The 576,716-nt window shown below is 37.8% G+C and overlaps 1 protein-coding gene across 1 annotated transcript; it reads left to right on the forward strand.

Annotated features, from left to right (window-relative positions):
* Positions 1-48,754: 48,754 nt before the first annotated feature.
* TAFA5 (TAFA chemokine like family member 5) lies at positions 48,755-469,013 on the forward strand (the record flags this gene model as incomplete). The annotated part of the gene is made up of 4 exons (XM_080619302.1): positions 48,755-48,866; positions 288,015-288,164; positions 402,310-402,437; positions 468,972-469,013. The coding sequence occupies 4 exons, from the start codon at positions 48,755-48,757 to the stop codon at positions 469,011-469,013; spliced, it is 432 nt and encodes a 143-aa protein (XP_080475428.1).
* Positions 469,014-576,716: the final 107,703 nt, after the last annotated feature.

Raw genomic sequence — 576,716 nt, forward strand, 5'->3', positions numbered from 1 at the left:
AAAATTGACTAGCATTTCGAGGCACAGCTATAGTTTGGGCAGAGAAGAGATTCAGAGCAGCCCTGCAGAGAAGGACTTGGCGGTGTTGGTTGATGAGAAAATGAACATGAGCCGGCAGTGTGCGCTCGCAGCCCAGAAAGCCAACTGTATCCTGGGCTGCATCAAGAGGAGCGTGACCAGCAGGTCAAAGGAGATGATCCTGTCCCTCTACTCTGCTCTCGTGAGACCTCACTTGGAGTATTGTGTGCAGTCGTGGTGTCCTCAACATAAAAAGGACATGGAACTGTTGGAACAAGTCCAGAGGAGGGCCACGAGGATGATGAGGGGACTGGAGCACCTCCCGTATGAAGACAGGCTGAGAAAGTTGGGGCTGTTCATCCTGGAGAAGAGAAGGCTGCGTGGAGACCTCCTAGCAGCCTTCCAGTATCTGAAGGGGGCCTACAAGGATGCTGGGGAGGGACGATTCATCAAGGACTGTAGTGACAGGACAAGGGGTAACGGGTTCAAACTTAAACAGGGGAAGTTTAAACTGGATATAAGGAAGAAATTCTTTACTGAGAGGGTGTTGAGGCACTGGAATGGGTTGCCCAGGGAGGTTGTGAATGCTCCATCCCTGGTGGTGTTCAAGGCCAGGTTGGATGAGGCTTTGGGTGACATGGTTTAGTGTGGGGTGTCCCTGCCCATGGCAGGGGGGTGGGAGCTAGATGATCTTAAGGTCTTTTCCAACCCTAACTATTCTATGATTCTATGATTCTAAAATACAAGAAAAGGTCTTTAGTCTGAGCTACCATAATCTTTAATTCTGCCTCAGGAAATCAATTTTCCCTTATTCTTATAAGAATTCTAAGATAAGACATGTCAACATTGTTTGGAATTATGTACCAGGTAATGAGGTATACCTCATCCAGTGAAATTATGAGAAGAATTTATACAGCAAAGCTATAATTACCTATATTGGATTTTAGCCAATGTGTGCAAGTTAATAGTTTTATGAAATGAGTCTTAGGAGCTTTAGTAATTTGAAAGGGTTCAGACAATGTTTTTTAATATCAGAAAAAATGGTATCATTTTTAGTGCCATCCAGCTCACTGGAGATGCTGCACTGAAGATAAATGACACTAAATGGCCAACTTCACTTCCTGTGACACCTATAAATTTTCTGAAGCTTCCTTACCAAGGTGTTAAAATTCGCTCATGCTTGTTTAGCTCTTTATATGATATCAAGAGAATAAATTTAATATTGCATGTTAACTTACTATTTACTTTCTATTTATAGAAAGTATGCAGAATAAATCACAATTAAGAAGCGTTATTTAACCCAGCTATTTTATTTTGGTGACTTAAAGTCCTAAAATTAATTTCTTGACATTAATTGGACATGGAATTAATTATCTTTTTTTCCATTGCTGGAAGTCAAGAAAACTTGAATTTACTATCTGTGAAGCACATGTTTTACTATAGGGCATCTGAAGGCTGCCTTTGGCTGGAATGCCCATTTGCCTCTCTACTGCAAATTCTAGGACATCTCTAGAGCATCATAGATCCATGTACTGCATATTTATTAAAACACATTGTAACAGCATTTGTTGTACCTCCTTCAGAGCACTTTTTTCATGAGCCACTTCATAAAGGACACTGTTTGTCCTTCTTTAACAACTATAGTGATCTGTCTTCATCAGAAAGCATCTCTTCAGGGGAAAGATGGAGATTTCAACAGGTTATGTCTTCATTAGCAAGTAAAACAAATATGATAGGAAGTGTCTTCTGTTTCTAAAGGCATGACCCAGCTCATATACACACAGATAAGCCACCTGTTTGTCCCAAAAACCCCAGCTTATAAATGAGACCATAGTCTAGTGGTAGGGAAAAAATAGACCATAAAAGCCATTCAGATTAACATAGTATATTCATAGTGCAAATTGCAGGCTGAATGTTCTTAATCTGCTGATAAGTCTTTAAAGATAAAGATTCTTTGGGGATATGGGGCTTCTGTGATTATTCTATAGCTTGTTCCTCAAATCACTGCTGAGATAAGAATATTAGCAATTTCTCAAAGCACTTTCATTTGTCTTTTCTGATATGTAAAATTTGGGAAAGTCCTATCATGTTGGTTTGGGTTTGGGGGGATTTTTTGCTTTGTTTGGGGGGGGGTTTTGGGTGTTTGTTGGTTTTTGGTTTTTTTTTTGGGGGGGGTGTTTTTTTTTTTTTTTATTTAGTAAATCAGAGATGGCCTAGAATAAGGTAATCATAAAATCTAGCACTTTTCCTGCTGGTGAAGCCTATCACAAGAAAAATCTTGTAGATACACTAGTGGCCATTGGTTCTAAAGTTCTAAAGTCACTTTAATTATAAACTGTCAAAGACTGTATATAGGTGAAAAGGACAACTTTTACCTGTCTTCTCTTCCTGATATCCAGTACAATGACGTTTGTCTTTGTGTGATGTGAAATTAGTGCATAGCCTCAGTACTCTCCTCATTTATGTACTGCTACAAGGAAAAAACTATTGGTTGCTTCAAAGTGATTTTCTGAGATAGTGGCAATCGATAATGCAAATTGAGGCTTCCACTTACTTTTCTTCTGTGACCCGTTCATCTTTTCTTATCACCAGGGGTCATCAAGGCCGATTTTTCAAAATGCGTTTTCCTATGGTTCTTGACAATAATGAAATCCCATGAGTTAAAGGACAGAGGGTAAGAATGCATAGAGGGCATGATTCTTAGGCAAGCTAGTATGTTAATGATAGATTTAAACAGTCTTTATAACCAGAGATCTTTGATTTGATATATGAGCTTGCGAAAGAGCAATTCATTACAGTTCTTGCAATGGCAGCTTCAAAAAATCATCAATAACTGCTTGGCAGTTAATGCAGAAGTGTTAGCAGAGAGGGCAAATAACATGATCTTACAGTCAGGGAAATATTGGAAACTATGCAAGCTTCTATCAGGAATGCACATTCAGTCCTGAGCTAATTAACCTAATAAAAGATATTTGAATAAGAGAATAAAACTACTGTATTCACCTAGAAGACTAAATAGTTTAACCTTATTTCTGTATTGCATTTGTTACTTTTACTTTTATGTATGAAAGATGAAGTACTGGAATCTCCATTTAAATGGAACACACTTCATTGGAGTATTTGCTTAATTGGGACATCTCCTAGAAAACTAATGTGGCTGAAAGGCAAAGTGTTCTACTTAATTCTGGATATCAGTGCAATCAAAACCATCCTTCTTTTCCCACTGCAGTTGAAGGAAAAACATCTGATGATTTCAGTTATAGCAGAGATACTGACAGAGCTGATGAAGAGTGAAGTAAGTATGAAGAATAAGGTATATTTTTTTGTTTTAAAGACAGAAAAATTATTTCTGTACTAAAGAGTAAGATCCAAAAAGGAACTTATTCACCTAATGGTTAGAGGTGGAAAATTTTAGACAACAGGACTCTGGAAGAGCACTCAGAATGCTGCGTTAGACACCTGTGCTCCCAATGCTACACTTTAGAAACAATATGGAAGGGGGTCTGAAACACATAGCATCAACAATTAATGCAGTTAATGACAGTGTATTGTTAACCACTTATCAGTAGAAAATGCGAAGGTCAGAGTGTTTCTGAAGTGTCATCCTTTTCTGGGGATGGTTATTATCCTACAAGCCTATAGGGTCACGCATCTCTGTCCCTCTGACACTTTTTTCAGTATAAGTGCAAGGAAGCTGTTTTTTCAGAGGTGAACAGCACTCACTCTTCTTTAAAAATATGCAGGTAGAGTGGTTTTGTTGGAGCTCTGTCACAGTTCAACAGCTGAGTTTCTAAAAAGCAGAATGGTTATTGTACAGCTGAAAACAATGGTAGTTTCCAGATATTTTTCTGAAATATTTTATAAAATTTGCATTGACCATTTAGAATCATAGAATCATAGAATAGTTAGGGTTGGAAAGGACCTTAAGATCATCTAGTTCCAACCACCCTGCCATGGGCAGGGACACCCCACACTAAACCATGTCACCCAAGGCCTCATCCAACCTGGCCTTGAACACCACCAAGGATGGAGCATTCACAGCCTCCCTGGGCAACCCATTCCAGTGCCTCAACACCCTCTCAGTAAAGAATTTCTTCCTTATATCCAGTTTAAACTTCCCCTGTTTAAGTTTGAACCCGTTACCCCTTGTCCTGTCACTACAGTCCTTGATGAATCGTCCCTCCCCAGCATCCTTGTAGGCCCCCCTCAGATACTGGAAGGCTGCTCTGAGGTCTCCACGCAGCCTTCTCTTCTCCAGGATGAACAGCCCCAACTTTCTCAGCCTGTCTCCATACGGAAGGTGCTCCAGTCCCCTGATCATCCTCGTGGCCCTCCTCTGGACTTGTTCCAACAGTTCCATGTCCTTTTTATGATGAGGACACCAGAACTGCACACAATACTCCAAGTGAGGTCTCACGAGAGTGGAGTAGAGGGGCAGGATCACCTCCTTCAACCTGCTGGTCACGCTCCTCTTGATGCAGCCCAGGATACAGTTGGCTTTCTGGGCTGCGAGCGCACACAACCTGCTTATGTTGAGTTTCTCATTGACTGACACCGCCAAGTCCTTCTCTGCAGGGCTGCTCTGAATCTCTTCTCTGCCAAACCTGTAGCTGTGCCTCGGATTGCTCCCACCCAGGTGTAGGACCTTGCATTTGGCATGGTCAAACTTCATAAGGTTGGCATCAGCCCACCTCACAAGCATGTCAAGGTCCCTCTGGATGGCATCCCTTCCCTCCGGTGTATCAACTGAACCACACAGCTTGGTGTCATTGGCAAACTTGCTGAGGGCGCACTCAGTCCCACTGTCCATGTCACCGACAAAGATGTTGAACAAGACCGGTCCCAACACTGATCCCTGAGGGACACCACTCGTTACCGGTCTCCAGCCGGACATCGAGCCATTGACCACAACTCTTTGCGTGCGGCCATCCAGCCAGTTCTTTATCCACCGAGTGGTCCACCCATCAAATTGATGTCTCTCCAATTTAGAGACAAGGATGTCGTGTGGGACAGTGTCAAACGCTTTTCACAAGTCCAGGTAGATGACATCAACGATTTGTTAGATTAATTATAAGAATTCTGCACCAAGGCAAAATACAAGTTAGTGTGTAAAGGAGGAAATATCTATTCAGATAAGTGTATACGCTGGTGATAATTTTTTAGTAGTCATGGGTTTTCTGCTCCTCAAGCTGAGAAGAGCTCCTACCTGAGGTTAATGCTATGAGAACGTACAATAAGCATTTATGCACAAAAACTACAATCTTTTTCTCTAGATGTATTTAATTATTAAATGGTTGGGTTTTTTTTGGAGGCTCATGGGAGTAGAAACTGTCATAGGAGATTAACTGCAGACTGAAATCCTTGGGGAACTTAACTTAGATTCTTTTTTGGTCTATTTTATATAATAGATTTTCTTTATATTTATGGTTTGTTTCTCAGGGAATACTGTTACTTCAATTAGATAAGGAATAGCTAAAATGCATTCACTTACTTCAACATAATTAATCTAAACACCTGCTGGAGCAATTGAAACAAGGTTCTGACTCCCAGGTCAGACGTTTATTTAGGATGATACATTGCCAACAAGCATGATTCTCAAGTATTCAAACATCACAGTGAGGCACCTACACAGAGACCAAATCCTAGTTTTTAACATTCTATAATGCAATAATGAGACAATAATAATATTATTTCCATTCCTGTCTGTTATACTTTTTGAATAGCTGAATATTTATACCTCATGATTAGGTTATCTTCTGATTGGGAGATAAAGTGTTTGACAGGAACACAGTGTATTCTGCTCTAGTCTAAATTAATTTCAAATATGTATGCTTTTGAGAAGATATGTTGTATAGTAATGCCAAATCAAAGCTCATAATTGTTACAGACAGAAGTCATTAAAACAAACCTGAAACAGTCATACCACAGACTGCTTATACGTGTGATTTTTCTGTAACTCACACAACCTTTATATGTTATAGCAATACCACCAAAACTTCTACCATTGTTGAAGACAACCATAGACTATTCAGTAGTCAGTCCTTATCTTTTCAGTGCATAGAACTTCCTGATCATTTAATATCTGGTATGATTTTGTTGACCCAAACATAAGCCAGGAACCTATGTCTATGTTACTGTTCTTTTACCGAAAGACAGGTACAAAAATGGAAAAGAGTTGAAATTCATTGTATGTCCTTTTGATTTCTGCATTCATTTTTTCCCATGTAATCTATAGTGCAAGAAGAATGATGCATGCATAGGTAATGACATAATACGTAGTTGTCAGATATGTCACGAACATAGTCCTAAAAGCAGTAAAGCACTTAAATATTTCTCAAAGCTTAGACACAGCATGGTAGTCTCAGAGCATATCATTACATAGCAGCATTGCCCAACAGAGAATGGTTCAAACTCCCACTTCTAAACACTTGGTTTGAAGCAGCATTAAGTCAAAATCATAAAACTTGGAAATCAAGTGATTTAATTCTAAAATATCATCATACACATCCTGATACTTGTGTCATATCAGATAAAAAATAAACCAGTCATCACACCTGATTCTTGGCTTCTCTTCGTTTACCAGATTTTTTTCTTTAACCCCAACAAGGGGTTTAGATTTCATAAAAAGTAAAATTGAAAAATAGCAATATGCAAATACATAGACCCAGTCAAGGACTTAACCACCTAAAGTAAAGCTCTAGGGAAAATGAGGTACCTAATCTAAAACTATTTTCCCTTTATCTGTGGGTGACTTTCTACCAACCAACATGGTAAGTGGATTCCACAAACACTCTTAAAAGATTTAACATTGTCTAGTTCACTAAAATCCTACTTCTGTGCATGCCCAGCTTTGCCCTAACTAAAGAGCTTAGGGAATGCCTTGCCTGTGACAGGATTTAGAAACTGAGGATATCAAACAGTTGGGGCATAGCACAGGCCAGCTGCTCTGACAGGGCAGGGAGACAGCAGCCAAGTGGGACAAGGCAACTGTCCCAGCTGCCAGCAAAGAGAAGGGCAGCTGAGGGGGACAGTCCCAGCTTTAGGCATAACACACCTCCCTGGGGATGAGGAATAGGCAGAGGCTGGACCAGGATATTATCCTACAAGTGGGAGTCAGGATCAGGCACAGTGAGGGTACCCAGTGTCAGACATAGTCCTGGGATGGCCAGGCTCAGATGTCTGCTCACAAGTCAAGGTCAGGATCGGCACTGCAGACATCCAGGCTCAGGCATGGCTGCAGTGAAGCTGAAGCTGAAATCTGGTAGACATAGAGCCTGTCTACAGCAGGGATTGACGGACCCAGACTGTGTTGAAGCAGGGCTTCTGGGCCCGTGGGTGTGGGGGTACCCACGTGAGACTGCTCAGCATCATTAAACACCACTAGCACCCTCGGGACCTTGATGCAAGTTCCCTTTGCTACGACAATAAAGGAAGAGCATTCACAAATCTTGTCTTGCTGTGACTGCTGGATTTATCATTCATGATCAAGCTAGAGCAGCTCCCCATTTTGCTTCTGGTTTTGGAAATTCTATTCTAAATTTTATTCTCCCAATGTTTTCAACAGAAGGACTTAAGAGCCGGAGACTGGCCCAGAAAAGTAAGGTGTTGTGTCTCTGTGTATGGCTGTAGATATCTTTATTTTTATCTAATTTAGATAGTTATCATCAAGGCATGAAAACCCCATGAAACTGGAGGCGGTGTTTTGGAGTAGTGTTTTCAGACTTCTTTTTTTTTATATCAATGACTTCTTTTTTTCCCCCAATGCATTTATTATAATAACTCTTAGGGTTTTTTTGTAACATAATTTTTTACTGAATATTTGTGTTCTTCTCAGGAACTACTGTAATCGCACAAATATAGATCAGACATTAATAAATATGAAGTCAGATCTGCTATATCTCCCAGTACTGCCCTAGAGGTCACCTAACATGCTGGATCACAAAACCATAATACACAAATAATTTTGCTTGTTTTTGTGTCAGTGTGACACTAGCAGGAGGTGATAACAGGAGTTTCTATTTTGTGAATAAATGAAACTTTTTCTTTCCAAAGAAATAAGAGGTATCCTTTTCTGTTGGTTTTTTTTTTTTTTTCTAGTTTACTGTTCTAAGAAGGTTGTGGCAGAGAAGTTTTAGATGTAGCTTCCTCCTCTGAATATCTGTCATTCCCTTTTTTATGACATACCTTCTTGTGACTTTTTTCTTTACATATTTTATATTTTTTTAAAAACCTGATTACTTTTTTTCTGTCAAAGCATAATTCAAATTAATTTTTAAACAAAAAAAAGTTATGAAATTATGATTGCAAGTAATTTTTGCTTATTTTAGATAATGCCCATTCTAATATTTTAACAGTCTCAGTCTCTTACTAAACTAAACCTAGTCATCTGCATTAACTGAACACCATATCTTTCACTGAGGGAGCGTATTTTTTTTCAAGACACATTTCTCAGTTTGTTTATAGTGATATGCAGGTTTTTTAAGTCAGTAGAGCCAGGACAACTAGTGCCATTAAAGCCCAGAGCCCATGGTGTGATATAGTACCTTGAGAGTAACGCAGTACTTTCCCGGCTATGGTAGGATTGCTGGATGACTTTAGTCTGTGTTTGATTTACATGGCAAGACTTTGGTAGTGTGGGAGCTGCAGGGGTAGCTTCTGTGAGTAGAAGCCAGGGGCTGCCCCCATGCTAGATAGTGCCTGTTCCAGCCAGCTCCAAAACTGACCTGCCACTGTCTGAAGCTGAGTCCATCAGCAATGCTGGTGGTATCTCTGTGACAGCATAGTTAAGAAAGTGTAAAAAGCAATGTGCAGCAGCTCTGGTAGATGGGAGCAAGAAGAGTGTGAGAGAAATAATGCTGCAGACACCATGGTCAGTGAATGAGCTGGAGAAAATGCTCCATGCACAGACAGATTCCCCTGCAGCCTTTGGAAAAGACCATGGTAATATAGGCTGGCCCTTTGCAGTCTGTGGGGGACTACACGGGAGCACATGAATTCACACTGCAGTCTGTGGAGGAAACCATGTCACAGCAGATGGAGATGCCCTGAAGGAAGCTATAGCCCATGGAGAATCGACATAGGAGCAGAATCCTAGCAGGAACTGTGGCCCATGGGAGAGGAGCTCACACAGGAGCAGTTTTTCTGGCAGGAACTGCGGCCTGTGGGGGATCCACATTGGAGCAGTCTGTTCCTGAAGGACTTCACCATGTTGAAAGGACCCAGGTTGGAGCAATTCTTGAAGCACTGCAGCCCATGGGAATCCTCATCAACCAGGGGAGCACATCATCACCTGGTTGCTCCAATGCTGGGACAATGGGGCCGATGGTCACGAACTAGGAGGTACAGAAGCCAAGCAGCTGGGATCACTTGCTAAAGAAGGGGGAATTGACAAAGCAATTGCAAGAGAGAAAAAGTTCCTCAGTCATTGGAGGCGGCTCTTGGCAGCTGTGAAAGAAAGGTTTCCATACAAGGACGATGTTACGAGTCGTTCGGCCAAGTGGACTACTTTAGACAAAGGCAGCCAAGTGGTATGCCACGATTGATATTGCCAATGCATTCTTCTCAATTCCTTTGGCAGCAGAGTGTAGGCCACAGTTTGCTTTTACTTGGAGGGGCGTCCAGTACACTTGGAACCGACTGCCCCAGGGGTGGAAACACAGCCCTACCATCTGCCATGGACTGATCCAGAATGCACTGGAACAGGGGCAAGCTCCAGAACACCTGCAATACATTGATGACATTATTGTGTGGGGTGATACAGCGGAAGAAGTCTTTGAGAAAGGGAGGAAAATAATCCAAATCCTGCTGAGAGCTGGTTTTGCCATAAAACGGAGTAAGGTCAAGGGACCTGCACAGGAGATTCAGTTTTTGGGAATAAAATGGCAAGATGGACATCGCCAGATCCCTACAGATGTGATCAACAAAATAACAGCAATGTCTCCACCAACTAATAAGAAAGAAACACAAGCTTTCCTGGGTGCTGTGGGGTTCTGGAGAATGCACATCCCAAATTACAGTTCGATTGTAAGCCCTCTCTATCATGTAACCCGGAAGAAGAATGATTTTAAATGGGGCCCTGAGCAACAACAAGCCTTTGAGCAAATTAAACGTGAGATAGTTCATGCAGTAGCCCTTGGACCAGTCCGGAACAGGCCAGATGTAAAAAATGTACTGTACACCGCAGCCGGGGAGAATGGTCCTACCTGGAGCCTCTGGCAGAAAGCTCCAGGGGAGACTCGAGGTCGACCCCTCGGCTTTTGGAGTCGGGGATACAAAGGATCTGAGGCCAGCTATACCCCAACTGAGAAAGAGATACTGGCAGCCTATGAAGGGGTTCGAGCTGCTTCGGAGGTGATTGGCACTGAAGCACAGCTCCTCCTGGCACCCCGGTTGCCCGTTCTGGGCTGGATGTTCAAAGGCAGGGTCTCCTCTACACATCATGCAACCGATGCGACATGGAGTAAATGGGCTGCACTAATTACACAACGAGCTCGAATAGGAAATCCCAGTCGTCCAGGCATTCTAGAAGTCATCATGGACTGGCCAGAGGGCAAAGATTTTGGAATGTCACCAGAGGAGGAGGTGATGTGTGCTGAAGAGGCCCCACCATATAATAAACTGCCAGAAAGTGAAAGGCAGTATGCCTTGTTTACTGATGGGTCCTGCCGTATTGTGGGAAAGCATCGGAGATGGAAGGCAGCTGTATGGAGTCCTCAACGACAAGTTGCAGAAACTGCTGAAGGAGAGGGTGAATCGAGTCAGTTTGCCGAGGTGAAAGCCATCCAGCTGGCCCTGGACATTGCTGAACAAGAAAAGTGGCCAGTACTTTATCTCTATACTGACTCATGGATGGTGGCAAATGCCCTGTGGGGGTGGTTGCAGCAATGGAAGCAGAGCAACTGGCAACGCAGAGGTAAACCCATCTGGGCTGCTGCACTGTGGCAAGATATCGCTGCCCGGGTGCAGAACCTGGTGGTGAAGGTACGCCATGTAGACGCCCATGTACCCAAGAGTCGGGTCACTGAGGAACACCAACGCTGAGAACAACCAACAAGTGGATAAAGCTGCTAAGATTGAAGTGGCTCAGATGGACTTAGATTGGCAACATAAAGGTGAACTATTTTTGGCCCAGTGGGCCCATGTCACTGCAGGTCATCAGGGCAGAGATGCAACATATAGATGGGCCCGTGATCAAGGGGTGGGCTTAACAATGGACACTATTGCCCAGGTTATTCATGAGTGTGAATCATGTGCTGCAATTAAACAAGCCAAACGGTTAAAGCCTCTTTGGTATGGAGGACGATGGCTGAAGTATAAATATGGGGAGGCCTGGCAAATTGACTATATCACACTCCCACCAACCCGCCAAGGCAAGCACCATGTGCTTACCATGGTGGAAGCAACCACCGGATGGCTGGAAACATACGCTGTGCCCCATGCCACTGCCCGGAACACTATCCTGCGCCTTGAGAACCAGATTTTGTGGCGACATGGCACCCCAGAAAGAATTGAATCAGACAATGGGACTCATTTCCGGAATAACCTTATAGACACTTGGGCCAAAGAGCATGGCATTGAGTGGGTATATCACATCCCCTACCATGCACCAGCCACTGGGAAAATCGAACGGTACAACAGGCTGTTAAAAACTACACTGAGAGCAATGGGTGGGGGAACTTTCAAGCATTGGGATACACACTTACCAAAGGCCACCTGGTTGGTCAACACCAGAGGATCTGCCAACAGGGCTGGCCCAGCCCAGTCAGAACTTTTACATATTGTAGAGGGGGACAAAGTTCCTGTGGTGCACATGAAGAATTTGCTGGGGAAGACAGTCTGGGTTATTCCTGCTTCAGGTAAAGGCAAACCCACTCGTGGGATTGCTTTTGCTCAGGGACCTGGATATACTTGGTGGGTAACGCGGGAAGATGGGGAAGTCCGATGCGTACCTCAAGGGGATTTGATTTTAGGGGAAAACAGCCAATGAACTCAATTGTATGCTGCTGCCTGCTATAGCCCATCAACTAGAAGTCTGCAGGGCACCAGCGACTGGCCCTGACTTCCCTCCGACCATCATCCCAACAGAGAATGAACTTTGATAGAACCGGACGAGTTCTACAGTAAAGGAATGATCAGCATCAGCGGGCAACGATCCAACACTGCACACAGTCTCTCCTGCCCTGAAAGACTGTTACAAGAGATGGAGCCCAACATCATGGACTGAACGGACTCAGTAGCTTTATAGGAATTGGTCCGTGCACTAAGATAACAGTGCACCGAGATGAGAGTGAGGGTATATGGAAAATGTGGGATCTGAGCATGACGTGAATGGTATGGAATAAGGGGTGGATACTGTCCTGAGTTCAGCAGTAGCAGTCAGTTTTTCTCCTTCTTAGTATCTGTTGCAGCACTGTGTTTTTGACTTTCAGCCTGGGAACAAAGCTGATAACGCCGATGTTTAGACTGACCAAGGACTTTGTGAGTCTCATGCTCTGCCAGGGAAGAGGAGAAGCCGTGAGGAAGCAGGGACAGGACACCTGACCCAAACTAGCCAAAGAGGTATTCCATACCACAGCACGTCATGCCCGGGGATGTAACTGGGAGCTACCCGGAAGGGCACGTCCTCTTTCTGTCGGGCTCTCTTTTCCGGCGGGTGGTATCGTATTCTCTTCCCTTGTTATTTCTCTTATCATTATTATTATTGGTGGCAGCAGTAGTGATTTGTGTTATACCTGAGTTACTGGACTGTTCTTATCTCAACCCGTGGGAGTTACATTCTTTCGATTCTCCTCCCCATCCCTCTGGGGGGTGGGGTGGGGAAGTAGACTGCGTGGTTCTAATTTACAGCCGGGGCTTAAACTACGACAGTTCCCCATCCCTTTTCCACTTCTTGGGGCAGAGGAAGGAGGAAAGGTGGTTTTATTTTTGTCTTTTTTGATTTTCATCATCTTTTTTTTTTTTTTCTTTTTTTAACGAATTAAATTGATTTTCTTCATGCAACGTCTGTTTTGACAGTAGCTCTGAGTGGTAAAACATCTTCCTGTTCTTATCTGAGTCCATGAGGTTGTGCATTTTATTTTCTCCTCTTACCCTGTTAAGAAGGGGAAGTAAGAGAGCATCTGGTGGTGTCTGGTAGTCAGCCAAGGTCAACCCACCACATGTGGAAAAAATCAAATAATTTAAAATTAACAACCTAAAATAAAAGGTGATGTGAATCATGTTATCTCCAAACTCTCCCATGCCGGATCAGGATGGTGCCCAAAGATTTCGTGCAAAGGACAAGATTTTCTTGTAAAGCAGTCTTGCTAAACACCATTGCATGCTTCACATAGCAGCTACTCATGACATCCAGTCTACCATTTATCTATCATATACTGAAGTGTGGGATAGTTATTTATCTTTATCAAAATGCTATGTGCAGTAAAGTAGCAGCTAATCCAAAGAGTACCAAGTTCTTGGCTAATCCTTAATTTTCACAAAACTTGACAATAGAATGTCCAAGCCCCTATTCCTATGTTTTAACACTTTACTCCTTTTCTCATTGACAACACCTTGGTGAAAGGTTACTACCCCGTGTTCAAAAGGTTCTTGAGTTAATTTTCCCAACCTACATTACCTAAGCTGCCCTTTCCAATAAACATCAAGTGTGTCTCCCTTCTTACCAAGCTATTTGTCAACTTGTCAGTTTTCCAGTTTACTGATTAGTTTATTTGTGAGGTTTTGTTTCTTAATTTGTTCTTTTATCTGTTTGTTAATTGGTTGCTACTTTCACACGATTTACGCAGTTGCATTCACATCTTCATTGTAGTGATTGCAGTGGAAAAAATGCAGATAACTCAGTTCAACTCAATACATTAGAGTTCTGTTTTGAAGGGCAGGATTTGTAAATATTTCAGACATGACATTTTAATTTTTACTCTATATGAACTTGCCCATATACCCCACATAAGGAATTATCAAATCTATGGATTCTATATATTTGCATTTCCTAATATGATATACTTCAGCCAGTGCGCCATATGCCTTCACAGAAACTGAACTGAATCTAGATACTGACATAACTGTATCTGTAAGACAGAATACCAAGCTTCCAGGAAGTCAGAGTGCTCCATAAAAGAGCCACTTTGACCTTTAGGAGTCATAGCAACAGCATAAATATTCAAAACAAAAGGAGAAAGCATACTGGAGAAGCAGAATAACTTCCTGATAACATACCAGTCCAGTACTACAGATACCAAAATACTGTTTTCTTCTTATGAAGGATCAACATTCACATCTCCCAGCTCCTAAAAATGCTATCTTGACTTGCTCTGTTATTGTGTCATTATCAAGGTAGTCTGCTGAAGGCAGTTTCTTTGCAGAAAACAATTTAAGATTTATTGGACTTGAAAAAAAGAGTTTTACTCCATAACCCACTAGTTATAGCTCTTGTCATGGAAAGAGGAGACATGGGCTCTGATCTCTGCTCCCAGTGCTTGCTGTTCTTGGAAAAAAAAAAAAAATCTAATAATGTTTAAGTATTGTTGTGACATGGGCTTTTAGTTTCACCTTGTTATTACTCTTTCCTTCATGTAGAGTCAATTTATTTGAACACAGCTGTTACTCAGACTGTCTTGGCAGAAAAGCTGTTTTTCATCTCATTCTCAACATTATGGTCAATCTGATGATTTAAGGCATCAAAACTGAAAATCCAGATGGTTAACTTTATCCTACTTTAATTTGCACCTTCTGATGTCATGGCATATAAGAGAGACATGACTAAGACTGCTAGTCTTTGCAGAAACACGGACAGTCATAACTTGAAATTCCCCTAGACACTTGGTTGTAAGGAGATCAAAATGGCACTAAAATGAGGGACTTGAGTAACTATATGAGGGAGAGCTTGACCTAATTTACTGATTATTTATGAATTATTCAAGGTTTATTAATTACACCAGGATTAATCACAAGTTACAAAATTTCTGAAAAATTAATTTTGTACACTGGAAGTAGAATGACTGTGTCAATGTTTGAATGCTTGATCGAAGAGAAATTGCAAAATCTGGCTTACAATTGTCTATTGTCTCTCTGTGAATACTAATTATACTATTGTATGATTAAATTTATTTTTTAACACACATATTTTCTTCATCTTATTTTTGCACCTGTATCTAGCTTTACCTCTTTAAATAGCACAGAAAAATAACATATTTCTATCACTTATGTCTTCTTGCAAATATGTTTACAGATTTGTATTTGGTTTGTACAAGTTCTTAGTTATCTGAACAATAGCCAAGTTATCCAGGTATTTCAGGAAATACAGAATACCAACCTACAGGCAAACCATGCATGTAAGGATATTTCAGGTATAAGAAATGTGGTAATTTATATTACATATTTTCCTTTGGAATATTAAACCATTAAATTACAGTAAAGAACTCCATTTATTTCTTAACTAAGTGTCCAAATCAATGTTTCACCACTCAAACTGATTCTTCCACTAATGATCTCATGTACAGATTAATTTGACGTCATTTTTTGGAGCACTGTGGATTTTCTTTTTTTAATTGTTGATGTGATAAAATCAACATTATGGATTTTAATATAAAAGTATTAAGTATTGAATACCTATTATCAGACAATTGCTTGCATGTATCATCTTGCAATTCTATTCTACTGACTAGAAAAAGTAAGAAAATTTTCCCTAAAAAGGAATTTTCAATAATTTATTCAGAGTTGAAAGAAGTCAGTGAGAATGGTTACAGCCTACTATCCAATATGCCATAGATGAGTATGGCTGGCAGAATTTCACACAACTACAGAGGAGGGAAAGGCCTAGGTTCTGTGTAAGTTTTAGGTACATAACTCAGGCTCCAACATTAGGCTCATAATTGATCTTCATTGGCATTTGAATAGTAACTTCAGAAAGTGATTTGGTCATATAGGTTAAAGTCCAATGAGATTGATTAAAGTGAGGCACGGACTAGTCTTCATGATAGAAATAGAGTTGAGCCTGAAATCTAGCAGGGCACATAAGGCCATCTGAAAACTCCAGTTCAGTAGAGGCTGAAGCTTTGGAAAATACTTGATAATAGAAAACTGTTGCTACAGAGTCCCAACAAGGTAATTCTTGTGGCACATCAGTTAAGTGCTTCAAGATTCTCTCTTGAGAAATCAATCAGGGGGGTTGGAACTAGATGATCTTAAGGTCCTTTCCAACCCTAACTATTCTATGACTCTGATTCTATGATTCTATGATTCTATTATCAAAACAATTGTTTCCCTACCATGGGTAAACTGGCTTCATTTATGGGAACAATCTTCTTAATAGTGAATACACTGGGTCCTTCTTATTCCTGAATTAGTTGGTTTGCATTTCCTGGACAATAATACATTATCATCTGGAATTTGTACAAAGGATATTTTTTTTAATTCTGCACCAATTTTCAGGGAAAAAATTGTCCAGTACCCTTATAATTGTAGAAATTTTATACTTTATTATTTTTGTAAATAATTGATTTTTCCATTCCAGAATACATTTGACATCTTTAGAGAAGCACAATTGTACATATTAATCCATCAGATTATTTGTATCATCCATTTATATTTTATTTATTTCCTCTGCTCACTTCTCTCATGTTTATCATATGTGCAATTTACTATTTCCCTCTTTAACCTTATATTTTCAATTTCATTTCCAATAGTCCCAAGTGAGAAAACACCGCATTGTTAGCAATGAGTGTGATGAAACCTGGCAGAAGGAGACAATTCATTCAGACTTTTAATTATTGTACTTTATGAAGGTGTGGACATGCTGTCCAACCTGTCAGTCTGCAGTCAAATAGAAATAATCCAATTCCTCAGAAAAGGCATCACAAAGTGAGCCAGTGAGCTAAAGAAAAACTATTCTCATAATCCCCTTTAGCTTTAAGTAAATTGTGTACTGTTAAAAAATAACATGTTGTTATGAGTGTCTGTCTTGTGGTTATACCTGACAGGGTCTTGGTGGCATGTGAAAGTAACCAGGAGCTGTTCTGAAATGGACGTTAACAGCCAATCATCTGCCAAGTCTGCTGCTAGTCAAAGGAGAACCTGACGCTTATGCTCAAACATATTTAAGAGTGACAATTGCCCGAAGATAAACAAAACAGACAATACATGAAAGAGACGGAAGAGATAGGTGGAAGGAGACATCACTGAGGACACAGGGAGAGATATACTCTTGGAAGGAGGTACTTCATGCTGCAGGAGGGACAACCATGAAGGACCATGGTCCATGTGTGACCCATTCTGGAGTGCAGATATCCCTGAGCTTGGGTGACCCACTCCAGGGCAGTGACAGGACTGAGGATCTGCAGCTATGGGTGTGCGTGCTGGAACAGAGGAGAAGAAGAAGACAGGAGCAAAGAGGTACTGATCCCAACTTTCTGTGCCACCCATCACCTCCTCAAAGGAACTGTGTAGGACTGAGCTGAGAATAGGAGATGAGGTATTTAATACTTTTCTGCATTAGAATACATTATAAATGAACGAGCATTTAATTTCAGTATGAACTTAGGGAACAACATGTATTTAATATGGTATTAGTCAACAGTCTACTCACATGTTTTTTCTCATAGTATTTTGCAAAGAAAGTCATCATTTTTATTCAACTAGCAGACAGGACAAGACAAAAAGATCAGCAGTGATTTACTAAACATCAGTTATACCAGTGGTAGAAGTGGTAACAGATATGAATCTATTATGTTACTACTTATCAGCTCATCAACTTAGTCACTGGTTTCAGCTATCATTAAATTAGTAAATATAATCAAAGTCCATGTGTCCTCAACTCCCCACATAACTGATATGGTTTTGGAAAATAGACTACAGAGGAAGGAGAAGAAGGACTTATTTCTGTTTAACTGAGAAAATTATGCTAAATTAATAATATTGAAAAAGCTTAAATAATGCTGAATCTGGCTAGTGTTGTGTCAGACAACAAGATGTTTTCTGAAGTATATAATAGCAAGAGGAGGTCTAAGGAAAATATTGGACTCAACTGATACTCAATGGCCACCTAACAAATAGGTGGAGGCATTTAATGTGCTTTTTTCCTCAGTCTTTAATATTAATGGTAGACCTTGGGCTGTCCAGTCTTCTGAATTGGAGAACCATGACTTTGGAGTGCAGGAGCAGGTGCTGGAAGTCAAGCAAGCAAGTCAGAAAGCTGGTTTGGCTGAGCTGGGATCTTCAAGAACTTAGGTGGAAAAGGAAAGTGGATGGACATTGGAGGCAAGGACAGGGTAGGACTACAGAGATGCTGTTTGCCATTATATGGAGAAAATTTGTGCAGCCAAAGCTCAGTGTTCCATCTGGTCAGTACTGTGAAGGACAACAAAAAGAGCTTATTTAAATATGTTAATAGCAAAGTAAGAATAAGAGTTAACGTTGGTCCATTACTTGATGAGGTTGGTCACCTCACAAGTAAGGACATAATAAGAGACATTTAATGCTTTCTTCACCTCTGTCTTCAGCAGCGATGGTGGGCTATGGGACCCCTGGAGCCCTGTGCTGGAAGACCGTCACTGGGGGGAATAACAAACTCCCAGCCACCACTGAACTTGTTTGAAATTTGCTGCTCCAGTTGGATGCATATAAATCCATGGAGCCCTATGGCAGCTAACCATGTTCTGGGGTCCACCAAGCACAGCATAGCAAGCCAGTCAATGGACATGACTGTCCCACTCTACAGTGTACTTGTGCGGCCCCATCTTGCATACTGTGTGCAGGTGTGGCCCCACCACTTAAGAAGGATATGAAGATCCCTGAATGCATCCAGAGGAGAACAGTGAAGCTGGCGAAAGGCCTGGAAAGCATGTCCTGTGAGGAGTAGCTGAGGACTCTGGGCTTGTCTAGTTTGGAGAAAAGGAGGCTGAGGGGCAACTTCATTGCTCTCTGTAGCTCCTTGAGGACAGGGAATGAAAAGGGAAATGCTGATCTCTTTGCCCTGGTATTCATTGATAGGACACATGAGAATGGTTCAAAGCTGTGCCAGGATAGGTTCACACTGGACATTTGGGTGCTTTTTTTTACCAAGAGGGTGGTCAAATGCTGCCACAGGCTTTCTAGGGAGCTGCTCAATGCCCCATGCATGTCATTTTTTCAGAGGCATTTGGACAATACCCTTAACAACAGCTTTAGCTTTTAGTCAGCCCTGAATTGGTCAGGCAGTTGGACTAGATGATTATTGTAGGTCTCTTCCAACCAGAACTATTCTGTTCTGCTTCATTCCATTATATTCCATTTCAATTTGAAAAATCAAGGCCAGAAAAATTTTAACTAGAATAAAGGTACCCACTTTGACCTTAATTCAGCCCTGTTTTATATGTGCCTTGTGATGTATTATTTAACTACCTCTGTTTTCCTTAGGATCTTTGTCTCAACAAAATCACTGCCTATTTCACACATCTGTCCAATATTTTGCATTCTCCAATTTGTCCACTGCCTGGCCTTCTCCCCCTGGCCCTCTCCCTTACTTTCTCTTTAAGATTGAAAGCCTAGTCCAGAGAAGGAATTCTTAATTTCCCTAGAAGTATTTCTACAGCACTTATCACTACAGTTTGTTACTGCTTCACAAGTAATAAATTCAATTTCACATATAGTTATTGCCACCATTTTAGAGAGGGAACTGAGACACCAAGAGACTGAGATTAAAAAATCTCTGACTGGAATATCTATGACCTCATTTATCATAGTATTAGCATTAATGGATCTTCACATATTCACAGCACAGCAAGCCAACTTCAATTACATCTGTGAATAGTCAATATTCCTGTAACTGAAGTGCAACATATTCCGACTATTATAAACATGCGCTTTAGAAAGTATTGTTGAAGTGATTTATAAAAACCAGTGAAACTCAATGGTAGAGGCATAGACAGAATCTAGTTTCCAAACAGACATTCAGCTTCTGTAAACGTAACATCAGCCTTCATGTATTTTTTTTGCAAGAAATGATGCATGACTGTATGGGCAGCAGTCTCCCTTCTCATCTTTCCTTTCCTCCTCCCTTCGTCTCCATGGTCATCCATTCCCTGTGGACTATTTGTAATGTAATCTCAGGTTCCCAAAATTCCTTGCTTATAACCATATCTCCTGTCTTCTGCTTTTTCCTTCTCTGCTTCCTTTCTTGCCCTTAACAATCCTTGTAAGAATATTTCTTAATATTCTAACTTGCTGAGCAGATCTCAGGCCAAATTTACTATAGGCTTGAACTAGTAAAGAATCTGTACAAAAAGTGGGATTTAGATGGCATTTAGGTGCTTAATTAAAATTCTAAATGCTACAGTCTGCACCTGGAGAAAGCTAAAGTGCAAAAGGCCTTTATTGTTTTACTTTCCTGTCTTTCTGGACCATATCTTGTGCTGTAGCTGATCATGAAAGTAATACACAGAAATAAATGGGTTGGATCATGCTGACACTAACAAGTTAGTGAAAACAAAAGGCCTGCAGGTCAAAGGTCAAAGGAATTATGTGTACTTGATGAAAAACATATGTACATGCATACACACACAAACATATACACACAATTATAGTTCAAAATATGATTTCACGTCAGGATGTTAGCAAATATTGCAGATATGCCCACTGATAAAAGCATAGCAAGACTACTGATTAACGTATATATGTATGTCAGACAAATTATGTAGTCAATTAGCAAATTGAGCAATGTGTAACTATGTAATTATATAAGAAGGAAGTTAGTCAAATTCAGATTTTAGAACCTGGACAGTTATTACAGGTCTTGGCTGAGGTTTGACTGGTAATATGCAATTTTATTCCATTTTGCTAATTGCCATGCTGTCTGAAGTCAGAAAACCTGAGTGACAATTCTTACAGAAATGTTTGGTTGTCACTGACAAAATGAAGGATTTATGTTGATGGGAGGTGTAGACCTTGGTAGAAAAATAGCCCAAAAGAAAGTCACTCTAAAATCAATAAAAATATAACTGTCAATATCTTGACAGTATAGCAGAGTTTGAACTTAAGACTGATTGGAAGCCAGAAGACTGATGTCCCCAAGGACTCTCTGTAGCATCTTTTGCCACAGTGTGGACTCTAGCTCTTGAGATTCTGTGAGAATGGGCTTCATGCTGTTTGAGAGGTTTGTTTCCATTATACTCCTTCTACTATTAGGTTATATTGTTAGAATATTAAGTAATTTTAAACCAACTTACAAACAATTCTATAACCTATATTCTCCAACAGTCATGGGAAAAAAAACATATTCCTTTTCACTTTATTCTGGTTTATTCTTCCAGAATTAGTTTTGGAAATTGAATGAAGAGTGGTTTTTTACCTAGTCTAGTCTTCAGTCTATCTGACCATTCCCTCAAGCATTTAAGCTCATGATTACGTAAGTACTAGTATTGAAATACAGTGTATGATCTGTGTGTTTATCGTTTAGAAAATGTGTCTGGTTCCATAGTGGAAATTGATGCCTCATGAAACCGCCCTTAGCATCTGTGGTTTTCTACTTCTTAGTTAATAAATACTCAATAAGACAAAGATGTCTGTGCTCATAGGGCCAGGTGCAATACTTGGATATTTGTCTTTCAGTTTTAGACTTCTATTGAAGCTGTTAACACACATTTCTTATTCATTTGGTTCTTCTAGAGACTTCAAGATCTTATTCTTATGCTTCCATACAATTATGACTCAGAAATTGTTTGTCAGGAAACATTTTATAAGAAAAATTATTTTCAAAGATGCTGTAACAAGGACACAAAGCTTTCAGTCCTAAAATGTTAATAATACACATAATAAAAAGCTAAAGGGGAGGGGGGAACAAAACAACAAACACAAAAGAAATATAATCAGTTGAGCTTTTCAAAGATTTTGAGGTGGGCTTGAAGCCTGATGTTTACACATAATCACAGCAATATTCATGGTAACAAATTAGCACTGGACAATTCTTGCTAGGAGAACAGTGGATTGTTATGGACTTCTCAGTTTAGAACAATAATATTCACTGAGATGGAAATAAACCCTGCACCTCAGCCTTTTGTTTGTGTTAGGCTTCATGAGTTTTTTCTTTGAAATCTGGAGCTAACAATGCTGTTAAGATCAGTTAAGTCAATAACAAGTGCAGTGGAAGACACCCACGTTGATTGTCTTACATGCATGCTCATTTTTGCAAGCAAAGTCAAATATTCAGCTGAAATTAGACCCATGACATGTATTTAATGTAAAAGTGAAAGGGGAAATAAAACCCTGAAGTACTATGGGTAGTTTCCATTCAGAAATCACAGTACTATAGGGAAAGTAAAGTAGGAAACCAATACTTTTTGATTAGAAATAAAATGGTCATGTAATGAAAGCTAAGGCTTGTGTTTATTAGACTAGTGCCAGTTGGTTAAATGCAGGGTGTCTTGTCAATGGATTACACAATGCCTTTAGCTAATTTGAATTATATTAAGGCAATCAGCTCTTTACTGGGACATACAAGCAATAAAATCAACAAGAGCTCCACAGTGGCAGTTATTTCCACTGACTTGAGAAGCTCACTCTAGAAACATCAGCTCTTTGAAGACTTTGGTTATTTTACATAGCCACAGTCTGGTTTCTACAGAAGTTACTGGTTTTCTGACATACTATATCTGAAATATAGCTTATAGCAACTCCAAATTTACATATTCAAATTACTGTTGTCAGTGTAAATTTTAGCATTGTCTACAATCGCTTATACTAAACTTAAAAAAAAAAATCCTTTCAGACGAAACATTTGGTTCATGGAAGTTATATTTTTTTAAGTACCTGTCTTGGGTAATCAGGAACCTGGTTTTATCTTCTTTTCTGTAAGGAAATAACTCCACTACAAAAATCAGTTTACTACCACACTGTTGCACAGCTTCAGTAATGAGTTAAAAACACCATACAGCACAGCAGCCCAGGCTTTCATGGGAAGACTAAAGTATTTAACCCTGGTTTACTTGCAAATTTTGTCAAGAATAAAGATCAAAATTAAACAAAAGAAACTAGCAAAAAGAGATTTTAATTTTAGCATAAGCAATCTCTAAATAGCATGTGAAGATAGATTATATCACTATCACTGTACTCTAAATTGGCATGGCTTTTTGTTAAAATAAAGGAAAATGGTTGGTATCTAGAGGCAAAACTCTTGAAACAGATGTTTCTCTATCCTTAAAATGTAATAGCAGATTTTTCACCCTGCTTTGGACACTGAAACTTTCCATGAAACTGTTTGGTAGTTCAGAATATTATTTTGACAACAACAGTAATGGCTACAAAAGGAGGTTACTCAAGGTTTTTTCAGCAGTGTTGAAGTGTGTCTAATAAACCAAAATAAATAGAGGCTATATTTTGGATTAGAAAGCAGAGGAATTCATTGCAATTCTTTCAACAGCATGGTCAGAAGCTAAATGAAAACAATAGAACAAAAGCAGTTATTCATAAGAGTAGCAAGGAAAAGAAGGTTTGTTTAGTTATGCATGAAAAATGGAGACGGAATGTGGCCAAAGGCACTGCTTCAGTGGACATGAAAGGAAGAAGGATGAGAGCTGGAAAATGGTGGAATGGGCAAATGCTATTAACAGATACAGTAGCTTGTGATCCATGGACATCAAAGCAGGAGTAAAAGTAAATTGTTATTTATTTAATGAAGACTTCCTTGAAACAGAAAATTGTGTTGCAATTTAAGCAATACAGAGCTGAAGTAATCTACACCAAACCTGTAAGCAGAAGATGAAACACTGGAATCTTTAAACAAAATGTTATAAGCAGTGTCAAGTTTCAAGTGTTCCAAGTCTCTCTGAGGAAGGCAGCTAAAATCATAGGCTCCATTCAAAAATTATGAAGTAATTTCTTATTGGCTTAAAAATACAGCAGCTCAAATATCCTCAAAAGTGGCACATTATGGTTTGCATACTCTCCACAATACAGTGTTCCAAAGATAAGTCTGTCTAGTGTCTCTGCATGACACTGCAGTATACTACATTTACATGTGAATTTGCCCCAGAAGAACTTCTAAACTTCACTCAGATTCATAGTAACATGGGATGATTTGAGCTAGAGGGACTTTAGGAGTTTTGCAGTTTAATCTCCTGCTCAAATCAGGGTCAGAACAGGTTGCTCAGGACTTTATTCAGCTAGGTCTTGAAAACCTCTAACTATAGACTGCAAAATCTCTCTAGGCAAACTGTTCCACCACTTGGAGCTACAGAAGTACAACAGATGTAAAAGCCAGACCATATGGTGATCTACAGTATGAGCTGTAATGAACCGCTGTATGTACACAACTGTGAAAGACTGTTTGGAATATTATTAGCTTACTTCTCAGTGTATTTCCATAAAAGAAACAGGAGAAGCCGAGTGGAGAATAAAAGGCTGAAGGTACAATCCATCTAACATAGACCTTATTTTATAGATCAAAAATCTTCTCTGTATTTTGTGTTTGGATTCTTTAATGGTTTTGACTTGGAGAAACACAGGTAAAAGCATAATATTTGGGGAGCTTGAATTCAGAGGACATCTTGCACCAATTATATCACATGGAAAGTAAAAAAATACGTACAATTTCCTCTGTATAGGGTATATTCTTCTTTCAGGGTATTTTAAAACAATCTTGTTTAAACATGTACTTTTCACTTAATTTTTCATAAACTTACAGATTGCAGTTTACACCTTACAAATGCTCAAACTGGGGATTCAATTTCTGATTTTCTTTTATTTGACCCTCAAAATATAAGTGATATTTAAGTAGTGATAATCTTATTGTTTGCATTTCATGTAATATAATCTCAAAATAATATAATTTGTGTTTGCCATACCATGTCAGATGATTTAGACTGAAAAATACAGTTTTGAATATATTGAATGAAAGCAGCTATATACCTTCTCATAAAAAGACTGTGCAAAATGAGAACTTCATTTTTACTGTATTGCTTTTCTGTCAGGAGAGAGTTCTATATCTGCAATATATATTTTTGGACGCTCTGCTTTTTACTAAATTTATGGGCTAAAGAGAGCAGTACTACCTGCATATCCAGATTTATTGTCATCAGAGCTTTACACAGCCCCAGGCAAAGAAAATATAGGGTTTCTATGCATTAACAATGCAATGTACATAGGAAAAATATTTCAATATAAATGAGTAAATGAAGCTTTCTGATTTATATACAATATGTTGTTGAACATTTCTTTCTTTTTTCATTGTCTCTCAAGGCACTGTGATTAACACTATCTTCATAACAGATACTGGTCACCCATCATGCACCAGTATTAGTTGTTATTGTTAATTGTATAGAAAGGATAGGGATACTGGGAGTTTGTTGTTGGTTTTTTTTTCACCCTCAAAATAAAACAAAATAAAATCAGGGTGTAAGGCTGTTTATAGAAAGGCAGCAATTTGTACTAAAAATATCTGGTTCAAATATCATCTAAACATATCTCACCTTATTAAAGTAAACAGGAATACCAGCCTTTTTAGACAGATGATCTGTGACCATGCAGGTTACAACTGTGGCGTCCTCAGTAAGAGTGTTCAGGTGCTGTCTAGACTTTGAAGTTTGAGTTCCCTTGAGTTTTAGTTGACCCCTCTCTGCAGGACTCAGGGCTTCCCTGATGCACACCAGTTGCATCTACGTTGTGCAATTTGCAGAGAGATCCCATTTATGTTGTCACATAATGGAGCAGTTTCAAAAAGCAACACTCCCAGTTTTAACTCTGCACCACTTTATATTAAAAAATTCCCATCTGGATTCTTACACTGCTGGAGCCTGGTGGAAATGCTTATGGATATATAAATAAGCATTGATATTTTTATGTAATTATTAGTCTATTAGTTGGATATTTCAGCTATGTTCTCTATGCTATCCTGGTACTGTTCATTGAGTCTATAACATCTTCAGATCTAAGTGATTCTCATCTTCAGAGATCTTATCTTCAGATATATGTGATTCAGTGTTTGGCTCATTAGGGCACAAGGGTTAAGTGTTATTTCTTTTTCTTATGTAAAGGAAACATATTATATTTTACATAATGCCTGTTAAGAGATACACTTTATTCTTGCAGATCACATTAACAAACAAGAAGGGTTTGTGTTTTCCTGATATGCAGTTGCATGTAAGAAGGTGTATGCATTATTTTCAATTAGAGTGTGAAACAGCTATTCCCAAGCAATGAGAATTTGAAAGACGATTCTATTTTAAATGCCTATATAAGTGATTCACATCCAGAAGAGCTCAGAATAAGCACCAGCTTTTAGACAAGCTAATTTATTAACAAAGTGGTCTAAAAAACTAGCCCTACTGTTCTCTTGCAGATTACACCAAATTTGATTAATTTAATTAAAGCCTACAGTCATGTTTATTAATTAATTTATTCTGTCAGCAATGAAGATTGAGTAGCTTCTTTAGTTCATAGGCTGAAAGCAATGTGAAATTATGTGCTGAATTAAGGGGGGTAACAAGGTAAATCGCTAATACATTTCCTATGCTTGCTTCTGGATATAGCCAGAGCTACGTGTAAGCCAGATTCTGCTTTCTCTCCCTAGAGATTTTTTCTGAGAGAGAGATATGACTAAAGACAGGAAGACTATTCCTACATATTTATCACAATCATTACACTATTACTCTTCAAATTATCCCCATGAACTGAAGAACTCGATTCCTTCTCAAAATATCTTTGCTGTGATTTCTAAAAGAATTGGTATATATTTTGCCACATATTTTACAAAGTTTTGAATATCTATTTACATTAATAAAAAGAACATATCAATAGAGGTCAGAGCAATAATCGCCAATATTTGACATAAAGTCCACACAAAGAAAATAGAAATATGATATTGTAATATTTTAATTAAAGAAGGGAAAAAACAGACAAAATAGGATTAGTAAGAAGAATAGAAGAGGATGAAATATGATGATATAAAACATAAAAAAACCCCAGAAACAAGTTATATTAAGAAGAAATATCGAAAATTAACCAGTCTATGTCCACTAGTGGGGCTAGTGAAAAGCATTTTATTTCCACTTCCCCTATATGAGTCCATAGGTGGTTTACTTTTATGGCCAACAGTTTATGGTACAGCATGTGAAAATTATGGTTCCTGATTCAAATAAAGGTTATGACAATTTTGAGAATCTGCTCACTTAAATGCAAGGCTCCAGAAAAAGAGGTTGCAAATGAAGATTAAAGGACTTCCTCTTCGAACTTCTGAGATAAAAGGAGAAGTCATAACAATCCTTTGAGATTTTCCTTCTTTAAATGTCTGTTCCTTTAGATAAAAGGCTACTACCTTTGTCTAGCAAGGTATAAGGACAAACTACAGTGACTCCTGAGGCTGCACTACCTTGTGCATGAAAAAATAACCTCAAAATCAACAATTCAGAGTTTATCCCTACTATACTGTCAAATGTCCTCTCTGTACAGGAGAGCTGGTATATGATATCTAATTGAAAAAGTAATATATGTGTTCTATAATTTTTTCTCATTTCCAGAAAGAAGAGAAAGATGCAAATGTGCAATTTATTTCTGATTCACAGTTCTGAAGTACTAGTACTAGATCCCACAGTGTTGCATGGTTAACAGAAAAAAGCATACAAAAGTTCTTAGTATTTTATTATCTTACTTCAATATTTTACCTATCATTCTATAAAATATGTAAGTATAAGTCTTGTAACGTATTTTAAGGTCTGGACTTACTATCATATGTTCTCTCATTTCAATACAGTCTGGTTTTCCGTTTTTCCCCATTTTTGCCTCATTTGCTTGACCTTATCTCTCTAAGAATAACGGTTCTTTCAATTCAATTGCGATTGTTTGAAGTAAAAAACTGCTCATCATTAATCTTACAGTGACAGGCCTTATTGTAATTAAACTCTAAAGATATGTAATTCCTTATTAAGAGAGATGCTTTGACTGTTCAGATCACAATTCAAGTTTATCTGCTCTCATACGCTTTGCCATTTTTTGGTAGTAAGTTACCCCTTGTTTCACCTGTGTGTTTTAAATGTGTTGATTTTTGATGTTAAGTTTATGCAGCTGTGAAATTAAATCATAAATGAAAAAGCGTTGCAGATAAGTGAATGAATAAAACTTATTTAATGTATTTGTGAACAACCAATGTCATGAATAAATTGAGATTTTTTTGTTTCTGAGATTTTAAAGATATGCTCTAATAACGGTTATGCCAAGTATAACTAGATCACCCTTGACACTTTGATATACTATTGCTGAGGAAAAAAAAAGTGGGTTTGTATAGCAGTGAACTTCTAAAAGAAAAGGTAAGAAACAGATAATGCAGTGGACAAAATACCTCATTGTTTTAAACAATCTGCAATATAACCCAGGAGGAACAGATCTCCATGTTAAATAAAACGGGGGATATTCGATTCCTGAACACCAAGAGATAAGAAGTGCAATATTTTTACTTTTAAAGTTACAAGAATCTAAAGTGCTTTTTTTTGAATTTCACTTGTTTATCTTTAAAAATTGATGACAGTGTACTTTCATCCTTTTTTTCTTCCCCCTAGCATATGTAGGAAACGTCAAAAAATGGCTTCTCAGATTAATGTTTCTTTATTTTTCCTTGCTGGTTTCTTTTATTTTTGTCAAAACAATGTGAAAAGAAAGGTCATCAGCCTAGAAGATCAAGAAGCATGTAACCATGCTTTCTGATAAAGACAAACTGACCTTTAATGTTTTACATACTGGCCATTAAATGTCAGGGCACTGAGGGCAATAATGGCCCTTAATGGCCTATCTAGCCTCCTCTGAGGCCTCCCCTATCCCCTGCCCCAGGGCCCAGGACCCCATTTCGGCTCAGCCCAGAGCTGCAAGTCCCTGTCCTGGTGATGCTGTAGAGGCAGAGATCCTTCAGCCCTGATTCTGCAGGGCGAGACACAACTCACAGGCTGACATCCTCATTCCCACAGAGTGCCTGGAGGAGTCTGTGGCTGCCCCAGAGGCCATTCCAGCCTTACGTGCTTCCTGGCTGGGGCTCTGGCTGGTGAGGCACGTGGGAATCCCCTGTGTCCCTGATGTAATGCACACACATGCAACCACTAATCTCGTGAGGGTTTGTGTTCCTCCTTTCTTCCCAGAGGCAAAGCTCCCGAAGCAAAGATTTCAACCAGCTCATCCACAGCAATGTGCTCAACACCAATTACTTCTATTTGATGCAATAACAGAACAAAATCAGTGAACGAGAAAAATATGTGTATAGTGGTTTGCTATCTCAAAACAGACCCCACTAAGGCTATGGGGTTGTCTAACCTTCAGGAGATTTAAGTACCACCAAAGAGCTAACATCACTTACATTTCAAGGTAATTTATTTTATTTTATTTCCATGGTTAGTAGTTCCAAGTAGGACCAGCAACTAATGTTGGTAATTCACTAGGAACTATATAGAGGTTTTGGACTTTATATGCTCCCTCACCACCAGAAAAGACAACACTGGTTGGTTAAGCTTTTGAGAGCATTTTTTTCTTTTAAATTCTGCTGACACATGAATCTTAACTCAAATTTTCACTCCAAAGAAAACATTTAAATGCATTAAAAGATTTGAATTAAGTCCAAAGTCAAGTGGTTGTTCAACTACTGTTACGAGCCAAACCTGCATTCTATAAACTGCAGCAAGAAAAGAGCAAGTCTCTGAGAATTTAAAGATGAGACAGACTGAAATTTTCAAACAGACCTGCAGAACAGGGTTATTGTGTCCCCACAAATACCACTCTTCCTCTACTTTTCCTGGACCTGGATTTTCTAACTCTCTGTGCTTCTATGCTAAATGACTACCAGAATGGATGTGTGCTGTGGGACCTGACAGAAACCAAAGCCTTTGCTAAGGCAGAAATTTAAACTCCTTAGCAGGAGAACAGCTTCAGGCCAATCAAAGCTGCCACCTACACTGATCCATGTAGTCAGGCCTAGGTATAATAATGTGGGCTCTCCTGGCTGTGAATTCAGGAGCTAGTGTATTGACTACAGCTTGCCTGACCTGAGGAAAGAGATAGGTTTAGAAGTCCATCTCATCTAAGTTTAAATGTCAGTAGTGTCTGATCTAGTCACAGGTGGGCTTCCTTTGCAATCAACAGAAACAATATTTAGTTCCCAGTTGAACTCACCAGTGTTAAAGAAGGCATGATAAAACTTGTGTCCTTGTCTCCATTGATTATAGTGACTAGTTGAATACCAATTTAATTAATTTTAAGCATTCTGAACTGGCCCCGAGCAGTGTCTAGTGCTCTCTGTTGACTATAATAATGAACTTCTGCTCCTAAAGCTGCTCTGGTTTGTGCCAAAGTAGCTGAAGTACCCACAAGGTGATCAGAAGGAAATGAGTAACAGTATGATAGTTTCTTGGGCATGAATCTCAATGGAATAGCAGACTTCAGAGTATGAAGAAAGGAAATTGCCTTCTGTTAGAGGGATTCTTGCAAAAGTAACTTTACCTTTGCTAGTCTTCAGAATCAATAGAGTGCATTACATTCTTCTGCGGAACATCTGGGAGAAAGAGGCAAACATGTTCTCAGTCATTTCCCTTGACTGGTTAGTTTCATTTTCAGTAAGCCACTTGTACTTAGGTCTGAGACTATAAACCAATATTCAGTAAATAAAAACAAACAAAAAAATACTGCCGTCCACTGAACTGCCCAGTCTACATGCCTGGTGATTTTCTTTGCTATTGAGCTACTGCTATTCAGCTATTGTAAATGACATTATACGTGGGTCATATTAATAGGACTTAAACTGTTATCTGATCTTTTTCTTCAAAGAATTGTTGCTGTTGGTGGAATCAACATTTTACCCTGGATTCCCCTTTCAGGGAAACAGAACATAATGAAGTTTTCATTTCTTCCTTCTCTTTATCATAACTTTCAGCCTTCCCTGGTTAACCCAGTGTGCTGGTTTTGGCTGGGATAGAGTTAATTTTCTTCACAGTAGCTAGTATGGGCTATGTTTTGGATTTGTGCTGGAAACAGTGCTGGTAACACAGGGGTGTTTTAGCTAGTGGTGAGCAGTGCTTACACAGAGCCAAGGCCTTTTGCGCTCCTCACACCACCCCATCAGAGAGCAGGCTGGGGGTGCACAAGGAGCTGAGGTGGGATGTAGCCAGGACAGATGACCCCAACTGACCCCAGGGATATCCCACACCATATGGAGTCATGTTTAGCATATAAATCTGGGAAAGAAAGGGAAGCGGAGTACACTGTGAGTGATGGTGTTTGACTTCCCAAGTAATCGTTGCATGTGATGGAGCCCTGCTGTCCTGGAGATGGCTGAACACCTGCCTGATCATGGGTGTCCCGTCCCACCCGGTGGGTGAGGGAAGAGTTGATCTGTTACACTCTGCAGTTCACAGGAGAAACCAGAGGCCCTCCAGAGTTGAAAAACAAAACAACAATCAATTTTATTGTAAACTTCCCTAAAACTTTATCAGGAGGAACAAAAGTCTTGGCAAGTTCTTATTCTCATAAAAGATACGAAGTAGAAGAAGAAAAGGACAAAAGAAAGAAAGAAGGAGAGAAAACAGAAGTAGGCTCAATACCCCGAGGATCCAGGACATCTTCTCAGTCAGCGAGTGGAAATGCTTTCAGTTGTGGTCCTTTCAGCTATTGTCTTTTCAGTCCTTGCAGTCAGCGTCTCTGCTGTGGTCCATGGTGGAGGGGTGCTCGCCACACCTGAAGGACGGTTTTGCCTTTTTCCAGGGCCAGGCTCTCAGAACCCTCCTGCAGGGGATCTTCTGAGCCTCAGACCCGGTTCACGCTGTCTGTAGCTGTCTCCGGGCAGTTTGCTGCCAGGGCAGTTGATCTTCACGGCCTCAGGGCAGATAGCACAGGAAAGCATCCCCCACCTTGGTGGAGCAGGATCCCTGCTGTGGCCCTGGACGTTTGCCAAAGTGGTAACAAGCTGTCAGTTCCTTCTGTCTTCTGAGCTGTTTTGAGACACACACAAGAAGGGGCTCTTGACCATCATAATGAGAAGTGGTGAATGAATTCCTTGTTTCGCTTTGCTTGTGTGCCTGGCTTTTGCTTTACCTAATAAATTGCCTATATCTCAACCCACCTGTTTTCTCACTTTTACCCTTCTGATTCTCTCCCCCCATCCCTTCACAGAGGAATGATCTAGCAGCCACTGTGTGGTGCCCAGTTTCTGTCTGGGGTTAAACCTCAATACCCAGTCTATTCAATTACGTGATATTTTTCTATTTTCTGTCGTTCTTGCCTATTACTTTGTAATATGACTATTAACCAGAACATGAAGGTTTTTGAAACTTTTCGTGGCAACTTCAATATTAGGTTTAAGCAAAGTACAATCGAAAAGGTTATGTAAAACTGTGCCATAGATGGTTGCTGTTTCATGTCTCATTTCATAGAATCATAGAATAGTTAGGGTTGGAAAGGACCATAAGATCATCTAATTCCAACCTCCCTGCCATGGGCAGGGACACCTCACACTAAACCATGTCACCCAAGGCTCTGTCCAACCTGGCCTTGAACACTGCCAGGGATGGAGCATTCACAACTTCCTTGGGCAACCCATTCCAATGCCTCACCACCCTCACAGTAAAGAATTTCTTCCTTACATCTAACCTGAACGGCCTTTGTTTAAGTTTTAACCCATTACCCCTTTTCCTATCACTACAGTCCCTAGAGAAGAGTCCCTTCCCAGCATCCCTATAGCCCCGTTTAGATACTGGAAGGCTGCTATGAGGTCTCTACGCAGCCTTCTCTTCCCCAGGCTGAACAGCCCCAGCTTTCTCAGCCTATCTTCATATGGGAGGTGCTCCACTCCCCTCATCATCCTCCTGGCCCTCCTCCTTTTTATGTTGAGGACACCAGAACTGCACACAATACTTCAAGTGAGGTCTCACAAGAGCAAAGTAGAGGGGCAGGATCACCTCCTTCGACCTGCTGGTCGTGCTCCTTTGGATGCAGCCCAGGATGCGGTTGGCTTTCTGGGCTGCGAATGCACACTGCTGGCTCATGTTCATTTTCTCATCGACCAACACCCCCAAGTCCTTCTCTGCAGGGCTGCTCTGAATCTCTTCTCTGCCCAACCTGTAGCTGTGCCTGGGATTGCTCCCACCCAGGTGTAGGACCTTGCACTTGGCATGGTTAAACTTCATAAGGTTGGCATCAGCCCTCCTCACAAGCGTGTCAAGGTCCCTCTTGATGGTTTTTCTTCCCTCCAGTGTATCAACCAAACCACGCAGCTTGGAGTCATCGGCAAACTTGCTGAGGGCACACCAAATCCCACTGTCCATGTGTCACTGACAAAGATGCTGAACAAGAACAAAGATTTCTCATATGTGCCAGCAACTATAGTCACCAGAGCTCCCTTTTTGCAAGGAAAAGTGTGGACACCTGTAAAAGATGTTCATCATGACTAGCAAGGATCCAAAAGGCAGTGATAGATCATTAGTTTGCATATCCCCTGTGGTGTGTTGTTTGACAGCTAGTGCATTAGGTATTCTTTTGCTTGGGATCTGGCAGAAAGCCAGGCAGCAGTTATGATGCCTGTGTGTTCATTAGCAAGTGCAGATACATGTGAATAACATGCAGAACATATTTTTTCGACCTCTGGCCTAAAAAGAGTTGACATCTGGTATAGAACAATTCAGAATAAGAATATCAGGGCAGGTTTTCACAGTGCTTCAGGTTATGTTGCACAAGAAAACAAGTGTCTTACAGTACAGCCTGTAGTGTAGGATCCTATTTACAAATTAAATCGTATATGCCCTTCTGGGTCATTTCTTTCTCTCTCATTTATACATTTTCCAAGACAGCCACTGTGTGTGTTGTTTCTTTGTCAGCATTGCCACAAGCTGTGGTATGCCAACATCCTGCAGCTACCCATTCAATTGATTGTACAATAGCAGTGGGCCATTTCCTGCCACCCCTGGTATCCTAGAAAAAGTCAAAGTCAAACACTTACTTTCTAACATCTGAGTCAGAAGCATGAAGTGAGCATCATATTAGAATAGCAAAAGCTACTGAAAAGTGAAATCCCTGCAGAGATGGATTTATGTGACTCCACAGAAAATCAAAGCAAATGTTTTACAAGCAAACATCACTTTCCTTTAGAAGGTGTTCCAGTTCCACTTACTGAATTACCTGTTTTGTCTGAAGCCAACCATTTATTTCCACTTGGGGTAATGCCCTCTTGATTTGAATATGTTCCCAAAGTTCTGTTCTAGCATGGGGAATAAACAAGAGGAGCTAGAGACTTGCACACACCTGCAGGACTGTGATCTTACTGGATTCAGAAAGACATGGTGGGATGGCTCCTATGGCTGGAGTGTTGGAATGGAAGGATACAGGCTCTTCGGAAAGGATAGACAGTGGAGATGAGGAGGGGATGTCAACTCTATGTCAATGAGCAGCTGAAGTGCACTGGAGCTCTGCCTGGGAATGGATGAGGAGGCAACTGAGAGTTTACAGGTCAGGATTAAATGGAGTGCAGGGACAGGTGACATTATAGTGGGGGTCTGTTACAGGCTGCCTGACCAGGAAGAGCAAGTAGGTGAGACCCTTTATAGACAGACAGGAGCAGCCTCATGTTCACAAGCCCTGGTCCTCATGGAGGACTTCAACCATTCTGATATCTGTTGGAGGGATGGTACAGCAGGGCATGAGCAAGTCAGGAGGTTCCTGGAATGCGCTGATGATAACTTCCTTCTCCATGTGACAGAGAAGCCAATGAGAAGAGGTACTATGCTGGACCTTGTTCTCACCAACAGGGAGGGGCTGGTGGGTAATGTGAAGCTCAATGGCAGCTTTGGCTGCAGTGGCCATGAAATGGTGGAGTTCAAGATCTTTAGGGCAGCAAGGAGGGCACACAGCAAGCTCACTACCCTGGACTTTAGGAGAGCAGGTTTTGGCCTCTTCAGGGATCTGTTTGGTAGAGTGCCATGGGATAAACCGCTGGAATGAAAAGGGGCCCAGGGAAGCTGGTTAATACTCAAGGTTCACCTCCTCCAAGGTCAAGAGTGATGCATCTCAAAAATGAGGAAGTCAGGGAGAAACACCTGGAGGCCTGTGTGGATAAACAAGTTGTTCCTAGACAAACTGACACAAAAAGGGAAGCTACAGAGAAATTCTCCATGCAGCCAGATCTGTTAGGAAAGCTAAAGCTCTGATGGAATTAAATTTGTACAGGGACATCAAGGGCAACAAGAAAAGCTTCTATAGATATGTCAGGAGACCTGGTTACCCATGATGTGGAGAAGGTTGAGGTACTCAATAACTTTTTGTCTGAGACTTCACTGGCAGGTGCTGCAACCACACTGCCTAAGTTGCAGAAGGCTTTGGCAGCAACTGTGAGAATGAAGAGTCATTCACTATTGGAGATCAGGTTTGACACCATCTTAGTCAACTGAAGGTGCACAAATCCATGGGAGCTGATGAGGTACATCCACGGGTCCTGAGGGATCTAGAAGATGAAGTTGCCAAGCCATAATGCATCATATTTGAGAAGTCATGGCAGTCCAGTGAAGTTCCCACTGATTAGGAAAGGGGAAACATAACCCCCGTTTTTAAAAAAGAAAAAAAGGATGACCTGTGGAACTATAGGCTGGTTAGTCTCACCTCTGTGCCTAAGCAAACCTAATGAAGTTCAACAAGGTCAAGTGCAAGGTCCTGCACGTGGGTCGAGGCACTCCCGGTACAAATACAGGCTGGGCAGAAATGGGTTGAGAAGAAGCTTAACATGACTTGGTAATGTGTATTTGCAGCCCATAAAGCCAACCATATCCTGGGCAGCATCAAAAGAAGTGTGAACAGCAGGCTGAGGGAGGTAACGCAGCCCGCCTACTCTGTCCTGGACTATTGATTAAATCATTGAGCTGTTAGAGCAAGTCTAGAGAAAGGCCACAAAGAGGATCAGAAGGCTAGAGCACCACTTCTTTGAAGACAGGCTGAGAAAGTTGGGTTTGTTCAAAATGGAGAAGAGAAGGCTCTGGAGAGATATTAGAGCAGCCTTCCAGTCCCTAAATAGGGCCTACAAGAAATCTGGAGAGGGGCTTTTTACAAGTGCATGTAGTGATAGAAGAAGGGATAGTGTCTGTTCTCACCCAGCTAAGTAGTAATTAATAAAGTCACAGTTTTACACTAAACCACATTTTCCCTTATTTCAGTAACCCAGTCTTTAGAATATACAGAACTCAATTGCTACTAATCATTTCTCATTCAGCCATAATGCATTAAAAAGCTGATTGTTGAGAAGCTTTACTTATTTTGATATATGAAAAAGTAAAGAGAATTTTGCTCATGGTCTAGATAATATCTAGTCCCACTTAAAAGGCAACTCATACTTTACTTTTTTTTTATTTTCTAAATAGATACGTCCTTTATATAAATATTTCCAGAGAAGTAGGTTTAGTAGCACTACCTACTATTATCATAGCTTATTTTAATTTTAAAAAATGTAAATAATTTGTTTTTCACATAATATGTTCTTAAAGTTAATTTCATTCTAAATAGTTAATTTTTAGTAATTCATTCACAAAAGCTGAAGTCTTTCACAAATGTTGTGTTCAAGTCACATATCATCTGATATTTTTCAGGATATTGCCCACTTGACAGCTCTAGTCATCTCACACAATTTTGGGTGCCTCAGATTAAGCAAGAAGCAATTATATTGTATACCTTATGTTTTTATTCCAGTGCTGTAACAGTAGCCATCAGCAATGTTAACACTCTTCATTATTTAGAGCCTACTTGAGGACTTAACTCCTCAGCTACTTGGTTTATTTCTTGACTCATCTAAATTGTTTCATATTATTGTGACATGGAATGTTAGAAACTAAAATCTTCCCAAGAAGAAACCAGCATGGTATTGTAAGCAGAGAATTTATATTGCTATATAAAATGTGCATGAAGAAATAAAATATCTATTCAAATGGCATACATACTTTTAAGTATTAAGACTAAAGGTTTTTTCTTTGTGAAAGCTTATGAACAGAAACTGTCAAGCTTTCTACCTGTACCCATAGAGGTAATTCCACTTCAATCCAGGAGAATTACACGAATCAACACAGAGCTGTGACCTGAAGCTCTAAGTAGAGCTTCAAAGGTGCAAGTCTTCCTACCTAAGTACCTTAAAACAGCACCTCCTTTGCATTCTGTCAAGTAGACTGATCTGAAAACACAAGAATTTTATTTTAGCAAACATAGTTGTAATATTTTAATTTGTTTTATTTCCACATAGGGAAAAATAGATATTTAGAAAGTTCTCAAAACACATTAATAGAGACTGAAAGAGATTTATCCCCAAACTTGCATTAAAACACTGAGGACAGTCACTTTTAAAGTTCTAGGTCCAGGCTCAGTTACCTGCTGCAGCTCAAATTGATTTAAAACCAAGTTTCCTAACTTGCCCTGACCACAAAGGTAGGTGTATCTCGACTTTTCAGGATCTGATTAGAAATTCTACCCTGGACCTGATAAAATCTTCATTAAGAAACTTCTACTGAAAAGATACATATTTCCGTGAAAAGCTTTGGTTTTGCAAGTCAACATTTTGCATTGAAAAATGTTTTCTCAAAAGTATTCTCATCAGATCTTCCTGCAAGAGACAAGATGACAACTTATTATGACATTATTTAAAAGATATCTACTCTTTTGCTTCCCATTTGGCATCAGAATCACCTTACAAAGATGTGTATGATTCTGCAACGTTTTGAAACTATCACTGTGTCTGTGAATGGCATTTTAGTTTATGGGAAATCTCATAAAGAATGTTATCTAAGTTTAAAAGTACCTTAGAAAGAAGCTAAGGTGGATGGACTGCAATTAAACTAAAAGAAATGTATGTATCGACAGGCTCAGCTCCTGCCATATTAAGCCTGTAATGGCTTTGCAATTAGGTGGAAAGTGTAATGATTCAAAAGCTATTTCTTAAAATTATATTGGAACTAAAATTGACAAGACAGAAAGGAAAGAATACTGTGTAGAAAAGCTTCATCCAGCACCACAGTTAATCATAAAGCAGGAGAAATCACCTATGAAGACATCACTGAAAAGTCCTTTTCAAAAAAAAATCCTTTATCTCCAATTTTAATCACTTCTGCAGTTTGAAAACCATATCAGTGAAAAGCTTTACAAGTCTTGTATGTCAAAACTTCTCAGAATAACATTTTAATTTATATAAGATTTTTTGCTCAAACTGTTCTCAAAGTCAGTGCTTCTTAGGACTTGCTTAAAATATTGTATAGACCTGACAGAAGCACAGAGATTTTTGTATATAAGAGGACATTCTGGTTATGGAAGTGTTTTCCTTGGGGGGGGAGGGGAGTCGAGGAGGGGGAGGGAACAGGACAGGAGAACTGTTCTGTACAATTTTAAGCAACACAGATAACTGAAATTTTGTGTTATACTAGATGTCAACACTTAGCCTGCTTGAAAGAGTCTATGAACATACAGACTTTCACAAGACTTGAAGCGCCATGTTAGGTTCATGAGATGTCCAGTTAATAAATACAGTGTTAAGGTCCTTCCGGTCTGGCAAAGATGGCTCACACAGCTGATGAGATTTAGAAATCTATTGTGGAATAAGCACCAGAGAAGCTCCTAATGATGAAGGTTGGCAACTTGTCAAGGAATTCTACTGATTGCCTTAACTCATGATGACACAGAAATATGTTTGGGTTCTGTTTTTATTGTCCTGCTAATCTCAGCACAAGAATAAAAGTGAATTGCAATATTCATTAGTGGTCTTGTAAACAAGTATATTGTTTCCTCATTTTAAGCTCAATTGTTTTTAAAATTTTGCACACCATTGTTTCAGTCTAGTACCTAAAATTGAATTAACAGACTGTGTGGCTCACCCTATTCCAAACACAAAGCAGTTCTATTCAACCAGAGATAATATTGCAGGATATTGGCATGAAGCTCCATAGTGGAGCAAAAAAGTGATGTCTCAAAGAGACCTACAATATCAGTATTCCCAGCCTTTTGGTAGTATGCCCAAAATGAGATGGAAGCAATCTCCTCTAGGCATAAAGGCCTTTCTGAAATACTGATGAACCAGTTACAAAGAGCTGAACACTTGGGGAATTATCACTTATTAAAGCCTTGTGAATCAAAGCTCCAGCTTTGGAGCCCTCAGCATAGGAGAGACATGGACCTATTGGAGCGGGTCCAGAGGAGGGCCACAAAAATGATCAGAGGGATGGAGCACCTCTCCTATGAGGAAAGGCTGAGAAAGTCAGGGTTGTTCAGCCTGGAGAAGAGAAGGCTCCGAGGAGACCTTATTGTGGTCTTTCAGTTCTTAAAGGAGGGTTATAAGAAAGATGGGAACAGACATTTTTGTAGGGCCTGTTGTGATAGGAAAAGAGGTAATGATTTTGAACAAAGGTAGAGTCAGACTAGATATAAGTAAAAAAATTTTTACGAGGGTGCTGAAATACTGTCACAGGTTGCTGGGAGAGGTGGTAGAAAGCTCCATCCCGGGAAACATTCAAGGTCAGCTTGGGCAGAGCTGTGAGCAATATGAAGTAGTTGAAGATGTCCCTGCTTACTGCAGGGGGGATTGGCACCAGTGGTGCAGGGCTAAAGGTGTGGCAAAGCACAGCATGTCTATATCCCTGCTCCCCACAGAGGCTCCAGCACTCAGTATGGGTGTTGTGTAGAGGGCAAGTATAGTCTATATGCAAATATAGTTTATGTGCAGAAGTGCTAGGCAGAAATGCTATATAATACCTCTTAACGTGGATTGTAATAATCCCAAATGCAGTGAGAAAGCATCTGACTTCTCATTTTGAAACTTGGAGATTTTGAAGGGCAAAAAATGAAGGTGTAATGAAGAAGGCAAACAAGTTTTGGACAGCTAAAAATTTGTTTTTGTAAGAAAAAATATTATTTCCAGTAACCTCACTTTGCAAATTAAGCATCCATATTAATAGAAGAGAAAAAAAATGGTCGGAATAGGATGAAGAAGAATGTGAATCTAAACAAAAAGAGAGTTCAGAAGAGTGAATAACAGTGTAATAATTGTAACATTTCTTTGATCTTTTCAGAAAATATTGTATGAATACTAATGTAACAATTTTATTTTTGGTTCTTTTAATGAAACCTGTCCTAGACATAACTATTCAGAAAAAATAGCTATGTGTTGGTTGGAAACTTACCCAGTGCCGGAAAGTCAATGCCATGGGTTATCTCATCATATGCAATGTGATACCAAACTCGTCATGAAAGTTACATACTTACACATGGTATTATCCAATCCACAGACAAAGCATTGAAGCAAAGACAAAGTCAATAAAAGTTTTTTGATAGCAATCAACTTCAATGGCCCATCCTTTTCAGAATTAAGCACATTATACAGTCATTGTTAAAGTTACAGAAACCATACTGGGATGAGGCAAAAAAATACTGGCCTTCTCTCCAAGTGAGAGTACCCATATAAACAGTTACCTATAGAATCAGTTTCACTTTTACAGTTTCTCCTTCTGTCCTGTAAGTCTTGATTTATTACATATGTACAGTAACACTGTTTCAACAAGAGGATAGAACATCCCATTATGGAAGCATTGGTTGATGCAGATTTGACCATATCAGAGAAGAGAACTGAACTGAGCTCCCATACATCCTGAACAAATGTTGTAATGACTAGGATGCCTTGAGGACGTGGTGCAGTATCTGTCCATTTGCCACCACTTTCTTCTCCTCTAAACACAATATTTGGTTAGAAGGAGAGATTATAGGTGACTATAGTACCCTTATAGGTGATTATAGTACCCTTATAGGTGATTATAGTACCCTTGCTGCTCCTATACTACTTGTTTGAGAAAATAGAAACAGAGTGTGATGGATAATGAGCATTTCGGCTGACCAGAAAAGCCACTGCAAATTTCAGCCCCTGTCTGCTCCTCAGCATGTCACTCGAAACAGCTTGTCTGAGTCTCAAAAAAAGTACACCAGGTTCATAGGCTGCAGTTTGCACACGATGATTTAGAATAAACCAGTAGTTTTTAATTTCCACTCAGGAAAGTGATGATTTGTTTGAGGGATTTCCTGGTTACACAAACTTAGCTGCTTTCTGAAAGGCAGCATAATGATACCAGAAATGCCATTTCGTTCTACTCTTAAAGAGCCAACAGTTGAACTGGCAAATGGTAGAATGCAGAGAAACCGCATTATCTGTCAGTCTTATCAGCTGTAGATGAAAATTTTAGCTTTTAAACCTGCAGCTTTGATTAGTTTGCCAAGATCTTTTGTTTTTCTCCAGGAAATTTTATACTATTCACTGATCAACCATAGAACCACAGAATAATAGAATAATTAGGGTCGGAAAGGACCATTCAAAAGTAAAGTTCATGGTGAACTTACGTATCAGCTTAGGCAGAGCACAACTCTACTTGCTGCCCTGTCATTGAGATGAGTTCTTAACTATACCTTTGTAAGATGTTTGTGCCTTGCTTCACCTTCAAACAGAACATTTCATCAAAGAGCTCTAGGTCTTTACAGAAAAACCATTAGCTATTCCTGGTTCCAGCAGAAACTAAGGCAACAAGACATACATTGACACAATTGTCAGATTGCTGCTTAGAAAATTTACTGCCTTCTTTATCAAGTGAAGTCAGCTCTTGGAACACAACCCTGCGCTCTACCTCTAGACAATGGCATCTCTTTCTCCTACAGAAAAGTTTGTGCAAAAGTGGTGAGATTTTCATAAAATGCCAAGAGAAAACATACCCATCTATGCAATTACATTTCTGGGGTGTGTTAAAACGTTGAAGGAAATAATGAGTTACATATTAAATCTATACGTGGCTTTGAAGCACACTCCCTGACAGACAGGATCATGAAGTTGCCAGACCTGCAATGATGCTTTTGCTCTCAAATGGGTAGGTGATAAATGCATATACAGACATGTACAGAATACCTTGATTACTCTCTCCTAGAGAACTCAGGATAGGGAAACTAACTGATACAGAACTGAAAATACCAGGAGTGACAGAAAAAAGAGATCTTTGTGACTGTACACTCTGTAATACCTGTGTAACGTTGAAGTTATCAAATTGTTGAAGGAAAAAATATTATCATGTTATCATGTTGTTGAAGGAAAACTGATAAAAGGAAATCAGAGAAAAAAAAAAAAGACAAAAATTGAAAAAATTCCCAAACAAGTCATTCATTCTTTCCTCGCTTTAAATCTATTGTAAAAGAATTGCATTTATTGTTGGTTATGTATCAAAAGCAGGATTTTTTTTTTTGACACTTTGGAATAGGTATTGAATTCAGTGTCCCTTTTACTTGAATACACAAAATTAAATTAGATCTAGCCCACAACAGATCTGATTAATAATTGATGTGACCTCCAAAACAGAAATTTGCACATAGTTGTGATCTTATCTTATTCTTATCTATTAACCATAATGAAAGTAATTTGCCATACTTAGATTTATTTCAGATTTGTTTGCTGTTTCATATTCTGATTTCTTTCCTATCTTTTTTCTGTAATAACTCACCTTCCTAAATTATCCATGTATGAAAGTTATTTATTCCTATTCTTGCTGTCAAATCCAGTATATTACATCACTGTAGCTCAGGTAATGACTCACTTCTGAATGATTTGGTTATTTGTTAAACTCCAGACACTTTCATTAACAGCATTCCAGATACCCCAAGTGTGGATTTTTTGAATCAATGAAGATTGCTAAGGGACAGAAATGTACTTATCTACCACATTAGTTGTAGGAATTTCAGTGCAAAGAAACAATCTTACACACCCACATCTTAAAAAACCCCATTTTTTCAATATATGCTATAAAGAGCTGTAGTTTATTGTAACACAACTTTAGTTCTAATACTTGGGGTTCTTGTGTATGAACAGTAACCTTTTTTGTTTTTTTTTAATCTCATTATGTTAAGGATCTAAGCAAGAATGCAGTAATTTTACAAAAGTACATTTAATCTCTTGGTCATCTATAGCAAGAAGCTCTTTGAGAAAAAATATTTTGATAGGATATTATATTGTCTGCAAGTTTTTATAAAAGCTGCAGACTTGTCTTTGACACAAAGTGGAATTAAAATGCATCTGTAATTGTTTCTCCTTCATGCTTTTTCTGGATTTTAGTGTAAAGTCTATAAATAACATTCAGTCAGAATGATAATGTGGATGTTGTGACAACACATCAGTTATACAGACAGGTATAAAAATGTTTTGTATTGGCAGTGTATTTCCACTGTCACTCTCTTGCTTTTTTTTGTTTCTTTTGGCAAATAGTTGGGTAGGTTAACATAGCTGTCAGTGAACAACTTCACAGATCTAGTTTTACGAGGCAAGGATTTCCTGTAACTTATGAAAGCTTTCATGTTAAGTCAAAAACACATACAGCTGCTCAAACTACATCTATATCAAACTATAATGTCATTAGCAGGCAATTAAAATTAGGAAAAAGCTCAACTAAATTAATAATGACTAGAAAAAATAAACCACTGCTAACTGGTAGCTTGAAATTGTTACAGAAGCTGAAAACTGTGAAAAGGCACAGTCTATGTATGAATAACACATCAAAACTATAGGTTTGTAATAAGCAACAGAAGCACTCATCAGTGAGAGCACCTGGCACACAGATAGTATAATGCAATAAAGCAACAGCTTCCCGCTAAATACATTTTGATTGTGCACTAAAAGAATTGTGGGCAGTTCTTAAGGACTTACTGTTACAGGCCTTGAAAAAAGCCTGTTGCATGAGAATCTTTCAAACTCTATGAATTTTTTAAGTACTCTGTAAATAAATACTGTTACTGAAATGCGGGGTGAGAACTAAGTTCCTGATCCCATAGTTTCAGATATATGCAATTCTCTGCCATTTATACTTGAATATGATTTCTGTTATTAAAAGACTGAACTTGCTTTCTAAATTATTACTTGACAACGAAATCAGCATTCAACCACACACTCTGTCTCTCCTTCTTCCTTCCTCTTTCTTTGTCACAAATACAGTAACTTTCTGCTTAATGTGAACCAGTAACAAAACCTTCCCTATTAAACAGATGGTTGATATTATGAGCACCAAACAAGGCATTAAAAAAATCATTGAGGTATTTGTCTAGTTTAAAGCTTTTTTTTTTTTTTTTCCCAAACATGGCCTAAGATTGGTAAATACAAAGACAGCAAATCTTCTCATAAATTCTAACTAAAAATGTTGCTTTTCTTTAACCATGAATCTGTACCACCTGACCGGTCTCCACTGGTCTCTTCTTCTCAAGGAAGATGGAAGAATTCCCTTGCATTTTTTCTGATACTTGCTACAGTTGTTAGAGATGCTATGGATTGTTACAAAGAGACATACAGAGTCTCTTCACTACTCTGTTGAAAACGCAAATGGTGAAATAAATTTGTAGAGCTTACTTTCTTAGTATTAAGCTCCACTGCTCTTCCTCTGAAAATTCTGCTCAGATAAAAAAAGGCTGATGTTACGTAGCTCCTGTATGCAATTCATGTTTCTACACAGTTAAAAAGAAGTTTTAATGATGCTATTCTTTTACACCTATTTTATTTATATTTAGCTCAAAATTAACAGATTTAAACAGTAATGTCCATTCAGAGATTATTCGGTTCTTCATCTAAAATCAATACTTAGAATCAGCTGAAGCATTTTACTTTTATCTAAAGCCAAAACTCAGCTGTTGGCTTGAATATTATTGGTTAGTTATTCTTTGTGAAGTACAACAAATCAGTGTACTGTCATAGAATCTTTTTAATTAAAATTTCTTTTTTGACAGTAAATAGCAAACTCAAAAAGAACAGAAGGTTGGCCTATAAAGATCTAAAGATTGTTACCTTCTTTCTACCATGTACATGCTTGATGCTAACTGAACATCAGGATTTATTATCTGTAGGCTGCACCTGTGATAGAGGTCAACATTGCTGCACAGGCCTAAAAGGTTTGACATTCTAGCAGAAAGCAGTGGTGTGTGTACACATCATGGGCAAACTGTCCGACACATAGATGCAGCATACAACAGGCTGCAAATGATGCGTGGTTCTAGGCAATAGAAAGATTATGCTTGCAATTTCAGTTCAAGCAATGGCACAACCTATCTTCATGAACAGCTTAAGTATTATTTTAATTTCCTTGAATATATTAACTCTTCCAACAGCGATGGAAGAATGAGAGAACTGTGTTTTTGATTGTATGGAAATAAATCAGATTTCTGACAAGCTTATTTCACTTTGATATACAGCCTTTGACTTGGGTTTTTAATTTCTTGTCTGCTTTCAGATGTCTGTCCATGAGTTTAGTCATTGCTGCTTCACTTCTGCACACACAAAAGTCTGAATACTGGGAATTTCTTGGGAGATGAGGGAGAAATTTTCCATGAAAATCAATGTGAAGTGGACATGTCAAGAAAGAGGCATGCATTCTTTCAAACATTCAAGACCACATTCTGACACTTTTTCATCAAGTAGGATTTTAGTCTGTGAGTAGTGTTACTCTAGGGTGAGGACATTTCAATACATGACATTTCAATACAGTGCAGAACAGCCAGAGCTTTACTGGAGATCAACCCACCTACAGAACAAATCAGCAGTGACCTAATACTACATTTTTAAGGAGTGGTTTTAAGTCTTACCCTACCTTTGACAATCAAATCAGAATGCAATGCTTGAAAATCTTTCTTCATACAAAACTCCTCTTGTAAAGCTATTACAGGTAGATGTGGACAGAAACACAAAAGCCCCAGCTCATTGGTCCTCATTCGCAGTGAGTGGCAGCTTACTTCAAGTAACTGAGTAGTTCTCTGACACAAGAATTAACCTGGTCTCAAGTGAACAATGTCAATTTTCAGAACTAGCAAAGCAATATTTAGTTTCTGCATCAAGCTTCAGACTTTATTTAGGTGAACAGTAATCACGACTCCCACTCCTCAGACTGAAAGCTGGATATATTTCCAAGGGAAATCCTCTTGTATAACCACAACTTAATGGGTAAACTATAAGATTTACTATATAAAATTCTGTGTACTATACTGAAATGCACAGCAGCCTTTACACTGTTGCAGCTATCCCTCGTGGCTTTGAAGTCTCTTAATCCATACATCATGCTATATATCTCTTGTCAATATACTTGTGCTTTTTCTTCTCAGTAATAGTTAAAATGTTATTCAACTTTACATTCAATACTCGCAGCTGTAATGGAAGTCAAACTTCTTTTCACACATATGGAAAACCTGCTTAATTTACACATTAGTCCTGGAATTGCAATGAACAGCAGCACATCATGCTGAGGCATTTTTGTTGCTTAATACTTATTTACATTTGTTCTGAGAATAGGAAATTTGGAAGTCCTATTTTTTAAAAAACTTCATTATGCAGTAGTACTTTACAACACTGAATTGAACTAATACTTCATGATACCAGAGGAACTGTGGAATTTATATTGACTTACAAAGAAAACCTAGAGTCTAAGTCAGGGATAGAAGGTATTACAAAGATTTAGTCTCTAAATAAAAAGAAATAATAAAATGCTCTTTTAAATGATGTGGAGGAGAAGAATAAAGCTGAGCATGTTGCCTTAATGCTACAGTTGTGCTCTATTCGAGTTTTTAAATGAAATCAGAAAGAAATTCCCACTCAAAATAAGGGAAAGTCACATCTTGGAAGATGATGCACCCAAAAGCTTCCTCTCTGTGAAGCATACTTGAATGCAACAGCTGACTACCCTACCAGTTCAGTGCAAAGTACTCTAGTGGAAAATCAGATCTGAAATAAAAGAGATTACATTGACGATGCCCTTATGGTGCAAAGCTGAACATAGTTCCAAGTATCTAGTCAAGTGCAGCTGTACTGAAGAAGTCCCTGCAGTCCTGTCTTGTAAATAATTCATCATTCATACACAGTTTTAAGTCCAGATATTGAAGTGGCAAACCATCAGAGAAACCTGGCGCTAGTGAAGTAATATGGATCTACTTTTTCATGGTATTTTCATTATGCAACACAGGAGCAGACAACTGGAACATTTTGTGACCAAGCTCTTCTTCTAGTCTGACAATCCTGCCTGTACTTGGAATGTGACTACCTTGTGCAGAACTTAAAATATTAATTTGAGGACATTGCTATGGAGACTCTGAATGGAAAAGCTCAACTACCTGGTTCCTCTTAAAACATTTCCGTTTTTTATTATTACCATAAAAGCTACTGGCACACACATGAACTGGAGCCCTCTAAATTGGGTTTCATGTCTATGTGTCCTTGCCACTACAGCGACAGAGAGGCTGTGCCAACAGTCCCTGTAAGGGCTGCAAGTGGATGCAGGAGGGATGTTTCCATTAACACCTATGGCCGTGCCTAGGCAGAATACATCATGGAGACTTCGAGCCTCACAGAGCAGGTGAGGGGCGGGAATTGGTCCCTGGGACCTTCTTCGGCCGAGACCCTGTCTCAACCACAAAGCACCTCAAAGGGGGGTTCCGGGCGGGTGCTGCCACTACCCTCCCTGACATCCCCACTCCTCCTTTCCTCTCCTGTCCCTTCCCCTCCCGGCGGCTCCCCTCTGAAGGCCATAGGGAGACGCCAGCGGCTGGATCTGGCTCTTCCCCTGCAGAACCACGGGCCCGGTCCGCTCCGCGTCCCTCTGCCCCAGCTTGCCGCACGACCGGCTTTGACCCCCGGGGGAGCCCCCGCTGTCCCCCGACCTTCGCCAGCGACCCGCCAGCCAGGGTCGCACCGGGAGTGGCGAGCTAGGGAGCGGGGTGATGTTTGTACCGGGAGCGGGGCTCGGTGGGGACGCGCAGCCGGTGCAGCGCCGGGGGAAGGACCGCTCCGTGCGCTCTTCACCTGTGGGCGTGACCACCGGCCCCCTCCTCCTCCTTCTTTCTACTTGAAGGGCCGGCGCCGCTATAGCGGCAGAGCCTAAGATCGGAGCTGGTGGCGCGTTGCGAGGAGGGGACCTGCTGCCGCCGCCGAGCCGCCTTGTAAAGTGTCCGGTCGCCCTTCGCGCTTCGGCCCCGTCGAACCCGCAGGACAACCGGGAGGGGAGAACAGGCTGGACTCGCCGCGGGGGACTGGGCTCTTCTCCGCCCGCCGGGCAGGGCTGCCTGTCTACGCCGTGTCTCAACTGCCCTCACCCGTTGGCGGGCACCGCCGCTGCCAGCTCCTCTGCAGGTGCCGGGCGCGGATCGCTCTCGCCCCACGGAGCTGTCCGGAGGAGTCCTGCCCCACGGGCGGTTGGCAGAGGCCGCCGCCATGCCCTCGGCCCGCCGTGCCCGCTGCCCCCGCGGCCATGCTGCCGGCGGCCGAGAGGCGGTGGCGGCCTGAGCGGGGCTCGCCTTAGAGGGGCGGGCAGCAGGGCTGGGCTCCCCGCGGTAGTGTCGCCTCGGCCCGGATCCGGCCTGCCTCCGGGCGGGGCGGAGGAGGCAGGGCCAGGACAACAGCGAAACAACTTTGCACATTGAAAAAAGGAAAGGGGAAAAAAGACTCGTGGCACTTGATCGAAGCTCAGCACCACGCGAGGGTTCCGAGCCCTAGTAAAAGCCCACCACCGCACCACAGTGACGGGAGGAAGGCTGGTGGCGGCCACTGTGCCCAAGTCTTGCAGGCTCTAGAGTCGCCTTGGCTTTCTGGCTGGAAGATGATTCCTGCAAAAGGACCATGTTGCTGCTGACGGACCGCGGGGTCGTTGGAAGATGCTTTCCTTGAGGATTACACGTGGAAAAGGGCCATCAGTCAAGGGGAGAGCTGGCTGGTGAAACTGACTGATTTCCACCCCCCACCCCCACCGGGGAAGTGGCTTCAATGGCTCTATCTCCCAGGAGAAGTGGTAGGAAAGATGCCAGCGCTTTGCCAAGCATGTCCTCAACTTTCTGGGCGATCATGATCCTGGCTAGTCTCCTGATCGCTTACTGCAGTAAGTACATATTTATCCTGGTGCTTTTGCTGGGCTTAATCCACGGCCTTCCCATCTGAGGTAGCGCTTCTGGCCAAGGCCAAGCTCTGAAGCTGGCAGGTGTACGTACTGTCTTAGACTTGCCATCTCGATGCATCTACCCCTGTTGCCCCGTGGTAAAGCAGCTAGACCAACACTTCAATATTGCTGCTTCTTGGGAGCATGTGATGTCCTTAGGTTGCAGATGTGGCATTTCTCGTACAGAGACATCACTTGAATTTTAGGAACAAACTTCTTAGTGGTAGTAACCATCACCCACTGCTCACAGTTTATTATCAGATATTGCCAGCTTTTGCCCAGACTGATCTCTCCACGTAACTCGTGCACTCTTCTTCACCTTCCATGAGCAAGAGCTGTTTTGCTTATGTTCATTCCTTTAGGAAGCACGTACTTAGTCAAGTGACAGATGTTTTAACATCACCGGGGTAGTATGTGATCCTCTGACTGTGAGATTGTATTGGAACAAACCCTGGCACTTCTTTAGCATATCCTCAGCAGTTTAGTAACCCTATGCTATCAGCCTCAGAGCTGCATCATAGGTTATCAGCAGAGTTTTGTATATTCTGTTTCAGGCTTGATAAATTGTCAGTTAATCTCGCTGAGTTGCAGATAAGGTATCTGTAAGAGACTATTAGTACTTTAAAAGGTCTTTATTTTTTCTTGCTAGTTTTTTTTTGCTCTTGGCAAGAATGATTTTCAAGCAGGTATGTAATATAGATGCAATGCCCATGCTTACAGGAAATGCAATTTAGTCCATAGTACCAGAGTGGGAATCTTTCAAAGAGAATAGAAAAAGGAGTTTCTATGCAGTAATAAAAATATGTAATTTATTAAGAGGCACCTACACAGCTTTGCCAGAATGAATATACACTGTATTTTCCCAGCCTGAGCTGAATGTGGTCTGTAGTTTACCCATAGTGTGTATTCCTTTCCTTAGCTGTAGCTTAAAAGTCTTTACACTATGCTTGTCTTGTTGAGCTGTAATAGGTGTGGGTTATGATGAATAGGGGATAGATTCTGGTTTCGGGAGCGTCCCTGCTGCATTTCTTACCCCTCTATTCCATTCCTTCCCCTTCAACTATATAATAGTCTCCATTTTTGTGTATTTGTTTTGTTTTTTTTTTTTTTTTTTTTTTTCTGAAACAAGACTGTAATTGGTAAAGATAACCTTTAATTCACTTTTTTTGCATGTTACAGTGCCTCTCTCTACTGATGACAGTGAGAGGCTTATTCCAAAAGGAATAATATATTTTATAATTTTTTTAATTTGGCACATTTGCACTACACTTCTCAAAAATCATGTCAAACAGGTCACATTTTTGAGTAATTTCATTTTGTACATAATGCCGTATGCAATCTGCTAATGTAGAGAGTACACTAAAAAACATACTGTGATTTAAAAGAATTTATGTGCATACAGGGAGATTAGTGACTCAGTAAACACATATTACAGGATGAATAGTGCAAATGTAAAGGGAATTCAGATGGGCATTAGTAATAGGAAATATTTTAAGTTTGTGCTACAAATGTCTGGAGGGTCCCAGGCTTTTCATGACAAGATAATGAGTTCTGTGCAGGTATCAGCATAGCCTCAGAAGGAGTTAACTGTAAAGTCTGATGCCTTAAAATTATTTATATTCAGCAGTGAGACATTTGACAATGTTCTGTTCTAAGGAATGAAGTTGTACATTTGAATTGTTATATATGTTTATTATTTATTTTTCATTGTTTACTGATGCTGAACAATGCAAAGCAAATGTTAGCTGATGATATGAAAGCAATTGCTGCTGTGCTTAAATAGCCAGTTTCCAGTTAGTTCCCTCAGTTAGTGTAGATGGTGTTCCTCAAGCATGTAGTACGCTTTTCATTCCATATAGCGCTGAAAAGCACCATGCAGCTTAAAATATGCAGTGTCAAAACACTCCACCGTTTATGTAATGTTTCACTGATTTGACAACCACAATTCCAAATGCTAATGAAGCACCATGAGCATTTTCTCTAGCGATAGTATTTGAAAAAATGCAAAAAATGTTTTTGCTCTGTGGAAAGGGTGAAGATGTTTAAAAAATCAAGGGGGGTAGGAGGGAAATGTAAGGCTGTTTCTACATAAAGTAGTACTGAAAATTTTATGAATTCTTTTAAAAACCATCTAGGCTTTATTCAGTCTTTTTTCATCTGATGTCTCATTCTATTTTTTTTTTTTTTTTTTAAGAAGACCATAACTGGGGGGGTGGGAGGAGGAGGGGTGATAACTTAGTTATGTTTTAAGAATAACAGCCTTGCTGTATTTCTTATGAAGTAAAAGAATGCAATGGTATAAAGTGTTGTGTATTTTTCCACACACCTTATAAGCAGGTGTATGGAAATATACCAACTTATTTCTGTTATCAAGCTGACTTATGTAAAAAGCAATAAAGGTTAATATCTTGTTAAAGTAATAACAATAACATTATATATGATTATCTGTCACAGTATCTTTTTATTATAGTTACATCAAACACTAAACCCCCCTGAACTTTTTAATTTTTCTATTTTTAATAGCACTATAAGTTAAACTTTTGATCTTCCTTGCTTATTTTCATTTTAATCTGTTAGTCTGACAAAGCATATTCCTGAATCAGTTATATGAATGTTGCTTTCCCTTTCCCTACTTACTCTGTGAATCTTTTGTTTCTGGGAAAGTGTTTGCTGTACAATAGTCATCCCTATTACTGGATCAACCAGTAAAACCACCATACTCTTGTTCCGCTTGACAGACAAGCATATTTATAAAGTGTGTTCTGGATGTATGCGTACAGTCCATTAGACTTTCATTTATACTTTAATTTCTGAAGCACAATTATGTTCTCTTTGACACGGTAAAATGATAAACTGATAATTTTTTCTTTCTTAAATGTTTAGATTATACTTAGGGATAGTGGCTCCATCCTATGGTGGAAGAGAAAGCTGCATCAAATCAATTAGGTTAGTTGCTATAGTGATAAATTCCATGTAATATTCTCCAACTGAAGAAAAATGGTGTGATTTCGTAGGTTCTCAATAGGAGAAGGCAAAAATGAAGGAGTAGAAACAAGCTGTTTATTATAGTCCTTGGTCCTTGACCACCAAGGGGGTAGCTTATTTAACGGAAGCACCAGTAAATATAAAAACAGCTTCAGAAGGCTATCCTTGTAGAGGGTGACCACCTTTGACGGCAATTCAGAATTAGAGAAGTTGTGACATTTTTGGATCCCAGGCATGCATGCTGCACTTTTTTAATGCACACTAGTAGACTACTGAGAAGTACCTATAGCAAATTCTTTAAGCTACTGTTTTATGTTGTAAGGGTACCTTGAATTTTTTCTCCTTCATAACTGGGATTAGCATTTTTCCTTGTTATAAAAAGTTTGGTCAATTTAAGGACATTTTCTGTGGTATCACAGCTGCATGCTAAATAACAGTTTTGATTCAGAATTATTTTTTAGTGCATTTATTCAGTTGGCTTTGCTGTAAATACTGAGATGCTTTTTATATGTAAATAACGACTTTTTAAACAGCATATGATTCAGCTTTAGCAAAGTTGTAGCTATTATGAGCTTTTGGCTTTCCTTATTTTGTACTCTTCTGTAAGTATAGGAACATTAGACCCCCTGGGTGTTACAGGTTTGCTGTTCTGTTAAGATAATACAATCTAAAGGCAAGCAAATGGATTTGTTTGAAAGGAACCACCAAAACTGAATAGTATTAGGAAAGTTCACCTTCTTATTTTAAATATTGTGTACAGGAAGAAAGCAATATGAGGTCCAGTGTTTATGCTGACTAAATGGTGATACTACCAGGAAAAAGAATCTAGAACTCCAAAATGCAAAATACTTCCTGTAACTTTACAGTTCTGCATTGTAAGTGCAAGTTCTTTCCCAGTACTAAGAAATAGAAAGAGGATATGTTCTATGTTCTCCTAATTCATTATTTCTTTTGCTTGCAGAATACAAAATAAGAATGTTGTAATGATGAAATACTGGTAGATTATATGAAATGACTGATTCTGCAATCTAATTCCATATTTAAATCTGTGGAGTTTGAGCAGAAAAATAAAGCTGTTAGCATGAATAAAAGAAGTGTCTCAAAGATTTTGCATGGTACCATTCATATCATACCATAATTCATGTGAAAAATACTACATTGACCTTACCTTAAATTGGGATCCTGTTGTTACACATTGGGTAGACACTGCTCATTTGAGAAGTATCTTTTCATCGTCTGTTTTGGAATTGCTTTCTGTCTAGAAGACACAGACACAGGCTACTATGGTCTGTAGGTGTTATTGTTCCCTTAAGCTGTCAGAGACTGCCAGCAGCGGTGGCAATTAGCTCTTGGTGTCACCTGCACACCTCTCCAACAGGAGCTACCATACCATCATCATGTGTAGGCTACTGAACAACTGTTGGATGATAAATGGTCGTTGCTGATTTAGGTTGATGCAAACAAGTCACCTCTGAATGGAGGCCTACAGTTCCTGTTACTGATAGTATATCATTCAGTATATCATATTCAGCATATCATATTCAGTATATCATATCATTCTCTGCTTTTTACAAATGAAAAATAAAGGGTTTTTTTCTTAAATCTATTCAACTGATTTGTAGAAATGAATAATGCATAGAAATGAAAAATAATGTTTTTATGATGTTGAATATGAAAAGCAAGTTACTTTGTTTCTTTATATAACATCCCAGCTACTCCTTCTTAACAAAGCTTATTTTTTTAATTAAAACCAGAACTTTGAACTTTATGGCCTCTACAACATATACCCTGTCAATGTGGGCACCAAACTAACATTGAGATTGTCTCAGCTGTTGTGTTGTAGTCTGTCTGGGTGATATATTACATAGAAGTCATTGGCCTCAATATAAGAAATGTCATCTTACTGCTTTTAATGTTGAACTCAACCCTTTAAGGCTAAGTAAGCACCATTTACAATTTCCCAGATGTATTGGAATTCTGGTAATCCTTAACTTCCATGGCAAATATAACTGCTGATATAGATGGATATAATGGGAAAGAGGGATGGATATAAAGGTAGGAACAAGAAAGAAATTGATATTTTCAATTAAATGTGTGGCCAAAGAGTATTCCATATTTTTCAGCAGGAGTGAGAGCAGAGAGACCGAGACCTCTGTGACTTGCCTTTTTTTGGCCCTTTGTTTGTGCAATGTACTGTATTTTTCTTACCGTATGCTATGAAAACAGTATTGGCAGCATTGAGTAGGGCCCCACTGGTCTAGCTTAGTGTGTAAACACAGGATAGATTGCATCATCTTCTATTGGGGTCCCATTAATCTTTCACTCTTTGCTTAGTGACTCTGTTGAAGAAATAAAGTAAGTCCTTCACTGAAATTAGCCTTATGAGTGGGTATTTTCCCACTCATTTCTTCTCTGCTAGCAGCTAAGGGTATAAAATCTCTCAGTTTCTGAATGTAATTTACTACTTTCTTAAGTGAGTGCTCTAACCATAAAGCTATAATGTGAAAAAGCCAGAACGATTCAACCACTAGTCCAGCATCTGGCATGCCAAATAATGTTTATTAGAGGTATGCCTTGAATGTTGTCAATAACTCAAAAATGTACTTGGATACTTAATTATATACAGAAGTGTCAAATGCATAGGCAAATATAGATAGCATTGACTAAGCACAATCTTCCTGCTCTGCATATTCTTTGTAGATAAATGCAAACCAGAATGTTTTCACACTCAGGCTCATATTTGACCAGGTGTGGTTCTGCTGTTGGGCTGGGGATTTGTTTAGTTTTCTATTTTTCTCTGTTTAAAGGGAAGTTACACTGCTTTTTGCACAGATGGCTGGCAAAATTGCTTATTGTAGATGTTTTGGGAAGTCATCTCTTCATGGATATGCTTTTATGTTAGCTCTGCATATAGGAAAATGTTATGCACTGACTATTTGAAAATATATGAACTGTATTTAGACTATGTTTTCCAATATTCTTAGTGTAGAGGCTTATTTCAAAGATTTTGTGCATGTTCTTCAATAAATGGACTTGGCTACAGTACACGAATCACAAGTATAATGGCAGAGGGTTTTGCATTCATGTGGTGGTCTGTTGATCTCCTCAAGACTTTGTGGCCTGTGTCTTATTTCGATCTCTGGATGGACTATTTTTTTAGACACCTTTCTTCAACCACTCAATTGCTCTCAGATAACAGGAAAGTATCTCATATAACTCTGAGTGAGGAGTGTAACTGTTTTTCAAAGGAGTCTCTGTGCAATAGCCCCTTTGGTTCTTTCCTGAGAAACAGCTAGTTACTCAATATCATCCCTGGTTTTGTGTCTCCTAGCGCTTCTTTTAAATGCCTGTGGCCCAATACACCAATAACGAAGTTGCTTCTCCAGAACAAAATGTTATTTATTTTGCCAAACGATATGTTGCTCTTGGAGAAAACATGTACTATATCTAGAGAGACCCCTAGGTACTATTCTCCCTGTGGTTATAATTCCCTTCAAGGCTGTAGGTTGGTATGACTTATTTTTAGTTTTGATGTTCTGTGCCTCATTCTTTTGCAGCCTGAGTTAAGAAAGGCTTTCAGCTGATCCTCATTTTTTAAGAGCCGTCCACCAGTGGCATCTCCTGGTCTTCCAACTGGAGAGTCTTTAGGGCAGGACCTTATGATATTTTTAGGATCACATACTTGGCAAAATAAAGATTCCTTCTGTCTTTGCCTGTGACTAAAAGTAGAAATTTGAGCTATAGCCCTATTGTTCAGTTTAGTGTTTTGAAGGTCAGGAACTGGGACTGTCTCTAGTTCTGTTTTATGTGGAGGTTAATTCCGGACCACTGTTAACATATGTGTTCTGTTTGTATTTTCTGCACCAAATACTCAATAAAAGCCTGGAGCAGAATGCACGGAAGATGGGTAATGTTTCAAATTGCAAGTTATGTTGGTTAGACTGACTCCTGAATATTTTTATCTGTTGCAGAGATTTGTAGTGACCAACTTTACTCAAGCACAGTGGTAGAACCTGCTGGTTCTGTTAGCTGATAAAGCTTCATCATCTCAAAGGTCTTTAATTCTTACAGAAATGAGAAATGACTACATATGAAAACGAAATTTAGATTTTTGAAGTTTATCAAATAAAAGGGAATTCTTACTGTGTTCTTGTTAATCAGAGTTGAATTTATGGTGGCTTTTACCTTGGCTTATAGGATTTACTTTTTTTTTTTTTCTGATTATCTTAGAACTGTGATGATGACAAACGTGTTCTAAGAAATGATATGCTGACAATATGAGCTACTGTTAACCCCAAATGCCTGTATCACTTTTGATAGTTTCAGATGCCAGTATCCCTTTTAGGGGAATATTTAATTTTTCCACTGAACTACACCAGTGCAAAGTTTAGCAGAACAGTTTAGTCAGAAGTGGGTTTAAGCTAAGCTAAGCTCTTGCATGTTGCATTAAATGGTTCAATTGCAAGCAGAAATGCTGTGGGTAGAGGGATTTCTAGCACTTCTGGCAGATCCAGAGGAGACCCACAAAACTGATCAGAGGGCTGGAGCACCTCTACTATGAAGACAGGCTGAGAGAGTTGGGGTTGTTCAGCCTGGAGAAGAGAAGGCTCCTGGGAGACCTTAGAGCAGCCTTTCAGTATATAAAGGGGGCTTATATGAAAGATGGAGGTATTTTACCAAGACTTGTTGTGACAGGACAAGAGGCATTGGTTTTAAACTGAAAAGAGGATAGATTCAGATTGGACACAAGGAAGAAATTCTTCATGATGAGAGTTGTGAGGCACTGGCACAGGTCTCCCAGAGAAGCTGTGGCTGCCCCTTCACTGGCAGTGTTCAAGACCAGGTTGGACAGGGGTTTGAGCAACCTGGTCTAGTGGAAGGTGTCCCTGACCATGGCAGAGAGGTTGAAACTAGGTGATCTTTAAGATCCCTTCCAAACCAAACCAATCTATGACTTTTGTTCTCTGGCTTTATTAAACAAAATATGAGTGTAACAGATATTGTGAGAGGTCACCTGTTATTGATTGCATTCTCTGGTGTTACTGAAAGGGTTCATTAGTTTCTCTCTCTCTTTTTTTTAAAATCAAAATGGACTTTATATTTAGTTATGCCTTGAACAGACACTTTTCTTCTGTGCAACTGAAATGTGACTTTTTCTATTATTTTTTGTATAGTGAGTGACTTCCAAAGTAGTTCTGTATATGGCTTGAATCATAAAAATATAAAATACTTTTCTGAATTGAGCTAATATAATTTTCTATGCTAATCTTCAAGATAATTTTATTAAAAATGTTGGAAAGGTGTTCCAGAGCTTTTTCAGTGCACACTGTCAGGAGTGCTTTATTAAACATTCATATTAAGATGAGCGTATATATGTATTGATGTATATATGTGCTCAGTAAAAAACCCACATCAATATTTTAAATAAAACTGAGAGGCTTTAAAAATTGTTCTCACTGAATGCTACTTAAAGGTTGTAATTTCCTTTAAATTACCTGCTATAAAGCATTTGACCTAACATGTCTTTGTATGGCTTAACACCTGGAATAATGATTAAAGACTTTTCACAGACGTTTTCCTTTTGTTATCACCTTAAAAAAACACAAACATATATGTTTTGGAAATTCCATCCTAATTAGTTAGAAGAAGTGGTTGACGCATAATTTCAATTCCATCTGAACATGACTGGTCTTTCGTTACTTTAGTTTTCTGTATTATAGTTACCTATATTTACCATAATCTCTTTTTAAAGTCAATGGAAACATAGACACTTTTACAGTGCAGTTCATGTGACCTGTTTGAGATACGGGATATAGTTTGAGGTAAATTGTACTGAAGAAGTGCTTGTTTTAGTTGACTATAAAGCAGATAAGACAACTTGCTAAGATTTTAACATGTATGTTACCACATTAATCCAGTCCTTAATTACAGCATTTTTAGAATGTTGCTTAATACATTTTTCAAGGCCCCTGCTTAATACTTAAATGTTTAATGCCAAGTAACTGGTTCAGCATTTCTGTAGGGGGAAAAAAAAAAGCATAGAAAAATAAGCTTGTGATACAGATTCATTAAGACTATAGGTCAAGATATTGAACTAGCTGCAGCAAAGGATTCATACAAATTGAGGGATGTAGTTGGCATAAATTACTGGGATCTTCTGAAGACATCTTTGCAAACAGCTTGTATCCTGAACATTTCTTGCAATGTGTTTTATCTTACTGTAAATTCTTCAGTTTCATTGCCAGTATTTTCACACTCTGGCTACTCTAAAAATACTGTCTTCTCCAAAAAGTTGGAAACAAGGTGAATTTTAGATGAGTGTACCAAAGGTTATCAGTTCTACCTTTTTTTCCCCTCACATTTTAAGTCTCTTCCATACAAATATTAAACACGTGTGCACCATGCAACTTTTTATAGTGTGATTAAAACATTTGAATCACCTTCATCTACTACAAATTTAGGTAAGAAAAGGTGTAAAGATGCCCAATGTGTACATGTATATGAGAAGCTGCAGGGGTGTAGAAGACTTGAAATGCTTACCTGGAATTTAAGATCAGATTTGAATTGCACTAAGCTTTAAATTGCCACCCACTCAACTCCTTCTGCTCTTCTTTTTCCCTCACCTGAAAAATAAAAGCTAAGTATGAAAAAAGTTTACGTGGTTATTTTTGGTAGGATATTGGGCTTTATGACCCAAGAGGTTCCTCCAGTTCTGTGTTATTCAATGTGAGTGCTATTTTTACAATCCTTTTCATCTGGAGAGATTTGTTGCCTTCTATACTCATTCTTTTATCAATATGTTTTTTGTTCAAGGAATATAGTGCTGCATTTTACCTTTTTAGCTGATATATATATATCTTTATGGACATTCTTAGTCTAACAGCTGGCCAAATCTGGTTGTGCTGCCTGTATAACCAGAGATCTCTACTTTAACCCTGTCTATAAATGTAATTATTTTCTAATATAATCATCTTTACAAAGCCTTATCAAAGAGACTTTTTAAGAGTTCATGGTGTTATATGGGCTTGCTTTCCTATGCTTTTGCAGAGTTCTGTAAATTGCTGCTGTGAACTCTTAGGGCAATTAGTTGTAATTACAATAAGTAGATTTGAGGTATTTCAGATATAATTCCAAGGAATTAGTTTCAAAACAATTCATAGTATCTGAGTTGGTGACATTTCAAAATGCTTAATGCTTATCTTTTTCCATTTTGACATTTGATGACAATATAGGTAAAAAATATGTGGCACAAATATTACTTTGGCTTTGTAAGACTGACATTGCATTGAGCGTAAGTAATACTAATAAGAACCATTGCCCAATGTTTTTCTCAGATAATTCATCTCTATATAAAGGAAAGGAATGGCCTTTAGCATCCTCAGTTTCTCAAAGCGAAAGTAGTCTTTTGATAATATAAGCACAGATGCCAAATAAAATGAAGAACCTATGTAAATTTTATTTAGTAAATTCCCTGAAATTTATAGTGTGCTTTTTTTTCCCCGTGAAAGACTGAATTTGTAGAACTCAAGAAAACATTTCTTACATTACCTTGTTAGAACACATTCCAAATATATTTTGCTGCCTTTTCTTTCACTGCTTGTAATTACTGATGTCCATTTCCTTCTTGAAAGCTTATTTTAGAATTTAGTGCTCTCTGTTGGCATACAGTCCAAATATTAGTTTTCTATATTTTTCAGTTTTGCTTTCTTATTTTTCTTACCTAAGGTCAGGTGAATTGGCCCTACTGTTTGTCTTGCCACTTTCTGAAGTGCTTTTCTGTTACTAGGTTTGACAAGTGCAGCTATGTGAATCACGGTTTGCTAGTGACTTCTCAGACAAATTAACTTGATATATGTGTAGAGACTTTTTCTCACAACTGCTGGATCTGCAAACATTTGAGAATTGGGCTTGGTTGTTTTTCTTCTACAAGCATCAGGTTCTCTGAGCCCTATTATAAGCTCTGTGATATGGCATTTGTATGCTTGCATGTATGTGCCTTATTAGGACTTAGTAAACTGGCAGAACACACAGAACATAATACATCTACAATGAGAATTTAATTTTTCTTCTGTTATTCTAAATTATTTTAAATGTATGTTAAAGCAACAGATAATGATTATGCACACAGGGTTAGAACTGTACCTTTGAGAAAAAATACTATTTCAGTTTCAGTGTGTGTAATTTGATCAAACATTTTAAGTTGCCAAAATGCTGAGAGCCGTGGTAGATATGATTGGTATACATCATTGTCATGACAAGGGTTTCTAAATTTAAGATGTATGTTAATATTACTGAGGTCATGTATGTTTTCTGTGACAAAGGTCATCTCTGTTTTGGCTGGATAATACACAGTTTTGCAGTTGTGGAACAGGATCAGCTCTCTCAGAAGTACTTAGCAGGAAGCTAGAACTTAAACCAGAGCTAGCTGGTTCTGGTGTTTGTTTGAAAGGGATGGTCACATGAAACGTGGAATGAAAGTTCCAAAGCTGTTCTGTGAAGTCAAAGAGCAGCATTTCTAAAATACACTCTCAAGCGATTTCATGTTCTTACGTTTCTCTCCTTAGTGTGTATTTCAATAAATGCTTGTATTTATTCTTAGGATGAAGCACAGTAGCTGAACTTAACTGATCAAAATGTAACATTTTTTTCCTACATCTCTAAATTGGCCTTTTCTTTTCCTTGAAGACCAGAGATAGTGCCGTGAGTTTGTTTGTTTAGTGGTAATATGGCAACCTCAGTTAAAGTAAGAAAAAAGTATGCATATCAATAAATAATAGAGGAAGTAAAATTTTGAATTTTACTTACATGTTGAAAAAGATTTAAAGTTGGATTTTTAAGTTTGACTTGCAAACTTTGACAGCATTTCGTTAAAAGTCAACTGAGAGCTTTTCACATTGGGTACAACTATGTGACAGGCAACTGTCAGAGAAAATTCTGTCCTTAAAAAATGAAAGCTCGTGTATTCACACTGAGGCTTGTTTGTGTGTTGGTTGCTTTTCCTCTTACCTGCATCCTGTGGATGTATAACCACAGGGATACACTTATGAGAAGATTGTATGATACTCTGTATCATTCATTTTAGTTTTGCTTCATTGGAAACAAACGTATCATATTGGTTAATTTCTAGCTTGCCTGAAATTTCTGAGAGGAGTAATTTTGTTTATTTAGGAGTGGTTCGATCAGTAAATAAATGTTTGTTTGTTTGGGTTTTTTTTGTGGGTCTTTCCTCAAAAAATTATACAAAATCCCTTAAATATTTAAATTTTGATATCAGCAGTTCTTTCTAGGACTGTAAGATAAATAGCCTTAGTGGTTTGTAGGGTATAAGTTATATCTGCGGCTGCAAATAATTTGAAGAAAACTGAGTGGGGTTGAGTGCTTACTTTCAGATATTGGATTCTGTGTCCAGCCTTGTTTCTCATTATCTTATCAGTAGGCACCTGGGCCTGAAACATTATTGCTAGTCAAGAAGCTATATCTGCTGAAAGTGAGAGCATCTACTTCTGTCTCTTTGTGTAATGCAAGAACATTGTCAAAGTGGAGAAATTAAAGCTTTTTCAATCCGTCAGAATTTTAGTCACCAATATTGGTAGTCTTTTAACTGAGAGGCAGGAAAATCAAGATCTTATTGAATGTATATTGGCTAACTCATTCAGGAGCTGTGTATACTAACAAGAATCTTGGCCACTAGGACGTTCATCCGCTGTTGCAGTGCTTAGCTGTATGAAATGCAATAATGATAACCATAAAAATGTATTTCCTCTCACACTGAAGGTAGCTGTTACTGGGACTATACTCAGGCAGGAAGAATGTTGCTTGATACATTTAAAACCTACGTATATGAACAGTTAATATTATTCCAGAAAAATGACCATAATGTTTATTACCTGAGAACAAAGAATTTGAGCAGGTTTAACCACACAAGATAAAGAATGACATATTGTCTGTAAACAGTTGAAAAACCTCCTTTTAAATCAATTGCAGATAATGACAGAGAATTAATGGTGAAAAGAGATGTTCTTTCTTTTTCTTTTTCTTTTTTCTTTTTTCTTGAGCTTGCATTTAAGATGACTAATGTTTAAACACATTGGAAATTTGCATGAGTGTCTGAGCCAGTGAAACTTAACAAAGGAAGACGAGCTTCCACTTGTGAAATTCATGCAAATGCTATCAAAATATCTACCAAAGTCTTGATATTTCTTGCTTCTGTTAAAATTAGGTATGGAGCTTGTTTTGAAACCAGCCAGATTTCTAAAGGTAGTTGAGGTATCACTATCACTTAAAATGTGCTTCAGGTTTTTTTTTAATTCGGTCTGCTATAACAGGTGAAACCTTTTATATCTATGTATAGAACTTCTACAAACACTGGAAATTACTATCGTTTCTTCCTACAGTCTTTTTTAGAGAGTGATTCTGTCTGGACTGATTAAAGTACACATATACACAACATAATCTTAATTTTACAGTGGATTTTTTTCTCCATTGTCTGACTAGTTCCTATGTGTATGGAACAGCAAACTTACATAAGATAGATCATAATTTTCCAGGAAGAATGTTGATCTTGCATTAACAACATAAATGCATTTTCTTAGTATGTTTTCAATAACATTGGAAAAAAACCGGCTTATGGCATGGTTTTTATTTTTATTTTTTTCAGGATAGGCATAATGCAACTTTTACTTTTGCATTCGATAAAAGACTTGTTACCTCAAGGAACTTAAATATTATTTTTCTAAAGAGAAGGAAGTAAAAATCTGTGAAAGAAATTCCAGTGAGCAGCAAATTTGTCTAGTAGATGAATCAGGAAAAAAAAATAGTCTTTTGACACTTCAAGTATGAGGTACAGGCTCTTAATTTTGTAAAGCTTGGAAACAAGTTTCAAGGAGTTTTATGGGCCCCATTGCCTTTCAGGTTCATACAACACTGCCGACAAGCATGTCCCTTTCTCTCTTTTGTAGAATAAATAGTTTAATTAATTTATAGAAGTCTTTCTACTTTGTGTGTGAAAGAAGGAAATGAGGGAATATTAATCTGAATAAATTGGGTTTGTATTTTATTCCATTAATCTTGTGAGAATTAGTATTACAATGATGCTAATACCATTATAAAACTTTTGTTTCTTACACTTCATTGTCAAGAATGACAAGTGTAATTGTTTTCTTGGAATGGCAATGCTGGTAGAAGTTACTTTTACAGACCAGTGTAGGCCTTTGAAGTTTGAACTGGATATTGTATACGTGGTTGTTGCTTAGTGGAAGTTTTCTGTCATTGATCATGGGCTTTTGTATTTTGTCTTATTTGGAGCTTCATTTCACTACAAAATCACAGTTCCCTCTTCCTTATGTACATGCAATGCAAATCTGGTAATATGAGCAACTGCTTTATCAGGACCAACCTGGAAAGCAGGTAAGTTCCAGTAAGTCTTAGATGAAAGCCAGGGGGATATTTTTGCTGCTGTGGCTGTCTGAGCCAAAGATGAGGAAGAAAAGACATCGTTGAAGCTGTGGCCTGATTTAGTGGTACAAAGACAAACATGTAAATGGGAGTGATTCTAGAGAAAGTTTGTTTCTTGAAGCACTTCTGTCCAGCTTCCAGCATTATTTTGGTCTTCATGGGTTCAGTTCTTACTGCTTCTTCTTTAAACAGGAGCTTTTTACAGAGTTTATTGTGTCCACGCTTTGCACGGGATAGAGTTGAATGCTGTGTGTGCATTCTGTTGCTTTCACTCTAGGTCTAGATCCTGTTGAGGAGTAAATAGAAGTGTGATCATTGTGAGAGTCTGAAGATAGTAGAGAAAAGAAATGTCCATACTATCCTGCATTTATGGTCTGAAAAAAATGGCCCAAGTTGTTTCAGGCTATTACTGTTTGTCCTCTGCAGCTGTCTTTGGGATGAAAGTAGGGCTATTTGGAGATCAGCTATACCAAAGCTGCCAAGTCTGTTAGATGGATATAGCTGTCTTCCTATAATGTGGAGGTCATCCTGCCGAGTCACAGGTGCTGTCTCAGCTGGTCTGAAGCCCAGCTGACAGGTAGTGTTAGACAGGAGGGGTTTTTACTACTTTATGGAATACATTCCTTAAAAAAAGGTGATCAGATTCTGGCAAGCAGCTGGGAACATGTCCAGCACTGGTGTGTCAGACTATTGCATTGTTTAGTATTTTTAACACCTGGTCAGCAGCCATAATCAAATGAATAGTCTTTTGAGCTAAATAAATGTGACTCACATTGCTGTACATGCACATTAAAACTCAAGATCAAGGTCTTGTAACTGCATTTACAGAAAAACATTTAACTAATTAGAAAACATTGTGTCAGTTTTTCTACAGGAAAATCATTCATTTGACCCCTTTTCTAAAGAACAGTACAACTATTAAAGTAGTAGAAAAGCTATCAATATTTTCTTGCACTTGATTGACATAGGAGCAGAAAGAATAGGGTAAGGCTTAATCTTCACTGAATCCCAGTGCATTATTTATTCCTCAGTATGTAATTCCACACCTAGAAAAATTATGGCAAAACATAATAATTCGTGATCTCTTGCGTCATTGATCAGATTCTTAGAACTTCAAGTAAAAGAGGGAGAATCACAGAAAGGTACTTGGTGGCTACTTTCTGTTTATACTTCAAGGCTCCTCTTTGTAACAGCTTCCAATTAGGTACCTAGTGTAGTGAGAGAGTGACTGAATAATTTATTTTAAGCTGAAATTTTGTATTCTTGACTGTCGATATGTGTGAACAAGCCAACAATTGATATTTGTAATTCATTTTCACGTTGATAATTATTTACAAATCTTCTGAATCTTAATATATTTTATTTCAATGCTTTTCTGTTAATTTTCCAACAACCTACTGGCCACAGCAATTATTCCCAAAGCTGAAGCCATTTCTCACTAAAAATTATATGATTTTTTAAACAGCTCCTTCTCCTCCTGCTTTCCAGATAGTAAAGTTAGGAGCGCAGCTGTTTCCTACTAAATGAAAAGCATTAATCATTTTATTTTACATATAAAATCAAATAGCTGTTGCAGTAGTCTCTGTATGTAGAATTTGTTGTTTGACTGATTTCATTACAACAAATGATTTGATCATGGCATCATTTGCTAAAAGAAGAGTCTGGGATATTTTGTGTTGCAGTCAAGGGTCTAAATAATATCAAAGAATGCCTTGCACCTAATGCTTCAAGAAGCAGATATATTTAAGGTTGAAGGCCAGGTTGGACAGACCCTTGGGTGACATAATCTGGTATGAGGCATCCCTGCCCAGGGCAGGGGGGTTGGAACTAGATGATCTTAAGGTCCTTTCCAGTCCTAACCATTCTATGATTCTGTGATCCAGAAACAGAGATCCTTGGCATGCTGGTTAGCTGAAGGATAGCTGTGAATCATTACTGGGATTGTGAAAAAGATATGTGACCCCCAAGCTGAATTAGAAAATAGAGAACTATTAATGTCACTATGGACAGCATTGTTGAGTCTTCATCATCAAAGCTATGTCTAATTCCTTTTATTCAGAAAGTCACACTGAACTATGTGGAAAAGTATTTGGGTGTTCAGAAATTAAGTTTAAAATGGCTTGGCTTGTTTAGTCACACAACAACTGAGAGGTGTACATCAGGAAAATAAACAACAAAAAAGAAAGCAAGAAAAAACCCAAGGACAATGTTAGTTTAAGATTAGAGGAAGTGGAATTTAGTTGATTTAGAAAATGAATTTTAATACGTAGGTGTTTGTGATAGCAAGGCACTGGATTTGATCACTTGAAGAGATCTCTTCCAGATTTCTGTTTGTCTAATGATGTTGCTGTTCTTAATATTAGACACTGTGAGATGGTAATATCTAGCTGTTAGCTTATTTCTGTGTTCCTTCCTCCCCCACCCAACCAGTCCATTAGATAACTTAACTGCTCACTTTTGATTTAAGCTATTACATTCCAAAGTTGTGCAGCATCTCATCAGAACTATAGCCTTGAAGATTCCTCTAACACTGTTTCCTAGACTATGGGTCATGCCCCTTGTGGACAAGCCAGTCAGGGAGAAGGATTATAGAGATTCATAGGTTACTTTTAGGGCACATATTATATGTATTCAAGAAGAGTGAAATGTGAACAGGCTGCCATTCTCTTGAAGCAGAAAACAGATGCTGTAATAGGTTCTAAACCACTGCCAGTACTGATTGCCAGTTATTCATGGTGTATGTGATTGTATATGGTAGAATAGCCAGCCAGCAACATTTTAATAAGTATTCTTATACTACAGTATTTTTGTTTACTTGGTACAAATTAGAGCAATCTGCAGTATCCAAATAAGAATATTTTACAGAACTTGAGCCCATGGTTGTCAATCACTTCCAGTCACTGTGACTTTGAGCTCCTACTACATTGTGAGTCAGATTATGGAAATGATCCCCATCCAACAAACTTTTTTAAAAATTTTTTTCCTTTTATTTGTTTTCTTTTTTTTTTATCTCTCTTTTCCCCTTTTGGTCAAATTGGCTTTCAGACAGATACCTTCCTTGAGAGCTTTGTCTAGTGTAAGAGTGTGCAGGAACATATGGCTAGGATAGGGGAGAAGTTACCCTATCTTACAAGTCTGCACTGAAATAATGGAATTGCCTATGGATTACTTTCTTCATCTCTTGACATCTCTTGCATGTTCATTAGCTCCTTTGGACTGGTTGAGAAGGCTTTCTAGGTTCAAATTTTGAGTTACATCTGGAATTGCTTCTATTCACCAATATTGTATATGCTTATCCTTAGGACTTCCCAAAATGAGTTCTGGGAGAGTTCCTTGTCTTTTGAGTAACATTTGTTCATTTAATAAAACTCATTCAAGTACCCAAAGTTGCTCAATTAGATTTATTTGTCATTTTATGGGTTACAGGTCTATTTAGTCTGGTTCTTCATTTATACTGAAGTATAGGAACAAATACAGCTGCTTATATCAACAAGTCATCCAGCCCAATAATCATAGTGGTAGCTGTAAAAGGATCAGATATATGCATCTCAGATTCAGGGCTTTTTTCATATCCCTGTTGATAACTTATATGCTGAGCCTGCTGTACTGAAGTGGATCAAAGAGAATATTGCAGAGTGGAAGAACTGCACCATTGTTTCGCCAGATGCTGGTGGAGCCAAGAGAGCGACCTCCATTGCAGATCGATTGAATGTAGACTTCGCCCTCATTCACAAGGAGCGCAAGAAGGCAAATGAAGTGGATCACATGGTCCTGGTGGGTGATGTGAAAGACAGAGTGGCCATTCTGGTAGATGATATGGCAGACACATGTGGTACCATCTGTCATACTGCAGACAAGCTTGTGTCAGCAGGAGCCACCAAAGCTTATTTAGGGGAAGTTTAGATTGGATCTAAGGAAGAAATTCTTTACTGAGAGGGTGGTGAGGCACTGGAATGGGTTGCCCAGGGAGGTTGTGAATGCTCCATCCTTGGCAGTGTTCAAGGCCAGGTTGGATGAGGCCTTGGGTGACATGGTTTAGTGTGAGGTGTCCCTGCCCATGGCAGGGGGGTTGGAACTAGATGATCTTAAGGTCCTTTCCAACCCTAACTATTCTATGATTCTATGATTCTATACCTAGGGAAATCTAAAGGCAGCGCAAGGTTATGTGACACTTGTCCCTAAAGCCCTCCTGTCCCCCAGCTGTTTTCTGCTCAGGGAGGCCTGGGTTGGATGAGATTTGGAGGCAGTTAGGAATCATAAATGACTTCCATTAACTCCATTTAATATAGATGATTAGAAATTAAGGCCCTTTTGGCTTCTTATATTTCATATGGTTACCAAATGCCAATGTAACTGGTGTTATTTAGAGTAGCAGAATTATGCTATAAATTGTATCCAGCTGCAATGGGCAGCAAAGCATGAAAATTGGGAAAGCACCTGTTTGCTTAAAGTGGATTTTTTTTTTCATGTAACATTTCATGTAACATTCTTTGTCACATACATAGCTGAAATCTGGAATATAGAATGAGAACACGTAATGCTACAGTTGAGAATGGAAGTATGTAGTTATAAGAATATCAAGCATTCCCCTGCCAGTAATGTATTCTAAACCTTCTCTGTTTCTTTTGCTAAATTCACAGTAGTATGTTGTGTGTTTGTCTGCTTCCTGTTCCAGAGTGTTTTGGTTTCCCTCTCCCCCTCCTCAGTTCTGAAGACATTTTCAGGGGAAATGGAATTTTTTAGGGTCATAGGAAAATGTTCAGATGTAAGTTTTTTTACAGCATTCTTTTTTGTTAATAATAGTTTTGAAGATAAAACAAAGTAATTTTCAGCTAGGATTTTTAACAATAACTAGGTCCTGTTGAATGTCAGGAGTGGAATGATGAACTTCACTGGGACTATTTAAAATTTGGATTATGCAAAACTGTTTGAAATAACTTTTTAACTTAAAGATGTTGAAGTGAATCCCTAAATCCCTACCTTTCCTCTGGTATTACAATGAATAATGAACTCCGTTTCACTTACCTAGTTGATCTAAACAGTGGATTTCAGAAGTCTCACTGGGCATATCTTTCCTTACTGAAATGAGGACTGAGATTGCCCCTCAGTATTTTGACCCTTTAATCAACATGACTTTTATAAAGTGCAGTTTATTTCCTTTTAACAGACAATCCTATAAGATCTTGTGGTTTTAATGTCATGATATCTTCTCGACAATTTTAAAACTATTTAAATAATTTTTAAGTAAAAGGAAAAGCTATTCCAAATTAGACTCTAAATTAAAGGAGCACTTCAGATTGTGACTAAATTCTTTCACTGAGTAAGCAGATTTGAGTCAATCTAGAGGTGACAGTTCTGAGCTAACATCTGTCAAGCACTGGCAATAACATAATATGTATGCAAAAGCTTATTACATTGACCTCATAGTCAATGAGTTTAAGAGAAACATCCTTGGTGAAAAATCACATCAGAAATGTTCTTTCTGATTGGCTTAACAATACTGTTACTATTAACTTTATAGCGTGCTACCTAAGGAATAATTAAACCAGATGGCATGTTAAACCCAGCTGAAAGAATAGAGACATTTTTACTTTTAAGTTGATCAAAATTAGGTAAAACAACATATGTTCATGTGCATTGCAGTTCCTTTAACTACGTGTTAACTGCTTTCCTTAATATTCTTCCTGGTGATCTGAGAGCTCTGCCTCTTGGAAAAAAAAACCCTAGAAAACAAAAACCCTAATCCCTCTTTGAATTCTTCCTTTCTGACTCTCTGTTCACTCATAGCCCTGTGTTGCTTTATGTTTTTATGTAATTTAAATAAACAGGTTGCTTACCACAGCATTCTCAAGTGATGGGAAATTGAAATGCAGCCTATGTTTGGCCACATTCAAATTGTACAGATCAGGGCAGGTACAGCCAAAAAAGGATTTGGAGATTGCCTCTGAAGAAGCACAGCTTGCACAAATGAGCAAATTACGTTTTATGCAACAGATGTTGAAGGTGGAATTAGGAATACTGTAGCTCCTGTTATATTAGCCCTGACTTGCCACCATTTCTCTTTAGCAGTGCCATGCAGGGCTAATAATACAGAATAATGCACCACACCATGTACATTGTAACTAAAGTCTCTCTGCTGCCCATGAACCAGAACTGCGTTCATTATTCCCCAAAGCATAAAACACTATTATGATTACCCTTGTCATACCAATAACTCTCTTCAAACACTGGCAGTATTTCCCTTCTGAAGACTGCCTGGTGAATGGAATGCAGCTACTGGAAATATGTAGTCCCCCTGCCTGAACTGATATAAAATTAAATGAGAGTGGAAACGCACAAATGAGATTTATGATCATAAAGCATTATGAAATAATGTTTTATCTTCACATCTGCTCCTTAGCCAGGTGCTGTTAAAAGCACTGCAAAAGATTCATAAAATGAAGCTAACTGTATCTTGATTTTGTGGAGGATTCTGAGTAATGGGCTATCATTAGCTTGATCATTTTGTATGCTTCTGTTTTCCTACTGTAAATTACTCCCTAGTCACAACTACCTGTTCAATCAGCTAGTAGAATGTAGAGTTACCAGTGAGTATTTCTTGTTGCTGAATGAGCCTTAGCTAGGATTTTCTGAGAGAGCTTCAGATGGTTGAATTGAGACAGAAAAATAACCTTTGTCTATTATCTATATTTGTCTCATATTTTCCTCAGCCCTATATTTCTTCTAGTTATAATAAAGTTCATAGCAATAGTATGAGTCGTCAACCAGTCTAAAAATGTTAATGTTATAAAATACAGAGACTAATTTAAACAGTAAAGAACCTTGATCCCTTGTTTGTGCCTAAACAGAAAAACAGTGTGATGAAAGATAAATCAATATATTTCACAGGTTTAGAAATGTTACAGGAATGTGCCAAGCAGGACATTTTTATCTGCATTTGTATCAAGCATTTATATCACCGAAGTTTGCACATAAATAATGTATTATCCAGCATGTAAGTGTGTTGGTATTGGTGTGTGGTGAAGAACTTAATTTAACATTAAATCTAATAAAATAAAGTGGAGGATGTTAAATTAATAGTATCAGGTAAAGCTAAGCCTGATGCAATTAACATTTCAATTTGATTCTTTATAGGATGCTGCTGCCTCACTTTTAATTCTGCTTTGAACCCCTCTGTTGAATTCTGTACCTTCAGTCATGTATGACGCAAGTATCTCAGAGATTCATAGAATCATATAATGGCTGATGTTGGGACGGACCTTTGCTCTCATTTGATCCAATGCCCCTGCTCAAGCAGGATGAGCCAGAGCTGGTTGCCCATGATTATGTCCAGATGTTGAGATCCCTTCTGGCCAGCAGCATGATCCTTTGGCATATCAACCACTCCTCTTAGATTTGTGTCATCTGCAAACTTGCTGAGATAGTACATCTGGCCCTATCATCCAGATCATTAGTGAAGATGTTGAACAGGGCTGGACTCACTACTGACCCCTGACATACACCACTAGTTACTGGTTTCCCACTAGGCCCTCTGTCACTGATCACAACCCTCTGGGTCTGGCCATGCAGCTGTTTTTCAGTCCGCCTCACTTGTCTGCTCATTTAAGAGACTTGGTATTAAAAGCCTTACTGAAGTTAAAGTAGGCAATATCCATTGGTTCCCCCCATCCCCCCTGTCTACCAAGCCAGTAATTTTGGCTTAAAAAAAAAGAGACCTGTTCTTTTCCTGAAGCATGGATTAATGTAGCTTAGAACAGAGTTGAATAAGACTTGGAGGTGAAACTTTACTAGAGAAGGATGCAGAGTAAGCTATAAAAGGAAAGTAGACAATGCCAAGTTCCGCATGCCTAGAAATCACTACAAAATAACATCAAGAAGAAATGTTCTGTTAATGTCATTTGAAGAAATTTATGGTTATGCCTATACAGAGATTCACAGGACTTGTAAAGGACTATATGAAAAATCTTTGCCCAAGTCCCCATTAAATTTGGCAATGATGACTGCTTTGAAAAAGCTGAAAAAAATGTGTTGCAGAGACCTGTGAAATGAGGCAGCTCTTAGGGAGTTTTCTACTCACATGCTTCCGTTTGCAGCTGGTGTCCTAAACCACAAGTCTTTTTATTTTTCTACTACAGATATCTTTAGCCATGTCACAGAACCATTTACCTTTAAAAACACAAGAAACACAAAAGCTGTAAAAGAGCTACAAATAATAATAATAATTATTAATAATAATAATAAGGCACAACAAATAAGATTTACACCAAAGTTTGCATTTTTACTGAGGTGGTTGAAATCAGTCGCCACATTTTGTTGAGGTGCCCTGTAAATGTTAATAGAGATAAAACTAATGAAAATCTTCAGAAATTATGCTAAAATGGTATTCAAATTTTTTCATAGTTCAATATAACCCTCCTCAATTTCTACATGAATATGATTGTAAATTAAATTCAGCAGGACCTTTTCAGAAAAGTTTGACCTTGTTGTACTAGTCAACAAGAAATCTTGCCCCTTTCTATCTTTAGTTATTAGCAAAAACCAATGGGTCTTATTGCCAAAATGTGTTGCTGTTGCGATCCAGGAAAGCACTCAACAGTCTGAAAGGAAGAGGGTATATTATGAAATTTTTTCACACTTGCACACTGAAATAGATACCTTTTTCCAAGCTCTTTTCTCCATTGCATTAACCTTTTAGTTTCTTTTATCAGTTCTGTTCAGTTACTTATTTTAGTCTTTCTACTTGATTTCCCCTGTAAAGGATTTGGGATAAAATATGAAAGATGCAACACAGTGTTTTGTATAGCATTAAACCCTGCATAATTCTGCCACTTATACTATCTCAAAGTAATTCAGATGTAAACCAATAGTCAGTGCATGCATATTCTTTACAAACTAGTAAGTGCTGCTTTCAAGTAGACCCAGCTGATTTACGAAAAACACAATTGTTTTTGAAAGATTATATGACAGACATGTAAGCAACAGGGAAAGTAGTAGTGCAGAGTAGCAGACTGAATCTCATAGCATATCAGCAAATTGCACAGACAACCAAATTAAGAAGCTATATCTATGCCAAGCCTGTTTTCTCACTGAAGGGGTCTTTACATTGCTAGTTGTGTTTCATTAAATAGCATGATAAAACACTGCAAAGCCAGAAATCTTGAGAGAACAACTGTAAGGTGTTAGTATAAGCGTGTCTTCTCTTTGGAATTTGGGTCGAGACCAAAGTACTGTTCTTCTCTTTGCACATCTGATTTTCTTTTCAAACTCCATTTTTGAAAACTGAAACAGTGAATGAATAATTGTTTGCTGCAGCGTGTTTCCCAGCAACTGGTACTGTTGACAGTAGACAGAAGTTTCTCACCTCACAGAACAATGAGAAGAATAAATGCAGTGAAGCCACAGTGTAGTATCAGAATAAGAGGGAGAATTAGTGCAACTTACTTTAGAGATATTTCATTCTTCAGTTCCAGGTACTCTACCTTATGTATTGAAATAAGGTAGAGGTGGCAGATTGCACGCTACATGTGTTTGTTGATGCTCTGGACTAGAAGGGCTAGGGGCAGCAAATCCTTGAAGGACAAGCATGCCCCCTGACTTCCTGACATACAAGTAGTTCAATGAAAACTTCACATAGGAGTCTCCCAGAAAAGAAAGCACTAAAAAAAAAGAAAAAAAAAAAAAAAAAAGAAACAGTAGAAAAATACTACTATAGCTGTCTCTAAATTCACCATATTTGCCTGAAATGTCTGAAGCACCATCAGTCAATTAATTCTATTCCTTCAGATGTGCTGGAAATACTTAAGTGGTATTAGAATAGCATGGAGTATTCAAACCTAGAAGGTAATGTTCTCATTTGGTGTAACACTTGAAAATTGAACAGAGAGGTAACAGCCTAAGAAATGCCACCGATGGAGACCAGGGGTCCGACTTGTCTAGCGTTCTGTCTCTGACAGTGGCAGGAGAACACACAAGCCTTGCTATTTTCTGCAGTCTGGAGTCTGTTAGCATGATTTATTCATCCTGAGCATCTGTGTCTACAGTAGATAACCTACAGCAATAACTTTTCATATGTATTTGGGTTTTCTGACTTCCATGCTATCTGAAGAGCACACTGTGATATTTCTCTATTTCTGTTAGGACAAGCACAAAGTCTGAATATAATAAAGAGCTTATTTTGAGTTAAAAATGTGATTGAACACATATCTCTAGGACATTTGCATAATAGTGCAACCAGGAGAAGAATACTTGTTCTTGTTTTCCATTAACATTCTCTAGTTTGTTTTGTTCAGTTTCTTAAGGTCTGATAATTTTACACTGACACAAAGGGTAGCTCTTTCTTTAGCTCTTTCTTGAGTAGAGGTTGGCATAGACATATTCTTGAAACATATACCTGCCAGCAAATTGTAGTATCTTTAAAGAGCTTAAACAAGGTGCCTGAGGGTTTTGTGTTTAGGTCTTCTATTGCATGCTTACTATTTTATGGTTTCTCAATATTTAACAAAATTTTTAATAGTGGTACAGTTTAGAAAGTGATAAAAACATAGGTCAATGGTGTTTGAATACAAGAAAAATTTACTGCTTATTTTTTTATTTGGCACAATATTCTAAAGCAAAACAGGGCAGCTATAAATTGCCTTTAATTTAAAGAGACTATAAATAACTAGATTTTAAGAACTTTTTGAAACTAACCTGCATTCCCACCCCCAAACTTGTTTCTGCAGTTTCTGGTAGTATCTGCAAAATCTGTTCCTATGAAAAACTGAACAACTGCAAAGATAACTTAGAAGTGCTTTGTCTTCAGGCTTTGAACTTCACTATAGAAATAGTGATACGTACTGCCAAAAGTACAGCTATAGCCAGATTTATGTTATAATAAGGAAGTCTTCTACTCAGGAAAGATTACTGTCTTTTTTTTTTTTTAATCTTTATTTTTTATTTTTTACATTTGATGCAAAATTTTGCTTTATAACAGCAATTAGTATAATAACACTAAGAGCGTCAAGGTCCAGCATAGGACCTATCCTCCAGCTTGTTAAATTCTGATAGAGAGGGGTAATGGATGAACCTTTTCCCTATGAATTTTGCTTTTGCAGGTGAAAGAAAATGTTACATGTAGCCCAAATGCATTACTGTCAAATTGCCATAAGCCATTGAGAACAACAGAAAAAAAATGAAATGCAGTGTGATTTCCAGGAGCAAGTTAAAATCTTGGAAGTTTCTATCTACTTCAGTGTAACAAACAGTACTTTAACAAGATGCCCTAAATAAATGACTACAGGTTACTTTAAATTTGAAAGTTCACACTGAATCAAAAGAGACAGGGTAATTTTTCATTCAACCTGGAGTGTTATTTACTTTCTGAACTGGTCCTTAAAGTGCTGATATATGATGCCAAAATGAAAATTATTTTGAGCTAGATTTAATTTAAATTTCATTGCATTTTATTTGAAATAGAGAACTTAGCATCAGTTTCTTTCCCTTCACTTTGAGGCTCTTTCACTTTTAATAATTCTGTTGTCTAATGCCCTAATCTGTTTATTACACTATAACTTAACGTGAACAATGCAGCTTTTATTCAAAATAAACAGATTTAGTATGTCTGTGAAATAGACTTATGTATAGTAGGATGCTTTATCATGTAGAAAAGCTTGGAGGTTTCTGAATACTTAAAAAATTGTAATGCCAGTGGATTTAGCATTTGTTTATCTGCAGGCTCATGCTTATTCAGTTGTACCAAGGCAGCTTAAGCTAATATCTAATCTTCTTATGGAATACTTCTCCCTATAACAACAGGACTGTGCGTAAAAAGCTCAGACAACTGTTTGGCTCCAACTGTTGTGTGAAAGGGAGGGAAGGAGGAGTTGCTTGACTTTTTATTCTTGACAAAATGTCTAATTAGTGTTATCCTTGCATATATAGGACAACCCAAGAGTCATGCTGTCATACCATGTACTCTACTCATAGGAGCAAAAATGTCATGAGTAAATTATTCAGAATTGCCCACCTTGATGCTTTCTTTTATGCCAGTATTCCATCAAAACCAAGAAACAGGCAAAAAGCATAGAAAAATAATTTTGGTACTGTATTGAGCTTAGGTATGTATGACAATGGAAAAAAATTGGATGGACTTCAGCTCTCTGTGTATTAGAAGGGAAAACAAGTTGAAAATTTTTAGCAATGTTTTCCTGAAAAATAGCAGGCATTAAATACTCATTTTCTGTTTCTGACAAAAACCCACACTATTTTCAACTGCTCATGAAGCATGGAGTAGACATCTGAATGGCATTATCTTATTTCAAACTCACACATTTTATGAAAAAAAGAATGAGGTGGCTTAGTCGTATGTGAAGATTCTCTACGTTCATTTCTCATTTTTCTCAGCACTTTTAAGTTGTACTCCATTGGAAAATTCCCTTAGGCTTCAAGGAAAAGTGTAGATCCTCTGTAGTGGAAATGATAAGCCAAGGGACTTAATATCTAAAAGAGTTAGCATGTATTGCAAAAATCTAGGAGGAGATTCAAGGGATGGTGTAGGAAGGAAATAGTGTGGGGAGCTGGGTAGCTTTTACTTCTTTGTAGTATAAAAGACTAAATAAATCTCTCTCTTGTGCATTTCATTGATCTCATCGATGAGCTGAAATAACACAATAGCCAAGATGAATCTAACTCCTTATCTACGTCCAGATATTGTCTCCCCTTTAAAAAGCAGTGCAGCCAAAAGTGTCCAAGGAGAAAACCAATAAGATAAGCGCTCATACGCAGCTTCTGAACAGGTTCAAATCATCTATCAAAGTAAAACAACTTAATCTTGTCTCCCTTGTTGCTTCAAATACAAACCCCATGTTTTTTTCCTGTCACTTTTCTAAACCCATGCTAATTTTTGAGTGTGCTGAAAGAATGCCAAGCAGCTTTACTGTAGGATGTTAAGTTATAAACCCATTGATTGTCATATTTAAATTAAGAAACAAAGAGGGCTTTTTTTTAAGCTGTACTACTGTGCTGAGAAGACATAGGCTTATAATAAAATGTATTATTTATTTTATTAATGAGAAATGTGTAATACAAGACATATAACATTTTGTACTGTTGGGAAAGGGAAAGACAGATCATGCTATTTATTAAAGAGCTGATATTCTTTTCCTTATCCAAGAATGTGAAAAATGATCTTATTTATAATTTTTCTTCAAATTAAGATTTTGTCTGCTACCCAATACATCTTTAACATCACAATGCTATAAAACAAGTAACAAAATTCAGACAAGAAGCTTCTTGAAAGTAGATATTTAACATAAATTTAGTATTCTCTTCATCTTACTGGAAACTACTCAGACCTTACTTTGTCCGTAGAGTCACCTTAATTTAGGTGAAACACAGTCAAAATATGCAAAAAGTGCATATTGTCTCCTGTACGATTATTGCTTTATACAGGCAACTTGTTTTTAGTGAAAAATGCTTTGATATTCTTTCAAAAACCAAGTTCACTCAGACTTGTTTTGTTTTGTTCATAACACAATGGGGCATAAGGTGTTTCTCTAACAAGTTTGAAGACTGCCTGTTTATGAATATGATTTGGAAAAATACAGTAAGTATGTTTTAGAGAGCCTGGCTATAGAAAAGCTATTTGCAGCTTATTTGACCCCTTATTAATGTAGTACTGCTCTATCTATCTGTCTGTATCTTTTTCTCCCTTATCTTCAGCTTTTGTTCCTTTATTTCAAACACCCTTAATTATATTTTATTCTCATCACCACACTGAAGGGAACAGATAATAACAGATCCATTAGATTTCATTAAGCTGATGATTAAAGCCAGAAATTCTAAAGGACTATTTACAAGATGAAGAAGTTTTATTTAAAAGTATGGCTTCTTGGATTTGTCATATCCTAATACATCTTTAGAGCTGTAACTAAAAAAACAGCAGCAAATGGTTCTAAAATATTAAATATGAAAGAAAAATATGACAGAGGGATTAAAATTATAGCCAGACTTACTCTATTTGTCATTAAAAAAATCATTAATTGCTTCAGGCTGAACATTGTTATTAGCAGTTGGTTTCTTTTTATTTCTTAGAATTTACAGTTTGTAACTCGTCTGTTTCAAATTGCTTTCAATGGGATGAATTACGAATAGAATTGGTTTTTTTTCTTGAGCTTTGAGCATATAAAGAATCAAATCTTTAAATGTTTTGGTTCCTATTTCTATTAGATAAATGAGAATTTAGTATCCAAATAGGACAATAGTTGCATTTATATTTTTTGTGGATCTGGGCTTGTCATGTATTACAGATAAGTAGAAAGAAAAGATAGGCAGTGAGTTGACCAAAGACAGGCAGACTTAAACTGTGGAGAGTTTAGATAGTGGAAAGCACAACAGTAATAGAAAAATATATTTTTTTTAATAGATATATCTTCCTCTTTCCTTGCTAATAATTAAAAAAATGAACAAATGTATAACAACAAAATAAACATTCAAAATTGATAAAACAATCCTTTTCTTAGGTAGCACGGTGAATCTGTTTACCTTACTGCAACAATGAATCAAGGAGGTTGAAAGCTGGATAAAATTGAGTGTGATTATTTCCTTATGTGGAAAATGCAAACATGATTAATTCTAGGAAAAATAAAAATAAAATTATGCTTATAAAACCTCATGATTTACAAGATGAGCCTATTCATAATTTATAATGGCTAATGAGAGGCCTCTACACAGACATTATATTCTGTACATGTTAGAAGAAGAATTTCCTCTTAGAGGAAGGTGAACCTGTCCATAGTCATCAGCATGGTGCTAGACTAGATGAACAGCCAGCCTTACCTTGCATAATAACTTGCTTCTTGTATTGCAAATAAGTGAGTGATGTTTCCAGTTTTCATGTGATGCTACATAGTATTATTGGGAGATAATAGGATGACCTAGTGAGAAATCTTTAGAGGTGCTACAGGTCAGTTGGCTTAAATTTCCTCTCATCTCTTGGTGTTAACTGAATATATGGGATGTACATCTGAAAGTATAACTGTCAGAAGAAAGAAGCAGATGTCAGATTATTGTTGAATTTCTACACTAAAATTCTATAAAGTTTAGTTCTTGGAACCTTTTGAAGCTTTCCAGGGTTTGATTCAAATTAGTGCAGTTGTAAATTATATCTGCACTTTCATGTTGCTCTCTGTTATTTTGCCAAAGACCTGGTTTCCTTTTTTTTTTCTTCCTTTCTCTCTCTCTCTCTTTTTTTTTTTTTTAATATAAGGCATGAGTCTAAAGATCATTTCAGGGACTATATGTGTGTATATATATATACTGTTTAGTAGACCTCCACACTTCTTAGCTTTTTTTTTCCTCTCAAGTTTCATCATGCTGACCTATTGTTCCTATTCACTTTAACTGAATGTATGCTGAGCTTCTTAGCAGTGCATCAGAGATACAATAGTTAGGTTTTTCTTCTCATCTTTGCAAGGCACAGCTGAAAAACTGGACCCAACAGTATGCTGTCTGAAAAGCTTATATAATCTCACCTCATTTTAGTGTAATATAAAGAGTCTTCTAGTATAATTTTGCATTTCAGCAAGGTTAATTCTAGTCTTTCATTAAACTGCCATTGTAATCAAAGCTTCTAACAGAGAATTAGAAATATTTCATCACCTTCATATTTTCAGGGCCCTAGCTCTTAGTGTTAGTGTGTTAAGTTTCTTACATAGGCATGAAGAACTCTCTGAACAATTAGGATGAAATAGGGTTTTGAATTTTAAATTTGAGCTACATAGTCTTTGCATTATATGCTTAGAAATTAGATATTCCCCCTCCCCCCCCCCCCCCCCGAGCATTTTGCTCTCTAGAAAAGGAGACAAGTTTTTTAAAGAAACTTTCTTAATATGAAAATAAGCCTGATTAGTGTTCAGGCTACCAAGAGTTAAGAAGTACCCTCAGGACCTCCAAATGGAGAACAAAAGAAAAGTTTGGAGGCATTTAGAATAGCAAAGAGAAGGCAAAGAGAAGTGAGGATGCTGCTTGGAATCAGATGAACAAGGCCAGTATATGAAGTGAACTTCTTGTGTAACTGGTTTATTTCACTGAAAAGGCATCATAGCGCACATGTGGAACAAGCGCTCAAAACTATCCATAGGCATGATGGCCTTCTGCTGCACTTCTGTGAGGCTTAGCATTTTTAGTTTTCTTCCTCCCTTCTTGGGCAGATGGACTCTGTTTTTCCTGTCTGGCATCAGATTCTCTTGGGAGGGAAGGAAAGAATATGCAAGATGTGGCCACATGGAGTGCGAAGTTGCAGATCTGGGCAGGTGGGAAATAAGCTTACGGGAGCAATACATACTCCCTTTCCTAAGGCACTTGTTGCACATACTGCAATTAGTATTGTAAGCTGGTGTTGCTACTCATTCATGTCCTGGGTCTTGGTTTCTGTACTGTAAAAGCTCTGCAACAGATCCACAGCAAAGAGGATTCCTCATGAGGAAGGGAAGTGACAAACCCAAACATTGGCCTATTAATGTTGTGGTCCAAATTGGCTCTAGCCTTATAGTCTTGTTAAAAGTTAGGTATTTTCTGGACAGACGTGCTGATAGTTGTAGTTTCTTTCCAGATGTGCACTAAAACCCTACATAAAATGGATGCAGAAAAAAGATCAAGATTTTGCTCAGAGATAGATGTTGTTCTTTTCGCATTACATCAAGTTCACACTTAAGACGGGTTGTACTTAATGGCTCAAAGGGAGGCTCTAGTCTGGTGACTGACAGAAATCCAGTGACTGTGACTATTAAAAATGTGTTCTTAGGTTCAGTCCAATTAAGAAAGCCAGTCTCTCATTCTCTCATGAAGTGCTGAGTGTTTTAATGAGCTCAGACATAAGGATGAGTTAATGAACATTCCTTTCAAAGAGGGACCAATGGTAGTGATACAAATTTTGTTGCTCAACACATGCAGTTTAAATAGAAGTCTGTTTAATGAATGCTTTCTGCTTCCTGCATGGTTAATGTAGAGATTCCATGTAACTTCAAGGATGTCTAACTTAGTCTAGACCCTGTAGTACATTTTCAAGAGGAGAATTCAGGGTATTTTTTCATTAAAACATACAAAATTAACAGTAGTTTTAGAATTGTAGAAAACCTTAAATTGTAAGATATCTTTCCAAATGATGGAGAATCTCTGTTTAAAAATGGTGGAAGAGTAACAGTTCATTCTGCTGTTACCAGGCCGCCCTCATCAGACAGTGTTCTATTTCTTCATTTATGGAAAGATTTACAGATCTGCATCCCTTGGAACCTTGAAGTATCTGGCTATGTTCTGTCAATTACTGCATTTCATATTGTCATTGGTATAATAAGAGATAAAATCACATTTCTTGATGCTTTCTCTTAATATTAAATTTAGCTTTGTAAAGCTGATGTGAGTCTATTATACGTACAATTTGGGTAGGGTTTTGCTCGCTGCTTACACTTGCTGCTCATACAGCAAAATAGCACATTAATAGTCATCATACATTATGTTCACAAGCTAATCTATTCATAGGATTTGAGCTAAAGATCTCTTAGCTCCTCAGTCAGGCTTTAATTACTTCAGAGGCTTACAAGGGATCTATGAATCTAATAATTCAGAGGTTTTGAAACTGGATTATTCAAGGATTATTGGTTGTCTGTGGTTACTTGTAATTAGCCGCCTGATTTTGTCTTTTTCTGTCTCTAGGGAAGAGAACATAGCTGCATTAATATAGTACGGGACTGAGACTCAAGAGTCCTGTTAGCCTAGCTATGTGATTTGTGTGCTAAGTATACTTTAAAAGGCACTTGACCTTTCTGTGCCTAAGTTTCTCCATTGATAGCAATGGAGATCACAATACTAAATCTCCTTTGTAAAACATTTTATGAGTATTGATAAAAGCATTGCATAGGACTAGGTACTTTTCTTGTCATATCCAGTTAGCAGGAACAAATCAAGTGGGAGAAACAGTGAAACAGAGAAAATAAATACCACGATAAACTTGTTATATATACATTACTCTTGCAATATGACTTGATAAGAAAGTCATATAGATGTTAATGAGACCATTCTCAACTAAGTTAGTGTCAAAAATCTTTGTAGCTGCAGATCTTAGCTTACACATCCATCACTGAACTATAGGGGAATCACAAATACTGTATATTAAATCTGTATTGGTCACATATGTTAGAAGAAGCCAGCATGTATAAGCTAGCACTGATTCTTTTGCATAGCATATATATATATAGTATAAATATATGCTATGCAAAAATAACGTCATTAAACTATCAGCTCACTGCTGTAGTGTGTGGACTTCACAGAAGAAGCTACATGGTTCAGTGGCTCCTTCTAAGAACATTTTAGGTAGGAGTACCTTGGCTCATGAGAGGCAATAATCAGGCAAGGAAATGGGGAAGCTGACCTGTCTTGAACTGATTGACGTACAGCAGATTTCTCCTTAACTAGACTCTGTTTATTCGGTGATGGAGAGCACCTATTAATGGGAGCAGAGCTGTCTTTTGTCAAACACATTGCCACTTTTTGTCTGCATATAAGCTGTAAAAACACATGAAGCTACCTCAGATGATCTGAGGAATATATAAGCTTGGCTGCCTGCTAGAAACTATTTAATTCTGTGTTTAGAATTTTTGTAATGACAAAGGACAGCGGATAGTCAATTAAAACAGATGCAGCACTCCAAGTCAAGGAGCCCATTACTTCTCCTTTTTCAGTGACTCAGGCTACCAGCTCACCAAACTGTGGAGTCATTTCCTTTTTGTAAACAACTTAATTTTTCCCCAGCATTTTAAATTAATCCTTTTTATTCTTTCTTATGATATTCATCCTCCTTGGCTAGTTTAGCCTCTTCTTTCTCAATGTCTAAGTAGAATTTAATGAAACCAATAGATAACACAGTGATGATATACAGGTTGTTATTTATCATGTTTTCAATATGGTTCTTACTCATATACTAACATGTATTTATTCCCAAAATAGCTCTCCTGGTCTAATAATATAATTCATTATAGATACTGGCTTTTCATTTGTGGGGAAAAAGCATCAAGTTGGTAGTAGCAGCATAAGGGCGGGGGGGGGGGGAGAAGCTGTAGAAATTCAATCAGAGAATTCATAAAATATCTCAACTTGGAAGGGACTCATGAGGACCATCAAGCCCAACACCCTGCTCCTCACAGAACTACGTAACACTGAACCATGACTAAGAGTGTGCCAAATGCTTCTTGAAGTCTGATGGGCTTGGTGCCATGACCACTTCCCTGGGAGCCTGTTCCAGGAACTGACCACCCTTTCAGTGAAGAACCTTTCCCTAATGTCTAGTCTGAATTTTCCTAGTGCAGCTTCATTCTATTTCCTCGTGTCCTATTGCTGGTCACCAGAAAGAGCTCAGTACCTGCTCCCCCTCCCCCCAGCTGTTGACTGATATTCAACTTGCCATCATCCGAAATCCACGGGTCTGTTTCCATGGGGTGGCTCTCCAGCCTCTCATCCCTCTATTTGTACATATTACTTGATTACGCCAAGCCACGTGGAGAATCTGCCACTTGCTTTTGTTAAATTTCATGCAATTATGTAAAATTGATGAAGCTCGAAAAGATGAGATTTCAGAAGGTTAACTGGGAATTGCTTGGACCAGACTTCACTCTGAATGGTCTACATTGTGCATGTGATGTGGAAGCCATCTCTCTTGGATCTCTTACCACCATGTGTTTTCAACAGGCAAAATGAATGCTATATGAGAGAAACACTTTCTTTTCTAAACACTCCAGAATAAGCTAGTGTATTGTCTTTGTATTATGCTACTACATACAGGTGAAACTTTAGTTCTCTTTATAATGAATGAAAACTAATGTTTGTCTATTTTGTGTTGCTAAAGTGGCAAATATGTCACTTTCAGGTAAAGATTTAAAAGTGTGCCTTGTCCAAATCTGCTGTGGGCTTGAAACAGTGGAATACAGGATAGAAAGTACTGAACCAGTTGTTAATAAAGACATTTTCTTCCAGAGAATTTATAATTCAGCTGTAAGGCTGTGGGCAGGTTCGTCATAGCTGTGAGCAGAGGCAAGGGGTCTTGGACAGAACTCATACTCTTGTGATTGAAATAAAGAGAACCTGGGCCTTCATATAATTAGAGCGTCGGAGGAAGTAAGATTGTTGGTGTTATAAGGTTATACGGTTAGAAGTAGGATGTGAAACTGTTGAATTAAGACGTTAAAAAGTTGTGGTCGGCAAGTAAAGTTTAGTAAGCTGGCATTTGTTAACGTTTGAATGTTAGCCAATGGAATTGCTGTATCTACGTATATGACGCAAGTTAACTTTTGTATGTTAGCCAATGGAATTGCTGTATCCAAGGATATGATGTAAGCTGGAAGAATAAGATTGGTATATAACCCGGTGTCTGCGCAATAAGCTTTGGCAATTGCTTGATCACATTGATTGTCTCAGCATTGTTCGTGACCTCCGGGTCAACATAAGGCTACAGATAAGAAAATAAATTCTGAGAGGACCATGGGGAAATAACGTTAGCACGAAGAATGACAGCCCAGCATACCATGCATATTGCTAAAGTGGAATATTTTCTTTATACAGATTTCTAATATAGGGAAAGGCAACAACAGTGTAGGGGCATTTCCCGTTTGTAGTATAACATAAGGAGTTGATACCAATTTATAAGTCCAACAAAGCTTTAAACTTGGCCTCCTAGAAACTGCTTCTCCAAGGCAATACAGTTAGCAGCTCTCTAAATGCAACTAGCAGCTGTGCATATTTCACTGAGAGGTGGTAAAGACTAAAGATCCTGAATGCTAGATTAGCATCCTTTTCTCTGATGCAACCAGATAGACTCTCTGGATCTTCAGGGCTTTGATGCAAAGTATAATCCTTCTTTTAAAGGATTATTATTTGTGTGGCTACAGGAGAGTTTAGTTACATGGATCTTGATGGATGAATTATATCAGTAGTTTATATCCATTTTCATATAAAAATGTGAGGCTACAAAATTTGTAACTTTATTGTTTTGAACGAATGCATTTACAAAAATGCAGTTCATATTGAAAATGAAATAGATGTGTTCTAGGTATTCTATCTCATGTGATGAGATAAACAGCAGGGTTTGGATGAAACATTTAAGTGAATTATCTTCTTGCATACCAGTCCTGCTGATTGCCTTCACCTTACAATGAATGATATGGAAGATGAGGAGACTAAGCATTGGTGTGGGTGGGTCTGTAAATGCTATTTTCTCCATTATTTCTCTATTCATTAATTTCACTTCACACTTGAGATCGTCACTTTTAGGAAGCTCATCCATACATGATAGTGAAGAGGGTTTCTATGCTGCTTTAATGTTATATCTTTCTTGGTCTTTACAAGATTAGACAATGTCTTGTGAATTCATTTGAATGTTGATTAGACTATCATTCTGTATGCTCTGGGTTTTTAGCAGGAGAAGAATGAGATGATCAAGTTGGTATACTGTGAATAGGCTTAACAAGATTGCACTTTTATTGGAGGAGGAGATTTCATTTAAAAAAATACTATCAAATGTGTCTTTCCTGAATGCTAAACTGATGATTCCTTTTATTTTGCTTTTGTTTCTTGAATGTGTCATTTAGGAAAATTAACAGAGATCTGCTGGTCACTGGAACTGTGGTTTGTCTGACACTGAGTACTTAAGGCTTTGTAGTGATTTTTACACTCTGTGAGTTTTTCTTCCCTCTTTATTTGATACTTCTGTATTTTGACTGTCCATCTTTTTATGAAAACAAGCCAGGAATTCAGTGACTATTACAATCTGTAAAAGCAAATTGAACTGGATGGAAAAGTACTTGCAAAAAAGCTTAGAATTAAATTTCCAGTCCAGTGTGGGTAACTAAGCAATGGTCCTTTCTCTAAGCAGTGGTCCTTTCTATCACAGTTGTTCCCTAATCACAGTTGCAGCACCTTTGTAATCATGTTGTTGTAGGGCAAAGAAAGCTCTCTGTTAGCACCTCTGGTAGTGCTTGATTACCATGCAGATGAGGGAAGAGCCTTTTCATAGACCATATGTTTCCCTGAAGATAGGGACATATATCCTTAAGAAGCTAAGATAAAGAATACTATTTTTTTTTTTGTACCTGTTTATAGAGCAGGTAAAAAGAAGAAAAGAAAATGGATTAGTTGGAGTCACAGCTCCAGGAAATAAAAAGTACCCACGTCTTCTCCCAGCCCCTAAGTCACTGCATATTTCAGAGAGGATAGAAGTTGCTGGAATTATCAGGGGAGAGTTTTATGTGTTAGTGCCTGTTCTGTGTTTACGAGACATCTGGAGTATTTCCCTGGAGTCCGTGGCTTAGAGACATGTAAGAACCAAATTTGACTTGAGAATTTTTACATTCTAACCTTCTTAACTCTCTTACACTATACTGCTCATCCCAAATATGCATGTATTTTTAACTGCCAGGACTTGTGAACTCCTTGAGAAAAGGAGGTTAGTGAGCAAGAATGTTATATATATTATATAGTTTTTGTTCTCCAATTAAAAGCTGGGAAGAATACAGGGATGTTGTTCGGGAAGTTAGGGACCAGATTAGGAAAGCTAAGGCCCAGTTAGAATTAAACTTGGCTAGGGATGTGAAAGATAACAGGAAGGGATTCTATAGGTACGTAGGGGCAACATGGGCCCTCTCCGGAAGCTATCAGGAGAACTGGCTACCCTGGATTTGGAGAAGGCTGAGGTTCTTAATGACTTCTGTGCCACAGTCTTCACTGGCAAATGCTCTGACCACACCACCCAAGTCTTGGAAAGCAGATGCAGGGACTGTGATAATGAAGACCTTGAGCCCACTGTAGGAGAGGATCTGGTTCGAGACCATCTTAAGAACCTGAATGTCCACAAATCTATGGGACCTGATGAAATCCATCCACAGGTCCTGAAGGAGCTGGCAAATGAAGTTGCTAAGCCACTGGCCATCGTATTTGAAAAATCATGGCAGTCAGGTGAAGCTCCCGACAACTGGAAAAAGGGAAATATAACCCCCATTTTCAAGAAGGGGAAAATGGATGACCCGGGGAATTACAGACCAGTCAGTCTCACCTCTGTGCCTGGCAAAATCTTGGAGCAGATTCTCCTGGAAGGCATGCTAAGGCACATGAAAAACAAGGAGGCGGTTGGTGACAGCCAGCATGGCTTCACTAAGGGGAAATCCCTGAGTGGGCCCTCAGCAAGTTTGCTGATGACACCAAGCTGTGTGGTTCAGTTGATACGCCGGAGGGAAGGGATGCCATCCAGAGGGACCTTGACACTCTTGTGAGGTGGGCTGATACCAACCTTATGAAGTTTAACCATGCCAAGTGCAAGGTCCTCCACCTGGATCAGAGCAATCCGAGGCACAGCTACAGGTTGGGCAGAGAAGAGATTCAGAGCAGCCCTGCAGAGAAGGACTTGGGGGTGTTGGTCGATGAGAAAATGAACATGAGCCGGCTTCAGTGTGCACTCGCAGCCCAGAAAGCCAACCGCATCCTGGGCTGCATCCAAAGGAGCACGACCAGCAGGTCGAAGGAGGTGCTCCTACCCCTCTACTTTGCTCTCGTGAGATCTCACTTGGAGTATTGTGTGCAGTCTTGGTGTCCTCAACATAAAAAGGACATGGAACTGTTGGAACAAGTCCAGAGGAGGGCCAGGAGGATGATGAGGGGAGTGGAGCACCTCCCATATGAAGATAGGCTGAGAGAGTTGGGGCTGTTCAGCCTGGAGAAGAGAAGCCTGCATGGAGACCTCCTAGCAGCCTTCCAGTATCTGAAGGGGGCCTATAAGGATGCTAGGAAGGGCCTCTCCATTAGGGACTGTAGTGATAGGTCAAGGGGTAACGGGTTAAAACTTAAACAGAGGAAGTTTAGATTGGATATAAAGAAGAAGTTCTTTACTGTTAGGGTGGTGAGGCACTGGAATGGGTTGTCCAGGGAGGTTGTGAATGCTCCATCCTTGGTGGTGTTCAAGGCCAGGTTGGATGAGGCCTTGGGTGACATAGTTTAGTGTGAGGTGTCCCTGCCCATGGCAAAGGAGTTGGAACTAGATGATCTTAATGTCCTTTCCAACCCTAGCTATTCTATGATTCTATGATTCTATGTTTGGAATGGCTGAAAGGTGGCTAGGTTGCACTGTGGCCTCTGGAATTTTCATCCTGACCCAGACCTCACTTTAAATGGGTTCTTGTATCAAACATGGAATGATTTAGGTAAGCATCTGTAATGCCTGTAGGCAGATGCTTCTGTTAACTATACATAAAAATCGGGGCAAGTTTGTAATTCCCAGCTATGTGAAGAAGTAAGATAAAGTACCATTGTTGAAGAGTTTGGTATGTAGGTTTGAAGTTCTTAAAAATAGTGGAAGAAACAAGGAAATCTTAGGGACTGTCTACTTTTAAAAAGCAGGGCAGGTATTGAACTCTTAAGCAGATTTTTAAGTGTTGTGCATGTTAGAAGTGTGGACTGCACCTGAAGCTTATTCAAAAATTTCTACTTTCATTTTACTTTTATTTATTTATTTTATTTATTTATTTATTTTTATTTTTTATTTATTATTTATTTATTATTATTTTTTATTTATTTTATTTATTTATTTATTTTTATTTTTTATTTATTTATTTTTATTTATTTATTTTATTTATTTATTTATTTTATTTCTACTTTTCATTTCATTTTAAGACATATCTGAAGACGGCTTTACAGTGGTGTATTCTGGACAAATATTGTTAATACCAGAGATGTTAGTAGAAAGAAGTTTGCTATTTTGAGGTCTAAGGACTGGTATTTCAACTGGAGCGTAATGTATCTTGGTTACTGTGTTGCATCTGGAAGTGCTGTTTCATTATGATCATAATGAGAAGGGCACTCATACTCTGTAAAACAGCACTTAAAATGCCATTTATTGGAGCGAACACTGTAAAGAAAAAGGTATTTCAGCTCTTACAGGATTTTTTTAAAACAGTTCTATTAATAATTTCTACTGTTAAAAAAAAAGAAGGATGTTCACATGAGAACTTCTTGCCTCATTTTTAGATAAATGCAATAGCACAGAGGTAGTGTAATCACTGTACTGAGTGAGAGCTTCCTCTGTTACTGTGGATGGGCTAAGCTTATCCCGCAGTCAAGGAATATGCATTGCACAGGCTAGAGCAGAACTATGCGTGTAGCATAGAGCAGCACAGGCATGCACTTACTCAGGTTAACTGTGGTGTGAATAGCAAATTCCTCAGTGTACTGTGGTTTTCTGGTTGCAATCACTACAGTTACGGTTGTGGAATTTTAGAAAACTCACTTGATGCTGTGTCATAAATAAACATTATGTTATATTGTAAAGTAATAAATGCTATTTTTTAATGTTTCATTTGAGATTCAGTTTCAATCTCGCTGATAAGGTCTAGACTCTGATAGCTGCTTAACTCCTATTCTGTCTGAGACTGACTTTTTCATCAGTTCATTCTTAGTGATGTAAATAAATGTCACCATGATACCTAACAATCTCTGTCAGTTTTCTTTTGGTTTATTTGATTTTTTTTTTAATTTTTTTTTTTTTTTTTTTTTACTGTTTCTTTGGTGGCTTGAGGACCAAAAGCTGTACCTTGGAATTTATCTGATGGTTTTTCTAAGGATCAGAGCCTATGCTTTCTGTGTAGTAACTCATGATGTGGTAACCCACTCATGTGGGAGAAGTGGGCTTGCTCAAATGAAGTGTAATTTAAGCACAGAGGTTGTATTTGCTTTTGATTCTCTTTTGAAAAGGTGATAAAAGTTGCTTAGGTTGGTGAGCTGCAGCACTACACAGTACCTAAAACTACAGGGTGTTAGGAGGAAGCTGTATTAGTATCCTACCTCTTACGGGTATTTGGAGACACAAACATTCAATTCCTTTCTATGCCTTAATACAGCAACTAGACCTGAAGTTCTTCCCTTTAAGTGCCTTAGCTGATTATTTATGCAGCCAGAATATTCTTTCCAGAATTTTACCAGGTGAATTTCTATGTACGTTAGGTCAGAGAAAAGGTGTAGCCACGGCCAGTGCAGCCTTCTGGTTTGAGTATTCACCTACAAGAAATTGGCTTGTTTCCTGCTATGTCACTAAGACATAGCATGAACAATGATCAGTGCTATGGATATCCTGTTCAGCTCTTCTTGAAAGATCCTTTCTTTCAAACCCATCTTTTGTTCTAATTTTATTGGATTTGGACAGTTTGTTGCCATTTAAAAATATAAGTGTTAAATTTAAGACATTTCACTAGACTTTTTCCAGGGCTAATAGAAAAGAAGAAGCACAACCAGCTACAATTTATCCTTTTATTTTGGGCTTGTGTCTTATGACAGAACTAATAGTTTTTTGGAGGTGTCTCTGTGGTGACCCCTGATGGAACCAAGAAGACTAATGCCAGCTAAATATCTAACTGCTAAAGTAGCTGCACTTAAGTCTCAGCTAAATGTTTTGCTGAAGGAAATTAAAAATCCCTGAGGCAAATGAGGGATTGAAAGTCTGCACTCTTGACCACTTTACTGCTAGTTTGGAAAACAGTTTTTAATTGTGTGTTTGCTCAACCATCCTACTCCTTCTCGGATAGTTTGATTTCACTATATGATATGAATTATGTTATCTGTCTGTTCATTTCACATTCTGTTAGTTTCTTTTACATAATGAGATCTTCTCAGCCATGACCTTTCATCAGAAGGCTAATCACTTAAAGAATATTCTTTGAATCTGGAAATTCATGAATGTACATGCCAAAGAATAATTAAATACATTTTGCAAAAGGAAGCAGAGAGCAGGACATATGCATGGAATTTGTGACTAATTGTTGGATTTATTCTGTAAATGTATAGAAAATAATAGAAAATAAAATACTTGTACTGTGCTGAAGTACTCAAGGACTAGAATATTAACCTGACCAATAGATGTTTCAGGGACACTGCAAGAATCATCTTTGTGTCTGAACAAAACAGTTGAATCATTCTTTAAAAGAGACCAAAATGAAATAACTATTGTTCTTAGTATTGTCTCACTTTTCTTTGCAGAGGATTCAGTTTAGTGCTTTAAGCTGAGAAAATACTCATTTTCATTGGCATACGATTATGTTCTGTTAGCAGTTAGAGGGCCAGATAAAGTTATGTTATTGGAAACTTCCTAAGAACTGAAATGTTCTGCAAGATAAAACATAAAGCACTGCATTAATCTTCATTATCTGCTCTAAAGGTCTGGAAGGTCAAGGTTCATCCAAGAGGCTCCAACTCAGTTACAAGAGATAGAAGTGCAGTCATGCACTAACTTTTTGATATTTTAACTTTTCCGTTCCACACAAGATTATCTGGCATTAAATAGTTACATATTCCTCCCCCTATATCCATATTCTATTTCTGATCAGAACCTGTTTGCTAGTTTGAGCCATTATGTTATCTGCAGTAGATGTCAATGGTCACGATTTTCAACATTAATCAACTTTGTGATAGCAGAGGCTCTTTAAGGCCCACTACATACACCTCTAGTGTTTTATGAGAGGAGTACATGACTATTTCAAGATGCTTTGCATCTTGAATATTTAGGACTAGATGGTATATTTGAAACAGCAAGTACTACTGCTGCAGCTGCAGAATTGTCAAGAGAAGCAGAAGAGGAACAAATTGACCCAAAGGCAGTTCTGTAGAGAGGAGTTGCCAAGTGTGAACTTTTGTAGTTTTCCTCTTTCTTTCTTTAGATAACACACTGCTTATCCACAGGTGAAAGACCAGAAGGGATTATTATAGTATCTAGTAATTTCTTATGTTAAGTAGGCCATAGAATCACAGAATCACAGAATCCCGAGGGTTGGAAGGGACCTTAAAAGATCATCTAGTCCAACCCCCCTGCAAGAGCAGGGTGACCTAGAGTACATCACACAGGAACTTGTCCAGCCGGGCCTTGAATATCTCCAACGCAGGAGACTCCACAACCCCCCTGGGCAACCTGTTCCAGTGCTCTGTCACTCTCACAGTAAAGAAGTTTTTCCTGATGTTCACATGGAAGCTCTTATGCTCCAGTTTACACCCATTACCCCTTGTCCTATCACTGGACATCACTGAGAAAAACCTAGCTCCATCATCCTGACACTCACCCTTTACATATTTGTAAACACTGATGAGGTCACCCCTCAGTCTCCTCTTCTCCAAGCTAAAGAGACCCAGCTCCCTCAGCCTCTCCTCATAAGGGAGATGCTCCACTCCCTTAATCATCTCTGTGGCTCTGCGCTGGACTCTTTTCAAGCAATTCCCTTTCCTTCTTGAACTGAGGGGCCCAGAATTGGACACAATATTCCAGATGTGGCCTCACCAAGGCAGAGTAGAGGGGGAGGAGAACCTCTCTTGACCTACTAACCACACCCTTTCTAATGCACCCTAGGATGCCATTGGCCTTCTTGACCACAAGGGCACATTGCTGGCTCATGGTCATCCTCCTATCCACCAGGACCCCCAGGTCCCTTTCCCCTTCACTACTTTCCAGCAGGTCAACCCCCAACCTGTACTGGTACATGGGGTTGCTCCTCCCCACATGCAAGACTCTACACTTGCCCTTGTTGAATTTCATCAAGTTTCTCCCTGCCCAACTCTCCAGCCTGTCCAGGTCTCGCTGAATGGCAACACAGTCTTCTGGTGTGTCCAGCCACTCCTCCCAGCTTAGTGTCATCAACGAACTTGCTGAGGGTACATTCAGTTCCCTCATCCAAGTCGTTGATGAAAATATTAAACAGCACTGGTCCCAGCACCGACCCCTGAGGGACTCCACGAGTCACAGGCCTCCAGCTAGATTCTGTCCCATTGACCACAACTCTCTGCCTTCTTCCTTTCAACCAGTTCTTGATCCACCTCACTACCTGATCATCAAGCCCACGCTTCCTTAGCTTATCTATGAGGATGCTGTGGGAGACAGTATCAAATGCCTTACTGAAATCAAGAAAAAACACATCTACCGCTCTACCATCATCCATCCACCTAGTTACTTCCTCATAGAAGGCTATAAGGTTGGTCAAACATGACTTCCCCTTGGTAAAACCATGTTGGCTACTCTTAATGACCCCCTCATCCTTGATATGTCTAGAGATGGTGTCAAGAATAATTGTTCCATTACCTTTCCAGGGATGGAGGTAAGGCTGACCGGTCTATGATTACCCGAGTCCTCCTAATTACCCTTCTTATAAACTGGCGTGACATTTGCCATCCTCCAATCCTCAGGCACCTCTCCTGTTTCCCAATTGTCTGTGTACTGAAAACAGCGTTTGTCTGTTGGGTTTCCCTAAAGCATTTTGGTGAAATCTGATATCAGTAATCTGTCTAGCGCATCTTTAAGTGAGAAATTTTATTAACCTTGATGGCTAACTTATTTGCTTGTTTAAAGAAGCAGTGTAAACAAATGTAACAACAGATGCTTTTTAAAACACTTTATCTTAATTTCAGTTGGGCAACAATACAAATACATCAGGATGTTTGGCCTTCTGGTCAAAAATTTGGGAAAATATTTCTGACTTGGTTTAAAAGAGAAATTATTTAAAATATTTCAATAATATATATTACCCTAGAAATGTACTCCAAATGATCCAGAATTGTTAAACTTCCTCATATACAGTTCTATCTTAATAAGACTGTAATTTTTGAAAGATCTCTTTTCCCCCTTTAAATAAAAATAAAACCACTTCATATAGAACAAGCATTTTGTAATACGCTCTCTGAATTCTGATCATGACATCAAGAATCTATAATGATAAGGAAAGAAAACTAGATGAAGGGATTATTGAGGAGATAGTACAGAAAGCAAGTAATCAGTGCAGAGTAAGTTCTTTAAAAACTACCTTTGAATGTTGCAATACAATGAATATTATGCAATCAGTTAATCAATCAGATCCATATTGTTGCCCACAATTTTCCAGCAATGGATGCTCCTCTCGGTTCAATTGGTGGGCACCACTGAACAAGCCGAAGAAATTACTAAGACAAAAACCATAGAGGCCATCATCGAAAATGATATTTTATTTTTCATTTTGCATTTTGGTTCTCTTCACATGTTCTGCTGGCCAATTCTGAATGGCTGCAGGGCTCTGCCAGAAATCTGTTGTTTAATGTTTTGATATAGCAAACACTTTTCTGTACATCGAGAATGCAGGTTTTTAATTGCAATGAGGTACTTAGAAAGTAGTGTCACCAAAAAGATATGTGTGAGAAAAAGCATGTGTGAGAATTTTTTTTTTTTCCACAGGTATGATTTTGAAACCTTTGGAAAATGTTCAGATCGTCCAGGATATTTCTTATTCTTTTATTCCTAATCATATATCTCAGCTTCTAAGACACAGGAAAGCACTAACTACCTGGCTACTTCTTGAGTTCTTAACAGGATCTTCCAAGATAAATGTTCGATGCACAAATGTGTATGAATCATATTGAAAGGTACTTTGGCATGTCATATATTTTCTCCACTCTAACTAGTCACATCAGTACATAATAATAATTACTTGCCACCATTCCTACCAGATCTGCTAGCCAGGTTTAAAAGAAAACTTTAAAAAAAATCATAGCTTGTTCCAGTTAGGCTTGAATTAATCACTACCCATCTCTAATAGGGCTTTCCTAAACAAGATATTTATGTAAGTACTACTTCCATGGTGCCTTCATGGAAACTAGTACAAGGAGTTGCTTTGTTTTCTCCAATAACAATTTTCAATAACAATTTTCAAGATGGTTCCTCACAAGTAATTGACTTACTTCCACCTCTAATGTGAGTACTTAAAGATGGAACACTACTTGTCTTTGAAGAGGCTTGGGAAAGAAAGGATCTCTAAAGCACCATCCCATGGAAAATATAAATAGTGTAGTTAAAAGGTGTTTATCTGATGTAGATCAGAAGGTTTCCCAGTCCTCACTGTTTATATTGTGGAATGGTCTTGGAGCTTGGGAATCTGATTCCTTTCAAAAGGAATCAAAAGATGTAGGATCTGGTCAGGAATATAATTTTTTCAGGGAGATTTAATATGGATCAGATACTCAACATCATCTTTTTTGCAATACAGATTTTCTTCTATCAGACTGTCCTATTTGCTGATGTAGATATAGCCAAAGTCTTCAATCCTTGAAGCACCTTCTGGGTTTTCAGTCCTGAGTAGAGAGAGAACCCACCAAGCATGGCCTTATTTTTTGTCTTTCATTCACTACTGACGTAATCCAAAATGTTTTAGTCTTCTTTGTGAGAATGAGAGCTTTGTAATCTCTACTAAAGTACCCAGTAGTACTTGGGTCCTGTCTGTGTAGCATGAGTCTGGCTAATCTATCAAGACCTACATCAACTGTAGTACTTGGTTGATGATCAGTAAATCCCAATGGTGTTGGGAGGGAATTATGGGTTGTATGTACCACAAATAGGAATGCAATTAGTAAATATACTTCATAAAGTTATCGTCCGCTGTGGGTGCCACTCAGGTTAGCAGTTCAGCCAAAGGTTTGTGTAGTTCAGAATAGGCTGATTACCTGAGAGTGTATCCAAAGACTTGGAATAATTTTACAACTTGCCCTGAATTGCATGCAGCTGTTAGGGCTTTGAACCAGCTAGTTTAATACTGGTATGTTTGCGTAAGGTGCAGTCATGCTACTGGTCTGGAGAGGCAATAGTATTTTGATACCCTCAGGATTTGCTGAAGCCAAGGTCTCACACATAAAGGGTCTCTTGACCATCACAGTAATGAAGCTTATCAGAAAGATGTTCTTATAGAATTAAACTAAAGAGATGTGTTGCATACCTGGTCCCATCCCTATTGGTTTGTGAATGTGATCTGGCGGTAACTCATTGTCTGGAAGTGCTAGCAGACATGAAGTGAAGTGAAACTATGCCAGGGAGCTTGCTAACAGTTCACCACCAGGGATTACTACGGAGCAGTACCTGTGCCATGAATTTGTTTAGCTTACTGGCAGGGACATACCTTAGGACCCTTGGAGACTACTCTGTGGTTCCAGTTGGCATTGTCTTTCAGCACAGTTTAAAGCTGTGCAGAGGTCTTTGTCATGCATCGTGTCAAAGGCTGTAGTAACATGTGTTAGCGTTCCATTCGTATTAGAATTTTCTGAATATTGGCTCTACTAATGCAATCTTACCTGTTTTGATACAATGATATGTGGCGACAGGTTTCAGAAATGCAGCTGTTAGTGACTCATGACTGTGTACTTTAGAATAAAATGTATTTATATATTTTGTATTTTACCATGTGCTCTACTGAAGTCTTTAATAAAGAACAGTATTTAAAATTTTGAAATATGTTTAAAAGGACAGAAAATCCCTTCCTCTTCCTTCCAACCAGCCCTAATTATTGCTAGTTTGGTTGTAATGACCTAACTCTACAAATGAAAATTCAGGTCAGTGAAAGTCACAATCTTATATGCGTTTATTTACTTACAAATTCTACAGAAGACATAAATTTGTAATATTAATAGTGGGGGAGCTGGTCTGAGATTTTTAATTTCTTGAACAGATTATATTCCATATTTTCCATAATATATGTTCTTATATATTTACAGGTATCTACAAATATAATATCTCATATATTTACATATGTAAACAGATAAAAAAATATCTCTCCATATGCCAGAGTGCAGTCTCTGTTTCATCTCCAGAAAAGATTTTGTACATACCACAATCTCATGATAAACAGAAGGAAAATGGATAAATATATTACTTGGGCAAGAGTAATTGCTATTCTCATCATGTATTGTTCTTTCCATTTTCTTTATCAGGTCTGAATTTATCATGCAGCAGGGCTTAAGTCACATTTTAAAATACTGCTGTTTCGCCAGTTTTCTGACTAGGTACTGGCACTGTGTAACAGAATGGCTAGAACAATTCCAGATCTTTAAGTGTTCTCTTATACTAAAAAATGTTTGTCATCTTCAGAGGGTACGTTATATCATGTAGGAACTGTGATATACTGGTTGTTCAGCATCAGTATTTTTGATTCTGTTTGTTTACTTCTTTGTAGTTAATTTGAAGTAGTTTACTGTTCTGCAGTGACCGCACTGCATAATGGATGTATGTTCTGTGGCACAGAAATTATCCTGAATAGACATGTTAAATTCTTGATTTGCTTAGGAATACTGCAGCTTCAGATTTGAGTGAAATGCTCATGTTCCTCCACTGTAATTTGAAGGGCCTCATCTTGTATCGCTCTTGAAATTATTGCCACCTGACCTTGTAAGAAGGACTTTTGACACAAAACTCCTTAAATCCACTTGTGATGTTCTAATTTGCATGTAAGCAGTTTACACTAGTTATTTAATTTACATCCTCAATAGAAAGCTTGACTTGGTCACCATGCACAGAACAAACTTCCTTTGAAAATCATGTTGTGGCAGTTATTTCTAACTCAAGTGTGTGTGGAAGTGTAGAAACACTTGAACGATTAAAATAGGATTCAACAGAAGTGTGTCCAAGGCATCTAGTCTGAACACTGACATAAGTGTATTTTATTATGACAGTGTGAACACTCTTAGACTGTATCAGGAACCCTTTGGTAATCTTTTTGTGTATCAGCCCACTAAATGACCTTAGATAAAAAGCTTTTTCACTACCTCTGTGACTGAGTATAGTTATCCTCAAATGGAGACTATCATAATGAAAGTTTTTATATACTGCTTTGAATCTACATGTAATAATCACAGAATGGTCAAGGTTGGAGAGGACATCTGGAGGTAATCTGGGCCAACACCGTTGCTCAAGCAGAGCTGCCTAAAGCAAGTTGCCCAGCATTCTGAGTACCTCCTAGGATGGAGACTCCACAACCTCCCTGGGCAATCTGTGCCAGTGCTTCATCTTTCACTAAAAGTGAAAAAGTGCTTCCTGATGTTCAGGCAGAATTTGTGCTTACTGCCCTGTCACTGTTCACTGAGAAAGCCTGGCTCTGTCCTTTTTGCACTCTTCTTTCAGGTACGTATATTCACTGGCGAGATTCCCCCAAGCGTTCTCTTTTCCAGGCTGTGCCAGCTCTCTCGCAGAAAAGATACCTCAGTCTATCAACTTACATACCTTTTCTGGAGTCTCTCCAATATGGCTATGTCTGTCTTGGGGAGCCCAGGACTGAGAACAGTACTCCAGATGTGACCTTTCCATTGCTGAGTAAAGGGAAAGAATCTTTACCTGCCAGCAGGACTCTTTTAATGCAACCCAAAGACCCAATGTTTCTGAAGGGCTCACTGCTGGCTCATAGTCAGATTGTTGTCCACCAGGACCCCCAGATCCTTTTCTGTCAAGCTGCTTTCCAGCTGGTTGGTGCTGGAACTATGCACCCACACTGGTGCATGGGGTTGTTTTTCCCCAGGGGCCAGGACTTTGCACTTCAGTTTGTTGACCTGCATGAGGTTCCTGGCAGCCCATTTCTCCAGCCCTTCGAGGCCTTGGGATGTCCCACATTTTCACTAGTCTTTCATTTGTCACTTGTGTTTTCACACTGTAGAAGCCTTTTCTGTTGCCTTTGACATCCTTTGACAGATTCAACTCCAGGTTGATTTTCCTAACTGCATCTCTGCATGCTTACATTAGGAGCACTGGTGCTCCTCAGTCAGCCCAGATACTTGGCTTGAAAGCACATCCAGGTTCTCAGCTTCAGGGGCAGTGAACATGATTCGTAGTTGCAAGCCTTCAGGTGGAGCAGGAGCCCCCACTTAGTGCCTGAAGTTGCCAGCTTCCAGTCTGCCTTCCTCAGAGTTTCTACTGATGGTTCTGCTAGGGCTAGTCTCTTCCTGTGTCTCCACTGCAGCTGGATTCAGGACTCTGAAGCTGTTGTGTCTCTGAGAAGATCCTGCCGGTCTCTCTCCGACACTGTATGGCCTTCACACTTCCTCCCATAACTCCTCCACATGGTGACACAGCTCTTCAACAACAGAATACCTCCTCAGAAAAGGGGACCACCTCCCCAGGCTCAGGGAGAGCCCCAGGCAGTCTCTGCAGCCTGGGGCTCAAGGGACTGCACCCTCCATCTGAATATCCATCTGGGTTGAAGCCTCTCCCTGGCAGAGGCAGCTGCTCCAGCGCCTGCTGGGGAATGTGCTCCATGGCACATCACTACCCCACACCTGAAAACATGTGCTCTGAACTGAAGTCAGAAGTGCCTCAGTCTGAACTGAGGCCGCCGCCTTCATGCTCCTGCCTCTGTTAGCTATGCTCTGGAAGCTGTGCCTCAGCCCTGGCCTCTCCTTAGCACTAGCTAAAAGGGTCCTTGACCCTCCCTAATTGTGGGGCTTCTGTAACAAAGGCTGCATGTATTCTTGGGCCACAGGGAGCTGATTCAGCCTGTTAGAACCTGCTAGAGCTGTCTCAGGCTCAAACCTGTGTGGCTGCCCTTACCATGTCCTTACCTGGCAGCATTAGGTAGCCTCACATTTCTCAAAGGGTTTCCAGGCATCCCTGATGATCCTAGACCCTGTGGCCAGGAACATAATTCAGCTAAGAATTTTGAAGTTTTCTACCAAACAGTATTTTCTTGACAATGGTCAATCTCAATTGATGCAGCTGTTCTCACAGAAATCTTAGGACAGGAGAATATGAATGCAGGTTTTTGGATAAAGGAATCCACTGTGGTGGTTTAGAAATACTGTATTCTAAGAAGCAAAAATATCAGGGTGAATATTGAATATAATCTGCTTCTAAGTAAGCACTTAATTTGGGAGTGTGAAACCTGAATGTTGTCATAAAACTCTCTCTCTGAAACAGTGGGGCAACAGATTTGTTCTTGTTTTGTATTTATTGTTGGCTATTTATTTTTACAGTTGACAAAATAATGATATTTAAATTACAACATTGATACCACCTGTATTTACAGTTTGGAGTTAGCATTTTTATTCATTAGCAAGCTTTTTTGTATTAGATCATTGAACTAAAATGATTAAATAACTCATCTTCTTTGTGGTACCTCAGTTTCTACTGCTACCTATGTAGCTTTATCAACCTTCTGTCCTTATGCTTCACTGTTAAACATATCCTAATGCCTTTTTCCTTCCCTTTGCATAGGATATTTGCCATTTTCGCCTAACTTCACAGATGTCAGATAAATCTGATTTTCTCTGGCATTAAACTGATCCTTCAGGAGAGGAAAGAGAAGAAGAAACAGGAGAGAGCAATAGCAGTATTTTATTCAGTTGCCAGTGTGTAGTAAAATACAGCACATATTTCATCGAGGAGTTAATTTTGGCTTTCCTTTTCTGTTATATGGTAGTTGAAGTATAAAAAATAAAGCTGCTTAGAAAAATAATATTTTTCACTTCTCTGATGCATCTTTTGATAATGTGAAAAACACTGCCCCTATTTTTCAAAGGTGAAAACGGAAGTTGTAGGAAATTAAGTGACTTTTTCTGAAATCACACATTATTCAGCATAACATAAAATCAGGTCATCTTGTTCTGATTCTGGTGCATGGTTGAGTAAGAACACTGCCTCAAAAAGACTTGGGGAAAAATAAAGTTAGTAATTCAGGACTTCTTCAGTTTTTCTTCTGTTTTATGATGGAGACTTTGTATAGATTTCCTATGCATTTTGTTATGCCTTCTAAATACTTCTATGCAACCATGTGCAAATTTTCATATCTTTAATATTTTGCTCGTAAATGAATTAGTGTTAAAAATAAAAATCTTAAGGAAAGAAAATTACAGCAACTATAATGTTACTGGATGAGAAGAGCTTCCTTAAACTTTTTTTTCTATTTCTAAGAAGAATGGAGTCAGAAAGTGGATAGAGGATGTTTGTGTCAGGAAGATTATGTACTTGGTTGCTAAAGGTTCTTATGTGGAGATTTTCTGAAATGTTGTCCCAGAAGTGATCACTTGCTGGTAAAAGCTTTGTATGAGATCCCATGAAAATAGAACTTTAGTCCCTCAAGCTAATCTAAATAATTTAGGCAGGCTTATTTACAGAAAGCTTTTCACAAAACACAATAAAGATTCTGCAAACAGATTGCTTATGGTCTCTTTTGGATTAGGCTAGATCTTGAAATGCCATTTAAAAGAACAGTTCTTTTTTAGTTGAACGCCTTCCCCTAGTCCCTGACTCAGGGCTTTTTTTTTTTTTTCTGGGGAAAAAAAAGAAAAAAAACAGTTGTTTACTCTTTTTTTTTTTTTTAACTCTTATTTTGAATAAAAATGTGGATAAAGAGTTTTGGTGAAAATGAAGTTAAAGGACTGTTGGCAACCAAGAGAATTAAATGACACAGAGTTGTGTGTCTACTTTCTCTAGGGGTGAACTATCTACTTTCTGTTTGGGTGAATCTTACAATTCATTGATCTTAAAGTCCTTTCCAACCCTAACTGTTCTATGATGCTATGATGTGGCATATCCTTTTCCTAAACATTCCCATAGCACATATGTTCAGACCTTCCTGCCTTACTTTTCTGTATTTGGCCCCAAAGCTTGTTTTGGAAACTTACAGAGGCAGCTTTCACTCACGTGTCCCAATTTCAGAGTCACATGCAATCCAATTTCTAAGCAGCATTGTTGCTGTATTAACCTGGTAAAGTATAATTTAGACAGGCAGTAAATTTTGTTTATCATCATGGCAAGAAGAAAGCATACTAATAATGTTGTTTTCAGTAAAGCCACATTAGAACGGCATTCTTTTTGAAAAGCCTTGTAAAAGAGGATACTCTCTAGCTACAAGGTGTATTTATCCCTAGAAAACTGTGAAGTGGTGGCTAATGCCAGTATCAGCTGAACATCGCATATGTCAACTTACATTTTATTCATGCAGCAGGATTAGGTAATATCTATCTTTTACAGCTTTCTTTAATTATATTACAGGTCAAAACTTCAGCTGATGGTTCACCTAACTAATCACCTAATCAAATGAGCTTTCTTCTGAGAGAAAGAAGAATGCTCCAATCTGTCAGATTTTCCAAATGCATATGATAAATTCCAACATCCTAGATTCTTATTCAGTTTCTAAAGAGTTAAGCTAGTTTGCTATGTAAAACAAACAGTTAAAAGAGGATATTTTGATCAGTAATTTTAATCTTATTCTCACGTTGTTTAGTACAATTTTATGATGGTCTGCTGGTATTTTATTTCTTCTTAAAGATAAGGTACATTTCAGGAACATTTAAATGTTAAGCATCTAAGCTACCAAAAATGATCCTTCCTTCCTGGAGTAAAACTTCTGCTGAAACTACTGAAGAGTCTTATTTTCTCTTAATGATATGATGCATATATGACTTCTATTGACTGAGCTACATGTGCATTTGAAGAAGAGAATAAAAGTCTAAGGAAGCCTGAAGATATTTTTTTTGATCTAGCTTTCTTATGTGATTACAGATTTGGATAAGTATTACTAAGCAGTTTGTCCATAGAGTTCTATTATCATTGTAAATGTGACAATATATGAACCTATGGACCAATATATGGGGTTGGAAAGAAAAGTATTGTTCTAGTGTTATTCACATTTAAGTGCAACAGTTGTTTCCATCACTTCCAAAGGCAATGATTGGTTGCAGATCCCCTCTTAGGGATTCGGATTGTATCATTTCTTTTTCTACTGTTCAATTACAGTATCATGGTTCTGTTCGTGACCTTAGCCTTGGGAAAAGATAGTGATGAGAAATGTTGTCTTATACATGCAGGCCTTTCACTCAGAGGTCTACTGTGTAGCAAAATGATCCCTCAGTTTTGGGGTATACTTGAAATCTGTTTCTCCAATTTTAAATACAGCAGCCAGGCTTTGGGCTAGACACAATCTTTTCCTCATGTGAAAATCAATGGCTGTAAAATAAAATACTCCTGAGTGGCATATATTTTTCAGGTGTTGAAATACTTTTTTTTTTTTCCTAGTTATTCAGGGCACAGTTCATAATAACTGCCTTTTAGGAAAAAAGTATGACTAGCAGAAATTTGCACTGCTGGGAACATTAGAGTGAAAAGTATTTTAAATGGTTGTTACTCCATATGCAAACAAGGAGCTGAATTTAACTTATGTTTGAGCACTGTAAGGCTAGATGAGCTTCTGTAAAACCCAAGTAGTACCTTTGTCAAAAATGACAGGATGTCCAAAATTATGAATTTTATATGATAATGTTGATGTTTTTCCCCCACTATGCTTTCCAAGGAATTTGAGAAACTTCTGCTCTTGTACTACAGTGCAGTCTAGACATATGGCTTTGCTCAACCACTGAAGATGATGTGTTGTCAAAGATTCGTGCCAGCACTTGTTTCACCAAATAGTTTACTATAAGGAGCAAGGAATCCAACCTGGTTATCAAAATTTGATGTTTTGAGAAAGCATGAGAAATTTTTAATGGTTATGTTTCCATGCCAACGGGTTTTCTTATTTCTACTTGTCTTCATGACTTATCTTTGCCATTCATGAAACTGCAAAGACTATTTTATGTTTAACCATTACAAGACTTATTTGCCTCATCTTCACAGCAGAAAATTCATACTACTGGAATACACTGCTCTGTGTAGATAGTGAGGTACCTGAACTATCTTACATTGCTGAGACCAACATATTTTTTATGTAATCAGGCTGATTAAATGATAATCAGACTTCACTGATACTTTATGCGAACAATTAGATAAGTAGAGTTTTAAAGCAGGTGGTACAAGAGCAAGATTAGGAGCACAGAGGTCAATTTTTTGTTCTTCACTGTGCAGATATGAGTAACCATAAGCAGAAGTGTTGGATTCTTTTGAATGCCTGTGACTTTGGATGTTTAATTTTAGGTACTGAATAATTCTCATGGTTCTGAGCAGCTTCAGGTCTCATTTAAAATAATTTGAAAGTAGAAACATACATTGTCTGTTTTCCCTAATAGATAAATAAACCAATTTCTTATCACTATCATAGCCAGAGAAAATTACAGTGAAGTAACCAATCTCACTAAACAAAAAAAAAAAAAGGGGGAAAGTGTCATTTTTTCTCACTCTGTAGTTACTGATGTTGCCTTAGGGCTGCACCATGCTTGCTATGCTCTCCCCTCTGCAAGACAAGAGAAAGAATCAGATGTGTCTGCAGAACTGAATACATTGCCACCAGGCTCTAAATGCCTTGAGCAGGTGATGCAGGCACTCCTGTTGCCCCCATGTGAAGACAAAGCACCATTCCCCATGTGTTCAGAACCTTTTCCTCTGAGGATTGTGTGCACTTTGCATTTAAATATAAAAGCTTGAAAATAACTGTTTACTCTTTCACTGGTGCTTTAGGATTTGGTTTCTCTGGCGACAGTTAATAAAAGTACATAGAAAATATTTTGTTCTATGAGAAGTAGAACTAACAGCACTTGGATTTTTAGGGTTTTGTATTCTTTACCCCTAATTTTTCCTCTTCCCTCTGCTGCAATAAGCATAGCACTCTGCTTATAGGAAAAGCTCTAGGCAAGAAACATACTGTGCCTCATTTAGAGCTGTAAATATATTGATCAGCTGGCCAATGCGCATATCTGACTGGCCAGCTGGTTGCTGTCACTGTTTTACGAGCTCTGTTCTTTCTGGATCTCTCCTCTAGTAAGACTTTCTACCTAACGACCCATTTTTCTGAAACTTCTAGGAAAGCAATGGACTATGTTTTTCAGATAGACAGAAATTGTCCAAAAGATTAAAAAGTTTAGGAGTGCCAGATGGAAAGACAGGCATTCAAAGCAATGATTAATGGTTTGTTCCTGTAAGAAATAAGCTAAAAATATACTACATCAATGTTATTCATGTCTCATTGTCAAGTACTCAGAAATTAGAAGATGTATTAAGATTGTCTCTGTAATGTGATTCTAATCACTTTGTGAATACACTGTATTTTTTTAAGCATTAACCGTTTGATAATATACTGTATTTTCCATCTTCATCTGGAATTCATGTTAATTATGAGGACTGCAACTTTCTCAGATATGTTTTACATATTTCTCTGAAATTTCACGCGGAAAGATTGATATCTGAAATTGAGGTTCTTGCAGTTAAATGTGCATGCATGCACGCACATATGCATATGCAGTGTTTTGTTTTAAAATGCCAGTACTTCTTGCAGAGATATTTAAGTTTAGCAGCTATTGATTCAACTTGTTTCTGCTCTCATTTAATTGATGTAAACAGGGGTTATCCTAACTGAAATCAATAGGGAGCACTGACCTATGTTAGGCTTGATTTACATGGAATTTAAACACAGAATACTGATTTTTTTCATAATATTCATGTGAGTGGCAACATATTTTGCAGTAACAAGTAGATATAGGTAGTTGGAATAAAAGGTTTGCAAATCCTAAGATTATTTTTGATGTGGCTGAGGTACTTGTGAGATAAAAGTGGTATAAGTGTCAGCTAACTGTCTTTGCATATAGGCCATTTTTACATATGACTTCATTTATTCTTCTCTCCCCTGCCCCCCTTTCTTGGGTTTATAATTTTCCATTATTCAAGTAAATATTAATTATAAATATTTAAGATGCTTTCTGTGTATTAAATGGAGTTTTAGGAGTAAAGTTTTTCATGGACACACATTAGACTGTTTAAATCGACTGTAGCATTTCAGATTTGATGCAATTTGTACCATGACATCTACGCCATTGCTTATAATTTAGCTGATCTAGTTGTCTGAGAAGGAAATACATTTCCTACATGCCTCACCTTCTGAGCCTTCCATCAGGTAATCTGGTTGATTTTGGCACCTGATAGGTATAACGTCAGGCATCTCAAGGAGGTCTTCAAGATGGATGCAGACAATGATGGGCAATTTATGTCCTACTAATGTATATAAGACAAAATAGCTCCTTGAAGCAAAAATGGTTTCTTTTGCTTCCGTAAAAATGTGCATCTTTCCGAAATGGCATGCATCCATTCCTTGTCCTGTTTTTGCCTTAGATAAGAAGGATGGTCACATTTATGTTCCAAATTGACAATGAAGGATGTAGTGCATGCGTATTCTGTGCAGAGATGATTTCATATTTAGGAAAAAAATGAAAGTTGTAAAGGGATGCAGTCATGTCTTGGACCCAGAGATGTTTTGAAAAATTCTCTAGTGGATGATTATAGTTTGATGAATGGAACCTCTGAGTCTAGTGACAACAAAGATTAGTAACTAGTGACCATTTTGTAGGTATAAGGTGTAAAGCGATCAGAACACAATGAACTCATCTTTCACTTGGGGAAAATGAAGAGCAATTCTTCTGAAATTACAAATAAAATTCCATTAGAGCAAAGTTTTATCTATAGAAGGCAAGTGGAGCAGAATAAGTTACTCTGCTGTAATTATTTCCAAATAATTCCCATATGGACATTCTGCTCTTGAAAAAAAATGTCATTTACTAAGAATAATTCTAGTCTTGTATTTCAGGTAAACCAGGCCTAATACCCTAAAATCAGATTTTTTTTTAATCTGAGATCAAGTGGTTTAAATGTTAGCAGTATGACACAGAGGTTTGGATATTGAGTTACTGATTTATTTCTAAAATATATTCTGCTTATTAGGAGCTTAATGTTGACTCAATTGTTAGTCTTAATCTAGCACATGAGTTTTTATCTCAGACACTCTTTGTATTTAGTATCCTACTGGATTGTTGTGGTAGAGTAATAAAAGACTGGCTTGTTCATCAGTGAAAAAATATATTTATTTGCTGGAATATAGTTAATCACAGTGTCCTGGTTTCAGCAGTAGCATTCATTTTTTCTCCTTCTTAGTAGCTGGTGCAGCGCTGTGTTTTTGACTTTCGGCCTGGGAACAGCGCTGATAACACTGATGTTTTTAGTTCCTGCTCAAATATTTAGTCTGACCAAGGACTTTGTGAGTCTCATGCTCTGCCAGGGAGGAGGGGAAGCCAGGAGGAAGGAGGGACAGGACATCTGACCCAAACTAGCCAAAGAGGTATTCCATACCACAGCACATCATGCCCAGGAGGTAACAGAGAGTTACCTGGAAGGGCTGGTTCACTGCTCAGTTGGGCTGGGTATCGATGGGTGGTATTGTATTCTCTTCCCTTGTTATTTTCCTTATCATTATTATTATTGGTGGTAGCAGTAGTGATTTGTGTTATACCTTAGTTACTGGACTGTTCTTATCTCAACCTGTGGGAGTTATATTCTTTCGATTCTCCCGCCCATCCCTCTGGGATCGGGGGAGCAGGGTGGGGAAGAGAGAGGAGGAGTGAGCAAGAGGTCTGTGTGGCTGACTTACGGCCTGGACTTAAACCACGACAGTTCTTTTTGGCGCCCAACGTGGGGCAAAGAGGGTTGAGATAATGACAGATCTGACTGTCTAAGTGTATTTGTGATGAGCATTCATTTTTTCGGATTAATAGTCACTCGTCACAATGCTGATTTATTGGCTCTCAAAGTTGTTCCTGATCTCACAGTTTCAGTATGTCGTACCTTACTTACAGCCGGTGTTTGCTGTGTTAGTGTTTATCAGGAGGGGGGCTTGGGCTAAGGTTCTTGTCTCATTGTATTTTATGGTAATGACTTGTAATACAGTAGAATCATTGATCATGAAACTGATCTGGCTTGCATTCCCAGTGTGATCACCACCTCTATACTTTGGGAGGTATATAATAGAAGTGCTTAGCAATTACACTTTTTTTTCTCCTTCTTGGGTGATCAACCTGTGAAGGAGACATGCTCTTACCCTCCCAGCCCCCCCTTCCCCCCCCCCCCCCGACCATTTGCAGCATCGTTTGAGAGTTTTGAAGGTTTTGAATGGCCTTTAAATACCCTTCAGACCTGCCTGCTGATTGTGATGGAGATCATCATGTTGGCACATACAGAGTGTGTTTTACCCATGACCATTTTGTCTGGTCCCAAGAGATAAGCAGAGTCAGGTTTGGGCCTTGCCTAGGGTTAAATGACGATATAGTAGGACCAAGAGATTTTCCCTGAGGCTGGACAGCCATGAGTGGCAGGGTGTGTGGAATAGTATGGGCAAGTATCTAGGTCAGTGGGCCCCTCCAGTGCTTTGAAACTTCACCACTGAACAAGTGCAAAATCCAGAAAAATTAGTAAAACACTTAAATGAGGTGTGTTGTCATCCTGGTCATACCAGAGAGGTACAAACCATGGCAATGTGCTGGGGCTTGGCCTATGCTTACAGGGCCTTTTTCAACACTATCCAGCCCTTCCAAGGAGCCGCAGCCGTGGTGGAACAAAACAAGCTTGGCAGCGGTGGGACTTACAGCCTGGGCTTAAACCACAACACACAGATATTGCATAACTGCAAAATTTTGATAGACACAAGGCCAGATCAGAATGTGCACAAGCAGTCAGCTGTGCATGGTGTGCTTACACCCAGGCTGAAGGCTGTTCATGCACAGCAGCAGTGCCGAAGCCCGCAGGTCATGTGTAGGCAGGAAGGATGCCTCTATCCTGTCCTTGTGCATTGAATACCAAATTCTGCTGCTGTGCTAATCTTTTCCATCCATTAGTCTGCTTGTGGACATGCATAATTTTATTTAGTAACTCTAATCGGGGAGTAAGGAGTCTTTAGTTGTTCCATGTGTTTTGCATAGACCTGGCTACAAAGAGTGAAACTGCCCTTCATTATCAGCTAACTGCCAGTGTTTGTCTTCTGCCTTCCTTTATCTATATAATTTAAGACCAGGACCTCTCTGAGTTTTACACCTGGTCAGTTTGCTACTGACTTAGTATCATTAAAGTAAATGATACTTGCAAAATTAGCCCTGCATCTGGCATACAAGAGTATATCAGTATTAAGCCTTGTTACATACTGCATTTTAGATGTTTGACAGGACAAGGACAAGCTATATTCTATCTAGCACCCTGACCTTAATGTGTATTTTTCAAATCAGAGAGGGATCAAACTGAGTTAAATTGAAACATTTGCTTTCATGAAGACAGTCAAACAACTTCCTGGGGCTAAGTAATACTGAATGTGCCAACAGAATGATACATAGGCAATGAAACCCAGTTATTAAATAAAATATTATAGTTATTGAGAAATAATTTGTTCAATGAGTTTTAAGATTTCTTTGGACATTAGCAAATTAACTTGAAACAGAGTGAAAGAGCTTCTAGGAGAAACTTATGAATCTAAAGCTGTGAGGGGAGGAAATTTAGACATTACACCCTCAGTTGCTGGGGTATTGATATTTGTTGGTTTGATCATTTCAGGAAATGACTGTGACTTGCTAAGAATGTTTCATGTCTTGCAAACTATAGCTTTAAATTTAGTGGTAAGAATATTTCTCTGTATGTAAAATGGAGATGCATTTTACTTTAAAACCTTTCCTCTAAACAATGCATTATGAAGGATCCCATATGAAGAACTAGTGAAAGCAGGCTAATGGGTAATGAACTTATTTACAGCTTGACTAAGTTGATGTTTAGGAAATGTAGTTTTATAGATCCATGACAACTAGACTTGGCATGGAATTAAAATAAATATATAAAGAAGTATAGATTAAATGCTAAAAATAACAAAATGAAATTTTAGTTCCTTTTTTCAGTATTTTCAGCTTTTTAATTGCAAATATTCCAGACCTATCCATGTTACAGATACAATTAGAACACTACTCTAGCAGAATGCAATCAAAACCTGCATTAATTATCTATCTAAACTCAATCCAGACCTGTGTAAATCTGGACCATATTTCCTTGGGTGTTAATTTTAATCTGTGGAAAAGGGCTACTTCTTGATATTAGAATGAAGTAATAGAAGGTAAGAGCATGAATTTATTTTTTAAGTTTTTATACATTTAGTAATAAATTTATGTAATTCAGAAATACCTTTGACTGATACCACATAATTGGCAAGTGATTCTCACCAAGAGCATGGAATTAATGCTTGCTTGTCAAGCTCTGTTCTCCACTGATGTCTGCCCTGACAACACATGTTCATCTTGGCAGGGTTTGGAGGCAATGTGATAGTAATGCTTTCTGTCCCAGAGTTGCAAATAGTGCTGCAATTGATGCATTGTTAATTTAGGTGACAGTCATGGGCTACTACCATGGCTTTATCCTTCAAACTGTATTTTCCAGGATGAAGAAGCTTGGTATTATATACATCTATCTATAAGTGTGTCTCTGTATGTATACTTCTTAGCTGTTGGCACACAGCTGCGTTTAAAGCAAGCAAAGAGGCAGCTCAGTTCCATTTACCTCTGGTGTGCATTCTGTCATTGGCAGCCAATATGAGGAAGCCACAGGGACACATCTCCACACCAATGTGATATTTAAAGGGCAATTTTAGTTTTTTGTGGTGGCTTTACAGAGTTTTCACAAAATTTAATGTGCAGATGACTTGCTATAACATACTGAAAGTCAAAAGGCCGTATTCAATTTTTGTGTTTAACAGATTACATGATGCCTCAAAATTAAAATAACTGCAATTATAAAATGTTGTTTGTGGTTACATACAGTGGACTTCTTTGTAGAGTTTGGTATTTAATCATGCAAGATACTCAGCTGCTTTGAAGAAAAAAAAGGGCAGATATTAAAACCAATGTGCAATGGTTTAATCAGTATAATTACTATTTAAATGCAGGTTTGAAGCTTTAATGCTTTTGAATTATAGTTCATTATCCTTGCAGTGAGTGAAGCCTATACATTGGAAGAAAGAGTGTGAATCTCTCTTAATATAGTTATTGCTGTTGTCTAGTACTGTTGTTCTGCTAAAGCACTGCTCGAGTACAATGTTCAAGTAACACCAGCCCTAGATAGAGGAGAGTCTGCCATGGGTGAAGGGCCTTTGGTTGTCCTGGGTTGGGCTGTGCATAAGTTGAGATAGTTTTCTAGTCTTTAATGCCATTAATGACAGGAGTAGCAAACCTCACATCTAGCATTAACAGGGCTCTGAGTCAGTGGAAGAGGCATTCACTTGTTTAGCTTTGTCCTCTTCTGTAACATCCATTCCCTGTATCTTTCAGAATAGCAGGTAAAATGGAAGTATCTATTTGTCCCATAGATAATCATATAGACTGTACTGATTTATTGTTATTAAAAACTGACTGAAAATGTAAAAACAAATTAGGGACATGAAAGACTTCAGAAGTGTTAAAATATTTATGAATTCATTTAAACTCTTCTTTCAGCTAACAGAGATATGTGTAGTTACAAAGTCTAAATAGTCTGTGAATTCATACAGTTAGTTGACGGGACAGATAATGCATTCACTCATTAAATATTTCATGTGCTGTCACTATTTTTAATCCTGTAACATATCCAGAACAGTCAATCCCTGTCATTCCTCATAATAGGGAATTCTTGGTTTTGCAGACACTTCCCACTTGACTTAGTGCTTGATTATTATTTTATTGGCATAACTGATAGCAGAAATAAAAGAAATAATACATTCAGTAGTAAGTATTTGTGGGATTGCTCCTTAAAAGAAAGATGCTAAAAATATGGGACATGTGGCATCACAAACAGTAATTGAAATAGTATAATAAAATAATTCTCAGTTCTTCTAATGGAAAGTACCTATCTTTGAGATTTTTTGAATTATGAGTGAGTAAGGTTTGTTAAGTGAATAAAATTGTAGATAGTATTCCAATAAAAAAAGCTTTTGGTAGAAACATAAGTATGCTTTTCATAAATTGTACAGTTCACATCAATTATTTTAAAAGACCAGATTGCCTTATTTTTTATATTGGATAATTTATATGAGCCATTATAAGCATTTTGTCAATAACTTTTCATTTACTGTTTTTCTTTTAAAATAGTTAAATGGCTACAGACCTTTACTGGGGATACATTTTTGCTGACATCAACTTGGCTGTTCTCTCTGCCTTGCTTAGACATTTGTATCATTTCAATCAAACTTCAAAGATTCCAGAGAGTTTAAACACCTTTGCTGTACCAGGAACAGTTATGCGGAGTACTTTAATATGTAGACAAACTAATACAAAAATGTTTGTCATAATTGGTTGTTACCTGTACAGTAACCTCTAATGAAATGGAAAGGCATCAAAGACATTTTTTTCTAAATTCATTTCCCTATCAGTTTTTGAGATTAAAGTGTTACAGAGTCATCCACAGTAGTCTTAAATTTATCTTTTAGTTGCAGACATGTTTATGTCTTGCATTCGTTGTGTTTGATGTTAGGTTCTTTTCCACATCTGTTTGAAACAGCATCTTACTACATGGGGTATAGGATTCATTTGCCTTGTTTTGAAAACCTCTTTCTTCCCTCCTTCCCCCTCCCCCCCCAACTTGTTTCCTCTTCCCATTTTAAATATTTTGAAGTCTTCCACTTGTTCATGTAAATGTTGGCTCCGGACAAATTTAGATCTTATTTAGCTTAGTAAGCTACAGAGAAAATTACTCAGTAAACGTTCCCTAGGGAACTGGAAATCTAAAAGATTTTTCAGACTTTCATTCATCAGTGAATTCAGAAATAAGTTAAAATAAATCAGTGGAAATCATTCCGTATAATGACATTTCAAAATTTACCTGAAAAGAATATTACTGAATATTCTTTAGTTGGAAAATTCTAGTCTCAGCTCTGCTGCTGACGACCAAAAGATAGTCAAGTCACTTCTCTTCCATCTGAAGATGAAGGTATTGATACTACCTTCTATCTTAGAGGGTGAGGTCTAGAGATAGAACAGAGTCATATAACAGCACAGATTGGAAGGGACCTCTGGTCCAACCTTTCATTCGTCAGCCACACAGATCCCAGCCTGTTCTGGCCTCTTTGGTTATTGTATTCCAGGTGTAGGATCTTGCGCTTGTCTTTGTTAAACTTTTTACAGTTCTTGCTATTCCATTCCTCCAGCCTGTTCAGGTCTCTCTGTAGGATGGCTCTCCATTCTGACATGTCCACCTCACCCCCAGTTCAGTGCTATTAGCAAACTGGCTGCAGGTGCTTTCAGTCCCATCATCCAGAACACTTATGAAGATGTTTGACAATGTGGGGCCCAGTAGCAATTCATGGGAGATCCCACTTGTGACAGGCTGTCAGACCAAATGAAAATCACTGATCAACAGCTGAGAATAGCCTGTTAGCCAATTTCCTACCCATCTCCCAGATCACCCATCCAGCCTGTATCATGCCAGCTTTTCTAGGAGGAGACTTTGGGAAACAGTTTTACATGTTATGATGAAGTCCAGGTAAACAGTTTTCACTGCTCTCCCTATGCTAATACAAGATGTGACCGTTTGTCGTGGTTTAAACTCTGTCAGCCACACAGTCTCGCTCGCTCACTCCCCCCCTTTTCTTCCCCCCGCTCCCGGAGGGATGGGAAGGAGAATCAAAAGAATGTAACTCCCATTTGGGTGGAGATAGGAACAGTTTAGTAACTAAAGTATAACACAAATCACTACTGCTACCACCAATAATAATAATGATAAATGAAATAACAAGGGAAGAGAATACAACACCTTACCGACCGATACCTCGCCCCCACCCATCAGTGAACCAGCCCTTCCGGGTAACTCTCTGTTACCTCCTGGGCATGATGTGCTGTGGTATGGAATACCTCTTTGGCTAGTTTGGGTCAGGTGTCCTGTCCCTACTTCTTCCTGGCTTCCCCTCCTCCCTGGCAGAGCATGAGACTCACAAAGTCCTTGGTCAGACTAAACATCAGTGTTATCAACTCTGTTCCCAGGCCGAAAGTCAAAAACAAAGCGCTGCACCAGCTACTAAGAAGGAGAAAAAATGACTGCTACTGCTGAACCCAGGACACTGTTGTACAAGGTGATGAGGTTGATCTGGTATTATTTGCTTTGGTAAATCCATACTGGCTTTTCCCAGTCATCTGCTTCATTTGGTTTGTGAAAGTTTCTAAGGGAACTCATTCCATTACTGATATATGAATGAGATATACTAGATTATATGTGTATATTCTGCCAAAAAAAGCAAAAGTTACACTAAATAAACTTATTTTTGTAACATGGTCTTGATTTTGATGTTTGTGGTTACTCTTCCTGAATTTAAACTCCCAGTTATCCTGTTAGTCTGGAGATACAGCCTTACATGTGTTTATTGTTCCATTTTTTATTTTAGTGCTTAATTCAAGATTTTTTCATTCACAGTAAACAGAGAAAACAATGCAAATTAATTGAAATTGTGAATGTAGAGTCACTGTAATTGTTAATAATTTACTAGTTTTGCAAATTCCCTGTATTGTGAATTACCTGATATAGAGAAGGTTTGCTGACAACGGTGTCTTAACCAATATAGATCAAATGGAACTGTGACTAATCTTTCAAATTCCAGAAAAGTAAAATTCCATCATCTCCAAGTTGTTAAAGTACTTGCTATAAAGATACAATAAAAAAATGATGGAGTGTTGAACAGTTTTCAGGCCTGGTCTCTTATGTCTTACAGTGTCATTACTGGTGGGTCAGAACTCTGGAGAGAGGAGACAGTAGTAGCATATACAACTCATAAATTTAACATTAGTTTCAATAAGCTGTTTGGATTTTTGTGTTACTAACCTGTCCATGGATTATCATTACCACAATGCAGCCTTATTTCTCTGTGTTGGCTTTTGCATGTATGTTGCTAACAAAAGACAGACTACGGATAAAGTGGCTCCTCTCTGGAAGGAAACAGGAGAACTGGCTACCCTGGGTTTGGAGAAGGCTGAGGTTCTCAATGACTTCTTTGCCTCAGTCTTCAGTGGCAAGTGCTCTGACCACGTTGCCCAAGTCTTGGAAGGCAGATGCAGGGACTGTGAGAATGAAAACCGTAGGCCCAATGTAGTTGAGGATCAGGTATGAGATCATCTTAGGAACCTGAATGTGCACAAGTCCATGGGACCTGATGAAATCCATCCGTTCTCAAGGAGCTGGCAAATGAAGTTGCTAAGCCATTGTCCATCATATTTAAAAAATCATGGCAGTCAGGTGAAGTTCCTGACTGCTCTCGTGAGACGCCAGTTAGAGCACTGTGTGCAGTTCTGGTGTCCTGAACATAGCAAGGACATGGAGCAAGGCCAGAGTAGGGCCATAAGGATGATCAGGGGGCTGGAGCCCCTCCTGTATGAAAACAGGAGGAGAAAGTTGGGGCTGTTCAGCCTGGAGAAGAGAAGACTGCGTGGAGGCTGCATAGCAGCCTTCCAGTATCTGAAGGGGGCCTACAAGGATGTCGGAGAGGGTCGCCTCGTTAGGGACTGTACTGATAGGACAAGGGGGAATGGGTTCCAACTTAAACAGTGGAAGTTTAGGTTAGATATAAGGTGGTTAGATATAAGATGAGCGTGGTGAGGCACTGGAATAGGTTGCCCAAAGAAGTGGTAAATGCTCCATCCCTCGTGGAATTCAAAGCCAGGTTGGACAGAGCCTCTGGCGACATGGCGTAGTGTGAGGCCTCCCTGCCCATGGCAGAGGAGTTGGAAGTAGGTGATCTTAAGGTCCTTTCCAACCCAAACAGTTCTATGATTCTGTGATTCTGTATTAGGAAAAGGTATTGGGAAAAAGCTGAGTATATCCTAGCACAACTCCTTTTATCTTTAATGGTTTTTTTTAGGCTGTTTTCTTTTTTTTTTTTTTTGATTTCCACAATTCCATTTTGATTTCTGCTCTATGAATTCATATGACAGTCTGCAATTCATATTTTTCAGAAACAAAATATCCGGAGCCGCACTAAGATCATGTTGTCTCATTGGCTTATAAATTACGTGATCTTTAAAATATCTTCTAAAATTAAAATTAAGTTACATTTAAAAAAGATACTATTAAAATAATAAAGTCCTGTCATGGACCATGCCTTACGCGTTTTAATCATTAGTTTTAAATTGTTTCCAGGATAATAATTCATTTTTTTTGCCTGGCTTTACTTGTTAGTTTTTTGGTCCTCCTTGGCTAGTATTAAATTGTAATATTTTTAGGTTTGTTCCTGATCAATAATAGAAATGCACTTTGTTCCAAGTGGCTAACATTAAAGATTCTTTTTCAGTCTCTTTGTAAGGCTTCTGTAGGCTTCACAGCTTTTCCTCCAGATCTTCAGTACATGTATAGTTTCATTCACATCTATTTCAGACAAACTGATCTTGAGCCAAGGCAATGTAATATCATATTTTGGAAACATTGAATTAAATGAAACATTGAATTTGATGGCTACACGCAAAGAATTGTGGTAAATGGCTCAGTGTCTGGCTGGAGACCAGTAACGAGTGGTGTCCCTCAGGGATCGGTGTTGGGACCGGTCTTGTTCAACATCTTTGTTGGTGACATGGACAGTGGGGTTGAGTGCGCCCTCAGCAAGTTTGCTGATGACACCAAGCTGTGTGGTTCGGTTGATACGCTGGAGGGAAGGGATGCCATCCAGAGGGACCTCGACACGCTTGTGAGGTGGGCTGATACCAACCTTATGAAGTTTACCCATGCCAAGTGCAAGGTCCTACACCTGGATCAGAGCAATCCCAGGCACAGCTACAGGTTGGACAGAGAAGAGATTCAGAGCAGCCCTGCAGAGAAGGACTTGGGGGTGTTGGTCGATGAGAAAATGAACATGAGCCGGCTTCAGTGTGCACTCGCAGCCCAGAAAGCCAACCGCATCCTGGGCTGCATCCAAAGGAGCGTGACCAGCAGGTCGAAGGAGGTGCTCCTACCCCTCTACTTTGCTCTCGTGAGACCTCACTTGGAGTATTGTGTGCAGTTCTGGTGTCCTCAGCATAAAAAGGACATGGAACTGTTGGAACAAGTCCAGAGGAGGGCCAGGAGGATGATGAGGGGAGTGGAGCACCTCCCATATGAAGATAGGCTGAGAGAGTTGGGGCTGTTCAGCCTGGAGAAGAGAAGGCTGCGTGGAAATCTCGTAGCAGCCTTCCAGTATTTGAAGGGGGCCTACAAGGATATCGGAGATGGACTATACATCATGGACTGTAGTGATAGGTCAAGGGGTAACGGGTTCAAACTGTTCTCTACAATATTGTTGATCATATGACCTTTTTAATCCCCCTTAAATGTCTTGTTTTGTTTAACCATTTTGTTGGTCAGCACTAAGTACCACTTACAGGTAAATCTATTTCCCAAGAGACAAAGGTGGCTCCTTTTCTTGTACTTGGGTGGTTGTAGGTGTTTACTGTCATTTGCAAAACTGCTCAGCTTTCCTGTGTCCCTATGGAGAATGACTGTTTTCAGATTCTGGTGTGGATTCAATGATGCATTCAACCTAATTCTCTCCATTTTTAGTTTAGTTGGGAACAATCAACAGGATTACAGGGCGAAAGTCTGCTAATTGTAGTCTCTAACTACCTTGCAGGGCCAGTGGTGTGAGAAAATATATAACTGACATCTACATCAGTTTATTTACTAGCTGTGCTAGTAAGTAAATGGAATTCTGAATTCAATAGATAAGTCAACTATGCCATTCTCTTTTCTATTAATTTTATCTTCTGTTGTTGAGTATACATATTTTTAAATCACTGGTTGGCTTGGTCAGTATGTTTCACACACTCTCAAGTATTATGTTTTGGCAGGATGTTAAGTTTAAAATCTATTTCAAAGGCAGCTATGGTTGCCGATCATTATAGAAACCTTCTTTGGTGTTCAGACAAATAAATAAATTAGAAGAAGGACTTTAAGCTCTGCATGATAAAATGAACTGAAAGTAGGGCAGAGAAAGAACAATCTTTGTAACAAGCCTAGCCTGGGGCTAAGGAGAATCAGAAGTTCATTGTGTATTTTTGAACATGGTGCAACAACAGTATGAAGAATTGGTGACTGAGGTTTTTCATTGCCTCAGGATACCAGTGATTTAGCTGTATATAATGATAGGGAATGCTAAGAATGCACTAAATAAATCCTGTTCCTTTAACTTGTAATTTCATACTGGAGCTATGGGCAGGATGGAAGTCCTGACAAGGGTTTGTAGACAACAGGATGCAGTACAGACCTGTTTGCTGTACTTACTTGATCACTGGGGAACACTGAGTGCATTTTATTATTGTGATTATATAAAAAGATGAAATAAAACCATAATAGAAATAAGGCATAAATTTATGACATCTAAAATATTTATTGTGGACTAAGAAAAACCTCAAATTTGGAAATGGTAGTGTCTGTTCTCCTGAAAGTCAGATGTCTAAACCACTTGCAAGTTGAGAACCCTCAAACTTCAGTGTTCTACTTATTTCTGAAGTATATTTACAAGATGTGCTTCTTCAAGATCCTTCTTTCTGCAGTACATGTTTTATTCGTGAAACCATGCTAAACAGCCAGACTTATGTGTCTGCATAAAAATATGAATCTATTGAGTTGATTTTTATTTATATGCTTGCAGTTTGCAACAAAATTTAAATGTTTGCAGTCATGGATTTGGACTACATTTTTAATTTGAACTATTCAATTAGGATTACAAGGATATAAATTTTCATCCTTTTCTGTGTTTTAAATTTTTCAGGTTTTAGTTTTCTGCTTCTTTCTTAAACATCCCCAACTATTAAACAGTGTATTAAAGAGCTTGTTGCTAGGTGAAAATACAAGAATACTTGATGTATAAATACTTGTTTGAATAGCTGATATCTGAACTGTAATAGTTTGAATTTTGAGTGCATGGCATTTTCTCTTTTATCAATGTAATGTCTGTAGAATAATCTCAACCACTTGGAAACAGAGGTGTTCCAAGAGTGATATTCACAGTAGTGACTTTATTAATGCTGTTCCCAGTGATTTTTGCTTAGAGGCTGAAGGAAAGTAGTCTTCAAGAGTGTATGGGTATAACTCAGTGACAGATCTGAAAAACATAAACTGCTCTCCCTGCCCACTGCCCTAGCAGCAAAATTTCCCAATGATTAAGATGTTCATTTAAAATGAAAAGGATCCTTCTGGTTCCATTACTGTAAAGAACTGATTTATTTAAATGGAGTTGTTTATTTCTCTTCCTATTCCGTTAATTCCCATCTCATCTGTCTTTACATGAATTCCATCGCACTATCTCACCTAGAAATGTAAAAAATTGGTCATGTCAAGTGCTCTTTCTAACTCACTGCTATGCTTTTGCACAAAAGTCAGTCAACTCTCTAAGACAGAAATAACCAGATTCCTTGGAGCAGTCGGCATTGGGCCAGCAGGCTACTCAGACTAGTGAGGTAAACAAAAAGAATGTTGCTGGCATGAAGCAAAGCTGTTAATCTGGGAGAAATCTAAAGATCTGTTAGATCTTTAAACTTCAAAATGTAGTGACTCCTAACAAGAAATGCTACTGTTTGAATATCAAGTCACTCCTTAAGAAGATGGAGGAAAAGTTCTTACCTCCTATGGTCTAACTATACTCGCACAGCTACTGGTATCAGGACTAAAAATACTCATGGTAAATGGGTGAGAATGGGGCTTTTAACAGCCAACAGGCAGTGCACAGAGATGAAAACTGATGGAGCAGAGGTGAGCACTGTACAGTGGTGCTACTCTGCACTCCTATGCCCTGCTCTAACCTGAGCCTTCACCAGAGCCTGTGTCGTGTCTCTTCAGCTATGTGGAATTTACAGTTTTACTCTTTTTTTTTTTTTTTTTTTTCCTACTGGATTGTTATAATTCATTTAAATGTAAACTTGGCAATTAATATATGAATTTGTATACTTGCACGATTGCCCTTGATCCCAATAATGTGAAATGTGAAATGCATACTCTTCAATTGCATTCATTGTCTTCCTATGCCGAGAAGAGAACTTCTAAGGCCACCTAAGCCCACTCCAGTGACCCTGTAAAAGCCCTTCATGGAAGAGAGACGTCCTATTCCACCTCTTCTGGGATGACCATATACCTATGCAAAACACAGTTGAAGAGTCTTTGGAGCACAGGAGAAGCAGGTAAAAAAGGTAGATTATTGCCTTGCTCCAGGTACTGTCTGTCCAGGTACCATGTCATGTAGAATGCATGACCATATCACTGAATCGCCTAATAGATGAAGTCCTGCATATTTTCCTGTGGTTACATCTAGGCACAAAGTAGCTCTACCCTGGCTAAAAGAAGATCTTATACTGGTTTTGCTGTCGCTGTACATACTTGGAGCAGACTACAGAGTCTAAAAAGCTGAATAGATGCTTATCTGCTGTGTAGTCTATGCTAAGGTCTGGTTTCTGAGACTGTTAATTATACTATGTTTAAAGTTATGTAGGTTATGTCTTTGTGAGCTGTGTGAGTTCAGTAACTAAAATGCAGGATGTATCCTAGATCAATTCTAATTTATCCTGTGTCACTTTGGTAATTTCAAATTTTCACGTTGGAGTTTCTTTCAAGTTTTTAATCAAACATCTTCCTATTTCCAGTTAAATTAATACTCAGCTTTTCTTCTTAAACTTTGGACTGATCCTAAGTTAATAAACATTTAGTTTTGAATGAAATTAGCTATTGTTATAGTGTATCTTGGAGGTCAATTATTAAATAGCTTGTGACATTTCATTTTATAATGCTTTTCTTTTGTAAGATGAAAAATTATGCTTAAATGTGCTAATTTCCTTTATTGACATCCATAGGCAACAAAAATACTAATTACAGAAAACAAAATACAAAAGGAAAAATTCAACAATAATATTAATGTTTGACTTGAGAAGTCCCTTATAGGTGTTTCTAAACTAATGATGAAAAGACAGGAAACCGGGAAGGGAAATATTTTCATTAGGATCAGAAGCAGACAAAGGTTTGTGTGTGTGTACATTTACAAGCTTACTGAGTTTAATGCTAAACAGTTGTTTAACAATCTTCTTCATTATCTTCATTTCTCAGCAAGATATGAATGTTAGGACTCCTGTTTGTGGTTTTTAGAACTGAGTCGACTCAGCAGAGAGGTCTTTAAAGGGAATGGCTTGTTCCTTCCCCCTGTGTTAAGTGGGAAGGTAGTGGTTGCCTTTCTGCTCACGCTGCTTCCAGTGCTGCTTGGACCAACAGCCAGAGGAGCCATTTTCTGTGGTAGGGTAGAGAAATGACATTGCTGTCAGGAATTTGTCCTCTTTCAGCGAGCTCATTTTAAGCAGCTTTGCAACATTTCTGTGCTCAGGCCAGGAAGGCACAGTAGTTATTTTGTGCCTCATTTACCTCAAATATCCCCTAATTGTTGCTGGAGGGCTCTAAAATAGAAGCATGGCAATAAAGGAATGCACAGAACTTTTTTGCAGTTGTGGTAGTAATAATATATTTAGTATTTATTGCCTTAATGGCTAGTAATGGATAACTCAGTTCAGATACCATTCAAATGGGTAACTCAAAGAGCTAATAACTTAATAGATTAGATGATGACAAATGACAGATAAGCTAAAAGAAACTGGATAACAAAAATAATTAGAGGTTTTAGCACAACAGATAGTGTGAAATATTTGTTCCTTAAGCTTTTTATTACTCATTTTCTGCCAGGGTGTATGAGAGCAGGAGAAACTTAAGACTGAAGGAGATGCTGGGTTCAGAGACTCTGGCTTTGGGAATGGGAATTTGAAATGAGAATTCTTTACATGTGGAACAATCTGATTTTTTTACTTTAGTGTGACTGGCAGCCAAAACATAGAGGCTGGCCTTGACAGTGAAGGTACCTTATCAGTGAAGGTAAATAAAATTTAAAAGAATATATAGTAGTATATATAAGTAGTAAGTGATAATCTGGAAAATTATTTTATTAACAGCATTTTGAAGTGATTAAAAGATGAGTGATCAGTGAGTATGTTAAGGACTTGAAGGATCAAGGTCAGTAAGAAGTTGATGACTAAATGATTAGATGATAGTTCCTGCAAAAATAAAAATAAAAATAAAATAGGGAGAACTTACAAGATTTGAACAGCTAGGATTTTTTCCTGCAGAAAGCAGTGGTTCAATTCCTAGTATTGTACTCCATGACTAATTAATAGCCTACATGAAATTATTGTAGTTAATTATGTGGTCATTAATATCCCACAAAGAAGGACGCTTGGTTACAGTGCACAAACTGCTGCAAAGAAAGATTCCATTTTAATTACAATGAACACTAAAGCAAGAAAGAGAAATCATTGTTAATTATATTTAACACCACGTTAATTCCTCCCCATCTTTCTGTAGAAGGACATATCAGGAGATATATTGGGTTTATTGCTATGGGTTGCAGCAATGTTCTTTTTTTACTGCTACGGACAGTTTTCCTTTCTGCTTTGGAACAATCTTCCAAAAATGGTATTTTAAGTATTTTTTGAGTTCTGTTCCTTTAAAGAAGACATTAGTATTTATTAACTATTCTACTGTTTATAATTTAAAAAATAACAAACATAACTATAATGGCACTAATTAAAGTAAAATTTTCATTTAAACCACAAGGGTAAAATGGGCTTTTATGATATTCCTTGTACAATTAAGTCTTGCATAAAAATTAGATTAGGATATTCACTTTAAGATTAAATGATAGTTTAATGCTGAATCATTTCCAGAATTTGTATTCAGACTAGTTAGTACTGTATAACCTGCTGTAGGTGGTCCTGCCTTGGCAGGGAGGTTGAACTAGATGATCTCCAGAGGTCCCTTCCAACCCTTATGATTCTGTGGTTCTATGAATCTTCTGGGTTGCTTTTGTGAGAATTCTATCAACTTGGCTTGAAAATAAGCATGTACAGAACTGGCACAGAATCAAAACTGAAGGGTTGAATTTGAGGTATTTCCTGTTCCTAAATTATTTCTCCTTTCCGCTATTTATTTAAAGGTTCCAATGACTACCTTATCGTGTAAGGTTTGTATATCATGTACAGGCATTATTTTAATGCCTGTTCAGATATGTGTCTTGGCACTTGGTTTGCAATTAAATAAACAAGAAAGGCATCTTCCAAATGATAAACTAGTACATTCATGCCTAGAGTATACGGAGTTTAAGAAGAAATCAGAATTGATATTTTTAAATTGTATTTCCTGTTTTTTGTTTTTTGAAGTTTCTATAATATATGAAGCGTACACAAACATTCTGTATGCAAAAAACCCCACAAGCCTGTAGGATTTGTGTCTTTCATTACTAAACTGTCTTCTAAACCATTAAAAACTTGGCACCAACATAAAAACACATAAAATCAAGAAAATATTACTGAATGTTAGATAATCATTAAATCCAGTTGGATGAATCTATTTACTGGCAATACAAGATGTAGTCTGTAAAAATAGTACTTTATAAGGGTCTAGATTATTTTTTTTTCCACAACATGAGCACCAGTTTATTCATATAGTTGTCACTTTTTATTATTTAAAGGGATTTATCACTCTATTTATTACTCAGAGATTATTATTAATCTTCTCCTTCATAATCTTTGCCTCTAAAAAAATGCTGACATGAGATCAGTTTGCCTGATTTCCTCAGTGCACTACTACTACTCTTGTTGCCTTTGACTTAAGTAAAACTTGGTATAAAAGAGAGGTAATTGGAGCCCAATCTTAAAAAAAAAAAATTGCTGTGTCTCAGTCACTGATCTGGCAAGACCACAGAATCACAGAATCATTAGGGTTAAAAGGAACCTCTGGAGATCATCTAGTCCAACCCACCACACCAAGGCAGGGCCACCTGGAGCACCAGATCTCTCAGAGTGCAGGCTACACTGAATCCTTATTAAAATGTTTGAACCACAGGATGTATTCAACTGCAAAGCTCTTAGCAACATAAGGTTTCAAACTCATTTGACTCACAAAGATTGACTGGATATCAGTAATTGTGCAATCTATCTCATGCTTTTAACGTCAAAATATGAAAGGAAATGAGTTCTTGAAGATGAACTGCTTGACTAGAAATGTTCTACAATGAATATACCCCATTCACTTTCTAATGATGCATAGATATCCTCTGCAACTATTGTGATCATATTCCATCTGAATATTTGAGTGAAATAATTTTTTTTTTAGCTTTTATTAAAGAATAATTGCCTGTAGTTAGGAAGCAGTCCTTGCTTTAGACCTCATTCTGTTGTTCAGGAAAGTGCATTTCATGTAACATTTTTGCTATTAGCAGCTTTTAATCATGTAAATATAATTTTAATATGTAAATAGCATCCATAGCTATAAAACTTAACAAAAATATAAACTGTAAAGATCTAACAAAATGCAATTTAGTGCTGCACTGTTATGCATAAGTTTTCTGTGTATGCATATACTTTTCTGTACTTTTAAAGCATTATATTCATATCTGAGAAAGAAACCTTACTGAACTATTGAGTGCACTCTATGATAAAGTATTACTACTGAATATTGCTATATTGTTATTTGCATAATCAATTTATTTTTAAATTAATACTTTCTATAAAACAGATATTAGGATACGCAAAAATTAGAAAATATGTATTTGTTATAATGTACGTACTCTTCTATGTGCATCTCTTGACCTAATAAATTTAATTATAATAGGAAAATAAATAAGAATGGAAGTGACACAAGGAATTTAGAAATATTGCAGCCTAAAGTAGATGGCCTCATATCCCATACATCTTTACAACAGCTATAGAATAGTAATATAATATCAGTCTTAAGTGTGAATTTCTTTCTCCTGTTAGTGCTAAACTAATTAGTACTATTAACCTCAGGCAAGGTAAGTTCTTTATGACTTACATAAGAATGCAGCTTTGCTCAGTGTGATAGCTGGGAAAATGCTAAATAGACACTCACATATACCCAGCTTCCCACCTCTGAAAAATATGAGGCTGTTGAAGTGTTGAAGTGTTGTTTAACCTTAATGAAAACTATTATGTTCTGAATAACTGCAAGTTAGAATGCACATCGTATTTCCTGGTTTTAATGATGGAAGGGTGCTCTAACCTTCTCGTCAGCATCCAGTATCCTGATGATACTAGCTCCGATGGCTGGATGGCTCCTATGACTGGAGTGTTGGAATGGAAGGTTACAGGCTCTTTAAAAAGACAGGCCCGGCAGATGGGGAGGGAGAGTTGCTATTTATGTTAGGGATAGGCTGGACAGTATGGAACTCTGTCTGGGGAGAGGCGAGCAGTCAACAGAGAGTTTGTGAGTCAGGGTTAAAGGGAGAAGAGCTATGGGAGACATTACTGTGGGGATCTGTTACAGACCGCCTGATCAAGAGGAATCTGTGGATGAAACACTCCATGGACAGACAGGAAGAGCCTCACACTCGCAGGCCCTTGTTCTCATGGGGGACTTCAACCACCCTGATATCTGTTGAAGGGACGGTATGGCCCGGCACAAGCAATCCAGGAGGTTCCTCGATTGCGTGGAAGACAACTTCCTTCTGCAAGTAATAGAGGAGCCGACAAGGAGAGGTGCCATGCTTGGCCTCGTGCTCACCAACAGAGAAGGGCTGGTTGGAAATGTGACGATGCAGGGCAGCCTTGGTTGTAGCGATCATGAGATGGTCAAATTCAAGATCCTCAGGACAGTGAGGTAACGCATTAAAACTTAAACGGAGGAAGTTTAGATTCGATATAAGGAAGAAGTTCTTTACTGTGAGGGTGGTGAGGCACTGGAATGGGTTGCCCAGTGAAGTTGTGAATGCTCCACCCCTGGTGGTGTTCAAGGCCAGGTTGGACAGAGCCTTGGGTGGCATGGTTTATTGGTAGGTGTCCCAATAAACATGTCCCAGTAAACCCCATGGCAGGGGGATTGAAACTAGATGATCTTAAGGTCCTTTCCAACCCTAGCTATTCTATGATTCTGTGATTCTATGACTACAAAAAGAAAATATACATTTTTTTGTATATAATGTTTATTATTACATATTTATGTATAGAAAATATACATTATTATTCATGTAGTTTACCAGTAGTTAAGTGCACTTTCTGGATGATTTTTTTAGGAAATAATGACATTTTGATACTGGAAATAATATATAAGTGTGTCAGAACTGAGAAACAGCTGATACAGAGGTGTTTGTTGTTTTTTTTTTCTTTTCTTTTATGAAAAGCTGAAAAAATTCTGTTTTTTGAGAGTTTTGAGCAAGTTGAAGGCAAAATAGGAAAACAGCCAGCCCTACAGTGTTGTTTTGTTTGGGATACTGTATGTTAAAAGGCTGTAAGCAGCTTTTAAATGAAGAAACAATATCTAGAAATTTTTAACAGAAGCTACATTTGCTATGCAGCAAACAGATATGCACCAAGACATTATAGCCAATCTAGTACAAAACCACAAGGTGATTTGCCAAGCCTGAAGAAGGCAACTGAATTTCACCTAGCATGAGTGTATTCACGCATGGTAAGTTCAGAAGATTTGCTGTCCCAGATTAGCTGAATGCAAAGCAGAAAACACTGAAATGCAGGGACAGTCTTTAAATGTGTATCAGAATTTAAAATATCATAGTTAATGAATATATGGGCTTTCTCAGCATACAGGAAGATTTACACTGTTGGAAGGACATCTATTCCTGTGGTTTTCTTAATCCAAACCTTCATATGCAGGAGGTGAATCTAGGCTTTAACTTGCATTTAAGAACTTTGTTTATATTGATAGTAACCTCGGTGATCAGGCGTGTGGTAGAGGGGAGTCTCATTTTCTACAGAGAAATGAGATTTTTATCATGGCTTTCTTCTGTTAGGCAGAAGAGCCATTTCTTGGTTAGTTATACTAATAAACAAAAAGATGCAACACAAACCCTAGCGGTGCAGCATGAGTCAGATTTCTGTGAAAAGTAATATCAAGAGTTCTGTTGAAAGCAGTTAATTAATTTTCTTCTATTTCAATCAGAAATTAGTCTTATCTTTCAGGAGGCTGGACTGTAGCCTGGAAGTGCCACAATATGTCATGAAATTGTGTTCACTGTTTTTGAGTCTTCCTTGAGATGACAGAAGCACATTTAGGAAAATAATTAATTTTTTTTTTTTTTTTAATAGGTTGTGTGAATCAGGGTATAAGAAATATCTGTGAATATTTGGGCCAGTATTTGTGGAAGAGATTATCCTGTAAATAGTTGATGTTTTAGCAGCTAAAGCATTAGTGTCCCATTGTAATGATGGTGACCAAATAGAGGCTAGATTTGTAGGAAGGTTAATGAAATAAACCAAACTTCCTTACCATTGTGTACATTCTTCCATTCAGTACTGTATTTTGTTTAGAATTTGCCTAAAGTTAGATTATCAGCTCATGTTTCTGAAATTTTTATTGAAGATGATCACTATGTATTTATACTTACAGAAATGTTTCTCAGAGTATGGGGTGAAGAACTAACTAGACAAGGCAGTTTCTGGGAGCTGTCTCAGACTAGCTTGTTCTTTCTTTTTTAAAATCAGTCAAAATGAGGAATTGACCTTTATATCATCTGAAATATGAATCTGAAACAGAAAGATAATTGCTCCATTACTTTTTTATAGGCTATGCAATTATTCTAGAAAGTGTTTGGACAAGTCTGGAGTGAGTTCTATAAATAAAGAAGCAATGCGTTGCATCTCCTCTAGTTGGTATATTAAAGCCATGCTTATTGCTTTAATTACCATAATCTCTATTTAGAAAAGTTAAAACATTTAAAACTATAACTATAACTATAAATAGTTTCAATATGTTCCAGTTTCAGTAGTTTCAAGATGTAAGCATGATATTAGCTACTGTAATTCACTAGGTCATGCTCACACTATCAGTATCATGGGGAGTTACTTAAGCAACATTGTCAATGTCTGAAAGTAAGTATTCACAAAGGTATTTGTAGCAATACATAAAATAATGTCTGATTCACTGTAAGAAGAGATGTGAGGTAAAAATGTTTCCATCCTTTGTGTTCTGGTGGTATTAAAACTGTTGAGTATTCTTACTAGCTGACATGTTCTTAATTTGTCTGTCTGTATGGGAAAAGAATATGAGTTAAAGAAGATGCAATGTGATTAAAAATAATCTGGTGATAGCACATATATTAAAATATTTGACATATAGATGACTGTTTCCCAATATAATAATGCAGTGTTAGATTTATTTTAAGAAAGAAGTTTGGTTTAAGTGTTTGACATAAGGAGAAGACATAAAAGGCTTCCAAGAGGTGATCATCCAGATCTCTCAGTGGTAAACAGTGGACCACTGCAGGAGAAAGGATGTGTACGTTTTTACAAAAAAATTTCATGTTGTTTTGAAAAAAATATGTTTTCCAGAAAGGATTTTCAAAATAAAATCTTCTCAATTTGACATGTCTATGTCAGAGAAATTCTTCCTCTACTGAAAGCAAGAGAAGGAGTTCAGTGAGGTAAAGAATGAAAAATTATTACTGCAATGTTTGAACCAGAAAACATATAAATGCATTCTCTGTTCACTGTAAAAAGTTATTCTTGTGTGCCTACTGGCAAAAAGTTGGATATAATGAAAATTTGTACAATAACTACTAATGATGTTACCATAGAATATTTCTTCTTTTTGCTGCCCACAATGAAGAGACAAACGTGAAAGGAAAGATAAAACTGGTTACTGGACTGGCTCTGGTAGAGAGTTTGCAGAATATAGATAGCTGTGTTACAGGCAGAAAAGTGATGTCTAAATGTAGGTGTTAGATGAGGCCAGTGTTTGATATCAACCAAAGCTGTCAGTGTTGGACAGAAAAAAAAAATGATTAAAATTTAATACATCCTAGGCATAGAAACATAGCCTGCTTCATGATAGTTTTCCCTTAATTAAGTAAACTGGATTATATTTACACAAACATTAAACATGGATTTCTATTGTTCATTAATTCTTCTCAAAGTATGTATAAATTAAATTTGCAGTGTGAATTCATAATACCTAGTCATTTGGGGGTTTGTGTAAGTTTGTGGTACTGGAAAAGAGTACTTTTGAGTGTATTCCAGTTTAGGCATCATTGTTATACACATTTCTGTTGCCTTACTCATCTAGCTCTTTACTTCAGTCTCTTCTCAGTCATGGGTATTGAATTAGAATTTGTTGAGTACTTTTAACATGTGCTTAATTAGGTCAATCATTTCAAATACCGTGTCAACACTTTTGCTAAGCACATGATGCTTAAAATAGTTTCATGATATTCTAATATGTATTAATGAATCTCTTTGGGGTTGTGCTGTTTGGGATTTTTAATTATGATTTTTTGTTAAGATTAAGTTTCGCTATAGGAAGTGACAGAAGAAATAGACTTAAGAAAATTTTGGTCACTTGCCTGCTTTTATAATCCTTTAAAAGAGAATTTGGTTTTGGAAAATAAGATTTTAACTTCTCTGGGGTCTTCAGACTAATAGAGATACTAGAAATGCTTCTATATTCTTAAAAATTAATTTAATTTTTAAAGATGAATGAGGCCTGGCAAACAGCTATTACATTTGTCTCTCTTTAAATGCTGATTGCCCATGTAAGTTGATTACTCTGCAGATTTTTGTCTTTGAAAGTAACAAAATCAAAATTAAGAATACTGGAATTCTTTACTACACCAGAGACTCTCTGAATGTATTTTGTCATATAGTTCACTTATCAGCATGCCACTAGAAATAACAGGTAGAATGTTTTAGTATATGGAAAAGGCTAAGATTCCAAAGGCAAGTTTATTTTGAAATCACTTATTTTCTGAGGAGTAATTTAGTACATTGCAGATATATGGAGCCCTTATCCTGTTTAGATTCCAAAGTTATTCAGATGGATATATAACATTGCATCCTTTGTAAAGAGTTATTACTTCCTGATTTTGAAGACCCTTTAAAAATAATTCTATTAATAGCTGTATTCAAGATGGAGGTATTGAATTTAGAGAAGAGTACCAAACTGGTTTATGTTACCCATATAACAACTATGGCCATTTTCAATAGTATTCCAGTGTTTTGCTCTTAATTTCGGAAATGAATATTTATCCATAAGCTTCAATATGAGGATGCGTATTTGCATATATTTTAACCTGCTATCTGTATCCATTTGAAACATCTTCTTATTACTAATATATATATAAATTAAACATTTTTTTATCAGACCAGTTAATTGCTCTTGAAGAGGATTTTATAAAGACTTGAGTAGGATGGTATTACAGATTTGAAAAAATGAGACTGAAACTCAGCTTTAATGAGAATGCAAATGAGAATTACTAAGGTTCAGTGAAGGTCATAGCAGCTTAATCATCAATTTATGTCAGCAGCTTCTCACAAGTATCAAATGAGTATTAATAAAAATTGTTGTCTTAACAGATTAAACCACAAAATTATGATTGCTCTAGAATTTGACCAACTGTCCTTATACACATGCAGTTGTATGTGTTTACGTTGTCCCTTTTATCTGTAGATTCAAGAATAATCGGTGTAGGTGGTGTTTATACATATGTTCTTAATGAATATTTTAAATGTCTTTGTGTGGTCTTCTAAAAGGACTTCTAAAAGCATGCTCTGGTTGTGCCTAAGGAATGTTTTGTTTTTTTCCATGCAAAAACTATTTTGATGATTCTCAGCTGAAACTGTAAGCTATTTGTTTCAATTAAAAATAGATAGGTTGCATGGGTATGCTTCTATTAAGTTGAGTAACAATCTTGAGTATCCTAGGGAAAAACACTTCATTGAAATTTAATTTGGATCTATTTCTAGCTTGTAACTTACATCCCTACTACTACGTAGTTTTCAAGAACAAAATGCAATGTTGAGAGGGAAAATACAACAATTACCTTTGTCAAGGCTGAGCCCATCAGCAATGGTAGTAGCACCTCTGGGATAATGTATTTAAGAAGGGGAAAAAACAGTGCAACCCCAGGAGCAGTCAGAAGAGAAGAGTGAGACTGTGTAAGAGAAACGTCCCTGCAGACACCCAGGTCAGTGCAGAAGGAGAGCAGGAGGTGCTCCATGTGCCGCAGCAGAGATTCCCCTGCAGCCTGTGGTGCAGCCCATGGTGGTGCAGCCCATGGTGGGGCAGCTGTACCCTGCAGCCCATGGAGGTCCATGGTGGAGCAGATCTCCACCTGCATCCCAGGGAGGACCCCATGTCAGAGCAGGGGTAGTGACCAAAGGAGGCTGTGACCCCATCGGAAGCTCCTGGCAGGAGCTGTGGCCCCATGGAGGATGGAGCCCACACTGGAGCAAGTTTGCTGCAGGACTTGTGACCTCATGAGGGACCCACGCTGGAGCAGCTCATGAAGAACTGCAGGCCATGGGAAAGACTCATGCTGGAGAAGTTCATGGAGGACTTTTTCCACTGGGAGAGACCCCATGCTGGAGCAGGGGAAAAGTGTGAGAAGTCCTCCACCGAGGAGGAAAGAGCAGCAGAGACAATGTGTGATGAACTGACCACACCTCCCATTCCTTGCCGCCCTGCACTGTTCAAGGAGAGGAGGTAGAAAAAATGGGAGTAAAGTTGAGCCCCAGAAGAAGGGAGGGGTGGGGGAAGTCTTACTGAGATTTGGTTTTTATTTCCCATTACCTTACTCTGATTTGATTGGCAATAAATTAAATTTATTTCCCCAAGTCAAGCCTGTTTTGCCTGTGATGGCAATTGGTGAGCGATCTCTCCTTGTCATTATCTCGACTCACAAGCCTTTTGTTTTATTTTCTCCCCCTTGCTCAGGTGAGGAGGGGAAATAATAGAGTGGCTTTGGTGGACACCTGGCATCCAACCAGGGTTAACCCACCACAACTCGTAAATATTTTGCCATCTGGAATATGGCCAGTTATTGCTGTAAGTAGACATTTCAATCTTAAGGAGAGCTTCGTGATCTTAAAATAGCCAATATTGTCACAGTTCCCATAGTTTATACTTGTCGGGGTATCTACAGAGTCAGGTAAGAGGAAGGGTTCATTAACAGAGGCACAGTTCTCTGCAAACATGTTTTCATAGCTGTGGATTATGGACAAGTCCCACTCTAACAGCTTGCAATGTGGGTTGTGCTTATGAACTGCTTTCTACACCACACTGTTTAGACAAGGCCACAAAAGCGTGTATAAACAACCAAATTAAGAAAACACCTAATTTTTTATTAAGAAAGTTTCCAATATCAGACTATCATACTCAAATATCTCTTGTTATGTAGAAATTCAGAATAAGTGAAATCAAATTAATAATACTGTATGAGGCAAAAAACCCACAACAACCCTTTTCTTTCTTCTATCAAGATCTGTAATCTAAAGTTAGAATATTATCTTCATAATGGATGAAACCTTCCTATGAGTGAGGATAAATAACCTTAAAAATTTAATTTTAGCAGAAGGAAAACTTCAAACTATGAAATTGATGAAAAATCAAAAAAATATGATACTCATTACTGCTGGGCATTTGCAAAGATTGAATTAAGGACTTAAACCAGTTCTGTCAGTATTACTGATTTTAGTTCAGTGTTTAGTAAGAGCAAAATGACTGTATGACAAATCTTCATTGTGCAAAAAGATGAGCTTCTTAAAAGTGTGGGTACCACCTCTTATAATAGAAAACAGGTAGTGACACCTGATCTGTCAAATGAGTTGTATAGTGCAGATCAGATCTGATCTCTGCTTCCTGTGGTATAGATTGTACAGCTTTGTGACTGAACAGACCTTGCTTCAGTGTCCAGCACAGGTTAAATTAGTAAATTGGGTGCTTCTTTAATCTTCATTTATGTGTACCTTAAATATCGGCATGCTTTTTTGTTGTTGTTGCTGTTTTTCCAACTGAGGTTGTATCCTGTATCTGTAGCTACAGCAGTTGTTCTTCCTTTGCAAGTATGTGCAGTGGTGCTTTGAAGTTCTGTACACTGTGCTCACTCAGTGTGACCCACCTCATCTTTAGCTGCTTCCAACAGGGATCTAGCTCAAGGTGAAGAATGTATGAAGGCAGAGGGATAATAAAACCAACCAACTGCAATACTAACTGTGTAATACTAACATTCTAGACCAATGACCATGTATTAGAATACTAGTATTTGAAAGATAAAGATAGCTCCACCTATAGGCTTTTCTTCATTGGTGTTCTTAGACCACTGTAGTGTAGCAACACAGCTAAACATCTAGGTCGCATTTAAATTTGAAGGAAAGAGGTAGACATCTTCATGTAGAAGTCAAACACAAGAGTGAAACCATCTAGGGTGCCCACCTTCCCTCTAAGGTTAGAGGTAATCTAGATAAGCAGCAGAGGCTGGATATCTAAGCTTTGAAACCTGAAAGTTTGGTGAGATTAAGAAATTAATTTTTATCAGTTTACTTTTATTTTTTATTTTTTTAGTAAAAACATTATGCTTTGTATTGTATCTATCTGTTGTGTGCATTAGCTTTCCCACAGTTTATGAAGTTTATTTATAAAAATGCTCTCACTGTAAAAAAAAAAGAATTTTATGGTAGGGTCCCTAATTGCATCTAACTATTTATAACTTTTTTCACTTTATCTCATTACAATTTCATATTTTACATCATATGTGATTGAGTTATGATTTACTTACAATATTTGATTCTCTTTTAATAACCCCACACCAAATCAGTAACAGCTGAAACACTCTATATTGCTATTAGAACCATCATACTGAATGTATAAAGCCGATTCCTTCAATCTGTCATTTTAGTAGTTGTTAGTTAGGGTTATATATGTCAATCATGCATAAATTCAAAAGAGAGTGTTTAGATAACCATGAATTTCTCTTATTCTGTGCTTATTTTAGAAATAATGGAAATATTTCACATTTAAGACAATGCTAAGAGGAGTTCTGAGCTTTACACCTTATGTAGTAACAATGCATTTAATTATATTGTCCTACCTGTCTTAGGAGTTTTCATTTTTTCTTAAAAAAGCTTTAATACTGAATTGCATTGTAGGATGCTATCCATACTTTACTTCCAGTGCATTTTTATTTGGTGTGTTTAAATGTAGCTACTGGATTGCAGTTAGTCTGCTATAGCTGAATATAAATATACCTCCAGTGCCATTAGTGACTGAATTAATAGTGCTTTTATTGAGCTACATTTCCTGTTGAAAATGGTAGAGTGAAATACGTGTTTTTTCCTCCCCAAATATCTTGAATTCTAGAATTTCACATCTGACTTGAATATTATTTTTAACTATCCCTTTGCTTTATCAGTCAAGTCTAATTTACTGTAACTTGTATACTTGTTCTTAATCTATTCATTATTTCTAATAATCTTAGTAAGTGAGTGTATTACTTGGAAATCAAACCACCATGTTAGTTTTTGTGGTGTCTTCTAATATGTAGGGAAACAAATGAACTTTGTAGGAAATGAAAGTGACTGAATATGAGACCATTCCCTGATTTAGCTTAAAAAACCCAGTGATTATCAGTAATATCAGCGAGCAGCATGACTGAGCTGCAACATGAGGAAAAGTAAGTTGGGAGCTGAGCATGACAGAAAGTTGGGCGTCTGTGCCCTCACCAAGGAAGGACCCAGTCCTAAAATTCCCAAACGAGGTGAGCAGAGCAGGTCTGGGTGCATTAACCAGAGTCAGAGGAGAGTCCAGAGCACCAGGCGAAACAAAGTGATAAGGAAAGTCCCTGGACAAGCTGGGAAGTCAAGTCAGTAAGTCAGGATCAGGTCCAGTGACGGTAACCAGGATCACCCCACTGCAGTGATCCCCATGCAAGTCTGTGGTGAGAAAGCAGGTCAAGCCTTGCAAATGCAAGCCGGGAAGTCAAGTGCCTGGGTCAGGGTACGTGACCAGGCACAGGCATGGTACTACTGTAGCTCATCCGGCAGCCAAGTGTGAGAGCCTGAGCTCAAATATAGGTTCTCAGCATAGGAACAGGGAGGCCCACCCTGCTCACAGCAGTCTGAACTGAAGTTATGCAGCTGTGCTGGACCAGCGCTCAACTTCAGCACAGGTGGTTGAACCCCAGAGGGGAGAAAGTGTACTCAGAACCCTGAGAAATTTGCAAATAATTGCAAATACATTGGTTGTGTTTTGTTGTTTTTTTCTCTGAGCTGGTCATATGGAAAATAGGTATTGACTTTATATAGTGGATAGCTGGGAGAAGTAAATAATTTTGACAATTTAATTGCTTTCTTGTGTTGTTTGTAACTTGTTAACTGTTTGCAAATTAGCACTTAGAAAGACAACCTGTTATCCTCACGTAACACCCGTGTATTTGCAATTCTTGACTTGTAAGTTTATTTATAATCAACTGTGGGTTTGATATAACATGTGTATGTATATCAACATATAGATTAACATATATCAACTATGGCATGATATAAAACATATACATTAACTATACTTTCAAGATTTGTAGGCAGTCTGTGTTTTTCTCAGTTCCCTTTTGACTGTGTATCCAGAAGGCAATTTAGTTCACTCTTCATCAATAAATATCAGAAATACCTTCCCATACACTGTAGATCCTATCTTCCTACTTTCTTTGGTAGTTACGACACTAGTCTTTTGATTAAAATAACCTGGTAGGTGAAAGGAGATTAAATTTCATCTTCTGCATTTGGACAAGTGGTCTAATAACCAGACTGCAGGTGTCACAGGGAAGAGAACTTAAACTGATTCTTTTCAAAGCTGTAAGCCAGCAAAGGATGCAATAGTCATAGTACCAGGAGAGAAAGCAGAAAAGATCTCGTTTTAGTCTTATGAGCAATGAGTTTGCAGGAGCTAGAGATTCAGTCCCAAATACAGTTTCTTGAATGCATATCTATTTAACATTAGACATTAAACAAATGAACCCATTTCTGCTTTTATCTACTACTATGTTAGAATCAGTGTTGCATGCTGTCCTGGTTACACAGTAGCCTAGTTTCAAGAAAATAGATTGAAAGTATTTCAAACAAGGTGACTACTATGGATGTTTTGTAAGACAGGGATTCAATATTTCTGCGGTGAGTAGGGATGAAAACCCGTTTCACAATTCTAGTATGAATGCTGTGAACACAAAGATGGATTATATGATCATCTTCTGCAGAGACAGACAGGTAGCATAGACTGAAGCCAGGATAGCAATGGATGTAAAAGAATCTATCACCTTAAAAATATGGTTATAAGCAAGTATCCTATTGAGGTTAGATTACAGTATACCTTACTAAAAAAAAAAAAAAGAAAAAAAAAAGATTTAATGAAATTTTAGATATTTAAATCTTGTTATAGGGAGAATTCTTCTGAGTTCTTCTTCTGCGTCACTCTGTAAATGAAGCAAATAAAACCATAAAAAATAAGCATATTTAAATGATTTATTGCTTATTCATTATGACCCATCGAGGAAGGATATATATACGACCTGTTTAAAGAATAAAATTATTTGAATAGGTACCATCTGACACATTGTATACTCCCAAATAAACTCATTGCGGGGAGCTTCCTCATAATAAAATTTCCCCCTATTGTACTATAGAAGTCTAATGTTTGTGATTTAATTAATTTTACCAGAGGAGAAAGATTCCCAAGTGTCTTCAACAAACTTTCAATCATAGTAATTGTTGAAGCACTTAACATTTCCGATTAGCACTGTTGGGCATATGTAAAAATGTATTTTCAGAGCACCGCCTTTCAGCTCTATCTTGGGGTTGTGTTTCTGGGGAAAATGCAAAATATGGGGCAGTTTATTTATTTGCCTTTATTTATATTTTTGTTAACTTTTAGAAAACATCTTTTTGCATCTATTCAGACCATCCAAAGTATAGAATCTTAGCACAGAAACACTTTAAATATTGAATGATTTTTTTAATAACAAAACCTGCCATTTTGTGGAAGAAAATTCTTTGTGTAGTTCTCTTTACAATGCATATTTACTGTAAGTGTATGACATAAAACATAACTTTGTTCTAATTTTCATAAATGCTGTTTGCATTATTTTTACAGCATTTTTAAAGCATTTACATTATGTTTGAAAGAAATGTTAACAGCATAACATTAAATACTGGAACTATTACATTAAAACAACACTTTTGTTGAAATCAGAAAAGTATTTTCTCTTCATGAACTGTCTATAGGTATGGTTAATGCCTTGAAAGCAAAGTTTAATTTTCACAAATCCTCTTTGAAGTCCTATAAACAGGGTCATGGAAATGATTGTTGAATTTGAGGGCACAAGAATGAACTAAAACTGCTTAACAGACCTTTGACTAATGATAAACCCATTCTGTATTTCTCTGCATTATTAAAATGTAAAATTTCTTGGAATCTAGGATGCAAATGTAATAAATTCTTCACCATATACAGAGTGGTGAAGAAATAAGTGTCTGTCTTCATAACGTTGCAACTGAAATTCAGCAATAGATAAAAACTTGTAAAGTAAAAAATCTAACAGTCTAAATGCAAAAATAGCATGTTTTGAAAGCTGCCTTCCACAGAAGGGAATTTTGCATTCAAATCAAAGCCAGCAAAGAGTTAAATCAGAGAAGAGATGCCAGCAATGTTATTTATTTCCTATAATAAAGACTTACATGCTTCAAATTGCAGAAAATTATTTGTCTGTTTACTGGAGAACTGACTTAAACCCTTTGTACACCACCCTGGAACTTCCATTGCATTCATAATGGCGAGAGTCAGCTAAACAGAATTTATGATGCATACTATAAGCCAACATCTGATCTTAGACTGCAACTACTTTAAGGCCTCTATTTTTTTAATTTATTAAAGGTGACTAAAAGTGGCAGTAAAAAATTGGCTCGGATTTTAAATGCCAAGAATTCTTTTTAGTGTGATGCTTACTGCAAAAGGCCACAAAAGGATCTGAGTGTAGTACTCCGTTGTGAAATCACTATTGGCTTCCATGCTGCTGTACCTTACTGGCAATCAGGCTTCCGTTATAGGGACATTAGAGACCTATGGAAAACACATAGTGAGAAGAAATATATGTAAGTGCATCAGTGGTTTGCAGTGTGGACCATTATGATATGAACATGTATTTCCTATAAAATGCACTGACAATATGTTATGGCTATCCTATATGAATACTAATAGCCAGGAGTACTTTAAATGTAGTTTGTTAGATATCATTGAAAAGGTAACATGCAAGTGTGAAATGTTAAGGAAAATATTTGGGGTTTTTCATTTTATTCCCTTATTTATTGCAAAGAAAATAGATGCTTTTAAGCAAAAATGTGCTTAAGCAAAAATGTTCTTAAGCAAAAATGTGCTTAAGAATGACCATATGGGTTCAGTGCAGTGGTCTGTCTTGTCTTCTGTCCTGTCTCCAGCAGCAGTCGGGATTGGTGCTCGGGAGGAGTGAAAGCAGGACAAGCATATATAGTATTTCCCAGTAGAACTCTTCCAGGTTTTCCCAGATAGTTTTCCTGAGTTTGATGCGTTTTTTCACATTAATAACTCTCAATAAAACTTTCTTCTGTGTACTTGTCCTTTCTTCTCTTGAGTCCATCCACAACATCACAAAGTGTTCCACAGGTCTACTTGTGTTGAGAACCATGTACTTCTGTTTCCCTAGAGCATGCTGCTAGCTTAATTGGATTCCCAAGCTGTTGTACTAGAAGAGAGAAGGAATAGCTGGTCCATATCTACCTCTCCTGAGTCACCATGATTTTGTCAATCACCGTCACATCTCCAAATTTTTCCTCTTCTAGGCTGAAAATCCTTAGCACTTAGAAATATTGTCTTTCATGACTTAACAATGATTCCTTTCTTGGTGGTTATATTAATGTGTTTTTTAATTTTTACCAGTTTAAACACCTGCCTCAAATTATTAGGCAAAGTTATCTGGGCTAAAGTGAGTAGACTTTGCTTTTTATAATCCCCTATAAAATTTGTCATGATGTTGTTTTTTTTTTTCTTGCTTTTCAGGTTCTCTATAAATTGATGGGGTGGGAGAATCGATGGTGTAAGCAGAAATTGCTTTTTAAAACTACTCATATTTGCCTAGTTGCTTTTTGCATGATTGATGGTACTGTATATTCTCATTATTGCTAGGGGCTAATGAATACTCTGTCTTGCAAATAAACCAGCAGCCAGTGTTTGAGCCTATACGCTAATGGCAAGAAATGCATATCAGAAAGGTCTCAATTAACAGAGGACTCTATTTGTAGTGTTTTAACCTGTGCTAGACGTATTCTGGTACTGACCTAAGAGCTGAGTACACTTCTATTCTCACATCACCCTATTTGTACTGAGAAGACCTTATATACTGAGCTCTATAGTTCAGGGCTCAGTAAGCTTTCTGTCTTCAGTACTGTTTCAATTAGCCTGCCACTTCCCATTTTAAGATGTGAAATCTCAATTGTCTTCCTGTAATTCAGCTGAATGGTTAAATGGTTAAGAGCTGTGTACCATATGGGGAGAAATTTGAGTTTCCTGTAGTTTCTCATCAGAAAGTATGAATTAATATGGTCTGTCTAAAATTTGTTGGGTTTTCTGTTTGTTTGTTTGTTTTTTACATTAAAGTGCTCTTCTAAATAATAGGAATATGTAAAAGGCATATAAAGTCATATAAATATAAAGGGAAGTTATGTTCCATTATTTCCCAAGTTGTCTTGATTCTTAGTTAGTTAGTTCACTGATGTACAAAATTCTAGATTTCTTTCTGTGTTACACTTTAATGGTGTGCTGTTGTAGTGGGTAGTTTAGATAGTGGCTATTGGACATCAACACAATATCACGGCTATTAAAGCATTGTGGAAAATTGAATTTTTTTTTAGATTATTGTAATGTGGATAAAACGTTGTTTATGACTTTTATAAATATAAGCCCAGCAATCAGAAGATTGTTTCACGAGTATGACTATTTTATGAATAAGTGCTGTTTTCTGCTAGCATAATTTCCCTTGGATTCTGCATTTCCAAAGAGATTTGTAACATTTTCTTGTGCAGAATTCTTGTTTTGGCACACTGCTAACAGCAGTAGATGTTAGATACTGTCTATTACCCTGCCTCTGCCAACAACCACGAACGTAATGTTTGCATCTGCTTTGAGCCATGCTCCAAATTGGAAACAGTTGTCGTGCTTATACTGTGCCTGCACAACTGACTGATGACAACTACCCTTCAGAGTATAGAGGGGGTTTTATGCCTAATTATTTTTACTGCAGCACTGGGAACTTAAGAAAATCCTGTGAGCAAATCTTAGATAATGTCAAGTTAGGAATAATAAGGTAGTGAGAAGAGTTGAGAAGATGATAGGAATTTGTCTGAAGCCAGAAAACAACTTTTCAGAATTAGATCAGTCTTCTCATTTTGAATATTTTAAATGTAGAGAAAGTCTGTAGTCATTGTTCTTTATTTTCATTTCCTTTGTAATTACTATAAATGCAGCTGTCATTGCTATACTAACCCATGCCATTTTCAAATGGCTTTCTGGTACCTCCTCCTTCTTTCCTAGAACTAATAAGGTTTTCTGTGCATTACATATGGCTTTGTGGTACTATGTTCACTAATTTTTAACCAAAAAAGGGCACGTTATACTTGGTATTGGCACATTTTTCTCTCATAAATTCTATCAGTTTAACCAAACTGCAAAGAAAAAGAGCAATTAATTTTTCTTGGAAATTGAAATTCACTTAAGGCATACTTATTTTTCTTTAAAAAGTATGTAAAGGTTCTTGTATATGTAACATCTATCTGAAATGAGAGATAATGTTAAAACATTTTGAGTCAAATGATAATGCTTTTGGTCCGAAATTATGTTATTTGCCTTCAAAATATGATCTTTAAAGCAAATTACCATTTTCTTAATTTATTTCAACATTAAACTACTAATTTGGCCAGTAAATTATCTGATTATCATATTTGGATTCAGTTGGTACTTAATTTGGCTTGGTTTTAAACATACTTGAAATTTCTGTAAAGAAATGTCGCCTGTATATTCATGTATAGTGTGCGTGTGTGTGTATATATATATATGTGAAATTACAAAATACTTCAAAAATGGAGGCATAGTTAACCTGTGTGTTGGTTTATGTGATTGTGTTTTGAAATCTAAATAAAGACATTCTGCAGCATCATTTTAATGTTGTCATCCAATATCAGGAATACTTGCTTCTTGGAAATGAGATCATACCCAAATGAGAAGTTGGTCTGATGAGATACCATCTTTTAAAGAGGAAAGCATTTGAGTTTCAAGGTTTTGGATGAAGCTGCTTTAGGAATAGCAGTCTAATGTGTTATTGTGCTTTACTGTCTGAATTTTTCACAGAAAGAAAAGTTACCTGTGACTGTAGCTATATATATATATTAGAAATAATTGAGAACTGGGAAATACTTATTCTTTGGAAAACTAATTTAATGTATGAAATGCCACAGATGTTCTAGAAAATTTTCATGTAGATGCTTACAAATACTACGTTGAAAGTTGGACTTAAAATCTCATCAGTGTGAATAGTTATCCTGATTACCTGAGTGCAGTAAATAACTATGTGCAAATAACCTATGTGTGGACATAGCTAATTGTCCTAAGCTGTGGCCTTGCTTTGTGGTTCACTGTAGTTCATAACAGAATATACAGAATCTAACAAGGATACTACTGAAGAAATTTAGTAGGCAATGCAACTTAAGATAACTGAGAAAGCCATATAGTTTCTCTAAAAATATGACAGCAAAATCATTATGTTTTTCACCAGAAGCACTGTTTGGAATTCATTGCACAAGCCTTACTAAGATACTTTCCTTATATATATCTGCTTCCTAGAATTTCTTTATTTCTTTTGTTCAAGAAACAAAAATTCTGCTTACAGGACTTTATTTTGTGTAGTTTTGTAGGGCTTTGATTTCAGTTTTCAGTGGAATTTCTACTGTCAAATATATTTTCTTTAAATACTTTTATATTCTTTCCTAATGCACGGGATTGTCAGTAACTTTGTCTAATGATGCTGTGTACAGCACAAATGGTGGTGTTGAGGAAAAAGGGTGAGCAAGGGTACCATCTCGCAGTCAGCAAGTGACAGTACCAGAGCAGGAGTAATACATGAGGTCAGTGCAGTAGAAGGTGCCTGGACACTTCTGAGCTGAGCTACTTGAGCCTTAGCAGATGAGGGTAATTCCTGAGAAACTGAAAAAAAAACCCAAAATTGCTGGGTTTGAGAAAATACATAATTACAGGCAGGCCATACACAATTACACCAATGAAAACAACAAGTTATGTGAGCTCTGATTATTGGATCATGTAGGGATTTGTGGTGATAAAGGCATGTAGGTTATGTTTGTTGGGAAAAGAGTTTCTCACTTAGAAATTGTCCCTAAATTGCTGCCAGTGGATTCCCTCTCTACAACTCATTGTATCATAAAAATCATAATAAAAAGTAAGTACTGTCACAGACACAGTGTGCACATAAACCATCCTTAAGAGTGGACATTTGAGATACTGAAACAAAAATAATACATTTACAAGCTATGTAGCGCCATCACAGCCAAGAAGGTAATAACCCAGTACAAGGCTTTTCGTGCTATTCTCTACCACCAGAGAGAATGCTGCATAAATTGTAGAAAAGATACATTTGAAAATTGGAAATTGAGAAATAAGATACAGAAATGTGGAAGTCCCAAAGGCAACTTCTGTTTACTTTGCTATTGTTAGGAGAGCTCTGGGGGTAGGTTAGCAGTAGGAGGCTGAGGGTAGCAGAGAGAGGACAGAGACTTCTTTCTGGGGAAAATATGCGACTGAAAGGAGAAGGGAATCTTTCATAACCCTGGTAACTGAGTACTTAAAAATGCAAATGTATGTGTTTGGGGTTCGGAGAAGCGTTGGCATGATGTGCTGTTGTGCCTGCCCATTTTGCCTAATGTCTGTTATGTTTCAGTAATTCATACACGGATCTCAATTTTAAATCTGCTGCTTCAAGGTAGGCTGCACTGGTCATTATAGGAACCAAAGGAAGATAAGAAAAGTATTTAATTCCTTCCATTAAAACCTTATTGTCTTGTGGAGTTCTGCTGCAGTTGCATGCATTCGTTTGTCAGGCCTTCATTCTTGTTGCTTTGTGCTACAGAGAATAATGGTAGCGACATTTCATTAAGAGGCAGCCTTGCTAAAAACTAATAAAAGTTTACTATTCTTTATGGCTGCTTTATAGATTTGACTCTCCTTTGGTGGGTATCACTTTTCTTCTGTCATAATCTGACTGTTTTTAATTGTATGCAACCCTGGTAAGCAAGCTATTTATTGCTTTTGCTACCAGTTTTGTGTCAGGATAGATAATGTACCAGTGTATATGTGTGTTGTATGTTTGGTTTGTGTACATTTTTTTATAGTAATGGATTCATTTTAAAGAGTCTGTTTTCCATGATTTTCCATGGCAGTATATTTCAGAGACAGGTATGATCTAATTTATTTGAGGAAAAGGTTTGGTCCTTGTTTTTTGAGCTTTACACAGTGGTCTTCTAAAATAATACCTACTTCAAGGGTGCACAGCACTTGCATGCAGACATTATTTTTAATGTGAGCTGTTAGGGGACCACGATTTGATGTAAACACAGAAAAACTTTTTTTAAGACTCTATTTCTAATGTCTCTGTAAGGAGATTAGCAGAGTGTCTTTGCTGTCTGTATCATCTTTCTGCAGAAGATTCCTGATGAGGAGTGTATGAGGGCTTAGACAAAGGCATAGCTAATGATGAATTCTCCTTCTATTTGTATGTGCTGATATGTAAAGCTATTCATATCTCTTGCAACACACTGGTACTTCCAGTAATGAAAGCATGTCTGATCGGGAATGACCAGGCAGGCTAGATTAATTGTTTTTTTCCTCAAGCATTTCTGAGACTGAAGAGGTTCAAACAGTGGCCTTTTCTTCAGGAAAAGACTTTTTATGGCATGATAATGATTTTTCCATGTAAATTAACTAATTAAATTAATACTGTAAGCAAGCAAGCAAACAAACAAGCCAAAACCAACCAGTATTAGTAGATGCTGTGGTTTAACCCTAGCTGGCAACTAAGTACCATGCAGCCACTCACTCCTCCCCCTACTGCCCTGCAGTGGGACAGGGAGGAGAACTGGGAAAAGGTAAAACTCCCAGTTTGAGGTAAAAACAGTTTAATAATTGAAATAAAAATAAAATACACAACTAATAATTGTAATAGGGAAAATGAGAGAGGGCAATAAAACCCGAGAAAGACTAGTGATGCACAATACAGTTGCTCACCACCCGCTGATTCCCAGCCTGACCTGAGCAGCGGTTGGTCCCTTCCAGATAACTCCCCCCAGTTTATATACTGAGCATGATGTTCAATAGTATGAAATATCCCTTTGGCTAGTTTGGGTCAGGTGTCCTGTCTCTGCTCCTTCCCATCGTGCCCCCCCCTCACTTGCAGAGCGTGAAAGACTGAAAAGTCCTTAATCAGAGTATACATTACTTAACAACAATTAAAACATTGGTACATTATCAGGATTGTTCTCATACTGAAGCCAAAACACAACGTTGTGCCAGCTACTAAGAAAAACATTAACTCTATCCCAGCTGAAACCAGGACAGTAAATAAATCACCAAAATATTTGTAATATATTTGTAATATTTTGGTTTTTTTAATAGCTGTGCTAATTCAGTTTGTTTTCTACAAGGATACATCAGCAGTAGAGCATATGATGCTTAATTACGGCCTGCCAGTTTAGTGGGAGAAAACAGGGATCTCCAAAACCCATTGTGCTTGCCCCAAAATGCACAAACAGATAAATCATAGATTCTATAGAATTGTAGAAATTTGGCATACTAACTTGCTCAGCAAACTTGTCAGCCTTAAACGTCCTATTCTGTGGTATAATAAAAAAATAAACCCCTATATTATAAAGGAAACATCAATTTTTTTGGTATTCATAACCATTAGAAGAAAAATGTAGTGCCTGAGACTCCCATATATATATGTATATGCATTTTTCAGCTTCTGTGCCTTAGCCTGATTCTATAAGCATTTTGTTTTAGGTTGGAGAAAATTTCCAGAAGCTTAGATCCTCTGTTCCTTTCATGTTTTAGTAATAAAAGAGGATGGATATTTTATTAGCAGTGTATTTGCTTTTCATATAGGAACACTGAGGGATGGAATTTGTGTTGCTGATTATCTGCTATTTATTGCATTCTATGCTGGGAGATCTACTATTCTATGATTCTGTGATCAGTCTGGATTTCCTTATAATTCAAGTCCAGCAGAATGATTATCATTTGTTGCTAGAAGAAAGAGAAAGGAAGCCATAGAGTGTTCACTGTGAATATAGATATGTGCTAACTTTCAGACATTTCGCTTGACAGAAAAGTAGAGCAGTGATGGAGGCCTACCTGTCCTCACAGTGAATATTACAGATTACATTGTTCTGCAAATTTGTTCCCAAAATAAAGAAGGCATTCTAAATTTTTCCTTTGCTTCCCATGTGTTAAAGTGTATTTGCAAGTTTTTCCAAATGAACCTTCAGAGAATGTATTCACCGTAGTTCAGACTTGAATTTCTCCTGCTTTCTCTGCATCTCAGTGTGCCTGTTCTTCTCCCCAATTCTTTACTTCAACATATAGTTAAAATTATCACCACAAGGTGGAGTTCTGAACTTTCCAACATGAACAATCTCTTCATTATATCAACAGGGAGTAAACATAATTTCTTCCTAACTATTATACTTCAATTACATCTAAATTTTGAAGGACTGTTTATAGGTGTAAACATTCAACAGAAAAAGGGAATAACTTTGGAACTACTTCTATGGTCAAGATAGAGTTTTAATGTGGAGTTAGTGCTGGTTTTAAACCTGGACTTCTTAATCTGTTCTGGTCAGATATGTGCATAATTAACATTTACAAAGAAAAAAAAAAGAGAATAAAAAAAAGAGGTAGTAGTTTAACTCTCTAAGAACAGTGAATCACAGTCCTGCAGCACATCAAAGACGTTGCTGAAATGAACTTGTTAGTGCTTCAGAGAAGGAATTTTCTGTCATGTAGACACTCAAAGTTTTTGGAAGGAAAATCTACACTTACCACCTATATAAACAGTGAGTTTTATAATGTAGGATTTGATATAATTAGTTGGTATAATTATTTGGTTGGTATAATTAAAGGAATTATATTATGCATGCTTAGTTGTTGGGCTGAAATGATTTCTTGATTTGCAACTCTGATAGGATTTTCAAACACATATAGATTTAATGAACACATAATTGTAGAGGAATTTCTTTGTTGTCCCTTACAAAAATAGCTGTTTTATAAAATTATCAGTGCTTCCAGTTCATTGTAAATGACTCCTTGTACATATGTGTACCTCAGATTTCAGTTTGAATAGTTTAACTTATGTTTTTTAACAATCTATATCTAGAATATGAAAACAATGGTAGCACTTTCTTCTTTTGTAAGGTAATTAATTGCCGGGGTTAATTCGAGGAGGTGGAGCAGTGGAAGAGGTCGGTAGTGATGCGGCTGGTTGTGGTGCTGAAGGGACAGCTCATAGCTGTACCGGGAAGCCTTGCTCTAACTGTAACCGGCATGCAAGGGCAGAGAAATGACTGGGATGTAGACATCATCTAGAAATGATCTGTTAGAAGTTTCTAAAACTACATTTACAATAACTCTTATTGATTATGAACACCTATGTGTAGTGTTCTTCCTTAGGGAATGCAGTATGTCCTCTGAGGTGATGCAAACCTGTCCTTTAGGAGTGCTGTGATAAAGTCCGTCCTTTAAATGGTTCTGCTTTAATGCTTAGGAGAGGACACAAAATAAGATATTGAGTATTATTTTGCTGGGTTTTTTTTTCTTTCTTTTTTCCCCTTTAGTTTCTTAGATTAATTTATAGCATGATGTAATACTGTCCCTCAGCTTCCCTGCAAATCCCTTCTTGTTTTGTGGTGCCATGCAGTATGATTTTATTCTTTTATGCTACTCAGTAGTAATGAAAAGTTCAAAATATTAACCTTTAATTGAATAAAATAAAACTAGCAGAATTTTAAAGATGCAATTAACATTTTGCTCTGATTTTCCTTAACCCCCTTACTCAGTCATTAGGAATTTAATTTCTGATATTTTGAGCAAACTTTGAAAATCCTATTGATCTTTTGACTTTTCATATGCTATATGTATGTTCCTAACTGGCTTAAAATGTCTTAAACCTCCGGTTTTAGCAATAATCACTTTTAGCTGAATTAGATCAGGCTTTTGTCAGTGTTTTGAAAATCTGTTTCTTAGATTGTCAGGTAGCTGTCATTTTCATACTCAGTAAATAACATAAATACTATATAAAGTTTTGGAGCAATAATGCATTACCCGTTTAATTCCTTGCCAAAATTCTTGTGGAGTTGACCGCAGTATCATTTCTGTGGACGGAAGCCTGTGGAAAGAACATCTTTGCCATGGTGGCCTGCAAATACATGCGTTAGCTAGTATTGTGTGCTACTGTTAAGCTAAATAACCCCGCTTCTGCCACTGTCTTCTGTTAGAACGTTTTCCTATGTCAGAAATAAGAGCAGGACCCCACCTAAAAGTATTATTTGTTGGAACCAAGTCCTTCTGGCTGTCTTCAAAGCTTGATATTATATAGTCGTGATTATTTGGTGAAGTAATTTCTCCAGAAATTTGTAAGTACATCACTAAGTCCACGGAAGCAAGCCCTTCCTAATTTGCAGACAGCTACAGCCATCACTTTTTCTTTTCACTGAGATGCAGATCAAGGACAATGTGGATCACAGTCACAATTGAATGGGAATGGTGTTTTCTGATTCTTCTTTAGTTTAATATTGACCCACTGTCAACTGCTGTATTTTAATAATATAGATTAAAGAGCCTGTTTTGGTTAGTTCTGTCATCTGACTGCAAGGAATGTACCACTGTCTGTCATACGATTTGAGACTTTGGATGTTATGAGTCTGAATCATTCATTCTCACCTTACTGAATACAACATAATAAATTTCTAAACAAAGGCCATTAACTTTTGGCAAAGTGAAAAAATAAAAATCTTACACTAATAGTGGCAAGATCAGAAATAGGTAAACTGTTTCTACAGCTTGTGTTTTAATACCAGAAATATACTATAACTATACAGACTCACCATAACTAAATATACTGTATTCCATAATGATGTAGCTCTTGCATATTTCAGGCTTAAAAATAGTTATTTTTCTAGCGTAAGTAGGACAGAGAAGTCTCACAGTCTTCAATTTGTTTCTCATGTAGGTTTGGGAGCAGATAGGCACCAGACTTTTCTAAGTTCCCTTTACCTTTCAGAAGTTTTATTCCAGTTTAGATATTCGCAGGAACTCTCCACCATTGCATGGCACTTGCATTTCTCTGAAAATTCTTATCTGCACACACTGAACCTTTTCGTGCAACCACGAAAGCAAGATCACAAAACTAGCCTATACACCAAAGATGACTCATATATAAGGAATGCAAAATTTAACTGAGAAAGTAGCTGATCAGCCCAGTGACATAATTTTGCAATATCCCAGTTATTTCTAACTTTTTTTGGTTCTCAGATTAAAGTATGGGCTTAGTTTCTAATTCTGAATATATTTAAATTTCTTCAGTATTTGTTTTAATTTACTAAAGTCCTTGAGCTTTATGATTAAAATTGGGTGGTCTACAATAAAACTTCACCTAAATCACAGAATCACAGAATCCCGAGGGTTGGAAGGGACCTTAAAAGATCATCTAGTCCAACCCCCCTGCAAGAGCAGGGTGACCTAGAGTACATCACACAGGAACTTGTCCAGCCGGGCCTTGAATATCTCCAACGCAGGAGACTCCACAACCCCCCTGGGCAACCTGTTCCAGTGCTCTGTCACTCTCACAGTAAAGAAGTTTTTCCTGATGTTCACATGGAAGCTCTTATGCTCCAGTTTACACCCATTACCCCTTGTCCTATCACTGGACATCACTGAGAAAAGCCTAACTCCGTCATCCTGACACTCAGCCTTTACATATTTGTAAACATTGATGAGGTCACCCCTCAGTCTCCTCTTCTCCAAGCTAAAGAGACCCAGCTCCCTCAGCCTCTCCTCATGAGGGAGATGTTCCACTCCCTTAATCATCTCTGTGGCTCTGCGCTGGACTCTTTTCAAGCAATTCCCTTTCCTTCTTGAACTGAGGGGCCCAGAATTGGACACAATATTCCAGATGTGGCCTCACCAAGGCAGAGTAGAGGGGGAGGAGAACGTCTCTTGACCTACTGACCACACCCTTTCTAATGCACCCTAGGATGCCATTGGCCTTCTTGGCCACAAGGGCACATTGCTGGCTCATGGTCATCCTCCTATCCACCAGGACCCCCAGGTCCCTTTCCCCTTCACTACTTTCCAGCAGGTCAACCCCCAACCTGTACTGGTACATGGGGTTGCTCCTCCCCACATGCAAGACTCTACACTTGCCCTTGTTGAATTTCATCAAGTTTCTCCCTGCCCAACTCTCCAGCCTGTCCAGGTCTCGCTGAATGGCAACACAGTCTTCTGGTGTGTCAGCCACTCCTCCCAGTTTAGTGTCATCAACGAACTTGCTGAGGGTACATTTGGTTCCCTCATCCAGGTCGTTGATGAAAATATTAAAAAGCACTGGTCCCAGCACTGACCCCCGAGGGACTCCACTAGTCACAGGCCTCCAGCTAGATTCTGTCCCATTGACCACAACTCTCTGCCTTCTTCCTTTCAACCGGTTCTTGATCCACCTCACTACCTGATTATCAAGCCCACACTTCCTTAGCTTATCTATGAGGATGCTGTGGGAGACAGTATCAAATGCCTTACTGAAATCAAGAAAAAACACATCTACCGCTCTACCATCATCCATCCACCTAGTTACTTCCTCATAGAAGGCTATAAGGTTTGTCAAACATGACTTCCCCTTGGTAAAACCATGTTGGCTACTCTTAATGACCCCCTCATCCTTGATATGTCTAGAGATGGTGTCAAGAATAAGTTGTTCCATTACCTTTCCAGGGATGGAGGTAAGGCTGACCGGTCTATAATTACCCGAGTCCTCCTAATACCCTTCTTATAAACTGGCGTGACATTTGCCATCCTCCAATCCTCAGGCACCTCTCCTGTTTCCCACGACTTATATATATATGTGTGTGTTTAATACAATTTATTTGGTTTCAGTTGCTGTTATGGTGTAGCTTTTGTTGCAACTGGAGTAACGTGAAGAAAGGCTGTGTTATTACATTATTTCTTTATCCTACTTCTTGGTTTTACAATTTGAATTATTTGCTGGTCCACATCTACTATGGTGCAGATGGAAAACTGGATCACATTAGTTTAGTCTTTGTGCTTAGCTCTTGAATATGAGATAAATAGTTCCATGTCTGTTGGGTTCCAGTTGGGTTCCCATCTTGTGATTGAATTACTCACTGATCTCCTTAGGGTGTACCTGACAAGACACAGTAGCACTCTGTCATGGAAACAGCTGAATAGACATTATTTTGCTGAGATTATCACCAGTTATTTTGTTATGGTACTTCTTCCTGTAGACTGAACTGTGTCATTATACGTACATTACTGCACATCAGTATGAATGTAATTATGACTCTTTAACCACTGACAGCACAATTAATTTTTTTTAATCAAGTGAAATTAATACTAGATGTGATATAAAGTATCCTTCCTTTCACGAAAGAATCAACAATTTGACTAACATAGATTTTTTCTGTCAACTTTGATTTCTTCCATTTTGGTTAAGTTTTGCCTGAATTATTATGACAGGATAAGAGACAATGGGTATAAATTGAAATACAATAAATTCCATTTAAGAGAAATCTTTTTTTTTTTTTTTTTTTTTTTTTTTTTTTTTTTTAACTTGTAAGGGTGATTGAACACTGCAGCAGTTTGTTCACCAAGGGTGTAGTGATACACATCCTGACAGAGAAACAGTCCTGTGTGACCTGCATCGCCAGTGGATGCTGCTCTGAGCAGGGACATTTGACTAGATGATCTCCCGAGGTTGCTTCAAACTGCAGCTCTTCTGTGATTTTCTGATTCTGTGAAATTAGAGGAAATTATCTGTGTTTCCTAATGAAATGAGGCTACATGAGGCAGTCTTATGTTTTCCTTTGAGCTCCTGTGTGACAGCTACCATTAATTCTCCAGATTTTTCTCATTCATTGGGCACTTGTTTTCTGAGCAAAGATCAGAAGGACTGTGTGCTTTCCCACAGTCAAGCATAGACAGGACAAACCAAACCAAACCAAACTCAACAAGAAAACACCCTACAGGTAGATTTCTGACTGTCTTTTAGAATTAATTTCCCAAATTGGAGGTTATTAGTGCAGGCAGCGAAAGTGAGACCTTCCATGAGAGAGAATGAATTTGCTTTGCTTGTGCAGATCTCTGTGAGCTTACCTCTATATGTTGTTGACAGTCTGTTAGCTCCTGGTATAATTAGCACAATGCTGCTTATGACCAAACGTCAAGTAAAATTTTATTATTTTCTTTGTTCACTGACTCATCATCATTCCCTTTGTTGGGGATGGTGGTTGTCCATTTTAAATGAAGCCATCCATTTTAACTGATACAATTCTGAGACTCCTTTTGTTGATAATGATCTTTATATGAGAAATGACAGGTGCTATTGTCTAAACCATCACAACTAGCTGGGACTCCTACAGCTTGTCTAGCTCCATATGTTCGTGTTTAACAGCTGAACTTTCAGTTTCCAGTATGGAATTCCTGTGGCTTTCTTCACTGGTGTTTGGCCAGGCACTCCACAAACTTCACAGCAGAGGGCTCTTGCTAACATCTTGTAAGTGGGCTCTGTGGTACCTGCTTTTAGATTCTGTAGTCTTTCTTTGCAGGTTTTCTGAAAAGCATCCTGCAGGTTCCTCCACATTCTAGGCAAAGGTTAATTTTCTCCTTGAACGAGGACTTTGTTCTATGTGTGCCCTTCTGGACTTGTGAAATGGTGGTATTTTTTTCAATGGATCCTTTATACAGTAACTTCTAAACTACACATAAATATAGACATTCTAATAAACTGTACTCCAGTGAATATGAAATGTTTGTATAAGAGACCATACTCCTCCTTAGTGACAGCTATGTAGACTGCCAGTCCATGAAGTGAAAATACACTTGTTGGTATTATTAGGACTTTGGTATAATTTCAGAAAACTGAATAGTTTCTCCCAGTTTATCTGGGGGGACAAAGTAGGATGAAGAATATAGTAACCTGTTCTAACCAGATAACATGGTCTAATCTCATTTTTACAAAGCAGTCCTGGAGGGGATTATATCTCCAAGAGGGTGATCCAGGTTTAAAGTCTTCCTTTAGTCATTTGTTAGAAACAATTCTTACACTCTTGTTTGACTGTTCAAGCACTGCATCCCACTTGGAACTTGGAACTATTTAATCCTAATATTCTTTTATTTGAGTGCAGTTCCAGTTATCTCCATGGAACCATAGAATAGTTAGGGTTGGCAAGGACCTTAAGATCATCCAGTTCCAACCCCCCTGCCATGGGCAGGGAGACCTCCCACTAAACCATGTTAGGCCTTTTCCAGCCTGGCCTTGAACACTGCCAGGGATGGAGCATTCACAACCTCCCTGGGCAACCCATTCCAGTGCCTCACCACCCTCACAGTAAAGAACTTCTTCCTTATATCCAATCTAAACTTCCTCTGTTTAAGTTTTAACCTGTCACCCCTTGTCCTATCACTACAGTCCCTAATGAATAGTCCCTCTCCAGCATCCCTATAGGCCCCCTTCAGATACTGGAAGGCTGCTATGAGGTCTCCACGCAGCCTTCTCTTCTCCAGGCTGAAGAGCCCCAACTTTCTCACCCTGTCTTTATACAGGAGGTGCTTCAGTCCCCTGCTTATTCTTGTGGCCTCCTCTGGACTTGTTCCAACAGTTCCATGTCCTTTTTATGCTTATCCTCCTTCCTTCCATCACAGGATACTTCTCTTGGTGCACCCACTCATTCAGCCACTGGCTTCCATTAGTAAAGGCTGTGCCAGCACAGGATGACATCAGGAAGTGTTACATCAGTTCCGTATGAACTCGGTGCTCATAAATGCCAGTAAGAGAAATACATTTTAAAGCATTTCCTCCCTTGCAAAGCCTGATTTCCATCTGTGCCTGACCCAGCACCCTTGCTGCAAGCCCTGCCTGTGGTGTGGATCAGCTTCAGTGCAAGCCTGCCAGCAGAGTAGGGACACAACAAGAGCAGAAGCATTAATGCCACCCCTCACAGCACAAAGGTCCTTGTTTCAACAGTGTCAAAAGAAATGAAAGGAGACAAACTGATTGTACAGGACACCAGATTGTTGTCTTTCGTGTGACATTTGCTTGGCTTTTATGAAACAGAACTATCTGTACTCATATTGAACCAGAGTAGGTTTCTCGCATGTGCAAATGTGAGCAGGTAGCTTATAAGAATAGGCAAAATAAACTTGCCCTGGTTTAGAGAATCAGAGAAAATTAAAAGCTGTTTTTCAACCTAACTGAGCACCCAAGATCTACAATAGCAAGAGTGGCTGTTTCTTTAATCTGATAATTTTGCTAATTTACAGTCTATCTTCATAATTTTTCTATTAACTCAATGGTAATAAAAATGATAGTAGTATAATAATAGAAGTACCCAGTCATTGCAGTTTTCTGGTCCTGTAGTGAACGTAAGATAGGAACTTAAATCGCATTTTATCTAATTGAATCTTTATGTAGTCTTATATGGAACAGATATCTGGTCTCTCAGAGTAGGATGTTCCTTAACATGCTAAGGTTGCTAATGGCAGACATCTTAGGAATTTCCAGTCCAACTAGAGATGTGTCACTTTAAAAGCTTATAGAAAGAACAGAAGGAGGGATGAAAGGATGAGGGAATTAAGAAAAACAGAAAGAGATAGAGCTGATGAGGGCCAGAAGGAGGATGAAAGAAAAGGGAGAAAAGAAAGGGAGAGTAAGAAAGAAAGAGACTTGAAGGGAGGAGGGAAGGGGAGAAGAGAAAAAGGACGTAATAATGGATTCCAGAATAGGGATTTGTGGAAAATAAGTGGTCTGAATAACTATATGTATTATTTGTACAGTGATTATGCGTTAGACTGTAATGAATCTGAGGATATAATGTAGTCTATCCTCTTCGGTGAATTAGGATCACAACTAATGGATATTTATTTAGCATGTTCTTAAACATGTGCTGAGATTTGGATTCTCTGTCAATGATGATCTGATAGCTGGGCTGTTCTCAGTTAGCATCTAATGCACTGGTAGCTCTAATTAGAAACAAGTCTAATTTATCTACATTTTTTTTAAATCATGAAGCCACAAGAGTGCTGTTGTTGGAACTTCAGGAATGAAGTTCAGGAGACACTACTGACTATGTCTTTTGTTTCTGCCAATGAATTCCAAAATTATATTTCACTTTGTTGCAACAATATTGTAATTTTGGGGATCTTTATTCACTTTGTGATCTACTACACCTTCATGCTCTTTTCCATTATATATGTAGTTGTCCTTTTATTTCCTCTTCTTTAATTGTTTAGCATTTAAGGAAAATGCAATGACTATGCTTCACCCTGCCAAAATGAAAGACAAGTTGCTGTGCTCCTGATTCAAAGAATCCTGTTATTATTTGATCAAATCTCTGAATTCATTAAAAGATGACTAATGACTAAATGACTAATGACTAAAAAACTATATATATGTATAAATATCATGTATATACATGATTATATTAAATGTATAAGCCAAATCCTGTTCTCTGATATTCAAGGATAAATACACTTAACTGCAGTTGTCCCTCCATGTTTGACCTCATCAAAATGGAAAAACTGAAAATACTGTATATGTCTTATTTCAGGAATAGTTTATTCAAAAGGAACTATGTAGGAAATACAGCTAGCCTTTCTTTTTTCTTATTCTTTCTCTTTTAATCTTTTCTCAAAACCAGACTTCTCTGTATAGTGAAATAACTTCACATTATCTAAAGGAAAATATTTTGGTATCAAAGTCATGTTCTGGATATGATGCCTCGTGTTCTGAATGTGATGATCAGGGAATTCTGTTTCACTGCTCTTGTATTTCAGAACCAGTGATGGCCCATATAACTGTCATTGTTTCAGTAACCTGCAAATTTGTTGCTGTAATGAAGCTTCCTGATAAAGTTATTTTTATTTATGAAGTCAGTAGTTGGATCTACGGCTGAACAGAAAGGCTTATTTTTTAAAGATCTGAGCTCGTATGTACCATATTTTGAAATGTTGTATATGGGCAGGAGAACATAGTCATGGTTACGGCAGTGGGCAGGAAATCACAGTTTTGAGTCTTGGCTGGGCCACAGACATTCTGTGTGACTTTGGACAAGCTACTCTTTGTGCATTAGCTAATAATACTATCTCTATCTCCCTGGGGTGTTGTGAGAATACATTCATTAATGTTTGTAAGGCGCTTGGGTACTATAGTGACGGGGCCATATAAGCACTCAGAGAAACAATCCATTTTTGCAACAATGTGCATTTCCCTGACTAAGGACTTTTTTGTTGGAAGTTTTTCATAGATGCTTGTTATGAATAAATCTACTTTATAATGATACAGTGAGGTTAAACTGCCTTTTGGAGTGTAGTTTCACTTTAGTATTCAGAACAGGTGTAAACAGTCATAAGTTTGAAAGCTGTTCCCAAAGAAAGAGAAGAGCATTTTTATAGTCAGATGTTTGAAAAGATACCTCTGCTGATTCATCTAGTTTGAAACATGGAGGATTATTTACATCTGTATCTGTCTCACAAATAGTTTAAGCACTTCTCATTACATTGTCTAAACTACCTCCTCAGGCAAGTCATTCCATTGCCTAATTGCCTTTAAAGTTAAACAGTTTGCTCAAATGTCTACCCTATTTTTTCCTTGTGGATATAAGCTAATCTCTCAGTCTGTCCTTTCTTTCTGAAATAAACTTTACTCATACATATTAATTTCAGACACATGACACAGTTATAACAGGTTAACAAGGTATTGCTTTAGACCTGATAGGAGGCAAATTGGTAAGCCACTGTAATTTGATTTGATAATTTGCCTGGCTGAGTGCTGCAAAGTATTAAAATCTGAATATGGGGCTCAGAACATTAGCACCAAGGAGAAGTAAAAGAATATTCAATATTCCCAAGGCCTTGTAGAGGATTTGTTGGTGAAAGATTTTCAATATAGGGGAGTATGTGCTGCAAAGGCTTTATAAAAGATTTTGGTTATGGCTTTATGTTTGTTTTTAGTTGTAGAAGCTAGTAGCAGCAGAGAAATTATGGAAGTAAGAGATGTTGAAGAGTGTCAGCAGTCCTAGAGGATAGTGAAGAAAGCTCTACAGTTTTTGAGGCTCGGGAAGCAAGATCTCTGTTGTGCTTTTGTGTGGAACATTTTAATGTGGGGACTGAGTTCAACCAGATTTCTCAGAGAGACAGAAGTGTCATATTTGGTAGTTCAGATTGTTTCAAAATGTTTATGAAAATTGGTGATCATTAGAGACCCTATAAATATCCCAATGGTGGGAACAAATACTATGTCCTTTCCTACTATATTAAATGTAGAGAATTGTCACGGTCTCAAAAAATATCAAATTGTAGGAAATCAAAGCTTGCAGTCAACTACAAGATTTAAACAAGCAGAACAGGCTTCATTTGTTCTGGGGTACATGGGATTGCTTGTTTGCTTTGAAGTCCACCCTCCACAATTGTTGCTTGAATATGCACTGAATAGGTTTACTTTTAATAAGGTTCCCATATGAGTGACAGTGGAAATCCTTTTCAAGATGATGGCTTCTCAAGATGAATATTGTTGTAAACTATGATTAGACTTTCCTCACAACGCAGGAGAAGAGAGCTTTGCCATCATTACTTTTTTTCTCTCTGAGTGTTGGAGATTGAATGGGGTTGATATTATCATCGATTATACACATATGTAACATATACTACTCTGGACAGAAGAACTAAAAATGAGACGAAGTAGACTAGTGAAGTGTTGTACAAACTTATTACAAAAGGAGTCATCAATTTCTAATCTTAACTTGGATTCACAACCATCAGGCAGCTCCCAACCTCATGTATTGTATTGTGTTTCTGAGTTTAGCTAAGGGTGCAGTACAGCTATCTGTTCTTTCAGTTTGTCAATAAAAGCACCTGTATTAGGGGATTCTTAATCAAAATTTTGGATTTTTAATATAACTTGATGTAAGATTAAAGAAAAAGTATCAATAAAGTCAAGGAGAGGAAGTATCATTAACAGTTGTTAATCAAACATTTCCTCTCAGTTGTTTCATACTATAATATGTCTTTTAAACTTTTCATTTATTTGCATTTCTGTTTGTTAGGCATTACTTAAGAAAAATCCTTCGTTACAAAAAAATTCTTGTACAAATGTATTTTAATAGTAGGCTACTGCACTGGCAAAGAAATCTCTATGAAAATACTCAGGAAAAATGTAAATTGAAGGATTACTTTTATCTTCTTAAAAAAGTAGGAAAAAATTTACATTTTGTGTCAAACTAATCCTCTTTGATGCACTGTATGCATCAAACAGAAATAATTGGGATGATAAAGATTAATACAGTTTGAAAAAAAGGAGTTTAAAACCCACAAAGATGCCTGTTTACAAAGCTCAGTTCTGATAAGCAGCCAGTTAAAAAAAATGAGCACCACAAACAGTGATTCTCAAATCAATTTCAAAATTCAAATTTCTGTTCAAAATTTTTTGTCCGATGTTGTGTCTTTCAGAAGAAAGATGCATATCTTTGGCAGTGTATCTGGAAAAGGAAAACAGTTAAGCCTACTCAAGCTATTACAGTTGCATTATTATGTTTTAATGACTGCCTTCTTGAGGATGTTTTTCTGTAGGAGAAGCAGCAGGGTACGTGAGCTGGAAAGGATAAGGACTTTTCCTTATGGCCAAGTAAATTGCAGCTGTTTCTCCCAGTGGGAGGTCATTGGTCATATACGGATTCTGCCCACTTTGATAGGACAACATTATTGATAAATGCCTTCATACCTATGACATGTCTTTAGGACTGATGCCAGTTCCATGTGTTTGCATAGACAGAGTAACTTCACCCTTGCTGATCCCTCAGGCAATACTTAATATACAATTAGAAGTTATCTTGCTCATACCATTTGATATTTCAGTTTACTATATAAAGTACACACCTGCTTCTCATCTCTCCTCTGTAGTGTTCTGAAGTGATTATGGAAAAAAAAAATTAAAACCTAATGGTTCCTAAGGGAAGAAAAAAAAGTCTGTTATGTGTAGGCAAAGAGAAGAAAATAAGACAAAATGTGGTTGGCAATCAAAATAAATCTAAAATACCCTTTTCAACCATACAAATTATTCTAGTTAGTGCACTGTCTTTTGCTAATCCCTCATTTCTAGAAGTAATTGTCAAATTGTCATGTGTTTTGGGAGTTTGATTTGTTCTGGTTTTATGGAATTTTATTATTTTTCTGATTCCGTTAGTTTGCTGTGGAAAAAAAAAAGTGGGTTTTCTTGGTTTTTTTTTTTTTTGCATTGTTTCTTTATAAGGCTAAATAAAAGAAAGCACAAATCAAGCTGTTTGTGGATCCAACATTTGGTGGCATTATGACATTAGATTTTTAAGGTTTTATTTAATGCAGTTTTACTACAAAGGCTATAACTAGGTAAGTGCTATGTAATATATCTCCTTTATAGGGAAGATATGAATGCTTAACCTCTTTCAAAGAGAGAAGGAGAGACAGGGAGAGAACTCCTTTAACCAAGTTTCAGTTATGTGGTTGGATGTGTTTGGTTAACTCACATCTGAAATGATGCAAAAAAACCTCTTCTAAAATCAGTGAAGGTCAGTTTTATGAATACTGTTCTCAGCAAGCTGTTACACACAGTAGGATGATTATTAAGGGGAAAGGCCAAAGCCTTCAATTCTAAATCTTCAGGTGTGCAGTCTGTTGTAGTTTATTCTGTGTTCATTTCCTTTTGCATTTTCAGAAGTGATTTCAATTGAATCATTTATGGTTCTTCCATTCAGATTATAACAGCTATTTTGGAGCGGATAACCCTCAATGGCTGTATATGAAACATTGCCCGGGGTGCTTCCAAGATGCTTTTGAGCTGGGTAAGGAAATTATCGAGTGTTGACACATTCTCAAAGCACTATGGCATGGATTGAGAGCATATAGTTTATAAGCTCTGTTATTGACCTATTATTCTGTGTATTACTGACAGAATAGACTATACCAGTTTCCTCTGAAATGTTAAAAAAAGTTAAAAATATTTAAAAAAAATGAAATGGAATATCTAATCTGTTTGTGGTAGTTCATACATAAAAACTTAAATTCATGATTACCCACTTCTGATGTGTCTACTTTCACTACAGTAGCCATTCAATGTATAATATTATACTAATGTAATGTCATAATATTACCATTATAATAGTATAGTGGTGAGGTAAATCATGCTCAGATTTTTGCAGTGACTTTAAGGTCAAAGCTTTTTCTGCAGGCATGGCTTAACCAATATGCTAGTTTAAGACTTAAACTCACATTCAAGCTGTAATTCCCAGATCATCTCTACTATCTACATACTGCATTATACACTTTTTTTCAGTCAGGAATGTGACTCATCTCCCCTTTCATTTATGGACAGAGGCAATTAAAAACATACAGGCTAGTGAACTTGAACCTGTGTATGAAGGACAATGTAGATATGGGGTGTTGGTGCAGGACTGTCACTGTGTGTACATTAAGTGAAGAAATCAAAGAAAGCTTTCTGTCTCTTGTTCAAAAGCCTGAGGATCAGTATGATGAATGGGGCAGTCCAGCACGGGTGTGATGCTAAAAGCTCCCAGGAGCCGGCGCAAAGAGGGGTTCATGATCCACTTCACTCCTTCTCTATTTAAGGATAAGCAGTGTCCAGGGAGAGTGTACATTCTGCTGCAGAGAAGGATGCTCTATCTATCTGTTACAGTATTTGTATAATGCTCTTTGTAATGTTTTATACAGCTAAAATCCATCTGAATCAGCTTACAATGTCTCCAGGATTTTACAGACGTTAGTTCAGGCAGTGCACTGTCACTGCCCCATGTGCCAAGGGTACTATTTTAACATCTGGCTTTTTTGTTAAATGCCAAAATCTTAGATACTCCATTTCATGTTGTAATTAAAGTTTTCTATTTTAAAAAAATGTAATTATGCAGAAAAATGTTCCCTATTAGAACGGCATAATTCAAACCAAACCCAAAGAGGTTGTTTCCCATTTAAAACATAGTTTTCACAAAAAGTTTTGTGCAAAGCTGCTATACAGTGGCTACTTCATTAACTGTAGTAGACCATAGGCTCCCTGATATATCTGGTAAATAGAAGAAATAAACTTCTCAAACCCCAAACGGAGAAGCAAATAATGAATAGGTTTTGCATGCAAGGGAAGGTTAGATTAGTCTGTGGTTCCTGCCATTATCCTGCCCCAGGTGTACATAGATGGGCCTCCAGTGTATTAATTCCACAGAGTCCAGTAATAAATCTCAGATTAGTTTGCAGTATTCCATTTCATCCTACTGAACAAAATACATCTTATACCATTTAGTATTAACCGGCCATATTTAATAATAGCTAGAGACTAGCTAATACTTTTTATTAATTTTCTATCAAGAACTAGTGGACTATATTATACATGAATGGCATGTAAAATTATTGGTTTGTATTTCAGAACGACAAGTTTGTGTTCTAAGATTATAAATTTAAAAAACACTTTCTCCTTTACTTACTCAAGATTTTAGAATGAAGTCCTGAACACAGGCCCAGAAGAAAGTTAATGTATAAACTTCTGGGCCTCTTTAAATGTCACAATCTGACACGGGTGTAGCTCTCTTGAAAACACACTAGAATTTTCAGATTAAAAAAAGAGTGCCATAATCTGACACGGGTGTAGCTCTCTTGAAAACACACTAGAATTTTCAGATTAAAAAAAGAGTGCCATGGTGGTAAACCCATTTTAATTTATACATAAAATGCAATATTTGTTCATTTTGTGCATGTAACAATTTTCAACTGTTTATTTGAGGATTTGAATAATTTTTAAAGCATCTGCAATCAATATTTGTCTGAAATATTTGTTTCCCCTCCACTGGCTTATTAGCAACCAAAGCTTACCCCTGCCCTCAGTAATATCGCCCAGTGTGCTCAAATATTACAGAGGCAGTTGTTGTCTCTTCCTCATATGTTTAGAACCTGTCCTAGCAAACTGTGGACATGCCTGGTTTGTTCTGGATATGCTCCATTTTTGCTGCAGCTCTTTTTCCTACTCACTAGAGTGAGAATCACTTAGAGAAAGAATTAAGTGCCCATTGTGGCCTGACTTCAGCTCCTGATCAATTTTTGTGATATCCAGGTTTTGAGGTGGAAAGTCAGCAGCAAATTAAATGTAAAGAAAGTTCTCTGGTTAAAGTTCAAGCTACAGGTCAAAGCGCTTATTCGTTAAGTTGCCAGTGAATATGAGTTTGCATAGTAGTATTCACTCTGGTAGAATTTGAATTTTGTTCATTTGCTTCCTCCACTAAGGTGAGAGGAAGCAACAAACCCCCCAATTATACTGGCTTATTAACTTTTCTCTACAACACTGCTGTTGGCCATTCTATAAAGGTTTTCTGTGACTTGACTCATAGAATCACTGCTTATTTAGCATGGTTTTCTCCGTGGTCTCATTTTCAATCAAGAACTTACTCGCTGAACGTTACAGCATTTTAGTTGTGTGCATTTAGACTAGACCCTCAGGAATCAATGCTGGCTCATAACTAAATTCTGTTAATTTTATGTGTTTAATCATGCTAGTTATAATACGAATCCTTTTTCTTGGGAAAAAAAAAAGTAAACAATTGTATTTTCAGAAGTGTTTAAAACTCTAGATGATCTTAAAATATATAAGGATATGCCCTTTCAGTTTCACTGTGATTTTTGTCAATAACCCTATAATCAATGGAACATTCCAGCCTATGCCTTGCCCACCAGTTTTAACTGTCAGTTTCAACAGTTGTATGCTCTCTCTGAATTATCATAAAATCACAGAATCACAGAATGGTTTGGGTTGGAACAGACCTTCAAAGGTCTGATTCCACCCTTCCTGCCATGAGCACGGACATCTTTCAGTAGACCAGGTTTCTCAAAGCCCTATCCAACATGGCCTTAAACACTTCATTATCATTGTAAGGCAATAAACTTACAACTGGAGGCAGGTAGAGAGGCCCTGGAGACCTTGTAGACTCTCTGTTTGAGATTAGTAGTTCTCCTCCTGGATGTAAATTCCTACCTACTCAGGTATTCTGAGCTTAATGAAGGAATATTTTGTAAACAAGAATAGATGAAGGCCATAAACACATCAGAAAAAAATTTGGAGTGGGAAGGATGGGCAGGCAGACACTATAGTATTACAAGTTCTCCATTAAAACACATGTAGTTCTGTCAGTTTAATACTGAATTTCTTTTTTTCCCTCAAATATACAAAGCTATCCACAGGCATCCATAGCATATGTAATCATGTATCATAGAAATTAAATCACGTAATTTAGATGTCTTTTTCTTCAGATGTTAGAATATTTCTGCTTGAATGAAAACTTGGTACGTCTCAGATAAAAAAAACCCCAAAACCTCCATACTCTGGAAGGCAAGAATGAGTTTCAGCACTGCAGGTTCCTCACACAGGATATGCTTCCCTGGTTCCCTCCTCATTGGCAGCTCATCATTACAGCTCATGCATTTTCTCATATGCTTACTGGCATTAGTTCCTTTGGATCTGTACCGGCTGCAAGTACCATCAGTGTAGAGGCTGGATTTTTTTAAAGGTTCTAAATTTTGTAATCCCAGATGCATGAGGGTTTTTCTATTTAGAAAATTCCTCGGGTCATAATGATGTCATTGTTCTCAGTGGGAAACTGTAATTGCAGAGCTAGTTGGATAAGAGTTGGATTAGCTGGCGGAGTGTTGACTGGAAAATCTTTCAGCTGTGCAATGTTATCGCTTCCCTTATGTCCCCCCACCCCCACCCCTGAGGATTCCTAGCCTACTGCATTTGGTGAGATACATATGTTTTCCCCAGCTACAGGAGCTGTGAAGGGTTCCTCTGGGATATCTAAGTATAAATACCTAAGTGTGTCTTCAGTTGCTAGGTTATTTTTAGTCAATGGGTGGTTACCAAGTCATCTATAATTGTGCTGTTAAATGTGTCAGAGCAGCTACTGCAAAGCTAGGTGCTCCTTCTAAAAGGTGAAGCATGTAAGGTAAAATGAAAGAGGACAAAAGTGAAATTTCAGCATTGAGCTGTTTAAAGATTTGAATTCTATCAGGGGAGATTGCTTGATGAGTAGATATGAGGAAGATGATCCATGAGTACAACACGGATGGAGAAGCATGGTAACATAGTTCCACTGTGCTATCCATAGTACCTGTGACTGGCATATTGTGTCATTTGAGATTTGTGTTTGGGGCGAATTTACCAGTATCTGGTTAATCTACCAGGGATCTGAGTGATCTCACAGAAAATTCCACTTCTTAGGCAGCTCCTATACAGCCTCTGTCAGTAGTAGCCAAAAGCTATTATCAAGTGGTGACTGGTATGTTGGAGAAAGTGCAGTGAGTTTCTGGTGGACAGCTGTTCACAAGACATGATCTGGTGGCACAGTTCTTTCTCTATAAATAAAAACCAGGAAGAATATTGAATTTGAATAGAGAAAGGTAAACTGGTAGGAAGGAGACAAGAAAGAACAAAGTAATGCAACTGAAAAGCAAAAGAAAACAAAATTAATTAAAAAATCCCCCACAAAACAAACAACAAACCAAACATCAAAGCATCAAAAGTTCTAAGTAGACATGAAGCAGTGTAGCAAGTAAATTACACATTAGTTATTCTTAATTGTCTAGGTTGCACTATCCCTTTTATGAATTAGCCATTAGGAGAAATAACAGGAAGCAGGGTTTAGTATGTCAAAAAATTATTAAAAACATATGAACATATCACCTAATTAGGTAAGTGAAAGAAAAGCAAATGAAAATTGTAGGCGTTTCATGGAAGGAGATGGTCAAATGGAAATTTTGAAGACTACTGTAGTCACAACTAGCCCAGTAGCAAAAAAATGTGAACCAGCCAATGGCATGCAGAGGATGCAGAGAACAGAGCAGGAAAAACATACTTGCAGGCTGCAAAAACTAATTGATGGAAATATATCCATATGTATTCATTACTATATATCCACTGTATCATCTATTTTGGTTACATTCAAACTGGAAAAAGATTTATAATGCCACTTCAGGCATATGTGAAGGATGAACTGGGTGAATTTCAACAAAATAAAATGTTAAACTTAGCATCAGGAGAAACATTCCATCTGAGAGAGCCACTGGGCTGGAATAATCACCTGAAGTGACTGGTGACAGACTATTGCCTGAGTAACTCAAAAGTAACAAAAATGAAATCCAGTGAGCATTGGTGAAGGTTTGGTCTAGATAACCTAATAATAGATATTGTCTGCTCTATTTTTTGTGATTCAAAGCCAGTAGTAGTTTCCGAATTCATTAGTGAAAATGGGCTAATGTCATCTCTTGTGCTCCTGCATTTAGACCCGCATTTGCTATGCATAATTTGGGGGTTTATTGCATGAACAGGAGTAAAATAATTATGCAAAAGGTGTTCGACACAAATGAAAACACAAGGGGCTTAGTTATAGTTATATAACTTAGGTATAAGTGTGTGGAATACAATCTAAACATGATTGTTTTCCAGGAATTTTGGCATGTTTTTATTTATAAAATATCTTAATAGTGAAGAACAAATCTTCTAAAGTTTAATAGAATATTTTCACATAATTAAATGCAGAGTATAAGTAATATTTTTAAATCTCTAGAATTGAGCAAAAGCTGCTGCCTTTGCTGCATGGTTCCAGTTTTAGTAATTCTGTGGAACTAGATTGAAGTTTCGGTAAAAAGAGCAAATGAGTTTTATTTCCAAAAGAGAACACGCATTTGGAAATTATGCACTTCATTTTGATTCTGCTTTCGCATAAAAACTCAGAACATGTATCTCATACACACTTTCTCTTGCTCCTTGATCAGAAGGAAAATGCATTCTTCAGCTCCTCACTACTTTTCCCAGCTGCAACTGTCTTTTGTATTGGAAATGTCTTCCAATGCCAGCACCACCCTTCACCAGCTTTCAGGTGCTGAGTATCCCTCCCTTAGCATTAAAATACAACTGGGAAGGTTCCTGTGTAGTGGTTCCCTGGCAGGAGCTATTGCTGGGACCACCTGCCACCTTTTGCTTCTCTATTGCTGAGGACATGTGGGGTCACAGCTCTGGCAGGAACCTGAAAATCCACAGTGAGATGGTTCTGTAGATCTCTCTTGGCCTAAGCAGCTTAGAAGTTGTTTGCTGAGCGTTATTCCATTTGTTGGGTATACAAATCTTCATAGCCTGAAAGATAAGGGGGAGATTTTATGGGTGGAATTTATTCTGAAAAGTCTTCCAGAGAAGTCTACACTGGTAACTTGAGACATCTTTAATATTTTATATCTCTTTATGCAGCTGACAAGTAAAGAAATTGAAAATGAATATTTTTGAATAGGATTCTTCCTATTTGAAAGGTCTAAAGCTATTTAGAAAACACAAAAACCACAGTGAACCATATTTAGTACAGCAAGCGGCGTTGTCAAGTACCACTGTCCCCTCAAATGGGAAGTCTTCTGGAATCCCTCGTTGCTATGAGACTAAATATCTGTGTACACCGCGAGCGCTGAACCAGTTTTTGCTCCCACTTACACTGGTGTGCATGTAGAGTGACTCCCCCGTGGCTGGGAAGCCCGGTGCTACGTTTTGATGTTCTGGCTTACGAAAAGGTCTGATCCAAAGCCCACAGAAGCCCAGAAGTATTCGTCTTGCTCAGAAGCTCAAGTAAGACAGATTAGTTTCAAATGTAAGAAGGGCTACTATCATCTTCCACCTCAAAAGGGGCAAAGAATTTGGGGACTCTGACCCATAGAAAGTTGGTCTTCTCATGCTTTGAGTCAAAAAGAAAAAGTAATATGTGAAATATTTCATAGGATTTCCCTCCAAACTTAGCATGTTCACACAGAAACATATATATTGCTTATCCTGGACTGTGTAAACTCTTAAGTTTGAGACACTTCTAAAATCCACTTATCTGTGAACTTAAAAGCTGCTGCGTCAGGCTCTGTGTGCTTATTTGCTAAAGTATAAAATGTGTGAATTTCCTTTACCTAACCGACACTTCTTTCTTTCACCCAGAAGACAAATAAACAAACGAAACCCAAGCATGGCCAATTTCTCACCAAAGTATACATTGCAGAATGAAAGATTTACAGTGGAATATCTTTAGTGTAGATATGACATTGCTTTAACATTGCACTGCTGTAATCTTCAAGTACAGTAAATGCAATAAATGGGCTTATAGGGATTTGTGTGAAATTTAAAATTCAAAACATAGTTGTTTTTAATGTTGCTCTGTGCTATCTATGAAAAACCAGAAAGCGCAGGGATAAACTTAACACACATCATCAACAACAAGGGAGATGTTTGCCCAAAGAAAATATTGATCTTTTATTAATCTGTCCTTCCAAGCATCTGGAAACTCTCCCGGTTTTTTTACATTAAGAAACTATTTAAATAGTAAGTATGAAAAGCCCATCAAACATAAATGCAAACATGTAACCAAAGACTTATGAAAACAGAGCTCTTGGCGTGCAAATCCTTACTTGGATTACATCCACAAAATTAGGTGCGCTTCCACGGCTATCCCGGATGAACCAGGGTAATGCTCCGGCCACCGGGGCGTTACTGTCATTACTGGTGTAGTGCAAGTACATCTACTGCCGGCCTGAGCACCACTGCAACTTCCAGCTCAGCGCGGAGCTGCCCGCCGGGGAGGACCCGCCGCCCTGCCACTGTAGTGCCGTGCCGCCCGGCGCGCACCCGCCTTCTGCCCGCAGCCTCCCGCGGAGCTTCCAGAGGTGCCGGCTCCGTACCTGCCTCTGGCCCGCTACTGCTCTGTTTTCTCCTCCTCTCCCGCGTTACGCTCCGCCGCTCGCACCCCGCCGACACCGGCTAGGTCCCGCCACGCCACTCTGCGTGCGCAGGGGCCCCCGCTTGGAGCGCGGCACGGGCAGCCGCCTCCGCCACCCCATCACCGCGCTCTGCAGCGCTGCAGCGAGCAGCTATTCCCTGCCCCGCACTGCCCCCGGCCGCTTGTGCGGGACGGAGCTCGGAGCCCAGCCTGGGGAGTCCCGTTCGTTGGCCCGCAGGCAGGGCTGCAGCGCGTCCCACAACGGCGGAGCCGAGCGCCGAGCCCCGTGGAGCGGCTCCGCATCGCAGCACCTCCCCGTCTTCCCTACTGCAGCCAGCTGGGCTGCTTGGTCCTTCCCTTGGGGTGGGAGGGCGACAACGAAATCCCAGCCTTGGCCTTTAAATATATTTATTTTACTTATGGCATTCTTTCATTTACGTTCTTGCTTTCCGCGGGGATGGCTACAGCGGAGTCATTAACCTGTAGACTGAGCGAGTTCTGGCCGCAGCCCGGCGCAGCTGCTCGGAGGGCGCTCTGCGGGGCTGGCCGGACGGGACAGACCCCGCGGGAGGGTGAGGGAAGGAGCGGGGCCGGCGCCAGCGCCCGAGGCAGCGCCAGGAGCCGGGCGGTGCGGTGCGAGCCCGAGGGGAAGGCAGCGATCTGTGCAAGAGCCCCCCAGCGGCCCCGCGTTCTTCAGAGACGGCGGGAAGAACTGACTCCCCACCTCCCCGCACGAGAGAGGATCTCCTAGCCGGGGGAGGAGGGAGGGGGGTGCAACAAATTGCCGCCAGACGGGAGAAGTTGCAGTAAAGAGAGGTCCCTCCTCCCCGTTCCCTCCCCTCCCCACTCGCTCTCTCCTCCCCGAGCCGTGGCAGCGAGCGGTGGAGCAGCGGCCGGGCAGGCGAGGGAAGGAGCGAGCGGCGCCCGCAGCCTGGCGATGCTGCAGCGGCTCCCGCGGAGCCTCGGCGGGGAGGGCCCGGCCCCCGCGCGCCCCGCACCGCCAGGCGGCGGCGCGCCCTGAGCGGGCGGCCGCGGCCCCGCGGTGCAGCGGGCGCTGTTGCGCAGCGCTGCCCGGTGCCGTCGGCCTCCTGCCCCCCGCCGCCGGCTCGGCTCGGCTCCCGCGGAGACGGAGCGCTGATTCATGGGGCCCCGCGCCGGCTGCCTGGGCGAGGAGAGCGCGGCGCTGCCGCTGCCCCCGCGCGGGGTGTGAAGCCCCGGCCCCTCCTCCGCAGCCCCGGGCTCACCCGCCCTGCTCTGGAGTGTGGTCCCTGCCGGGAGCCGCCGCGCCTGGCGCACGGAGGGAAGCGTTGATGCATCGCTGTGGAAATTCATTGTGTGACTTTCTGGGTATTTACTGAGTTTCAGACCGAGATGCAGCTCTTGAAAGCTTTATGGGCACTAGCAGGAGCAGCGATCTGCTGTTTTCTTATATTTGTCATCCACTCACAGTTTCTTAAAGAAGGTAATTATATTTGCATGTCTACATACCCTGTTCTTTAATACTGAGGTCTTTGCGAGGTGCCTTAATTATTTTTACTGTTTCCAGTATGTTCTATTTACAGCAGTGCTTCCACGCTATTTTTCCTTTCCGCTAAAGCCTTCTCATTTCTGTTCCTTTAGATAATAGGTAGTGTTAGACTTACATTCTTGGTAAATTTGTATATATATCTCTATAAAATCTGTATGCTGTTTGTATCGAGTGCTTTAGCCGACGTCTCACTTCTTTATAGGGCATGTATAGTGTATAGAAAATATTTGTTGCTATCAGATGACCACAGAACAGTAGTCATCATGGGAGTATTAATAAACCAAAAAACCCTTAACAAGTAAACGTCTTATTTTTATACCAAATCAATAGGCAGCCTTTCCCTCTTCCTTGTTCAGTACGTTTTCAATAGATGGCACTAAAGTTCTATGAAAAGGGCAGGGCAGAGCAAATTCTGGGCATTCGGCATCCTCCTTCTCCTCCTAGCTGCCCCGAAACTGGAAAAGGCCTTTGCATGGTTTCAAGGCTCCTGTTTTTTTCCGCCTTATGGTCAGAAAATTGTGATTACAATTTACTGGAGAAAATAGTTTGAATTGTGGGGCAGGCTTTCCCTCCCCCTCCCCCCATAGGTGGGTTGAGTGGAAAACAAATATGTTTAAGTGGATAGAGGAATTTTCTTGGGAAGTAGCCCTCATATTGCCTTTTTTTTTTTTTTTTTTTTTTTTTTTTGTATTTTGATTGGTTTGTTTATTTTCTTTCCTCAGGACATTATTCTTTTTTATTTTTATTTTTTTCTTTTTCATCCTCTGTTAAACAGTAATTCCATTGCTCATCTGTAAAGCGAACTGTAGCCTGAGATTCAAGTGTGAATCCTGAGAGATGTGTATATATATTTGGTGGCGTATGGGAAAGCCCACCGCTGTTCTTTAACAGTGTTACCAAACACAACACAACAGTATGGGGGTTTTGGTGAACCCACTTATTCTTTTTTAGCACTGTAATGCTGTTGAGGTTTGAGCTGCCGGAGGAAGGAGCCTCGCTCAGCTTGTAGTGCTGGTTGTGCAGAGCCTGGCAAAAAACTTTTATGTGACTGAGACAAAGTTTCACTCAAGACTGGGCAAAGCGACTGCCTCATGACCACTGAGGGGCCACTACTGTGTTTAGTTTAGTGCCAGTCCAAAAAAAGCACGAGACTGTACATTTTCACAGATCTTTTCTGAGATGACTAAACACTGATTTGCCCCATTTGGGTAATAAAGAAACCTTATCCAGATATCTCCAGTGCCAGAGATTTCTCCTTTAAGAAACTTGCCCATGCTTTACCAGTGTTGTGTGCAATGCCTCCCACAGAGTCACTTATTTAACATTCTTTTAAAATGCTTGGACGAGTGTATGTGTACATCTCTGTCTAATGAGATGGTCCGTTTTGAGGAGGTTTTGCAGAATGAAATATTGCCAGTCATTTCAGGCTATTTTGTCAGTATTTGCCGTTATGCTGAGTGATTGTTTGTTGGTTTTAGTTGTTTTTTTTTAATTCAGCCTGTCACTGCTTGTTTTTGAGACCCGTGTTACTGTAAATAATCCATAAAGGAAGAAGCATTTTGTTTCAGTTAGAATATTTGCTCTTGCACTGTAGGCGTAGAAAGCTAGCAAATTAATATATAAAAACAGTAACCATGGCCATGCACCAAGGACTTTAACACATTTTACATTGCTTCTCCCCCAGCAGCCACAGCCACTCAGTGTGGACTGCAGAGAGAAAACTGAAGCTCTTGAGCTTGTCGGATAACTTAACTGCAGCAGTTTGTTTATATTTGTGAGGAAATTATTTCTGCTTTCTTTAACACTGACAACTATATACTTACTGTAAATACAGATTGCGTGTGTTGGGCTGGTTGTCAGCCTTTTCTTGGCGGGTGCTAATCTTCACAATAGCAGTTTGACCCATTTCGTATAATTACTTCAGCAGTGTATGTATTCCTCACTGTAGTTTCAATAATGACACTGAATAGTTTAGTTGAATTGGTTCAAAGTCTGTGTAGTATAACTGAGTCTTTTCTTTATTAAGAACTTTAAAAATATCCAATAAAAATTACTGGTTTAAGCATAGTATAATCAAATGCAGGTATTTGAGATAAGGAAAAATATATAACAGTGGATTTAAGCTATATTCTAAACAGTTTGCAAAAGCAAGATTAACATTCCTTTTTCATTTTAAAACCTGCTTTTTTATTATTTGCAGTAAGAAAACAAGGGCAAGAAGTGTGAGGAAATGACTAGCAAATCATTTAACCATATGCCTACCACATTAGTTGGTTAAGTAAATATGTATAAAGAAGAATACATCTGAGATGGCTATTGCCTTACTTTCATAAGCTTTGAACTTCTTTTCTGATACCAGAGTTCACCCTTCACACTAACATTTTATAAAAAGTTAGGAATGGAATGTCTCATTGCACATGATGTTGTTAGGCTGTTGATTTCCTGGCAAAAAGATTAATTTCCCATTGAAGCCTGATGAACTACATGGGCTCATTGTAACTCAGCAGTGTGGTCGAATTCTTAAGTTAAATGCCTGGACGTTTTCATTTGATTATTTCTTGTGTGGAAGGATAATTTCTTGTAGTCCCAGAGAACAAACAAGTAAACCACCAGTTTGCCTGGCTTGATCAGATTAGCTGATAACATGATCTCCTGAGAGAATTTGACAGTAGAAGTTCATATACCAAGCATCTCTTTTGTATGCAAGACAATTGATTTAAGAAGAATGACATGTAAAATTAATTAAAGATCTGACTTAATTTATTAATGCAAGCTCTGTTATTTTTGCATGATTTGCAATATTTACTGCTTATTATTTTTCCAGAGGCTGGTCTTAATAGAAAACTGACATAATCTTCACTTCTTACAGCAACTCAAAATAATATAATTTCCACGTCTTTTTCTGTATTCATTTTCCCTTCACTCACTTAGAATTAGTTATGTTAGCTGTTATGTTAAACTGTTATCACCTACTAACACAAGATAGTTTTATAATTTCAGTTGTATTGCATGTCTATAGTGTGTAGAACTTCCATTACAATTCAGATGAAACTTACTTAACTGGAACCAAATCCTCCTTCAGTCATATTCATAAATGTGAGATTGTATGTTGCAACAGTCAACTGAGAGTTTTCACTGTTAATTTTTCATTTTAGTTCCTATGCTGGACTTAGATTCCCTAAGTAGTTATGTGTATTTGTGTATATGTTTTTGAATGAGAGCAGTTCAGTGGTAGCATTACATTACTGCCGTTTAAATGGTGTTAGGAAACAATGACTGCTTGTTCTGAGATGAGTGGGAAAGAGCTGTTTAAATGTCTATTTTCATGAATATGGTTTTTTTCAGGAAGTGAAGAATGGGTGACACAGGGTGCCATTTTTCCACACTTAGCCGTTTGTGTGAAAATACAGGTCGTCCTGTGGCTAATCCGTTCCCCTATGTCCAATCTGTCCTTCAGTGTTTCTAAAGATGAATAGAGCTGTGAACCCAGAAAAGGGTATTGTGATATATAATTGCAGTCCCATGCCTGTCTGATCTTCCTGCAAAGCAGTTTAACATACTCTAGTCAGCTGCAGCCAGTATGAAGTGGCGTTAAAAATCAAAATAGCTAAAACTTTTTGCATATACCATTGAGAATTAAAAATAAGGATTTAAGTTCACTACCCATGCCTGATTTTAAATGATTTATATATTGTTTAATGCATTTATTCAAAAGAACTGAAAAACACAGAGTTGATGCTGCACACATTAATTGTGGGAATTCCTTTGCCCACAGACAAGTACCCTTTTCACCTAGTAGAACATTTTAACCATTCAGACACAGTAGCAGTGGGGAAAGGAAAGCATACAGTTTCTAAATGTCTCTTTGAATCCCATTGAAAATAGTGCAGTCAGGGAGTAACTTCAGAAGGGTGTGTGTATTGTAGCCAGGGTGTGTTATAGCCCTAGATATGCTTTAAAGCTTTGCTTATCCTGTGATAGCTCATTAAGAAATGGGAATGTCTTGTCTGCCAAGGGCGGTTTAATATTTTGAATGGTTTATGAGATTAGGGTGGTGTGAGCCTTGTTTGGAGAGGGGCTACACAGAAATGTGTATTCAGTCTCAAGAATCTTACTTGAAGTATAGAGGATTGAGTATTCAGATCTCAAAACCACATTCTTAACCTGCTGGGTAGATATTCAGTAGTAAGCTGTGTCAAATAGGGTGATTTGATTTGCTGCCGCAGTTAAGTGGAGGAAAGAGACTTCTAATACTTGTGTTATAACCAGATGATTATGGCTATAAATGAGCATTTTAGTATAATTTGTGCAGATTTAGTATATACTTACATACATGAATAAGGTGTCTTACACATAAGGTATCTTATGTGTAAAAAAAACCAACCTTAAAAGATTTAGCACATTTTTCATAATTACCACTTTTTTTGGCCTTAAGCAAAAGTAAGCCATTGTTGTGGGTACTTCTCTATCAAACACATTCAGAAGAATTAGTGTCACAATAGCAAAAAATGCTCCAGCACTTTCTTTAAAATAATGCATTTATTACACATAATAACTTGGTTAAGTTTTATATTTTTATTCTGTCACTTTTTACATATTGAAATATTTTAGCCTGCTCTAAAAGTATGAAAAAAGCTTTATGCGTATTTTTGTGGTTTTAGGTTGTACATTTGGCACTGAAAATAATAAGGAATGTTATTCTGTTTAGCTGTGTAAGCCCAAACAACTCTGCTACTTCTCTGCTAATGCTTGGAAATGTTTCCTGACAGTATACCCAAGATAATTTGTTCAGACCATTCTCTTCTTGTAACCTGATAGCTTTGTAAAGTTGGTAAAACTCATGTTTATTGCTGTGCAAAGCATACTAAAGAAAGGAATTGTTATCTTCTAAAACTTTTGGAGAGTTTGGTGCTCCAAATTTTCCTGGAAAGCATTTGAATGCGACTTATTACAATAGATAATATTGCCAGCCTTTTGTTCCTTTATTTATTTTTTTTTTTTCTTGTATCTTTTAAGCATCGAAACTCCCACCTTGAAATAATTAAACATTAGGTGAGAAAGAGAATTGCATTTAAGAATGTGGGGAATAAAGTTTGGATTTATGTGGGAGTTGGGTTTTTTTTTCCAGTTTGCCCTTTTGTGCTTCACCTGTGTCTCAGAACTGTAAGATATCTTGCATACCAGATGTGCTGCATATGTTACCTATATATAGTAAAGCTGAATTGAGGACAGTGTGTCCCAGCTGCAAATTTGTCTGCTTTTGTAGAGTTTGTTACTTTTAACATACTGTAGTATAATTCTTTTCTTCTGATTTGGTGAGAGCTTGTGGAGAGGCAGATGTGAATGAAATTATTGAGCAGCACATCAGGCTAGAGAGAGGTGCTGAATGTGAAAGTGGAAGGTTTCTCTTTACATCCAGGAAACAGATTTGGCAGCTACAAAGCCCTAAGTTTCCATAAATATTGCACAAGGAAAGAAAATGTGAAAGGTAACAAGTATGGGAGGTTTGTTTGCAGGTTTTTTATAGTTTTTAAGGCAAATAAATCAAATTAAGATGACCCAGTTCAAATGGCTATTTCACAGTGCATGGCACATCAATACTGCAGGAAAATGAGAGAAGGTCCTGCTTCGAGATAAAATAGCTTGGTATTTGAAAAGTTTTGGTGTTTTCAGAGGTTTGTGTTTTGTGGTTTTTTTCTTTTTTTGTGGTTTTTTTTTTTTTTTTTTTTTTTTTTTTTTTAAGAGAGAGTTAGCGTAGTATAGCAGTGAAAGGAACCTTTGTAGCTAAGGGTTCTCAATAGTTTTCTTCTCAGGGAGGTGAGAAAGCTGTTCTCTCTCTGGCATCTGCTGTGCCGGGACGTACCAAGAGGGGCAGCGTGGCAGTTTCCCGCTTCATAAAAGGTAGCTTCATAAAAGGTAGCTTGAAACAGGCTTTGGTTTTGGGTGATGAAAAGGAAAGATGTGTGTATGTCTGAGCAACTTGAGCATCTCAGCAACTTGAAAAAGGAATTATTAACAGATTTTCAGTAGCCTTTTTACGACTGCCTGTTTTCATGCCCCAAGAGCACAAGTGAGGAGTTATTGACCTTTCTCAGCATTTATCAGCACTACCTGTTCCTAAAGGCAGTGCTATAGACTGATGTAAGTCACATCATACACAAGTGAATGCTTTTTAGATCTGTTGACTAGTATTTATTTTCCTTGCTTTTTAGCAGGCATGCACTGTATCAAATATAAAACTGGAATAAAAACAAAACACAATTGAGACATTTTTAAACTGAATTTAAAAGGGGACATTGAAAAAAGGCAGGTACTTAGAGGTCAAAAGTTTAATATATATTGGTACTAGTCAATAAATTGGTAAAATTATTCTCTTCTCATACATATTTAAAAATAACTTTATAATCATATGAAGTAAAGAGACAAAAGAAGCTTTTGTACTAATGATAACAGCAGTATTTGTTTTCCAGTAGTATTTAGAGGTCCCGATTGGAACTGGTGGCTTAGCTGATTATGACTGGCCAACTGTAGTGCGTGTACATACAAGTCCAAGCCAGGCATCTATTCCATCCAGTATCTGGATTTTAGCAAAGGTTTATTTTGCTCAGAAATTATAACCTCTTGCCACTTACAACCCATAGTGATAGAAGGTTCTGTTTAATAACACAATCCAGTTATTTGTCCAAATGTTCTTTTTATGCCTGTTCTAGAAATCCAACACAATATAATGTATCTGCCTTTTCATTATATTTTACCTTTGGCACTACGTCAGTTCATAAGTAAACGCTAGTCAGAACAATAGATCTTCCTACTAATTGTTGTTAGTCTTGTGAAAAGCAATGAGTAACGTGTTTGGCAAATATCCAAACAGCAAATTAACGTATAAATGACCAGAAAAAAAAAAATGTAATGGATCAATACTTATTGAAATATTTTCTAAAAGCAGATGCTGTACTAATGTGAGTTTTCATGTGGATGATTTATTATTTTTGACCCTATGGAGGAAAGTAGAATATTGTGTTAGTTCTTCAGGTGAAAAATTGTATTTATAATAAACCAGTATATTCTGGATCTCAGCTTCTTTCTAACATGCCACAAGGCTATAATGGTATTCCAAAGGCTAGGTGTTTAATTGCAGTCACACATGAGGAAAGAGGGAGGCCAAATTAAGTGGATCCACAGGAGAACAAATGGAATAACAACAACATTTGAAGGTATGACCTAGAAGGAAGTACTGAAGAGACAGGAGTTATTGAGTTTAGAGAAAAGATTACTAGCAGGATAAGAGCTTTCAGTGGGCAGAATTCTGCCGTAGGAGTAACAAACCATTCTTTCTGTAAAGTGGGAAGATTACAAGAAGCAATGAATGCAAACTGATTTGAGGGAGATTTAGGTTAGACATTAGGAAAGACGGCAGCAAGGCAGATTTGTGCTGTGCATCAGGGACGACTTGCCAATGGCAAGAACAGTTAAGCACTGGAATAGATTTTCTTGGGGAGTTGTGGAACAGGAGAGTTTTACTTTCAGTTTAAAATATTGTCTATTGGGAGCATTATCGTTAAGTTAAAGCAGACAGGCAGACTACGTGACTTCTTGGAGTCCCTTCAAGTGTTATCCTCCAAATCGTGCACTTGGCTGAAACTGGGAAAAATGAAAGATGTTTAAATGTCTGACTTTCAAGTAGTTGTCTGTTGACTGCTAAAATGAATAGGGTCTTGAGAAGACACACTAGGATCTGAAAGCATTCAGAGGACAAATCAAACTTCAAGAAAACAACCAGTGTTTTAAGTGTTTTATTAGCTAAATCATGCCACTTTTTGAGTTGCAGATGTAATAAAAAGAAAAAAACAACCAACCAACCAAAAGATCTCAGACCTGAAAAATCTCACGATTTATGTAGTTAAAGATCACTCTTTTAAGTCCTGTTTCTGTTGCTCTTTAGGACTTCAAGGCGGTCTGAAGCAGTCTCTATTTACTCTTCTTGGTGTACAAAGAGCTGTGAAATTAAGAGTATCAGTATCATTCACTGGGATGAGGATTTGGCTTAAGGATTCTTGAGTTCTGCCAGTCTGTTCTTGTTTCCTCAGCACCTGGAGGGCTTATTTCCAGGTGGCCCCATGACTGCTCTAACCTGTAGTATGGGAAGCGCAGAACCAGCCCCATAACAGGGTGAGCAGCAAATGGCTTCAGAGGGGTTCTCTGTCAACCTGTGCCTGTTTGGTGCTACAGCTGATTACGAGCTTTGGGTTCATTGCTGTCTGTCGTGGTGTGTACCTTGATACAGCACTGTCCAATTTTTATGATGTCTGCAGGGTTTCAAATCCAGTAGCAAAATGAGAACTAGCAAATTGTGCTGACAGAAAGGCTCGTAGGTCAAGATAAGGACAGGGAGAGATCACTCACCAATTACCATCATGGGCAAAACATACTTGACTTGGGGAAATTAATTTAATTTAATGCCAATCAAAACCAGAGTAGGGTCATGTGAAACAAACCCAAATCTTAAACCAACTTCAATCCCCCTTCCTCCTTCCCCCTCTTCTTCCTGAGCTCAACTTGATTTTGTCTACCTCTTCCTGTCTATGAGCAGTGCAGGGGAATGGGGAATGGAGGCTGTGGTCAATTAATCACACATTGTCTCTGCTTCTTCCTCTTCAGGGGAGGACTCCGCACACTTTTCCCCTGCTCCTGTGTGGGGTCCCTCCCACAGGAGAAAGTCCTCCATGAACTTCTCCAACATGAGTCCTTCTCACGGGCTGCAGTTCTTCACGAACTGCTCCAGGGTGGTCTCTGCAGCAAACCTGCTCCAGTGCAGGCTCCTCTCTCCATGGGGCCACAGCTCCTACCAGGAGCCTGCTCCAGCACAGGGTTCCCTGCTTCCCCTCCTTCAGGCATCCCCCCTGCTCCAGTGTGGGGTCTTGTCTGGACTGCAGGTGGAATCTGCTCCACCATGGATGTCCATGGGCTGGAGGGGCACAGCTGCCTCACCATTGGCTGAGCCATGGGTTGCAGGGGAATCTTTGCTCCGGCACCTGCAGCACCTCCTCACCTCCTTCTCCACTGACCTGGGTGTCTGCAGGGATGTTTCTCTCACATATTCTTGCTACTGTCTTCTGACTTCTGCTATTGATTCACAGGGTTTTTTTCGCCTCCTTAAATATATTATCCCACATTCACCACCAGTGTCGCTGATAGGCTTGGCCTTGGCCAGTGGCAGATCCGTCTTGGAACTGGCTGGCATTGGCTCTATCGGACATTAGGGAAACTTACAGCTTCTCACAGAAGCTACCTCTATAGCCCCTGTGCTACCAAAACTTTGCCACTCAAATCCAAAACAGTCATAGTCTGCAACCTGTGCTTGGGGCAAGTCCTGTCTGGAATTTGCTCATGCCTCTGGAACAGTTACGCACTACAACATTGTTCTGCTTAAAGGTGTAGAAGAGTTGGGTAATAGGTATTGTTTCCTTGACTGGCACTAACATTTCTTAATGGAAATAAAGTTTCTACAAGTTACTGTATTGCAAGTCACAATTTCTTTACCGTCTTACAGTAGTTTGTCAAAAAGCACTCCCATTTTATGTGGTTCTGTGGTGACTGCTAATTAATCATGACAGAGATGTTATATGATAACTTTTGTACTTTGCTGCAGTTTTTTATTGTATTAGATTACATGGTTCTCAGCATGATTCAGTACAAATTTATGGCTTTAAGGAAGAAAAAAACAAACCACTGCTCCATTATTCAGAGTTGTACATGTTTTGGAGATGTGCATCGTGGATCTGGGAATAGATTTAGCCCAAGAGAATCAAACAGTTGCTTGAAACGGTCACTGCTTGAGTATCACCTTGCTTATGGCTATGAACTAATTGAGATTAAACTAAAATGATTGTAAGATTCTTCTTTTTCCTGTGCATTGGCAGTTCCCATTATCTGTTAATGCCTGCACAGTATTATTTAGTCATTAAAAAAAAATATGTGTGTTTCTGGGTTCCTCTTTTGTTCTGGTTTTTGCCTTTGTTTTTCTAATGCATACTGGTAGATGAAGAATCTTTAGCTTCACTTATTGTGAGAAGATCTCGTAACTGTTGTAAGCGTTTTTGTATGCTTGGCTATAAAAATATATAGATTGTACCAGATGCTGCCTTAACTTATTTTACAGAATTATAGTAGATGCTGATGAGTCTTAGAGTCAAGCCTTTAAAGATAAAAATTCCCTTCCTATGTGGTTTGTTTTTTATTTTTTCTTTTTGGTAGTACAAAGTAACAACCCATTTTATTGAATCTTTTCACCTTTCCATTATTTTGATTAACAGTTCAGTAGAACTTTTTGTATTTTAGTAAGTTTCATGTCTTCCCTAAAGAATATAACAACATTAAAAAATGTATTTTACCTTTTAGTGAGTAATAAGTGGCATGATTTTCAAGTGGGCTGAAGACCCAAGAACTCGTATGGCCTGCAGTTAGAGATTGCATGATAAAACGTCCGGGTTGAGTGTTTTCTTGGCCATCTCAACTTACTAATCTCATGCCAAGGCTCAATAGGTTTATTGTTACTACTGGTTAGTTCATAAGTAGATGAATATCCATTTGTTGTGATATATATAGATCACTTGTAGTGTTAGTTATTTATAAAAAATGCATTATAAGATGGGTGTTTTTCCTTTTTATTTCACTTTCCAGAGCCCAAAAGCATTTTGCCAGACACAGCTTTTCACTTACAAGTAAACTGTCTTTGTTGACAGTCTTCAGAAAGTAATCTGTAAGGTATGAAAGTTGAAGGAAGCAATGTGGTTAGAGAAAATGAGTGCACTGTTTGATGTTAGGAATGAAATTTTGTCTCCATTTGAGTTAATGGTGAACTTCTTGCTGTTTTCACTGAGGCCTCAGTTTTAGCTGTGTTGGGCAGCATGAGGTTCTACTTTGGTACACTTTTGCCTTGGTTTATTCATTTGGGAAAGTGTCCTTTTCTATGTGTGAGATGTGTGACGTGAATGACTTTGAAAGGTAACTCCTATTGAAGCTCTTTTCAAAGCATGTACTTCGCTAGGCAAGTTCTGCTTTGGACTACACTTCCTCCTCTCATATGCAGGCACTCCAGCTCCTGGTAACATTGTCTCGCTACTGGTAACATGCAGTTATTTCCCTTGTTCCACAGATGCTGGAAACTATGGCTGGTGTGTAACTGCATATTCCAGTTATTAGTGTTAGTGATCTGTGCTTCTGTTTAGTTATGCACTGAGGCCTTACCTAGAGCCAAAACTGTATTCTTGCAGGCACTTAACAAATCTAGAGACACTCAAAGTTCACAGAAAAAGTATGAGAAAAAGATTAGTAAATTATACACGAGCAAGTAGTTAAAATAACAGAAGTTAGGAACTATCATTTCTCCTCAGTGTCTCTTACAGGCTTAATGCATCTCTCTAGCTAGAATTGCCTAATTTCTTCAGTGGTCCTTGTCTACTTCCAGTATGCTCTATCTGCCTTCTGCCTTGCGTGCTCTCCCAGGTGAATGCAGCTTCGTTTAGCATGCATGTGTGGGAACATCGGCAAAAAAAGAGATGGTCAAGGGATCTATTATGATTCTGAATGTTGTGCTTTTCTTTTCTGCTTCCTAGGTTCTCTTAGAAATAAATTTCATACTAGCTTTGCCTGTATTGCTTGTATAACTGTATGTATAGCTTTGACTGTCCATCTACCTTTTGTAAAATTCTTCCAGTCTGGTTTTTAGGTTGGCCATACGATCTAGTTGGTTGGGCATTAGGACATTGTGTATTAGCTAATGAATTACCAGTATTCTGATTTAGTGTTGTTAAAATACAGCCTGAAAATCTTAATTTCTAGTGCTGAGAGAGAACTAAGATGAGCAAGGAATTTGTGTCCTTTTTATAATTATTTCCTCTTGGTTAGGTGGGAATTTTTCACTAGATGACTCAGTTGCAAACTTTCAGGCAACTGGTCTCTTAGGAAGCCAGTACAGGTCATAGAATCATAAAGTCATAGAATAGTTTGGGTTGGAAGGACCTTAAAGATCATTTGGTTCCAACTCCCCTGCTGTTGGGCAAGGACAGCTTCCACTTTCCACTAGACCAGGGTGCTTAAATGCCCATGCTGGGGAGACCAAGTCCAGATGTAGTTAAGATTGTATATTTTCACTTACATTTTATTGTAGTTTTATTTATTTATTGCACATTTATTTATCCTTTTAAGTTTTCTTCTTCAGTTTTATAAGCTCTATCATGGTGAGAGCTAAAGTGTGTTAGATTTATAAAATTTTTTAATACTAAACCCAGTTCACAGAAATCATGTATGTTTAGTAATTTGTATTATGGTGGAAAATGAATGTAAAATCTCTATTTGTTACAGGTAGTTTAATGAGTAGTTTGAAAATGATTCACAAGATGAGATTTGCAAACCTCCCTTTTTCAGCAGACAAATGATAGAAGTCAAATTAAAAGGAGTAGCTTGTCTCTCAGAATCATTCTAATGCTGTGACTTTCTGACATGATGTTGAAGATGTCAGATCTATCTCTAGGCTTCCTGTTTGCTGTAACGGGAACTGCAGACACCTGTGCATCTTTAGGCAGACAGGTTCTTGAATTCAGTAAAGCTGTCCAGTACTAGAGTGGCACGTCAAAACACAATTTTCTTCAGAAGAAAACAGAGCAATCATATTTTCTTCTCCAGATTTGTGTGCTTGCATTTTTTTTTTTTTTCCCTTAAGAAAAGAGCAAAGAACATAGAAAAATTTCAGTGGAATTAGCAGTAAAAAGAGCAAGAAAAGGACTGCAATTTGCAGCATATTTTCCTTTTCTAATAGTTTATCATTATAAAAGCCAAGCGGAGAAACCTTTGCCATAGAACTACTCATTTGTTTGATTGCTTTCTCCTGCACTCATTTATGTTATGGTTTAAAAGTGGTCAAGGTTAAGGAGAGATGTGCTTACTAACTGAGATTTAATCCTGACTCCTCAGTGTAGCTGCATCATTTAATGTAAACTGCAGCCGTTTAGAGTAGAAAGAGCTATTCTGAATCCATATATGAGAAAAGAGTATGTACAGACACAAAGGAAATAAAGAGTTTGTAATGAAGCCTCACTGTTAATTTACATTTTGAAAAAACAAAAAGTTGCCATAGTAACATGTAGGTTGCAAAAATTTTCTAAATCTGATGTATTAGATTGAGAAAACTCTTAACTTGCATGACATGTATCTCAAGTTTCGTGAATAAGAAAGAGCATTTTGTGCATTTGTAGGGTTGACCTCAAATAGTTTGCATTTGTGCAAAACATAATAAAATATGAAGGCATTGGTAAGTTATGCAAACAGAGCCTTTTCCAATCAGCTTTCTAATTATGTTGTTCATAAGATAATAATTATTTGGGTTTCCTTCCTAAAAAAATTATATATAGGTATTTTTCAGCATAAGAATCTGTTGCAGTTCTGTTGTTGTTCAGAAGCTATGCATTTACTATTGGTGATTTTTAAATATGCAGGACAGTATATTCTGTCTTTTCTCATAAACATTCTATGATTCTATAAAATTCTTTTTAATTCTGTTTAATTCACTAATATTGTTTTTCTAGAACAAACTTACCTATCTGAAACAGAGCTTTGGTAAGCAGACCAAAAGATAGAATTAATAGTGAGATCCATTTTTGCTGTTTCAAAAGGCTGGTTATAGTACCGTGCACTATGAGTATTGTAAACTCTAGTTCTGAGTGCCATGGTCTGCTCTGTTAGCTTCCTAACTCTATGAGCAGCAAACTGAGCAAATTACTTTTACGGAGCAATTTGCAGGGGCAGTTGTTTAACTTGTTCATTTACTGCATATCTCAAGTCAGCAAAACAGCCAGTTTTTTCTTTCAGCACTATTTATGTATTTTATATTGTTTAAGAATTATGTAAGAAATAATGTTTTCCTTCAAACATCAACTAATGATTTCTAAATACTGTTTTGTTGGATCTAGCTGCACTGATGATGGCCAGTGAGTTTTTGATTCTTGGAATATCTGAGCTGTTTAACTTCTTAAGATGAAGTTTTTGGTGATGCCTGATCCAGTTGAGTATCATAGCTTGAATAATTCTTCCCTGGTGATATGTGAGATTTAAAAATAAACCTCATTTTTGAATATGTTAAGTGTAATAACAGAAACTACTTACTACTACACAGCACTAGGGTATTTTACCATTTTTTAGTTGCAGTTCTATTTCAAAGTATTCTTTTCCATTATAAATTTATTAGAATCTCTTTTTTTTTACATGTAAGTTCTCTATAGAATCATAAAAAATAACTTGAAAGCCCACCTAAACCATTGCTCTGCTTTAAGACCTCTTTTGATGGAGATTCTACAGCTTTTCTGGATCTTCATGCTGCACTCATCTATTATGTCTGCATTTACTCTGAGTGGTTGCTATGATCTCAATCATTTTGCCATGTGGGAAGGCTGGAGCAGAAGGCACACACACGTACAGAGCTCTGTAAATCCTAACATACTTAACCCAATTAAATCATAAAGGTAGTACTTTATTTGTAATTGTTGAGCTGCAGTTCCAGAATGTGGTGAGCAGCAAATTTGAAAGTAGCATTCACTGGTGTTCTTCTCCCTGCCGCAAAGAAGGGCCTGCTGTGGGCACTGAGGAGTGGTATACCTGACTGAGATACAAGACATATGCTTGTATTTTAAAAGACCACTTGCATTACTTCATGGATGTGGTAATGGGTTCTAAACACACTGTATCTGGACTGGCAGCTGAAGAGAACTTGAATCCTATGCTTAGGATGATTGATGTGGCACTGCTTGCTGTCACTACCTTGGGGAAGGAGGATCCTTGCTTCTGAACATGCCACTTCTTTAGGAAGATAGAAAAGGAATCCAAAAGAGAAGGGGTTATACTGAATTGAACTTTACTGGACTTTCTTTATATCATCACTGATGTATCAGTTAGGTCCTCCTTCTCTAGCTGTGTACAATAAGAAATTTCTTGCTTTTTAGTATTACCCAAAAGTTTTAGAAAGGCAAGAAGTTGTCTTCCATGGATGTAGTTTGTGAAGTGCCTTGGGATGCTTCTCAAAAGACAATGTTACGTCACTGCAAGATACTTTTAGACTAGTACTTTCATCTCCTTTCCAGTTTTCTTTCTTCCACGTGATGCTCCAGCCATTGAATAACATTGAATATGGGACATCATAGCTGATCTACAGCAATGGACTGTGTTGCCATGACAGAGAGTTTAGGAATCATCGTAGTATCACACAGAAGGAGAAGCTTGGAAGTAGTGAAAAGATGTAGTTATACACAGTAATCTTAAAACAAATTGTCGAAATTAGGAGCAAACTGTGCATGGTCATATTGCTTTTTATTCTCTGTCTATAGCTTATTATGATGTTACAACAATATGACTTGTATCCCCTCAAGTAAAGTAATACTTTACTGTATTTGTGAATGTGATAGATTAGCTCATATTTTAGATGTTGTCATGCTTGAATCATATATAAACATACTGACTCATTTAAACTGCAGTAATACAATGTGCCCTTTGTATTCCTGCATGCAGAAGACAGGCTGCTCTGTCAATGAAACCCACATTGTCCTTCTGTGGGATAATTTCCGTAGTTTGCAATTATGATTTCCCTTCTGAAATGACATTTGATAGTGCTATGCTGTGCTGCTGGTAATTCAGTAACCAGAACTCTTTTCTAACCCATCCAGCTAGAACAGCGTGTGCTCTTTATAGTCTGCAAATATCTCAGAAGGTCTCTGTGTACACATATGTGCAATGAATCTTTGCTAGTGAAACAGTACTTGTCTTTACCTCACCCCTCTGCTAGGAAGACTTTATAGTTTGTATTTCAGTTGTATCACAGTCCCAGCTGTCCTGAAGCTTTGTGAAGTCTACATATAGTTCTGAGGCTGGACAGGCTTAAATGCACATTCGTGGAGGGTAGTCTGACCAAATTTTGTTCTACCTGCAAGAGTGACTGCTGGCAACAATGTGGGTGTGCTTTATTTGTAAGAGCACTGGTTTTGATTTTCAGTTGTGTATAATGACTGCAATTTGGATTTTGGATGAAAATAGGAAACGTTGCGACCACATAAATGGTATACTCGTTGAATCTTTAGTTCAAATAAATGGTGAAAGGTTTACTTTTTTTTTTTTGAACCCATGTTTTCCATTTTTTGTACAGGCAAAAATGTTCTTAGTTATATATCCTTAATGTTCAGCATCATGAAAATTGAGTAAACACACTTAAAATGCATGGTCGTGTTCTGTGGTATTGAGTATGCTGTGAGTATGAAGGTGAAGAATATTTCATGAATGCAGTATGCAAGGGACTTGAATATTCTGACTAAATGGTTATTATTATATGTCATTAGTTTTAAGGAATGTAGTTTTTCAAAGATTTGTAACAAAAGGTGGAAGATGGAGAATAATTATACCCCTGTCAACTAGTAAAAGACAGTTGCTGCCTGTCAGTTAGTAATGGTAAATTCTGAGCTTGCAGACTGAAGCACTTGCTGGCAAAAAGCCGCTTCAGCCCTAGCTATATGTATTAAATGCTTCCTTATAACTGAAAAGTTAATGAAAAGTGTAGGTCCCATCTGTCTCGATCAGCTCTGCAACTGTTCTGTTGCTCAAGCCCTTTTGATATCTCTTTTTGCCCTTCCCAACTTTTATTCATCTAATTAAGTTTTTCAAGTTAAGGACCTGAACTTCAGTCATAGACCATCACAGCTACATTATATATATATATATATTATATTCTGCTACATTATATTCTGTCTGTAAACTGAGTTTGTGGGAGGTTTGTTTTCCCCTTACTCCTATCATGGGCTGTTTCAAAATTTCATTGATTTTGGTATTGGAAAAAATGATTTTTTTTTTTTTTTTCTGCTTTAAGGTTTTCGTAGCATGTATCCATTTCTTATTTTGCACTTTCCCTCCTTTCAGTGTTTATCCCTGCTGAAATTATGAATATGCCCATTTTCCTTCTTAGCCTTTTTTTTGCACACTAAAGAAAAACAAATGTTTTTCCAGCATGATTGCAGAACATACACTTGCGGTACACTTGGCATTACTTCTTCCCTCACAAACAGTGGCGGGAAAAGGTATAATCTTCATTTTAGTTGTCTTGCAGTGGCATTGAGCACTAGTGTTTATACTTGCCTCCCTCTTTTTCGCAGTGACTCTCCTGTTCCCATTTGTTAGGATAGCAGTGGTCCTTTCACAGCCTCATAACAGTGATAGTTAATCTGTTGTCAGTTCATCATTTTAGTCTTTTTTCCTCCTCTGCCAATTCCAACTAGTAAATTCCCAAATTTTTCATATAAATTATTTTTAGTTCCTGCCTACTTGGCTTTCCACTCCATTGTTCTCATCCCAATTCTGTTAAACCCGTCATCAGGAAGGCATTCAGTTTCTTCCTATGTTGTTTTTTGAGCTTTCTCTGTATTTAACAATGCCTCTGAAATTTGTGTCTCCAAATTCTTTTGAGCTTCTAATTTAGATGTACAATAAAAAGAATTCAGTAACCACATTTGCAGTAACATTTTATTTTGCACATAAAAAAAGCACTGGGCCAAAAAGCAAGACTTAAGATCTGATATGGGTTTAAGCTGCCATTTGGAGGTCAGATTTTCGATTAAAAATGATGTCTTATGTCTCTGAAGGCTTGGTCAAAAGTAATATAAGCTTGTATAGCTAGGTAATTTTTTTTATTTTTTTTTTTTTTTGGATTTATATCACATAAAATAATATTCAAGACTTTAATAATTAAATTAGAAAAAAACCATGTTATTTATTACTTTTTAACAGAACTGAACTCATAGTGGTTAATTTAGTAATGGCAATCAGTATTTGAATTAATCAATTTTGAATGAATCAATTCTAATTTCATACTCTGTGTTTTGTCTTTCTGTTGGTAGCGATAAGGCCACTCAAAATGTGTGATGATTTTCACTGAGTTGGTTTAGGAAAAATATCAGTAGAAGACTTAGTGGAATGATTTGTTCTGTGACAATTGCACAACTTTTTTTTTTCTTCCATTTTTGATACCTGCTGTTTGAGAAATGGAGTTTGGAATTGCCCTGGCTTTTATATCCATAAAAAAAAGCTTATTGTCTTGTGATTTGACTCCATATTTTCCAGTGTATTAAGGATGCGAGCTTTTCAAGTTGGTTTTGTATCTTGAAGTATTTTTACTGTAAACAGCAGATGAGGGTGTACAAGAGGAATAATTTCAGAGCTTCACATGTTTCTGTTCTAAAATTTCATAGAATCATAGTGTAGTTTGGGTTGGAAGGGACCTTCAAAGGTCATCTAGTCTAACCCACCTGCTATGACCAGAATTTAAGAACCCTTTAAATTTAAGAGTACCAAAGACCCCACTGAATAAACTGGAAATTATTAAACATAAATTGGGACAGAAAAGCTTTGCGTCTTAGTCATGACATACGTGTCTTTGATGCAAACAACCAAAACATTTTTAGCAATTGAATAGGTAAAATTAGGTTCCCAGATACATAGTTTTTTTCCTAGGGAAGATTGTTTCACATTGCTCACCTGTTTCATTTATGAGGGAACATCTCAACTTTCTCTTTCAAACTAGCATAAGTGGCTGCAAGTAGTAACATTTTACTGGCTTTTAAGTGGAAGATTAGTGCACAGCAGATGTATGCTGTTGTGATAAACACATAAATGTATTGGCTTTCGCAAATCATAAGTGTGGTTATGTGGATATAACTGTACGAGTCTACAATAACTGAAACAAAGCTCACTAAAAACACAAGATTAGACAAGAAGTTAAAGAAGGACTGGAACTCTTGAACAAAACGGAGTCACATAGCAAAAGAAATTGTAAAGGTAAAAGAAAGAAGGGGGGGGGGGGGAGCTTGATATAAGAAACCCTAGTGCCTGGAAAATATAAAGTACTTTTTAGCTTAGGTTGTAGAAAGGTAACAATGTTTATGTTATAAGTCTGTGGAATTTAGGGGCCCCACTAAACATGAGTTAATTGTTTCACACTAGTCTTCTAAAATATCATTAGCTTTAAAGTACATTTGTGTTGTAGGTCTGTGGTGAGATAACAGGATTTAGTGGCCCCACTAAACCTGAATGAGTTATTTCACACCATCCCTCTACTTATCAGTTAGTTTAGAGACAGAGCCTCCCAGACATCTGCTAGCTTGGGATACTCCTTGCCTGCCCCTCCTGCAATAAATTTTGCAGGAAGGTCACCCTGTTCTAAATCTTTGCTGGTTAGCAGAAGAATTATAGATATGGTTGGTTTCAGCTAATTGTGTGACTACTGGGGCGTCCAACTGTGCCAAAGGTGAAAAGTACACTGTGAGGAATACTGCTTACTTTATCTTGGAGACCCCTACTCACAAAAGGAAGACTGTTTACTTCATCCTCAAGACCCTTGCCCACAATCACCAGAGAGCAGTGCACAGACGCCAAGAGGAGGAGACTTAAAGTATATAAACCTGTAACAAACATTAATCACTTGCGCCTCTGGCTATGGTTATGCGTGCACAGAGCTGTTGCTTTTGCTTTATTGACTTTGTCCCTCGATAAAACCTTGTTATCTCATTTAGAGGAGTGAGTCCATATTAAACACTGTGAAACTATTTTCCAGTTTTATAGGAACCACTTGGTTGACTTAATTTCACTGAAAAGTTATCAGAAATTCATGATTCTTTTAGGTAAACTGTGGCTTAGCTTTGAAGCCAAACAAAGAGAGGTTTCTGATCTTATTCAACATAAATTGGGTGGTCTGAGATCCTGAGATGGCTAATCTTGAAATTCATCGCAGAATTTAGGACTATGAACTCATAGGAACTACACTGAGCAAAGAAGAAGCATTGTTTTCCTGTAAACTCTTTTCCTGCTCTAATTCTCTCTTGAAGTACGTTCTTTATCCTATGGACTGGTCTCGAAATTCTGTCCTGGTCCCTTGTGTCAGAGAGAGTGATGAAAGTGTTGCCTTCTGCTGGCCCTTTTCGTTGTATCATTTCCTCTCAGGAGGATTTTGGAGGCATGTTCTTTATAAATGGCATCTTCTGTCTTCTTTTGAAAATTGTTAATACACTTTTAAAAGGAACAGACTTAACACATTTACAGCACAGTGCAAACTATAAACTTGATTTATATGGAAGTAGATATTTTACTGGAGAAGGCAGTGTACCCTAGCTGCCTATAATCTGACTGTAAATTTACGGGTTTTTTTTTTAATATTGCAAACTGATTTTCTGAAAATGGAGTCTTTTGGCTGTGTTGTGTGACCTCCTTTCATCTGTAAATACGTCAGTATTTACATTGCCTCACAGTAATCGCTGATTAAGGATTTCTATTTTAGGCTGTGATTTTTTACTGTAATTTATGTTTTTCACATGCTGCAGCAAAAGCCGGAGATGTCTTTATGTCTTTCAAATAGAGTTTTTTCCTGCTGAAACCTTTGGAGAAAAAAAAAAAAAAAAAACAACAAGTAAAACTGTTATAGAGCTTAAACCCTGCAAGTGTGATTTGTATATCCTGTGACATTTTCATTATTTACTAACTTGAGATGCTATAAATCTTATCCTTGGAATCAAAATATTCTGCTCTGTGGCTGCAGGAGTAGCGGCACTTAGGAAGCAAGTAGCGAGTTCAGCTGACAAGATTCTGGCTTGTGTTTCTCTAGCACAAACATGGCTCGTAGAAAATGGATACATAGACTAATTCTGGCAGGAGGAGTAAGAGCTTGCAAAGGAAGAAGTTCTGTGCAGGTTGGAGAGCTGTGCAACTGATCTAAACACTGCTTGTCTGAGTCACTGCACAGGCTGGGTTAAAATTCCTCAAATGTAAATAAGATTTATCAGTTTCAGCAAGCAAACCTGCAGAATCTGATAAATGTCTACAAAGACATTTTAAAAGATAGCTAGAAAGCTTTCTTGGCCTGAAATTCAACCGGCTTTGAACTTATCTATATGCTGTTCAATTAATGTCTTTGTGGAGCAACATTAAAATAATACTGTGCTCTAATCATCTAAGAAGTGCGGCTGTCTCGAACTACAGCTGAATTACATGCTGCATAAATTAAAATTTGCAGTGCACAGTATCTTTCTGGAGCATTATTGGATGGTATGATTACGCAAAAATAGAAAATATGAAAATAGATGTTTCTGTATAATCATTACTGTGCTTACAAACTTTCATGTTTGTAATGTTTAAGGCCATTTCCGCTTAGCATGTTTTCATTCAATTATTTCATCTATTACTGTTAAGAAGAGCACACTCCACAGTTTGTGTCATACCTCTGGATTTTTTTTTTTTTTTAATTCAACATGTTTAATAGAGGGGAAAAAATGTCATTTGTTTATTTCAACATGTCATTAATTTTCTCAATTTGCCATGCTTCTGGGTCAATCGAATAGGCTTTTCAATGTAGTGTAAACTAATTCTCGTCCAAAGAAAGTGATATTAACACAAACAACATGTTTTTAAATAAGAAATGTTACCAAACACTCAATGTATTTAGCCTGTACAGGACAAGGCTTTGAATAAGTCTGGAATATAGCTGGCATATTAACACTGCTCATTGAGCAGAAAGGCTGCCCTTCAGAAATGGGGTTACTTTAATATAAACTGCCTGATAATCTTCAATTCTGTAGCTCCATTTTGCCTAATGGAACAGCAAAGGTGAGCCACCACCCTGATCCTGCCCGTCCCTGCGCCAGGACGGATGGGTGCAGGGTAGGCTAGTGCTGCTGCACTGCTACCAGCGAAGCAGGAGCCAGAGCAAAGGGCTCCTGATGGTCTCTGCACACCTGAGCTACTGTGCCAATAGTGTGTAGCAAAACATCAGCAGGTGGAAAGAAACTCATGTAAATCTGCTTTGTTGCTGTGAAATCTGTAGAGTTAGAGATTCACCTACCCTGGAGGATTCCTTTTATTTGATGGTGAACAATAAAAACTGACTCCAAGATATTAAAGATTATCCTCCTCCTTCATTTAACTGTTCTAGGAAAGCTGACCTCAGTCCCAGTGAACCCAGATATCCAGGATCTTCCACACAGAGTACAAGGACCTTCATTAGTGCTCTGGACCGCAGAGGTCCGCTTCCCATGACCTCTGTGCTCCTCCTGCCTGGAACTCCTCTGTCAGGTCAGCTGCTAAGATGTAAGCAAGGAAACAATCAATTGCCTGGAAAACCTGAAAGAACTGCTGGCAGCCCAGGTTCTTCCGTATTATACGAAGATGATGTACATGGAGAAGGATCTTTCTGTATACAGATCTGAAATTGAGTAATATGAGAATGGTACCTATTTACTCTTTGTTTAAACAAACCAACAAAAAAAAGGTATTCACAGAGGTCAGTATCAGGAAAAGAAAGACAGTTTGCTGTTATTTTTGCTGTTTTGAGGGATATTTTTGAAAGTATGAACTAGTAGATTCCCTTATCTGTGAATATAGTAGTAGGAAGATATGAATCTTTGCATCTGGTTTTAAGAGTCCAGCTGTGCACACACTGACATTGTGATTCATATGCTGACCTTAATTCATATTACAGTGCCCCTTGACAGTGTGGCAGCTGTGAGCATGCACATGAAGTATAACACAATCTGTCCTTTCCTGCTGTCATGAAGATGCGAAGCTTGTCAGCCTTCTTTTAGTTACCTTTGCTTGTCAGATACTGTAAACAAGGATATTCAATGTCAGAAAGTATATTGAAGTTACTGACGCTATCCGTCGGCAAGATCTAATTGTTTCATATTGGATCAGAATACTAAATTGCATGTAATGCAGCCAATTGGATAGAGTGAGGCAGAGTTTGTCATCATCTTTTTAAACAAAATCTCACAGACAACTTCACTTTAGGCACATGAAAAGATAGTTAATGTAAAGTATTCTATCTTTCATTAGATGGAAATAAGATTATAAGTTGTGGAATAGAGCATTGTCAGAATTTTCACCATATTTTACCATTGGTATTCAATCTAAGAACTGAAGTAGCCCCATTGTTTTAAAATTGTTTGAAAAACTAATTTCTAGTAAAAAATTCCAGATGAAAATGCTCTGTAACCAAATTAAGCCAATGACTTAATTTAAGTTAGCTTAAGCTAACTTGGTTTGCATCTGTTAAGTTTTAATGAAAGGTAAAGGCATAGTTTGTTAGTTCAATGGCTCATTTGGAGAAAAGGGTTTTGTAATCTGGAATGGAATGTTTTCTGAACTGGAAAAAAAGGGATGGGGTGGGGAGTAATATCACAGACAACTGCAGTATTGTCATTTCCAAGAAACAGAAAGAGTCTTTTGCCAAACTTAGTAATTCGTTGTCCTTCTCTCCTTTTGGATACCCATTGCGGGAAACAGTCTCTGGTGGACTGATGGGGACAGCAGCCACCTTTCTGCACTACAGTTTGGTGTAGGGACAGTGTTCTGTCCAGCTTTCTGCTCAAAATAGCCAGAATAATGCAACAAAATGATCGGTTTACTCTTTGCCATGGTTATGTGTCTGTATGGGGAAGCTTCTTGTTTGGGCTGCGTGTCCTGCCTTGCAGCACTCCAGTAACTTTACCTGCTTTGAGAGTGTACCTTCAGGACTGCATAGAGCCAGAGTATGCAACTTGGTAAAAATACTGCCATTGATTTTGTTGAGAAATGAGTGCCAGTTTATGTTGCTCCAAACAGGGATTTGTGTGTGAGAAGGCTGCACAGTAGCATCCAGCATGATGGTTATTTTTGTTTCATGCAGAAGTAGCATCTTTTATGTATGGACATTGTCTTCTGGGGGTGAGGGGGAAGGAAGAAGAGGTCCTCTGTTTCTCAGAGCTTTAGTAAAGGTGGTGTTGAATTCTTAACTTTTGTGTCGTCTTGTACAAAAATTAGTTCAAAGCTTCCTGTATTGCAAGGATATGCATCAATCCCTCAGTTCCTGCTTCTGTGCTTAGTTGAGCAGTATCAGGCATCTAGAAACTCTGCTTGTGCTTAACTTCGGTGTTCCACTGGAACTGAAAATCTTAGAGAAATCCAGTCAGTATCCTTACATTTCTTTTTTTGGCCTAGTAAGTACTGAATTCCAAGCTTGTCGTAGCTATCTTCCCGTGACATTATTTCGTATGATTGGATGTTCTATATTAGTTATAGTCTGTGGATTGACAGGAACAATATTACTGATACCACAGGCTCTGCCCTAGAAGTAGGCAGATATATCATGATAAAAGGAAGATGAAGGCAAGGCATAGGGCAGATGAGTTAGACTGTTACTGCCTTGAATACCTGAATGAGGAGGTATTCAAAGCAACAAAACTGAGAAAAAGAAGCATCTGTGTTCAGAGAGACAGGTGAGACCAGCCCATATATTCTGTGCTTGAAAAAGAGCGCATCTGGTATTTCATCACCAATTCCTGCTCCTAGTTGAAATGTTAGCTGCAGTTTGGCACTGTGCTAATACTATTTGTTAGTAGGATCATTCCCTCACTGTTGAAAGGGAGGAAGAGACTTAGGTTTTCAAGTGTTGCAAAACAAAACCAAACCAGAACCGAAACCAGATGAGACGTGGTACGTTCCTTTAATAGTTCTGAGATCTCTGTCACTGAAGATGCTTGTTGACTGGCTGAGTAAATACTGTGTATTTTTTTCCCGCGTAATACAAATCACTCTATAGACAGAAAATCTCTGGGTTTTTTGATAGACATATGTTTTTGTTTTGTTCTGATTTTTTTTCTTTTTTCCCCCCAAGGCTTGAACAAAAGGGTTGAGGGCTTTGAGCATTGTTGTAGTGCACCTGATAATTTTCATATTATATACACTTACAAATTTCTTTTTTAGCAGCTTAATGAAATGGAATGATTGCACCAGTGCTTACTTTGTAGTTTCCGTGAAGTACGTGCAAGAAACATCAGGCAGATTGGTACTGTCTTGCTGTTAGCAAGAAATAACTTTATCTTATAGATGGATTTATAACTATAATACTGTGCTGGTTGTCGTGGTTTAAGGCAGTCGTTAGGCTTTGTTTTGTTCTTTTTTAATCTATGATTCTTTATTACAGATATTTCAAGAAATAAGCTTGGGTTTAAGGGAATGGGCCTTAAATATATTAATGTTTCTGGTTTACAAGTTTAAGCCTTATTGGTTATGCACACAGTATAGAGCATTCAGACCCACCACAGAGAGGCTTATAAATGTTTCATGTATGGCACCATGAGACATTGTGTAGGAGTTCAGATAACTTAGAGGTCGCTGTGTTTCGCACAATGTTCTTGGAAGAATGTATTAGGTCAGTGTATATATTACATACTGTGCTTTGTCCTTCCTTGCTTCTGACTCATCTATTGTTAAAGGAGAACTTAGATTGGACTGGGTCTAGGGTTTCCCTTGTGTAAGCAGGGAGAATAATTAAACAGGCTCAGTTAATTAGTATTTGTGAGTTGTTCAGACCTTACAGTGATAAGGTCCATAAAAATGCCAAGTTATGAAATAAAATTATTTACTTGAAGGCCATAATCCTCTCTGTCCTTTGTCAACATTTGTCCTGTGTAGACTATTACAGTTTTATAGCACTATAATATCTTTGTGCAGTATTTCTCTTTTGAAGAATTAAAAATGTAAAAAATGAGCTAATTTTCACAGTACCTTCTGAAGCTGGTGTATGTTTTTTCCTTTCTTATAACATTTTGAGAACTTAAACTACAATATATGCAAGTGAGTTGTCCATGCCTGTGCAGAGCTAATAATAGAACACATTCCTGTTGAAACTGTTGCCTTCTGATTTTACTGTTTTGCTTTGACATGTGGGAGAAAAATTAGCAGTATCAGATGGATGCAGTTCTAGCAAAGAAAGTGTAAGAGCACTGGAGCATGGGGAGTGCTTGCACAGTTAGAGGTTCACCAAGAATTTGTGGCTGCACTTGTTTCGCTTACTTAGAAGTGCAGCCTAAAAGTCTGTGATGCTACTGACAGTGTCTCATGCTGGAGTGTTTGTTCATCATTCAGATTTACAGATTCTGTAGAATGGATGAGATATGTCTTTACTAGAAGTCAGAATGATGCTTTCAAAGGTATCACCAGTCCTGCAGACTTAATCTAAGTCTTTCTCAGGTGTGCTGTTCTTGATCCTCCTGTACTCTCTACAACCCTTGAGACCTCATACTGCTCTCAGGAGACCTCATTACTGCTTCAGCTCAGCATCCTCTTGACCATTGCAACCTTATTGTAAACCAGACTGGCCCACTAGCTATCTGTCTGTGCTGCTACCTGTCCAATTTATCTCATGGGTCATGGTGATCTCCCAGGAGGCTAGCACAGAACTGCCTAAGTTTGTATTATGGGCTGTCTCTATTCCCAGTAAACCCATGAGCTCAGACATAAGATAGCCACACATTGGGTGATACTTTTCAAATGTGCAAAATAACCTTTGTGGCTCTTTGTGATGAATTGCCTTTGACTTGAGGAAGGTTGCACATTTGTTTCTAGTTCTGAATCAGAGCCCAGAAGCAGAAATGAATTTTACTCTGGAAACTAGCCATAACCAGGCTCATGCCAGTCTGTAGCACAGCAGTTCTGCAGTGAGTCTGCATGGTTATCATTGTTATTACAGCTCATTCTCTATATAATATTTTACCCCTGGTTGGTGTCTCAGGAATCCTGACAGCCTTGCTGGAGGCATTGCAGAAACTGCCTTGACAATCCTATGTCCACTCCAGGATGTTATTGATCACTGACAGTGTCTTCTACCTGTCTGAGTTTTATATGTCCCAGAATTCTGGTATTTTTTTTCTCCAGGGATGTAGATGAAATGAACATTAATCACATGGGGATACCTACCTGCTTTGCTGATACTGCTTACCCGACAAAATTCTGTTGAATTACAGTGCTCACAAAGCATTGAGCCACATCCTCAGCTCTTAATGGATGCTCAGACAAGGAGCCTCTAAAAGCTGAAGGCTTGCTTTGAAAGTGAACTGTTCATCCCATCAGAAGATACCTTTCCTTTTATTACACTTAAACCAAAGTGACTTTCCAAAGACCTTCCAACTGCTTCTACTCCTTTCACACTGCTGCTGCTTTGACTGTTTTAGCTATTGCCAACATAAGTAGCTTCCTTGGTGCCTGTTTGGGTGTTTTCTGTGGCCCATAGGCCAGCTTGTGAATGTGTACTGTCAGCAGTAAGAGGAGAAATAAAAATCACCATGGCCCAGGCAGGGTGTGAACATGAAGACTGTGAAGCTCCTTCAGGGCTCAGCTGCCTGTATTGGATCACTGCAAATGCTGGAATATTCCCAGGTGCTCACTAGATGGCTGCTGCTGTTACTCTATTTGCGATCTGTCTCAGTGTTCTCCGTATAGCAATGCTTTCTGTGACGTGGTGTAAGTACACCTAATCCTCTTCCATAGCAAGCAGGTTCTGAATGTTTTGGTGGTTGCACATGCTGTGGTGGAGAGCATATTGGGTGGATGGATGGTATTCTCCCCGGGGCTTTAAGGGTGTGTTAGTTGGACACAAGGTTGAGTCTTGGAGGTGGATAATCTCCTGCAGATGCTCTGCAGCTAGGCAGAATGTGCAACTGGAGATTCGCTCTTGTAGTTGCTTCTGAGGAAGCTCCTGGAGAGCAGTGTATATGCAGGCTATCGAGGCCATAGTATGTATTAAGTGAAGGGTTGAACAAAGAAAGAAGTGGACATTAATGCATAAGGATGGAGATGAAGAAGAAGATTATGCCATTGTTTGAGATGAATATAAAAAGCTTTGCCAAATCAGTCTCATTTTTGTGGCCCTCAGGAGTTAAAAGATACCATAATTCATGTATAACACAGTCTGCTTTACAACTGAATAGTTAATATTTTTATGATGCAACCAGTACTTTCAAACTGTGTTACATTTTTGTAGATTTACATGGGATTACCTAGGGATCACTAAAAATTCCATAATTAAGTTGTATCAGGATGTATGTGATGCTTACCTTTGTAGATGTTCACGCTTTTCAATCTGTCTCAGGAAGTACCTTGGTCTCTAGAGTAGTGATGTAAAATTAGTTTGTGTGCTGCATATCTGCCAAGAAACTGCATCCATGCAGGGTATTTTTGTGTCTGTGTGTGGTTTAGAGACGTATTTAGTCTCTACTGGAAGTAGAGTCTATACTGGAGAAAGGCATAAAAGGTTCCAGAGCTTGAAGTGACATACTGTGCTTGGGATCTTTGTTTCCAGAAGCTAATCAGAGAAATAATTTTTCCTGACACTGGATTTGGAATTAGACTTTAGCCCCAGTGAATGCTGCCTTTATTTCTTCTTGGATTAGTGTTAATATGTCATTGTCTTCTTACACTATTTCCATTTATTTTGGGATGTCATGGTATCACTGGGATAATGCAGATCATAAGCATAGGAACACCTCTCTGTTAGATGATATGCACTTGGTATGTTTGCAGTATTGTAACAGCACATAGAAGTTTTGGATAATCAGTCAAGCTTCTAAATATAAGGTACAAAATTGCTATTTTGTTTTCCTTAAGGACATTTTACTAGCTTCCATTTCCTTTTCAAAGAGGGTGTTATTTTTAAAGCTAAAATGAGACTTTGTGGTGAAGCAAAGTGCATTTTTTTTCCACTTAATTAGAAAATTCCGTTTTGGTGCATGATTAATATATTGCCAATTTTTTTTTTTTTTTTTTTTAATAAAGAGTTTTTAATATATCTAGATGTGGTTTTCTAAATAGAATCTTGGCAGACTTCCACTGCAAGCTAGTTTTTGCTGCTATTCATTAGCTGACTTATCAAAATAGTGTAATCAATGCCTGTCATAACATAAATACATGACCCTTTTGGGCAGCCCAAGTGGCTGTATTTGGTTCTCTCTGAAAGCAGGATAAATTCCTAAGGGAAACAGAAGGTCACATTAACATTGGCAAACTTAGCTTCTATCAGTTTGTCTATGTGGTTTAGAAATATTGAATTCTTTTTAGAGGCTCATTTTTCATAATTTTCCTCGCAAGGCACCTTGGGACACACCATTTATTTATTCTTATTTATTTATTTATTTTTGCTGATAATGCATTACTGAGAATTATTTGATTCTGCTGAGACAAAAATCCAGCTTGGCGTATGAACACACAACAATCAATGGATGTTATTGGATGAGATGTATGACTTCTGTTACACAAATTTGAAATAATCCTCTTGAGTATCGTATGTACCTGAGCAAATTGAAAGAAGTTGCAAAGACTACAAAGACTTGTCTAACATTAAAACAGTGAGCAGGATGCTGAGCTCTTATTAAATAAGCTCCTTGAAAAGCTGAAAAGGTGATCAATGTATTGTTTTGATTTGAACTACAGGGTGACAGGGAAATGGACTGGATTCTTCATAAGGTTTTTGTATCAGATCTGTGATTTCTACAGGGTTTTTTTACATTCAACAAGACTGAGGTGGTTTTGGTTTTTTTCTGCTTACATTTGAATTTTTGGAGGTAATTTTCCTACAATATGAATTAATTAATTTATTTTTTTAAGCTGCTCAGTAAAACATTACCTTCAGTAATATATTTATGTAACATTTTCTCATGAAATCCAAATACATGAAGTTAATTTCAATACTATTTTTCTAGTTTGAATGCATTTATGGGTAGTTTTGATGTAGATAAATTGAGTTTTATAAAGTTACATGCTTTCAGTACAAATCTTTTGACATTAACTCTGAGGTGACTAGCAGTGTAACAGCAGTCATTTTAGTTTAGCTTAGGTATTTGAAACTTTCTTCTGGTTTTGTGTGTCATACAATGTTATAATGCATGTTTCTCTGTGAAAAAAATGAACTCTTCAGCTGTAACACTATTTTATGAGAGCTACTTTTTCTAACTGAGGGGACTCTCAGAGGCATTTTAAAGCATGAGGTACTTCATGCATCTCTAGAGGGGTTTGGTGATGAAGACTGGTATTAAACTGTTTTAAATAAAATGCCAGACTCTTCCTAATAATTATTTTGCCAGTTGACTGTTAGGGTTGTTTACGGAAAGAGAGTTGCTTCTCTGGTATTTTTCATTCATAGACTGGTTAGTGAATAATGTTAGAATTCAATATTGTAGTTGTAGCAGTAATATCTATATACAGAGACACTTCAACCTTTTAGTGCCCCCCTCCTTTTTTTTTTAACTTGCTGAAAAACAATACCAGAATGCATCACCCTGTGTATTTTCCAGGTGTTTTAAAGGTTTGCAAAAATTCAGTCAAAAGAGTTGGAAACCAATATGTATTAGTAAAAAAGGAGCAAAGTGTGTGTCAGCAGCTTGGAACATGTCCTCAGAATCACACCCAAAGGGCTAAAAGTGAATGAATTAAGAAAGCAAATTTTCACTTCACAGAATAAGGTTCCTGTAGAAACTATGATTTAGATATAACTTTTTTTCTTTGACTCTTTTTCTTTATGTAACTACATATTTTTAAACTACTGGAAAACATGCTGTCTTGTTTAATTTTTCTTTTGCTCTTATTGGCATAATCAGAGCAAAATGACTTTCTCTTAATAGAGCTTGACAATTTAGAATCTAACATACTGCCTCTTTTCTCTGCCTATCATCTCTATAATAGGACAAGGCAGTTGACTTTAACAAATTCTTATTTTATTATTTGTTTTATATCTTTTGTTGTCTTTATGCACAGTGGCATAAAATAGCTGATCAAATTGTGTTGAATAACATCACAACACTGAAAGTCAGTGGCTTTCACAGTGTGAAACCAGTAAAGAGCTGTAATATTTCTGTTCACATGACAGCACTGATGCCTAGTTTTTGGGAACCTTCTTATATATCTCTTAGTATGATCCATTTGGAGTAGAAACTTGTTATTGGGCTGTGTGATATCTAAAATTAAAATTTCAGTGTGATATGTTATAAGCATATGATTATCTCATTTATCTTAATTGCATAGGCATTACATTGCCAAAATAAAACATGCATTTATAAAATCAGAATATATTCCTGAAGGCTTGTCAGAATATTCAATAGCTCATTATATCTGTACTTTGCTAACACAGAGTTTATGACATACACATAAAATAGTTATTTTTTATATTGCTGGGTATGAGGGCAGTTCATATTACAAAAGGAAATCATAAGAAATCATAGAATATAGAGACAATACTGTTAGTTTTAGGAAGCTCTCTCTAAGAAGTTCATGGTTCCCTCTCAACATCTTTCTAAAGATATTATTTTATTTTTAATTTTCAGTGATGTTTTTATGCAGCATAATATCTGTCTCAGAAGAAAGTGATAGAGCTAGAAGGTTCTGTTCCCAATTTGAGACTAGAAGATTTGTTATGCGTTGAAATTCTATTGGAAGACATGGAATTTAATAAAACAAACAAGACTTGCCAGAAAGAAGCTATGAAAAACAGAAAACCTTTGTATTTGTTTGTTTGGTTAGTAAGAAGTACAGAGATTCACTGTGCCATCATGGAAGACTTCTTGGAGGCTGTCTTCACTGTTTTGAAACAAAGCTGTTGCTATGTATTTTTTGTTAGAAAGCATTCTCTGTCTCCATGATTAATTTCCTTTTTAGAAATCGTAAGTTCATTGCATAGCAATAAAAAGAAAAATTGCATATCTCATTAAAATAAATGTTTTAATTTCCCACCTTTCTTAGCAGAAGTAGACAAATAACAATGCATTTGTCAGTGGAAGACAATAAACAGATGCCATTGAAGTTCTCTGACTGCTGACTTTGTCTGCTGCTTATGCCACATATCTAAAAAAGTCTAGAAGGATTTTCCAGGGATGCTTTTCTACTGGTTTTGCTCCTTTTTTTCCAAAATACATTTCACAAAGGACACAAGAAGTAGCAGATTTATTTCTTTTTTTTAGCAATTTAACAACTTTTTACTTTGGATAAAAACCTTTAACATGAACATTGTTTGAGACTGGTATTAGGTCCTATTTTTTTATTGGAATTGCAGGTTCTAGGGGCTTGAACACTTAGGTTAAAAAAAGAAGTATCATAAAGCTTCTGTTATAGTTCTCAGATAGGAAATGTTTATGAATCTTTACCAGTGTATCTTCTCAAGTTTGAAGACATGCAGGTCCAGTGCTGATGCTAAACCTCCTGTCTTTGCCAAGGTGCACAGGAATGAAATTATTGCTTTTGTTTCATTCTTGGTTTTGTTTTCAATTTTGAAATCTCTCTCTGAAACTGAAACCTGCAAGTTTTGGACATCTGCTACTAGTATTTTTATGTAAAAACTGGAGTGATTTATAGAGCAAGAAGATTCAAGAGGGAAAAAGCAGTGGTAAAAGTTATGTTGAAATAAAGTATTTGGGGATTTCTTCTGTCCTTCAAGCAATGATTAATGTCTGTAGAAGTGAAATGTTCCCTCACTTTTGTGGAAAAAGATTTAAGCGAGATGTGCAGAGTTTGGTGCGCTACATGTAAGGGGGAGTCTGATAGCAAGTCAAGATCTGGGGAATAGTACCTCAGATGAACTCCTGGTACTCCTTCTCACTGACAGTTGGAAAGTGAATAAAGATTTCAGGCATAAGGCTTGGAATTCTTACTTATGGAATCTTTGCTCTTAGCTTTACTCTTGCACTGTTCAATAGGATTGCCATTCTACTCACTAAGACATCCTCAGCATTGACATCTAGCTGCCTGTACGTCTATGAAACTGTTTGATAGTACAAACCGGAATTTGGTCAGCTTAACCCATAAAACTAATCCCACCCTGAGCATCAGGTACGTTTCCAGTGCTGGCAAATTGCAGAAAATCTGGGAACAGCAAGAAGGCAAATCAGAAAGAGAAAGAACAAGGCTCCCTTTAGGCACTTCAGCATCTATAAGAATGTGTCAACTGTTTTATGCAAGCAAGATTTACCAGGATTTTTATACAGTTGGTGGTAAAAGTGACTAAGTGGATGTGTAAATTCATCAGGCCTTCGTAGAGGTGACCAAAACGAGAATAGTAGGCATAGGCTGTATGTCATGCAGCTCTCTTTTTTTAAATGCCTGCGATGAAGTGTGTACCTGAAGTGTTTGTGCAGACCTCCGAGTACCTTCTGGAGGAAGAGCTTCTGTGTCTCAACACACTAGCTTAGAGCAGCTTGCTATTCACGCTTCTCAGCGCGAATAAGTGACTAAACTCCTAAAGACATCCCTCGTGCCTGTCAGAGCTGAACTCCAATGGAACCAGAGATTCAGGCATTTTTGAAACAGAAGCAGCTTGTATGAGGGCCACTAGATCTCAGACTAAGCATTTAATCAGTTTTAGAAATCTTAATATTCACATTCCAAAGTTTATCCGTATTGAATAATAATGTATTTTTTGTTGTTAAAACATGAAAATAGATAGCATGAAAATAAAACTATTGTGATTAATAGAAAATTTTATAACTCTTCCAGTGAGAGACAAGTAGTTAAATCAGCTAATCCAGAGGATTAATATGTAAAGTTAAAAAGCCACATACTTATTATACTCCACTGAATTACAAACCCATCTTTTGGTTAAACTAAGTGCGACCTACTGGAATTGACAATTATTTTCCTCTTAGTGGTGTACTGCACATTGCTCATAAGCAAACATGTAATTTCCCTCTTTAATTCATAGTATTCCTTTAATTTTTAATATGCTTCAAGAACCAAGTGTCTAACAGCAGAGCTAGGTTTTCATTATTTATGTGTACTTGTAGCTTGAGCATATACAGGCCAATAAAACTTACTCAGGTTTTTTTGTTTTCATTTCTGTGTTCTAAATTAGAATTAGTTATGTGTGGTAGTTCTGTACAGATGTGGTCAATGCATTACATTAAATAGAATCTTAGAATCATTGAATGACTAGTGTTGGAATGGGCAGGGACACCTCACCCTAGATCAGGTCGCCGAAGGCTCTGTTCAGCCTGGCCTCGAACACTGCCGGGGATGGAGCATTCACAGCTTCCTTGGGCATCCTGTTCCAGTGCCTCACCACCCTCACAGTAAAATTGTGCGTAACAGATCCTGATGTGAGCGACATGACCATACCTAGCACATTCTTATGGATTTAAGGTCTGGGTAGTTTCACGGGAGATCTGAGGATTCCTTCTCTCTCACTGTCAAATAGGTTGAACCTCCTTGAAGGTTAAGTGAAGGTTAAGTGAAGGTTAAGTGAAAAGTACTTCTGGGCTTGTCCTCCCTGGGAGGATAGCTTCATTAAAAGCTTTCCAAAACTAATGTTGTTACATTTTGTACTGCTTGCTTAGTCTTTAAAAGTTTGTTGCTACTTTTCATCTAGGCAGTATCTTACAATAAAGCTTAACCTAAAGGTTGTTTTTTTAATAAATATTTCCTATGTTAATTATAAAAACACAAAATATTACTATGAGCAAAACAGAACATACCATATATGGACCCAAGAATTTATTATTACCCAAGAATTTATTATTTAAAATCTTAGCAATCTAAAAAGACAAGCGCATTCAAACACGTGAGTTTAATACAGAAGAGTATTTTTAATAAAAATACTCTTAAAATTGTTACACAGGAAAAGTTGCTTATTTCTGCCTTTTTTTCTCAGGTGCAATTTCTCAAAACTGATTTCTAATAGAATTTAGCAAAGATGCTATTGAAAAGATACTACTTTCCCTACTGTTAAGAGGCATCCCACATGTCTCTAGTGCTTCTTCATGACATGTTGTGATTCAGAACAGTGGGTGGCAAAGTGGCATGGCACATGTCTGTTCCTCAGGGACTCTGACTCTGAGTGATATGTTCCCTGTCAATTTTTTTGGCTCCCAATAAGTGATGAGACCAATGTACAGGACAAGGAAATAGATTGTTTTGAGAGAGAGAGAGATTATCTGTTGTCTAAAAAATTACCGCAATTATATGTTCATCAGGATCAGATTTGACAAGGTAGAACTGATGTTACACTGAAAGGGTCAGTGAGAAATTTGAGTTCAGGAGGACTAGTACTGCACTGCAGCAGGAATAAAGAAAGCCAAAGTAACCTGAATGTAACCAGCTGGATACTCTGGTCAGTTGTTTGGTTACAACTGGCTTCCAAATCTGTATTAGTTATTTTTGGAGTAATTTGGAGATCAGGAACTTGAGCACTGAGAAGCACAAGAAAAGATGTAGGAAAAAAAAATAAAGGAAGACTTGCAGTCATATGAACCAGGTCAGAAAATAAGTTTGAGAAGGTGTTGTGCTCCTAGTCTTGTTATTGCCCCAAAGGACACACATTAGGTGAAAAATAAAGAATTGAGTGTATTTTAAATCTTAACAGTCTAATAAAAGAATTCTTTTTAGTCCAGATCTAATTATTCCAGACAAAGAGAAAATAAAATCAGTTGAAAGAATACTAGTAAAGGAAAAATATTAATAATAAATAATGCAGATATTATTATATGCACTCTTCCTACTACCTATTCCTTTCAATGATATTATATTCATCTTTCCTTGCTTTTCTGCATCCTAAGGCTGTTGCATTCATTTGTGGTGAGCTACCACTATTACGACTGCTATGCTCGTGATACTTTGGGAGAGTATGATGTCTGTGGTGAAGGTTGCTTCATCCTCTGCCAGGAGGACTGTGATGGTGGTGGTGGTGGTTTCTTCATCCTCACTCCATTGTCTGCTTGGGACTGCTACTGCATGTTCCCTGTCATGCATTACACCTTGTTTTTATACTTCAGTCTGCAAATCTGTATTGCAATCAAATCTATTGCATACAGAGTTTCTAACATATGGGACTGTTCTTTATGCTCTTTGTTACACCAGCATCTGGTTTTGCCCAGTTCGCAGGTCTGCATTCCTTTAACTGACCATTGGTGGGTTTTTTGCAACCTTGGGTTTTTTAAGGATCCACTTTCTTATTCTTTCATTCTTTTACCTCCCTACAGTGCATGCTCTGTCCCCAGTATTGAGGCCTCTATTCCTGTATTCCTCTATGCTACATCGTTATGCTAGGGTGACAGATATTTCCTTCTTCATACTTGTTACTCCTGTCTATAACAATTATGATTATACCATGCAATTATTCAAAGACAAATTAGGCAGTAGTCACCTAAGCCTTAGAAAATCTGTGGGGTTAGTTCCTGTTCTTCAATAAAATACAAAGAACCCACTAAGGTAGATTTTAGATAAAGGGATGAGAGAAGGTTGTTGCACTGAAAGGCTTCAAGTATGACTAGGCAAAGGATTTAAAGATTGGCAGAACAGGAATGTTAATAATCTCATTTTACAGCTGAGGGTACTGTGCTATAATTGGTTACAGGAAAGTTGTCAAGCTTTACTTTAATTCATTGTTTTTGGAATAGCAACTTGGAGTTTCCATATTGAGAGCTTTCTCTCTGTCTGAGTGATTTCTTTAAAGTGTGTTTGTCGTCATATATTATGGGTCTGGGACAGTTGCCTGTGATTATATGATTGCTCATGAATGCTCTGCTAATGGTATTTTTCCTGAAGAAAAATATTGACTCATTTGTTTTGAGCTCCTACTCCACCCACATATGGTAGTGTAGAATTATGTAAATTTTGCAAATGAGAAAAGTAAAGTTCTACCAAGTGTAATAACATTTATTTAAATGTGGATATCTCTTATTTCAGCCTGTTTGAAATGATTGTTATAGAAGTCCTGTGGCAGCACATGAGAAGACCTAGGATTTTATATTTGACCCGTAAAAACACTGTCGTATAAGAAATTGTAAAGCAATAGAATATCACCAGTAGAAGACCCTTTGGTTCTAATTAAACAAACCCAGGCTTACTTCCATTAATAAAATTTAGATTTACTGTATTTATTAACATTTAAAACTTTTAGTTTTACTTCTTAATTGCTGTGGATTAGACTTACAAAATCTGTATTTTTATCAAATCAAAATGGGCAAAAGTAAGAAAGATTTTTTTGTTAATTTTGGCCTATTCCAGCATGTTTTGTTCAGGTGAAGTTTCTATGCTTTTGCTTGATAAGAACAGCAGTTCATACGATTAAACATATCCAAGGTATTTGAAAATGCCCCTCCATTTGTTTCAAAGTTATTATGGATAAGAAGGGCTGTATATTAAATCAAATTTAAAGCATCACCTTATCAAAAAAAAGGCATAAAAGATCTAAAAATGCTTCATTGCACACAAAAAAATTGAGAATAGCATTATAAGGATTTCAGCAAAAAAAAGATGGTGTTGGTCTCTTAGGACATCCTTCATTTTTCTTATAAAATCTCTATTGATTACACTGGGTTTATTTATTATTACTGATTTTTTTTTTTTTTTTTTTTTTTTTAATAGTAGATATGCTTGTGAAAAAATGGAAACTACTACAAAGGATGAATTACACTACATGCTGTTCCAGGAGTACAGTAACATACATTCAAAGCTTAAATGAACATGCATTTAAACTTCAATACAGATAAAACTTTGGGGAACAACTGCAGAAATAAGTCTTATCATGACAATATTTAGATAAAAAAGCACCTAAGTTCTTTTGAACAGGACTGTGCAAGTTTGCTATTCATGATTTTTGCTATTCTTGAGCTTTTGGTTTCAAGAAAAAGCCAGCAAATAAATGAAAAACTCTTGTCCTAAGCCATCTTGTTTTAGAAGTAAAAAATATTTTCAAGTTGACTTACAGACTTTTTCAGAACATTGACTTTCTGCAGAATATGCAAACTGTGGTGCTTTGTTTAAAACTTGCATGAGTAAAATCTTGGCATATCAATCTTCTCAATTTAACACTTACATAGTTTAAAAGTTTAGTTTTAACCTAGGAAATGTCTTTCTGATATATGACTTCAGTGCCTTAAGGGAGCCAGCAGGTATGAATCACACCAGGTGATAGAGCTATGATGGAGAAGATTGAAACAGTGATTAGGTTTCTTAATTAGCAAGAATCTACAGGCTATAAATTACTGCCAGCAGAAGTAATTAAAGTCTTTTATTTGAATTTGGTGACAAGCATACCTAGTTTTAAGAAGCAAAATTAGTGTGAAGATTAAAAGAAAAAGATACTTGTTTGTGAGATGCAATACAGATGAGGTGTAAAACAGCAGTTTTTCTCTGCTGTCTCTTTTAGACACTTCCTTTTTATATTCATTAAATGTTTTCTCCTGTTCTGTTTCTTTTTTATATATGTACTATCTTTGCTTTATTTGTTCATGAGGACAGGTGTAAAGGATTTGGAGTCACAGACACATGGGGAATAACACCTCTTCCTGGTTTAGCTGCGTTTACGCTCACTTTACATTCAAATGTTTCCTGGTTCTAAAAACGCAAAGTATTCTTAAAAGTTGTTCTTGGTTAGAGGACCCAGTGGGTTTTTCAAAGCTTTTTGTGTTTTTGTTACTATAGTCTGTTCTGACTGAATGTGAAACTACTGAACATCATATAGCTTGCAAATGCACTGTGTCCTGATCTTGAGCAAATGTTTGGTCATTTGGAATCTTCAAATCTCCAAAGACCTTCCTTCTGATTCTCTGTAACACTTACTGGAATCAGAGTCCTGCTGTGGTGTGGTGTGGTGTAGCCAACAGATGTAAAAATGTTCCTGGTTATTGCTGTTGATTGATGCTTTGACTCAGCCTCAGTGGGCAGAATAAGATTTTTTTAATTATTTTTTTTTGTGACTAGTAAAATTTCTGTGTTCCTCCTGCCACTTCATTCCCTCATTTCTTTAGGGAAAGAAATAATAATTTTCAATAGCTTTCCTTTCTTTGCTTTTCTTTTATTGAAACTGTACTGTAATTCTACCATCCCATGTAACTCTAGGAGGTGGAAAGCTGTATTAGCTGTATTAACCGTATCATCTCTAATCACATCAAAATGACCTCTCTTTGCACAATAGACTGATGCTTTTTATTGACCTTGCAGCCAGCTTAGTTCAGATTCCTTATTCATCCTCTGGCATAATCGATTGTTCATATTTTTGATTAGAGTCTTCTTGATGGATAATATATCTAGAGTTTGTTGAATCTGACTCTCAAGATGAGTCAGTTTTACTCCTCCTCCCTCTCCTACTCCTCCTGACATTTCTGCATCAGAAGGAGTAATATTCTCTGACTCACTTTTTTTTTTTAGAGATCAAAGGGAAATCAGTCTGTGGAAACCATATCCACATGCATCAAACAGGAAACTTTCAGAATATTAGTGCAACCTATTGAACATTTTTGAGGCCCCTTACTTTCTTTCTTCTGGAAGCTTCCTAGGAAGTTTTTTCCCCTCCTTATCTTTTTGGTTCAAGAATCAGTAAATCTGAAAAGCAGAGTGCTAAGGAGACTGCTTCATTTGATTAATAAGTGAATATATTTGCTGTATAGCCAAGAATGGAACATCTTGTAACTGTTGGCAGCATTATTAAAAGAATAAGTATCTTCATGGAATGGGCAGAGCATAATGAGAGAGTTTTGATCAAGAGAAGACAGTCTTAGAAAGGCTTTCAAGAATTCTTGCATTACTGTAAACAGCTATCTGTTTTCTTCTGGACGTGGTCCAGTGACTGCGGGAACTAAACAAGTCGTTTTCAGGCTCAGATGATTTTTGAAACTGGACAATTTTTTTAGCTACTTGACTTCTTTCATTCTTCTCCAGCAGAGTCGGACTGACTTTATATGTCTGATGCCAGATTGTTGTATTCATATTTTTTAGCTCAGGAGGTTGCCATTGCAAATCTGCATAAGATAGCTTTCATTTTCCATTCTGAAGTGTTCATATCTGCTTTGCAAAAGAACACTGGAGCGTATGAGATAAGCCATTTAGGGAAGCTGTTTCAGTGAGTTCGTCCCAAGATTAGCAGTGAGAATGAAAGTCCCCATTTGAGCATCTGCCATGACGGGGAGATGATAAGCGCAGGATAGTCCGGTTTTAACTTCTCTAGTGGCTGTAGAGATAGTAGGTCAATGCTAGTAGTCCTCCTCTGCTACTACTCTTGTGAAGGAGATGCCAGGGAAGTAGCTGGAGCGCAGTATACTCTGGCTGTCTCCCTAGTTGTGTTATGACTGGATGTCGTTCCTGAATGTGACAAGTAAAAGCATTTCCTTGTGTAGGCCTTGTATTCTCTGAGCCTGGAACAGAAAACACTTCCTGGCTGCATCCCATCATGGATCTGCTGCATCCAGCAGATTTTTGGTGGAGCAGAAAATCTGGCAGTCTCTGTAGATTCACAGATTTCACAATCTGCTCCTAAGAGCCAAAGACTACCATGCATGAAGGAAGCCATACTATTGAGGAAACTATTTGTCTGGGATTTACTTGTTTTAACTGTTTTCAGCCATGTTATTCCATACGCAAACACACACCCCGCCCACAAGAAAAGAGAAGGGAGGAAACAGACAAGAACACAAATATTCTGCTCAAAGTCTTCCTTGAATTCAGTAGATTCTTTGGGTTCTGAATACAGAACTCATCCCTCAGGTGCAGCAGCGGCATTTTGAGTCACAGACATCAGTGGAACATACTTAAAGTACAGTTTTGGTACTCAGAGACAATTGAATATGAGTGTATATGTATACATGCATGTAGTTATGTATCTTTCAGGATCTGGGCATAACTAATTTGGTGTGGATTTTGTTATTTTAATAACTGGACACTGTAGCAAGTTTTCTTAATAGATTAGTGGAAGTGATTACCAAAGGAGCAATGCTCATTCCGTCACTGGGTGAGTCAAAGGAAGATTTTGCATTATAATTCCTGACAAGATGTCTTCCAGCATATTTGGCAAAACAAGGAAACTTCATTAAGTCTTTAAAAAAAAAATAAATCTAGGCAACAGAAACTTTTAGTAAAATGGTAGCATTCCAGAATGGGGATCTTTTTAATGGAATAGATACACATTCATTGAAAACCCATATATATATATATATATATATATATATATATATATTAACCCCCCAAAAATTATAATTATGATGCATTACATAATCACAAATCAGTCATGTAATACATAGTTTATTAAGATAATATAGATGGAAAAAATGATAAAATTATTACATTTATATACATCTATTTTTATACGTATATAAACATTAGGCATATATTCTTAAGTCTTCAGTTGTCTTCTTAGTAAAAATGTTTTTTGGATTTTGTTTTCAAAGTTTTATAGAGTCAGAAAACCTTTCTATGTAATATTACCTCTTAAATATCAATTTTGCTTGATGTGTAATGATCTACAGCTGAAGAAAAGGTTATTTGATTCTTTTTGTTATTGTATGACTAAGTGGTTACCATGCATCTGGACAGACATGAGTACCCTAATGTGAAGTATGTTATTGGTCTCATAACCTGAGTCAGAAGTGAGATTTTCCAGGTCAGGACCTTAAGCAGGTGCCAACATTATTAAAATTGTGAAGCTTTCATGAATTCAGCCCCATGAACACTAACGTTTCACTGGGAATTGCCTGATTTGATTACTCTGAGCACTGCTGAAGGCTGTTTCCTCTGAGCCACAAGGGCTCCAGCTCCTGCTCTTGGGCTGCTGCAGACCTGTCGCTTGCAGACTGGCAGCTGTGTCTCCTCGGCTGCTGGGGCCGGGCTGCAGATGGTCCTTTTGGAGTCAGCGAGGGCTGCTGTGATGCTGCCAGTGCTTCACAGTGTCCTCTTGCTGGGAGGAAGGGTGTAGGTTCTTGGAGGACATAGCCTCTGCCTGCTCATATGGAATGAAGATGCAGTTTCTGCACTGGCAGGAGCACAGTGACTTTGAGTTAGGGTTAGTATTTGGTTTCCTACCTGATGCAGCATTTCTGTACCCTTTGGCAGATAGCAAAGACAGAACATCGCTGTGTCTCTGAGCTGACAGTCAAGACTTAATTTGCACTGGCTTTGAGGAAAGGGGAGAAAGGGAAGGAAAAAACCTTTTAGTGTTTGGATTTGCACTGAAGTACTTAATTTGCAGGTAGACAGATGATGGTTCCTGCTGTGTATAAAATGATGCCCAACACTGTTAAAACACATTATTAATTTCAGTTGAAAATGGCTTAGCTTCTCCATAAGGCTGAAAAGAAAATTAAGGGCTGTATAATAGATATTATTTGAAAAATACTCATTTTGTTCTTCATCTTCTGTAAACAGATCTTTTGATGTGATTTTATCATAAATTTTTATCATTAATTTTATTAGTCTTCCAGTTTTCTTTCATACTGCCAGCTATTCATAGGGTGTCTAAAACATTGCTGTGTAATAAAATTAAAACTTCGCGAAAAAAATACCCCCCACTAGCAGCAGCAGCAGCAACAACACCACCACTAATAATAATAGTAATAAATCCCTCATATCTGGTTGGGGAGTTGAGTACTCTTCTGAAAATTTAGATTTGTCTTTGTAGCAAATGGTGGCTGTAAATTGCTTAGGCATATTATCTTCTGTGGACTTACAATGTCATTAGTTTAATATTTATTATGCTTCATTAACTATATACAAGTTGTTAAATGATTTAATTTTCATAAATGGAAGTTATCTTTGCATAATTCTAATAATTAGGACTTTACTTAGAACTTTGCTCAGTCTCAAAGTCAGTGAGAACAAATTGACTGCTAATGAGAAAACCTGCTACTATTACAGAGCTATTTAACATAGTTGAGTATTTTTCTTGAGGGCCAAGCAGATGTTGAAGTAAGTGAAAATAATAAGATTTTATATTTATTTGTAAACGCTAATGCCACTCATTTGGGGTAAATAAAACAAATTCGCATGTTTCAAAACTATTTTGTGTCAGTAACCTTGTTTCCTTGAGTTAGGAGTTACCTTCTGGTAACACTTCATGTTGCAAATATGCATGTTATAATAAACAAAGCACAAGCCCTGATGTTTAAAGTAGACTGTTACAAACACACTGTGCCTGTAGATGGATTATGTGTGTACCTGTCGTACTTGTCACGAAATACTGGGATTTTTCTGCAAGAAAAGGTGTCATCTTTGGGTAAAATAATCTCAAGGTGAAATATTAATAACTTTAATTATTACTAAAAAGAACTATTCTTGGCTCTCTTACACATTGTTTTTCTTAACTAAGTCCTACCCGTCAACACATGATGAGTAACTTGTCATGTACTTTGTTATTAAATACAGCAAATACCAGAGTACTGAAACTTTTTGTGTGCAGTTACATCTAGGGCTGTTATCCTGTAGACCAGACCAAGAGCTGTTTGGAATCACTGTGGTTAGTGAAGCTGTGAGGGGACACCATCACCTTGAGTTAGCTTTCAGTAAGGAGTTTCTGTGTACCAAAGGATGAGAAAATGTCAGTGTAATTGAGAAGTATCTTTTGGTTTGTCTTAAAATTTCACCTGCAAAAATTGGCTAGGATCTGATGGGCAAGATAAAAACTGATATAAAATAAAAAGGAAATGGCTAGATAGGTCTCACTACTCAAGATGAATACATAATGCAAAAAATTATAGTAATCAATAATGTGACAAAAGTGAGTGTTATGGTGGTTTCAATAATTCAGAAGAGTAATAACTTGAAAAGAAACTTATCTTTTAAAAATGAGTGATTTTCAATTTACTATTTCTCTTTAAAGCATCGTTTATTTCTACTAGCCTCCAGCTGAGTTACAGACCAAAGAGGATAAGCACCAAGGACTGCAATTGTACCAAGTGTCCTTGCTGAGATACTGTTTCATCTCTTGTAGATGAGGCTCTATTAATACTTGGGCTCAATTAACCTTTAAAATACTTCTACTCTGAAATCACGAATGTTAAAGCCAGCGCTTTCTCATAGTTAGCATATATCATTTTCTGCTCATTATTGAACTATACTGAGATATTTTTTAAATGTGTGGGTTTGGAACTTTTTCCATCTTTTCACATCTAATTATTATATGCTTTTTTTTTTTTTTTTCCTCCCCTCATTTTTACTTTAAAAAACAAAACAAACCTGTTTTCCCAAAAAGATAGACATTTTAGTTGCCTGCTGCTTAATAGTCAGGTCTTGTAATTATATAATCATTCTCTGGACATAATGGAAGAAGCAAAATGTCCAAACATGTACTTGCAAGTATCTTAGACATATGGGAAGAAGACCAGGACAGAGGTCCAGATGCAGAAGAGTGATGTTGCAAGGCATTTTGAAGAAAGATAGACTTATAATGGGAACTGGAAAGCCATGGTGTCACTGTCATTTAAATATGAGTCTATGCAGAAACCAAAGTATTTTTCTTATGAATTTGTAGACTTAGTAGTTTGGTTTAATAGTCATCCATGCTTGATGTTTCTATAACTATGCTGGAAAAATATCTCCCCTTAAAAAAAATCTTCTGATGAATAAGATGTGTCATTAGCTCCCTGTAAGTGATTTAAAATAGAAATTATTTTAAGCAAAGTACACCAAAGAATGAGTTAATGGAAAAAAAAAAGCTGTCATTGGCACATCTCTGCTCTCACACCTAAAATATCAAGACCACTTTGAAAAGAGCCCTGAACCTCAGACCCTTGATTTTAGCCTTAACCTTCCCATAAGATTATTTATTACATGGAATCCAATGATTCCTTCCATTTCTCGAGTTTCTTTTTCTTCTTTTTTTGAATGTCATTATCCTAGAGGGACCACTTGAAGTTTGTCTTAAGATACTGGTTTCTTGGAATTTACTCCTTTTTGTACCTGCTCGAATTGTAGCTGACCTTCTTACATCTTCCATTCACTAGCTTATTGTAGTAGTTTTAATGTACTTTCCCTTGTCTGGTCAATCATAAGCATAGGATCAAAATTCTTTTTCCCTTCCCAGTCTGCTGAACTTGCTGATGGCTCTTCTTTTATTCCTTTCCTGTGCTATGAGCTTCTTCCATCAAGTTCATCTTTACAAAAGCCTGTAATGCGTTACTGCTTTTGCTTCTTGTAGAAAGCCATTGCAGGGCAGCTGATCCAGTATGTTACTTAGAGATTTCACGTGTTGATGTACCCATGAACATCAGTTTTTTTGTTGTCTAATGTATTTTTCCTGAAATTCTAAAGTCACATGCAGCTAAAATGCAAGTTCCTTCCTCACACTTTTCCCCTGTTCCATCATAGATCCTTCCATAGTTTGCAGTCCTTCAGGATAAACCTATTCCAACATGGGCTCTCCATTGGCGACAGTTCCTTAAGGAAGTATCTCCCTTCTTTGGGGTCCTCCCTGGGCTGCAGGTGGAGATCTGCTCCACCGTGGACCTCCATGGGCTGTAGGGGCACAGCTGCCCCACCATGGGCTGCACCATGTGGAGCTGCAGGGGAATCTCTGCTCCAGTGCCTGGAGCACCTCCTCCCTTCCTTCTGCACTGACCTGTCTGTCTGCAGGGATGTTTTTTTCTCCTCCCTGGTCTCTGGTAGTTTTCCCATTTCTTAAACTCATTTTCCTGGAGGCACTGCCACATTAGCCAAGGGTCTCATCCGTGCACTGCGGTGGGTTGGTTGGAGCTGGCTGGAACTGGCTGTGTCGGGAACAGGGCCTCTCCTCACAGAGGCTGCCCCACAGCCCCACAGCCAGTGCCTGAGCACAGACACCCTGTTCAGTGTCCCAGACCTGATTTAGTCCAATAGCTGTGGTGATTTGTCATCTTTCCTTTTCCTCTTTCCTTCACTCCTGATGCGTGTTTGTAGGCAATTATCTACATGAGAGGTGGGACAGTGCACTGTATTTAATGGGTGTTCCTGTGCTACTGGAGATGACAGGAGCCCTCTGCTCCACCACACTGATGGGAGCCTCATCCTACATATAAATCTATGTAGAGTACAGGAAAGTCTTAATCTCATTCTATGATTTGCTAGCTGAGACTGCTGAAAGAAGTTGCCCAGAATGACCTTTGAGATAATTCCCTCTAAGGTGCAGTGCTGCCTTGGGAGCAGCTGGGTCTGTCTTGCTTGATACTCTGCTAAAGACTGAGCATCCTGATTCATGAACAATTTCCAGCCCCGACATCTCTGACGAGAACTAATGAATTAAAATTTGGAGTTGCATTTTTATTGAAATGCAAACCAAGCATTGGCAGGAGAGGGGAGGGGAACCCCCCAAAATCCTCAAAACCTGCCCAACTAGAAAAACCTTTGCAGTCCTTGAGTATCAGTTGACTTCTGATCTAGTCAGCTGTTTCTGTTTTCTGTAAGAACTTATTTTTGTCCTATGTCTAAGGATATAAGCTTGACCCTTGAGGCAGATTTAGTTTGATAAAATCCTAACACAGTGGTATTTTGAGCCTGCATACTTATGTTACATTTCTGTGCAAATATATGAAAAGTTTGGGGGATTAGAATGGAAGTGAGTAAGCACTGCAGATTGAATCTGGTGATAGGGAGGTGATAAAAGTTTATCTCAAATTGAGTTAGCAGACTGGACCTGTATTATTGGGCTATTTGGGATGCTTGGGGCTGAGATTTTGTGTACATTCATGGTATTTTTTTTCAGAATTTGGTGTCTAAGTCTTATGTAGCTGAAAAGATGCCAATTCATTGCTCAGTATTCAAGTGGAAGCCAGTACAAGTGGTGTCCCCTGAGAGTCCATACTGGGACCAGTAATATTTAATATCTTTATCAATGACATAGACAATGGAATGGAGCACACCTGCAGCAGGTTTGCAGATGACACCAAGCTGAGTGATGCAGTTGTTTCTTTAGGGGGAAGGGGTGCCATCCAGTGGGACCTTGACAGGACTGAGGAATGTGCCTATGTCAATCTCATTAAGTTCAACAAGGACAAGCAAGTCGTGCACCTGGTTTGGAGCAATCCCCAATATCCAGACTGGAGGATAAATGGATTGAGAGCAGCTCAATTATATGGGAGAAGGACTTGGGCATACTGATGGGTACAAAATTAGACATGAGCCGGCAGTGTGCGCTTACAGCCCAGAAAGCCACCCATATCCTGGGCTGCATCATAAAAAGCATGGCCAGCAGGTTGAGGGAGGTGATTCTTCCCCTCTACTCTGGTAAGACCTCACCTGGAGTACTGCGTCCAGCTCAGGGGTCCCCAGCACAAGAAAGAAATTGACCTGTTTGAGTGAGGCCAGAGGAGGGCCACAAAAATGATCAGAGGGCTGGAGCACCTCTCCTATGAAGACAGGCTGAGAGAGTTGGGCTTGTTCAGCCTGGAGAAGAGAAGGCTCTTATTTTGTCCTTTCAATACTTAAAAGGGACTTAAAAGAAGTAAAGAGAGAGTTTTTACTAGGGCATGTAGTGCCAGGACAAGGGACAATAATTTTAAACTGAAAGAGGGTAAATTGTGGTTAGATATTAGGAAGATGTTCATTGCTTTGAGGGTGGTGAGACACTGGCCTTGGTTGCCCAGAGAAGTAGTGGTTGCCCCATCCCTGGCAGTGTTCAAGGGCAGGTTGAATGGGGCTTTGAGCAACCTGGTCTAGTAGAAGGTGTCCCTACCGATGGCAGGGGCATTGGACTAGGTGTTCTTCTACTCTTCGGTGTAAACTAGTCTATGATTTAACCACCACTTTTTTATAACTATAGCTGAGCTACTAACAAGTTAAGTTATTTTAGTACTTAAATGTTACCATGGTAGATATAAAAGATACGGTAATGGAATACCTTTGAGTCAGAAGACTCAATAAACTATATAAACACATATACACACATACACACACTATTTTTTAATAGTGCTATGGTATTTGGCCTGTTTTTTCCAGTATTTCAGTTGCTGGCATAATAGTTGAAAAAAATACATTTTCTTCATTTATTTTTTTCTAGCTAGTTATCAATAAGTTTCTTCTTATTTATCTATTTTGGTAACCATGGTGAGGGAATAATACATGAATTGCAATCACTGGAGTTGTAAATAAGCTTGTTTCTTTAAAAGGACAATCTAGATGGTTTACATAGAGAGAGTATACTTAAAAGGTATCCTTTGTGCACTCATATATGTGATACTAAATGCACTCATATATGTGATACCATTGGGAAAAAAAAGGAGGAAGCAATTAACTCCAGGTTTTTAGCTCCTTAAAACAGTGATTCTCTAGTCTGTCACTCTTTCTTTATTCCTATTATCCTTCATCATGGAAGAGATATTTTAAATGAGGAATGCTTTGAAAATGGTGGCTTACAAAAAAAGGATTCTCTCTATGCACTGGTATAACAGCAATGCAAATTTACACATATCTTGGTATCTATGCGCATCCTGCAGCATATAGATTTCAGCTAAGAAGCTGAGCAAGTCTACTTTTATTGTGATCTGTTTAGCAACGGAATAAAAATAATAAATTGCCTGTAGAATGAAGTTTCAATCAAGAACTGTTGCTTGGGTTACTTTCTGTAAACTACAAAGCCATGCTTCTATCAAACATAAACCACTTCTCTCTCTCTTTTCCCTTCCTACTGTCAGCACTAGAAACCAGCAAAACCATCTTTAATACAAGAATAAGTACACGCATTAAAAAGAGATTGAGAAAGTTATTACTCAAATTTAGAATTAAAGTTCAAACTCAATTTTAATGACAATATTTCTTTGAAAATTTGTTTTACTTTTTTGCTTTGTTTATGTGTATGCCCAGTGTAGCACTTAAATAATAATTAATAAAGAAAAGAAGGGAAAAGTAGTTTGTACTACTCAGAAATCTGGCCCACTTGATCTTTGCATAAAATGTATTGATAAAGAAGTATCTTCTTTATTTGTCCTGAGTGATTTCTTAAATTTAGTAACCATGGAAACACAACTGGGTAACATGAGGAAGAACGTGCAGGGGTAAATTTACAGTTAGTCTTTTCATCTTCAGAGGTCTCTTCCAACCTAAACTATTCTATGATTCCATGATTATTTCACCACCACTTTTTTTATGACTATAGCTGAACCATTGGCAAGTTATGCTATCTTAGTACTTAAATGTTATCGTGATAGGTATAAAAATGGAGTACCTTTGAGAGAGTGAAAGGTAGAAGACTCAGTAAAGTCTTCAGAAGTTATGTGGATTTTGCTTTTACACTATGATTGAGCTCAGGTTTTTAACTAATCTCTCACCCGTTTACATGTGTGCAAGTATATTATAGATATATGCATACTCATATAACGCATACATATAAGTCATACTTAGTTAAAATACATGCGCTGTTTACTTTTGTTACAGCCTTTTTTTCTGAAATTCTAGCTAAAAAACTTATGAGCTTCTCTCCCTTCACTGTTGTTTTACAGAACTTACTGGGTTTTCTTCTAAATGAAATTTTGAGAACTGAGTTATAAAATAATTTTAAAAGGCAAATCTATAAAGGTTATGTGATAGTAGTCAGAGCATTAGGAGGCTCACAGATGGATTATTGGGCAAAAGTGTAATAAAAAAGTTACAAATGTAAGGTAAAGTCAGTTTCTTGTTACTGTACAAAGCATATGTTGTTCTTAATGTGATAAATTGCAGAACTCATAGGGTTTTGCATACTACTTGGCACACATTCCAGTGTCTGTCTTTTATATTGCTTCTAATTGTGGACTGAAAATAAATATTCACTTTTATAGAACAGTGTGCCCCATGTATTTCTGGACTATGCTGTTCATATAATGACCTGATGGGTAATGTTTTATCTTCTGTATATATCATTCTAAACCTCAACCGGGTATCTTTTCTTAATGTTTTTAATCCACATGAGGATAAACCTCCTTGTATGACAGAAAATGTGTTGAGTTCTGTAGGGTTAATATCAGGAATTCTTGAAATTAGTCATATTTTCTCTCACTATCTAAACCGTATGCGATCAAATATGTTAAGGCAATGAGGCCAAGGAAAAGAGTTTGAGCCTCTGTACTTCAAAATTTTGAAATGTGTAGTTTGTGACTTTCTTTGGATAACGGGTTTGTCTTTCTGTCTAAATTCAGCATTTGTTGGGAAGGTCTTTCTTCCTGAATCTTTTTTTTTCCCCCCAAATTTCCCTCACTTGTCTTCTCTTGTCACGTAGAAGAAACAAAATGAGAAGCTAAGTCCCAGAATGCATTCTTTTGGTTCTGGTGCAACCTCTAAAATGCATCAAATGTCAAGCTATGCCCACTGTGAGCAATTCATGGAAAATTGCCTCAACATTTTGATCACAGTCAGGCTTTTATTGTGAAAGTAGCTGGCATAGAAAGACACCTTTAGAAGTGTGAAAACAAGCAACACAATGAAGTAAAAATGATAAAATTGAGCACAGCTCTGACACAGTGCAGCTGCTGTCCTTGGCAGTAGCTGTTGCCTGCCACAATTGTCTGTGACTGCCAGGAAAACCCTACTCACTATGGGGAAGTAATTTCTGTTGGTTAACTTTCATTTTAATATCAAAGAAGAGTTCAAGCCAGAATCCCATGTGTGAAAAACTCTGTTTCTGTGTGTTCGTAAAACGGCCTTAGAAGTCCCTTTATTTTTAAGATTCACCTAAAGGAACACTTTATCCTGTCTGGCTCTGTAAGTAATTTTCTGTGTATTCTGAATGAGTGCTGGTGACAGAACTTTCCAACTGAAAGAACATATTCAGAACTTTAAGCAAAAAAAAAAAAAAAAGAAAATAAGAAAAGAAGTGGATATGCAGATCATTTGCACTGAAGAACATGAAGTTTGGTAGGAGAGATGTGTCACTTTCAGTGGAACAGTCTGTGGTATGGCAATACAAAAGCACAGGTACTTTCCTGGATTCCCATGATTTTCCTAGCAAGGGTTTATACACTTAAGCTCGCTACTACCTTCATCTCACTGAAGGATGAATTTAAGTCTGTCAAATGTCTTGTGTCCTTGCAGTGTTCTGCAGTTCTGCAATCCAGAGTCAACAGATTTGGTAGCTCTTTGTCTATCACTTAGAAGCTGGCTCATGCTCTTTATAGTATACAGGGAAGGCATGTATGCTGAAAAAGTCTGAATCTAACCTGCCTGCTTGCTTAAAGCACATGTCCTCATTTGAACTTGGTAGTCACAATGGGCCCAATTATCCACCAACTGCCACCTCTCATGGTCATTTATAGCTATGTGAGAAGGTATATACTACCATGATTTAAAGTCATTTCACCCCGGCATGGTTATATGACAAAGCCTAAAAAAAAAAAAAAAAAAAAAAAAACGAAAAGGAAAAGAGGCAATAGAGTATCAAGCAATTAATATTTGTGGTATCAGACCTTCAGTGTTGCAGGAAATCCAAAGTTAAAATTGAAGAGCATCAAACCTTTGAAGAACCTTTCTTACCTTATTTTAGTCTTCTAATGAATGCTTGCAGAGGTGAGGGCCCAAAACCACTCATACTATCCTGAAATAAAGATTTAATCTGGAGGATCATTTTGTCTCATGATTCCTACTGGAATCATTACACCAAGGAATAAATTGCTACATCTTTACAACTCTAGAAATAAGACATCTTTAAGATATCTTACCTGTATGGCACTTCAACTTAGACCTTGATGTGTTAAAGAAGACATTAATTTAGGTATCTTCATATTTTTTCTTAGCGTGATCTAGGAATTTTTCTTTCCTGTGTTTGGATTTTCTACTGCCAGATTAATTTACCCAAGTGTGTCCCTCCTTCTAAGCCGTTGTCAAGATAGAAACATCCAAGAATTGCATTTCTACAGCTTTGTAAACATTAGTATTTTCTAAATCATAATTATTTGCATTCCTGTTTTAAACCTCTGTTATTTACATATTATTTTATTGTTTTTATGTTTTTGTGCTATATTGCCATCTTACAACTACTGTGACTCTTTGAGAAAATATTACATGCTATTGTGATTTTTCCACTTTCCCTCTTTTCTCTTGGAAATACAGTGAAAAGATGCCATCATATAGTGTTTCTTATACTTAAACACTACTTCACATTACCTGCTAAAGTCAATGAGATGAAAACCATTCTAGACTCCTGTTGTAATGGATTTTGTTCAAAATACAATCCTGTTATGGTCAACAGAGAACATACCACACATAGTGATACAACTTATTCTGATGAATATCTTCTCAAACAGAATGAAAGAAATAGTTATTATTCCAGTTGCAAGAATGGAAACATTTATTATCTCATTAATAACACCCTTAAAGTGATTATAGAAATGGTTTTATTAAAACTCACCCTAGTGTCTTTTCTCTGTGCTGAACATTCCAGACTTCTTTTAAGTCCTCAGGTTGATGGTTGATGGCTTCTTCTAGCCTGCCGTGAGTGCAGTTGCAGAGAGTCATCATCTCGAGGTCTTTGCTGGCAGGGTGAGATGTTCGTGGTTAAAGCCCACACCTCTTCAGTCTTGGGGCCTGCTTGGGTTCATTTTTATTTTCCTTGGTCCAGGGTGCTGCCTTCTGGATGCCCTTGAACTATATATTCAGTAAAAACATCAAGAAAACCACTCCAAGGTATTTTGGATTTTTTTTTTTCCCCAGTTTGTGTCATAGTCTGTCTCACCATTCCCTCCAAATAGGAGCCCTTTACCCTGGAATTAGCTGAGTAGTTTTAAATTATGGCAGCAGCTTATTTCCTGGAGAACCCAGGTGCAAGAGCTGCCTAGAAACACTACTTGCATGATGAGAAACATGAAATAAATAGAAGATGAGTAGTGGAAGGAATACTGAAATCCTGCTGAAAGGTGCATGGCAAGTGGGAACAGTGGGTGTCAGTGGCTGACAGGACATGGATTTAGGTGTGTGAAAGGGATGAACCAAGGTGCAGTGATAGAGGTACAGGATGAAAGAGAGTGAAAGGCAGTTCGGCACTGCTGAAACAATGAAAGGAATGACTTTTTGGGAATAGGTGAAATGCACGCTGTTGTTACTGAATCAGGGCTTGATGCATGTGTGTGCATGTGTGTGTGTGTGCGAGGGAATCTGCAACAGAGCTGACTAGCAGAAGTTGTCACGCTGTTTCCAGATGTGTAGAAATGGGGAAAGACCTGGGTAAAATCTGTAGCTTCAGATGCAGCAGCACAGCTTGCAGGCCTCTTGATGCCCAATGAACTTCCTTCTCTATGTAAGATACATGTTTTTTCTTTGTTGCTTAATCATATGATAGCTCTGTTTAGTAGCCCTAATACAGTATGGCAAAGACTTGGGACAGCAATAGGAGATGAATGGCATTTTGCTGGACTTAAGGGTGAACAGTGGGTCAGTAGAGTCTCCTGTGGAGCAGCCAGAGATAGATTCATATTAGAGTACAATAAAACTTTATTTTTTCAACCTTAAGTCATTGTACATACATACTGGTAGATGAGATGAGCAGAGCTAAAAGACAGAAGATAGACTAACCTGCAGCCGTGCCTGGGATTGCTCCGACCCAGGTGGAGGACCTTGCACTTGGCATGGTTAAACTTCATAAGGTTGGCATCAGCTCACCTCACAAGTGTGTCGAGGTCCCTCTGGACGGCATCCCTTTCCTCTGGCGTATCAACCGAACCACACAGCTTGGTGTCATCGGCAAAGTTGCTGAGGGCGCACTCAATCCCACTGTCCGTGTCACCGACAAAGATGTTGAACAAGACCGGTCCCAACACCGATCCCTGAGGGACACCACTCGTTACTGGTCTCCAGCCAGACATGGAGCCATTGACCACAACTCTTTGCGTGCGGCCATCCAGCCAGTTCTTTATCCAGCGAATAGTCCACCCATCAAATTGATGTCTCTCCAATTTAGAGACAAGGATGTTGTGTGGGACAGTGTTGAACGCTTTGCACAAATCCAGGTAGATGACATCAACTGCTCTGCCCCTGTCCATCAGTTTCGTAGCCCCATCATAGAAGGCCACCAAATTGGTTAGGTGGGATTTCCCTTTAGTGAAGTCATGCTGGCTGTCACCAAGTACCTTGTTGTTTTTCATGTGCCTTAGCATGCCTTCCAGGAGAATCTGCTCCAAGATTTTGCCAGGCACGGAGGTGAGACTGACTGGTCTGTAGTTCCCCGGGTCATCCATTTTCCCCTTCTTGAAAATGGGGGTTATATTTCCCTTTTTCCAGTCGTCGGGATCTTCACCTGACTGCCATGATTTTTCAAATACGATGGCCAGTGGCTTAGCAGCTTCGTTCGCCAGCATCTTCAGGACCCAAGGATGGATTTCGTCAGGTCCCATGGACTTTAAGATGGTCTCGAACCAGATCCTCTCCTACAGTTGGCCTAGGGTCTTCATTCTCACAGTCCCTGTGTCCGCCTTCCAAGACTTGGGTGATGCTGTCAGAGACTTTGCCAGTGAAGACCGAGTCATTAAGAACCTCAGCCTTCTCCAAATCCTGGGCAGCCAGTTCTCCCGATATCTTCCAGAGAGGGCCTACGTTGTCCCTAGTCTGTCTTTTATTCGCTACGTACCTATAGAATCCCTTCCTGTTATCCTTAACATCCCTAGCCAAGTTTAATTCTAACTGAGCCTTAGCTTTCCTAACCTGGTCCCTAGCTTTCTGGACAACATCTCTGTATTCTTCCCAGGTCGCCTGTCCCTGCTTCCACCTTCTGTAAGCCTCTTTTTTCTTTTGAATTTTCCTGAGCAGCTCCTTATCCATCCAAGGAGGTCTCCTGGCCCTCCTGCTGCACTTCCTTCTAGTTGTGATGCAGCACTCCTCAGCTTGGAGCAGGTGATCCTTGAATAACAACCAACAGTCTGGGGCCCCCCTGCCCTCTAGGGCTATATCCCATGGAACCTTACTAGGCAGGTTCCTGAAGAGGCCAAAGTCTGCTCTCTTGAAGTCCAGGGCAGTGAGCTTGCTGCATGCTCTTCTCACTGTCCCGAGGATCTCGAATTCGACCATGTCATGGTCGCTGCATCCAAGGCTGCCCTGGAGCATCACATTTCCAACCAGTCCTTCCCTGTTGGTGAGCACGAGGTCAAGCATGGCACCTGTCCTTGTCGGCTCCTCTATTACTTGCAGAAGGAAGTTGTCTTCCACACAAACGAGGAACCTCCTGGATTGCTTGTGCCGGGCCGTACCTTAACTCCAGCAGGTATCAGGGTGGTTGAAGTCCCCTATGAGAACAAGGGCCTGCAAGTATGAGGCTGTTCCTATCTGCCTATGGAGCAGTTCGTCCACAGATTCCTCTTGATCAGGCGGTCTGTAACAGATCCCCACAGTAATGTCCCCCATAGGTGTTCTCCCTTTTAACCCTGACTCACAAACTCTCTGTCAACTGCTCACCCATCCCCAGAGTTCCATACTCTCCAGTCTATCCCTAACATAAATAGCAACTTTCCCTCCCCGCCTGCCAGACCTGTCTTTTCTAAAGAGCGTGTAACCTTCAATTCCAACACTCCAGTCGTAGGAGCCATATCTTAAGAGGCAAATAGATATACTATCTTAAAAATATTTAATTGTAGCACTGTGCAGAGAAGAAACTGGTATGTAAAAAAAATACATCCTAAATGCACTAACTGATGGCTTGTAGATGATTTTCAAGCCAAAGTGCATCTTTTCTATGAACCGTGCTGTTTTTCCCAGTTTTCCAATACTTAGGTAGCTCCTACATCTTGTTTGGAAAGAGGTAGCTTTGGTTTGAAATTTTGTTTCAAAATAGGAATAATATTGAAATCTCAGAAATCCTCAAAACTAGGAAATCTCTCCCAGTTAGGGTAAGTTCTGCACTGAACAATGGCAGTGCTTCCTCAGTCTGAGTTTCCAAGGGTAAATTGATATGGAGAAACATTTTGTGCTCTCTGCAGGCAGACAGAAATGGTGTTTTACCAGTTAGACTCTGTACACTTTCCTTTTTTCTTTCTTTCCTTTTTCAATCAAGAGGGCTAGGAAAGCTTACCAGAATCCCAGAATGGGTTTGAGAGAGAGGTGTAGCATATCTTAATCCATCCTTACAATCAGAAGCCACAGCTTCAAAACATTAAAGTGGCAGCTTTCGTTTGCTGCACTGCACTGCAGAACTAGCTCCTTTCCAAGCAACAGCTGATCACTGCACCCTGCTCAGTGCGTGGTGGCAGTGGAAAAATCCATGTGTTTGTGTAGGTGTAAACATTATGCCAGTTTCCAGTTCTGAAGGCAATACATGGGGCTTTACTTTATAAGTGCATGCTGATTTATGGAGAAGTATTAAGAATCAATGACCCATCAAATGTAGGACATGAGTTTCCTAGAAAACTGTTTACTTATTGCTTCTTCATACTGATAGGATTTTCTGTATTGATATATTTCTATGTATTAACTGCTTTATGTCTCCCCATGGTGGAACAGATTTTTTTGCTTCTTGTGAAATGCTTAAACTGTTAATTCTAGAACTGTTTCATTCAGTGGTAACAGAATGCATCATTTATAGTAATGCTTAACATTGAAACCTTTGAACACTCCTCTTCTTCAGTTTAGCTATTGGAAGAATTGCTAATTGCTATTGGAAGAAGTTCGAAGGTGACTGCCAAAGATCAATGTCAGTGAACTGTTCTTAAGCAATTAATTCTACTGTTGATAGAGTTAACTTACGTTTTGCCATGAATATGAGCTGGGGCATCTGGGATCCATTTGGCTTATGCATAGTAAAACTGGCAGAACATATATGCATCTGTTTTTGATACTCTCAAGCTTCAGTTATCCACCCATAAATGAATTTTCTTGTTCCAAAAGAGGTAGATATTATTACTCTGTTTGCATATCTAGTGGCACAGTTGAGGGCTCATCATGGAAAAAGAATTTTCTGCTGTAGGTGTTGACAGTGCCAATCTTCAGGAAACACTTGGAGAAGTGGAAAGGAAGGATGATATTACAGATGATGAAGAGGGTTGGGATTTGAAATAGTTTCACTCTGCCACATTCATTGTGTGAGACTGTGAACAAGTTACACTGTCTTTGTCAATACATTTGTGAAGTGGTACAAACTATAGTCACCTTATGGAGATTTAGTAAAGATAATCAAATCACATTTGAATGTTGTTTTGGGAGTATCTTTGAACCAAAGATATTACCATTTACTGTAAGAGTTGAATAGTATTTAGGGTAGAGGAGTGTTTATTACTGTTTACTGCACTAATTGAGAAGACAGCATTTTTGAGAGTATTTATATACATTCCTTTGGTATTTGATATACTTATCTGTTCTCCATCCTTTGCCCTGCAACCTTCAAAAATCATTTACCATACCCTTTTATTATCTAAATTTCTTCTCCAGTTGTTACACTTCCACTTTTTCCTGCTGACCTTTCTGCATCAACGTTCTCTTTCTTAGAGGTGATGTGGTTGACAGTTGTCTCTCATGGATTACTTCCTGTTGCTATCCCCTCTTCTATCCCTCCATTGCCTGGAACTGTGCAATTATGAAAGAAATACAAGTCTGTGCAAAATTATCATGTACCTTTTTAAAAATAAGAAAAAGCATATTTGTTTTTTTCTTACTAGGAAAAGCTTATAGAGCTCAATAGACACTTTTCAGAAATGTTGTGCTAACCTGTTCACATCTATGCATTTCTAATTATGTACTTGCAAATCTGAAGGTAATACAAAATTCTTTAAAAATCTGTTTTGGAGATTTTTTTGACACCTAATTGTGGATTTGGTGATAGATTTGTAGGGTTTCCTGTAGACAGTATTATTCCTTCATGTTCAAGGAACTATGCAGTGAAGGAAACACTTTGCATTTCTGTTTTATTTGGGGGGTGGTGGAGATGTGGGCTGTGTTTTGGTTTTGGTTTTGTTTGTTATTATCGAGGCATTTTGTCTTTACCAGGGGTTATTTGTCAGGAAGTTGTAGCTGTTTCTTTTCTTTGCCATACTCTGTGCTTTCTGAATTAGTTTACTCAACCATGATCACAAAATGTATTAAATTTAGAGGGCTCTATATTCCATTTGATCCACTGGTATAATTAGATGCAACTAGAGGATGGTAAAAAAGATTCTCTGGAATAGAAAGCATTTTTTAAAGTTTTGTTGACAGTGTGGAGATGGGAAGAGTTCAAAGCACTTCTTAGTGTGAGATTCAAAATGAGATTGAGAGATTGGAAGAACACTTTGCAAGCAGTAGCTGAAGTGCAATAAATACAAATGCTAACTATTACAACTTAGAAATGAGAAATCAAATGTTTATGTACAAAATGGGAAATCAGTGTGTAGGTAGCAGTAGTGTGTAAATATATCTTGGTGTTAGAACAGACCATAAACTGAAATTAATTATGTGATTCCTTTGCATGAAAAAGGGCAAATAGTCCTGAGACATGCAAATGGGAACGTCATCTGCAACTCATGGGTGTTGCTACTGAGCTTTCTTCAGTGGGTGAGATGTCACAGAAATATTTTGCCTAGTCTTCTTAAAGAAATAAATAGATTAAATTGAGAGCATCAAGAGGAGAGAAACAATAACCAGGACCAGATATTATAAAGACAAAAGAAGGTTTGTTAGTACTGAACAGAAAGGTTGAGAGTTGTGTGTGTATATATATAAAAATATATATCAATAATATTGCAAAAAAATTGCCTTATAATGTATATAAAAGATTCTTTTTCCCAAATAATAACAAGTAGAAGAAAAATAATCAGCATACGTTATAACACTGAAGACTTGGGACAAGAAAACTCTTTATATATGACACAGCTGCAAATTTCGGGACATTTGGGTTTCTGGAAGTTTGAAATATATGAGGCAAATCTGTATTAAGAATAGTCTAAAATAATTATGTCCTCCCCCAGAGTAAGGGAGGTGGTGGTGAGATGAGGCCTTTATTTTTCACAATTGCTATTTTTTATGATCTTTATCTCTTCTTGCCTAATCAAACCAGTATGTGTTTGTGAGGTTTGATAACGTAAGCTTTGAAAACATCTTAATGATTTTGTAAGGCAAGGTTTTTATGAAAATGAATTAAGAGGTTTTACAGATACATATATATGTGGAATACATAAATATGCATGTACATACGTACATATAATGTGCAAATATATATTTTTAAGTTTTCATTATATGTGTTTGTGTGCATGAGAGTGACGCATAATCAAGTGACACTGGAAAAATAAACCAGTTCACAGGTACAAAAGCATTTCTTCGAAACTGAAATAAAACACTGCATTCTAAAAATAGTTGTTCTGTTTAATTTAATTATGTTCATTTAATATCCAGTTTGAGAAACAATGGTAGGGTTTTTTTACCTCTGGGACAGTAGAAGCTGCTAGCAAGGGTGGAGGTATTCACGTTGTTAGCTCTGTGGGATGAAAAGAGACAGATAATTACTACCTGTGGAACATGGAGGAGTTATCTAGGTTGAGGATGTGAGAGAAATAATAATGTGTCATTGTTAGGTCTGTGATTTTTAGTATCTGGCAAAGCTGTAACTTTTAGTTCCTAAGCTTATCTTCTGGAGGTATTTGGTAAGACTCTGCTGAGAAAGGGATTGAATGATCAGAAATACAATAACTGTTTTGTGGAAACTGTTCTTCTATTATCTGCATGTCATGTCTTTTGCTGTTTTCACATACGAGTTCATTCTGGTCTTGGAAGATCTGTTCACTTTGACTTACACAGTTTTGTAGCAGTATCTGGTGCCCTGTATGTGTGTGCATGCATGCATGGGATCCATCTATTTGATGTCTCTGTTATGTCAGGTGATTATCTTTGCCGTGAAGAGGCGTGTTTTAAATTTTTCATTCTGGTGCAATTTGTTTGCTGCAGTGTATGTTGATGGCAGATTTGATGATGAGTGTGCTAAGGTGAAAGGTTGTTTTAAAGTTAAGCACATGTTGAGGAGGTTTGGGTTCCTAATTAATTCTTCAGTTTCAGTGAGACTTGTGCACTGAGGTCATTCTTGCCATTTTGAAAATTAGGCCTTAGGTTCACAGGTATGAAGTCTTTAAGTCAAGTTTAGTTGTTAATTAAAGTGCTAATGTGTAGTGGTTATCCGAGAAGTTTAGTAACAGTAGTGGTTTAAGCTTTCTCATCTTCTGAAAGAACATAATGTTTTTTGACAACAGTAAACATTAGCTTTTACACGTAGTTCAATATAATAAAAATGAAAGCTATCCCAGGCTAAAGATACATATGAAATAATGATTTCAAGACATAGCTATAATCTGTTGCAGAAGGTCTTTTATTCATGGATTAGGAACCTTCAGTCTGAGGAACACAGAAGTTGCAATTGTTTGCCCTCCTAGTCATAATAAATGGAAAGGACGTTCTAGCTAAATGGCAGAAGTATGTTGCTTTTGAAATAGTGGAAGTCGCGATAATGCTACTAGGAAAAAGAAAGCATACAGATGTGGTTGGTCCTGTAATAGCTTTCTGTATGAACATCTGAAAATGATTATCAGCTCTGAGAGTAGGGGTGTAGCTGTGTTGCCGTCATCATGTCTAGAAACGAAAGGTGGGAAGAGAGAGAAGAGGTAGTTGGTGTTTGCTCTGCTGCAAGGACAGGGGCTACCACTGCAAGTTGTAAATACTACAGCATAGCTGTCAGTCAGAGGGAATGACCCATTCGGGCCTTGTTGGACTGCCTGATGGAAAACTACTTTGAGACAGTAGGATGACTCCATGTCTAAGCCCAGTAATAGTAGCCATCACCACATATAAAAAGTGAGCTCCGCTTTGCCTGGCAGGGTTGGTTTTTCTGAAAACAGTGTGTCCCCTGAGGTGAGCAAACAACCTCCAGTGACAGGTATCTTCTACAAAAATCTGGACTGAATCATTTATGCTTCCATAACTCAAAGGAAAGCCTATATTACATAGGCTGTATTGAAGTGTAAGATTAATAAGTTTAGGTAAGCTTGTAGGCTTTTTGGTACTTTAATTTTCTATAATGCTTTGTTCAATTTGCTGAAAAAAGGCTTCTAGATTCACTTTCTGATTGTTTTTTAAAAGGCTATTTGTCTATGTCATGGCTACCTGAAGGAGAGAAGAGTTTGCACTTAAGCCTTCATGGTAATACGTGCTTTGATAGACAAGCTAAAGTAAATGTGGCTGGACCCTTGTAAAATGTTATAGCTCTCGGGTATTAACAGACTTCTTTTGGAAGTTACTGTTTGTTGCAGCAGAACTGGCAGCATACAATATACAGCAGTCACACCAGTGCTGTATTTCAACTATGTCAGCAATTTCCCCAGCATTTTAGCTTAAAATGTCCAACTGAAGGCAGTTTTGCATTAAGGCATGTTGTGATCTGGACAGGTGAGCAGGTGCCAACACATTCTGTCCCACTGAGTGTGCTGTGGCTGATGTACCAGTAGGCAGAGCAGGGTGGGTGCAATCCTGTACTATTTCCAAGTGTTTCAATGTGAAAACAGCAATAATTGTAAAAATTGGTTTAAGGGCAAGTAATAGTTGCCTGTCTGCACTGCTGCATAGGGTTTAAATGTTGAGACTAAGCACAATTTAAAGATAAGCTTAAGTATGACATCCACACTAGTGCTGCACTTGGGCTGTAGTAGCATTTTGGGAATTGTAACCACTAGTTCTTACCCCAAAAAATCTTGCTGGGATTAGGTGGGATTTCTGGGCATAGGCAGGGAATTATAGGGACAAATTTAGGACTAACATTTTGTTAGCTCCTCTTCTGTGTAAGTTTACCTGTACCCCAGAACAGGGTGCTGAGCCCGGGTATTTTACTATCTTTGGCCCAGGTACCATTGAATGAGGACAAATGACACTGGCAGTGCAGCTGAGCAGCAGCCAGACTTACCTCTGCAAAAGAAATAAATCCTAATAATTAAGAGATTTGACAAAATATACATATAGAGCAATAGAGGAGCAGAGCCTTGAAATGCTGACACATAGAGTGAAAATAGGAATGCATGGCTTGATCAACAGCTTCAGTGGCAGATTATTCTGCAGTTACATGATCATCACTCTTCTGTGAGTTTTGATTTCTGAGATTTGATTTTTAGGCATTGTGTTTATACATAGCATTGAACACAAACATCACAAATTTTTACAGATTTCATATATAGGCAGTTATGATGAGTTTTGGCTTCTGCTCTTCATAGGTATACATGATGCAAATCTGTATATAATCTGCATGCTGTGCAGATGGCAACTACATTTCTGATCACAAATTTTATGAAATAAGTGAAGGAAGGCTGGCTGGCTTAGCCTTCACTGTACCATGACTCATAGGAGTCTTCCCATTTGCCTCAGTGAATGTCTGCAGGGAGAGGATGCTGGCTGCGTCTTTTAAATTACGGAGCCAAGTATTGAAAGAGAGGATCTTTTCTGGAGCTGCTCATGCCTATGAGTCTCTAGAGACAGCTGTTTAAAAAACAAAACAAAAAATACTGGCAGCATAAAATCTTAGAAATCGGAAAGGAGCCCAGTGTTCAGTTTGATAATAAGTGCCATCAATTTTGGATGTTCACAGGACTGTGTTCTGTGTCTCTACAATTAAAAAGAAAGTAAGAAAAATGCATCATAGAACATTAGCATAATTGTCATAATGCAAAGGCTTTGCATGCAGTCTGTTAATATTTTCCTATCCATCCAACTTGTGCTAATTAGCAAAGGAGCAATCTCTACATGATTTATTAGATAAGCGCCGCATTTAAAAAAACAGATTTGCAGAAATAAGGGCAGAGGTTCTCCAGCTCATGAAAGGAAACAGAAACTCCTTGACTTTTCTGTAATTTGAGGATATGAAAGTAGTCATTAATGAAAGATAACAAATACATTTGAGAACTACACAGAAACAACTGGAAACAGAATGGTCTTGGAATCATGGAATCATTTAGGTGGAAAAGGCCTTTAAGGTCATCGAGGCCAACTGTTAACCTAACACTGCCAAGTCCACCACTAAACCATGTCCCTAAGTGCCACATCTACGCTTACATCTATACCTCCAGGAATGCTGACTCCACAGCTTCCCTGGGCAGCCTGTTCCAGCGCTTGACAACCCTTTCGGTGAAGAATTTTTTCTTAGTATTCAATCTAAACCTCCCCTGGTGCAACTTGAGGCCAGTTCCTCTTGTCCTGTCACTTGTCACTTAGGAGAAGAGGCTGACACACACTTTGCTGCAACCTCCTTTCAGGTAGTTGTAAAGAGTGATAAGGTCTTTGCTCAGCCTCCTTTTCTCCAGACTAAACAACCCCAGTTACTTCAGCCAGTTTTCACAGAACTTGTTCTCTATACCCTTCACCATCTTCATAGCTCTTCTTTGGACATGCTCCAACACCTCAATATCTTTCTTGTAGTGAGCGGCCCAGAACTGAATACAGTATTCAAGTGCATCCTCACCAGTGCTGAGAAGAGGGGGATGATCACCCTTGTCCTGCTGGCCACACTGATTGCTGATACAAGCCAGAATGCTATTGGCCTCTTTGCCCACCTGGGCACAAACTGGCTCATGTGCAGACAGCTGTTGATCAACACTCCTAAGGTTCTTTTCCGCCAGGCAGCTTTTCTACCAGGTACTCTTCCCCAAGCCTGTAGCATTGCATGGGGTTGTTGTGACCAAAGTGCAGGATCTGGCACTTTGCCTTACTGAACCTCATACCACTGGCCACAGCCCATCAATCCAGCCTGTCCAGATCCCTCTGTAGAGCCTTCCAATCCTCCAGCAGATCAACACTTCTGCCCAACTTAGTGTCTTCTGCAAATGTACTGAGGGTGCACTCAATACCTTCATCCAGATCATGATAGAGATAAGACATTAAGGCAAATCAAATCTAATGTTCAATCTAATTTGAAAAAAAAATGCATGAGTACTGGTAAAAGTATAGCCATGGCAGCATTCAGCTTGGATTTCACTAGTCATAAAAATGTTTACCTGAATCTACAATCTTTGAAGCTTGAACTAGACTAACCTTTGTTTTAGCTGGCACAATATGGTTTTGAGTTAGGTAATATCACCACTGCCTGATTCTATCTGCAAGACCTGTAATATCTCAAAGACTGTTATAGCTGAATGCTGGAGTGTCCAAAATAAATGATAGCACACACAGTACTAGTCTGGAAATATACTCCCCGATGGATCGTTTTCTGAACTGCAAACTGGGGCTGTGTTCAAGGTCTGTTCCAAAGATGTGTATTGATATGATAACACTGTCACATGTTATATTTCTTTGGCTACACTCCTTCTATATAGACAGATGAAGATTACTGTCTATGAGTATTTTGATACATTTCTTTTTACTGTCATTTTGCTGATGTTAGAAATATTTCTATTTACATTACAAAACAAAGCATTATGATCCAGTTTGGCCATAGAGACTGTAAATATAAAGAGAAGATGACAGCATGCTTTGTTAGCTTGGACACTCCACCACAATCTCACTAAATCTCTTTCTGGTTGGAGGTGATTCCTACTCAGCTGCCATATGCAACACAGACAGAATGTGTTCAGTGTCTGTCCACATCTGTGCAGATATTCAGATTGCCAAAAAAATAGGAGAAAAGGGAGGTGGAGAGCACGGAGGAGGGAAACATGCCCAAGGTTGCACACTGGGTTGCTGGTGAAGCTATTGTGTTAGTTTAGTCCTTTCTCAGTGGTGCCACATTGTCTTCTACTGTCTTTTTACTTTCCTAGCCTTTACACAAAACTCAGTTCCTTCAACTCTTTCATAATTTTAGTAGCTGTTCTCCAAATTACTTCTAATTTCTCTCTACATTTTTTTAATGGTGTTCAGGTAGCCAAACGGACTGTCATAATTTACATTGAATTATACCAGTTATTATACCACAGACAGGCTGACATTGGAGGCCTATGGTGGGATACCCTTAGAAGTGGTTAGCACTTTGATTGCTATATTCTGTTGTACAGTTATATTGGACTCAGTGTTTACTATCACCTCTAGCTTTTTATGGTACTATAGCAGTTACTTTGTAAGACAAAATCACTTGTAAATCAGCCTTCCAGCTGTATTCAATTCTACTTTTCTAGTTTTAATTTCCTTATGTTGCCCAGGTTTGTTTACTGCTCAATACAATGTTCTTACATTATTTTTACGGTAGCACCCAAAAATAATCAGTTTTTATTCTTTTATTTTTCCTCATTCATATAGTGTATTTCTCCTGGAACAAGTCCTTTAAAAATTGTATTTAAAGACAAATGGTTGCTATTTTCAAGTCTGCCAAGTATAGATTTCGTTGGTAGTACTTGGACATGTTTATTGCATAGATAATTGTAAATCTAGTAAATCCTAATAAATCTAATAAATGTAATAAAGCAAACTTTACTGGATGTATACTGGGCTGCATCTAAAGAAGTGTGACCAGCAGGTCAAAGAAGGTGATCTTGCCCCTCTATTCTGCTCTCTAGAAACTCCAATTGGAGCGCTGTGTGCAGTTCTGGTGTCCCCAGCATAAGAAGGACATGGAGCAGTTAGAGAAAATCCATAGGGGGGCCACGAGGATGATAAGGGGGCTGGAGCACCTGCCGTATGAAAACAGGATGAGAAGGTTGTGGCTGTTCAGCCTGGAGAAGAAAAGGCTGCATGGAGACCTCATAGCAGCCTTCCAGTATCTGAAGGGACCTACAAGGATGCTGGAGAGGTACTCTTCATCAGGGACTGCGGTGATAGGACAAGGGGGAATGGGTTCAAACATGAACAGGGGAAGTTTAGGTTAGATATAATAAAGAAGTTCTTTACTGTGAGGGTGTTGAGGCACTGGAAGAGGTTGCCCAGAGAGGTGGTAAATGCTCCATCCCTGTCAGTGTTCAAGGCCAGATTGGACAGAGCCTTAGGCAACATGGTCTAGTGTGAGGTGTCCCTGCCCATGGCAAGGGGGTTGGAGTTATATGATGTTAAGGTCCTTTCCAACCCAATCTATTCTATGATTCTCTGTTTTCTTCTGAACAGTAAAATTTTTACATCCATAGTAGGGAATGTATATATATTTATGAGTAATTCCCTAAAATTTTACTTCAGCTTATTCCTGAGTGTTTGTAATACTGTAGTGCCCAGCCTTGGACTCAAGTCTTTCTGTGCTGTGCAAAAACAGTAAAGAGGAAAGAACTGAAGAAGAGTTGATAGTTGACAGGATAACATTAGATTTGAGATCTCAATAGATCTGTTTAGAAAATTTTGTTTATATTAGAACATGATTCTTTGCTGGAAAAAGGCTCATGCAAAAGGTTAATGGATATTTTGAGTTAAAGAATCACAGTAATTCCCTTCCCTCTTTAGAATATGGAGAACTTCCAATGGTTCAATGGTGCCTTTGGAGATATGGATGGAGTGACACACTTCACTCATAAGAGGGAAATAGCAGTACATTTCTTGATACAAAACACTGATTTAACAAAATTTGATAGTAAATGCAACAGAGATTTAACTCGATTCGATGGCATGGTACGCTTTAATATTTACTGCACAGAGGACAGGATCAGAAAAAAATTGTCTGGAACACCCTCTTGTTGAATCATGAGATTCAGAAAGGACTCGCTTGCATTCTAAATTCCTTCTCTGAGAGGAGTCTAGGTACACCTGGACCAGACTTAGTCTCAGACTTGGTCAACAGTTTACGTCTAAATAATTATGTATGTGCAATCAATCCTTTATATCCCTTAGCATAGATTTCAAAGGTTAGCACCACTTACCAAGGACCTTGTGGGAAGGCACCTCTCAGCCCCGAGAAGTAACCTTGAGAGGTGTCCCTACTCAAGGGGAGATCGTGGCGTGTCCAGTGCTGTGCAGGAGAGCCCTATGGGTCCTGGCCTGTCCACTGTTTATGGAGTAAGGTAATTGACTCATAGACATGTTTGCATACTGAAGAAACTTAGCTTGTTTCAGACTTTGGCCAGGACTATGGTTGGGAGAGGTGGTGCACTTCCTTAGGTTAGCCTTTGGCTATTGTGTTGTTATCTGCTTCCCAGGAATTGAGGAATTAAGTTGGATGATTGGATGTGGCCATCATAACCTAGACACATCCATTACTTCCACAACTGTACTTGTGTGTAACCATTTCTCTTTATCATGTTTAAACTATTTTATTATTTTTCTTGTGCTTCTATTCACTAGTTACAACACAAAGGGATTGAGTGTTGTTTCAGTTTCCTGTGGTCTTATTCTTGCCTTGAGTATCAAGAAATACCTGATTAATGGACTGAGACTTCCAAATGTGACTGTAGGTGGGGAAACAGGTTTTACTTTATGCAGTCCTCTAAGGTCTCTAACTCCTGTAAAGAACACTAAAGTATTATGATTATTTTTTATTTTTTTTTATAATTTCTGAAAGGTGTTATGCTTTTATGTTCATCTTTTCAAAGTTAAAAATCCTTCATGTTAGCAGGACTAGTATTTTCTGATATTTTTATATAGAATCATAGAATAGTTAGGGTTATAATATATATAAAGAATAGAAATAAGCTAGGAAAACCTGTAATATTGAAGAGATAATGAATAATCAGCAGTAAGTGATTTGGAAAAAAATGTATTTAGCTTTTCTGTTTTTGGAATTGAAATTTATATAAGTTGTTAATGGAAAGAGTTAAGCAAATAGTCTTTTGACATGAATAGTAAAATATACTTAGTAAGACTCAAATACATCTTCCAAACAGCTAACTAAATTAAATTTTATTAAACTACTCAGGAGATACTGTCTTTGGATCATGAAAAAAAAAATCTCTCAGGAATGTTCCACACGTTTCAATGAAATTCATTCACATGTTTTAAATCTGGCTATAAGTGTTCACATACTATAACTCACTGCATAATTCTATGTGTTCCATAAATGGAATGAATATTTTAAAGTGGTACATATGTGGATTTGGAAGAAAAACTGAGCTGTCACTAATGGAAAATTTATGCTGGCAACTGTGATAAAGTATCACATTTAAAAGGATTTGGGGGGAGGTTGTTTTGTTGCTTTTTTGACTTTGAGATTGTGTGAGGATGAGAACCACTGAAGCATATTGCACTGATTAAATATAGTGTCTCAAATGTCACAAAACATGCGGAATACTAGAAACATTCATCACTATTTGAAGGGACTGTCTAAAGCCTTGATAGCCTGGTCTAATGATGGTGCCAGTAAAATAGTGAGTGAATGATACGAAGATCTGATAGCATTAAAAAAAGTGAAATAATATTGCAACCAAGAGTTTTAGACTGCTGTAGAATCACAACTTCTTCCTCCTGCTTATCCTTCTTGTTTGAAGGAAGAACTGAGACTGTGGTCACGAAAAGCTATTAGCCTTATCCTAGCAATAAACGGACATTGTATCTGTATCTATGTTTGGGATTTTAAAAAACAAACTTTGAAAGAAGGAGGGGATGGCCACAAATTTTGTTGTAGTGAGGGCAGACTTGAACATGTGATTATTACTATTGCTATATCGGCAATTTCAGTAAGTGATAGCAGTGATCAGTCTAATTTGGTGCAGAAGGGAAAGACTGCTGTGACATTTTAAAGTGTCTGTAGGATAGTGTTAAGGGAAGGGGGAGAAGATAGCTTCCTGGGAGCAGTCCACAAATACAAGCAGACTGTTCACTCACTTGCAAGACCGCATTTTAAATGTATTTTAGATAAAATGGAAACTTGTTTGGTATTAACTCTGAAATATTTGAAATCCTTACAGGAGACAAAGAAACAGTTTCCTAAAAATACCCTGATTCCTCTTCCATTTAGTATGCCACATTGAAACTTTACAAGAGTAAAGGCAAAACTAATTTACCATTCTGTGAGGTAGACGTAAACATTTTGTTTTATGTGAAAAATAACTTATATTGAAAGGAGCAAAACATATGAGAAACACTGTTACAAGACAATAAGTGAAGAATTTCTAAAATAATATAATTTGCAAATTGTAGTGCTTTATCATATTATGTTTGACAGAGGCCTGTGACAAAGAGGCAGGGCTTCATGATGTGTAATTGTTACTTGAGAAGACAAGTATCGCAACTCTGAATGTCCCCCCCCCCTTTCTCTTTCTTCCCCAGCTTTACATGCTGAGCAGGACGCCATATGGCATGGAGTATCCCTAGAGTCGGTTGGGGTCAGCTGTCCCTGCTGTGTCCCCTCCCAACTCCTTGTGCACCCTTAGTCTGCTCACTGGTCAGGTGGTGTGAGGAGCAGAAAAAGGGCTTGGCTTGGCTCTGTGTATGCACTTCTCAGCAGTAACTAAACCATCCCTGCATTATCAATCAGCACTGTTCATCACAAATTTAAAGCATAGCTCCATATGAGCTACTATGAAGAAATTTAACGAGTAGGGCTATTATAGAATCATGGAATCATAGAATAGTTAGGGTTGGAAAGGACCTTAAGATTATCTAGTTTCAACACCCCTGCAATGGGCAGGGACACCTCGCACTAAACCATGTCTCCCAAGGCTGTGTAAGACTTATAGATTCAAAGTTCTGTGCAAGAATATTACAAGCCCTCAATAAAAATATTTGCCTTTAATAATTTTAGCAGTGCTATTTTCTTTGTGATATTCAGTAGTAGATAATTTTTTGTCTTAATTCCATCAGACAGTACTGCCTCATCTTTTCCTGGTGTAGTTTCCATTGAAAACAAACTCTTCAGACTTAAGGCTTACGTTTTGTCTGCACAAACAAGCAAGTATACAATTTGATTACTAAAATGACAGGGATGCTAGGAAACATACAGTTATTGCATATCAGTCCATTACAAACATAAATAAGTAGCAAGACTACCTGTAGCTTTAAAACATTGAAGTCAGGTGGAAATTAAGCACTTTCATAAGTTAAATTTATGTTTTGATCAACTGTAAGACATAATTGCTTATTTATATTTCCCTGTGTTTTATAGATGAAGCAAATTTTTTTTTATATTCGCTTATGAATTGTTTTCAGTTTAAATTACAGTTCAAAGATGCTTCATAAAAATGGATAAGTGAAATCTAAAAGAATTTCTAAATGCAGTGTATTAATTGACTGCACCCTAACATGCAATTTAACAAATGATTTTGTGCATGCATAATGGCAGCTTCTTTAATTTTCTTATAAGGCAAACCAATTTTCTGCCTTCTTGTTCAAGAAATGTTTCTAAATTCTTCTGTCTCTGGCACTAGCTAATGTTTCTTTGAGCTGCTGAGTAATAGAAGCCAGAAAATAGTGGTTTACATAATCATTAAGCAATTAAGAAAAAAATTTGCCAATTACATGTCTGTGTTAGATACGTATGACAGTATTTGAGGATCTAGACATAGTTCTTCAATAGTTGCAGATTGAAAATGCTATTCTGGTTTATAAATTATTGCCATTTATCCTCTGAATAAATCAAAGCACAAAGTGATATACTGATTATTTTGAGCTTTATCATCAAATCTTGTTTACACACTGAACCTGTTGCAAAAATAAGCTGGCATGTGAAATTCAAACATAGTATGTATTCTATGCTGTATTCAGTTAAATTCTGAAGTGAACTAAATTACCTGAACAAATAAATTTTAGGACTATTGGAATCAGAGTGTCTGTAGGAAAAGCTAGTATAGTTTTTTTTTTTCCCTGGGTAGATAAGCCCTGAGTCAGTAGAGGAGCTGGGTTGAATCTGGGTCATCTGACTCCTGCTTATGTAGCCAGTTCTTTCCACTAAAAGCCTCTTCTTGTGAATTACATGGTGGTTTTTTACATTTACACTGTGATGTTAAAGATTATTATGGGATATCAGTTGTTATGATTTTATGGTATCCTACTGGGACATCTATTTAGGCAGTAAGTTGCAGTTTTTGAAAAATAAATTATTGACCTACTGTTGTGTTGTGCTTATAGTAATACATGTTCTATATTTTCATTGTTTGACATAGAATAGAATAGTTAAGGTTGGAAAGGACCTTAAGATCATCTAGTTCCAACCCCCCTGACATGGGCAGGGACACCCCACACTAAACCATGCCACCCAAGGCCTCGTCCAACCTGGCCTTGAACACCGCCAAGGATGGAGCACTCACAACCTCCCTGGGCAACCCATTCCAGTGCCTCACCACCCTCTCAGTAAAGAATTTCTTCCTTAGATCCAATCTAAACTTCCCCTGTTTCAGTTTGAACCCGTTACCCCTTGTCCTGTCACTACAGTCCCTGATGAATACTCCATCCCCAGCATCCTTATTAAAGAACACTTTTTTCTGGTTTCTGTATTATCATTTGGAGTAAAATAGAAGTCACTTGTGCATTTCCTTTTTGAAAGGTGGGTAACAACCTTATTTTGTGGCAGTTCAGGACTGAACAGATGATGCAGATTTTGGGAGAAAAAATGTGCTTGTGAAATCTGTAGCTAGTGCATGTAGAAAATCTTTCTACAGATTTTGGAAATGGCGGTTGCCAGGTAAAGTAAAATTTCATAGTTGAATATTGATGAATACTGATTTCATGGTACAGGAAAAGGTTTTGGTACCTACATTCAGAAATCTACGTTACGATTTCTTGACTCCTTGTATGTTCCTGGTGAAAAATAGGTGCCTTGGAATGAGGTCTAAAGGAAATGGGATAACCACCTGCTTTACCTGCCTGAGACTGCCTACGAGGAGCCTGTAGAAAACAATAAGCACAGCTGGTTTATCTGAAATTCCTCTTCTCCCTGAAGATCAATATCTCTGTTCAGATTTTCAAGGGTGTTCAGGATGGAATCTTCCTTCATTTGCCATCCGCAACCTGATAGGTACCACAGCACTTCTTCTGAAGTGCTGATCAGTTCTTATTGTTGCTTTTAAAGAGCTGGAAGCAGAGAAGAGATGTGTGTATGTTAATATGAGAGTGGGGGTGGTACCCTATGTCTTTGGTATCTGGGGGAGATTATAGCTTTTACTGGGCTCAGCTTCTTTTTCACATCGAGGGGCAGAGACTGGCACAAAGCTGTTGTGTATAATGTGGTGGGACATCCCAGCATCTGTGCAGCTACATGAAATCAGTTGTTCCTTTGCACAGCCAAGAACTACCAGTTTGCGGAGCAAAGAGGGGTCAGAAGCAGCATGAGTCAGGGTCTGCTGTTGAAAGATTTTACCTGGGCTGTGGGAGATCTGGCTTTAATTCCTGTTCCAGCAGCAACAGCTTAGGTATAGACTATGGTAGAATCAGTGTAAGGATAAAAACATTCTGACTGAAGGAGCAGTAGAAACAAGGAAGAGAAAACTTTAGATGTCCACAAATGATGAAGTAATGGTAGGCACGTTAGAGGTAAAACCCTAGGTGCCCAGAGATCATTACATTGAAAAATAAGACACTTGCTGAGGCATTTTGACATGTACATTTGGGCACCAAATTTCTGACTAAAATGGACAAAATTCAAATGTATCCTTATATCAATTCTTTTTTTCTCACATCTTTTTTTTTTTTCTTTTTACTATTATATAAATATATATCAAAACTTTGCTTTGATGGCCAGTTAGTTCTGTCAAATTGATCTAAACCTTTTCCTTGGTCACTCAGTCTTATTTGATTTACTTGTGCTTCTGAAAGTCCTGGGCTTTTGTTTCTAATTCTTGTGTTTCTTCCAAGTTTTTTATCAGAAGGGCCAGATACTGCAAATAAATGAAAACAAAAACACCTGTTGTTCCTTAAGCTCTCTGCTGAGTTACTGTAAGAGATTTCTGTGAAGAAGTTTTCACTTCTTCTATGTGATAGATCAGTGTATCAAAGGCGAAGGCTTTGTTCTTTTGAGTTTATTGCAACCAATCTGATAAACTACATGGAGACTAAGTTTAATTTTAACAATAAAAAAAAAAAAAAAGGCAAAAAACTTAAACCCCCCCCACAATTAGCAGCAAGAGAGAAAGAAAAATTCTGTTACAAAGAATGAGTTTATATGTAATTGCATAACTCAGCTATGAAACAGCAGTAGTATGTGGGAGTTCATAAGGTTTTAATATCTACAAATATAACATCTACTTACAAACTGGGCAACTTTCCTTCTTTATCTGTCTCACAAGTTTGTTATGTATTTTTAAAGTTATATTTATACAGTTATGTATTTATACAGTTAATATTTTTAGTTCTATATTTATATATGTTATATATTATATATTATGTTATATATTGATACAGTTTATATATTTATATTTTATTTATTTATTATATTTATTATATTATACAGTTTATATATTTATATAGTTATATGTTTTTACAGCCTTTTTACAGTTGTTTGCAGTTATAAGCATCATTGTATTTTGGATGACAACTTATGATGCTGACTTAATGCATTTAAAAAAAATCTGTTCTGTTTTAAAATTAAGATTAAATTAAATGGTTTCATTACTGTGTCATGAGAGGTACCTAGGTTTTTTTTAAAGCATTGTGTCTTTTTTGGACTGCTCTTATCATCTGGGACAGCTAAAGGACATTTGCTTAGGTCTTGTCTATATCTGTCAAGGAATCATAGAATGATTTTTGTTGGAAAGAACCTTTAAAGGTCATCTAGTCCAATCTCCTCTGCTGTGAGCAGGCACATCTTCAACTAGACCAAGTTGCTCAGGGCCCTGCCCAACCTGACCTTGAACACTTCCAGGGATGGTGCATCTACCACCTCTCTAGGAAACCTGCTCCAATTTTGTCACCCTCATCTAAAAACTTTCTCCGTTATATCTAGTTTGATTCTACCCTCCTTTAGTTTAAAGCTATTACTCTTTGTCCTATCACAGCAGGCCCTACAAAAAGTCTGTTCCCATTTTTCTTATAAGCCCCTTTTAAGTATTAAAAGCCTGCAGTAAGGTTTCCCCCAGCCTTCTCTTCTCCAGGCTGAAAAAAAACAACTGTCTCAGCTTTTCCTCATAGGTAAGGTCTTCCATGCCTCTGATAATTTTTGTGGACCTCCTCTGGACCCACTTTAACAGGTCCACGTCATTCTTGTGCTGAGGACTCCAGAGCTAGATGCAGAATTCCAGGTAGGGTATCACCAGAGCAGAGTGGAGGTGCAACATCACCTCTCTTGACCTGCTGGCCATGCTTGTTTTGATGCAGCCCAGGATATGGTTGGCTTTCTGGGCTGTGAGTGCACATTGCCAGCTCATGTCCAGCTTTTCATCCATCAGTACCCCAAGTCCTTCTCCACAGAGCTGCTCTAAATCCACTCACTGTCCAGCCTTTATTGATACTGAGGGTTGTCCCAGTCCAGGTGCAGGACCTTGCACTTGGCCTTTTTGAACTTCATGCAGTTCACATGGGCCCACTTCTCAAGCTCCTAGAGCAGGATGTGATACTTAAAAATAATCTTGTTGATAGATAAACCTAGTGTTTGTATCTTAAAAACCCAGCAGCACTTATTTGTTTTTTATATGGTAAATGATAGCACAAAAACTGTTCTGGACATTGTTTGCAAAGAAAATGAGGTTAATTGCCTGTTTGTGCTTCTGTGTTTATTGCACTCATTAAAGCTTGCAGGATGCCCACAATATTCTATATTTAGATAATTGCTAGTGCCCTATCAGAGTCTTATTTGAGGACAGGTTCACAGCAACAGTTTTCTCCTTTCAGTGGCAGTAGTTTTCCAGAGAAGGTAACGTTCTTGAACTCAGAAAGAAACCCTTGGAATCAAAATCACTTACAACCCTTACATGCATTTGGTCAACAGACTTAGGGTAGTCCTCAAGTACCTATGTTCCCTAACTGCTTGGGTTTTTTTTTTTTAAGAAAAGAAAAACATTTTATTGTTTTAGACTTGCGAAAAGGATGGCCATTTTTTACTGCAGGCTTTCTGAAGGAATGCAGTATAAATCAACTGTGATTAAAAAAAAAAAAAAACAAAATTATTTTGGCTGTTTATTGATTTGTATGATGGAGGTTTGGTTTTGTTTATTCCTTAGTAAAATGAAGCAAATGAAAACCATCTTTGATTTTGAATAAGCCCCTTTCTTAAGTAACCTCAAAAGCCTAGAATTGCCTTCTTCAAGACAGGTTTTAACCTTCTGTTTTCTGGATACCCACTGCTACTAACATATCTGGTTACCATGTAGCAATGCAGAACATTCCTGGCATGCATTTTTGTAACATGCACATTAAATAGTAAAAAAAGAAATAATTTTATTATAACTTCTCTGTTCAAATCAGGAGGTAAATTCTAGAATCTTGGAATGACTGAGGTAGATAATGCTGCTGTGTTGGGAACTGTATGAATTGAGCTGTATTTCAATATAGGCTGATGAAGTGATGCTATGGAGTCACATTGCTCACTAGTCTTCCTTAAGTGATAATCTAGAGATACAGCTAAGTATAAATGTTGTTTCACAAGAGCTTTTTATATGATTCAACTTTCAGTTTTAAAATAAGATGGTCAAATGCTTTTAAAATTTACCCTTTCTGTCCCACTATAAAAAATCTTTCAGTGTTTGACTCATACTATTTCTGTTCTGGTAAATGCTGCAGCATGGCACGGACTAAGGTCACTCAATTTTTAGACAAGTCTGCCCCTGCACAATAGGAAGCAGTGCTACAATTCCAGATGTGTTTGTCCAGCAGAGCTGGCTGGGAACGATGTGATTGTTTGTGTGGAACATGAGGAGAACACAAGAAAGATGGGCTGTCCTCAGGTGTATGGTGTGCATCACATGGTTGGGAAACAAATGACTTCTCTGCATGGGTTTGAATTTTCATCAGTTAAGCTATTTGTTGACAAATTGTGCATGGGTTTGGTATTTTTCATAATTATGAACCAAAAATGCTACATCACTGCTGTTTGCTGGGCTCGACAACATGTGTAACCTTGGCTTTGATTGTTCAGTAGTTTCATGGAATGATTTCCTAGCCCTGCTGAGCCTGGTTTGAAGAAAGTTCCAGAGACTCAATAGTTCTGCAGGGTTCAGGCACACAGCCTGTATGTGCAATAGATGAAGGCAGCTGATAGAGGACAAAAGATTTCATGTCACTCGTTGTTTTTTGTTATCTCATTGGTTTTATATAGTACCTTATAAAAGCAGGTGTCCTTACTGTTTTCACAAGCTTGTAACCTTTTAATTTTTTTATCTCTATTACTGAAAATACTGAGTTTTTCTTCTGCTCACAAGGTTCTCTGAGTGAAACTTTAGCTTATTCTTGAATTGTTTAAAAAGATTTTTTTCCTTTCCTAATGAAATAATGTGTATGTTTGTTTGTCCATGTGTGTGGGACTACAAGTTTAAGTGCTAAAAAAAGGAACAAAAATGTCTGATGTCTATTACAAACTGAAATTAGATATTGCTTTGCTGGATTTAAAAAAAATGTTTCAAGAAGTAAAAGAGTCACTCCTGGGGTTCTCTGTAAATGCCTACAATACTTTAGGCTGTAGTTAGCCACTAAAATCAGTGTTTCCTTTGTGAATTTCCTCTCTTGCTTTGAAAATTATGTAGTAGAGGGAGAGCATAGGGTATTTTTACTCTCCTCTTAGTTGAGGTTAACTACTTGAGTTCCTTATAACTTTCAGGTTTTCTGTGTTGGTGCGCTGGTTCCTGGTAGTGCTTCACATTGACATATTTCAGTGTGAAGACAGCTTATTTTGCAGAGAGGGCCTAACCAGTGTCAGTATTTCTTTCTCGGTATTCTGTGTATGTCAGGAGAGCTTTGTGTGAACCAATTTTAGTTTCTGAATGAGAGGAGTAACAGTTTTTGCTGACCCTTGTTGCAGAAGAACAGAGGAACTAAGCATACAAAATGTTGAATCATTTCAACATTAGCATGTGTTTGAGACTTTTCTTTAATTCTACAGCACTGGCTAAATTCTGAACCTTCAATGGAAAACAAAAAATATCTATTCCCCATACAATGATACGGGGAAGTGGCATCTGCCGCTTACTTGGGTAGGCCAGATTTGGAGAACACAATACAAACCAAAGCATCAGCAGAAGAGAGAAATCTCCTTTCTTCTGTTTCGTTTACTTTAGAATCATAAAATCACAGAATGGTTTGGGTTGGAAAGGACCTTAAAATCATCTACTCCAACCCCCCTGCCATGGGCAGGGACACCACACACTACAAGACTTGGAACTGGAAGTTGAATCAAACTCAGTTTAATGTTGCTGTCATTAAGTGAAAGGAATTTATGCCATCTCTTCTTTTAGAAAAGGAGGAAGTGGAGAGAGAAAATTAACATTTAGGTGATACAAAGCTTAAAAAAAAAAATCAATTTCATGTTAGTTTAAGACCTTTGCAAGCTTTTATAATGCCTGTAAATTCAGGAGTTGTGTCTAAAGCAAGTATGATATTTTTTTGATAAATGTGTAAACAACCCCCCTTTTTATTTTTCAATGAGTACAATCAAAAAAATTAAAATCAGAAAATGCTGCCAGTCATGCTTCTACAACCTTTTGTGTGGTTATAAAAAATTCATTTTTCCTGTCAAGGCTTTCTTTGTATTTCAAATGATTAAACTGTAACTCTTTCACAACCTGAGTCACACTCAGTTGGAGATTGGATATTTGAAGTCTCTGACCACATCTTTCCATCACTTTGTTCTTCAAAGCAGGAAAGGAGCTGAATGTTCAAGACCCAGCATTTCTAAATTCTCCAGCAACCTGAATTCTTGAGCATTTTCATATTTTGCTTGCTCAGATCAATCTTAACTGACTGGTAGTCTACAGCGATAATACAACTGTCACACATATATCCAGGCTGCAAAGAGTGTAAGCAAGCTCTTAACTGCGTCTCATTACCTGGGGTCAGATGAGAATGTGGTGGGAAGAATTTCACCTTTGGATTACTTAGCATTTTGAGAGAAGTAATGTTTCCCCTTCCCCCAGATATTAAATAGTTAACATTAGATGGGTTATCTGGAAAATCCAGCACCTGGATGATGCCTTCTTGTGAAAATTGGAACTGTTTCTCTAGAGGTGTTATTCCCTGCACTTCCGTAAAAGTTACAGTTTACTGTATTAGAAACATATATATGAGGAAGATAGAAAAGATTTAATACGAGAGGTCCAAGGTAATAGATAAAATTAGAGAACTGCATAATGCATGTGATAAATAGCAGTTTTCTGCTGTAAAAATGCTCATGTAAAATTCACATATTCTTCACAGAGCAACAATATTTTTATTCCTAGTGCTGTAACTAGACATGTCTTTCATTGGAAGGATATTTTGAAATATTATTTCCTCATAGTAATTTCCTGATTACAGGCTGGGATTTTTTCTCCTGTCAGTAACAATGTGAAATAACAATCTGCTGAAGTCTCAGTTGTACCCTCATAAAGCAGTGAAGTTGAGGACAAGCCTCTTGTCCCATTTCTGTCCCCAAAGCTAACATCTTGAAAAATATATTCTTATCTACCACTGTGAAGCTAATGAAATGACCTTCATCTAAAAAGGGGCCTAAAAGTCAAGTTAGTGGCATGGTGTACAATCTGTATTCGGGCAGTGGTAGTTAGTTATGCTTCCTTAGAAGTATTACCTTCCTGCAGCATGGGCTGCCATCCCCTTCATCCCTGGTGACTGAGACGTGGATGTGTTGATACTAGGTAATACTCAGCCCACAAGTAATATGGATGTTCTCATGGTTTCATGAGTGATAACTCGGAGGATATATTCTAATTGGAAATCTGCATAAGAAACAATGAAGCATGTTTTGCTAAGTATCTCATTTTCTGACACTTCCCAGTATTCTCATTTCCCAAACAGGTTCATCTTTGTAGATCTCTGACTGTCTGTTTTTCATGCATAGCAACCTCCATGGCTTTTGAATCAAAGAGAAATCTGCTGCATAAGTACCTTTGTGTTTTGGGGGTATTCTTTTTTTCATATATATTCTCTTCCAAAACACAACATTGCTGGAGTGTGTTGATTTGCTGTGGGGAATATTTGCATAATAACTTGTTTTGGGTTCAGCAGCAGCAGTCAGTTTTTCTTCTTCTTAGTAGCTGGTGCAGCGCTGTGGTTTTTATTTTCGGCCTGGGAATAATACTGATAAAGCTGATGTTTTCAGTTGCTGGTCAGAACGTTTACCCTGACCAAGGACTTTGTGAGTCTCGTGCTCTGCCAGGGAGGAGAGGAAGCCGGGAGGAAGCAGAGACAGGACACCTGACCCAAACTAGCCAAAGAGGTATTCCATACCACAGCACGTCGTGCCCAGGATGTAGAACGGAGAGTTCCTGGAAGGGTGGAATCACTGCAGGGTGGGGATGAGGTACCGGTCGGTGAGTGGTTGTATTCTCTTCCTTGTTATTTCCTTTATCATTATCATTATGGTGGTAGCAGTAGTGATTTGTGTTATACCTTAGTTATTAAACTGTTCTTATCTCAACCCGTGGGAGTTGCATTCTTTTGATTCTCCTCCCCGTCCCTCCAGGAGCGGAGGGAAGAAAGGTGTGTGTGTGGGGGAAGTAGACTGGGTGATTCTAATTTACGGCCTGGGCTTAAACCACAACATAACTTTAATAACCAACTGAAAGTGATCCTCACTACTGACTAGGCACAATATTAATAGTTCTAGTCTGTGCATTTTCCTTTTTTTTTTTTTTATTACTTTTTGAATCTTCTTCTCTAGAATAGGGTTATATCATTGCTAAAATAAATAACATGTTGCAAGTAGCTTTTATTGAACTCTAGTTTAATTTTAATGAGCTGAAACGTAATTAGAAAGTGTTTGTTATATTATGCCAACAAAGTACCAATCATGAACTGAAGACTGACATTGGAATGGACAGTTTGTGATTATAATTGTACGTCAAGATCTTCATTAAGATGCACATTAACTGAACATAATTGACTGTAAGGCACCTGGACAGTGGTAAAATATTTACTAATGAACCTCTTCACTGCAGTATTTTCTGCCTCAAGGAGAACAATAAAAGTGTCCATATTTTCTTTTAATATCCTTCAGTAAATGCTGCCATATTAGCAAGCAAAATTATATGATCATGAGGGCTTCATAGTTTCTGCTTCTCCAGTTTGCTAGGGCTATTAATTCAAAGACTGAAAATTTATGAGGAAATAGGAGCAAAGAGTTCATTGTAGCTGAGGTCTCTTGTGCCTGTTTCACTCATGATCAAAATTTTAAGAGCAAACAGAAATAATAGCTGATTTCATTCCATTAAAAGTTGAAATCCAACAACAATTTTTGTTAGAAGTAACTGTGTGTCCTTTTAGGAAATAACTGCCATCCATTTGAACAGAGGCTGTGTTTGGTAAGCATCTTCTTTAAAAAATTATATAGAGTCTGGGAAAGTATCTCATATAATGTTGTATGATGTTGTTTTTCATTTTTTTATATCTATTTCAAAGGTAAGTGATTTCAGACTAATGTGTCAGAGATATTTGATGATGTCTAGCCATCAAATTAGTTTCTTTTTTTTTGTACCAAATGTGTGAATGTACCTTTAGTGATGAGGTACTTAAAAATTTATCAGCAAGAACACCTCAAGTTTATAGTGCATCATCTAGTAATTGTTTCAGAGTTATCTTCTGAATAATGTATTTTTGAAATCAGAATTTGTATGACCTTTTCATCACATCGTATCTGTCAAATATAATGGACTAGAGTCAACAAATCTGTTATTATTGGCTTTTTGGATTATGCAAGAATTAAACCTCTTAGCAGCAAAGGAGTGAAGATCTCAATTTTCTTTAGGAATCGTAACTACATAATTGCACATAAAAAGTCTGTTGCAACAAATGAGAAACAATGTAATAGTGCTGTGTTTATTATCACCAGTTTCCACCATAATCTCCCTTACGCACTTTTGTTGTGAAGTGTTATCAGCATAATATACTACAGCATACGAATGGCTGTAGTGACCTAAAGTATTTGGTGTTATTGCCCCTGTAGTTCCAATTACATAGATCTTCACACAGGCCTGTATTATTCCTGTGTTAAATACAGAACGAGTAGACTTCACCAGAGTGATTTCAGAACAGATAATCCAATTCTGCACTGTGAGTTTTAAGTGGCTTTTGTTGGACTTTGCTGTATTTTAAGACTTGATGGGCAAATTTATTCCTTCAGATGCATCCAACTGTCATTGATAATTTATATTTTACTCTTTGAGTAGTGTTCTATGGCTTCAGAAAAGACATTACTTCCTTTAACTTAGATTTTTGAGAACAGATTAATAGAATAATCTCCTGAAAAAGATTTGCCCTGGTATTTCATGCAGCTTGATGTAAATAGTTCTATTTAGTACAGATAGCATGAAAACAAGCCAAAAGGTGTTGTTTTTTTTCCCCTGCTTTTGTGATTCGTTCAGCTCAGAAGCTTCATCTCAGGTGTACCGTCTGTTGGGTATTTTCCACCTTTGCTTTTTGGTTTTGTGGTTTTGTTGCTGGTTTTATTTTATTTTATTTGTTAGTTAGATTTTCCTTTAACCCTTCATATTTTATGATTTGGTTTATTTTCACAAAAGAAGCCAGATCATTTGGCCAAGTTCAGTTAGCAAGTTAGTGGTGTAAAAACTCAAAATACTCTAATTTTTACATTTGTTTGTGTTGATTTGGGTTTTTTTTCTTCCTTTTGGTGATAATTGGTACAAACAGACTTTCCTTTTTTAAAGTATGGGGTTCCACTTTGAGAGAATCTTCATGCTTAGCTCTCCTCTCTTTAAAAAAGGTGTTGTGATATGACTGCACATTGTTAGAATTATGTCATCACCATGAATAGTCAGATCTGGAAGAATTCAAAGTTGCTGTCATAACCTACATGCTGAATATGTGTGGAATGGACTAAGAAGATGTCACAATGTACTGTGTACTCAGGACATCTGTGTACACGTAAAGATAGAAACAATGATTAAGTGGATTATGTATCTCTTAAATTATGTACTGTCATATATTGTGTCTGGGTTTTTTGTTGTTTTTTTTAATAAGATGTTCTGATATTTAGGTATTTGAAGAGAAGATTTTTATCTTAATAACTTTTTTTTAATATAATAGCTTTTTATTCTGGCTGTATATTATTGTTATTCTCTAACTTGCATTAGATCATCCTCAGTCAGCAGTTAGGAATGGAAAAAGCTGTATTTCCTGTGAGTTATTATGGTGCAAGTCCTGATTTTGCATGGAAGTCAGAGGAGCTGACTTCTCCTATCCCCAGGGAAGCTTTGGAAGGATTATGTAAAGCTCTTCTTCCTCCATTTGCATCACTTTGTCCCTGTGAAGACCTGGTATGATACAGTTCCCATCATTCCTTTAGAGCAAGGATTCTACACAGGAAGCACAGACAGCACCAACTTCTGTGGTAGGGTTATTCAAGCCATGTTGATAGAGTCCTGGAATGTTTTTGGTTGGAAGAGACCTTAAAGAGACCAACCCGCCTGACATGGGCAGGAGCACCTTCCTCTAGACCAGGTGGCTGAAAGCCCATCTGACCCGGCTTTGAATACTGCCAGAGTTGGGGCAGGCACAGCTGTTCCACTGCCTCACCACCCTTACAGTGAAGATTATTTTCCTAATTCTTGTTGTATTCCTCCAAAGTATCAGTGAAAGCTGAGTCATGGAAATCAAAAGGAGTTGCATCATTTGAGAAAGAATGTATATAGTAAGTGTTACCTTAGCACTTTATTTTCCGTAGCTCCAAGAGAAATAGCTCCTTGAAATATATTACCTTGTGCTCTTGGGAGAGTGGTACCCTTCAGACCACTGTATGGCATTGCCTTGAAGAGAGAACCTAGATATTAGTGTTTGTTTTCAAGAACCATCTAATTTCTACTTACTTCGTTTGAATAACAAAAGGAGAGAGAAAAGACCCTGATTATCTGTACCATGGAGAAAAAAGTGATCTTTTCATCTGCTACCTCCTGCTTATCCCATGTCCAGATTCAGTGCTTGGAAGATTGGTCTTTTCTTCAGATATATTCTATCTATATGAATGAATAAAAAACCTCAGAACACAAAACACCCACCCCAGAGAACAACTGGAATTTCCAAAAATAGCTGGTATCATGACATTAATACACTTGCAGTCTTGTGTCTGTCAGTTGGCTCGGTTGATAAGGTTTGTTCACAATTACTTGTTTTTCTGGTAATATTTTTCCTGTACCAATATTATGATAATCTTTTTAAACAGTTGATTCTGAGTGACCTAATTTTTAAACTGCTGAGCATTTACTGCTCATACTGAAGAAAATCTGATTGAGAAAAAAATGTCTGTTCTGCAACTGTGGGGTGAGGATGTTTGTGTATGTGTGTGTGTCTCCTGTAAATCCTCTCTTGTATGTTTTTAATAAGATTCAGAATTGCTCTTAATTTTGGGGTTCTTATTCTTGGGTTTTGTTATTTAATTTTCCTGTGAGAAATAGGTTAGTTATGTTTTTGTTCTGGAAAGAGTAAGATCATTTTATGAAGAAATAAAGGGGTGGATGGAAAGGGACAACTTTTCAAATTGTCAAATGACAATTTAACTTTTACTTAGTTATTTTCATAGAATTGTAGAATCAGTCCCAGAGAGCTTGTGTCATCCAGGCTTCTACCCAGACCAAAGTCTGCCCTCCAGAAGTCCAAGGTATCTGCTCTGCTAACCACCATCATTACTTCTGGGAGCATTGAAAACCATGTTTCCATGATGCCAACTGTGTCATTGTTTTCCTACTGCTGAATGGCTTCCAGCTCCTCCTGTTTGTTGTTCATGCTGTGTGCAGCATAGGTGCACTTTGATTGAGCCACTGATCCTGCTACCTTCTTGGGGGGAGAAGCCGTAGTTCCTGTGACCATTTTCAGGCATTACCAAGGTTTCCAACACATCAATAACCCTTGGGTCTTTGCTACTGCATGGATATCCAGAATTGTAGAATCATGGAATGGTCTGAGTGGAAGGGGCCTTAAAGCTCACCTAGTTCCAACCCCCCCGCCATGGGCCAGGACACCTTCCACTAGACAGGCTGCTCAAAGCCCCATCTAGCTTTGCTCCATTTCCTACCTCCACTGAGATGGCAAACTAAAGGACCTTGCTAGCACACTGTCCCTCAAAAATTTGCATGCCAGCCCCAGACTTACCTCTAAGGAGCCTAGTTTTATCCCTTTCTCCCTTCAAATCTAGTTTAAAGCTCTTTCAGTGAGCCCTGCCAATTCCTGTACCAAGGTCCTTTTCCCTGTTTGAGACAGGTATACCCTGTCTGTTGTCAACAGGCCTGGTGTCTTATAAACTGACCCATGATTGAAAACCCAAAAATTCTGCTGGTGACACCAGGCTTGGAGGCAGGTATTGATCTGCTGGGTCTTCCTGTTTTTTCCCTCATCGTTCCCTGCAGCTAGAACAGTAGAGGAGAGCACTACTTGTTCTCTGATCTGTTAACTAGTAACGACCTGTTACTGATCCATAAACCAGTCGTACCAAGACCCTGACATCTCTTTTGATTGCCCTCAGACTTCGTGTTGCAATTTCATTGTTGCCTGCCTGAAAAATCAATAATGGATAATAATCTGATGGCCATACCAGCACAGGAAGCTTTCTCTTCACATCTTTAACCCAGACCCCAGGGAAGCAGTGAATGGCCCTAAGAAGTGGGTCTGGTTTCATATTGGGGCCTCTGTTCCCTTCGGAAGGGAATGTCCTATGACAATGACCCATCTGTTTTTCTTTATGGAAGCAGTTTTGATGCAGGGCATATGCTGACTAAGCCTTGGCAACATGTCCAAACTAGATGAGCCATCATCCTCCTTATTGTTCTGTTCCACTTGCAAAGCATCATGGCTATTATACAAGGATACCTGGGCAGGTGGGGTAGTCATGGGCGAGACGCACCTGCTGTCCCAGGCAGGAGCTTGTCACCACTGCCCCCTACCCCTTAAGTCCCTGTGTTCACCCAGGTGGAGAGAGGATAGGGAATCCTCTGTATCGTGTGTCCTATCTGCCTGTTGTGCCTGTCTCAGGGGAGACAGGGTGCCATTCCAGTGGTCTCTGCCTCTCTTGCACTCCATGGTATTCCTCAGACACCTGAGCAGCAGCATGTTCCCACCAGAGCTCTGCCTAGGTAGCTGCGTTGATCGTGGTGGGTGTAGAGCTTGTAGACTCCATGACTTTCTCCCAGGTGGATGCCTTTGCCCCCGACTCAGCATTCTTCTTGCATACCCTGCCACACAAACTGCTGTACCAGAGCCTGACAGTTGAACCACGGCCTCTTTGCCCATGCTAGTGGCAGTACTTCTGGTCGCCAGTGCCCCCTAAGAGCTTCTGTTACGGATGGTGGAGAGGTTGGCCACCATTTCTCCTGCCCCAGTCCAGTTCCTGTCAATTGCTGTTGCGTTAGCTGTGGGCTCCTGGTGGCCTCTTGGCTTCCCCTGAGATTCTCCGTTTTCGGGAACTCTGCCTGTGCACCATGCACTCCACTGCAGAATCTGCCAGCACCAAAGCTTCTCACCTCAATGAGTAATTTCATCACCAAATAAATAAAAAATTAGACAATGAATGACTGCAATAAATGAATCTTAAATGCAAATCTTTTTTTTTTTTTTTTTAAAGAAGTTGTGAAAGTATTTTTGTGTAGTTTTTTTAATGTGTTTCATATGAACACATATTCACATAGTTTTATGTTAGCATCTTGAAATGGGCTTTAGGGAGCAAAGCAGATCCTGTTTTGTTAATAGTTGATTTAATATGACATTCTTATATTCTGTGGCATGCAGAGTGGGAGGTAATACTTGTTACTATTAAATTTATCAAGTAATGCAAATTTAATTTATCAGGTAAACCGACTGTATTAAAAGTTGCTTTGTCTAAAGCTATGGGGCAGTAGCTCCTGGGAAAAAAATACACTTTTTAAAAAAATTGTGGCACAATTTATTAAGAAACTCTTCTATTTTTTTATGTCCAGTTGTTTCATAGGCTATGAATATTTCCGGTGTGGATTACTTGTAAAGCAAAGTAGAGCTCTTTCCAGAATATAAATAATATATGCAAACATGCAAACACTGGATAGTGTTCAGACATTATATGATTATATCAAGGATTCTCTTTTCAACCCATGTTTCTGGGTACATATTAAGTACTCATGCCATCACTACAATTATTTTTGCGTGGTTCCATGCACAGCACTGAATATGGCTAATGGTTGTTTATTAAAAATATAAAACTGCGAGCATGGACACATTTTTCATCACCTTTCCATGCTTTAGAGCCAACTACTAAATCATTTATAAGTAAAAGAGCAAGCCAGAATCCTTAAAAATAGAATCCTTAAAAATAGAATCCTTAGTAGCCTACTCTTTTGGACAAACTGGTGTTCAACGAAAATAAACTATTTTTTTTTCCTTCTATGGAAAATTGATTCCATCTATGCCTGATGTTTTTATTTGTTAGATCTGGCAAAGCTACATTTGTAAGAGGAAACTATTTTTTTTTTCTCTTCATATGGAGTATCCGTGAATGAGCTCAGTGAACAGTCAACAATTATTGCTGGACCCAGATTTCATATTGTGTAGTTTCTTTTCCGTCATTTTCCATAGGAAGATGAACACAGCTGCTGTGTATACAATATAACAAATCTAGGTCAAGCAGCCAGATTAATGATGTCTGGCGTATAATCATGAACATTAAAGTAACATTTTATTTTCTTTTTTTACATGATTTCTATACATAGTATTATATAGTTTATGAGAAGGCAATGTTGGTTTATGATAGGATTTTGCATGCAGGAAATACTGTAATCATGAAGCGCTTCTGTGATATGATGATAAAAATTACCATCTAGACTGCATAATTCCTCTTCAGATTACAAGCAGAAGTGTTCATCTAGTTAATGTTTGTCTGAACAGTTCCTTCTCCATCTGAGTTTAAAAGAAAATAGATTAATCTTTCACTTGAGATACTTAAAAAATATCTCAAGTGAAAGAAAGTATTTGAAGTAAAAAATACTAAACAAAAACAATCAGACATATAGGAGGTTTTACCCATTGGCTGTGCTTATTCTATTTAACATCAGATTTTAATTCAGTAAAAGAGCATTCAGTTGGTAATTTTTTGCACAAAGGTGCAAAAATTCTCTTTAAATATGAAGAAGCTTGTAGTGTGGAGTATTATGCATGCACCAAATACATTTATATATCGGCTGTTTTCATTAGTACGACTGGAACATTTTATTAAGATTGTCTGAAGTAAATAATTTGTATCTATGTGCAGTATTTTTGAAGTGTTTGGACTTCAGATGTGCTTTAGTAAAAATTTGGTCTGGTGTTTAGTTTGTCCAGCTCTTCCTTATGTCCTTTTACTTACATTTGAAGGAGATATTTGTAATATATATCTGTAGTTCGAGAGGAGGGAAATAATCTAGTTTACTTCACAGATCACTCCAAACAGGCAGCAGAAATAAAACTGTGCCAGTTTCGGTTATTTCTACACACATCATTTTTTTAGCTCTAGCCAGGTAAATTTTGCTCTCTGAAAAAAAGCTTTTCAAATCACACCTAGGAAATACACTACTTTCTTTCAGCATGACACTAGAAAAAAACATTTGCTTTGGATGTTTTGAACTCTGTCCCTCTGAATCCCCAGTGGGAATACAAATTGTGTCTTAGGGTTCCAGGGGCAGTGTATGAGTCCAGAGGCAACTTGGCCCTGAATGCATGGTATTGTAACCCATTGAGTTTGCTCTGGACAGTGGTACACAGACATATAAATATTAGTAGAAAAGTCTGTTCCATTTAAGGCCATGGATCATTTCCTGGCCTGTATATTTAACCATATAGAAATATCTGGCACATTTACGCGATTGTTTTTATCTTCTTCCTGTCCAGATAATGAATTCTGAGGAATGTGTGTATTAAAATTTGTAATTGATAGTTTTCAGCCATGATTCTTCAGTGATTCAGGTAAGGGTATATCCAGCCTCTTGGTTTTTCTGTTTAATAGATCTCAGCGCGCCAGTGGGAGGCCAGAAGACAGAAGGACTCCTAATGTTTCTCAATGCAGTGGAAAGTGTCCCTGCCCATGGAACAGGGGTTGAAACTAGATGATCTTTAAGGTCCCTTCCAACCCAAACCATTCTGATTCTAATATTTCAAATGAGAAGTAGCTTTATGATTAAGTCATTTTGTATCAGTTATGGGCAAAATACCAGTATGTGTAATAAGAGACTGAATTAATAGAATGTTAAGGGGAAAGGATGTAGTCAAGAAAGGGTAGCAGACTTTTCTAGGGAGTTAACATTTCATCAATGAATTTGGCTTTCTTGAGGAGAGTATAAGTTTGGTTGATAAATGGCAATGCAAATATATTTTAGTGTATGTAAAATGTTTCATTTCATGGAAGCCCATACCAAATCACTGATTATATATAGTTTTTAAATTGCAGAATCAATTGCCAAATAAGACAGTCAATTGGGAGGGAAATTTTTGGGAGGGAAATTTGAAGCAAAGGAGAAAAAGTTATCAGTACTAAGTCTTTAAATGCGGCTGCTTCTTTTGAACTTCAAATTAGTTCAGCATGAACATCAACAGTGACAATAGACTAAATGAGCTATTTGAAGGATTGAGACAAAGTAACAAATAATGATTGTAGGGTTATTTTACCTCAGTAGACACCAGTGGCAGAACTAATACTTGACTGTGGCTCTTTTTTTTAGTACTGGAAACAAAAAAAGGTGAAGAAAAGAATACTAAAACTGCATTTTTGGTAGGAGAAAATGACATAGAGTTTCATATGCATCAGGATACGTTTAGCTTATCATAGATATGATTGAGAGGTGGTTTGATATCTGTGTCTAAAACACTTAGAAATAAAAGGCTTTTTAATTTAGCAAAGCAAGTTAGTAGAAGCTGAAGCCAGAAATTCAAATTAAATATGTGGCAAATACTTTCAGTAGGGAGGTGATTAACCGCTAGGACAAATTGCCAAGAGAAACAAGTGATTTTTCCATCACACGAGGTTGTCAAATTAGAGCTAAATAACTCTCAGGAAATTATTTGACTCTTGCCAAGAACAAATTATTGGTCTCAGTACATTACATTGTTAACTAGATGAAATTTTAAAGCAGGTGGTTGGGTAGTGGATCAAGTTATTCTTGGTTTTATAATGTAAAATCAGAAGGAATATTTTATCTAACTCACATTTGTTGAATCATCACATCAGGAGCTTCAATTGCAACATGGTACAATTTCAAGTTAGTAGAATATTATTATTTCGTGGCATATTCCAATTCCTGCTATATCTTTTTTTCAGGAGATACTGTCTTGTTATGTACTTAGTCATGTCTAGGTTCAATGATGAACTTTTTATTTATTGGGTTTACTTAATTAAGTCCTGGAATAGCAATTGTTTAGGAAGAGGCAATGGCTTTGTCAGTAGAAGTAAACTCAGTAGTTTACTTAAGTACAAAATTATTAAATACTCTCTTACTGGAACAGAATCACTAATATCGGCAAAATTTATTTAATACTAGTTGCTAGGTCAAATGGGAGGGACGTCTATATTTAAGGAACAGGTTTGGTTACTATGGATGGCAGGCACATATCTTACTGCAATATGCAAGCACGTGATGCAGAAATAATTGAGAGAATTAGTGCAGAAATCCTGAAATCCCTTTTCAACTCTCCTTTTGTGATAATATGTATACTTCAGTTGGCTATGATTGGATTTTCTTCAGTACTTCCACCTAAATGCTGCAGTGTAAGTTAATAATCTTTAACTGCTTGAAAGATTCATTGAAGGGGTGTCTATTAAGTGCATGAGAATATTTAAATGGTAGGTGATGGTACTCTCCTTTTGTGATAATATGGGTACTTCAGTTGGCTATGATTGGATTTTCTTCAGTACTTCCACCTAAATTCTGCAGTATAAGTTAACAATCTTTAACTGCTTGAAAGATTCATTGAAGTGGTGTCTGTTAAGTGCATGAGAATATTTAAATGGTGGGTGATGGTATTGTATTAACAATCACTTGGGAGATTCCAAATTAAACTAGTCTGTTGCCAAGTGTGTGTGATTTAGTAGATGCCTCATGCCTGCAGTCCCTGGACATCCAGTGGAAGTGCAGAATACTGTGTAGTTTAATCTTCAGTGGTGCTTCAGTATGCGTTAGAAAACTGTTTTGAGTCTCGTTTTCACTGCAAGGGTTTTAGTTACAGAACTTAAGTTCTCAACCTTTTAAGTTCAGTGCATTATTTCACATGTAGTTTTATATGTTTTAGAAATGCAACAGTATTGCACCCATGTTGAAGAGAAAGTGATGCAAAATGAATTGGATTCGTCAGCCAGCCTTAGCAGTCATATGCCTGTGCTTTCCAAGCTATTAGAAAAATTAATAAACTCACTCCCTGAATTAATGGATGGGGTTGCAGGACACCATTGGACATAAATTTTGAAGCTGAATGATATTTACATTGCTATTTGTACTGTAAAATTAGTAAAGGCTATTAATTCTATCTGTTCTTCATATTATCAGTTTTATACCATAATTACATGCACAGACACACAGCCTCTTGAGAGGAGTGCTGAAGCGCAAGTACTTAACAGTACCTAAAGGGCTGAAGCAAATGTTCACAATTTCCCTTGTCTGTCAGTTTTACATTTTTTCCCCTTTGCCTATTTGTCCTACAGCTCATCTTCATAGTAAGATGGAATCACTGCATTTTCTGTGATTATGCAGTACCATCAGAGTGTAAGGAGTTTCTGGCCTACCATTTTAAAGACAGAATCCCACAGTGTCAAAATCAGACTCACTGTCTGTAGTGCCTCTAGATCTTTGCTGCAGAGATTTTTCAGGCTGCCCAAGATTCTTTGCCTACTCCATTTTCTTAGAATTTACAAGATCATAGTAGTGATGCAGTCCTTCTCTTACCAGTGATGGCGTTATGCTGGACAAGATATGAAATGTCAACAATGCCATCATGTGCACATTCATGACGTGAATGATTATGAATGAAGAGGTGTGTATGAAAACAGGGGAATGGAATACAGCTGCATATATATGACTTAAAGCTCCTGCATGTGTTTTCACAACCTATTAATCTTTTGTTTTGCATTGGTTTGGTTTGGTTTGGTTTTGGTGGTTTTTTTAGAATCTGTTGTAGACATGTCCCTCCCACCCCCAGCTGTGAAATGCAGATTCCTCTAAACCGGTATGTGCATATTGCTTTACTTCTTGGCTTTTCTGTTGGGTTAGAAGAAGTTTCCAGCTTTCTACTCAAATCTGAAAGTGTTTTTGATAACCGTTTATTTTTAATAACCCATTTCATGAGTGTCCAGATTACTTTTAGGAAGTGATGCTCTTTGGATTGAAGACCATGTCGGAAAATTCTATCCTTTCTATCACTGGGTCCACATTTTAGAACTCTCTTCCCCTCTGAATCACAGGCGTTTATGCTGCTTTGGTTACAGTGGGGTAAATATATTATCTGCTCTTTACAGTCACCACATTCTTCAGAGTGGCTAGCATGGCAAAAGGTGTCTCAAATATCCAGTCTTTCATCACTTGATGTGCCCTTATTATTATAAGAGGTGTACTGAAAGAACTAAACAAAGACCTGAATTTGCAATTCTGGTTTCTTTTTTTGGCACTTACACCAGGGTACTGAAAGTAGATCATATCCTGTAGAAATTAAAGATGAAAGCTACTGGATTTCTCAGTGAACTTCCCACCACATTTTTTTCTACTTTAAAATCTCCCCAAGGAAGGTGCCTCCACTGACTGTGTCATGAAATTATACTATAAACTTCATTAGAGATCTTTAACAATGAGGTTTTGTAGCATCATACTATTTTTATAGCATCACACTGTTTTTAAAACATCATATTATTATTAATGTTTTTCTATATTGCTGTAGATCTTTATACTTTCAACTTTTGGCTTAGATGCTCTTGGTTTATCCAATTGCAATGACCATTGAACCCAAATCTGTACTTTGTCATAAGACAAAGGAGCACAGATATAGTAAACAGATGCGTATTTTTCAAATCTTGTTTTAAGGTAAAATAGAAACAATTTTATAAATTACATTTTTATAGACTGTTATCCCATGGCAAATAGTAGTATAACTGACCAAAAGGCAATTCAGCTGCTATTACTGTACATAGTTTGTCAGTCTTTAATGTGACTTAATTCATAGCCAGAAAATATCCTGCATTCTCAATGAGTCCTAATTGAAAAATAAATTATGGTGACATGAATTTTTAAACAAGAATGTCATTTGCTATTGCTGTAAAAAAGCCAGTTTCAGTGGCATTTTTTAGGATTGTCAGTGTGAAGACATCCATCCATGGTGACAAGAATTGAATAGAAGTGTAATCATGAGAGTGTTTTGGGTTATTTGTTTACTAAAAGGGGTTGTTAGGCTGATATATTGAGGAAAAATGTTGCAAAAATGTATTTATTAGTAATAAATAGTTACTTGATAACAATGAGTTGACAATATTTTTTTTGGATAATTGTTCATTTGTGGTAAGTGCTATAATGAGCTTCCAATGGTAGATAGAATCATCATGGAAAATAGCTTAAAAGTTTTTCTAGTGAGCATTCAAAACTTTTTTCTTCAGAAATACCTGGAGAACCTTCCTTTTAAGTTTTATACACCAGTGATTTCTAGCTGTTAGTGGAAATGAATGGTCCATACCACATCCTCAGTTTTCAACTATCTTAATAAGATTGAGAAGAATATAAAGTACTGGTAATACAGTCATAGTCTGCTTTTTCCACTGTTCTTCAAAATCTTGTACTCAGAGAGATTGCTTATTCTGCCTTAGAGGAAATCATATTTGAATGAAATGCATAATTTAGGCTGGATTTGAATTTTGGACAGTAGAGATACCAAGAATATCTACTGAGAATACATGCAAAAAAAATGTGATGGAATTTAGTAATTAATGAGGTTCTGCTTCTCTTCCTAGATCTTACAAGAAGCTTTGAGGTAATCAGTCTCTCCAAGAGCATGCTATTAGAGGAAAATGCCCCCTAAATCACTGGTGAAATGGATGGGTATCCAGCACCCCACAAATTCCTGATACAGTTTTGTGAGAGTCTAATTAGGATTCTGCCATTAGGCTCATCCAACTCAAGTAGAACCACATCCAAATAGTTGGTACTTCAGCTTTTCCATTGGGAATTGTCATCCTGAATGCAGTTAACTGCAAATCTAGACTAAGGATTGTCTCCATATCCTGTTTCAAAAAACAGGAACTCAGAGATGTATTAGTGACGTAGTCAAGAATGTGCTGATTTTGGAAGAAAATGGGTGCACTTAACCTCTTTTTTTTGTTAGTTCCACCTCCTTTATACTTTATCTGCCATGGGAGTCTTCAGGTCTGGCACTGCGCAGGCTTCATAATTCATCCCATATATCATGGGTATTTTATTAATTTTTCAACTTTTCTGCACCTGACCCTTTGTCCTTGTTTTGGAGCCTTCTCTGACAAGGTAATTATTGGAATAGAGACTAACAGAACTGGTCTAAGTTGGGGATTTTTTCACAGTAAACTATTCCTGGTATTGAAGATGCTCAAGACCTATTCTGAAACTAAGACATTTAGGATCAGAACAGTTATGTTGGCAGTCTGCAGCTTTAAAAAAGTTCATTGCTCTGTGTATCTTGGCAAGCAAGATGCTTACTTCAAGGTCTGAGTAACATTTTTTGACTGAAAACGTCTTTGTTTCTGCAGAGATCAGTTACCTCTGGGAAGACTGTACCACATCAGTACAAGATCAAAACACTGGAGTTTCTCTGACATCAAATGTCATTAAAAAAAATATAAAGAGTCCACTCTTTTCCCACCAGTAAAAATGGAGTGATGCTTTCTTGAACAATCAACCTTGGCAAAGATGTCATGTGTCTTAATGTGCATTTTGTAGAATCGTAGAATCATAGAATGGTTTGGGTTGAGAGAGACCTTTAAAGGTCATCTAGTCTAACTCCCCCTGCAGTGAGCAGAGACATCTTCAACTAGGTCAGGTTGCTCAGAGCCCCATCCAGCCTGACCTTGAATGTTTCCAGGGATGGGGCATCTACTACCTCTGAGCAACCTGTTGTAGTATTTTACCACCCTCACTGTAAAAAATTTCTTCCTTACATCTAACCTTAATCTACCCTCTTTTAGTTTAAAACCATTACACCTTGTCCCCTTTTAAGTATTGAAAGGCTGCAATAAGTTTTCCTAGAGCCTTCTCTTCTCCAGGCTGAACAGCCCAGCTGTCACAGCCTATCTTCACTTCTCCTGGGGCTCAAGGTGAAATAGACTGAATGTTCTAGTTTTGAATCTAAATTTTTGAAGGAACACAGTTTTTCCTCAGCTTTCTTTTGCCAGAGCCTCCTTTCTTTTTAGTTACCTATATGTTTGAATGCTGAAAAAACTGAATTTGCTATCAAATTAACTGGAGGTTTTTTCTGTTTTTATTTATAGGGATTATCTTCCACAACAGCAGACTGTTAACCTGTTTATGTAATACATGTCTATATAGCTCCTAATGGTTTATTTGCCCAATCATCCTTCCCTGGGGTAGTGAATAGCTCTGCAAGATCTCCCTGTGGATAGCATGTAGCAGACAGAGGGATCAGTCTTCAGTTCCACTTACTTTGTTTAAGTTAATAGTGATGAATTCCTCTTTCCTTAGATGGTATTTCACTTCAGTGATCTGAGAGATCAGAGTTTGTAGTTGACCTTGAAGTTCAGTATATACATCACTGTCTTGGAGCTTACACTAATGAGATGTGTCAGACTCTCTGTGCGTCTGTAGAAAGGACCTTAGCTACAAGTAGTGTACACCAAAAAATTTGTTTCGCAACTTACACTAGAAGAAGGAAAGTAACATGAAACATTTTTTGTGGTTGTGTGGCTCACTAAAAACTACTAGCAGATTTCAGTCACCAAATAACTTAATCAATGGTTTACTCTTGTAATTACAATTCAGTAATTGTAAACTGTATGAACCACTGCAAACAGGACCATAAAAGGAAGGTAAAGAACAATGAGATACTTCCTGAAGTCAGGCTGGAACATAGGAAGAAAATGACAGAGCAATACCAGGTTCAGGGGTCCTGCAAAACATACTTCTGAATCTGCAGAGCAACGAAGAGTATTTCCTCCAGTATGTTAGCATAGTCCATACCTTAACCTAATTGCTTGATTAGTGGTGGGCCAGCCTTTTGAGCCTTCAGACAACTTTAGCCTCTCTTATCTTTCCTTAAGGATATTCCTTTCCAACCATGAGAAAGGGAGAAATCTGGATCCTTGCGGTTGATTCTTTATACATGAATATGGTGTATATACATATTTACACCCTCCTCCCCCACATTTTTCGGTGGTATGTTATCCTCAGAAAACGCCCTTTATTTTCTAACTAAGGCACTGGATTTTATTTAAGCCAAGTCTGCCTATCTTTGCCCCACTGTATGTGCTAGTTCTTCTTACACTTTTCCCAGGCAAGCTGTCTCTTTCTACCTTGCCAAGATGAGGCCTTTCAGGAAGAATCCTTGCTTGTCCGTATGACAACAAAGTGAGCTAAAAATCAGCTGTTTCAACAGATTGTCTTACTGGATAGCTAACCGTGTGGGAAGCAGTTTGTCTGCTGAACTGAAGCCACCTTAGATTAACATAGCTGTCTTACTTTCTTCAGAATGCCTCCATTCCAGCATATGGAGGCTGCACATCTAGCTGCCACCTAGAGCTTCATTCTGAAATCCACCAAAACTTACAGACCTGCTGATGCAACGCTGCTGTTGAAAGAGACCTTTTACAGTCCTTATTCAACTTTGGATCCAGAAACTGTTCTTCAAATACAAGATGCTTAGAGCCACCATTGTGTATCAGAACATCATGAGAGAAGAAAAGATAACTTGCCTCCAACAGCCCTCCCTAAGGTGATTCATCTCATTGTAAATTCATAACTTTTCCTCCTTCCCCTTGGACATTTTAAACCTAAGACTTGAGTGGAGTTGTAATTCATTACCAGTACTGTGGAGAGTTGAGGGACTGGGACTCATTTGCCATGTATACTTCTGAAGCAACATGAGCATATGGACCCTGCACTGTGAATACACATATAGACAAAATATTTTGAAACAGGAATTACAGAGTGAATGACCTGTCTTTTATTTTGCTGCAGGATTTGAAATGAGAAAGAAAGGGAACATGCATATTCCTCCGAAGTTAACAGAGATCCTCTGGGCTGTTTAGTCTTATCTCATGTGTGGTAGCGGAATGGAGCAATGTTAACTGAAAGAGGTCATCATATGCTCCAGCTAATCACAGTTGTCAGTAGAGCTTTTACAATGCTGTTATAAGATACTTTGATACCTCAAAGATGCATACTTCCAGTTTCTCTGTAGGCCATGTAGGCTCTGGCACAGTTCAGAATGTGTTTAAACAATTCCCGCTCCTTCCTACAGCTAAGCAAAATTAGGACCCAGATTAATTATGCTGTGTTTCACAGTTTGATGTTGTGTCCTAAATAATTTATTTCTTTCAAAATAGACTATTTAAAGGTGACAGGGGCAAAATTGTTCATCTCTTCATAAATCCTTTTAATTGCTTCCATCACATATAAGGCGTATATTGAATTTTGTGTTGAAGAAGAAAGAGAATATATTGGGATCTTTTCTTAAAGTAACTTAAGATGTTATGGGTATATGTATAGCAATATTTACAAATACATGTGGTTTGTAAACAATTATGTCTAGATGCAATAATTTGATCTTTAGCTTGAGTAAGAAGAGTTTGTGTCTCAACGTAGCAATTTCTCTTGTGTGGGTAACAAAAAAGCCAGAATTGTATAAAATATAGTGTACAGTATCTCTCAATTGAGTTATAAAAGTGTAATACCTTCCTTTTACCTGATGCAACTGGGAGAGGGGTCTGAGGTTCAAAACATTATTGGACTGACGGATGTTTTCCTTTCATCCTTCCTGCTTCCCTCTCCTGTATTTTTAGCTTGAGTAAGACAGGGACAGATTCAGATGGGAGACCTCAGAGTGCTTACTGGCCTGAAGGCATGTTTCCTACTGCAATAATCTCATGTTCAGCAATACCTTTAAATTTCAAACCTTTTAAAGCAAACCTCCTAAAGTTCAGACACTTATGTGTAAATAAATGTCTATTTATTTATTGTTCTAGTTGATGTTGTTTGCAACATCTTTAGGGGAGCATTGCCTCATCTACTTGTGCATTCTACACATGTAAGTGTGTAGATGTGCAGATTGGCCTACTTCTCAAACCTGTGATTAATTGATACATTTTAAATTCAAAGTAAAAATGTCTCTTTTCATTGTTTTGCTTGCCTAGGTTATGCATAATAAGAGTTAAAACCCAAAGTAATATTTAAAATGTAACGAAAGGATGCATGTTTAAGAAGATACGATTCCATCATTTGAAAACATATAAAAAGAATGAATGAGAGGGACAAAAACCTTCTCATTCACAAATTGACTCTGAGTATAATCATCCTGGGGAATGCACTTATGTAACAGAAAAATAAGAAAAGGAAATTTGTTCAAGACAAATTAGAAAGTAGGAGCTCAAAACATCAAAAAAAGTTCACTAGAGGCCTTCAGAAGCTATATGCTACATTTACCAGAGAAAAGTAAATAACAAGTAGGGAAAAAAATAGCCAAAAGTTATAAAATTATTAAAGATACATCTATCCAAAGATTCTAATTATGAATTTTTTAAACACAATAATTATAAAGGAAAGTAATAACCATGTAATGTTCTTGGAAAGAAATCTATTTTTAGTTCAATGGAATTTTTAAAGTAGTATTTTTGCTAGTCAAATATGATTGACATGTGAATGTGACAGGTATTGAAAGTAGAAGAAGATATAAACCATATCTTTACAAAGGTAGGATTAATGCTGAAGTGGATACTACATTTTCAGATTATTTGAAGCTTTCTCTCAAAGGATCAGATTTTTGGGTTTGTACTGTATTTTATTTCAGTGGAATGGCACTGTCTTACACCAGATGGAGTCTGTCACAATTTCCTGTAGTAATCTTCAAAATCTGCTGCAGATCTTTAAGTAACATGGAGAAAGATAAAGTTTTCCAAATATTCCTGTCTAATGTATTGCACAGAAGAGAAAAGTTAGTAGTGTACCTGCTGCTAAAAGACCTTTTTATTGTTGAGGATCTTCTTCATTTACTTGTTTACGGCATATATAACATATATTCAGTTAATGCTTTCGTGAAATACCTGGTTTTCTCCTCATGATTATAATAATAGATTTTGTCATGGCATAATAAAGAAAAGATCAAGATTCCTTCTGAAGCCTGTGATTTAAGGCTTTGTTCTATGAAAGGCTTTAAAGAATAATAGCGATGGGATTAGCCCTATTTAGTCTAGGTTTGAAATACAAGCTTTTATGTAAGCATGGCTAATGTTACTAAATTGCTGTTGGGTGAAAAAAAAAAAACAGAAAAATAAAGTGAGTGATGCTAAATTTTATATACCTTATGTATCATAAGACAGCAAAGTATATATGAAATTCATATGCTGTACATGGCTTTTGAATTGATTAGGAGAGGAGCAAGCAGTGAGGTCCGTACCAGTACTACGTGGTTTGAACCACAAGCATGTAGCTGGATTTGCAGCTGCAGTGCCCTTCAAGCATTTTGTAAAACATCATTTTAGCGCTTGTTGTTCCTGACTTAACTATTTGGGGTAGCCATTAGTTTTTGTTGATGAAAGTACTGTTCACTGATGATATCCACAGTTACAAAGGCTGTGTCGTGGTTTAAACTCAGTCAGCCACACAGTCTCTCACTCACTCCCCTCCACCTTCCTCCCCCCACTCCAAGAGGGATGGGGAGGAGAATCTGAAGAATGTAACTCCCATGGGTTGAGATAAAAACAGTCCAGTAACTAAGGTATAACACAAATCACTACTGCTACCACCAATAATAATAATGATAAGGGAAATAACAAGGGAAGAGAATACAACTGCTCACCACCTGCCAACCGATGCCTAGCCCAACCGAGCAGTGATCTAACCCTTCCGGGTAGCTGCCCCCCGTTTATATACTGGGCATGACGTGCTGTGGTATGGAACACCTCTTTGGCTAGTTTGGGTCAGGTGTCCTGTCTCTGCTTCCTCTTGGCTTCCCCTCCTCCCTGGCAGAGCATGAGACTCACAAAGTCCTTGGTCAGACTAAACATTACTGAGCAGCAACTAAAAACTTTGGTTTTATCAGCCTTGTTCCCAGCCTGAAAGTCAAAAACACAGCACTGCACCAGCTACTAAGAAGGAGAAGAAATGACTGCTACTGCTGAACTCAGAACAGGCTGTCACTCCACAGTACAGGTTTTCCTCAAAAATAGTTTTGCTTGCTAGGGATTCAGCAAACCTTTGCAACATTCAGCAAGTGCAAAACTAATCATTGTTATTATATGGGCTGTCTCACTATGATGCATGAGTAGTTGCTTAAGGCATCGTACTGTGTATTTGCATATTCTGTATAAGGCATCTAAAAATGTTGCTGCATCATCAGTCCTTTGCCTCAGAAATTTTCTTCAACATCAGCTAATTTCTGAAACTGAACACCAGATTTAATCACTCAGCAATATGATGCACTGGATTATTATTTCATTGGCAGAGATATTGTCTAGCATTATAGCAAATTCCACAAAACCTTACCTATATTCTAAATGTTGTGTAATGACACATAAGCCAGTGATCCCCAAATTTTGTCTGCAGACTGTCGCTGATCCACAATCTGCACAGGCATGCGTAACCACACTGAAGTAAAATTTACTATTTACCTCCCTGCAGCTGTGCTGATTGTTTGCAGAAAATTTTGCAGAGTGCAACAAGAAATTAGTCCAAAGACCCTGGAAACTACTGGTTCAGGTTCTCCAGTAGAACTGTTTCCAATGTGTCACAGTTGACATGTAGATAAGTTGCTTCCTTTCAGTTTCGTAATCAGGAACACAACTTCAGTAGAAAGTTTTCCATACTTCCGTGACTGTACTTGTACAGCATTGTGAATAATTAGTGTAATAGTATGTGGTTTGAAATACTGTGCCAAGTTGTCATGTATATTGTTTCATTGATACCTAGCTAAGTTTACTGAAAAGCAGATTATCAGTAGTATGCACCAGTGTTTGAAGAGAATACTTGTCTTCCTTAATTAAATGAATTTAGCAAAGTTACATTAGAGTGTACTTACACTTTCGTGTAATATAGTCATTGCCTTATGTGTACCTGATTTCTTCAAGGAGCGTCGCAAATGCACTCACTGTTCTTTCATGTTATATTTTGCATTTGGAACTCTGATTTAGCTGAAAAATGTGAAAAAGCACACATTGCCAGAGAACTTTCAAGAGACAAGCTGTGAAGTCTAAAGAACACAGGTTATTCCAAGCTAAGGTTGGCACTGACTTCTGCTTGAAAGTTTTTCTCCTAGCATGAACACATGAAACTTGTACCTGCAGAATGTAGCTTAGCATTCTTCTGCTACAGATTTTAATTTTCCAGTTTTATTGCACAGAGGTGGAAATATTATTTTTATTTTCAGTCACCCTCTTCTGGTCAGATGCTGAAGCAGCTGAGCGAGCTCCAAACAATTGGAGAACAGGATTATATCTGGATTGCACCATTTTGGTAATTTTTCAAACTCTGATTGTGAGGGCGTATAAATTTGTACAAGAGAAAGACATGTTGATAATGACATTTGACCATTTAGATATAAGGAGGAAGTTCTTTACTATAAGGGTGGTGAGGCACTGGAATGGGTTACCAAGGAAGTTGTGAAGTTGCCCAAGGAAGTTGTGAGGTTGCCTAAGAAAGTTGTGAATGCTCCATCCCTGGTAGTGTTCAAGGCCAGGTGGGATGGAGTCTTGGGTGACATGGTTTAGTGCGAGGTGTCCCTTCCCATGGCAGGGAGGTTGGAACTAGATGATCTTAAGGTCCTTTCCAGCCCTAACTATTCTGTAATTCTGTGATTTGTGCCAGTGATATGAATCTCTCAACACTGAGTGTGGACTAGTTTATATGAGCAGAAAATAGTATACAGTGTTTTACACAATTCTTACTGAAGTCAGTGGAATAATCCTGCTGTCTTCTAGAGCCACACTGCAGAGCATTCTGGTCTCTGAAGTCTTACTCACCAAATCTCATTATCTGTCATCTAAGTTTACTGTCCTTTGATAAGCATGTGGCTTTGTTGTGATCTGTCTTACACAATTAGTTAATTAGCTTTGTGTCTAGCAGTTAGCTATACAAGTTTATTCAGGGAGCTAAATGTCTTTCCTGTCATTGACATTGACATGTCTGTGCAGTGCAATATCAGTTGAAATTCAGACTGATCACATTTATGGCTGCTGATACCCAGAAGGAGGACATGACAAATACAAACAGATGTCTGAAATGTGTTTTAGGTGGAGGAGGGGAAATATTTTGTGTGGATGAGTTAGTTTATTTTAAAGGCAGAGTAGGTATCTAGATTTCAGTGGAGCAGTGGTACGTGTTTGAAAACAAAACCACAATCTCCCTAAAATATAAAAAAATCCCAAAACAGTAAATAGAATTTGCTCCGTTTGTTAGTAGAGCAGTAAAAAAAGTCTCCAGCTAAAATCAAAAGAAGAATTTCGGGCATCAGCAGTCATCAGCTGCCTCTGAAGTCTGATAACTTAAATTTAAGTGTATCCACAGTGATACTGACTTACTGTTCTGTTGTCTTAATGTATTATTTCTGGAGCCAACCAAAAAAAAAAAAAAAAAGTAATGAAATACTGCAGATGAAAGGTATAATGACTCATTCGGGCAATTTTTATTAGCTCCTTTGTGTAAGCAACTTGTGTGGGGAATGAAGCTAGCAAATGTAAAATGCCGAATGTAATTTGTTTCATGCCTTCTCGTAAGGTACAAGGCAAAATGTAGACACTATTACATTTTCATTGAAACTACACCTCCAAGGGCATTTCTTCAAATCCTCATTAAACTTATTCAGAGTGGTTTTCTTTTTAACCAAGGTCAGCATGGTTGTGTGGCAAATCTTTGGACACCGTGAATGGGAATTCATAAATCCTGACACTGGGAAGCAAGGTTGCTCTTGCCCTACATTTAATGAGGAAAGGAATTAAGATGGAAAAAAGGCAGAGAGCAAGCTGCTCTGCCTGATGGTGTTAAAAGGAAAAATCTAACTTTGCTGGAATCAAAATAATAAGACTTTTTCTTCTTTTAAGGGGGTCACAATACACTGATGATGTCTCCTGTGATAATCATAATTTATATTTCCAGTAAGCTGGTATGTTACCTGCAATCACTCGTCAGTTTTCCTTTTCCTTTAGTCTGTTAGTCCACCAGTTAAAATACATCCTAAATAACTTCTTCATCGAAAAGAAGAATGGTTGGTAGAACAATTGCTTTAATAGATGTCTCATGAGAAGGTTTTATTTTTTTTTTTTTATATCTGTGGTAAATAAATCAGATTTTACACCCCACTGAGCAGTTGTGATGTTTTGGTTTGGTTTGCTGTTTTTGTTAGTACATTTAACTTCTCGGCAAAGAAACCTGTTGTTTTTAATTAAGGAGAAATTACGTAAATTAAGCAGCCAGTATGAACATTTTGGAGTGGGCTCCGAAACTTGTGGTGGTTCTGTGGTGGTAGCATTCTCTATTTTTAAATAAAGAATAACAAAAATCATCATGTGAGCTGGCATAGTCGATTAATTCATTATTACTGACCAATTACTACAGTAAGTGGTTGTTTTCAGGCAAGATAGAACTGCCATAGTAGGAAAGTGTTAAATAAATATAATAATATCAGTCTTTAGCTGACAATTCAATGTATTAGCAGTATAGTGGAGAGTCATCCTAGCTCTCTTTTTCATAAGGATATGCAGGTCATAGATTAGTTTGTCTTACTGAGTGTGTTATATCCCTTTCTTGTTGCTGCTTAGAAGATTTTAATCTCTCATAGTTGATGGACAGGTTTTTCTTGAGATTCAAGGATCTTATTTTCTGGTTGAAATAAAGAGGTAGCAAAACTGGTATCTTAATAGTACGTGAGTGCATAATATGGTGGAAGAGTACTTAGAAGTAGAACGTGCTGGATTGTTTGCTGCTACTTAAGTACAGAAAAGCTCAAGTGGGTCTTTTAAAATACCTAGTTTTCCACTTCTCTGTTGCTGTCTTTGGTAACATTTGAATCAGAGAATATTTTGTATGCTTTAGAAATTTAGTTGACCTTGTTGCAAGTTCAACCTGGATATGCAGAGGGAGTAGAAAATGAAGATTTTACTTTGTTTTCTGGAGGCAGATTTTCAATCCTGTCCTTTAGGTGGCATTGTAGTTTACTGAGTATTGTTTTCTTTTAAAGATTTATTTTAGCTATCCCAAGGATAATTCTGCATCTCCCTGGGAACCTGCAAAGTTCATCTTTTCTATCTCCTTCACTCAGTGATCTGTTTGCTGTCTCCACATTTCAATGCAGACTATCAATTGCGCTTTACTTAGTTGAAAGAGATGGTGGTGAATGTTGCACGAACAGGGTGTGGTGTTTTTTTCTATTTTTGCTATGTTGGCTGCTCAGTAACTCTTTGGCAGTGGATAGAACTTAGTGTAAAAGAAATGGCATCGCCACATCAGTAACAAGCACCCTGGAACCAGCCCTCCACAGGGTTCTGTCCCACTTATCTCTGAACATTAAGAGATGTCCACATACCTTCAGTCAGCTAAACTGCAAATTGTTTCCCATGTTAGTTAGAGCAGAGAGTATTAAATAGGTTCTTTATAGTATTTTGTTTGGCTTAAGATTGCATTTTTTTGTTAAATTACAACCACTGCAGTGATCAAAAAGCATCAATTTCAATACAAAAAGCAAGTGAAAAGCTTTTGTGTAGCAGGCTTATGATTTCAGGGAATCTGGCATACTAAGCAGGTGAATTCAGGCTAACTTCTTGAAGCAGACCAGACAGATTTCCCAAAAACTATTATGTATTTTAATATGAGGAAGGTGTAATATGAAATAGAAGCTGGTTTTTTGACACAAGTGCCAAATGAGCAGAACAGTAGCTACCCAGCTGCGGAGTTGCAGAGGTTGCTACTGCTTACTAACTTGGCTTTACAAATGTAACTAACTCCATTAACTTTACCATAGTATGTTTAAGCTAAAAATTAGTTTCTAAGCTACTCAAGACCCTTATTACCTGCTGGGTATAAAGCCAACTCAAATTCAGGGAACTGGTGATATGGAATTGCATAGGAGCTCTTCTTGGTGAATTGAGTCATATACCCCAAAATTAAAACAAAATAAAGCACCCCCCCAAAACTTAGTAATGAACTGAAATTTCTTTAAAATCAGAATTTTATTAACATCAGCAATGATATTAGAATTCCTGGCTTACCACTGTAAGCCAGGAATACTTTAGCATACACATATACATTCACTGTGTATATGCAATTTTGTACAGAAGGTGGTAGAAAGAATTGGTAGTAATTATAAAATTGCCTTGTTTTGGTTTAAGATGTCTGCAGAGAAAAAGTGGACATGACTTTGTAAAATAATGGTGCTTTGAGAGTAACAGTAGTAAACCTGTAGATTACCCATATCTAAATACTATTGCCTTTTTTTGGAAAAAAAAAAAACAAACAACACCAAAAAACAAAACAAAACAAAACAACAACAACAACAAAAAAAAAACAACCAAAAAAAGAAAACCTGATTACCTTAAATATGTAACAAACATAGACACAGCAATCATGGGATTCCGAAGGAGGGCGGGCAAGGAAGAGTGTCACAGTGTTTATCATACAGCTGTGCCAAAAGTAAAGGCTGAATGAATGAGATGGAGATTAAAGCCAGTAGTCTGAGCCTGTATTCAATCATTGCAGTCACTCTGTTTGCCTCCTGCATGCTGATGAAGTGTCATGAATGGTTCCATGTACTTTCATTCCAATATATTTCAGGCAGTAGTGATTATTGCTTGTACTCAGCTAAAGCTTGAAATAACTGGCAAACTCTTGCTTAGCAACAGAAAGCCTCATCTTCTCTCCCTTGGGACCACTAACTCAAAAATGTGCTACTTCTTTTAAAAGTTAAAGTGAGAAGGGGTAGATACTTCATATTCATAGCTGTCCTTGATAATTTGAAGAATAAACTACAAACTAAAGCCCACAAATGACTCTGTTCCATAAATAATTATTGCCTGGTTTATGAAGTCAAAATCCAATTTCTTTTATCACACTTTAAACTGTTCTGTAATTGGGCTACATGGCAATTTTTATAAAGGTATTGCCTTTATATGTGCTGAGAGACTAGAGGCACTTTACTTCTTAAAGGAAGGTCTCAGTGCATTTTGATAAAATTCTTTGGAGGACATTTATGGAGCATTAAATCATTTAATATTTGTGCTTATTTTAAGTGTTAACACTATGGCTTGTATTTTTCAGGGAGCTCAGTCTTAAAAGGAATGCATTTGTTAGATAAATGAAAAAATGCAGAACATAGTTTGAGTTGTAGATCTTCAGCATGTGCAATGAAGAATTCATTAAAAAAAATGCTGCAACATTATTCTAGTGTGAATTATATGCTGCTGTCTAGGTTTCTATTTTCGGTCACCACAAGATGGCAAAAGCAATGAGTGCACAAATGCAAGGGTGAGTGAGTTTCGTAATAATGCGTTCTGCGTTCACACTTTATGCACATCAAGAGAGAATCCAAGCACAGCAGGGGTGGCAATCACTCCAACAGTCTTTTGAAATCAAAGTACTTCCTTGAGAATGTCTTTCCAGCGCTAATTACACTCTTCTATTGTGATTCTTATATTGTGCAAAGTAAAATGTTTACACTGTCACTGGATACAGCTCCACCACTGGAAAAATGGAAGGTAAAAACTAATCAGATTATTAAATAGGTTTATTTTCTTTTATGTTTTGCTGGTTCTACTTCTTTGTGTTTAGGGCTGTAGTATCAAAATCTATGTCCTTTGTCACCGAGGGACTCTGGTAAAGATGCTAATTTTTCACCAACTCCAAGGAAGTCTCTTCACTCAAGAGAGCTGTTACAATGTGGAAAGGATTGGTTGCCTAGATATCTTGAGGGTTTTCTCTTTTTTACTGCCTTTTTTTTATTTCTCCAGTTGTGCACTGATCACACAATAACTACTGTCAATGATTTTTTCTAGTAAAAGGAAGGCTAAAAATCTTGAGACATTTCTGATCCCAGGATATGATAGGTTATGATATGCACCTGTGTGTGTTTGTGTTTGTGGGCATGCATTTATGTATAAGACTGCATATCCAATCTCAGTAATCACTGTGAAACTCTGAGTGTGTAGCAGAGAATGCAACATGCCACTTACATAATCTTATTAAAAACAGAGGAGAAAGTCTTCTGACTTTATATCATTTGCCTGTTTGTGCAGAGGTTTATGTGAAGGGTTAAGCAGCCAGTCCAATCTTGGTCTTTTATTCTTGCCTTTACTGCTAGGGTTGGTAGAAAGGATAATTGCTGGGAAGGATTGTCAGATGTCAGTGAAACAGGGAACCATTAAATATTCATTGTTGAGAACGGAGCCAAATTTCCCCTTCCTTGCAGTTCAAAGGCTTAGTTTCTTCACTGCTTTCTATTTTGTATAGTCATTTAGAACTGAGCACGTTGCATGGGGAATAGTACTGCTGACATTAATAGGAAAATATGAGTTAGTAGCAATATATACATTTTTGTGCATAAAGTTTAGATCAGCCCTGCATACCTGTCAATTTGATGTGATATGTGTACATCAAAACATTCTTTTACAGTCTATATGTTTGATCCATAATTTACTTTTCTTTCCTAGTAGATGTCATCTATAAGCCATCCATAAAACATATGTAAACACACAAATACATATGCATGCATATATATATGCACAAGTATACATATATGTATATATTGTTATTTAGTCAATAATTTTACTTGTGTGTTCTGGTTGGATACTACTGCAGATTTCAGTTATGTCGTCAAACAATATTCCATCATCTCTGAAGTTGTTGAGTATGGAACATACCCTAAAAATTTTAAAGTATGCACAATTTGTATTATACATTATGCATACAGGTGCTCTCTATATGTACACACACTCACAATTTCTATAATACATACATTTATTTTTATATTATTTTAAATAGTTTTGCATAGTCAGAAGTAGTTTATGTATAGATTTTACTCTTATTAAGGGCTTTGTATCTTTCACTGAATTGGTTTTTCTAACAGTAGCCAGCTTCGTTTGATTGAAGATACCAGATTTCGGATATTAAATGGAATGGTATTGGAATAAGCTTATCCCATATCAACAAAGCAGTTCTGTTGCAGCAAACTGATACTAATATATGAAACCAGGAAGCAGTAGGAAAGAAAAACTGTCTACTTGAAATTGCTAGAATGGGAGGGTGAATGAAATTCAAAGGTTTTAAAGACTAAAGCCTCAACAGCTATAAACAAGAAGCTATGTATACAAGAGTAGAGATACAGTGTGTATAAGTGTATACACACAGTGTACACTAGTGTATACTGGTACATTATTTGAATAGTTTAATCATAGAATGATTTGGGTTGGAAGAAGAGCCTAGAGGTCATCTAGTCCAAAAAAGACAGAGAGACTGTAGAGCTGTCATACGGTGCTTAGCCAAGTAGAGCACTGAAGAAGTGTGCCTTTGGCTTTGCATCTATCTCTGCTACTTGATCCCAGAACACCTTTGTTCACAGCTGCTGCCATGACTTGTGGTACATACAAAGTCATACAAAGTGAATGATTCTTAAAATAGAGCTTTCACTTGGATAAGAACTCATTTGACAAATGTCCTTGGTCAGAATCACAGTTATTTAAGATGCAACACGAATTTGCTAAAAAGCTGGTACTGGAGTTTGGAGACTTTCTCATTATTCTGTTGAATTTGTTGTCTGTGAAGTTAGCGGTAAAACTTCCATTGATTTTACTGGGAGCAGAATTCGCCATTATGCAAAGATGCATGTTGTGCGGAAGATGTACAACTGTTTTTACTTAAGCCTAAAGAATGACTGTAGTTCTATCATTCATTGGGTTTCAGCCAATTAGAAGAACTGAATTCTGATTAATACTACAATTCTCAGGGCTTCAGGTCTGGGCTACTGTGAGTTTGATGGTGGCATAGTTTCACTGAAAATAGTGCTGTATGCTCCTTTTAACAGAAGCAAACTGGTTAGGGTTAGGGAAATACAGAAGATACATGGCAACATCAGAAACTGAATCCCAGTCTTTTGATTTGTCATTCCTGTTTCAAACCAAGACTGTGTAATTCTTATTTAATACATTACTTCCTCTTAATGATAATAACACAATCCCTGCTTTCTGTATGTAGCTACCTGTATACAACCTGGCTTACATTTCTGTTGCAGCGAAGTTAAGTGATGTTCTCTTTATTCCAAAATGACTGTCTCCCTCTGCTGTTACCTTCTCCAGCATGAGACCAAAATTAATGTATGTGTGCATCAACATACACCCAAATAATGTGATGTGTATTAATCACAGCTGTGATTAGTCATTCAGTTCAGTATCCTTGGTTACCCCTTAGGTACTAAATGTTTGTGTTTGCCTGTTTTCTCTAGGGATGCCCTATGGTCTGAATGACTGGGTTTGTCTTAGTGTCATAATGACTCTCTCTTTAATAGTTGCTGTGTAAATTCAGATTACTTATGCCTAATGAAAATAACTTTATTTTGTTTGAGCCTAATACATTTTGGATTTGAAGCATTTAGACAAAAGGTTATATGGCCTTTCAGAAACCCTCTTTTAATGAAATATTTATTGCCAGCTTTTCTGTTCTGATTCCTATTATCTTATTCTCAGTTTTCATTCAAGCTTTTATATTGCCATTGAGAAAATTAAAATAAGAAGGGCAGGCCATAAATGGTCAACATGCCCATGTATATCTCATATATGTACATTAGTTGCTTGATACCATTCAAGTTTTATTACATTTGGTGAGTGCAAACATTCATTCAATAGATCTCCCTTTGCTGCTTTCTTACTCATCCCTGTGGGATCATTCTCCTGTCTGTGGATTTTATACTTTCTGCTGCCTACCTACCATTACCACAGAAACACAGTATCAGTATCACTGACTGTCCTGGGTTCAGCAGTAGCAGTCCTTTTTCTCCTTCTTAGTAGCTGGTGCAGTGCTGTGTTTTTGACTTTCAGCCTGGGAACAAGGCTGATAAAACCAATGTTTTTAGTTGGTGCTAAGTCATGTTTACTCTGATCAAGGACTTTCTGAGTCTCATGCTCTGCCAGGGAGGAGGGGAAGCCAAGAGGAAGCAGAGACAGGACACCTGACCCAAACTAGCCAAAGAGGTATTCCATAGCACAGCACGTCATGCCCAGTATATAAACGGGGGGCAGCTACCCGGAAGGGTTAGATCACTGCTCGGTTGGGCTAGGCATCGGTTGGCAGGTGGTGAGCAGTTGTATTCTCTTCCCTTGTTATTTCCCTTATCATTATTATTATTGGTGGTAGCAGTAGTGATTTGTGTTATACCTTAGTTACTGGACTGTTTTTATCTCAACCCATGGGAGTTACATTCTTCAGATTCTCCTCCCCATCCCTCTTGGAGTGGGGGGAGGAAGGTGGAGAGGAGTGAGCAAGCGACTGCATGGTACTGAGTTACCAGCTGAGCTTAAACCATGACGCTGACCTGAACAACTTCAGTATATTCAACAAAAGGAAGGCAGAAAATATTTGTGCTTCTCCATAATGTTAGTGGTTCTCCTTCAGCATTTCCCCTGGATGAGGAGTAGCACTTAGTTACACTTTGTGCTCTTTAACTTGCCAGTTTCATGTTGTCCTCTGCAGCAGAGAACTTCTGGTCAGTGCTGCTTCAATGTGACCCGTGGAGCTGATCAAATCTCGCATCCTCTTAGTTTTTCTTCCTAGAGACTTATCTGATGAAAGATGTAATATAGTTTATGATGGTTTATGATGCACTTAAACCCAAATTTGAGAGGATAATTTAATGTTACCCATCAGACACAGTCAGAACACTGAAATATTTACTACAATCAGTACTGTCATGTTAAAGTTTTAGCAAGTAGGTGAGTAAAAAGAATGAAAAGTGTAGCTAATGCCTGATGGGTCTCTTTGCATATGGCATTCTCTTAGAAATCAGTGGGCATTCTTTTTAAAAAAGTAGTTTCTACTTTGACAATTTTCTCTGGGTTGGGCTAAAAGTTACATCTTGTAAAGTAAAAACATTGCACCCATTGACTACGGTATCATAAAGAGAAGGCTTACTGATTCATTTGGTGAAATTAATATAATAGCTATTGTGAAGGATCTTGGCAAATTGCATATGTCTTACCATTAATACGACAAGCAATACATTAGAGTCATCTCCAACTTAAGTTCATGTACAACGCATCCTTCTGTGAAGTATATGTGTATGCATATATGTCTCTGTGTTTATTTAATTACACATTTTTTGTGTTTAGAAAACTGTTAACTACACTATGTCTAAGGAAGTGTATTTCAGGATGCTGCACCATGAGTAATAGGAAACTCAGTTCAAAATGCTGAATAAAACATTGCCAGGCTTATTTTCATTCTTTTTTGTTAAGGACTTTGGTCTGAGGAAGTAGTATTTATTAGGCATTCATTGGGAAATTGATAGCATAATTTAACTTTTTATTAGCTAGTAAAACTTATAAGCAGTACATAAAAAGATGGACCTTGTTATAGATGAAATAATACTAATAAAAAAGGTTAATTTAAAGTTTTTTAAAAGGTCACCAGTGTAGACTTTTCAACATTGCCTTCTATGGTATGAACATGTACCTTGAAGTTAATAGTTTTGTTTGTGTCTGTTTCACAGCTGCTAATTTTAGCAGAGAATGTATTTGTACACTTCTAATGTTTTCAGCTTTTCAGTATCTTGAGATTTATTCTACATCTGGTGTGTACATACATGACACATCTCCTTTAAGTGTAAGCCCCTCTATATGGCGTGGAGCTGAAATAATGGAAGTGAGCATGCACTGAACATTTAGTTGTGTGAATAGAAGACACTGTTCCCAATAAATGGAACACAGGAAGAGGTATTGTGTATGTCTCTAATGTTTCAGTGATTTGTAAAGGTGGGTGGGATGACTTTAGTCCTTGTTCAGTGCACTGTGTTTGGACAGCCTTGGATATATGTGAGCAGCTTAAAACCTCTTTGACTGCCACCTTCCTCTGCGTTGTGCAGAGAGAATCTTATCCCATAAATGGTTATCTTCTTGCAGGACTAGAAATGAGGATATAAAAATCATGGATTTCATCCATGAAAACTTTTTAGTTTCAGCATGCACCTGTTTCATAAGTCATTTTGAGCAAAATGGATAAAAATGGAAAATGCAGCAGTGAAGCTGGCCCAGATAGAAAATCACTTCTCCAAGTCTGTAGAGCAGCTGAGAATAATGGCCAGCATACTCATGCTTCTCTGTCACACTTGCGTAAAGCACTGCTCCCAGACAAACCTTTAAAATGAAAGCCATCACTCAAATCAGTTAAGGAGCCTGTCAAGTTCACTTCCTCTAGTTGGTGCTGAAGTTTGCTATTAGTCTAACAGTAAGGATATATTTATTTAGCATACTGCATCTCAGTTTTTTAAATTTTCAGACAATGTAAATGTAAACTCCTTTGATGGACCTGCAGTAGTGGGACTTGTGTGCTAAATCTAGTCATGTGCTCAGCATAACACCTAAGTGAGGGACTTCATTACTCCATGCTGTAAATACAGAGAGGCAGGTACTGCTGAGGAGCATTACAATCAGTAGTGAAACTCTGAGAGCTATGCAAGAAGAAATAGCAGATGCAGACAATAGTTGTTACTCTGTTTTTGTCCTTATGATGTGCTTGATTTGAGAATTCATGCTAGCACCCAGGTTAATTAAACCTACACACCATAAATTTCCTCTTTATAGTCACTGCAGAGATGGAGAGGCGCTCCAAGAGGTGTAGATTCTGCCTGTTGAAGCTTTGGGCTTAAGGATCCTTTGTTCAAGATTCTCAGCATGAAACCTTGATTTGGGTTCATCTGTAATGCTTCTAATTAATGTCATATATTATTCAGTGGGATTACTTCTTCTCAGGTGTAGGAAGACATTGAAAATTGTTGAAATTTGTTTCCTTCTTGGATATGGGCACTGTGCTACTTCAGTACCTCCATTTTTCAATGTTTACTTCTACAGCGTTACAGTTTATATTTCCCTGTGGTTATGTGTGAGCTTTGTACCTATATGTTCTCAGTAAGTGCAGTACCACAGAGTCTTGAGAGACTATATTTTGTATGGAGAATGTTTATGGACTCTTTCCACAAAAAAAAAAATAAGATAAGAATGACACTGGGTAGTAGGAGACTTTCTCTGCTATATAATGGTTTCAGGGTAAACCTACCATCTGCATCACAGTGCTATCACTAGAAAGAAAGTGGACTTTTGTGTCATAGGCTTGTACAAAAAGGGAGGAGTACTTCTACAGGCAGTAGCCAAAATAAACAGGCTTTTTTGAAAGGTATTACTTAGATCTGCTAAGAGTACAGTGGATGACAGAAAATGTCCATAATTTGAATTTTTTATTCCTTCATAGGTATCGCTTAGCGTATGGCCTGTTAAAAAGGCTGGATATTGTAAGGTAGCAGTTGTTTTCAGCTTCATACTTTGGCCTCCAGGTTTTCAAATATGCCACAGGCACGGAATAATGACACAGTTCTTGTTGCATGGGATATAACTTACTTCCTCGCGGATGGCAGTTAAAAGTTAGGGTTTATTATTTCTGCAGTTTGAGGAATAAGACATATTAACAGGATCCAACAAAACAAAATCTCATCAAATGGATTCTCCTTTCCCACATTGCATGTAGTGGACCAAATTTTATCCCAAATCTGCTGTTGAACCCAGGATATTGCAGTGGATATCTCGATTGTAAAAAGGAAAGCATGAGAATTAAAAGCAGTGTCTACCTGTGCTGCTACATTATACCTACTTCTGATATATGGCTTTATCTGCATGTTCCTTCAACCTGATTTCATGCTCCGTGCAGTGACATATTTTGCTAACACAACAGACTTGTTCCTTCCTGACATACAGCTTCTGGCTCCAACAAATGTCAGTAGCTTTTTAGACAAACCTGTGCTTTTTATTCCAGTCTTTCTCAAGAGAAATATCCGCATCATTCTGATAAGGTTTTTCCCCCTATGGCTATTCTGTTTGTTTCATAAACAGACTAGGTTTATTTTACATGTAGAGGCTGGTAAAGACATGGAAAAGTGTTTTTCTTCTTTCTTTGTCTTTTTTTTTTTAACAGTTTTAAATACTTTTAGGAAAGTGATAGAGTGACAGCCACTTCCAAACTAATGCAAATAAGCATAACTTTGTTACATGCTGAATTCATGCAGTTATTTCATTTTGTAACCAATAGAGGTCTCTAGAAACAATTACCTAAATCTGCATGAAGAGGAGTGAAGAGGAAGCCCTTGGAGCTGCAGATCCTCCTTGAAGGAGATCTCTCTAGCTGAGATTTACAGTTCACACTGACTTACACAAAGGCTGAACTTATTTAAAGAGAAAGGGCTCAAATGCCTTGTCATTTCTACTTATTTTTGGTAGCATTGGTTAAATGATCTTCTTATTTGTAAGGTCTGCTTTTAGGTCACTACCCAAAAAGAGACATGGAAACTTGATACAAAACTCCATAAATTACTAGGCTAGGGGGTTATTTCTATAATATTCATGGAATCAACATTAGGGGGATTCCTTTGGTTGATCTTTGTGTGAACTACTGTCCTGGGTTCAGCAGCAGCAGCAGTCATTTTTCCTCCTTCTTAGTAGCCGTGGCAGCACTGTGTTTTTGACTTTCAGCCTGGGAACAGAGATTATTAGATTATTAGAGACATTTCTCAAAGTTGGAAGCTGTGATCTCTGGTGCTGAAATGAGGGGTGCAAGTGTCACTGGTACTCCTGGTGGTGCAGCTTGATGGATTTCCAGCCTCCATGCTGGACTCAGCGAGATCATCCCCAGGGCAGGGCCTGGCAGCCAGGGAGGTACTGGGGCAGCCCCAGGCACCAGTGACCTCCATTGGGATGGGCATAAGCTGTAGGCCCATGGGTGGCCCGCTTCGCAGGGCCCATGGCAGGGCAGGGCAGGGCTGTGGGGAGCTGGGACCAGCCCTGCTGCAGCATCACTGAGATGAGGCTGACAGCCCTGGGGGACTGGAATGGGGTCCTGGGTTGTGATCTGGGTGTGCCAGATAGGGACAGTGAGACATTTTGCAGTCCTCCTAACCCTGACATACATTTCTCTTTCAATACTGTTCTTGAGCCATGGTTTTCTTTTTTCTTTTATGTAAATTGCAGTATATCAAATGTATTAAGTTTTGACTTGAGACTGTATAGGAATTTGAGAAATGACATTGCCGTGTCCTAAAACAAGTGTGAATTACTTTTTAAAGTAGTGTAGCACATAGAGAAATTTATTTTGAATTCGGTTCATATATATGAATGCCTTGCTTCTACATTTATTCATATATCATTGGCTTGATTTTTCAGGTCTTTTTGGGTCTGGAATTCCTCTTTGTTCTGTTAGAGAATTCCCTTCAGAAACTTAAATCTTGAAGTTTGTTTTTACTGAACTCTGATTTTTCCTTTCTTTTTCTTTCTGTCATTATTCTTAATTTAAAAAAAAAAAAAAAAAGAATTACATACAATAGCAGTGTCAAGTGCAATAAGTTAGGGCATTAGTCGTATTGGGAAAAAAAAAAAAGAAATCTCAGAATAGATTCTGAATGTATCTTGAATCTCCACAGACTCTGTTTTTCTCCTATGCAGCTATTTAAAAGAGTAGAACCTACCTTAATTAAAATTTACTTCTTATTTCAGAATCAAGGGCTGAAAACTATTTTCTTACCCTCCTAATGTCTGTACTGTTTGTGCACTTGAGATGGCTGAGTGGTAGTCTGAAAATTGCGGTAAGATCAGTAATTACTAAGGCAACATAATGTAGTTTTGTTGCAGTGGAACTCTGAAAATATTCAAGCTGACTCTTGAAAGGAGAAGGCATTCCTTATATTTTTCTCTTGTTATTCATAAGTTTTACTTAACTGGGGTCTACAATGAGTTTTCCTTCATAAAATGAGCACTAAAACCACACCTTTTGAGACAAAATATCTTCTTTTATACCACTAAAATCCACAATCACTCCTTTAAAAATTGGGAAGCTACAGAGGTCACATGGTAAGGCTGATTCCAGCCAAATGTAGCTCTGAAACTGTAATGAAGTAAATATGTGGAAAGTTTTAAAAAAAGTGGTCTACTGCTTTCTAGTTTAGTGGGCACCTGTGGGTTACAGCACTTTAGCAATTAAGATTATCCAAATTAGTTGCTTTTTGTTTCAGACAATGACATTGATCCTGGCTTCTACTGACAGCATAATCATACCCTCATGAAAAACTGGTAAAGAATATTTTAAACAGGTTGCCTTAACTCCACTAGCAAGAACTGCTTTCTGTAGTCTGTCCCTTAAACAGCTACAAAGTTTGTTTCAATAGAAAATTACAAGGTCCTAGATGATACACAAAGCATCTTGGAAACAAATGATTTTAATGTCAGTGACATGAATAAGAAGAAGAGGAAATAGTATGTTTCCATTAATATATTTTATTGAAAATTGAAATGCCCTTGTATCACATAAGATAGAAACAATGTTCTTATTTGATATTCTGAAATTGTGCTGGTACATTTGAACAGTTGTTTTTTTTTTTTCTCATTTTTCCTGTATATGCTGAACCAGTTCTAGTCTGTTAGTTTAGATTAAATATGGGGGACGGGGGGGAGAGGGTTCAGAAGTTTTGTGGAGTTTTGTGGAGTTGCTCTTTCTTGTTTTACACTAGCTGGATTTCCCCAAATTTTGCTATTATAGCTTTAAAGTGAGTGTGGTTCTTTGGGGCAAACAAATCCTTCTCATAATCACTCTAATTCTGAACTAAAATTGGAAAATAAAAGGTAATCGGACTGTCTGAAATAGGATTATGTTCACTGTAAGACATCTTCTTTCAGGACGTGTTCTTTGTGGAAGGATATATAACAAACAATTTCAAATTCCACTTAAATGTATGCTTTTTATTTTTTAAATTGAAATATATTTAAATATTTATTACTCAATTTAATGTCAAGCTGCAAATCATGAGTGACACTAAGTACTGAAATTCCCTCTTATTTCAGTAGGAATTGTTGATATTCAGCTCTGCTCATGAGTTGGCATGGCTCTGTTGTCAGAAAGACTTCAATATTGTAATAGAAAACTACTGAATGTATTCCTATGATCTGATTTTGAAACAACTTCTGCATTGTGTTCACTGACAAAAGAGTATTTGAATCAAGCCAAGAATTTTAATAACATCTAACTTGATGCATTTTGAACTAAAAGAGCTTGTGTTGCTAGGAATCAAATTGGTGATGCATGGAAAACTGTTCGCTGCAACTATAATGTAAGCCTGCGTGTACAATTCAGGAGCAGATTTTCTGGATGAGCGTGAAATCTAAAACCCTGGGAAGACCTGCATATTTAGATCAAGTTTTATTTTCATTATACCCACAGATACCATGAGTTCATAATCTGACTTTATTTCTCTAAATAAATTTGAGGAAAGTCTTCAGCTTTTCAGCACACATAAATTAACAATTCATAACATCTATAACTGGCTTGCTGTAATCAATGTGAATTATGCAGATTTTATGTCCTATTAGAGAACAAAAATATTTTCATCCACAGAAAATTAAAATGTTATCCTAGGTACCCTCCATGAAATACAAAAATGTTTAGTATTTGAGGGTTTTGCCTATGACGGACAATATAGATCTTTCGAAAGCTTTGTTCTGTCAGCAATGGCATATAGTTGACAAAGGGCCCTTAGTAATACACATAAAAAAATGTCATTTACTTTTAAACTTTTCAGTGACAAACACTTTTCTTTCAAGAATGAAAGTACTAAATAACTTCTAAAAATATAGTAGCTTTTACCTTGAGTTAATTCCTGCACCATTTGCTAAATGTATGTACCTAAACTCACTGAGTCCTACAGAGTTCCTTGAAAGTCTCACAAAAATCAGTTTCACTACTAAGCACAGTGGATTTCATTGAGAAAAAAACAAAATACTGTAAACAAGTTCATGAGTGCAAGCTGGAGGCTAAAAGCTGAATCCCGTTGTATTTGGCATTTTAACAGTTGTGGGGTTTTTTAGTTTTGGTTTGGTTTGACTTACATTTTAATTAAGAATCCTGTAGTTTTCCTTTTTTCTGAAAAAATTCCATATAGAAGCATGTGTGTTTGCAGTGGGAGAGTGAGGGGACATATCAATTGGCATTTTAAGAACACAGTACAACATTATAGAAGAACCTTAAAGAACCCAATCCTTTATTTAGTAAACACATGCTGGCAACACAAAATCAAATAAATTTCTGTGAGGTCTTAATTAGTAAAATAAACTTACAAAAAAAATATTTATAAAATAATAACATTAAGCCAATAACAGCAACAAATTAACACTCATTAATTGAAAAACTAGATGATTATAACTGAAATAAACTTTATGCTTGGTCCATAAAATAATGGTTATTTTATTTTATTTTATTTATTTTATTTCCTTGGAAGAAACCTTTCAGGCAAGGCTAGAATGAATCAAGAGTTCTCTGATGATGCTTGCATTTTTGCCCCCTGAAGAGTATTTAGTTCATGTTCTAAAGTGGTGAACTGCTTTGTGTAAGTATATAAATACAATCTACTGAAAAAATGGAGTCTTTATGACTGTTCCATAGGCTCTTAATCTATCTCTCAACTGGAAAAGCTCCATTAAAAATCCACCCATTGCTGCCTTGATATTTCTTCTCCGTGGTTAGGAGTGACATGGAAAGTGTTCAGAGTCTCACAGATGAATGGCCTTTTTTCATTAATATCTTTGAAAGAGGTCACTTTGTTAACTTCCCTGAAAATGAAATATACCCTGATTCTTGAAACTCAGTACTTACAAGAAGTATATTCCTTTTGTTACATCATTTTGTACCTTACATTTCTAGATTAAATTGTTAAAAAGCCAAAGTAGCATACATATCACCTAAACAAGGTACTCTGTAGACTTGCCCTCTACTTAATGTGAGACAGAAAGGACATGCTTTACAACAGGATGACTCTCTCCATGGAGATGGGCCTCCATAACCTTAGCTAATACTTCTCATGCTTTAGCTCCATCTAAAGCTAAGTAACAGTGGATGTATACTTGCAATATTTGCACCCTGTGACACAGTGACCAAGAAATATTTATGTCATATGTGTGGGAAGAACTGCTGCAGCTCTGCAATATTTTTTAATTTACAGTATCTTTCAGTGATTTTCTTCTGCCAGAGAAACATGAATGGCAACAAAGAAATTATCTTAAAAAAATCTATGAAATGTTTTAAAAATAGTTCTAATTTTCCCTTATTTTTAATAGCTGTACAGAATTCTGTGAAAGGCAGTGTGGCATTATCTTTGTACAACAATTACTCTCATTTAGGTATCCTGGTTTTCAAAGTTCACCAAAAAATTGAGGTCACTATGCCCAGAAGAAATCATCATCTCTAAACAAAATAAATAGCTGAAAGCAATCATAAAAACCAAATAGCCCAGGTGGCTTAAAATGAACCTACACAGATCTAAAACTGGACAGGTCCAAAAGCAGAAAAGATGATCTATAGGCATTCTTATCAATAGTCACTGCTTGCATTCCCTGGAAAGCTTTTGGTTTCACTAATTATCTTGACAGAAAGCTTCATTGTTCTTTTATTCGGCACATAGTCCTTATTTACCGTCACTGTGCTGTAGAACCGGCTCCTTTCTTCTGAACTGGGATTTTATATAACAATTCACCTACATTATATGTTTTACCTTTTAATGAAAGAAATGGTAGTGTAAAGACTTACAAACAGTAGTGAATATGGCAACCCATACTTTCAAGAACAGTTAAACATGTCATATTTATGCTTCCACTTTTTCTTTGGTTTCCATTCTATTTGTATTCTCAATGCAGGTCCATAATCACGATGTTCAAATGCCTAAGGGGTCAAGATCTAAATACACCTCTGATTATGTCTTTTTTACATAATCTACTAAGACAGCTGTATTCCTTGGGAGCAATACATCTCTTGCAACCCAGAATGAAATATATTAGCAATGGGGGAAAAAAGAATTTTTTTATTTTTTTTTTTTTTTCAGTTCAAGATGTTTCAGTTTCTAGCTGGATTTCCCTTGTCTTTACTTGGAAAATTATGTGCCACTATCATTCTTGCTAAACCTTTGCTTCCTAATCCAAGATTTCAGAGGAAACAGAAGACTAGCATATGATAGAGTAAAAATCTTCTCATCAGTATATGTTTATCCTAACATGTTTTTATTAAGAGAGTGGGTAGAAAGCAGTAGAACCCCAGGGCTGACCATAGATGACGTCTAGTTGCTAGCAGCCATTAAAAACTATGGTGAACGTGTTCACTGTTGTGAATATCATGTCTGCATTTATAAATGCCTAATGTATATTACTTGCATGTATGTCACATATTTTCATAAATTTGTAGACTGTCTTGTTCTATATTCATCTATAATTCATCTATAATTCACTGCAGTGTAGGAGTCACGGCAACACAAAGTTTTGGTGTTTTAGCAGTGAACCAGTCACAATGCTATTGGCAGTATTTTGCTATTCTGACAGTTTCAAGACAGGATCCACACAATAGGAAGCATCGTAAGCTGGTTTTGAGAGCAATATAATGAGTAAACTTGTATTCTGAATGGCAAAAAATGCAGTATTCAGAAATAGCATTATACTTTTAGACTTGCATGCCATACACATACACTTCAGAGAGTTTTGTGGTTTGGGGAGTGTTGTTGGTTTGTTTGGTTGTTTTATTTTGATTTTTTTTTAATTGTGATGTTAATATAAACTTAAATTTTCAGCATTTTGTCTCACTGGTCTTTTTTAGTATTTCAACAACATAAAAATAATTTGCTGTGATTATTACTTAAACTGGACAACTTTTTCATAAATACAATGTTGCATTTTTTCCAATATTTTTTATGAAAGCAAAACATAGTAAGCTTGTGATTTGCAGATTATATTTTTTCACATCTTTATTTAAAGGTTTATAATTGATTGACTGAAAAGGCAAAATACAATAGAAATTTTATTTACTACTGTACCAGAAAAATCCAGAAATTATGTGTAATACAAAGTGATATCCAAGATTTTTTTTCAGTCTTCATATGCATTGAAATTCAATAATGTATCTTCCTTGCTTGTAAAAGGTAACATTTTGGAATACTAGTAATCAACTAGTATACCAAAATACAGTATACCAACTAGTAGCCAGCCTACTGTTGGTTGTATCAGAGGAAGTGCATAATTCAAAATGTATAACATTTATTTCAGACTAATATTCTGCATAAAATAAGTTTTTGCAGAGAACTTCTGTGTTTTTTGTTTTGCATCTCATAGCATGGTCCAAATTTAAATTAGATGGTGTAGATTTCCTCAGTATTCAGGTAAAGCTACATAAATTGGAGAAGTCAATAAAAAGCAAACAATGTTACTGAGCTAATGGTGCAGTGTCATTTTACTGCCATTTGCAGTATGGCTGCATAGTAAATTTAGTAAAACAAATAAAGACCAGTTACTTCGAATAGGAGTCAGGCAGAGAATGAATCACCATTCAGTTTAGATGAAGCGAGAACCAAAGGCCTGACAATCTGGTCAAATGCAGGCATACTTTGAGAGATTTTTTCTTTCAAAACCAGCACACAAAGCGGTTAAGACTCCATTATATTCATGGACGTGGGGAAGTTTTTTGTTTTCCATATTCTTTATCATTTCTTTTCAAAAAGTGCGTAAAGAACACACTGTTTGAATTTCATTGTGTAAAAGCAGATTGTTCCTTTACTTAGCCAACATAACTGAAAGTAACCTGTGTAACCTCAGCCCTCTGGCTTTTATGGAACAATAATCATTTTCTGACAAAACCTGTTTGCAGGGTATTCATATGTCCACCACATAGAAAAATTGCGTGTTATCTCATTTTGTTATATCCATCAGCTGGCTGCCCATTTGTTGTGGAGTGTCTGCTGTGACATAGGGCCATGACTCTATTTGGCTGTAATAGATTGCCTGTAGTGCATTCAGTGACTCTGGTACCTGTTGCTGGTTCTTTTTCCAGGTCAACTGGCTGCAGGTACATGTGAGATTGTTACTTTGGACAGAGATAGCAGTCAGCCCCGAAGGACTATAGCCCGACAAACAGCTCGCTGTGCATGTAAAAAAGGACAGATTGCCGGTACAACAAGAGCAAGGCCAGCCTGTGTTGATGGTAAGAAGCAAAGTTCAATTCAATGAGTTTCTGCCAATACAAGAGTGGTGTAAAACTGGTAGGGTCTCATAAAAAAATAAAAGCTCTATCCAAGAATTTTTTATGTGTCCCAACTAGTAATGGCAATATCATGGAAATTACCCAAGACAGTATTACTAATAGTATAGATATTTCAGTTACATTTTTTCTTTTAATGGAATTTCACTTTTGTTTTAATTTCGTATGCAGTTGAATGTTAACAGAATGCTTCTGTTATGTTTTGCATGTGATGATAGGATCAGCAGTGAAATGGCATTCTTTTTCCCTTACTTTTTATTCCTTACCTTTTTATTAAAAAAAAAAAAAAAAACACCTTAACAAAACCACTGTAAAAGAGCCTGAACAATTTTATGCCACTGGGAAGCTAATGTGACTGCTCCTGTGTGATAGTTAACGTTGTTGAAGAAAACACTGATACTATAGTTAGAATACAGTATCTGAATATACCTCACATGTCCAGCATACATCGCTCCTTAAAATTATGATTCTGTATGATTCACTGCAGATGCAGTGATTGCATGCAGCTGGAAAACTGCTGACATACAGGGAGGTATGAAAATGTTTCACTTTGAAATCAGTTTTTGAGACAAATGAATTTCTGTGTTACAGCTAAATCAGATGTTCACAGTGGGACAGTCTTCAAGAGAGGTCTGCCCATGCAAGGCCATTAGCAAACTTTTAGATTAAAAATAAATTTGGAGACATATTGAAAATAGTTGATGCAAAATTGCATGTTTTGATCTAGGCTCAGTTAAGAAAAGTAAAAAGGAGATGTGTGTATATAGAACTATAACAAATTCACAGATTGCCTTTGAAGGCTGACTGGTTTGAGTCCTCAGATAAAAATATTGTTGAGAACACCCAACTGTTGCCTCAGAATTTGGTCTTACCAGTGATTATCAAACAAGCCAGCTCAAAGGAGATTTCAAAGCCTACCCAGAAAGCTAAATATAGAACATCATGAACATTCTATTTTTGCATTTTGGCTTTGGTACTCTAAGACAGTTTCTTAGCTGTCTTTTTTGTAATGTGATACAATATCCAGTAATTCTCCTTTCCTGTTTTATTCTAACAGACTTAACTGCTTAGGAAAGGAACCATAGAATCATAGAATGATTTTATTGTGTCATTTATAGTTGTAACCTCAGCAAAAAAATGTTTTAGCAATTAAAATTTCAACATGTGTTTCCCATTGTAAAACAAAGTTATAAGGGAAAATATGAGGTTTTCATCATCTAATGGGAACTGAATACCATTTTTCCTCAGTCAGTTATGGCCTGTGGTGAGATTCATTTGCTGTAACTTAGGTATCCAGAGTTAGTTGTCTAACCTAGGAACTTCAGTTTTCCTTTATACCCAACAGAGTAAAAGGCACCTTATTAGAGTACTTTTTCTCATCTTCAGTGCCTCAGATAAATCAGATGTCCTGGTACTCACCGTTTCTGCCTTGCCTTAAGTCACCTGTGATGTTGAGAGATTAGATTAGCAGAATGAACATGTAAGAAGACATGACTGCATCTCATCCTCTAATTGCTGTTTTAGCTTAGATTCCAAGTATGAAAAGTTTGAGATAATTTAATATTTGAGAACTCTATCATCTATCTATCTATCTATCTATCTATCTATCTATCTATCTATCTATCTATCTATCTAATCTATCTTACTGGCCACTCAAGAAGGTCTTTCAAATCTCCTTTTGCTTTCGGTGTTCTTGATCATCATTTTATGAAAACAGAGAACTGGATGACAGGATCTATGCTGAGATATCGTGTAATTAGAGAGGGTTCTTTATGTAATACTCCACATTTGAAAAATAAGTGGGAAGTTCATAAGTTGAAAAATAGAGCTCCTCATTAGCTTACATGTCCAAGTACTATAATTAATCTTTTTAAAGCTTTTCAACATAGCTCTAATAAGATCTAATAACACAGGTCTTTATTATTTTGTGAAATGTTTATACTTAAGATGCTGAGCCCTTTGCTAGGAATGATAATTGCAAGACATGTAGGAGATGCTGCTTCGCTTTCCTGGACAATGTTAGGGATGTTCTGTAATCAAAGCTCAAAAAGGTTAACGATATCTAGAATCATATCTCAAATTCCCAAATTAAAATGAAGGCACAAGCCAAATCCTCAATCTGTAGGTTTATTCTTGAATTAAGTTAAAAAAATAGTTGTACATACCATAAACATAATTATATACAAAAGAATAGATGAACATTTTATCTTCGCTTTAATCTTCTGCTTGCAAATAAAGCTGTCAGATAAATCGGCCATTGACTAACAACTATCCAACTGTGAATTTACCAGGTTCATAGTTTAAAGAATAGTAGTTCAAAGAATTTTTCATTCTGTTTATATTAATTTCTAGAAGTCTCAAACACAGCTGCTAATGCTTTCTTCTGGACAGAACATAAAGTCTACCTAAAATTAGGTCTGAGAAAAGCTAGTTTTGTCTCTGATACTAAGTCAAATACTGCTAATTTAGGAATACAACAACCAAACATAATTGTTGGGTGATCTTTTACCATAAAGAATCATGTTTTCCAAACAAATAATTATATCCTTCTCTTAGCTTTCTTAAAGAGGACACAGAGTGTGCTTTTGCACATTTTGTTTATTTATAATATACTGAATGTTAAGAATGTAATTGTTGTTTAAGAATACATTTCTGCTTTCAAAAAGAAAAAATCTTACTTGTGGTGGTTTTATTTTCATTTCTATTTTTAATTTCATTTTATTCTTTATGTCGTCTTGATTTTAATGAGGTTTCTTTGAAGTAAAGGTAGCAGAATTAGACCTTAGATGTTTAATTATTAATGCAAAGTCATTTGTGAAGGAAGCAGGCATAGGAAGCATGACTTGCAAACCTACTGACCAGAAAACATTAGCTAACAACTGTGTCACAGCTTCTGGCAAGAGAGTGTTTTGAAGATTCAGTACCAAAGCTGTTAATTTTTGCAACCTTCAAATGCATCATGTTGTACCTGGCTACCATTTGTTCACTGTTTAATGGAGAGAAGTGCCTTAGAATATATTCAGTTTTGCTGTATGTTTCCTGGAGCTCTGAAATGCAAGTGTCAATTATTCCAGCAAAAAGAGTAAGTAATTTAAGGGCTCTTAAACCTCACAAGCATTGTCTGAGATTGCACTTGTCAACATAGCTCTTAGAGTAAGTCCTGAGTTGATTACCAAAATCCATTCTGCTACATCAGCTAAGGTCTTTTCCTAAAAAATGAAAGACCGTATATGTCAGATAGATAAAACTGGAGTTCTTAAAAATGAAGATGCAGTGTTCAGGGTTTGGTCTGAGCAGAGCATGAAGAACAGAGATTTTCTTGAAATGCCTCCCTGTGATGGAGAGTGCTGATTTACTCTTTTATTTTTTTCTAGCAGTCTTTAAATATGGCAGATTGCTAATGTAATCTGAAAAAATGGCATCAATATTCACCCTGATTTCAAGCTTGATTTAGTGTTGATTGCTTCATTCCTAGACCCACAGAGTCATAATGTATGTTTGGTATGTTTGGTTGTGATGGAATTTTTATTCATGAATGTAGGGTTTGTGATATTATGACAGTAGTTTGCCTGCACTTTTAGCTGTGTTATTATTATTTACAACTAGCAGTCCCTAGTCCCTTTTCTGTGATCAAATTCCACAGCAATGACCTCAGTTGCATTACTTTAATAAGATATTATGCTTCAACAAAGCATCTGGTTTATCACCAGAGTAATTTCCCTGTGTGTCAGTCAAGCTTCATCAGTTTTTTAAGCTGGAGCCTGTGAGAGATTGGGAGATAGCAATTATTCTCTATTTTTGCCCAGTATGAAAACAGCATGTGTACACATGCACCTATGGTTTGCATTCTTTATTGCATCCACCTGAAAATCAGATTTGTTATGCCAAAGCATTTCATAGAATACAAGTATATTAACCTGTAAAGTGTGGGATGGACATTTAAATGTTCAGTAGATTCCAGTAATTCTGTCCAATATGTATTTATAGCTCAAAAATAAATTGTGATTTCCCCCAGAAAGTAGAAACAGTTGATAAGAGGAAAAGTAGTATGAGAGTTGTTTAATTGCTCAAGGAAACAGGGATGGCAATCTTTAATTTGCTTACCTGAATTCTGTGATTAGAAGATTCTCATGTTCTGGAATTGAGTTCTGGTTACTTTTATGTTATGAGAAATCCCAGGATATTGATCCTGATACCCCAGATTCCTAAATTTCAAATAGTTTGATCTCAGGTAACTGAAGTGAAAGTATTCAGACAATTTGTTGTAAATCAAAGTCTTCTTTAAAAAAAACAAAACAAAACAAAACAAAAAACACACAAAACACCAGCTTTTTAAAATTTTAATACAGTTCTCATTCTTTGCCAGCATTATAGCTATATTATTTTATAGAGAATCTTAGTCTATAAAACTTTTTTGCATACCTTATGATTAACATACTTTTCAGTTGGCATTGACTGATTTTGTTTAACACAGAAACTCAGGATCTACAAGGAAGCCACAGTAGTTTTGATCGATAATTCCCTGCTCTTCTCATTATCTCTCTGAGTCTGTGGGGAGGTGTAGAGGCCAGAACTGATCATTAATAGAATCCTAAGTCATGAACTTGAAGCAAAACTGCCTAATACCTGGAGGGCTTCATCATTCTCAAGTGTCTTATCCATACTGGAAAAAAAAAGAACAAAATAATAAAACAAAGAGGGGAAAAAAGAAAGGACTGTAATGATTTTCAGAAATGGGAATTTTGGCTTTCACATTTAGAATATTTCATATCCTTGTTAATGTGCTATTTATATTATTTTATCCTGGATATATTGTAGATATTTGCAAATGTTCCCTCACTGTAAATATTATACATTTAACTTTGTTGCATTTAAGGTATGTCATTTTAAAAGAAATAAAACCAAAAGGCAAAGAAGGATGAATATGAAATTAAAAGGAGATTGAATAATACTACGGCGACATTTTGATAGATCAGAAGTAGTGTACTGTACAGTGTGGAAGATTTAAGTGTAGGAGGATAGTGGGACTATTTGGCCATGAAAATAATCAGAGGGCTGGAATACCTCTTCAGTGAAGAAAGGCTGAGAGAGTTGTGGTTGTTCATCTTGGGGAAAGCTCCAGCGAGACCTTATTACACCCTTTCAATACGTGAAGGGGACATACAAGGAAGAGATAAACTTTTTACCAAGGCCTGTAGTGACAGGACAAAGGGCAATGATTTTAAACTGAAAGAGAATAAATTCTGATTGAACATAAGAAAGAATTTTTTTAAGATCAGGAAAGTAAGACAGGTGTGGTGGAACAAGTTGTTCCAGGAACAGTGAAGAAATTGTGTGTTTTCTATCCCTGGAAGCATTCCAGGGGCCTATAAGGGTGCTGGGAAAGGACTCTCCATTAAGGACTGTAGTGATAGGACAAGGGGTAACAGGTTCAAACTTAAACAGCGGAAGTTTAGATTAGATATAAAGAAGAAGTTCTTTACTGTGAGGGTGGTGAGGCACTGGAATGGGTTGCCCAAGGGAGCTGTGAATGCTCCATCCCTGGCGGTGTTCAAGGCCAGGTTGAACAGAGCTTTGGGTGACTTGGTTTAGTGTGAGGTGTCCCTGCCCATGGCAGGGGGGTTGGAACTTGGTGATCTGAAGGTCCTTTTGAACCCTAGCTATTCTATGATTCTATGAAAGATGTCCCTGCCCATGGTAAGGACCTTGTTCTAGATGTTCTCTAAAGGTCCCTTCCAATCCAAACTGTCCTATGATTTTATTATTTTATTTCATAGAATCACAGAATGGTTTGAGTTGGAAAGGACCTTAAGATCATTCAGTTCCAACCCCCTGCCATGGGCAGGGTTGCATCAACCTAGACTATGTTGCCCAAAGCTCTGTTGGCCTGGCCTTGAACACTGCCAGGGATGGAGCACTTACCACTTCTCTGGGCAGCCTATTCCAGTGCCTCACCACCCTCACAGTGAAGAACTTCTTCCTTATATCTGACCTGAACTTCCCCTGTTTCAGTTTAAACCCACTACCCCTTGTCCTATTGCTACAGTCCCTGATTAAGAGTCCTTTAGATGATTAGATGTACTAATGTACTGCAATATTCTAGTATCTTACAAGGAATAGAATAAGTAATATTTTGGTCATTGCTTATATATCCTTAATATAACTTCTTGAGCCTTCGTAGTCTCTTAGTGGGTTTTTTTGTTATGATGTATCGGAACTGCTCCAACCACTGCATGCACTCATTTATGAAATAACCATTGGGTACTTGTGCTGTACATTAGAATAATGTAGAATATTTTCTTCTACCTAGAAATAATTTTGGAAAAAAAAAAAGTATTCTCAACTATATTCTTTTGCTTAGGCAATGGAAGAAGGATGACAATTATGCATTTGATAGCACCATATGTATAAAACTTAGCTTTCAACATAACTTAAAGAATAAGTCTTTTCTCCCTTTCCCCACCCCAGCACTTACATATGCAGTCACAATTGCATCTGTACTTATAGATGCCCCCAAGCGTGTGCAATGCTTTATTCTCATTCCACTGCCTCTAGACAACTCCTTCAGAACTGTAGATTTTCCCAAATACTGTCAATTGAAGTAAAATTGTTTCTGTGACTCGTGAGCATGCCCTTCCCATGGTACTGGCACGTTATGACAATTTCCACCTTGTGAGTAACTTGTCATTTAGAAATGCACAGGAATTTATGTTTCTCTTCAGTTGCTTACTTCCTCTCCAACTAAGGACATGTGGCATTCTAAATCAAGTTGAGTAATAGTTCTTGTGTAAATAATATCACAGACTTGCTAAAATCTTATAAACATGCTCACATAAAATACATTTGTTCTCTTTGGTCATGAATGTCAAATGTCAGTTAGAGAATGAAATGTTTTTAAGGAAGGAATACCACTGTTCAACCACTGTTCAACCCCAAGACAGAAAGTGAGCAGTAGAAAACAACATCTGCAGCATCAGTGGCAGTACTGATGTGTTTATGAGAAATACAGGGAGATAAGTTAGGTTTCCCCTCCTGACTGAGAATCCACAACAGGAATAACCAGAAACATGACCAAAAAGCAACCGAGCAATGAAACCAAATCAAACCAAATCAAAACTGGTTAGGATGGTATCAAGCAGGTAGGAAGTGTTTGGTACCTAACAACTGCAGCCCCACCTTGAGTGTTGTGTGCATTTTCGGGTTCCTCAATATAAGAAGGCACACTAGACGAGTATAGGGTGTCCAGGGGAGGGCAACTAAGTTGGTGAAAGGTCTTGAAGGCAAGACTTAGGAGGAGAGCTGAGGTCACTTGGCTTGTTCAGCCTGGAGAAGTCTGAGACTTTATCACAGTCTACACCTTCCTCAAGGGGGGAGGTGGAGGGGGAGGTACTGATATCCTCTCTCAGGTGTCCAGTGGTAGGGTACTAAAAAAGGGAATGAAGCTGCATCAGGGGTTCAGATTCCGGTTCAGACTGGACATGAAGAAAACTTTATTCATTGAGTAGGTGGTCAGTTGCTGGAACAGGCTCCCAGGTAAGTGGTCATGGCACTGAACCTGTCAGAGTTCAAGGAGCATCTGGATGACACTCTTTGTTATATGGTTTAGTTTTAGGTAGCCCTGCGAGGAACAGGGTGTTGGACTTGATGATCCTAATGGTGGCCTTCCAACTGGAGATATTCTATGACGGGATGTGTTATGAAGGTGCAGATTGGGATTTTGCATAATGCTTGTGTTTTCCACAGAATAATTCACTCTTCAGCAGTCAGATAGCAGAGACTGAGTACTGATCACAGCTGGAAAATCAGGCTCAGTATGGGTTTATGGGTTCTCAGGCTGACTAGACTGCTTCCTAGTGGCAAGTAGATCTGTAGATCTCCTTCCATGATCTAAGAATGTTTATGGAGTAACAAAACAGGGATGTAGATAAATTCGGTTTAAATAATTAGGTAACGAATTGGCAGATTATTTTCTACACGATTGAACTATACACAACAGATTGAGAGGAAACACTTTGGATTTATAAGATAAATAAATCTGGGTTAAGTGTGAATAAAATGTAATTTAAGATAAAATGCTTTTCTAAGCCTGGTACGTATAGCAAAGTGACCAAACTGGAACTATTTTTCTGTCATAAGCATCCTCCTTTGAGGTTAAACCCGACATCAGTATAGCATTTCATATTAAGAGATGGATGCTTTTCTGAATGATAGGGAAGGGAAATATTTAGGAAAGCAGAATTTAATTATGTGATTTGGAACGTGGCCAGGAACCAGGGGTTAACACTGGTCCTGTACAAAGAGTGCCGAGAGAACTTTAATTGCCTCTAATGCTTAGTGCCTTGCTTTCACATTTCATCTGAGAGACAACACCTTCAGCCTCCTGGTGTGTCATTGGTTTATCAATACTAACAGCTTTGTTTCCTTTAGTTTCTCAGCAGTCCTAAGCAGTCACCCATGTAGTGAAATCCTCTTTCATCTACATGCTGTGATGGCAGTTGCAGCACAGAAAAATGGTTGGAGTTTATGTGATTATGGAACAGTTTTCTGAGGGAGTGGCTAGAAGCCTAATTACTACAGACATTTTAAATTGAACTGGACAAAATACTAGAGAACATATTATGCATTTGCATAAGTATATACTGCATCACTGGATAGAGTTTTCTGTGCCTGATACCTTGTGGCAGAGCACTACCAACAACTGCAGCAGTCTGATTGCAATTTGCAGTCTGATTCATTAGCTAACTAGAGGCAATAGGTCAACGTGAAGTTCCTAAATCCAGGAGCTTGGTCATTGTAAGCTCCCTTTGCAGACAATGATAAGAAATGGCCATGTGAAAGGTCACCTAGTGTCAATATTGGAATTGCTTCTGAAAGCTTTTCTCTTTTTCTCTCTTACGGGATTGAAGAGAACATAGGATGACTAGCAGAGTAGGTTTTCTGCTTGAATGTAACATGTATAAACACTTCGGGCCATCAGCTGCTCAGACTGCCTTTTGGAAAAGCCACTGTCTTCACTGATTAGAGGCAGCTTAAGGAAAAAAATGTAACATGTTTATATTACCCCCTCTGCTTGTCATCCTATCTTCTGCATATTCCCAGAAGAGTGGGAAAAGAGAAACTTTAAAAACTATTCATGTGTGAAGGTGGGCTTCTGTCAGGGAAACGTGTTTGTCTCCAGTGAGAGAATATAGAGAGATGAGCCTTCGTAAATACCCCTACAGTCAATGGGTGAGATAAAACCGTAGCTAAATTACACTTCTGGCACTATGTGAAAGCAGCATAGTCAAGGGCTACTCTTTCTCATCCCCTCATATTAAATTATCTCATTAAGCACAGAGAACTATAAACAGAGAAGCAATAGAATCAAGAAAGACTATAATATTGTTAGAAATAGCATTATGAAGCTGCATACTGCTTTATTTTAACTTACCTTAGATTTAATATCTGTGATGATAGATGATGTTAGAAGAGTCCTAGAAAATGTTAAACTTGATTGCTAAATTAGTGACAACATTAACGGCACTACTACATCCAGTATCTGGAACACAGTAGTTAATGCCAGGCATTTTTGTAGGCCTCTTTCAGAATATGCTGCACAGGGCTGATTCAGAGAAAATATCGTCTTTCAAGACAAAACTGTAGGAAGCTACGTATTTAAGGTGATGCAAAGGAGCTGGATTTTCACTGCTTTACAGATTGGGTTGCCCTGCTGGTTGAAGTTATACTGCAGGAGGAAAAAATGTTTATGGCGTTCAAGCTGGCATTTTCATGTCATGAATAAACCTTAGGTATTTTTTAGGTACTTTTATTTACTTATGTCTTACTGTTGTATTATTTCTATGATATCATAGGCATGCAAGTTGCTTCATAAGCAAGTTTCATATAGTCCTAGACTGAAAGCACTTGTAGTCTAATGACAGACTCTGTCTTTGCTTATACTGTTGTAAAAGGAAATAAGGGTATGTAGATGCTTCCTTTTGTTAATTATCCAGGTTGCAGGGGGTAGGATAAGAGGGAAAGATCTCCAAACTTCTTTGTACTCTCAGATGAGGTGGAAGTTGGAAGGTAAAATTTCCGCCTGCTTATTTCAAAGTATTTCTTTGAGAGTTTCAGTCTTTCTTCTAGCATCCTTCCTAGGAGGGCATACACAGAAGGCCTCTACTCTTGCTCATCCCTTTTGAGGGCAAGGTTAAGCCCCAATTTTAATGGGAAGTCAAGGTTGGATCCTAAGGGTTAGGTAGAAGAGAAATGAAAAGAGATGATGGAAAGAATTTCCTCTTCTTAAAAGAGAGAAAAGAAAGGATATCAGAGCTAGTCTGAAGCAAGCAAGAAAAAAAGTGGTATTGTGAAAGCAAATATGACTCACATGGTACAGAACAGGGTGATTTGTTGTGAAACAGACTCTCATTTGAAGGGAGAGTGGCACATACAAGAAGAAGGGAGCAAAATACATGAAATAAAGAGATGCAGCACAAAACTAAAGTAAGCCTGAAGGTGGTAAGAATTTCCTTGTCCTTTCCATATTTTTTAAAGTATACAAAATATGCCTTCAGTTTATTGTACATTCTGTGAGCTCCCGTGATAAATTTGTCTTACATAAAGAAATAAATTAAGCTGGCAGTTATCAACCTGCCTTAGTCAGACTCATTTCCAGCCATTTAATTCCCACTTCTTTCACTGAACCTCTTCCCCCTACAGCAATCAATAAAGATTTTTTTTTTCTCTTTTTTTATCACTGATGGTTAAACAGAATTGGACAATACCTTTGATGGGCTGTGTGTAAATGAGGAGGCAGCCAGTCTTCTCAATACTCCGTATTATACTCCAGAGTTACTCACTATTTCCCTGTATCCTATGTTACACACTGACTTTCCTACCTTTCTCCCAGGGCCTTTACTGCACACCACAGTCCTCCTTGTTCAGTACCTCTGTGCTGCAGCAGTGGTGCTCTTCTGCCTCTCTGACACTGCCCTAAGCAGCTATTGCTGTACGTCACCAGGGCACTCAGCACAGACCTACTTCCAGACTCTCTCTGTTGCTCTGCACTACGTAAATCTCCAGCCCACACATAGCAATCTCATATGGCTCTCCACTAATGTTTGCTGATTCAGTCACTTGTGGAGGGGAAGATATGGACCACAGGACCAACAAAAGGGAAGTAATGGCTTGCAGGGCAGTATTGCTGAAGTGCTGCAGTTTCCACCAAAGTGCAGTTTTAGGTAAGACACTGCTATCATGGTGCACAGCAAAGGCAGGAGGAGACAGCAGCAAAGCTGCTTCATACAGAGTGGCTGGAAAGAGCTAGAAGAAGGAAGAGGAAAAGACAAAGAGGTTGGGAGAGTGAGTCAGAGCAGAATAGAATGCAGTCAACTCGAAGGCTGGAAGTTCATCGCCTCAACAAAGGGAAGATAGAGTCACAGAATCATCATAAAATAGTTTGTATTGGAAGGGAACTTCAAAGGTCATCTGGATGTAGCAGTCCAAATTGTGTGTCACAATGGAGTAAAAATAAAATAAATAATATTTTTTGAGCTTTTCAGAAAAAGAATAGAACTGGTTTGGTGTTTGAATTTTTTTAAAAAAGAAGGAAAAATTGTATTAATTGTTCTTTCTTCAGTTGTAATGTTCTTCATTTTAACCATGCCAAATGCAAGGTCCTCCACCTGGGTGGGAGCAATCCCAGGCACAGCTACAGATTGGGCAAAGAAGAGATTCAGACCAGCCCTGCAGAGAAGGATTTGGGGGTGTTGGTCAGTGAGAAAATGAACATGAGCCGGCAGTGTGCACTCGCAGCCCAGAAAGCCAACTGTATCCTGGGCTGCATCAACAGGAGCGTGACCAGCAGGTTGAAGGAGGTGATCCTGCCCCTCTACTCTGCTCTCGTGAGACCTCACTTGGAGTATTGTGTGCAGTTCTGGTGTCCTCAACATAAAAAGGACATGGAATTGTTGGAACAAGTCCAGAGGAGGGCCACGAGGATGATGAGGGGACTGGAGCACCTCCCGTATGAAGACAGGCTGAGAAAGTTGAGGCTGTTCAGCCTGGAGAAGAGAAGGCTGCGTGAAGACCTCATAGCAGCCTTCCAGTATCTGAAGGGGAGCTATAGGGATGCTGGGGATGGACTCTTCATCAGGAACTGTAGTGACAGGACAAGGGGTAACGGGTTCAAACTTAAACAGGGGAAGTTTAGATTGGATCTAAGGAAGAAATTCTTTACTGAGAGGGTGTTGAGGCACTGGAATGGGTTGCCCAGTGAGGCTGTGAATGCTCCATCCTTGGCGGTGTTCAAGGCCAGGTTGGATGAGGCCTTGGGTGACATGGTTTAGTGTGAGGTGTCTCTGCCCACGGCAGGGGGGTTGGAACTGGATGATCTTAAGGTCCTTTCCAACCCTAACTATTCTGTGATTCTATGAATAGGATGTTTTGAGGTAGTGACTAGCACTGGCATTATAATAACAATAGGCAATGGAAAAAAAATCACCTGTTCTCTGTACAATTATCACTTCTATACTCTCCTTTTTTACTGTTTCTCTGTTTAGATTTTAAATATCTCCCGTAATAGTCCTATGGAATTGCAAGGCTCAGTTCTCTTGACCTTGAGAATGATCACCTTTTTTTTAACCTATTTTTAAAACTTACTACCTGGAATACATGAAATATATTTTTATAAATATGAAATATTTAATATTTATTTATTATATTATATATAATATAAAAAATAAATTAATATAATATATAATATAATATAATATAATATGAAATATATGAAATAGAAATATAAAATTAAAATATTTTAAGAGCAGGCTGTCTTTGGTAATGTAGGCATCTTCTTCACAGAGCAGCAAGATATCTTAAACTTCAGGCTTCAACTTAGCATGCTTTACTGAATTTTTAATTTTGTTAAACATAAAACATTGAGCGTTTGCTAAGAATATTGACCAATTCTGAGCAGCTTTTTTAAAGTAAGTACTTAACCTAGAGTCGATGTATTTACATTGTTGCTTTAACAGCCTTAGGTCAGAATACTTCAATTTTGACATAAGTTTTAGCAGTTTAATCATTACATACAGTTATCAAGCCAAGGGAAATATGAGGTTTGGAGTGTGGAAAGAAGGGCTAGAACACTGAGTGTAGGTCCCAGCATAGTCCTGCCTGTACTGTGTGTGAACCAGACTCCACATAAGGTGTTTACATGCACTAGCATGTCCCCACTCTGATTTACTGTATGGTCATGTGGGGGTTATACCTGATGGGGTCCCTCTAGAGGAGCCTGTCCCCTGCCTAAAGAGCATCAGCAGCTTGTTTGTGCTCAACTGGGATTTAAGATTCCTTGGTAAGACTAATAATGCTTCCCACAAAGCAGCTGGAACCCAATTTTAATGTGATACAACTTTGTGAAACTGGATCAGGGATGCACCCTGTCTTAGCTAATAATATCAAGATTTTCCCTGTGCCTTTCATCTCAGAGGAGCTCAGAAAATTCCCACAGGTGTCTCTTTGTCTCTTTCAATCTGTATTTTTGTACAGTCTCTATCTAAAGTTCAGATTTTCAAATGGAGACAACTTGGTTAGTAATTTCAGTGAATGCTGGCAGTTCTCTATTGAAGTGCTGGCCAGCAGGCAGATAAACTGCTGAAGCATACTGCCTCTCGGTTGTGGGGCAGAAGGAACTCTAGGTTTAGAATAGTGGGGTAGGTCTTTGTTGTGAGGAAATTGCTGCTAGACTTTTAGTACCAGATTTCCTGAAGAGCAATTCTTGGACTCTTTCTGCAAAAGAACTGGGGTTTGCAGTTTTGCATTTGTCAGACCTCAGAAGTGGAAGTGTCGGCCTGTATGAATATTTTAAGTACCTTAGCTTTGTTCATTTTGTTTCAAATCAGGCTAATTATTTTGTGGCTTCATCATCAGTTAGTGCTGGCTTCCTTTACCAGTGATACAAACTGCATTATCTGCATTTGTTGGCAGCAGCAGGTACTGATCCAGCACATTTTGGTGTATTCTTGCAGGTAACATAGAGTCTGGCTAGTTTTGAACCTCTTTGCACGTTCTAGAACCCTTCGGTTTATGTATTTAGGAACAAAATTTATATGCTGGGTATAATGCTGCCTTCATTTCTGTAGGTACTTTACACAACATGACATTTTATTTTGTGTTATTTGTATGCTGTTTTTCAGATATACCTCTGTTAATTTTATATGTATGTACATAAAGTTTTACACATAACTATATAGTAAATATAAAATTCTTTTATATTACTGTCATCATGTGGCATTATAGTGATTAAATTAGGAGATGAAAGGCCAAACCACAAAATGCTCCCCAACAATTAGTGCTTCTGTGGCAGAATTACTTGTTGGGTTGAGAATGACTTTGCAAGTAAAAAAGCCTGTAAAAGAGAAAGCAGAAAGTACTGTACAAAGTAACCTATCAGTTGTAATTGTCCTAAGCTGTTTATTATACCTATGAGAGTAGTTTCCGGGACAAGCCAGAGGACTCAAGTCGGGTTTAAACCAGTGTAAGAGGCCATCCATCTATTACAATGGCTAAACTAATTTATTATGAATTAAGTGGTGCCAGTTCTTTGTGTAGGGAATTCTAAAATGACATTGTGTCCAGTGTGCAAACAAAGATTATGGAAAGGTTTCTGTACTTGAAGTAGTTTTTGATTCTCTTTCAGATGTTGATGACTATATCTGGAACATGACCATAAATTTAGATCCTATTACAGAATTAATAAAAAAGCCTAGTCAGACAGAGACATGATTCCTGTCTTGAGATTCTTATAATTTAAGGTTCACATACTTTAACCTCGTAGTCAAATTAAGAAAGATATTGAAGCTAATTAACCTGTTTCCTTGAATTTGAACTTACTGGATCAGTACTCTTTTGGATAGATAGACATAATTTAAAAAAAATGGTGGAATCAATGCAGTGATAAGCTTCCCGTAAGAAAGAAATTTGAAGAAGAGGATAAGATTCTTGTATAAAATAATTTGAGTTCTGAAGTTCTTGATATGAATGATTTCCATTTATTAACTTTTAGTGACAGCTACTCTAAATAGTGTACTTTTCAATGTAATCTACTAATAATTTACTGCAAGCTTTTCTTTGTAATAAGAAGTATTATACGAACAACATTAATAAGTATGCACACACCTATAAAACCTTGGATCACTCTTGGATCTGATGTTCTGGGTTAATTTGGTTGCAAACCAGAAACCAAAATTAAAAAAAAAAAAAAAAAAAAAGAAAATGTTCTTTTAACTGTGGGATTAATGAAACTTTGTTTCCTCTAGGAATATGTATCCTTGCCGGAGTAATACTAAACCCCTACCTACACTTCTTACTCTTCCAAATTCACAATAGTTTGGTTCTGAAGTCGTATTTCATTTGGAAAAATTATTTCTTTCTCATTCATTATGTGTATTTATGTTTCTTCTGGAAAAGCACCAGAGTTAACTCATAAAATTCTCATTTTTTCTTGCTTTTCATATAAATATGTTTTTTGTGGAGTAATTTAGGCTATGTAAGACTGTGGAACAAGCCACATGGAGTAGGTTTTGGTGTACAGATGAAATGGACTGCATGAGGGAAATGCTGCAAATGGCAGTTTGTACTCCGTTGGTTCATGTAAAAAGATGTTTCAAAAAATATGCACAGAAATAAAACTGAGCACATAAAAAGCCTCAAGGTAACTTTTTTATAATTCTGTATACAAAGGTGAATACTGGAGGAGCAATGATAGTTTAATGTTATTATACAAGCTGGCTGTTTACAGCTTTGCAAAGCTGCATTTCCAACTTCACTTTTCACTTATAAAAATTGCACCTTGAACTTCCTGCTTTCAAAAAAGTTAGTAGTCTTGCTTCACTAATTCTTGAAGTCTTGATGCAGAGTTTTCTCAGAGCATGTCTGTAGGTCAGATGAATGATGTGTGGTATAGCTTCTGTTATATCCTTAGCTTTGCATGGGGTGTCAAGGCAGAAAGCTTTTGATTCTGGCTCAGGTGAAGTTGTAGCTGAAAATGTTATCTTTCAATTCTAATGCTAAGTAAAACCTGAAATAGTATTTATTATTCAGTTCATGATTTAGAAAAAAATATGAAGAAAGTTTGTAATATAATAAATATATTTTGGATTAAATATATTTACTGACAGGTTTGACAAAGATTTCACAATATTCCAAAATCTTCTTACTCCATTTTGAAGAGAAAATAAAATAATTGTTCAGACTGCTTTTCAGTTTGGATTGGATTCCTTTTCCTACTCTGGAATTTTTTAATTTCCTTATTAAAATAATGAAAAACAGCATTCCTGGGCCTTTGACCTTTGGGTTCATATCATATTATGATAAGATTTAGAGGCATGACATCCTGCTAAAATGGTCCTGCTGGCTTTCTTTTTCAACATAATTTTTAAGTCTTTTTTAAAATCATGGAACTTTACTAAAATATTAATTTGTGCAATACTTCTTAAGATTTAAATAGTCAAATATTAGAGGATACTACACCTACATTTACCACAAAGAAGCTGTTTCTAGTTATTTTTACTTTCCCATAGTATAAAATGTTCTGATTTTCTGTAGTGACAAAAAACTGAATGCAATATTTACGCCTAAATGATAAAGCTAAATAAAAGTTGTGTGTAATAGTATTGTAAGCACAGGATATCTATTACGAAAATATATCAGGGTAGATATATACACATGATAAGCATAAAGAAAAAAATTAAGATAAACAGATTGAAATTACAGCAGTATAAAATCCTTGTGATGCCTGTGAAAGTGAGGTTTAAGAAAATTTTGAGAATACTCATATTGCCTGCCTGGATTTGATCAGTAAAGTCTTGTGCAGAATACTGGAGTATGCTTTCTATGAAGTTATTTGTGTCCCAGATTTTTGAGTATAAATACTGTATGATATCAGCTAGAAAATAAACTTGGTGTTCAGCAGTCTGTAGCCTTGATAACCATCTGTGTCCATAATACTTCCATTAATAGGATGTACTATCTTCATACCAGAATTTCGTTATACGGTAGAGGCAGAATGGCTGAGTAAGCAGAGATAACTAGTGGCTTATAAGAGTTCCATTAAGAACAGTTGTTGATGTTTTGAGAAAAAATAAGGCATAACTATCTTTGAAGGACTTTCCTGTTTCCTGTAAGATATTCAGTAGCTACTGAAACCAAATTGTTATGGTTTTCATATGTTTTATAAGGATTCTTTATCTAACAAAGTTTTTTTATCATTGCTTTCAGTGGAGCAGTACTGTTTTCCATTTCAGGTGTAGATTGCATAGCCACCATTTTCTGGTAGTCACAAAATAGTACAGTTGTCCATATAATCATGAATACAAATCTTTTCTGAAACCGGAATGAAAGTGGAGCTGCTGGATACATCTGTGTAAATACTCCATTAACATAACAAGAAAGTAACACTTTCCATACCATTATTCAAAAACATTTTTAGACTGTGAAGTGTACTTAGTAGACTATTTACATTAGTTCTCAAAAATGCACTTTAGGAAGAATAATGATATATTGATAATTTAGTGTACTGTAGTTTTGTTCTTCCACCATCAAAAGTGTGTCACATCCTGTAAAGCAAACCAAGACCAGGTTCAGGGGAAAGACTTTGACTTCTTCTGCAGGCCAGAAAGAGTAAGATTAGGAAAAAAAACTAATGAATTTGTAAATAATGACTGACAAGGTTCTTGTTGTAATTGTTGCACATAGCTGCTTTGGTAGTGCACAAGGACAAGTGATCACTGTCCATTATCCTGAACACTATAGAAACTCAAAATAGTAGTTAGTCCCTGCCCTGAAGAGTTAAATTGAAAGAAAATGGGGAAAGGGATAGAACCTAGTAGACAAATTATAATCTTATTCAAATTTTGTTCATTTTTGTAGGGTTGTAGAGGAATCAAGTTTTGCTGAGAGATGAGAGAGCTAGATGACAAGAATTTATGATGGAAAGAGATGCTGAAGGGAAAAGGTGCGAAGGGGATACAACCCTAGAAAAGACTACAAGAAGTGTGGGTATGCCATGAAGCTTGCATAAGAGAAAAAAAGAATTTTGGAAATAGTCAACATAGAGCAGAGAAACTCCTAACAGCATTTTAATAACTTTTTGAGTGTCCAAAGATGTTTTCTTTTGCTGTTTATATATTTTTGTTAGGTTTAGGATATTTTGCTAAACTGTGGTGTTTTAATGGTGTTTACTTTTGGGAACTTGTTTTTTTATTTAGTACTGTTATTGAATGCTGGACTACTACACTTTTATAAAAAGGAGCAGGAGTGTAGAAGACCTAGAAGGACATAGAGGATGAGGAGAAGATGGGAGACAAGGACAAAAAGCTAAACATTGTGGCCCAGTCAAGTGAAATTAGAGGTTGGTTAATGAGGTGATCAAAAAGCAATACAGAAAAAGTGAATAATTGCAGTAGTAATAGCACATTTTTCCAAGAGAGTAAAAGCTGTGATTAGCAGTAAATATAGCTGAAATTAAAAAAAAAAAACAACAAACAAACAACCCAACAGCTGTAGATTCACCTGTAGATAGAAACAGAAGTCCATTTTGTTCTCATATTTGTGACAAATGAGAGAACCTCAACTGGAAAGGTGAAACAGGGAAGTCAATAATGCCGTACATCTCTGAAAATATCCTTACTTTTGCCTTCCAGTGAGCTGCTTTTTAATATTTTTGTATAAGAAGAAAGGGATGGTGGACGGGATAGCTATAATGCATGATTCAATTGGCTGGACTAATAAATCTCCTAGAGGAAGACATTGGTGAACTAGTTAAGTTATCCATGTTGGTGCAGCTCCAGAGTTTCCCCATTTCTGGCCATCTTTTGTAAAAGTCACTGTTTCAACATCAAATGATTTTCTCACACACCTGTTAACTCATCAGCTATTCACCACCCTAGGAAGAGAATCTGGAAATACCACCAGTTGTCTAAACTAAGATTAACTATACCTGCTAACGAAAGAGTTGCTTGAAATCCAAATTGGTGCAGGACTTTCGTTTCATCTTGTGTTTGGTGACAAAGAGTTTTCACAATTTTGGTGAGGAAAAACTTCCTCTCGCAAGTAACTTCTGTGCAGAGCTTTCTTCACCTATTTCTTTCTCCCATTTCTCTTGGGTAGACTGTTCAGACCAGGGCGTCCTTCTTCTTTTATTACAAGGGACTTAATAAATAGTCATATTTCTAAAAGTAATCTGAATTAAAGTATGGATAAATCTGTTCCTCATCCAATAGGACAGGGATGTTTCCATAGACATTACATCTTCTCATCCCCTTTCTTATCCTCTGTGAATACTTTTTATATGTGTATTGTATGTATATTTTTGGTTAAAAAAAAGTGCATTGGTCCTGATCTTTGTGGGACAAGAAGAGTGGATGAGAGTTTAGAATTGAGGAGACTGAAGTATGTTCAGTGTAAGGATGGGGGAAATAGAAAATGTGATATTAGATTTCTCATGTGGAGACACAGGTAATTTAATAGAAAGTAATTTGAAGTTTTGCCATAATGAGAGAGGAGTAACATCTCACATCTGCTTCGGAGTATTTGCTTTCTGATAATTATAGAATAGTTAATCAAATGCTACAATCCATTATTACTTGTACTTCTGCTCTTGTCATAATACTGAATAGTGATCTTGTCAGGAGTTTTCAATTAAATTCACAAAAATCTTACCCATGAGGAGTGAAGGGTGATGTGTCCAGTAAGAATCATATTATATTGGCTTAAACGACAAAGAAAGAAGGTGGTAGTTCTTTGAAGCCCATTATCCTGCATTATCCTGTTGTGCTGGAGGGAAGGAAGCCTAAGAGGGCACCAAGTACCCTCTTAGCTCTGGTAGTCTCAGAAGCTTACTGAAAAGACTGCATGTTCCATCCCTTCTTTCCTTTCTTCCGTCCTTTCTTCCTTCTTTCCATCTTTCTCTCTTTCTTTTTCTCTCCTAGGTAGTCTCTCACGGCTTTTCTAATAGTTGCTGTTTGAACCCATGTAGAGTTGGACCTTCATAATATGTTCAGCCAATTAGCTGTTGGTTGTGTCAGGGAATTTTAGATTATGTTGTTAGTTCTTTTATTGTGTGTCATTTTAAGCAATGATTCGCTTTTCCTATGGCACTCATAATAGTTCGTGTACACGTATACATGTAGTCTTCCAGCTGATTAGCCTGTTAAATTTGTCTACATCAGGCATTCTAGTCATTTGACCCTCTTTGTTCCTTTCTTTGAACCCTTCTAGTTCAACTGTATCTTTTCAGTTTTATAAATGCCTAGGTAATGTGGCTTATGTGTCTTCGTAATGGTGGGCTTTTTTTCTGCTTTGTTCTCTGTTCTTTTCTTAGTAACTTGTATCATTCTACTTCCAATTCTGACAGCTACTGAGCACTGGGTTGATGTTTCTTTTGAAACATTTCTAGTTTGATTTCCAGATCTTTCTCTGAGACGATAATAGCTAATTTAGAGTACATTCCTGTATATCTATAGTTAGAGCTGGTTTTTTTCTATGTGCATTACTTTGTTTTTATTGAGATTGGGTTTCATCTGCCATTTTATCATCTGGTTTCACAGCAGTATAAGATCTCTTTGCAGCTTTCACAATTTTCTTTCTAACACTCAGAATAATATATTTCTATCAGCATATGCACCTCTCAGTTCCAGCTCAGTAAAAGCTGCAGCATCACAGCTTCCTGGTTCTGATTCCTGTTCATCTGTATTTCGTCCTGTTTGTTAGCAAACATCATACTAAACAAGTTTTACAGTTGTGCTATTTTCTCATCAAAGAATGGTTATTAGACTTAAGGTTATCCTTGGCTTTTTTTTTTTTTTCAATTTATTTTCTCTGACCTCCATGTTCCTTTGTAGGGCAGTGATGCTAAAACCAGAGAGAACTTAACTGTGAGAACGTGGTTCATTTAACATAAAGAAATAGTCTCATCCTCTGTTGTTTGAAAAGGGGGATTTCTGAGATGGGTTGGGAAACTGTTGTCAGTGTATCAACCTTGCAGCTCCAGAATCAGGTCTTTTTTTCTAGTCTTGTGTCACTTTTCCAATTGCTGTTGGAAAAATTCTCTTTATTGTAGAACAGCTAGTTGACTGTGCTGACAAGCATTTTGTCTGATTGCTTTCCACATTATGATTCTTTCTTATTATCTTTCCTCTTTTCCTCTCCTTCTCCCTCTCTCTTTCCCTCTCTCTTCCCTTCTTCTTTTTTTCCTTGTTTATGCTGTAATGAAAGCTTTAATTTATGGAAAGCTGAAAGGTTGTAATGATTATCAAGTGGTTAGAAATGTAATTGAGGCTGCCCATAACATATAATATTAGTTCATGCATCTCAAAAAGAAAAAAAAGTGCACTGTTTGTTTACAAGAATCCTTAACGCTTAATAAAAGTTCTATACTTGGCAATTCTTTAGTTACTGCATGAGTCCTAGTTCAAACCCTTGCAAGTCAAGATTGTTTCTTTTCTGTTAAATCAAAATATACTGAAAGAGTAGGATTTCTTTTTTTAACTGTCAGCAAAATTGTAAATGTTTTCCCAATCTATTAAATGCCTGTGTAAAATAATTGATTCTAGATCTGAGCTTCTAGCCAAAACTACTGGTGACCTCATATCTCTAATATGATGGGGTTTTGTCATGTTTGAAAGAAGCTGATGAGCATAAAGAGTTATTTTGTCAGTTTGCTTACTCTGTTTTTTGTTTAAACAGTTTAAACAACTCTCTGGAGATCATCTGTACAGAAAATGAATGAATTTTTTTTTATTAGTAAGACATTAAAACATATTCTAGGATAACAGAAGAAAGAAAGGTGAAGTTTGGGAATTCAAATTCTTAAAAAGTCTTTCTTCCTTGACATCCTAAAACTTTTTTTTTTCCATTGTTAGCTGTTTTTTGTATTATTTTTTAACTAGAGTTTTACATCTGTATTGTAGAAGTATATGATTTTAATTCTTATAAGAGCAGGTTTTAGAGCTGTATTACAGGCATTTAATTCTTTTTTTTTTATTTTTGCATTCCTTTCTTAGATTTTTAGATGCTAAGTGCTTTTATGCTCGTTACTGAATTAGTGCTACAAGTTATTTAGGTTTGTTTGAAGCTTTGAAAGAGAATATAAAACTTACTACCTTGAGGCATCTTCATTCACTGCTACTGATTAACAAAGATTAATAGTATTTTAAATTATAATTTAATTAGATCTATAAAATAATTCAAACAGGAAATTAGTTCATATATATGTAAACTGTTAATGTAATTAAATGTCAAACTCATTATGTGATATTATAATTTTGCTATACTTAAGGTAACTTTAAGAAGAAATACTTGAAATAGTTGGCATTTACAGCACATATAATGTTTCTGCCTTTAGGCATAGCCTAAGGCTTAGAGCATTTTTAGCAAGTAGAACTCTAATAGAATCCATTTTCATAAATAAAAACAGAATTTAAGTTATTCTTCCCAGGGATTACCTATCTGGGACTATTCAGGAAGGTATTTACATTAGTGTTAATTTCCTTAGCATGCTAATTTGATTTTATTTCACATTTATATGCTCAAGTACAAACTCCTCCAGGGCCATCCCTGTGTCAATCAGCACAAAATGCGAATACTTCATTTTGGTTCTGTTTAAGCTGCTCTTGGAAGACATTTAGAGAAGTAGATGTATAAAGCATTTCCAAGGGATTTCATTTCTTAACATTCAGCTTTACTTTTTCTGCCCATATTAACAAAGTTACGCAGTCATATATCTCTATAAACTCATCTTAATTTTACATATGATGTTAGAAAACATGAGTCTTTTAAAGCGTTACTAAAATAGCTTACTTCTTATAGCTGATAAGGGATACTAGTCCCCTCAATTTCCTTCCAACTATTGTGTCCTAGTAGAAATCCCTTCACAATCCTATTTTCCAGCAGTGGGGTTAGTTCGTATGCAGTAGGATAGTTCAGGACGCAGTAGGTTTCTGCCTGAACGTTAGTCTGGATTTCAGAAAACTGCTTAGTTAGCAGATATACTTCTTTCGTCTTTTAGGCAACTGGTGGCATTTCTAGGCCCTCCTTATTATGTTGTGAATACATGATTAATGTCTGTTGAGGGAGGGATGAGAAAACCAGTAAAAATGGAAGAAGTAATTTTTACAAAAAGTAGTAATGAGGAATAGAGATTTTGAGTTAATTTTGGAGAGAGAAGAAAAGAAACTAGCAGAGGAAGATGTAGCTAGCATAATGTAAGGGAACGCTATGTTTAGAGGACGTAAGTTAGGAGTGGAAAGAAGAGGAAATGCAGCATGAAAAAAACCAAACAAAACCCAAAAAAAGATGAAGCGATCTGCTTTAAATATAGTTAAGTCAATAAAGAGAAATTATGGTGCTCAAAAAAATAAGATATAGTAGGTCACATGCATACACTGGGCCTGTTGTTTCTAGAGTATTCATGTTAACCTCCCTTACATGCATATGAGTTCAATGTATGTGCGAATAAAACATGGATTGGTGACATATTGAAGCTAAAAAGCGTGATAAGGTGAGCTTTGAGCCACCTGGTCTAATGGAAGGTGTCCCTGCCCATGGCAGGAGGATTGAAACTAGATGATCCTAGTGGTCCTTTCCAACCTTAACCATTCTATGATTCTATGCATTCTGTTCCTGTGAAATGAAAAACATGGATTTCAAGGCAGAACCTGAAGGAGTTGTAGTACAGTTACTTTCATATTTTCCTTCAGTGTTTCACTGTATAATATCTTAGTACTTCATGTTCTGCGGTTAGACTTTACGTAGATTTACCAAAGTTCATCTTTACTACATACAAGTCCCCTGAGTAGTTAGTCTTCTTTGAAGAGCTGGTGCCATGCCTGCTTCTCTGGCTTCTGTTCCAACTCTCCGTCCCAGATCCGAGACCCATGCTCTGCAGTGTCTTCTCTGAGTGTGCAGATAATCCAGTCAGCTGCAGCCTGACCTCCTGAATGTGTGCCACTGAAGATCAATCAGATCTTGTAATTTTCTGGATTATTGACCAAGACACTGCAGTTTCTTCTCATAAGCAGGTAGACTCCACAACTCATTAAAGTTGTAAAGTAGGTATCCTTTATTCAGTGCTGAGGAGCATGGGGGATCACTCCTCCAAAGGCATGCGTGCCTCAGCGTTGTTCTCCTTCATATTTATACACGTTCATGAGGTTACACAACACACATATGTATTCATGACCTATCCCCTCTCGTATTATGAGGAGGTGAAAGGTCCTTGCTTGCATAGTGTCTCCTGGTGGTTGTGGGCAAGGGTCTCAAGATGAGGTAAAGAGTCTTCCTTGAACTTTTCACCTCTAGTTGTCATGCATGTTCCCTAGTGATTTAGTCACCGTCCAAACTGCAAAGCTGATCTCAGCCGGTTTAGGAGTCCAGAGAACAGGAACCAAGTTACTGTTCCTTCCTCTTATCAATAGCCTTGGTCCTCTCACCCTGTTCCGGCAAGCATGATAAGTGTTGAGCACGCATTTGTTGAGAAAGCATGAATAAACAGTAACATTGTTAAGCAAGCAGCTTAACCCTAACCCCCCTGTACATTGGTTAACCCCTCACATCACTTCTGTGTTGTGCTGTGCAGTGTTTTCATGGAACATGCATGTCTGCTCTTTCGTAAAATCTCACTTGAATATGAACAGTCAGTACCTCCAGATCCAGGCAACAGTACAGCAGTCTTCTTCTAATTATTTCTTTATTCCTCACACGATTTATAACCTGAATGATATTCCCAATCTAAACTATTACTTTTGAGTTTTCCGGTGGAGTAGATAGTAGACTTTTGTTTAATAATTTTTTAGTTCACAGAGGAAAAATCAGATAATTTCTTCACATTATTTAAAAAAAAAGAAAAAAAAAGAAAAAAAAGAATTATAGATTTAGCTGGTTTAATTTCCTTAAAGAATCCTGTAACTTGTTCAGAAAGAAAGTTCCATATCAAATTTTGTTACAGGAAACCTTTGACTGAGGAAGCTCATGGCATTTGTTGATTAAATAAAAATGTTTTCTTCAGTTATGCTTTTACCAGCTCTATCACTGGAAGAAGACTTACAGCTGTCATGATGGCTTGGAAACATTTGTTTCTATAAAAGAATAATCTTTGATCTTTGAAAATAATGAATGATGAAATCACCGTGCAGTGTCTCCGTAAATATATGATAAGCTTTCCTTATGGATTGTAACTTTATTACCAAAGATTTCAAAGACAGGGCAGGCCCAATGCTCCATAAAAACTTCTCCTATAAGTATGTATGCAATTAAGATATCTTCTAGGTGCAAGTCCCATTTCCTGTACAGTAGAACACCTCAGTCTTTTCTTATACTTACGGGATCTAAAATCCATACATTGGAATAATGGGAACTTGTTTTCTGATACCTGTTTACTTTCTTTCAAAGTAATTCCTGAATTTTTTTTTTTTTTTTGGCTGTGGTTGTAACATTAAACTGCTGATTGTTGACTGTAGTCTACAAGAGAGCTCCTTTCCATTTTATGAAAGAAAGGCTAAAAAAAACCTATCAGGAATTCTAAATAATGCAGAAATATAGCACATAAGGATTTGAGACTTGTGCAAAATTTGTTCGGTTTGTAGGACTTTCCTGCTGTAATTTTTTTATATGAAAGATGAATGGTGTGTCTTTTGAAAAATTGAAAGATCTTTATGGCTGTCAGCTGCAAGAATGTTATCATATCCCCTTGAATCTGAACACAGAGTAACTATCTGAGATTGTGATTTGCCGATAATATTGATTACTGCATACCCATTACCACGTTTCACTGTTTAGGAGATCATAACAATCTGTCAGTGAGTTATGAGGATTCATCATTCAAAATGAACCAGAGCTTTTTGTGGATAAGGTAATACTAGCACAATTTCAAAGTCTACAGTTAATTTAATGTTGTTTATATTTTCTCCTTCTTTCAGAGACTCTTAGTATTTGTGATTTTGTGTAACAGATTAATTATGGTTCACTCCACAGTGCATACTGAAGTGTAACGCATATAACATTTGTTTCTGTGGATACAGTACCCATATTTGCCAACTTTGTGCTCTAATCCTTTATATACAAATTAGATATGTACATATGCAGCACGTAAAGCCTTTATTCATGCTTCTACTTTTTGATGTAGAATTCAGCATTTTAGAATTTGGTAATTTATAGGACATGAGAGTACAGAATATGATAATTTATTTTGCTGTTAGTTGCTTGCAACAATTGAGATGACAGTAGCTGGGATGACTCTACGTATCTTGTAGCAGACATTGTTCTTCTCGGGTTACTAGTACTGGTATCCAATACTGGGACAAAATATTTCACAACAGCAGATACCTCACTTTAGAGCAGGAGGTGGAATGAACAGCAACTCAAAACACTTGGCAGAAGTCATATATTCCATTTTCATTTCTCTAAAGAGTTATTTCAAATGAGAGTGAGGGAATAAAAACGATGTCTAGCAAATTTCAGTGTCAGTGTGAAAAAAGAGAGAAATATACCTATCTGCAGTAGTAGTATATGCACACTGGTATTCAACACTGCCATAGCACATGCTCTGCCTGCACATTTGGTTTTGCTACCCAGAAAATATCAGGTTTGTTTCATGTCCTGGCATACTGTTTCAGATCTTTAATGTCTAAATGGAGTATCAACATTTATTGTATGTTTGAAAACAGGTGGCACCAAGGGTGATGGGTTTTTCTAATTGCCACAGCTAGTCTTGAGTGACTCCTTAAGCTTAATATATTTACCAATAGGTCCGGTATTTTGTTAGATGGTGTAGGTAGAATTCTTTTAGTCAACTGAATTATCAGGTTGAAATGTCATTCTGAAACTTCATTGATTTTCAGGTTGTTCAAGGAGTCAAGAGATACTGGGAAAAGGGGCAAGTGAGGTTGCAGTAAATGAAGCATAAAGAAGACCCTTTGTACAACATACTGTTGTCTCTCCTGGCATTGTCTAGACTCACACACACTTCACCTCTTATGCTGCTTGAATGCAATACAGAGATCACCCTGCACCTTTTGCTGCCATGGACTGGAACACAAAGTCAGCAGGGCAGCTGGACCCATTTAACCGGTTTTGTGTCTCGTCTAACCTTTCTTTGCCAGAGGTGCCCTATAAACAGAACAGAATTTGGAAAAATGAGAGGAATGGCAAAATCCTATTTAAATAATTTATTTCTGAAGTCTACAGAAATGTTATTAGTTTTATAAAGCACTGATGGCATTAGCTACAAGGCACGAATGTAAAAATTACTTTGCTTCTAAATAAGAGTAGAATTACTGTAGATTACGTGAGAAAACTGCAATTTCATTGGACTTGATGCAGCACTGTCTTTACTCATTCTAATATTGAGTCTATTTAGTTTCATGCTTATGCCTACAATCTGCACCTTCTGACAGAAAACTGAGATATCTGAACAATTTTTCAAAATAATATGATGCTGATAATATTATGGCTATTCAAAGTCATCATCAGCCACAGCATTCGGTTAAAGTTGGAATTCCTGCTATAAGAATCAAAAAAAATATTTCTTTCCATGTCCAAAGCAATGAAAGGGAAACAGGTAATTTTCATTCACTGTGTTCATAAGAAAACAGATGAGCTTTCCTTTTTCCGCCCCCCCCCCCCCCCTTACCTTAGTGTTTAGGACTCAGCCTACAATGAAATATTTATTACTTAGGTTCTTTTCACATATTGTCCAGTGAAACAACTACATATACTATAATATCACTGGTTTCTTAACCAGATTATTACAGAGAAGTTACAAAAAGCTAGGTTTTGTTATAGTCATTTTAGTAATTTATCTTGAATTTCATACTTCCAAAAAGGAATGAAATAGCCTCTTAGCATAATTGTATTAGTATATTCTCCATGGAATCACATTCTATGATGTGAAAAGAAATTCACCATTGGATTAAATCATTGCAATATCCTCACAGCTGGGTGGTAAGCATTGACTGAGGTTCTTGGTGAAAGTATGCATTTAAGTAATGTTAGCTTCAGCAAACCAGGCTGTCCTTAATCAGCTTTTTGTTTTATGACTTTGTGTATATGGGAGCAGTGTTTCCTGATCAGCCTCATAATTTATGATCAGCTTGAGTAATTCCAAAGAAGTAAAGGCAGAAAGAAAATGGAGAAGACAAGGGAAAAAACCCACATAGTAAACCCACTTGCTAATGAATGTCTCGATATCACTGCCCGTTAAAAGCCTTTCTGTGATATCTGAGGTGAAAATAGCTAGTATGGAAGCTTTCTAAATTTAACTGTCTAAATTCCCTGCCAGGGAAAGGCTGGATCATACCAAGAGCGATTACAGGGCTCTATGTCTGAAGGACATGGAGCCCCAGATGTTATTTCTTCAATCCTTCTGGTAAAAAGGAGAGCAGATGAATCTTGCTGAGTAACATCTAAGTTCAACAGCTGGTGTCAACAGCAGGGATTTAGCTTTTGTGACCATGGGATTCACTTTGAGGACTGAAGACTCCTAGGTAGAGACAGACTTCATCTAACAAAGCGGGGCAAGAAAATTCTTTCCAGCAGTCTGGCCAACCTGGTAAGGAGAGATTTAAACTAGGAAATTGGGGGGCAAGTGAGGAATTGAGTGTAGAAAGCAAAAGTTTCTGAGTTATGGGAGGAAGAGGGACTTAAGAAATTGCAAAGAATAACAAAGATATACCTGCCTCAGATGTCTGTGCAAAACCACATGCAAACTGTAAAATAGGCAGGAGAAACCAGAACACCAGGTGTGGTCACAAAATGCAAGTGTCTGAACCTCCCCTGACACAACTTGAGGCCATTTCCTCTTGTTATTTAGGAGAATAAGCCAAGACACACTGCACTGCAACCTTCTTTCAGGTAGTTGTGGAGAGCAGTAAGGTGTCCCCTGATTTCTGTATCAGTCAATATGCTTGAAGACAGGGCTGCCATTCAGAGGAACCTAGATGGGCTGGAGAAGTAGGCCATCAGGAACCTTATGAAATTCAACAAGCAGAAGTGCAAAGCCTGCCCTGAGAAGGAAGAATCCCTTACAGTGTTAGAGGCTGGTAACTCATGGGTCTGAAGAAAAGGCCCTGGTCTTGGCAGACAGCAAGCTGAACAAGAGTCAGCAGCTCACTGGCAGCAAAGAAGGCCATCAGCTGCCTCACCTATATTAACAGAAGGAGAGCCTGTGGATTGAGGGAAGTGATTATTCACAATCTATTTAGTACTCATTAGACCATATGTAAAATACTGCATCCAGTTTTAGCTTCACGATATAAACAAGCAACAATAAACTTTGTGTGTATACCGATAAACCATTAAAGTTAAAAAGCACTGATTTACGTAAATATGTCCTCTGTAGTAGTTTGGGTTTTTTCTAATACGTAATAAGTCTCAAATATAAGATATTTAGAAACAGAAATGTTGCTTATCATTCTTTTCATCTACATGCAATTCCATATTTGAGTTTTTGACAGTTTAGCCCAGTGAAATTTGCTGTGAATTCAGTGGATTAGTGCTATAGACATCTTTGAAATTGTTTTCTAGTAATGGGATTGTACCAGTCACCCCATATCTCTGATGGGAGCACTTCAGAGATGAAGACATTGATGGTGCTGACATTATACTAGCATTCTCTTATCAAAATAATTCCATAGCAAGTGCAGTCATGTGTAAAAGGTTTTAGATATCTGACACACGCAAAATATATGTCATTTGATAAAACAAATTGCCATAGAGTTTAAAAGTAATAATTACTGAAAATCAGATTATCTCCCAAGAAATGTCACTGCTGCATCCTTTTGGCCTGTAAGCAATCTTTGCACTTGGTTCAGTCCTGCAGAAAGGTTTTAGGTACACAAGTGATGCTTAATATAAAACCATTATAACCATTCCATTATATGAATTAAGTAGGATAGCAGTATTCCAGATATAGTGGGTTACAAAAGTTGATCTGCTTTCTGTCACTTTTACGTTTACAGTTTACCTCCTGGCTTTTAACTAAATCTTCCTCGGAAAGCTCTCATTCTTGCAAACTCCTCACCGTCTGCCTCACAGCAATTTTACCATAGGACACAATTATTCACTAGTAGCCATATAGTGCATTTCTTGCAAGGTGAGAAGCTTTTTTAAATGAGGGAGTAAAACCATATTTTCTTCTCCTTTGGCTCACATTTTGAGTCCAATGACATAAGAAAAATGAGTCTCTCTTGTGGACAGTAGTCCACATCATAAAGAATCATGAAATTATTCAGTTAAATAGACAGAATTTTGGCAAGACAGCCTAAATCTCATCCAGCAGACAAGCTGATTTACTTCATAGGCACATTTGGGACTCCTGTGGAGTTATGATATTAAATGTACTGAATAAGCTTATTTTTCCTTATATGCAGAATAGAATGTAGATGAATAAAAGATTCTGTTTGCAACATTCATAGTTTTTTAAACTTCCATTAAAAGTAAATTCGTAAGCTGCTGGCAGGTTGCTGATCACTTTCTTCCTTAGAAATCATAAAGCAACAAGTTTTATATGAAACCTGTGTGAGATTTCATTTTTTAATTGTTGTCTGTGATGAAGTAGTTCTACAGATTATCAACTAAAAGAACATAAAAGTCTTCCTAAATAGAGAATTCAGGGTTTTCTTATTTGTAAAGCAGTTAACTGTCTTGTTTGTTTGTTTTCCCTGTCTTCAATTTGTCTTCACTCTGTCTCTCTCAAAGACATCGCCTTCATCTGTCTTTATAAGGGATCAAGTTGTAAGAGGTTTTGATCAAATCACCGCTCTATGTGCCACAGTTTAGAAGTGATGAAAGCAATCACTGAAGTCTATAAAAGCGTTAGAGCAATCATTTGGACACAAGAACATGTTTCTGTGTAAATCCCAAACAACTTTGCTATTTTAGGATGTCACATTTAAAACTTAGAATAGTAATTTTAATTTATGAAATATTTATAGTATTTATATTTCTATGGCTTATTCCAAAGTTTGGAAGTAGGGTAGAATGAAGAAATGAGAAGTAAATCAGAGCAAGTTCTTACCGATAAGGTAGATTTTATGTGAGACAGAGCTACCCCCATAAAGCAGTCTTGCCCAGAAGAGGTTGATTTTGAACTAGCTGGAATTCTGTGGGTGATGGTTTTTAAGTGTCCAGAGCCATTTCTGATAGTATTAATGTTAACTACGGCATTTAATAATGTTTTCCTATCAAACTTGCAGAAAACCTGATACCAAGATGATTAAAGATACAAAGTATGATGTGTGAAGAGAGTTGGAGGAGGGTAAGGAGCAATGAGATAGATCTCATGGAAAGGAGAGTATGAATACTGGAAGGAGAGTTACAGAGATGACATAACACAACTTACCTCAGTAGTGGTAGGTTGAAGCTGGAACAGTTTACCCGTCCTTAGATGTTTTCAAGGTAAAGCCGTTGCTCATCAGATCTGGGATTGAATATTGTTCTCCTCCAACAGGAGGTTGAACCATCTGACTGTAAGAGAAATTGCTCTGATTCTAAATGGAAAACATTAAAAAAAAAAAAAATATGCATAGCTCTTTGATCAGATCAAGTAACTGCTGGCTCAACATTTTCTTTTTCCAGTAACCCAGGCAGAATATTTACATCTTTTTTTGTGCTATCACAATGGTCCTGAAAAGTACTGTCACACTCCTAACTTCTTTAGCAAAGTGAAAGAAGTGGAATTATAATTGCATTTAGTATAGCTTTCTAACTCTTTAGGTATGCATAATACTGTGTTATGTGCACCTGAAATTCCTCTGTTTTCTTTTCATGTTCGGTAGGATTTATTTATTTATTTATTTATTTGCTTATTATTTTTTTACATGCACACACTTCCCGTTCCTCCCCCCTCAAAGAGCTTCCGTATGGTGTACTGGTTTGTTTGCCATTGTTATTCTCAGTAGTTGCTAACTACTTTATGGCCCAGAAGTTTGTTGTCAGAAAACATTGGAGTTTATGTAATACATTGAGAAACACTCATGCCCAGAAAACTATATAAGTTACAGCATCTCTTATTATTTTCTGCTGCTAACTGATATTGGCAATTTAAAGTTTCTACCACAAGAGATTGGATATAGTAAGAATGTTGTAATGGGAATCACATCTGTATTTTTTTAATCTGTTCATTAATAAGTATACTTTGTCTTCCTCTCTCTTAAAAATGTCTCACTTTGGCACCTGTGCAAGGTACCTGTGTAACACCTATTAAAATTTAAGCAAAGATCAATGAAAGTGCAAGAGTATGCTCACAACAACCTTGCAAGGTTTTTTATTTCCCAAAATGTTTATGTAAAACCAGGTTAAAAGAGATTGATGTGTATATGTCTGTATGGAAACATGTTGATTAAATGTGCAAATGAAAAGTTCCTTTTTGTGTACCAAGGTCTAGTTTGTATGTGAGACTGTATTTCGAGATTGTGTGGGGAATAGTAATAAGGACTTCCTTTCTTTCTTCCTCCCTTTCTCCCCATAGACTTCACAGAAGAATATTCTTAGAAAAGACCTCTTGGCCACACTCAGGACACTTCTACTCAGGGAAAAGTGATCTAAGAGGAGTAGTGGCTTAGCCCCGGAGATATTACTACATAAAAGAAAGTGTATATATTTTTAATTTTAAAATAGTTTTATCTAGGCAGAAGGTTAACTCTTGATTTTCCCCTAGTGTGAGGGTATAGCTGACATGCTGTAGCTGTTTTCTAAAGCTACAATCTAAACAAAAAATTATTTACTCAAATTAATTAAAGGAATTATTTACTAGTCTATATGTACTTAAGAAAAAGTCACCCCATGACTCTTGGAAACATAATTTCTGAGAAGTGTATACATATCGTAGCATTGATCAACTTGTAGTAAAGAAATGCTTTTCTAGTTTTTAGCTCTAGTAGCTGTTGATGTCGTTAGCTGTGTCTGAGCTTGTATATAGATCCCTCCATAAGACTAGCCTGTTTAGATCCACATTTCAGGCCCTAGCAGACTCAAAAGAGCAACCACACCATGTTCAAGGTACCTCATTTGGAGAAAGTCCAGCTCAGGCATGACAGTTCTTCCAGACCTGCTTGTGACATTTGCACAACCCTCACCCTGATGCCAGGAGCTGAGGTGGCGTAGCTTGCTTGGAGCCTCATGTCAGCTTGCCCTTTGACCCTGTGTTGCTCTTGCAATACAGGGCTGCAATGGGAAGAAGAAGATTGAACCAGCAAGGGAAGTGGCAATGCTTTGTAGTGTAGAGAAGCTAGGAGAAGTCTGGCTACTATGGGAGCTACTTAGCTGCCTGTGCACTCCACAAAAGTGGCCAAGGGAAGCACAACCTCATTTTAAAAAGTCCTGTGACAGGTTGGTAGGAGTGCATGGGATGGATATGGCTGAGCAGGCACCATCTGCAGTCTTTCATATAGAATTGTCATCAAAGCACAAAATGGAGTTCAGTATGTGCAGTGTTTGTGTCTAGCAAGGCAGGTTGTGATTGCCCAGAATCACCATGGTTTGTGACACAGCCAGATAAAGATTGCATGAAAATTGTGGTCTTGGTTTAAGAGACAACCTCAAAACAAAGACTGTTAAAGCCAAGACTAAGTTTCACTTCTGCATATCTTCAGTTTGAATTTAATTCAGTTCCTTTTACCAGGTAACTCTTTGTCATAAGCAGTTGATAATTAAGAAGTATTTTAAGGACTTGAATTGGAGGGAGAGAAGGCTAATTATAGATCAATTCGAGCACTGCATGTGGGGCTGTGGTCATCTTATCCTCATTCTAGTACAATAAGAAGTATATTGTATGTTATGTGCTACTCCAGTACCATCATTTGAAAGGATAAGTGTAGCACACAGGAGTTAAGTTATATTTTTCTTTGTCCTTCTGAAACAAGGTCGACTTCCCATCAAAGAACATGACATTTACATTTTTCTGTAACTTCCAGCTTTAGAGAACAGAAATACATTAAAGCTGATTTCCAAAGTTAATATTTTATTACAATACTATTTTTATCATTTTCCTTGGAGGTTGGGTTTGTTTTTTTTTTTCCACTTTTTAGTTTCCGTTTTGGTCATGAATAATTGCAAGTTAAAAAATTTGATATTTTAAGTTAAGCAATTTGATATTTTCTAGGAAAGGAAGAAACTTTGTTCCCATGGCATTTCTATTCCAGTGTAACTGTGAGACTGAAAAATGGTGTTCAAAAGAAGAAGAGAAATCTTTGTATAGTTTACATGTCCTTATCCATTACCTTGTTGAATACAAAATAATGGTAACAGTTTCTTTAATACAAGCAGTGTTGTTCTTGATTTCTACTTTCTTATTGTAAGTGTGAATCATATTTCGAGGCCAGAGTATGAAGGAATCTCCATAAAAAGAATAATTGATGTACCTACATAGCAGTCTTTCCTTTTGCAGACAGAAGATGCTACATACATTTAAGTAGACTGTGGTGGGGAGGGATGAAACAGAGAAGAAATGACAGTCCAATGAAATCTCAGGATAAAAATAAATAAATATCATCTCAGTGTTTTTGCTCACATTGGATTAGAAAGGTTGAAAAATAGAGGGCGCTATTTGCTTGTGAAGGCCTCATGGTTGCTATGTTTCCAATACCTCGCTCTTACTCTGAGCTAGCTTGAGTATATCCATATTACACTGCAGTGGACTGTCTGAATGAATGCTGAGCTGTGTGGTGCTCAGTGGAATTCTTATTGAACAATCACAACCCAGCTGTTTTCACAGATCAGGGCTTACCTGCTGAGCATGCGACATTTGACAGAATCACAGTGTAGTATGAAATGGTTCATCCTATTGTTGAAAAGGGCTCTTGGTTTGTTTTTCTTTTTCACTTTTTTTGAGAGTTTCTTTCTTTGTTTGTTTTTCTGTGTCAGAGGTTTTCTGTAATTAGAAAACTTACAAATACTTACATAACCCAAATTTATTACATCTCTTTAGAGAACTTCTAGGTTAAACAGATTTAACTCAACAGACAGAATGCAATTAGCAAGGTGACTTATAATTAATATCATCCATTCCACATTCTCCAGGCAGCATAAAAATGTAAAGGAGCTGTTGTGGTATTTGTTCACTGGATGACAAGCCACTGCTGCCACCATTCTCCATAGGGCTGGCCTTAAAAGAATAGGGAGATAAGAGAGTCCAGAAAACAGATGGCTGGTTGTTGCACAGCCAGGCTCTAGAGAGGAGGCCATGATGTGGATGACTTGCAACATCTGCCTGCCAACTTTAGACCTATCAGATAGGTACAACATACTATGTGCCCAGAGAGAGGTTGTTTTGTGAAACACAGTTGTTAATAACATCTTGAACTGTAGATATATATATAGTATATAACTCTGAGTTTAAATTATCCTAAAGTAACACTTGTAGCAGATCGTGTTCAATCAAGCGCAGACTAGTGGGAGAAGATTTTAATGTTTTCTCCAACTCTTTATGTTTCTTCACAAAGTTTTGCACTGGCTTCAATTTGCCAACTCTTATCACACCAACGAAAACAAGAAGTCAGTGTAGAAGTGCCCTGTCTTTCATATATAACTAACAAGAAATATGTTGCTCATCTAGCCTATATCGAACTCTGATCCTTATTCTTTCTGAGACACCCACAGTAGCACTTAGCACTGAGTTCAGGTACTGGAAGCTATATATCTATGTCAGTGTGGGTCTAATTTATCCAGGTTATCATCCTGAGCATATTCATTATTAGGGTTGTGTGGAAATATCCAAAGTATGAATACCCAGCACAGCCAGGGTGAAAAAATGTATCCCACAGCAGAGCCCTTGAAATAATTCCCCTAGTTTAATAGTTGCTTGTGATTTTATATGTCAAATTTGAGGAAATCTGAAGGAAGCTTAACTTCCAAAATGGCTCGAATATTAACTGTCTGAACTGTATGACCAATACCATAAGCTAAGGATCTGACCATTGACTAGAATGAGTTTCACATTCTATTATAATTAAATGTTATTTCTGTATCTGCATTATAATAATGCCTTGCATTAACCTGGTAACACTGATGCAGGCACTGCCAAATGCACAAGAATTATAAGTATGTATCTTTAAAAAATCATCAGCTAAAAGCAGATAAGTTCTAAACCAAGAAATTAATTTCATTTTAACCTTTCCCCCCTACATGGTGACGAATACACCTGGCAGAAGTCTGTGGATGAATTGCAGGATGTACATCTTTCTGGTAAAGTGCACCAATGCTCAACTATGCTGTTGTAAACTGGGATTAGTATGAAGCAAAAACATACTTCATGGAGTCTAGGACTTCATTTTTACAGGATCTTCATTTCAAAAGACATTATAGTCTCTGTCCTTATTTTTAAGGAAACACCAAGTTAGTAGGTAACTGTATAATGCATTAGAGGATGCAGAAAATTCTACAACAGGTAATAGCAAAAGGCAAATTTTTAGTAAAACAGAGACTGATACTATGAAGTGTCCCCCCGCACTGAGGAAGTGCAGCTGGTTTAGATCTTTGCAAATTTGCTGCTTTTTCCTCTTTACTATTCAAAATTGTTTTCATCAAAGGTGCTATGAAACACGTGAATACTGCATACAAGAAGCTGATCCCCTAAGAAGCTTTGGGATCATTCACGCTTAAGCCTTATTTTGGATCTGTCTCGTATACGACTGTCTTGCCTATGCACCTCAGCTTTCATTTGCTTTATTTGATTTGGGTCTTTCTTAATTAGGAGGATAAAAGCAACACTCTTTCTTAGTTCTCAGGTCATTTACCAGGGCTGGTCATGGACTATTCACAGAAATGAATCAATTTCACATGAACAAAGAGTAATTTTCATAGTTCTGCTAACAAGGAGTTGTCTTTCTTTCCAGTTTTAAAAAATTTTAAACAAATTAATGTAACAGTTACTGATGCATAGGTCCACAAATTTGATGTAACTGCTAAATAAATGTGTAGGACTGGCTGATAATCATATGTGTTGGCATATATTGGTTTGTAAATCTGTACAGCAGACAAAATGTTTTAACAAGAAATGTTTGTAAAATGGCATGAAATTCTAGGGCACAAATTGAATATTTACTAACAAAACACAATTACTGATAATATAGTTTTGGCATTTAGTTCTCCTGTTTAAATCTTTTTTTTTGTCTCCCAATCTTTGCAACAAAAAAATCTTTCAAACCAGAGAGGGAGAGACAAACAAATTTGTGTTAAATGTGAGAGTTCTGTTTAAAAGATATATGATGCAACAAGCTTGACCTGCTTTACTTAGTTCTTTTTATTTCTACTGCATTTTCATATCAAAAGTTTGACATAGATAAAAGAAATTGTATAGTGCTACAAAAACGTGTAACTGTGACAATTGTTTTTAGATTTTATGAGGGGTTTGATAAGAAACAGTCTCAGAGCTTTTGGGGGGGATATTATTTTGATTTGGGTTTGTCAAGAGAATATTCCCTAGATAGAAAATATATTCAAGGTAATTCAAAGTATTCTGCCCTTTTAGAATTTATCTTTCAAAACTACGAACTCCCTCATCTCTTGAATTTATGAAGTGAAAGTATGAAAGATAAAGGTGCTCTGTATACAGAGAAGGCAGATGCAAGTTCACAGACACTGTTTCATGTCCAACCATCTCTGCCACATGAGCAAACGTCTATGAAGGTTTTAGTTATTATTTTCAGTAAGTCAGTATATAAAGCACTGGCTTTTTAAAATTACCTTAAGTTTATCATGGGAAAAAAAAATGCAGATTCGTAGAAATGCTCTTTAGAAACATTTAGATTTTTTTATGATTGAAAAATCTTGTTCTGTAACACACCAAATAGAACCTTTCCAATTAGGTTGGCTTTTACTAAAACAGTTTCTTTCAACTTTTCATTTCTTTAATATAACAGGTTGTTTCTCCATGTTTGCAGGAAAGCATGAACCTGTTTATCTTTTCAAAATCTCAAGTATATTTCTAAGATTTTTCTAGAGCCTTATTCAGTATTCATCAGGTTCTTTATTTGCCCTTTCTAGTGCTTGTCTTGAGCTTTCTGAAAATAGATTACAACACTAATTAAATAGCAATAACCAATGTAATAGTGAGAAAAAAATGTACTGTGTGAAAAGGAACTTCCTGTGTGCCTTTGTCTTCATACACAGAATAAGATAATCAAAAGCATCTCTGAAGCAATTGTGGATCAGGACAAAGCATTAGAGGAGTGTATCTAAAACAATAAATGGTCTAAACACTTTTTGACATTCAACTATTTTGGACATGATGCACAATAGTTAATTAATATCATCCTCACTTACAACAATTATGTATATAATGCTCACCTGAAGCGATATCCAGAGAAGACAGTCAATTTCTCAGATCCTCCTCCTTTATGGAGGGGATGTTTGTGTTTTTCCCTTGACTCTTCGGATTCTTTTGACCTTCTGTTTGTTACTAGTTTGTGTGTAGTTCCAAGAATTGCTCATGTAGCATTGCATATAGCATTACATACAGTTTTATTCACAATAACTAATGGATATTTGTAATGCATGTTTGCTTTTTTTCCATGCTTTGAAAAGCAGGAAAATTTTTCAGAATCAAGCTATTAAAAAATAGTAATGGTTTATTGGAAATAATGCCATATGAAGGTGAATGGGGTGGTTCATACTTCTCATAAAATGGCATCTCTTTATTTTCAAACAGGAAACATATTTGATTTATATTTTGAAAGTTTTTATTGCATTGTAAGTTTTAAAGGGGATTTTTGTGGTGTTGATTTTAGTTTCTAAATTCTGATACTCAGAAGAATCCAGCTTAGAGATGGTAGTATTTTTTTTCTGCATAAATGCCTTTATTCATCCTTAAGCTTCTTATATGTACTTTCATACCCAGCCACAATTACAAAGTGGACAGTATTTTGAGATGAAATAGTTTCAATTGCCCATATATTACCATTTGTGCACAATTACAGAATTTCTCTAATAGTACAAATAGTTGTTTCTGTCTTTTAGTCACCTTACCCAGTTTCATTGTGCGATGCCATGTGGTTTATGATGTAGTATAGTGCATCCATGAAAATGCAGATTGCCAAAGAGACTGTGAAAATGGAGCGTGTAGACCATTTCCATCCTACATCTCATTGGCATGCTGTGAAAAGTAAGAGATACTTATTTTTAAGATATAGCAGATTTAAAGCATTGTTTTAGCAATGTAAGTATAACCACTGCCTCCTAACATCCAGTGAAAAGCATCCCTTAATTCTTCTCACTTCTGCTACCCATTTATGTGCACCAATGCAGCTGTGAAGTTCTTTTGGTTGAGCTCTTGATATTGAATGTAGCATTCACACTAATTTATACAAATTTATCAGATTCACTGGAGGCCTTTAGCTTTCAGATGCTCTATTAATTTGATATCTTTGTATATGAACTATTTAATTGTAACACGTTTGTTCTTGAATTTTGAAATCTTTTCATGTACAGCAACTTAGTATTTATCATATGTAATCAGGCTGCTGCTCAGCAGTTTAGGGTTTACTTTAGCTAGTGACGCAAAGCTGATGATTTAAAGGATTAAAACCAAAACTGTGTACATTAAAACTCAGATCATTACTTTGTTCAAGTCAGTGGTGACTGTAAATTCCTTATGTCTGTAATTATCTTATTGCATTTTTTAATGTGAGCTTGAATTTTGTTTTACAGTGCATAGATATAAAAGCTCTTTTTTTTTTTCCTAAGATTTTCCAGTCCTTATAAAAATCTTTCCCCAGTTCTTTGTTCTGCTGCTATATGAGACTGAATTTAGCATCATTGTGCCAGCTGATTTCACACTATTTTAGGAAGAGTGGTCTTACATGTTTGGAAAAAAAATACTTCCGTTTTCCCTGGTTTGTATCGTTTGAGTGTGCCAAAAAGGAAAGAATAACTTTTTTGCGTCTGACAATATGTTTTCTCCCTTCTCCCTTTTTTTTTAAGGAAGTTACCTTAATTCTTAAGTCAATGCTGCCACATCTCTCTCCTGTTTACGGTACATCCAGCTGCATGCTGGAAAACAAATGAGTGTTATTTATACTCCAGTGTCCAAAGGTCCCTTGGCATTGGAAGAATTACAGAGCACGGTTCAGAGTGCTTAGAGTGTTAGGTGACCTATGAAGTAGGAAATGTTTTTTCCTTTTGATAAGGCTATGTCATTCTGCTTTCTTCTCCCCTCCCTCCTCCCCCTTTTTTTTGGTGAATGACCAAAACATACTCCCCACTGCTGTGTTTGCAACTGCTTTTCTAAGATAAATTTAGTCTCAAAAGCATAAATCTTTCCATCCTGAGTATTCTGCCAAAAGGATGTCAGGCATAGTTGGGTTTGCGGATTTTATTTATTTATTTTGAGTATGCATTAGGCTATGTATATTATATGTGCATCTTTTAGCATATTATTTGTCTAACACAAACGTGGGTCTTTAGTTTTGATTGGTTATAACTTTACTAAACTTTATCCTTTTGGACTGAAATTCTTTATTCCAGCTGTTTGCCTGAGGCTAAATCTGTTTCCAAGAGACAGACTAGGGAAATAATATGTTCTGCTTTGTTAAGCATGAGACTAAGAATGGGTAGGAAAGGGAAGAAAACAGGAGAAGCGAGTGTAAAGAAGATGGGAAACAAGAAAGGGGAATGGTGAAGAGCTAGAAATTAATAAACCAGTTTGATATGATGTCAGATTGGAGTTAGGCATATGGGCTTAATTTGGAGAAAATGCATAAAAAGATATTCCCATATAAATAATTTTTTATTATTTCCAAACTTTACTTTTCTTTCTCTGTTAGTGAACATCAGTGAAACCCATTGGACAATTTCTCATCTACATCCAGCTCCTCTGTCCATCACCCAGCTCTGCATCCTGCTGGCTCTACAGCAGGGATCTTTATAAGTAAAAGCTGAAATCAAGTTTGAATCCCTTCACAGTTTTCCATCACTGTCACAGAATTGTAGAAGGGACCTTAAAGATTATGCAGTTCCAATTACCCTGCCATGAGAAGCAACACCTTCCACTAGATCAGGTTGCTCAAAGTCCCATGCAGCCTGGCCTTGAACACTGCCAGGGATTGGGACATCCACAACTTCTCTGGGCAGCTTGTTCCAGTGTCTCACCACCCTCTAAGTAAAAAAATTCTTCCTAATATGTAATCTAAATCTACCCTCTTTCAGTTTAAAGCCATTCCCTCGTGTCCTGTCACTATAGGCCCCTTTAGGTATTGGAAGACTGTTACAAGGTTACCCCTGAGCCTCCTCTAGGCTGAACAAGCCCAAACCTTTCTTCATAGGAGAGGTGCTCCAGCCCTCTGGTCATCTTAGTGGCCCTTCTTTGGTCTTTCTTGTGGGATTTCTCATCTTTCCAATTGATAACTTTCCTTATGACCCCACCCCCCAAAAAAAAAAAAAAAAACAAAAAACCAAAAACAAAACAAACAAACAAACAAAAAAAACCAACAACAAGAAAACCCTCACCAAAACAACAAACAACCAACAAAACAACCCAAAGGTAAAACTACAAAGCAAGTCATGGACCTCTGAGAATAGTTTCCAATCAATTCATGACTCATGATGGGCTCAGGCTGCCACTTTCTCTGTTAAAAGGGCACAGAGTATTTCTTTCAACCACCCAGACATCTGTTTTCTCAGCATTAATAGAAATACTTTTTTGACTTTGCCAACCTTGTTTGAAATAAAGCAAATAACTTTTTCGGCTCAAATATTAACAGCAGAGATGCTCAGTCAGCATGATTCTACAGTATCATGTCTTTGAAGTCAGAATGAGAAAAAATATGTTACAAGAATGTTATTGAGGTGGCAAAGTTGAGCTGGAAAATTGAGACAGGGCTGCCTGCACAATTGGCAAGGCAAGGCTATACTTACATAAGCAGACACTATCATGTGGTCAGAGCAAGCAGTGTTCTCAGAGCTCATTCGCTGTGATGTTAAACCTTCAGTGGTGAATTAAAGAAGCAGAAGATCTGCAGAAAAATTTGTTTCTTGAATAATATCTTATAAAATTGAATTTTATTCCTACCTGTGCAACAAATTTCTAAGTCATTCTGGAGAAGTCACATTTTTTCACAAATCATTCATTCAGGTATTCCTCATTTTCTGGAGGAACCTAAGATCTGAGGTTGTATTACCTCTCTGTATGTAAGGCTAACTTCACTGAGGGTTATGCTGTCTCAGGGATTGTCTGAGATGAATTTCCATAATCAGTGGAAAAGGTGGAAGTGGTACAAAATGGTATATGCCAACAATTTGTATTCAGAAGTTACTGCAGATCTCTGAGGGTTCTTCCCTCCTTCTGATTTCTGTTCAGGGGAAGGGTTTTCTTAACAGTTTGTCTTTTCTCTTTACCAGGCCTCTCAGAGCTTCTTGCAATTGTTTATTACAGTTGTGACTCAGGTGCTGATTGTAGTGTGCCTCTTTCTGCTGGAAATCCTCAACCTCTGTGCCATTGTGCTTTAAAATGCTCTAAACAAAATGCCTTAGAGGCCAGCCACTATTCAGATTACTAAAAAACCCAGTCTGGTTCTACTGGAGTAAATGAGAGATTCTGTAGATTTTTTTTTTTTTTTTTAAATTATTATTATTATTTTATTTTTTTTGTTAGGGAACAAGAATGGCTCTTAACTTTCCTAAATGGTAGGGATGAAATTCTGGTCCAACTGAAATGACTTAACATTTTGGATTTTTTTAAATGGAATAGAATTTAAAACCTCAGGGGTTTGTGGCATACGGGGATTTTCATTCTTTCATCCACCAAAACGTCTCAAAAATAGTGAAATTCAGCCATTTGCCTATTACTGATGTGGCAGCCCACTGTTCTTGTGTGCATATGGAAAGATTTCTATTATTAATATAAAACCAAAGCAATCTTAAGAATACTGGGTATATATATAATATATGTCTTTCATGTGTTCCAGATATATGGAATAAAGTTTCTTAAAACAACTGCTGAGTTAGAAAAGATCTTCTCTGTATTCTTTCTTGTTCTAATTTTAACTTGTTAGCAAATTACATGCATTTATATGTGTTTATGCTTTAGCCAAAATACTGATTTCACTTAAGGAGAGTATCAAAAGAAATAAAAATTTCACATAAGGCAGTATCCCTTTAAGTGCATCAATGGTTTCAGCATCTTCCCTAAGCCCGAATAGCTCCTTATTAAAATTTAGTGTCTTTTTTTTTTAACAGAGTATTTTTTGAAGAGGCAAAATGTAACTTGAAGTGTCCTAATTTCTAAAACACAACTTGATGCAGAAAGTGGCTGCTCTGGGCTTCATTGATATCTGTTCTTTATATTTTGCAAGAGGGTCCTGTGTTATAAATACATTATTTAATTATTAATCACATTTTATTATTGCTTTATCAGTCATTTTGTCATATACTCAATAACTGCACTACTGTGCTGTACTGAAAACTTTTCGATTGAGCATGTTCAGAAGGAGAAGGAAAATTAGGTTCTTATGCGGCAAGTAGAGACAAAAACTGGGGCAGTCTTTTATTTGTGCTCTTTATTTTGATGTGTTTGTTGTGTATCAATAAATGTCTTCAACATTGATAGTACTCTCAATTTTTATACTTGATGTATATTACTGATGTATATTTATATTTCAAATGTTACTTAAATAAAAATGTTTTTTACTGCTTGTACAGTTCTCTGAAGGCTACTGCACATTTGATTGAACTCCTTTTATATTTTCACACAGCTAATGAAAGTAATCAACTCCTTGTAGTCAGTAATACAAAGTTTAAATTGAAAACTCAGATCCTCAGGTCTTAAAAATAGTTCCCTTACATTTTAGATCTACTAATCAGGTTATCAGTATGGGGATATTAAGGACTGTGATGTGGCATCACCTAGCTTCCATGATTAACTTACCTTCCCAGGTTTTCAAGGAGATTCTGCTGTAGATGAAGCCTAAAGCATTAACTTTAGTGGATTAATCAAGATGAAGGAGAGAGAGTGATCTGACCAAATGTGTATTGATTCATCTCAAAAACACTTAAAAATAAGAATGCTACCAAAAGCCCAGCAGTTGCAGATTTATCAGAATATAAAACCTGAGAGACCAATTCATTCTGAATTGTTAGATTAGCAGATCAGATGCCATTTTCAAACCTAATTAGATGCATTCCTCAAACAAGGAGAAAGTAATTTCTCTAAGGGCAGATTTTATCAAGTGCTTCTCAATAGTTTCTGGGATTAATGGTAAGTAATAAGTAGATTTATCACATTATTAACTTACTAATACCATATCAAACAAGCATCGCTCTCCTTTGCCCTACTGTAATAGCTACAAGTCTGATGTCATGCTTATTTTTGTTAAAAATTTTAATTAAAATTTGAGACATGAAGAGAAAGTGCTCTGGGCTTGTTAGGTTACATTTTTTATTGTAATTTTAGCATAAATGTACTTGCCTTTGTTTTATATATATTTTCTCTGACAAAAAGCTTGTGAGGGAATTTGGTTAGCTTGGAGAAGAGAAGACTCAAGGGAGACCTTATTGCTGTCTACAACTACCTGAAAAGAGATTGTAGCAAGGTGTAGGTCGGTCTCTTCTCTCGAGTAGCATGTGATAGCACAAGAGGAAACGGCCTCAAGTTGCACCAGGGGAGATTTAGGTTGGATATTAGGGAAATTTTCTTCTCCAAAAACGGGTGTCAGGCAGTGGAACAGGCTGCCCAGGGAACTGGGTGAGTTTCCATCCCTGGAGGTATTTAAAAGCCTCAAAGTGTTTAAAAGATGTGGTGCTTAGTGACATGGCTTAGTGGTAGACTTAGCAGTGTAAAGTTAATGGTTGGACTCAATGATCTTAAAGGTCTTTTCCAACCTAAATGATTCTGTGATGCTGCAAGTCTATGATTCTGTCTGTGATTTCACTTACCTTTGAATGTTCAGTTTTTCTTTTCAACAGGTAGATGACTGCCTTTCACTGCTTATCAGACCCTTTCTTCAAACATAAGCTAATCATCAGCCACTATTGGGAAGATGCATCTTTGTGATAAATCTTGCAAAGTTGTCCAAGGGATAGGACTGGCAGGAGGAGAAGAGACTGTTTCTTTCATAGCTTTTGGAATGAGGCATAGTGTCCTGGGTTCAGCAGTGGCAGTCAGTTTTTTTTCTCCTTCTTAGTAGCTGTTGCAGCACTGTGTTTTTGACTTTTGGCCTGGGAACAAAAAACTGATAACACCGATGTTTAGACTGACCAAGGACTTTGTGAGTCTCATGCTCTGCCAGGGAGGAGGAGGGGCCGGGAGGAAGCGGGGACAGGACACCTGACCCAGACTGGCCAAGGAGGTGTTCCCTACCACAGCACGTCATGCCAGGGGATGTAACTGGGAGCTACCCGGAAGGGCACGTCCCCTTTTCGGTCGGGCTGTCTTTTCCGGCGGGTGGTATTGTATTCTCTTCCCTTGTTATTTCTCTTGTCGTTGTTATTGTTGGTGGCGGCAGTGGTGATTTGTGTTATATCTTAGTTGCTGGACTGTCTTTATCTCAACCCGTGGGAGCTGCATTCTTTTGATTCTCCTCCCCGTCCCTCCAGAAGCGGAGGGAAGAAAGGTGGGGGGGGGGGGGGGGGGGCAGTAGACTGCATGGTTGTGATTTACAGCTTGGGCTTAAACCACGACACATAGTCAGAAATAGCTTTGCGGTTGTTGCATCTTTAGATCGACCAGTTTCCTTTGGAAAACATCTTAAACTATAAATCTTCTACTTATTTACAGACTGGACAGATAGCTTTCTGTGAGTACTACTCTTTTACATTTGTAAGAATTAATTTTATAAGTAGGTGAAGTGCCAAACTCTTTAACAAAAAGGACAAATATGACATTTATCATCAAAATGTTAATAAATTATTGGCAACACACTGGCACTCTTAGAGAAAAACACTGTTGCTATATCATAGTTGCATCCTTTTTCCAGATTTAGGCCTGTTCTGTCTCTGTTTAAGAGGGTTTTTTTTATATTATTTATTACATTTTTAACAGCCATGAGTCAGAACACTGAGTCTTGATACATGGACCATTTGATGGTTCAAAGAAAAGTCTTGATGTGCTACAAACTATTGTTAGCAGTGTTGAGAGAACTAAAAGATAAGCTGAAAAAATCTTAAGGATTGAGGAGTAATCAAATTAAGTATTTGAGTTTGTGTAACAGCCAATAATACTTTTAGTGTTAAAAGAAGGGAAAAGGGGAGTTAGGTGCCAATTTGTAGCTCTTTTGCAACAGCAAGAAAACTTTGTAATCTTATGTTTTGCAACTGCTCATTTGTTGTCGCTCACAGGGCTAGTAATACCCCCTGAACTATATGAGAGTGGGTTTTGTGCAGAAGTGGAAAAATTATCTTCCATTAGATCATATTTAATTCATGTGTTGGGTCTGTACACTATATATGGCAGTAAGGCTGGTGGAAACAATACCTACACAGTAGCTTTCATATTTATGATGCAGTGTGTTTCATGGTTACATTTATTAGTTACACATTTAAAGATAGATTTTTTCTTACTCCTTGCCTCCCTGTTGTCTCTCCGTGTCACAAATTGTCATTTCAGGACAAGATACTCAACAATGTCAGAGTCACAGTCATGGTCACAGTCATTATCAGAGATTTCAGAATTAGGCCAGGAATAGTCAGAATATTTTAAGTAAAATAATTTTGTTGCTTTACCTACTCTCACAATAAGGTGTTAGCTTCAATTTTCACACTTCCAATAATTCAGTATATTTTAGAAAAGTAGTAGCACTGGAAAGTTTAGGACATTGGATCTTTTTTTTATGGTGTTTCCTGTAGGTTGCATTATTTTCAGCATGATGACAAATAAACAGCAACAGGCATGGGAACATACTGAGGCTATTTTATAAGGCGCACCTCAAGAGCAAGTGAGATGTGTGTGAAGCATTGCAGGTGAGACAAGTGAATCTATACCTGCCTGGTTGCAAGACCATGTGAAAGGTGCTGTCTCCTACTATCTGCCTTCTAAAGGAAAACAGCTATCAAAATTGCATTTTACCTCTTATTGTAAGATTATATACATGTATTTCGGTTTTGTATGTGTGTGTAATACTTAGATTTGCTTTGGAAATACCTACTGTATCATGTGAGGCAGGGTACTAAAGTGTAATGCCTTCCTACTCTTTGATTCTAATCTGCTTCAAATACCTAAATAGATGCTTCTGGGCATTAGGAGCTCTAGTGTGTTGATGCAGTTATGCCACAACTGCACAGGTCTGCACAACTTGGATAGAGTTTCCTCTAAGCCTTATAATATCACTTGTTTGGATCTAGCCCAGTGAGACTTTAGGTTACTCTTAAGGCACTTTGTCTAGTTCTTTTTGGGTTTTTTTATCCTGAAGTGTAAACTTTCCTCTGAGACTTTCAGTTGTAAAGATTATACATTATTAGCCTCATTAAGAAGCCAACAGGGAACATGCTGGAAAATAAGCTCAGATGAATGATCATAATTAATAATTTATTTTATGCTTGAAGACTGTGTTACCCACACATCTTTCCAGAAAACAGCAGTCAGCTTGCTTTTGTTTTATCTGTTTGTTTTTCCTAAACAGCTCTACAGGATTGTGAGCCATTTTGTTCTCTGTAGAACAATGCTGTAAATCTCTATGTCTTTGTACTCTAAGTTTGAGTCATTTTTCCTTGCACCAGTCTTATTTTAATGTACAACATCTTAATGTGTGGTGCTGGAAATGCATGATTAATTTGTGATAGTCTACTGTGATGTAGGATTTTACTAGCTTTATTAATAGAAACTCATCACCTTTACCTTTGCTGTGGGAGGTGAAAGAGTTTAATTCTCTCTGACTCAAACAGTACTAATCTGCAAACACAACTGAGCCAGGAGATGTTATTTGTCATTCCTCTGAATAAACGCAGGCTGAAAAAGATATAGATATTAATATTTCAAGATAGAAATACTTAACTAGGAGCCCCTTTTTTCTCTCTCTCTCTCTCTCTCTGAGGGATCTAAAAGCATGTTATATTATACAGCATTTATGGGTTTGCTTTTGTATTTATTGCCATGACATTAACTGTAATAATAAACTAAAGGCCAGTAAATCAAATCCTCTTACCTTTTCTTGATTAGTTTATGACAATTCTGCCCTCTCAAAGGCTTTGACAGTATGGTGAGACTGGAAACATCAATTTGCATGCAATTTTTATTTTCTAAGTAATGTCATATAAAGCTAACTATGGACAAGTGTCGAATAGAACTGTACACACTTGTAAGTTTAATTAATTTTCAAAGGAAAAGGAAAGTAGGGTGTAGTAACAAGCAAGAAAAGGAGAGAGAAGAAGGAAGGGGGAAAAAAAAAAAGGGGAAAATGAGTTTCCTCATTTCTTTTTCAACATGAAACAGTGCCTGCCCCCTTAAAGGACTCTGGCTAGATGGTTTGGTTCTTAGTTACTAATTAGTTGCCATTTGCAAGATGTTCAGTTAAGGAAGAACAGTACTATTCTAAAGATCATAATATTGTGTATCAGAAAGATAGAAATCAGAGTACTGTATGAAAGCCATATTAATTTTGGATACATTGTTTCTGACCAGTTAGACACAGTTTCTTTTCTGTTTTCTTCAAATGTCATTTTTCTCTTGACTATAAATGTGGAAGATTCTTTGCTGACTCTGTAGTCTGTTGTGATGGACTGCTGGCTCACTTACGTGTTACCTTACCTTAGTTAATTCACCTTGCATAGACCTCCTTTTCACCTCTGCTTTTGTATGTTATCCCAGATAATTGGTGCAAGTAAGCAGTAGAGTCCACCTTCAGAGAACTGAAAAAAGTCTTTCTCACAGCATATCAGAATAGTGAGGAATTGTCAAAAGGAGGTGACTATAAATGCACAGTTCAGATAACCTCAGTTACCTAGCTGAATGACAATTGAGTAGCAGTATCGAACAGGCTTCTTATGGAAGTTAGACTCTTAGCTTGTTACTAGAACGCTATGTTTATTTTATCGACATACCCATTTTGCAAGTCTGCATTTATTTGTGCATTGATATTTTGACTGATCTATATTAATGAAATTATATACAGAAAACTGTAACTTAATTACATGGTAAGCAGGAGTGATGCATTGCAAAGTCATCTTAATGTACTTGCACATCCCCAGAGACTATTGGCAGCATCTGTTAATCTACTCACCATTGTATTAGTAGCGATTGGCAAAACCAGCAAAAAGCAAGCCCTCCCTCCTACCATTCACGTAGTTGTATGTACGTATTGCATTTCACTTTACACTGGGGAGTTTGAAGTAGAAGTCAATGGTAGATGCTTAATGGAAGAATAATATCCTTCTTGTGTGTTTGAAAACATAATCCTTCTATTTTTTTCTTTGCCTTTGGGATGCTAATTATTAAGAAGTCAGAAATTCAGAGTAAAAGCAGTTAGATCGACTGAGATCTACTTCCTGATGGTAGTAGCAACTGTTTCTATGTGTATTTCTTGACCTGGTCTCTTTTTGCTTTTAATCCCTTTTATTCACTTCTGTATATTGCTGTCTTCAAAGTGATTCTGAGGATAAATCAAGGTAAGTGAAATGAAAAGGATGCCTATGATGGAGTTGAGCTTGTATAGAAGTGAGTGTGCATATGAGTCTAAATTAAATACTCATTATACAAGCAGAACATGCTGTTTTGAGTTGCTAGAAATCATAATGAAGACTGAAAATGTTATTCATTCCAGAACAGTTCCAGTGTTTTAGTATACAGAATCATTGCATATTTTTTTATTTTTGAGGAAATAAAGTTGAGATTTTCTGAGAATGAATACACCTACAGCTTTTAGTTTTATTGCCTTTTATAGGCAAGTATTCTTTTGATAAGTGTAGTTTAGAGAAGACACATATTTAATTGGTACAGAAATCTATTCTCAGATTCTAGTACAGGTGGGCTTCCTGAGAAGATAAGGTAGTTGATAGGAGCAATCAAAGTTTCTTTTCTGTGAGCTAAATTGTTCCCATGTAAGATTTTAAAAAGCTTTCATCTTTTTTAGCCCTATTAGAGGGCATAGTTGCAGCCTTCCCAGTCTCTTTAGTAATATTTAAAGTAAAAACCATTTCAGAAGTGACAAGAAAAATTGATGTCATATCTTCGCTTCCCCAGCATGTACCAAGTTCTGTTGAGAGGAAAAGTTAGTTATGCAATGAATGGCCAGTAAGAAATTCTGGAGAACCTGATGCTAGATCAGCTGTAGAGGCTCTACCAGTGTAATTCCATATCAGTCAACCCCTGTTAGGATTATCATAACATGCAGTTCATTGTTAAAGGAAAAACACTGTTTAAATAACTGAATGACTGACACAAGGTTGGTTTGCTCAGCTTTCACTGTTCATGTGTGAATTCTCATTTACAATATACAGCAATACTAACTGCTAATGAAAGCTGCACGGAAAACAGCTGTCCAGGACAGAGTGGCTTAATTTCTTTGTGGCTTAACAGTCCTAATTTTTAGAATTAAAATGCAGCCGTCGGTCTTCTATAGCAAACACAGGTAAAAGGACATTAGAACCATGCATAATAAGGTGAAACAAAGCATACAATACACTATTCAAAAATATACGTAAATAATTTCAATCCGTAAGAGTAGATGTGAATATCATAGGAGATTTCCCTTTTCCATCAGTCACACTGTTGCACTATCCTGTCAGGCCAGAACCTGACTAGTATGGACTAGGAAAGTATCTAATTTGAAAAAAAAAAAAAAGAATTTATTTAAAAAGCAATTAGTTTTTGATGTTGTCATTATCTTTGCCTAGTGAGAACTGGAATTTAATGTCATTCTGTGTTGGCTAGTAATTCAACCTTATGCTAATAGGGGTCACATTTTCAATTGAGAATGACAGTATATACTATAAAAAACAGTGTGAAACCAGGACATTGAAGTGAATGAAAGGAGAAACAATCACTTTTATTCACTGAAGAAAATCTTCTTATAACCCATTGTGTGTTGCTTTCATATGCACTGTCCAACTCATTTTCAAAGAACCAGATCATGGAATGTTACAAAGTCATAAAAACCATCGATAAAAGCAGTGTCAGGTTTTACTATGGATCTACTAATGCAATTTTTGCATAAAATATTATTACCACAGCCAACAGAATGTGGTGTTCAGTGTAACAGAGACATTCTTTATTGGTGTACAAATCAGCCTTCAGTAGCTCAATTATTTCAACAGCATTTAGATCCCTTCTTCCTGTACAACACTTAGTACAAGTATTCACATATTCATCATTTGACTCTTCATTTTGCTTATGCTTCAAATAATATATGGACCAAGATGCAGGGGGATCTCAAATCTATGTATTTGATTTTTTAAACTGTGGACTTATTTTTTTAAATGCACTTTCTTCTTAAGGAGTTGGTTATTTTAAAGAATTGTATTAACAATATAAGACACAACTATAGTTTTTAAAATTTTGAAGAGAATGAAAGTAATTTATAGCAAATGGGATTCTGAAGACAGTGTAGGGTTTGTCTCCTGAATTGTGATATCTGTAAACTAAAAGCTTTCTTTCAGTTCATAGGAACACTACTACACCATTAAACCTTTCTACTTAGTCTGACAAATTTATTCCATCACTGTAATTCTCAGGTATTCCAGCGTACAAACTGTAAACCTGAGATGTGAGCTGAAATGTCTTTTCAGACTTCTTGGATGACCTTGGACAGGTGGACTTGGATTCATCTTCTTTAACTTCAGATGACTGCATCTCAGCTAATCATCCTAAACCTCCCTCTATTTATTGGAGAGAGATGGGCGCTACTGGACTTAGTTCATCTGAACTGTTTTAGACAGCCACTTTTAGACGAGATGAATGTTTGATGTTGCACAGGATATATTCCATCCCCTTTCTTGTATTGCCCTTCTGGGAAATGAAGAAAATGGTGCTGTTTCATAACTGCCATATCAACTATAAGAAGGGATAAATAATAGTAAGAGGTGACTGAACCTTGGTAGTCCATCAACCCCAAAAGATTCTGATTTATCTGTCCCCATAAATGTGCAGCAGTATGGACAGTGAGTCAAGAGAGGGAAGGTACAGATATGGGATGAGTAATACATGACTTGATTGATCTGAAGTGCTGATGCACTCTATGAAGCATAGCAGGATGGGGCAGCTGAAAACTAAAATGTGGCAGGATTATCCCACCAAATAGGGATTATTTTGAATTAAGAATAGTGATAGAAGTTGAAATAACAATAGACAAGAACATGGTATAATGCCATAAAGAAGCATGTGCAGAGATGACATACTTTTCTTAATTATTGGAGTTTATTGATATATTTATTAAGAAATAATTTTAAAACTATTTTCTAAAACTTGCACTGCTAATAAAAACTGGTTCTATGTGTTGTGCTGATCACATATACAAATGGTAACAGTTGAAGGATAATGTAAAATCCTGTGTTACAAGTAAAGTTTGTTCCTCACTCTTTGAAATGGCTTGCACTCTCAATTTGAAGATAATTCTGTTGAGAAACTTTTCTCCTGGCTATAATGCTTCTGCTTACAGAAATCCACTGTGTAACAGTCAACCAAATCTATCAGTTAAAACACCATTTTCTGGAGATTATTATGATATAATAAGTTAGAAGACAGCTCTTCTGACCACATGGACCATGTTTTGCATTAGTTTCTCAAAATGAGAAAAGAGAAAAAACTGGGTATCTAGTGAAAAACTAGGCCTTCAAGGTCTCTAACCTGAAATCTGCATTTCAATATATATGTGTAATCTCAAATTTTCTCTGCTGTCCTGTATGTAAAAGTCCAACATCTAAATTGAAATATAATAAAAATATTAATCTTGGGAGTAGTGTGAAAACTACTTGCATGGCACTTCATTTCCGTGTAAAGCTACAATTAACTAATTAACCACATTAGCAAGATCTTTCTCATATGTCTACATTCATGTGAATCTGCACTATGAAATTACTCTCCTTTTCACAAATAGCCCTTTTGGATGTTGTCCTATGCCACAAGAAGTGTGAGACCTTCTGCGAGTTCCTGTGAAAAGTTTCTGTGTAGCTGAAAGATATTTTCAGAGTGCAGTTCAGAAGGACAAGTTCATATTCTGGAAGGGTTCTTCTCTCCTTCGGGTGGTAGCAAGATTAGCACCCCAGTAGGAGAATCTAAAGTTAAAGCCTAAAGCTTATAGCTGTTTTCCTTCCTTCTTCCCTCTATTGTTACCCAGTTTTTAGAGGATTATTGAGCTCCTTAAGAAATACATAGAAGTCTGTCAGGGGACCCTATTATTACTGTCTAAAGAGAAGAAAACTCTTTTGTAACTCCTCACAAGCCATTGCTTTTTAAGGTCAAGTGGTCAGTATCAGGGTTTTTTGTTTATTTGTTTGTGGATTGGTTTTTGGCTTTATTTACTTTGTCTGTTTGTTTTTTTTTTTTTTTCACATGGATATTTTCCATCCAGTGTGTGTGTAGGCTTATTGTTGTTACCAATACTTAAACAAATCAGACTGAAAAACTTTTGCTATAGTAAAACATTAGGGCAGCAAAACCTCTCATCAGTCAAGCAAGGCCTGACAAAGTGAGAAAAATTGAAAAAATATGCAAAGATGGAATTATTTTTTTTTCCTTAATTTTTCTCTATTGAAAAATAAATGGAGTGCTTAGTTAAGGTTGCTGAAGCTGCCTTCATGACATTGATTGACTGATTCCGTTGTAGTTGGCTGGTTATATGTCAAGGCTAAAACCAAAGCTTCTCTGGAGAGTATGGGAATACAGGTAGTGAGCCAAGGATTACAGTTTAACAGATATTATATTCTTTCCCATGGATGACTCTCCAGATGCACTTGTATATTGAAGATGAATGAATAGTAAGAGGGTCTTTTTTTGTTCCTGTTAACAAATTCAGAAGTGGCTTATCAGATCACTTTTCCAAGAATGTGAGAGGGAGAAAATTCAGTAACATACAATCAAAGTGTCAGATTAGCAGAACTGGAAATGTGAATATGATTTTTGACAAAAAAGACAGCAACCCCAAATAGTTGCACAGATTGTGTCAATGGGAAATTTCTCGTGGACTCATATCAAACCAAGCTTTTATGTCTTGTTTTCTCACAGAATAAGCAATGTCAGTTTATCACATTTGTTGGCATATTCTACTAGATTTTTTTTGAACTAGGTGTCGTTTGACCTTAGTGTTTGTGATTTTTTTCTTATCCAGCAATATTATAGTAATTACTGCATTTGAGATTTTCAATGATTGCATTAAACTGGTGACATTGGTAATGCTATGTGCATTTAAATAGCCAGGTTTTATTTCATTATTAGGGTTAAAATATTGTAAAAGATTTTACCAAGATACAAAATACTTAGCAGGATTTAGAAAAAAGTATACCCATAAAATTCATGACTACTACTCCACAATAAGATGTGATTGCTGCATTCCAACAAAATGCTATTTTTACTCATAACTATGGTATACAATACAGTGTTCTGATGATTTTTCACTTTAGTATTACATCTAGCAGCCTTTTAGTGTGATTTCATAAGTTATACAGTACCTGCAGTAAGTGTGATTATTCACTTCTCTGTTCACCATTCACTTAAGCGAATAGCCTCTAGTCATTTTGAAAGTAAATGTGAAGAAGATTGCATTTCCATAATTAAAAATAAAAATCAAATCTCTCTTCTGTCTTCATTTTTAAATTGCTGCTGTCAAACTGTACAAATGTACCAAAGAAAAATGATTGAAGTACTTAAAAAAAAATCATTCATAATACAGTCTTGGATGAATAATAAAAAGGTAGAACATTACAAAATGTTATTTCCTCATTCTAATTAGATTATACAAATCCTTAATGCTTTACATAGATGCACTGTTGTATAGCAATCATAAACCCCATGCATTTTCACACCGCTAAGCATAGGTAAGATAGCTAATAAGTAGCTCAACGATCAATGTAATCATGCAATTAAATCTTGAAAAGGAATATATTTTCATGGTTGCTACTTAAAAAAAAAATAAAAAAATCAGGATTATGATCATTAAAATTAACTATCTCCCAGTATCTGTCTTGTGTTAAGATGGAACCTGACTGTTTGGCAATGTTTCTCTTTGTTAGATCCAGCTGTTACTGTGTTGCAGATTGAAAGTTTTCTGTGTATATTTTATTTTACTCATGATATTTTCTTTGACTTCCAATTAACATTTATGCAACATTTCAGGGCTCACTGATATGTCCTTTTAAAACAATTGCAACTTTAATAGGGCACAGAGCTGACATTTGTCTACATATCAAACCAATTTCACAGTCAGAGCTTTGGTGTCAAATTATATAGTCTGAATACTGTCTTGTCTGTCTCTACACTTCCTTTAGCTTTAGAAATTGTACTCTAAAGATATTATGCTTCTGATATGTGCGGATGTGTATCTTTATAGTTCATGCAGCTTTAGGAAATACATGTACACCTGCTCACGTATTCCTGAGTAGAAAGACATGGTGAATGCCATCCAGAAATGGGTGATATAAGTCAGCACAGCTATGCTGAAGTTAGTGAACATTTATGCCTCCTGTGATTCTGAACAATGGGGATAACAAGCAAACTTTTTTTTCCTTGACTTCCTTGCTTTATTGCTTATACACCATGAAATATCCAGCACTAGGATTTAGTGTTGACTAGAGCAGTGGTGCAGTAGTGGCATCATAACTGACAGGTATGGTTACTACCACCCCCACAAGTACTATTCTATGCTCAGATAGACTCATCTGTAAGCATGTGCAAAATGAAAGACCTAGGCTTCAAGTATATACATTTAATATTAGAGTCCAAAGTGTCTATTTTATTCAATGATAATTACTATAAAGACATTTTAGTTTTAAATTTAAAGTGGAATGTTTCCAAAATCTTTCTTTTTTATTTTTCTCTATTTTAAATGAGGCACATCTGAAATTAATACTATGAAAATTAAAACAACCAATCTACTTGCTTCAAGGCAAGTAGACAAGTAGACGTGTAAGCAAGTGTGCCATTTATTATCTCCTTCGCTTGTTTGTAAAGTATAATATAAATTTCCATGAAAAGGCTGCAAAAATAGATAGCAAAGGAAGCAAAGCAAGCATTCCACAGGTATTTGAAAAAGAATTGAAAATTAGTGTTAGGAGGCCAGCCTCAGAGATCTCTAATTGGGCATCCAGCTGTGACAGCTTTGTGTACTGATTGTCCATCGTGTGCTGAGACACATACACTTTGAAAGAAATTGTTACAGTGGACTGAGTCCTCTGATTTCTTCTATAGTAGACTGGATGACGCTAAGGGTGTCAGTCTAAGGGCATGCACTTACTTGATTCTTTTATAAAGTTATATACTAAATTGTACAAATATAGCTCCTAACTGACTGGTGTTATTGGGCATTACAGTGTTATTTCTGTGTAATGACATAGTTAAAACCAGAAATATGAACACAGATGCAGGAAGTAAGTAATAATGGCCTAATCAGTTTGGTGTGCTGATATCAGTAAATTTCCATGGATATTCTCCTGACAAGGTTGTACTATTGATAAACCATCTTTGAGATGAAACCTCATACTCATGATAAAGTATTTGGATTCATTAGGAATATGTTATCACCATTAAATTCTCTTGCTTGGAGTGACATGTTTGAAAATAGTATAAAAAACTAGGAAGAGGCATGGCTGTGTGTCTATTCAGATTGTTGATGTCACTCCTGTAAGTAATGATTTATCAAAAAGCACACACCCACAAAGCAAAAGGAAACAAACAACCCTCCTCCCAAAAAGATTCGCCAACAAATAAACCTTCAAAGAAATGCAAATTCATCATTTATCTGTCTATCAAAAAAAACTTTACACTGAAGTCTGGTATCTACCTAGTTATATACACACACATGTATATACACACACATAAGCATGAATATGGCAGGTGAGAGAGAGAGGAATGAATTTTTCCTAGCTAGACAGAGGACATAGATTTGACTTCTGCAACTGCTTTAAACTTCCAGCTTGAATTTTAGTTTTGCTTTATCGACACAGGTTCTCCATCTCCAGGTGAAAACTCCACAGTGCTTTAAGTGGGAGTAGAGTGCTTCCAGAGATACGCTCTGTTTCAACAATACTAATCTGGTGCCCTCTCCAGCCCAGGTGATTTCTCCTCCAAGTCTGTTTGGTGCTATTCTCTTTTTCTTGTCCAGCCTGTGGCAAGGGCAGCATGTTTTCCAGAGGTATACACACACAGACACACAGAGGTGCATGTGTGCACACATGTGACACGCTTTGAGGTACAGTCAGCCAAATGGACCAACAAAGAAAACCGTGCCTGAAGGGGCAATCCCATGAACATCCATAGCACTCTTGTCCAGCTGATGAGGATAAGAGCTTGGTGGTGGTCACGCAGTGACACGCATGCACGCACGCCATGGGTCAGGAGCTGGCCAGGTTGTGGTCTGTTCAGGAACCAGACCCAGAGATCTGTTTTCCTATTTGCTGGCTTTGATGGTCCTGTCCTACATCCACACTCAAACCTTGTATTTCTGATACCATTACCTAGGTAACCTTGGCCTTTTATGGCATTACTAGATATGGCCTCGCAAGGCTCTTCCCTCTACAGAAGATCCTCAGTTCTCCCCTTCAAGGAGAGGACTCCCCTTCTCACCACTGCCCTGTGTCCCTTTTGTCACCTTCTCACACTGTTCTTTACTATCTCCAACAATTGTTGTGTTCAGTAGTTTCTTGTGGTCCACTGAATGAGCTAAATCTGAGGCTAGGATGTCTGTCTGCATGTCATAACAAGCTCACTCTGTGTATTGTGTATAGACCACATATGCATTCTGTGTGTTGCTGGATTGACTTTGATGCTACCTTGTGGGCTGGCCCTTTTCTTACACATCCAGACATTGCAGAGTGACATAGTACAGGTTATTCCACTGTTATTTCGATCACCAGTATTGGGATCCTGGTTTTTTACTGATTCCTTTCATGTCTGCTGCCAGAGCACTCCGTTCTTTTCTTTTTATGCAGTTTCTCTACTTCACTTACTCTCAACTCCAATCATCTTGTAGCTTAGTCCCAGCCAACTGACAACTGTCGGCAATTATAAAATCAGTGAGAATATGCTTGCCAAAGCTGAAATTTATTGAGGACGCTCTGCATGTCTTCTGCAATATATGTTAACCTACCATCATCCCAAATTCCTCCCACACAGAAAATATTCAGAGGATTAAGACCACTCATACATTTTCTACACTACTGCTTTCCAAATATCTGGTAAAGGGGAATGGTTAGGAAGAGGAGGCATTGCTAGTGGTGGTTATAGTCAGTCTGACACTTTGGCACGGAGACATAAATTAACACACTGAGTCCTTTCTAACCTTTTTTGGACTCCCAACTCAGTAAACAGTTGGTAAATTCAGCAAACTCTCCTTAGAATGGAGAATTTTTAAGCCTTAAAAAAATATTTAAATTCATGTTTCTATGAGCACACACATTTCAGCTTCTGTGCTCAATACATTAATTCCAGGCAGGGTTTGCTGAATTGCTCTTTGTGTTCATGAAAAGCTTTATAAAATTAAACATACATTTTAGGGCTTTCAGGTCCTCTGAGATAGTACCACTTGAATTTGGAGCTAGAGGATCTTTCAGATAAACCCTGTGCTTTGGCTATTCCATCAGTAAATACATTTTATAAAGCTCTTTAATTCTCTTTCCTTTTCCAGGAATATGACAGGTCATTTTCTAGAGAAAAAATATAAATTTAAGCAACTATTATTTACATTGGTTAAAAACAGTATTGCAGCTGTATACAATATGCAGGATAAATGCTTCTTAAATTAGAGTATGAATGAAGACTCCATGGTACATAAATTCAGAAGCAGAGCTTTCATTCTTTCAAAGCTTACTTAGTGAGATATGGCCTGAGGGAGAACAGTAATATCATCAACATGTTTTATTCAACCAAACATATATGCATTTTTGTCCTCATTTTACTTGTTTGTAATTAATCAAGATTACAGTTTAAATTGTTTTAAGTAACATTAATTCAAATGTAAGTTTTCAGTGATTCAAGGAAAAGTTTAGAGACTTTTTTTGATCTTTTGAGATATTCTATGAAGAGGAGACAGGGTATACTTTATCACAAGAATACTTTCATGGAAAATGAGAAACTCAGTGTTAACCTGACACTATCAAAATATGTTGTGTTTTTTAATTCAAAAGCTTTGAAGAATGTAAAGTATTGCTGAAGATGGTGTTCAAAGATACTATTCCTAATAGCCATCATGTTAACCCAAACGCTGTGTCATACCTTTTGTAAATCTTACTACGGAGAAACAAATAACTTTGCTCCATCCACCCTAAGCAAATTGAAAGTCAGTGAGAGGAAGTATGTATTTACATCCTGTCTTGCCACCCAGCTTACCTGGGTGGAAAAGGAAAATATCACAATAATGTGGAAGTTGTTTCTGCCATCCATACATTTAGATAGCTTCAAAATACTGAGAAAAGGTAAAAGAGCTACTGACAGCTACACAAACCTTCAGCTTGTTATGGATGCTTTTCAAGGTGAAGTAGAAGAAATAAAAAAGTATGTGTTAGGTTTTTGATAAAAATGCATATGCTCTCTTAGTGGCCTTAGTAATTCAGAATGGGTCATGGGAGGTGATCACAGTTTGCTCTCTCTGAAAAGCATCTACATTCCAACTGGCTTTCCAGCTAAGTGATCTTTTGTGGTGAAAAGATATCTCTAGATGTGTATCTCTATTTAGACACCAGCTGTATATGTATTTATATTTCAGCATGTACATATGTATAATAAATGACCAGAAAAAGGTGAGAGTTCAACATAAATTATTTTAATCAGCTTTCTTTTCTACCCATCATTAACATTTGTTTTTCAAGTCACTATTGCATTCATAGTCAGATCTCCATCTTTATTATACCTTCATTAACCTTTTAAATCTCCTGTCTGTGTACAGGAGCCTTTCTTTCTTTTAATTATCTGTTTAAAATTCACAAACGGTAGCTGCTGCCATTTTGGCTTTTTGACATTTTTCACCTGCAGACTGTAAGAAACGGATTTAAGAGTCCTGTTCTGCTGTTTTATGTTGCATCCTGATTTTAGCTGAAATACTGAGGCTGGAATTCAGTCATTCATTGTCATTCAGGAGTTGTTTGTCTTGTGCTTTTGTACTTTTGGGGATCAGTAGACCTCAGCTGAATTACAGTCTTGAATTTTGTTTTGCAACCGTGTATTATTTTCTTTGTACTGTCACTGTTTCTTCCTTTTTAGTAAGATCATAAAATATCCCAGCTTGAACATCTTATACAGGAATTCCATTCCTTTTGGGTTTAGATAGGATCACTTGGTTTGCAAGTCATTCAGTTCTGTTATCTATCACTCAATCTGTACTTTTTAAGGCACACTCATCACTCTGCTATCTAGCACGCTGCTACCTCACAGCAAAAACGAGATAGCAGTACTTATTCCACCATGCATTATCCAATGTATTTCAATCTTTTTTTCTTCATGTCATCAGCAGTGTTTTCAGTTGCATTTCCTAGAACATCAGGTGTAAAGATATGCACCTTTATCAGTGTTGGTGTAAAATGCTTTTACTTTTTAGTCATTCAAGCAGTTCTTTCTTTTCTCCTAATCATATTATTAGCACTTAATAGCAGTTGCTTTGAGAGCTGCAGAACCAAACAGTGACTGAGGCTCAGTGGCAATACGTCTGTGTTAAAGGTAACACCTGGTCTTTGCTCCCTTGAAGGTAAGAGATGTGGTGAGAGGAATTTTAACTACTCATTCACACACTAGCTTGTCCCTCAGTACATGGTACGATTCACTGCTAGGGAACAAGTGGTGTTGCCAGACTTTTGTGATCACATTCAAGGATTAGAAATGTAAGGGGCAGACTGAGTTTCTGCCATAGCTCCTGTCTAAAGTGAGATGGTTAAAAGAACACATGGTACTTTTCCTGCCTGTCTGGATTATTCATTAATGTTACTGCTCTTCAGCTCATAACCTCCCTTCTTCAAACAAGGAAGTCAACCTGACTGAAAAAGTCTGTCAAAAGCTGCCCTTCATCATCTTTGTCAACTTTCTGCTTATTCCCAGCATGCTGCTTTTCTCATAATCATTCCTTATTATGATTGATGGCTTGGCTTCGCGAACAAAGATTTGGGAAGGGCAATATCCACACTTACTACAAGCACGATGACTAAGGGCAAGTGGAATAGACAAATCTGTTGGAGAAAAGCTGCATAAGCAATCAGGAAGATTCCTAACAAGACTGTCATCTTCTGGATCAAGCTCGAACCACCAAAGGCCTGAACTGCCCGCAGGCAAGGTTGGATCTGCGGCTTCCAATGCATTTTGTCACCTGCCGTTTCGACCCTCGCCTGTCACTACAGGGCTTTGCAAGTGTGAATAAACCCTTCCAGCCTGCGCAGTGCATTTTTTAGGTGATACACAGTGTGCGCAGAACTGGCCCCAACCTTTACACCTGAGGTTTATCTGCCATGGCCTAGATAGCTGGGACGGTGACAGCAAAGTCCTCAGGTCATCGGTTTTGTCAGTATCCTTCTCTTAGATGGAACACCTTACAGGGCTAGGCGAGCTCCATCAGCCCAGGTTTGAAGATAGGAGTTTTCATTCTCCTATTAGGATGTCTTGTCTTCACTAACGAAGATTTGGGAAGGGTTTTACCCACGCATTCTGAACAAGACTGTCATCTCCTGGGTCAGTCTCGAACGACCAATGACGCAACAGCACAACATCAAGCATCTAGGTGGAATTCTGTTCAGTCATAAGCCCACAGATGGTAGCCTCGCGCCACTGGCTCCTCAGCCAGGCACACGCACCAGGGGTCTGAACCTGCAGTTCCTCTCATACTGAGCAGGATTACTATTGAGCAGGATTACTATTGCAACAACACAATATCAGTAGAGTAAAACTAACCTGTCTCACGACAGTCTAAACCCAGCTCATGTTCACTATTAGTGGTGAACAATCCAATGCTTGGTGAATTCTGCTTCTGGCTTTTTGGGTTTTAAGCAGGAGCTGTCAGAAAAGTTACCACAGGGATAACTGGCTTGTGGCTGCCAAGCGCTCATAGCGATGTCGCTTTTTGATCCTTTGATGTTGATTCCTTATTATAACACACAGGCAAGCTGCTTGCCAGAATTCCCATGAGATAAAACCTTGGATTTCCTTTGCAGGTATCAAATATCTCTTTAATAATCTTCTGTAATTCTGATAGTTGATCTTTCTGGGTGCAGTTCCTTGAAACTTGTGTTTTAATAGTTTTGAATGTCTGCTAAAGAACTCTGAAGTTTAGTTACTGTAATATCCATCAAAAACTCCAGCAGTGGAGCTGTATATTTTTAACTGTCAAGCAAGGATGCTGGGGAGGGACTATGCATCAGGGACTGTAGTGACAGGACAAGGGGTAACAGGTTCAAACTTAAACAGGGGAAGTTTAGATTGGATATAAGGAAGAAATTCTTTACTGTTAGAGTGGTGAGGCACTGGAATGGGTTGCCCAGGGAGGTTGTGAATGCTCCATCCTTGGCAGTGTTCAAGGCTAGGTTGGATGAGGCCTTGGGTGACATGGTTTAGTGTGGGGTGTCCCTGCCCATGGCAGGGGGGTTGGAACTAGATGATCTCAAGGTCCTTTCCAACCCTAACTATTCTATGATTCTGTGATTTGTCAGATGTGCATTTGTTTCTTTGTTCCTTGTACATTATTTTTTTTTTATAATAATACTGGAATACATATGAATGTGAACTAAGCAACTAAGGTAGCAAAAATAATTCTCTGTTGTCATGCTGTAGTCTTTGAACCACAGTTTCTGCAGTATGCGGTGTCAATTGACAACCTCATCATTATAAACAAGCTTTTATGTTATACTTAAAAGTTTTCAATCTTCTTGTCATACCAATTATTTTTACTTAGACAAAAGGGTCTAATTTTATAGGAAAATAACTGGCAGTTTAATAATATTTCACATTTCTACAGTACCATTCTAAGAATTGCTCAGTATTTTACACACATTAATGAATTAAGCTTTGCAGTAACCTTATGAGGAAGTGTTATTATCTTTATTGTGTTGACATGGAAACATTGGCATAGGGAAGATCATAAATAAATAAATTCAGACATCTTATTTGGAGTAAGAAAGGGAACAAACCCCATATTCTTAATCTTTTGTTTGATTCACTAGGTCGTGATTTTTGCTCAAAGATGAAAAGTTTAACCTCTTTTCTTTCTCTGCTATTCTGGTTTAGGTAAGCAATGTTTTCCCATGCCCTTCTCACCCCATTATTAAGTGAAGGTTTATCTTGCTCTAGTAATCTGTGTTCCTGTCCCTACTCAACTGGCTAAGGAAAAGGTCGGTGGAAAAAGAAGGGGATGAGGGGAAAGTTTAAAATATGGTGCTGAAAAAAGTGGTGCTGAAATCCTGTAAAACAGATGCATTTTCCTCCTCTTCCCCCCAGCCTGCTTTCTTCTAAAGCCTACTTAAAAGAACAGGCAGCCTTTCAGAACTGGAAGAATTAAGATATTTATACTGTGCTATGGATTTTTTCAGATTGATTGGACAATCCGAAGTTCTTGAGATGACCATCCATGCCATGGCTGCATGCAGCCCTTTCAGCATGTCAGCAGTGCTTAGGGCCAAGGTTGATCCCACCTAACATCAGGAGTTTTTCAAAGGCCCCAGTGTTAGGATCTTAGACTCTTTAAACAGCCTTTTTCATCAGTGGAGAGATATAAGAACCTTCAAATATGAGAAGTTCTTGAGTGCTGATTTACTTTCTATGGAAAAATGGTCTCTCTCCATGCATAACAAAGGAACCTTGGTTGATGATTCTTCTCATTTAGGGTCATTGGTGAAATGTGTAAAATCTGTGAGGCTTCAGCAAAGATTTAGTTCAGAGAAATTAATGAATGTGCAAGCAAAATTTCCTAGTACATGCAGTGAAGACTAAGTCTGACCTGATTTTTCCACAATGGAAACAAATCTGCCAGTATGTTAATGCAGGTATGTAACACCTTTAAGCTATAAACCCCCGTACTTCATGACCACGTGTATAGTGATAGAAGTTTTTCCTACATACACAGGTTAACTTAGTGGAAGGAAATGACTAGCTGAATTACATCAGGCTCTTAAGTTTCCTTTTTTAACTCTGATGCATAGGATGAAGCAAAAACAACATTGTGAAAAGAGCGGGAAGATGTGCAGAAATCAACAGATGAGTAAATCACGAAGTGAGAAAAATCATGGGGGTAGCACTGCTTCTGTAAAACTGCCAAGACACCGGTAAATTAGATTTCTGGGTTACATTAGTGACTCAGAGAAAATACAGAAACACTGTTGTTTACTGTCGTGGTTTAAGCCCAGGCCGTAAATTAGAATCACGCAGTCTACTTCCCCCCCAACCTTCCTTCCCCCCGCTTCTGGAGGGACAGGGAGGAGAATCGAAAGAATGCAACTCCCCCAGGTTGAGATAAGAACAGTTTAATAACTAAGGTATAACACAAATCACTACTGCTGCCACCAATAATAATAATGGAAATAACAAGGAAGAGAATACAACCACTCACCAACCGGTACCTCACCCCCACCCCGCAGTGTTCCAGCCCGTCCGGGTAACTCTCCGTTACATCCCCGGGCGTGACGTGCTGTGGTATGGAATACCTCTTTGGCTAGTTTGGGTCAGGTGTCCTGTCCCTGCTTCATCCCAGCTTCTCCTCCTTCCTGGCGGAGCATGAGACACACAAAGTCCTTGGTCAGGGTAAACATTCTGACCAGCAACTGAAAACATCAGTTTTATCAGTATTATTCCTAGGCCGAAAGTCAAAACCACAGCACTGCACCAGCTACTACGAAGGAGAAAAACTGACTGCTGCTTCTGCTGAACCCAGGACATTTACCATCAATCCAAGCAGTAACTCTGCAATCTCACGTTGCTATCTTAGCCACTTTTCAGAATAGAAAATACTTCCAGTGTAATATTTTACTCTGAACTTAAAATACAATTACAATTGGATATTAATTTTGAGAACTGTGTAATCAGAAGTGCTTAGACTACTGGCAGAGCCGTTTTCTCTTAATTATCATCCTTGGAATCTTAGTCTGGATTCTCAAGAGACAAATTCTGTATTTTGCTTCTTATTAAAAAAAATGAAGAAAAGTTAAAAAGTACAGAGTATGCCTTCCCTTCAATGCTGTACCCAGGCTTTTAATTTATATTAGTAGCTCCTTGCTCTTATTACTGCCTTTAGTAAATTTGCATGTGTGTCGTTAAGTGAAACTCCACAGGTATTTCAGTATAGAACAACCTGGAATGGAATATGCTTCTTCATTTAGTGAATTTGCTTCACTTTGTGACATATAGCTAACAACTGATGAAATTCAGCATAGCAGAAGAAATATGAGACTAAACAGATACGGCGCAAGAGAGCTGTGCTAATTTTATGGCTTTAAAATAGACAAACCAGGATCCATTTCCTAGAGAGCCTAGTTATAGGCAATTAGAAATTATATGAAAGTGAAGTCTTTTACTTTTTTAATAGTATCAATTTGTAGTGATAAGATTTTTTTTTTGCATTGGAACACAGTTGCTTAGTACATGTAATAATTGCAATTCATACCCTTGTCAATCTTCTTCTTTAACATAATATCTATTTGCACTCAGGCTGCTTTTTAATGATGTAATTTATGATTGGTGAGAAGCAAGTGGAATTTGAATTAGAAGAATATTTGAAACAGTCTCTTCTTTTATAAAAAAACCTGTTTGTTTTTCTGAAAGTTAGCATTAATGTAAATTACATGATGAACAGTCATCACAGTCAGAAACCGCTAATGCCTTGAAAATGTTGCTGGAAACTGTCCAAAAATCTGTCTTTAAGAAAGAACAAGATCAATGTTTCATGCAAGTCAAGAAAAATTTCCTTGATTCTAAAATCCAAGTAAATCTTAATGATCTTGTAATTGTACCGAGAAAGGAAACTTTGAGGCAGTGAGTGACAAAACATGATACTGCTTTACATGTACCCTAACAAGGGTATAGGAGAATTAGGTCATTATGTTGAACATAGAGAGGAAACTGCAAACCGGCTGTCATTTCCAGGATCTGGAGTAGTTTCTGGACTGTAGGATTTCAGTAAGTGAACACATGGAGTTGAAATAGGTTTTCAGAATTGTATGTCTTTTTTTTTATTATTATTCTGTTTTGATATTTTGGTTCTGGTCATCCCTCCTACGATACTGATAAGTGCTTATTTTATTTTTTTTTTATGAAACAATAATCTGCACAAACTCTGGCTCTATTGAGAATTAAGACAATTCAGGAACGTTCTGTCCAAAGTGTAGTTTCTTTTTCTTACTGAAACCTTATGCAGATCTGAACTGTGGAGGCATGAGGATACATCTTGGGATGAATCTGAGTACAGCAGTTGTTTTTTATGAGAATTTTTTTTCATTTATAGAAAATAAAAATTACATTAAAAATTAATTAAAAGGAACTTGAGGCGCTGTACTGAATATTCTCACAGGCTTCTTTGTATAAGATACAGTTGCAGGAGAGGAATAGCAGTTTCTGTAAGGGGCCATGCATCAGTGGCTACAAATTTTCCTGGCGTGCAGCAAGTTGCAGGAAAGCTGCTCAGACCATTCCTATGCATTCTTGTATTTTAGTTTCCTCCTAACTTCAATCTCTTAGGTGCTTTTATTTTTTTTTTTTCCCCCAAGGAAGTTAGATTGAAGTAGGCAGCTTCTGAAAGGGTTTTTTAGTCCATTCTAGGACCCTACTTGCCATGACATGTTTCAGGCTGGGTTCAAAGCCATTTGATGGTGAATTCTCTGCTTTTGTGTATGGCTGCTGATTTCGTTGCCAGTCCCTGATAACATGGGCTGGAGCCTTGGATAGTCAAAGATTATACAAACAGTTTATGCTCAGTAGGCAAAAAATTGGAGCAGGGATTTCTGAAACTTTTCCACTGGTTGTCATACCACTTGTAGGCCAATAATTTAGTGTGATTGTAAAAACTAAATAATAATGACTTTGTTTGCAACTCTTTTGTGCCTTTCACAAAAAAAACAACAAGCCTGAACAGAGAAAATTATTCCATGGACCAGACTGGAAGGGGATGAGAAGAAAATAGTCATATGTGATAAATAGGTACCGTGTAGGAGACACTTGAAGAGATTGTGTCTAGATTAAGGGTTGTCAGAAGATGAAGTCCAAGGAACACTATAAGGTGTTGGAAGTAATAGGAAAGAGATCTTCAATAGAGATTTTTGAGGTTAATGATGAAAAAAAGAGGTTGAGGACAAAGAAGAAAAAAAAAAAGAAAAGAAAAGAAAAAAGATAAATGGCCTCAATTATCTCTTTTAAAAATTCCCTGAGATTCTTGACAGAGATGGAAAGAAAAGCTAAAAGTGCAGAACAGCTCTTACAGGACTGTGTTTCCAAAAAAGAAAAGCTTTAATAGCTGTAAGTAACATTTATTATCTCAATTTTTAGTGGTGTGCTTGACATATAATCAGTGATACCACAGTTATATCAGGTTGGCCTGACAGTCAATGCTGTACACGAAAGGTGAATGCTCATTACTTTGCTTTTTAAAAAATCTTTCCAAGTGAGCTGCTTTTGATCAAAGACACATAATTAAAGAATTAAACAAGTTTACATCTAATAGACTGCCTGCAGTTCTCCACTGCATTTTCACCAAGCAGTTGTCTACTTTACATGATTGTCTATTACACTCATTAGGAAACTAAAGAAGCTGATTGTGTTTCTCTGAGAGGAAAGTAAATGACAGCTAGAAAAGGTGTGTAATGCCTTAATGAGTGTGGTGCATGCTCACAGCCTGCTTGTTTTCATTTAGCACGTGCATCAACTTGTAAATTATCGCCAGCTTTCACATGGCATAATGATCTTTTACCATTTTGGTTGAGTGCAGCACTCAGTGGTTGGCAAGTCCTGGAGATGGCTTCTGTTCTGGAAGAGGCTTCATTCTCCCTGACAACAAAAGTACCAGTGATTAGTTCAGCTTCTTAGATGGGGCTTTATGCTATAACCCAGCTTGACATCATAAAGGCAACAGTTTTCTGTGTTCTTTTTTTCCCTTCTTTCTTTCTCCTCTCTGTCTCTTCTGGAATGCTTTCTGAGCAAGCTCTTTGCTTGTGGAGGAATGTCACATTCTCTTGCACTGATAAATATTTATGCCTGAGAACAGCATAAAGCTCTCTTCTGAATGCTTTCCCATTTTACAGTGTGCTGGCTTTTGGCCTGATCTCTGTATTTAGAAAACACTGTGTATACCTGCATGCTTTCTTGACTCAATTTCCTATTTGTAATGGGTTTACAGCCAGTACTCCATGAGAACCATAGTGCATATTGCAATATTTTCAATGAATTGTCAGGGTACTTAAATAAAGCAAAATGAAAAATAGGTGGCTTCTTTTCTAGGTTTATAACCACATTTGAAAGAGAACTTTAGAGATATGCCTGGAAAGGATATAGTACACAAACCAGGAAAATCATTTTTTTAGCACTTCAGTGCTCTGATAAGGCTGAACAACTACAAACAGAAACAGCAAAAAATTAGAACTCTTAGTGCAGTATTAATTCAGCCCTATTTCACAATTACAAGTTTTTTTCCTACCCCTTTTGTTAAGTGTATTGCTGAGCATTGCTTTTCTGCTTACATTTTCTTGTACAAATTTCATGTACGACCAGTAAATTTATTTTCATTATTAAAGAAATTGTTCCACCTCTAATAGAATGTTGAAGCTTTCTAAAAGCATTGGTTATGAAAGCTAATTTCCTTTTTCCTATTTAAAAGGACTATCAGTCTATTCTGGATATAGTGGGTGTTCCCTGTTTTCAGTAATGGACCTCTAACAGGTCCTTCCATGGCAAAAATGCATACCCTCATCTTGCATACACACATGGTGTACCATTGGGTAGATGGACACTTATGAGAAAGACAAGGAAGATTGGTTTCTATGCTGCATCTACCTCAAGGCTTAGTGTACCTCTCCTTGAAACTTGTATGAGATTATTAGGTCATGTCTGCTGTCTCCAGTTTTGTGTATTATTTGAGGTATTGGTATGTGATCAGAAAGTGTGTCTTAAGTTCTTTCCTAGAAGGCTACTGGTGTCTTCTGTTGCTAGGGCAAAGAGCATTTGTAGGTTGCCTGAGCTCAGGCCAGTCAGCATAGATATGCAGAGGTGGCCAGGGAGCTCCCCAGGCTTCCGACCACTGTTTGATGTCAACTAGCTCAGCCGCAGGGTGGGTTAGGCTGGGCAGGCTTCTTGCCTTTGTGAGCCACATTTCAACAGCTCCATTTGGACAAGATCCAGAACTATGTGCTGTCTCCTTAGTGGGGCTGCTTTGAGGGGTTGCTCTGAAAACAGCTCTTAAGTGGGCTGTCAAAATGCTCTTAATGTCTCCTTGGCTGTAGGGCTGGGCTAGGTGTCTGGCTCCGTACCAGGCATACTCCTACAACCTGGCTGCTTCACTTTCTCTGACAGAGAATTTGGATTATCCCAAAATTTTCATGTCAACAGACTGGCCACACACTGTAGTCCCAGCATAGGAACCAGATGTGAATTGTTTATGAGCTGTATGTGGCTACCTGTTTGTCATCTTGAGACAGTGCTAAACACTGACAGTGCTAAGAAAACCCTGATTATGTACCTAATGGGCAGTGTGATTTCTGTGTGTGTACACACACAAACATACATTGGTACTGCTAAAACTAGTTTACAGAGTTGAGACTTTAGTTAAGGGTCAAAAATGTTCACTTTGATGTAAGATAATACAGCGTGGCCACTTGGACACGAACCTTCGTTGTCAGCATTTAGATTTAAATAAAATGTTAGCTGAACATTTATTCTAATGCAATTGGTTTTATATTGTTATTTTCCTTTTTATTTTCAAGTAAGAGAGAAATATAAATTGTTTTGCTTATTTCAGAATTTAATCATTCTTAATTGGGGGTGAAATTATTATTTTACTGATACGACTGGTTGAAGCTGGGGTAAAATTCTAACTTTTTTACTAATATTGTTGTTTTGCTGGGTAACTTGGTTGATAAAATTAATTCCCTTTGGAAGAGCAGGTTAATAGGCCAAGAAGCATATCAGTGTATGCTGTAATAAAAATATTGTTGCGGGGGAATGGGATTCATTTAGAAAAGGAAAGAGGAAGAGATTAAGTTATGAAATATGTAAACCAACAAAGATTGGAAATACTTGAGCATTACTAGGCCAATTTTATTAATTACTCAGAGTTGCATTTTTCCCTGTGTCTGATGCAAAAGCAGTATTGGTCTATTTGGTTTTTGCAGACTATGGCTATGTGTTTCAGTGACTCAATTAAAATTTACCTCATACAAATTGTTCCAGGAGCAGATGTGCCTGCCAAACTGGACAGAAAAAATGTGCAGCAAGGTCACAAAGAAGATGGTTTTATATTATGTTCTGCAAAAATCTTAGCAGACCATCACTGAGCATGTCCAGATGTAAAATTTCAGTCTTTTATTTTTGTGTTGTATTTTTCATTTCCTGCATTCCTATCTCTACTGATGGGTGAAATCAGTTCTTCTCCTGTCAGCCAAGCAAAGTATCAAGCTGCAGGCTCTTGTTCATTTCAGTATTTTTTTTAGTTTTTTTCTGGAAAGAAAATGGGGTAGGTACAATGTGTAGGAGTTTTTAAATCAGGAGAGTTCTCTTATCAATCAGGCTGATACTGAGGGATTGAAGGACATGTAGCTATGGTATAGAGCAGTCTGCACACAATGTGCTGTGGTTGCTTCACTACAAGGTTCTGTTAATCATGTTTCCACCCCTCACAATCACTGTGTCTCGTCATGTCAAATTAGTGAGTGTCAGGAAGACATTTCTGATTTTTGTTTAAATTACTTCTAGACTGAGAATGAGCTTTGACAGTTTAAACTGAAGCTGAATTTTTTGAAGTCATTAAAATCTGAAAACCAAGGGAAACCTTTTTGCAATTTTAAAGAGTCAGAGATAGCTTAAAAAAAAAAATCTGCCTAAAAAATAAATAAGTAGAGATCACCTAAGATTATAGTAACTGCAAAAGGCCTGAGGGGAAAATAAAATGCCCTTTCAGTTTCTTGTTTTTCAGAACCTAGTCATGTATCTCTTTCCCTGCTTCTTTAGGGGTCCAATCTTCAGGGGAAAAATAACAAAAACAAAACCAAAAAAGGCAGAAAAAAATTAAATATAACCCAAAATACATCATGATGTTCTTACAGGGTTCGTAGAAGCAGTGAAAGTGTCCACTGTATTTTTAAGCTTTTTTTTGGTTTTTCACTTTAAGAATTTTTGTAAGTAAATAGTTGCACAAAAGAGATTACTTCCTGACATTAAATATTACTTTTAGGAACCTTCAGTTCTAATATATGGAGTCTTTCAGACAGCCTCCAGATTTTTTATATGCTGTATCATATCTGAAAGAAAAATAAATGGGATTTGAGACACTGAAAATCCTGTCTGCTTGTATTAGGAAAGACATTTTTCATTTTCAAATTTTATGCACATATGAGCTAATTAAGAGTGTAATATGAATAAATCCATGGCAGTGCAGATGTTTTGCTTGCAAGAGCAATAGCTTGAGTGATTTCCTGTAGATTTTTAGAAGAACAAATGTGAATCTCAGGCACTGCTCGTGCACTCATTTATACTGGCATAATGTATTACCAGAGGAAAAAAAATACAAATAGGCAGGGAAACAGGCCTATACAGTTCCTGACTGTTGTTCTATTGTTTGCTTAGTTCTTTTCAGCTCACTTAAGATTGATAAATTTTAGCTCTCTTCTTGGCTGAAACGCATCTCATATTGATTGAATGACTATCCGTTGAATAAAAGAGGTATCATTGGCAGAATTTCTAGCTAGGTATCTTGCTGTTGATTAGGAGACAGGCTGCTTGTATCTGCCAGTTAAAGAAAAAGACTTTGTGTTTCCAGTATAGCTTCATCCTGGACTATTATTTCTTTATTAACTTGTTAAAAGAGAAAAAGCATCTATGAAGCTTTTTTTCTTTTTTTTTTTTTTCTCCTTAGGCATCCATGCACAAAATGAGCATGAGGCAAAAGGGAAAAGAGGAGGAATGAAGGGAAGAAAAGGAACAAGTGAACAGGGAAATGAGTAAATCATAAAAACAACCAAAGAATATCAGTGTTTTTTTGTATTTCATCCATGCTTTCAAAATCAGGAGTGACCTTTCTGAAAGCTGAAATGAGTAGGCATCTTCAGCAAGGTTCATTTGAGGAAAAAATGGGCAGTTAACAAAACACGGTAGCAGTGACTATGCAATAGCTCCTCAGGGACTTCTGATGAAGTCAAGCGAGATAATTTTATATTATATAAAGAACATTAGATCAAATCTTTTGGGTCAAATATCTTAAGACTCTTACTGCGTATTTTTTCTCCTGTATGACTGTGGGATGCGTGACTGATCACCTTTCTTATAACAGGCTAGAACTCAGATGGTTTTAAGAAAGACCCTTAGGGCTATGGAGCTGTTTCTGTTTGACAGTCATGGGCTGGATTCCCTCATTTATATTTAACTGTAATCATCAGCTTTGAGAAGAGTTTCTAATTTTAAACACATGGTGCTCCCCCCACCCCCTCCTTTTGTCCTCATGAAAGCTATAATTTGCTTCAGTGCATCACTACTTTAACTACCAATGCAGCTGAGCCCAAGAGTGGGCATCACATGAAAACTGTGCTGCCAAAACCTGTTACCTGCTTGTCTTCGTGTTTGTTTGCTACTGGGTTTTGGTACTTTTTTCCTTTTTTTGAAATTACTTCAATCATCTAAGCTTGTTAATGGCCTTGATAAAATATCATCACTTTAGTATGGGTGTTATAATAGCTACATACCTTTCTTACAAACTTACCTTAAAGTTGAACTAATCAATGTCATAACAACAAATTAGAAGTGCAATGAATTGTTATTTCTTGAACTGATGAAGAACCAATTGGCTGTCTTTTCTTGAGCTATCTATGAAATAGAGGGATTTTTCTTCCAAAACTCAATATCCACTTTTGCTTTAGCAACGTTTTGTCCAGACTTAAGTCAAATACCCACTTCTTAATTAATTGACTACGTCACTAAAAAATTATGTATAAACAAAACTTTACTGAAAAATTGTAACATTTGCTTAGATATCTACATATTTAAACATCGAAAAGCTTTGTATACTATCTGCCTTTACTCTTAGTACATTGGTAACTCCAGAGGGAGGGAAGAGTGAAGGGCAACAGGGTTAGTTTGTGTTTGTACAGATTGTTATCCTTTTAACAAAGATCAACACAAACATACAAATCCATATGTTTGGGTTTGTTGCTGCCACATTAATTATACATGCACTTACAGTGTAACACAGAGCAAAATAATCGAAGATGATATAAAGAAGGAATTTCAGGACTGGCATGTTTCTCTTCAGTTAGAAATCCCAAATCCTAAACTGACTTTTCCGAGAGTATCTTTTTTTCACCAGTCTGTGAGAAATACCATTAAGAAAACATTTCCTTAGTATTAGTTTCACCACTGGCTCTAAGAGTGTATATCAACCACAGAATTGAACACCAGAAGTGAGATTTGTCAGCTTTGTGAAACATGTTTATTTGTTTGATTGTTTTGCAACCATTTTATGGTGAGGCAGATTATTTTGTGGATAAATCTGCCACAGAACCTAAATATTGCAATGTTCAGTATTTTGGTGAACCTACCTAAATTTTAGTATCTTATTGTCTAGTCTGTAGTCAACAGCCATTCAGAGTAAAATAAGTCATTTCATTTGATCAGGTGAATAATTCTCTAGATTCTTTGGATTGCATGGACAAAGGGCTCTGCTCACTTACCTCATGATTGGCACTTAATGCACCTGAGATGCTCTACAATATCAACAGCATCAACCTGAGGCTGTCAGTTTTGGCAGGAGACTTGCAGGAGTTCTGTACCTTTTTGAATCACCAGCTGGAGGCTAGGCAACCTAAGGATACTTCAGAAAGCACTAGATACCTGTGCGTGAGTAGGAGTCTGGATTCAAATATCTAACTTTGTTCTGGAGTTTAATTCAACTCTAGACCTGCATAATTACAGGTGGTAGTGCAGTGTCAAGTTCTGCTCATACATATTGTTGGGGTCCTCGATATTTGATTTTTTAACAGAGTCCAGTAGTTAGTTCTGACAATTGGAAAATAATCAACCATTCTCTCACCTGCATAACATACGGAAGCCCTGTGGTTGCCTTGCTCTCCCATTGATGGTCAAACACATTGTGTAATGTTGTTATGCCTGAGGTGAAGCAACATTTCGAACCTATATATCTCAGGCTGGAGGGAATTCCTCAGTCTTCAGACATGGATTGTTTTGGAGTAAAGCTATCCCAGTCCTTTCTGCTGCAGATGTTCCACTTGGTAATTATTTTTTTCAATAGCCATTCAAATAAAGAAGGCTGTAGAGAATCATAGAATCATAGAATAGTTAGGGTTGGAAAGGACCTTAAGATCATCTAGTTCCAAGAAGAGGTAGATGTGTATCTTACAGCTTGAAGGCTAAGGCAATTACAGTCCAGATCCAGGTTCTGCTTCATGTTAGTGCAGGAACTTGCAAATAGGGGTCCTACCTCTCTCTTGACTGTCCCTCCCATGGAACCCTTGGCTGTTGTGTGTGTGCTAACAAACAAGATTACAAGTGGTTCCTGCTGCCAAACCTGTTCCATCATGTATGTTTTACGTACACTTACTTGAGTGTGATAACATCTGAGGTGCAAAAGGAGTAACCTGGCTGATCTGCTAGGGTTTGGTCACCAGACGTCTTTAGCATATCAAGACTTAGTTGTATGCGTTTGTTTGGCAAAAATGTTGGCTTCTCTGGGGCTTGAGACAATTATAGGATTAGGGAATAATTTAATGCAGAGATGTACAGGAAATTTTGAATGGCTGTACCAGATGCCCTTGAGGTCTTTCCACTGATCAGAACTTTTGAGCATCTCATTGGCATCTGAGCAGATCTTGCTATGGATTTAGGCTTAATTCTGCAAAAGTAAGTACATGCTCAAATTATACTGAAGCTTCTATTTCTGTGTCAGCTTGTAAGTCACACTATACTCAAGCAAATAAATAAGAGATACACGTTTGAGTGACTTTGAAGACCCTGTCTGTAGACCCTGATAAATGCCACACAGATATAAGACTACTGAAAAATAATCAATTAATTTGAGTAATGTAAGTACTCAACAAAATTGGGCCACATAAATTAAGTATAGTGCCTAATTATGTAATTAACTGATTGCATTTAGATTGCCCCACTTCTAAAACATTATACTGAAAGACTCCTTTTCTTGGTTTCCCTATTGGTAAAAATAACATCCTGGTTTGCTGTCCTTCAGAAATACTTAACTCAATTGGACCTTTACAGAAATATATAATTGTATATCTGAATACAGTAACAAAATGCCTGTCTGCAGAAATGTACAGGAAATTTTAAATGGCTGTACCAAATGCCCTTGAGGTCTTTCCACTGATCAAAGCGTTACTTGTATTTGTTAGTGGAGAGAATTCACAACATACATCATTAAACCTCATCATCTGTCTAACCAAAGAAATCATTTAAGCAGACAGAAAGTGTTCAGCTTCTTCATTGTTACTAGGGGCAATTTTTATTGGAATCATCATAGGGTATCCACATGCCTGAAAAATTCATTTTGCTGTCAAACAGCATGTGTAAGTGGAGTAGCATTTTCTTCTAAAGATTACTGCGAATTGATATAAATTAAGGTCTGCTTTCTGAGAAGAATGAAGTTAATCGAAGTGGGATTAAAGCTATAGGTTCCTTTCATTTAGTTGAGGTGCTTCACTGATTTGTTAAATAATGGGTTATTTGATGTACTGTATGGAGAGTGATGTAGGTCACTTTCAGCATGCAGTGCTGCAGATTTAAAGAGAAAAAAAAAAAAGGAAAATACAGTTTCCTAAATACCATGTAGGAATATTTGTAACAAACACATCCCTTCAACTCTCTCCTCCCTGATACTTTTTCATTATTTCAAGACATGCATTTCTTTTATATTCTTGCCTTATTTCACAGACATAGCATTCAGTTAGAAAAACCTTGCACGAAGATGGCTTTTAATTTCTTTCTCACTTATCAGAAAGTATGTTAGCAGCATCTCATCTGACCAGCAGGTTTTTTGGGGGTAAATAAGAACCTAAAATTGTTTCCATGGCATTAAATTATATTTCTGTTTGTGGGTTCAGAATGTTTAAAGTGATACTGTCCTTCCATCTGTTTTTTTTGTTTGTTTGGTTTTTTTGGGGGGGAGGTTGTTTTGTGTTTTTATGCTTGCAGATTCTACACATTTCTGTATACTTTGGTTTTGGTTTTCTTTGCTCTTGAAAAAATCCTTTGATACTTGTAAAAAGAAACAGCGCCTAAATTTGCTGACTTTAGCAGATTATTACTGCTCACAGAGCTTTTTGTAAGTCATCAGCTTCTGTTTAAATCCAAGTTATCATGTGTAAGCCTCAAAACTCACCCATCTGAACTGATACAAAAGAATGAGAGCTCAATCCGGTGGCTAAAAGAAAACAAGGGTGAGTCTCAGCTGTCAGTTGAAAACATCTGTGCTAAGGTATCTAAATTCAATTATCTACATGTCATAAGGTGTCTAAGCTCCCGTTATAGTTGATGGAGCTCTAGTACTTGATTTAGTTGTCCACTTATGGGCATTTTTTGCAAGGATACTGCAGTGTTCGAAACAGTGAGGTTGGTCTGACAGATATGGGATAAAATGAGCAAGATGTGTGCCCTTCTGGAAGGCATAGGATGTATGTCTATGTGTGAAAGATGAAGCAAACCCTGCTCTAGTCAATGGAGTGCAAGGAGAAATTGAGTTTACCTATTATTAGGTGTCTACTTTAAGGTGAGCTGAACTGCCTTGAACTACCTGGCTGTATTAATTGCACTTCACTGGTTATACTGGGAACATGGAATCCCACACTGTTAGACATCACAGGACACCATTTCTGTTAATGCAGATTTAGACTTCTGTTGATTGTTCCAGCAGAGAGGCAAAGGCTGGCTATAGGTTTTAGCACAGAGATGAAAGATGATACTGGAAACACACCTTCTCTCTAAGAAGGGTGTCTGATTGCACCCAGATAAATGTTCAGATACATTACTAAGGGTTATAGAGGACTTTGTCAGCAGTCTCATATCTTTTGTGGGGTAAAGAATCTAATTTCACGTGAATCATAGAATCATTTAAGTAGAAAAAGACCTTTAAGATCATTGAGTCCATTGACTACCAAGTCCACCACTAAACCATGTCCCTAAGTAAGTGCCACGTCTACACTCTTTTAAATACCTCTTTGCTGAGAACATGAATCAACAATGATGTTCAATTCATTCTGTTCAGGAGCAAAGTGCTTTGGCTCAGTATTTATCTCAGTTTTAAAATATGTAATGTGAAAACACTGTATGTTTACTGCACTAATTGTCCTGACAAAGTGGTATATTTACTATGAGAAAGTAGGAATTTGCTTGTACAGTCAACCAGTTCATATTCAAAATTAGTCATTTGTTTACGCAATTCTTATTATAAAGTTTACTAATGGAAACATTCACAAGCGTGGTTTTTTTCCATAATATGCTATAAAGTAGCAATGAAAATGAAAAGTAGCAATAGTTGTATATATATGATTTTAAAAAATAATAAAAAGTTTGGTAAAAACAAAAAATTGAATTACAGATGCCTGTTTAAATGAGTTCTTTCAGTTAATTATAGACTTTCATTTTAAATTATTTCTAACCTGGACAAGTATTCACTGTCAAATTCTCTCACATATCAGTATAATGAAAATGTGATAAATTCTAGCTTGGAATTATAATTTAATTTTATCAGGCAAAACATAAAGAAACTTTGCTATACATAAAACCTTAGAGAAAAACAATTGCCTGGGAAGCTGCTCTAGCTTAAGTATGTATTTATGCATCCTTATATCAGATGGCACAAAAATTACAGAGCATTCTTATCTCTTACAAGGAGATTGTAGAGATTAATTCATTATACTAACAATTTATATCAGGGTACATAAAAATAATTAAATTTGCATAAAAATATCAATATGTCTAAAGCTGTGCACAATGCATTTCCTTTTCCTTACTTCTTAAAAAATGTTCTTTTTCAAAAGCACATGTTAATTATTCCAGTTTTGGATGCACTGTGGTGCTAACACATAGTATTTTAGGGCAAAGACTCAACATTAAGCCTATATAAATGAATCTACTTTTCCATTAAATTGTTTCTGGAAAGCACAGCCAATTTGGTAGACCACTCTTATAGCTGGTTTCAGGCAAAATGATACTGGCTGTAAATGGCCATTTTAATCTAGGAATTGGGACAGCTAGCACGGTTTGAAAACAGAATTTATTTCATCATCTAAGAAGGGGTTATGCAGAATGCACATGGAGAAGTTAGTCATCAGAAACACTGCTTTGGGCTAGTGCTGCTTAGATTGCGGGAGCTGAAAGGCTGTCCGAAGCCTTGTGACAGAATGAGCGTGTCTTATTTCCCTCAACTGACTAAGGGGTGAGATCTGTCTTCCTTATTGATGAGCATTCAACACCTGAAAAGATTCCCATTACTAATGGGAATTTCCGACTGGCTTTGGCCATGGCCTGAAGTGATAACAAGATATAATAAGAAGTGAGTGTTGTTTCATTATTAAAGTGCATTTTGTAAAAGGACTCCATACCCACCTCAGTGTGAGGACAGTCTTAACTTCTTTATTCACAGCAGCAGAGTCTTACTGTGCTGTTTCATTACCACATTGTGACACAGTGTTAGGATTCACAGTACATGCCCTAGTTTTCTCTCCCTCTGAAACTGTATAGAGGTAGTCATGGTTCACAATAGCTACATCAACTCACTTCATTCCATTGAAAAATCTCATTGCTTCCCTGAGATCATGGACAAAAAATTCCAATTCAGATAAATATAAGGAAGAATTAATCACTCGATTAGAGCTGTCAAAAAGTTAAGCATATTTTTCCATTATTTGCAATGATTCTGGTTCAAGTTTCACAGGTAATAAGATTCAGAAGCTAGGGTAGAAGTTAGTATCCCTCCATATTTAAATATAGGTCTGTAGGTACTCTGACTTACTGTGTGTTCCTCACAATGTGTGAATTATACCATGTTAATGGGAACATTTGTATATTGATCATCTTTTCAGAGACTGGGTTGTCAATTCACCCAATAGTCAGTAATTTTAATTGTTCACTTTCTAGTGTGTAAAAGCTGACAATTCAGTGTAAAGGGATATTCACGTTTGATGCATGATGTTGGTATGTCTTCCCAAGGTATGGGAAATGGCCTGCCAAAGTCTCCTGGTTTGCACACTCATTCAGGCAGACCTTTCCATCATTTCTAAGCATCATTGTTCACAATTCTTGGCTTGCTATTAGGTGTAAAATATGTCTTGTTCTTAGATGTATGACTGTATTTGTAAGTCATAATTAAAGGAGGTTGTAGTTTATTCTTTAGGTGAAAGCCACAGGTAAATGTGTTTCATTAAGATCACAATAACATTTAGGGATACTTGCAAAAACTGGAGAAAAACAATAGGTGGCTTATTATTTCTAATTATTAATAAGTATATTAATAAAAAATATTTTCAGTAGTTAGTAATTCTGTTTACTCGATTCAGATTCTTTAGGAAACTGAAATCAAAGTTTTAAAACAAATGACATAACCACTGTGGTTTGACACAAACTATGTGGAGACATGCAAAAACCACCGTATGTATTAGTTCATTCCAGGATGCATGAGCTACAGAAGTCAGCTGGGGCCCTTCCATTTGAAATCAATGCAAACTACTAAAAATGCCCAATCCTTGTTTTCACTAATGATTTAGCAAGTCCTCAAAACAACATAAAATGTCATGATTATGAATCAAACATTCTTATGTCTGGAAAAGCAGTGAGTATATCATGTGATGGCTGCCATGTTACCTTTTTCACAACACCTCTTCCCTGCTTGCTGTAAAAAGCCGAACATGGTCTCTGCACGAGTTATATATGATGGAAGAACCCAAAGGGTTTTTGCCACAGTTTTTTTGTATTTGGAGGCATTTGATAAAAAACAAGGGATTTCAAGGGGGTAGGGTGGGGGAAGAGTAGCCTCTAGGCAAAGGTAGTGATGATGATCTTCCTGCTAGTGCTACAAGGTTCATAGATATTGCAAATCATTTAATCAAACTTTCCCACAAAGTGACAGTCTTAGGTTATTTGTACCAGCCCGAAGAAGTACATGACACATTTTTCAGGTGTTTCAAGTTGCCTGCCATTGGAAAGATTCTTGAGCTTTATAAGGCAATATCCTGCTGTGGTTACAGATCCTGGTCTTTGTTGCCCATCTGACTCTTTCCTATGCTGAGTTCTTCCTCAGTGTCATGGACCACTTTGGCAAGCTGTTTATTAACACCACAATCAACAGAACATAACCAGGGCTCTTCGGAAAGGAGAGGAAATTAGTTGTTCAGGCAGAATGATTTCTCATTCTCAGACAGAATTCAGTGAAGGGGGGAAGCCTGGGGAGGAGGCTATCGTAAGCTGAGGTTTGTTTACCCTTTTAAAGGAAAGATATGGAGGTAATGTATATACAAGCACGTCACTTCAGAACTGGGTGGAGTTACCAACCGCTTACAGAGGAAATCTACCTTGCTGTTTGAAGAACTCCTCATTTTTCTTATCTTTCTGAATTCTATAGTCAGGTAAAAGGCTTAAGATATATTGTGGGGATGGGAAGTCTAGATTATCACTGAACTAATGCTGCCTTTGCTGCAGACAGCTCCTGCTGCTAGCTCTTTACTTCCTCAGTTATCTATTCTTGAACTATTAGTACTTTCTTCAGTATTATAGTTACACACAGTGAGATGCCAGAATTAGTCGGCTGAGTCACTGATTTTCAATTTCCATTCAAAATTAAAATAGATTTTCTCATTTTTTTCTCTCCTCTTAAAAAAAAAAAAAAAGAGAGAGAGAAAAAAACCCAACCAAAACACAACACTCTGGGAGCACACATTCTTTTTCGTAAATATTTGTGTAATGCTTAACAAGTAGAAGTAAGTCCAAATATACTCATGATTTTTTCCAGCATAATTGAGTTAGAGATACACTTTCAGTTTTTCATCTGATGCTGCAGACAAAGTTGTATGTACATGTCAGGTTTTTACTGATATAATCTATGCCAGTCAGAAGAGTCTCTAGCTTGTACAGACCTCCAATACATATACAGTGTATATGCTATCTGGGTAAAAGCATGCTATAATACCACCACTGTTTAAAAGATTGATCGATATAAATAAACCAATATATTTATAAGCAAAAATGTCTTCTGGTATAGGCAAAGCTCAAGTCTCTGGTTTTAAGAACATTTGTGGTCTCTTTGACATTAGTAAAACTATCAGGATATATGAAGATTAGATTTTGTAGGATTTAAGACAGAGTGAAAATGTTTGTTACTTGTATGTAAACATAGTTTGAAATCTCATCATTATTGTTGTCTGCCCAATACTAGAGATACTTTTTTTTTTTTTTTCACTTCATTATCATTCTTATCCTGTTTCAACAGAAGTCATGAAACACAAAGAAATGGGCCAAAGTCAGTTCTTTAGAAACTGCCCTAGAGTGTTGTTTCTAGGGAATGTGACCCATTAAGTTTTCACATTCTTGGTTACTTTAAACTTCTTTCCTGTAATGTTTGCATCTCCAGAGGTTTGAATTGTTTTTTTCCCATATTTTTTAGGGTACATTGTCCAAATGAGGTGACAGGCAATAGCTTGAACTTGGAGTTTGTTGTATCCAGTAACTATAGCAAACTTCCATATTGATGATTGGGATTAGACAGCAGTTACTCTCATTTTAAATGTGAAATTCTAAGGCAGTGTGGAGTTGTATGTTATTTACTGTCTGAATAAAATCCTTTACCCATTTAAGTAAACAGGCATTTTGGCATTGTCTTCAAAGGGATTAAACTCTTTATCAAAAACAGACAAAAAAAATTAAAAGGGCTACTTTTGCTTGTTGCTTTGAAAATGTTCTTAAATGCCAGGAAACAAGAGTTAAAGTGTGTTTGTGATGGATGCTTGTAGCATCAATAGTAAGACTGGCATTCCGTTATGATCTTGCTATCATTTAATTAAAAATTTGGTAATTATGAACTTTTGTCATAAATAGCCATCACAAAAGTCTAAAGGTGATTAGTAAATGTCTTTGTAGATTTATGCATTATCCACACTGGAATAACTGTATTTGCAGATAAAACTGTGCCTGATTTTCACAAAAGATCATAAAATACCCAGTGACTTTAGCTGTGTGCAGAAGCATTCTACCAACTCGCAATTAAATTATCTTTGAAAAACTATTGAGGCTGTATCATCTGTTTACCTTTGATATGATATAATCTTAGTTATTCTTTAAACTGTTGCAAATAGAATCAAGATGCAAATAAACACATTGCAAAATTGAAAAAAAAAAAAAAAAGAGCAATTGCTGGTAACGAAATTCTGAGCAGTGTAATCAAGCATCATCAAATCCTAATCAGACAATGTAAGTCAATGCAATACCCAGCATATACATAAACTCATTTCCAATAGGAAAGCATCATCTCCTTCACAATGACCTTACTGTCATTTAAACTTGTACTGAAAATTTCTCTCTGCTTTAACTTAACTTCAATGCTAACATAAACACTAAAACATTGTAACTTTGATGAAGGAAAATGATTCAGAATATTTTGCTTTGCAAAAAAATTCTGCTTCCTATTTATTTTATTTGAGTGTTGATAGAAAAACAGATGAATGTGTTTGGGGATTTCTTAGAACTGCTGTGGCACATCACTAAATGTCACTTCTTTGGAGCAGTCCTACCTATTCTTTCTTCTGCTATTTGAAAAGAAAGAACTTGATAGGTTTGGGGTTCTTTTTTACCTTGAGTTATTCCCTTGATTAGAAGGCTTATAACAGCAATGAGCAGTATTCTAGTTTTGTTAAAAAATGTAAACAGTACATTATTACTTATTCTAGTGCCACATAAGATTTTATCACATAGAATGAAGATTAAAAGAACAAAATCTTTTTTAGTTAGTCTAATGAAAAAAAAAAACAAAACAAAACCAAATCACTAGCTTGTAGTCTGGTAAATCACCACTTTGATTAGAATGATTCATCTCTTTAGGTAGTGCAAACTATGATTGATTTTTTTTTGGCCATTTGCTAAGACAAGCTGATGTAGCACTCAACTGCCGATAGGAAAATCTTTCCTCTTTCTCTCACAGTTAGTGGTGAAACTGTATCAACAAATTAGAAACCATTTTAAGGGACTTCTAGTAGGAAAAGGTACGGATGCAACTAATGAGCCAGCAGTAGAATAGAAATAAACCATGACTGGTGATTTAGAGTTATAACATTCACCAGCCACACAATAAGAGCTGGTGATTCTTAGTCAATGTGTCTTTTTCGAGAATCTTTCTCTGAATATAAAGAGGGTACACCTTGTGGAACAGTATCCAGTCTCTTCAAAATATGCATAGCTCTAAAACTACATTATGATACAAATCAAGAATGAAGTTGGGTTATTATACAAGGAAAATTATATCCTGAAGAACTCAACTAAGTGAAGACTGAATTTATAAAATATTAAAGTTAATACTTACTAAGACCATGCCTTTTCTCAATTGCATGCCTGTCTTGTTTTATTGGAACCTTTCACAAAAATCTTTTTGATTGTTGCCAAAGGAAGAAAATATGTTATCTATTTAATGAAAAAGATAGCACCAGACAATTCTTTCTGGTATAAATCTAGGAAAGCATGCTATATTTAAATTAGTGACCGTCAGAGGTGGGAACCAGGGTATGTAATCAAGCCTCTGTATCCAGTTCCTGTAAAATAAATGCTGTATATCCTCTTTAAGGCTGGTAGAGGGAAAGACATTGAAAGTCTTCAGACATGAGCTTGTCTTGCTTAGTTGGACACTGTACAGTACAAGAAAGCAATGCCAGTAATTTCAGTCCTCTCTCTAATCTCTTCACTGAATGAAGGCCCAAAATACCAGGATCAGATCTTTTACAAAATGAGGCAGTGCTCACCCACATTTCATTTAAAAGTAGTTGGAGAAGTAGTGTAAGAAGAGGGACAAAGTTGGAGTCTTCTTCAGCATGATTTGTCTTGAATTGAAGGCAGCAGAGAAGGGACTATTCACTTGTTTCTAGAGCATTGTGGTATAGTAAAAACTTTTGCTATTTGTACCCTATGAAACTCAGCTCCTGTGCGTTGTAAATGCCAGAAAGGGAGCAGACAGGCATAGGTTAGGTCTGTAACTCTCACTCTCTAGAATAGAAAGGAATCTTTAAAGACTTTGAGTGGAACTAGGAACCTTACATCTCCCATGGATCATTCCTCCTATCACTGAATACAAGCAAGAGTCATAGGATCACGATATGCTTTTGGTATTTGCATCCAGAACAAGCACAGATGAGATACATACTGGACTAAAGCATTCTCAGAGCAAATCTGCCATTCATCCCCATTTATCATGATTTACTATACATTGCAGGCCAGTCTGGGAGCTTACAAGGTAAATTCCTTTTGGATGAAACTCAGCTGGAAGATGTGTTCCATGGCTGCATTGTCCAGTATTGTCCAGTTATAAGTGGATGTTCAGTGTTTTGAGCCAGGATAGATCCACACTGGAGTAAACCCCTAAAATCCATACATGGTTAACACTGGGATCCTGGCACTGACTGTCTTAGCCTGCAACGTTGATTCCTTGACTCTTACTGACTTTTTTTATATAGATACAACCTCTATGTGCTCCAAAAGACCCTGCCTTAGCTGACTTGAACTACCTCTCCTTTATCAGGGGAATTTGAACTTTCAGTCTTGGCAAAATTCCCCTAGATACAAATCTTTCCACAAAAACAGAATCAGGAATTTGTAATGCTTGGCATTCATTGTTTTCTAACAAATACATGTTTTTCTCCTTATTTCAAGTAATTCTTTGTAGCAGCCACAAATCTGAAAATGAAAAAATTCCTGTGGCCTGTTTCATGAACACTATTGTACTGTACGTTGTGTTTCTAACCTATAAGTTGAAATGGCTGTTAAGAATGTTCTAAACCGAATAAAAACTTAGTAAATTAATTTCTTATGAATGCTGCTATTAGGACTTCACTGGTGACAGTTTTTAATCCAGAGAAACCTTATCTTGAGATTTACTGATAGCCCGTAAGCGATAAGGGAAATAAACTCCTAACGGCAGTAGTAGTATCTTGGTTTTAAGTCAAAAAAGCAATGTCAGCAGTGCACCAATAAAATTATAAACATGCATCTTGAGGTCTGCCTTCCATTTGTTAAAATAAAAAGCGTTTCCAGGGAGCCAAACTAAAACACTTGCAATCTTTTTAAAATATTAATTTGAAAGATTAGAGTCTAGCTTTGATGTGCCATATTATATTGATGGATTAGAGGGGATAAAAAAGCCAGTGAAATGACATCTAAGATGTAGGTTTGAAGCACTGTGCTTTAGCAAGTTGCTTGTAAGCCAAGATTTTTTTTTCCCCTTTATTCCTTATGTTTTTAGCTTAAATTGACAGCTACCAGATGAAATCTATGGCCTGACCCATGTCCTATCCACCCCTTGCAGGAAGAAATGTCTGTTATTGCTGAGCAATGAGTGTGTTGTATTTTATTATGCAGCTCTTTTGTATCACTGTGGAATATGTTTTCTCAAAATTCTTTGAGGCTTTTTGCTGTATTATTTTATGAAACCTGTAAAAGCTGGTAAAAGGAAAGGTGCTGGCTTCAAGAGGCCTTGGAATTCATGGTAGTTTGCTACTTGGCTTTCAAGTTCTTGATTTCACAGGTGGTCTTGATTTGAAATCAATCCTTGTGATGGTGAGAAAAAGAAAATCTTGATTTTTATTTTCACTGTAGCTCTTTTGCAGCTGCCATAGTTCATGCATGAACTGCATTCCAAAGATGCTACCTCTTACCAGATTGATGCAGTGAAGCTCTACTGTAAATGAATTCAAATTAATAATTCTTTTGTGATTCTGTATTGTCCCGAAGAAGAGGTTTTGAGTCTGCTAGCTTACCTGAGGTAAGTGTAGTAAGGCTAATAGAATATATTGCTTCTCACTATCAAGTTTGCTTTGTTTAAGTATAATACAGCATTCCAGGCAGCCTGCTTTGTCCTTAAACAGAGGAGTAATTCCTGAGTGTTGGAAACATAGTTCAGTGAAACTGAAGAGCTCAGGAGCGTAGAGAAAAGATCAGAAAGAAAAAAAAAATCAGCATATTTAATTGGAATACTTAAACAGGAATGTTTCATTGAAGTGGTCCAATTTGGCTAAAATATCAAGAACAAATTATACTGGCAAATTGCCAACACAGCTTCTTAGCTGCAGGAAATCTGGGCTTTCTGAGCCTGCAGCCTTTCAGGAGCTGACCTTGTAACCAGGAACTTTTATGCAAACTGCTCCAGGTCTTTCACATCCAATAAATGTGTCCCTTTTAACTGGGCATTTCAGTATTTGAAATTTGTTGTTATTCTTAATCAGATTGAAATTAGATTTTGGAATATTAAATTCTCCCATGAAATGGAGTGACTTTCTTCTGCATAGATAAAATGGGGAATCATCTTGTAATACAAGAGAAACACTGTAATTTGCAGCAGCTGATAGACTTTTCAGAGGTGTCTCCATTTACTGCAGGCTTATTTATGCAGGGGCTGATGGAGTTCCCTATCAAACATGCACAGCTAAGTTGTTAAGCTGCTGGCAACCAAGTCCCTATTTCACAAAAAGTTATACCTGTGACAGGTAAGCATCCAAGTAATGGTTTTTAGGTGCCTTTATTGCACTTTTCTTAGGTGACTGTATTGTCCACGATGTTGACAGTATCTGCAAGTAAAAGTGATAAAATTCAAGTCAGGTTTTATTCTTCTGTGGCTTAGTGAAGCTAGGAATAGTGGCAGAAGCACTAGAGCTGGCTGTTGAGAGGATTACAGAGTCCCAGCTATTTTCCATTTGCACTCGGTTCACGTTTGTGTGGCTGATGCTACAAAAGAGGCCCAAAATGTTGGGGTTTTCTTCTTTTTCAAATGGAAAGAAGATCCTGCAGAATTTGCGCTTGGCTCAGAAAGAGGTTGCATTAAAGGTACATGCAGGGGAGCAGATGATTCATGTCAAATCCTGATGCCATTTTGCATCATCGTTTTGTTTACATGTTCAGATACAGCATCACAGCACAAACAGTATGAATTGTAAGAATTTCAGCAGTTCCCTAAATGTACAGGAATGTTTGACTATCAGCGTATGTAAGTAACACATCTTTTATACCTAAACCCAGAGACTATTGAGACCACTGAAACTGCTGCCTTTCTTGTTTATGCTGTCGTTTTCTCTCTTATTTGTCAGAGAGAAACCAGGGGTGATGCTGTATATTTATGCACTACTCATGCCCTGGAAAATAGAAAGTGAGCTTTCTGGATTGACTTCCTAGCCCTTTCTCTGGAAAAGGAAAATAAAATAGCAAAGGTGACTTCATAGGCTCTACTGTTCAGCAAAGTTAGAGGAAATATTTGTCCTTTTGAATGTTTTAACAATTTGTGCAAATTTGCCATGTGCTTCAGAAAAATACTGGCAGTTTTTGCCATTTATGGCAAAATTTGGGACTGTGCAATGATATGGGCAGTCTCACAAGTCGTGTTCTAGATGATTCATCTTTTCCAGCTGTTAGTTAAAGTAAGCAAATTCGTGTGTTAACAGAAACCAAGAAACAATGAACTCCGAGGGGATAGGTTCAGTTTGCGTAGCACAGTGAAATATGGTGTTGCTTGGAAAGGCTTGAATTTTCCAGTTCAGAAGTATTTATGTCTATACTATTAAACATGTTTGTTTAATGCACTTATTTTCTTGTTATATTGCCTTCTGGTAATTTTAAGAAGCAGAGAAATGTACAGCTGTTACTTAAATAGATAACTGAAGGAGGAACACAGTTGCAGACTTGGCCTGTGATGCAGAAATCTGTATTGTCATGGACAGTAGAAGTAGCAGGGTAGAGAAATATAAACTTTACAATTCCTTCTATCCCTGGCATGTCTTTGCCCAATGAATGTGTTTGTGAGCATATTTTGTCATATGTTCAAACACATATACAGAATGCTTTGGGCATATACAAATTCATTCTTCTATCAATGTAATTTATTTCATATTGTCAGTAATAGATTCAGTACTCGGAAAGGTAGTATTGGTAGAAGTATAGTATAATGTGGTATTACATGGAAACTGTAGTGGGAAACATGTCTGAAACAGAAAGATGAAGCTGGGAGAGGAAAGGATAAATGTGGATAAGCTAATAATCTAAGGGAAAGGAGCAGAATAAGATTTGGGTGATTATATACGTAGTACATCAGCCCGATCCTCTTGTGGATTTTTTTCTCCCAATTATAATAAATGGATAGATAAAAAGCACATGATCAGAAATTACCTCATCTTAGTTCTCACCTGCACTTGCTTGTATATTTTGTTCTTGAATGTGATGGAAACATCCATGTCTGGGTGGACGGGATCAGGAAGGGTCTTCTACATACCCTTTTCTGTATGCAATTAAGTATCCTGCATTATTTATAGGTTGTTTTACTTGTTGATATATGATTGCAATGCAAAATATGAGTTTTAAGGTAGGAGTCATAAGCAATTTATGGCATGAGATAGATTTAGTTTGAGACTGTATTAACTACTCTAAGGTAACTGGCTTTGTGTCTGTTCAAACTGCTTTTACTGAACTAAAGTATCTTCTATGTATCTTGGGGAAGCAAGGGAGTAGATTTGCATAGTGTTATGCTGCACCATAACAACGGCACATGTAGTTTCATATGCTGCAAATACTCATCCTTGTTTCTTGTGATAACTTTTCTAGGAAACAGTATCCAAACAGCACTCTTGATTTTTTTCTTTTTTTTTTTTAAGGAGGCATAATCTCTAAAACCAGCCTGAAAGCTGTTATACTTGAATTACTGATAATTAATCCCACTCAGCTAGCTAAAATCTAAAAACTCCACTGATATATTTGGAATTTGGCCCCTTATGAGAAATTAAAACCCAATCAAAATATATAATCTGCAAAATTTGCCTGCTTCTCCCAGTCAGACTGTTAGCTCTTTGAAAACATGCTGAAACAAAAGGTAGATCTAGAGAGTAATGAGCCATTCCCATAAAAGAGAGAAACTTCATATTTAAGCACAGATACATAACAGGCTAAATTCTGGACATCTAATTTTTCATTATTCTGGGCTTAATTAACATTTCTGCCTCAATTTCCCCATTAAAAAATGAGAAGCAATAAAATGCTTACCTTTATAGTCATAGGGATGCTCTGTTGGTAATTAGATGCTGTCAGACAGAATTACTGTAAATTACAGTAATTACTGTTCATTAATTAATTCTGTCAGTTTTATGTTTTATTCTAATGCACTGTCACAGTGCTATAGTGTTTAAATTGGTTGCCTTTAAAATGAACATTCACATTAAAAAGGAGTGAAAGAGAACCTTTTATTGAAATTAAAAAAGTTCCAGGGAAATATTTTATTATGATCTAATTTTGGCTATGGGATTCTGAGGCTGAAAAGTACTACATACTAGTAATTGCATGTATTATTATAATTTAAAAATATATAAAAATATGAAAAGACATTCGGTATTTTAATTGAACTGCTTATTTTAGAGCAGAATTCAGTATTTAATTGTAGCATTCTCTGTTGAACCAGGTGTATTTCCAGGGAATGTTTCATGCCAAAGAGAATTAAGGCAGAAAAGTTGACATTTCCCTTGGGAGCAGAAGACTAAATACTAAATCTGTATCTCCCACTGCTGGAAGTGATGCTTCCTTTGGCTCATACAGCACCGAAATACTGTGCTTGTTGGTTTATTGTAGCAGTAGTAGTGCAATTTACACTATTGCTATGAAGTGATGATAATTATGCTATTGCTATGTAATAACATAGTTTCAGAGAAATAATGACATGATTTTATCTGTGTTGCTGATGTGTAAACATGGAGAGAAAAGGATCTGCTGTTTCCATGCCTGGTTAATGCATCATTGGTATAAGAGAGCCTTTCCAAGCCTGCTAGGTAGAAAAGAGCAGTGGAAGTGAAAATGGAATAAAATATGATTGTAAATTAACAGATAATAGACGTGCCCTATGTACATAATGAGCTAAACAAACAATTTAGCAAGTTCACCAGTAGGTAAAAAAGAGTTGTCCATGGAATCCATGGTGTAATTTGCATGAGATTAGAAAGCAGAAAATGAAATTATGACTACCCTACACAAATACAGCATCTGCCTGCCCAGGAGTCCTGTGACCCATCAAGTGAGGAAGAATGTATGCCATGTCACGTAGTGCTAATATATGAACTGCATGCAAACTCATCTGGTCCAGCCACCTGCTAAAGCAGAGCCACCTAGAACAAGTTGTCCAGGACCATGTCCAGAGGGCTTTTGAATGCCTCCAAAGATATCTCCATAACCTCCCTGGGTTACCTGTGTCAATTTTCAGCTACCCTCACAGTGAAAAGGTGTTTCCTGATGTTCAGAGGGAACCTCCTGTGTTTCACTTTGTGCTCATTGCTTTTGGTCCTGTCACTGGACACCACTGAAAAGAGTCTGGCTCCATCCTCTTTGCACTCTTCCTTCAGGTATTTATATACATAGAGGAGATCATCCTGAGGAGTTCAGCCTTCTCTTCTGCAGGCTGGACAGTCCACACTCTCTCAGCTTTCTTCATATGAGATATGCTCCAGTCCATAAGTCATCTTAGCTCTTTTTGTTGGATTCTCTCGAGTATGCCCATGTCTTGTACTGGGGAGCCCAGAATTGGACACGGTACACCATGTGTGGCCTAACCAGTACTGAGCAGAGAGAAGGGATCATGTCCCTCAACCTGCTGGCAAAGCTTCTCCTAAGGCAGCCCTGGGTACTGTTAAACCTCTTGGCTGCAAGGACAGATTGGTGCCTTATGGAAAGATTGTTGCCTGCCGGGACCTCCAGATCCTTTTCTGCCAAGCTGCTCTTCAGCTGGGTGGCCCCCAGCATGATGGGATTGTTCCTCCCCAGGTGCCGGACTTTGTACTTCCCTTTGTTGAGCTTCATGTGGTTCCTGTCAGCCCATTACTCCCACCTGTCAGGGTAAAAAAATCACTGAAGCTATATTGCACTGAAAAGGAGAGCTGGAGGAAAGGTCAGTTCAGTCTGAGAACAATGGTTAGGGTTAGATTGATTTACAAGTATCTCAAGTTTCACCCAGCAGTTTAGAGTTTTCTGTGGTTTAGGAGGTTTTTTTGTTCTTGAGGTTTTTATTATTCTAGTAAAACATACCTTAAGGGAATGAAAGCCAAGTATCATTTGATCTGCTCAATTCAGGAAGACAATGGAGACAAAAAGTAATTCTACTTCAAGGGTCTGGTTGATTTGGGTCCTGTGGAGCAGAAAGTTGCCATAAAAAGCAATATATTGACACTCAGATTTCTTTAAACTAGAAAGAATTTGGGTTAAGCCTCTCTGTTGATACTAGCAGTGGTATCATTTCAAGTAGGTGGAACACAGCACACTTGGAGCTCTTTTGGATCAAAGCTCCCTTCAAGTTAAAACCAAATGGAAGCTGTGCAGGTCATGAAATCCTGGAGCCACACTGCGACTGAACAACACTATTACCCAAGCCAAATAGCACTTCTTGCTCTGATTTACTTTCTAAATTGATGGAAAGTTAAATCATTGATTTGAGTGTAGGTAACTGAGGCTATGTGGATATGAAGTCCTAGTACATTAAAGATCAATGGTAAAATGCATTCTAGAATATTACTTTGCTGTTCAATCCTCTAAAAGGAGCTGTGAATGGAGTAAAACTGCTGAACTGCCAGCAAAATTCACAACTGGTAAATAGTCTTCAACAGTCAGTGAGGAAAGAATCCTGATATCAGCTTGGCTGCCTTAAACATAGAAGCACATTCCTGGTTTTATCTAAATAGGCATCAATATTTCATCAATATTTTAGTCTCTCACTGATACAGTAGGTCAATAGTATTTTTATGTATCCTAAATTATTAGCTTGGGGGTTTTTGTACTCACTTTTTAAACAAAATAAATAAAAATATATATTTTATATATGTGTATATATATATACATATATGTAAAATTCTTCTACACAGAAACCTGGGTTTTGGCCTTTTTAATTTGTTTTCTTGTTAGTGTTATGTCTTCCAAACTGGTATGAGCCTGCTATGTGAAAGATTATGTATCTCTTCTTAAAAACTTCCCCAAAGCTTTGCTTTGATGTCAGATGATGAGATAAATTATTACTTCACTGGTTTTAAAAAGGACTCTGTTACCTAATTTGAAAGTAAAATGATATTGAACAATAATAAAATCAAATCCTTTTAGTAATCTGAGATTTTGTCAAAGGTTTATTTTCAGAGATTGCTCAGGAAAAATTGCACAGACTGATTTGTCTGAGTCTATGTAAAACAAAATTATTTTTGTCTATATAATCATACATTTAAAGGCACCTGTTAAGTGAGATGGAAGGCATTTTATTTGTTTGTCTTTGTTGCTTTGAATTATATTGCTGGCATGTATCACATCAATGAATGACAAACTAGTTTCCTTTGTGGATATGTAAACTATGGTATTTGGTTACTTAATATTATCAGGCAGGCTTTACTTTGGTTTACTCTTATTTTTTTCCTTAACATATTAGACTTTCACCATAAATGCCATCTTACCTACTGTACTAACACAATATATTTCTTGTTGTTTACTTAATAATTTAGATTATAACAGCCCTTTACATTCAAAAACTTTTTCTTTTTTTAGGTCTACAATTATAGATTAAAATTGTTTGTTCCAACAGTAACTGGAGTTTAAATTGGAAGTAGTAGTAGCAAATAACTTATTTCTTATAATTTTATAATACCGAGGTAAAAGACACTCTTCTCTAGCTATCCATATGGTGTGTAGCAAGTCTAAGAATTACAGAAGAAAACAAAGGATGGTTTGAAAGAATTAATGGAAGTTGAATTTGGTTTTTTTTTGCCTGAGAATCTAGGAGTGGAATGTTTGACACCCATTTAGGTACTTAATTCCAATAGGTGAAAAGGTAATTCCAGATGATGCAATGCTTATATCTTTAAAATTTCAAAAGACCACTTGTGTCAGTCATATTCTGAAGGGGCTCTCCTAATCATAGAATCATAGAATGGTTGTGGTTGAAAAGACTTTAAGATCATCTAGTTCCAATCCCCCTGCCATTGGCAGGGATGCCTCACCCTAGACCATGTTGCCAAAGGCTCTGTACAACCTGGCCTTGAACCCTGCCAGGGATGGAGCATTCACAACTTCCTTTGGCAGTCTGTTCCAGTGCCTCACCACCCTCTCAGTAAAGAACTTCTTCCTTATATCTAACTTGAACTTCCCCTGTTTAAGTTTAAACTCATTACCTCTTGTCCTATCACTACAGTCCCTGACGAAGAGTCCCTCTCCAGCATCCTTATAGGCCCCTTTCAGATACTGGAAGTCTGCTATGAGGTCTCCATGCAGCCTTCTGTTCTCCAGGCTGAACAGCCTCAACTTTCTCAGCCTATCTTCATATGGGAGGTGCTCCAGTCCCCTGATCATCCTTATGGCCCTCCTCTGGGACTTGCTCCAACAGCTCCATGTCCTTCTGATGTTGGGGACACCAGCACTGCACATAGTGCTTCAAATGGGGTCTGACAAGAGTAGAATAGAGAGGCAGGATCACCTCCTTCAACCTGCAATCAGTTCTGCTGAAATTATTCCTTCTTTAAATTACTAAACATTCATTGCACTAGAAAGAAACATGTGAAAATTAGTCTGAAAAGGTGTAGGGTAGCATATTTGCTTCAATCCATATATCAAAAAAAAAATCAAGATGAGCTGATCTCAATTTGCAGATCTTTTGGGCTAGATTAAATTGCTGGTTTTCACCTAGTATACCGCTCCTTTTTTTGTTTTGTTTCAAAATCTATTACATTTTTATGTAATAAAGGTGATAGTTTTGATATAATGTGCTTTATAGACACAAAAATTGAAGAGGATTCTGTTAAACAGCTGTATTTTTAATGTAAAACTCTCTTTTAATTTGTAGTGCCTATTATTCTTTATGCTTTACTTGGAAGCAAATTTAAAGTCACTCATGGTGTTTGTGGATGATTCACAAACTAAAAAGAGGTAAAAAACCTCAGTGGCTACCGTAGTTATAAGGACTTCACTCACCCTACTGTCCTAAATAACTTCCTCACGTGACCCCTATTGTGGCGCTGCATGCTAAAACGTACCTGTTTACATTCCTACTGCAAGCGCTTAAGATGACCCCAGTCACTGTGTACTGCAAAGGAGGAGAGCTTTCAAGAGCAGCAGGTACCCCATGATGCCATTGCTGCAATTTCACAGAATTATAGAATGGTTCAGAAGAGACCTTAAAGATTATATGGTTCCAGCCTCCTTCCATCAGCAGTGACACTTTCCACTAAACCATGTTGCTCAAAGCCCCATCCAACTTGACCTTGGATACTTCCTGGGATGGGGGAACTACAGCTTCTCTGGACAGCCTGTTCCAGTGTCTCACCACCCTCATAGTGAAGATTTTTTTTTTTCTAATATCTAATTAAATTTACCCTGTTTCAGTTTGAAGCCATTACTCCTTGCCACACAGCCTTTCCAGAACTCTCATCTACTACCTGATTTGCACTGTTTGCCAGTGCCTGCTGGCAGATCTAGGTGGCTAGGAGCAGGCAGCACCAGCAGCAGGTGCACAGGGCATTTAACATACAGACCAAATAAGGACCATTTCTGTTAGCTTTCTTCTACTGTGTGTTTTATTGGCATTGGTCAGTGCTGCTGGCTGTCAAGCTTGTTTGTAGGTCTATCTAGCTCCTGGTTGCTGGCACCAGGACCCAAGGTTGAACTGGCACCATGTGCCTCTGTTTTCTGTAGCTGCCAAGGAAGAAGATGATGCCATGGGAAATAGCAAACACACTGTGATGACCTTGTGCATGCTGACATGGGTGGCTGCTAGACAGATTTGAGTTGCCTGGGAAACCCCCATTTCAGCTTTCAACCTACAACGTCAGGGCAAGAGCCCAAGACTAGCATTTATAGAAGCTAAGCTAAGCATTTGTGGAAGCTAAGCACTGGAAGGTGTGAGGTTGCTCTATTCTTAGTGGGCACTTCTTATAGCTGTGGCTCTAATTGTGACTGCACATATAGTGCTTTCCCTGTGCAGTCTCATGGGATGTGCCATGCAATGTTGGGCTCTTACAAGTAAGATTTTTACTACGTCCTGCCTTGTGAAAATATAAACCATATGTGAACCCATGAGACGTGGAAGAATGATGTGGAAAGATGGTTGTGTGCTGAATTGCACTAGAGTATTGTGCCTCCATGAACTCCAGCAGCTCTAGGAACTCACTTCTGAGCATGGGGTGATCCAGAAAGTATGCAACAAAGATTACTCTAAAGACTGCCCAGGTCAGTTCATTCCAAAATATTTCAAAGGCCAAGACAGGGAATGATAAGGAAATTTATCTATGAATGCTGTGATGGCATTGTCAGAAGGTACAGTGTAGCCATGTGAACTGTATCTTTTAATATGTTGTGGTGGGTTGACCCTGATCAGTAACTTAAGCGCCTACTGTTTGTTTGCTGTGTGACTCCCACCCTAGCTCATGTGACAGGATAGGGGAGAGAAGAGCAAAAGTAAAAACAACTTGTGTGTCAAGATAAAGACAGTTTATTAAGTGTAGAGGGGGATGGAGCAACGCAAAGGCAGTCACTTATACCACCTCCCACAGGCAGACCAATGCCTAGCCAGCATGTCTATCTAGGAAAACCTACCCTGTTTTTTATTGATGAGGTGATGTTATATAGCATGCAATATCCCTTTAGTCCATTTGGGTCAGCTGTCCTTGTTCTGCCCCCTCCTACTTCTTGATCACAGCCTACTCGCTGGGGGGGAGGGAGGCAGAGTGAAAAAAAGAGGAAGCCTTGATGCTGTGCAAGCACGGCTCATCAGTAGCTATAACACTGGTGTATTACCAACACTCTCTTGGTAACAAATTTAATGCACAGCACCATGCCAGCCACTATGAAGAAAATTAGCTCCAGCCAGCCAGATCCAGTACATAGGCTGAAATTAAAGATCTAGAAGACAATGCTCATAAAGGTGAACACCTTACAGACAACAGCCTGAAAAAGCCTTGGGTGAATATGGAAAAACTTATTGTTAAACATCTGGGACATGAGGTAGGTTTTAATAGACTAGTATAGCCAGTCTAATGTTCACAATTCAAGAAAGATACTGAAAAATTTGAAAGAGTTCAGAGAACAAACAGTCTTGGTGATGATGAAAGAAACACGCTTTGCTGTATGAGGCTTCAGGAGCTCAGTTTGTGCTAATCAAGACATTGAGTGAGAGTTAAGAGAACTAGAAGTCTCCTGAGGTCTCTTCCAGCCTTAACTCTGCAATACAGAGTTAAAGGAACTAATTTTGTGACTTTGACTTTAAAGGATGCAGAACAAGCACAAGATTTCTCTCGCAGCAATTGCCATTATCCTTTGGGACAAGTCGCTAAAGTTGTGATTTGAAAACTTTAAACTCAGGGTTTTCTGTTTGTTTTCCAAAACAGTCCTCCAGTTCTACTACAGCTACTGCTAGCTGTGGTGAGTAGAGTGATGAATGCAGGGAATTCCTGTGGGTAACACTGTATGGGAGGTCAGAGTATAGAATTACAGTAGATCTTGCTGGTCTTACAGTGTCATCTGTGAAGTAAATTAACAGCTTGTGTGTTTTCCACTTACATATTTTGTTTTATTCAGCTTCTATTGTTTTTATATTTCCATATATAGAAGTTGGTTTTTTTTCTTAACCTACTTAAGTTCACACATTTTAATAATGTGATTACCTACACACTTTTTGCATGCAGTTGGTTTCTGCTTTTTTTTGCTGTATTAGGATCAACTGCTGCAGCTAAGACATGAATTGCAGGCTTGCATTTCCTCTCAAGTAACACAGATTTTTAATGTCTAGTTCCTGATATTAACTATAATCTTTTTAATTGTAAGATTGGTTCATGTGTGTGTATAAACATAGAATCTTAGTGAATGGAAACTCTCAGTTCTTAATAAATACAAGCAGTTCTGGATTTGGCACCAATGTAAATGGATATCTTTTGTTCAGTGGAATTATTCTGGTCTATACCAGTTGAAATAAAGGCACAAATACTCTTTATGTTGATAATAACAGCCATTAGAGTCACATCTTGCTCTAGTAGCGTGCTAAAAGAAATGACCAGCAGAAATCTTAAAAGCTGTTGTGGGAAGTTTGGAATTATACTTCAGTGATTCTTACTATGGGACGGTCATCGAGAATTGTATTTCTGCTAAGCCTTTGATGTTAAATCAGACTAAGTAAAAATGTGAACAGATATTTTCCTAACCAGGGCTTATTTTTATCCACTTTTTTATTCAGACATTTTTCTTTACATTATCTTAAAAATAATCTTTCAAAATCCTTCTTCAAGGTTACTTCTGTTTTAAGGAGTCAGTTTTATAATGACAGATTACATATTTCATTGACTGTCTGAGTTAAGACCATACTAGTTTTACTATCTTTGACTGAAGCATGAATCCTGAAGTGCGTCAAGTCTTCCACTGATATATATCTTTGGCAACATACTTCATTGCAAGACAAGCTGGCAGGCTTGTCTTCCAGTGCCTACATCACCTTACCAGAAAATATAAAGTCATATTTACATTTTACATTCTATCTTAAAGAAACTGACTGATAAAGGGAGTGTAGTCAGAGTATCTGGAAGAGTCTGTCAGGATAAATATACTACACATGTACTTGCATGCATGAATATTTGTCATGATCTATGCATGAACTGCATTAAAGAATACATGAAATTATAAGATTACAAATAAAAGAACATATGAGTGTGTTCCCAGAGTCGGCTTAGGAGGTACAATTCTGCATTTTATAGTTAGAGATTTTTTACCTGAATCAGAAAAAATTAAATACAGTGAGTTCCTTAAGGTAGTTACTCTCTGCTAAATAACGTGGTAGACCACTAGCACCCCAAGTGGTATAAGATACTGAAGTAACCCAGTGTGAAGCTGAATGTTAAGATCCAGAACATTTTAAAATATTTTATTTTCATGTTCCTAGTTTTAGCACTTTGTTTTATTGTAATACATGTGGGCTTGTCTTTAAAATTGGCCAGTATTAAGGGTGGCTGTGAGAGAGCCTGATGAGAGCAGTCATAGAAATGAATACAAATAGAATATTCTATGCAGACAGTGCTTTCAGATGCCTAAAACATGGCATATATTTAGGCATTTCAGGAGATGAATGTAATTTCTTTCAAAATTTGAGAGTTATTTTGAGAGCTGCTGTGCTTGAGAGAATTGATGTTTGGATAAGTGTCTTGAAGTTAATATAATTAAACATATATTTATTTACAAGAATGGGCAGTAGTAAGAATGCATTTGGCTGCTTCATTTGACGTGTAGCTGTGCTAAGGAAAGCGGTCAATGGCCTAACATAGACTGAAATAAGTTTTCCAAAGAACTAAAGACAAGACTCAGTACCTTTCACTCTAACTACAGGATTTGCTTCATTGACTTGCTTTCCATAGCAGGTATATGTGCGTTATGAAAATAACAACAAAATCTTGAGCAAAACATTCACTGCATATAGGTTTTGCCCTGGGGAGTCAGAGAGCAGGTGATAAATCAGAGTCACGTTGCTCACACCCTACCAAGAGGCACTTGGGTCCAGCACAGCTGAGTGCTGTATGAGAAGCTGACTGGAACAGAATAGGGTATTAGCAAGTCAAGCTTATTTATGAAAGATTTTATATCAGGCTAGGGGGAGCATAATGTGATGTAGGTATGACATACCTCTTCTCAGGGAGGCAGTACTGTCTGTGAATAAAAAAACTTGCTGATTCTATCATACAGCAATTTTTTGTATGCATTTTAAGTAAGGAAAGGTATACACTGTGGATGATTTTCATATAATGTATAGAGGAAGGTGAAGAAGGAAAAAGTAAATACAGTTTTATTTTTCCATGATGCAGCTGTAAGTTTGCACATTTTTGTGAAGCATTTATGGCAAACAGTAGTTAATGATGTATACAGACCTGATGCTAGATTATATCTTACGCAAAAGGAAATGTTATTTATTGTATTTGTTTTTCTGTGTCTTTAATTCTTTTGTGATTAATGTGCTAATTGCAAATGCAATGTTTTCTGTATTACTATGGAAAAAAATTATACTTTTTTTTCATCAAATTGACAATGCAAAATCCTTTTTTTTTAAAAAAAAGAGGCACTTTTAAATACAAATGTATGAGCATTTTTAATGCTATCAATTTAGATTTATCAATTTATCAATTTATGATAAATTCTCCTTGGGATAATTTATGGTATTATGGCTTATGGTACACCTCAGGGGATCAGCAAAGAAGTTAAATGTTCCTCAGAGATGTACAATTTCCACCCTTTGCCGCTCAATCAACAGCTTGCAAAGCAGAAATGGAGAAACAAATCTGAGCATATTAGGTTGTTTCTTCCTGGAACAGTTCTTGCTAGAACATACAGAAATAGAGGTGGCTGGCTGTTGTGGAGTTCTTAGATATCCCTCCGGCTATTTGCAGAGGCAGGGTGTTAGACTAGACTGATTCAGGCCTCATATCCACTATAGAAATTTCTGTGTTGCTTACCCTTAGCCTTTGTTATTCTGGGTCAGTTGATCAGCACATTAGGAGCTGTAACCGAGAGTCTATCCATGTTTTGACCAACTGGTAAGGAAAAGCTTAGCAGCAGGCAGTACTGTGCCTGCTTATTCAGTGTGAAATAAAGACACACAAGAGCCTTTGAGGGGTCGTTTCTTTTTTGTTTCTTCTTTTACCAATGTGTGTTGTGCTAGTGGGAACTAAGGGTAAAACAGTCTAGACAATGTTAGAGCTGTTACTGAATGATCAAGTTTATTAACATGTCACAGGGCTGGGTAGCTCAGCCATTTCGAAATATTTGTGATTGTCTGATATTGAAGGTGATTTTGAGGCGGTTAGATCCTCATATCTATCCTACATCTTTATATTACTGTAAAATGCCTTGATATTGCTTATATGCCATTGTTGCAAATGGATTCATGTTCTGTGTTTTTATGACCAACTCTGTGCTACTTACTTTTTTGTCTTGTGGAATTGCCTATAAATTATTATTGGGAGGAAATATAAAACATTTCCACTTTCTCTTGTTCTTCTCTAATTAATATGATCATGGCATCTACAGCCATGGAAAAGAACAGTCTTATCTCATGGGGAACCTCGACATTTGTCTTAGTGCCAGCATGGCAACTTGATGTAGTACTGGCAACAAAATCCATCAATTTTTAGCGTGGTGTAGCTGCTGCAGGTTTTCCCTCCTTCTCACTTACTGCTCCGTGACAGCAATATTTTTAGGAATGACTGCTGTGAATGACTCAAGTGTAATTGCTGTCCTTTCTGTATTTTGCCAGTTATACTTGTGACAAACCTAAAAGGGTTTTTCCTATCCTTTACAGCAGAGACAAAATAAGAAAAACATCCTGTGGAAGCACTCTGCTGTTTCCACACAAAATCCTGCATCTGGTTGTTAATATGCAATTCCTAATACCATGAACTTCTATAGAGGTTAGAGATGAGAAAGATTTTTTTTTTTTTTTTTTTTTTAGGTCACCTAGTCCTCCCCTCAGTTGTACATACAGTAGATTCACATAAGGCACAGTCATGTCCTCTCTGCACTGAAAGGAAGCATTCTTTTCACATGGCATGTGTGCTTCACTGATACTGGAAAGAAAAGAGCTTTTTCCTGTAAAGGGTGTGCGAGATGAAGTTGTAGCATGTTGGCATAAAAGGCTCTTTGTTAATTGCTATTGTGCTAATGGCGCTTTGAATATGACTGTTTTGTAAGCAAGAAACAGGCAATGATTCAGATGAGCTGTGCCACAAAGAAAACTTAAGCAGGACTGGAAGTGAAAGAAAGTCTGGCATTTTGCAGTATGTTTTTGAATAGGTCACACAGATTCAAGTAATCAAGACCATACATATATAATAAACAGTACTGAAGCTGTAGCATCCACTACAGATGTGGAAAACCAAAAAACGCATTCATATGGCAGTAAAAGAATTTGCTGGCAAATTTGTATGTGTGCATCTTCTATGTGCTGTCACATCTGTTCTGAGGCATACATTTTCAGTAGACTATAGTGCCTCCTAGTCCACCTGGCAGAAATTGACAATCTCCATATTAATTATTACATGACTATTATATCTGTTTTCATGAAATAATACTCCTGTATCTTGAATATTTTGTGGTTAGTGAACTTCAGAATCTTGAGAAAATAGTTAAAATAGCTACCTTTTCACTTAGCTAGCCAAAATTTGGAATTTGCAGATTATTCTAGGATAGAGAATATGCCGATAATGGCATAAGGGATCTGAATAATCTTCTGTTTACTAACAAAAATATACATAGTTCCCTTCTGGAATAAAGAGAAACTGAAAAAAACTCTCTGTGATCATTTTGCTCCCTATTACCAGAAAGCCAGTTACTAGCCTTATCCTTGGATTTAATCTACATGCTGTAGTTTTTACAGTTAGGGACACTTGATCTATCAAACTTGGTCAAGCATGGAAGGCCATCTAGAAAAGTAGCAGGATGAGAAACATGCTAACAAAACCAACATAACCTCAACATAAGAAGGATCTGGACCTGTTGGAGCAAGTCTATAGGAGGGCCATGAAGATGATTAGAGGGCTGGAACACCTTTTCTATGAGAGGGTTAGCATTGTTCCATGTGGAGAACAGAGGGCTCTAGGGAGACCTCAAAGCAGCCCTCCAGTATCTAAAAGGGGCTGACAAGACACCTGGGGAGGGACTTTTACAAGGGCGTGGAGGGATAGGACAAAGGGTAATGGGTTTAAACTGAAACAGGGTAGATTTAGATTAGATGTTAGGAAGAAGTTCTTCACGGTGCAGGTGGTGAGATACTGTCACAGGTTCCCCAGAGAAGCTGTGACTTCCCCATCCCTGGCAGTATTCAAGGCCAGGCTGGATGGAGCCTGGAGCAACCTGGTCCCGATGGAAGTTGTTCCTGTCTTGGCAGGGGGGGTTGGAGCTGAATGATCTTTAAGGTCAATTCCAACCTAAACCATTCAATGGTTCTGTGATTCTATGAAAGTGCAGCTCAAGTTGTAAAGAGCGGAGCTAGTGAAGAGTGGCTATTGTGCTGTAAATTCACTATTTAACTTTCCAGCAACTAGGCCATGTAAATAGGCTCTGAACTTTAGAACACAGATGAAGTTATGAGAGTGGGCTTCCAGTCCAACAGTAGAAAGTGTGCACATTATGCTGCAATTTAATAAAAATTATTTCTGTTATTTTCATATGACTGCAGTGGTTAGACAGAATATCCTGCTGACCAGAGATAAAATATTGCAGGGAAGTGGTAACAGGAACTTTTATCGCTAATACAGTAGACGTATACATACATGCATATGTACATGCTTATATAATTTTGCATACAAGGATAATTTAAAGGGCCATTTTTAGAGCTGCTATGTAAGGTGTAGAAAATTTGTGAAGTTCCCCTGGAAAGACCTCTTGAAGATTATTTTCTTATCATATGTTTAAAATGCTGAGGCTATATGAACCCTTAAGTAGTTCAGTATTGTACTTAAGAGAGGCATAGAGAACTAGCTGTTGTGGTTTCTTAATCTGCAAGGGGCTATTTCCAAGCTGCAGACTCAGTCAAGCAGTGGTTTGTTGAGAGGAACTCTCAAGAAACCCATTGCAAGTTTTGCCTTAGTCAGGACTGTAAACTTGTACTGTTTGTATTGTTACACAATATAAATATTTCCAATAAGGTTTCCCCATTGCTTCTATAAAACAAAGTGTTGGTTGCAGACAGTCGCTGTTAAAAAAGAAAACAATGGAATTTCTGAAGGTGATATATTCTAACTTGCTTCCATCAGCATCTTTAAAAGCTAAGATTACAGACACAGAACCAAGCTAAGTTTGTGGGGTTTTAAACTCTGTGTCCAGTCTTGATGTGCAGTTTGTTTTATTTTCTTAAGATGGTTTTCAGTGTAAAAAAAACAAAGCAGCAGAAGAGATTTAGAATTTCTATGACTGACCTTTAGGAACACTGACTGTTTTGTCAGGGGCATGTTTTTATTAGAGCTAACAGCAGGCCACTCAATCATTTAGTAAGGGAAGACAAGTATACTCCTATGAGAGTTAAATAGGAGTCCTATAGAAATAATACTAAAATGTATAGAACTAAGGAGTTTTGCCTTTTGCTATTGAATTGTATAAGCTGCTTTAAGAGTTTGTAGAAATGTGAGTATTCTCTGATAACCAGTACTGGAAGCCTTCCTAGAAGATGCACTGTATCTCAACCAGAAATTGTTGAGATTAGTACAGAAATTGCTGGATTAAATTTTATGGCCTTCATAAAGTTGAAGATCAGATTAGATTAGTGTAACTGGTTGTTTCTCTCTCTAAAACCCGTGACTCCATCAAGTTTCCTGTAAAGGAGTGCAGTAGAAGAAAGTAGTTTTAACTCACAGTGACCTGTCCTGGTCAACTTCTTTGTGCCCTGTGGTGTGATTTTTAATAATGTGAGCCATTGCTGCAGAATCACAAGTGCTAATGGCACCTTATTTTCAGAGTTCATAGTTTAAAAAAGTAAGTCAGAGTATATTGTCTGTGCTATTACTATGTCCTGTGGCCTAACCAACTTCCACTGTGCTGCTTCTGAAGGGACAGGACTCCTGCTTGCAAACACAATGGCCGTATTATATGAGCACATGCATTGCCTGCCTTAGGAAAGAGACAGGATTTGCCCCTTTTTTACCCCATGACCAATCCTCTAGTCTGATTTCACAGACATCATTTTAAAAATTTCAAGTTACATTGTCTGATGGTGGAGGAGACAAGGAGACTATTGGCCCTTAAAATACCTTCTGTGGATGCTCATGACTGATCTGTTGGATATGTTCCAATTAATAAAATATTGCCTGTTAAGTGAAGAAAGGCTATTCCTTCTAATCAGTGACAATTTCCTTTGTGGAGCTCCTTCTGAACTGTAGCATATTTGCTACATAAAACATCTGAAAAATTTTTATGAAGTAGAATATGGTGAATCTTTGAAAATCAGTTCCTCTGTGCATTACATACACAAGGTGAAAACATCCTCATTCATTAGCTGAGTTTTGGAGATGAATTGTATTATTCGTCTTTCTAAGATGTCTTTTCCGGATATTATTTCCAGTATTCTAAAAATAAAGTAAAAATAGAAACCCTATGTAAATATAAAGCAGTCATTTGTCATTTTCTTCCACTTTTAGCAAATAGTGAGATATATACAGAGAACATTTTACTAAGTTTTGGCCGAAATTAAGTACAAAAAGGGGGGAAAATGTTTCAGATCTTGTAAGTTTGAGGTGAGGAACAGTAATACTTTATGCATATGTGAAAAGCTACATTAAAAAAAAATCACAATTTTCTGTCAGTCAGAAATCATGTTCTACCTAATCATGATGTCAAACTGCTGTCTGAAAAGATGTGTGACTGTGCAGCCAAGATATAACACATCTACCTGTAACAGGGTTTCTCATGGACAGTGTACTAGTTCAGTGCATGTTGTATAAACTAGCATCTTTGCTGTATTTAAACACATTTCTTCCTCTATTGGTCAAAGACTGGCTAATGAAACCAGAAGTCATGAGAAAAGGCCAGTTTCCAAGCTATCTAAAGGTCATTATAGTTCACTACAGCAAGTTTCCTCGGGTACTGACAAAGTGATACTTAAGAATACAAGTTTCAAAAGAATCACAAGTGGTTATATTAATTTTAGTCTCACTGTGAAAGGTGGTACTATATAGCTGTCTTTCCTTTCTCTTTTTTTTTTTTTCACCTGTTTCACTCATTTTATTATTTTTTTTCTTAATTTGCATTCATGTAGCATTGATTTGTGTTAAAATTCCCAGCATAACCGTAGCCTCTTTTTACTGTTTGATCAAAACAAGAAGTCATAGGCATACCCCAAAGAGCATACAGTTTACTGTAACACAGCATCAAGTCTTGTGGAACAGGGGGAAATCACAGTGGGTATGAGATAAGTACAGCCTCGTTGCAGAGTTTCTTTTTTGAATACTTTTAATTGTTCTCATAGCAGCAGCTGTTCATCTCCTTCTGTGCTAGTCAAACTCATTTCAACTCAATTTGCTTGCATGCTCTGTTCTTACATATGTGACAAAAGGAGGGCAAAGTTTCCCATTGCTGTGGTTGTTGACAAAGGAAGCCCATTGTACTTGAAAACAGCTGAATTATTATCTCTTTCAGTGCACAATACAATGTCACCACCATGTCACAGCAGCAGTGTAGATGTTTGGAAAGTTCCAAAAGCAATAAGATCTAGAGGAGAACCACTTGGCTGAATGCTTATCCTTTGAATGCGCATGGAGAACAGTAACTAAAATTCCTAGAAATAGCTTTAAAAATATTAAAGACTAACAGATTTCAATTCTCATGTGCATGGAGTCTCACCCTCTAATTCTTACTGCTTCATCCATGCAAAAGCAGTTGTTAAATGAAGGAATGAAGACCAATTCTTTCTTTTTCTTTTTTTTCTTTTCCTTTTTTTTTTTTTCCTCCTTACAAAGCAAGTGCAGAATTCATTAAACATACCTAGCAAGCCTGTGTACAAGAGCACTTTGCAGCTAGAGTCCCAAGAAAGACCTTGATCCTTGGCCATGATTTTAGTATGTGTTTCATGAGTACAGAATCAGATATGGTCCAGCCAAATGTATAGCTGCAGGTAGGGTAAAGTGTCCAGGAATCCTTTATCACTCATATCCATGTGTATCGACACTGAGGCTCAGTTTGTTTTCAGACACTTGTAAGGTTGATTTATAACCTTCCTGACACCCTTCCTTCACTCTCTTTCTACTACCAGCCTCATAATCTTTCATTCCCAGCTTCGTTCCATGGCACTAATCACACTCTACCATATAACCTAGAGCATATTTTATTCCTACTGTGGCTTCCTCCTTTTAAATTCCTGTTTTGCTGTCTATGCAGTGTTTAACTTGATAATATTCACATGCTTCATAACTAGAAGATCTTGGGGTCTTCCCTCTTCCGCAGCTCCCAGCCTTCCCTGTATAACATAGTGATGGTCACACATTATTCTTTTAATCACAGTAAACATAGTGTTCCACTGCAGTACTTTGCTTGTATAAGGTGGAGTGATATTGGAGTACTTAAGAGTAAAAAAAAGCCAACAAACAGTTCTGGTCTTCAGCCTTCATTTACCCAATTGGCCTATTGACTCCACTGAACAAGTTGCACAAGTTTTTGACCTTTGCCATCTCCTTCAGTAGCTGCTACATATAGCTGGGCTTTGTTCTTTTTTTCCTTCCATTCTAGCCATATTCTTTTTTCTTTTTTTCTCTTATCTGTTTTCTTATTACTTCCCATTATATCCCTCCCTTGTCTCTATCCTTTACAGTTCTCTTCAGATTTTCTTCTTTGGGTCTGAAATTGCTGTCCCTCTACAGTTAAATTTGCTGTTCTCAGTGTGCTGGCAGCAAAGTGAAATGTGATGAAAACCTGATCTCTGAAGGGTTCTTTGCTGGCATAGCACAGATCAGATTTTTAGTAATTTTTACTTTGCTTCCAGCACACTAATTGAATACAGCAGAGCAGAACAGCAGGGGACAGAAGCAGAAGACACTGAGTCCTGACAAAGGCTTTCTCTAGGGGTAGTTGTTCAATTAGCATCTCTTATTAGACAGAAAGCACTAACTACCCACAGACAATGAAGCAGTACATCATTCACAGATAGAAAACCAGTGAATATGTACATCTGTGGATATTCAGGAAAGTGCTGAAATCCTGGGCAAAGTTGTGGGCCAGGCTGCCTGTTTAAAGCATTGGCATTTTAATATATACCGCCAACCACCAACTTAGAAGAGACTATGAGCACATGAATTGTACCTAAATAAAATTCAATGTGTAGATTTAATCTTTATTTATTATTTATTAATACCATTAGGGTGCTTGTTGTGACCCTATGAGATTTGGTAGATGATACTGTTTTGGTTTTGGTTTTTTTCCTGTTTTTTGTAGATTGCTTTATAGGCAATATTTGCTGTATTACTTTTCCATGTAAACAGTTGTAGTAATTGCCAGTGAAATGCTAAGGAGTTAAGAACAAATGCAGAGAAATATTACAATCCCAAATGAAAGCAATTATAAACAGAAGAAAACTGGCCCTTGAAAATTAAAATGGACATAAGTTGACTGTGAAGCTGATTTTTAGGACACTTTGCATTTTAGGATTGTGCTTCTGTCATACAAATATTTGAACATCTGGATGTAGACAAATCTAAGATACATATCACTAGATCAGTGAGTCATACAGTATTAAGGTTTTCAAAGAACTGAAAAGAGAGAGGGAAGGTAGATACATGCTTGTTTCTACACTACAGAAAGGTCAGATATCTTATGTTCCTGTGCATTTACTCTTATATGCTTATTTTCATTGATTGCTTATTTATTTATTGTTTGGGGTATCATAATGAGGAAATTCTGCTCTTTGGAGATGCAAACAGGAAAGAAGATAGGAGCTGTTGAATTTCATGAGAGTGCTCCTAGAATCTGGATTATACTTCAGCTTTTGTTTGCTTAATTGTTTTGGTTGGGTTTTTGTCTGTGGTTTGTATCCTCTGTCTTGTGTTCTGGGGATTTATTATGTGTTAATAACAATTTCTGATTTGTGGAATACCTTTGGACTTTCTTCTTCCTAAGCTGTCAGTTATATTTATTTTACAGATTGTTAAGATGCAGCAAAACATTAGGTACACTCTTAAAATTACATAGCTGCCTAGATGCCTCACTAAATGCAGTAGTTTAAAATAAACCTACGCCACTGTGATTTATTACATAAATTTTTCTATTCACACACCTTAATATGGCAGACTCTTATGCCACAGCAGAATTCCTAGGGACTAGTCATGTAACTGGCAGGAGTTCCCCTTAGGCAATCCTAGTTTGAGATGATATGAATGACTGCGTATTTGGACACCATCTCCTGTATGTTATCCTGCTCCTTCCAAATACATGTTGTGCATGGTGCAATCTACACAGTTCATGGTAAACCAAGCAGGTCACTATTAAAGGTGTCTTCTCAACCTGGGGGTTGCAATAAAATTTCTCCCATACTAGAACTATGATTGGGGTGAGCTGCAGGAAAAGCCTCTGCCTTGTCATTCAGGCTTTTACTCTTGATCTAGTTACCTGGTCTTAATTTGTAGCCTCTGTAGTTGACAATAAATTACTTTTTTCCATATATTTCTCAAGTTCAGTTCAAGTATCCCTCCCAATCTTGACAGCAAGAGCTAAATGATAAAATGGGTGTCTAGACATTGCTATATTGCTTTTCTTAGAACTAAACAGTCTTTGGTCTAGATGCTGTACAAATTATTGAGACGAGCTAACTCTGTGAATTAGCACTGCTTCCAATTTTTTAAGTGGAGCGGAATGACTGCTGTAAAAGGTACCCAAGGTTTGTGATGTTTCCTTGTTGTATAGTAAAATAGATTAACATTTGGGGCTTATATGCTATTAGAGTCAAATTGCTGCTTTAAAGACAGTTCATGATTGCCATGCCTTATTAAAGTACTGCGATTCAGTTTGTGTTTCTGCTGGCCTCTTTCCTGCTGCTGCAGTTTAACTGATAGATGTTTTAAAAGCCCATTACTTTGCATATTTTTGTTGCTGTTGTTTAATTTCTCATATATATGTATTAAAGCATGCTGTAATGCAGGAAAATGAGACAGAGAAAATCTCCAGTCTAGTGACCACTAAGAATTCATAGGTATTTGTTTCCAGCTCTCCAACATATTTCTTGTGTGTCCTTGGTCAAGTTGATTAGCCTCTGTGCAAAATGGAGATAGTAAACAGCACTTACCAGTCATAGGTAAAACTACATAAACATAATAAGTTAAGTTCTGCGGAGTGTTCTGGGATCTTTGATAGGTAGATAGTATGTACGTACTGAATCGGGCAGAGGAGAAAAATGGTTGGAGCAAAAGGTTACAGCTGAACAAAATGGAAAAAACAAAAAGGAAAAATGTGAGTTAAAGAGAACAGAGAGGCTGGGAGAGGAGTGGGATGGTAGAAACAGTTGGGATCAGTTGGAGGTCATTAATTATAAAATACGTGGAACCTGTTCAGAGTTAATAGGGCAAAATTGGAACAGTAGGATAAAAGGCTTTGTCTAGCTACGTCTAAACTGGTGAATCCAAAGGCATTTTACAGGCTCTGCTGATCAGCTTTCCTCAAAGTTGAAGGAAAACATCGGTGAAAAAATGCATGAAAATCAAAAACGAAATATTTTTTTCCAAGTCATACTCTGTGTCCTTCATTAAGGGCTACAAGTTATCATTGTAAAAAAAAAAACCCAGACCCAAAAGTGAAGGAGAACATCATTCTGTAAGAAGTGTAGGAGAGCTAAACTCTCATTTAAGAAGCATGTTTCAAAACGGAATATTCTGCTTGGGCTTAGGAAAAAAAATTCCTATTCCCTTCTGCAAAGAATCTTCCATTCACTACTTCAGGTATCTGGAATTGATTGATAAACATCAACTAAGCCATCTTTTTTACATTCTTGTATCATGGTTCTCGTGATGATTTGTCAATATTAATTTCATGCACCACTTTTGACACATATGAGCACAATGTATTCTGAAATCATAAGTCTCAGTATCCAAATTCTGGTTTAATCAATATTCTTATTTGATGAAAAAAAATACATTCTTTTATTTCCAGTTTCATTCTCCAGCGTTTGAAAAATATGAGAAAACAAGCTGTAACTATTTGAGTGTTTTAGTCAAACATATTTTAGATGGCTGTAAGTTTTTGCGTTTGCTGCAGCTGAACAATATTTATCTCACTTTTTTGCTATCACAAAAAGCTTTTGATTTTCAGATATGAGATTAACTAGAGATGTTGTAATTGATAACTGCCTGAGTGTAGAATGAATGTGAGGAAAGAAAGTACAGAAACTAAAGCTGGTTTTCTGTAGGAAAGTATATGCACAATGTTGAACCAGGTAAGAAGCTTAGTGACAAAACATTTGTAGTTGCAGTATTTAACAGAAAATAATGTATGGTGTTCTGAAGCACTAATAAGTTGAACAGTCTTAAACTGGGCTGTACTGATCAGGAACACAGACTTCTATATATTTATTTTACTAATAATTTGAAGTCCATTGCAAATTTCTCGATCTTACAAAACACTGGAGAACACTGGTGGGGTTGCTTGGTGTCATGTTCATATAACCTCTGCTTGCCTGCAACATGTCAGATCTGTTTGTATGAAAAACCCTTGGACAGACTCCAGTTGTTCTCCAGTTCAGATGGTATTACCCATGAAAGCAATTCTACCTTGTGCTGAGCACTGTCAGTTCCTGTTAACTTCAGTTTAAGTGAAGGGGCACAGCCCTTCTTAGGAGATGCAAAGTAGTGTCAGCTCAGATTCTTAAGATGAAATTCAGTTCTTTGTAGAAGGTCTGCACAAAGCCTATGTATCATTTAAGTGCCACTTAATTCTTTATAATGGAGCTTGGAGTGGATTTGAAGAATCTGATAGGCTTTTTGCTGTCTTGTCTGCAGAGGGCTGGATTTCACCCCTGGTGAATATACACAGTAAAAAGGCAACTATACCGCCTCAGGAAATACAGTGTATTCCTTTGCTTTGGCTAGTGTAACTCAGTTTCAATTGCTGATTGAAATTCTTTGATACTATGCTGATAAAACCATTGTATACTTTGCTAGCTCCCTATATTATATATTTAGCTTCACTGTGTTACTCTGCTGTAATGGACAAACTGAAAAGTGAAAATGCAAAAATAGATGTAATCCCATTGACATGAGCATGGCCCCCCTTTTGCAACTGTGACTGCTCCATGTGTGACTGAACAGTGTGACTGGATAGACAGCTCATGCCCTAGTGTGAGGGTGCCTGCCTGGCCTGCTTGTGGCAAATGGCTTGGAAAGCAAGGCTGGGGCAGGCAGGGATGCAAGAGCCTGTGTGTTTGTACAGCTTGTGAGACAAAGCAGGGCCAGGAGGAAGAGCTGGATAAAACAACTGTGAAGATCTGTGGCAGGGGAGAGACCTGGGGAAGGGGGATCTGGTTTGTGTTACTGGTATTGATCCTGTACTGGTGCTGGTTATGTGTCATTAATAAATTAATATACCATTTTGATACTGATTTGCTTTAAGCCATGTGGGTTGGGTAGTTTTTCCCCCCAGAAGTAGTTGTTCCAATTCTCAAGGCCTAAATGCATGAGGTAGTCCATATACTTAACATAGAAATGTTTTAGACTTCATCTCCTGTAAAATACTCTTGGTGTGTTCTAAATTTGTGTGGATATTGCCAATACCCAGAGCTCAGACTCTTTTTTTGTAATATTGTAATATTGCCAATTTTTTTGTAATATTGCCAATAGCTGCATTCTGAGATAACAACCAAGCAAACACTGAGTCATTCGCAGAGGAGGGAAATATTTTTGTAGAGATTAGTTCAAATTATGTTTCCAGGAACATAGTAAAGGCAATCTAGCACATATTTTTTATTTTAACCAACTATTCAGTCTTTCAGTGATCCTTCACATTGTTGAAACATTGCTAGAAATAGCCGTTTTGATCTGTGAATTGCAAAATATACACCTGCAAATGGATTAGGCTTCATGTTAACATTTTTACTGAGCTTTTTTCTGTAAAACCTGCAACTGGATGCAGGCCTTCACTCAGAAGGGATGAGGCTATTACCTGTTACAAATTAGATGTTAGCCTCAAAAACTGATATGATCCATTTCTCTGTAGAGGAGTACCTGTGGACCCCAAGCAAATTCCAGATTTCTGTATATTATGTGCTATAAAAGCTTAGTGGATTTGCTTCAAAAAATTGTAGTTATGAAAATTGTCTGGGAATCATTCCTCCAGTGAGATATATACATATATCTTGGCTAATGAACAGTGCAAATTTGTATGTTGGCATTTGGGAGTTAAAGCGCTTTTTATACTGAAAACCTTAATAGGAATTTCAGACTGAGCTTCCACTGAAAGAAATCAGTGTTTGTTAAATTCCTGGAGCTTACCAACAATTGTATCAGGACTGAGGACACAGGTTGTTTCATGTCAAAATATTGGAAAAGATTTTATTAAAAGACTAAATTGCACTTCTATTTCTTGCCATGAACTGGTGGCATTGGGAATTGTATTCCAATGCCAGTTCTAGACAGAGGAAGTCAGGGACATAGGGAGTCCGAATCACACATTCAGGTGAGAATAAAGAGCTGCAACTGCCAGTGGGTATAAATACCTGCTTTTAAGCTCTGTGGGCCCAAAGTTAATTTGGAGCGTCATAAGCTTCTCATATGCTTATGTTGCTAAGTATTTCTCCTGTATTTCTCTTTTTGTTGGGCTCATGGAGGTTGCAGATATACTGTATGTGTTGGTATCAAGCATCAACACAGAGGAAGACAATCTGTGTTCCCATCTGTGGAACTTGTTCTGCCCTTTAATCCTAGGATACTTACATACAAATAGAGGTGGTGAAGATTTCTCATAGTCTAGCCCAGGATTCCTGACATGATCTCTGAAGTAACTGAGTACCATTTTCTGTGGACAGCAACTTACCAACTGAACAGAAGATGAATTGTTTGGGGGACCTTACCTTGTTTAGCATGAATATATGGCACTATGCAAGTGAACGCATCTCTGTATATGTACTTTATGATATCCCAAACACTTCATCCTACAATTTTGCCTACAGGGGGAGAGTGAAAGAGTAACAAAATATTAGGTATTAGTCATATTGCTTACTACTCTATGAGAAGAATCCCAGATATTACAGAGGCGAACTCAAAAGAAGTGTAATCCATAAAGAAGTCTACAGGAATTAAAGCCCCTTTTCTCCCTGCCTTGAAGAAACAATCTCCCTACAGCTCATCTGCATCTACTTTAATGCAATCAGAGCTCTGTTGTGCCAAGAGTACTTGCAGTGTGTGACCTTGAGGAAATTTTGCAGACCCAGCTTATCAGAGGCGCAAGCATTAAGAGGAGCCACAAAACACACAACAAGCTACCTGTCAGACAATTAGGGATCTCCTTGACTGGACTTCTTTTCTGTTGCAGTTATAGGATAAAAGGTTATTTGTACCAGTCTTTCCTCTCTGCTCTTTGTCTGCTACCTCATGATTTCCCAACCTTTACTTCATTTACACCAGTCCTTCTCATGTTCCTAGTTCTTGCCCGTTTCTATACCCTACCATTGCAAGTATCACAGAGTTCCACAGTTCTTGTCATTTTGTTGACCACCTCTAGCTGTTTGTTATATTTTTAATCTCTCCACTGTGTGTCTCATATTTATTTACACTGTAAGCACTTCAGGAGAAGGAGTGTCTGCCCAGGTTTATAGTCTAACACAAAGGATTAAGTTGTTAGCCACCCCGACAATATTTCCTTGACTATAAGGAGCATGGAATTAGAAAATTAGCTAACGTTTATGTTCTTTTGATTTACAACTCTCCTTTGGGCTATTGTTGGGTTTTAAGTTCTATTTGTATTATGAAATTTCTTGGCACAGCAGGTATTATGAATAATTTTGTAAATTGCCTAGGGCTGTCTACATCATAACCTGTGGCTGCATTATCAAATGATGAAAATAGACAAGGCAAATGAGAAAGTGTTTAGAGATAAGTGAAATATGAATTCTCTTGCCAATTGTTTTTGGTTGTGTTTGTTTTTTTTTTCTTTTCTGTTCCATAGCACGAATTATCAAAACAAAACAGTGGTGTGAAATGCTTCCATGTTTAGAAGGAGAAGGCTGTGATTTGCTAATCAATAAATCAGGCTGGACCTGTACACAACCAGGAGGACGGATAAAGACAACCACGGTAGGTTACTTCTCTGTTCTATACTTCTGCATTTTCTCATTCACTTTAATTTACTGAAAAACAAGGAGTGAGATTTCTAATTGTTTTTTGGCACAGATAGGTAAATTCTGTTGCCTTATAATTAAGCTATGTATCCAATTGTGCATACTGAAATACACAGCAGTGTTATCTCAAAGGCAAGAAAAATGTGTAATTCCCACAGTTACTAAGGGTGGAAATTATATCCAGGTTGTCTTAAAAGGCACCAGTGGTTTAACTAGTATTTGTATTCAGCCTGAAGACAGAGTCTTATTGCTTTGCTATACAAGAATTTTGTTATGCTGAGGAAGCGTAGGATATAAGACTGAACACATGGTCTAGAAGGGTGAAAAGAAAGCTTTCAGTGGGAATTGGAGAGAAAGTATTTTTGCTATTCCAACTGTACTAGAAAAGTAAGATGCACAGGCAGATCTTTAGTTTTCAGTGAGACAGTCAGTGAGACACATAAAAAACATATTAAGAGATCCATTCTTTCATCTTCCTTTTGGTCCTGGTTTGTTGATAAACCCCTCAAGTCTCTGATTTGGTGTCTTGGGGCATGTGCTTGTAGTGTAGCTAAGAATATATGTGACAGTAATAGTTTCTAGGGCCTGTAATATATCAAAGAGATTTTTAGAAAATGTTCTCAAATGCCAACAACTCTTTGACTTAAAAATGGAAAAAAATCTGCAGAAGTATAATGGAGCAATTTTCTGATAGTTTGCTAGACCTCTTGAATGATTTTTTTTTTCCCCTGTATTTTTTTTTTTTTTATGATTTATGTGGAGCTTGAGTGTAATTTAAATGAGTGCAATTTAAAGAATATTTAGGTTTAAAAGTACTTACCAGTGAGGACTAAATTAAGGCCCATCCTCCCCTGCACAATTTCTCTGTCTGAGCAGGAGATAGACACCAGTACAAAACCTTTCATTGTTTTAGAATGCCTATATTTTGGAAAATTAACATGGTTTTCACTTTTTAGAAATGAGTGAAGATTTGATAGTGCTTTATGAGATGCCTACAAAACAAACTTTATGAATTGTGACCACTGTTTTGATGCTCCTGTATTTACCAGGCATAATATTCTTTATGGACAGGGCTATAAAACTTAATGCAGTCTCTGAGGTCTCACTAAACATTGTTTGCCTGTAGATCTTTTGCATTCAAGTTATGTAAGAGTGGCATAAAAAAACAAAGGAAGGAAATAAGTTTTTGAAACATTAATGCAAACTTCCAAGGGCGAGGAGACGTAATACCTTAACTTTGTCATACTTGAAATATTATCCTAAATCTGTTTAATTCAGGGGTATTTTCTATACCCAAGGTAAACAGAAAACCCATGTACTGTGACACATTGCCAGCTGTCATTGTAGTTCTTTATTTGATGTTTCGTGCTAATAGCATGACTGAGTAATGCAAAGAAAGCAGAGATCTTCAGTATCTATCTTTAATGGAGTGATTCAGATATCCTTTCATTGGATATCTGATTCTGAACTCTCACTTGTCTGCATAGCTCTTTAATGCTATTGACATGAATGGAGTGAGTCATGAATTTAATTAACATAAATGGAATCATGCCCCATCAGTAAAATTAAGGCCATGGCAAGTGTAATATTGTAAAACAGACTCTCCACCATACAGAGATATCATTGTCATTGGTGAGGAGAGATTCTGCCAGAGAGCCAACTGTAGGACAGCTCTGAGCATAAGCCGTCATCTAACATCAAGCAGTCTTCAACAGTTGGTATCACACATGCAGACACACAACAAACACACAGTACTTTTCAGTCAAGCCAGACTAGCATCTCAGGATACTTAAAGAAGCACTGAATGCAGAAGGGGAGGGGGGGGAGGGGGAAAAAATGGGAAAAAGGAAAAAAAAAAGGAACCTAAGAAACCCCATTTACTGAAATATTAAGAATAAAATGTATATTTCATTTGTTCTTTAGCCACTTCATTGAAGAGTAAGCTTTGGACAATGGTAATTAATAGGTTTGGGAACTACATCTTAGGATGACTGTATGAAGTATATGACTGTGATTAAAAGAAAAGAATTTTCTAACAGAAACACCAATATACATGGTTACTGTATCAGTACTCTTAGGTCAACAGTTGCTGATGCAATCAAGTAATTTCTATTTCTGCTCTTAACCAACACACCTGAGTTGCCAAGCCCATCATGGCGTCTAAGTGCAACAGGAAGAATTTCCTGCGGGGAAGGTCCAAGAAAATGGCCAGCAGGTAGTATAGGGAAATAAATGTCCAGACATATCATATTAATTATTATACATGAAATGGCTGTTACGAAGTAGAAACAATTCTTGACCACATCTCCAGTGACAGCTAGATTAAGTCCTTAATGTTTTAACTAGCAATTTCATTAACACACATTGTTAATCTAATATTTGCAGGCCTTTCCTGCTAACATTAGTTTATATCTTGAAGACACCTGGCATCAGGGCTTGCATTATCAAGTGGTGGTAGATCATATAGCAGAGATACAGTTTGGTAAATGCTGAGACAATAATTTGCCACCCATACTAAAGCCAAAGCAGTACTGAACTCTGATGAACTAAGACCAGCTGTTGTGGTAACACCAGCTTTCACACTGATTCCAGGAGGTTGTGTAGAATCGTAACTTTTTAAGTAGTGGCTTACAAGTAGCATGTGGCAAGGTATGACTAGTGGAGGTCTTACGCAGAACATGAGTTCCTTTTCACATGAGAATATACTTTAGGACTCACATTTATATATGCTTCTACTCCAAAAAAAGGGAAGAAATATGATTCATTTTCTGTAGATGAGTTTAATATTTAGCATGTTTTCTATGAAAAAAACAAGCAAACAGTGAATGAAAATACCCATAGCTCCAAAGCAGAAGTACAATTTCTGTAAATAGCTTGGGGAGCATTGCTGCTATGTTATGCTTTGTGTCAAAATTGTGCAGACTTTCTCTGCAAGAGACAGGTTTTTTTCACTGCCTGTCACTTTTTATGATCACCTCTGGAAATAATGCAACCAAATCAGAATTATCCCCTCACGTGGGTAGCATGGTTTATATTCATTTTGTGCTCACTTTGCACAGCTTTAAATGACTACACAAGGTGCAAGGCAAAGGAAAATCAGGCTCAAAGTATACTCTAAATGGATCTGGATGTCACTTCTGCCCTGTCATCCTTTCTACAAGGTGTGAATGAACCAAAGATTTTTCATCTGCTAAGAGGCTTTTAGAATTGAGGCCTGACCAGGCTAACTGCCAATCTGTGTATTAAGCAGCTGACTGTCGATACAAGGAAACAGTATGGCACCTTGTAAAAGACGATAGCAAGAGAATATTACACACTTGTTAGCACTTTCAACAGACTAAGTACCTTCATATAACAAATGTCTCTACAGTCACTTTAAAATCACCCACCTTAAAAATTTCTTCTTTTGCAGTTCATATTACTCTTTCAATTCTTTTAAAAAAGTGATATGATTTTTAAAAATAGTATGTAGGTTCAATAGTGCCAGCAGATATACCTTTTTTTTTTTTTTTTTTTTTAAGATATTGCTGAAGGGCCTGTCCATTTTGTATTTCAGGTATAAAACTTGCCAGCATATAGATGGGAATATACATAATGTATTGGATTTACAGGGGAGATTAATTTTAGCACCAAAGTGTATATATGTTGTCAATGATCCATCACTACCTAATTGTTAATTAATTCCTTCTTCTACATGATGTGATTTCAATGCATGGAGCTAAACAAAACATTCATGTGCCAGTTCCTCGGTAGCTAACCTTTTAAAACCTTTGCGATTTTACTGCTAAATTAGCTGAAGTGGGAAATTAAGGAGTATGAAGAAGCTAAGAGAAAGCTCACAGTGGATAAGAGGCATAATTACTCTGACATGGAGCTCAGAGCTAGTGAAATTTATTAAGGATCTAGCTTCATCAAGGGATGTGACTTTCTTAATAGAGTTTACTTTCACACAGAGCAACTTAGCATTCTTCACCATTAATATAAATGACATAGTGGCTGGGTTGGAAAGCCAATTTGTTCCTTACCCTGAAAAATACAATAGCTTTTTTTATTGGCTGCAATTTAAATCAAGATTTTTCTGCAGAGCTTTATCATACATGTATGTATGATAAAGGTAATTCAGATAAAAAGTAGTGGTTTGCTTTCATCACTTACTTACAAGCAATGTGTTCTCACTCATCCCATTACATTCAAAGTAAAAACGAAATATATAGATGTTACATATTTGTAACATACCTGAGAATTTACTTTTTTTTAGACTGAAGACCAGCTGGAAATGTCCTGAGGCCATGGTCTACTAGTCTGAGTTTGGGACTGGGAGCCAGAAACTCCTGAGCTCTAATCCCGGCTCTGACAGTGACTCCCTCTGTGGCCTTGGGTAAGTCACTGAACCTCTCTGCCTCAGTTTCCCCAGAAGTAAAAATAAGATTAACAGTATTTAGCTACCTAGCTTAGTGAGTCTGGGAGTACTGACTTAACATTTTAAGAGGTTTAGAAATTCAGAGTAACTTAAAAATAATGTTATTTATAAATGTCCTTACTGGTGATATTTATGTTGTTGTTAGACACTCATAAAAGCTTGGCATTCTTGTACTTAGTCTCACCTACATTTCAGCTCTGAGTGTTTCTAAACGTGCATTTCACATCTCCACAGGTCAGCTGACTTTATTTGGTTAAGCTGGTTTTAGAAGTTTTCTGACATTCCACTAGTTCTAGTTCTGTGTGATTCCAGGACACAATAGCACCAAAGTAAGCTTTCAGACAGCACCAAATTAGCACAGTAGAAAGATGCAGGCATGCATGCCATGCCAAATTAAGTTTCCTCCTTCCCCTTTGTCAGAAGTGGTCAATTTATGAAACAGATGCGTTAAATCCACTTGTCAGCAGTTCATCTACTGAGTTCCTTCACTGTCCTAACTGTAAGAGGAACACTACATACAGACCAAGATTAAAGAGGGTATTTTTCAGGAGGCTGGTGTATCCCTTCACTCCAGTCCAAAGAATAGCTTTTAGAAACAAGCAGGAAGTCATGATTCTGAATTTTCTATCATTCATAGCCAGGATTGTTGAAGAATCAGAATCGTTGGCTATATTTAAGCTATGGCACCAAACATGCATCCTTGCTTCAAAGTCCATATACATGCACAACTGTGAGTCCCAATACCTTCTCTGTCTTCTCTTTTTCTGTGTGGCCCTCTTCATGGTGGCATCCCTGCCACTGCATTGTGAGAGATCTAACTAGCAGCAGAAAGGGCTCTCACAAATACTCACTTGACAAAATAGCCTGATTCTCTTGCATATCATCCTCACCCATCCTCATTCTGAATTTCTTGTTGGATTTCTAGAAATCTGGTTTAAGAAAATCACTATCCTTATTGTCACTAAGAACCATCTGTATTCTTTAACTCCTGCTGTCATTCAGTTAGAGCTTCATGAGCTTTGAGACCATTGTTTCATCTAGCATTATGTGTCATGGAGTCCTCAAACACTAACTCAGGTCTCAATAGGGTTGTCCCGAAATTGCTATTTAAATGAAGCTTTCTGAGACCACTAACATAATTGGAAGCTAACCTGTAATACCTTTCATGTCTTAAAACATTAAATGTTCTGCCATCAAGATGAGAATGGGTAGAGCATGGACACCTTTTGCAGAAAATTCTCTGCAGATATTTTAAGATCAAAAAGTCATGATATTTGGCTGTGTAACTGTACATATGAACTACCAGAACTAGGTTACTCATACTTAACATCTTATTGTAATGTAACTAACTGCATATCTACAGGATCAGTCCTAGTCATGGTCCAGTGCTTTAACTGAATCTTCTAATATTACTGTATTAATTTTAATACATTTAATATTCTTCTCAGTAGTACTAGCAATAATTATGAGAGAAAATACCAGTTCTTGACATGTCATAGCTATGTGTACACTCTATAGATTTGTACCTTATGACCTAGATTCAAACTGTTTATTTCCATGGCTTTCAAGACATTTTTATACTCTGAGCAGTTTCCATTTCTCTAATTAGAAAAAGTATCATAATTTACAAATGGGTTAAAATCACTGCAGTACTGGAACTAGATTATTTTCTGATAATTTCCAAGCAAGTCAGCATGTGAGTTGGATGTCCTAAGTCTCAGAGAGGTTAGAAGTCATGTTTCTACTTCTTATGTGGAAAAAGAATAGTAGCTTGAGACAAGCTTACAAGTGGAGTGGTGGGATGGTCTTGGTGGCCCCATGTCTTAAGTCCTTCATGCACTGAGGAAGCTAAATAGAAATAAAATCCTCATGGAACTGAAGAATCTAGATAGAGTGGGACCATGCTATTGCTTCATAATATGCAAATTCTCTTGTGTATTAGTATTGCTTCAACTAGTACATTCTTTTCAAAGCTGTGCACTCCTTTGTCATACCAAAGTACTGGACCTGACCCATTCTATTCTCCATTATCCTTATCAAAATACACTTCTTTGTGGCAAGTAACTGATCTTCATCTTAAGAGCCTGAACGTCTACAACTCCATGGGACCTGATGAAATCCATCCGCGGGTCCTGAAGGAGCTGGCAAATGGCAACATTAATTCTCATTCCTCATTTCCTAAACCAGACAATTTGGTACAGTGGTGCCGACACTGGCCATGTCTGCTTCACAATAGATTGACGTTGTCTGAAGGTTCTGATTCCTTGCATGAATATGAGAAAATCAATTTTCATTTAATAAGTGATTGCAAAGAGAGACTATCCGAGGAAGCACCCCTGAAGATTACTTGTGCAATTTCTTGATTTGCTGTAAGTAGCACAACACACTGTAAGAAGTGATTCAGTAGATGCTATATGCCATGTAGTTGAACTGAAGGGGACATTGTACATGTGGAATAAAAAATAGATTTGATAGTGCAAACGAGGAAGAAAGCTGGAAAAGACAGCACAGAGCTTGAATAGTTTAAATCATGTTTTTTATGGGCATGTAATGGAAAACTATAAGGTTGAAAACTGGTATGTCGCATCAATGTGAAGAATTCAAAATGATGCTAAAATTATTACATACTCATTTCGCACAGTGAGAATGTTCATGGTACAAGTGTTAGAAGATTAAGCTGTTGCGCATGCATATACATTTTGGAACATTTCCTTTTTTAAGAATACACCCAAAGACTTCTGTTAAAGCATAAAAACAAGCTAGAATTCTGGGGCTGAGCAAAACAAACAGTTACCCAAACAAGAATTAAGAAAATGAAATAGGTGTTATAGTCAGGGATTTTTATAATGCGTTTGACACATTACTGCTTAAAATCATACTTGAAAATCAATTCAGAATGGCCTGTCACATAGAAAACTACTGTTTCAACAAGGTACTGATGGAGGATCTGTGAACAGTGCATAATAACAGATAACAGGAGTGTATTGATCCAGGTCAAGGTGGCCTATGAAGTGACAGATTTGTGAAAGGTCTAATGTTATTTTGTTAAGAATGGTTTCAAAAGCATAAAAGATGTTATGTTTACATGTGTTATTGAAAATCTGTGGAAGGCAGCACATAACAGACATTTCTGTTTTCCAGTATTCCCCTGCTATATTTTCTTTAGGCATCTGGAAAAGAGCTCCGATATTTAGCAGCGTTATGTCTGCACACAGGTTTCATTACCTTGGGGGCAGACCTAAAGGGTAAGGTTTTCTGGTTTTCTATCTAGTTAATTCCTGGCTTTGAGACTTTGTTCTCACCTACTCCTCCTGTTCACTTGCATGTGAATGTGTTAGGGTATGCAGAAAGACACTTAAGTTTACAGTGTCATGGCAAAGTGATAGCCCAAAGCTTGGGCTATTCCTGTGTTTCATTAAAGATTGGCAGTCTTATTACATGGCAAAGACAGGAGGCTGGAAGTGAACATAACTGTCTGATCCTTGATCCAAATTAACTAGGCAAGGGTGTGACAGTAAAATCAAACAGCAGAATACAGAGGACTAGGACTTCTTTTCCACTGACAGTGCAGCTTCATGGTAGTCTAAACCAATCTAAATCCAGACTGTCCTAGACTCATTTTTCACACCCCACTCTGGCTATAAATGCCTTATCCCCTGTTTTGAGCACTAAGTGCTTGTGGAAATGTCTGAGATGCCAAACAGGCATTATTTTTGCCAAGTTAGTTTTCAGCCACATCAGCTTCTGATTACAATACTGCAGGTAAACCCAGAATAACACAGATACAGAGCAATTGTCAGGTGAAGTTCCCAACAACTGGAAGAAGGGGAAATATAACCCCCATTTTCAAGAAGGGGAAAATGGATGACCCGGGGAATTATAGACCAGTCAGTCTCACCTCTGTGCCTGGCAAAATCTTGGAGCAGATTCTCCTGGAAGGCATGCTAAGGCACATGAAAAACAAGGAGGTGGTTGGTGACAGCCAGCATGGCTTCACTAAGGGGAAATCCTGCCTGACCAATTTGGTGGCCTTCTATGATGGGGCTACGAAACTGATGGACAGGGGCAGAGCAGTTGACGTCATCTATCTGGACTTGTGCAAAGCTTTTGACGCTGTCTCACATGACATCCTTGTCTCTAAATTGGAGCGATATCGATTTGATGGGTGGGCCACTCGGTGGATAAAGAACTGGCTGGATGGCCGCACGCAAAGAGTTGTGGTCAATGGCTCGATGTCTGGCTGGAGACCAGTAACGAGTGGTGTCCCTCCATATCGGTGTTGGGACCGGTCTTGTTCAACATCTTTGTTGGGGATGCTACAGGTTGGGCAGAGAAGAGATTCAGAGCAGCCCTGCAGAGAAGGACTTGGGGGTGTTGGTCAGTGAGAAAATGAACATGAGCTGGCTTCAGTGTGCGTTCGCAGCCCAGAAAGCCAACCATATCTTGGGCTGCATCAAGAGGAGCATGACCAGCAGGTCGAAGGAGGTGATCCTGCCCCTCTACTCTGCTCTCGTGAGACCTCACTTGGAGTATTGTATACAGTTCTGGTGTCCTCAACATAAAAAGGACATGGAACTGTTGGAACAAGTCCAGAGGAGGGCCACGAGGATGATAAGGGGACTGGAGCACCTCCCGTATGGAGACAGGCTGAGAAAGTTGGGGCTGTTCATCCTGGAGAAGAGAAGGCTGTGTGGAGACCTCCTAGCAGCCTTCCAGTATCTGAAGGGGCCTACAAGGATGCTGGGACGGACTCTTCATCAGGGACTGTAGTGACAGGACAAGGGGTAACGGGTTCAAACTTAAACAGGGGAAGTTTAGATTGGATCTAAGGAAGAAATTCTTTACTGAGAGGGTGGTGAGGCACTGGAATGGGTTGCCCAGTGAGGCTGTGAGCGCTCCATCCTTGACGGTGTTCAAGGCCAGGTTGGATGAGGCCTTGGGTGACATGGTTTAGTGTGAGATGTCCCTGCCCACGGCAGGGGGGTTGGAACTAGATGACCTTAAGGTCCTTTCCAACCCTAACTATTCTATGATTCTATGATTCTAATTTAAGTTATTTTAGGCCAAAACCTATAGCATATATCTGTCTTAATTATGTAGTTCCAATGCCTGTTGGGCCATCAACAGCTCCTGCTGGATATAGATACCTAGTTAGGTTTTTTTTCAGATAACTTTGCTATTCTTCCCTATTTGCACGTACCAAAGAATTTTAAAAGCTGCCTCTGAGGTGCAGGCAAAGCATATGAAATATATATAACCCTCACATGGAATACACTGACATATCCTACGTGAAGGACATAAGATATTTGAAAGTCTATGTCCTAAACTATGGAGGACGCTGTACTTTTCTGGAGTGGGGGTTCTCTACTCGCTACTATACTTCTAATATACTTCCCCATTTACACTGAAGCATTTATAAGGACATACATTGCAATTCTAAATTTGTATGCTGTCCCTCTATTAGTAATGTGGTGACAAATAGATTTCTAGAGAAGTATTTGTTCTTACTGATGGACATCTCTAGGTAAATAAATCTGGATGTCATCTAAGACTGAAAGACATTCCCTTAAGGGCATCTTTTGGTGGTTGGAAAGGAAACAGGATATTGCTGTGGGAAAAATCTTTTGGAGACACATTCCTGACACCTAGCTGGACATGTGATAATACAGCCAAAAACAGCTTGCAGGGAGCCATTCTGACCAATGAGTAATAAAAATAAAAATAAAAAACAAAAGGGGAGGGGGGGAGAGATGCATGTTATCAATGAAAATTAAGTGTTTAATCTCTGTGAGTAGCTCAAAAGAAGTTGGTTGAGATCTGCATCACTTAAGTGCGTTGTAAATTTTAGAGGCAAAATGCAAATAATTAAGAACCTAAATCTTGTGATAGGGGCCAAACTTTTTTCTTTCCATTTAATACATGTAAGACGTAAGAGATGTATCTCTCTTTCTTGGTCGTGTTTGTGTGCAGGATACAGAGCTGATTTAGGCATGGTTTGAGCACTGGCAGCAGATTAAGAGTCCTCTGGGCACTCAGGCATATTTCTGGTGCTGAAACACTTATTTCACATTATGTAGAGTTTGTTCGCTTTGCTTCTCAAACTGAGGTATATCTGAATACTTCTGGAACTTCTCCTCAGGTGTTTATGAATCTTCCATTCCTGTTCTCTCTGTCCCTGAAATTATTTTATTTCAATTTGTTTATTGGAAGGTTGGCAACTGAAGTCTGATGTAAGTTAAGACTTAAATGGAATTTGAAAGAATACCTATAAAGATTGAAAGATAATGTAAAAATCCCCAGAGGAGCTAAAATGTAGCTGGTGATGGCTCCTGTGAAAATGTAGGTAAAACACATTCTAATCCCACAGGAAAATCAAAGAACAACCAGACACCTGTGGAATTGTCTGTATATTGTTGCATAAAGCACACAAAAATTACTGAATTAACTAAAATGGTGTCTAATAGGGGACACAGATGAAGCCAGTAACAATCTATGACTAATTCAACACTGGAAAATTACAGAGGAAGAGGAAGCACATAACGTGGCCTGCAGAGACGAAAGTATGGATAGAGAAAAATTTGGGAGGAAAAAAATTAGCAGTTCAGTCTATTAGGCTGTGGAATACTTTCTCAGAGCTAGGAACTCTAACAGTTGTTCAGTTCAAAGCTAGCTTTGAGTACTTCAGGATGTGTCTTGTATTGATAAGATATAAAATAGATTAACTGATTTGTCTTTACCAGCTCTGATGTTCTGATTATTTTTTAACTATCTTTATGAAAGCCTTAGTGGAATAAGTCATAAGAGGAAGAGTCATGATACTATGAGATTGCTTTGAGTCATCAGAAAGCGGCTGACGTGGCAGGGGGCGTTCCCGCGGTGACGGCGGGAGATTTAAAAGCGGCTGCAACTCGATCCTAGCAGTCAGTCAGCTGATCGGAGCTAGCACAGCTAGAGCCGGAGCCGGCACGCTGCAGAGACCACGAGGGTCAGAAGAGATTAGGAAAATCAGAGGGGACAGCGCAGAGACATCGCGATTCCCGACATCTCCCGATCCCCGAAGCCCCAGCAGCCCTTGCGAGAGAGCGGCTGACGTGGCAGGGGGCGTTCCCGCGGTAACGGCGACCGCACCCCTGCCCCTTGCCTTGAAAGAGCCTTTGGGAGGGCAGCGACTGCCCACCAGGCGCAGGGAGGAACAAGCAGGTCGTGTTGCGGACTCTGTTGCTGGTGTCCCAGACTGCTGACCAATATGGTCGCCTCCAGAAGGAGAGCTTGCAGTAAGGAGACTGTAGCAACTCAGACAGAGACCCTGCCCCAAACCGTGGCTGTTCAGGTCTCTGGCTGCAGGGAGTGCCAGAGCCTGCTGCTGCCGAGGGAGGGAGGCCAGCATTCCACCTGTGTGAGGTGTGAGCAGGTAGAAGATCTGCTTAGATTGGTGGCAGAACTTAAGGAGGAGGTCGAGACCCTGAGGACCATCAGGGACTGTGAAAGGGAGATCGACTGGTGGAGTAACTCCCTAGCATGTCAGCAGGAACGGTTCCAGGAAGATACCCCCCACAAGGGGATGGACCCCCTGTCCTCTCAGACAGAGGGGGATGATCCGAGACAGCCCCTGCTCTGTAGCTGTTGCGCAGAGGTAAGGGACCAAAAAGACGATGAGGGCTGGAAGCGAGTTCCAGTTCGGAACCGTGGGCAACCTTCCTCCCTTCCTGCCCTGCTTCCTCAGGTGCCCCTCAGTAATAGGTTTGAGGCCCTGGATCTTGATGGAGAGGTAAGTGAGGATGTGGTGCAAGGCCAGACTTACAAGGTCACATAGGAAAAGGCGGTCGACTTCGCACCTCAAGACTGCCTCTGACAAGAAAGAAAGAAAAGTCATTGTCGTAGGCGATTCCCTTCTGAGAGGAACAGAGGGCCCGATATGCAGAGTTGACCCTCATCATAGGGAAGTGTGTAGTCTGCCTGGAGCCCGGATCAGGGATATCACCAAGGCGCTCCCCAGCCTGGTGCACCCGACAGACTACTACCCGCTGCTGGTCTTCCAGACAGGTGGGGGGGGGGAAGCTGCTTCCCGCAGTCTGAGGGGGATGAAGAAAGACTACAGGGCCTTGGGGCGGATGGTGAAAGAGTCTGGGGCTCAAGTGATCTTCTCCTCACTTCTTCCATCTTCCGGTGATGATGTGGGATTGAATGGGAAAATTCAGTCCGTAAACAATTGGCTACGAGACTGGTGCTTTAGGCAGGGCTTTGGGTTCTTTGATAACGGCTGGTTTTATAAGGCTCCAGTCTGGATGATGGCACGTGGGAAAGGTTCAACTCACAGAGGCAAAAGGATGCTGGGGCATGAATTAGCAGGGCTCATTTGGAGAGCTTTAAACTAGATTCGAAGGGGGATGGGGTTGTAACTGGGCTTGCCCCAGTGGGGCAGCACTCTAGGATTGATGAAGACCGGGAGGCCTCCTATAATCCTAGGGTGAAATTGGTGAGCTCAGCTCCCTCCTTGAAATGCCTGTACACCAATGCGTGCAGCATGGGAAATAAGCAGGAGGAGTTGGAGACCTGTGTTAAGTCAGGAGATTATGATCTGGTGGCAATTACAGAGACGTGGTGGGACAGCTCGCATGACTGGAATATACTCATGGAGGGCTATGTCCTTTTCAGGAAAGACAGGCCAGCCAGGCGGGGTGGTGGGGTTGCTCTTTATGTGCGAGAGCAGCTGCAATGTACTGAGCTCTGTCCAGGAACAGGGGATGAGCGAGTTGAGAGTCTGTGGGTGAGAATTAAGGGGCAGGCTGGCAGGGGCGATACTGTTGTGGGTGTCTGTTACAGGCCACCAGATCAGGGTGAGGAAGTTGATGAGGCCTTCTACAAGCAGCTAAGAGCGGCCTCACAGTCACAGGACGTGGTCGTCGTGGGGGATTTTAATTTCCCTGATGTTTGCTGGAAGGACTACTCAGCAACCCAGCCACAGTCCAGGAGGTTCCTCCAGTGTATGGATGATAACTTCCTCATGCAAATGGTGGATCAGCCAACCAGGAGAGGAGCGCTGCTGGATCTCATCCTCACTAACAAGGAGGGTCTGGTCGAAGCAGTAAGGGTTGAGGGCTGCCTTGGTTGCAGCGACCACGAGATGGTGGAATTCAGGATCTTGTGTGGTAGGACCAGTACAATAGCAAGTAGAATTGCAACCCTGGACTTTAGCAGGGCAAACTTTGGCCTTTTCAAGCAATTGCTAGGGGAAGTCCCATGGGCAAGGCTGCTTGAAGGTAAAGGGGCCCAAGGTAGTTGGTTGGCATTCAAGAATTGCTTATTCCAAGCTCAAGAGCTGAGCATCCCGACACGTAGGAAGTCAAGGAAGAGGGCCAGGAGACCTGCGTGGCTGAATAAGGAACTGCTGGGTATGCTCAAGTGGAAGAGCAGAGTTTATAGGTCATGGAAGGAGGGGCTGGCCACTCGGGAGGAATATAAGGCTGCTGCTAGAGGATGTAGGAAGGCAGCTAGGATGGCTAAGGCCTCCTTAGAATTAAATCTGGCCAGAGGGGTCAAGGACAGCAGAAAGAGCTTTTTCAAATACATAGCTGATAAAACTAACACCAGAGGCAAGGTTGGCCCACTGGTGAATGGGATGGGTGCCCTGGTGACAGAAGATACAGAGATGGCAGAGTTATTGAATGCCTTCTTTGTGCCAGTCTACTCTGCCGGAGGCAGTCCTGAAGAGCCCTGTACTCCTGAGACCTCAGATGAAGTCAGGTCACTGGAGCGGTTTGCCTTAGTCCATGAGGAATGGGTTAGGGACCAGTTGAGCAATCTGGACATCCATAAATCCATGGGTCCAGATGGGATGCACCCGCGGGTGCTGAGGGAACTGGTGGAAGTCATTGCTAGACCACTCTCCATCATCTTTACCAAGTCTTGGGAAACGGGAGAGGTGCCTGAGGACTGGAGGAAAGCAAATGTCACTCCAGTCTTCAAAAAGGGCAAGAAGGAGGACCCGGGTAACTATAGACCGGTCAGCCTCACCTCCATCCCTGGGAAAGTGATGGAACACCTTATCCTTGATGCCATCTTAAGGCATGTCAAGGATAAGAGGGTTATGAGGGGCAGTCAACATGGCTTTACCAAGGGGAAGTCATGCTTGACCAACCTCCTAGCCTTTTATGAGGAAATAACATTGTGGATGGATGATGGCAGAGCGGTGGATGTGGTCTACCTTGACTTCAGCAAAGCATTTGACACAGTCTCCCACAGCATCCTCATAGCTAAATTGAGGAAGTGTGGCCTGGATGATCAGGTAGTGAGGTGGACTGCAAACTGGCTGAAGGACAGAAGCCAGAGAGTTGTAGTCTATGGGGCGGAGTCCAGTTGGAGGCCTGTATCTAGTGGAGTGCCTCAAGGGTCAGTATTGGGACCAGTATTATTTAATATATTCATCAATGATTTAGATGAGGGAATTGAGTGTACTGTCAGCAAGTTTGCTGATGACACTAAGCTGGGAGGAGTGGCTGACACGCCAGAAGGCTGTGCTGCCATCCAGCGAGACCTGGACAGGCTGGAGAGTTGGGCAGGGAGAAACTTGATGAAATATAACAAGGGAAAGTGTAGAGTCCTGCATCTGGGCAGGAACAACCCCAAGTTCCAGTATAGGTTGGGGAACAACCTGTTAGAGAGTAGTGTAGGGGAGAGGGACCTGGGGGTCCTAGTGGACAGTAGGATGACCATGAGCCAACACTGTGCCCTTGTGGCCAAGAAGGCCAATGGCATCCTGGGGTGTATTAGAAGGGGGGTGGTCAGTAGGTCGAGAGAGGTCCTCCTTCCCCTCTACTCGGCCCTGGTGAGACCGCATCTGGAATATTGTGTCCAGTTCTGGGCCCCTCAGTTCAAGAAGGACAGGGACCTGCTGGAGAGAGTCCAGCACAGGGCGACAAAGATGATTAAGGGAGTGGAGCATCTCCCTTATGAGGAAAGACTGAGGGAGCTGGGTCTCTATAGTTTGGAGAAGAGGAGACTGCGGGGGGACCTTATTAGTGTATATAAATATATAAAGGGGGAGTGTCATGAGGATGGAGCCAGGCTCTTCTCAATGGCAAACTATGATAAGACAAGGGGTAATGGGTATAAACTGGAACACAAGAGGTTCCACTTAAACTTGAGAAGAAACTTCTTCTCAGTGAGGGTGACAGAACACTGGAACAGGCTGCCCAGGGAGGTTGTGGAGTCTCCTTCTCTGGAGACATTCAAAACCCGCCTGGACACATTCCTGTGTAATCTTATCTAGGTGTTCCTGCTCTGGCAGGGGGATTGGACTAGATGATCTTTTGAGGTCCCTTCCAATCTCTAACATACTGTGATACTGTGATACTTAATTTTTCTCACAGAGATTAGTTGTGTGTTCAGCTGCCAGACACTGGTCACAGAAATTTGTCATTGAATTATGCTGTGGAGTAATATTTCATCTTCTTTTATGCGACTGAAAGGATATGGATGAATGGTAGGCTTCATTTCAGTGTTGCATCAGTCTTATGCATCCTATAGCCAGAATTAGGCCTTAAGTAGAAGTAGTCTATAATCACAGCAAGTTTGGACTTAGCAGTAAAAAATGTGCATAGACAAGTCTTTAATTAGAAAGTTGAGGGTGTCTCCACTAAATTGCAGGAAACAGAATACATACTGATGTGGGAGATGTTCCCTTAAGGCAGAATGAACTCACTTCCTATCTCCTTGAAATCATTGAAAATAGTAAAATTATTACTTTGAATGAAGTGAGAATCAGTAAATCTCCACTTATGCCAGTATCAGTGATGGCTTCTTCTTGTTGCTTTTTCACTTTTTCTACCTACCTCTTCCTTTTTCTCCATGAAGTCCTGAGAATCTCGAGAGTTTTTTTCTCTTACACAAAAATTCTTGTTGTGGCCACAAAAGAGTCATTCTGTGGTGTAGCAATATCAAATATGTAAAAAGAAAAAAAGAAGTTGCTAGGGTTATGGGAGAACTGATACTTAGTTCTTACAGCAGTGCAAATAGCCTTCTGAATCCTTTTCCCTCTAGACAGCCCTTAAAGGAGTTTCATCACCCACTTGAACAACGCTTTAGTCCATATGGGGTCAGGTTGAATGGTGATGTTTATTATGCTTAGTCAGAGATACATTCTAGTGAAGGATGGTATTTTGCAGACTTCTGAAGTAAATTCTTGTCTTCCATTTGAAGTGAGTCATATGATTGAAGGTGTGTTTAGTGGTCTAGGTGATGTCTTAAGATGTGCAGGGCTGCTCTGGGTGAAGAGGGAACATCCTTATTCTGTAGTATTCTCCAGATGTTTGACATACAACTCTATTATGGGAAAGATAAGGTACAAGCCAATTATATGAGTTTTTCACTTTGTGAGATTTGACACATCTGGGGCTTGGACTAGGACATTAATTATATGATAATATTTCTTTCTTAGAAACACAAATTTTTGTTTGTATTCATAACTAGGCATAACCTAAGTTTCTAAGCCAAGGATGTGAGCGAATGTGCCCAGCTTTACTGTCCATCCAGAGGAACAGGTGCTTATCTGGATCTCCACCAGGACACTGAATTTTCTGTCCCCAGTGGCTACGCAGACAAGTTAGGTATCTTCAGAAGACAATTAAATCTCTTCAGGCTGTTTTACAACTGAAGGTGTGTCAATATAAAATGCCAATTTGTCAATATAACATTGATTATATGTTTTATGGAGAGAGGTCTGTATCCTCTGTTGTTTTCCCCGTTGAGTGTCAACTGCTGGGCTTGGACAGACTATCCTGTCTGTTCTCCATGGGACTTCAAGTTTTGCTGCACAGTGGTTTAGCTTTTGGAAGAGGACTGAAAAATAATCTGATTCAAGATATTTGCCTGGTGATCATGGCATTTTCCTGGGATTCAGGAACCATGGAGTCAATCTCCTTTGTGATGAACTTGCCTAGGTGCACCCTAGATGAATGTTCTAACTACTAGACTTATATGAAAAATATGGATGCCCCTGTTGTCATCATCCTTGGTTGAGGTGGGACCATATCTCTCCTGACTCGTCCTGGTGATGTAGCCACACTTCATGTTCTTATCTGCCTGAATCTGGAGGATAGCAGAAGGGCCTTACTTTAGAAAGACTATCCATCTCCTAAGAATGCACACTCCTAAGTATGCCTTACCTGTAAAAATTTTGAATTTCATTATAAATGTTAATTATTTCATGCTATCTTCAGAGATATGTAATAAATATAAATTCTAAAAAACATGCAATTTAAAAGATTGGATTTAGCAGGTTTAGATGCTTATGACGTAACGTAAGGTTTTAGGCAGCTTGCCATATCCTTTCATGTTCCTTACTTGTTAAGTGAGCGCTGCAAAATTTTTACTCAGACTTTCGAAAATTTTCAATAATAAGTTGCTATTTGTGGAAGAAGAACTTGGAGCCATTAGGGAATTTAAACCCAGGCTAAGGCCTATCTTGGCAAATGAAGGTAATCCAGAGGATCAGATTTACCTATATAGCACTGGAGTAAGCTGTTCAGCAGAGGTTGGGGGAGTGAAGCAAAATGCATTTCATAGAATCATACAATAGTTAGGGTTGGAAATTTGAGGGAGGCAGATTCCAAACGTAAGTCTGATGCCTAGCTTTATATTTATAGTCACATTTTATGTCTTTAAGTCAAATCATTCCCTGGTGCTTTCATTCCAGGAAACAATTTGACTCGGAGGAGGACAACTTTGCTTTCACCTCCATTTCATTTGTTGTTTGGGAAGGGAGATTAAGTGTGTACTATACTTTTTAGGTATGGGAGGAGTCATCCCATTTTTCAGTAGGCTGTGTCACATGACACATAATGCCTTTAATTTCTGGTTTGCCTTTGTGAGCTGCTATCTTCTTTTCTTATTCTTGATGCAACAAACTCTACTGAAATCAATCAAGAATTAATGTGTGTGTTTATACAAAAGTGCTGCATAGTCGATCCTCTAATTACAATATGAAAGCTTTGTCAAATGGCGGTGTTTTGTCAGTAATCTCTTTGTCCTTCGTAATAACTATAAAAAAATATAAGACCACTGGCAGATGTTTAAAATTGTATTAGTAAGTCAAGCCAAGAGTACTCTGGTAGCATACTATGCAGCTGTTCCGCTCAAGGGAGCATGAAAATGTCTCTACCTGCATTACTGAAATAGTCACACTGTTCTGATGGGTTGTCAGCTGAGTATTATGAGATCAATATATATATACTCAGCAATGCAGAAATCCACTTCCATTTCATCCCCTAGAAGTAGTATTTTATTTTTCATTTACGAAAATCAAAAGAAAACTGGGCCAAAACATCCTCTTGCTGCATGTTTTGTTCCAAGCTTTTATTTGTTTTTGATTCAACATATAAAATAAAAATATAACTCTAATAAAAGAATAAATATGTTTTATCTTTAATGGTGAACTTAAAGGAAATAAAGGGAACTGACAAAAGTCACATTCTCTGCAATATAGACATTTTAATGAAAGCTGGAAATGTAGGATTTTATAATGCATATGTATATTTTTTAAATGTGTCAAATTAATGAACTTTAAAATGAAAAAAAAAATTTGGAGTATATCCCAAAGTACTGCAAAACTTGCTGAAAAGGCAGTATGTATTTGAATGCTATTCCTAATGGAAGACACAGTGCTGAGCATATTTGTTAGCTCTTAAAAAAATTATTGAAGTAGAGGGAATTTGCATAGACATAACACAATTTTTGAAAGGAAAACAAAAATAGACATGCACAAAACATCTGCCATATAAATGTCTGTATTCATACAAAGAATTCTGCCATGAAACCAAGCATTGCATAAAAGTTTGGCACCGTATCTTATAAGAGTATTGTAGCTAGGTTGTAAAAAGTGAAATATCTGCACAGTAGGGTTTATATGACTTTTCAAGGGAATCTTCATTATAGTGTTATAAAGCTTAATCAAAATCACATAATATGAAAAAAAATGCAAAAGAAACAAAGCACAAAGCTACACTTATTTGCAGTTACCAGATGAAATTTATTTATTTATTTATTTATTTTAACATATGTTGCAATGCAAATTCACGTGTGTGGTATTTTAGTTGCAAGGTTGTCCTGTGAACTGGGGGAACTAATGTAGCAGTAGCCATTATTGCCTGCAATCCTGACTAGTTGTCCTTCATATCACCCAGCACTCCAAGACCTTCAGCCCTTCTCAGAACCTGCAAATGCCTCTAGTTCTCTTCTGTGTACCCTGCCTCCCCTTCACCACCATATCTTGTGCTTCTTCCCTCCTACAAAATCCCATTGATACCCTATCTCTCATTTTTGTCCTGCTGGCGGTAAGACCAGGCTGTTTATGCTGACTGTCCATCCAGCTGTAGTCCTTACCACATTAGGAGCACCAATAAACATTAATTTGTCATTAGTAATGCTTTTACTCTGTCCTATTGCCAACTTTTCAAACATTCAGGGGCTTTCTTAGTGTTTTTGAGATGTCAGTCAAATTTAGTTGAAAGTGGTCCACAGACTCAATAGTTTAAGAAGGGACTATTAAACCTCATGATGGAATTTGTTCATTTACTAAAAAGGTTAAAGATCTTCTAAAGTGTTGATAAGTTAGGACTATTAAGTAATAAAGTTAGCATTATTGTTGATGTTTCAGACTGATTTTTATTGATTGATTTTGTACATAACACATGTTTTTAAAGTCCAAAGTTGTCACAGATTTGCTGACAAAATGATGCACATCATACTTCTTTACTGGAGCTCCCAAGAGTATTATTAATGATTCTTAGTATTTTTTATATTTACTTCTCCTTTTTTTTTTTTCATTTTCAATGAGGCCTTGGTCCAGGCACAGCCTTACTCACAAATCATGTATAGGTTGTGAATTTTTTGCTAGCATCAACAAGACTGAAGACATACTGTACTGTATTGACTATAGCATCAACTATGAATTCTTGGTACAAGTTTTAAGTTGTCAGCATGCTGCATTAATAAAATTGCATTGAATTCTTTGTACATTAATTCAAGAGTAGACTCCTAATTCCATATTCAGAGAGGAGAATGTTCCCAAATAAACCTTCTCATGACATGAGGTTTCCTTTTAAATTATAGTTTTGTGCCTGCTTACAAAGGCAGAAGTAGACATGTCAGGAATCATAGAATCATTTAGGTTGGAAAAGACCTTTAAGATCATCGAGTCTAACCCTTAACTAAGCACTGCTGAGTCTACCACTAAACTGTGTCCCTAAGCGCCACATCGACATGTCTTTTAGATACCTCCAGGGACGGTGATGCCACAGCTACCCTGGGCAGTTACTGAGAATTTTTTCACCTTTGTTTTTAACTTGTCCACAAGAGCAGAACTGAAACCCCATTCTCTTACCTTATTTGCTGATGCTGATGCTGTTTTCTGAGTCTTGCTGGACCTGGAAGACCTGAATTTATTGAGCTTGGTTCAGTAATACTTTGTTGATCAGCACTAAGTATGCGTATTTCATCATATTGCATTGTTCTATACTAAGCGTACTAAGTAATGTAAGAAAAATCTAGGGGTTTTCACCATGTAATGGCAGCAGTACTTGAATTGCAGCAGGGTATTTGGTAGTCTTTTATGTTCTTTTCATTCGATTACTTCGTTATGTTTTGGTTATGATTTCCGGGTGCTGATTTATTTTTTGTTTGTTTGTTTTCTTCATAGCATGTGTAGAAAAGGTCTGTTCATGAATAATCAAACACTTTAGAAGATCTTTAACCTTTTCAGTAAATGAACAAATTCCATAAACATAAAATTGAGTTCTGTAAAAGCCCATAAGATAGAGATAATGTGTCTCAAAAGTTATTTCCAAGTGGGTTATTCTTAGGTGGCCTAATAATCAGTGCAGAAGGAAGCTAATTGGTTATATTTCTTAATTTTCTGATACTGTCTTTGTGTACCATGAATTCTAGAACAATCTTCTTTAAAAATCGTATTCCATTAGGAACCAATAAAGAGAAAAAGATGAAAGAACAAGATCACTGCAGTAAAGATTATTAACCCCTAAAATAGGGCTTATTTCTGTGTTTGTAGTGTGACTGAAATGATATACTCCCTGTACCCTGCAGCATCATCTGCCAACTTTCAGACAGCTTTCAGGTAAGATGGTTACTGACCCACAGACAGACAAGTAGTGTCAGTTAAGGACTTGCTGTAGATCCCCCTTGCTGCTTTATCATGACCAGCATCTTAAACATTAGTATTCTCCTTAACACTCTAGAGCCCTCTGAAGATAGCACAGCCCTGATAAGGGTAAATCAGAGAGTTTTCATCTGCAGTGTGGCTGGTCAGTTGGGTCATTTGAATTAGATGCTCATATAGGGCAGTGACCAGGGACCTCAGTCTAAGGAGCTGCTGCACTTCCAGTGCTCTGCCTCCCCTGGAGCCTCAGCAAGCTGACTTACTTGACTTGCTCACTGGAGCAGTTTGACCTTTCTAGGGAGAATGAATTGGCTTTTACAGTCCTGTGGAATGAATCCCTTTAAATTAGGATGAGCATAAAGAATGCAGAAAGCACAAGAAATAAATACATAATCAGTATGAGAATTCCAGCAGCTATAGTTCTTTTCATAAAACTACTTTCTGTGCTCTGGTGAAGCTATCTTTCTCTTGCCTAGTAGTGGAGACCAGCCTGCTGTTAGCAATGGAGATTGTACTGCTGTTAACATTTTTAGATGTAAAAATTTCAAAAGAACACAATCATAAAGGAGCCATCATTGCCGTCATCTTAATAAAGGCTCGTGTTAAAATAGGAGGTAAAAATGTATCTTATATGACATAGGTAATACAACATACTAAAGGCAAAAGAGTTTGAAGAGCCTAGGACTAGGTCTCATGTTAATTTACGTGAGGAATGTGATACATTTACATTAAAATTAGTTTTTTGAATACATTTCCTTTTTGTCCTTGAAAAAGAGGTGATGTATCTGAAATGTGATTTTAAAACTTGACTTCTAAAGAGAAAGCCCTGAGTTGCAATGGACAGTGGTCAAAAAGAATTTTTTTTTTTGGACAGTAATAAGCTGGTTTTCAGACCAATCTGAGGATTGTAGTAAATAGTATTTACTTTGTAGGTAACCATAATGTAGAGTAATAGTTCTTCAACTGGGAGGTGTGTGGGATAAGGTGTAGGATCCCACACCTGGTAGGGTGTGTAATATAGACACGAAAAGGGGAGGAAATGGCTGAGACACAGATGATGGCATGGGAGGGAGCATACTGAGATGGTTTCAGCTGACTGGAAGAGGAAGGTGAGCAGACAGTGCAACAGACAGAAAAATCAGTGTCTGCTCAGTACCCAGTCCACTGCAATGCTGACAGGGGGAAATAGTTTGGTACAAAGTGTCTGGTCATTTTGGTTTCCAGACTAGTTTGCAAAGGTTAAGAGCTTAAGGTCATAGATGTTTAGCTGCAGATTCCTGAATCTGCATTCTCATTTTTGATACAGTGGCTTTGCCAGTTTTGGAAGCTTGTAAATACCGAACTTCTTGCATTCAGGCTTTCTGAAATGCAAAAAGGAATTTCCCTAGTTCTCTGTGAAGCAAAGGGATGCCTGGAGCAAAGGATTCCAAGGGAAAAAAGCAAGGAGGAAAAAAACTTGTGGGTGACAGGTTGCTGCCACAGTAGATCTATGTAAATAAAGAACTAAAAATTAAAGAGCTTTCCAACGATTATTTGTCTAAGGACTTTGCAGAGCAGGATAGTTTTTAAATACTTCACATTCTGTTGGATGAACCTCTACAGACCTGAAGTGGAGCTGAATTGTCTGGTTTAAAATACTTCAGATGAACATACTGTAATTTCAAAACAAATCTGTTACTATTAGGGAAGTTGTACACTCCCAATAGAGGTATACTACAGATGCTTTTTAGTCTGAATAAAGACACAGTATTTGATGTATTCATACCAATACATATTAAGTAAAACAGTTTGACTGAAGCAAAAATCTGGCAGCTGCATATTAAGCTTAGCTTTCATTTTCAGGCTCTAAGTTAAAATGGATGATATTTATTGCACTTTTATGCAAGCGCACTGTCAATATAATTGTAATATAATTGCATTTTATACAAACAGTTGGCAAACTTCAGAATAAATGTCAATTTGGGGCAGATTTTTATTATCTTCTTTAAAGAGTTAAAAAAAAATCAGTTAAAAACAACAAAAAAATAATACCCATCTAATGTAAACCAGGTTTTAATATGGGTCATGAATAATCAACAGAGATGGTTTCAGAACCTTCTGCATGTTAAGTGCCTAAATGTATGGTTTTCCTCAGCTTTAATATGTTGTTGTTTGTTTAAATTACCACAATACGATTTTGGTGATGGAAATCAAGAAATGAGAAAAATGCCAAGGGAGGTGATGCTGTAGTCTAGGTTATTTTTCTTGGAGCCTCCCAGAACAATGAAGTATTGTCTGATGGAGATAATAATTCTTGTTCTAGGTTCTGGGCTAACAGATTACTTGAAGTGCTCAGCATCATATTTCCATCTTCTGCCTTTTAATCTTCTATGCTAACACGCTGTAATGGCACTCATTGGCTTCTTGTTAAATGTGAAGTAGAAGAAATACACTGTTTTATTTATTGTACCAAATGAAGAAAAAATATCTTCACGATGTGAAAGATGTTGGGGGATTTTATATCACTGCAGATGTTAGATTTATGCCATGTAAATCGGGTATGTTAATGATGTTCCAAAATGTTCTAATCAGTGTTTATTCTGTCATATTTTATTTATATTTGTTTTTCAAAATGTATGAGTGTGTGATACAGGAAACTTGAAAATCATAATAAAGCAGCCAGGCTGAAATATAGGTTTCCAGTTAACTACAGAGATATGTGTTTTAATTAAAATAGTTGGTAAACATGTATTATGAATACTCAGAGAAGTCCTTCTAATTTGTTTAGCAAAGTCATGTTCTAAAATACTTCTTCTGCCATTGTAACAGAAGTCCTTTTCAGCGTGAACTGGATGGTGTGCTTGCTAGTGATCCAGGAAAAATTCAGTGACATGCTTTAAACGTACCTGAGAATTAATATTTACAATTTTTTAGTCAGCCTTCTGAGAGGAGCTCTTGGAAGTTTTTCAGTATGTTTCAGGCTGTGAACATGAAATTCTCTAGATACATTGCAAGGAATACTGATGATAGCCATTAGGTTGCTTCCTAGGAGTTAAGAGCTGTGTTTTCCATTGCTTTCCAGATTGTGGCTGACCATAAACATTTTTGCAGGTTTTCTGGGGAGTTAGGTGGAATTTAGCTTAGGCACAAGAGATCATAAAGAAGCTTAGGCAGAAGAAAGACAGGATTCTCCCCAGAACATATGCTTCCCTGTGTATCAGTATCAATGCATACATATCAATGTTTAGTATAACAACACAGAGAAAGCTGAGATCAAACTGAAAAATGGCTAGAGAGTGTAAGCACTTCCAGGACTAGCTAAAGCTGGATATTAGATGATGTAAAAGTGCTGTCTTGATGTACGATATCTAAATATTGCTACAGACATAATTTAATTTATCCTACTATTAATACGATCATAGGGTTTCTTAGAAAGAGAAATAATTCAGTCTGTATTTTGAGTATTGTTGCACAGCTATCCCACTGAATTTCTTCCATAGGCACTGTATCTCAGCAAGACCAAGTGACACAGAATTCATACACTTATCTTGCTAGTAAGTTGTCATCCTGAAATCATTCGGTTGGTTGTTTGTTTTTTCTTTTAGAAAGAAGCAATCACGAAAGATTGCAGCATTGTTCAGTGTTTGTGTACTTTGCTCTCACAAAAAAGTACAAGGTATATTTTTGGTGATATTTGAAAGCCAAAAATGCAGTCTCTTTTATTTAATAGGCAAGTATGGTACATGTCACACAACAATTTCCATTTTATTCTGTTTTGTATGGAAAAAACATTTTCAGTTTGCCTCCTCACATATACTGTTCTGTTGGGGTTTTTGCTTTCGGTTTGTTTTCAGGGGTTTTTGTTTGTTATCTTTATCAAGTGCTTCTTTTAATTATTTGCTTACAGATTTTCTACATAATTGTCAGTGTTTGTTTTTTTGTTTTGTTTTGTTCCTTAATGTACAAATTAATTTACTTAATGTGCTGAACTTGTTCAGGTCACAGAGTGGTAACAGGGTTTATGGTACAGACCCTGAAGACAGGTTTTATAGAGTCTATGTTAAACTATGATCCCACTGAAACAAACGGAGGTTTTCCTGTTCACTTCAGTGAAGTCAGAACTGCATCCCAGTTTGAAGAGCAGCATAATCCATGTGGTGTCTTATTAACATGAAATATATCAACAAGGGTATTTGAGGAGCAAAACTAATAGGAAGATGGATTTGCTGAAATCTAAATGCAATGAAATCTAAATGTCCCAGAGAACAGACTAAACAAGGAACTGGTAGATGTGAACGAACTGTTTAAAAGCCTGACTGTATATGATGAAAATAATGGTTTTTCTTCTGCAAGTTTGATGGAAAAGTTATAGCCATCTTTGGATCTCTTTTGAACTAACACTACAGTCCCTTGCTCAGCAGATAACCTCTGCAGGCAGTGACTTTGATAATATTTCAAAGGTGATATTTGTGCAAGGATGAACTATTCTGGAACAATTTCTCAAGTGAATGGGAAACAAACAATTTTTCTCTGAAGATCAGACTATTTGTTTCTACTGTTTTGTTTCAAAAAAAAGTATTTGTCCAATCAACTAATGAAGGCTATTCTGATATTTGGAATGTTTTGGCTGGCCCTCTATTTTCATTTTGTCAGTCTGGACATCTTTTTTTGCATCAAAGGACACCTTCGGACTTTTTTAATTGGGTGGTTTCATTATAATCATCATTATTTGTAACAGTAGTGAAAGGTAAATGCAAACAAATACCTCTAATAAGGCTCTGATTTTTTTTTATGTATAGCAAACAGTTTATTTACTACTCTACCACTGCTTCACAGCTGTCTTCTGTATAACAGGAAATGAAAAATCACACTTTATATTATGGGAAAGTGCCTTTAAGAGCACTCGAGAGACAACGAAAATATTAAAGAACCAGGTTAATCGCATAGGAAGCGCGTGATCTCAGTGCTTTCCCTAGAATTCCAGACAATTTTGTTTGATCACATCATCTTTTAAGATATGAGTACTTGATTACTGAAGAAAGAATAGTCAGTAGTCATGCCTAGAGATCTCATTCATGGTTTCTGGTCTTTGCAACCTGAGGCTGACTTCCTTACCTTGACATGTAACTATAAACATGTGCTCAGGCACCAGCCCAAGCCAGCAACAGCCTGGAGTTTTGGTAGAACCTAGAATTATATGTAATATTCTTTTACTCTTTGATTATTCTTCTGCTTGATAGTAAGTGAACTTTATAGGGGTGTTGATAACTCCATTCTAGCAAATTGACAAATACTAAGTTCCAGTTCTCTTGTTTTCATTTCCAGTTGCCACTATTGTTTGGTACATATTTAGAATGTTTTATTCTTCTGTTGGCCAACTCAGTGCTCCACTGCAAGCAGAAGTCAAATATGCAGTGAATTGAAGTCTGAAAAATTTAAACTGCAGTCTTGTACATGAGAACAAAAACCCGGCTGTTTGTACTTCACAACTTATTTTCCTCATGGTGAAACTGAATTTACACAGCAACAATAGAATTTATTTTCCACTATGCTTTGGATTCCTTTCTTTCTGTATGTCAGACTGGAGTTTCACTGCAGATTTTGAACTTAACTAAGATATCACAATTGCAAAGACAGTGTTAAGTGTTTAGAGTGCAGCATTTTATGACTGCAGAGCACAGAATTTAGGGAATTGATCATTTTTCTTTTCTCACCCTGGTGGTTCAGCTTTTGGCAGGTCGCTTGCTGCATACAGAGACTGATTGATCTCTCACCGTGTGGAAATGGCAGGTGCTTGTTAGGCCCCCAGTGGGACTTACTCCAGACTGCAGTGACTTCTCTTTCTTCATACAGTATTGTTAATAGGCTCCATCTTTTGGTCTCTCAATCTTTAACCAGCAAACAAAATCGAACCTGTTAAATATATCCAGCATTCCATGTATTCATTATGGTGCTTTAGCACATGGTCACAAACACTTGCAGTTTAAAAGTGAATGAATGCTTGCCACAGGATAGAAGATTTTGCTGTTCAAATTATCTGTACTCCACATCCTACTACATTTTAAAAAAATAAAGCCTAAATAAACAGGATTTTAACTCAAATATTGCCTTCTCAAATGATGCAATTACAATTGATGCTGTTTTTTAAAGAACTGTGGACTCATGAATAAAAAGATAGACTTCCTGACAAAAAAGAAATGAATCTTAGGAGGTTTTGCAAAAATGTTTAAATCACAGATCTGTTCAGGAAATAGAGGTTTAATGATGATCTTTCTTCACTTAGGGTATTTGTGAATTAGCCTTATATTTTCTCTGAATCATCCACTGAATTAGTTTAGCCTCTAATATTAGAAGCACTAATTATCATTTAAGATCTCTCTAGATTATTAGGTTTGGGAAAGACCATCATGTTATTAAACAATGCTCTAAAAAGTAAATTTTAGGAAAACTTACAAAATAGATTTTAAAACATCAAGTGGTGAGACTCAAAAGTGATGATATATAAATGCTTCTAATACTCTTCAGTTAGAAAATTTCACTACACTCCTAGGGCAGACTTGTCTTGTCATCCACAACCAGTTACGGGATCTTATTTTACCTTTGTCTGCTGGATGGGAAAATGCATAATAAAAACTGTAGAGATCTTTACAGGCTGTGACTGCGTCACTTCTTTACTAGTCTTTTTCTTTGATATTTTTTCCTCTTTGAATTCCTCAGAAGGTCTGTTTCCATTCCCTAATTGTTTCCTCAAATGTCCTTTGAAACCCCTCCATTTTATGAGATCTCCTAGGTAACATTTTTCACAGAATTGAACAGACTGTTACAAAATTGGTTGTATCTTGGACAGCAGTGCTCTACTAACTCAGTAACAAAGGTCTTCACTTTACATGTGTATCAGAGAAGCCACTTACAAGATGGTTACGTTCAGCCTAGTCAGTCCCACAGCACTTTGCAGAGTTGTTTTAGCCCAGAATCTAGTATAAGGTCCTGTAAGAATGCCATTCATTCTTTATGCATGTTGATATAATCTTCTTTTTTTGTCATACTAATATTCTTTTTAATTCTTTTTTTCCTATTCACACTTTACCAAGCAATCAATATTGTTCTGTAGCAGGGATTAGACCTGCCCATTTACCTCCTCACTATTTGTGTTACTGTGTATTTTACCAGAGATGATGAGGGGTGTTCACTCTTTTGCACGTTACTTATGTATAGGCTAAAAATCTTAGGGCCAAGAAGTGACCTATTTGCAAAAGAAAATATTCGGATTTGTAGAAGCACAGTTGGTGAATGTGCTCCATTTTTGTTTGCAATTTGATGGGCAGCCAGCTAGCTAGTTTTAATAACTGGTTTGGTTTCTTTTTTATCCTTTGTTACTTTTTAAAATCCAGATGTCTTTCAAGTAGCACAGTTTCCAGACTGAAGGTTATCAGGATTTTGGCTGAATTGGGAATTCCTTTGCATGCACAGAGAAAATGTAAATGCTATGAAATAAAAGTTCGTGCATAATGTATCTTTATGATCTGGTTTAAAGAGTAGTCTGGGCAGAATGCAGTTAACTGGGGCTTTCTGTTTATACTGCATTAAAAATCATGTCTTCTAATTTTGGAAGCTGGTTGCAGAAATTTCCTCCCCTATAAAATTAAAAATCATAGTTTGACTTTTAGTAACTAAGAATGTGAGAGAGTAATTATGACTGGATGCTGGCTGATAGTAATTTCTCCATGAGTTTTTTAGATGGCACTGATTTTTATAAAAGCTTGGCAATGCTTCGTATCACAAGTAAGAAGATTCCAGTTCTACATGCGGATTCTTTACCAAAATTCTAACTTTATATTTCATTATTTTTAATTTAAAGGACAGATTTGTAGACCTCTACATTAAAACTGATAAGGTAGTTAAGATTTAGTTTTGCTGTTGGAGTATTTCATGCCTTCAGCATAATTTTGCAATTTTAAAACATGGTGGAGGAATAGAAAACTTCATAGAATGTTAGTCCATAAGAATTATTTTCTGTATGCTTAAAATGTGGCAGTAAAATCAGGGGAAAGCCTTTGCAAAATCCTTAAGGACTGCTTAAGAAATCTTAACAGTCATGCACATGTCCATCTTGATTTTATTATAGGAAAGTATAGTCATTCAGATAACTACGTGTGACTATGACAAAGGCAATAAAGTTCATAAGTTAATCTGTGAAATCAAAAGTTAGACTGTGTGAAATAGTCAACTTGCAGTTAAGATACAAGGAATTGAAAGACCTCATCAGTGACGCTCAATATTTCTTGGGGATCAATCTCACTTTTGCAAAGAGGTATGCACAGGAGGAAATATTTCTCTTACTCCTCTAAAAATGTTTACCATCAAATTCTGACATTTGCAAGGTCTGCATGTCTATGTAGACTTTCAGATTTATGCCAATGAAGTACAGAGTCACAAACACCATTGTTTCTGTCCTCTTATGTGCTTAGAACTTCTGTATTGGATTTCTGCACTTCAGGTCACTCATGAAACTGAAATTCATCATTCTGTTCTTTGAGGAAAAAAATCTAGAATAGCAACCACTCCTCCTATTGTTCAGGTAAAAAGTACATTGGATTTCTGTTCTTTCTTGAAGAGTGAGTAACATTTAGAATACTACTACAAATCTGTAAATGTGTGGTACTCAACAGAAACATGGACATTCTAAAGTGTGTAGGAAGATTTATACTCTACAAAAAGACTGATGTCTCAGGTTACGGCAAACAGTGTTTCAAATTCTAATAAATGAAATGTGAGGTATTGTCTTGTTTTAATATGTAATACTTACCCATGAGAACTGTCCTAAATGAGGGTTAAGTAAAAATTAGTACATTCCGAGAAATCTGGTCCTTGTTTTGTCTCTAAAAATCAAACGAACGAGCCTGGCTTCTCTTTCTTACGAATTGTGTCATTTTTAAGGTACCTGAGCTGTACTCTCCAGCATTGTGCTGCTAGTGGGATTTCTGTGTGCCAACTTGGTGACTCCACAGTATCCTAATTTCCTAGAACAGAAATTACCTTAAAAAGGGAACACAATGAGCTGTGTTCAGGCTAATGTGGAAATACTTTTCCTGAATTCTCAAAAATTTCCTGTCTTACCTTAGATATTTCTTCCTAACTGGCCTCAACTGCATTTAAAATACAAACCTAGTATCAACAAAGTGAAAGAAATAACTTTTTTGTGAGTTAATAGCACATCATTTAAGAAGTAATAAATTAGCATTCTTATACCAGAGAGGCTGCTGCAGCAGCTGTGTTATACAAATGAGTCAATCTCCACTGACAAACTGTTACAGCATCAAGTTAGTTTTCTCACTTTTAGTAAACATAATAAAGGACAATATTTTTACCTTTAATTTCCAAGTTGTTGTTGTGGGGTTTTTTTTAATGTTTTGTATTCCATGAATTATCAGAGATTCTCTGAATTTGTTAATTGCATTATTTATTTAGATAAAAGATGTAAGTTTTGAGAATTGTGAGTATTAAAAAAAACCCAAACAACCAGGGATTTTAAGTCTTTTGATAAAAAAAAACCCACCTGAATGTGATTGATCAAGCTGACCTTCATCTGTGTTCCAAATGGGATAATACTGGGATAGAAAACATTGCCACTACATTCCCAAAGGTTATTTACACTAATTGTACAACATTAGTATCAATTTTGCATCAAACTGTATTTCTTACATTTGATTTAAATACATAAATGGTAAATGAAATAAATGAAGACATACATAACTCTTCATTTACCAGCAGACTTTTTAAAGACAAGCCCTTTAGTTTTATGCTAGACAAGACAATGCACCTGAAGTGCTTAGCTCAGTAAATAAAGAGGGATGATATTCTACAGGAAAGTAAATCTTGCTTGAAGGTATAATCAGTACTGTACAGTTAATGCAAATCCAGCTTATGTACAACAATATAAGAATCAAGTCAGCTCACTGCTGCCTTCACATTCAAGGCCATTTTCGGTGACAAAAGGCACTACACTTAGTAATTTTAACCTCCTAATCTTCTGAGTTTACCTCAGCAATGATGGATATTTTACTGTTTTAACAAAACGCACGAGCTTTCAGATAATTACTTAATGTGCTGCACTGTATGAAGTGCCATTAGGATACATCTGTATAGTAAAACATACACATTCTTTGCAGTACTGAGGATTTATTTTGGTTTCACCTGAGGCAGCAGGATTCTGTTCTGGCAAAATTAGAATGCAAAGTCACTTGATTTTTGTCCCCTTTGAACAATGTGTGCTCGGGAATTGTTAATGTTGTTCATTTTGAAGCTGAAGAGTGGCATTGAGTACTTAACGTCTAACACTGAGAGTGCTTTCACAAAGAAGAAACAAACAAGGTGATTCTAGTCTCATTTCTAGAAAGGGAATTCAGTCATCACCATGGAAATCAACAGAACAGACAGGATTTAAAAAAATTGGAAAGGCACTTTGAAATTTAATGGAGTTTATTATTTAAAGTTTAATTCCTGGTAAAAGAATTCTTCCTATCTTACCTAGTTACACTGTTTGCTTTACAATATGTATAGATAGATGACAGAAAAAGCCTCAAGGTATATGGTTCTTATCGTGAGCAGGACTCACCATTAAAAGGTCAAGATTTGACAACACTTTCAATACAGCAGCATGCCATAATTACTTTTCTGTTCTAGGTGCAGAACTGGGTTGTAACTGTTGGGAAATTCAGATTTTTTTAATGGTGCCTGCTTTAAGTAGCAGCCTTTCAATTATACGCACTAGCAAAAAGCTGCTGATATCCTGTTCTAGCAACCCAGGTATAAAAGAGCATTTTAAAGTGCCACATGAAATAAGATAGTGATGGATAATAAGCTAGAAAATATGCTTAAGGAATCACTTTACTATCGTGACCGTATACAAATTATACAGTGAGACCTGAGGGCTAGCATCTGTTTTTTAGCACACTTCTGTGCACTGCAAGCTTAGTATTGTCATTTGCCTGCAGCAATTTTTGTACTTATTAAGAATCAGTCAATCATACAGTTCCTAAACAAAAGAAAAATATTTGGTGGCTGCATATACTTATATGGCTTTCCAAATGTCCAAATTACGGGTTTCATACACAAGGTGGAAAAAAGCTAAAACTTCCTACATTTCTCGTAATGGTATATATATAAATTGTTTTTAATGTGACTACATAGCATTAATAACTCTGTAATTTTACAGTTTCACTCATGAGAAAAAGAAGGTTTGGTGTTAGATAAGCGACCGCATTTCTTCTTTTAAAATCCCCTGAATTATATCTAGGTTTCTTTATTGGTATTCACCAAGCGGTATCTTCTCCCAGATACAGGCTGATGTAAATTGTTTCCAAGAAATCTGTTCTAGCTCTACTGAATTTTGCTTTTGCATTTGTTCTTCTGCCTGAAAAGAGCAGTCTCAAGAGGTTGGAAGGTGCCATACATTTCCAGTATTTTTCATTTAGAAAATAATTTTTGAGAACATTATTATACAAGTGTTCTGTCATACAATTTCAAGCTTTTTGTTTTCTAGTAAAACCTCTGAGGCACGCTGTTACCCGTACACAATTCAAGGCTACACTGACTTTGATCTTCATTCAACTCTGTAAACTGAAAGCTGAAAAAAACTCTTATGTAAGATATTTCTTCTTTAGTGAAACTATACTGTCTCAGTAGTGATACTTTCAAAAAAATTCCAATTGTTTACATTTAACTGAAACCAGGCTCAAATACCTTTATTGTGGGAGAGGCAAAAGAATTAGATTAGCATTTTAACTTCTTAGTACTGGCTTACTATTGTCTTACTTTTACTATTGGCAGTTCCAGTCCCATGTACTTCTGAACTTTAACGTCAGCTTACTAGAGTCATGGCAAAGGCTCCTCAAGAGCTGATATATCAGTAAAGACTGATACTATGATTTGGAAAGCTCCTTGAGCTGCCGTTCATCATGACAGTTTCTTTCTAAACATTCTGGGATTTGTTTTCAAATGTGAATCAAGAACAAGTGCAATTCTGAAATCAGCATAGTTAAATTGCCTAATTAAATATGATAAGAGGTTTTAGTTTTCAGTTGTTGACTAGATTCCTGTAGAGTGATAAAGGCATGGTTTAATTGCACATTAAGTGAGTTGTGGATGAAAAAGACAGACATGGAATGGGATTCAGTGAAGTGTAGATATTGAGGCTCCCATTTAAATTCTACAGAGAGAAGCAGACCCTAGCAGGGAGCAATTTCTTGCATCCTTAAAGTACCTAGAGTATATGGGTAAGTTAATAGTTTTCTACAAGTCTTTAGCTTTAAAGAGAGACTGCATGTGATTATCTGAGGACAGAAATACAGGTAAAGAGAAGTCTAGCATGTAGAAGGCACTCATACTTCTTCAAAAAGAGTCTTAGATGAAAAAAGGAGTGCAGTGAAGCACAGGTATATTTAGTCTACCATGCACAGAGTCTGCATAGGCAAACAGCATACAGGATAAATATGACATCCCTGAATGACACGGCTTTATGGAGAAGAACGTGTCCCCAGAAATGTCAGCCTTAGTAAAGAATGGCATGACTGTTCTGTAGTTCCTGTGCTTTTTTATTTCTTAGTAATAAATCTAATAAAAATAAATCTGAAAAGAGTTGTGTTTGGGTTTTTTTTAATTAGATCAATATTCAGGTCTTAGAAAGTTTAAATGCCTTTCACTGTCTTTAATGATTCTAATGCTGATGAGCACAAGGAATAACTGATCCCACTTTGTGGAGAATTAGAGATAAAATGTCAATAAAGGAAACCAAAAACTCCTGCAGTTTCTCACTTACAACATATTTTCAAATAAATTGAAACATTTTCTTGACTTTGTGGTTACAAAATGACATGATTCTTTGGCTCTTACTAAGAATAAACTGTCCTGATGGCAAAGCGTGCTTTGTGCTTTTCTGGTAGACTAACAAAGAGGAATTTGGTGAAGCTGTAACAGTAGTAATGCCAAGAGGAAAACATTATTAGTTCACTTAAACTTTCCTATGTATTATTATGTCATCATTTCTTAAGGACTTAGATAAACCGCAGACTGATTTAAACTGAAGGCACTGGGGGAACAGAACAATGATGCAGGAGAAGGCTGCTGAATGCAGAAAATAAAGACTGAAATGCAGAATAATTTTATTTTTTTTTCTCTGAGATGAAAATCTGAAATGTTCTTTTCAAGAATAATTGCTAAAACCACTTCATACAGAAGTGTGGATTTTACACTGCAGTTATCCCTATAAATGATTACTTGTTAACAGCCTGATGTAAACCTGCATTAGAATTAGGTAGATATATGTAAACTATATGCATGATTATGGCAAACACCAATTAGTGAGAAATAAAAGTTAATAAAACCTTCCTGCTCATGTTCTTACAATCTTTGCATTTTTTCAGTAGCAGTTTTGGTTTAGGGAATAAAAGCTCACAGCAGACAAATGGTTCTGAGGTAGAGTGCTGAAGGCAAACTGTATTAATCAGAGCAAAAGACTGCCCTTATAGAAAGCTGAAGGTTTCCAGATACAAGTCAAAGGTGTTCTGTTATTGTTGTTTCAATATCTAGTCCAAACAAAGAGAAAGGGATGTTGGGAAAAGAATGGCTAGTTCAAATTAACAGCAACATCTACTGCTCATGGCTTTGTGACTGCTGTGGCTGTACGTAATAGCTGAGCAGCTGCAGGATGCAACTGGCCATCATGCCTTGAATACTTACTGCTGAGCAATAAAATTGCAAACCCTAATCTGACTCTAGATTGGTTCTACCAATCCATTTTGATCCAAGTAAAATGACGTACAGCCCTATGCTCTCTCATCAAAGGAGTCTACCAATAGTAGATGTCAACAGTCTTTCTCTGTGGCACTAAATTATGTCCCTGTGATTTAAAAAGCAAAAAGGAAACAAGCAATACAAAAATGCACTTAACTGATCAGTGCTGTTCTGGTGAAAACAATGACAGGCAAGGCTTGCATGGATTGCTTAGTGACAGGCTTATAAGGAAAATAGTGTGCAGTTTACACCTACGAAGGAAAAAAGAATATCATAGGAGAAAGCCATTTAGTGAAAATGTTAATGGCAATTTTTAAAAAGAATTGCAGTGTCTTGAAATCAAGGAGGAAGTTGAGGGGCTTTTGAAAACACCTTTACAACTCAGGTCCTATGTGCTTAAACTCTTCTTAAACTGAAATGTGAAACAGGGATTTTTTTTTGTTTTGGTTTGTGTCTTTTTTGGGTGTGGAGTGGGGTGATTTTTTATTTGGTTTGGTTTTAATTTGTTTTTAACTATAAGAATGCAGGATGTGGTTTAGCAGGAATATTGTTGAATATCCATTAAGGTCCTCAAATACTGTCCTTTTTTTCTGGTTAGGGTTGGGTGGGTTTGGGATATTTTCCACAGACATTTACATTTTAAAGTGTAAAGTACTTTTTCAAGTTGCTTCCAAGAAAGATTTAAAGCTTCATATAAATTCTGTAATATACCATGACATTTATTACATTGTCTACTTTGACCTTCAACAATATTCTACCAAGCACAGTAAAAATATAAAAACAAATGAAAAGTCCTTCTGCATCACTGCAATAATTAAGCCCAACAAAGTGACTTCTAAGAATGCCTTTCTTATGCCAAGGGCCAGTTTGGTTCCCAGCAGACTTAAAAATTTAAGACGAGAATGTGACAAAAAGGTGGAGGAAAGCATGCATGACTTGCAGTGATTGGTCTATCTGAAAAGTCTGCTTTTGGCATTATCTAGTCTATATTACACAAGCTAACCTCTTTCCAAAGGGAGTCACAGCTTTGGAGAGGGCATGCCGGGGGGAAAGTCTATCATTTTCTGAAAGGGTTATTGAAGGCCACTGGCTGAGTAGATGGGAAAATGAATGAGAGCTTCCGAAACTGGTCTAATGGAAAAATTGGTGTAACAATTACTCTTATGACAAAGTTTTTGGGAACAAGAGCTCCAGAATGAGTCTAACGTAATGGAATTCCATCAGAAATCCCTACCTTGAAACAGTACTTGTTTTCATGAGTAGCGCAGAATTTCTCGCTTTAGGGATAAGTATTCACAGGACTGACTGGATGCAGAAATGGTTCTTTTTTTCTTTTGTGTATATATTTCCACTTAGCCGAGTTGTTCCTTTACCATAAACAATATTTTAATTTTACAATTTTTGGAAAAGACCCCAGAATTCATACAGTTTTGTAACAGAATTTATACTTTGATTACAAGTGAGTTTCATGTTGTGATTTTAATGTACAGTCTGTCACTGAACTTCAAACTGCCAATGGCAATACAAATATTATCCAATGACTTGTGCATAGGATAAAAATAACCATTTTTTCTGCATAAATTCCAGAAAAAAACTAAATTTACTGACTTCAGTCCTGTTCTGTCTTTGCTGAAAATGCCATTACATGAACTCTTAAAACTGCTGAAAGGGTCATGGAAAAGGTAGTTTGTATGAAGAAGACTTTAAAATCAAGCCTAACATATGTAAGTGAAAAAAATCAAGACAGATCAAAGGTTTTGATTTCATGCCTGAGTAGTGAATATTTACCACTTAGGTTTTATTAAATATTCTGGAAATACTTTTAAAATGTTTTGACAACAGTAAAACTTTTTGAGACAGTGGATAAGCTAACTAAAGACTAAAATAAGAAAACAAATAAAAGATGTGCCTTAGAGAGCAGGCAGGTGCCACTTGGAGGAGCATTTCCGTTTTGGACACCAGGTATTTAAAAGTCTGTTATCAAGAAAATTGTATGCAGTCAAGAAAAACATTCAGATCTTTGCTGTATTTTATTAACTATCATATACCTACTGTAATGTTGAGGGGGGTTTTCATGCTTAAACTATATAAGATATGCCCTATTCCAGTATGCATTTAGAAAAAAACCTATCTTGGAACAACTGAAAGATGTTGGAATTTTAATGGTTAAAATACACAGACTAGTGATCTGAGAATTGTTCCAAGAAGTTTATAAAAGTCATATGCACATCCTCCTAATTTGATCAGACATTAAAGACTACAGTCATTGTGATCACACCCTAAGAAAATGGAGATGTATTCATTATGAAGATGAAAACATTTGCATTTGTGTGCAAATCTGGGGTTTGAATATAGGAACATGGTGACTGCATGCACTGTGTTATACTAGAGGGAACAAGAGACAAAGAGGAGCCGAGCAGCAGTGGAATTCCCTCAAGGAATACTCTCTGATTCATCCGTTACATACTGAAGCCTTTTCAGAGGGTGCCAGACCTCTGGAGAGGGGATGCTGGAGGAGGAGCTCAGCCAGTTTCAAATGGTTCAGAGCTTGTTTATTGCTGCTCTACTCTATTCTGCTAACCTCGACTGCCCTCCCCAGTATTCCTGTGGCTCTCACCTGCAAGAGCAGCTTTTTCTGTCATCTGCACATCCATCTGTGGCCAGTGACAGCCTCAAGACTAGTTAATGTTTTCTTTATGATAAACATACCTGATTAGATGAATCATCAGTATAATCCCACTGAATTTAATACCAGTTGTGTTCAACCCATTCTACCTTGTAGTCATCAAAGAAGAGGTAAAAAGCAGCTTAACAATAGCCGTTGGTTTTGGAGGATTCAGATATCAGCCCTATTTTGTGCTCTGTTGCTACTCAGCAAACAGCAGGAACTGATTTTAACTAACCACATCCAGCACCAGTATTGTGCTGACATTAAGGTCAGTATGCAAACATCATAAATAGGAGTGACATTAATGTTGAGCATCATTAGAAATGAAATCATACAGAAAAGCAAAAAACACCACAATATGTTTTCCAAATGGAAAATAATGTTTATTTCAAAGCATTCAGCAGGTGATTGCAAGCACAAGAGAAACCCTTTGAAAATGCAACTGAGTCATTCAGAAGTAAATTGAGTAACTAAAAAGAGATGCAAGCATTATTTATTTTTTGATGTAATTTGTTCTTACTTTCAATTACAATGAAGTCAGTGCCCTTATTTTAGTACAACCAGTCTAAGACAGCTAGCCTAGGCCAACAGCAGGGTCTCTTTCTCAACTGTATTTTTAGTTGTGTTTTAGTTTTCTGTAGAATAAATAATCACCATAGCTCTTCAGGTTAACCACAAGGGTTAATGCAAGTCTATGTGTGTAAGCTGATATATATGTATCGTTCAACTGCTTTAGATATGTGCCAGGAGCAGAGATTGGTGGGGAAAAGAGAAGAAGGGATATGGAATTGTGGAAAGTATTTCCTTCAAAACTTTGGACATTATCAGTTGCTGTGAATTACCTGACCTGCCTATACAAAAGTCATTCTGGCTACATTATGTATATTATTGCAAAAGTGAAAGAATGAGTTAGAAGTAAAGGAAACAGCATCATTTTATTACATATTTTTAATGTAGCCTCTCAGCCAAAATCCTGAACTTCATCTGAGACAGTAAAAGATGTGTTAATACAAATTTCATTGCATTAAAAAAAAGTGCATTATAAGCAATAATAGGAAACACTGTCATTTCCCTCCTCCTGCTGCTCCTTCTTGGGTAAGACCTATTTTTGAGCTGTTCTCATTCAGAGAATGAGTTGATACTTTTGGCTTTGTTCCCAGAGTACTGCATACTTGGTGGTGTGTGAGGCATTGCCTCTTGGGGAAAAAGGAGGAGGGGGACTGAATCACAGCATTTAATTCTTAATGATTGTTCTGCATGGTCAAGAGGACACAGAACAGGCAATGCTCTTTATTCTTTACTTATTGTTATAGCTATTGGCAGCCAGCCCTTTTAATTTAGTTATCAATACTCAATGTCTTTAATCTTTTACTTTAAAGCCAGTCCAAAATAAGTACTAGCCAATGAGCACCTGCTAAACAGAAATTTTGGTGGATAGACATGATTTAAGGCAGTGCTGGTAAGGGCCTACCAATGTGAGTTCTGCGTAAGAATTGTTTGGTATTCTCTTAATACCTTGTTTCTTTATCAGGATAGTTGCTTTTCTGACGAAATATCTGATGACTAATAGTGTGTGGAAGAATTCATAGGTGTTGCTAATAGATGAGCTTTTCAGATTGTCCCATCCATCTCCCTGTTGATACAGGACACTTTTTAAGTATATTTTTTATTACTGAATCAAGCTTGGACTTCAGTATCCCATGGAGAGGGATTTCTACATTTCAGAGGTTACTGAATAATTATGAAAGTGTCACTGACTGGGAAGTTTATATTTCTTGTCTTTGTTTTCACATTCTGGCTTCTAATTACATCCCAGAGTACTGCATACTATAATTCCCTTTTTTTCTTGGGAGTTCCACTATTGTAAGCTGAAATATTCCTCCTTTTCATCACTTGTCCATGATAGTTGGAGCACTGAGTTCTTTGGAATATTAAAGTGATTTAAGAAGCAAAGATCTAAGCATTTGTTCCTAATCTCTTTTATTCTCTGATGAACTCCTTCCATTTTGCCAATCTTTTTAAGAATGCAGAAGAATGCAGTTTCTTTTTTTTTTTTTTTTTTTTTTTTTGAACAAAGTGTTCCAGATGAAGTGGCTTCATAAGACAGGACAATAATCCTCTTTCTTTCTAATGATTTACCTGCTAGATTGTAAAATTTGCTGCTATGGAAGTTAATTTGCTTAACAGTGAATCCAAGGCTTGGCTTATTCGTAAAACAGGTGCACTGTGGAAGAGCCTTTAACCAGCCACTTAATATGCATGCATAGAAGAAGATGCATACCAGTGAATTCATAATTCTGATTTCAGCCTGGGCCTTTGCAAGGGCATGGGGTGAACAATTCAGTTGACCTGTAGATATCGACTTGAGAGTGGGTTGAATAGAAATCTGAATCCATCAATCAAATGGAGAAAGGTTGTGCTTCAGTTGTCCATGCATAGATGTCTAATGTTATTAGAGATGCCTCAGCTATACCTGCCTGGTTTCCAGCCTTTTCTTCAGAAGAGTGTTCCTGAAGTCCTGTGTCATATTTGCCAGTCCTTTGAGGTTGTCTCAAATACCCTAAAAAGGGATTTTAAATGGGAAGGCAGTAGACATCTGTGTTTAGACAGCTGACTGAAGCTTGAGTATTTTACTGACTAGACTGGGGTCTTGAATATCTAATTCACATGTAGATACCTAAATTTGGTGTCTCAATCTGTGAGTCAAACCTCATTCACTTCAATATCTACAGCTGAATGAGGGGAATCTCACCATCACATGAGGTGATATTTTGCCGTCTGAACTGAAATAACCAGTAGGTGTTTAGAGGAGAAGGGTTTGCTACCTGGCTTACTTTTTGTTGTCTTTCTTTTCCACGATCACGCTTTGCAAGTAAATAGTCTTTTGCTACATTGTCTTTATTACAGGTACTACATTTTTTGTTCTCTTTGTGTTTATATATATATAAAAAGAAAGCTACTCTGCAGTTGTTGTCAAACACGACAGTTTAATAACCTAATGTCTCATAAACAGGTTTATAATTGCTCTCACATTGTCACTCTTTTTGTCAAAATCTTGTCTCCCCATTTTTCTCCAATAGACTAAAGCCACACTTGCCACAGCAATTCCAATAACACTGTTGCAAAATACTCATCTCTGACTTCCACCAGTTTATTTATTTATTTGTCCATTTGTTTTCTGACAACCTATTTCTCTTCCCTGTAGTGAGTTCAGTACTGTCAGTTTGGAGCCCTAAAGAACATAATAGCAGTTTCACTCAACACTTTCTATAATCAGAAAAGCAGTGTCAACTACACTGGAGGGAAATTTAGGGATTCTCATTAAAATGCCTGTGTTTTTTTAAAAGCTCTAAAACATATCTCCACGTTCCTCGTGGACCTCTTCGACTGCAAACTGAAGAAGAAAACGGAACACCAGTTTCCTATTAGATCACATTTGTAAAGTTATCTCCAAATCACAAAGATTAGAAAAAAATGCAGTGAATGAATGGTGCTATGGAACCTGATTGTTCTCACTTGAGAACATTTCTAATTTCCATGGTTCAGTTGAATTTTTAAGGTATCTTGTCTGCTTTTTTTACCTTTGATCTAACTGCAGAATCCAGGCCATTAACAGTGACTCCAGCATCTTTGGGAGTGCTTTAGCCATGAATTGAATCTTACGCCCTGTTTCACACTTCTGCACTCCCACAGTGTAGCTGTGGAGTAGCTGGGAATCAGTCCCAGCTGATTAACTGATGATGAAGGACTGAGTTCACGGAAAGACTTGCTTAAAATCTTGTGTAAAGTCTCATTTAAACACATGCTTACAAATGTGTTCTTCGATTCACTTAAAATATGTCTTTATATTTCTAATATTTAAACAGACCTCACACATAAGGATTCATCAGACAGCTAGCTCCTTTGTGGGGCAAGAAAAACACTGGTGACCATAGGTAGTGACGAAGATTAACAAATTAATTGTGCTGAAGTTTGTGTGCTTTTTCCACATCACTGATTCTTTTCCCGGTATTAAGACCTCTTTTCCTACAATCCTATTTTAAATGTCATGAGTATCAAATATGATCTCTAATAGAACTTCTTTGGCAGTTATTAGCTGTTAGTCTCTCTTAGGAGAGAGGCAGCTAACTAGGCCTGTGAGTGTCACCAGACAATTCCTTGTCAAGAAAGAGTCTTTGTATGATGAACTTCTCATATAGCTGTTTGTTGGAGCTTTTTCCATTCACTATTTATTTAAGTTGGAATAATCATGGATGGCTTCTTTAAAAGCCACACAGAGAGCATCAGTTTTAAACTGAGTGTCTGCACTGATTTTTCTGTTTAGAGAATTTTTCAAACGTTGCCTGTTACCCTTTTTAGAGAATGAAAATGAACAATCGGCCTAAAACTTTCTCATACATTCAGCTCTTTTCTCATTTCTGCTTTTATATATGTATATATGTCTGTGAATCTTCTGCAGCAGAAAAGGAAAAGGAAGGATGATAGCACACCTAAGTTGAGAGAAGCTATTTGTTACTGGTACACAAACATTTTCTTATCAAAATTAAAATGGCTTAGATTTCTTTTTTTGAAGTATCCATTAAACAAAAGAATGTTAATAGCTATAAGGTGTACTGGAGTTGTGACCTGTCAGCTTCAGTCTCTGTCACCTTGGTTGCTCTGTTTGAAAGAACTTGTACATAATGCTTCAACTTACAATGCCTTGGGAGTCTCAGGGCTACTACAGAGACAACTTGTAAATAACAGCCTCAAAGGCTGACATTTATTACAAGCAGAAGTCAGTGAGCGTTCTGCATCTAGGCCTGCAGTTCAGTGTGGCTTGACCGCCCTCTAGTTAGGGTTCGACTTCTTCCCATTTACAGAAAGGAGGATCCGTTGACCCTCAGTCCCAACGACTCTGGTAAATACATCATGATCAAACCATCACTATTTCTCCGCCCTAGGTGACTGCTTTCTTTCTGTAACAGACACCCCCATCACAGTGTCCTGTTCAAAATTGCCAGTTTTAAACAGACGCCAATAAACAGCTTCTTTTTTTAACACACTTGAAGCAATAGTGTTTGTAAAGGTATTATAAAGTATTTGTAAGAGAAGTACTCTTTAAAGTCTGAGAAATATTTTAAATTAGATAGCACTTTCTTTAGCAGCAGCAGCAGTCAGTATGGTTTGAAGCAGCTTGTATTTAGTATGCTTGTTCACTGTGTTAATTTTCCCCAAGTCAATTTTTAAAGCTAAAATAATCTCCCTTTGGCTTTATATAGCCAGCATTATAACTGTAGCCATTTTTAAATTAAGCTCCTTTATTGTCTATGTGTATGTGAAGTAGGTGATATTACACAAAAAGCATAGACTTAAATTAGCTTGATACAAATACATATTTAAGAGCTTAACAAGCCTGGAATAAAAATAATGGTCTTGATAAACATTAGAATGGCTCACTTGCAAGCCTTTTTGTTCAGCTGTATTCTTCCTACTTGCACTTTCAAAGGAATGATGAAACGCACAGAGTAAATAAAACCCATTATAATATCCCAGTAGAAGGGAAAAGTTTATATTACTTCCACTAACAAGTTTAGAAACTTCTGAATTATTAGATTTGCTGTGAATTAAAACATGCAATGCCTATTAAAAAAAGTGAGACATTCTGTTAAGCATGTTAAGATCTGTTATGCTACATAAATACATCTGTTCAGTATAAGAAACATTTCTCTAAACATCCTAACTATGCAGCTGATTATGAAATGTAGGCTCCTATTGTGTATATGTAATTTTGTCTGGACTTCTGTTGCAGTCAGTAATTAAATAGCATAGTGATGGGTTTATTGCAAGTGTGAGAAAGTGCTAAGCAAAACAGAAATTATAATGAAATCTGAGATGTCAGTGACAATTAGCTGTGTTATGAATATTCATTTCATATTCATTCTGGATAGTGCCATTTTTCACTATCTTTAATGACTGAATAGCATTTCAAGAAATAGAGATATAAATACTAGTCATGTGATAATTAACATGATCTTTCCTGGGTGCTGTAGCACTTGTCAAATGCCACGTGGGCTGGAGCAATGACTAGAAAGTTAATTTTGAGACATGGCCAGCTCAGTGTGTTTAGCAGGATCATTTGACATTCTTGCAGAAGTGCTAATTTACAGGAAGATAAAAATCTGCTTGTAAGTGTTTTTACTCATGCTGCAGTCTCATTACAGAGGCTGAGTGCTACACTGGAGTTACATGAGTGTAAATCAAGACCCCAGCATGAAGGGTGAAAAGAAATGCAGCAGTATTGAAGCAATGTCCCCAGAGAACAGTGACCTCCAATTAATTTAGGGAAATGTTATTCACTGTCCTGCATGTGCATATTGTCCTGGCATGTGCATATTGTCAGAAAAAGTATATTGGGTTTGTGTGGCAAGGTTTTGGCAGCAGGGGGGCTTCAGGGGTGGCTTCTGTGAGAAGCTGCCAGCAGCTTCCCCCATGTCTGACAGAGCCAGTGCCAGCTGGCTCCAAGATGGAACTGCCACTGGCCAAGGCTGAGCCCATCAGTGATGGTGGTAGCACCTCTGGGATAACATATTTATGAAGGAGAAAAAGTCACTGCACGGGAGCAATTGCAGCCAGATGACAGGAATGAGAATATGTGAGAGAAACATCCCTGCAGACACCCAGGTCAGTGCAGAAGGAGGGGAGGAGATGCTCCAGGCACTGGAGCAGAGATTCCCCTGCAGCCCCCCACAGTGCAGCCCATGGTGAGGCAGCTGTGCCCCTGCAGCCCATGGAGGCCCATGGTGGAGCAGATCTCCACCTGCAGCCCAGGGAGAACCCCACACAGGAGCAGGGAGATGCCCAAAGGAGGCTGTGACCCTGTGAGAAGCCCAGGCTGGAGTAGGCTCCTGTCAGGAGCTGTGGCTCCATGGAGAGAGGATCCTGTGCTGGGGAAGGTTTGCTGGAGGAGCTGGCACCCTGCGGGAGACCCACGCTGGAGCAGTCTGTTTCTGAAGGACTGCACCCATGGAAGGGACCCACGCTGGAGCAGTCTGTTCCTGAAAGATTACACCCATGGAAGAGACCTATGGTGCAGTCCTTATGAACTGTTGACAGTGCAGCAAACTGCAGCATATGAAAGGACTCATTTTGGAGAAGTTCATGCAGGACTATGTCTCCTATGGGAGGGACCCCAAGCTGGAGTAGGGGAAGAGCGTGAGGAGTCCTCCCCTGAGGAGGAAAGAGCAATGGAGACAACATATGATGAGCTGACCACAACCCCCATTCCACATCCCCCTGTGCTTCTTGGGGGGAGGAGGTAGAGAAATCAGGAGTAAAGTTAAGCCTGGGAAGAAGGGAGGGGTAAGGGGAAGGTGGTGTTTGGTTTTTTTTTTTTAATACTTGGGTTTATTTCTCATCATTCTGCTCTTGCTTGATTAGCAATAAATGAAACTAATTTCCCCCAAGTCAAGTGCCTGTGATGGTAACTGATGAGTGATCTCTCCCTGTCCTTATCTTGTCCCATAAGGCTTTCATTATATTTTCTCTTTCAAGTCCAGTTGAGGAAGTCAGTGATAGAGTGATAGAGTGATGGGCACCGGGCATCCAGCCAAGCTCAACCCACCACACTGAGTATGTACTTAAATGCTTTTTTTCAGTCACAATGGGAGCATCCATGGTAGTGAAAGGGTTAGCACTCTGTGCAAAAGGTAGTCTTTGACTATGTGATCTTAATCTATTTTGAATACTTCATAACATTAATAGTGTTTTGCTAGTAGTCCCTACAAAGGTTGTGGTATAACCTCCCAATGTTGGCCTCAAACACTGATGTGCACTCATACTGATAAAATGCGTTCTTCCATTCAGTACCAATATGTGAAGCCACACAGTCCATGGAACATTAATGGGATCTTCCCCGAGTCTGACTGAATGTTTGAAAAGAAAGTCATGGTTTCAAAAGAAAAATTCCGTAGCTGAAACCCCAAAGCCCTCAGAGAAAGACCGTCACACAGAAATTTTCCTTTCAGATTACAGAGCAATGCAAAAGAGCACAGCATTTGTTCAGCTAATTCTAGAGGACCTCCTTTGTGTACGCCTAGTATGAAAATAAGTAAGGAAAATGTATTACTGCCACTCCTTCTGCACCTCACACATACCTATCCTTTTCGTACTATCCTGCTTCATCATCCATGTGAGGGAAATTACTTTGTTGCAGCATGGCTAGTAAAAAGCTGGTAAAGCATGTATGTTGATTACGTCCATAGTTTCTAGGGTTTAAAACTCAGGCTTGCATTTTATATTTCATTCCAGAATATGGGTTTTCATTGTCTGAGTGAGAAAAATAAAGGAAAAAAATAAAACAAAAGATAAAAGCAATGGGGAGAACATTCTTTGCAGTATGGAAAATTGAAGAAGCAAAATACAACAGAAATGAAACTATACCTGATTATGAGGCAATACTGTAGGTAGAGCCGCACCGGTACTACTGAGTATCCAAGGCAATGCCCTGAAGCATTCAAGAATCTTGGCTGTCAGTCAGTGAGGTGAATGTCTTGAAGAAGCTTACCTGCCATCAAAGAGTTTTATGCCACCACAATCTGAAGACTGAACATGTAAAATCTTGTCAGTGTGTACCCTGGGAAAATTGTGTGGAGCAGAGTTAATTCATTTCCTGGCTAGAGCTTCTGACCAAAAGCTAGTCATAAGGAATGAATTCAGTCAGAACGTGATCAGGTTCCTTCACCAATGAACCAATAAGGTTGATTTGCTTTTAAACTTGGCTTTTTAACTAGTGAGGACATTAGAGTAAATGTCAGTTGTAGAAAATAGACTTGGATTGCATGATCATAAAGTAATTGAGTTTTAATTAAACGGAAGAGTATAATGAAAGATATCAGTTTCGAATAGGGAAGCTAATGGTAGACAAAAGCAATTAGTTACTCTTACAGACAATGGAGCTGAGATTAACATTTCACTTGAATGTAAAAGAAGCCTGTAAATCTTTTGTCTTCCAAATGTCCGTGTCCTAAGATGTTCTTGAACATGTATCCTTAGCAGAAAGCCAGAAGGTGTTGCAGAAAAGCTCACAACTGGACGAATAACCATTATGAATGAGGCATTAGGATTAAACAGGGAAACTGCAAAGGTTTGTTTTTTTTTTTACATCTTGTAGAATAAAATGCGAATTTCCAGAAGAAAAATGGAAATGAAACTTTCATTGGGCATTAGACTTGCCAGTGTAATTCTTGACGATGCAAATACAAATCTAAAGATGTAAAAAGGGAAAAAAACCCCAAGATTGCTAAGAACATTTCATCAGCGACCTGGATGAGGGAACTGAATGTACCCTCAGCAAGTTCGCTGATGACACTAAACTGGGAGGAGTGGCTGGCACACCAGAAGGCTGTGTTGCCATTCAGCGAGACCTGGATAGGCTGGAGAGTTGGGCGGGGAGAAACTTGATGAAATTCAACAAGGGCAAGTGTAGAGTCTTGCATGTGGGGAGGAACAACCCCACGTACCAGTACAGGTTGGGGGTTGACCTGCTGGAAAGTAGTGAAGGGGAAAGGGACCTGGGGGTCCTGGTGGATGGGAGGATGACCATGAGCCAGCAATGTGCCCTTGTGGTCAAGAAGGCCAATGGCATCCTAGGGTGTATTAGAAAGGGTGTGGTCAGTAGGTCAAGAGAGGTTCTCCTCCCCCTCTACTCTGCCTTGGTGAGGCCGCATCTGGAATATTGTGTCCAGTTCTGGGCCCCTCAGTTCAAGAAGGACAGGGAATTGCTTGAAAGAGTCCAGCGCAGAGCCACAAAGATGATTAAGGGAGTGGAGCATCTCCCTTATGAGGAGAGACTGAGGGAGCTGGGTATTTTTAGCTTGGAGAAGAGGAGACTGAGGGGTTTACAAATATGTAAAGGGTGAGTGTCAGGATGATGGAGCTAGGTTTTTTTCAGTGATAGGACAAGGGGTAATGGGTGTAAACTGGAGCATAAGAGCTTCCATGTGAACATCAGGAAAAACTTCTTTGCTGTGAGAGTGACAGAGCACTGGAACAGGTTGCCCAGGGGGATTGTGGAGTCTCCTGCGTTGGAGATATTCAAGGCCCGGCTGGACAAGTTCCTGTGGGATGTACTCTAGGTTACCCTGCTTTTGCGGGGGGGTTGGACTAGATGATCTTTTGAGGTCCCTTCCAACCCTTGGGATTCTGTGATTCTGTGTTGCCCTCAAATTAAATTAATTTGCGTTTTCATTAAGAGTGATGTTGAAAAGTGGTGGTAGTACAGCTCTAAGTTTCAGTGTCCCAAATAGAAGGCTTTATGTATTCAAATTATTCTATTTGAGAAGTGAAGGTGAACTGGATAATGGACACTGCATCTTCATTAGAAACAGTGGTGGCTAGTCACACCAACAGCATATTGGGAGACACTCGGCAAAAAACTTAAAAATGAGTAAACCATCCCATTCAATTACAGCCTCATAGTTACAATGCAGTACTGTTTCCATCCTTGGTTATTTGTTTTAAACTACTTAGCTAGTCTTATTTATATTTATCTGTTTCTAACTGTAATAACAACTCTTTATTCCCAATTTGCTATTTTTCTTTTCCCAAGGCTAAACCAATTAATTATTTTAATCTAGTTTATCTGACCCAAAACTTTTAGCAACAACACTTGTCTGTGGTTTTTTTCTTTAGCCCAAAGTTAGGTCCTATTATAACAGTTTCCTTCAATTCCACAGGAGTAAACTCTGTTCATATGCTTTTTTTGTTAACTCCATCATTTCTGCATCAAGCCTTCCAACAAATATGAGTTACTGTGATAAGGTAAATGTCACTTACCCTTGCAAGCACCAGGAGAAGCATATCCTGGAGTTAAAAAGAAGCACTAATGCCATTGTGAAAGATACATCTGAAACTTCATCTAAATGCCATGATTAGCTGTACTCACTGTTCAAGGTTATTTCAAACTGCAAAATGTAAAGAAAAGGATTAGCATAATAGTCACAAACAAGACTTCCATAAAATAAACTTTTTTTTTTTTAAAAAAAAAAGAATAGGCTTTGTGGCTGGGTCTAGAGAACTGAAGTCTGCAAGGGTATATGATTGCACATTAGACATAGCAAAAAAATAAACACCAAAGAGAATTAATTGATTTAAGGACAATGCAGGTAGAAGAACAATTGAATTATAATAGCAGCAATGGACAACTGTGATCTTAATATTAGAAGGTTTCTGATTGTCAGTAGAAGTAGCCTTTGAAATAGACTCAAGTAAGCTAAGAAGCATAACCAATTTTAATGTATAGTGTGATTGGTACAATTGCTGTATGAAGGGGATGAAATTGTTATATTCAGGAGTCTGATGGACCCTGTATTCCTTTTGTCTTTTCAAAGGATGCAATTTATTTGTGTTCCTTGAGCACTGGGCCTTTGCATTGCTTATAATGTGTAAAAGTCAACTGAAACAGAATATTTAATTTTATTGTCATTGTCCCTTTTGGTTTTCTTGAGGGAACAAGGAAATATTTTACTTTGGTTTTTGAATTTGTTTTTGAAGTGTGCTGTAAATCTAAGCAAGAAATCCAAACATTTGCTAGTATTTTTGGTCTCATCTGGTTTTTATTTCTGAGTGAAGTTCATAAAAAAGTGTCACCTAACTCCACTGCTGACCCAATGAGACAACCACAGCCTAAGTTCCTTTTTTTGGCACTCCGTGCTTCTATAAATATTAAATACACCAATTGTGCACATCAGAGCTCTACTGAATCAGGGTTGAGATTGTCTCTTGTGTCTGCCCCTTGCTGGATGTTCAAGGAAGCAGGAAAAGCTCCTTGTACACTTTGTCTGATTCACTGCAAACCCGCGCAAAGCCAGATACAACTTATCCCAGATTTATGATCTGTCCTTCAAGTACCAGGGGGCAAAACAAGGAAAGAATAACAGGCGTAGCCATGTGTATAGTATCAAGTGGAAAATAACTCTGAGAAATGTCTTGCATTTAACTTTAAAATGTTAAAGAGAATCACTAGAATGACTGTCAGGCAGAAGGTCATTCAATCCTTGGGGAAAGAAGGAAAAATGTCCTATGGTGTGTCTAGTGGTAGTGGAGATACAGATGGTACTTAAATCAAGCTCTCTGACCCAGACCTCAAAGCCTCTGTTGAAACTGACTCCAAGACCTAAACATTTTCTGTTCAGTCTCATAGGGCTGTGTAACTTGCAGGATGGTATGTATTTCTACATTAGAATCCAGGAGAGCTCTGTGTGAAAAATTACTACACACAGAGCATGTCAAGAATCTTTCTACGTGTGCATATCTAATAAGTCCACTTTTATAAAAGTTGAAAATTATTCTTAGATGCCAGAATGTATCTTGATATTATGTGGATGCATGTAGGAGATGGAGGGCTTTTGAAGAGTTTTGAAGCCTGCAAGGACCTGTTAAGGACTGAGTGAAATTACAGTTCCTGTATTCAGAGAAGTGTAAAGCTTTTTTTTCAATTTCACCTGATATCCTATGAGTTGGTGTCCTGGGTTCAGCAGTAGCAGTCAGTTTTTCTCCTTCTTAGTAGCTGTTGCAGCACTGTGTTTTTGACTTTTGGCCTGGGAAGAGCTGATAACACTGATGTTTAGACTGACCAAGGACTTTGTGAGTCTCATGCTCTGCCAGGGAGGAGGAGGGGCCAGGAGGAAGCAGGGACAGGACACCTGACCCAAACTAGCCAAAGAGGTATTCCATACCACAGCACGTCATGCCCGGGGATGTAACTGGGAGCTACCCGGAAGGGCACGTCCTCTTTTCGGTCGGGCTCTTTTCCGGCGAGCGGTATCCTATTTTCTTCCCTTGTTATTTCTCTTATCATTATTATTATTAGTGGCAGCAGTAGTGATTTGTGTTATACCTGAGTTACTGGACTGTTCTTATCTCAACCCGTGGGAGTTACATTCTTCCGATTCTCCTCCCCATCCCTCTGGGGAGTGGGGGGGGGGGAAGTAGACTGCGTGGTTCTGATTTACGGCCTGGGCTTAAACCACAACAGTTCTTTTTTGGCGCCCAATGTGGGGCACGAAGGGTTGAGATAACGACAGATCTGACCGGAGTGTGTCTAATCGTATTTGTGATAAGCATTCAGTGTTTTGGATTAATAGTCACTCGTCACAATGCTGATTTATTGGCTCTCAAAGTTGTTGTTTTTGATCTCACAGTCTCAATATGCTGTAGGTTACTTAGAGCCGGTATTTGCTGTGTTGGTGTTTTTCAAGTGTGGGGCTTGGGCTAAGGTTGTTGTCTCGTTGTATTTTGTGGCAATGACTTGTAATACAATAGAAGGATTGATCATGAAACTGATCTGGCTTGTGTTCCCAGTGTGGTCACCACCTTTATACTTTGAGAGGTATATAATACAAATGCTTAGCAACTATACATCTTTTTTCTCTTTCCTGGGTGGTCAACCTATGAAGGAGACATTCTTTTACCCTCCCAGTGCCCCTCCCAGACCGTTTGCAGCATCGTTTGAGAGTTTTGAAATTTTTGAGTGGCCTTTTAATATTGTTGAGACCTGCTTGCTGATTGTGATGGGGGTCACCATGTTGGCACGCGTACAGAGTGTGTTTTGTCCACAACCATTACGTCTGATCTCAAGAGTTAAGCAGAGTCAGGTTTGGGTCTTGTCTGGGGTTAGATGACAAAATAGGGGGACCGAGAGATTTTCCTCGAGGTTGGATAGCCATGAGTGGCAGGGTGTGTGGGATAGTATGGGCAAGTATCTAGGTCAGTGGGCCCCTCCAGTGTTTTGGAATTTCACCACCGAACAACTGCAAAATCCAGAAGAATTAGTAAAACACTTAAATGAGGTGTGTTGTCATCCTGGTCATACCAGAGAGGGACAAATCATGTCAACGTGCTGGGGCTTGGCCTATGCTTACCGGGCCTTGTTCAACACTATCCAGCACCTTCAAAAGGGAAAAAATGTCCCTGGATCTGAGGGCGAAGCAACAGACAGCGCAGCTACTCCAGCTCCGAGCACAGCAGCTACACCTCCCCCAGCGACAAGTACAGCCACTACTCAAACTTCGACTGCAACAGACAGTGCAGCTACCCCAGCGACAAGTACAGCCGCTACTCAAACCTCGACTGCAACAGACAGCGAAGGTACCCCAGCTCCAACCACAGCAGCTACACCACCCCCAGCGACAAGTACTGTTGCTACTCAAACCACAGTGATGACTGCAGCTAAACCAGAGGACCAATTCGTACCAATATCGATTGCCCCTCTACGCAAGAGAAAAAGCAAAAAAGAGGCAAGAAGGGTGAAGCAAGATGAAGAAACAATGTATTCACCACCCAGGCCACCATCTGATCAGGAGTCATCATCACATGACGAAGAAGAAGAAGAGGTGACTTCTCGACCTCGGACCTCAACCGAGCTATGGAATATGCGAAAAGATTTTACCCGTCAACCAGGGGAACACATCATCACCTGGTTGCTCCGATGCTGGGACAATGGGGCCGATGGTCACGAACTAGGAGGTACGGAAGCCAAGCAGCTGGGATCACTTGCTAGAGAAGGGGGAATTGACAAAGCAATTGCAAGAGAGAAAAAGTCCCTCAGTCTTTGGAGGCGGCTCTTGGCAGCTGTGAAAGAAAGGTTTCCATACAAGGACGATGTTACGAGTCATTCGGCCAAGTGGACTACTTTAGACAAATGCATCCAGTCTCTGAGGGAATCAGCCATCGTAGAGATGATTTATCACATCAAACCGAATAACGGAGATGTACCCATAGACCCAGATGAAGTCGAATGTACACGACTCATGTGGCGAAAACTTACACGGAATGCACCGTCATCATATGCCCATTCATTGGCAACAGTAACCTGGGGTGACATAGTAACACCAACAGTGGCTGAAATGATTCATAAACTCTGAGAGTTCGAAGACAATCTCACCCCTTCCATCATCTCAGCTGTGGAAAAACTGTCCCAGGATGTCAAACAATTGAGGGACGATCTATCTGATTTATCCAGCTCCTCACTTGTACCAACACACGTCTCAGCTGTTAACAAAAGACGTCCTATTGTTCGAGACAGAAGATATAGAAGGCAAACACCACGGGCCACCCTATGGTTTTACCTGCAGGATCATGGAGAAGACATGACGAAGTGGGATGGAAAACCTACTTCAGCTTTGGAGGAACGGGTGCATGAATTGAAAATAAGAACAAGGGTCAATGTGGAGGTATGGTTAGCAAGCAAAGGTCATGTTCCCATGTCTGAGCTTAATTAAGCACAGATTCTGTGAAAGTGAGAAAAAACACCAGTTGTGTACAGTTGCCAGAAGTGGAAAAACCCTGGAAGTTAACCAATAGAGATAGAAGACCAGCTGGCCTACCTTGTAGCTAAAAATTGTCTGTGAACTAGGAGTAGAGACCTGTGAACTAGGAGTAGAGACCTTGAGGGGAGGATGTGCATATGAGCAGCGGAAAATCACCGAAATGCACCTGGAATGTACCCAATGCTGTATATGCCAACCAATCACTACGGGAAGCTGTGTGTACGTGGCAGTTTGACACTATATATACCCATTATTTGAGCACAATAAACGGATCACTTTTATCAATCATATTGATTGTGCATGTGTTCCCTCCGTGCGTGACGACATATTGGCGCCCAACGTGGGGCCAACAGAGGAACCCAGGTACCCGTAGAGGCTGGGAGAATTGCGCACGGAGCGGGAAAGCACCGGAGAAGCAGCATCCGGAGGGCTGAAAGAAGAAAAAATGCTCGGTTTTGCTGGTCGAAGATGCCGGGCAGAGAACGGGCAGTGAAAGAAGAAAAAAGAGGCCAATCCTGAAAGAGAAGAGGAGCCTATGATAAAAAAAAAAAGAAGAAGAATCGGACTACTAAGTAGTCCTAAGGTAAAGCCCGGAGAAGAGACAGAGGTCAATCCTGAAAGAGAATAGGAGCCTCTGAGCCTGGAGGACGAAGAGGAGCCTCCGCCGCCCGCTAACTTGGCCTGCTTGCTGGTGAGCTGCATTGGTACCAAAACTTAAAAAAGAGAGAGTAGTGAAAAATGGAAAGACAAGCGGCCTTTGATTTATTTAAGTGCTTCTTAGAGAAGCGGGATCTAGGAAAAGGGCTTACTGCCCTCTTTGATTATGGAATGAGACGTGGGGTGCTATCGAGAAAGTTATCTCCAGGAGAGGAGCTGCTGGAGCGGCTGCGGGACACCGAGGCGCTGTGAGTGGAGGAGCCGCGGGTGCAGAGCTTTGCGCGGGAGCTGCGGAGGAAGGTGCCCCGGGAGGCCCGGCCGGAGCTCTCGGGCCGCGCGGCCGAGAGGGCAGCGCTGGAGCTGCAGCGAGACTGTCAGAAACCGCGGCAACGGCAACAGCAACGGCAACAGCAACAACGGCAGCCGCAGGAAAACGCGAAGTGGAGTCCTGGTAACACTCCCCTTTGTGAGACAGGGCGAGGGACAGGGGGGTTCCCCACAACGAGCGACAGCAACCCTCAAAGCCTACCCTGGGGGAATCCTCCCTGCTGACGGCAAATTGGCCCCTACAGAAAAAAAAAAAAAAAAAAAAAAAAAAAGTACCCTTATAGCCTTTGGATATGTTATATGAGTAATGTGGCAGGCTGGGGACTTGAAACCCCATATACAACTCATTTGATAGTCTCTTTGTTATCCACATGTACTAGAAGTTGGGAAATATATATCCATGTATATTTGTGTTTCTATTAGCCCTTGGAGACTTTTTAAGGATATTGCTGACCACTTCTTCCCATGTAGGCTGGCCACCTGCATCGGAATGAGTGTGCATTTTGGTCAGTGTAAAAGCCCAAGACTCATGCAATGTGGGGAGGCAGAGCCTCTGCGGGGCTGCCCGCTAAAGTTGAGCCTGCAACCTCACACTGCGATGATGCTGCTTGGAGCTGATTTTTGATTATCTTCACAGGGTCCTTACGCCACGTTCTGTATGAGGGACTGTATAGTGGGAGTAATGATTGTCTAGGTTTTGTGTTTCAAATATTGTAATTGTATGGAGTGTGCTTGTGGGATCCCATGTGTGTGTGTGTGTTGAGGGCAGACAGTGTTCTGTGTATTTTTTGTTGTTGGGTTTGTGTAAAAGTTTTAATGGGTAGCAGATTAACATTTTGGGCAAGAACGGGTTAATGCAAAAGTGTGGTTGCTAGCAGGTATTTATGGCTGCTGCTAAGCAGGCAGGCAGCTGTAGCTTCACATTCCTTTCCCATCAGAATCCCTTTGAATCACTCTAACCCAGCTCCTTCTCAGGAGCTGAGAGGGGGTATGTTTGTATCCTCCTACCTACAGATCCATGGTGGCTACCTGCAAAGTTTGTTAACCCTTACCATAAGCTGGACAGACAAGTGGAGAAACCTGATACCTCAGCTATAGGAGCTGACAGTGAATACACCGAGCAGAATGAAATAGAGGAAGAGAAAAATAAATGATTGCAGGACATCACTTGGGGATAACTGAAAAGTAACAACTTGAATATGTGTGCTTGTAACGTAGCTATTATTAGAGGCTGTGATTTTGTGTATAAAACCACCTGTATTTACTAGCCAGTTACTAATGAGAAACTATACCTTGTACTGTGTGGATTTGTTACTTGTAAAAGAGATGTTAGAGCATGCAAATTTGCAGCAGCTACTAGAAAATGCTAGACAAAAACTAGAAGGATTGTAATACAATGGTAGTGTAAAGGGTGAAAAAAAAAAAAAAAAGGGCAAAAAAAAAAAAAGGAAAAAAAAAAAAAAAAAAAAAAAGCTGTCTTCAACATGCTGCACAAGAAGCTGCACCAGTAGACCTGGACGAGAGCCTGAACATTTGAAAGGGACAAGTTGGAAAGAACCGGAGAAAGAACATCGGATGGAACCGAAGAGAGAACAGCAAGATAATCTCTGAGGACTGTATACTTAAGACATGATAAAGAATGTGTAGTCAAGGGGAAGTGAAAGTTTCAATATAATGAGTAGTGATGGCAAAGAACTATGTTTAGAAATAATTGGTCAAGCAAAAGTGCGTGGACAGTAATGTGATTAGCTGAGAAAGTGCGTGATCAATAAGATTGTTTCGTGACCAAAGGAACTAACCCACTACTAACTGCTAGGCAGAATACTATAAAAGCCTGTAAGCTCACTCAATAAGGGATTTTGTTTGTAGCCAGAAACGGAGTCAGTGCCTTAGTTGCCACAGGATCGGGCCTGGAAGGGGGTGCCGTCCTATGTAAAGTCCCATATAATTGCCCATGTACAGTAGGTATCTTAGGCATGTTTATCCCTAATAGCACTATGGTAATATACAAAAGAGGATTGTGTTCTTGAAGGTCAAAGCATGCTTTTTTATTTGAGCTGTGATGACAAAGTAAATTTTTGGAACCTGGGTGAAATAATAGCTGCCTCATTTTTAGCTCCCAAAGTAGCTAGAGCTCAAGCTTTAGCAACATTAAGTAAACTAGGTTGTTGGCTTGCAAGACAGACAAATGCTACTTCACTTGCTATAAGCGGACTTTTAACTGATGTCGATAATATTCGTCATGCCACCTTACAGAATAGAGCAGCAATAGATTTTTTGTTGTTGGCACAAGGACATGGTTGCGCAGAGTTTGAAGGGATGTGCTGTATGAATTTGTCAGATCATTCGGAGTCAATTTATAAAAGTATACAAAAATTAAGAGAAGGGGTCAAGCGACTAATGAAGGATGATGGTTTGGATTGGTTGACAAAACTCTTTAAAGGATGGGGAATTTCTGGATGGCTTAAAGATTTGCTTATGCAAGGTGTAACTATATTATGTGCAATAGTCTTATTCATATTAATAGCAAGTTGTATGCTGCGATGTGTGATATCAATGCTTAAGAAAAGTGTAGCGTCCGTCTAACTTGCTCAAAAAGAAAAAGGGGGAATTGTGGAGGTATGGTTAGCAAGCAAAGGTCATGTTCCCATGTCTGAGCTTAATTAAGCACAGATTCTGTGAAAGTGAGAAAAAACACCAGTTGTGTACAGTTGCCAGAAGTGGAAAAACCCTGGAAGTTAACCAATAGAGATAGAAGACCAGCTGGCCTACCTTGTAGCTAAAAATTGTCTGTGAACTAGGAGTAGAGACCTTGAGGGGAGGATGTGTATATGAGCAGGGAAAATCACCGAAATGCACCTGGAATGTACCCAATGCTGTATATGCCAACCAATCACTACGGGAAGCTGTGTGTACGTGGCAGTTTGACACTATATATACCCATTATTTGAGCACAATAAACGGATCACTTTTATCAATCATATTGATTGTGCATGTGTTCCCTCCGTGCGCGACGACAGGTCAAGACTAATCATCCCATGAGAGCTGCGGCTTCAGTCTCTGGTGAGCAGGTTCCCAGATGGAGTGGAAGAGCTGATTTTACTCCAGCTCCTATGATAACGAAGAATAATCCCTTTCAATACGACTTAGGTGTCCAACGTTGTGATGACTGTTAGAGGGACCCTGCCTCCAGCCAGGTGGAGGTAGGGGATAATCGGATTTACTGGACTGTGTGGGTCAGATGGCCTGGCACATCAGTCCCACAGAAGTATAAAGCTCTCGTAGATACCGGTGCACAGTGTACCCTGATGCCGTCAAGCTGTCAAGGGGTGGAACCCATCTATATCTCTGGAGTGACAGGAGGATCCCAAGAGTTGACTGTACTGGAGGCTGAGATCAGCCTGACTGGAAGGAAATGGCAAAAGCACCCATTGTGACTGGTCCAGAGGCTCCATGCATCCTCGGCATAGATTACCTCAGGAGAGGGTACTTCAAAGACCCAAAAGGGTACCGATGGGCTTTTGGTATTGCTGCTTTGGAGACTGAGGAAAATGAACAGCTGTCCACCTTGCCTGGTCTCTCAGAGGATCCTTCTGTTGTGGGGTTGCTGAAGGTCGAAGAACAACAAGTGCCAATCGCGACCGCAACAGTGCACCGGCGGCAATATCGCACCAACCGAGACTCCCTGATTCCCATCCATAAACTGATCCATAGTCTGGAGAGTCAGGGAGTGATCAGCAGGACCCGCTCACCCTTTAATAGCCCCATATGGCCAGTGTGAAAGTCTAACGGAGAGTGGAGACTAACAGTAGACTATCGTGGCCTGAATGAAGTCACACCACCATTGAGTGCTGCCGTACCGGACATGCTAGAACTTCAGTATGAACTGGAGTCAAAGGCAGCCAAGTGGTATGCCACGACTGATATTGCCAATGCATTCTTCTCAATTCCTTTGGCAGCAGAGGGCAGGCCACAGTTTGCTTTTACTTGGAGGGGCGTCCAGTACACTTGGAACCGACTGCCCCAGGGGTGGAAACACAGCCCTACCATTTGCCATGGACTGATCCAGAATGCACTGGAACAGGGGCAAGCTCCAGAACGCCTGCAGTACATTGATGACATTATTGTGTGGGGTGATACAGCGGAAGAAGTCTTTGAGAAAGGGAGGGAAATAATCCAAATCCTGCTGAAAGCTGGTTTTGCCATAAAACGGAATAAGGTCAAGGGACCTGCACAGGAGATTCAGTTTTTGGGAATAAAATGGCAAGATGGACGTCGCCAGATCCCTACAGATGTGATCAACAAAATAACAGCAATGTCTCCACTAACTAATAAGAAAGAAACACAAGCTTTCTTGGGTGCTGTGGGGTTCTGGAGAATGCACATCCCAAATTACAGTTCGATTGTAAGCCCTCTCTATCATGTGACCCGGAAGAAGAACGATTTTAAATGGGGCCCTGAGCAACAACAAGCCTTTGAGCAAATTAAACGTGAGATAGTATATGCAGTAGCCCTTGGACCAGTCCGGAATGGGCCAGATGTAAAAAATGTACTGTACACCGCAGCCGGGGAGAATGGTCCTACCTGGAGCCTCTGGCAGAAAGCTCCAGGGGAGACTCGAGGTCGACCCCTCGGCTTTTGGAGTCGGGGATACAAAGGATCTGATGCCAGCTATACCCCAACTGAGAAAGAGATACTGGCAGCCTATGAAGGGGTTCAAGCTGCTTCGGAGGTGATTGGCACTGAAGCACAGCTCCTCCTGGCACCTCGGTTGCCCGTGCTGGGCTGGATGTTCAAAGGCAGGGTCTCCTCTACACATCATGCAACCGATGCGACATGGAGTAAATGGGCTGCACTAATTACACAACGAGCTCGAATAGGAAATTCCAGTCGTCCAGGCATTCTAGAAGTCATCATGGACTGGCCAGAGGGCAAAGATTTTGGAATGTCACCAGAGGAGGAGGTGATGCGTGCTGAAGAGGCCCCACCATATAATAAACTGTCAGAAAGTGAAAAGCAGTATGCCTTGTTTACTGATGGGTCCTGCCGTATTGTGGGAAAGCATCGGAGATGGAAGGCAGCTGTATGGAGTCCTCAACGACAAGTTGCAGAAACTGCTGAAGGAGAGGGTGAATCGAGTCAGTTTGCCGAGGTGAAAGCCATCCAGCTGGCCCTGGACATTGCTGAACGAGAAAAGTGGCCAGTACTTTATCTCTATACTGACTCATGGATGGTGGCAAATGCCCTGTGGGGGTGGTTGCAGCAATGGAAGCAGAGCAACTGGCAACGCAGAGGTAAACCCATCTGGGCTGCTGCACTGTGGCAAGATACCGCTGCCCGGGTGCAGAACCTGGTGGTGAAGGTACGCCATGTAGACGCCCATGTACCCAAGAGTCGGGCCACTGAGGAACACCAGAACAACCAACAAGTGGATAAAGCTGCTAAGATTGAAGTGGCTCAGATGGACTTAGATTGGCAACATAAAGGTGAATTATTTTTGGCTCAGTGGGCCCATGACACTTCAGGCCATCAGGGCAGAGATGCAACATACAGATGGGCCCGTGATCGAGGGGTGGACTTAACAATGGACACTATTGCCGGGGTTATTCATGAGTGTGAAACATGTGCTGCAATTAAACAAGCCAAACGGTTAAAGCCTCTTTGGTATGGAGGACGATGGCTGAAGTATAAATATGGGGAGGCGTGGCAGATTGATTATATCACACTCCCACCAACCCGCCACGGCAAGCGCCATGTGCTTACCATGGTGGAAGCAACTATCAGATGGCTGGAAACATACGCTGTGCCCCATGCCACTGCCAGGAACACTATCCTGGGCCTTGAGAACCAGATTTTGTGGCGACATGGCACCCCAGAAAGAATTGAATCAGACAATGGGACTCATTTCCGGAATAACCTTATAGACACTTGGGCCAAAGAGCATGGCATTGAGTGGGTATATCACATCCCCTACCATGCACCAGCCTCTGGGAAAATCGAACGGTATAATGGGCTGTTAAAAACTACACTGAGAGCAATGGGTGGGGGAACTTTCAAGCATTGGGATACACACTTACCAAAGGCCACCTGGTTGGTCAACACCAGAGGATCTGCCAACAGGGCTGGCCCAGCCCAGTCAGAACTTTTACATATTGTAGAGGGGGACAAAGTTCCTGTGGTGCACATGAAGAATTTGCTGGGGAAGACAGTCTGGGTTATTCCTGCTTCAGGTAAAGGCAAACCCACTCGTGGGATTGCTTTTGCTCAGGGACCTGGATATACTTGGTGGGTAATGCAGGAAGATGGGGAAGTCCGATGCGTACCTCAAGGGGATTTGATTTTAGGGGAAAACAGACAATGAACTCAATTGTACGCTGTTGCCTGCTATAGCCATCAACTAGAAGTCTGCAGGGCACCAGCGACTGGCCCTGACTTCCCTCCGACCATCATCCCAACAGAGAATGAACTTTGATAGAACCGGACGAGTTCTACAGTAAAGGAATGATCAGCATCAGCAGACAACGATCCAACACTGCACACAGCTTCTCCTGCTCTGAAAGACTGTTACAAGAGATGGAGCCCAACATCATGAACCGAATGGACTCAGTAGCTTTATAGGAATTGGTCCGTGCACTAAGATAACAGTGCACTGAGATGAGAGTGAGGGTATATGGAAAATGTGGGATCTGAGCATGATGTGAATGGTATGGAATAAGGGGTGGATACTGTCCTGGGTTCAGCAGTAGCAGTCAGTTTTTCTCCTTCTTAGTAGCTGTTGCAGCACTGTGTTTTTGACTTTTGGCCTGGGAAGAGCTGATAACACTGATGTTTAGACTGACCAAGGACTTTGTGAGTCTCATGCTCTGCCAGGGAGGAGGAGGGGCCAGGAGGAAGCAGGGACAGGACACCTGACCCAAACTAGCCAAAGAGGCATTCCATACCACAGCACGTCATGCCCGGGGATGTAACTGGGAGCTACCCGGAAGGGCACGTCCTCTTTTCGGTCGGGCTCTTTTCCGGCGAGCGGTATCCTATTTTCTTCCCTTGTTATTTCTCTTATCATTATTATTATTAGTGGCAGCAGTAGTGATTTGTGTTATACCTGAGTTACTGGACTGTTCTTATCTCAACCCGTGGGAGTTACATTCTTCCGATTCTCCTCCCCATCCCTCTGGGGAGTGGGGGGGGGGGAAGTAGACTGCGTGGTTCTGATTTACGGCCTAGGCTTAAACCACGACAGTTGGAAACAAGGTCTGGTGGTTCAGCTGACAGTAACTGGTATCCCTAGCATCCTACCAGTTGTCAAAATGCATAATGAGAAGCAATTGGTAAAACAACAAGGAGTGATACAGGGAAACAGCACCATGGAAGACTGTGCCGGTGGAGGAAGCTCAGGGGTACTGTCTGTGGGAGCGGTGAATCAAGTGCCTTACAAGAAATGTCAGCCTGAAATGTTACAGTACAAAATTCTGCAGAGCCAAAGCTCAGGAGGTTGCTGATGAGCGGTGCAAGAACAACAGCAACAAAGCTGTGTGGTCAAAATCTCAGTGCTGTAAATCGGAACCTGTACACTTAACAGCTGACACTGTCAAGCTAGCAAGGCAGAAATCATAAATGGTCATTGCAGTAATCAAATTTACACATGACTAGGCACAACCGCAGCATTGTCCAGTATTCTGTACCACTATTCCTAGACAAATCGTGACCTGAGCTTCAAAAAAAGGCAATGTTCTTTTCTTAGTACTGTTTGCATCATCTCCTACTTTTTGTCTGTGTTTATGACATTACTGTTCTTTTTATCTTTGCTTGTTTTGCTAATAGCACCTCACAGTTTGTATTACAGAAAGCTGGTGCTATTAAAATTTGCATTATTTTACATATTTACTTACAGTTTATTTCTTCCACAATGTTGTTTTCATATTGTGTCTTTATACCTTCTGTGTGCAACTGTCAGGATTTTGCTGTTACTTTTAAGTGTATATGACCTTTTCAGAGAAATTGTGGCTCAGTTGAAATGGTTAATGTTTTCTTAGAGAGATATCCTGACGTGCAAAGCTCTAAAACATCACAAACTGATGTAAAGAAAATTGACCAGAAAACCTCTTTTACGTTAACTTTTTTCTGTATTAACAGTGTGACAAGACCTTTTGCAATAAATGGAGTATGTGCTAGATAGCTTGCATTTGCCAACTGGACAAATAGTCTGATGAAGTCGGAAGGAGCCACATAGTATGAGGAGTGTAAGCTAAGAAAACTAAGAAAAGAGAAGGTTTAGGCCCATTATCAAGCTTTGATAAAAACCGTGTTGTGCAAAGATCTTTCTTACATTATCTCATAAGGTCAAGAAAAAGTGAAAAAGATCCTGTGGAAAACACTTTCTTTATTTAATTGTTGGAGGAAGTGAGAAATTTTATGCTGAAAATCTCAAAAACATAATTTGGTAGAGATACATTGATTAGGTAGATAAAATACTGCTTAATTTTTTTTTTTAAACAGGGTATCTCACATGTAAAGGAGAGAAGAAATTGTCCAACAGAGTATGAGGGCCAGACACTTACGCAGCAGACATTTTGACAAGTCTTCCTTTATGTTTTCCTAATGTGCACTGGAATAGTGGTGACAGATAATAAAATTTCAGAAATCAAACCTGCCGTGAAACTGTATAAAGGAGATCTCTGGCCAGGAACAAGCACAGCTGGAGAAAATCTGTAAAAGACTCCATCGCTGGCCTTCCCCAGTATAACAGCTCAAAGGGCCAATGCAAATAGCGGGGCCTCCGTTTTTTTAACCCAAGACTTGGAGCATGAAAATGAAAGGTCTTTACTTCTCCTTTGCGTCAGTGCTCTAGGGTGAGGAGAAAAATAGATATGTAAATGTTGATCCATCTTTGCTACTTACTTGCTCCAATTAGAAGTATAGGAACAATACAGGTGTTTACAGCTTGGTTAGAGAGACATCTTAAGATACCACTAAGGTATTGCAGCCCCCCTTTCTTACCGTGGCTGTAATACACACTGTGATCTTTGCAGAGACCTTTCGGTACAAGTACAGATGGTACAGACCCAGACATAATCAGCCACACATGTCCATAACATGCATTACCTGCAGGATGGGTATCAGATGCCAAAGGGAAGTGAAGGGGAAGCACAAAATGAAGGAGGCCCAGCAGGCAAAGGGGAGAGAGATACTCTCAATATTGTTATGGTGGTTGGTCATCACCATTTTCAGTCCATCTGCTGCCTCACAGGTGTGCTGCCACTCCTCAAGGCAGCTTTGATTGCCAGAAGCTCATTATCTCAGGCATAATTCCTCTCTGTAGGGTGAGCTACCCAGAGAAAAAGCTACAGGTTAGAGCATCTGTTTCTACAGTAAAAGACCAGGGTTAGGATAAAAACTACAGTGAATACCCATTTTACTTTTTCAAAAGCTGCAACTGCTTGTGCTTCAGGCACCTATGAAAATTGAGCCCTCTTTGGAGTGAGTGCCCTTATAGCAGCCAGTGTATTAGAAATCCCCTTTGTGAACTATCCTTAGAGGCTAGTAAATCCTGAAAACCATTGCACCTCTGCTGCAAGGGGGTTGCAAGCTTGTGACGTCTCCTTGTAGTCTATGCGCAAGTAAATTTCCCCCACAGGTACCCCAGGAACTCCACCCTCTGTTGGTGGAAGGAGCACTTTTTCAGTTTGGCACAGAATCATCCTGGGTGCTATCAATGCATACTTCTCAAGAGGTGCAGAATACCAGGATGTCATCCAAGTGTACCTATGAAGAAAGCTATGAAGGCATAGGTATGAAGCAAGTTCCTCGGAACAGCATGTACAGAATGCTGGAATGTGGCTTGAGCATTGCAGAGACTGAATGGCATCATAGGATGCTCATAGTGTCCCATCATAGATACACTATGGTGAATTAGGGAGCCCACTGCAGATGCTCAGAGTGCTCCAGGTTAAGAGGCAGGAGTGCTGGTTCTTTTTAGTCTTTCTGCTTCCTGTAATCCATACAAGAGCAGAGACTCCATGCTTCATTAATGGAAAAACCATGAAAGCCCTCTCAGGGGAGTTGGAAGGATAGTAGATGAATCCATATACCAGATTGTTCTTGAGGTACTCCTTGAGGGTTGCTGATTCAGAATCTGACCAAGCAGAGAGCACCTCCTCCAGGGATTGCCTGAGTAGGGGGTCACAGGTGAGAGTCTCTCATACCAGATACAGGAAATGTGGAAGGTAGCACTTCTGTAATTCCTAACATGATTATACCATCTACTGTGTGTGTGCATATAGCGTAATAAAATGTCTTCCTCAAACTAGAAGGATACTGGGGTATTGAAAATGCTTCTCACTAGGGTAAAAACACTACTTTGATAACACTTAAAATGCTAAATCTGGGTATACAAACTAAATCCTATGAACATCCTTCTAAAATCACTATGAAGAAACCTAAGTACCCCTGTTGGGATGTAATATGCTGTATATGGTAGATATATGTAAACTCATAGAAACCAGTATATCACCTCAGCCTGAAAATGCCAGGAAGAAAACAGTACTGAAATTATGCAGAAATGAAAGATACCAGAGGCCTACTAATAAAACAATATTATACCTTCTTGATCAGTATGCCTAGTATACCTTACAGAAAATCCTTATTGATGATGTACAATATAAACTGCAAGTAGCCATGTGTACAAATACCATCTTGAAAAGTAACTTTGAGTTAGAATACCAAATGCACCCATTGTAATTGTTAACACCCACAGCACCGATTACAGCCTATCATGACTGTGTTGCATGTGCCTTTCGGTCTTCTTGGCAGCTTGTTCTATTTGAGGGGTGATTTGGAGAGGGAGTATTTTCTGAAAAGGACAAGGACAAATTGTTCAAATGATGGTCTAGGGGAGAAAATGGAAATGTAGAAATATGGTGACAAATACGATGTTTGGCTTTGCTTCAATCACTTCAGTACTACAGTATGTAGGATGCTCAGAACTGCCAGTTTCTGAAAGAATGGAGATTTCGGCATTGTCACAGTATTTAAAACCAAGACATCTGACACTGAGCAAAAAAAAACCCTCAAGATTTTTCCAGTCTTGCTGCATCAACAAGATTTGATTACTTAAACTGGCACTGTCAACACAAATGCCCTTCAGGTATTTTATTTGGTGTCTCTATGTATTGCATTAGTGTAAGGTATGTGCCATTCCAGAAGTTTATCCAATCTTGCACCATTGAATGGTTTCTAAATTTATACAGCCTGAAGCAGCTGTTGAATTGAAAACAATGTCTTTGTCAAAGAACAATGCTTTGTGTCATAGAAGGAAAATACAGTTGCTCTTGGATGCAAAAAAGCTAGCTACATAGTAATGCAAGTCAGTAAGTCAATTTTTAAGAGCAGAACTTATAGTTTGAAGCTTCTTTTGAAAACAGTTTGCATTTTTGGAAGAAGGTGCAAGTAAAATATTTCAATAAACAGGCAAAAATTACTACCTTTAGGTGATACGACAGTACATCCTACTGTACACACACTACTACCCAAATGGTAGCATGTATGAAGAGTAACCTGATTAACTGGATTTGAAAGCATCCCTTCCAGTACCTTATGTTTGATATTGCCATGTTCTTCTCACTAAACAAATCAAAAGATGCATTAAAATGGTCGTTCATATTCTTAATCAACAGTATTAATTCCTTGAGTAAGAGTGAACTTCATGTGATATTTTCTTAACTGTATTGCTTTTTCAAGAACAAGAGTTCTTTCCAGCAGAAATGCCTGTTTTGGACAGGAAGGTAACATGATGCCTTTTTTAATTAAGGGCAGATATGTTCATCTTCATGCTTGATCAGCCATGGTCCCTTGCTTTGTGCTGCCTCTATTGATCTGGTGTGTTTAATCAGATATCTTGGTCATGTAAACTGAGAAAATTCTCTGGACGGGAGTATGCTGTTCACAAACAGCAAAACTATAGCAGCTGTCAAAAAGTGGAAATTAGGCTTCTTGGGAGCAAAGCAACTATAGGTTTTTTTGAGCTCAAACTGTACTGAGGGAACTGAAGAGCCAACAGGAAAATATCTTCAACACATTAATCATAATCTAAGGGAACTTCAGAGGCATCTGTGAGTGTTCTATCTATTGATCCACATAGTGGGAAGAGTGGTTCACTAATCCTTTCATCCCAGGTGCTGTGGACAGCAGTGCAGGTTGAGCCATCTCAACAATAGCTGACAAGCTTGACCTCTGATAAGACAATAAACTCAAAAGTTCTTTAGTCAGGAGCTGGATATGCTTAGTCTGTCTCTAAAGAATGATTGTCCAGCTTGAGTTGTAAACACTTTATCCTGTTTTATCCACTGTAAATCAAAATGTTCTCAGTGCTGGAAAAAAAAAAATGAAGCATTTTTAGCTTGTTAAGTGGAAAGGACTGAAGGACATTGCTTCTTTTTATCATTAAACTTTATTTGGGACGTTTCATGGATGGTGGATGGCTCTTGTGAATAGTCTTTAAAATTGCGAATTACCTTCTTGAACCTTGATACAAGCTATTACTTTTCCTATTAATATAGAAAATCAATACAGATTAATATAGAAATCACCTAAAATGATCAGCAGCCATAATTTCAGCTCTTGTACACATATGACATGAGATATTACTTGTCCCCAAAACTTTCCATTGCAAATGTGTGGGAATCAATGTCAGATAAAAAGAAGAGGAAAGGAGATAAGTAAAAGTTAAGAAAACCACTTAACATCTGGTATGTAGCATTTGTAAAGTCAAGTTAGTTTTAGTTAATGAATAATTAAATTGTAAAATATATGGGTAGTTTGCAAAGAGCTGGCTGGTTCCTGGGAAAATGGGAAACCCAGTCCTCATGAAACTGGCATTACTTGAAATTGTGTAATAATTGTTTCAAATACAGTGACTTTCTGCTGAAGCTTATGGTTCTTAGAAAGGCCAATTCCAATGTAGGAAGCCTAATATCTGATGAAAGGGTCTATTTGAGTCCTGTATATTCAAAGTCTCTATAGAAAGCAATCATTATTTTGATCATGTAAATGCTGTGAGATAACTTGTAATCACTAAATTTTTCTAGCATATTACATTTCTTAGTCGTTACCCTTGTATCTATCTTTCTCAGGAAGTACTGTAAGATTGCAGCTAATTCAGTACAGCTTTGCATTGCCTCTGAAAAGGAGGCTCTTCTAGGCCTGGCTGGAAATTCATGTCCGTCTCTTGCAACTAGCAATTGTGTGCATAAATCAGTTGACCTCACTGATCTGACAGAAAGTATTTTTTCCCTTTTTTTTAATGAGTTCACTTTCTGTCAGATCAGTGAATTGTTCCATTTCCTTCTTTGATTGCACCATAATTAGATTTGAAACAAATGAATAAGCAACTGCTTATGATGCAAGAAAGAAGAATAGAATAGGCTTAATCATGAACTACATAGCTGTGCTAGCATTATGTTTAATGAAAACATACCTTTACTTCTATATCTGGAAAGTCTGGTATTCAAAGAGTTAACAGGTTTGCACTAGCTTTACTATTGCAATCAATTACCCTGTTTCATCCTTTTGGTTCATTTATATATGCCCTCTTTTGTCTAAAGATGGTGAAGTGTCAGTCACTTCAAATTATGGTAACAAAGAACAAGACTACTAGAAACATTTACCATGCCTTTAATCTAAGTGGATTACCTTTGAATAATAGTGAACCAAACTACATTATAGAAACGTAAAGGAAATGGTTTTGTTACAGAATCCAGTGTACTACTGTCAATATCTACCCTGTGTAGCAAAGTTCAGTGTTATTTTCCATGCTGTTACAAGTTTGTCTCATAAAAATTATTTAGGTTTTACCTCACTCATATGACTGTACACAAACAACCATGAGTTTGTACCCTAAATCAGATACAGTTTGCTGGCCTTTTTCCATGCCAAAAAGATGCATGGTTTCCTTTCACATAAACTGCCTTATAGCGAATCAGCTTCACGATGACTTTGATTGTCTGACAATGGGGTGTTTCAACCTGGATTCACCAGCCAGCTGTTCACCAGAGAGGAAAGTAATAATAACAGTAAGAAAATTACATCAGATTTTTTTTTAAGGATTGAAGGTTAAGAACCACACAGATGTGACAGTTGTCACTCTAGAAGTAATAGTCTTAGAACAAACTAAAATCATCACACATTGGCTTATAAAAGGAACGGATGTCACTGGTTTCAGATAGTTTAATCCTGCGTTTTCATAATAAACTACTCAGGTTTGACTGGGGATAGGGAAGGAGATTTCATCTTCATGGTCATAATTTAACGTAGATCTCTACTTTTTGTTAATGTTCATTTCCACCGTGGGGACTAATGCAAGAATGTTCATGCTTTGCTTGTAATTTCTCAGACAGTGATAACTGTCAGAACAGAATTGTCATGATTTGCACAAATCAGTAGATATTGGGCAGATTTAATAGAGGATCTCAAGAGCAAGCAGAGACTGCACTTTCACAGTTCAGGCCTGTGCTAAGGAGAGACATGACAGTGAAGAGAATTGGCACTAACAATATTCATACAGTAGCTATTTGTGAGTTAGTAGCAAACCTATTTTAAATTACATCTGTGCACATAAAATCATTAATCTGTACTTTCCCAATGGGAATTTAAACTATACTCTTTAATATTATAAATCAAGCAGCTTTGAAATCAATGCAATATATTTTTGGTGCTTTAATAAACCGTATTATGGACAGTATCAATTAGATGCAAAGGATGAGTTGACTAGCTCAATTGTTATTCCTTTAAAACTCATCTCAGGATAGCATTACATGATACATAATGGTATGGCTTTCCATTTTTATGGATCCTCTTGCAGTGTCATCTATTTTGATTTAAACAAAGGTTGGGAATATATTAATATTGCTGAAGTTATTTTTTTACTTTTATTTTAAATTTCCCTGTGATTTTGTTGCATATTTTTCTAAGTAATGAAGAAATTTTCTTGATTTGTTTTGCAACACACGACACTAGGGAAAAATAATGGCTTAATCACCTTAGAAAAAATGAGAATAGTTGCAACATTTATAAATATTTTAAAGGAGGAAAACGTTCAGAAAAGATCTATTAAAATATATTTCCCCTGAGGAAATATAATATCAGCTTGCATGATTAATTTACAGCATCTCAAGGATTCTCTGAAACGGATTTCTTTATGTGATCAAAGAAACAAATTTCTTTATGTGATCAATTCCATTTTATTGTTGTGAGATTTATGCAATAAAGCAAATAAATGGTTGATTTATCTCACTGTTCCACTTGCATGACAAAGCATTAGACTGAAAGGATGAAGAGAGATGAAGTCAACTGATGTACAAGAAAAAATTGATTGTACGCTAATGTTAGATTTGTGAAGATAGTTGGTTTAGACCTTTTTTATCATTTTCAGTGTTTTCTTAACATATCAGGCACACCAAATAGATTTTTCAATTAAAATAATTATTTTTGCACTTGAATACCGTGAGTGTATGTATAGTCCCAATATTCTAGGAAGTTCAGAAATTCTGCCTTTTGAATGGAAACTATTTAGGTCAAGAGTACATAGTGCAGTGGACATATGCTATAAGCTTCCTAAGTCTTCTCCAAAGTACCTGAATAATGTCCAGGTGACACCGTCTTTAGAAATGAGAGTCATCTACTTTAGATACATTACTCACAACTGGGGTCTTTTTTATTCTTCCAGAAAAAATGAGACTGAGTGTGGATGATGCTTTTCTAAGAAACCAAAGTCCAAATACCTTAAAAGCCTGGAAAAGACTCTATATAAGAAGAACATTTGGAAAGTTTGTTTTCTAAAATGAACATCTTTTGTCAAAGAAACTGGGCTTAAAATGGAATCTTTGTGAAGACTTTTCCTGAAATTTCAATAAACTTTAATGATAGTAATGAAAGCCAACCATATCCTCAGCTGCATCAAAAGGAGAGTGACCAGCACTGAGTGAACCTCATACCATTGGCTTCGTCCCATCAATCTAGCCTATCCAGATCCCTCTGTAGAGCCTTCCTACAGCTTGTTAGTAGAATGAATGTTAAAACTACTTAATATTCTAATTGAACAGTTATATGCACTTTGGTTTTTTGTGGTGTTTGTTGGTTTTTTGTTTTTTTTTTCCTCCAAGTACACATTTAAAGATCCCATATGCTAAGGGATTCATGCTTTAACTTGAGGTGTGTAGCATGATTTCATCTCCAAATAAAATCTTTTTTTATGAAACACAGGGCAGCCCGCCACTTCACCTTCAATTTTGCCCTCATTTATTCTCCTTAAATTTCAATCAGCAGCTGGTAATCATGAGAGGTGAGTTTGAGGAAGCTGGAAAGGGATTACCTTAAAGGCAGTCTAAATGTGCATACAGGTACTTGGTTTCTACTGGATATCTCCATGTCCTCAGAAGATATGGTCTAATACTTGTATTGCTTTCAAATGAAAATCATAGAAGAGAAAATCAGCAATCTTCTGCAAAGTAGTATGCAACCTTTGCCATTAAACAGCCAGCCCAGTGTGGCAAATTTTTTTTTTTATGTACATATGCCATAATCCATAGGACTTTTGTTTGTTTCTGGTAGCAAGAATGTGGAATGTTTTTACTTTGATTTTTTATTAAATAAGATATTTTAGCAAAATTAAATTGCATCAGATGTGGTTGGGGGTATTTTTGTGGTGTTTTTGTTTTTACGAAACATGAATGATAAAAGCAGTCTTACGATGGAGGAAGAGCTGTTCAAAACCACAGAGAAATTTTTGGTGCATCTGCTGTTCTTGCTAGCTACTCACAGCAGAAATGCCTTAAATTTCACCTTCCTTATATCCAAGAGGAAAATAAATGAATGGTTGTAACTCTGAAACTAGGAGGAAGGGGTTTGAAAACAGGAGAACTTTTCATAATTCCTGAGGACTATAGCCCGTGGTCAATACAGGGGTAAGAGCTTTCTAACAGTGAGGTCAAGAATGTGAATTTAAAAATGTTTTTCAATAGATTTGGTGTAGTGATTAAGGCACAAATGTTAATGGAGGCAGATTATCAGAGGCAGCACACAGGGAAATAGGCTTTCCTGAATGGAACCATACTTTACTTGAATTCTGTAGTGCAATATATTTCTGTATATTCTGTTCCTGGTTTGTTGATAAGGATGAAATCCAAGACTGTTTTCAACAAATATCCTGCCTAGTATCCTTGGTCCTTGTCATTTTATAAACAACCTGTTTCCCTTACAGGCAGTACAGGCACATCATTTGCATACAGTTGCTTACAGGCATATGATTTTACTTCTGCATGCACCCAGAGGTGTAGCTACTGTGGCAAAACTGAGCTACGTGCGTTTGATATCCACTAAGTGCATATTCCTTCACTTAAGTCTGAACTGAGGCCAATCTGGTGCATATTGGTACTTGGGGCTTCTGCACAAAGCACTGAATATAAAAGTAATTTCCTCAAAAACTAGAGCAGGGAAAGAATACAACAGCCACCTTTTTATAACAATACCAGAATCCAGTCCCTCAGGAAGTTTCATGGAGTCTGAATGTCATTCTGCAGGCTAAGTGCCTGGGGACTAATAGTTCTGGGAACCTCTGGGGATTGGGGCCGTCCAACCTTGTACCAAGTCAATTTGTCGGAAGTCAGGTATTCTGCTCTACCTCTCCCTTTGGAGACTTTTGTCACATAGTACATGTAAGGCAGAAGATTGTAGAAGACCGATTCTCTTCAAAGAAGTAGCTGGTCTTCTGCAGTTTATTCCTGTGTCAGGTAGTTCCCATAGCTACCACCCGGCTTTGCTACTAGGAGCTGTTCCTGGTGAAGAAAAGTAGGGAAGCATCCATAATCACTGAAGCCCGATCAAATCCATCAGCATTCAGTACACTGAGACATCTGCACATGGCATACTGGGGTTACTGAATTGAACCCTTGGAATTAGTGGTTAGACCTAACTGAAAATGATGAAGCAAAGAAACTCGTGCTCTGTTCTCTTTTCTGTGTAGGAATTGAAATCTATTTTGTCTCTAGTCTGGAGTTAAAGTAAGGGAGGACAAACACTAAGCCTTTCTTGGTTTAGATGTACCACTGCACATACCACAGGAACATTCTAAGGAGGAGGGAGAACATAGTACTGCAACCTGGCAGAGATGATGTTCTTTTGAAGGGAACCTTAAGAAATGAAGAAGAAAATACTTGAATAGCTCTTTACACATCATCTGATTAAAAATAAACTTGGAGCTGTGAACAGGTTGACATTGCACTGTAAGACATCCACCAAAGAAGTATTAACCAGAACCTGCAAACTCACACAAATCAGCTAAGTGCTTCTCTGGTGTAATAAAGCTGAATAACTCTGCTGTGCTAACAGCCTTGCTGTTTCCAAATACTGCACCTAAATACCTCCTTAGGCTCCTTACTTCTTTCTATGATTTGAAGTGTTACAGAAGTGTACCCCGTATCTCCTCTTCAGAAGTCCAGTGAATAACTTTCATTTATTTGTGATTGATAGCTGTGAACTATGTTTAAGATAAAGTATGGCTGTTAGCTGATATTTTAGATATATTTTAGATATTACAACAGACCATATGCCTTATTTGTGGTAGGAATTGAATTGAGACATCTACAGTCTTTGGTCATACAGTTGAACAGTCATAAATCAAAAGCTTTTTATTACAGATATTAAATATCAGAAATTTAATCAACATGTAACTAATTACATTTATTTGGCAAAGGTCCGTAGAGCATTTATTTTAATCATTTGTCATTTTGTAAGCCTTAATATCTTAGCCAAGAATTCAGTTTATCTTTCTTATCTTGAGGACGAAGCACTTCTTTCCCTTAACTCACAAACTTGCCAAACAGAAGTGCTTTGCCACACTTTTCACTTGAGGACACTCTCTGTTGCATTTTCTATGAGCAGAATACCCTTTGCAGAGATGTCTGGGAAATAAGCCAGTTTTAATGGTCTCAGGAGAATCTGCAGGATTGCAGAAAAACAAAAAGTATACTTATATTTAAGTACATTAATGACTCAAATTAGCACAGCAAATGGCAATTGACAGTTTTTGATAAATCTTGGAAAGAATTTTAAATCAAACAATGTATGAGGCTTTAAATCAAAATGTATTTATCTCTTTGTTTCCATTAATACAGACCTGAATCTGTAGCTTCTGAGTTATGCCTGCTTACAATCCATATGATTTCTTTCCAAAATCTTAGTGCTGTTTGTGTGGTTTTGGCCTATCAGACAGCTGTGCATCTTGTACATCAGAGCAGTATCATTACTAGGAATGATAATAGAGTCAGCCCAGAGCATTTCAGATGTCAGAGCTCTGACTTACTGCAGGGCTAGATTTTGAGTGAAAATTCACAGGAACAGAGCTTATTGGTGGAATAAGCAGACACTCCAGTATTTAAAGAAGAACACTAGTGTAATCAAATATCAACATAAGTACACCTTTAAACTGAAAATCAGGGTGAAAAGGTCTTCTATTGCCCATTTATGTAGCTGTTTTACATTTTAGAAGTCAGTATGAAGAGCAAGTGTTACAGTTAATTAAGCAAACTTTATCAGAGCAAGCCTAAAGACTTTGCAGTGCATATGTTGTAAAAAAGTGAACCCTCCTCACGCCTAACTTTTAGTCAGATAGTGTGCCAGTATGGAGTTTTTAAAAGGAAAGGGAGAAGATTCATTGATAATTTCAAACTCTCCTGAGCCTGTTAAATAAACAATCTGTTAGAGCAATAACTAATTGTATTTGTTAAAATTTGGAATTTTCACTTATTATTTTCAATTGAAGTACTTCAATACTTTTAATTTTTTAATCCAAAGGAAACTTTTAAATTATTTCACTGTATTTCTCATTTTTGTTACTCTTATGACATTGTTTCATGATGTATCAGTAGCAATTAGAATGTGTTTCATTCTTACTGATGTGTTATAATAGGATGTATTGAACAAATAATTTCTAGGTATACATTTTATTTGTGATTGTCTTATTTTTAAATTATTAAGGCCTCATGCTAGTTAACACTGACAAAAACATCTAGATCTAAGTGTCCCCTCTCTGTTCTGTAATGAAAAGAAGCTAAGCATCAAATGTACTAATTAGGAAAAGCAGCTGTTTTCCTGCCGATATCTTAGCTTGAAATATTTTTTTCTAGGAAAATGAAAACATCATCTTCTCTTTAGAAGCTTCATAGCATACAGTTTTTTATTTAAAAAAGAAAAAAAAAAGAAAAACAAAACCCCAAGCAATGCAAGCAACACATTTTTTAAAGTATAAAAAAAATAATTAGTGAGAAAGAGATGCATTCCTCTTTATAATGCAGTTACCAGTCACATGACTTCAGAAACTAGTTGCTGTTTGCCTTGTCCATCATCAGTGTAGAGACATAGGTCCTTCCAAAAGGTGAGTTTAAATTTCATTTACATGATAAAAGCAATTGTATTTTTCCTCAAAGACTATCAGGATATATGCTTTTAGAGCATTTGATATGATTTATGTGTTCTAACTGGAGGCATCTAAATCAGATAACCATGGTAAGTGTACATAGTTGCAGTATGCACTGTCAAACTGACCTCAAACTGTTTTTCCATAAATTGTCCTTGACTAACAAAATCCTAAGTTAGGCTTTTAGATGCCCAAAGGTCAATGGGATAATTATTGCAACCGAGGTTTTTCTTTTTCAGGTAGAAGCATTATATAGTTTCACAGAATCACAGGATCATAGAATGCTTGAGGTTGGAAGGGATCACAAGAGATCATCTAGTTCAATCTGCCTGCTCAATCAGGGTCACCTAAAGCACATTACTCAGGGCTGTGTCCAGATGGCTCTTGAATATCGTTGCAGAAGGAGACTCCACAGTCTCTCTGGGCAACCTATTCCAATGCTCAGTTCTGTTGTCCGGCACCACCACAGCACAAGAGCAGATATCACTGTGACACTGAAAATAAGACATTCAATTCAATTCTTACCAACAAGTGATGTTAATTATTTCAGTAATAAATGTCAGAATTAATAGTATTTGCTCATAATAGGGTATCTTATTACACAGTACTACTCCTGGGATGCAAAATGAAAAATTAATTGATTCACTTTAAAATGAAAGTTTAACTTTTTGAAATACCATTTTTTTCTTAAGCAAAATTATTCAAAACCAATTTTACATATTCTAGCATCTATTGAGTCTAACAGTGATAAAACACTTTAAGAACAGAGTTAATCATTGTGTGCAGAGAAGAACTGCAGCTAAGCCTTACAAACAGCTATGAATGCTGGGGCAAATTTTATGCTTGTACCTTGCAAGACTGTCTTTCAATAGCTTTCCTGACTGTGTAATTCCCACAGTGGTCCCTGTGAATCTTACAGAATCTGTGGAACACACCCACATTGTCTCCTACACAGCATATTTCCTCTCCTACTACCAAAAAAAAAAAAAAAAAAAAAAAAAAAAAAAATTGCTTTTTTACATTTTTGTTTAATTATCAAAAAAGGCCAATGTCAGAGAAACAGAAACTGTACCTTGTTAATTAACCTTCATAAAATGACATCTTCAAGAAACCCATAGCCTAAGCCAAGACCTGCTCTGAGGAGAATATACAGGTCTCCTTCTGACAGCAGAAACTCAAATCGTGTAATTTCATTTATGCATTAGTCCTGTTCTGTGTGGCATGTAATTCCTGACCTCAAAAGAAAGATTGATCATGGCTTCTTCCATCTGATATTTATGAAATGTTGCCTAGCATGTCTGGCAGAGTCAGTAATACATTTTCCTCTTTTTCTGTTTTGTCTCTTGTTTCTATAGCATCTGAGTTTTGTGTGATTTCTCATTAAACATTCTCAAGTTTCACCCACGCAGGCCATCTGGACTATAGTTAATATTTTAGGACCTATCCCCTTAACTTTGATGTACTTTCTTGTAACTGCTAAAACATGGTGATATCTCTTCCTTCTGTCTTGAGAACCTCCCCCTCACAAACCCAGACATACCAGAGGAACCAAGGGTTTGATAGCTGCCAGCAGCTGAAGTCTTTCAAATCTCTTGTATATTTTTTTCAAATCTGAGAAAATCTATTATGAGAAAAAGAAACCTGTGAGTTCTCAGCAGCAAAAATCTTACCATAATTATCAGAGTAATGTCCTAAAGTATCAAATGTTATATTAAAAAATAAGTTAAAGGTTCCTGGGTTTGGTTTGTTGCATTAGATTATGAACTCTGAAATGGTACTGTGATGAACAGCACAGGTACTGTGTGATCAACCACACTGGATTCACTAATGACACTGTCAATACTATACCTTGATCCCTGTCTTCACCTGAAGCTTATTTGCTTCACAGGTTCATTGAATTTCATCTGAGTAACTGTTTTATGAACCAGCAAGGTCCATTCTACACCTACGATTGCAGCAAGTGAGGAATGGAAAACGTTTTACTCTGATTTAACCCAGAAAAATCTCTTAAATAGCTCAATCATTTTTTAAGTATTCTCAAGGTCTGATGTTACTATTTGTCATTCTTATAATGTGAAAACAAGCTTGAAAGATAACAAAGGTAGGATAAATGTTTCTAAGAAACAATTTGACAGCTCTTCTAACGCTTGTAATGACATGTGCTGAGTGTAATAACATGCTTATCTGTGGTCCCATTCCCTTGGACTTCTAGGATTGTGTGATCTCTGTAATGACATTTCTTAAGGATGGACCCACATAAAAATTTCATGGTCTGTCTTGTTGTTTGAGCTAACTGAACCACAAATGCTTGTTTTTTAGGCACAAAGACTGATCATAAGATTGGTATCTTATTCCTTTTCCCGGCCATCTGTGAGACTCAACCCAGAGGAAATGCTCAATCACAAAATATGTTTTGGGCAGCGATGCATGTGGAGTTACACTAGGGTCTAGTGGGTCACCTATGACAAAATGAGGCCCAGTGAGTCACAAGCAGGAGCTGCTTGCGACTTCTCAGCTTGAGAAAATAGAATCATAGAATAGAGTAAGTGCAGAATTCAGTTCTCTGAACTCATGTGTCCAGGGCAGCCTAGGTGTTCGAGGAGTCTTAAGATGTGTTCAGGAGTTCAAATATATGACACAAGGCATTTTGAAGCACCATTTGGAGGTCAGGGCAGATGTTCAAGTATGTCCCACAGACAATAAACATCTATGTTTTGGCAGAATTGAACTCTAGATTTTGTTAACCTTGACTGAGATTGCACTTTATCTTTACATATAGATACCCACATTTAGGTCTCATAATCTGAACTTGATCCAAGGAGACTGTAATAATGGGGAGTTGAAGGGCTGTCACGGAAGAGACAATAGGCTAGGAAACCCTAAAATCTGATTGAGAAAGGTTACTATAAAGTAGGGGATTCACCCCACTTCTATGAGACACATGGAACTAGATGAGGTGATAAGATTCTCTGAGACTGCTATCTTTGTGTGTCGAGAGATCAAACTCACTTTCTCTCCTGCTCTCTGGAAGTTGTATTGCAGCTACTTTTATTATATAGTTCTGTTTTTTGTCTGTGTAAAATTCACTGTAAATTATAGAAAATTCCTTGACATTTGCCACAGTTTATTTTTCCTCTTGTGTTGTTTGTTTTCAGGCTACTGCAGAAATCTGATTACCACAGCACAGCTTGCCAAAATATCACAGAAATGGGATAGGGAGGGCAATGGTGATCTTGCCAAAGAATTCAAATCCAGAATGCTGCACAGTGAACAGAATGCTCTGCCTACAGCAGGCAGTGACACACTGGTTGGTTTTTGAACTACTGCATTGTATGCATCCCTAGGTTTGTTAGGTTTAAATATGCTTGCACCTTTAATCAAAACACTATATAGTATAATATATTTAGATGTCTGCTTGTCTGCTTTGCCAACTAAGGTATTAAAAATGTTTTAATTGGCAAGTTTGAGATAATAATTCTTAAATTTTCTGTCTCATCCTTCTTTACAGCTTTGCCATAGTCATGCAAAACTTAAAACTGGAGGATGAGCATAGGTGTGCAAAAGGATATTTTAGATGAGATCATTATGTTTCACTTTCCTGAAGAACCTCACTGTTTCTGTAGTGAGGTGTTTTAGGGAAGACTTTTTCACATTTTATAATGTGCCTTTGAGGCCAGGAACTAAATCTCATAAACCCGTTAACAAGGGTGTAACAATCTGTTAGGCTGGAAATTTTTGGTTTTGCAAAGTGAGTAGAATCAATGTTTAAAAAGCTGAATTAATTTGTGCTGAGACATGCTTGTGTTGTTTTCCTTGTATGAATTCTGGTTCAGAAATTTTTTCCTTTGAAAAATGTGCTGTTTGCAGTCGGTGTAAGGACTAAGAGCAGTGGTGGGCTTTCTTCTATACACATGGCCATGTACATTTGAGCTTTACTGAAGACAATACTTGCTTTTCTGTTTGCAGTGGATGCCTGTGTGTTATTTCTGTAGAAGAATGCTGTGTATGTTCTTACATTTGTTTTCGAACAGGGCTATGAGAGAATAAAAACCCTCCTGCATTCTTCTTGCCTGACCTACAGATACCTATTCCTTCTCTATTCCCTCTTCCCACAGTTGTTCACTTGCTACTTTCTCCTCAAGTCATAGACAAAGGCTAAGCAGAGCAATTTTAAATACAGAGATTTATTTCCCGTACATATTTATAAGGATTGCTTGTTAAAGTCATCTGCTGTGCTACATTGCTTTCTGGAATGATGCTAAACATGACTGCTTTCTTAAGCAATAAATTGTCAGATGGAATACATAAAGCAGACTTAGTATCTCACTGGTGAACACTGACTGTTCAGTTCCTTTACTTGCAGGTGAACTTTCTATTTAAAGCTCATGCTTTGTAAGTCAAAATTACCTCTTTTAATGGATGAAATATCCTAAATATTTCATCTAAAAGCATGTTGCCTTTTAAGTGTATTATTCATCTAAGTTTAACTATTTTCATAATCAATCCTAGGAAATCAGTGTTCCAGTTTCTATTGTGAATGTGAGATTCTGCTCCAGACTAGCTCTCTGTCAATCAGATGTCACTCACACATACTCCTGAACAGTCTTCTCATCTAATTAGAGAAGAAAAAGTAACAGTTTACATTTGTTTGTGGACTTCAGCGATGACTGATGTGGGTTGTTGGGGGTTTTCTTTCCTTTTTTTCCATTAAGTACATTAGTAACTTTATAATTAAAACTCACATCACTGTCTTCATGAGATAGTCTTTTGTGGCAATACAAGCATTATTTTATGTAAGATCATTATATTTAATATATTTTTATTAGCACACAAATATTTAAGACACTTTTTCAGAGTAATGTTTTATGTAATTACAGTTATGTCTTGTTAAGATATTTTAATATGTAAAGAGTATGTTTTCAATATACTTTCTGAATATTCAGAATATTTTCTGAATATTCAGAATTCAGTATACATAAAGTTACCATGTTTAAATAAAGAGTCTTAGATTCATTGCTGATTTAATTTTAAATTATTTCCTACCTTAGAGAAAAGTCTCAGGATTAATAAATCCAGGTTATTTTTTCAGTACCCTAAGGAAAGCCCCTGGCTGTCCTTGCACACTTTCAATTGTGCTAATATTGCAGTTGCTATTATTTGAAGAGTAAAAGAGAGGAAAAGAAGTAGTCATTTCTCAAGTTTACAATTCTATGCCAGTTACAAACCTTTCTTAGTTTTACCTGCTGCTAAACTTCATATAGATGTACGCCTCTAACAATTTTAAAAGAGCAAAGAGAAATCAGATACAATTCAGTTACTTGCTCAAGTCCTTTCACTAGCGTTATTTTAAGAGTGTTTGGTTTTACCCAGCACATTAGAGATTAAGACACTCTGGTTTGCATTGTTATGCCTTACAAAATGTGTGATCCTCTTCATCATACCCTCTTTCTATCCATGTTGCTTCAAGGAGCCAGCTTTAGACTTTCATGGGAGCAGAATGAGACCTGCCTGATTCACAACAGCTCTAAATGCTACTCCATGATCGCCTTTGTGCTCAGTGGCTTTTAATGTTCTGAGCACAGATATTCGTGTTGCCACCTCTTCTGCCACCTCCATTGCTTTTTCTTAGCATATGTTCATATGCTGCAAAGCAAGCTTGTATTATCATATATGCCTAAGGCTGAACACAGGTCACCTACATGACCCATGGTCAACTGCGTTACATCACTTTCTTCTAACAGTTTCATTCATTGTAAGGATTTTCTAGTTATAAGAACAGTCCCACTGCCTTCTGTAGTATTGCTTATGGAGGAATGGGCAATTCAGAAGAAAGGAGGAGTGTATGATCTGACCTAGCACATTCCAGGGTCTTGTAAGTTCAAAAAAAGTAGTATGAGACAAACAGGATTTTAATAGAAAAGGAAATGAATAATCAAAATTATAGTCCTGGCAGGTGGTCAGGGCAAACTGAGAAGATAGCCCTGGGAGTGTTATTTAAGGGGAAATGGCACTTTCTGTTTTTGTTTTGAACAGATCATTAATATTAAAACAATTGTTATTGGAAAAAATATCTCATTTGCAAAGAGTCTCAGAGTTGGAATAAATACTACTTTCTGTGCTTGACTTGAATAGTAGAAGTGATTAAAAAAATCCCAGACAAATTAAAAAAAATCCATCCAGACAGTGGATGTTAAAAAAGGGCATGTTCTAGAAGGTAGCTAGTGATTGGATTCTGCCATCTGTAACTCATGAATGCTGCTTTGTTGGAGTGCAGCACAGGAAAGTATATCTGTGTACCTAATACACTAGGCTGCTTTTTATAAACATTCACCCAAGCACAGATACTAAATTTGATCAATGTTATTATTCCTAGTTCTGCAGATATTACAATTTGAAGAGTCCTTGCTATGGCTAGCTCAGTGAGTCAGAATACAGCACTACTAAGTATAGTAGCGTCCATGCTTCTTTATCTTATTCTTAATAGCTGCAGACACTTTAAAGTTAGATTAACTTGTATTTTCCTGAAGACTAAACAGTTCAATTTGCATATATGAACAGCATGGAGAAAGGGAGAGGAAGGGAGAAAAACAGAATAAATTTTCAGGAGGGACTATGGGAGTTCTCATAAATACAACAGGTCATTACTACTGCTTGGATCATCACCAGAAATTTACAGCTTTATTCCCATAAAGCATGAGGTATCTTGCAAGGAAGCATAAGGTTTTCCTTGGGCATTTTAATGCTTTTATATCTTTCTTTTTGCATTATACATGCTTAGTTATTCAGGGACCTAGAAGAGACAGCTGCAGAAGCAGAGGGGAAAGACATGTTGCTTATCTGACTTGCCATCAGTTGGTAAAAAGGTTTGGAGCTGTTTCCATTATGAGTAGGTTTGTGAGGCAGAGACTGGCTCAACCTACATCCATCTCTGTGAATTAACTTTGCACAAAAAACCCTAAGCCAAAACCAAAAGCCATTTACATTGATGTATACCGTACAGAATCCTAAGACTCACAGAGTCATTTTTAAGACTGTAGTTGAAAGTGCACAATACACACTTTAGACAAGTAGTTCATCTGTTAGGCAACACTGAAATCTCTTTAATATGACCAATTTCTCTGTAGGCATCCAGAGAATTTCCAGAAATCAGTGCTGGAAACATGATAGATAGTTCAGAGTTGTCATCATAGAGTGTCAATGTAACTTCAACAGGCAATCATGTAAAAGCACTTGGCTACTGTAGCAAAAATAATGACTTTGGTTCACTCTGACTTTCATTTTTATTCTAAAAATAAAGTGGAAACCAGATGAAACTGCTAAGGCTTTGCCAGGTTTGACATGATATTGTTGGTTTTTATGCAGGTTCCATTTAAAATAAAAGGTCAGGAGAGACGTACTTGAAACTCAGTCCTAACTCTGAAAATATTTACCAGTTACAGTAAGGCTGGCTCAGTTTTCTGGTTTGTGAAGAGAAATTAAAACATTTTGTCACTGAATTCAATCATACCACACTGAAGGACAGACAGAGGGTTCTGAGTGGGTTTCTTTTGGTGGAAATCCTGTCAGAAAATCATCACATATTCCCCGTTCCTCAAGGTGGCTTGCGTGATGTTTTGTCTTTGACTCATAGGAATGAACCAGTAAATTACTTTATTTGCCATTAGGGCACAGTTGGAGATAATGGTATTCATCCCTTATTCTACTCCCTCTAGAATAAGAGGAATTAAGTGGACTCTCTAAGAATTGTGTAAACACTCTTAGGACATATTCAAGCCATTCAAAAACTATAAGATATATATGGTCATATGAAATGCATTGTTGCTTATGCTTTGTATTATCTATTAATATGCAGTCAGGAAAATGATTTTTCTGCTTGAACAGAATTCTGTGGAACACACAGGAACTTGGGCTTCCATCACGTAAAAAAAAATCAGATAACATATGGTAATATTTTAATCTCTGGTACTAGACGCTCACTCAGTCTCTCTAAGTTGAACAAGCTCAAGAGTTCTCCAGACATACAGCCAGAACATCTGACTCCTTCAGAAGGAACTGAACCTGCTGTCTAAAGTACAGGGGAGAAATTCTGAATTCATGGAAGTCAGTGAAAAAAAACCAGACTTGTGCAATGGTACCTGATGGCAACCTAGAACTGCCATGAGTCCTGTGTAGAAATGGACAGAAAAGAAAATCTTGTAGTATGCGATCAGTACCCAGGCTCTTTTTAATTTGATGCTGCTGCAAATTTCCTAAGTGAGGGGAAAAAAAGAAACAAAGGGTACTGAAGGAGCTGGCGGAGAGCCTAACTGAGACACTTCCCATCATTTCTCAGCAGTCCTGGCTAACTGTGGAGATCCCAGGTGACTGGAGGTTAGCAAATGTGACACCCATCCACAAGAAGGGCTGTAAGGAGGGTCGGGGGAGCTATAGGCCAGTCAGCCTGACCTCTGTGCAGGTAAAGGTTATGGAGTACATCCTCTTGAGTGCCTTCACACAGTCTGTACAGGACAACCTGAAGATCAAGCCCAGTCAGCATGGGTTTACGAAAGGCAGGTCCTGCTTGATTAACCTGGTGTTCTTCTATGACAAGGTGACCCCTTTAGTAGATGAGGAAAGGCTTTAGATGTTATCTGTGCAGACTTTACTAAAGCCTTTGGCGCTATTTCCCACAGCATTCCTCTGGAGAAACTGGGTGCTCATGGCTGAGGTGCTGGATCATGTCTGAAGAAGGACAGTGAAGCTGGTGAAGGGTCTAGAGAGCAAGTTCTGTGATAAGCAGCTGAGGGAACTGGGTTTTTTTAGCCTGGAGAAAAAGGAGGCTCAGGTGGGACCTTACTGCTCTCTACAACTACCTGAAAGGAGGTTGTAGTGACATGGGTGTTGGTCTCTTCTCTCGAGTTATGAGGGTTAGGACAAAAGGAAATGGATGCAAGTTGCTCCAGGACATTAGGAAAAATTTCTTCACCAAAACTGTTGTCAAGCACTGGAACAGGCTGCTCAGGGAAGCTGTGGAGTCAGCATCCCTGGAGGTATAGACGTGTAGATGTGGCACCTAGGGGTATGATTTAGTGATGGACTTGGCAGTCTTAGGTTAACAGTTGGACTTATCTTAAAGGTCTTTTCCAACCTAAACAATTGTATGATTCTATTCTATGGTTTGAACTTTTAGTATAAATAATAAAGAAGTCCCCTTTATGGTCATTTTGATAATCTCTCTTTTCTCTTGTTTAATATATCTGGTTTTCTGGGGAGTGATTAATTTATCTATAATGAGGAATGCAAGGGGAAAAAAACAGGAGGTGGGAGGGTAGGTGTACATTTTCTTTCTCTTCTCTGGACTCTTCATGCTCTCTTCTATCCTTTGTCTCTTTTCTATCATTTGTTCCTATTACCTACCTTCTTTTTCATGCCTTCATTAATAAATGATATTTAAACTTCCCTAGCTAACCTATGCCTTCTCTTCTCCCCCCACCCCCATTCCATTTTCTCCTGTCATTGTCCAAAGTTGTAAATTCACATCCTGTTCTCTAATCTGTTCCTCTTCCTGTCATCACTTTATTTCAAACTTGCTCTCTGCCCTGCCTCAGCATTTTTAAAATGCATAATTGTCTCCCCTCTTCTCTCCTTCTTTTAAAGTGTTGATACCATATTCACGCAGCAGGGATGTGTGAAGTAGAGACAGGGATAGCAAGTCAGGAAGGAAGCTTTTATATCCATAAAATGACAAAGCAGCAGGTATCTGCAAATGAATGTGGTTGTACCTGAATTCTCTCTCCATCCTGGGACCAATATTGGTAGAGAAACACACTGTGAGAACACTGAACACACAGTCCATCAGCAGTTTACGCTGTTGCTTTTAGCTTTAGGCCACTCCAGCATAATTCAGGAAAGATGGAGCTAACTCAGCCTAATTCTTAACACAATAGTAGTTTACTTTCAAATGTAATAAACCATAAATCTTTTGTTTTGTGTCTTGCTGGCTAAAAAATATGACTACCTTTAAAGTTGTGTTCTTTTCTAATGGGAAGAGAAATAGGGGGCATAGTGGAAACCCCAAGAAAGAGTATAAAGGGGAAACAGAAAAATTAATAGAAGCAAAACTTTAATTTCTCTTGCTGAACGTATATTTTAAAAGGGGAATATACCACAATAATCAACCAGGTTTTTTGCCTTCAGCCTGTCTGAGGCCATGTGGTTTGGAGATCTGATCACTAGTCCGAAAAGGAAAGGCTGTTTGCAAGATTTCTGGGGTGTTTTTTCCTGGAAAAGGTGAGAGGACAAAAGCAGAACTCTGTGACATACACTTTATGCCGTATAAGGAAAGTATTTGTCTTTCTATCTCTGTCTGTCTGTCTGTCTATCTTTCTATCTATCTTTCCGCATACATGTAGAGAGAGATCCATATGTTTCAAGCTGTCACTAAATTGATTTGGAGGCAGGTATTTCTTTCATTTAATGCTCTGAGGGTTAGGTTAAAAACTCTAAATCTAATATATGGCTTGAACCAAGTGAATTGTATTTTCTTATTTGTTTTGTTCTTTCACATTCACTGTTCAATATTTTCTGGAGTTATGCATGGTATTTCCATCAGTAAACAGCTCTGACTGTTTGGAGACAGAACAATGCCAAAGCAGAAGATAGTGTTTGAGCGTTCAAACCGCATTTTGTAACCATCATGCTTGCTTAATACATCTCAAAACATTTTGTCTTGTACAATATCTGTGTAATTTTGAAACCATTTCTAAACTGTTATTTTGTGTGAACATGAGTAGCTGGCTCCTTGCTGTATAAAATCAGTCATCACTTTCTCATTTGTGTTTGAGCTGTCATCCAGTACTCTTGTTTTCTTTAATAGTGTGAACTTTGGTTCTGTTTCTCTTTTAAACCTCTGGTTTCATTCCATTTTTATTTTAAACAGGTTCATCAGGCAGTCCTTTACCCATTCCATTATTTTGTGGGATTTTGTTGGGGTTTGGGTTTGTTTCTTTTTTTTTTTTTTTTTTTTATTGCTGTGCTACTAAAACAATCATCTAATTAAATCGACTATTAATAAACATTTTTTACATTAATTTGCACTTGTAATAGCATCGCTAGAGGGCAGTATTGATTAAATTAGGCGCGCTCTACTGCTCATTGGAAATTTACGTGCAGAAAAGCCTCCAGTACAAACATCCTTGCATTTTTAATAAATGGTCATGGCTTTCACGTCCATTTTTCATCATATCCCATACATGAAAAGTAAATAGTCATTTTTATTGCCATGTGTATTATATATTGTTATATGTAACTTTAATGCAGGTAAAAGAACATTCTGTGATACTGTTTTTATGAAAAGGAATGTGCATGGAGCATAGTAGAAGATCTGTGGCATTGAAGTTATTGTAAATTATCATTTCTATTCATGAGTTTATTAGAAATAATTATTAAAGTGATAAATATTTATAATACATTTAAAATATAGGTTTGTTCATATGTTGTTTCTCAGGAGAAATGTTTGCTGTGAAAAATAAATATCTTCTAATTCAGTAGCTGTTAATTCATTAATCTCAGTACAGTATATTTGAAAATAATGGACAGCAAAGATAACCAGGATTTTAACTTAAGACACTGACTCATTTGTTCTTATTGATTTACAGGTCTCCTGACAAATGCAGCAACACAGAATCCTCGTAGGAGTGGTTTAGGCTCTGTGTGAGCTACTTAGTCAAGTTTCACTGCTGTTGATCATCATCCGTTATATGTCATCAACTCAACTGTCTGTTTCTCTGTATCTCATGAATGACAGCATAATTCCTCTACATTATGAGCTAAAGTTTGTTCTACCATGTTAAGGATCACAGGACTAAGGAATCTAGAAAAAGAGATATGCTTGGGCATTAGCAATACAAAAAAGTTCACGGCTAACGTTTCATCTGCGTTATACACCACTGCTGGACTTGCTGTTACCTACATGTTTTAATTCGAAGAGTCTGCTACAATGAAGAGAATCATCCCAGTCAGCCTTAGAGAAGACTGTTTTGCCTATGGGAGGACACTGAGGTGCAAAAGAGAAACTCTTCTTGTGCCCTAAACTGTCTGAATTGCTTTTATTTTCTTATACTTTCAGTATATACAATAGACCAAAGAGCAAAATCTATTTTAAAGTGGACACAATCTTACTGTTAACAGAGTTATGTCATTAAATTGTAGGAGGTCTCCACAAAGACACGATTTCAGCTTTCACAAAGCTGAGATGTTGTTGTTCAGCAGAAGTCTTTATGGAAAACTGCAGTAAAAACTAACTCAGAGACCTACTCTTGAAATGCCACGTTCGAGAGAACATAATGGAGACTGAGTTTAAAAACCTTGGACAAAAAGAACACAAACTGTCTACACGGCACCTTTATTCCTCTGTACTTAAATTGACTTTCTCGTACTAAAATCATTTTCAGTTTTAACCAGTTAAACATGCCTCTTCTACAGTTCCATTTTTGATAGTTAAAGTTGGATAATACAGTATTTGCAAAGAGCATGTTTGGTCATCTGTGGCCTATGTCTCATCTGAAACACCATTTAGCACCAGAAAGCAAATTAAAGACAAAACAAAAAGTAACACTTGTTTGAAAGAGATCATTAAATGTATTTTGAAAAGCCTAAAGTTATATATTTAACAGTTTTTATATGTTGTATATTTGTAGAAAATCCTATTTAACAATTAACGTGATAACTCTGACAGTCATGACAAGTGGTTCAGAGTTAAGTTGTGTTTTATTACTTCAGTTGTCTCTGAAGTGACTGGTATCGTTTGCTTTCTTCCATTGGGACATTCTGGATGTAAAGCATGACCAGAGAGGACTGTGTAGAAAAAGCAAAGAATAATGTTGTTTATATTACATAAATGCATTCAACCATTGCACTGTTGGAAGGCATTTTTTTATTTTTATTTTATTTTTATTTTTTGTCTTTATGTACTGATAAAAAAGGAGTGTAAAATATTTTACTCATTGCTCTTCATAGCAAGGTTTTTTGCTTTCTTTCTTTCTTTCTTTTTTTTTCTTTCTTTCTTTTGTTTCTTCTTTTCTTTTTTCTTTTCTTCCTTTTCTCTTCTCTTTTCTTTTCTTTTCTTTTCTTTTCTTTTCTTTTCTTTTTTTCTTTTCTTTTCTTTTTTCTTTTCTTTCTTTTCTTTCCTTTCTTTTCTCTTTTCTTTTCTTTTCTTTTCTTTTCTTTTTTCTTTTTCTTTTTCTCTTTTCTTTTCTTTTCTTTTCTTTTCTTTTCTTTTCTTTTCTTTTCTTTTCTTTTCTTTTCTTTTCTTTCCTTTCTTTTCTCCTTTTCTTTTCTTTTCTTTTCTTTTCTTTTCTTTTAATCCTTTCTTTTCTCTTTCCTTTCCTTTCTTTCTTTTCTTTTCTTTTTTTTCTCTTTCTCTTTCTTTTTTTCTTTTTTTTTTTCTTTTTCTTTCCCTTTCATCTCTTTATTTTCTGTCTTTCTCTTATTCTCTCTTTCTCTCTCTCCCTTCTCTTCTTCCCCCCCACCCCCCCTTTTATGTAAAAGTCAGTTTGAAGCCTGTTCCTTGATCCCATTTTCAGTGGTTTTTACCTCATTGTTAGAAAGCCCACATTTTCAGCATTATTGGTTAGTGAAAATTTAGCAAAGACAGCATAGATGAGGGGGAAATTATGATAAAACAGAGAAACAAACAAAACTTTGTTCCCTTTTTGATATGTAAGTTTGGTACATATTCATATGATGCAATCAACAAGGGAGCTTATTTTCTTCCTGGAAAATGTATTATGGTTTCAAGTATACTACCTAATATTCCAATTAACTTTTAGTGTTATGCTAGTTCTATTCTACTAAAGAAAAATATATAGAGATTGTTCAAGTGACCATAGGTGAAAGGTACAAAAATGAGAAGTTGATTCAAGACATTTTTTTAAGGCCTGCTCATATACTGAGGCTTATTTAATGCAGAGGTTGCAGGAAACATGAGCTATAGATCATTTTGTCTTCAAGTAAAATAAATAGATGCAAAATTATTATTTAATGTTAGTATTTTGATCAGTGTCAAAGTAGCAATTAAAGCCCAGCCACTTGAAAAGTGTTATGGACTGAATGCACTATAAATGACCAATGTCAGGTTTAAAATGTCATGCAATAAATGATGGTAAATACATTTGCTGTACATGTAGACCTCAAGAGCCAGACCCTCACTCTACCAACTCTCTGTTTTGATTTATTTTAAAGGGAGTATAGTAGCCTTATTTAGCAAACACAGAACAATTAAAGATGTTACATCATTTTTGTTGCTTTACAGTATTCAGTTTTGTGTTGGTTCAGCTAAATTATGAAAAATAAAGAAAATCCTTTTATAAGTGAGACTTTTGTTCCCTGAGCATGACATCACCAAAGGAATTTCACCAGATTATAAGTAAAGAGGGGGCACAGAGAGGAAGACTTAGTGATGGAATGGAAAATTGAGGATAAGGGCTGTGTTTTGAAATTGAAGTTCTACCCTTCCCTTTTTCAGGTCTGGGGTACTTTTATTCTGGTATGCTCAGTTATACATCAGATGAAGGGCATTTATTTTCTGGAAACCAGATCCCACTAGAGGACCTGGAAATGGGAATCTGAAAATCTTTAAATCTAAAATTGTACCTTCTGTTTGGTTCTGAATATGCAAGTTTATGTCTTTGTTTTCTGAGTACTTTAAATGCTCAACAAAAGGTACATGTACATCATTTATAAGGTCTACTCTAGGCAAGAAATATCAAAATATTCTGATTATTCATCAAGGACAAATTCTAGTTGCTGAGTCTCCTGTGTACAACAGACACTTCAAAGCACTTAAAGTGTGTTTTGTACTTTTCCCTCCTCCTCCAAAATGTACAGTTTTAAGCAAACAAAATATACTGGCTGCCTTTATCACTGTGAATTACTACTCTAGGAGCAGTGGTGAAATGTTTCTCTCTCAGGAACAATGTTTTCAGAATATTGTGAACTTCTAATTTTACAAAGCTAAGTTACGTATAAAAAAAATGTTTGTTTCTGAAATTATTTTATGTGCCTCTTCCAAAACAAAATTTGAAACACAGAAGGGAATGTCTTACTTGAATGCTATTAAATATCCTTCATTTCTCAGCTTGCAAACAAGTAACTTCTTGAAAACACACTTCAAAGAGAACAGCAGAATATGGAAAACACATCATGGAGTAATAAAAACAACCTCTAGAAATGCAGTAAACTTTTAAATCTTTTTTGTAAAAAGCTTCTTGGTTAGCCCAGACAAGGACAGATTTAACTACTGCTTTAAATATCTGGGATATCAAATGGAGCAAATATTAACACATGACAGGAAACAGTATGACACATCATTCACCAATTTCATAATTATGCTTTGGGTTGGTTTTTTGTGTGTGTTTTGATTTGGGTTTTTTTCCCAATTCATTTCTTCTCTGCAGCAGCTCAGGTTTTATGCATGTGGTATCCTCAGTCATTCACTTGTTTACAGAACTGTACCCACATGCTTTTGCATAAATCTTTAGCCCAGGCACTTACTATCTAATATAGCCCATTCATCACAATTGTGACTACTAATTAGAGTTTCCAGAAGAAAATAAAGAACTCAACACTGTGTCTGAAGAGGCTACATGGCTATGAGGTACAGCTGAACTAGAAGGTGGTAAATCGGTTGGTTGACAGGAAAATCCCAGCACTGACTGCTTGGGCCACTGAACACTGGAGGTAGAAACAAGATGCCAGAAAAAAAAAAAAAAAAAAAAAAAGGAAACCCCAAACCAGGAAAAAGAAAAAGGAATTGAAATATTTGTTCAAGGGGAAAAATCAGAACCAACTTTCATTACACAAACTCATAAACCTACATAATCTTTCCCAATAAAATAAATACAGAAGGTGGCATTTGCTATGAAACTTCTTTGTATAATTTGTATGAATAATAACATGTACATGAGTAGCAACCAAAGACCAGGAATGGGTTGACATGGAGTGTTGCATATATCTACACATGCAGTCACTCCTCCCACTAAAGGGACAAAGTGAAAGATGACAGGAAAATGGAAGCCACTGTCACATAACCTTCCAAGACTTGAAACTGTTTCAGATGGAAGATTGGATTAGTAAGATGTAGAATATAATTTTCTATGAGGTTTGGAATGGACCCAGTAAAGCCCCAGTTTCTGATTCCCAAGGCAACCTTTACTGGAACAGGCAGAATTCCTCTAGTGGTGAAAATGCTTGGAAGGTGAAAGACCCTCGGAAGGTGAAAGACCCTCCAACTACCATTCTGCTTCCCAGGCAGCACAGGCAACAGGTTACCATCATTAAGGCTTGTAAGAACCACTCTCTGTCAGTATAAATTATATCAGCCTGCAGTCCAGCTTCTTTTTCAAGGAACTTCAAGTTGGGGTAGAGGTAAAGTGATTTCCAGGTACTTTTATTCCTCCTGCTCCAACCATGCAGAAAATGCTTCCCGGACATCCCGATAATGGCAGTAATTTTGTGGCTGGAATTGGGTGATGATTCTCTGAGGGAAATTATTAATGCAAATGAAAATCGTTTGCCACTTTTGTGGTGAAAATCATAAAGGGTCATCTGATTTCAAGTTGGGGCTTGAATAAAGAAAGGAAGCCAAGAAGGAAACTGAAAAGAAACAAGACCTGAGAAAAATTAAGATTTTTCATTCCAGAGTATTTAGTACTTATTAAGTGCTTTTTTAGTGTTCAGTAAGTAGTAGGGGAGCCAAAAGGAATAAAATTTGAAGCAGGGAAATAAGAAAGCAAGTGTTTTAACTGCAGAGATAAGAATTCTACTGATAATATGGTGTCTTTAAAATTTGACACCCATGGGTAATACATAAAAGGTAAGTCTGTCACTGATTAAAAATAAACTAAAAAATAGGAGAAAAGTGGAAGTAAATTACAATAAAGCAGAATAGAGAGTGACTAATAGTGAGCCATTCTGTGGGAGGATTGACACAAGTTCCTGTACTGCTTTTGACTATGAATAAAATATGAACACTAAGGTTGCATGGTTTGTTAGTATCAGTAAATCACACAGACTAGCAAAGATATGGGAGGCATATGAAGATCTGCAGAGACAATATGGATGGCAAAATATTACCAAAAAGAAAAAAAAAAAGTAAAACTAGAAATTGGGAGTTTCAATATATCATTTCTCTTTCAAATAAAGTCATTGTGGCCTCAGATATGTAAAACGCGACTCTGCTCTCATGAGACCTCACTTGGAGTATTGTGTGAAGTTCTGGTATCCTCAACATAAAAAGGACATGGAACTGTTGGAACAAGTCCAGAGGAGGGCCATGAGGATGATCAAGGGACTGGAGCACCTCCTGTATGAAGACAGGCTGAGAAAGTTGGGGCTGTTCAGCCTGGAGAAGAGAAGGCTGTGTGGAGACCTTATAGCAGCCTTCCAGTATCTGAAGGGGGCCTACAAGGATGCTGGGGATGTAGGGACTGTAGTGACAGGACAAGGGGTAACGGGTTCACACTTTAACATGGGAAGTTTAGATTGGATACAAGGAAGAAATTCTTTACTGAGAGGGTGGTGAGGCACTGGAATGGGTTTCCAAGGAAGTTGTGAATGCTCTATCCCTGGTGGCGTTTAAGGCCAGGTTGGACAGAGCCTTGGGTGACATGGTTTAGTGTGAGGTGTCCCTGCCTATGGCAGGGGAGTTGGAAGTTGATGATTTTAAGGTCCTTTCCAACCCTAACTATTCTATTATTCTATATGTGAAAAAGGGAAAAATTTCTTTCATCCTGCTCTTGAGACTGATAATAATGTTGGTTTCAGGCTGCTCAGTGCCTAGGTCTAGTCATTGATTTCATATGATAAACCTGTGTTGGTTATGCCTTTTCAGGCAAGCTATTGGAGGACCCCTAGAACGCATATCTGTAGTCACAAGGCACAAGGTGCTAGTGGCACTGATGTCCTCCACAGCTGGCTTGGACAGACCATAACCAGTATTTTCTAGGCTTGATGCTGCCAGTTTTAAGCTAATGAAAGTGATGTTAAACCACTACTATGCTGCACTGATCCAAAATTACCTGGGCAAATGAAAAGGTTGATTAGCTTGTAATCAAAAAGCAACTCTTTGAAAAATATTGTCAAATAACATGCAAACAACAGCTGAAGTAAGAAAAAGAATAAAGGCTGTTGATGTAAAAACACCTAAAATGGCAAAAAAAAAAAAAAAAAGAAAAAAAAGAAAAAAAAAGAAAAAGAAAAAGTAATAAAGGGAAAAAAGAAAAGTTCTGCAAAGATCTGTCAAAACAACTGGGAAAAAGTTTGCTAGTAGAAACGTCAAAGCTGTCTTTGTTATGAGTATAGGATCTGATATAATCAAAGGAGCAATGTAAGCATGTTCCTTACATTGAGAGCTCATGTTGCAGAGAGGTAATTTACATTAGCCAAGGATCCTGAGCACTACCTGAAGCAGTGGTTTAAATCATCATGAGCCATGAGCAAGTAAAGTGTCTCTCTTTCTTCACTACATAGGAAGAATCCTATGTATGCTGCAATACAGTCCAGGAGAGACAGGCGGTTTAGTATGGGTTCTTACACAGGCGTAAAAATACTGTCAGCCACCTAAGGCAGAGACTATAATGGCAGGAAATGCTGAAATCAGCTGTCATCCAAAATTACTTACTGAGTTGTGAAGGTGGTAACAACAGGTTGGCAGTAGCAACCTGAGCCAGTTGTTAATGTACCAAAACATTGCACAAGACAGGAGCTCACAGAGCCCCAGTGGCAGTAAAGAGGGCCCTGCCATCACGTGACTAATGCAAATGCAATGGTAATATATTTACTCCTGTATGTAGGGTAATATATTTACTCCTGTATATTCAGAACATATCCAGATGGATAGATGAAAACAAATGTGGGCTGCTTCTGTACACACTCTCCAGTCACTTCTACGCAAATGTATTTAAGCAGCCTCCAGAACAGAAATTTAACACAGACTACAACTTTACTGCATATTAGCCTGATTGATATGCTATTAGCAACCAAAAAAAATATAGCAAGGCTTAAAGAAAATGATGTTTAATTTGGCACAAGTTACAATTCTTCCTCAATGAAGCCATCTAGGACTTGGTTTTCACTACAGACAGATTTTTTTTCTTCCCAGAATTTTGAAGAAAGTAATAATGTCCATTCCATTTTCCAGCACATAGAAAGCAAATCAAGTAAGGATGAGCTCTGGATGGGCAGGAATTCTAGCTGAGTAAATAACAGCGACCTCACTGTGCACAGGAAACAGAAAAAAAAGAGAAAAACCCACAAAAAGGAGAAAAATAATTGCAATGCTTCCCAAGCTCCTTGTTACCTCATTGTTACTCAAGCTATTGCAATCATTGGAGAATCTCCTAATGCTACTCCCTAGCACTCAGAATTCCATGCAATTGTGTGCTCGTTTTCATTTTAATGATTTTTAAAAGCTGATAGGACATGTCAGGCTCCAAAAATAAAAGAAAACTTGGATCCATTTACTGTTAGGAAAGAGGAATGCAGGGAATACAGAGTACTCATTACTATGTTCCAGGTACTTCTTACTCCATGGAGACTGGAGACAGCAGGACAAATGTGGGAAGAGTAGAAAGCTTTGCCTCACAACAACTGAAATTTGTGTCAGTAAGAAATCTATTTAAAGGCCTGAAGACAGAGGCTTTGCTCATGGATTAATCAACTAACTGTGCAACAAGTCAAGTGAAACCTGAAAGGACAAGGGATATGAACAGCATTTAAGGGCATTATTCTCACTTTAGAAATTATGTTTTCTCTCATTCAGCTGATTTGTGGCCAGAAAACAATAACCCCAGGTGAATGTAGTAGTGTCCAGTGTCTGGGCAGGTAATAGAAAAGCCAGAGAAGGAACACGTATGAAAGACTGCTGTAATTTGCAAAGGAAGGACTTCTTGATAGTTACTTCTTAGAAATAATATTAAAAAACTTTTGCAAGCACATAGATTTTCCTCAGTTTAATTGAACAGGTACAATACTGGGGTTGTTGTTCATGATGGTAAATGCCTCCATAGCTCTCTCAGGAAAAGCTTCTATACAGACACCTAAATACAGGAGCAGAACCAAGATATCCCACTAGTTCCGTGGTCTGGAGGTTAGGTGGGATCTTTGGAAATACCAAATTCAAATGGGAAATACCAGTTTCAAATAAACAAGGAAATCAGATCTTTTGGAAATTCATTGATACAAAAGTGATGCCAAGTCTTACTGGCTATTTAGTCCTCAGTTAATATCACATAGATCTAAGGCCTTCAAGAATCTGAAAAATCACATATTGATTTCTTGTGGCTGTAAAGATATTCCAGTGTTTGTAGGAATTACGAGTAGCTACAACCATACCTTTAAGTTTTTGGCCTAGCAGAACCAGAAGATAAATGTCCGTTTCCTGTTCTCCTACTGCAATAGCCAGCAGCATCTGCTATTTTGGACACACTGAGTACTGATGCTTCAGTGTGACTGAGTGTTGCCTTTCAACTGTGATGATGTGAAATTTCCTTTGGATTATATTGTTCCATAAACCTCTGGCTTGGGAACAAGCTGCTTCACAATGGAAAGTCATTCCTGACACACAGTTTTAGTTCCCTTATGCCCAGAATTGCAGTTAGCCATGCAGAAATCCAGATGAGTTAAACTGCTTCTCAGTGTAATCAGCTTTATATGTTTTGGTGAAAAAGAATAAAATTCATTAAGCTAAGCCACTAGTGGAGAAACTCTTAGTAATAGATTCTAGCAGAGGTGGAATCAGAATAAGATAAAGATAGTCTGAGTCCCTCTCTTTTCTAGATCATTTCAAACACCAACATATTCTCTTTTGGAAGGTCATTGCTAGTAAATTGACTACTTTTTGGTAGTTCTCTTCCAAAATATTCACTTTACTGCTAAGTAGACCTTATAAGTGTTTCTGAGACGACTGAGGAATTTAATTTTGGATTACATTTAGCATACTGGATGTATATTAAAGAGAAGAGAGGAGGCTGCTTGCTTCCTTTGTCCTGGATGCTTCGCTCTGTTTCAAATGTTATCATGGAGGGACAGAGCAAGTTTGGGAATACAAAATACAATGAAAAGTCATTCACAGATGAACAGAAAGACTGTGGATGTTAAGAGACACAGGAACTTCCTGAAAGGAGCAAATGTCCACACCTTGTATGTTTTGAAAGCAAGACTTTTCTAGAAACCTACGTATGTTGCTGTAGAGCTTCTTCCAACCCAGGAATACATGGAAACTTTATAAACTGAGAGATAAATACAGCAAGTCTTAGAGGAAAGCTGTTCTGAAATCTTTGTTATTTTAATTGTACACCTCAGATCAGAGTTTCCTTGACTTCAGCAATGCCTTGTTCTTCATGGGTTAACAAAATCTAATGCTTCAAGCTGAAAGCCTTGCTAGATCTTACTCTGTTTACTTGAAGGAATGTAAGTGGCACCATGGCAAGGTCAGTTCATATTATTTTGATGGTGAGTGCGGAGTCTTTAGGCAGTTTGAGGCACTCAGCAAGCTTGCTTTCCTCATCTTTATCTCCCACTTGGGAGCCACAGCAACGGGCCAGGCAATGGGTCAGGAATGGTTGCAGCCTGTAGTACTGTGCAGACATATCCACCGCAACGACTATGGATAGTTCTAAAGGAATTATTTTAAGGATGTTCAGCCTGATTTAACTACTAGTATGGTTTGGGCAGGAGGGAGTGCAGTGCAAACTAAAACTCAGCTCATGACATTGCCACTAGCTGCACACTAGTGGCACTAGCTGTGCCACTATGCCAGATAGCTAGTGTGCCCAGGTTTGGTTCTCTGAGGGGATTATAGATAGGATGCATAATCTGAAATTACTGCATTATGGCTGCCTTTCTGAGAAGAACAGGAATGGAGAATTTCTTCAGCATCTCTCTCTTGTTAAAAAAGAAAATTATGCTTTTCTAGAGTCTTGTATTATTCTTTCATTGTCTTGTGGAGAATTAGGAGTATGAAGTCCAGGTATATGCAAAATAAAACTTGCTGGCTTTCTACTTACATGTAAAGATATCATGGGTTTGGAAACAAGGCAATCAGCTTTTATGGCAATTATTTGGATCCATCAGTACTTTTTGAAGAACAGAGGTAAAAATGGAAAGAAAATATCTGTTGCTTCTCATTCTGTTTGTTAAGATTATACCTAAGATTATATTCAGAGTTGAGAGCTTTCCCAAGTTTAGACATTTACTCAGTGAAATAATTCAGAAATCTGTGCCTAATAATGCCACCTGATGTCACCTGTCATAATGATGTTTAGTTTTATCTGTTATTTTTCCAAATACAACATAAAAGCCATACCATATTTTCCACAGCTGATCAGTGCTCCTAAAAATTATTGACACCTACAAGAAGGAAAATGTTGCAGAGCCTTCTAATAATAATGAGAGAGACGTGTCTGAGAACCACATTGCTTTCATTTTACCTTCAAAAACTTCCTTTCAACAAGATGCACCAGTTCTGGGGGCATTAGGAACGTATTCGTTCCTTAGACAACGAGTCAGCTGCAGGGAATATATGCTGCACAGTAATCTATTGCTCAGCTATAGCACTTATCAGGTTGCAAGGCAATAGTGTACTGCTGTATTCATTTAATTGAAAGGTTTCCCTTACTAGAGTGCATTGACCAATATTTCAGCGCTACCATGAGCTAAAACAGCATGCTTACTCTTGTAGTGAAGTAATTAATTTAAAATGTAAAAAATAAAATTAAAATAAACCTACACTTAGTTATTAAGAAGTCCAGCAGAGAACTCTTACAGTGACAGATGACATTAGCCTATAAGCATTTATAACTTACATGGTAATAAAATGGGGTTACATTTTTGAATTAAATTGATAACATGACCAAATCGATTTCATTATTGTATCTGTCATATTTGCTGTTAATGATGGCTAACGGTGGAATAGAAGCTGACAACAATTCCTGAAAAACTGTGCGGATCAAAATTATATTATACTGGCATTCATGAATTTTAATACCCTTTCTATCATGATTTTTTTGGACTCCCTTTTTAAATTTGAAGCTCACAAGAAGAGAATTAAACTTCCTACACCTGTCTCAGCTCCTATTATTTCTATTGTTACAAGTTAATAGGCTCAAGGATGGAAGATATTTGCTCTAACCAAAACAAGAAAAAGGCATTACTTGAGAGTCTCTTATGAGTGCTTATACAGGAACGGATGATTCTCCACTGCTAAATTGTTGACATCAGAGTAATTTCTCCTGGATGACTAGAGAGCTTTAGGATACCCAAATTACTTTTTAGAAGACTGTCTGTGGAAGATGCTATTCATATTAATAGACTTTGGTCCTCTGGTGGATAACTCCCTTTAATGTTAATGGAAGTTCTGCAGAAATCTACAGGAGATTATAGCTACTGCCATGAATTATCATAGTTCTCTAATCCCATTAGTAGGGCTTAAAAGTGTGCAAGTTAAAAGCGTGCAAGGGATGAAATGCAACTCGGAGCAATTGAGAACAGCAAAATTCCCTTACGTAAGGAGATAACTTGACCTTTCTGCCACTTGAAAATGTGACAAGATATTACATATTTGTCATATGAACTGAAAGACCATTACTCTTTCTGATTTCAAGTCTCTGATTAGAACTCCTTTCTTGGGATAAAATTATGTGAAAATGGATCATTAATAAGGAGAAACTGTGGTGTTATCTGGGAATGGGTAAGGTACAACTTCATCTCAAATATTTTATTAATTAAATAATTTTATCTTGAATATATATTTTATATATGTATGCATACTGCATATGTGCATTGTGTCTGATTTGAGCATATTGTCTTTCTTGCTTTCATAGATGATGCCTCTGTTACAATCAGGAGCTATGACAGCAACATGGGTAAACAAATTCGGAGATGCAGTCCATACAGCATGGGTGGTAGAGGGAGAAATACTTAGGCTGCTAAATGTGGGGATTGCTTTGCCCTTGTGGGGGTGTTGGTCTTTGCAAGAGAAAATTCATCTTCACGTCTTCTGTGCTATTAACAAAATTGTTGAGATTTTTGTGAGATTCTTCTGTGCTGTACGTACACTTACAGGCCGCAGACTCCACAGAGGGAATGTCTTCCTGTCTATGTGTATTATTTGCATTTTATACATGGAGCAGGTTGACTTTGGTCTGCAGTCGAATGCCTACATGGCCTCTCCCTCACTCCTGGTCTTCAACAGGGCAGGAGTAGAAAATGAGGCAGACACAGGGAGATAACCTATCAGTTAATGTCATGGGCAAAATGAGCTTAATTTGGAGATTAGTTCAATGTATCAGCAATTAAAATAGGTTTGGATAGTAAGAAAAAAAGACAAAATTGAAAGAACACCTCTCATCTTTTTTTCAAGGTTCAACTTCACTCCTTCATTTCCAACTCCTCTACCCCCCCCTGCACCCTCAAGTGGTGCAGGGGAATGGGCAATGGAGGAGAATGTGGTTAGTCCATAAGAGCTCCTCTCTGACACGCCTTCCTCCTCACACTTTTCTTTGCTCCAGTGCAGATCCTCCCAATAGGCTGCAGTCCTTGAGGAGAAACCTGCTCCTATGCTGGTCTTCCACATGCTACAGTTCCTTCAGACTGTATCCAACTGCTCCAGCATGTCCTCTTCCACCAGCTGCAGCATGGGTTTCTGCTCCAGCATGGTCTCTCCCCAGGCTGCAGGGAGACAACCGTCATCTTCACCATGGGCTGCATGCATGGGAATCTTTGCTCTGGCACCTGGGGGATCTCCTCCCACCTGCTCCATTGACCTTGGTGTCTGCAGGGCTGTTTCCCACAATCTTTTTTCTCACTCCTTACTGTTGTGCAGTGTTTTTCCCTTTCTAGATATGCTTTCCCAGAGCCACCACCATGCTGGCCGAGTGTATCATCTGTTCTCTGCGGTGGGTAGGTTTGAGCCACCTGGACCTGGACGTGGACACCCAGTGCAGCATGTCTTGCTGTAATTGTTTCATTGTGAGAGTGTGAAGAAGGAAAAAACAAAGGAATGTACCTGGAGGAGACAAAGGACAACTGTGGGGAGAAAATAGCATTCCTTCACTGCATAATAGAACAATCTATCGCCCCTGGTGGTGCGCTCTGCAGAGACATCAGCAGCAACTTGCACACACCCAGCAGTGTGCATCCAGCAGGGAAGGTATCATATTTGGATATTTACAGACAATCTGGATGTTTCCTCCCAGTGGTTCCACTGGACAATTTCACCCAAAAAGCTCCACAAAGCCACATGCTCTCCTGCCTGCTGTGAAAGTGTTTGGGTGTTTTCTTTTTTCCTTAATTGCTTTCTTTTGTTCCACTCATAGCTTTCTTCATTAGCTGCCTATAATCCAGTACATTTTAATAGCAACTGTCTTTAAAAAAACCCTCTACTGATCCTCAATGCCACTTAAATAACAACTTTAAAAGAAAGAAATGTTTCCAAACTGCAGACATCAATGTAAAAACCATGATTCAGTTTCTTAACAGAGGTGCTGAGACCTGAAGGAAATTGAGGAACAAGTAAGTTAATGACACCAATAAAGTCTAGTTTTACTTCTTCAAAGATTTCATTTTGGACTGAGAAAATTCCCTTTTCCCAGGTCTATTTCATCTCATGTCTCTGGGGTTAGTTTTATTTTCAGTGCATTAAATAAGGAAAAGCAAGAGTCTTTGAAAAGGTATTTGCTCCCTTATACAGCCAACTCCAGGTATCTGAGACAGATTTTAGAAGTTCTTTGACTGTAGACTGCAGTCTATTGCAGTCAATGGAGAACTGTATTGCATTTACTAATACAGAGTTGCGGTCTATTTTTAGGTGCCCATATTTGCTGAAGACTAGTCACTTCATTTAGACTATTCCATTCAGACCATATCACTGAGTTTATTTTAAGGTTTAATATTGCTGACCATTGCTGTATCCATTCCACGTGAAGTCAATAACAATAGGTAGTCCATAACAAAAATCACTGTGAGATGATACTCCTACCTTCTTCTCCACCTCCCCTTCCCCCAAATCACTTAATGAAACTTCTGGTTGGTTTTGCTTTGGGAGGAAGGAACAAATAAGTCGATTGCATATTGTGTGGATTAGATGTGAGTTCAATGAATAGTATTTTATAAGGAAAACTCTGGATTTGCTAAACCTTTATAACTTTTTTTTTTTTTTTTTTAACTAGGTGCCCTTGAGCAGGAATCTCTGTAACTTGTGTGTGTGGCATGCTGGCCTTTCTGATCCATCCCACCATGGGGGACTGCAACCCACTTGAAAAATAAGCAAACCGAAAAACAAGACAGTTTTAATGCTCTAGTAGAAAATGTGTTAGCTTTTGACTGCAATGTTCTTAACAGCCAGCTTGAGGAAGAAGATTTACCTAGTAATATAGACAGATCTCCAATAGTGAAGGGATTTCTCTTAGAGACATTAATCTGCAATATAAACAGTAAGAAGTTCAATGATCCATAGAAATTAAAAACAAAGATAACATTACTGCATTCAAACATGAATTGTCTCTGTGTGGAATTCTTGTGTGTCTCTGTACCAAACTCCTGAATCCAGGCTACCTTCATAGCTGATAGCTAGGATCACCTATGTACCAGGAACCCTCTGTAGTGTAGTTACATTCTCACAACACAAATCCTTTGCTAATAAACCCCTCCAGAATTCAAAGTGTGCAGGGGAATTATGCAGACTCTTCAGCTGCCTGCTCAGGGCTGCTGCTGCTCTGGCAAAACATAGGAGCCTGGGATCAGTAATATGTCAATATGTTTTGCTGTAGCAGAGAGCTAGTTCTGAAATTCGAGAGCTGTTCCTGTATGTCAAGGGATCTAAGCTGATAAGCTCTGCTGGACTCACATGGGCACTGTGAAGGATAATTTTGTGACATACCATTGCATGTGTAAAAAGGAGAGACATATTTGCTCATTTGCTTGATTCTAGCTTGGCAGATGCTGATGTAGCTACAGTGACAGCTGTGCTATAACAAAAGGACAGAAATCATGACCTATTGCTTCTCCAGTTAGTTTGCATTGTCTGCATACTTGGAACATAACCTTTAACAATGCATCCTTATATGAGTTTCTTTGCTTCCCTTTCTTAAAGGAGAGATTAGTATATTTCCCCATAATGCATTCAAAAACGCTTTCTAATTCTTATAAAATGTAATTTTTAAGAAACTTTGAGACGTGACTATGGGCATATATTTCTAGTGCATGTAAGTTCAAAGCACTCAATTTGACTAATATATTAAAATATACATAGGCATTGTTCAGGCCACCATTTAATGCATACTGCCACAAGATACAATAGCACTGTTTACAATCTAAACCTAATTAAAGGGTACGTAGGAATGAGGAAGGGATCAATATCTAATATGTTTTTTCCATCTGCTTTCCTCATCACTGAAAACATGTCAGAGAAAATGCCAATACTTTGATCTCACACATGTGCTCTGTTGCTTTTCCACTGATACAAACAAGGTCAGTTGTGACAGAAGATGCTCTAAATTCTCTGGAAGTTCCTCAATTAATAGGTGGCTATCAGACAGCATATTCAAAAAGTGACAGAAAATATATGTGGATCTCAAATATTATCTCTGGGAAATCTTCAAACAAAATACAGCTTTGATTTTAAGTATAGAAGCATCACCTGATTACCTGCAAAGATGTTTGACAGTTCAGAGGTTAAATACTTGTTGGATGCTTTTCTGCTGAAGGCATCTGAAAGCTGTCAGTTTCATAATAAATTTCCATGGATGTAGTTTCACAATACATTTGGGGAAATGAGGAAATCTTCCTGTGATATAGCAGGCAGTTTATTGAGAACACAGGAATGTAATCTTTATTGTTCCAAAAACTTGCAGTTGACAGACTTGACAGTGGTAATAAACCTTTCTTTCATGCAAATGTTTGCTTTTGTTAGACTTGGCTCTTTTCCCAAATATACAGAGGCTTTCATAATTATTTCGTGCCAAACTGTTCTTGAGGGTGACTTGTGGTCATACAGGTATAAGAAATGTTATCTACATTAGTTATTGTTCTCCATTTGCATTTCCTTATGTTGTTCCTCAAGTTTGCATGGCTTCCTACCTCTAGACCCTGTTAATCATTCTTTTCCTTCAATGTTTGGCTCTTCATTTTTTCAACAGAGCATGGCATTTATAAAATGAGATACAACGGTAACTAAGATTAAGAGTGTCACTATATCCTTGCGTGTTTGCAAAGAAATTTGAACACAAGAAGAACAACCCAATATTGTAGAAGATGGCTGACTGCATCCTCACCTTCTAAGACATCAGGTGAATATAGTTCTGATACAAATACAAATGGCATTTCTTTCAGGGATTTCAAAAGGGCTGGGTTTTCATTCTCTGTTTAGACCTCCCTCAACTTGCTCAAAACAGAGTTAAATTCTTGTAAGCAAAGTAGTCAGGTCTACAGTGAGCACAGGAGTAGCACTAGCAATGGTGCTTCAGACTTTCTGTGGTAAACAATCCATGAAAGGCAAAAGAACACAAATAAGATGAAGATCAATGAAAGATTATAACAATATGTGTGTATATGAAAAATTAATCAATCTGTTTTCACAGTAAGGGTACCATTTACCCATGAGATTATAAAGGGTGTGAAATAATAAAATGCACCATTTGACTTTATTTTCTTGTAACCTTGGACTTCAACAAATATCTTTCATCATCTTATTTGGAAATGTATGTTATCATCTGTAAAGTGTTTTTATAATGATTTCAGGTGATTGCATGTTTTCTCTTTAATCTTTTCTACCTTTATGCTGAACTCAAACCCTGCATCTTAGAGAAGACAAGTATATAGCCACATTATGTTGGGTTTTTTTCCCAAACATGTATAAAACATACTGGCTAAATGAATACTGCCTTGGCAGAATTTTTGTAATGAATAAATATTGGCATTTTTAGCATTTTTGCTCCTATTGGACCTAAACTGCTATAAATAAATAAATGTCACTCAAATAATACTAGTGTGAGGCAGACTGTGTTTCATTAAACCTTTTATGAATGTAGCCTAAAGCATTGTAACTGAATTAACCTTTAGAATTTAAATACACAGAAAGAAAATAGTACATCCTTCCTGATAATATAATGTGAGTGTTGATGTATGTGAGGTCAAGGATAAAATCTGAAAAAACTAAGTGGAAATAGGAGCCATGTGATATTTCAAGATAATGGTCAGAAAAAGTCTAGTGTGAAATAAAAAATGGGTCAAATTCAACATGTCTAAGGTTTTTTATACGTAAAATGAGGCACTGTGAGTATGATTTTTCTTGCCTCACCTTAACAGCCTCAAGCATAGGTGAACTTTTTTCAGGGCTTCCATTATAGTAGGTGGGGATTTTTGTAAGTACAGTTAATAGTGTCCTGAGAAAAATTTACCTTATCCTAAAGGAGACATCAACATTTGGCCTAGTGAATTGCCTTGAAATTACTAGCTTGATCTTCATTGACTGTAATGAGACCTTAAACAACTAGCTATATAGCTGCTTATATTCTATGCTACTAGAATGAGGCCACAATTTGCCCCTTCTATAAGCTGCTTATAAACCTTTTACAGCCAATAGTTCAGCTCCTGAAGATGAGGTATATATACTAATGCAAGATATGTGCCAGTGGCCAGAGAACTGAATCTCTTTGTAGAGACTGTAGAGGAGGTTTAAATATGTAACTTAAGCTGGATAACTAATTTACATTATTTACACTTCTGCGTTTCAAGATAGGTAAGGGAATGAAAGAAGGACAATTCTCTTCCACCTTAGTTTAGGGTGTTTCAATTCCCATAAGTATGCTTTTTGCTTTATAGGGTAAATCATGATGATTTTATTTTTGATTTTCCTGACTAGCCACCTTTATATTATTAAATCGATAACATAGGTTTTATAAAATACAGAAAGTAATCTGAGACTGATAATTTCTATACTGATTTGTAGTGGTTTTTTAAAGCCTTGTAAGATGAAGTGTATTTTTGTGCTCATTAAATTCCTGAGGCACTGGAGGACAAAGATTACCTACAATACTAATTTTATCCATCAGTCAGTTCAATTAGAGGGGATAAAAAGATAGTATTCTATATGGAGTTTCCGCAGGTCCTTCCACTGATCTCAAAAGGGCTGAAGACGGCTAATATTTTAAGTTACAAAACTGGGATATAGGATTGTTCTTTCCTTTTACTAGTGTAAATTTTCTAGTAAAACATGTTTTCCATAAAATTTGCAAAGATGAAGCATGGATTTCTTATAAGAAGTAGGCAATCCTATGTGCAAGCACACAGACACAAACTCTAGCCTTGTGAAATTCTCCTGTTTTGCTCTTCAAAATTACTTGCATAAGAATGGTGGCAGGACCATAGTTCAGTCCACTGTGTAGAATCATAGCACAGTTTGGGTTGGAAGGGATCTTTAAGGAGTATAAGGATATCAAAAAATCACAAACCCCTGAAGTATGAAGTATCTTTTTCGCCTGTGTCATGCTAACTTTCCAGTGTTATAATAGCAACAGAACCATAGGTGGAGGCCCAGGTCTTGTAAAGCTTTTACATGTGTTTGGGAACTTTAGAAGCTTTCCTGGCTTCAACAGGAATACTGATCATAGAATCATAGAATAGTTAGGGTTGGAAAGGACCTTGAGATCACCCAAGGCTCTGTCCAACCTGGACTTGAACACCACCAGGGATGGAGCATTCACAACTTCCTTGGGCAACCCATTCCAATAGCTCACCACCCTCACTCACACCGAGCAATTGCTGAGGCCTCAGTTGTATAATAATTCCACAGCTAGTCATAAAAATATGAACATATTGTCTAACAAAACTGACCTCTTCCTCTTTCCACTCTCTATTTCCAGCCAGCTGTTTAGCCACACTGTAGCTAACCAATATGAATGATATTTTTTTATTCTGTCATTAAGTCACATAAGGTAAGCTTGAAATGCATTGGACACATCATTGGGCTTCACCATTAAAGTGTTCCATAACTTCCTATTCCTTCTAAAGGCAAAAGAAAAAATCCCACTGACAGCCCGGGGTATTAGCCTTTCACTCTCATGCTCAGTGCTTTAAATGGGAATTCTTTTTGCTGATGTGTTGTAGAATCCAGTCCATGATCTGTGATTCAAACAGAAACACATAGAACAATCACCCCTCTCCATGAGTATTGAATAGCAATTTAAATCAGAGACTTCTGAATCAAGCAATTCATGTGCTTCTCTTTCTAGACTGAAAAAGATGACATGAGGTCCAGAGGTTCACTAAGGTGTTGTGATTTGAGAATGATTTATTGCGTAAAAGAGCAACCGGTCAAACAGTGTTAATTGTAACATTGTTAAAAGTTGAAATGCTTAATTCTAAATAATTTAAAACTTATGTGATAGGTATTAAACAACTCTGAAATGGAAAAATGCTGTAGGCAAGTGTTCTTAATAAGTCTAGTTTGGTTAATTATTGCCTGAAGCATTTCTGAACTAATTATTTACCTCCAAAGGGGGCTCCATGTTTTCAGCAGTGAAGTGCCAGATATTGATTTTCTTTAATTGACAGTGTATAGTACTAGACAGACCACACAAAGCTGAAGGTTAAACCATTTATAGAAAGTGATAGCCAGGTCCTTCAGTGTCACACACACTGCATCAGTGAAATGGAGACCCAGGCCCCCAAACTCTGCATTTTTAGGAAAAAGGATTATTTATCTCTGTAATCTGCCCTTTATGGTTCATTTAACATCTTAAATACCCTGTGTAAATTAAGTGTGGTTAGTTGCCGCACAACTCCCAAATCAAAGATAGGGTTCTGTTCAACAGAACTGGAGTATTTTAGCCTTTTAGTTAACAAGATGTATGTCAGTGAACAAATAACAAACATTGAATTATTTTGTTAACCAGCTTTACTGTAGATGGCTTAAAAATTCATTTAAGATATTTTTTTAATTTTCTGCACACTTCCCCCCATCCCCCCCCCCCCCCCTTTAAAGTGAGTGAACGTACATCTTGCCCTAAGGTTATTCATGGGAATTTTGACACTAGTTCTCAGGAGGATCTAGGAATTCAGCAAAGCTGCTTACAGATTTTTTGCTTGCATGCATGGCTGTAATATTTTTTTACATAATTTGAGATATCTGAAATATTACAAGTACCAGCATAATTCAAACAATCACCAACTTTATATCTCACAAACCACATGGGATATATGGACAGAAATTTGGCAATTGGCTAGAGCTATTCCAGCCTACAGCAACATAAGAATAATATAAACAATAATAAATGCAGTATGGCCTCTTAATTCATGTTATTAGTGCCATACCTGCCTGTTTGATCTTATAAATAAAAAGAAAAGCCTTTATCTTGTTCTGAATTCCTTGTGATTTCCTGCTTCTTTCTTCAGTCTTTCAGTTTCCTTTATGTGATCTCTTCTCTTCCATTACAATTAACTTGTGCTTAATTTTTTCTCTTTTATGAGTTTTAGTTTTGCTCATTTTCCAGCTGTCAGTTTCCATGTCCTACTACTTTCTTGCCACTTTGCCCCCCCAGTTACTTCAGCTCAAGTATACCTACAGGAATAAAAGTGAAATACTCTAGCTGGGAGCAAGGGCACTATAGGTTTTCCCTGTAGTTAACAGTGTGAGACACACCACGAGAGACGATTTGATTCTTACGCGGGATAAATTGCCCTCTGAAGGTTCCTCTCTCTAATTTGTTTTTCTGTGGAGGGAATCTAGAGTGACTGATGCTCCAAACCAGCAGGCTATCTCAAGTTAAGTGGAATGAACCCATACCTTGTTCATCTCATTCATCTCACCTTTTTTCTTCTTTTCTATTTTTTAAAGCCCGCATCTAATTTTTGTTTATTATATACCTTCTTTTTTCTTTTTTTTTTTCTTTTTCTTTTATCCTTCTACATTGCCTGCCTTCACTTGTTCATTTGTTGAGCAGGAGCTCAGATTGCAGAAACCTTTAACTACCAACATGCCCCAAACTGGGAATCATCAACGGTGAACCGAGGTATCCTAAGACAGTCATTTACAGAGAACAACTCAATTCACAAATGAATTGAATTCTCCCTTGTAATCATGGAATATCTACATGCTTTCACTGGTCGCATATACAAATACTACGGTGCTTGTTATTATGGTTTAAACAGTGTAGTTTAATGTGATTAGTTCCCGCCACTGTAATGGCATTCATACTTCTGGGCTGTAATAAAAAGGAAAATTTGGTGGAGAAAATGTATCTAATCACCATCATCTAAGTTTTTACTGGTTCTATTCTTAAAAGGAATCAAAGAACATGTTAAATATAGAGTTGAGAGTCTGTGTTGAGTAAAATTAATATAGTAATTTCAAAAAAGAAACCAATCAGATGTTCTGCAATGACATAGCATTTGCAATAACATACAAAAATGGCAAGCTTTGTAGAATATTTTGCTTAAATAATGACTAAGTCATTGTCATTGATTATTATTATTACTATTATTTTATTTCTGCCTTACAAAGTTTTTCAATTACTTGGGTTTTTTTCCCATCGTGTCAGAGTGAAATCTAATATGGAGATTCCTATCTCAAACTATTATCTTTATTAACCATGTATACAACTTTTCCCCCAACCCCAAAATTTCTCTTCGTTACTATTGCTAATAATTGATACCAATGCTTTCATTTGATCCAGACAGGACTTTTTAATGGAGAGGATGCACACTAAAGAGTAAAACACCCCTGTATAAAAGCAGCCATTTATTATTTCTCATTCCTGTAAACTGGGAAGTACACCTGAGCTTTCTGTTCATAACAATATAACAAAATAACTGTGAAAATGTATTGGTTCTGTCAAATTGTCAGTTATTTATTCCTTAGCATACAAAATGATGTTAGGAAGGAAAATACATATTTGTCTGTTCTTTTTCTTATATAAAATGTGTTTAACTGAAAAATGTGTTACGTATAAAGAAGACTGCACTCCAAACCAAACCCCAGGGCCTATTTTGAAGGCCTTTAGATTTGGTTCTTCTACATTTGTATCTGGGTTCTGTCTTGATCTAAAGTGCATGTTTGTGTAAACAGAAATGGAAATCCCATGGTATACTGAAATTACAGCATCTTAGAAAATGTTTTAGAAAATGTTGAATCTCTTTCGTGGCAACCAATTGTGCCTTTGAAATTTGCCTCACTTCCTCTTGAAGACTAAATTAGAAAGAATTAAATGGCTGCTATGCATCTCTTACATGTTTATTGGCTTATGGAAGAAGTGCACTGTTCTTGGGTAACTACTGCTACCACGAAAAAATAGATCTCTGAGTCTCTGATTTGCTTTATTAATAGTATGAATATGCTTTCAAGTTTTGAATTCAATGAAAGTTCAACATTTTTTTAAGCTTTTCAAGCCTGTTGATTTTCATTCTCTTCCAGTGAGGTACTCTCTATATTCATTTACAATGCCAGGATTAAGAATTCAACATGGTCTATCACAAAGTGGTGATATAATTGCAGAGGCTGTTGTCATAGAAAGGATTATTTATACACCACTGATATAAAGGTGTTTTCTGTTGCTCTCAATTAATGGAGACATTTCAAATAACATGAATTTCAGTAAGGAGTTAACCTATCAAAGTCTCATGATTTTTCTTCTAAATACTTCTTTCTGAAGACTGTTCATTGTAATATTTGCAGATATACCACTTGACAAAAGCATGAAAATAGGACTCGCACTATCAGTATATGACTGATACGGAATGATGGTTCCCAAATCTATTATATATATATTGTTGAGAGAATTATCTTATATTTATTCATGTAGTATAAAACAGTGGGTATAATTCTTTTTCTTCAGCTTTGACTGTTCATTTTGGGATACGATGACAAGAAACACAAACCATAGCCACAGATACTTTCTTAGGGAAAGATTTTTCTCCTGGTTTGTGAATTGAAGTGTACAATGTTTCAGATTGCAGCACAAACATTCATATGAATACGTATAATATACTTTAAACCGACAAAATAAACTTCACTATTTTCTTGGATATTTCATTTTCTGTAGCTGAACACTGCACAGTGTGCAAAGAGTTTAGGTTTGTCTATTTGCTGTCATGATGACTTGTGTAGGCCATCAAAGCAGCTTTTAATTTAGAATAAAGAGTAACAAGTATATGTGAACAACCAAGAGATCAAGCAATAGCAGTAGTCATTCTGCAAAAAAATAAAAAATATAAATTGAAATAACCATGAATTGCTCACCAAGAGTTTGGGAGCAAAACAAAAGAAGCAACATCCAAATGAGTTACTAGTCACGAATGCTCAAAATATGAGTGTTCGAATGCAAAATCCAGCCCTCCACCCCCAAAGATTCTGTTATTTTTTTCTGATGTTTTATGAGGCATGTCCACGCATTTTTTTACTATTAATATCTCGGTATTGATTTTTCTTCTCAGAGACTTCCTGAATTTTATGGAGATGCTTAATTCTTTTTTCCAGCAGTCTTTTCTTCAACTACATTATTTAGCAAAGCACTTTATATTTCAAAACTGTATGTTATTTTTTTCCCCAGTATTTCTTGTCTATTTTTCTAGTTATAACCTTATTTAATTTCCATTTAATATAAAAGTGATGTTGTTTTGTGGCTGTATACAGACTATATCTTAAAATGTTACCTTAAAATTCAATTAAAATAAAATTCTATGTTTTTCATAAGTCTTTCACTCGTCTCATTTTTCCAGTGCCCATCTTATTTTAAAACCGAAACAAGAAAGCAGTGATTTCTTCTTTAAACACTAGGTGGAGTTAGATTAACTTCTGAAGTCAGTTCCCAGGAGTCAAACACTTTCTGGTTCTACAAGGTGTTTTTTACAGAAACAGTATAACTAGAGTATGACTAAGTGAAGAATCAGATATGTATTTTTTTTTTCATTGTAAGCTTAAACGATGCTAAGGCAAAGAGGTAAAATCTTTTTAATCTGTATTCATATTTAAGAGATCTGTGCTGAGCCCCTGGGAAATAAATTGGGAAAAGGTGAATATAAAGAATCCACTGATGAAGCTTTCTGTTTAAAATGTTTTCTTGAAAATCTGTGTGTATGATATTGCCTTTCAAGCATGTCTAATTTTACTGTGATATGCTTCAAAAATGCTAACTTTTATAAGTAGGCAGCTTGAATTCTTAACTGCAATCAGAGAAATATATCAACATCTTCTCAATTAGTTAACCAAGAATTTGTAATATTAAAAGCTGCTGACCTGAAAGATCTGAAGAGCTCTGAAGACTCCTGTTCATTGATGTGGGACTTGGCATGGAAATAATTTATATCATTTTTTTCTTAACCAATTTCAGACCTCCTTTGAGACATGTTTCCTCTCGGAAGCACATAAAGGATTTATTTGAGAAAACACGAGTGGCATTCTTGTGTTTGTGATATTTTCTGTTACTGACTATGGCGGGTTGACCTTGGCCAGGTGCCAGATGCCCACCCAGCTACTCTCTCACTCTCCCTTCTCAATAGGACAGGGGGAGAAAATATGAAAAAGCTTGTGGATCAAGATAAAGACAGGTAGACAGCTTAACAGTTTCCGTGCTAAGCAGACTTGACTTGGGGGACATTAATTCAATTTCTTGCCTTTTAAGATAGATTTGGATGGTGAGAAAGAAAAAGAAAATTAAAGCAACGCATTCCTTAATCCTGAATTCAACTTCACTCTTTCATTCCCAAATTCCTCTACTGCCTCAACTCCCCCATTGAGCAGCACAGTGTTGGTGGAGAGGTTGTGATCAGTTCCTCTCTGCTGCTTCCAACACACTGAGGCATACCTGTAAGCCAACAGTCTCACTGTCAAGCAAATGAAGATTTGGTCCAGAGAGGAACCTACTCACACATTCCCATCTTTATTTAGGGAAATCCACAGGCTAGATTAGAACATGGCACTGTGAGAGTGATGAGGCTCTGGCATACGTTGCCCAGAGAAGCTGTGGATATTCCATCCCTGGAAATGTTCAAGGCCAGGTTGAATGGGGCTTTAAACAATCTGGTCTATTGGACGGTGTCCCAGCCCATGGCAGGTGGTTGGAACTAGATGATCTTTAAGGTCCCTTCCAAACCAAACCATTCAATGATTCTATGATTCATTAGGAAAATCCATATTCTGTTTAACTAGGTCCATCAGTTGTACATTGCTCTCTGAAGTTATATAATTCACTATAACATGGTAATTTAGCTATTTAATGTATCCATGATGTTCACTCCACCATAATCTCCTTAAGGTATTTCTGTGAAAGATATCATAGAATCATAGAATACCAGGTTGGAAGAGACCTCAAGGATTATCTGATCCAACCTTCCTTGGCAAAGCATGACCTAAACTAGTTGGCCTAGCACTCTGTCCAGCCAAATCTTAAAAGTGTCCTGTGCTGGGGAGTCCACAGCTTCACTAGGGAAATTATTCCAAAGGCTGAATTTTCTTGTTGTAAAAAAATGTTCATCTTGTTTCCAATCATGATTTCTGCAGGAGTAACTTGTACGCAGTACTCTTTCTCTTTTAAAAAAAGGAGTCTCCATCTTCTTTGTAGCCACCCTTTAAATAACGGAACATGGTAATAAGGTCTTCCTTGAGCCTTCTTTTCTCAAGGCTGAACAAACCCAGCTGTCTCAGCCTTTCTTCATATGGCAGACTTCCCAGTCCTTGGATCATCCTTGTGGCTCTTCTCTGCATCCTCTCCAGCCTGTCCACATATTTTTTGTATAGCAGGGACCAAAACTGAATACAGCATTCCAGGTGTGGCCTAACAAGCACTGATTGGAGTGGGATACTGACTTCTTTATCTCTGCTGCTGATGACCTTTATCATGCAACCCAGCATCCTGTTGGTTTTTTTTTGCCTCAGCTGCACACTGTTCACTCATACTGAGCTTGCTGCCCACCAGAACCCCCCTCCCCAGAGTCAGTTTCCACAGAGTCAGTCTCCAGCCAGACAGTTCCCAGCCTGTGCTGCACTCTTGGATTATGTTTTCCAAGTGCAAGCCCTTACACTTGTCATTGTTGAACTTCATAAGGATCTTGTTAGCCCACTCTTGCACCCTATCCTGGTCTTCCTGCAGGGTGGTTTTCCCATCCAAGGTGTCCACTTCCTCACTGAGTTTGGTGTCATCAGCAAACTTCATCAGGGTTCCTATGATCCCATCATCCAGATCACTTACGAGGACATTGAATATTGCTGGGCCCAGTATTGATCCCTGGGGGACCTCACTTGTGACAGATCACCAGTTTGAAAAGGAGCCATTTACCACCACCCTTGGGGTGCAGCTGGTCAGCCATTTCCCCACCCACTTCACAGATCACTTGCCTAGACTGTAATGAATCAGTTTCTGAAGGGGGAGGCAGCAGGAAACCCTACTGAAAGCCCTGGAGAAATCCAGGTACACTATGTACACTGCTCACTCTGCATCAACTGAGCAGGTTACTTTGTCATAGATGGCAATCAGATTTGTCAAGCACAATTTGCCTCTGCTCAATCCATGCTGGCTTTTCCCAGTCAAATGCTTGATTTGACTTTTGATAGCCCCCAGAAAGATTCACTCCTTAATCTTCCCAGACACTGAAGTAACTGATGGGCTTATAATTTCCTGGTCACTTTTGCAGGATAGAGTTCTTTACATTAATTTCATTCCATTCTTTGAAAGCAGCCCCAAGGAAAAGAAGGCTCTATCAGAATGGTGCAATGTTAAGGCCTCTCAGATTTAGCTTTAGGCTATCTCATGTGTTAATATAGCTTCATGAAAAGGTGTCTGCGTTGGTCTTGAAAGCTATCCACATTATCTGCTATTGATGATAATTAAAGAAAGAATGCATCTTCAGCTATTCTCACAGATATGGAGATATGAAAAGAAAGGCTTGCTATAAAGAAGAGTGTGATTATAAATTACAGTATCACAGTATCACAGTATGTTAGAGATTGGAAGGGACCTCAAAAGATCATCTAGTCCAATCCTCCTGCCAGAGCAGGAACACCTAGATAAGGTTACACAGGAATGTGTCCAGGCGGGTTTTGAATGTCTCCAGAGAAGGAGACTCCACAACCTCCCTGGGCAGCCTGTTCCAGTGTTCTGTCACCCTCACTGAGAAGAAGTTTCTTCTCAAGTTTAAGTGGAACCTCTTGTGTTCCAGTTTATACCCATTACCCCTTGTCCTATCATTGTTTGCCACTGAGAAGAGCCTGGCTCCATCCTCATGACACTCCCCCTTTATATATTTATATACACTAATAAGGTCCCCCCGCAGTCTCCTCTTCTCCAAACTATAGAGACCCAGCTCCCTCAGTCTTTCCTCATAAGGGAGATGCTCCACTCCCTTAATCATCTTTGTCGCCCTGCGCTGGACTCTCTCCAGCAGGTCCCTGTCCTTCTTGAACTGAGGGGCCCAGAACTGGACACAATATTCCAGATGCGGTCTCACCAGGGCCGAGTAGAGGGGAAGGAGGACCTCTCTCGACCTACTGACCACCCCCCTTCTAATACACCCCAGGATGCCATTGGCCTTCTTGGCCACAAGGGCACAGTGTTGGCTCATGGTCATCCTGCCATCCACTAGGACCCCCAGGTCCCTCTCCCCTACACTACTCTCTAACAGGTCGTTCCCCAACCTATATTGGAACCTGGGGTTGTTCCTGCCCAGATGCAGGACTCTACACTTTCCCTTGTTATATTTCATCAAGTTTCTCCCTGCCCAACTCTCCAGCCTGTCCAGGTCTCGCTGGATGGCAGCACAGCCTTCTGGCGTGTCAGCCACTCCTCCCAGCTTAGTGTCATCAGCAAACTTGCTGATAGTACACTCAATTCCCTCATCTAAATCATTGATGAATATATTAAATAATACTGGTCCCAATACTGACCCTTGAGGCACTCCACTAGATACTGGCCTCCAACTAGACTCCGCCCATAGACTACAACTCTCTGGCTTCTGTCCTTCAGCCAGTTTGCAGTCCACCTCACTACCTGATCATCCAGGCCACACTTCCTCAGTTTAGCTATGATTATGATTATAAATTCTTCAAAGTATTTTTAAAAAGGGACAGGTAGAGATTAAAAATGTTAAGACTCTAGAAATAAAGTTAACACAAATTGTCACTGAAAAAAATTTGGGGAGCAAATATGTTTTACTACTGGTTTTAAAAGAGGTATTCAAAAAAATAACAACAGGAAAATAAGATCTGTGTCTTTGTAATTATATGCCACCTCATCCATGGCACAGAACATTTGTTAACAAATAGTCCCTTGCAAGGTGTACTCAATAGCATAGTGTGTGTATGGGTAATCAGCTGTATGAAGCAATGAAAAGTGAATTCTTAAACACTGAACTGCCAATATATGCCTGGAACATGATGCAAAACTACATAATGGGGTGTGCAAACATGCTTTCTTGCACACACACGGCTCGTTTCACCCAGATAAGAGAGTTAACATGATAGTTGGCCTTATTAACATATATTTCTGAGAACTGATGGGCTCAAGTTAATGCTTGGCATAAGCTGGATGAGCTTCAGAGGTATTTTAATTTGCACTGCCAAGCAGTACCTATCAGGTTGCTGATCTTAAAGCCAGGATTCTTGAAGTAAATCATGAAATGTCCTTCTCTGAGTGCTTTAAAAATTTATGTCAGTTGTTAAAAAGAGACAGTACCTTGAAGAAATAAGAAAGATGTGTGAAGCATCACAAATACTTCCTAAACACAGTGCAACAATTATCCAAATCCATTTAGATGTATCATAATCTTTTCAGTAGTCTGGGAAATAAAAATATTTTACTATTAAGGCAACTTTTGCTTTACACTTATGCAGCCATTATGGTCTATATGTATCATACACTTCATAGGTCTGAAAAGTATTGAAAATGCTTTGTAATCTACAGTTAGAAGGCTCATGCAGGTAACATAGCTATTACCTGTTTGAAGTAGTACATATGTGCAAACTAAATGAATATATGCACAATCTCCCCATTCTTTCTTCATTAAATGTACATAAAGATATGTATGGGAGATACATTGCAACCTTGCTTCAAGTTATAAAGTATGCTTTTTTATACTGATTTGTTGTCAGATTTTATGTTTGGATCCTAATGAGTATAAACAACAGGAAGATTTATAAACAATTGTTATGTGAATATAATATATAAAATAAAACAACACTGGCTTAGATCTACTTAAAATTAATAAGAATCACACATGGTCTTAAAGAAAAAGGTATTTTCTAATGATTATAAATGTTTGTCTCATTTAAATAGGTCTGCTACAAATTGGAGGATAGCAGTACATTATACAATTTTAAACTGTTAACCTGTCATTACAAGGGAGATTTCATGTTTCACCAGTTTTGTTCTATGGGGTTTTATCTCATTCCTTTTTCTCCGTGCACTTAATCTTGTTCTTCTTTCACAACTTAAAGACTTTCATGGAATTCAGTGTCTTACTGAATCACCTTCACACCTTCACATCACCATTCTTAGTACAAACCACTGCTCTTTTATTGCTGAAGTTTCATCCTGCTTTGTCCTTGGTACAGCCTCTCTTGTTTGATCTTTTTAACTGAAGTTCACATTGTTGCTGCAAGTTATTAGAAACAATATATTCTGGAAGTCCGATAAGTAATTTTCATTTTCATTTAGGATGTGTGAAGAATACAGGCATTTATTTTGATATCAGTTCAAGTTTACTAGTGACTGCTGATCAAACTGGAATTGCAAATGTTCTGTGCATACTGTCCATGAACAGTCTTGTAAATGAGCATGGTTCTCCCAGAACCAACAGAAGGGTCATCTGCCTTGAAGTCCCTAATTTCTTTCTGATTATGCTGATTATCAGCCTAGTGGGAATTCTGTTCTGGCTCTTCTTCAATCTTTCATAGAAGCCCTATTTGTATGAACAGTTCATAATAGCACTGGACTGTGTGCTTAGTTGTCCATTCTTTGCAGTCCGATAAATATGCACTTACAAAAAGTGAAATATTTTCAGAAAGACAGGGGTTGTTTCCAATATGGTTAGGGAACTCATCTGGGAATGACGATGCATGTTTTTGCTTTTAAAAAATTCAGATCTCCTCTGTCAAATGCTGAATATCCTAAGAGTCAAATTGCATTCAAATGATCTCTGTTACTTGGCTTGTTATTAGGTGTTGGGTTTTTTTAGTGTTTATCTAAGTGGATGACCTAATTCACATTGGTGTCCATCTTGTTGGCTATGTTACTGAAAGCAAGTAAGGGGCAAACAAGCATTTTGGCCTTAGGATTATAAGAAGCTGTGCTTGGTATAATTAAAGACGTATCAGAATAAAGAATTAATTGAAATTATTAGAACTGCATATGCATCTTTTGCTCTCTGTCTTTCTATATATAGAAACATTTTTCTTATAATTAGCTAATACCAAAATTTTTTATTAACCTGGAATAGAAATCACCTGACTGAAATTGATTGACAGCAGGGAACAACATAACAATGTGTTGTTCCAGAAATACAAAACTTAGTTTGACACTGAAGAGTAATAAAACTAAGGACTCATAAAGGAAACTAATGAAAACAAGACATTTGTGAATTTAGCCAAATGCAGTAAATAATAAACTGAGGAAACCTAAAGTAAGATGAAGAAGATAACTGAAAATAAGAAGGAAAATAATTACACTTTGATTTGGAAGAGGTAAGAAGATAAGAGAAGAAATATTATGGTCTAGTTTAGTTAGAATAACAAAGGAGTCCACCTGTTTGGGTCAGACTTGTGCACAGCTATCTCTGCAACCTTAGCAAAGATGCAAGTATATTTTGAGTTCATAAAATCTGCACATGTGGTTCCTTATGCTCTCCTGTGTTATTTGTTTAAGAGTCTATGTTGTACTAAAACTAAATTTCAAGGGTAATAGTATTTATTCTGTTTTCAGTTATTTTACTCCTCTCTCTAATACTTCAATATTTAACAGTTTCTGTGGCTAATCAAAAAAGAAGCTTAACTATTCATTACCTTAATACATATTGATGATTGTTTATAAATCATTAACTGAGAAACAACAGGACTGTTGGACAACAGGATGCTTCTTCTAATTTCAGAGAACCTTAAACTTAGAAAGTATCATTCTAAGGCCATATTTGATCTCTTATAGGCACACAGACATGTAGATTGCATCCAGAGTCAATGAAGGGGAATGGGGAAAGTGTTAGAAAATATTTTATGATGTCTTAAAATACTGAAGACTGTTATAAGAAAGGTACCACAGATCAGGAGATGTTTATCCCTGTGACAGGCACTCTGTGCTAAAATTGGCGTTGAAGTTAAAGTAATCTCAAATGCTTTTACCTTATGCTGCTTTTCATCTCTCTTTCACCTCCCTCTACTGTTATATCAGCATTTTGTGCTGTGGTTTGTGGTGTGATTCTGCCAAAACCACCCTTATTATATGGATATAAATAGACATTTGTGCCAACCAAAAACCCCACTAACCCCCAAAGCCTCAGGTTTTTTTACATATAGTGAAAGGTAACTCTAGAGCATGTGGCTATAGTCTTAATATTCATGCTCTTTGGGCCCATAAATTGTTGAGAAAATCAGTGGGATAAAGACTTCCTGCTCTCTGCACTTGCCTATATATCCTGGAGTAATTGACCTCTTCTGGGTCCTGACCAAGAACCAGATCAAACCCACTCCCTCTCTTTCTGTTCTGAGTTTCCATATTTCTTTTCTAGGAAAACAAATATCTGAGAAATATGATGGGAAGACTGTAATCTTACCTAGATATGGGGTTTGGATACAACTAAAACAGGATCCTAGAGTCAAAACTCTCTGAAGTTTCTTTGTTCAATGAATTCAAATACTGTGATTTATTTCAAGTAAACCCCATGGATGGGCTCTAAATCACAAAGACTGTTTTTAGGATTTGGACTGACTTTAGCCTTCATTGGGTCTCAAGCATGCTATTTTTTTAAAATTATAAATTTCATACAAATCACAAAATTATTAAACCAAAGTAGATTGTTATGGTTGTATGAAGTTCTGTAATATTTTAAGGACATAGTTTTCTGGGCCCTACAATGACAGGCCAAATGTTCTTACCAAAATTACCAAGTCCTGATGGTTGTTCACCATAAGCCACTTATGTCAATTATTTCTTTAGGTCCAAGGAACCAGCTACCTCATCAGTACCCATGCAATAGTCCTCTAGTAATTGCTTTCAATAACCATGTTTGTTGCTAATCATTCCCTTAACCTTGTTCTGATTGCATTGCAGCTGATCTGCCGGCAATGATTTTGCTCTGCTGTTGCTTTAGGCTATAATTTAGATCCTTGGGAAAAAAAAAAATTGAAAAGCAAGATCTAGCCATCAGCCTTAAAACATCATACAAGTTGAGCAGTATTTCCTATTTTGTCAAAAACACTCCAACTCCTGGACCAAAATTGATTTATTCATAACTAATACTAGTATTGTGAGAACAACTCTGCATCTTGTGGGTATTGTTCACTTTTGTGTTTCACAGCATACACATAGTTCTTTGATTTCCTCCCATGCGTATTGTTTTCAACAGAGATGTACACAAAGTGTTCCAAACACACTGGTAAAGTTTGATCAGTTCCTGCACCCATTCTCATCAACCTTTACATGCAATATATGGTAATATGTGCTTTATGTTAGCATGGCTTATTATATTTATTTGTGTGAAGTACCATAATGAGTGTTGCAAAGGAACAAAACATATTATGTGCCTCAAAATGGCTGGAACCATTGCCAAGAAAACAGCAGATGTTCACTCAACAGCAAGAAAATGTATTCAACATTTAGAGAACTTATTTCAAAGAATTTATGAACTTTTACTGGTGACTTTGGAAACAATGGGAACTGAAAGACAAGAGGCTTGCTCTATTTTTGGTTTTGTTGTGACTTTCTGTGTGGTCTCTAAGCAGTCACTTCACCTTTCTCTGTCTCCATTTCTATTTTCACCCTTTGTCTCCTGTCTTTAGAATGTAAGGTCTTTGGAAGAGTCTATATTACACTTTTGTAGCATGTACAATGAAACCACTGCAATATAAATAATAATAATGATGAGGCCAATTTAACTCTGCCCTCAACAGACAAATGAAAGAAAATTCCTCATTTTCTGTAATTTCAGAAAAATTACTTGTTATTAATGTTCTTGCGAACACAACAGGAGGAACTGGAGATCGATCAGGCTCATGTCTTCATTCTATAAACTTTTTGGCTGGTTTTCATCAAATCAGATCACAGCCAAGCTGGAGCTCAACCAACCAATAGAAAAGACAGGCTTTTAATCAGGCTTCTTTAAAATGGAACACATCAATTTGATAAATGAACTAATTAAGCAAATGAATAAGTATAACCTACCACTGTGAATGACATTTATAACTGTGAAAAAAGCTTCAGTTCCACATTAATAGTTCTAGAAACCCAGAGAAAAGGATAGAAAAAAATCAAGTTCAATTCATGAAGCACATTTATGTAAATGGAGTTTTACCATGGCTAGCAGTCCAGTATAATGCATGCTGTGTATGTGTAAAGATGACAAGGTGAAAAGAAGTCTGAAATAAGGTTATTCCACTTCTGATGGCCTGGGTTTTTTAATATCAGCTATTTCACAGAGTGTAGAATGTAGCAATGACTCATGCTCTTTCAGAACATCCTTTTGTAAAAGCAAGTAGAATACCACAACACCTGTATCCTCATCTTTCCCTGAATACGCCAAATCCAGGTTTAATCTCTGAAGCAAAAAAACCTTGCATGATACAGAAAAGATTAGGAGAATGAGAAAAACAACTCAGACTCAGTCAAATATAGCTTTAGAACCTCAGCTGTACTTTTCCTGCTTTGTCTGATTAGAAATTTCTAGGATTGATTAAAAAGCTTTGGAACAACAGAAGTCATCTCACTCATTTCAGGGAAAGAGCAGTAGTCCCTGAGGCTGTGTGACTTGTCAATGTGCTGCCTTTCCTATAATGAATCCTTGAAACTGTGAGTTTCTCTGAAATATTCTATGTATCAGACAAGAAGGACCATCAGTCAGATAACTGAAATCATATGAGGAGGTAAGAGCTTGTGATTAGAACTGAAAAACAGAATTTTTATCTCTGTGATACAAATACTATATGCTGCTCATGGCTGCCTACTCTTCAGCTGCTTATGCAATTCAGGGTAGTTTTCATTTCAGCAATATTTAATGATTTGCTTCTTTTGCTATTTGAGTTGTTATCTACTAGTGAATTGTTGTGGGATTTTTTCTTTAAGATGCAGTACTCATATTAATAACTTACGTGGTGGTATCTGTTCTTGGGACCTGTTTTTTTCATTATGAGATTAAGTATCATCAGGGAGTTATCAGCCAGGAGCAGAAATCCAGTTAGTGAGAGCCTCTGAACTTAACCTGTTGAACAATTACCATCAAAATAGAAAAATGACCTGAAAAGAGAGCAGAAGAAGCACAAAATATCCTCACTTTCTAGCTAGCAATGAAATCTTTTGGAAAGAGTTTTGTCCATTGTACACTCACCCTAAGAATGTGTTTATACCAGTAAATGTGGAATGGGATACCAAAACTGTCAAACAGTATTCAGGCAGATACTGTGAAAAGTGCTCTAACCATGCTTGTTTCTAGAGCATGTGATCAAAATGAGTGCTCCTGAGGGTAGAAATTGATCTGTCTGAGTTTGTGAGGGAACACTGATGAATCTAGTTTGAAAGAAAAAGGCTGCTTGTTTATGTGCCACATTGAGGCAAAAGGCTGACCATGACTGAATCTCATTGTAATACAAATACAATATAATACTACAGTGCTATAGTTAAGAAATGTAAATCACCCAAATCATACCAGTTTTGATTAAATAAATTCAGCTTCCATAGACTATTTTGGATTCTTGGTGCATCAATATTTTACTGGGTTTATTTCCATTAATGTTATTTGCCTTTTCCATTTTCCATATATCAGCCCTCCTTGCCACCTGCCTCAGACCTGTGTTTTGCTCTTGCTATTCATGCAGCACAGTTTTAGAGTAAACACCAAGCACCATGAAGTAAGAATCCAGGAAAAGAAGCAAACCAGTGTTTAGAAATTGTGAAAAATAGTTTCAGCAAGCAATAACAAAAAGAAGGCAGAGTTTACACACATTGTTCAGGAAAGACACTATGGTTGCATGGATAATACATTGTTAAGACTCACTTCTATGATATGTCAGATCTTTTACCATTGACTTTACTGTAATATATTAGTATAATGATAACCTGTTGAAAAAACTGCAGCAAGTAGTGTTTCTTGTATGCTTGACAAATATAATTTTAAAGCAGGTTAAATTGACCGTAAAGGTGTTTTATGGGTTATTAGCTACACCAAATGCATAAATATGGGAAATAAAAAACAGTCCTGCTAAAGTTACTTCCTATATGGAATAACAATGACTTTCTGTGGTTATCCTGCAGAACCTCTTGTAGAGTAGTAACACATTCAGAAACTGCAGTTGTGTAATAAACAATCATTAACTATTGGAGTCTGGAAAAGTGGAAAGCATCTCTGAAACAGTTATAAGTTTTTCAGACAAACTATACGCTACTGCATTTATATATCTTGTAGCATATTTCAGACTATTTTAGCTGTATCATGTGAATGTCCTTTTTAGGCTTATGATATGAATCTATACACATGATATAGCATATTTTTTCACCATTCATTCTATGATTATATATATGTTAGAATCATAAGTAGCTGAAAATTTACTTTTCATTCTTTATAGATGCTTGATTGGAAAGTGGCTGTTGAGTTTAATTTTGTGAACATAAGTGACATTTCTACGAATCTGTGTGTTTTTTCCTTATTCTTTAATTTTATTTTATTTTTTTTTTTTTTTTTTTTTTTAAGAAATCCCTGTGTTCCACTGCCTATTGAAGTTAAAAGGAATTGCAAAACTATTTTGACACCAAGTCCTTCGAGAAGTTCCATTTGTTTCCTGGCACATCCTGATTTGTAGAAAGAAAATAGCCTTCCGACCTTGAACAACAGGTTTTCTTTTTCAGTGTTAGCTTGTTTCTTTTGTAACATGTGACCAGTAGCCAGTCTATCGGGTAATACTAATCTCTGATGTAGTACATTTACCTTTTTGCAGACTGCCAGGAGAGTGAGGAATAGGAAGTAAACATCATTCTTTCTGCTCAGTGCCTCTGCAGCCCCTTAACACCCATGTCAGAGGTTCCTGGTGTAAAATTGCATTAAGTTAAAGTGGGTAGTAGTGCAGAGGAATCAGAGTTGGAAACAAAATGTTGTGTTGCAAGCTGAGAGCAATGCTCTTTTGGGAGAAAGAAAGGGAATGTAAAATGCTAGACAAAGTCCCTTCGAAAATTCGAGACTGCTGTGATGCATCCAATACTATCACAAGGGAAAGGCATTTTCTTTACAAGAAACAAGCTGCCAGCTGAGACTATTAGCCATTTTGTTAGCCCTACATAATAAAGCTAAATCATGTAAGCTGTACAGATAACAGATGGACCAACAGAGACAATTTATTTGTGATATAACTGATAACTAGGTTGAAGCTGAATTACTGTGAGAAAGGAACTGTTCTTTAAGAGAGCAGTGGATAGTTTGCAAGATTAGTGAAAACCTGACTTTCCAAATGAAAGCAGTGGGAAAAATGAAGTGCATCTTGTTATGAACACACAGTGATTCATAAAGACAAAATACCCCTGTAAACAAATGACAAAGAACAGATTTGTTGGTAATAAGTGTGGAGGCAATCACAGCACAACAGAATTGTCCAGTGCTAAGGACACAGCATCATGGCAACAATTAAAGCCATCTCCTGCAGATATATATTATTTCCTGGAGAAATTATAATATACAAAACTTTTTTTTTCTTTGTATACATACAGTTGGATGACAAAACTGTGATGACATCAGTAGTCTTCATAGATTTCGAAACAGGCATAGCTGATTGCTTGGTTAAGAAGAAGTGAGAGAATAATGAAAACTGGAGGGGAGCATAGTATGACTGCAGGAAAGATATGGAAAGATTATATTTGTCCAGTGTTAATATTTAAAAAAAAACAAGGTCACTTTACATAGTGGAATCAATTAGGTTCTATTGCTTTGCAGAATATTCTACTTTTTTATAATTTAAATCTCATACATACTTTTTTTTGTTTGTTTTGTTTAGGAATTCACAACAGTTATTTCTGGATACTGGCTTTTGTCATTGAAAAAAAAAAAGAATCTTTTCTAACTTGTTGTTATGCTAATAAATAAACTGTAATCTCTTTCTGGCTTTCCTACATATCACATATTTGTTACATTGCTAATCTATATAGGATAAAGTTTACCAGACTCCAAAGATAGATGTAAGTTCTCTTCAGGGTGAGAACTGACTGTTCTGAAGCCTGCCAGTTCTATTCTATTCTTTCTTTTTTTTATTGAGCCAGCTCTGCGTTGTAGAGTGATTTTTACTCAGAGTATCCCAAAAACCTCACTCAAACCAATAATCATGTGTTGATAGGTGAAATTAGTTTCAGAATTCTAATGAAGCTCAGCAGCTGGGAGACAGACAGCTCATCTGAAGATTAAATGAGAAAAATTGCCACTTTTGCTGGTTCCTTTAGAAACTCATTTACATTCTGTCAGCTCCCATTAGGAATGGGAACTGCGAATATTGAGGGAAATATGCATGAATTCAGTGCTGAAATGGCCAATCATGATCAGCTCCTTCTTGCTTACAAAGCTGCCAGAAGGTTTTATCTAGTTATGCCTTCTGGAAACAGTGGGTGATAATCTGCTTGCTTTCAACTGTCTCCTAACATTTTGAATTTAACATAACCAGAAGAACCAATACGCAGTGTAACAAGGAGAACAGAGGATAACGGTGTAATCCTACGGCTTGGAATTAACGCTCCTGGAGCCATTTGCACACTATCCTGTCTCTTTTCTTTTACTTGCCCCATTTTTCAATCCATGCACCTGTACAGATTCAGTACTGCTTCTTACATGACAATACCAACAGCAGTGACAAGTATTTTACTTCATTTGGTACCCCTTCTGTACTTGAAAGGTACCACACCATTCTTCTTTCCTTGTCCTTGTTACAGCCCTGAATTTTCATGTAGTTCAGTTCTCATCATATTGACAACTTTTCATGAGTTCTGCTGACAGAGCCAATAGTAGACTAGGAGTCTATATTATGCAGGTGTTATCCATTTCTCCAATGACTTTGAAAATATTTATATAGACCACAAGTCAAGGTGACCCTGCCAATGCAATAAATGCATTTAGGAGTTTAACCAGGGACATACACAGAAAAGAGCGCATAAGTGAATATAGAAAAAATAATGATGCTATTGAGCGTGGAAAGGTGTAATGCTGTCTTGCAGATTTTTGTTGTTTTCAAGTTAGTTTTCTTTAAATAAAGGTTGTAGAGGATTAATAATGGCGTAAAAAGGTGGCATAATACATACAACAAATGCTTTCCCATTACATCTGCAGGAGAGTTTGATGACAAATTCTTAGTTTCAATGAAATAGACATATTTTCTATTTCAGCCATAATTAGGAAAACTGCTAAATAGAAAATTATAATTGGTTTAGATTGATAGGGTTAAATAGCTTATTCTTAAAAAAAAAAAAAAACTAAAAGAAAATAAGATCTCTAATGCTCTTGTTTTTTAATAAAGCTGAGTAGATCATTATAAATAGGCTGGAACTCTGAAGAACATACTAACATCATTGGAACGATACATTCCAGGGATGGGGAGGAGAGTCAAAAGAATGCAACTCCCACAGGCCAAGACAAAAACAGTCCAGCAACCAAGGCACAACACAAATCACCACCGCTACCACCACCAGCAACAATGATGAGAAATAACAAGGGAAGAGAATACGATACCACCTGCTGAAAACGAGCCCGACAGAGCAGAGAGTGTGCCCTTCCAGGAAACTCTCAGTTCTACATCCTGGGCATGATGTGCTGTGATATGGAATACCTCTTTGGCTAGTTTGGGTCAGGTGTCCTGTCTCTGCTTCCTCCCAGCTTCCTCTCCTCCCTGGTGGAGCATGAGACTCACAAAGTCCTTGGTCAGACTAAACATTCTGACCAGCAACTGAAAACATCGGTGTTATCAGCCTTGTTCCCAGGCTGAAAGTCAAAAACACAGCACTGCACCAGCTAACTAAAAAGGAGAAAAAAATGACCGCTACTGCTGAACCCAGTATCCACCCCTTATCCACCCCTTATTCCACACCATACACGTCATGCTCAGATCACACATTTTCAATATACCATCACTCTCATCTCAGTGCACTGTTATCTTAGGGCACAGACCAATTCCTATAAAGCTGCTGAATCCATTTGGTCCATGATGTTGGGCTCCATCTCTTGTAACAGTCTTTCAGAGCAGGAGAGGCTGTGTGCAGTGTTCACACTCGTGAATAACCTGGGCAATAGTGTCCATTGCTAAGTCCACCCCTCGATCATGAGTCCATCTCTATGTTGCATCTCTGCCCTGATGGCCTGAAGTGTCACGGGCCCACCAGGCTGAAAATAATTCACCCTCCCCTTCAGCAGTTTCTGCACCTTGTTGTCAGGAACTCCATACAGCTGCCTTCCATCACCGATGCTTCCAAAGCACTGGAGGGGCCCAGTGGACTAGATACTCGCCCATACTGTCCCCCACACCCTGACACTCATGACTGTCCAGCCTTGGGGAAAACCTCGTGGTCCCCGTATATCGTTGTCTAACCCCAGACAAGACCCAAACCTGACTCTGCTTAACTCTCGGGATCAGACAAAATGGTCGTGGGTAGAACACACTCTGTGTGTGTGCCAACATGGTGATCCTCATCACAATCAGCAGGCAGGTCTCAAGGGTACCCAAAGGCCATTCAAAACCTTCAGAACTCTCAAATGATGCTGCTGTACTTGTCACTAGGGCTGGTGTAGCTGCTGTGCTTGAAGGCTTTCTCACCACCAGCTTCTGTTTTTCTGAGTCCAGATCTTCCTCCTCTACCTTTCTGGGAAATGCTGCGTGGCTTCCTGCATCTTCCTGGGGCTCAGGCTCACGGGGCTTGGTGGGCAGCTGCCGGGGGATGCTCTTGGCTGCTGCGGGACTGGGCTCAGCCGTGGGGCTCGGCTCCTCTGCCGCCTCCTCCCGCTGCTCAGCAGCCACCACCTTCCCCTCCTCGACCGAGCCAACCTCCTCCACCGGCAGCAGCTCCCTGCCTGCCTCCGGCCCTGCTCCCGCCACCGCTTGGTCCCTGGGGCTGCTCTCCTGGGCCACTTTGGCTGCCGCTGGTTCCTGGGACCGCTCCCCCTTGGCTTCCTGCAGCCTCACGAAGACAGAGGCGAGGATGAGGGCCAGGGCGGGGAAGAGCAGCGGGACGGACAGGTACAAGTCCATGGCCACGTCCATCCCGCCCTGCTGCCAGAGCCCGCCCGTATTACAAACCATTACCATAAAGTACAATGAGACAATAACCTTAGCCCAAGGCCCACACTTGATAAACACTAACACAGCAAATACCGGCTCTAAGTAAGCTACTATATGCTGAAACTGTGAGATCAAGAGAAAAAACTTTGAAAGCAATAAATCAGCATTGTGCCGAGTGCTTTTCAGAAATACAATTAGACACACTCTGGTCAGATCTGTCGTTATCTCAACCGTTCGTGCCCCACGTTTGGCACCAAAAAGAACTGTCGTGGTTTAAGCTAGTCAGCAAGTCAGACACACAGTTCTACTCCACCCCCCCCAACCCCCCCCCCCGGAGGCATGGGGAGGAGAGTCAAAAGAATGCAACTCCCACGGGCCGAGACAAAAACAGTCCAGCAACCAAGGCACAACACAAATCACCACCGCTACCAACACCAACAACGACAAGAGAAATAATAAGGGAAGAGAATGTGATACCACCCGCCGAAAACATGTCCAACAGAGCAGAGAGCGTGCCCTTCCAGGAAATTCTCAGTTCTGCATCCTGGGCATGACGTGCTGTGATATGGAATACCTCTTTGGCTAGTTTGGGTCAGGTGTCCTGTCTCTGCTTCCTCCCAGCTTCCTCTCCTCCCTGGTGGAGCATGAGACTCACAAAGTCCTTGGTCAGGCTAAACATTTGAGCAGTAACTAAAAACATCAGTGTTATCAGCTCTGTTCCCAGGCTGAAAGTCAAAAACACAGCACTGCACCAGCTACTAAGAAGGAGAAAAAATGACTGCTACTGCTGAACCCAGGACAGCTTCACAAAGGGCAAATTGTGCCTGAGTAATTTGGTAGCCTTACATGATGGACTGATCACATCAGTATATGAGAGAAGAGCTATGGATGTCATCTACCTTGAATTCTGTAAGGCCTTTGACATTAACCCAATGTAGCATTCATGGGTTTGATGGATAGAATATCTGATGAATGAGGAATTGTATAGAAGGTCACATCCAAAGAGTTGTAGTCAACAACGCTTTATCCAAACGGAGATGAGTAACAGGTGGTGTCCCCTCAGAGGTCTGTATGGGACTGGCATTATTCTATATCATTATTAATGGCACGGACAGTGGGGCTGAGGGCACTCTCAGCAAATCTGCTGAGGACACCAAGCTGTGCGGTGTGGTTGACACACTGGAGGGAAGGGATGCCATCAAGAAGCACCTTGTCATGTTTGAGAAGCGTGCCCATGGGAACATAATAATGTTCAACAAGGCCAAATGCAAGGTCCTGCATGTGGGTAGGGGCAATGACAAGCGCAAGTAGAGGCTGGGCAGAGACTGGATTGATAGCAGCCCTGAGGCTGATGACAGCAAGCTGAGTGGTGCTGTTGTTTCTCTAGGGAGAAGGGATGCCATCCAGAAGGTCCTTGGCAGGTTTGAACAATGGGTCCATGTGAACCTCATAAAGTTCAACAACGCCAAGGTCCTGCATCTAGATCTGGGCAAACCCAAATATCCATAGAGACTGAGGCATTAATGGATTAAAAGCAGCCCTGCAGAGGAGGACTTGAGGATATTGGTGAATGAAAAATTGGATGTGACCCAGCAGAGTGTGCTTGCAGCCCAGAAAGCCAACCGCATGCTGGGCTGATTCTCCTCCTCTACTCTGTTCTCATAAGGCCCCACCAGGAGTACTGCATGCAGCTCTGAGGTCTCCAGGACAAGACTGATATGGGTCTGCTAGAGGGGGTCCAGAGAAGGGACACAAAAAATTATCAGAGGGCTGGAATACCTCTCCTGTGAAGAAAGGCTGAGACACTTGGGGCTGATCTGCTTGGAGAAAAGAAGTCTCTGGGGAAACATTGTTACAGCTTTCCAATATTAAAAGGGGCTTATGAGAAAGATGGAGAGGGCCTGTAGTGACCGACTGGAAAAGAGGCAATGGTTTTAAACTGAAAGAGGGTAGGCTTAGATTAGACATGAGGAAGAAATTCTTTATGATGAGAGTGGTGAGGCATTGACACAGGTTGCCTAGAGAAGCTGTGGCTGCCCCATCCCTGGGAGTGCTCAAGGCCACGTTGGATGGGGCTTTGAGCAACCTGGAAGAGTGTGAGGTGTTCCTGCCCATGGCAGAGGCTTGGAACTGGATGATCTTCAGGACCCTTACAACCCAAACCATTCTATGATTCTATGATATGTCACTGGGAGTGATTCATGTATCTCTCGTTTGTATCTAAATAGAGAAAAAAACTCTCAGTATGACTTAGTATTAAAACATAAATAAGTTTGTCCCAGTGCTGAGAAGTGAGAATTGGTTTTAATCACACTTGAACTTACATGCAAATGTTGTTTTAGACGTTTAGTGATTGGCAGATAGTAATTTTTGAATGTACCCTAAGTGATAGTGAATAATACCTGAAGATAATTTTCTTGTTTACCTGATTTTGATACCTATAATAGAGTGTGTGCTAGAAAAAAAAAAAAAAAAAAAAAGTTGAATTTATTGATTTTTTTTGTCTGACATTTTATATATATAGAGGAGATTTACATAGATAAACATGATATATTTGCATTGTTGTCATGTCTCATTTTTTTTACTGGAACTCATAAGATAAGAAGCTTTCTTCATTAATTTCCATATAGGTGAATGACCTGTATAAAGCTCTGTGCTCTAAGCACTTTTATACTCTATAAATTGCATTACATATTAAAAATATTATCCCCACATAGCAAACTATATTTTAATGAATAGCTGAGTAAAATACATATTGAAAAATGAATAAAGATTTCATAAGGCAATTAAGCTCAGCATTGTGTTTGCATTACTCTCATATTTGCATTACAAAAAAGTATTGTACAGTCAGAAAAGTGATATGAAGACAGATGTGTTATTATTTTGAAACTCAACAGCCTTCATAACTACGTTCTTTGTTCTGTTTATACCATGCTGAAAAATAATTTGTTTTAAAACTATAACAGTATGTCAAGAATAAACATTTTTAAATGTACTACTGATTTACAAAAGAGGCTAATAAGAATGTGAAAACATATTGACCATTTGTACTAGATAATTGGTTTATAAGAGTGAAAAAATGAGGCTGTCATACAAAAGGCAAATATATTACCATTTTTCAAGTAAGAACCCAGGTCTTTTCTGATATAATTGTATTTTGCATTAAATCATTATTACTGCTATTTAACATTTATATTGAAGTATTTGTTGAAGTATTGCCTGAAGAGCAACTCATTCCACTATAGAGTGTATAAAGTAAAACTTCACAGTCTATGATATAGAATGCTCCTTTGAAAAGGAATGTGATAGAGGAGCAGGGAGGTGGAAGCTCTTGAAAGAAATAGATTAAACCAAAGCCTTAGGTAATTTGTGTGATATATACTAATTTGGCTTCATATGAGCCCAAGAACAGTATTTTGTTGAAATTTAAGAATTCTAAAAAAAATAATCTGATGGAAACCTTGTAAGCTTTGTAAATCAGTCACAAATATATGGCATGCATCTTCTGGGAATCTTGCTTAGGGTCCTGGTAATTTACCTGCACGATCCATCAGCAGTTTTGGCTTCCTAGGTGTGCAGTTCTGTAATGATGGCTCTCCATGGTGCCAAGAGCCATGCTCTGATGCTGAGCAAGCAAGACCTTGAACTAAGTTCAGTATAGCTTTGAATATATTGCTTGGGGATTTGTGTTAATGTATCTGCATGGTGTTACAGTGTGCACTGTTGACATTTTACTTAGAGATAGGTTAGCTGAGGGAGATAACTTGGCTGACGCAGCTGCCAGCCACTTTGATTGCCACTGGGCTGTGAAGCCCACAGCTTCTGAGTACTGCAACATCAAGCAATTTTTCCATGTTGGCTGATCTTGAGCCGTGTGGATTGAACCCAGAAGCATGGATTCTGGGGTTTCTGGGATACACAGTTGTAGATGACCCAGATTTTCCATTGTTTCAGGTAGGGCACTCTTTTCCTTCATCAAGAAGAAATAGTAATTTTGGGTTCTGTTTAAATTCTGGATTAAACCTGAAATTCAAACTATAAAAACTTTCTTGAAATGAATTACTCTTCCCTGCACAGTTCTAATTAGGTATGAAGTATGGGAAGAAAATAAAGTGATCAGAAGATTAATGATGAATGCTTGCTACCTCAGGGCCTCTAGCAGCTACCTTTCTTAAGCTGAGAGGTAGACAATGAGAAATCTAGCAATGAAAAAAATGGCCATAATAAAAACTGATAGAAGTTCCCCTAAAGCAATGTTTATCAGCCTTTCCAAGTAGATGTCTGTTTATTCAAAATTAAATTTTCATTGCCACCTCCACCAGTTGCTGTAAAAGTGCATGAAAAAAATACATCAGTGGGAAATCAATAGAATTTACTTGTGTGACTCTGGAAAAGGTCATCAGAGAATACTTTCTACTGAGATTAGGGTGTTCAAGATCAGGTGAGTGAGATTATCTTCATTTCAGATGGTAATTGCATTTTCAGCACTTCAGAAACCCCCAGTTGCATCTCATGACACCATTACTCTGGGAAGGTAAAATGAAGTACCTTTTCTGCACCTGTATCTATTAGATTGTGTACTGTGATCTCTATGTTTTTGATAATGTGCTGAATCTATAAAACATTATTAGAGTGGTCAGTTAAGGAGCACCATTCTTTTTCCTCCTGTCCTTTAAAACATCTAAGAGGTTTGAAAGGTTTGCCCTTACAGAAGCCATACCCTATTGGGCTTTAATTGCATGAATGCTGTATCACTCTATCTTTAATCAAATTCAGAACCAGTTTCCTTGGAGCAGATATAAGACTGACTGCTCTGTAATGCCGAGGATCATATATGGATATATTTTTTTTTTTTTTTTAACCTAAGATAACAACTTCCCAATCTTTGGGAACAGTGTGCGGTTTAAGGATATATTGCATATCTTCATTGCTACCTCTGCTATTTCACACTTCAGTTCCTTCAGAATTCTTGCATCAGCACCATCTGGTCCCAGTGATTTACTGCCCTTGAGTTTTTTGAGTTGCTCAATAACATCTTTCTTGGAAGCATCAGCCTTTGTTAAGCACACAAATTAATTTCTTACAAAAAATATTTTGAGTCAGGAAATTTCCTTATTGCCCTTGCTAGTAAATATGGGTGTAGAAAGTTGCATTTATTTTTTGCCTTGCTTTGATTGCTTTGTTCATTATTTGGTAGTTCAAACGACTGACAGTTGTTACACTGTTTGCTGGTTTCTGAAAAAGCATTAGGTTTCTTCCAGCCTGTTAAAGAAGTTTTGATGATCTTACCCAATCTTCTTTCCCCTTTATTGTTTTCCCTTATCATAATTTTATTTTTCCTTTTGTACATATTTGTCATGAGTTTAATTGGATCTGGGTAAGACTATGTTTATGTTGATGTGTAGCTATATTATGTTACTAAGCTCTCAAAAAAATGAAGATTGGGTACATTTTGGAGCTCAAGCCTGTATAGAATGAGGAATTAGTATATCATGATTTTTCCTTGCAGAATTAACCATGCTGTGGTGATGTGTGGTTTTGCAACTACCTTTCTTACCAAGTGCCTGGGTAAAGCATCCTAAAAATGTCCACCTTATTTAAGTTTGTGCATATGTGTATATGAGCAACTTGGGGTGGGGAGGGGAGTCTAGGGCAATGCCTCTTTATGGGCAATGCCTGATCTCTAAAGAATGTCACCTTTTCTCTGATCTCTGTAATTCATATAAAGTAAAAGGGAGCTTCAAAGTTTTAGAAGAACAGGTTACCACTTTTTTCCATTCATTTTTCCAGAAGGAAAACCACCCAATTTAACAGGATGTGATCAACTGAAAAACAACTGGAACGTGGTTGCTTCAGGGGTCACCTTGCCTCAAACTTTCCACCACAAGCCCTTTAATAAATGATTTTTCTGATGTATTGCTGTCATTTCTTAGGAGAAAAGCTATTCTCCTCAAGCTGCAAAGAAATGCTTCAGTGACTTCGTACATCTACAATCTAAGGCCTTCTGAACACATTGGAATGTTTTGTGTATATAAAGTTATTTACATTGCAATGCTAAATATGCATATGATGGCAAGACAAGAAGCATAAGGTTGACTGCTAAATTGTGGCTGAAATATAGGCAAAATAATGGCATATTAAAGTCTGTTTATTTTCCAGTGTTTATAAAAACTTCAAGATTTTTTAAAAAGTGAAATTGAGACAATAATATAAAATCATCAGGAAGGAATGGTTGCATGTTCATGCTTTTCATAAATTTAGTATTCAAGTACTTATGAATAAACATCTAACATAAAGCTTTTGCTTGTATTTCATTCAATTAAAGGTGAAGTCATACGACTTCATGACCCTTTGCATTGGGTTTGGCTGGAGATCAGCTTTCCCATAGCAGCCAATATAGAGCTGTGCTTATAGCTTTAGGTAGAATAGTGTGGATGAAATGCTGGTGTTCACACAGCATCAAGACTGTCTTTCCAGCAAGGTACCTTCAGGCTGGGGGTGAGCAAGAGGCTGGGAGGGGGCATAGCTGGGACAGCTGACCCAAACTGACCGAAAGGATATTCCATACCATACTGTATCATGTTCAGCAACAAAAGCTAAAAGAAATGAGGGGAAAGCATTCATTATTAAGGTGCTTTGGGGTTTGATTTTTTGTTTGGTTTGGATTTGTTTGGGGTTTTTTTGTTTAAGTTCCTTCACCTTGACTGATGAGTTATTCATCTTGCTTTCTCTCTCTGCTCTGCTGAGAGAGCAACTTGGTGGGCAGCTGGCAGCCACACAAGGTCAATCCACCCAGCCCTCATGCACACACTATTCATTTGGTGGAATAATGTACGTGGATTGACCTATTTATTTGCAAACCATGTGGTTCTGTCTTTCATTTGAATGTATATTTAGCATGCTTCTTCATATGCATTCACGAACTCATGAGCGTTCCTTAAAAAACTATTGAAATCTCAGCATAATGCTTTGTGTAGGGCATCAAATCTCTCAATCAGGATTGATGACAGGCTGTTTGGTGGCAGCAGTTTCTGTTGCAAGGGCCCTTGCAGATCAGCATTTTCAGCTGGATTTGGTGAGACCTCTCACACTGCTGTTCCGCTCAGTTCTTACGATCCAGCTGCTCCATGGAGTTGTGTGTGACCATTCCAGCACATTCATGATCCATTGTTGCAGGTTGCCTTAAACTAGGTACAAAATATTTCTTATCTTAATTATGTACTAAAAGCTGTCCCGCTTGACCATATATGCACATGACGAGCAGTTTGTACTGCCTGTTTAAAAGCATATTTTGTGCACAGTTTGATCAAATCTGTACCAGGAACCACCTTGTAGAGTCTCCAGAAGGGCCAAGGATTATAAAATTTAAATATTTAAGTCAGCCTACACACTGTGGGAGCTGCCTGGAAAATGTTCATGATGGTATGATACAACAAGTTGGGGAGCTACCACATAAATGAATCAAATATGTGAAGGTGGCAAGGGATTCAGTCAGTTACCTTGTCTTGGATCACTCCATTCTTTCAACTCCATCCACGATATCATGTCAGTCCATCTATGCAAATGGCTAGCTGAGGGGACGCTGAACCACTCGGGAATTAGTGATTGGAGTGCACTGGGTATGAGCAATGACACAGCCCTGATTCTCAGCTATGCTGTAATTACATTTGTAAGGATGAACTGTAATTTGATCCTTATAACTTAAGTTCAACAGTTCCCTCTGCAATGCCAGAAGTTAGACAGTACCTTGTTATGGAGATTTCTTCTTTCTGTCTTAAAATCAATCTGCAAACCAGTCCATACCTTTGAAAGTCATAGTTCTCAAAGTTACACTGGGCTTGGAAGTTGAGAAAAATTTTTTTCTTTCCTCTGGAGGGTTCAATGTATTTTCTTTCTGTATACTTTTCTCTAGGTGATTATAAAGCCAGTCAGATCATCAAGCATGACATAGTTTTATTATTTTCATCATTAGGGCAGCAAATGCTGAGATTATCATGTATGCACGTTCTGCTTTCACCACTCTATGTAGCGAATGACCTTGGGAAGTTCCTACACTCTTCTCCTTGAATATTGGTGTATGTATATGGGAAGGCAAAGTGTGTTGTGGTTTTTGTTTTTTTTTTTTTGCTAATTCAAATTCACTACTTATTTACACAGCTAAACATATGTGAATATGTTTATTGGACTGTAGAGGAATACTGTGAATATCCCTTTACAATCTAGAGTCTCAAATTGAAGCTGAGAAATGAGGTTTGATTAGACTAACCAGGCTAGGTTTGGCAATCCTAGTAAGAAATCACATGCTCTTCCTTGAACTGACAGCACACATCTCAGGGCTGGCCTGGACTCACCATGGCCAGAGTTGGGCTGAGCAGGTTTCAGCTCCTGCCTCATGGCAAAGTGCCTGTTGCCTCCCCTGCCTGAGACTGAGCTTGCCAGTTCCTCCATGGGAAGAGCCTGGCAAACCCAGACTGCTGCCCAACAGAGACCCTGATGGGGCAGAGCCTGGGGAGGCTGTGGGGGCACACTCACCCCACAGCTGGGAGCAGAGAGAAAGCAGCAGCCTGGAATAAGGAAGACTATAAAAATTGCCTGAGAGGCATTCTTCATGTACCATGAACATCGTATCCGTCGCAGTGAAGGTCTTAGGATATTAATGACATACCATGTATCATTGGCTTACATACACCTAGTGCTATTTGAGAAAGAAAACTTTGAAACTTTCAAAGTTAAGATCCAGAGGGAAAATGGAAGGGTGAATATAAACCAGGAACAGTAGTAGATAATAGGTTGTTTACATAAAATTTTATTTGTATTATTAACTAAGTTGTTGTGTTCCATTCTAATAATTTGGACTTTTGGACTGTTAAAACATTAATTCTACTGACAATAAATTCCTAGCTCCACATATCTGCTGTGTTTCCTTTTGGCCGTAACAAGATTTTGAGTGTAACATTTCTAAGCCCTTGTGGCTTGCTTTGATCCAGCAATTTCCAGCTGTGTCTGCTTTGAAACAAACTCTACATAATCACCTCTCAACCCCTGACTGCTGAGCCTGCCCTCTGGTTCACCTCAGAAAACTCCATCTTTTTCTGTATGCCTTAGGCTACATCATTCCTGACATTTTCCATACATGAACAACTCCTCCCTCACCTCTACTTTCTTGAGTGCAGTTGATGAAAGATGAAACACACCAAATGACTGACTTTCTCTTGATGACCTAGCTGCAGTCTCCTAGACGAACAAAGCCTGCTGGAATGAGTGACCATACAAGCAGCAACAGCAAAATGATGGGGTCCCAAGATCCTTTTGTAGTTCATTTCATACTCAGACTCACATCATTCCCTGAGAAAGCATTTTCTCTTAACCAGTGATTTTTAATTCTAGGGTGGAAATTGTCATAATACCTGAGAAATATATTGACTACCTTGATTCAGACAGACATGCTGTAAGGGTGCAAATTACTTTCCTTTAATTGTATTACTTCTTGAAAAGGTACTGTCTAGAGGAAGTTTGATGTTCCTAAGGTGGCTTTTTGACTAGAAACATATGAATTTTTTAAAGGCCAATCAAATAATGCTCTGACATTTTATATTATTATAGTCCAAGCTCAAGCCAAACATATAAGAAACACAGAAAAGTGCTAGTGCACACTGTGAGAGTTGGCCGTTTTCATATGAACACAAGTTATTTAACCCATTAATGTTTATGTATTTAATACAATGCAAAGGAAACAGTGCGGTTCAAATGGGTAATTATTATTGCTTGTTTGGAATTGCTATCTATATGTAATTTGCATTCTAAGTGAGATCAACCCTGCATCATAAGCCTGATTCCATGCCCTCTTCTCTATTAAAAAGGTTCCTTTATCCTGGACAGTACTGGCAGTTAATTTAAAAATAGACATCACCTTTGAATTCACTTACTGAATTTAAAAGAAAAATGATAGCATGATTTGATCTATTGTTATAAACACAGCGTTCAAAATCAGGCTTTTTGGAATGGGTTTTAAGAATTTAAATCATAGACTCATAGAATGGTGTGGGTTGGAAGGGACCTTAAGGTCATCCAGTTCCAAGCCCCTGCCATGGGCAGGGACACCTCACACTCTTCCAGGTTGCTCAAAGCCCCATCCAACGTGGCCTTGAGCACTCCCAGGGATGGGGCAGCCACAGCTTCTCTAGGCAACCTGTGTCAATGTCTCACTACTCTCATCATAAAGAATTTCTTCCTCATGTCTAATCTAAGCCTACCCTCTTTCAGTTTAAAACCATTGCCTCTTTTCCAGTCGGTCACTACAGGCCCTCTCCATCTTTCTCATAAGCCCCTTTTAATATTGGAAAGCTGTAACAATGTTTCCCCAGAGACTTCTTTTCTCCAAGCAGATCAGCCCCAAGTGTCTCAGCCTTTCTTCACAGGAGAGGTATTCCAGCCCTCTGATAATTTTTTGTGTCCCTTCTCTGGACCCCCTCTAGCAGACCCATATCAGTCTTGTCCTGGAGACCTCAGAGCTGCATGCAGTACTCCTGGTGGGGCCTTATGAGAACAGAGTAGAGGAGGAGAATCAGCCCAGCATGCGGTTGGCTTTCTGGGCTGCAAGCACACTCTGCTGGGTCACATCCAATTTTTCATTCACCAATATCCTCAAGTCCTCCTCTGCAGGGCTGCTTTTAATCCATTAATGCCTCAGTCTCTATGGATATTTGGGTTTGCCCAGATCTAGATGCAGGACCTTGGCCTTGTTGAACTGTATAAGGTTTCCATGGGCTCACCTTTTAACCATTTCAAGGTCTCTCTGGATGGCATCCCTTCCCTCCAGTGTGTCAACCGCACCGCACAGTTTGTTGTCATCAGCAGATTTCCTGAGGGTGCACTCAATTCTACTGTCCCTGTCGCTGACAAATACGTTGAACATATGGAGGAGCGACTGAGCATATACACTGTGACTTATGTTCACTGGTTACTACAAAGAATGGTCAGTTTGTTAATGTAATAGATTATATTATAACTGAATTTTTAAAATCCATTGCTTTTCCTCATGCAATTCACAGCATTATCTGTAAGTAAAAACAATCATAGAGAAGTCGCAATAGAAACTATCTAATCCCATCTATTTTGCACCCAGTCAGAGCTTGATTTTTCTCTAGAACTTTGATCTATGCATTTTAATTTTAAATGATCAGCTCTTAGCATTTCACTCTTTCTGGTGGGACACCACTTCACACATTGCACAGCCTAGGCATTAGAAAATCTTCTTCCTCAGTTTTCTTTGCATGTTTTTAGAGTTTCTTCCAGACATGTGCAAAGAATTTTCAGCTTTTCAGTATAACGGTTGTGTCTTTGCTTGAGTATTTAAGCAAGTTAAATGTATTTGACTCTAAAATCGATTTCATATTGGTTTGCTGTTTTAATACTGAAATTCTGAGACCTACTTATAGCGTAGAATTTATTCAGGTAAAAAGAAACTTTAGTCATATTAATGGTGATTGCTGAAAAAAGGTTTTAATTCTTGTTTTTTATAGAAAAAAAAAAAAGTTTTACGTTCCCAGAACAAATAACATATTCTTAAACCCCTATACTCTTGACTTATAGTAAGTCCTGCAGCACTTTTTCAGCTTTACCAAACTTTAATACAAAATGTGGTCTAAATTTGAATCAGATCCAAGATTTCTACCCAAATGCTGCAAATCCTCCAGAATCAGCATCACTAATTCTTTAATAAAATAGATATTTTATGAAATCTGACAACTTTAGTAAAGATTTTTTACAGTTGTATATTAAGTCTTTTACAGGGAATCACTAATGACAGTTGGATTCAATAGAACAAAGATTTCATCTAATATTAGTTTCTGGCAAGTCAATTTGCAAGGTTATTTTTTCAGATTAAATTAGCTATATTGGGAGGTCACCCTTTTCCTTTCAAATCAAGGAAAAAAGACAGATGCATAATAGCATAATGCTGTAGATTTATTATTAACTGATCTTTCACAATAAGGAAATTAGCTATTCACCAAGAATGGGTGAATAAAATGAAAAGGTGTTTTACAACATAATAAATATCTGTTGGAAGAAGTTGGTGAAACGCCAGCTGAATGTCACTAAGTGTGTAACCTGTCTGTATCTTAGCATTCAACCTCTGGAAAATGTAAGTTTTTAGCTAAGAGTCAGAAAAGCAAGATACCACATTTTAAACTAGCTTAAGGCATATCTATTCTGGGCTACATGATGTAATTTTATTCTTAAAAATGTGGCTTCATAATTTTGGCTACTGTCTTAACTAATCATAAGATACCAGTCCGTAAGTAGTTGGTGATTTATAATCCCCAGTTAAAGCAAGAAATTTGGATTTGAAAAGAATACACCATATTTAATCTCCATCCTAGAGTTTTCTTTACGTTTTAGAAATCTGGTGGTTTTGGTTTTTTTTATTTCTTAAAAGGTCATGAATACAAATATGCAGTACATTATAATATATCCAGAGGGAATGAGACAAAAAAATCTTGGGAGAAAAGAAGAAAAAGCTAAGTAGTCCAGCTTAAAGATGAGTCATATCTTGAATTAAACAATCTCTTGTCTGTTTCCTGAAAACTTTCATCATAGATCAGAAAATCCATGTTTGAATCTCTGCTTCTATTTAATATTTTTCCAAGGACTGAGTACCTTTCAGGGACATAACTAAAGCACACTGAAACAACAGTCTGTTATGAAGAAAAACGAAGAATCAAAAAGCCTAGAGCTAAAGCCTAGAGCTTTATGGGACTAACTAGAGAACCTTTCAGTCCCACTGCAAAGGGCAGCAGGGCTGAAAAAGTTATACTTAAGGTCAGTTTTCTGATATTTTTTTTTATTGTTTAGATTTGCCAGCGATACAGAACACCCATAGAGAAGCACTGAACATTGTTATTCATGTGACACATTTATCAAAGTGAGGTCCTTGTCCGTGAGTGGAACTCAAAGGCGCTGTATTAGGCAAAGCAAAGATGATAATAACTGCTATGTTTTTTCTTCTCAAAAACATTTGTATTTCCACTGAAATTGCAAATGAATGCATACTAGGGAAGCACAACAGTGTCTAGCAGGTGACATTATCTTGCCTTCTACTTGCCTGCCTCTCAGTACAGATCACTGTTGGAGCTTTTTTTTTATACATCTTTTAACTGACTTATTCAGAAGACTTTCTCCAAAACTGTCATAGAAGACAATTATCTGATATTGTGTTTTCTTATTTAATGGCTATGCGTGCCATACGACTGCAGTCCCTGACTGGTAGGTAGTGATTGCTTTATTTTTAGAGCAAATGAATGTAATGGCTGTGTTCTTGTTTCTGATGCCAAAATCAGGAAGGAACTGTGGCCATTATAATAGCAAATATGGCATCTGCAAATTTTGCTAGATAGCTGTAAGCTGTAACAAATAGACATACAAAGCTTTAACATGCCTTTGAAAAAAACTATAAATGGTTCTTTTAAGACAATCTTAGGTATTGACTGCTGATTACTCCAGGAAAAACTTAAACACCAGATTGATGAAATTAACAGAAAAATGAGGAGAAGACTGGAATATTTTTAAGTAGCATTTCATCAATTGTATCTTTCACTTTTCTGCTTCTGATGCACTTTTAAAAATGTCTGTTTAAAAGACAATTTTCCCTTTACTGCTTCTAGCTAAGTTTGGTGTTGTAACTTCTATTGGCTATGTGTCTCACATACTTCAGTTCTTACTCCTTTCATTATCTTCTTGTCCATTGAGCTATTCTCTTTATTAATTTAATTATCTGCTTTTGCTTTCCTTTCATTCAATTTTATCTTGAATTTGTCTTTATGGTCTTCTGTCATGTCACTTCTCTGCTGTTTAATTCTTACACCACTCCAGCACAGGCAAAGACAAGATTTGCCTTGAGTTCCGTGAGCTTTGTAAGGACCTTCAGCTGTTATTAAGGTTTTATATGATAACTGAAAGCTGTTTGGTGACAGTAACTTCCCCTTGGAATATGCCATGAGTGGTTATTGCTAATCACAAGAAAGATTCTTCTTTAATCTCTGATATATAGAATATTTACTTTATCAACTCTAGAAGGAGTTGGTGGGTTTAGGGTTATTTTTTTTCTCCTGTTCCTTTTTGGTTGGTGGGAGTGAGGGACATTGAGTGTAGAACAGTCATTAGAAGAGTTTCAGCAATCCAAGATCAAAAAGAGTAACTGCATCCTGTCCCGCAAGATCCCTCACTACCTTGCTTACTTTACCCTGGCATACCAAAAACAAGTATAGGCTTAAGGGGTTGCAGCAATCCAGAGTATGAATAACAGTCATAAAATGTCATCAGTTTTGCTAATGTCATCAGTATTGCTATTGCTAGTAGTGAATCTGTTTATACCTCTGTGCACCATTTAAATCTGCAGTGTCTCATCTCCACCTGCAGTGTCCAATCTCCAGTCTTTTCTCTCAAATTAAAAACCAGCCTTTCCAAAAGAAGAATCAAGTGAACATGCCATGCACTTATTCCCCTTAATGAATCATGATGGAGTACAGCAGAAGAAACCCATATTCTTAGGGAAGGCTTACATATTTGTACTGCTTTTCTTTAAAGTTTTAGTGCATTTTAATGACTTGAGAGAAGCAGCAAAGAACCCTAGTAGTATAGCTGAGGTTAGGATGCAGGTCTTTTGAGTTCATGCAGTGCCTACCTACCTTGAAGAAAATGGAGAAATGGTCTTATGTACACTAAATTTGAATTTCTTTACTTGATCTGCTGGAAACAACAATCTAAGACAGCAGTTGGGTAATCCACTCTCTGTCAAAGACATAAATGATGACTTTGCACATACACACAAACAAATATATATATGTATATATGCTTAGATATTGAACAGTTTAATTGATCTCAAACAGTAAGGCTCAGAAGCAAAGCCTAACTTTATAATTGGTTTGTCTTGAATAGCTGGATTTCAAGTGAAAGGCAGAGTGCCATCAAAAAGCACTAGCAACAAAAATATATCTGCAAGTAAGCAGATTGGATGCTAATTGAATCTTTTCTTCCCTGCCCTAGTCATGAATCTTAACTTATGTTTGGATGAATATCAAAGCAAGCTGTGCCAGGGGAGGCTTAGATTGGATATTAGGAAAAATTTCTTCACCAAAAAGGTAGTCAAGCATTGGAACAGCCTTCCCAGGGCAGTGGTGGAATCACCAACCCTAGAAGTGTTCAAAAGCTATGTAGACAACGCAGTTAGTGACATGGTTTAGTGGTGGTCTTGCTAGTCCTGCGGTAATGGTTGGACATGACAATCCTAAAGGCCTTTTCCAACCTAGCTGATTCTATGACTCTATGATCATTTTACTACTTCAACTTCTTCTTCAAAGCAGTACCAAAAACGGACAAGGATTAATTGAATTTAAATATTGACTTAGTAATAACATATCTATATTCACATGTGCCTTATCTGAGTGTATGTTCCACCCTTACAGCTGCGGTGCTTATTTATGTCCTTTTAATGATGACACAGCTTATTTATGAGTTAAAACCATATCCAGAACAGTCAAGTTTGTATTAAGTAGTAGAACAGAAAAAGTCTCAAATTTCTCCTAAATCAGACCTATATGAGAAGGTTCACACATTAAAACTCAGATGGAGCAAAAGAAATTCAAAGATTAACTTCTTCATCATCTGATGCAAGCAATATGCAGCATTTTAAGAGACAACCACAGACCAATATTTTGGTCCAAGAATTCTAATCTTATTGCAGACAAAATAGAATGTCAATACATGCACTTCTAACAATAATAGGTTTATTTCAAGTTTAAATCACATAATTTCCATTGACCTTGTTAATGCATTTTAGGGTTTGATCCAATAATGGTAGTCATTCATACCTTAAAGTTACTTATTGCGCAGCCCCGGTGTAATCACTCCCAGATCCTCCTTGTTCACTCCCCGAAGTTACTCTCCCCCCAGCACCAGCATCATTCTCAAGGTTTCCTGTGCCAAAAAGCTGGCAGGGGTAGTGGTCTAAACACCCACTAATTCAGTTAAACACTGAAACAACACACAAACAGAGAAATGTTTACATCATAGCTCTACAAAAAGGGAAGTTGATGAACAAACATGAAGTGTCTTGTCCAGGACCATGGAGCTGTTAGTGTCAGTGCCAGGGCTGGATTCACTCATAATTCATATCCCTGTTCTCTAAACATATGAAGGTATCATTCAAGGTCTCTGAAAACACCTGACTGCAAAAAAATGAAACCAGCATGTTTCTGCAGTGTCAGTTTGGATTCTGAGAAACACAGGTGAGCATGGAGCAGAAGGTAGGTATGGAAGCCATGGCTGAGTCATAAAAAGGGATAGATGATCAGGTGAAAAACTTAGGTTTTGAAACTGCAGATGCATAAGGCATAAGTGCATAAAGCTCCACATAAAACTTTAGGTTCAAAAAAGAATTCCATCCAAAAAAACAGTGAAATCCAAGAGAATTCTTACAAAAGCACCTGGCATTTAGTTTTGGGAGTTGGCACAGATTTAATGCACGATTTAACCTGGACATCTGCAAGGGCATAGCAGGTGATCTAATACTGTGTCTTCCTTCTTGAAATTCATCAGTCATAATCCAGCTGTTTATTTCTCTCTCCAAACAATGTAAGTTTTTTGTTTACTTCTACTACAGGTCCTTGCTTCCTGTCTTCTGTTTAAATCACATAGGTTTTTCAGTTGCACCTATTCTACCTCTCAGCTTCACATTTTAAATCTCTTCAAGTTTTGTATCGATCTTATTTTGGCTCACCATTTCCATTGTTCATGTAGAACTACATCAGATTTTTGAATAGCTTTGTTTTTCCTGTCTGCTTCAATTTCTGGGCTTAAATCACATCAGTTTTACATCAACTTTTCAATCACTCCTATCTCAGACATCTATTTTTACTTCTTACTTTAAATCACATCAACTTTCATATTGATGTAATTTATAGATGCAATTTATATAACCATCTCCTATTACTTATTCTTGGCATATTGACTTAAAAAGGATTTCAAATTTGTATAAATCTCTATATATTTGTTATGTTTGCAGTGCCTTTATGCGATATGCTGAATTAAAAAATAAATTGAAAATTATTTTCTCTATGGAAGTATTGTAACTGGCAACACAGAATTCTTAAAATAGAATGGTTTTACTTAACAAAAGACCTAAACCAAATATACTGAAATTAATGGGAGTCTGTCCAAGTAGCATTTAGGAAAAATGCAAAGACAGCATTTTAAAAGAAATATACTCTCATGCTATTAAACTCAGATACATTTTCATAAGAAAGAGCAAATATGAGATAAATTTAGGATAGAGGTTAAGCTTTAACGTGGACATAAATTATAAACTGATACTATTTTAGTAACACCTGTTTCTAAATGTCAAGTAATGTAAGCAAATGTAGCTTATGAAGCTGATGTGAAAGAAGAATTAGCTTCTATGATAGCTATGTTTGGTTTTGACTTGATCAGGATGGCGGAAAAGAGTCGACTAACTCCACTAATTACTTTTCCAGGAAAGAAACATATCCCTTTTTTTTTCTGGTTCTGAAGGCAAGAAATACAGGGCCAGAATTGGTGCCATGATGATTGTCCTACCGATTTTAATGGGTCTGGATTTCAGCCATTTACTATGTGCTATGTTGTTACATTTTGGAAGTTAAACACAGAGAATTCTATTACTCAGCTACACAGGTGAAATATAGAGTTGCAGACTACACCCTTTCAGTTGGGGGACTTTCTGCTATTTTCCTAAATTAGACATGAGGCAGATATCTGAGCTACCTACCTCCAGTTCCTTTCATAGCCAACAGAAAGAAAATTTCATATCATGGGTTTATATCGTCTCATTGTCTAAATGACAACCTAAAAACATCTATTCTTCTGTGAACAAAATTACTGACTAAACAAATCCTAAGGCAATTAGCTCAGTCATAGAAGTTTACGTCTTCATCTAGGCAGGCTGAAGCCCATCCATTTTGTGTAAAGAGCAATGCAACACAAAAGAGCTCCCATTGAGGGTGAGAATTTCCATTGTGCCTCTTTCACTTGGCCAAGGTGTCATTTTAATCATTTTTGCTCTAGGAAATTCGTTGGTCTCAAAGTTGATAGCTGAGTACCAGACAAAAATACTGTAATGACAGTTACACAGCACAAGCAAACACCTGCAACACGTACAGTCTAAAAGTGCATTGATTAAGATATAATTAATATTATTTTGCCTCAAACTCAGTTGTAAGTGTAGTACAATAATGTAATCAACAACAGGATAGAAATACTTTGTAATACTGTGATGGCATAACCAAATAAAATGCATAGATATTTTGCACAACTATGTATGCATTGTGACAACCTAAAGGACAAAGGCTTGTGTAGTTACTCCTAAGAGGCATCAAAATCATGAATCTTTCAAGTTAGAGAACAAAATGCAAAATAAGAACAAGGGACTGCAAATAGACAGGACTTTTTGCCAAATACACGAGATCAACTGGAAAAAATAAAAATACGCAACATAAGTAACATAAGGAGCAAATCAGAGCGCTCTTCGAAGGGGGAAAGGTTGAGTAGTATAAATGCATCTGGCATAAGTGAGGAAGATGGAGAAAGCTGAGAATTCCACTTCATAGTCCTGACTTCTCTGTCAAATAGCTTTGAAGCTTGTTCACCTTAGCTTCAGGGACTGAGAACCCCTAAAGACCTTAACCATTGTTGCTAACAATTCAGCATCAGCTTCATGGTCCAAACTTTTTGGTCATATTATTTCCAGCACAATTTCTAATTCCCTACCAGATATGAATCTTAATCTATACACGTATATAGTCAGTTGCAAGACTCACAAACTTAGAATAAAAAATATTATTGCTTTGAAATAGATATGTCCAGAAACCTGTTCAAAAAAGCAAAAATAAAACCCAAAGCTAAAATGTGTGAATTACAACTGCTGTAATTGTGTGCCAGAAATCCTTAGTGTCTTGAAAGGTAACATGGTATGGTTTAAAATTACGTGATTGAGATTGGAGACTTAGAGTAATGATAAGAACAGCTGAATCTATGTGTTATTTCTGCCTACTGCATAAAATGAAATGTGTAAAAAAACCCTACTTATAATATATGTCTAATCATGACAATGCTTCCAATCAAGAGTATTAAAATTCTAATAATAAGATTTTGTCAGGGACTGGAAAGATTTTTCAGTGACATAGGAAGCTCACCTAGTCCAGTAAGTTTTCTTAAGGAGAAAGAGACTTTCTCCACAGGCCCTTCTCCTTGGGTGGTATAAACAACAAAGTTTTTGTTTCCTAAATTAGATGGAAAGGGAGACGTAGAAAGTACAAGATTAGCACCACAGATTCTTTGTTCATCTTTTTAATGCAGGGATATCTCTTCCTTCTGTTTGTTCCCTCTTCATCCTTGCAACAATTCCCTAGGAAGAGGAAAAGGTGACTAAAAGGCTTTGAAATTTCTTCCTTCAGTCCTGGATCTGAGTTGAAGGTCCTGCTGTAAAAGATCACTCCTTCTGCCCCTGATGTAAGAGATAAAATGGAAAACCTGGTGGGAAATAGAAGTGAATCTGTCATTATCCAGCTGATGTAAAAGTGATTGATGTAGCACCTAGGCATGAAAGTGGAATCTGTGAACTAGGGTTGTAAAGCTAGGAAAATGTAAGACTTGGACAGCTTAACTGATTAAAGAAAAAAGGATGATGGTCTGAGAGGACGAGACTGATTTGGAAGAACAGGTCTAATTCTAGAGTATCAGTGTAAATAGATGTAGGTACAGAACGCCCTTCAAGGCTGTCAGGGGAAAAGGCAGGGAACCAAGTCATCTTTCTGACATGTGCAAGCAAATTGCATTATTAAAAAATCACTTGAGGTGTAACCAGGAATTCCGGAAGCAGGGTGGTAAAATACTGGAACAGGTTGCCCAGAGAGGTGGCAGATATGTCATCTCTGGAGACATTCAAAGCCAGGTTAGATTCAATTCTGGGTAATCTGTTATTGTTGAAGATGCCCTTGCTCACCACCCTCATTGTTAAAAATGTCTTCCTTATGGCAGGCCTGAATCTCCCCTCCTTTATTTTAAAACCATCACCCCTCATGCCATTGTAACAGGCCCTGCTAAAAAGTCTCTCCCCATGTTTCATATAGGCCCTTTTTAAGCACTGAAAGTCTGCAATAAGGTCTCTCTGGAGTCCTTAGACTGAGCACTACACCAGTAGAAAGTAGTTTGTGTATTTTAACTTCACATAATTTGGACAATGATTGTTGATATCATCATTACTGGAGCAGCAGTAATTATTTGGTTAGTCTGTTAGGTCTTTAATTACACTAAATATGTATTACTAATTTTGAATTGATGGGGTATTCATTTTATCCATAACATGCTTTTGAATGGAAAGGACTGGTGGGAGGATTCAAGCAACCTACTTTCAGTAATTTGGCTGCAAGAAACTGATAACAGGAAGCTATTATACTTTCCAAGTAAAAATGAGGTGGAATGAGATATGAAAACCATTTTGTGAGTTGGTGTGCCAAAGCCATTTGACCCAAAAAAACAAGGACTCTCCAGGTCTAATCCTGTCTAGAAAACTTGCTGAAAATGGTTAAGGTTCTCATAGGCAAAGATAGGAAATTAAAAGCTCTGAGTAAATTAACACAGGTTTTAGTTTATAGTCACAATAAGGCTTCTAATATTTTAATATCTGCCTGTAATTTTGCCTGGAATAAGCAAATTTATTCTAAATTTACATGTCACTTGTTCAGTTACCATACTTACTCTCAAGATGTGTGGCAGAATTACCAACATACATACCATTACTGAGGTGGACTTGACTCCTTGTACAGAATAGATTTCAATCTTGTAGCTATATAGATTTCAATCTTGTAGCTATAAATATTCCTTTATTAATGAATTAATTTCTAATTTCACACGTTTCCAAAAGTTTCAGCTGAGATTAGTCACTACCTTACATGACTTTATTGCCATAATATGTCTAAATGTAGTTTTGCTAATAAGACTCAGCTAGCTACAGAAGCAGTTGTTACTTTTATTGTTGTGATTATATACTTTTCTTTCAGAATGATGAAATGATCAAACTTTCTTCAGAATTAAGGAAATAAAAGTCCTAAACAGCCAAGAGATACATAGGCATTTGATGTCAGCACCTTATACACAGCAAGGACAGTTTCAAAACATCTGAATCCCGGCTACAAAAAAAAAAAAAAATGTACTGTAGAGAGTTTTACTGTGTTACATGGAACAAATGACATAAGAGCTTGATCCTGCTTTTATCTTTTGTGAATAACTTAGAAATGATTCAGTCATGAGTTATGATGTTGAGGAAAGCTAAATTAGCACTTTTTCCTTTATAATTCAGAGGCAGATTTTAGCTCTTGTTATTTTTAATCACACCTCTACTTTGGTTACAGTTTAAAATCTGTCATCCAGAAATCCCTGAAGCATACAGTGTTTCTCCGTCTGCTGAAAATACTTTTGCCTTTGGCTGCCTTTAGGGTTGAGGCTAGAAGAGCACAGGGAAGTATGCCAAGGTCTTGGACAGATGCAGAAAGAACTCTACTGGATCTGCTGTACTTTGGAACTTATTCCTTGAAAGAGGGTAAATAATCATTAGGCTGTTTGAATATGTGGAGGTGGGGGGAAATCAGTGAGGAGAAATAAATAAAAAAGTACTCCTACTTTAAGCTCTTGTATTCTACACCTGAGTTAAATAGTTCAGCTCTTTTAATAGATAAGGCCTCTGAGAATGAAATCTGTGAGTGAACTGTTAATAATTACTTTGCTTGAAAGAAAAAAAAACATAATTCCACCAAACCTTCTGTTTGTACTAGCTTCTAGTTCTGGTAGGACATTTGTATATAGTAGGATCATCAGTAACTTCTACATTTCCTCATGAAGCAATTTTGCTACCTTACTTTCCTCATCTTTTCTCTTGTTTGCAAAAATAGGTCACAGTCCAAAAGGTAAATGAAACAACATTATTCTTTTCAGATCTAGAATATATATATACTTTGTGCATTCGGTTCATTACTGTGCATTATTATTCGTGATCATTACTTTATACACTCAGCAATCCAAAGTGTTTTAGCCACTTTTCAAAGCAGCAGCTGAGGTTGTGCATTTTGCATTTTGCAAATGGAAATGTGAATCTCAAATAAGGAACAAAAAAAAAATTAAATATTTTGGGAACTATATTTGATCAAAAATAATGGTCAAAGATGGTTCCCTAAAAGCTGGTACTGAATGGTAGATTTCTACAAGCATTAAAACAAACAAACAAAAAATCACATTATATTAAACTAATTTCTGAAGGTTTTGTTTTAGAAAAAAAATTCTCCTGAAGTAAACAATGGCATTTTTATGGTGATATGTATAAGGAATATTTATATTATCATTAATGGATGCCTGAGAGTGCTGGGCATCTAAAAATAAAGTTTGAATTTCCTGAAGAGAGTCTGGTTTCCCAGGTGCTTTGAGTTCCCATTGGGCAATCTGTTACTGTGCCTTATTTAAAATGAGGACTTATATAAGACTGGATGTTTTAGAGTTCCTGACGCTCCTCCCTACAACCACCTGAGTGAATCTGGTCATTGTCCTCTAAATCAATTATTTTTAAAATATCGGTCACATCCTTAAGCATTAGTGATTACTTCTCAGCAACACCAAGTGTTCTGATTTCTTAAGGTCCTGGGTTTTACTGGGATTGTCACAGTCACCACAAAGGTGGGGGTCTTTGCATGAACAGAAGAAAAATATGCTTAGCACAAGCACTAGTCAAAAAATATAGCAGCAAGCCACAGTGGGAGAAGAACTAAATTAGACAAAGCAAGCTGAGAACATAAAGAGGACCTAGTATCTCATTCTAGAAATGACAGACACTCAGGACTGCTTACCAATCCTGCAATACTAAATTCGATATATATATCTGTTTGAAGAGGAATGGCACCAAACTCAGGAATTTAGAGCAGTGTGTGGTGCTATGCCACTACTCTGCAGAGAAATTAATTTCTTTTTCTTCAGGAAAAAAAGTTACGTGATGAGCATGTCAGATTAACAGTGAATCAACTGTTTATATTCACTTCAGAGTAAAGAGCAAGGGATAGTTGAACTTCTGGGCATGCATGTTACATAAGATGTGTAGATTTCTATGTCTTTGATATACCTCAGCTGGGTTTGTAGACAAGTAAAAGTGAACAGTATAGAGATGTACACTGAAATTTACTGCTGGAACATATAGGTGGAAAGTTAAATAAATATGTCTTTCTGATATTAGATAGGAAACATTTTCCAAAGTTAAAGACTGAATTTCCTTCTGCTATAGGAAATGACAATGTCAGAAAAAAAAAATCTGCACTTAAGTTTACTATGTAATGAAAATGCTTATTTTAAGTTAATAGTGGCAAATCTATTTGCCAATAGATAGAGTGTAAGCTATATGTATTTAAATCTCATGGTTTGTTAAGCCACATATAATAAACTCAGTGAATCACTTTATTTGCAGCCTTGAGAAGAATTAATTTTAATTGCATATTCCCAACATAGTTTGAACTGTTACATTTGCCTAGAAAATGCAAAAGTATTTGCCAAACCTTGATTGTCTCTGGACATATAAATAATTAGACTTTCAGTGGGGAGAAGGTAGGTATTTTGCTTATTTATCATATATTAAAGTAGTGACTTCCTCCATCCCTAGTGATCACACAAGTGAACATTATAATCTCAGTCTTCTCAGCTTGTTCTCTTGAGGTATGAGAGACATCATGCCTATTAATAGCTTAATAACTTAAAAAATATTAGACCATCTTACTTAGAGTCAAGAGTCAGCTGTGATAATGGAAAAAATGACAACATCTTCCATTCTTCATGCCTGTACTTTATAGCATATTTTCTAGATTAAAAAATCTTGAAATATCTGTGTAAGTCAAAATATCCATAAATCAGTGACATATTGATCAAATTTTTGTTTTGGAATTCAACAGCAAAAGAATTTACATAGATGTTTTCATGGTTTAAGCCCAGCTGGCAACTCAGACCCGCACAGACATTCACTCACTTCCCCTCTTTCCCACCTCCCTCTGGCCAGGATGGGGAGGAGAATAGAAAGAATTCTTGTCTCTAAATCAGAGAGACATCAATTTGATAGACAGATCACTTGGTGGATAAAGAACTGGCTGGATGGCCACACGCAAACAGTTGTGGTCAATGGCTCAATGTCCGGCTAGAGACCAGTAACAAGTGATGTCCCTAGGGGATCGGTGTTGGAACCAGTCTTGTTCAACATCTTTGTCGGTGACATTGACAGTGGGATTGAGTGCGCCCTCAGCAAGTTTGCCAGTGACACCAAGCTGTGTGGTTCGGTTGATACGCCGGAGGGAAGGGATGCCATCCAGAGGGACCTCGACACGCTTGTGAGGTAGGCAGATGCCAACCTGATGAAGTTTAACCATGCCAAGTGCAAGGTCCTACACCTGGATCAGAGCAATCCCAGGCACAGCTACAGGTTGGGCAGAGAAGAGATTCAGAGCAGCCCTGCGGAGAAGGACTTGGGGGTGTTGGTAAATGAGAAACTTAACATGAGCCAGCTTCAGTGTGTGCCCGCAGCCCAGAAAGCCAACCATATCCTGGGCTGCATCAAAAAGAGCGTGACCAGCAGGTCGAAGGAGGTGATCCTGTCCCTCTACTCTGCTCTTGTGAGACCTCACTTGGCGTATTGTGTGCAGTTCTAGTGTCCTCAACATAAAAAGGACATGGAACTGTTGGAACAAGTCCAAAGGAGGGCCACAAGGATGATCAAGGGACTGGAGCACCTCCTGTATGAAGATAGGGTGGGAAAGTTGGGGCTGTTCAGCCTGGAGAAGAGAAGGCTGTGTGGAGACCTCCTAGCAGCCTTCCAGTATCTGAAGGGGGCCTATACAGGTGCTGGAGAGAGTCTCTTCATTAGTGATAGGTCAAGGGGTAATGGGTTCAAACTTAAACAGGGGAAATTTGGACTGGATATAAGGAGGAAGTTCTTTACTGTTAGTGTAGTGAAGCACTGGAATGGGTTTCCCAAGGAAGTTGTGAATGTTCCATCCCTGGTTGTGCTCAAGGCCAGGTTGGGCAGAGCCTTGGGTGACATGGTTTAGTGTGAGGTGTCCCTGCCCATTGACTAAATAACTAAATAACTAATAACTAAAGTATAATATAAAACTAATAATAATAATAATGATAAGTGAAATAACAAGAGTAGAGAATATAAAACTAAAAAATGAAAGCAAAAACCCCAATAAACACACATGATGGAAAATACAATCGCTCACCACCTGCCGACTGATACCGAGCCAGTTTATATAATGGACATGATGTGCTGTAGTATGGAATACCCCTTTGACTAGTTTGGGTCTGGTGTTCTGTCTCTGCTTCCCCCTGGCTTCTTGTGCCCCTCCTCACTGGCAGAACAAGACAGACTGAAAACTCCTTCATCAGAGTAAGCGTTACTTAGCAACATCTAAAACATTGGTGTGTTACCAGCACTGTTCTCAGACTACAGCTGAAACACAGCACTGCATCAGCTATTAGGAAGGAGGAAAATAACTGTTACAGCTGAATTTAAAACAATAGTTGCCCCTTATTCCACACCATTTACGTCATGCTCAGGTCCCACATGAAAGCGTTTTCAGTCAAGTAGAATACAAAAAAAAAAGGTGTGTAGAAAAATACAAAGACAGTCATGAATATATCATATCAAAAAGAGCTAGTTATTTCAGGATATCAGGGATGTTTTTAATTTAAAAATGCATTACTGTGATGTCACATTGCTTCATATAATGTGGTCATACAATTTTCACTAATTGTAAATACATTATCACAAAAAATTCCTGATTGAATTTTTCATATATTTCTATGGAGCTCTGCAATATCCCTAATGATAATTCTCTGACGAACAGAAATCTGCAAATTCATTTTTTTATTTATTTACTCTTCTGATTGTTCTCCTTATAGACATATAAAAGAACACTGACTCAGCGGTAGTTAAATTTCCTTCAGCACACTGGATAGTTAAGCAGATATTATGTGGTTGGACTAGAAATGCTGGTAATTAGAGTTATTGAATCTGGCTGGAAAAGATTATATTAATTTCCATTGATTTTATCACAGTGCTCAAAAATGTTATCAAACATAAAGATAAATGCATGAAATCCCTCTAATTTAAGTTTTTATTAAGGCTGTAAAACAAAACTAGACAATGAGGAAGAGAATGTCAAACAACTCATATATTTAAAGGAGTCTCTTTTCTCTAAGCTCATGAAAAACAAGAGGACATAGGCCTGGATTCAACCTTGGTTAGTGGAGCTAAGTCCACTGGAATTAGCTGAGATACACCAAATATGGTTTTGCCCCAGAGGGTTTTAGATTCATTTATTTTAAATGAAGTCTATACATATTTTAAAATGAGCATTGCCCTTCAGAATGCCAAAGTAGCAAGTGTAAAAAGAAAGACATCCTGAAAGATAAAAGAAAATATGTGTGATAGGAAGTATTTTAGGCCAGAGAGTCAAGCAATTTCACCAGCTTTCCAGCCTCACCCATCTGACACTCATGTTGCTTATGCAATGGCAGTGAATTAAACTCTGATGAAGATAGGAGAGGGCAAATCACATGCCCCTCATGTTTCTGACTGATATGGATCCTTCCTGAAAGACACTACATCATTCACTTGTTGGGTACACTGCCATAGTCAGAAAAATAGAAAGAGATTATGTCTTCAGATATGGTGCCATCCTGCAGGACGAAAAGGTGATTAGAATCTTTAGCTCACTTTTTTATGTAGTTATAGCCATATAATTCCTGTCTGAAGATAGTTATGAGCTGCATGTAAACCCACATGTTCAATCCTTCTTCTAAGTCTTCCTTAGAAGGAAGCTGGGAGAAAATTCAGAGGTCATGGAGTACTACCTCACACTGCTGTTGGAGGTGGAATATAATTTGTAAAAGGATGTAAGGATCAGTTGCTGCAATCATACTGCTAGATGAACTGCAGGTCTATCAATGAACTTTGAAGTGTTCAGAGTCCCCTCTTTCATCCACACTGTTTGCTAGGCAGGTGTATGTCCTGAAGTCTGTCTCACGGCTTCCAGCTGCTCTGTGAAAAGGCTGCTGGTCTCATCTAAATCCTGAATTGTGTCTTCTGTCAGATTCATGTTAACGTACAAGATACCACTGGACATAAGAAGGGGTGTAGCTGACTATGTATGTGTTACTGTATCTCCTTTTATGAACCATAAGGAGCATAGTTACCAATTGTTATAGTCTGAGTGGGACACAAAGGAATACAACCTGTTTTCTTTCTGCTATCAGAATGAAAAGACTGAATTACTTGCATGTGAGGGTAAAGTAGAAATCATATCTCCTTGAACATGAACCACAGACAAAGGGCTCGTTCCCTGAGGCAAATGGTGAATGTGAACTCCTGCTGCTTGTGAAAGTGTTGTAAGGGGGTACAAATCCCCTGAAAAGTGGGGAGCTTTTTGTAGATTTTTTTCTGTGTTTTTACAATTCTGCAAGTCTGTCTTGTGATACATTCAGTGGGGTTAAGATTTCCTAAAGCAAAGGGGAGAGCTTTAAGTATCGTGCTAGGAAAATTTACAAATCCATACACTACAGGGAAGAAGGAGAACAACCTATTGGGCTGTAGTCAGCTGTCCATACCAGTGAGGATCTGTACTACTTACCAGCACAGATGTATAGGTAGCTAGATTTGTGAGCAAGCTGCTTCTGTTTTAGGCAGGAAACTCTGCTATAATCTTGAATATGCCCTGCCTGGAAGAATCGCTTATGAAGAAGACAAATTGCTCGCCTACACTACTGATGCAATCAGGGTTGAATTTAGATGTATATTTAAAGATCTACAATTTATAAATTTTACATATTTCATTAAGCTTGTCTCTAACATTAATCAATTAATTATCAGTATTTATAGGAGTTGCAAGGACCCTACTTGCCAGTAGGTTCCAGATCAGACCTTGGATAAATAAAAGTTTTATGTTAGTTATTCACTAACCTGGATTAATTTCTTCTATTACCTCTGCTACACGCTGAAAGTGGGACCCACAAGAGCCAATGTGCAAAATAAGAGGTATTTGAGAGTCTGACAGAACAGTAAAGAGAAAGAAGGCTACAGCTATAATATGTATCATAAATATATCTCTTTCCTTCTGTTAGGTACCAAGCTGAAATATTGAATTAGGAATTCAGGTAAGACTCGGTTGCAGAGCAGACAAATTCTTTTAGCGTATAGGTATCTCAGTTAGTCTGTTGCAAAGCTTCAGCTAGATGACTATCCTGTAAAACCAGCAGACGATGGAGATGCCACTAAATTCTGTGTTATAACCTTGAGTCTAGGATGTTTATGTATTTTATTAATTCTTGAACCAAGATTCAGTTTGGGTTAACCTCTCATGTCTCATTTACCTGGAGAGTGCCTTGAACTCTGACACTGTGTAAAATTCATGGGATGAATAACAGAAAAATAAAAGGATTTTGCAGCTCAATGGTGAAGGATTCCTATGAAAGAGAGGAGTGCTGGAATTCTTTCCTGCTTCATGGGATCCTTGAGCATTTTCCATTGCAAAGACACAAGATCCAGCACAGTGGAAGTCATGCAACAAATAACAAAAGGGAAAATGTCCCTGAAAAAGTAGTGTTCTCATCACAGAGTCATAACAGAAACCAAAGCAGGTGACGTAGGCATTAAGATGCTTTGATTAGTCAAGGCGACAGAACTAAGTTGTGCTTCTTATCTTTGTTGCATTTGCTGAAGAAGCAGAAATAATTATATATTCTGATGCAAAAATTAGTCACCTTCCAATAATACCTGTAAGAGATACCTGGTATAAGGAAAAACTTTTTAATGATAAAGGAGAGCATAGGAAAAGCTTGCTCAGGGAGATTGTACGGACTCCATACTTGAAGGTTTTCAAGAGCAGGTTGGTCTGACTTTATTGTTGACCCTGTTTTAACCAGAAACAGATCTCCTGAGATCCCTTCCAAGTTAAATTATCCAATGGTCTTATTATCTTAATACGAATGAGATAGAACAAAACAGCTGCTTTAGACACAAGTGAGAATTAGTTTAAGATAATAGACGTTTCCACTGCAAATGTTTAATATATAGGTGCCATTCTTGATCTATTATAATTTAAAACTTAAATAGTAATATAAAATAAGTATTTCATAGGAATATGTTTCCATTGGAAGAAGAAATTTTATAATCATTAACACTTGTCAGCACCTGGAATTTATTGTAGATTTTGAAGTTTTGTTACCTCAGCTTTTTAAATGAAATAGGAAACAATGGAGCTATTTGTTAAGGCATAGTGCTATACAACATCTGTACAGTATGGCCTAGTGCCTTGGAGTCTTATCCATAGGTGTTACATACAATGAAAGCCTTAAATTTTTTCCTTAAATTTCTGTCAGTTTCTTCTGACTTAGTTTACAAGATGGTCACAGTTACACAGGTGCTAATACGTTATGCAATGTGATCATATTTATGCTGCATCATGCTTCTAGAGCAACAGGTATGGACACAGGTAACTGGGAGTCTACCAGCTATGCTGAATGCTTTCAGACACATATCCCTTCCTTTCTGTACTCACAATTTGTTATTAGGAAGAATGGTATTGACTTCTCCTGTTAAATACCTACAGATGCATTAAGAAATAATGTTTGCAAGATGAAGATCTCAGATCTGAACCTGTGTCTGGATGAATAACCAGATATCAGCTCTTGCTGTAAGTTAAAATTTTACTGGGGGGGGTGGGGTGTTGCTTGTTTTTTGTTTGTTTGTTAAGTATCGCTGTAAATTGTTGCTTTTCCTTTTCTATAAAAAAATGTGAAAAGAGATTGTCCTTTTTATTTTCTTGAATTAAACATGTCTACAGTTCGTCTTTCTCACTGATTCACTAAGGGCAGTACACAGTCCTGTAGTGGTTTTTATTAGTACACTCAATTATAGCTATGCACTGTATTCTGACCTTTGATTGGTGCCCTGTATGTCCTTTTGACTGTATCTGGAATATGGTAATCAGACTCCTGACACAGACTGAAATTTATTGATCACATTGCTTGCTTTTTTTTTTTTTTTTTTTCCACAGGCTCAGGTCCCTGTTCATTGTGCTGATTTTAAAATGTGATTCTATACCAAATAGTGCATGTCATTAACTGGCATTTGCTTATTAATTCATGCCTAAGTCAAAGAGTTCTTGGGAGTCCTGCTTCTTTACTGTGACTCCCTTTGTGCTACATTCACTGTACACATTTAACTGAAGAGTCCCTAAAGATCTTGGAAATTTCAGAACACTTACCTTCTGTTTTGATGCAGAGAAGGAGCTGACAAGTGATGGGAGGAGTAAGAAATTTGTTTTCTGGCCGTCTAGATCCACCTTGTGAGCATCATTTGGATTGATTTTTAACTAGGTTCTAATTTAGGTTTTAATTTCTCTGTTACGGAGAAGCCTTCATTTTTTTCGCCTTTCATTTGAATATGGTGATAGAAAGAAAAATTGAAATGCAAAGTTTGATTTACTACTGATTTTGAATCAGAATCTGGACATCAGTTTGGTTTCTCTGTCTGAAAGTTTTACAAATACGAAGTTCACTGACTTGTATGTTACCACAGACTAATATCAAGACTGCAGCTGTTAACTACCTTTTATCTGCAAAGGGCTTACTATTTTATATTTTTATAGCAGGAGAAGAGATCTGGAGAAAAATAGATCATCATGACACATCCAAACAACTCATACATATTGTGATCTTTTAACCATTATTTTAGAGACAAATCAAGAGAAAAGTCCAAAATGCCATTTTTAGCTCTATACATAAGGTTAAGACTTTTTTTATATCATAATGAGAACTGGTCTTACTTTGGTGGCTGGCACCAAATTCTTCTCACACACATACAGGTCTTATCAGTAGCTGGCATTTAGTCTTTACACTGAACACATACACACAAGATAGAAAGTGAAATTACACAGAAAAAGAGTTAAGAAAAGGTTTAAGAAGATATGAGAAGATAGATTGAGGTTATTAGACAGGGCTCAGGCAAACAAGTGCACTGATTGGTCCTGAGCGCTCCCTTTTTTCTACCCCCACTTTGTTCCTCCCTGCTTCCCCTTACCTTGCACATTGCCTCATCAATTGACATGGTTTCATCAACATCCTTCAACATCCTGGACCCTCAGGTTTACATCCTTATCAGTTGCAACATTCTGGTTTGCCTTCACATCAGGACATTGCACATCAGTTAGTGTTAATGGCCAGGTTTGACTTTGTTAATGTTAATTGGTAAGGTTTTGTGTCTTTATGTTGCCTCCCCCCCTTTGTTTATCCTTCCAACTGAATAAAACAAATCTTCTCACTCTCCATATATCCTTACTGATTTGTACAACTGACCACATTTGTTCATATCACAACCCCCTGTTATCAGGTGCGGTCAGGTTTGTCTCTGTGTGCTCTTGTTCATAGCTCCTTTGAGCAGATACCCTTAATGGAGCAGACACTTATTCCATATACCGTCACATATTATTTTCAACCACACTAAAGCCACTTCAATGGAGGATACATGTGTAAGTCATACAATACAAGAAGACAGCCAAAGAAACAGAAGGAGAGAGTGCTACTGCAGATGTCCCTTTATGAAACCTATTTGAAATACTATTAACTTATATATAGCAAAATCATCCTACATATAATGATGGAGGAGGAGGAGGATTATCATAAACAGAGAAGGAAGAGGTTCCAGAAAGGTTTTGAAGCATCTCCCCAGTTAGCTATTTTTTTTTCTTACATGTGCAAATGCCTGAACACCACTAGAAGCCTTTCTTGCATTTATAAATGAAAGCTGAAAACCCCTTAAATGAGTATACTTCATGCAACTGGGAAAACTAACACACAGTTTTAAATATAAATGTGACTGATGTTTCTCTGCTTTGACTATCTTTTATGAAAAAGCAATGTATTTACTATAGATGTTTTTCTCTAAAACTCAGGTTTAGAAATAAAACATCTTTAAAAAGTATTAATATAACACAAAACCTTTAAGTAACCCTGTGCACTTCTACTCATCCAAAGATCTATAGTGAGTATCTTACAGAGAATTAAAGTGCATTTAGGCTTCCAATGTTGATAAAACAAAGTGTAACAGAAATTTCTTTTTCTTCTCTGACATTTTCCTTAGTTTCTTAATAAGTAACTTTACTGAGTCTCTTTACATCATTTCCGTCTCTTTTCTTTTCTTACTCTTGAACTTGGTTGTTGTATCAGTTGTAATCTTCCTTCCCCATGTCTATAACTTTGGAAACAGTCTTCTGTAAGAATGATTCTCTCTTGCTGTGTTCCCAAGGGTTTAGTTATACCTTTTATAGTGATGTCCCTGGTGACTATTTTGTTTAGACTTGGAGAATATCTGGTTTACATTTATATTTTAACAGTGAAAAAATAGTATCAGTCACAGCAACAACAATAGCAACACTGAAAACCTGCAGGGAAAAATAACGAAATCCACCACACACAGGTCAATAAGCAATATCCAGGATGAAATTTTAGCCCCAACATATTGAATGTTTCAGTATCCAGGTGCAAATCTGAAGCTGGAAAGAAGATAAGACGGAACAGCCTTCCCCATTAGTTTGCACTGTCATCCTGCAACGGGGTTAGAGATAGAAATTTTCCTTCAGTTGTTCTTGGGATGCCACTTGTTTGGAAATGGTATACTATGTACCCAGGGGGGGTTGAGTAAAAATCAAATATACGAGTGAGAAAGCATGTATGGTACACAGAGAAATCAGGTACTTAATAATATTCATGCATTGATTAGAGATTAAGGAAATAAGGAGGAACACACAGTTGGTACCTGAAATCCCACTGCTTTTCAGGCTGACTTACCTGAAGGTAGGTATCTTCATCAAAGCAAAAAGAAGAGACTGGACTTCTCTGTATTTTAGCTTCTATAACTATTACTGCTCATGGGCCACTAATTTCTTTCAAAGTATAATCAGAAAAAAAGAAAGACCTGCCAACTTTTTATATAGTGTTTTATGAATCATGCAAGAAATTGGTGATAAAGGTAAAATATCCATTTCAGTCCCAGGGTTTCAAATCCATATCTCACCATGACCACTTGCTATAGGCTAATTATATAACAAAGCAGGATCACTGTGCAGCTCAAAGTATATGATTCATGAGACCAGGGAGAAAAGAACAAAGTGGAAGCATAGCTGAAGTGCAGTTGTTATGAATGATAACTTAGAAAGAAGGCAAAGCAGCTTCTAATTGTACAGTTTTCCAAACCAGTTTCTTGACGAAGTCAGAAAACCAGTCATTGAACCACTGCATTCCCCAGTGTGCCAGAGCCGTGGAAAGCTGGGCTCCCTTTGCTGACAGCTACAAAGAGAGAAGCTGGGACAACAGCTACTGCTAGGGAGTGAGAAGACCTTCCTATCTGAAGCTGTCACAGTTGTCTCCTTTTAACTCCTGCTCTCCCCAGCTGTGATGAGGAGACTACAAGCCTTGCCTCTCCACTTTTTTGTGGTGTAAGTGGCCTGGACCCTGTTTTTAGTTATTACAACAGCAAAATTAGACTTCATTCAAAACCTTATGGAACAGTTTCAGAAGTCCAGAATTTCAGGCCCTGCTCAGTGGGCTGCTTTTATACTGGATAACAGCTGAGATTTTCTAAGTTCTTGCAACCTGGCACTCTCAAAAATGAATTTGGAATAATTCAGACAGTATTTCAAACTGTGAAGTGTAAAGCCAGCTATCAAAGTTTTAAAAATGTGGAAAAAAAAAAAAGGTTATGGGGTTTGAAATTTCATTTTTATTGAGAGCAAAAGCAGAAAAATCAACTTGTTATTTATGTACCGACTCTGTTTTTATCAGATTAAGAAGAGCCTTTTTTAAAGATTGTACAAGCAAAAAAAATATTTTCATGTGTATAATATTTAGAATACATGTTCATTTTTTTGTAGCTCTTGTTTTTTTTTTTTTTAAAAACTGACAGGGACAGGTATTGTCTCTGTTACTAAGAATGACATATTTCATTGTTTTACAGAAAGCAGTGTGTGCAAAACAAAGCAGTGGTACTCTTTATTGCTAATTCCTGGCATGCAAGTTTCTTTAGGTCCTGTAACGTTGTATTAGTCACAGTAACAGCATGTCATATCTGAACTGCTAAGGAAACAAAGTAGGAAACTCACCAGAAGTGACACATTGCACTATAGCCTAGCATGAGGCAATACATCAGAATGTGTAACGGCTAGAACCAATTTAACTATTTATTTTATAATCCTTTAAAAGAGCAATTTATTTAAGTGATATTTTAGGAATGTTTTAAATCATTTTTAAAGGATCTGCACAACAGCTTCCTGTATTGTATAGCAAGCTGCTACTACTCAAAAGTTTTGGGGCCAATTCCTGGTTCACATGAGAGAAGTGTTACCAGTATCATAAAATAGATGCAAACATATGTTATGAAGTTAATGCTAAGATAGAAACAGATTGGGCTGACAACATCCTGAAGACTGCATTAATGACTCATTTGCATAAATTCACTTCAGTGGAAAACTTTATATCCAGTTTACTAATTTTATTCATCCTGAAGAGAGTTAGCTTAAAACACTAGTGAAAAGAAGGTACCTCAAAGAACTGGTGGTAAAGAGCTGTCTTGTGTATGATAACATAAGCATTTCATCTGCTATGACTCATTTTTCTACATCTTCTCTATAAATACATTGCTGTCTATTGTCTGCTAATTATGGATCTGGCCTGTCGCTTTACATTTGTAAAGAAAAATATAAAAACCATTAAGGTATCCACAAGCTTTTTGCCTATTAAAGTAAAATTCTTTCAATAATATTTTCAAAAGTCAGGATGCATCTGTAATTCATAAGCTGCAGCCAGGGGTGCTACTGAAGAAAAGCATCTGTAGTGAAATACCTTGAGGAAGTTTAACTTTTTGTCACTGAGAATTTAAATTGAGTCTCAAAATAAAAATTCTCTTAGAGATCCAGAGTAAAAATCTGTCAGAGATCAATACCTGAAACAAAATGGGAGGGCTTGCCAGGAAGATGCGTCCTGACATGAAAAGATATCGCAAAATAGGCACAACACTTAAAAATGTAACAGTGTTTGTGAAAGGACTTTCACTGCATGTGAAAGGACTCGGAAAAGGACAAGGCTCATAAGTCAAAAACATGTGACTTTCAGGGAAATAGACATGAAATGAAAAGCTAATTCATCAGATTTTTAACACTGGAAATTCAAAGATAAGACAAACATTTCCTGTACAGATTTCCTAAGAAGAATTATTACCCAGACTTTTGATTAATTAATATACATTTGAATGTCTGCAATGAAACACTTCCCTTGTGTTTGCTTAAGTACCTTTCCCAAGGCCAAATATAAAATAGAGAATATTGGAACACAGTCATGAAAAAAGGATGCCAAACCTTTTTAAAGTGACATTTTAGAGCAGCTTGTAACTGCTTATGGGTTTCAACTTTGAATCTGACTTTTCACTTCAGTCTACCATGCCAGGGTAGCATCATGTGGCTAGCAGTGGAACTCTGCCAGTAGGCAAGATGCTGAATAAGTCAGATTTCTGAAGTGGAAGGAGAAAACTAGCAATCACTCCAGTTCGTTTCTATCTGTAGTCCTTGTGATTGTCACTTTAAGTCTGGTCACTGTCTTTAGAAGAGCAACTCCTGTATTTGTCCAATGCATTGTCCTTTCTGTATTTTTACTTACTGAAAAGTATTATTTGTGTTCTGACACACCACTTAAATTGAAACATTTTGATCCTGTTATAAGTATTAATCTTAATTAAATAACTGTTCAAAACTAAGCAGTGTGAAATATGAACTTTTTATTTTCCCCTGGAAAATGCTCATTATATAAAGTTAAAAAAAAAAAAAAAAAAAAAAAAAAAGCTAACATCCAAAATTTCAAGGCACTTATATTCCTTATTTTGGAATGAGAAAAGAGAATGAAGCACCCAGATACTTTGATATCTGTATCTCTGCAACATTCTTTGTTTCTTTGAAAACCTGAGAGTTTCTTTTAATCTATTCTGGCAAAAAGAAAAACCAAAACCCAACCTCAGAAACCCAAAATGTAAACCACATTTTTGTTTTAATTCTTCCACTATCTAGAATTAATTAATTTGGAATACTTCAGTTTGTTCTTCACGCTATATTATATCAAGACACAGAATTCTGAACTTCTGACCCTAAGTTTTTTCATTCGTAGAAGTGTAAATAGGCACTGGAACAGGTTCACTGGAACAGGTTGCCCACAGAAGCATTAAATGCTCCATCTTTGGCAGTATTTAAGGCCAGGTTCGACAAAGCCTTGGGTGGCATAGCTTAGTGTGAGGTGTTCCTGCCCATGGCAGGGGAGTTGGTACTAGGTGATCTTAAGGTCCTTTCCAACCCTAACCATTATATGATTTTATAAATCTTTCGAAAAATTGACAATATAGATAAAAATCACATTTAAAAAAATGCGCATTTTACACTCTCTAAGCCAACAATTAGTTGAACAAGTTTCCAAGGCATACAATAAGTTCTCTATTGCTTCAATATTTTAAACTAAATTTGTTAGCCTCACAGTAAGGCATGGGGTGGAATCCCATTCTCATTGAAATAATTTAGAATGCTGCCTTTTGGGTTTTTAGAAAGAAGGGGATTTCACTTAAAGATGAAAATAGCAACTCTAGCGTTCTTCAGGTATGTAGGTTGTTAAAGCAGCTATTGGACTTTCAGGACTTGAACTTGCATTTCAGCAACTGCAGCATGTGCTTTGGCACAGCCCATCAGTACTGTAATTTTTGTAGTGTGCCCCACAGAATAGTGCAAACATGTCCGTAGTATGCCATATTTTCTGCAAATGCTGAAAAAGAAATAGGAAAGTTCATGAAATACATCTGGGAAATACAAATGAGTCTAATTTTCATTCTAGACCATTTCTCTTCCATGTAAACTAAAACTGCAAATAGCAAATAATTAGAATATGGACATTACCCTTTGGTAATTGTTGTAAGATGGCAAGTAGAAAATATGGCAGAAAGTAAAAGCTCATTTTCACAAAGACAGCTAAATCCATTATTGAAATTTTACCATCAGGTTTTGTAATAATTTTGCATTCTTTCCCACTGAAAAGCCCTATCGGAGCTTTGGGATGTGACCAACTAATCCACTTAATACTTATTTAATTATCTCAGCACTCTGTTTTATAATTCTCCATGAACTACTTAGATGTGAACTGATACCTTCTCATCACAGAGCTTAGAATTCATCTTGCACAAAATTTAATTGAGGAGAAAATTAAAGTAGAGCAATATAAGAGAAAATATATTACCTATACGCTAGCAATTTTGTTCATTTACAGCTATTCACAGAATGTATATGAATATGAATTTTACATCTAAATCTCATGATTAAATTATAAATTCTAATAGAATAAAGGTTCTTAAACAATAATTGAAATCTCATACATAATTGCAAATGAAAGGTATAAGAAATCATAATGGTAGTAATTTCATGTATTAATACCTGATATAACAAATTGTAAAGATACATTTTTCTTCAAGCATATATTACCTTCAGGATGCTGACCTAGTACATTTTAATTTATGAGGTCAACAGCAAGCACTGCAAATGCACTCTATGAGTGATACTGGTGTGGTCAACACTGTTAATTATAATAGGAAGTAGACCTAATACAGATACTGCCGTGGGGTAAATTGCATAGGTGTCAAGCGTTCAAGCAGTAGATGTTGAATTGACATTAAACTATGTACATCATCTACCAAAGACCCACATGAACATATGATTGAGAACAGTCATATCAAGTGAGAAAGATTTCACGACCTTTTGTAACAGTCACAGTTTCATCAAGAAAAATTATGTATTGCAATACTGCTGTAACATACCAGTGCTGTAAGAATAAAATATTTCTCTGTCTGTAAATTAAAAAAAAAAAAAAACCCAAGCAAACAAAGAATCCTCTCTTACAGAGCCTTTTTTGTGTGTGTGTGTGTGTGTGTTTTATTTCCTGGCTTCATTCAGAACCATGATGAGGATGCAGTTCAGAGACAGGACAAAGGTTTTAAGATTTTAGTTTTAACATTCTTATTCTGTCTATGGAATTGAAGTTGAATTTTTCAATATTGCTTTGGAAACCAAGCTGACTACTTTCACTTGTAAAGTATTGTGAAGTGTTGTTAAAATATAAAAGATGTTGAATGACATTTGCATGATTTGAATCTTACTTACATTGCTCTGCTCTCTATGAGTGACTTGATATTAACCCAGCATATGCAGCTTCAGAATCTGTTGTTACACCTACATCTCATTCAGCTTTCTTTCAAGACCCACAGAATTATTTCTGTGGGTCAAATCAGCTGCCTATTTATGTACGTCTTTGAGAAACACACCTGTAACTGTTTGATACGTATTCTCAGCAAATTAAAGTACGTAGAATTTGTATTTATTGTTTTTTTTTAATCCTATGTTGACCTTTTTCCTTCATGATAGTGATAATTTTTTACCCAAAAGAGAGATTCAGTGCATGTGCAGATCAGCAGAAGCTCAACCTATTTAAACTGGAATTGTACATTGCTCATATCCAAAACCAATCTGTTTTGATTTCACTGTGTATGGTTTTTTTCTTGCTGGATTTGAAATCCTTGCTGAGTAGCCTCTGGAGTTCATATACAACTGTGATATCATCAAATCCAGGCCATCGGATCCCACTTTAACTTGGAACATAAATGTGAACAGGTGTGAAAGGTTTATCAGCCATTGTTGTCATTAACCAGAAGTTCCTTAGAGAAGAAATAGTACTAGCTATATTCTGCAGATTCTCCTTTAAAGTGATTCCTGGATGGCTGTTAGCCCTCCTGAACTCATCAGCAAATGATTGTAGACAGGTGTACTGTAATAGATGGAGATTAATGAATGAAGCCAAAATTTCACTTATGACTATAAGAAGTATTTGTTCTGGAAAAATATATTTACCTGCATCTGCCAAAACAAGAGTCCATTATATTTCTCTGCTGCAATATGTGAAGTCAGAGGTAGCCTTGCTTCATATGGGTCATTCAAAAACTTTACAGTAGAATGTTCAGACACTGATCATAGAAAGAAATAAATTCACCATATAATCTCACTTTACATATCTGGTTTCGTTAGTAGCAGTTCATTTTGGGTTTGAGGTCAGGATTCTCCCACTCTTTGTAGCTGGTCTTGTCCTGCTGGCAATATCCATTGTCTCTGAGTCACTCTTCACTATATGGAATACATTGTCCTTTCTGCCTACATCCAAATTCTGCACCACTTCATCCATAAACTGTATGTTATCACAACCTTACAAAAACATAAATGATGCTGAACCTTAAGGCTAAGCTTATGCTACTGTTTCATTGGTCCTGCACTTAAGAAACTGGTTTTCACTGATGGCTACCACAACCCTGCATATAAACTGCTATCGATTCCTACGACTAATTTCCCCGTATTGTGTAACGTTTTGCACATTATGCTGATAAAAATCTTGAACATAACCCTGATTGCTACCAAACATCTACCTCATTCAAAGCAGTTTATTACAGGAACATATTCTGAGTTCTGAACATTCTCGTATAATTTTTCATGTACTTGAGCTCAAATATGTGCTCATAGAATATCCATTTTTTACAGAGGAACTGGATAACAAACAGCATATAAGCTAATTTAAAATCTTCCTGAGTTTTCTCAATCTTATAATAGTCTTTAATAACAGTTGATATTCGAAAAAATTACAATTTTTCTCATAATTTGAGAAGGTGAGAGAATTTCTCATAATTTGAGAAGGAGAGAGAAAAGTAGGCATTGCAGTGAAAGACCTAATTTTAAATACAATTGAAAGTATTAGAATATGTACCATATTCCATATTTTTCAAAATTTAAATTATTTTATCTCTTAGTTATCATGCAGTAAAGAAAGAGTTTATTAAAGTAAGATATTCAAGGATGAAAGCTTGTTCTTTGTTCTTTAATCTTTATTAATATAAACAGTTGTTTAAACAGAATCTGTTTGCTACAAGAACTTGATGAAATCTACATTAAAAAAGAAAAAATGTGCCACACATGCCCCGTGTCGAAAGAAAACCTGGAATCACTTGGGTGGGAGAACTGGAAACTGACACTCTACAGTTGACCCCCTGAGATATGTGTATTATTTCAAGCTTCCTATGCTCATGTTTGAAGGATTATGTGTTTCAGGCTCAGGGCTTTAACTGTTCTTCTATATCTTTTTTCTGCCAAGAAAATTTTCTTGGTAACTGTAACTGCTACAGACTTGTACGTTTACTTGATTAAATTCTCATTTGTGAGAAGTGATTTCTGCTTGCTAAGCGGTTTGCTTTGTTTTTTTAAATCATATCTCTTTCTACCCCTTAGATCAATACCAACCAAATGATACAGGGTGATGTAAAGTACATTTCCACTCAGAGGTGTTATTTTATTAAAATTAAATTGATTTAATCTCTATTTTAGGAGTGGGATATAGTACAAATAAAAAAAATCTATTTTCTCTCAGTCACAGAGAGGCAACGGCTAAATCATGATGGCAGATGCAATCTCTTTAACAGGCTATCAAGCAACAACATCTGTTATTAGCCTCATCTGTCTTATCTCTATGAATTCATGGCAGTGGTTTGTAATTAAGTTTCAGTTTCTAGACTATGCAGCAATTCTAGAAATCAAAAAGTACAATCCTGAGTTCAACCTTCTGATGTGATTAAGCATATTATGTTCACAGCTGCATTAAAAAGACTGTATCTTGCTTTTATTTTCACTCTGGCCAACATTGGTTTATATGGATTAGGTTTTGAAATGGAAATTATTTAGATCTGTACCCAGTTTTTATCTAAACCACTAAAATTTGAGAATGCTGAAGAAGGAACAGGTTGGAATTTGTAATGAAATAAATTTTGTTAACATGCATCTTTTTATCAAAACTGGAAAAGTTAGTGGGAACATATCAAATCTAAGGAGGTTTTGTTTTGTTTTGTTCTGATTTGGTATTTTATTATTTAGAAAGTATTTTCTGGTCAAAACAAATAAGAATTTTAGATAGAGCTTAAATCCTCAACTATCCAATGGATTCAGTTAGAGCAGTTAGAGAAAAAGCTTGACTGTGCCTTGTATTAATCTATGTATCTTTACAGGTATTTCTTCACAAAAAAAAAAAAAAAAAAAAAAAAAAAAAAATCCAATTTTGCACAGTTACTGATTAAATTGCAAACTTCAAAAAGTTTTCAGATCAGCCCTAATAAAGTTAAAACATTTCACTTCTGATACGCTTTTAATTAAGAATGTTCTGGAATATTGCAAAGAATAATAGCTATATTTTGCTATATAAGCAGCACTATACAACAGATTCACAGCTAGTATGTTCATATGGGCCTTGAAATTACTTTTCAAAATAAATAATAAATCTCTAGATCATTTGACCCAAATATTGCTATATTTAAGATATTTTTTGAAAAGAAGAATATGTTCAACAGATTGGCATAGAAGGGGAACATTTTTCTTGATATCTAGTTAGATATTTTCAGTATCTCCATGTCTTGCAAGTTGGAACTTTTTTTTATATATATTTTTTTTTTACACCATTGCATACTTTTTTTATTTTTCTGAAAGGAATAGAAAGAGAAGTTTATCAGACAGTAGCATTTTCAGGTCAGATGTGGATCTTTCAGAATAATTTCTGGCATTTGTCAAAGCCCTGATGCTATATGCCTTTGTGTAGCGTAGAAGACTTGCACTCTAGCTGGAGCGTGGGTGGAAGCTACACTTGGTCACAGAGTAAAGCACTAAGCTTTATCGTTTGCACTCAGCAGGAAGAATTCCAAAGGTGTTTTTCTGGACACTGGCTTTATTCAAATATGCTGAGAATATAAAGTCACCCTGACTGTGCAGGGAAAAAAAGTAAAATTTTCCCTTCACCTTGCTGATCAGGCACTGCAACACATAGTTCTTTTGGTGACAGTAGTGAGTAATAATGGTGGCTTCTCAGCAGCCTCCAGCATATAATAGCATATTTCTCTGCCCCACAATACATCTTCTGATTACACATCAGACAGTGCCCCACTAAGTAATTAGGAAGGACCAGCTTAACAAGCAGTGTGGTGTGTTAACACCCTTAAAAAAAAAAAAAAAAAAACAACAAAAAGCAAAAAAACTTTTGCATTGCTTAGAGTGGAGCTACCTGGTTTTAACTTTTTTTTTTTTTCCCCCCCCACTAAAAGAAAGCTTATTTGAGATTTCAATTAACCTGGTTTTAAATGCTTTTTACAAGATCTTCTATTTGAAGCTTAGACTTTCATTGTTGGTTTTGTTAAAGTCTTTTTTCTAATGCAGTAGAGACCAATATTGGAATGAAACATGCAGCCCTTTGAAAGCCTAAGCAAATTAGAGAAAAAGATCTGTGAAGAAAAGTCCAAGGTATCAATGATGCTTCAGAACAATAACGACAACACCCATACACCCACATGTTTAAATATCAGGTAAATTAAAACATTCAAACTAGAATTCACAATTTGATCAGTTCTTAGCACTGAGATTATTTGAACTGTAATCCTCAAAATATCCTTTCATCTGATCAGTTTTAGAGACATTCAGTAGAATTTGGTAGATGTACCAATGTGCTACCCAGTTCTGAAAATCCTGCCCATTCCATGCAGCTACTGTTACACAAAGGTACTCCTAGACTCCTCTCTATTTCTTATCAATTAATCCTACATGTATAATTTATTCTTCTTGTCCATTCAATGGAATGTCGATGTGTGACAAGTGCAAACAGAATATCAGAACTGTGAATATACAATTTGCCTAAAATAAGATTAGTATTTAAGAATGGCTGCAATTTAGTATTATGCATCAAAAGAAGCATGACCAGCAGGTCGAAGGAGGTGATCCTGCCCCTCTACTCTGCTCGTGTGAGATCCCACTTGGAATATTGCGCAGTGTCCTCAATGTAAGAAGGACATGGAGCTGTAGGAGCAAACCCAGAGGAGGGCACAAGGATGATCAGGGGACTGGAGCACCTCCCGTATGGAAACAGGCTGAGAAAGTTGGGGCTGTTCAGCCTGGAGAAGAGAAGGCTCCAGTTTCTGACTCAAAACATTCAGAACAAAGTCCTCTTTACCTTACATAAACTCTAAACCTGAATAAGAACAATAGGTACCTACTGAAGGAAAGTCCTCTCACCCAAGGCAGTGTGTCTGATATGGGAGAAAAAAACCCCTGGATTTAAACTTTCTTTGTTAATTTTGAACGTCTTTTCTGACCAAGATAAGGGAACTCTTCATTAGGGGACTGTAGTGGCAGGACAAGAGGCAACAGGGTCAAACTTAAACAGGGGAAGTTTAGATTAGATATAAAGAAGTTCTTTCCTGTGAGGATGGTGTGGCACTGGAATGGGTTGCCCAAGGAAGTTGTGAATGCTCCGTCCCTAGCGGTGCTCAAGACCTGGTTGGACAGAGCCTTGGGTGGCATGATTTAGCGTGAGGTGTCCCTGCCCATGGCAGGGGGATTGGAAATTGATGGTCTTAAAGTCCGAATTATTCTATGATTCTGTGACCAAAGGAAGGAAAGAATCCAACATTAAATATGTGGCTTTGTGAGTTCAGCCCACAATTAAAATTTTTCTATCAAAATAAATTTATTTATGAATATAAAATAGCCTGAGTGGAAAACGTTCAACTCTCTATCTCAGAAAACTGTATTCAAAATTTGTGATATAAACAGTCTAAAATTAATCTGAAATAAACATTTCAAACATTACATAAACAGTATTATGATTAAATTATCAAAGTGATTACAGCTTCAAAAGATATTTATGAGAAAAATTATGATGTGAATCTTAGGAAAAATTAAGTACTAAGTTGCCAAATGCAAATAAAACAGAATCAGAATTGATAAATAGCAGTAAAAAGGCATGTCTGAAGCAGCAGTTTTAGTTTCCAGTAAAAAAAAAAAAATCCATAATACAGCCACAATATATTTCATCTTAATTAGTTAGAAAGTAGCTAGAAGATTTCTGTAAAATTATAGTGTAGCTTGAGGATCACTTTTTCAAAGCTAACACATTAGACACCCAACTGGGACAGTTTAGTGTAGAGATGGCATTTCACCAGTGTTGCTTTAAGAATTTTTTTGAAAATATCTTTTCTTTAGTGACAAGTTTTTTAAAAAAATTACTTTTATGCTTTATGATATCATCTTTTTTTTTTTTCCCCTGGTCATAGCCCTATGTTATTCAGGCTCATGTTCCAATATGTAATTAACAAGAACTCAGGTTTTTTATGAATGACTGGGCAGGAGGCAGGAGAGAGAAGGGAAGGTGGACTGGCTGCTGAGCACCAAATAGTATTCTGTCCACATTTTGCTATTAAGCTTTTAATTGTGTCCAAAATGTTTCTAAGGATTTATCTACATAGATTTGCCACCATCCCTGCTTTTCCACAAAGCCAGAATTTACAAAAGGAGAAAAGGTGAGATTTTTTGGTAGATGCAAGAATAAACATTTGATTCATAAGCTGAAAGATTCCTCAAAGTGCTAACATGCTTGGAGTTTGACTATGGGCTACCAGGGCAATACAATGAGAGTTGCTGGACAGTAACAAAACCAGTCAGATTAGCAGATGGCAGGAGAAAGAAACTTTTGGTGAGAAAGGAAATGCCTGCTTATTCCTATGCTACAGCATCTTCCTTGGAGAGGCTGTACAGACAACACTGTGAAAATACAATTTTCAAAAAACTTTGGCAATTCGTAGCAGTTTGGGGATGTTGTGGTTAGAGAGTCTGTTAAATGGCATTATCTTTTCTCTGTAAATGGGAGGCAGAGACACAGTCCTGCTCCGTATTATACAATGAATATGTTATTGAATCAGGAAATGAATATTGATCTCTTGAGGACAAGTTCAGCACCTGACCTACAAGTCCTTTTTTTTCAGAGAACATTTTCTTTCACTGTTTCTCACTTTTATTTATACCTTGTGACAAATTATTACTCCTCAGGTCAGTGAGGAAATCTGGGAATCTGAATGCTGCCTTTGTAGATGTCTTGCAGATTTTTTCACACATTTTCCTAATTCTTGTAAAAGCAAGCTGAAGAAACTAAAAATTTCCAATGTATGATACAATTTGCATTTCCACCCAAGTCTTCAGCTGGATGAGAAGCACCTTCAGTTCCTTCAGTTGGACCTGTTCTAGTGTGGATGATAAGGTAAAGCAAAAACCCAAGTTTGAGCTCTTAGGTGGGTGAAGAGAGAATGTTTCTTTGACATCAGGAAGGCCCTGAATCTTCGTCCATTTTGCAACCTGATAAGAACTAATTGCCTTTCCTTTATAATGTTTTATAAATGAAAATTATTGCACCTTTCACTATCTCTGTATACAGGTACTGTACAGATACTTCTAACTGGCAGGCAAATGGGGAAGAGGCATGTGTTGCTAGTGTTGATAATTTTTTTCTGACATTTCTCCATGTGATTATTCCACCTTTTATTTCAGGGGGGGAGGAAGAGGAGGGCTGGGGAAGACATTTATCTGTTTTTCTATGGTCTTCTTGTTCTGAAAAGAGCTACTGATGCCAGGACAAATATTCTTTCAAGAATCTCCCATAGTTTTTTTTTTCTGTCTTTATTCATATGCTTTTCAAATCTTTCTTCCTAGTGTCCCTTCTCTATCTCCCCTGATCAGGCCCCAGTTGCCACTGTAGAGTTTTCTCTCTCCACTAGATTCCTCTCTTATTCTTCATACTTAAGTTTATCACCTCATCTTATTTCTCTTTCTTTTCATCACAGATTTTTATTCAGCCAGTGCCAGTTCTGTCCCACCCTATTCCTTGTCACAGCGGTCCCTGGTCCCCAGCTTATGTCCTCATTCACCACTGCTCCTTTCAATCTTCTTGTAAGGCTAGGCTCAGTCTTTTCACAGTTCTTTCCTCTATTTCATCATGCTCCTCAGCAAGCGCCTTCACTCCTCAGTCCCTATCTTTAGTATCCCTTTTTCAAGGTGTAGTAGCTTTGCTCAGGCAGATGACCCTCCCTTGCCTCTTGATAGTCTTGGGCTACGTATTTTGTCCCTTGGCTGCTCTCACCTACTATCCCACGAGAATTGTACCTGACTTGTGTGGCTCCTTTTTCAGTGTTGTTTGGATGCAAAAGAGATATATATGTGCCTGCAAACCCAGAAAACAGTTTTTCTCATTTCAGTTTCAGGTAAGAGGTAAAACTCAGTTCAGACTACAGAGAAGCTTTACGGAAAATGGTTTTCCCATGACAACGTTGGTTGAATCAGGAGGAATGGAGATGTGGGGAAAGGTAAGAACAAGTCTACTATACAAAGATGTTGTAATAGAAGGTGAATATACTTATTTTATGTAATAGCATTATGAATAGCCACACTGGTCAGCTTGAGGTGCTAGGAGAGCTTGGGCAAGCTCAGTGGGGGTCTGTGAGAATTGCCAGCTTTTTCAAAGCTCAGATTAATATTAATAAAGTTTTAATGTAGAGGGCAGATTCTCAACACAAGTTTCATACCTTGCAAACCTGAATTTTATGAAATGGACTTTAGAGACATAAGGACATTCAAAGAAAAAATGTTTTTCAATCTGAGAAAAAAAATATTGCTCTTTCCTTCTTAGAGACAGCTAAGTTGTTGTGAGAGAAATTCAGAAAGGATGAATATCCTATGACAAACAAACAAAAATTGTTTGATAAATTGCATAATAAGTGATGCTAGTATTGTTCCTACAGCAACTTCTTAGAGAAAATATCAGTGTCCAAGTATGTTGTCTCCATCATATTGGAAACTGAAAAGAATGTGATTATGAACAAAATGGTACATAACACTGGTAACAAATAATTAGCTAATGGTC

The sequence above is a fragment of the Psittacula echo genome (assembly GCF_963264785.1).
Source record: "Psittacula echo genome assembly, chromosome: 1".
Lineage (NCBI taxonomy): Eukaryota > Metazoa > Chordata > Aves > Psittaciformes > Psittacidae > Psittacula > Psittacula echo.